Below are 576716 nucleotides of genomic sequence, written 5' to 3' on the forward strand. Positions count from 1 at the left end.
ATGAGTCTTGTAATTGCATACCAGAGGTCAAAAAATTAGCCCTACCAAATGAGGAGGGAGAGGAAATGCTGAGACCTAGAGGAAAGGCCATCATATTTGGACTGAATAAAGGCAATTCACTAATAGCAATTTCCCTTTATCTGACAGCAATTGTAGAAAGTTATAACAAATCCTGTTAAAATGGACAAAAACTATTTCCTGAATAGTTAAGAAAAGATTATAATTATAATAAATGCCAAGTATTCTACAGCATGTATAGAATCTCATTTCCAAGTGAGCATGCTGTTTTCTTCAGCATCCTGTTAGCCAAGTTCCAATTTTGGACAAGTCCTAGGAAACACAACATTGTTAAAGACAGAGATGAAACGAGGTGATTAATTGTAAGTACATTTCTATAGGTAGTATTGCACTTGGAATGTGTAAAAATCTCTCTGAAGATTGGTAGAGATAAGGGTTGTAAACAGGTTTGAAATCCACACAGCGATAGATCACATGCTAATCTTTGCCCAAAGTTCTATGTTGTTGAGGATGATTCTGATATATTAGTTTAAAGGAGAGAGTGTCCTATGAATTCCAGATCTTTGCCATGGACAAAGAATCTAAGTGCTATTCATTTGTGGTTCCTGATTCATTTGTTCCTTGAGAGATTAGCTAAAATTAAGAGTGGGTGAAAGAACCACCAATTCCTTTCCTGTATCTATAGTGAATACAAACAGACCTCCAGCCATTACTACATCTCTCCCTCATGTCAGATGGAAGATGTAACGTCTTCCACAAAGACTTACTTTTTTACTACAAAATGGAAAGAGACAATTCTACTGTGGTGAAACGTATATGGCAAACCCAAAAATTTAGGCCACAAAATACCCTAGTTTAGCCAGAATTATATGAGTAGTCTACTTTTTCCATTTCACTCTGAACATACTGTCCTACATACATTTTATGTATTCGTTCCTTGCTACAGTGTAAAGGCAGAATATACTTTAAAAAATAATTATTCATCAACATTTAAGGCAAATGATCAGAGCTTGAGTTTCATCTTTATTTCTTTCATCTTTATTTCTGAACAGCAAATCTCATCAAGCATGATTGAGTTTTGCTTACCTGTATCTTCTCCCTTACTTCCGCATTTACTATGTGTATAGCTCTTCAGAATAAAATTAAGATAGGAGTAAACCAATACAATTCAGCAGCATCAGTGACATAACCAAACATATAAAAGTCTTTCCCGACTGACCCTGAATAACCATTTACCGCCTTTCAAATTTTGGCATCAAATTTCTACTTACAAAAAGTATATAGTTTCAATCAGGAGGTCAAAGCATTGACGACCGCAAGTAACAAGAAAAATGAACCCTGTGAATACGCACATAAAATAATAAAGGAAAAAAGAAAGAAAATGATAGCAAGGAGAGGTGGAGATTTGCTTGTTCTCAGAGGAGGACACACCTATTTTTCTACTGTGAAAGAAGGAGAAATAACTCGGTCTGAAAAAAGAGGTGCTTTCTTGAAATGGTTTCTGCTGGATTCCCCATTATTTTAGATATGATGGGAGCTGGAGTTGTGCAGAATATTTTGGGACGCTTTCCACGTGGATTTATGATTCTCAAAAAGAATCGGCGTCAATTAAACTATAGTTGACCCTTGAACAGTATGGGGATCAGGGGGACAGACCCCCACACAGTAGAAAATTTATGTATAATTTCGACTCCTCATAAACTTAACTACTAATACCCTACTGTTGATTAGAAGCCTTACTGATAATATAAAAACAGTTGATTAACACATATTTTGTATGTTCTACATATTGCATACTGTATTCTTACAATAAAGTAAGCTAGAGAAAATAAGATGTTAAGAAAATCATAAGGAAGATAAATATACTTACTGTTTATTAAGTGGAAGTGGATTATCAGAAAGGCTTTCATCCTCATCGTCTTCACATTGAGTGGGCTGAAGAGGAGGAGGAAGAGGAGGGGTTAGTCTTGCTGTGTTAGGGGTGGCAGAGGAGGAAGAAAATCCATGCAAAAGCGGATCCTCCCAGTTCAAACCCCTGTTGTTCAAGGGTCAACCGCACAATCAGGTTTTGATGAGAAGACTCAATTTTCAAACTTGATTTTAAGCAGGTATGTGTCCAGGTACTCAAATTCGGATGTGATATTACATAGAACTTAAACACTCCTAGTTAAGCAGAAATAGAAAAACCCAGTTACCTAAGTAGAAATCAACCTATGGGAGGAAAGCTCAGGGAAGAGCCAGGGTCCTGGCATAATAAAGAGTATAGGCATGATATATGTTTATGTTTATACGTGTGTATCTGTTGTTTGGAAATAAAGAGCAAATTGAGTATTGGATTAAGGGAAACATATTTCTTGTTTCCCATGAGAAAGCCATGAGCATCACATTTGCAAAGGTAGATTGATTATCCGGATCCACTTCCAGTGGGTTTTGTGGCAAGCCAAGACATGGATGTTGACAGCATCCATAGACTCTTCAGAGCTTGGAGTGGAAAGGACCTTGAACTTAGAACACATGCAAATTTATTATGTGATCGAAGTCGTCTTCTCTCACTTTTGCTTCAGGAAATACTTAAACAAAGCCATGTACTTTGCGGTAGGCAATGTTCTATATTTATTAAATACACAGTTAACTCATCCAATCCATTGCAACCACCTTATAAGGGCGTTACTCTAATTCTGTCCATTTGATGGATGGATAACTGAGGCTAGGAAATAAATTGCTCATTGCGGGGGAGGTGAAATTGCAGCCCAGGCTGTCCGGGCTCTAGATCCTGTACTTTCAACCAATAGCGCTTTGCTTCTTTTCCTTGTATTTATCCCTTTCAAAAATGATTAACTGTATGCAAAATAAGATATCAACTAATGAGAGGTGCGGCCAGGGTTAAGGAGGAAACAGATCCCCGAGCTGAAAAAACAAAACCAAACTGGTGAGCCAGAGCCCCTGAAAGCTCCTGTAGGAAATTCAGTGGGCCTCCTGCTCCTTTAAACTCTCGCTTTCGCCCCCGCTGACACTTTACAAAGCCGCGGGCAGCGGCGGGGACCACGCTGCGGTGCGCCGCCTTCCGCCACCCTCCCGCGCTGGGCTAGGGTCTGCGGGGGCTTCGCGGAGTCAGTAACCGAACTGGCTCTGGTTTGCTTTCTCCACTCCCCAGCCACTGCCAGACCCAGCCTCCGCGAAGGGGCGAGCTGTGGTTAACCCTTTCGTGCCCAGGGAGACCCCGCCAGGGTCCGGGCGGGGCGCGATCGCCCCCCGCAGTCGGGCGCGAAGACGGCCCGGGAGCCAGGTGGGTGTGGGGCGCAGTTGGCGGAGCTGCCCAGGGAGTGCGAGCAGGTTGCGACGATGGCGCCCCGGCGGCGCGGAGGTACCGCCCCGCGCTCCTCCGCTAGCTCCCCGGACTCGTCCCCTCTCCCCGCGCTCGGGGGCAGCCGGCTGCCTAGGGCGCGCGGGGCTGGAGTGGCCCTCTCCCTCCCCTTCGCTAGGCTCCCCCGGCTTAATCTGTTGGCCGCGACTCCTCAGCCAGCCCCGAGGAAAGTGCAGCCATTGGACAGGTCGGTGCGGGCTGCCGGTTTCAGGGAGGAAGGTGGGAGAAGCCTGGAGGAGCGAAGGGGAGGGCGGAAGGAGGAGGGAGGAGGGTGCGGCGGCAGATCTGGCAAATTGCGAGCTGCCTTCCCTCCTCAAAGTGTGGAGCAGGAGCGCGGGGGAGCGTGGCGACGGCAGCGCCTCCTCCGCCACCAAACTCCTGGGGCTCCGCGGGGGCTTGGGGCCACCTCCTCCTGAGCCTGGGGGAACCCTCACCCGATAGGTTCCAGCCTGACTCCCTCCCACCCCACCCTTTTCCTTTCTTCTTCCTCTTTTTTTTTTTTTAAACACATTTTTTTCCTGGCTTCGGACCTCAGACTGCTGCAGCCCGAACCTTCCCAGGGTTCAGCTCTTTGGAGCTGCCCATTCCTCCGGCTGCGAGAAAAGACGCGCGCCCTGCGTCGGGCGAAGAAAAGAAGGAAAACTTGTCGGGAGGGTTTCGCCATCAACCTCCTTCCCGCAAACCTAAACCTCCTGCCGGGGCCATCCCGAGGCAGAGGAAAGTTCCTGCGGAGCCGACCAGCCCTAGTGGATCTGGAGCAGGCAGCGGCGCTGGCTGTGGAATTAGATCAGTTTTGAACCCAGTGGAGCGCATCGCTGGGGCTCGGAAGTCACCGTCTGCGGACACCGGGGTGGCGCTGCCCAAGTGGAACCGACAGTTTGCGAGCCCAGGCTGCAAGTGGCCTTTCCTCCCCGCAATTGTTGTTCAGTGTCGGGTGAGGGCTGCGAGTGTGGCAAGTTGCAAAGAGAGCCCCAGAGGTCCGAAGAGCGCTGCGCTCCTACTCGCGTTCGCTTCTTCCTCTTCTCGGTTCCCTACTGTGAAATCGCAGCGACATTTACAAAGGCCTCCGGGTCCTACCGAGACCGATCCGCAGCGTTTGGCCCGGTCGCGCCTATTGCATCCGGAGCCCCCGAGCACCGGCGAAGGACTGGCGGGCGGGGTAGGGAGGTGGCGGCGGCGGCATGGCGAGGTTCCCGAGGGCCGACCTGGCCGCTGCAGGAGTTGTGTTACTTTGCCACTTCTTCACCGACCAGTTTCAGTTCGCCGATGGGAAACTCGGAGACCAAATCCTTGGTAAGTAAGATGCACTTTGGCTTGTTGATTTTGTGCGCAGCTGTAGACCTCTCTGACACTCTCGTCCTCCCTATCCTCTCCCCCCAACATCACCTATCTGCCCTTGGGAAACTTATTGCAGTTGCTTTTCGGCTAAACTTAGGCTTCCCAAATGGGGAAAAGAGGGTTAACAAGAGAAGGACGCCGGGGACTAGGGGTTTTCTTGAGGCTTTCGGGCTTACATCACCTGGGCGGCAGGGGGTGGTACTGTCTCCCCCAAGTAGCCCAGGGAGGGCTCCAGTGTGAGAGCAAAGCTTCTTCCGTGGATACGTCTCCTAGGACCTGGCATCTCCAGGCTGTGTGCTCTCCTGCTCCTCCTCCTTCCTCGCTGCTGGTTAAACTAAGGGAGTGTGTGGTGTGGGGTGGGTGGGGGACGTGGTGAAAGCCAGGGATTGCAGGTCTCCCCTCTGCACGAGAAAATTCCCTGTGGCAGCACCTTCCTTCCCCTGGCGATCCCCACTAGCTCTGTCTAGTGAACTGGACCAAGCGGGCGCTGGAAGTGGGGCGGGGTAGGTGCGGCAGACGCAGAGGTGGGGAGCAGGTGGGAAAGGTGGGGGCGGGCGCGCCTCTGGAGACCTACCCCTGCTCCCATTGTCCTCCGCCTGCCAGCTTCACAGACAGGCCTGAACGCTCAGAGGGTTCCTCGGAGTGCCCTGATTTTGTCCCCGAGAGGGCCCCAACCTCCACATCCTCTTAGTGGCTGTCCTGGCAGGTGCGCGTCCTGCGGGGAGCTGCGCCCCGGGGGCGATCGCCGAGCGGGAGGCTGCCTCCTGGGACCCTGCCCACTGGGTGCCTACTCCCCATTTCTGCCTTTCAGTGAAGAAAGTGAAGACACAGGCAGAAAGAGATCTTGGCAGAAATTGGTGAACTCGGGTGGACTTCGAGAGGAGGTGAAACGAGAGAAAAAGAAAAAAGAAAAAACTTGGTGGGAAAAGAAAAGAAAACGAAAACTTTCTGCTTAGGATAATCAATTTGTTCTTTTCTGGTGTATGTGTGTGCGTATGTGTGTGTGTGTGTGTGTGTGTGTATAATTTAAATGATTGCCCGGAAAGTATGCATGCGTCCTCAACAGTCAACTAGAGAGTCACAGATGGAAGGCTGGGGGGACACCTGGGGATTCCAGGCAAGGTGAATCTTGAAGATCTTGAAGGAAACCCTTGAGTGAAATTTACCAAGCCGCGACTTAGAAGACAGTCACAACACTTCGCCTGTCCCTGGTGTAAACTGTTCTAGATAAAGCACAGATACTGACTCTGCGCTTTTATGGTTGGAGGGGTGTGTGTGTTGGGGTGTATGTGCAGGGAGGCAATAGGATGACAACACTTTTAAAGCTGAGAATAAAATGCAGATTTCTTGGGTGTTGACTTGTCTTTGTCACATTTAATTGTTCTGCATTAATGGACATAGGTTGTTCTTGACTGTGTATGATTTATGATAGTAGACTATACCTTTTGTTTATTTCTCTGATATGTTTCATTGGTCGGAAAAAAATAACACTTTTAGCCTTCCAGGAAAGGACACAGTCATTTAAAAATTGCAACAGTAATTTTCATGTACTTATTCATGGTATGAATAGATGCTTAATGAAAACAATTTACTCCACCACAAACGAAGTTAAAAGGATGTGTGTGCCAATATGCATTCCAAGTTGTTTATTTAAAAACTTCTCTGGCACTAGGAATAAATAATGCATTTGCAGTAAAGAAAAAAAATAAATGCCAGCAAACCTTTTTATAAACCTGTTCCAGTAATGTTACTGAGAAAAGAATATATGTATACACACACACACACACACACACACACACACACACACACACACAATAACACACATTTGCTGTGCCAAGAAGTTCAGAAATTGAGGATGAAATTCATCCCAAAGTAAGATTGTCCATACAATTAAAAGCCCTTGCTGTGGGAAATATAAAATACTTAAAATGTTCAACATCAGTGTACTGGTATTTTAAGCTCGTTGAATATTTCTGATGGGAAATATACTCTAGAAACCCATATATTGATAGGATTGATTTTAAAAAGAATGGTTTTAAATTCCTTGGCAAATTTTCGGAGACTTTTATAAACAGAAGTAGCTTCTTTCCTGGACATCATTTACATGTAGTTTTATGAAAAAAATATTGTAATTAAATGGTTAGCTTACTGAATATATAAAAATAGCAAGGTGAAACAGAAAAAAGTATACAATTTTATTTGTAAAATAGTCTATCTAAAAGTTCAATATGGGGAGAAAAGTCCAACAGTCTTGAAATTTGTCATGCAACAATCAGGATTTTTATTACAGACATTTTGGCACAGGAACAATATCTGATTTCATAACAGGGACATTTTATTATGCATTACTTTTGTAAATGCTGCAGTTGGTTTTATTGCCACCAGAGGGCAGATAAACTGCTAATTTCCTCTTTCTGTTTTAGAGGGAAGTAGTTTATGTTTATCATATAATTTACATTTATTTTAGTTGTTCTTCTCTGGTTGAATATTTTTCTGCATGGTTGAATACATTTTAAGTATTTTATATTTCCTGCTTTTGTTGGGGTTAAACAATTTACTTTGAAATATTACTCATTTGTAGAGTTTGTTATGAGAGTGTTGCTGTTGAGACATAATCATTAAAGTTTCTGTTTGCATATAAACCTAGAGCACAATGATATAATAGAGGGCTTAATTCAAGTGAATATTTATTATAAAATGGACATCTGTCATATTGTTGGACAAAAGACAGGTTAATTATTTTATCAATCAATGACTTGAGGCTACATGCAAAATTTTAAAAATATGAAATATGAGTTTCTTTTTCCTTTAGAGAATAGATACAAGTTTTGAAGCTTGAGGTTGGGTAAGTTTCAACTGAGACATAATCGTAGTGTAGAACATTTATATCAAAGATAATTTTTGTTGTTGATGTTCATGGATGTCTGCCTAGAGGTTTGGAGTTATTATAATCAGGAGAATTTGCACCTTTCAATGTGATCTTCAGAAATAAACTCTTGTCAGGGAGAATGTATTTGAATAAAACTTAATAATGAAAGATACTAATTTTGCTCCAGACAGGTTTCTTCACTGCAAGAATCAGATACTCTCAGAGTATGTAGAAAATATGTGTCCTTATCAATTAGTTTTGTCATTTTTTCGTAAAAGCTGTCTCCTATTGCAGAAACATTATGTTTTTAAAGAGGAATGAGTTGATCAACAGCCTTGATCATGGGATCTAAAGTCTTCAGCTGCAGGCTGGGCGCGGTAGCTTGTGCCTGTAATCCCAGCACTTTGGGAGGCCGAGGTGGGCAGATCACCTGAGGTCAGGAGTTCGAGACCAGCCTGGCGAACATGGTGAAACCCCGTCTCTACTAAAAATACAAAAATTAGCCGGGTGTGGTGGTGGACACCTGTAATCCTGGCTATACTTGGGAGGCTGAGGCAGGAGAATCACTTGAACCCAGGAGGCGGAGGTAGCAGCGAGCCGAGATTGCACCATTGCACTCCAGCCTGGACGGGCGACAAAGGGAGACCCTGCCTCAAAAAAAAAATAAATAAATAAAAATAAGTCAACAAACAAACAAATAAATAAAATCTTCAGCTACTTTCTCATCACATTAATACAGTCTCTTCTCCATGGTCTTCAAGGCCATTGCCGTGTGGCCTCAAGCACTTTCCCACCGTCTCTCCCCTGCCTGTTCTTGAAAGCTCTCACCAGATGAGCTGCTGGAAGTTCCCTGGGTGTGTACCATGCATTACCACTTCTGCCATTCCCCCTGCTCTTCCTTCTCTAAGTGCGTCTCCATCCATCCATTTTCCAATTTTTCCTGCAGATTTATCTCAAGTGACACTCTCCACAAAAGGACGTGTTGTCTTAGAATTCTCAGTGCACTTTATGCCTTCTTCAAAGGCACTTGCTTGATATTGTAGGGTTTCCTTTTTTTCCATTTCTGCCTCTCTCTCATGTATTCTATTAGACCAGACCATACGTTCCTGAGGTCAGGGTCTGTTGTCATTTATTTCTCAATCTGCTGTGGCAACTACCAATAAATAGTTGCAATAAATGGTTGTTGGACTGAACTGAACTGAATTGAACTATAGTTCAAGCTGAATTATTAATTTGAATGCCACCTTGGGAGACTTTTTAAATAATTCCCATGCTAAGACTTTGTCCATCCATAGGATAGAAATAAATTTAAAACTAACTTCAGAGAGCAACTGTTGAAACCAAAGCATAAGATCCAGAAGTCTGCTAAACTATGCTTCTACTATTAGGTGGGACTTTCAAAAAATTCTTTCGACCATTCTTCTATCCTGCTGGTTTCTGAATGAATGTTCACTCATGTTCTTAATCTCATATCTTTTTTCTTTTATACATTTCTTTTAAAAAATTCTTCGTTTTAATTTTTAATAATATGTATTTAAGCTGTGCAACATGATGCTTGTTTATTTTCTAATTCTATGTATAAGAGAAACCAAATTGCATTTGTATTTCTGTGTCTGAATTATTTCACTTAGCACAATGTCCCCCAGCTTCATCCATGCTATCACAAATAGCAAGATCTTCTTTTTTAAAGCTAAATAATATTCCATTGTGCATATATATATGCACTATATATGCAGTATATAATGTATATACACTATATATGCAATATATAGTATATATGCACTATATATGCAATATATAATATATATGCCCTATATATGCAATATATAATATATATGCCCCATATATGCAATATATATAATATCTGCACTACATATGCAATATATATAATATCTGCTCTATATATGCAATATATATAATATATATCCGCTATATATGGAATACATATGCACTACATATGCAATGTATATGGAATATATATCCAGTTATTCATCAGTGGACCCTCAGGTTGTCATATCTTGGCTATTGTGAATAATGCTTCAATTAACATGAGAGTGAAGATACCTCTTAAAGGGGCTGGTTTTATTTTCTTCAGGTATATATTCAGAAGAGAGATTGCTAGCTTATACGGTGGTTTTATTTTTAATTTTTTGAAGCAACTTCATATTGTTCTTTTTATGGCTCTACCAATTTACATTCCCACCAGCAGTGTATAAGGGTTCCCTTTTCTCCACATCCTCCCCCACACTTACTATCTATTGTCTTTTTGACAATAGCCATCTTAATATTAGTAGGTGTGAGATGATACCTTATTGTGGTTTTGATTTGTATTTCCCTAATGATTAGTGATGTTGAGGACCGTGTCATATACCTATTGGCCATTTTTTTTGTCTTCTTTGGAGAAATGTCTATTTTTAGGCACTTTGGCTATTTTAAAATCAGTTATTTACGTTAAGCCTTCTGTTGATAGATAGGACTTTCAAAAAGTTTATTCCACGATTTTCCTATACTGCTAGTTTCTTCCTGCATGTTTACTTACTTTTTTTTTTGAGACGGTGTCTCGCTCTCTCTCCCAGTCCGGAGTGCAGTGGCGCAATCTCGGCTCACTGCAAGCTCCGCCTCCCGGGTTCACGCCATTGTCCTGCCTCAGCCTCCCAAGTAGCTGGGACTACAGGCACCCGCCACCATGCCCGGCTAAGTTTTTGTATTTTTTAGTAGAGACAGGGTTTCACTGTGTTAGCCAGGATGGTCTTGATTTCCTGACCTTGTGATCCACCCACCTCAGCCTCCCAAAGTGCTTGGATGTTTACTTATGTTTTAAATTTAATATCTTAAAATATGGTATACATATATATGTACATATGCATACATATATGGTGATGGTGGTGGTTTATTTCACTGAAGATGAAGACTATTAAATAATTTTGGTTCTTTGTGGGATTGCTTTTGAATTAAACAGTTTTAGGCCTCATGTCACTAAACTATAATGAAGAAGGCTTTAAAAATATTGTCTGGGCTGGGCGTGGTGGCTCACGCCTGTGATCCCAGCACTTTTTTGGGAGGCGGAGGTGGGTAGATCAAGAGGTCAGGAGATCAAGACCATCCTGGCCAACATGGTGAAACTCCATCTGCACTAAAAATAAAAAAATTAGCCAGGCATGGTGGCATGCACCTGTAGTTCCAGCTACTCAGGAGGCTGAGGCAGGAGAATCGCTTAACCCGGGAGGTGGAGGTTGAGATAGCGCCACTGCACTCCAGCTGGGCAACAGAGCGAGACTGCATCTCAAAAAAAAAAAAAAAATTCTCATAAAACTTGTTTTGAGGTGAGGTTCTGTGACTCACACCTGTAATCCCAACACTTTGGGAGGCCGAGACAGGGGGATTGCTTGAGTCCACGATTTGGAGACCAGCCTGGACAACATAGGGAAGGGATCTCATCTCTACAGTTGTTTTGTTTTGTTTTGTTTTTAATTAGCTGGTCATGGTGGTGCACACCTGTAGTCCCAGCTACTTGGTAGGCTGAGGTGGGAGGATCACTTGAACCCAGGAGGTCAGGGCTGCAATGAGCTGTGATTACACCACTGCATTCCAGCCTGGCCAACAGAGAATGACCCTGTCTCAAAAAATAAAATAATAAAAAAACTTGCTGTGGGAACCGTTATAGGGAAGTAGATGAGGATATTCTGCAATACATTGCACAGTGTCTGCTCCCCGAGATATTATGCCATGAGAAAATGAGAGAGAGAAAGAGACAGAGACAGGGTGAGAGACCTTATGTTTCAATAACAGACATAGTTCTTTTGAGCTTGTTTATATCTTCTGGACATTATAAATAGTGCCTAGGAGTTTTACCATTTAAGTTTTGGTTTCTTGAAATCTCAGTGCACAATTTGTGGCCCACCTCCAACAAGTATATAAACCTTCTGGCCTACATTTTGTGTGCTAGCTTACCTCTGTCTTCATCTTACCTTTTCTACCTTTTCTCACTTAAAATCTTATTTGGTATTTGTTTTGGAGATGGGAAAAAAGCAAATAAAATTGTATCACCATAATACATAAGGTTGTGTATCACTAAGTTGCTTTCCGCTTTCTCTTAATCTGATGAATTCCAGCCCTTTGGCTTTATTCTGAGCACATTTTCCCAAAGCTTTAATTATCTCTGCAGAGTACTCCATTCTGGAGGTCTTTCTTCACTGAGTTCACACAGGATGTCTTCCCTCACTGCGTCCCACACAATGATTCTGTTAAGCTGAGGAAGTTACTAGAGAATGACAGGCTAAGTAGTGATGCTTTTATTAAGACAGTTTCTTCCACTATTTATTGTGTTACAAATTAACAGGATAATAGCTGAAAAAAGATGAGAATATAAAATATTCCACATGTGTTTATAACCAGACAGTGAACTCATTTCATATTTATTGTTTGGTTTTATTTTCCTCTTTTTAATTAAAAAGGTGGTAAGCTGTGGAATGATGGTATAGATTTGTATATTTAAATAGAATTAGAGGTCTTGTCAGGGGCCTGTTTGGAATTAGCCTGTTAAGGATTACAGATCTGAACATGGGGTCAGACACTAAGTGACCTTACTGGATATCCAGACTTTTAATCTCTTCCGCCAGAGGCCATCAAACCAGATCTAAGCGCTAGTACCTTTACCCTACCCTTCAAATTAAAATAGGCTGTCCTCACTCTTTCTGCTTGAGGCCTTATCATAGATAGTGGTCTGTGAGTTTTGTCAAGAGAGGGTCACAGGCCAAGATGCAGACTGACTTCCGTTTTACTTGTCTGGAATCTTATTACTCAGTTCCTCAATTATTTTTTACTCAATAATTGGACATTTTCCTTAGAATCCATGTTGCTCGAGGTCTCGTCCTGTAGGTAAGGTGTGTAGCTCATTGAGGCTTTGAGAATATGGAGAGAATATTAAGAGTTTGCCCTGTGGAAAAACTGCATAGGAATCCGAATATTTAAAAGTCAATTTTCTATATATTCCTTGGAGTGTTCAGTGATACAAAAAGTCTAAATAAAACTGATATATTCTCTTTTGAGTATGATGCTTGGTAAGTACACTCTGGTTCATTTCGATTAGGATACTGTATTCTTGGGTCCAGCTGGAATATGGAACATTGAACATTTGATAATGTTTTTTGGGTGGTAGTTACAGATATCTGCTTACAGTAGTAACTGCTTACAGTAGTAACTCCTACCCTTTTCTCTCTGAAACCATTATATGAACATCCAATAAAATATTTATTTCCCTAAAGCCTAAAAGGGAAGTAGGACAGGCAGAATTTGTCATTTAGAGCACGAAATGTACCAATAATGATGAGTTTTAAGATGGGAAAGTATTTAAGGTACATTTCAGGTACTGCTTATGCTGAATCTATTGTATCTATTTGCTGAATTCTTTCCGACATACAAACCTAGACTGTAGCTACCGCTGACCTAATGAACCCTGTTATTTATATGCTGTCTTTTTGTTCATTTGTCTGGTCGAAAGGGCCCACTCACCTTCCTGTGGGCATAGCTGGCGGGAGCAAGTCTGGTATTTCAGCTGACTTCTCCTTTTGGCTTTCCCTTCTCCTTCTCCTTTTACTATCTTTTCCCTTCAATTCATTGAAAAATGTCTATATACAAATTACATAAATGCAATCTGCATTGCAAAATATCCCAATGAAAAGTATATATGAAATAATTTTAGGCAAACTGAGTCATGTTCTTAGTGGATATGGGTTCGTGTGATTTCAAGGAATACTGTCCTGAACTTTTAATTTAAAAACATTCAACCTCCTGATTATTTTGCCAGTCCATAGTTTTATGTTTAAGGTTGCCCAAAATGTACTGCCTGTCCATAATTCTTTCAAGAATTATTGCTTCTGATATTAGCCATTTTAATTCTATTTACTATTTATATAGGTCCTGGGAGTATACAGCTTTGAATTTTTTGTTGTTGTTGTCATTTAGCCCTTTAATTTGCTAATTCCAAGGAGCAAAAATTGAACTAAGAGACATACCATTGTGTCTTTGCACTTTTTTTCCTTGGTGCTTGTTTGGAGCAGAAACAGGAGGGTCATTTTAGCTTTTTTGTCATACAACAAAAATTTGAAGAATATTTTAATACTTTGAAAACTGTGGATGCCCTGTGAAAGTCAAGGTGACTTGTGAGGTTAAAACACATTTTATTTCACATTTTAGTTTGAGAGCACTCTTGCTATGTTACAAAGATATTGCTCAGTGCTTTGTTTTCATGTGCTGGTTTTGTTAAACTAGCATAGGATATTATATATCTTGTATAATGTACAGTTGTACCTGTTTTGATTCATAACTTGGCTTTAAAATTTTTATGTAGCTTTAAAAAATGTTTATTTTTTTGTTCAAACTGAATGGATTTTATGAAAACCTTTTGTTTTACGTGAAGTGTGAGTAAATATAGCTCCTGTATCAGAATCTTGTGGTTGCATTTGTTAATATGGAAAGACTTGCAAAATACTGATGGGTATGTTGTGAAACAATTTTGGTGGAGACTGAGTTGTGTAATAAATCACATCACTTGCTGTTTTGTTTTTAGCAACTGCATCTACTTGGATTGGTCTTAATTGTAATCTGCTGGTCCACAACTGATTTATTCAATTTTCCACCCATGGCTAATTAGTGCTCTTGTGAACATGGGGATAGGAGCATCCTTGCAATCGTCTTTTCCTGTTTACATGCAGGAGTTGCTTGGCTTATATTTAGAGCTAGAATTTCTGGGTTATTGGGTTTGTGAAAAGTCTACTCCAAAAAGATAAATCCTGAAATAAGCCCTGCTGAGATAATCTACTTTGAAGATAAAGGGGGTGGAGGAACCCATAATTATCCCTGTACTGATACACAGTCTTAATTACTATAGCTTTATAATAAGTCTTTCTATCTGATGGGACAAACTCGTCCTCCTTGTTCTTGCTCTTCAGAAGCTGGCTATTTCAGGAGGTTCTTTCCTTTTCCAGAGCCATTTTAGAATAAACATTTCAGATGTTGCTACAAACTCTTGGGCTTTTGATTGCAATCTTATTAAATCTCTTGGTCATTTTGTAAATAATTCAATTTCTAAACAACTGGGAGACTATGTATTTTCTTTTCTACAACATCTAATGGCCAGAACAAGTACCACAGGGCTTCATAACAATTTTCTTTTCTTTTTTATTTTTTTAGACAGATTCTCACTTTGTTGCCCAGGCTGGAGTGCAGTGGCACGATCTTGGCTCACTGCAACCTCCATCTCCCGGGTTCCAGTGATTTTCCTGCCTCAGTCTCCCAAATAGCTGCAACTACAGGCGCGCCACCACACCCGGCTAATTTGTGTATTTTTAGTAGAGATGGGGTTTCACCGTGTTGGCCAAGCTGGTCTCCAACTCCTGACCTCAAGTGATCCACCCATTTTGGTCTCCCGAAGTGCTGGGATTACAGACATGAGCCACCGCGCCCAGCCATCATAACAAATTGCTAATAGTGACTATTTGACAGTGACCTTTTTTAGTTGAAATGAAATTTCCAGATGGAGAGCTGGGGAGGTTTTCTTATCACATCATCAAACTAACCATACATCTAATTGTTTCCTAGGAAACAAATGGGGAAAGATAGTTTAATTAAAATGAACAACTCAGTTAAGGGAAGGAAATGTTAATACCTGGCTTCTTAGGAACTGTCACGATGGAGGAGTGAGCTCAACGCAAATAACACATGGACATGACGATATTTTCGCAGTGTGCCTCTTAGCATCTTATCTCTGGACCAGCAACGCTCCAACCAAGACTTTGTCTTAAGTTTGCTGCATCCTAAGAAACAGCTTTGGAAAGAACGGTAAAATCTCCAAGCTTTAGGATCCTCCTTAACATTGGCTCACTAGCTGATTCATTTCGATCCCATTGGAGATTTACTTTGAAAGAGAGTACAGTTTGCAAGTTGCTACCCCTCTATAGGCAATAGAATTTATTATTTTATTTAGACTACAGGCATTTGCAAATGAGAGGGGTACAATTTTCTTGTTTGATTTGAAAATGTGAACTCCACCTCCAGCTCAACACAGTCCATGACTGGCTACAGCTCTCAAGTCAGGCTTGGTGATCTGAGTATTTTTTAATCAGGAGTACATGGAAAAGCCAGGCAGCTTGTTTTATTTCTTGGTTGTTTAGCCTTCTTTATCTTTTTAACATCTGTTGTTCATTTCAGAGATTTTTAAAAACAAGCAAGATTTAAAGTCATTCTGCACATGACAGTCTCATTGTCTGGACGTTGCAAAACAGCTCCATGCAGGAAGCCAGATTGGTGCAATCTCAGTTTTGTCAAGCTGTTTTTAGAAGAGATGTTTGAAAATAGGCATGGCCAATATGAAGCTGATTTTTTTTTAAGCCAAGCACTTTTGTTTGACTTCAGATGGCTTTTCTCCAGCCCCCAGTTCTATTGTCCTGTCTTCAACAGGCCTGGCCTTTCTAGCCTGGCTTACTGCAAAGGCTTCCCACCTTGCCTCCAAAATTGCCCTGCTGGAACCCATTCTTCATTCCACAGCCAGAAAGATCTTTCTAAAATGCAAACCTGGCTGTGTCCCTCCTCTGTTGGAACCACTCCTGTGCCTTTCTGTTGCTCTCATGCTGAAGGTATCTGGTCCTGTTTGACCTCTTCAGGTTCAAGTTCAGCACTTTCTGTCCTTCCCCAGGATCCCCATACATTGCCTCTGTTCTGAAATTCTGCACGTGCTTTTACCTCTTTTTGGTACACACTTTCCTCCTTTTTTTTTTTTGTTTTTTGGCTTTTTGTCCTTCAGGTCTCCACTTAGCCTTGATGTTTTCATCGTTTCACTGATCATCAATAGTAATTACTTGTGCCTGCATTTGACTATAAACTGCCTTCTGTGACTGATTCCCCAATGCCTCCCTAGCTCCAAGCATATGAAGCTCTCTGAAAATTTGCTGTAGGATGCTTGTTAGTGTTCCACTTTTATAAATGGTGCTGTGTTTGTTCAGGCTTATCACTCATGCAAAGAGTTTTGTTGATACTTTCTTACCACACGTTTCTTTGGGCAAAAATATCAATGACAGGTCAGGCACGGGGGCTCATGCCTATAATCTCAGCGCTTTGGGAGGCTTCTACTAAAAATACAAAAAATTATCCAGACGTGGTGGCGGGCACCTGTAGTCCCAGCTGCTCGGAGGCTAAGGCACGAGAATCACTGGAACCCAAAAGGTGGAGGTTGCAGTGAGCCGAGATCATGCCACTGCACTCCAGCCTAGGCAACAGAGTGAGACTCCATCTCAAAAGTAAAAAATATATAAAAAAAAGACCAAATGTACAGAGAAGGTAGAGATGGAGTGATTGCAAAGTAAGAGAATTTGTCATATATATTTGTGAAGAACTGAGAACTCATTTACAAAGGATGATTTACCAGTGATCCAGTCATATACTAAGCTAGCAAGAACAGAGAAAGGGATACTTTAACCGGTGTTATCAAGAGTAGTTTTAAATTTCTGAGCTTGTAAATCTGAATAACATTTCAAAGGCTGTGAAAGGACAAGATTTTAATCCTCTCTAATAATTTATAACCCACAACATGAATTGTGTGATAAAATATTAAAATCTGTTAATTTGCTTCTCTGGAGAGAATTCCATAGTTAAAAATGATATATGGATAAACAATTAGTGAAACAGAAATTAGAGATAGAGCCATGAAATTTGCATAATTAGCTTTCCACCTATCTCAAGGTGAAAGAGTCCAACTGGGAAACACCCCCTGGGAAACAGATATTTAAAAGATTTTTCAGATACAGATCACTAGGTAGCCTTTTAAATATTTTTCAACAAAAGAATCAATACAGTCTCTTAGTACCACACTCAGTGACTTGAGTTAACTCTTTTCACAGTCTTAATGTGATCCACTTGCTCACGTTTTAATCCGTTGAGGTCAGCATCTTCCATGTAATCAACAGTTTCTTTCTCTTATACTCAGAGCACATTCTTTTCTTACCTTGGCTTTTATTGTTTTTCTTGAAACATTCTCCAGAGTTCTTCCTCTCTTCCATACTAATGGTACGGTGTGAACATCTGATATTTCTGTCTCCTCAGTATCTCTTTCCCCCATCCTTTGGTAACAGCACCCTCCCATTATTTATGAATGTCCTCTCCCCACCCTATGTTGTTCTCCTGGGTTTCTTTTAATAGTGGCATATTTCCCATGATCAGCTTGTGTCTCAAAAGTGGCCACGCAGAGTGTACCTTCACCCTTGGACCTCAGGCTAACTGGTCTTTCTCTAACTATGCTCCGGAAAAGAGAATGTCTTTTTTTTTTTTTTCCTGGGAGTTGCTGCATTGGGAAGATAAAAGTCTAGAGCCATCCATAGGCAATTTTGGACTGCCCAATGTGATAAAGCAGGAAATTCTGATTTTGAGCTGGGATTTGTTACTTGCTGCTGAAAGAGTCTTGAGAAATCCATCACAGTGTTTAATTATATTGCTATTTGTATAAGTATTCAATTGAGGACTATTCTTCCCACTAAATTGTAAGCTCTATGAGGGTAGGAACCAGGTTTGTTTCCTTTTTTTTTTTTTTTTTTTTTGCTTGTTTGTTTTCTTGGCACCTTTCATAGTGCTTGGTATATAGAAGGCAATTAATAAATGCTTAATGAATTTTTCTGCATCATTTCATTTGGTAGGGCATGTTATCAATGACCATTAAAATGATTCAAATCTCAGATGTTGGGTGACATTCATCAGATAAGTCGTAAGTTGTGACTGTGATAGATACTTTCTTCTCTGTTAGTTTTCTTGGGTGATTTTTTAATCCCATTCTGATATTACATATAGAGTTCTTGTACCTGGGTCTTATTTTTCTCATCTTTCTCGCTGTTTCACTTACTGTCTTCCTTTATTTGGCTAGCAGTTCCTGTCCTCATTTTATTTTTCCTGTGGGTATAGATAAACTTTCTAGGCAGTGGGAAATCATGAAAGGGAAGGCTTTAACTCTTTTTTTTTTTTTTTAACTTTTATTTTAGGCTCAGGGGTACATGTGAAGGTTTGTTATTTAGGTAAACTTGTGCCACAGGGGTTTGCTGTACAGATTATTTTGTCATCCAGGTAGTAAGCTTAGTACCCAATAGTTATTTTTTTCTGCTCCTCTTCCTCCTCCCACTCTCCATCCTCAAGTAGACCCCAGTGTCTGTTGTTCCCCTCTTTGTGCCCATGTGTTCTCATCATTTAGCTCCCACTTACAAGTAAGAACATGTGATATTTGGTTTTCTATTCGTGCATTACTTTGCTAAGGATAATGTCCTCCATCCATTTTCCTGCAAAGGATATGATCTCTTTCTTTTTTGTGGCTGCATAATATTCCATGGTGTATAGGTACCATATTTTCTTCATTCAGTCCATCATTGATGTACATTTAGGTTGATTCCACATCTTTGCTATTGTAAATAGTATTGCAATGCACGTTTGCATGCATGTGTCTTTATGGTAGAATGGTTCATATTTTTGACCCAGCAATCCCTTTACTGGGTATACACCCGGAGCTTTAACTCTTTCATGGATGATGTATCATAGTTTTTGTTAGTCCAATAATCTGTACCCAGAAATAATAGGCAAAAACCCATCAAACAAATGGGTTTTTCGTTTATTCGTTTATTATTTTTCATTTATTCATAAGTGCTCCATAGCTAATGCTTATTCATTTTGTTTATTTAATACTTTTGTTTATTGGGGTTCTCCAGAGTTTAAAAAATTTAAAAACAAAACAAAAATAGTATAACTACACTTCAGACATAGCACCTAGCACATAGTAGGCTCTTAATTTAAAAATTGTTGAGTGACTTATTGAATAGCCCACAAAGGTCTATCTTGTGTCTAATAAATGCATTGACTCATTTATCTTTCCATTCATTTATTCAATTCAATAACTAATCAGTAATTAAAAAGAAACACGGAGGAATGCATGAATGCACTTACTAGAAATAAAATAGACTGTTGTAGGTTAATTGAAAACCTAGCCATTCTTTCTCATATTCTTTATACATAAGTTGGAGACTGCTGTATGTTACACATGTATGTGTGATGTGTGCTTAAAATATATGACATTTCATGATATAATTTGAAATATCTTCGTAAAGTTCAATTTGCCTAATTTTTATATTAGTTAACTTTTTCCTCCACCAGGGTAACTTCAGTTGGAAGATGTTTCTACTGTCAATTGAATTTTGTAATTCACTGTGTGAGATAGAAAAAGACGTGGTTTCTATATATAAGGGGTGTGATTTACAAGAGACTATGTGCACATATATAAGGTGGATACAGTGCAAGGGACAAACCAATACTTGTGGTTGCACAAGAGAGCCGGGGAAGAGTCCCGCGGGGATGTGCGTGGTGGGAAAGTTCTCCAGGGAAGACAACATTCAATTGTCTTGTGGTTGCTAAAAGGATGCTTTTGATGCCAGATGGGCTTGAGTCCAAATCTTGGCTCTGAAATTTCCTCGCTGCCATTTTGACCTTGGGCAAAAATATTAACCCCTGAACCTCCATTTCTTCATCTGTAACACAGCAGTAAAATTAATAGTCTCTCTAGTCATAACAGCTGTTGTCAAAAATGTCTGTTCTCTGAATGTTTGGTGGATTTCAGTAGAAAAAATAAGGAAGTTGGAAGCGGGAAGTTAAGGATGTCAGAGGCAGAGACAAAAAAGGGCAGGGCAAGGCATGGAGTTTTCTCTGAAAACTTTACTTAATCTCATTAAATATTAGTTATTCATTAATCCATATTTCAAAGTGCCAGACATAAAACCATATCACCTTCGGTCTAGTAATAGTTATGTGGGGTGCTACTATTGTAGGTCTGGGAAAAATTCAGGCCAATGAGAGCCTTTAATGGCCATGGGAACAGTAAATTGCAGCAGCAATATCTAACTACAAGTGCTGACTGCACCTCCAGCAGGCTCAGACTTGCATGGGTGCCTGCTGGAATGCAAAGCGTTTCTCTTATTCACAACGCTCCCACTCACTCATTGATAGCCTAGGGCCAGATCTGGATGTGGAAAACATTATTCCAATAAAAGGTGCGTTAAAAGAACACTCAAGGAGTTTATTTTTTAACAAACTTGTTAAAGTTTTTACACAACAAAAATTGCTGTGTAAAATGAGATAAGGATCTCAGAAACAGTTTTCTTTTCTTGGCATGGGCTGAGGACGCTAAGCGAAATTCTACTGTGTCATCTACTTTGCAGCAAGAAAATACTTTGACCTTATTAATGTACTTGCTTCTAGGGATAAATAAGTTAACTTATAGGATGACAATAAATTAACTTGTCATCCAATAACTTGGATGACAAGTTAACTTTTTTTGGATAATGATGCTCTGTGTATAAAGGGATCCAAAATGCTACCTGTGTGTTAGTGAATTAATCGAAAAGGTAAGCAATCTATGTGTAAGAACAAGACAGCTGTTCTAAGATCGCATCAATGAATAGAAGATAAGAAATGTCAAAATAAAAAATGCATACGAATCTTTAAACAGCATCCAGAGTTCAGAGTTTCCTGGGCGTTTCATATTTCGCTTTTTTTTTTTTTTTTTCTCCAGAACTGTATGGAGGCCTTTAGTGTTTTAGCTGAGGCTAGCCCTAAACATATGGGCAATAGAAGTGGACATCTTCATGGTGTTATTTGAAAGCAGTGGAACCAGTCCTTGTTCCTGCATGAACTTGCAGGTTGTCATTAACTTACAGAGTCATTTATTTGGGTTTAGTTAATATATCTTGGAAAATGTGAAATATTGCAAGCAGGAGGAATGGTCATCCATATCTTCTGCATTTGAAACCTAGAACAGGTGTGCTAAAAAGACAGGTATAGTGTACAGGTTTCAATGGACTGGGAAAGGAAGCCTTTGGCAAGGCCCCTGGTTAGATCAAGAACAGCACAAAATCACTGAGAGAAAGAGAGAGGCAGAAAGAGAGAGAGAGTGTGTGTGTGTGTGTGTGTGTGTCTGTGTGTGTCTGTGAAGAGGCAGGGGTTAACAAAGGCAGAGGGACAGATATACCAAAAAGGGGCTGAGAGAAAACTGCTCAAGAAAGAGGTTAGGGATCTCTGAGGACTGAATCAATATCCCATTTGCTACACTATCTGTATACCACCTATGCCACCATTTCAATACACATCTGGCAATAGACTGTTAATATTATCAGACGTTAGTAGAATTTTTCAAGCTTCCCAAATTATCTAATTGGATTAGCCTATAAACTAAACAAAATTGGCTCAAGATATAATTGTTTCGAAAGGACTGAGATGACTGAATTAAAGTGACATTAATATGCTGTTAGGCTGGGGTTGATAGTGAGGTTTAGCTCTGAGAAGAATTATTTATTCACTCTACAAACATTTGCTAGATGTATCCTATGCGCCTAGCATTGTGATGTGAAGGGATACAAAATACAGCCTTTGCCAGGTAGAGGTTACCATGAAGTAAAAAGGACAATTGTAAGAAAATGTGATGTGTGTATATATATGTGAGAGAGAGAGAGAGTGCGTGCATTCACTATGGCGTTGAGAAATAGGAGCATAGGTCTTAGCCTAGAGAGTCAGGGAAGGCTTCCTAGGGAGGTGTGTCTGGGTCTGCATTTGAAGTGTGAGTGGCAGGAGGGCAGAGACGATGGAAAGGCATCCTGAACAGAGAGAACAATCCTGAGGCAGAGAACTGTGACATCTTCAGGGAACTACCCTTGCCTGTTGGGCAAGAGCAGGCACAAGATTAGGAAGGGCCTTGCACACCTAGCCGGGTGTTGAATTCTCCCATGAAGTTGACAACTGGCCCAAAGTGCTGAAATTTCAGACGTGAGCCACTGCACCCAGACAGGTTTTTTATCAGCTGAGTGACAAACTCAGATGGGCTCTTAAAAGGGTCTCTCTAGCAGTGGTGTGGAGAGCAGCTAGGAAGCACAGGTCTAGAGACAGACCAAATTCAGCACTACTGGATCAATAAAGACGGAATGTGATGCAGGCTTCAGATAAGAGGAGGACAGCTAAGATAATTCTCATGTTTTCCACGTGCTTTAGGGAATAGAAAAATGAGCTCAACCTTAGACTTGGCGAGTACTGAGGTGCTCATGGGACACACCAGTGAAGACAGCAACTCTCCCAGGACTGGGGCTCATCAGGGAGGGCTCAGACGAGTTCAGGATGTCAAATCATCGAGGTGTACCTGGTGGTGGTGGGAACCAGCCAGTGAGCAGGAATAATCAGAGAAGAGCAGAGGGTCAAGGTCAGAGTCCTAGAGAGCTGGTCTGGGAAGGGGAAACTGAGGAATGGGCCCCCAGGCGGGAGATATAGGAGGAGCAACCTAGAGTGAGAGGCAGATTAGGAAAAGCATCACTAGGACAGATCAGGGAATTCAATAAGAGTGGTTTTGGTGGAGGAATGGTGGCTAGCTGGTGGCAGATTATGGTAGGATAGTGAGGAAGATTAGAGAAGGATGCAGTAATATGGATGACATGCCAGCCTTTTAAAAAGCATGGCTGGGATCTGGGTGTGGTGGCTCACGGCCATAATTTCAGCACTTTCGGGGGCTGACATGGGAGGATCGCTTGAGCCCAGCAGTTTGAGACCAGCCTGGGCAACAAAGTGAGACCCCATCTCTACAAAAATAAAAATAAAAAAATTAGCAGGATGTGGTGGTGCACATCTGTGGTCCCAGCTACACAGGAAGCTGAGGTGGAAGGATTGCTTGTGCCCAGGAGGTTGAGGCAGCAGTGAGCCAAGATTTGTCCACCACACTCCAGCCTGGGCAACGGAGTGAGACCCTGTCTCAAAAGAAAATTAAAAAAAAAAAAGTATGGTTGGGAAGTAAATGACAGAGAGGGAGTGGCCAGAGGGGAACATAAGGGAAGAGAGGGTTTTTTGCTGGCAAAGGAGATTTGAGCTCATTTATAGGCATGGGGGAAGACAATCGGTAGGTGCATAAGTGAGTTGAGAATCTGTACTAACAATGCAGGAAACCATGTTAGGATCACTGTCTCAACAAAAATGATCACAGTCCTCCAAAAATGCAACTTGACTTTAAGAAGGCTTTCTTTTATCACTTGCAAGAATATTGCTGTGACATCTAATAAAAATTTAATTAAGACTTAGATGATATCACATTTTATGTAACCTGAAGTCTTTAAGTCCATGAAATCACTCAAATAGAATCAAGTCTGTTGGAAAGAGAATCTCATCTTAAGAAGTGGCAGCAGGAAAAATGAGTAAGTTCCATTTTATTTTATCAGTGAAATCTGGGGCTATGAAATGGTTCTAACAGCATAAAGAAATAATAGCTGCATTCGAGAACAGGGTATGTAAAATAATTTGTTTAGTTTCAGCCACTTTTTAAAGTCAATTTTACAACCTGAAAGAAAGGCAATCCTGACTCCATTGTTCTTTTGCCAATAAGGAGATCGGGAATTACAATAATAAATACAAGAAAGAATGTTGTTTTTCCTCGCTGTAATTAATTTTATGGCTCTTGAGAAGATGAATTTTTGTGGTAATTAAAATAGTCCCTTGCACATATTAGGTACTCAGTAAGCATTTGTGAAACAGGGATTTTCTAGCCTTTATTTGTGTTTAAGGAATCAGGGAATAAGCTCAAAATTGCCTTTCAAGAAATTTTTGGAACTCTCTTCTCACTAAGAAACTGTAAAGTCTTATAAAAGAGACATCATTTATTTTCTCCAAGTATTGCCTGCGAGGTGAATTGAAGGTTTTTTATCAACAGTTGTTTTATAAGATTGTTTGAGGACTAAAAGGGCTGATTGTCATCACCTGTAACATGCTACCCAGCAAGACATTCCTCACCAGGTTGAAGTAAAAAAAAAAATGAAGAAGTGAAATATCAAGCTTATGCAAGTTTGAAATCACAAACAAGAACAAAAGTTAAAACACGTAAGCCCTTCTTATCAGTAGGTTATCTTTAAGGATAGATTATACGGTTGTTTCTCTTAGTAATTGCAACATTGCTCTGTTTTCTCATTGAGTAAGTGAGAGAGAGAGAGTGTGTGTGTGTGTGTGTGTGTGTGTGTGTATGTGTGTGTTGGTGGGCAGGCAGGGACAAATAAATGAGTTGGAAAGAAAGTAAAAGATGATAAATGGGTGGCTTAGGTCAGGTTCTGATAATTTTACAATATTTATGGATGAACGCTAAGGTGGTTACATAGTTTGTGCTTGCTTAAATGATCCGACCTAGTTTAACTTTGTAATGAGTTGCAAACACGAAAACACCAAAATGCAAAATTAATGGATTTTGCGATTTGTTTTATAAGACATGCAGAAATGCTAACATAGAATATAAATGTGCATCAGTCTGCAGTGATCGTTCAGTTTGTAACTGAACTTGTTAGGTCATTTATCATTGTTTGTCTATGTAAATTGCTTTGTCACATGCTTCCACATAAATCAGCAGCAGAGGCCTATCTTTTTTGTTTTGGTTTAGTTTATTTCTTGTTCACGTAAGACTCTTAACCTGACAAGATATTAGCAAAAAGTGACTAACATAAAACCATTTCCTCTGTCCATTACTTGCATTTTGGTGAAACAAGAAGGAAAAAGTAGTTACAATTCAATAAATTTATATATTTATTGATTTATTTATTTTTGAGACAGGGTCTCATTCTATTGCCCAGGCTGGAGTGCAGTGGTACGATCATGACTCACTGCAGACTCCAACTCCTGGGGCTCAAGCCATCTTTCCACCCCAGACTCTCAATATTTTTAAATTTTGTTTTGTAAAGACAGGGTCTTGCTATGTTGCCCAGGCTGGTCTCAAACTTTTGGGCTCTAGCAGTCCTCTCACTTAGGCCTCCCAAAGTGCCGGGATTACAGGTGTGAACCACCATGCCCAGCTAATATATAACTTTAAAAAATTTAAACTTCCAGTTTCTAAATATTCACTTGTATTGCTAGAATAGATTATGGAATTATTCATTTACATATAAAAGACTGGAAACAACTCAAGCTTTTCGTATTTTCTATACTATTTGTTAACTTTGCTCTGTGGTTTCCTAGCCCATGATAATAAATACAACATTGGAAATCTGTAATCAGAGGAATTTAAGTCCAAGTAAAACAGGCAAGTCACTTTGCTATAGTCTCCTTAAATTTATGGAGGTGTTGAAATGCTTTTGAAAAGTGTGAGCTCAGAGGAACTTAAGTCAGTTATTCAGTCTTATAGAACAAAGATAGAAATATTTGCTATAAAATCCTGTTTTGGAAATTGAGTGTGACAGTGTACACAACCACAGCCTGTTCAAACAGTTCCATCTGAATTATGCTTAATTGAATTTATTTTCATGGTTATTTCATAATTGGGAATAAGGATAAATAAGTGTGATATAATGCTGATTTTAACAATGTGCTGGTTGATTAGAAAAGTGGTGACACATGCACACTGGATTGTAGCGCTCACCAGTGAATTCTGATGACTCTGGGTGTTACAAGTTTAAGCTTCAGCTCCTTATATGCATTGCTTAAGATTACTGCTCTGGGGCCAGGTGTGGTCGCTCATGCCTGTAATTCCCAGCGCTTTGCGAGGCCGAGGCCAGTGGATCACCTGAGGCCAGGAGTTCGAGACCAGCCTGGCCAACATGGTGAAACCCCGTCTCTACTAAAAATACAAAAATTTTCCAGGCACGGTGGTGGGTGCTCGTAATCCCAGCTACTCAGGACACTGAGGCAGGAGAATCCCTTGAACTCAGGAAGCAGGGGCTGCAGTGAGCGGAGATCCCACCATTGCACTCCAGCCTGAGAGACAAAAGTGAAACTCGTCTCAAAAAAAAAAAAAAAAAAAGTTACTGCTCTGCTACCTTCGGCTTAGAAACAACAGAGAAAGCTCTAGAAAGCTTGTCCAACCCATGGCCCACGTGCCCTGGGCATGTGGCCCAGGACGGCTTTGAATGCAGCCCAACACAAATTCGTAAACGTTCTTAAGATATTATGAGTTATTTTGCAATTTCTTTTTAAGCGTATCAGCTATCTTTAGTGTTATTGTGTTTTATGTGTGTCCCAGGACAATTCTTCCAATGTGGCCCAGGGAAGCCAAAAGATTGGACACCACTGGTCTAGACTCAGCTCACAGGGGCCTTAAAGAACTGGCCTGGGTTTGATTCCAAGTTTCATGAATTATTAATTCTGTGTTCTTGGGAAATTGCTTCACCCCTATTTCTTTGGTTTTGTCTTCTGTAAAATCAAATGACAATGACCACTTCACATGTTTTTTTTGTGATGATTAAAATATGAAACAGAAAACTCTTAGTACCTGGTCTGGGACGTTCACCAATGGTAGCTGTTACTTGTTTGTTAAACAGATACTAGAGATACTCGACAGAGATTAATGTGTAATGGCAGACTCTTTAGAATGCAGATTTTGGGCATGCATCCATTTACTTTCTTGCTGCCTGTTAAGGTTACATATGTATTACATCTTATGATAACAAAGGTTGAATGAAAATTCACTTGCTTTCATTCTAAATAGCCATTTAGATCTTCAAACAATCTAAAATTTCATCGTTTGAATAGGTTGGCAGTAGAATTTTTTAAATCACTTCTTGATGAGGAGGAATAATTGAAGACAAAAACTAAATGTTAACTAATTTCCTGTGCAATGTTACTGGAACCCAAAGGGTTTGTTCACCACTCTCCTTTCATCTTCTGATGCACTGATGTCCTGTAGATTCTTTTTCTTCACTAAAATCTATCTTGGAAATGCCAGTAGTCAGCAATGTGTTTTGGATTGACAGTTAATATCTATATATAATTGTGAAATGCTAATTTTTTTTTCAGGAAAGGAATCTCTTGGGATTAAAACTAAAATAAAAGTTTTATTCATTTGACTACAGAGAAGGGAGAAGATTAACGTTAACTAAAAACTCAAGTGTTTAAGCTTTAGATACGTATGCAGCTTTCAAATAAGATTACAAAACTTTCCTAGATGGAGGATTTAGGGGCTATCTGGTCCAATCTCTTCATTTTGCAAATATAACCCAGGAAATTTATATTATTTTTGAAGGTCATAAGCATAGTTGTGGTGGCAGGCTCAACCTTAAAATGCTCTTTCAATCTTACTCTTATTAATATTAAATGTATCATTAAAAACTAAGTAAGTTCACAGTTCCAAGACAGAGTACATTGAATAGTAAGCTTTGGTAATAAAAATGTAATAAAAATACATTTTGTTTAAAAATTACACATCTTTATGCCTTGAGCCACAATGTATACATTCTTATTTCATCAAGGAACTTCTAATTTATATGACCTCATAAAAATTGTTGAAAACAAATTACTAGGAAAGGACAGTATGGACTGGCCTATCCTCATTATTGCAGTAAATATCATATGTGTGATATTACATGATTGAAGAGAATTTGGTAAGGAGTGTATATAATTGGTATATAATTTCAATTTTATTTTGGTGAAGCATTGAATATTACTGATTAGATATATACTATTCATGTCATTTGCGATTAACGGAGAACTGATTATGACAGTGAAACAGATGTCAGAAAGCAATTACACTAATAACAACATGATTACCACCACCAATTTAATTCCAGAAACCTGCTTAGAATCCTTATGAAGCAAGTAATTTTCCTCAGCTGTCTAGAATAGGCATTGATCTGTGCCCTTTACCCATCACAATCTAAAAATATTTAAGCATTTTTGATTAACGGAACCATGGAACATCAGCATTCGAATCCTTCTCTTTAAATCTTACATCGTTTTCAAAGTGATTTCATTTCTTTTTCAAGCTAATTTTCACAGATGGAGGCTTGTTTCTTAGATTTGTTTTTATTCATTTGACCATGATCACACTTTGAAATGTGCACATTGTGATTACAAAATCAGCCTATGCCCATTCTTTATTTCTCAAGTAATGTAAGTTTCTACCTTGTTCTTCAGTGTGTCTTTTGGTTTTCTACCTTTTTCACTAAATTTCAGTGTTTCCATTTTAAAATTTAATGCTTTTCCTTATTTCATATTTCTTTCAAGTTATGAAGGCAATTCTGTTCATTATAGATATTGTAGAAGATACAAAACAGTATATAGAAGAAAAATCTTGTTTATCATCTAGTGATCAGAAATGACCATTATTAGAATATGGTATGTTTCAGGGTTTTTAATTGTTGCCTATCTATCTGTCTATCTATCTATCTATCTATCTATCTATCTACCTACCTATCGCTGCATCTATCATCTTTTCCCCATCTATTTTTGTCACTAGCTGTGACCTTAGACAGATAGACTTCTGTGCCTTTCTTTCTTCATTTGTAAAATTAGAATAATAAGAACCTCTACCTTATTCATGACTTTGAGGATTAAATTAGTTAATTCAGGTAAAGTGACTAACAGAATGCCAGACGTAGGAAACTTTCAGTAAGTGCTGATGATTTTTATTCAGCATTGCTCATTTATATCTTATGTGCCTGTACATCTTTTCATTTCTGTTTGTATTTTATAGCGTACATAGTAGTATATATGTACATAGAAGTATGTTTATAATGTACATAGTATTATGTACATTATAACATACAACAAAATAGAAATGAAAAGAAACAAACACCCCATTGGATAGTCTGTCATGGCCCACATTAAAAACCACTTGGGGCCAGGCACAGTGGCCGGTGCCTATAATCCCAGCGTTTAGGGAGGCCAAGGTGGAAGGATCATTTGAGGCCAGGAGTTCAAGACCAGGTAGAGCAACATCCCCAAATCCCTATCTCTACGAAAAATTTAAATAATTAGCCAGGCATGGTGGTGCATGCCTATGATCTCAGCTACTCTGGAGGCTGAGAATTGACAAGGAGAATAAATAATAATATTTACAGGTAGCTTCAGATCCCTATATTTACACTGAGGTTTCAGATTTGGAGTAGGATACTGGAGTCATTTTGATAACCTGGTACTCTAGTGTTATCTATGTCTCTTCACTGAATGGAGATACAATTCAAGGACATCTTAGCATGTGTTGAGGCATATAAAATACTCACGGGTGTACAGTAATGGGCTTCAATGCTGGGATTACTTTTTAGGGTTCAGCTAAATGTATACATTTCCCACCTCTGTCCTTTCATAAGAAGTGTCCTGAGAATTGCAGCTCCCAATGTCCTTGCTCTCTGTTGATTTCTCCCATGTACTACCCACTGAAACCTTGATCATTTAACCACCTTATTTTCCCACCTGTTTGAGTCACAGCATAATGAACATCTTTACAAGTAACACTCATGCTGACTTCAACTCATAGGCCTAAAGATTACCTGCAAAACCTAAGCCAGTAAGAAGCTTTTATCTTGCTCGGACAAGGTGAATTTGAAGGCAGCTAAACACATTGCAAATTTAGAAGAAGGATGTAGGTCTTAACTTGTGGATAGACTTTTCCTCGTATATGGGTTAATGAATATCCTTCTCTCTCTTGTGAATTCTTGTTAATATAGGCCATAAATGGAGCTTTCTTTTTTGCTCTATAAAGCCTTTTTAGCTTTTGACATCATGTTTATATTATCTGATATGATGTAAACAAATCTGATAGAAGTAACTGAAAAAAAGCAGTGCAGAGCTAAGTGTATTCAGTGTTTATTAGCTGAGATATTTTCCACACATAGCTTCAATTTAAAAATATATTTTTATTCTTTATTACATATCCTCCTTCTTAGTAATGCTTTTAACTTATGTCACATTTTTTTTCTATAAAATTATCAGACCCCTAATGTCTATGCAACGATCTGCCGCTGTATCTAGAGCATTTTGGTTTCCCACCAAAGTAGTTTTAAATCATATTTAGCACAATTGACCTATTTATGCATACTGTTGGAAAACAAAGTGTTCATGTGGTAAACATGCTTTTCATTGCTGCATTTTAAGAGATAATAAATGCAATGGAATACTTATGTTTTTGTTTCACAATTTAAAGCTAAGGTATTAATTTGGTAATTATTCAATATCAATTTATCCAATATCGATTTATTCTCGTGTTCTTTATTTGTAAAGTTTTTCTGGGTTTCCAAAGAGTCTACCCCTGTTATCGTAGTATTCCTCCATAAGGACTCCATCCACGGGTACCACTGAGAACTTCTGGCTGCATTAAGATATTTTCTAGTGAAGAAGAAAATCAGAGAGAGAAAAATAAACATTAGGAAATAAGAGAAGTGAGAAATGTAGAGGAAAAATGAGTAAATAACTAAATGTGGTATATATATACACAATAGTTATCTGAAAGAATGAAATCCTGCCATTTGCAACATCATGAATAGAACAGGAGGTCATTATATTAGGTGAAATAAGGCAGGAACAGAAAGAAAGATCCCACATGTTTCTCATTCATAAGTGGAAGCTAAAAAAATCTGACCTCCTGGAGCTAAAGAATAGAATGACTGATATCAGAGCCTGGGAAGTGTGTGTGGGTGGTAAAGGGAGACAAAGAGAGGTTGGTTAGTGGGTATAAACATACAGTTTGATAGAAGATTCTGTAGCCAAGGAGGATGACTGTAGTTAGCAAAACTGTATTGTGTATTTCAAATAGCTAGAAGAGAGGACTTGAAGTGTTCCCAATACATAAAAAAGATAAACACTGAAGGTGATGGGTGCCCAAATGCCCTGACTGATTATTACATATTCTACACAAGTGACAAAATATGGCATGTATTCTGAAAATATGTAAAGTATTATGTATCTAAATAAATAAAAATGGAAAAAATTTAAAGAACAGAGAAGACAGATACACAGGAAAATTGTATCTGTAGCGGGCGGTGTTCTCAACATCAATTACCTCGATTTCTCTCTTGCAAAACGTTTTCTGACATGACTGTGAAGAGCAAAAGTATGATTTGTTGAAAAATTAGTCTGATTTTTAGTGGAGAAACTGGATTAGGATCATAGTTTATTTTGTAAATTTGTTTTTGAACGAATGGTTCCTATCCCAGCGGGTACAGAGTTTCAGTCAAAATGACTAAGTAACCAAAAAGCTGAATGAAACTGGACATTTTCCTGGATGTTCACTGAAGTCTGTGCATGAATGGGTAGAAATGTAGTGACTTAGTCAAAAGTGATGAATTACAAACCACTGGACACTCACAAATAGAGGAGAGTCTTGCTTTTCAAAGGCTACAGGAATGAGGGATTTTCTAATGCGATGTTGAGGTCCTATAAAAGGTCACTGTCTTGTCTTTTCTTTTTTCTTTTCTTTTCTTTCCTCCTTTATTTTTTTATTTTTATTTTTTTACTTTGTTTTTTCTTTTTTCTTTTTGTGGTAGGGCTCTGTCGTCCAGGCTGGAGTGCAGTGGTGTGACCATGTCTCACCACAACCTCTGCCTCCTGGGCTCAAGTGATCCTCCCACCTCAGCCTCCTGAGTAGCTGGGACTACAGGCGCACATCACTACACCTGGCTAATATTTTCATTTTTTAACTTTTTGTAGAGAGGAGGTCTTCCTATGTTACCCAGGCTGGTCTTGAACTCCTGAGCTCCGGCCTTGGCCTCCCAAAGTGCTGGGATTACAGGCAAGAGCCAATACACCTGTCCAAAAATGTCACTTATGATGGCCAAAATTCACAGGGTACTGGACATCGGAACCAGGAATGTAGCCTCAGTTTTGGTTCAGGATCTAATTGTACAAGAAAATATCTTGCTTTGGTTATTCACTTCTTACGTGTAGTAGGAACCCGCTGGGACATGACACAGGTTCTTCCTTAGCAAGCTGTCTGCTTCCAGATATAGGAAGCAGGGAGTTTTCATAGGGAGTTGCCCATCCCCAACCTGTGGGGCAGGTCACTTCTCTTCTCTGTTCTCCACGTTCCCTGTCTATAGAGGAAGGCCCTTGCACCAGGTCTGAAATTCTCACCAGGTGTGCCGTAACACAAAGGTTCCTCCAGTGTCCTCATAAATTGTAATAAACTTGTGGGATTTGTTTTTTGCTGCAGCTTTGGAGAGACAATTATGGTGACTTCTTGCCAGATGAAATGTTAAACTGAACTGTAGAAAGTAAGGGTAATTTATCGCAAGCAGGAGGTGAAGTGTCACGTTAAGCCTGTGCCACGAGGTGTTCCTTGGGATGTTTGAAAACTCTTCTTCTGAGAGTTAATGATAGAGCAAGGCCCTAGCAGGAAACCCTTCTCCCCAGTAAGTCATGCCATGTCAAGGGTGACCAAATTAGTAGTGATGCAGGGCAGGTGACCCCCAAAGTGGAGCTTACCCCATGAGAGTTCTTAGCTTTCCCCAGAAAATAATTCAAGGGCAAGCCAGAGGTAGAAGAAAACAGCTTTATGAAAGAGGCAGTGTTATAGCCCTAATGATGTTACAGCTCCTTGACTGCTCCTGCAGAGTAGGGCCAACCCCTCAGCAGAGAGAAGCAGCTCAGGGCAGTTTTGCAGTTCTATTTATACCCACTTTTAATTGCATGCAAATCAGGAGGCAGTTCATGCAGAAATTTCTTAAGAAGGGGTAGTAGCTTTTGGGTCATTGGGTCATTGCCATGGAAAAGGGACGGTAACTCCCAGGTGTTACCATGGTAATGGTAAATTGGCATGCCATACCGGTGGTTCTGATTGAAAGCTGTTTCCTCCATGGTCCCGTTTTAGTCAGTCTTCAATCTGGTCCAGTGTCTGAGCCCTGGCCCTGGAGTTGAATCCCACCTCCTACCTCAGTAGGGCTCTATCTATGGAGGCTATTTATTTAATTCCTTCAGGTCGATTCTCTTTATTTCCAAAATAGCCTGCCCAAGTCAAAAATTTACAAAGTTGCACTCAAAGATTGCTTGAGTCCAACCTTTCACTTCTTCCTTGGTACCTCAAGTGTAGTCATGGCAACCACCCTAAAGAATAAATATAAACCTGATGCCTGTGCCAAAGGTGAGTAATTTGGATCTGGTAGTGGCAGGAAAGCTGTTTTTAGGGGAGGAGAAGGAGGAGAAAATAAAATAAAATGAAAACAGCATTATTTTTCTCCATTAATCCCCTGTGATTTGATATTTTTACCACAGAAGATAAGATTGGAAAGAGAAAATGGGGGCTTTATGAAGTGATTAAATCTCAAGGAGGCAAAAAGAAAGTCAAGTCTTACTGATGGGGTGTGAATGAATGACCCTTTGGTTTTCAAAGGGACTGCGTTATTGATGTGATACCTTTCATTTATCTTTTTTCATATATCATACCTGTCTTTCATTATAAAGAATAAATCCTACTATAAACTTTTTTGGTCCATTACAATAAAATTGGTTTTTGGATTTGTCCATAATAAACCCTGCATGGAAGACTTCCTTTACCTCACCAAACTTTTTTGGGGAGTCTGATATCAGTAACTCCTTTGGGAGCCAATGTCAAGATATGCAGTGTGGGAACAAGGAAATGTGGAAGGACGGTCTCATGGGCCAAGACCCCAAGTCACATAGTTGATCTGGCATCAAGTGGCCATCTCAGAAGTGTGACAAGCTTCCTGTATTCATCTGTTTTCACACTGCTAATAGAGATATACCAGAGACTGGGTAATTTATAAAGAAAAAGAGGTTTAATGGACTCACAGTTCCATATGGCTGAGGAGGTCTCACAATCATGGCAGAACGGAAAAGGCACGTCTTACACAGCAGCAGGCAAGAGAGAGCGTGTGCAGGGGGAGTTCCCTTAATAAAACCATCAGATCTTGTGAGACTTATTCACTGTCAGAGAACAGCATGGGAAAAACTTGCCCCCATGCTTCAGTTACCTCCCCTCCGGTCCCTCCCACACCACTGGGGATTATTACAATTCAAGCTGAGATTTGGGAGGGGACACAGAGCCAAACCACAACACTTCCCCCAAAAAAGAATTTATTGGTCATTGTATTCTATTTTACTTGAAGTTCTTCCTGAAAATAATACAGCATTTCATAGGCTTTTGTATAAAGTGTTTGAATGTGCATGCTTTCTATATTTGTTTAGAGGGTAGAGAAAAGTCCGGATGATTCCAAACAGTGGATTTTCATGTGTGGCAAAATGAATAATCTGAGAACTGCTTCTGGGAACTCAGAAGGAGTCACTTTGGTTTGTGCAGGTCTGCAGAGCAGGTTTTAAGAATTACTGGCATAAGTCATTATCTCTGGTGGAAAAGGCTGCCTGGCATGTAGCTGTTAACTCAGTGGTTGCCCAAGTGTGGAGATTCAGCATTACCTCGGAATTTATAAGAAGAACTCTGGGCTTCAACTCAGATTTGCTAAGTCACAAACTCTGGGGGTGGAGCCCAGCAAACTGTACCTTAACAAGCCTCTGGGAAATTCCATACACATTTAAGTTTGAAGATCACTTTACTGCCCCCGCTCTCATTTTCTAGTAATCCCAACCTCAATGTATTTCAGCCCAGTACTTGTCATAGCTAACATACATTCTGTTCTAAATGGTGTTATGGACTATGCTAGGCAATTTACATGCATGATTATGTTCTTGGAACACACTATCACATAGAGTCTATATTTTGGCTTCATTTTAAAGATGAGTAACTGATGGTTACAGTGATATACTGTACTGGGATTACACATTTAGTAAATAGTGAGGACTGGGATCTACAGTGTTTAACTGCTAAATCTGTGTGACTAACCATAGAACTATTCATTGTATGTACCTACTGATTGCTAGGCAGTTAGATGCCAGTGTTAGAATAAAATAGTCCCCTACCCAATGGAATCCCATTTTCATACATTAGAAATTGAAGTCAGGTGCAGTGGCTCATGCCTGTAATCCCAGTATTTTAGGAGGCTGAGGCAGGAGGATCACTTGAGCCCAGGACTTTGAGACCCCATCTCTATAAAAAAATTTTTTTTAATTAAAAAAAGGAAACAATTGTGTTCCCTGGCTTTTTCAGTGCAAGCCGTTTCACCTGGAAGGTGGCCGCTATGAAAATGAGACACAAGACGTACCTATTTCTGGAAGCATTCTCTGCTTTTCCTTATGGAATGGATCCTTTCTTTACACACTTTGCCTCAGTTTTTGTTGTCATCTGTTTCTGCAGTTTGGTGGTTTTCACTGTGTGTGTGTCTTACCTCTACTCCCTGCAGATGAATTGCAAATTCTTAAAAGAGAGAGACTCTATCTGTTGGTGACTTCTCCCAGTTCCCCAGCACGGTTCTTGACACAGGAGGCATCCAGTGAGGGTTCTTGAATCTTAAAGATATTTGTAAAATCTCTTCCATGTGAATACAAATCTAGGTTAGGTGAGGGAGGGAACCACCTGAAGCATTGGAGGGAAATGGCTAAAATAAATTCAAAATATTTACTAAAAGTACCGAAAGAAGAAATAACTGTTGTCATTGTTGTTAACTTGAATTTCCAAACATCTTCTGTGTAGGTTAGTAGAGAATTTCAAATATTTCCACGAAGTACCCACTAGGATTTCAATCCTCCTTCCTGTGGCTGTGTTGTACCCACAGGCTGTTCTTTTTGGCTGCACTTGAATTTCATGAAGTGATGCTGTTTGCCTCTAAGGGTTTTGGACGGGGAGGATGGCAGGTTTTTTTAATGAACTCACTCTTCATCCCATGAAAAGAAGCTTTCAGAAAAGACGATTTCACTTCATTGCTATAACATTGAGCAATGATACAAAAAAGTTTTTCACTTTAAGTGAGAAGATTTGATTATGTGAAAAAGGAATCCCTATTAATGTCCTATTAATATCCTATTAATATTTTGTGTCACATATATTTAGGAAATTTTAAATTCCTTTATGACCCTTCAATGCCCTTGTTTTTTATTTAATCATAGGGATTTGTGGAATTTATACAAGTAGTTTTGCAACCCACACATGTGCATAGTTTTAAAAATGAAGAATAGTATTTTTGTTACAAAAGAAACAAGTTTATTGTAGATAATGGAAATAACAAATAAATAACAATAACGTAACTCAAATGCATGTTGCTTTTCCATGTGGTGAATTTATTGATGTATATTATAAACTAGGATATGTATATGTAGACAAGTATTCTCTCTCACTCCCTCTCACACATATACACACAAGTTGCCACATTTTTTAATGAAAATTTAATTCTACAAAATGAAATCTAATATAATATGATACATGATATAGTTTGGCTGTGGCCCCACCCGAGTCTCATCTTGAATCATAGTTCCCATAATCTCCACGTGTCTTGGGAGGGACCTTGTCAGAGGATATTAGATTATGGGGGCAGTTCTTCATGTGAACTCATTCACTATCTCATGATAGTGATCTGATAGTTTTATAAGGGTCCTTTCCCCCTTTTGCTTGGCACTTCTCCTTGCTGCTGCCATATGAAGAAGGACATGTTTGTTTCCGCTTCCACCATGACTGTAAGTTTCCTGAGGCCTCCCCAGCCCTGCACAACCGTGAGTCAATTAAACCTCTTTCTTTGATAAATTACTTGGTCTCCATTATGTTCTTATAGCAGTGTGAGAACAGACTAATACAGAACATATTATATCTGGTATCCTATTTCAATGGATGGGATGGGTTAGTTTGAAGTTAAAGGACTATAAAAAGACATAGGCGCTTAGTGGTAGGAGAAAGTGTAGGAGAAAATAAATTGCAGTAGAGATTTTCCAAAGTTCTTCCTAAAGGGAGGTCTGCTTCACCTGTAGTGTGGGCTTTGAGGATGGTCCAAGTACAGCCGTCTGTAGCAGCATTAAATGTAGTTCTCTGTGTTAGATTTCCTTACTCCCTAAATTATATTAAGGTAATTTGATTGACCTAAGGTGGTAGTCAGTAACTGTCACTCACCTTAGCAACATTCTTCAATATACTTTGCATCCTCTAAAGACAGCAGTGGGAGGGTGGGTGATGCTATTTAATGCTAACCTCACTGCCTGGCTTCACTGACAATAATTGCTTTACATGTCAATTTCCTTGTCCTGTATAGTTAAATTAGAAATATCCCTTATCTAACCTAGGAGAAAACTGCACCTGCCTAGTTGATAGATTTTTTTTTTTTTAGATATACACACATTTTGAATAAGGAAAAATTAAATATGTGTTTTCCCCAGCAGTAATTTTCAGTACCTAATACTAATACTTCCTTTAATAAAAGTCTCCCTACTTCATAATATTCAGCGAGAAGTTAGCTGAGTTGTTTATAGATGATGTTCTTAAAACTTTTGAAACTGTACTCCTTTTATCAGGCATTATAATTAAAAGGCAAAATGCAAAGCAAATTTGCTAAAAAGATTAATAGCTCATGAATGTTTCAGCACGAAAGACCCAACTAATCATCTAATCAGTTCCTCCGTGACCACTACTTACACACTCATACTAAGAGACTCTAGAGCAAACAACCTGCATTGAAATTACTATCTGTTAAATTCTTTATAAGCACCACCAAAATATGCATTTTAAATAAAATATCCTGTACGTTGCACTTTAGGAAAGACATGAATTTTAATGCATTTCCAAGTAGCAGATAAGAAAGCAAATCAGGTCTTACTCAGTGTTCTCAAATGGCAACCCCAGACCTGGAGCTAAGGAAAAAATGGATTCAGCCGTAAAGCCCAGAGTCCTGTGCTGTTGGAACTCAGAGGGCTCTCTGCTTCAAAAATAGCAGACTCTGCGTGTCATTCAATTTGCTTTCACAAACATTTTGTTGAATGCTTACAACATGCCAAGCATTTACATATGTAACCTCAGAAGATTTAAGGAATCACAAGACCTACTTCTTGCTTTTGAAGTGTTCAAAATTAAAGGATTTTATGATAAATGGGCAAAACTAGATATATAAACAAAGTATTTTATGACATCGATAAGGGTAATAAATAGTGATGTCTTCACAGTGCTATGTTTTTGGACATAGATGGGGAACAATTATTCTTTCCAAGGAAGGTCAGATCTCAGGAAGATTGCTTTTCTCTTGCTCCACTGATCATCCAAAGGAATAAAGTAACATAGATTAGGGCCTTTCCTATAATAACCTCTCAAGACATATTTGTTCATTTGACCTGAATTGTAGCATTTCTAGTTCTTAAAATATTTAGGGTTGTTGTTGTTGTTTTTTAAGCCGTAGTTACACTTAACGATTCGTAGATTTGACAAAGATTTCCTGCCTGCAACTTACCCCTCTTCACATGTTTTAGTACCTCTCTTGTCAGTAACCATTCATGACTCTGAGAAACTGTCTTTGACGGAGCATATGACCAATCAAGAGAGCTGGGGTAACCCACGATTTCCTTCAGCTCTTTTCTCTCATTTATTTTTATTTTTATGTTTTTGAGACAGAGTCTCGCTCTGTTACCCAGGCTGGAGTGCAGTGGCACAATCTTGGCTCACTGCAACCTCCACCTCCTGGGTTCAAGTGATTCTCATGTCTCAGCCTCCCCAGTAGCTGGAATTACAGGCATGCACCACCATGCCCAGCTAATTTTTTGTATTTTTGGTAAAAACATGGTTTGACCATGTTGGCCAGGCTGGTCACGAACTCCTGGCCTGAAGCAATCCACCCTCCTTGGCCTCCCAAAGTGCTGGGATTACAGGCATGAGCCACTGCACCTGGCATCTTTTCTCTTATTCTTTGAAGAAGCCAAGGTAGTCAGACCTGAGTGAAAACCAGCAGATGGTGATAATAAGGAGCAGTGATTTTAATCAAGAAAGAGCCTGACATTGACATTCAGGGATAAGAGAAAATACTGGATCAGGCCACAAAAAGGTAATCTAGAATCTTGTTCAAAGTGTGGTCCATAGCAACATCGGTTTCACTTGGGAGTTATTGAGAAAGGCAGAATCTCTGCAGACCTACTGAATGAGGATCTGCATTGTAAACAGTTTCTCAAGGCCGGGCATGGTGGCTCACACATGTAATTCCAGCATTTTGGGAGCCTGAGGCAAGAGGATACTTGAGCTCAGGATTTCGAGACCAGCCTGGGCAACACGGTGAGACCCCGTCTCTACAATAAATTAAAAAATTAGCCAGGCATGGTGGCTCATGCCTGTGGTCCCAGCTAGGAGGATCCCTTGAGCCTAGGAGGTTGTGGTCCCAGGTAGGAGGATCCCTTGAGCCCAGGAGGTTGAGGCTGCAGTGAGCCCACATTGCATCACTGCACTCCAGTCTGGGTGACAGAGCAAGACCCTGTCTGAAAAAAAATAAAATAAAAAAAAATAAAGAAAAAAAGTTTTCAATAGGCTCCTTTGCATATTAAACCTTGAGGATTGTTCCAAGTTCAGTGGAAAAGATTTAAAATCATTGAAAAATGAGAAATATAAATGGATTCTAGAAAGCAAAGTTTTTCAGCCATGGTGATACTGTTCCATCTCATATTCCACAAAGTTTGTTGACTGTAGATAATATAATATGCAAATGATGGATAATCACATCAAAACACATATTCAGGCAAATGGATGATATTATGGACTTTGTGCCATTTAGTTAATAAAAAATCTATGTTTTTATGATGGAGTTTAATATTTTGTCTAGTCTACAGAATAGTGCCCATTGCAAGACCCTTCTGAGGTGAGAACATTACCACGAGTCAATTATTAAGTAAAGGAATCTGATTGTGTAAAAATATTTTTTGATCTCTTCAAATTGTAGTGATAGTTCTAACTCAATCATGTTCTTAGTCTGGCACAATAAAATAAGCAATATAATCATCACCAGGCTGAGTGAAAATACTTTTTACTAATTTTGCAGACACAAGCTAATCAAGGTAATTTGAATCTTGGACACAATTCAAGAAAGCCATTTATTTAACTACTTTGAGATTCATTCTTTCAGTTGCTCAATAAAGGTTACAGATAAAGATAATACAGAAAATAGAGTACAGTTTTAAAAGGCTAAAGGAATAGACAAGGTATCAAATGTGGAACCATTTATTATCTGAAACTGTAGGACTTAAAGTGAATAATGCCTTGGTTTTGTTCTTAGATTTAGCATCACGGTTCATTAGAAGCAATACTAATTATTCCTATATTGCTTATTGAATAAGAACTGCAAAGAATGTGAACATTATTTTCTCTTTGCTGAAGAGTGCATGTGTAATTAGATTTTACCACTTTGCTATAACAAGTTTCTTCCTTCTGTTTCTCCTCCTTTATTTTTATTTTTTAGTTTTAATTTTTATTTATTTATTTATTTTTGTATAGATGAGGTCTCCCTATGTTGCCAAGGCTGATCTTGAACTCCTGGTCTCAAGGGATCTGCCTGCCTTGCCCTCTCAAAGTGTTGGGATTACAAGTGTGGGGCACCACCCCCAGCCTCTCCTTATTCCTCTTCTCTTTTCCCTTCGAGTTTCTGTCTCATTCAGGTTCTCTAGAACACTGAATTTCAGTTAACTTTCCAATACTGCTTTTGGGGGGGTTTGCAATTTCTTGAAAACTAGAGTGAAGACAAAGTGAAAATCAGGGATGAAGGGACACAGTAAATGAAAGGCCACGGTTTCATAAGGAAATATAGCTGGGTGCTTGATTCCACAGGTTGTATCTCCTGCCAGGTTGTTGGAAATGAACCAGTCTTGGAATAGATCTTTATGTGGATCAATTTCTTTTTTGGCTTCTCCCATCTTTTGTGTCTCTTTGGTCCAAATTTACCCCCAAAGACTTTGACTCCCCTTTATTTACTCTGGCCCTCTGCACAGGCTCTGCAGAAACCAGCATTTCCCTGATTCTGGTTGGGTCAGACCTGGGCACCAGAGGTGTTGGGACTCCCACTGTGGTGGGTGCCATGGAATCAGCACAGAAGGCTGGCCCTTGACCCCCGGGGAGGCTGCGTCTACCATGGTGACAGGAGACAAGGCTATCATAGCCACAACTGGGTGTCTTACATGTGCTATCAGGCTGGCTGGAATTTCTGGGGGCTGCTCTCCCCTGCAGCAGGGTGAGTGGATGAGGCCTGGGAGGCAAGTGGCCTGAGCAGATCGGGACATCATATAAACTGTGTTTAGGACAGTCTCTACATAATTGCCTGAAATGATAGCATCTTAAAAGAAAACACCCATTTGTCTTTCCACAACAACCAGACTAGCCTAAACTGTAGCAGATGAAAGTCCTAGATATGTTGTTTTTAATATAAATCAGTGGCTATCAACCCAAGGCAATTTTGCCTCCCAGGGGCCATATGGCAATGGCTGGAGACATTTGAGGTGGTCACAACTTGAGGGGTGCTACTGGTGTCTAGTGAGTAGAGGCCGGAGATTCTACTAAACCAGCTGCTATACACAGGACAGTGCTGTACAACAATTATCCAACCCAAAATATCTTGGTTGATAAATGTTCATGTAGACGCAAGACCTAGATTTTTTTTACATTATAAGGTTAATTTAATATTTTATTTGGCAAGTGAAGTTAAAAAAAAAAAAAACCTTAGTTCCTGTCCCTTAGTTGCAATTCCAGCCTAGCCTGGCCTTCCACAAACACCAATGTCTTTGGGTAATTGGTGCCCCTGGGAAAGAGGAGTCCCAGGAACTCCAGGGGAGGTGTTGGAGAGTGCCAGAGGCAAATTTCACATATTTAAAAATTTATCCTTAGCCAACTGCACAGCGATGAGAGGTTAGGCTTCGATCTTTACTCCCAACTCCTCTGTTCTACATCTTTATAATCCTTGTGTTCAAGACCAAGAATTCAGTCTAGAATCTCTAAGTCACCCCAGTCCTGATAGTTTATGGAGTAGACACACATCTGTGAGCCTGGCCACCATTTTTATAACAGTTTTCCACTGCGAGAAAAATGTGTTATATTAGAAACATATGTACAGTTATTAGAATCAATTCATCATTCATTTAAAATATTTTTATATATCTCAATTTGAAGAAATCTCCCACAGTTCTTAAAATCACTTTTGTTATTACTATGAATAGATTCAACTGTGATGAGACTAAAATGTAAGTTACTTCAGGGCAGGGATCTTTGTTTTATTTGTAAGTGTATCGAACAAGCCTAGAATTGTGCCTGGTTCATACAACAAATGTTTGTTGAATATAATTTTGGAGACTTAGTAGTAGAAATCACAGTTTTTATGAGAGAACTGTATAAATACACAAGTAATTAAAACTGAAATATGATTTTTTTTTTGTTCTTCTGTGTTAATATATCAGAGGTCCCAGGCCCATCAAAGTCTGGTGTCATTTCAAATTATCATCAATGGTTGGCTTTTGAAGTCCTTGAAATGGAGATTTTTTTCACTTTTTCCCCCTTAGATGTTTATATTTATGGAATCAAACAGAACTGGATTCGAGTCCTAGCTCTACCTCTTATTTCTGTGTACCTTCAGGCAATTTATTTGAACTTTCTAAACCTTCGTTTCTTCTTCTGTAAAACTTTTAGTACAGATTGAATGTTCCTTATCTGAAATTCTTGGGAGTAGAAGTGTTTCCAATTTCAGATTTTTCAGATTTTGGAATATTTGCATTATACTTAGAGGTATAGCATCCCTAACCTAAATATCTGAAATCTAAAATTTTCCAGTGGACATTTCCTTTGAGCATTCATATCAGCCCTCAAAAAGTTTTGGATTTTGGAGTATTTTGGATTTGGGATTTTCAAATTTGGAATGCTCAATCTATATTAAATAGACCAATATAATGGGCATAGTTTAGTGCCTACAACAAAGCAAGTATTCAAAAATTGGGTGCTATTAGGCTGGGTGCGGTGGCTCACACCTGTAATCCCAGCACTTTGGAAGGCCAAGGCAGGCAGATCACGAAGTCAGGAGATCAAGACCATCCTGGCAAACATGGTGAAATCCCATCTGTACTAAAAAAAAAAAAATACAAAAAATTAGCCAGGCGTGGTGGCAGGCGCCTGTTGTCCCAGCTACTTGGGAGACTGAGGCAGGAGAATCGCTTGAACCTGGGAGGTGGAGGTTGCAGTGAGCCAATATCGCACCACTGCACTCCAGCCTGGGCGATAGAGTAAGACTCTGTCTCCAAAAATAAAAAAATAAAAAATAAATAAATTGGGTGCTATTTAAAAACTGGGTATGTCAGATTTTATAAATCAGAGACATTTTGTCAATTAATGTATTTACTAATAGTGTAGAATGTTTTGTGAACTATTTATTGTTTACATATATATTATATGCTTTTCTTGATCTTTGTCTTTTTCTATTTTTTTGCTTTTAGTCTTTGGCATGATAACATTATACTAATAAAAGTGATTTTCATTAAAGATAACTAACAGTGGAAGCTTATACACACACAGACACACGCACACACAGACAGACACACACACAGACACACACACACACACACTCACACAATGTCAGCTCTCTTTATAATAAACTTGGTTTGTCAGACATCATCATCTGCCAGTTTGATGGTCTGTGATGAACTTGGACCCAGAGATGGGCATTGAGAACTTTCTCCAAAAAGTTCACATTGAGTTTGAGAAGCATTAGTCAATCACTGTAAGTGCACCAAGAATTCAAGCTTTGTTCAGAGTTTCGATGCTCACTTCATCTTTTTACATCCCTGTCTTTCTTGGCCCTGACAGCTCAACGCTGGCATTTCACACATTTCATCTGCTTTCTCCATACCGAAAATAAACTGTTTCCAGACATGAATAAAAAGGGGAAATCAAAACAACTTGTACTAAAAATTTGAGAGTTCTGAAGACTTTTTATTTATTTTCCATTACTTCTTATTTCACAAGCATTCTTAAATATCTTTTTTAATTGCATCCTTGAAGATACGTCATACCATGGTTACAGGGATAAAGAAAACAATCATTGCTGAAATCATTTCCTTATTGGAAATCATCAGGGAAGATAGATATGTACAAAATAATTAGGATCATGCAAACTGAGTTTCTGCTGTGGCTCTTTTATTTTTAAAGTGACAAATAATAATAGTCATAATTTATTAAACACTTGTATGCCAGATGTTCAGCCATGCCCTTTAAGTAGACTATTTTATTAAACTTTCACAATAAGCAACAAATTACCTAGTTTACAACTGAGGGAGCTAAGATGTACAAAATTAGGTTATTTGCCTAAAGTTCTACAACTAGCAAGTTACAGAGCTAGTTAAGACCCTCACTAGAATAGGAAGTCATTTTATTATTTATTTCAGCTTCCCACGATATAATTAACACTCTTCACTTTTTAGATTTCAATGACAGGAGAAAACCAAAATGGCCTAGAACTAAATCCTCTCTCGCTGTCCTCTACATCTGTAACCGATACACTTCTTAAAGCTGTATTAATATTAAGATTGCAAACTGAACCCAATCAACTGAGGGATAAGATCATTTGTGCTCCTAATTAGAACTTCAGATAGAAATGAATCATTTATATTTGTGTACTTTTTTGACCAAGAATTATTCATATACTTAAATATTCTTCTCATCAACTTAGAAGATATCTAGAAAAGGTATATATAGATGAACAATTTTTCTAGTTAGTGGAAATTGTCTGAAGCATTCATTGTCAGACCTTTCTTTTTCCAATTTGTAAAGTTTGTATCCATGTATTGGTATGGGCTGCACAGTTTGGAGAAGCAAATTGCATCATGCCTCAGAGTTCAAATAGGAAACTAACAAAGACATTAGAGATGTGCTAAAATATATGCCTGTTCCCCATTCCCTTCAGTGGCTGGACACGCTTGGGTTCTGAAGCATTGTTTATGGGAGTAGAATAATATCCATAGGAATAGATGTAAAGAAATCTTATTTACCCAATTTATAATGAATCAACAAATCCATGGGCAATTGATTCATTATCAAAATATTTAAAATACTATTTATTTTCTCTAAGAATTGGTGGTTTTGGCATTTTAAATATATTTGTTGGGAGACTTTTAGAAATTGGACTTGCCTGTTGTTTGACTTACATAAATATGTTCCTGAAATTATAAATGACTTCCCGTTCATCTGTTTGCTTTTATTACTGTTGTTTGGGAGCAACATGCAGCTAGGTTGGCCAAACGCTCATCTGGCCTCTTGGAGGAACAGAACCAGCAGTGGAAAAAGGACAGAAGATATGAATAGCAAGAACAGTTTAGAGTTGCTGATTTCTAGGGACAAATTTTCAAGCAAAAATCTCCCTAGGGTGGCTCTAGTCCCCCAAATTACCCTCCTTCATCACTCATTCTTCCTATGCTCATTTATTTGCCAGGAACCTGCACCATGCAGCTAACCTGCTGTCTCCCCTGTAACTGTGGGCTCCTGAGGTGTACCATCTACTCCTTTTTCAAACCGAAATCCACAGTGTTTGATGCAGTTTCAAGAACAAAGTAGTGTTCAACGAATACTTGTTGAATAAATGAGAGGAAGAATTCTTGAAATCATTCTCCCTTTTACTTTAAGATTGCAGTGAACTTACACCAAATTAGACATTCATTGAATTAGCTAATATTACTTTGTAAAAATATAAGTATCTTCAGTAGAGTCAGAGACTCTCAGGTTAATGGAAATGAATTAGTTTAGGTTTCTGTCTTCTTAACATCTAACTGAAATTAGCTGCACTGAAGAAACCTAAGTTTTATTGAGGGTGCAAGGTGCAGGGGAGAATTTGGGAGAAGGAAAGTAAGCAGTGTTGGGGATAGTGAGTACTTTGCGTTGTAGAGTGGTCCAGTGGGCAGGAAGACGGGAGGTAAAAGGCTTCATAATGGCACTAGAAGTCATTAGGAAGGTAAGAGAGACTGGTAAAGAGAAGGCTGAAAATGCTGTCTTAGTCCGTTTCTGTTGCTATAAAGAAATACTTAAGGCTGGGTAATTTATACAGAAAAGAGGCTTATTTGGTTCATGATTCTGCAGGCTATCAAAAAAGCATGACGCCAACATCTACATCTGATGAAGGCCTCAGGAAGCTTCCACTCATGGTGGAGGGTGAAGGGAAGCAGGGAACCCATGATGAGAAAAGCAGCGAGAGAGAGAGAGAGAGAGAGAGAGAGAGAGAGGGGAGGAGGAAGAGGTGCCAGGCTTTCTTCAACAAAAAGTTCTCAGGGAACAAGGGTGACAATTCACTTACTCCCATGAGAATAGCACTAAGCCATTCATGAGGGATCTGCCCTCAGGATCCAAACACCTCCCACCAGGCCCCACCTCCAACATTGGGGACCAGATTTCACCGTGAGATTCCACAGGGCAAAACAAACAAACAAACAAACAAACAAAAAACAAAAAACAAACCATATTCACACAGTAGCAGATGCCAAAGCAATGCTGTATAACCACAAACTCTCTAATGCCCCAGAGATGGCATTAAATGCTTTACATCCTTTCCTTGCTACAATTTTTCTTGTTTCCAACACTCATTTTTCAGACTGTACCTTTCAGTGTTACATTTCAGACATATTATAGGTCAAGTAAGCTGTAGTGGGTTGACCTGGGGATCTATCCCCATTTGTTAAAGTCTTTCCATGTGGAAAATGCACAGGATAGCATTTTAGAATTTTAAGGAATCTTAGAAATCATCCAACTCAATGGATTTTTAACTTTTTAAGATTCAGAGACCTATTTTTATTTTTACTTATTCTATTTTATTTTATTTGAGATGGAGTCTCTCTGAATCGCCCAAGCTAGAGTGCAGTTGTGCCATCTCAGCTTACTGCAAACTTCCTCTCCTGGGTTCAAGCAATTCTCCTGCCTCATTCTCCCAAGTAGCTGGGATTACAGGTGCACTCCACCATGCCCAGCTAATTTTTGTATTTTTAGTGGAAACGAGGTTTCACCATGTTGTCCAGGCTGCTCGAACTCCTGATCTCAAGTGATCCACCCACCTCAGCTTCCCAAAGTGCTGGGATTACAGACATGAGCCATTGTGCCCCGCCAGAAACCTATTTGTATGCAAAGAAAATCTTACTTTAGGTGAAATGTGTCATACAGATAAAAGCAAAGCTGATCTGAGGATGAGTATAATCATACTACTAAGAGGACCCTCTTTCCCTCTTCTCTGTCTTTTCCCCAAGGGGGTCTGGCCTATAATTAGACCTTGGCTTTGTCATGCAGGGTGCAGTTTGCAATCATTGATCTGAACAATTATGCTTGTTCACTGCTGAGGTAAATCCAGTGACTTTTACAAGCTTGGCAAAATGAGTTAAGAGCAAACTAAGTCTGGTCCCCAGTCCAGTATGCTTGCCATGGTACTAAGATTTTCCAGCAGCAAGAATGCCTGGCATAGGGTCCAATATAGTGCCTAGTGCACTTCATAAATACCTGTTGACAAATGAGTGAAAGAAATGAATGAAAGAACACTGAACTAGACATCACAAGAGTATCTAAGTGTGCAATGTTCTGGCTCTTTTTGAAAATAGTTTTGAGGGAAATGAACCAATGGAGAATGAATTCATTCTCTGAAGGCACCCTTTTCTCTACTTGAGATCTGCCTTTGCACTGTGAGAAATCTAAACTTCCATGAGAATAGAAGGCATGCCTGTTTTGTTCATCATCAATAAATATCTACTATACCGAGGGCCCAGCACCACCTGAATGGATCAGATGCTCACTAAATATGTGTTGAATGTACTGTTTATGGATCTTTCCATCTGTACAACTCTCAACTCAGCAGGTGGAACTAAGCTCATTCTCTTCTGTGTTGCAAGCATTTGGTTAAAGGTAAGTACATAGTCTTCAGTACCAGAGAAAATCTGGGAGCCAGGTTTATCTAATCTTCTTTACTCCTATTCTGTGCAACTAAAGGCTTGTCAAAGTCTGGTAATTTTACTTTCTCAACATCTCTTAAATTTGTCCCATTCTTCCTAGCCTCAAGACACTTAATTACTGCAGGACTCTTATATTGCTTTTCTGGGTGATTTTTTTTTTCTTTTTAGTTCCTTTCTTTTCTTTGTTTGAGATGGAGTCTTGCTCTGTCTCCCAGGCTGGAGTACAGCAGAAAGATCTCGGCTCACTGCAACCTCTGCCTCCCGGGTTCAAGTGATTCTCCTGCCTCAGCCTCCCAAGTAGCTGAGGTTACAGACACCCACCACCACACCTGGCTAATTTTTGTATTTTTTGTAGAGATGGGGTTTCTCCATGTTGGCCAGGCTGGTCTAGAACTCCCTACCTCAGGTGACCCGCCCACCTCTGCCTCCCAAAGTGCTGGGATTACAGGCATGACCCACCGAGCACAGCCTGCTGGATACTTTTCTTTTGCAGTAACCTCTCAGCCAGACACTTCCAGTCAGTGTCTCCTTCCTTCCTCTTCTTGCCTGATTGGTCTTTCCAAAAGTAAAACCTCACTTTGCCACCCTCCTTGCTTAAAAGTTTAATGTCTCCCTAGCCATGATGAGATTGTCTGAACCCTTTAATTAGCACAACATTCCAGTAACCTTTTCAGCCTCAATTTATGCCTCTCCATTCTCAGCTTCCCCTAAATGACTTGAGTTCACCTAAGGCACTATCCTCTCTCATATATATTCCTATTCTTGTCATTCATGGTTCTCTTCTGCCCCTGATTCTTTGCCTTGCAATTTCTTTCTCATCTTTCAAACCTCAATTCAAATGTCCAATCTTTTTGACCTTTTCTGCAGCTCCTCTGACCTCCAGCTCCACCTCAGTTACAATTGGAGCACATCTTTTATAACCCTCTGAATGCTAAGATAATTGGCTTCATGGTAATATTTCCATTGGACTCTGAACTTGATGGCTGGAACTCTTCCTTAGTAACCTGCAGCTACATGAAGATCCTGGTCTTTCACTCAGAGAAGGTGTTATTTGTGGGCTACTCACGTTGATTAACAAGTAGGATTGATTTCAACCACCTAGGGAAAAGCCAGCTCATTTGCTTCAACTCTAAATATAGGAGATATGTTAAATGGTGGTATTTAAAGATAAACAGTTCTTCACATAGGAGATGAGGAAAGATGTTCTAAACATCTACTTTTTTGGTAGGACTTCTAGTGGCAAGTTATATATCAAAATAATATAATAATTAAAAATTATAAATTATATGTATAGCCATAATTGATGCATAACCCGACAAAATTATTTAAACTAAAGTGTTACAATCCAACTAGCATCTTGAATCAGTTGTATTCTCTAAAAAGCTTATGGTTCTTGTGACTAGGTTTATATCAATCACTCATGTGTCCAGTTCTCAGATACGGTGTTTTTATGTAAAATGTGATGGAATTAGTCCCATTGAACCAAGGAGCAACAATTTTATGTAGCCGATACTTGTTTATTCATTAAAAAATTTATTAAATGCTCAGTATTTTCAAGGCACTCTTTCATGCACTGGAATTTCAGTAGTTATCTAAAGATTTTCAGTACTGATAGCCAAGTGTTACAATAAGATAACAGAATCGTGGAAAGGAAGAACAAAGAGGGTGAAGGTTCTCTTCTCTTAATCTGTGTTTTCTTCAAGTTTAAGAATTTGAATCAGCTCATGAATCATAAATGAGAAAGTTTACTGGGTTTATGTATAGCTAGTAAAGGCCTTTATAATACCTGTACTACACAACAAGTATCCAACAGCTACTCATTTTTCTTTTCTTTTCAACATGAAACTTCCCAATCAGGGAAAAATGGAAGTAAATGGTGTAGGATCTATTTACACCCTGCCAAGATATACCCAGAATTCTTAAACTTATTGTAGGTTTGCATATGTTTCTTTTCATTGCCGTGAGTCCCCAGAGCCCTGATCTCTTATTCTTTCAGAATATAGAAGTGTGGAGGTGACTTCTACGGGGCTGCAGCTCTATGTAAATCTGCTCTGAGGAATAGCAGAAGCAGGTTGTGAAGAGCTTCCTATAATCCACGGAAGTAGCATGTGTCTGTCTTTTATCAACCCTGTTCTGGTTTTCTTTTTAAATGACAAGAACAAATGGGAACCTTCCTTTTGCGCTATTATTTTTAGAGGGTAAGAGGAGGTGATTTTAATCTTTACCGTGTGAAATGAACCACCTCACTCATCTTTTAATCTTCATGTCGTATTTCAATTTTTAATGGCATCGGAGACACTAAGGATGTGAATGTTGTGCTATTATGTTTTGGGGCCCTTTTCCCTCTGGGTTTTGTTTAGATGAATCTTGGATCTTGGGTAGATGTTTGTGCAAAAGTTGTATTGACAAAGACATCTGTGCAGATCCCAGTTCAAAACAATATTTAGTTCTGGGAATTGTTCAGAAACAGCTGCCGGCTGACATTACGTTCTAGAAGTGCTTGCAGGGCTGGTACGTTGCGTGGTGCGTTTTGCATTTGACTCTTATAAACTGATAGCTGGGCTGCAAAGAAATTATGTTTGATGTTGTGAGATGTTGTATATTAGACAGAACATCCTAGAATACAGGGAGCATCACTGCCCACTTCAAACAGCCCTGCAGAAAGGCAAGTGTGACACGCAGGACTTCCTCGTGTGTAAGCTTTGTTGTACAGATAACTCCAAGGATGGAATTTTTGCTTGATAAGTTAATGACTTAGTACCTGAAAGAAACAAGACATGCATGCCATGGCTTAATTTCATATCATTTTAATATATTTTGTAGCTTGTATATTAAAAATTAACAAGCATTTTTTATGTCAGTTCAAAGAAATAAGCTGTATGTTGGATGAAAGAGAGTAAAAACCGTTTTTTTTTTTTTTTGGAAGTTGTAGACCAAAGATACTATTCAAAAAAATTTTTAATATCAGAGGGAAAGAGTATGAGACTTGATAAATGTGTGATTTAGATACAATAATTAATGAAATATATGTTGGTCTCTGACTAATTAAAGCTAATTATCTATGTATAATACAACATACTATTTTCTTAGGTGAGGGAGTAAAATGCATAAATTGAAGCTAAATGCCATGTTTATTAAACCTGGGAAGATTAAAAAAAGTTTTTTTGAGACAGGGTCTCACCCTGTTGCTCAGGCTGGAGTGCAGTGATGTGATCATGGCTTGCTGTAACCTCAAATGATTCTCCCACCTCCGCCTCCTGCGTAGCTGGGACTACAGGCAGGTGCACCACATGTAGTTAATTAACTTTTAAAATTTTTTTGTAGAGATAGGGTTCTCACTATGTCATCCAGGCTGATCTGGAACTCTTGGCCTCCAGTAATCCTCCAGCCTTGGCCTCCCAAAGAGCTGGGATTATGAATGAGTCACTTTGCCCTGCCAAGATTTTGAAATTTGAATATAAGAAAGAATGATTTCATGCTGATTAATCATATTTATGTTAGGCTAAAATAGGCATCTATCTGGCACATATCTTAGATGAATTCTGAAACTATCACTTGGAAAGCCTATTTTGTCTCCTGATTTTGATTTTTGTCTCAAATTCTTTGTGAAAATATATAAAGTCTAAACAATTTGAAAATCAAAAATGGAACAATTTAAGTAATTTTTTATCAAAAATATTATCTTTCTGCTAATAGTAAATCTTCAGGGGAAGTGCTGATGAGGTGCTGATATTTGGAAAAATGGGAGAAGATGGATCCTAGATGAGAATTAGCTAATTCATTTTATTATATGTGCTACTATTATTCATGAAGCAGCTATGATAAGTGTTGTGCTAGGCAATGAAGATGCAATGATGAATAAGAGGCAGATCCTTCAAAGAGAGCACAGATAAGTGGACTGGGCAAACAAGTAAAGAGACTTTCTCAGGGGAGTAGGAAAACAACTCAGGAAGGAATTCACATCGGGCTGTAGTTGAAATTGAGAGACACCTACTGTAAGTTTAAAGGGTGAGTCAAATGGGGCTTCCTCCCCTGACTTTGGGAGGGTAAGTGAGAGCTGGAAAAGCCAGAGAAAGCCAGGAAGAGAGGCATTCCTGCTTTTGAGGGTCAACTTCATCAGTGTTCACAGAAGACAGAGAGAATGATGTCTTAGGAAAAGGACCACAGTTCAGTGTGGCTGGAGGAGGTTACAGGAGAGAGAAAAGACAAGTGGAAATTGTTCCTCTTTAGTTGTTTTACCAGCAAAGTTGTAGTTGTTAGGTTGTCTCTGCATAGACCCATTGATGAAAGCAGTGAAGGAGGAAAGTAGATTTGTGTAAGACCACGGATTTTCTGAAAGCTGGGACATCTCAGTGGCTCTTCACCTGTAGCCAAAGTTAAACCTGCACAAATGGCTTCTCTCCTGGGTGATCTGCTGTTTCACTTTGGGTTAAAATCTTTTGCTTTCATTTTGAGCATAAGAGTTCAGAACACTGATGGAAAAAACTTGACTCTTTTTTTATTTTTCAGAAATGTATTTTTCTACATGACAATGGTAGAGTTGGGCTGTGCTTCATTTTGCAAATAGTGAAAAAGCTTTACTGTACTCTGGAGGTTCTGCCCTCTCATTACTGGAATGAATGGACCGAAAGATAGTTCTTTGGCTTTGTGTTTTTACGTCTTTCCTATGTCATTATCATCTACTTTGCTACTTCTCTGCCATTTAGCATCCCAGAGTATAATGGGTAGTAAAAAAAGTCGAAAGTACCTCCAAGCACCTGAATATTCCTGTGAAAGTTCTAATTGAAGGTTGTTACTTTCTGTTTCAGCCCTTGATCATCTTTGGAAGCTTCATAAAGAACTGAGACTTTAAAAATGGAAAATGAGGGGGGGAAGGTGTGAATTCGTGAAGCCAGCTGAAGCATATAAGAATCTTTGAGATGGCTGAAATAATAACCAGGAAGGTGGCAATGGTAGCTGTGTGCTTGTTAGGAAATCGAGGGAGGATTTAAGGGCATCATATTGTAGGTGTTCATCATGTGTCAGGCAGCTGGAAGTTAAGACTGTGTATTTCCAGAAAGAGAGCTTAAAGAAATCTGTTACACAACTGTGAAAACCAACTTTATGCTTACTACTGCATTAATGGTGTGTTCTTTCTAAGTTTGGCTCTTTAGAATGATTGAAAACAAAGGAAATTAGACGTATTTTTTTCAGGATGGAACTGAATAGCAATATAATTGATTTATGTAGTCTTAGGGTATTCTTTATTTGTTTAGTGGCTTAAACAATACAAATTTATTCTCCTGCATTTCTGGAGGTCGCAAGTCCTCAAATCAAGTTGTTGAAATGCTGTATTCCTTCTGGAAGCTCTAAGAAAGAATTTGTTTCCTTCCCTTTTGCAGCTTCTAGAGCTCATCTTCATCCCTTGGCCTGTGGCCCCATCTTCCTTATTCTAACCCGGCAAAGTTGCATTTCTCTGATCTTTCTTCCATGGGACACCTCTCGCTAAATCTCCTGTTCTGCCTCTTTCTCACACTTAAAAGGAACCTTGTGATTACCCTAGGCCCACATGGGTAATTGAGGATAGTCTCCCTATCTTAAAGTCAATTGATGAGTAACTTTAATTCTATCTGCAATTTCCACCTAGAATTTCCCATTCTGTTCCCAAACTGATTTGGCGTTCATTCACCCAGTGCACAGAACAAGACAATACTGACACCAGGATTTGCAGCAAGAGAAAGTGAACTAATTATTGCATGGTCCCAAGCAAGGAGAATAGGCTGCTACTGCTTAAGACCTGAACTTCCAGATGGCCAAGAGGCAAAGAATTGAAAGGCAGGGGTACATTTTAGGAAAGAAGAACTTACAGGCAAAATTGTAAATCAATACGTGGAGGTTATGCATTGGTTTGGCCCAGCAGGGTGGGATATCTTCAAGCTGGGGCTTACAGGTCATTGGTAAATTTAGAAATTCTTTGATTTGCAATTGGTTAAGGAAGCAAGGCTTTGTCTAAAAAGTTGGGGTCAGCAGAAAAGAATATTATAGTTTGGCCTGTGGGTGTGACTCTATCCAGGTCCCTCAGGAAGAAATTTAGAACAGAGAATGACAATTGGAATTCAGTCCTCCTTTCTCTCTTTTTTTTTTTCTTTTTTTTTTTTGACAGAGTTTCAATCTTGTTACCCAGGCTGGAGTGCAATGGTGCGATCTTGGCTCACTGCAATCTCCACCTCCTGAGTACAAGCAATTCTCCACCTCCTGAGTACAAGCAATTCTCCACCTCCTGAGTACAAGCAATTCTCCTGCCTCAGCCTCTTGAGTATCTGGGATTATAGGTACCCACCACCACGCCCAGCTAATTTTGTATTTTTTGTAGAGATGGGATTTTGCTATGTTGGTCAGCCTGGTCTCAAACTCTTGACCTCAGGTGATCCACCAGCCTCAGCCTCTCAAAGTGCTGGGATTATAGGCATAAGCCACCCCTCCTGGCCTCCGTTCCCTCTTGTCTGAGGCCTATGTGACAGGGTTCAGCATTTTCCATCTGGTGGAGATCTGAATTTCTGTAAAACATCTCAGGGACATAGGTCAAGGAGGTATGTTCAGTTTCTATAAGGAGCCAAACATCTGGTGACTTTAACTTACTTGGGGGCTATTTTTTAAGCTATTATTACCTTCTTACTTCTCAGGTTGCTCAATGACTCCTCAAGGCTAACTAGGTACCTGTAATTTCTCTTGAAGGGACTCACAATTTTTCATTTATTTCCATGCTTGTGGGGAGGTGTGTGGCAGGCTTCTAGAGGCCACTCACAAACTGGGGCTCATGGCCTTCCTTCTTCCATATTCAGACCAACAGCATCACATCTTCAAATCCCTCTCTCACTCATCAGTCTCAGGGTATTCTCAATGTGAGAAGAAAGACCTGGGTGGAGGTAAAGTTTCATCCTTGGAAACTGCTGAAAAAAATATAGTGTGTACGTGTAAATGTACCCTTGAAAAATCAGAAAGAGAGCCTCTCTGAAATTTGGTTATTTGTTGTCAACATTAGTAAATAGATTGTAATAAAATATCTGTAAAATATCAGCATTAAAAATATTAGAAAGTTTCAACTAGGTTTAAACAAGTCATTTGTCAATGCCAATTTAGAAATTAAAACTGTTATCTTGGGCTGTAGAACTTGTTTCAGTGTGATAGGTGGCTTTGTAATATTTTTATTTATTTTATATTGTTTGAATTGAATTGAAAATGCTCTTTTTTAACCTTTATTGTGGGTTCGGGGGTACATGTGGAGGTTTGTTACATAGATAGATTGTGTTTCATGGGGAATTTGTGTAGAGATTATTTCGTCACCCAGGTAATAGGCATAATACCTGATAGGTAGTTTTTTTGATCCTCTCCCTCCTCCCACCCTCCACCCTCCACCCTCAATAGTCTCCAGTGTCTGTCGTTCCCTTCTTTGTGACCATTTGTTCTCAATATTTAGATTAATAGGTAGTTTTTTTGATCCTCTCCCTCCTCCCACCCTCCACCCTCCACCCTCAATAGTCTCCAGTGACTGTCGTTCCCTTCTTTGTGACCATTTGTTCTCAATATTTAGCTTAATAGGTAGTTTTAGATGAGATTTGGAAGTCTTAGTCTAGTCATCTTCATGTGCATTAAAATAAGGGAGTCCATGTACCCAGGAGTTCTGCCAACATTTAGCAAACTATTGGCACATTCTCGGAAATAGCAACCAATGTCTTGCGATGTCTGCACGTGATCAAAATGTAATGTAGTTTATTCATTTTCTGTCTCTATAAAATTAGCTTGAAAAGAAAATGTTAACTCTATACCATCGAAACAAAAAATATGACCCTTATTTTTAAATTCATATTTAGTTACATAATTACCCAGTCAGTAGGTGGAGACCACTGCTAGTGTATATTCTGTTGATTTATTTAAAAAAAAATTACCTTCTATTTAATAAAATACATTTGTTTTCCTTGAAAACTGTTTTAGTGTATTTACTCTATCAGCGTGTACTTTTTGACCTTGACACTTTTTTCTTCTTTAAATATTATTTCAAAACATACCAAGTATATAGAAGTTACCAATATGAAGCATATTTGTGGTTAATTCAAAACATTTAATGAGAAACTGCAAACCTTAAGTTAAAATATGTAAGATATTTTTATTTCTTGTATGTTTTTTAATGTTGACATTTGATTATACCCTCGGTGATAATTTTTTAGTTAAAAATATGCTAGCACCTTCTGCCCTATCCCACAGATTATTATGGGCATATTAGAATGACTTGTCATAGGCTTTCGAGTCAGAGAACTCAGGGTTCAAGATTTGGCTCTATACCTTTCGACCTTTAATAACTGTGAAAAGGGGCCTTGTGCAGTGGCTCATGACTGTAATCCCAGCACTTTGGGAGGCCGAGGTGGGTGGATCACTTGAGCTCAGGAGTTTGAGACCGGCTTGGGCCACATGGAGAAACGTCGTCTCAACAAAAAGTACGAAAATTAACCAGGTGTGGTGGCGTGCGCCTGTGGTCCCAGCTACTTGGGAGGCTGAGGTGGGAGGATGGCTGGAGGCTGGGAGGCAGAGGTTGCAATGAGCTGAAATGCTGCAACTGCATTCCAGCCTTGGTAATAGAGCAAGACAAGAAAGAAAGAAAGAAAGAAAGAAAGAAAGAAAGAAAGAAAGAAAGAGAGAGAGAGGAAAACCAGTACATTAAATTTCTCTAAGCCAATATATTTTCTCATTTGTACAACATATTAATAACTATATCATAGGAATCTTGTGAGGATTAAATTAAAGAATAAGCACAATGTGGTTAGTTATTATATTACTTTTAATGTTAAATTTAAACATTTAATTAATATTTAATATTATATTGATAGTATTTATTTGTATTTAATTATCTGAAATGTTTTATTTTTATCTTATTTAATGTAATAACAATGCTAGAACCATAGCTATAGCTTTGTTAGTTATTATTATCTTTTTAACTTTTATTTAACTCCCCCCCACCCACTCCCCCGCCACTGCCAGCTCGCCTTACGTTATTGGTTAGAAAACAAGTGCAAATATAATTTAGGATTCATTGTGGAGGAATATGCAATAATGCAATGGTCATTAAAGCCTTTAATAAGTCATTGTGAGCTTATCCTTTGATGTTGTTTTATAAAAGCACTCTATGGGGGTTTGGACATTCTCTTGAAGGAACGAGATAGAGGTAGTTTCTGGTGAGACTCACATAGTCTTGGAGAGGAAAGCAGGATGATTCCTAAGAGAGAGTAAGGATTTCTTGGCAATGTTTTTCACAAATGCGACAAAGTGAACAAACTTGGGGTCTTATTCAAGCGACTATTATAAAATGATTGAAATGAATGAGATCCTGCAGCATAAAACCCAAATTAAGTAAAGGTAGACAGGGAGGAGGAGAAATGCACATCAAAGGGAAAAGGTCAAATCTACTAGAGTAGTTCAGCAAAATTCAAAGTAGGAAATGTGACATCTGTTCTTCACCTCTGAATATAGTTAAAGGTGATGAATTAACAGTAATAATGTATGAAAAATGCAAATGCTTATATCATTTCCTGGCATTAGTAAGTACTAAATGAAGCTTAGCTATAATTACTATTACTTTTTTTTTTTTTTTTTTTTTTTTTTGAGACAGAGTCTTGCTCTGTCACCCAGGTTGGAGTTCAGTGGCACAATCTCAGCTCACTGCAGTCTCTGCATCCCGGGTTCAAGGGATTTTCCTGCCTCAGCCTCCCAAGTAGCTAGGATTACAGGTGCCTGCCACCACGCCTGGCTAATTTTTGTATTTTTTGTAGAGATGGGGTTTCACCATGTTGGCCAGGCTGGTCTCGAACTCCTGACCTGAAGTGATCTGCCTGCCTCAGACTCCCAAAGTTCTGGGATTACAGGTGTGAGCCACCACACCCAGCCTACTACTACTATTTGTATTTCAACTATTACTATTATGTTAAATTTGTTTCTATGTAACACCTGTTTGGTGTTAGGCTCAGATGAGGAGAGAAGGTCTGTCATATATAACTTAATTACTGCTTGCTGTGCGCTGGATTCTGTGTTATGTGCTTTACATTAATGATCTCATGTAATACATACAGCAAAGCAGGTTCCATCAGGTAGGTTCTGTGATTATCTCCTTTATACAGATGAATAAGCTGAGATTTAGATTGAGTGAATTGCCCAAGACCAGAGCTGGGATTTGACCTCTGGGCAGTTTGGTTGCTAGGAACCATTAGGAACTGATTTAATGCTTTCTCATCACACGGGATTGTCAGGGACAGAAGGCAGGTGGAGATCCTCTTGGAAGCTGGAACATTATAGTATTTAGTGTCCCAAGAAGAGAAGAACAGCAAAGCAAGAGGTAATGATACAGCACCATTTTTTCTTCTGAAAGAATTAGGACCTCATGAAGACAACTGTTCACATATACGGCAAAGGAATTGATGAGGACCTTGTCATTCTTTTAACCACATTGTGTTGACTTGGGGACATACCATCAAGAACCTTTTAATAATTACAAGATAAATAAAAAAACTGTCAAAACATAGAAGACAGACCATAGCATCATGTTAGTGCCAAATTGTATCACAGTGAGAAATTTTATTATAAGGTTTCCTTTTTAAAATTCTTTGAGCTAAAAGTCCTTTTCAAATATAATCTTATCAGTGAGGACCATCCTGATATTTCCCATTTAATTGTGCAGATCGGTTGTCCAATATCCATTTCTTGTCTATTTGGCTCCCATGAGTCTTTTCCTCTAGTGTATCATAGAAATGACTTATATTGGGCCAGACGCATAATCCCAGCACTTTGGGAGGCTGAGGCAAGTGGATCACGTGAGGTCAGGAGTACGAGACTAGCCTGGCCAGTCTCTACTGGTGAAACCCTATCTCTACTAAAAATTCAAAAAATCAGCCTGGTGTGGTGATGGGTGCCTGTAATCCCAGCTACTCTGGAGGCTGAGGCAGGAGAATTGCTTGAACCCAGGAGGTGGAGGTTGCAGTGAGCCGAGATCACGCCACTGCACTCCAGCCTTGGCAACAAGAGTGAAACTCTGTCAAAAAAAAACCAAAAAAATTTACATTGTTTACCATATATCCATTTCCTTAAGTGTAAACTCTATAAAGGCAGGCATTTCTGTCTTTTTTATTTACTTTTATATTTCCAGAGCCTGGATGGCTACCTGGCATGTTAGGCACTTAATAAGTCATTAATGAATAAATGAAAGGCACCTTTTCAGGGTGAGTAGGCTGCAATGCTGGTTTGGAGCAATGGGTGAGTTACTTTTCTTCAGAAAATCCAACAGGTTAAAGAAGAAATTTCAGGGACCATTAGCCATGAAATAGTCCAGGACATGAACGAATACATCTGCAAAGGCAATGCAGGTCAAGTAGGAGAGAAATTGTAGAAGACAGCCCAGGCCATTTCACCCCTGAGGTGACGTTCAGCCCCATAATGGCGAGCACCTCAAAGCAGGATTGGAAAGTCAAGGAAATCTCACTCACCTTGACAGTGGTGACAGCTCTATTAGAAGGCATGATGGGTCAAAATTGGCAAATGTAGCAAGAATGAAAATCGGGACCGGAAATCAGTGGCCTCATAAGGAGAATCAGCCCAGCAGAGCTGGTGTCAGTCATTAATTATTTTGTCCTAAGGTCACTATGTACTTGAAATGTTTTTGTAGTTTTACCCTTATGTGCTTAGTAAAGTTACCTGAATCATTTTGACATTGGCTTAGCTTAACTAAGGGGAAAAGCATTTCAGCCACACCTAGACAAATGTGGTTTGGAGTTTGGGATGTTCCAGAGGGAGAGGGGTGTTAGCTGTGGAGTTAAGAAACCGGGTGGGGCTCAGGGGAGCTGGGCAGAGTTAGAGACAGGATGGGGGTGATTGGGCTTGGGTCGGCATCCATGAGTTCCCTCCAGGCTGTTGTCTGGCAAAGAGGGTCTATGATCATGGGACATACTTGTTCCCTGGGACAAGTCAACCCAAATGTAAAAAAAAAACACACCATTTGTTGCATCCTGGGACACGCTTTTAAATTTTCTCTGGGTCTCCTTGAAGGTCACCAGTGTGCGGGAAAGAGTCTGGACTGTTTGGTTCACTCCCGTTTTCCACATGTCTAATCTTTATGCTGATTCAAATGATTACAAAACTCCTAACAGAACAGTTTGACTATTGGCACCAAAGAATTGTTTTGGCAGGAAATCTCCTAATACAGCAAAAGGGTCGGTACAGGTTCAAAACAAGGGTGTTCATGCTGTGTTTTTATCATGTGCTCCAAAGTGCACTGAAGTTCGCGACTGATGTTTATCCATGGAGTTCCCAGAGTGCTTTGTGGCAGAGATTTCGGGTGGAGGGAGCCTAGAGATGCCTTAGAAATGATAAAGAAACAAAACAAAACAAAACAAAACTCTTCTATGGGATGCTGGCTGATTCCATGCTTATTGGGTGGCACACTCAACAGAGTAGTTTGTGGGTCTGTTTGTTTTGTTTTGTGGATTATGGTTTTAGATTTAAAGGGAGTGTGTATCTAATCCAGCTTCCCACTACTGGAATATTGGGATTAACATTCTTCTTCTTCTTCTTCTTCTTTTTTTTTTTGAAATGAGACCTCGCTCTCTTACCCAGGCTGTAGTGCAGTGGCACAATCATGGCTCAATGCAGCCTCAAACTCCTGGGTTCAAGCCATTCTCTCCATTTTCTCTCCTCAACCTTTGGAGTAGCTGGGACTACAGGTGTGCACCACAGTTCCCAGCTAGAATTACCATTTCTTTAATCCAGTGTTTCTCAAAGTATGAGCCTTTGCACATTGAACCACAAGTGTAGTTTTAGCAAATCAGGACTTGACCAAAACATTTGTAAAATATCTTATAAAACATTATACAAAGTTTGCTTTTTACTAAAAAATGTACGTGATAAGAAATTCCATTTCATTTATTTGGTATCACAAAGATCTATTTCCACTGCAAAGTAAGATTAGGGGTGTTTGGTGGCATGCAGTATTTGGTACTCCCCAAAATGGTCTGGCATCAAAATGAGGTTTGAGAGTAACTTCTGGGAACCAATTTTTTAGTTCTTATGAGGACTTACCATAAATGATTTGTGAGGTTATTTCTTTATGTTGAAGCCAGATTTCCATACTCTTAAAACTTCAGGCATGGATCTGGGTGGCCAAAGAAGGCAGAGAGGGGCAGAGCCAGTTCAGCAAGGTTGTCAATAGATGTATGAAACTCTTCTCACTAAATTAGGCTTAACCCAATACATAGTTTTCTAGCAAAGTTCAGCAACACTTATGATCACAGTGGATTGTCTCTGTTACTCCTGCCAATGAAATCAGTAGCAAGTGTAGGACTATTAATGAGCTTGCATTTATGATTTAATTTAGAGTGCAGTTCTAACTTCAGGAAAATGACATGCAGTAGACCTGCAGAGCATTTGAGATAAAGCCTTTTTTCTGTTTGGAAACAATTTCTATTAGGCAGACATGGAACAATTTTCTTTTAAACCATGGATCCCCTCTTACTGGTTAGTACTGAGGGGAGCAACTCACTTTCTAGAAATAGAGTCTTCCTAAGTTCCACAGGGCACATCAGCGGCTCTTTCCTACCTTGCTCAACCTCGGCTGGTCATTGACTCTCAATCTTGTTCGTTGTAAAAGACATTGTAATGTGTAGGAATTGCAAAAGTAGGATCCCTGCCCTCAGAGGACTGTAGGTCTAAGAGAGGAATAAGTAAAACACAAAAGCGCTTAGAATATAAGGTGTCATATGCTTGAGAACAGGATCATATTGCTGAAGGACTGAATGTGTTGGAGGCAGACAAGCGAATTTTCTTTCTAGGAGCTGGGGTATTATTAGACAAGGCTTCTTGCAAGAAATAACATTTGAATTGAACTTTAAAGGGTATATGTGATGTTAGTAGGTAGATTTAGAGGCAGAAAGCATTTCAGTTAAAGGGATCAGAAGGCCAGAAAAGCTGAGTGCTTGTCTAGGGGACCCCGGGGGATATCTGGCCCGACTGTCAGGGAAGTTGGGGGATTTTTCTGAGACGAGGATGGGAAGGTTCATTGGCACCTGTTCTTCGAGGTTCTTGTGCAAGGCTAAGGAATATAACCTACTTATGACCTGGGAGAAGCAACTGTCAGAATTGTTGTAGAGGAAACCTCGTCATGGGGCTGATGATTCATCAAAATGACTTCTCTGGCACCCTCTAACAGCATCACTCCTTAAGCCAATCATATCTTTCTCAGAATGAAGGTGCAAAAATTAAATCATACATGCAAAGCAGTTCATAGGTGCTCCATAGTATGTGGTTAGCCTTATAATGCTTACTTAGGATCCAATGTAGGAAGTGGTGCAGAAGGCAGAATTGTATGCCATTTAGTTTTACAGTTAATGTTCTATAATATGGCAGCAATAGAAAATAAACAGGAAATAAATGCTGGATGGAGTTAGTGGCTCTTTCTCAGTTTTACTCATTGACTGTGTCTCAAAAAGTAGGTAACTGAAGGTTGTAATGAGCATCATGGATGTAATAGAATGCTATGGTTTTTATTCAAGAAGAACAATCCAAGAAGTTAAAAAGATAAAATGGAATAAAGTTCATTTTTAGAAATATTTTTAAGTAGAATTTTTGAATAACTAAGTTAGGATTATGCCAGCTAACGACCTTGATAATTAACAGTCATAGAGGTAATAAAAGGTCCAAAATTTAGCTAGAAAATAAAAGATAAGTAAGATGGAAATAAAGGTGCTATATGGTGTGTGTGTGCACATGTGTGCACTAGTCAATGTTCAATCTCTTCCCAGAATGCTCAGCTGAGCATAAATAGGATTTAGAGTTCTTACTGTGAATTTCTGTTTTATAGCAGAAATGGAAATCCAAAATGTGATTAATTCAAATTTTCTAAGACATCAACAGCAAAATTTGTTTCCTTCAACTGTCTATTTTCCTTTCAAAATAAAATAAAATATTAGCATTTGAGAATCAGAGAGATGAGAGATTTTTGTCATCTCTGTCTAGTTCAATGTCATGTAAAATATGAGACATTTTGATTAAGAGAGAATAGCTTGACATGTTGATTGTTTTTTTGATGTGTGCAAAAGCACTCTATGCAAATTTATTTCTGAAATTTTTGTAACATTTTTCTTGAAAAAAATAACCTTAGCAGCATTTTTCTGGAGCATTTTCTTTAGACGGACTCCACAAAATTTGAGGACAATCAGTGGTGGGGATTATGAGTTCAAACACCGGTTCCTAGTTTATCCTTCCCCATTTCTTATTTTCAAGTCCTGTTTACACTATGGTTCTGGGAGAGTAATAAAGGAACCAGAAGGAAAAAAAAATAGGTCAGGAGGAAGGATTTGGGATTGCAGAGTAAGAGATCTTTTCTATGGTAGTAAAATGAGTTTTGCTGTCTGTGAAACTGATTTGAAACCAGTAAGAGAAAATTATGCTTCAACATTTGAAAACCTTTTCAGAAACTGGATTTTTTCTCAGCTTGATTGTGGTGAAATGTATACAAAGATGTGATTTTGGTTTCTCAACCCACACTATGCTGCATGTATATCTTCCTCTAAGAAAGGAAAAGATTTTAAAGGCCAATTTTCAGAGAGGAAACAAAGCAATCAGCCAGGCGTGGTGGTGTGTGCCTGTAGTCCCAGCTACTCAGGAGGCTGAGGCAGGAGAACTACTTGAACCCTGGAGGCAGAGGTTGCAGTGAGCTGAGATTGTGCCACTGCATTCCAGCCTGGACAACAGAGTGAGATTCCATCTCAAAAAAAAAAAAAAAAAAAGAAAAGAAAAAAAAGAGAGAGAGAGAAACAAAATATCACTACATCTGAGTAGTTATGACAGAATCACTCCTGTATGTGTCTAGTGATAGGAACTCTGTATTTCAGTGTTTTTCAATTTAATTTCACAGTGTTTCATAGATTTTTGAGTTTTTGAGTTACGACAAGGTTGCATAGCAGATTAAAGCATTTCTGTTTCTAACAACTGTAACTGTTGTCAGGTTAAATATTATCTTTTGGCTAGCTTAAAGTTGTTAAACTCAGGTGTTTCATAGATGTTATTACAAATTACATTGCAGGTACTTTAAAAAACTCATACAAAAACGTATCTGATCTTCTGGTAATTAATATTAGCCATAGATTGCCCACATTGAAAGAAGCTTAGAAAATATGTGATTCTATCTAAAATGAAAATTCAATTAAAGATTTGAAGATGACCTCAATAAGTTGTTTGCATTTCACTGAATATAAATTGATCACTGAATTCTGTGGTGATAAAATAACACTAGCGATATTCTTATAAAAGCTATTTATTTTTTAGATCAGTAAAATAAGGGAGGGAAGGTGAAGTGAGATAGAATGAGAAGGAGAGAGAGGGAGGGGAGCTGAAGGGAGAGAGAATGAGAAAGAGAGAGAGGGAGGGGAGAGAGGGAGAGAGAGAATTAGATGATATAACTGTAGCAAACTGGGACTTGACAAAGTTTTTCTAGGTCACCATTATTTCTATTAGTTTGTATTAAAATCCAACTCCATAGATTGTTCTTCGCCCCTATAATTCAGTCTCCCTTTCTTCCAGGGTAATACAATTCTTAGTTGGGCACATGGCTATTAGCTTATGAAGTATTTTCTCATATACCCATGCATCTAGATATGACTATGTGACTAAGTTTTTGCCCATTATGAGTAGAAATGATGTGTGCAAAATCTCTCTTGCTTTTACTTTAAAAAGTAAAAGATTGCTTCCTTTCCATGTGGGCTGGAATGTGGACGTGATAACCCAGCTTCAAGTACGTATTCAAGGGCCATGCCCTAGTGGATCGATGAAGTGGATGGCACCAGGGTTCCCGAATGACCTAATGGAGCAAAACTACTCTCTCAGCCTGGCCGTCTGCCTGCCTCTGGAGAGAAAAATAAACTTGTAACTTCATTGAGCCACTATTCGCGGCTTTGTTATAATAGCTTAGTCTATCCCTTAATTATTTCAGTGCTTGAAGTATATTCTTTAAAGCTTTAATTTGTTTTCCTTCCCTCTTATTTGGTCCTCAACATGGGTTTTGCATCAATGGAGTAATGTGTCCTACTTAACAAAATGCCAGAAAGTACGTGCCTTGGTGGGGCTTGAAGCAGCTTCCAGCAGCATTGCCACAATATGTCCCATAAGGATGAACCCTAATGAATTTTGAGAATATGCATAGTAAAGACATTTAGACTGGGCTTGAGCAAGAAAGAATTTGTCAAGTCATTGAAAATAAGTAAGAATGACTGTTCTATAAGCTATAAATGTACTTTTTACAAATTATTGGCTATAAAATATGTGGATATAAATATTGGGAAATATCACATGGGCATCACATATTTTTTTTAATCAGACTCTTGATTTTTTTTTAAAAGAGGTAGAGTCTCACTCTGTCACCCAGGCTGGCATGAGATTATGCCGTTATAGCTCATTGCAGCCTCAAACTCCTGGGCCCAAGTGATCCTCCCGTCTCAGCCTCCTAAATATCTGAACTACAACCATGCACCAGTATACAAAAGTAAAATAAAATAAAAGCTTATTGCCATCTCTTGGATTTAAAAAATGTATTTTCTTGGAAAAGAGCATAAACATTTAAAGAAACATTAAGGTTGAAAATTCCATTAGTAAATACAATCTTGAGTCTAGCTGAAGTAAAATAATTTTTTTTCTGCGAATCATAGAATTCCCAAACAAAATCTTTGGATAACTATAGTAGTCAATTCTAGGCAAACTCCTTTAACTTATAATGTGCACATTGGCATTTGGATTATTTAATCCATCAATAAGCTATCCTTACCCCCGATAGTTACTTGAAGCTAAAATGGTTTAAGGTATTTCTGTTTTATTAGTTGCATTACATAGTTTTCACAACTTAATTTGTTTTTATTGCCAAAATAAATCATTTTGTGTCATTTTTCCACTAACACTTTTCAGCTTCAAATTGCCCTGTCATCTCCCACATATTAGAGAAGATACATAAAATGAACTCTGGCTTTTTCTGGGTGTCATAGTATTGTGAAATGGCTTTCATTAGGCATTTTGATTTTCAACAGTATACTTGAGTCATACCATGGGGAATTAAGAACAAGCAGAGGGCTTCTCCTCCACAAATATATAGAATATTTCCTTTTTAGCTTAGTCTAATCCCAGACTTCCTTAGTTTGTGTTGATGCCACTGCCTTACACAGGTTGACTGGTCTTTAAGTAAGTGGTCTTGTCTCTGCCTATATCGTTAGCCAGTGAATCACTGCAGAATCTAGGGATTAAAATTTCTTAAGCATGCATTCAGAGGAAAAATAACATCCCTTCATTTAGGGGACTAAAGCAATGATAGGATAGGTAATTAAGACCCTGAAAATGACAACTTCCAAAATACCCTAAAGAATAAAATGCAAAGTGTAAGCCTGATTACATTTGAAATATTTAGGCTCTGGTTAGATTTGATGATTTATAAAATACTATGAGAGTATCAGAGTGCCGGGCACATAGAATGTACTCAGCTAAGGTGTGCTGGTTTCTTGGTAAATATTATTCATCTAGAATGATGTGGATGCTGTTTTATGTAAATTCTGGCAGTCAGTGAGCTTTATGTCTCTATGTATGACGGCGCAAATCAAATTGTGCCATTATTTATTCAATTTTAAATGCTCGTTATGTACTAGACACTTTGCCAAGTGCTTGCATTTCAACAAATACCCTTGTTTAGTGATTTATATATTAGACATAGGTACATAATAGAAGGCCTTGTATTGCAGACTGAGAAGGTTGTATTGACTTTGGCAGGTAGTGGGAATTCAATGCACACACATGATCAAGAAAATGCAGTACAAGTCCGTTTTAGAAGGATTAATTTAAGTGTGTCTTATAGGACAAATTAAAGTGTGAAGGAAGTAAAGACGGGACCCCAGTTTGGAACTCAGTGGGTAATTCAGGAGACAAGTAGATAGTGTAAAATTGTGGCTGGTCAATCTCTGATTTTTGTGGTCAGTGAGTTGATTGGGTTCTCTTGGCCATTCTGAATGTTTGGAAACCCCTAATCTAGGGACTTTTCTTTCCTTCTGTTATGTTATTGGAGGAGAAAAAATATTATGGTGAGTTTTGAAACAAACTTTTAGTTGTTTTGACTCATGTGGGCTGACGTTATTTTGAAGTAGCAAAACCATTCCATGTAAGAAACTGCAACATGAGATAACATTTTAGACCATAACTTGAGGATTTCAAAACATTGAAAACACAGTGTATGATAATCAGTCCTTTAAAGCTTGGGTGACTACTCTTTGACGTGTATTTATGAATAATTTTTTTGGTATATGATGGTATCTATTACATGGCAAAGTTGAACAGTGATACTTAAAAATCATTTTCTATTTAGAATCACTGAGACAAAAACCGTCTCTATTACACTTTTCTTAAAAACATACTAGCAGTAGTCCTCTCTAATCCATGGGGCATATGTTCCAAGACTCCCAGGGGATCCCTGAAAGCTCAGATAGAACCAAATCCTATATGTACTATAATTTTTCTATACATACATGCCTATGATAAAGTTTAAATAAATTATGCACTGTAAGAGATTAACAACAATAACTAATAATAAAATAGAACAATTATAACAGGATACTGTAATAAAAGTTATATAAATGTGCAATCTCTCTCTCTCCAGATATTTTATTGTGCTGACCTCATCTATTTTCAGATAGCGGTTGAATGTGGGTAACTGAAACTTGGGAAAACAAAACCTGAGATAAAGGGGACTACTGTATTAAAATTAGAAATGTTGCTGAAGTGATATTTTGGAATTTTCTATGAAATAAAGTATTCAGGACTTTCCATGAGTTACCTATATTCTCCCAACATCATCTGTCTCCACTTTCATTATTCTTTTTCTATTTTCTTATTCTTTTAATGCCTCTACCTTATGTCATGCTGTTATTACCCCCAGAATGTTTAATTTCAATTTCTGCATCTTCAAGAACAATTTAACATACTATAGAAATCAGCAAAGATGATTCATAAAAATAACTTTGCATGTTTTTAATTCTTAGGAGTTTGCAAAAACACTTTCTTATCAATTATCTCATTTTAATTTTCTTAACAATCTTTTGAGATCCAGAATGTTATTTTCCAATTATTACACAAGAGTAATTTAAAATTAGGTTGTGCTCAAATGAGCCCTGAGCCTGCCTACTTCTTTGAATGAGTTGAGGGTTTTTTACAATATCCCAGTTACCTCCCATTTCTCCAGTTTCTGAAATTTATGTGTAAGATGCGATTTTTTTTTTTTTTTTTTTTTTGAGACGGAATCTTGCTCTGTCACCCAGGCTGGTGTGCAGTGGCATGATCCCAACCTACTGCAACCTCTGCCTCCCGGGTTCAATAGATTCCCCTGCCTCAGCCTACTGAGTGGCTGGGATTACAGACATGTGCCACCATACCTGGCTAATTTGTGTATTTTTGGTAGAGACAGGGTTTCACCATGTTGGTCTGGCTGGTCTTGAACTCCTGAACTCAAGTGATCCACCTGCCTTGGCCTCCCAAAGTGCTGAGATTACAGGCATGAGCCACTGCGCCTGGCCGCAAATTTCTTTTAAGAATGGAGCCTTTCACTATCTCCCCCATTGAGTCCTTTACACTGAGAATCTTTCAATGCTTAATGCTAAGACTAGTTACAAAGACTTAGTTAGTAACTGTGAGCACTTTCTAATTCAGTGGAATATCTACTAGATTTACTGATGGACATCATCTATATGATGCCAGATAACAGAATTTTTAACAGAACATTCCTACTTTTTGACAAGATGTGACAACAAAAATGTTAAAGATTTGTTACATTATTGAGAAAATGAAAAGGGTCAAATAATTTCAATAATTACAGTACTAAATAAAATTTGCTTATGTATTTCCTAATTATTGGAACTGCCAAAAATTCTGATAACTTCTCCAGTTTCCTGTTGTAGAAGGCATGGTAATTTATTAGCAATTTTAAGTGATTGGGTCATGACAGTTTATATATTTTATATATCTTATTACTATGCAAAGCCCATATTGACAGTGTACTAATTCTCAATGCCCTCCTCATTTAACTGAAAGAATGCCTAGCTTAACTGAATGTTCTAGTTACTTCTTCATGCAATCATCTTACGCTGTTAGACATTTTGGAAAGGTTTTGACTGCTGGTTCCAGCTCAAGTTCAGGTGTCAATACTTGACATGTTTCTGGTAATGTTGACAGTGAGTGCTTACTAAGTGCCTAGTTAAGTGACTAGTAGACTTTTCTCGTGATGGATTCCTAAATGATGGAACTCCAGCTGATACTGAAATAATTTGACTGTTTAAAATAAGATTCAGGTTCATGCAAAGTTAGAGCTGCTTGTTTTTCCTCCTAAGATCTTAAACATTTCACTTATGTTTATTTCTGCCACTACGCACAATAAACATCAATGCATTATTATCCATTATTCTAGAGCAGCAACGTTAACCTGAGTATGCCAATAAAGACAAAGGGGTCAGGGAATTTCCATTCTCTAATTAAGGAAAACAAGAAGCCCAGAAGAGGGTCAACATCATCAGGAAGCCGAAGAAATGTTTAGGTTAATAATGGAAAAGCAAAGGAAGAGGTTAGTGAAGTTTGAAAAAAATCGGGCCAACAACTAGTAGACCCAGGACTTAAATCCAGTTCTGTCTGACTCCAAAGTCAGGTACTTCTTTTTCAACCTCGTTGCCCTGCTTCCATAAATAGATGACACGAAGCTATGTGGTAGAGCTAAATCGATGAATCAAATATAATAGCATGAAAGGTTTCGAAAGACAAATATTAAGTTCTGAACTTGGATTCAAAGAAACAACTCTGAACGAATGGATGAGATGTGGATAAACAGTAGCATATGTCAGAAAGATTTGTTAAATGTAAGTTCAATATTGGCCAACATTCTGACAAGGCCAGCCAAGATTATGCCTTGAACAGTGTTAAAAGCAGAACAGTATCAAGAACAAATAAAATGAAACCACCATTATATAGTGGTTGCTTGCACTTGAGTCTTGGTTTTGTTTGTTTGTGCTTTTGTTTGTCCTACACTACCAAGGAAAATTTGGCAATTAAAATTTCGTTTTTTTTTTTTTGAGACAGAGTCTCACTCTGTCACCCAGGATGGAGTGCAGTGGCGCGATCTCGGCTCACTGCAAGCTCCACTTCCTGGGTTCACGCCATTCTCCTGCCTCAGCCTCCCGAGTAGCTGGGACTACAGGCGCCCACCAGCACACCTGGCTAATCCTTTGTATTTTTAGTAGAGACGGGGTTTCACTGTGTTAGCCAGGATGGTCTCCATCTCCTGACCTCATGATCCGCCCGTCTGGGTCTCCCAAAGTGCTGGGATTACAGGCGTGAGCCACCCCGCCCGGCCACTAAAATTTCTTAAGAAAAAAAATTGCAAGTTAAAAATGCATATCTTATACAGAATAGTGAAAAGCATGAAAGGTGTTTAGTTAGCTATAAGGTAGCCTTGGTTGCCATGATAGTTGCCATCAAAACTCCACCCTCTTCTTTTCACTATGCAGATTATTTTGTCCAGATTTAATATTCATAGCATGAAATTCAAAACTGAAAATCATCATTCTCTCTCTATTTTATGTCTGTATAGGTTAGTCTACTTCCTACATGAGTTTATAATGGTTGACCTCAAATGAGTGGTTGGTCACAAGGAACACACACCAAAAAATCCTGAGAACTTACGTCCCCTTTTCTTTTCTAGAATATTGAAATAGTTTGAATAGTGTCTCCTAGGATCAATCTTTGGGCTGCTCTTTTCATGCTCTCTCTTTCTGCTTTCTTCAGACTTGAAAAAAAAATTCAGAGAGAAGAATGGGTAATAAAAAGAAAAATTCAGTTTAAGCATTTTGTGTTAAATTCTATGTGCCTGTCAATCATCCAGTGTTCCCCCACCTCCGTACTTGTTAGTGCTATGGAAGGACATCTCTGTTTAGATCAGCGATGTGCAAATATTACTGTCTCCAGATCCCTTTAAACTTTTTTTATTCTTTTTTTTTTTTTTTTTTTAGCAGACAGGATCTCACTCCTGCCCTGGCTGGAGTGTGGTGGCGTGATTGATCTCGGCTCACTGCAGCCTCAACTTCCTGGGCTCAGGTGATCCTCTCAGCCTCCATGTAGCCAGGGCTACAGGTGTGCACCACCACACCTGGCTAATTTTTGTATTTTCTTTTTTTTTGTAGAGATGGGGTTTTGCCATGTTGCCTAGGCTGGTCTCAAACTCCTGAGCTCAAGCGATCCACCCAACTCAGCCTCCCAAAGTGCTGGAATTACAGGTGTGAACCACTGTGCCCGGCCTAAACTTTTCAAAAGTATTGAGGACTTATTAATAATAATTTGTTTATTGTGAGTTATATCTCTCGATATTTACTATGTCAGAAATTAAAGATGAGAGTTTAAAAAATTGACCAACAACTTCTTTAAAAATATAAACCTCTACATCTTTACATAAATGAGATTTTTATGAGAAAAAATGCTGTAATTCTGAAAAGAAAAGAATTTAGAAGAGTCACAATATGTATTTATGTTAGCATTCAACTCAATGGAAGATGACTAGATTTGCATATCTGCCTCTGTATTCAGTCTCTCATGCTATCCTGTCATATAACCTCTGGACAATTTCACTGTATATTTGCGATAGAATGAGAATGAAAAACATAGTGTCTCAGCATTATTATGAAAAGAGTTTTTGACTTCATAGCTCCCCTGAAAGGATCTCAGGGACACCTACAGGTTCCCAGAGCACCCTACTTTGAAAACCACTAGTTAGGATATTAGTATGTGTTTTTAAATCTTCTAATTATGTCTTTTGTAGTTACCAATAACATTTTCTGTGTATTAGAGTATGGATCAGATTCATTAAAACGTAATAGTAGAGAAGCTAGTGACTGAAACTTGGAAAATAGGCCAGGCACGGTGGCTCATGCCTGTAATCTCAGCGTTTTGGGAGGCTGACGCAGGTGGATCACTTGAGGTCAGGAGTTCGAGACCATCCTGGCCAATATGGCAAAACCCCGTCTCTACTAAAAATACAAAAATTAGCCGGGTGTGGTGGCAGGTGCCTGTAGTCTCAGTTACTTGGGAAGCTGAGGCAGGAGAATCGCTTGAACCCAAGAGGCAGAGGTTGCAGTGAGCCGAGATCGCGCCACTGCACTCCAGCCTGGGCGACAGAGTGAGACTTTATCTCAAAAACAAAAACAAAACAAACAAACAAAAAAACAAAAAAACCCCGAAGACTTGGAAAATAATTTATATGAGTGAAATGTTGCCTCAAGAGTACCTGGGATAAATAAAAAGTGTGAATGCGTGCATGTTCACAAGTGTATGTCACACATGTAAAATCTAAATGCATTTCCTATTAATCAACAGAGAATGAAATAATAGAAATCACTCAAAATATTGACGGTGGCATGGACGGTATTTTCTTCTGTCTTGGGTGTAAAAGTGCTAAAACTTATTCAGGTCACTTGACACGTAAGTAAGAGTAAAATAGATTATTTCTTGAAATAGTAATAGAGAGCTTTTTATAATTACATAGACAACTGTAGCAGGATGTAAGTCACTTACAAATGACATTAATGCGGAGCCAACCAAAAGAAGGAAGAAAACACAACTTTGAATTACTTCTGCACAGCTCACATTCTGTCATGTATAATTTTTTAATTGCAGTTTGCTGTGTGGTCTTGTGAAGGAACACACCTATCACTCCACTTCTGACATGCAAGATGCTTTGGTGTTCAACTGTGAGAAATAATTAATGAATTTGCTATAATTAAAGCACTCCCTTTTTGAAGAGCTTTCCTTTCATACCTTTAATTTTAAAAAACAAACTAGCAGACTGGGCTATTGCTTTGCCAAAAGAATGATAAGAAAGTATCATTTAACAAATATTTATTGAACTGGGTGGGTCAAAGGTGATATGAATTTCACTGCCTGATTCTGGGAGTGTACAGGACAACTGGGAAATGATTCAAATGTATCTAGGATTTGGCATAAGTTCCAGATTTTATTTTTCAGACCAAGTACTTTTTCTTCTGGCTATTGATCTCCAGCAGACTCTTTGGCAAACATATGAACAGGAATGGATTACCAAGAGCAGGGTGCAGTGGCCTAGAGAGAGTTAGACCTACAATGAGATCACTATCTAAGAGAGGTTGAGAGAGGGGTGGCCTGAGGAGTTGCGAAGAAAAGCAGGTCAGTGGACAACACTGTAACCAGAATGTGGCTGTAGGGCACAGACAAGCAGTCATTATCAGGGAAGCTCACTTGCAAGCGAGGGATACGTTTTAAGTTAGGCAGATGGAACAGAGACAAGGACAACATTGGAAGAGATGGTACTTGCACAGATCTAGGTGACCAAGTGACATACACCTGAGAAGTTCGTCAAATGATGAGGTTTGAGGTGGGATTGTCCATCCCTATGAGATGTGCAGAGTGGGTAGGGTGAGGCTAGTAAAATCAAGGAAAGCACAGTTACTAAAAAATGTCATTAAAAAGAGAGATGAGCTGGAAATCAGGCAAGATGTATTATCTGAGTATATAGAACAGAAATGTCACAGTTTTGACAATGCCAACCAGTATTCTTTGGTGACTACCTGCAAAGGAATTTCAACTCTTATGAACATTAATTAAATACTTTGGAGTAATTTGATATACATCTTTTTTCAAGTTTAGCCCATGGCTTAATCTTGCAGAGGGTAGTAGAAAAAAAAAATACCATTATCTCTGGGAAACATTTTTTATGATAATATAATAGAGCCCAAATTTTGACCCATTGCTTTGTTGGAAAGATCATCCAGGACTAGTATTCATTTCCTCCTTGTTTATGACTTAAAGTGCTTGATCATTTTGGGACAGTACATCCCATTTTATACATATATATTTTTTTTATTTTTCTTCAAATTCATATGATGACAAGCTCTATTATTTTCATTGCCAGTTATTTTTATTTCTCTTAATGGCCATGTCACTCCTGCTATTAATCATGCTCTTGGGACCATGAATTAACTCATTCAAGCCACTTGGGCCCCTCCAACTACACTGGAATGCAAATCATTAAATGACTCATTAATTGTTTTCAAACCACTAGGGTCTCATTTAATAACTTGCTGGAGTCATTCAATTAAATAGTGTCCTAGTGCCCTCAAAATGTATCCCTGTTTAATGACTCAGGCACTCTTAAAGAGAAAATTTATTAAGTGACCACAACTATACTAGGGTTATAAAGTGGAGTGTTATTTTCTTATTTGCTTTCTTTTCCTTTCCCTATCTGTGGCCTTCCCAACATGTCTTACTGAGGCACCAGCTATAAATATGTATAAATAGTACAAAAACCTTGGAATATTGCAACTTTAAGAGATAGTATGTTTCTTGGCCTTAATTTTAGACATCCACAGGCAGGAAAATCATAGATCAAGAGAGGCCTTGACATTTTGTGCTCTGAGATGAACTCTAAATAGTGCCAGCAGGTAACCCATATAATTAAAATGAAGGCTAACCGTGTAGGCACTGGGTTAAGTTTTTCTCTGCATTTTCTCCCTGAATGCTCACAAAAATACTACGGGGTTGTTGGTTTTTAGATTAGCCTGGATGTTACAGAGGAAGTCACTGAGGCTTAGAGTACTGACAGGTAGAATAAGTAGCAGAACTGGGACCCTAACAGAGGCAGTCTCGCGTTTCAGGGCCCTTTCTCATTCATTCATTCGTTCATGCATTTATTCCAGTTTCAATTGTTAATGCCCACTCGGTGACAAATTTGATCGCCTGCTGTGAGTAAAGGACAGGGAGTCTATTGTGTCAACTGTGGGGGATAGCCCTGGGCTTCCTCTAATTCCTTTAAACTCCATAGTCATGATAGAGAACTGCTTTTTTTCATTTTGTTAATTAATTTTTAAAAATTTTTAATTTTGTTTTAAATTTCTATTTTAGATTCAGTGGGTATATGTGCAGGTCTGTTACCTGGGTGTATTGTGTGTGATGCTGAGGTTTCGGGTATGAATGATCCCATCATACTAAGCATTGTACCCACTAATTAATTTTGCAGCCCTTGCCCCTCTTCTTCCCTCCCCTCCCGTCCTCAGTGTCTATTGTCGCCATCTGTATGTCCATGAGTTCCTGATGTTTAGCTCCTATTTATAAGTGAGAATATGCGGTATTTGGTTTTCTGAGAACTGCTTTTTGTTTTGTTTTGTTTTGTTTTTTGAGACGGAGTCTTGCTCTGTCGCCCAGGCTGGAGTGCAGTGGCGCCATCTCCGCTCACCGCAAGCTCCGCCTTCCGGGTTCACGCCATTCTCCTGCCTCAGTCTCCCGAGTAGCTGGGACTACAGGCGCCCGCCACCACGCCCGGCTAATTTTTTTGTATTTTTTAGTAGAGACGCAGTTTCACCATGTTAGCCAGGATGGTCTCGATTTCCTGACCTCGTGATCCGCCCGCCTTGGCCTCCCAAAGTGCTGGGAGTACAGGCGTGAGCCACCGCGCCCGGCCGCTTTTTATTTTTTTTTTTTAATCAAGAACAGCTAAACCCCACATTTTAAACTGAACTGTGTATAACATAGAATAATTATTTAATACCATTTAGACTTCTTGTACTCATGCAATATAGTTAGATGTGCATGCATCTGTATATAACTAATGTATTTCTCTCAGTGATACTGATAATTCCCAGCGTATATATGCTCCCTGCTTGTAGAAGTCTAGAATACATATAAGCCACTTGAAAATATTCAGCTCCAGGAAATTCCTGTCCCCCTCCTTCCTGCTTTCCTTGAGATTCCATCATTTCTGACTTTCCCATGTAGGGTCTAACTTCTGACCTCATTTCTTTCTCACTGATCTGCCATGCACTCTTCTTCCTATGCAATTGCCTAGATATCAAGATATCTGTGATTGCTTCTCTTTTATGTCTTTCTCTGTCCAGCGCTCCCACCCCCCAAAAATATAAGTACCCAGTTGAGGAGCTAGAATAAAGCAAAATATGCTGCATTCTCCTTAAAAACAACAAAAAAGTATTGGGTACTTAGTATTTCTATTCTCTGGATAGTAATACCAAAATGCAATATTATAGTGGTTTGTGTGTCACTCCATGTGGGTAAAAGCACACGATTTCTTGGCTTTCCATTTTTCTGTGTCCCAATTTAAAGTACCACACACAGCTGGTTTTTTACCTTCTTTCGCCTGCACTTTCCTTTGCCTCTTTCTCTTTTCTCCCTTTTTTCTTCCACAATCTTCCATAATTACCATTCACATCTATTAGATTGTGCTATAGAGTTTTGAATGACGTTGTCCCAGAGTCTAACATGGGAAATATTATTTTCTGAGCTGTGCTCCTTAACTCCTCAAGCACCTACTGCAGGCGCTGGAAAAAGAAAGCCACGGGTCTCCACCTCTGCCTCCTCCTTAAAAGCTTCCTGTGTCTTCCCTACAAAGAGATTAGGCCTAATTTTAGACCAGCTGCCCTTGGGAGGTCGGTAACCTCTGGAGCAATTATAAAGCTAGGCATGATTGAGGAAACTTTTCTTTCGCTTGTAGATTAATTTCATTTAGCTGTTATAACTTAGCTTTTGAAGTAAAACCCAAGTCTAATAAACCAAAGAATTGGTTTCACCTTCAAATTCTCAACAAAGCCAAAGCCAAATATTACATGTGAAATTGCTTCTTTGATTGAAAAAACTGGATTTTTGTTTTTACAGAATAAGTTAAGGGATCCTTACTGAAACAAAGAATAGCCTAGCTTTATTCTCATATTAGATCATTCTCTCTTAATTTGCTTTATAGAAAAAAGAACTTATGATGCAAAGAGACACTGCTTTTCATTAAAGTAAAACAAGGGACTTTAGAATGACAGAATATTAATATTGACAGTATGGAGAAATATTCAAGTTACATTAATATTTACTGTAAAAATCATATATACCTGGTACTCAGTAGCTACTTAATAAATGTTTACATATAACAGTAATACTTAATAAATACTTAAATATTTCTTTGACTATGTGCCAGCCACTGTCTAAGGGCTCTTAGTGAATTCTCACAACCACTTAAGGAGGTCTGTGCTATTATTACTTCTGTGTTAGAGGTGAATGTCTGTGGCGTGGTGACCTAATTTGTCCAAAGTCATTCAGCTAGTAAGAAGTTGAGTTGGGATTCAAACCCAAGCAGCCTGGCTTCCAAGATCCGCTCTTAACCACTGTGCCACACTACCAGCCCAGTGCTGATAAATAAATAACTTGCTTGTGGATCACATGCCAAAAATACTTATTGAAATAATTCTATGCAGGAAGACTTCAGATGTAAAGTTACAACTAGGACTCCAATCGAAATTGCTTAATGCTATGTACATAGTCATGTCTAAGCATACTGATTGCTGTAAATTCTTAACTCAGATAGTTCCTATGACTTCATCTTTGGCTATAAAAGCCCAATCCTATAGTAGAATTGTATGTAAAGGAAAGATAGCTTTTATAAATAAAGGTAGACTTCTTATAGTTTGGGATTTCTTCTGCTTTGTCCTGCAAACCATTATCGTATTTGATGGTCACTTTCTGCAGCAATATGTTTTGATGTTCTCTGGTGGGCCAGCACAACAATAAGTCTCAATAAGGATTTTGTTTACCTATAAATAAAACCCTTAGTATACAGTACTAGCTGAGACCCAGTCAGAAAGCAGGAGGAGCCTGCTTTTCTTACTGTTGGCCTAGTTGAAATGGTCTTTTTTTTGCCACTGTTAGAATTTGCCATTGTCATCACAATCAGATTCACTCAAGGCAGTTCAATTCCATAGATATTTAGAGATCTAGGTTTATTTTATATTACAGCCTTGGGGCATGGCTCTGACCTTCACCAAAGAAGGATAATAATCCTGTTTCAAGGGTGTTGGCATAGGTAATCATATCAGCTCATGCACGCTATGGTTGGGGGACTCCTAGGTGTGAGGATTGCTTTCATTCAGATGTAGCTGTCACAAGCACACATTTAGCTAGGAGTCCAGTATGGATAAAAACATAATGCTGAATTGTAAGCCCCACTGTATACTTACTTCCAAGGCTGAATACACATTTGAAGTGTCTAATATTCTTGATGTTTGTTGTAGGAAGCATTAAATAATATTTGGAAGAAAAAAGCACCGTATCCAGTTATTTCGTTGGTTGAAATAGCTGACGACTTATAATAAAGTAGTCTGTGGATTGCTTAAACTTTTTGTAGTGAATTCCTGTGTGTGCATTTTTATAATGGTCATTCTCAGTTGCAAACGTCTTTAGAGAGTCATGTAACATAAATACATTGAGAGAAGTTTTCCTAGCATAACGCTGGTCATAAACTCCACGTGATAACTTTGGGGCTTGTTTTAAATCAGGTGGAAGCTCTGTGCAAAAAGATGTATTTGTGACCAATATAATAATGGCTACTTTTGCAAGAAGCAATACTGCGGAAATTAAGGGGAATGCATTAGATGTGTATGTAATAAATAATTGAAAATAATTTTGGAGACAGAAGTTATTGTAAGTGAAATTCTGTCATAAGTGAAACAGTTCTTTACAGCCTTTTAACTTTCTCATCAGCGTGCCATGTCAGAAATGACAACTCATGTCTCCTCAACTAGTTACACAGCCCTTCCCAGCACGATTTCCAGAAAGGAAACCTCACAAGTGAACTTTGAAGAAGGAATCTGTATATTCATGAGTAGAGTTTAGTAAATGACTTTACCAGTTAGGAGGTCAACCATGCTAACAGCTCAAATCCCTTGAACCCTCTTCACTGCCCTAGAGTTGGATTTGGTGTGATTCTCTTCTCACGAATGGAATAAATTCAGAGAAGCACCCAGAGGAGGAAGTCAATGCCCAATTTTTAGACAGAGAAATTATCCTGGATGCAGCACCACAGGCTGTAGTGCAGAACTGTGAGAAACGTTCTGAATCATCCAAGGAAAAGGAAAGGTACACCTTAATGAGAAAAGAAATTTCTGCAGCGTCCCTGAAGTCTCCAAGATCCCAGAAATCCCTTGGAAACGTAAAACAAAACAAAACAAACAAAAACAAAAACAAAAAACTGATATTTTCCTTTTTTTTATTAGCACAGTCCTAGGAAGTTAATTTGTTTCCCAAACTTTTCTATGACATACTGTAAAATTCTCCTATATGCCCTCGTGCCATGAATCAGAGATTCATTTGAATTTTAACCACTTTCAATTTCAATTGGAAATTATATATTCCTGAGGGGACAAAAATGGGTTGGAGGACATTTATTTGGCCATATCTATTTGTAGATCCTTTTATTTGAACTACTTTTCATTTTACTTGAATTTTTATATATTTATTTTGAAATTTTAAATTATAAACAGTTGATACCCAAATATTTTCTAATTTAACTGGCATAAGTATTTTTATTTTTACCTACAATCTTACATCAGAACTATCAGTTTTTTTATTATTATACTTAAAGTTCTGGGGTACAAATGCTCATTATCACTGGTAATTTGAGAAATGCAAATGAAAACCACAATGAGATACCATCTCACGCCAGTTAGAATGATGATCATTAACAAGTCAGGAAACAACAGATGATGGAGAGGATATGGAGAAATAGGAACGCTTTTACACTGTTGGTGGGAGTGTAAATTAGTTCAACCATTGTGGAAGATAGTGTGGCGATTCTTCAAAGATCTAGAACTAGAAATACCATTTGACCCAGCCATCCCATTACTGGGTATATGCCCAAAGGATTATAAATCGTTCTACTATAAAGACACATGCACACGTATGTTTATTGAGGCACTGTTCACATTAGTAAAGTCTTGGAACCAACCCAAATGCCCATCAATGATAGACTGGATAAAGAAAATGTGGCACATATACAACATGGAATACTATGCAGCCATAAAAAAGGATGAGTTCATGTCCTTTGAAGGGACATGGATGAAACTGAACTACTTTTCTTAACAACTAGGGGAAGCTTTGAAACAGGGAAGTCATAATTGTATCTAAGAGGATGATGATGGGCCTGGAGGTGTCACAGGGGCCAGGGGACAAACCAGCCCAGCATGGTAGAACTGGGCACCTTCAAGACAGGTAAGGGGGACAGAAGTGAACAGCATCAAAATGTTTCCACATTCTCTAGCAAAATGGTTCAATAGAAATTTGATGAAAACCACAAAAGTGAGCTTCCTGTGCAATTCTAAATTTCCCAGTAGCCATATATTTTTTTAAAGCCAAGCAATGGATGGAATTAATTTAAATATATTTTATTTTAATATATGGCATTATACCTGTCAAAAACGTTATCATTTCATTGGGTAACAAATATAAAAATTACTTGTGTAGTATTCATTTTCCATGATTCTTCGTTTGAAATCACTGAAATCCAGTGTGTATTTTGCACTTAGAGCACATCTCATTTTGGACTTGCCCCATTTTACCCACTCAGTAGTCACACATGGCTAGTGGCCACTGCCTTGGACAGCTCAGCTCTGAAATTCCCTTTGGTCAGGCCCCTGAAGGAAGCTTTCCAGCCACCATGTGAGATCATCTTCTGCCCTTGAAAAATCATGCTACGGGTTGGGCATGGTGGCTTGTGCCTGTAATCCCAGTACTGTAGGAGGCTGAGGCTGGTGGATTCATTGAGGCCAGGAGTTTGAGGCTGCAGTGAGCTATGATCATACCATTGCACTTCAGCCTGGGTGACAGAGCAAGACTCTGTCTCTAAAAATATTTTAAAAAGGAAAAATAGGTCTGAGAAGGAAGCCCACTTCGGAATCATGGTACCACTCCAGGAAGCTCCTGGAGCAGGTCAAGGTCGGGGGGCCCTAGCTGACCCTGCAGTCTTTCACTTTCCTTCACTCCAAGCTTTCAGTTCAAAATGTATCCGACTCCTCTTCTCTTGATCTGCCATGATCTTGGCTTAGTTCTTCCATAGCCATTGAGAGCTGACTCAGCAACCAATCAGGCTAAGTCCAAGAAAGCAGCCCATGAGCTGACTGTATAACCTAACCTTGCAAACACAGCCTTGGCTTTGCACACACAACCTTAGCTTTGCACACACAGGGAAGGGAAGGCACATTCTGGCAAACCAGATGCTCAATCTGGCACCAGAGAGAGGCAGAGAATTTCAAGAATTGCAGTTCAGAGCTTGAATACTGACACAGAGCTAGGTTGCATTTTGGCTGGATGCTTTGCTTGCTGTATAACCTTACACCAGTTTGTTAACTAGGTTTTCTGGATACAGTGGTTATTTTGGGGATTGAATGAAGGAATGAGTATAAAGTGCCAGACATAAATAAGTCCTCAATAAATGCTTGTTATTAATAAGCCCTAAATAAATGCTTGTTATTAATATCTTCATAACAAGTGACATGGAAACTCCTGTCACTCACTTTGCTAGGCAGATTTCTACCTTTGAATTTTTTAGATTTGAGCTTCATGGAAAGCAGTTATGCACAATAGTGGGCTTTTGGTAAATAACACTTATAATTGAGGAAGAGAGGTAATTTGGGGCAGAAGTTTACAAGTGCCATTAAAGTAAAATAAAATGGCATCAGGAGCACTCTTACTTGAGGTGTCTGCATGGCTCAGACTCTCAATTTCTTTGGGTCTTTGGTCAAATTTCAATTTATCAGTGAAGTCTTTCCTGAGCATTTTGTTACACGGTAGCCTATCTGCCTCACAAATCCCAAAATGTATCCATCTATCTGTTTAATTTTTTGCATAGCTCTTAGTACCACCTGAGGTTCTTTATATTTACTTGATTATTGTCTTACTCCGTATTAAAACGTAACTTCCCTAAAAATGGGAAATTTTACCTATTTCTTTACTGCAATCCCCTGTCGCCTAGAACAGTTTCTTGCACATAAGTTTCTGCCCTCAGGAGTTTTACTCTTTTCTTATCAGCAAAGCTCTTTTTGTCTGTGAGTACACGACTCGTCTTGTTTAAAGAGCCTCTATATTTCAGAATGATGTGAGTCTACTGTTTCTTTTCTCCATGTCTCCATGTCTCTTCCATGATTCCCTTCTTCTTTTTTTTTTTTTTTTTTCTTGAGACGGAGTTTTGCTCTTGTCGCCCAGGCTGGAGTGTAATGGCACAATCTCGGCTCACCGCAACCTCCGCCTCCCGGGTTCAAGCAATTCTCCTGCCTCAGCCTCCCCAGTAGCTGGGATTACAGGCATATGCCACCATGCCCGGCTAGTTTTGTATTGTTTTTTTTAGTAGAAAGGGGGTTTCTCCATGTTAGTCAGGCTGGTCTCAAACTCCCGACCTCAGGTGATCTGCCTGCCTCGGCCTCCCAAAGTGCTGGGATTACAGGCGTGAGCCACCACGCCAGGCCAATTCCCTTCTTTAGTCAAGAGGGACTTAGGAAAGCAGTTTAGGGAACAGAAAACATAAGTATATGCTTCTGTATTGTATTTAAACTTTTAAGCTTTTTTAAGACTATATATAAAACATGTTTTTTTTTAAATGAACACTTTTACATGTGAAATAAACACTTTTACATGTGAAAAGCTGACACCGTGAGAAATTAAATGATTTGTCCAAGACCTTGGAGCCAGTTAGTTACAGGGCTAGCAATAGATGTTGGATCTCCCTAATTTGAGAATATGTGGGCTTACATATGATAATTTTCAGATGTAATAACATTCATTATTAGTAATATAATTAAAACATTTTTAAGTAGAAGGACTAGCTGCAAGATTTGTTTTTGCGAAAATGAAAGTTCTATCATGTTTATCTTCTTCTGTAATCAATGAAACTGAAAAAAATACCTGTTTCCCTGTAACATCAAACTCATTAAGAAATTATTTCATCTTGAGTACCACATACTTGAAAGTTATATTTATTATTGATATTTTGAAAAGAAAAATAAATAATATTATTTCCAAGTAGACAGACAATTTGAAGCTTAACCTTGAATCATCCGCTCAATAAATACAAAGAAGAGGGAAGCTAGTTTATTTTTTATTTGTATTTTTTGGTTTGTTTTGTTTCAATTTTTATTTTAGATTCAGGTGGCACATGCGCAGGCTTGTTACTGGAGTATATTGTGTGATGTTAAGGTTTAGAGTGCAAATGATCCCAGGCAAGACAGTTTAAACTTGACATCAAGGAATTTAGATATAATAATCATTAGGTTTGTTTTGGTTATATGTAGGTAAATTCTCTTTCTTGTGCTGCACTTATGAATTTTACATCTATATAGTGTCTGGAAACATTAAAACAGGTCTTAATGTACACATAAGTCTTGCAAGCACTACTGGTGGACAATGAACAGTGACAACAAAAATTAACTTTACAACGAAAACTAATTTTCATCTAGTCTGGCGAGCCTAGCTGGTAGAAAATTAACAGCAACAGCAAACTTTAACAACAATGAAAAAACTGACATTAATTTAGAGATTAATGCCTATGGCTTATATATCTATTTGTTGGGGAAGCAGAAAACGAGGAAGTTTCTCGATCAGTGGAAGTTGAGACCTATCCCACCGTCAAATAATTGGAATTGTCAAACTCCAGACTACTTACTTACTCCTTGCCCATAGACATGTTTGACCTAGAACAATTTCTTACACGCAACAGATATTCATGAAATACATATTAAAATAAAGCTTGAAGGGTGAATTAAACAAATATTTACTTGGAAGCTACTTTATAGCCACTGGGCTGGATTTCGTATACAGAGTTCTTGCCCTTGGGAGTTTTACAACTTCTTGAGACTTTGTCTATGCTAGAATACAAAGAGAGAAATAGAAATGAATACATTATAAAATAAAAACAACCCAGAAACTCAAAAGATGACCTATTAACCACATGTAGAATTCACTCAGGATTTGCGAAGGGGAAGGTAACCTTTTCCTTGCCTGTCTCCTGCTCCTCCTCTCTTACACCCTGGCTCATGTGTTTTTCGTTTTCATCCGAGAGAATCACCTCCAGTCCCATTGAGGCCTCTCAGACCAGTTGTTTATCTGACTTTTGCCCTTCAAGCTGCTTCTCATCATTTTGCATTACACTTATGTAAAATGTGCACACTTCATTGATATGCTAGTCACTTAAGGAATAAGAATAAGTTATCATAAGGTCCAATTTCTTTTCCAACCAGGTAGTTTATGAAGATCAAACAACCTGCTTGCCCTTTATCTGCTACTAGAGCTGGTGATGTTCTGATAATTAAACATTTTGGCATTTAAATTACCAACTGTTGCCTAATTAAGACATCATTTCTACAAAATTAATGCAGGATTTTTTGATTGCACGTATTATATGAGAATAAATACTCATGAATCTTATCAAGCCTCAGAAAGGACCTTTGAAGCTTGAGTCACCACAAAGTATAAAAAGGAGCAATAGTTTGCTAGTAATTGTAAATTTTAAGTATATATTTGGTCTGAAAGTATCACTAAATTCTTATGGGGAAAAAGTGAAGTTGTAAAAATCTATAAATCATTCAACTTCATATAGTAGCCAAATGTGAAAAGATGATAGGATACTAAATTAGCAGTATATATTAATACAATAAATACTAGTTAAGTATTTTAGATTTCTTTAACACCTTTATGTGTTCATGATATGAAATTGGTTAATCTGAGTATTTTTTATTAATCTGGCTCACCTGTTCTAATTTTATGTTAACTTCAAATCTTGATATTTCTTGGGACAAGGCCATCTGGTTATTTAACTTTTTGCCATATTTTCCTAGATGGTTAGAGAATTATTATGCTTAAAGTCTTCAAGATACATCACAATAAGAAAAGATATAGATGTAAAAATAGGAAATTTATCACACTTCTTGGAATTTCAATTTGGCCACCTTATTTTTTTATGTCCCACTTAAAGGAACTTTAATGATTATTTCCAAAGGCACATAGCCAGTGAGATTTCATGTGCCTACTTAATTATCTGATTATTTTCATCCCTCCACAAAGGATTTTGAAAAGCACACAATAAGATTGAAGTACAAATAGATGCAATATGAGAATTAGAGAAAATATAGAGAACAGAAGATCAAGGAGGGCCTGGGAGGTGAATTGTGGGAAGTGGCATTTGGAATGACAACTTATCAGCCACCTCTTTTAAACAATCATTTAGTCAAATTGAGATTTTGGTTCTGAACTTCTTGAAGACTAAAGCAAAAGAGAAACCAACAGTTACAGGATTCTCAATGTCCATTATGAAAATGTATGCCATTTCTTTAAAAGGAACAAAATTTTTCCTCAAATTTAGGTGAGAAAAAAAGAAAACACTGTGCAGTATTTCTTCAGGTTGAAGTGTAGTGGTCAAAGTTTTTATCAACATCCACGTAGTTTTGGAAATAATGGGTGCCTCATGGTTTTCTGTGTTCAGGTTTCTTTTTTATTTATTTCTTTCTTATTCAATAGGTTTTGGGGGAGTAGGTGGTGTTTGGTTACATGCATAAGTTCTTTAGTGGTGATTTCTGAGATTTTGGTGTACCCATCACCCAAGCAGTGTACATTGTACCCAATTGTAGTTTTTTATCCCTCACCCCCGCCTACCCTTTGCCCAGAGTCCCCAAAGTCCATTGTATCCTTTTTATGCCTTTGTTTCCTCATAGCTTAGCTCCCAGTGGGAGCATACGGTGTTTGGTTTTCCATTCCTGAGTTACTTCACTTAGAATAATATTCTCCAATCACATCCAGGTTGCTGCAAATGCCATTATTTCATTCCTTTTTACGGCCGAGTAGTATTCCATGGTATATATGTGTGGTGTGTGTATGCATACATATATATATATAAAACATTTTATTTATATACTCATTAATTGATGGACATTTGGGCTTGTTCTATATTTTTGCAATTGCAAATCGTGCTGCTATAAACATGTGTGTGCAAGTATCTTTTTCATATAAAGACTTCTTTTCCTCTGGGTAGACACCTAGTAATGGGATTGCTGGATCAAATGGTAGATCTACTTTTATTTCTTCAAGGAATCTCTACACTGTTTTCTATAGTGGTTATACTAGTTTACATTCCCACCAGCAGTGTAAAAGTGTTCCCTTTTTACCACCTCCATGCCAACATCTTTTATTTTTTGGTTTTTTGATTATGGCCATTCTTGCAGGAGTGAGGTGGTACTGCCTTGTGGTTTTGATTTGCATTTCCCTGATAATTGGTGATGTTGAGCATTTTTCCATATGCTTGTTGGCCATTTGTATATCTTCTTTTGAGAATTGTCTATTCATGTCCTTAGCCTACTTTTTGATGGGATTGTTTGTTTTTTTCTTGCTGATTTGTTTGAGTTCTTTGTAGATTCTGGATATTAATCCTTTGTCGGATGTATAGATTGTGAAGATTTTCTCCCACTTTGTGGGTTGTTGGTTAACTCTGCTGGTTATTTCTTTTACTATACAGAAGCTTTTTAATTTATTGAAGTCCCACCTATTTATTTTGTTTTTGTTGCATTTGCTTTTGAGTTCTTTGTCATGAAGTCTTTGCCTAAGCCAATGTCTAGAAGGGTTTTTTCGATGTTATCGTCTGGAATTTTTATAGTTTCACATCTTAGATTTAAGTCTTTGATCCATGTTGAGATGATTTTTGTATAAGGTGAGAGATGAGGATCCAGTTTCATTCTTCTACATGTGGGCTTTCCAATTATCCCAGCACAATTTGTTGAATAGGTTGTCCTTTCCCCACTTCATGTTTTTGTTTGCTTTGTTGAAGATCAGTTGGCTATAAGTATTTGGCTTTATTTCTGAGTTCTCTATTCTGTTCCATTGGCCTATCCTATTTTTATATCAGTACCACGCTTTTTGGGAGACTATGGCCTTATAGTATAGTTTGAAGTTGGGTAATGTGATGCCTCCAGATTTGTTCTTTTTGCTCAGTCTTGCTTTGGCTATGCAGGCTCTTTTCTGTTTCTATATGAATTTTAGGATTTTTTTTTTCTAGTTCTGTGAAAAATTATGGCGGTATTTTGATGGGAATTGCATTAAATTTGTAGATTGCTTTTGGCAGTATGGTCATTTTCACAATATTGATTCTAACCATCCATGAGCATGGGATGTGTTTGCATTTGTTTGTGTCATCTGTGATTTCTTTCTGCAGTGTTTTGTAGTTTTCCTTGTAGAGGTCTTTGACCTCCTTGGTAAGGTACATTCCTAAGTATTTTATTTTATTTTATTTTTTGCAGCTATTGTAAAAGGGATTGAGTTCTTGATTTGAGTCTCAGCTTGGTTGCTGTTGGTTTATAGCAGAGCTACTGATTTGTATACGTTAATTTTGTATCCTGAAATTTTGCTTGAATTCATTTGCCAGTTCTAGGAGCTTTTTGGAAGAGCTTTTAGGGTTTTCTAGGTATACGATCATATCATCAGCAAACAGCAACAGTTTCACTTCCTCTTTACCAATTGGGATGCCCTTGATTTCTTTCTCTTGTCTGATTGTCTGGCTAGGACTTCTAGTACTGTGTTGAAAAGAAGTGGTGAAAGTTGGCATCCTTGTCTGTTCTAGTTCTCAGGGAGAATGCTTTCAACTTTTCCCTGTTCAGTACAATGTTTGCTGTGGGTTTGTCATAGATATTTTTTATTACCTTAAGGTATGCCCCTTCTGTGCTGATTTTGCTGAGGGTTTTAATCATAAAAGAATGCTGGATTTTGTCAAATGCTTTTTTCTACACCTATTGAAATGATCACGTCATTTTAAATTCTGTTTATGTGCTGTATCACATTTATTGACTTATGTATGTCAAATCCTGCATCCCTGGTAGGATGACTTACGTATGTTAAATCCCTGCATCCCTGCATCCCTGGTAGGAAATCCACTTGATCATATCAGATTATCTTTTTGATATGCTGTGGGATTGAGTTAACTAATATTTTGTTGAGGATTTTTGCATCTATGTTCATCAGGGATATTCGTCTGTAGGTTCTTTTTTTTTTGTTATGTCCTTTTCTGGTTTTGGTATTAGGGTGATACTGGCTTCATAGAATGATTTAGGGAGGATTCCTTCTTTCTTTATCCTGTGGAATAGTGTCAATAGCATTGGTACCAATTCTTCTTTGAATGTGTCATAGAATTCAGCTGTGAATCTGTGTGGTCCTGGACTTTTTTTGTTGGCTGTTTTTTTTTAAATTACCATTTCAATCTCACTTGTTACTGGTCTGTTTAGAGTTTCTACATCTTCCTGGTTTAATCTGGGAGGGTTGTATATTTCCAGGAATTTATCCATCTCCTCTAGGTTTTTCTAGTTTATGTGCATAAAGGTGCTCACAGTACCCTTGAATAATCTTTTGTATTTCTATGGTATCAGTTGTAATATCCCCCATTTCGTTTCTAATTGAGCTTATTTGGATTTTTTTTTCTTTTCCTGGTTAATCTTGCTAATGGTCTATCAATTGTATTCATCTTTTCAATGAACCAGTTTTTTTTTGTTTCATTTGTCTTTTATATTTTTGTTTGTTTGTTTCAGTTTCATTTAGTTCTGCTCTCAACTTCATTATTTATTTTCTTCTGGTTGGTTTAGGTTTGGATTGTTCTTGTTTCTCCAGCTCCATGAGGTTTGAGCTTAGATTGTCTATTTGTGCTTTTTCAGACTTTTTGATGTAGGCATGAATGCTATGAACTTTCCTTTTAGCACTGCTTTTTCTGTATCTCTGAGGTTTTGATAGGATGTGTCACTATTATTGTTCAGTTCAAATATTTTTTAAATTTTTATCTTAATTTCGTTGTTGACCCAATGATCATTCAGGATCAGTTTATTTAATTTCCATGTATTTGTGTGGTTTTGAGGGTTCCTTTTGGAGTTGATTTCCAATTTTATTCCACTATGATCTGGGAGAGTACCTGATATAATTTTGATTTCCTTAAATTTACTGAGGCTTGTTTTGTGTCCTATCATATGGTCTGTCTTGGAGAATGTTCCATGTGCTGATGAATATAATGCATATTCTGCATTTGTCGGATAGAATGTTCTGTAAGTATCTGTTAAGTCCATTTGTTGTAGTGTATAGTGTAAGTCCCTTGTTTCTTTGTTGACTTTCTGTCTTGATGACCTGTCTAGTGCAGTCAGTGGAGCATTATGCCCCCCACTATTATTGTGTTGCTGTCTATCTCATTTCTTAGGTCTAGTGGTAATTACTACTAGATTATGGTTGCCTCTGCTGAGTCATACAGGTCACCAGGGAAGTGAGGGAACCCCGGCAGTCACAGGCCTCAGCCCATTCCCACACAGCCCACAGTCCCAAAAGCTGGTCTCACTCCTACCATGCCCCAACACCTGCCCACCCCCAGCAACAGCATCGAGTCTGTTTCCAGGCAGTTTCCAGGCAGCTGGTGACCAGGGCTGAGAACTTCCCCAGACCACAAGCTTCCCTGCTGAGAAAGCAAGCAGACTCACAGTTGTTCAGTGTCTCGTGAAGGCTGTAGCAGTGATCCAGTTCCTTCAAAGGGTCTGAGGATTCTCTCGGATTTCTTGGTATGTTCCTGTGGTAGTTCTTAGAGCAAAAGTTCACGATATGAGTTTTGACATGCTGCTCTGTCTGTCCCAAGCAGGAGCTGCAAGCTCGTCCTGCCTTCTATCCTCCATCTTCCTGTGTTAGCGTTTCTTAGCATAAGCCAAGGAGGTATGTTATTAGGAAAAAGGTTTTAATAAGTAAGAATCCTAGATTTGAGGTGACATCCCTGAAAGCTATAAACTACTACTTCTTGGGAAGTGAGACCCTCTTTAATCTCCACTTCACCTAGTGTCATGTAGAATAGGAACACCCTCCCTCCACAATGTGTGCTAGCCTTTTATGTCATCAGACATCATTCCTGCAGAGTGCTCTTTGACCCACCTCATATGCACAGAAATACTCTGTGCTGCTCGCCACTTTCAGGTTAATTTTAAGATGTAGGCATAGGTAACACCCTAAATCTTAATGGGAAACGGAACCTCATGTGGTCTGATTGGTTCACTGTAATTTTTTCCTCGTTGATAGATGAGCACAGTTTACTTTTCCCTTTGTTTATTTTAATTGGTGTATGAATGGGTTCTTGGATGATTTTGGCATAGCCATAGCCATGAATCCAAAAGGATAGTCGGTGGAAATAATTTAACTAGAGGCCAAAAGAAACATGTGGTCCAAGCATCCAGCTCTCTGATGATTTGGGTTTATTGAGATGTAAAACTTTTGGCAAAACTGATATTTTTAAGCCATTCTTTGTAAATATTGTTTCTCCTAACTGGGTTTTTGATAGGCTCTGGGAAATAAGCAATTAAAGGTTGTTTTGGAGTTCTCTTGTAAGACACCCAAAGGAGGCATTCTGAGTAAGTGATCTCGGGAAGACTCACACACTTAAAAATCAACAGAGTGTGGGGAAAGGTGGCAGGACTGGTGATATTTTGCAAACATTGAGGGTCCCTATAATGAGCGCTTTTTGAGTTTGCTTATCTAATTCAACCAGTCAGCCATAGAAAACTCTCAATTGCACTCCGAATTACATTATGATTTAGAATAATTAGCTCCTTTTGAATATCCCAGCATGAATTCTTTAATTGCAAAAGGTACCCTGAAGTTACAAAATATTAGACTTTTTTCCTGGTGTCATTGGATATAAGCCAAATTAATTTAGGGCATATCTGCCAGATACCATGATTTTAGTTTTTGAGTAGAAGATTTTAAGACAGTCTTTCTGACAATAGTTGGTAAGTTGGAATAACCATTTATTGAGGCTATTTCTAGTTCACTCATTTTTAGAAGAAAGATTTACTGTGAATCTATTATATATCTGGGCCCTGTTCTAGGTTGAAGAGACACAATAGTGGAAAAAAAAAAACCCTCAAATCTCTGCCTTGATGGACCTTGCATTCTAGTGATGTGAAACAGACACAAACTAAAGTGAATGATAGGGCATGTTAGACAGTGATGAGTGGTATGGTGCAAAATAAAGAAGAGAGAGGGACTAAAGTGTGAGTGCGTGTGTATGTGTGTTCACGTGTGTGTGTGCATGTGTATGTGCACATGCGTGTGTGTTGTAAGATGTGTGTTATTATTATTCAGGCATAGGGTGGCCAGTGGATTAAGGAACAATTGGCACTCAGTGATAGTTTGTTACTCACAGATCCCAGGAGAAGGAGACACATCATGCCACAGCACACAAGGCCACATGGGGAAGCACCAGGGTCAATCAGGAGGAAGATGAGCAAAAGGAAAATGTGGACAAGAGCTTGTATTATGATTTATGCAAAAATAAACAGGGGAGGCAGGGAAACAGATTCTGGATTGGCTAGTGTGAATACTTTTGGTGGATTCTGTGGCAAAGGGACTGTCCTTAGTTGCCTGTTACATGACTCTGGGGAGATTAAGGCAGGTGGACAGTGATTGTGTGAGAGCCCCTTAGGGGAGATGGTTGGGGGTGTGGGCCATGGATTGGTTGGTTTGCATATCACAGGTATGCTCACAGGCCAGCGGTTTTTACTATCTCTAGGAAGGGACTAATCCCAGAAGGGGCAGTTTCTCCTGAGTCAGCAAGGCCCCAGCACCAAAAATACAGATAATAAAGACATACTTAATGCTGTGTACATGTGTGTGTTGCTGCTGTTTTAAACTAGGTGGTCAGAGAAGATTTCACATATAAAATGACATTTGGGCATTATTGTTCCCCTAAAATGCTAAGCATTACTCTTCTGTCTGCCTGGAGCCCAGATGTCTATGCCTCTCATTCTCCACCCCATGTTTGACCATGAACAGACTGCACAGTCATGTGTGATAGCCTGCCAGTCACCTGTTAGAGGGTTCTGATATTTTCTTTTCTTTTTTTTTCCCAAGCAAGGAAGCATGCATGCAACTGATCAATAATTAAAGTTGGTCAGCTTCAAAGAGATGGCAGTGTAACTCCTAGAAAGATTTATTGTGGCATGGTAATCATTTTTTTCCATGGAAATGTGTTCATTAAATTTCCCTTTGATTTTCAGGAAGTAGAATTTTATTTTCTTGAGTGCTAAGAGTGCTAAGAGCCTGAAATTCTGGCCTTAGATGATAGTGGTGACTCTCCATGATCATTTCCTTTAAGGATCTTGCTGTTTCTAGTTCCAATAAACACTTTTTAAAAAGCTTAAGGTTTAACCACTTGTGTCTTATTACCCAGAAGTAACGTTGACTATTTGTTGTTTGTCCCAAGATGTTTCCATCCTTGTTTATTATGTCCTCACCCTCTCCCCACCTTCACAGTACATAGGAAAATCAACAAGTTAGCACAGGGACACAGAGAAGGATGGTGTTCTGGGATCAACATTATGAAAAGGCAAACTGAAGACGGACTCAGTCCATGATCTGCAAAACAAAACAGAACAGCAAAACAACCATACCTAAGCAATAACATTAAATATGATTAAGGAAGTCATGGAACATTAAAGCAACCGCAACACAGATAGCACAACTTATTATATTAGCTTTCCTAAATCTGTGCCTAAATCAACAACATCGACATTTTTAGTAGAAAATACTTCAACAGAAAACAGGAAATCAACTTACTCCAGTGTTCTTTAAATACTTTTCTTGTATGTCACTTAAAAGAATGTGGAAACCTATCTATTTCCTCGGTTATTTTACAGTTGACATAAAAGGGATATTGGACTGGCTAATAGCAGACTTTTCCCTCCTTGACTGCAACTTTATTGCCATGAACCTCACGCACACACCTCTCATCTTCAGAAAGTCTATCAGCAAAACAGACCCAGAATCTGACCAGTTTTCAGACCCTCACTGGTACCACATGGGCACCAGCTACCGAATCTCACGCTTCAAAATCTTTCATTATAAGATTTAATCACTGTGTTACAAAAGAGTAATTTCTGACTATACAAGTGTGATGTCACTCTTTAAAATGAATCAATTAAAAAATAGCAGTTTATAATTCACAACTATTTACTAAATATATATGTAAAAAAGATCTTAAAAGAATTTTAGATGTATGTTCTTATCCTTAAAATTATGTTTTCATTGTTATTATACCACAAAATTTCTGTCAACATAATTTATTTTAAGCTTAAAAATCTTTTACTAATCAATTTATTATCATTCTTTGAAATAAAAACATGTTTATAAATTGAAATAGGACATTTTAAGAAGTTTTCTCTAGCGGTAATCTGCAATACTTTGATTTATTTCTCCATATTGAGTGAGTTGGGATTACAATTGCTAGAAGTACCCAATTGATCAAAATATCACAAGTATTTTCTGTTTTCTGATAAGCAGTTATTAAACATAAAAGATAATGTACTGCTGAAAATTTATATCTAAAAGAGAGGGATGGGGTGGGAGTTAGGGGCACTGATTAAGAACATTCTTCTAACATAGGAGTTGAAATGTCCTTTGCTTGGAGCCCAGGAGATGTTAACACTCCTAAAAAATGCACATATTAAGATTCTGATGAGTCAGAGGTATTCTCAGGGATCAGTTAGAAGACATAGCGAATGTAAGTTCAGGATCAAGATTGTGTTTGTGTTTCTCAGTGGTACTATGACTTACCTGACAATATAACCTATATATATTACCTCGTTTATTCCACACAGCAGTTGTTGAGACTACACCACACAGCAGTTCTTGAGACTACATCATGATACTGTCCATGGGTCTTTGTATATTTCCAGGGAAGGGAGTTTCTAAAGAGAGGCCCCAGAAAGGTCTGTCCCTACAATGACAAGACGACCTTGCTTTTCTTTGCTGAGCATTGCTATATTAAGACCACCTAATTATCCTTAGTTTTGAGTTTTTGATCACCACACAACTTTGATTATAATTTGACCACCAAAATAAAGTTCCCTTCAAGGAATTTATATACTAGCAAAGTGGTCCTTGTGACTGTTTCCTATGATGTGTGTACATGAAAATGTCAGCATTCTGGTGTGTATATCAATCTCACATGAATTTAGGTAGTGTGAGTTACTACTCAGAAACCAAGTTTCTATGGGTAAGAACTGCAGCTGTGGACCTGTAAAGAAGGTGACTAGTCTCATAAAAGCTGAGAATCCCTGAATCAAAACCTCAGGGATGTTGGTAAATATTGTGTGACAATTTTACACCACACACTCACACACAGTTGAGATCATGAAGCTAATCTCATTTCTTTGTTTAGATTCATATTTATCTAGCCCAAACCAGACTTTATTTTCATTTTGTAGAAAAACCAGAATTTATCCTAGAGACATACCACCTCAGCATTGCATTATCCAAATGCAAGTTAGCAAGAAGATAGAGATTAATAAGGATTTTAAAAGCCAGCATATATTTCACCAAAGTCACAAATCAAACTTGACAACAGCTTGGCAAGAGATTAAGGAAATGATCAGATGACCACAGCAGAAGAGAAAAGGACCAACAAATCTATTTGCTGTTATTTACTCTCTCAATTATTTCACTATTCATTCTTGCATTCATTTATGTATTGAATGATTCATTTATTAGTGAATGCTTTTGAGGTCAAGCAGTATTCAGTGTAGTAGGGATATCAAGAAGAATAAACCGTGATCCCTACTTTGGAGAAGCTTGTTGTCTAATGGCTAGACAGAATAGACACAGGTACATAGGTCATTACACAAATGATGATGATGATCATGACAACAGCAACAGATGCTTTCGTAACACTTACCATAAGCCAGGCACTGTTCTAAGAGCCCCTAGATATCGCATGCTGTAGGTGCTATAAAATGAGTGTATGTTCAATGTATTTCCAGAGGACTCATTAGGATGTCATCTTTAGTGCCGTTCATACTTGGGACCCCAAAATTCTACTTTCACGTATTTTGGGAAATATTTAGTACAGAACATAAAATCAAAAATCAGTGTTGGGTCTGTGTTAATCTTTCACATACATTTTACAAAGCCTGAGCGGTCCAGGGTGATGTTATAATTTTTGAAGTCACCATTGTGTAACAGCAATATCATTGACATCCACGAACCCCAGGGACAAGGATGTAACAGCGACTAGTAAATTGTACACTTTTATATATATATATATGCCTGCAAGTTCAGTTGATTTGTACTTGTAAACCTCTTTCATCTTTGGAAATTAAATGTTCATTGTCCAGGGAGTCAGGATGCTGCTGCTGTACAATAATAATGATAATCAGAAGAACAACAACATTTTTATGACATGTAGTATGTGTTTCCCGCATTTTTCTAAGGTGTTTAAATGGATTATCTCATTTAATCTTCACAACTCAATAAAGTTGATACTATTATTATAACCACTATCCGGGTGAGGAAAACGAGTCACTGAGAGACTGTGGGATTATGGATCTGGTGCCTTCTGCGAAATAATAAAGGACTGGGTCCTTCCACTAGAGCTCGGATAACTACCCTTTCCCTTTTGGTCACCTGAGACTTGGAGAACCATCACTTTTTAAGTGGTTGCTTTTTTTTTTTTTTTTTTTTTTTTTTTTTAAGGAGTTCTTGTTAGAAGAGGCACAGGAATGTTGAAGAGCTGCTTCAAAGGTGGAAGATAGAACATTCCATGCCTATCATCACCAGCTGCCACTATCTAAGAATAGCCTAGTTCAGGCCGGGCGCGGTGGCTCACACCTGTAATCCCAGCACTCTGGGAGGCCGAGGCAGGTGAATCAGGAGGTCAGGCATCCGGGACCAGCCTAGTGGACGTAGTGAAATCCCGTCTTCACTAAAAATACAAAAAATTAGCCTGGTGTGGTGGCAGGCACCTGTAATCCCAGCTACTTGGGAGGCTGAGGCAGAGAATTGCTTGAACCTGGGAGGCAAAGGTTGCAGTGAGCCAAGATCATGCCACTGCACTCCAGCTGGGGGGACAGTGTGAGACGGAGTCTCAGGAAAAAAAAAAAAAAAAGAATAGCTTAGTTTATGCCTCATCTCGCTCTCAAAAGTTTGGACCATCTCGGGGGTTTGACTTGCTCACCAGGAAATGGGCTGCAGGTATTACCTGATGTTAACCTTCCTTGATCCAAGACCATATAATATTTGAAAGTGTGAGTACAGATTATCTAGTGTGCATGCTCAAAAACTAGGCCAGAAACATGAAAGGAATCATTGAGCACGTTGATCATTTTGAGATAGTGCTAAAAACTGAAATATATCTGTGGAAGGGGATAAAAATCTAAAGTTTACCCTTCTAGGTATATTTCACCTACACATAACTTTAAATACTGAATGCCTCCAAACATGTTCCAATTTGCTCTAGCATAATTTTAAATAAAATCTCCTTAGTCGTCTCATTCAAATTCTCTAAGGTTACTGTTTTGCCATATAAAATTTCCCATATACCTTACGTTATATTTGCTTGTGATGGTAAAAAAGTAGGTATCAGCTTCAGTAGAGCCTTTGTCAAACATCCAAGCCATGAGAGGTGCTAGGCTTATGGATTTACAGACAGAACTTAAGGGATCTTTGAAGTCATCTCGTTTCACCTTATAGTTGTGAAAACTGAAGACCCAGAGAAATGAAATAACCTCCCCATTGAAGCCAGAGCCTTTGGTGAGTGAGCCAGGTAGAACCTAGTTCTCTTATCTCTAGTTGAGAGCTTTTTCTACCATGCCAAGACACATACAGTCTTTTCTATTTTTAGTTCATTAAAAAGAAAATTATTTTATCAATGAAATATATTACAATTTTTCTGTGTTACAGATCAGTATTTAATTCTGTACAAATATGGATAGTGAATAGATAGATACATATTTAAGAGTGTATGTTCTATGTAAGCAAATTGTTTCTCTTTCTCTGAAATGTCTGTCTGCTGTGTCTCAAAATATTTCCCTGAAGCTATTTCTTTTCTCTAAATAGGCTCCACTCTATCTTGGCTTATTACTTGTGCCATTTTCTTTCAACTTAGTTTATTTTTCTCAAACTGATTCCACATGTTACTTTCAATCACAGCATCTCAAGACTTTGGTCGAACAGCCCTGAAGCATTTTGCTTCTTTGGTATTCTAAAGGGAATTTAGTCTGAGTGTACAGAGCTATTAGAGCTGAGCTGCTGAATGCTTTATCTTAGTTTTTTTTTTTTTTTTTTGCCTGTTTTTCTATAAGCCAGCTGATATTTTTAAAAGAAATACACAAACTTGTTTTATTCTTTGTCTATGAATGCAGGCTTTTATAAGCTTATCTTGAAATAAAATTCATCAAATGAAGAGGAATCAATCTGAACTTTCTCCCTTTGAACATTCTGGTAAATTATTTAACAAAATGGGCTAGAACTTAGCTATAACATGAAGAGAATGGGACTTTGGGAGGTGAATATACAAGTTAGTTATCAAACATCTCTTATGTAGGCTAGCAAATCCTGCCTTAATTACCTTATGATACATATGACTTTGATATCACTTTTTTCAGAATCAAATTTATTGGTCCTGGACAACAGGAGTAATGATATTGGTAACATCTGTTGATAAGAGATATTGGTGCCATCTATTTTCTTTACTCCTCCTTAAAGATCCTTATTTTACTTACTTTAAAAACAGTAATAATTAACATTAGGAATAACTTTGAAAACTGCCACAAATCCTTTTAGAAGTTAGTAAGTATATAAAGTCTATGAACATAAAAATTGATAAATGACAACAATTAAATATGATAAAATAAATTTATGACCTCACTAGCTCTTTCTCTAGCTAGACAGTGGATTTTTCTTCTGATTATCATCCAATGATCTCATTATATTTTTTAAATTACTAGCTATCCTAACTGGATAGCGCAGAAAACCAGGAGCTACTGGAGCTGTGTTAATCTGCACCTCTTTCCTAAGGCAGTTTAATTATGAAAAATACAGCTGAAAGACTGTGTTTTCTTAAGTTTTGACTTGAGAGCATGACTTTAGTAGGTTCTGGTGTCCTAGATCTCACAAGTTGTCAAAGTATCTGAATGTTTTTGAATGCGGCTATACACAATGAATTGAATCCCCAAAAGAAATCTAGGAACATCAGTGACATGGTTTGGATTTGTGTCCCTGCCCAAATCTCAAGTCGATTTGTAATCCTCAATGCTGGAAGTGGGGCCTGGTGGGAGGTGATTGGATTATGGGGGTGGATTTCTCCCTTTGCGGCTGTTCTTGTGATAGAGGTCTCAAGAGATCTACTTGTTTAAAGGTGTGTAGCACCTCCTCTTTCTCTCTTTTCCTCCTGCTCTGGCTGTGTAAGATGTGCTTATTTTCCCTTTGCCTTCCACCATGATTGTAAGTTTCCTGAGACCCCCCCCCAGCTATGCTTCCTGTACAGCCTGTGGAACCATGACCCAATTAAACCTCTTTTCTTTATAAATTACCCAGTGTTAGGTATTTTTTTATAGCAGTGTAATACCGGACTAATACCCTCAGTTTTATTCCTATTAGTGCATTGCTGATTTCAAACTTAGATGTTTCAAATTTCAACTCTTTTATTTACAATTATTCATTTAGTAACTTGTTTGGTAACTTAAGTCATTTCTTAAAATTAAGTCGAAATGTAGGGTAAATGTGTAAATCTCTCGCTTCATTGCAGTGTTTTGATCAATTATGATGGATGAAAATAATAGTGCCTGCTAGTTTTAGGAGGCTGTGTTGTCAACTATCAATAGCAGGTGATAGAAGAGTATGCTGGGAGTGGGAAAGTACTTTCATTATTATTTTCTGTTTCTTTTTCTTAGAAAGTGTTTATTGTATCTTTTGTAATATTACATTTTGACCTAGACCATTTACTGTGGAAATAGAAAAGTTAATTTCAACTACAGCTTTTTATTTTAGTTCTACCCAAATCATCAATTAGAGTAGTTAAAACACAGACACACACACACACAGACACAAGCACATACAATGGTAAGGATTATGCTTGAAAGGAAAAGATAAGATCCTCCATTTTCTACTGAAAATGACAATAAAGTAGGGAAGGAAGGAAGCGGGCAGAGGGAGAGCAGGAGGGAGGGAGAGAAGGAAAGGAGGGAAGGAGGGAAGAAGGGAGGGAGGGAGGTAGTGAGGTAGGAAGGAAGGAAGGAAAGAAGGAAAGAAGGAAAGCAGGAATACATCAAGTGAAATTACTCTGAGAATCATTTTTTCTTTTTTTCATTTCTTCTTGTTTTGTAGAATATTAAATAATAATTTCATGGTCTTATTAATCTCTGTCATTCCTTACTTTTCCTTTCAATTTTAATTCTGAAAAGAAAAGCTAGGTAAAATATGTAATCATTGGGATTTCACTTCATTACCATATACAATCACTATATTCTGTCTGAGTAGATATTCCATTGATTTACTTGCATTACACAATGGATTTTAAAGTTACTTAGAATCTGCATTTCTAATATCTTTATTAATTCACCAAATTGCAATCTTCCATAATGCTCATGACCATTCATGAGAAATAAATGATAAGTAAAGAGTTGAAACGTTAAAGTTACTTCAAGGATTTCTTAGGTTCTTTTTCAGGCCAAAGCATTTATAGCATAGTAAAGAGAAAAGCGAACATAAAACAAGATCTTGGTACTTTCATGTAATGACCTAATTTATACCTTTGAACAATTCTATAGCATAGGCTCCATCAGTCCCATAATTTTAGGATGGGAAGACAGAATCTGAGAGAAACTTTTAGAAAACTGAGGCCCAGGGTCACACAGGTACAATCGTCAAAGTCTAGTCCCACACCTTTGTGACCTGAAACCATGAATTAAAATTGTATGTCTTCTTGATGGATTGACAGTTTTATCAAGACGATCCCTTTCTGTCTCTGGTAATTTTCATTGGTCTGAAGTCTACTTTATGTGATATTAATGTAGCCACTCTAGCTGCTAATGTAGCCTCTCTAGATTTCTTTTGATTGGTGTTTGTATGACACATCTTTACTTTTATACTACCTCTATCAATAAAATTAAAGTTAGTTTCTCATAGACACTGTATTGATGAGTCATATTTTTTTAAATTTACTCTACCAATCTCTGTCCTTTAATTGGTATATTTAGAACATTTACACTGAATAAAATTGTTGGTAATTTGTTAAGGCTTAACTGTGCCATTTTAGTATTTGTTTTCTGTTTGTTTTCCTTTATTGTTGTTTATCTGCTTCCCCATTCTGCTTTCCTGTGAGTGATTTGAACATTTTTAGCGTTCCATTTTGCTCTACCTATAGTGTTTCTGAGAATATCTTTTTGTATATTTTTAGTGGTTACTCTAGAGATGATGCAATACCTCTGAAACTTATCAAAGTCTACTAATATCAATATTTTGGCACTTCAAATGAAATGTATGACTCTTACTATCATTTAAGACATTTTAGCCATCTCACATTGTCCTAAATGTCTTCTTTACATACATTGAGAACTACATTACAATAAGTAATTTTGCTTTCAAACATCAGACTTAATTTTAAAAAATCATGAGAAAATGAGTAGCGTATTTTATTTACCCATAGATTTTCCTGCTCTATTGTTCTCCCTTTGCAGTAATGTTCCAAGTTCCTTTTGTTGTCATTTTCTCTCTTTGAAGAACTTCCTCTAACAGTTCTTTTAATCAGGTCACTAAGTTGTTTCTTCCATCCTGAGGTCCCTAGAAACTGTCTTCTCCGTCTCTACCTTTTGGAATCTTCTGCTGCTTTGTTCATTTGATTTATCCAAGGTTTTAGTTATGATAAGAGGGTGGACTAAGGCAAAATATGCTTGCCCCATCCTTCTGGAACTGGAAGTCCTCCCTATGCTTTTTTAAATTTATTCATGTTAAACCAAAAAAAAAAAAAAAAAAAAAAAAAAAACCAGCTGCTGTAGCCTCTGCAACTTGCTGAGAGCTCGTTTAGGAATAGAGAGCTTATTTTTCCCTTCCCTCTGTCTCAGCTCGAGCCTAACAGCCAGGTGGTGCTTTCATGTGTACTTCTCTTGCATCCTAGAAAGTACAAAGTACATCTGACTTGGAAACGCTCTGTGGGTAAGAATGTGAGCCGTATCAATGTAGATAAAATATTCACGGGGAAATTATGTGGAGGGAGTTTTTTTTTTTTTTTTTTTTTAATGGAGTCTCACTCTGTCGCCCAGGCTGGAGTACAGTGACAGGATCATGGCTCACTGCAACCTCTGCCCCTGGGTTCAAGCAATTCTCCTGCCTCAGCCGCCTGAGTAACTGGGATTACAGGGGCACCTCACCATGCCTGGCTTAATTTTCTATTTTTTTTAGTAGAAATGGGGTTTCGCCATGCTGGCCAAACTGGTCTCGAACTCCTGACCTCAGGTAATCCGCCCACCTTAGCCTCCAAAAGTGCTGGAATTACAGGTGTGAGCCATCGTGCCTGGCCTGGAAGGAGACTTCTTTTTCTTTTTTCAAAATACATATGGATAGATAAGCAATCAAAGTCTCAAAAATACTCAAATAAAGATTACAATGGTAACAGTAGCCAACAATTATTTATAAGCACTATGCTAAGCTATGTACTATATAAAACAATTGTCACACTCTAGGAAATGATTATTTATTATTATTATTATTATCACCATTTAACATACCAAGAAATATAAGTCCAGAGACAAATCTCAATGAGCTACACAGTGGTAGAGCTGCAGAGAACTCAAACTTTCCCCCAAAGATCAGTGGATTAGAAATAAATATGTACAATACCTGGCACCTGTTCAGTGCTTGAAAACTGGAGTAATAGTCATAATTATAATTTTCTGTAATTTAAATAATCATGTCATCCAGGTATACTCATGATTTCCCAACACTGAGTCTCTAGAGCAAAATTCCATGTGTATGCAGAGCAGAGTTTTTTGTAGCAACAGTGGTTAAATATAGCTTTCCAGTCATTCAAAAAGAGAGATGATTGAAAATAATAACAGTATTATGAAAAGAGTTTGAAGACTATTCTTTATAAAAGGCTCACTAGTAGGTGTGGCTTTTGACTGATTTTCATCATCTAAGTTGGAAAGTCACTATTGACAATATCTCAACTCTTCTAGAAAATTGTGAAGTTTATTTAGTCAGGGCTTTTCTTGGGTCTGACTCTTGCTTTATGTTGCTAAGAGTGGCATAAGCATTAAGTCTAGCAGTGTGGTGTGAGAAAGAACATTTTCATGGTGACTTGAGCGTTGCTCCAAGGCTGGGCACAGAGGCAGGATGAAACTGTGTTCAATTTTTTGGTACTGCTATAACAACATTAAGGATATTTTATGTTCTTGGTGGGCTACAGTTTGCTTTAAGCTCAGCCAGGCTACCTTATAAACAAAAATATATTTTCCATGAAAATTCAAATCTGTCCTGAAATTGAGCATCAAAAGCATCACAAAAACTTAAAGCATCGTTCATACTCATCAAATTCTATGACTTTCCTTTGAATTTTGGACATAAATTCTCATAAATGGTTTTGAAATTCCTGAAAATATCTGATTCAGTTCAGCCTCAATCCTTTTTAGCAATGAAAGGGAATGCAGTTTCTGGATGTTAAGCACATATGTTCAGTCTGAATTTCAATAACTGTCCTTTTAAGTTTAGGCCGTTTGTATTTTCTCACATTAGTAAGAAAGGGATTCAGACAATATGGGTCTCTTAGAGACCTTTAGTTCTCCAAAAGTCCATGATATGTGTCAACAGCTGAGTAAACTTTTTAGTGGGTATTTAAAACCTACTCATCTGAATGCATTACGATAAAATTAATTAAATGCCTGTATTCTGCTTCAGCTGCCTGTGAATAACTCATAAACTGGGGGACTGGACAACAAAGAAAACACACAATCATGATCAGTTTTTTCCTCATGTTAAAGCAGTGAACCTACTTGCAAAGTTCACAGCACACACTCTCCTGGTGAGTTATGCCAAGAGAACCCACTGTATTTCTCCTTGGGTTTGAATGAACTAGTAGAATATTTTTACCCTTTCTCTGCCGGTGTCCCATCACTGCATTCAGCAGTTTTGGACTGAGATCTAAGTTCCCACACTCCATTTCAGCCACTGGATAATTTGCATATGGTAGCCTTACAGATACTATCTTCTTGCCAGAAGAGTTGAGCAGGTCAGATATCCTAGTTTAGATGAGTTACCCCAGGCATGACAATTTCATCTAGTCCTCCAGTGTTTGAGAGAGACCAAGAGATCTGTGGTTTAAGTTGTGTAGCTGGTTCATGAAAGAGTCAGGAAATTCCACCCGTTCTCTTCAAAAGAATGTAATTAACCTGGGTTGCAGTAGTTGAGAAAATGCTTTGCAAAGCAGGTGGAGCTTCCTATAAGCCTAAGTGATGAGAAACACAGGGCAGGTAGAGTTCAAGGTCAGTCCGTTCTCTACGTTAAGGGAAGCTGTGAAAGGAAGGCCTTGGAAACATTGAAAACCACATATGGGCATGGAGGATCGTCAGCTGACAGATCTCTTCTAACATCAAGTACATTAAACACAAGCTGAGCAAATCGATGCAACTAATTTGTAATGAAATAAAGTGTTCAACTATGATGTATTTTAAAACAACAAAAATAGAAGCTTGGCCTGGCCTCTAACTTTGTATTTGGGAGGCTTGGAAATTGTGTGAGAGAACATATTAACGAAAAGTAAAATATTAACACAGGCAGTACTTTTCCATACTTTAATATCGAGACTCTTGACGAACATAAGTAGGTTGATTATGGAAGATTTTCTTACCTCAAACAACAAATAAACTTTCTTGAAAGGAGATAGATGAGAATGGCTTCCCTTTCGGTATCAGGTAATAGATTGCTAAGCATTTCTCAATTGTTAAGAAGTTATTTCATAATGTATGGAGTGCAAGTTGAGTTGCAGGGCATATAAGCATTATTGTATTAAGTGTAAATGTGCATTCCTGCATCTGAGGGTCCTGTAAGGTCTGTCTCCCAGGAAACAATCTGGATAGTTAATGACACATGGGATGTGTCAGGGCAGATTGTGAGAAGCACAGTGTTGATTACGTAAGCTTAGATTTTGTACATTTGTAAATATAGGGTATTTCCTGTATTGCATTGTGGCTATAAACTAGGGAGAAATGTAAATACAGGGTCTAACTCTGTAAATAGCACCTGAATATTCCTAATAGTGTGCTCTTTGAAAACTGCTTTTCAATTAATACAATATGTCAGATTCTTATCCAAAAGGGTGAAAAAAAAATCCATCTTAAACACTTTGGTTTTAATCAATATTGGGTGTGCTTTTACAGTGTTGTGCTTATTTTGGTTTGCACAAAAACCTTATTAAAAAAGGACATTATCTTGCATGTAGGCACTTGCTAACAGGAATGCAGCTTGCTGCCAGAGAATATTCTAAACTGCCAATCTTGTTGGGAGCCTGCTGTAAAAATATCTGCAGCTTGGAAGAATTGAAGATGGCTAATAACAGTGACTATAATGAATAGTTAATTGTTTTAAGGAAAGAAATTAACAAATTGAGCTGATAGTCTACCCAATTAAAAAACAAGAAGCAAAACGGAATTCAGAGAAAGACAGCAATATGTATTGTCCTCACAGTTATTTCTTATGGACATGTTTGATATTATATAATACATTTTCTGTTTGATACATACCTGCAGCTGATAGTGGTGATTCTTGGCCCATCAGACCTTTGGTTTATTTTGCCTTTCTCTTGTGCCTTTTATTATTAAACCTTGCCCTTTGGTCATGGTGTGTTCAAACTCTATCTAGACGATTCCATTCTAGACACTACACAACATGGTGATTGTAAAAAGTTACTATGTTTAGTCTGCAGAAGAAAATGCTAGGCAAACACTAGGTGTGAACTACCTTCTAGTGTGTGAAAGGCTGTTTGAAAAGTCAGAGATTTATGATACTGCAGAGTTGTTGATTTAGGAGCAATGGAGTAAAAAAGAAAACAAATGACAACTTTACCCACCCCCAAACACACACTCAAGTAATTTTATAACAACGACATTCTCACACAGCAGTCAGTAGGCTGGAGGTGGTATTTGCTACCACTTTACCACTTTTAGATGGGACAGTGTCTCTTGTTGCCTCTATCCCTGCTAATCGCCAACTCTGAGGCCAAGCTCCTGTGGCTCTCATGGCTGCATGCGATACGGCAGTGCTGGGAAGGGAAGAGTGTGGTCCCTTTAAATGATACACAACGGGTGGTGGGGTGGGGGGAAAGGAAGTGCTGAGTAGAGGAGGGTGTGGTCCTTGGCTAGGGCTCCACCCCGATAGACGGACCTAGGTGAGGACAGGCATTTCCTCACTAAATGTTGCATTTCCCAAGACCACCCTGGCCCTCCACACCCCCATCCTGTGCCTATAAAAACCCCAGAGACCATAGCAGGCAGACACAAAGACAGCTGGACGTCCAGAGGAGCATGTGTACCTCTACTGAGGGTGGATGGCGGCTGGATGTCAAGAGGAATGCACAGGCGTATGCAGCATGCCACCAGGCCATCAACTGGTGGAAGGACGGGCAGTTTGGCTGGGGCAGTCAGAGGAGAGGCCAGGCCACTGAGTGGCCGTACTCCAGGTGAAAACCCTCCCACTCCATCCCCCTTTTGGCTGCCCCCGTCTGCTCAGAGCTACCCCCACTCAAACAATCCTCCCACCTCAGCCTCCAAAGTAGCTGGGACCACAGGAATGCACCACCACACCTGTATAATCTGTATTTTTTGTAGAGACAGGGTCTCACCTTGTTGCCCAGGCTCTTCTTGAACTCCTGGCCTCAAGCAACCTGCCAGCCTAATCCTCCCTAAGTGCTGAGATTATAGGCATGAGCTACCATTCCCAGCCTTTATTCTGTTTAAGTGAACATTTAAATTAACTTCAGTTTGTATGATTTTTATTATTTTTATTACTTTATTTTATTTTATTTTTTATAGAGAGAGGGTCTAGCTCTGTTTCCCAGGCTGGAGTGCAGTGGCATGATCATAGCTCGCTGAAGTCTTGAACTCCTGGGCTCAAACAGTCTTCCCACCTCATCCTCCAAGCAGCTAGGACTACAGGTGTACACCACCATGTCTGGCTTTCTTTTTCTTTTTTTCTTTTTTTTTTTTTGGCACAGATGGGGTCTTGCTATGTTGCCCAGGGTAGCCTCAAACTTCTGGCATCAAGTGATCCTCCCACTTTGGCCTCCCAAAACACTGGGCATATGAATTTTAAAAGCAGAACTTTGGTTTCATAATTTTAAAAGTATCACTTAGAATGTGACCTACAAAATCATCTTGATTTTTATGTGTTAAATTTGAGAAAGTATGTTCACAGGACATCAATAAGAGACAATCAAAAGCATAGAGGATATATGATTTTGTAGATGTTTCAGAGGGACAGTTTCATCCCTGTTGGCCATCTTCCTTGTAACTAATAATGAGAACCTCCCTTCTTCTGGAAAGCTGTGACATTCACTTAGGGATTTGGCAAGTATTCTAAGAAGACATGATTCTTGCTTTCACAGAGCATAGACTCTCAGATGATTAATTGACTTAGACCATGCATCATTACATAACCAGACAAAAACAAAACATGCTAAGTTAATTTTACTCTTAGCTGCATTTTTCCCCATCGAAAACTCTGTTATGATTACAATTTCCCTCTTCCTTAAGGTTGCAGCTCTAGCTTTCATGGAGCCAGTGGGGCTACACAGTGCTGCAGGACAATTGTGTTGTGTGGTCTGTGCTCTGCACATAGGCCCTGGCCTAGGGAGGCAAGAGGCTGAAATAGAGCCTGCATTCCATGTGCCAAGCCAAGTGTATTAGGGTCAGTTGGGACAACTGTGTCTATTTTTTTTTGTTTAATTTTTTTTTAATTTTTTTATTTTTTTGAGACAGTGTCTCACTCTGTCTCAGTCTGGAGTGCAGTGGCACGATCTTGGCTCATTGTAACCTCCATCTCCCGAGTTCAAGTGATTCTCCTGACTCAGCCTCCCAAGTAGCTGAGACTAACAGTCCATGCACTACCATGCCCGACTAATTTTTGTATTTTTAATAGAGATGAGGTTTCACCTTGTTGGCAAGGCTGGTCTCGAACTCCTGACCTCAGGTGATCTGCCTGCCACAGCCTCCCAAAGTGCTGGGATTACAGGCGTGAGCCACCGTTCTCAGCTGGGACAACTGTGTCTAAATGTTTCACCCAGAGGACACCCAATTCTGATGTCCACAGAAGTGCTCTACAGGCTGGCAGAGGCTCTGGAGCTAGACATATGCCTCTGCCTACCCATTGTGAATTGAGACATAGTGTTCCAGTGTGGTTAAAAGCTTATCATAACTTGTACTTTATGGGGCTGTCCCTGGAGGGTAGGGTTATGTGTGTGTGTTGGTGTAGAGAGGCAGTGAGACACACATCAGTGATAGCTTTGTTTACTTGCTATTTTTTTAAAACACAGGTTCTGGGATCAGGAGGAAGGAGACGGTGTTGGAGGTGAGGCTTCCTTCTATGAGTCATGATTCCACTTGACTTTAGCCTTTTGGAGTGTCCCTGGGGTTGGGCTTGTTGGAGGCTTCATTTGTGACCAGTACTGTGTGTGTTTTCACTCAGTATAGTTTTGAATAGATGCTACCACATTTACTTTACGGCTTAGTTGTATGGGACTCAAGAAGAAGGGATAAACGCTTGTCACCTTGGAGAGTATATATGAGACTCAGCTTAGTGATTTCAGTGGCAAAATCCAGCTCAGTGGTTCAAAAACTAAAATATGTTTTGAAAGCTCATAAAGTTAGTCTCCAGTGCCAGAAATTCCCATTTTGGACTGGCTTCAAGGCAATGAAAGCTCAGACACTGACTCATTGAACTATTTCCTTATTAACAGACATAGTACCAAGCATTTTTGAGGGTTGAAAAAATAACTGAACTGTTGTCCAAAACCTTTGAGCCTCTCAAATGCAAAGCTTTTTAAAACTCTTAATTTTGAGACTTTTGTGATTTCAAAGGAAATCTGATCTATCTCTCTTTATATGTTGTTTATTCTTAACTCATCCAAATGCTATTTGGCCAAGATTGGCTTATGTTTAAAAAAAAATCTCTTAAGTCATTTTATAAGCTGTTCAGGGCTTTATTTCTTTAGACCAGGAAGTTGTAAATTGCCAGCATTAAGCAGAAGGTGTGTTGTTGAGTGCTAGTTTTATTTAAAAAGAATGAGGTTTTATGTATAGTTGAGATTTGCTTTATTGACAATCCACCCCAAAATATCATTTCTCTTAGATATACTGTTAGAAAAGTCTTGCCTGAAGAAAAACAAAAACAAACAACAACAACAAAAGACATAAAGTATTGCCTAGTTAGAACAATGACCATCCAAATTATTTTGATGAAATATAAACACATTTAGAATTAACACAGGGTTTATCAAAGAGTTATGTAAGAGTAAACATCAAAGGATTTATATAATTTTTCTTCATGCTAATAAAATATCATTCTGAGAGCTTGGCATTATTATACATATTTATTAAACTGAATACTTTTCATTTGATATGGGCAGAAAAGATTGCTTTATCCAATTGCTACACTGAGGCAATTAAGGATAATTTAAAAAATTCATGACAGTCAATAGAAAATGGGGGAGAAAAAGGACCTAACAAGCCTTATCTTTGATTTCATGTGAAAAGATTGATTTGGATATTTTTTTCTAGCAAAAACAGAGATATAAATCCTGCCCAAATTTTGTATAAAATAAAGTTAATAATCCATAACTGATTCCCTCCATTACTATTTATCAGTATATAATTTGGCCAGTCAGTGGCTCATGCCTGTAATCCCAGCACTTTGGGAGGCCAAGGCTGGTGGATTGCTTGAGCCCAGGAGTTCAAGACCAGCTCGGGCATCATAGCGAGACCCTGCGGCTACAAAAAAATACAAAAATTAGCTTGATTTGGAGTGCATGCCTGTAGTCCCAACTGCTCAGGAGGCTGAAGGGGGAAGGATTGCTTGAGCTGGGTGGTGGAGGTTGCAGCGAACCATGATGTACACTCCAGCTTGGGCAACAGAATGAAACTCTGTGTGTGTACAGTTCCCAAAAGTCCCAACCGGCCAGCACTTACCCAACCTCTCCTCCCAAATAAAACACTTTCTTATAAAAGCCTCAGCTTGTAAGCAATCAGGGTCTCAGCCAGACTCCTGACTGGGACCCCTCACAGGCTTATTCCTGTGAATAAACCTGTTTGGCCATTGAGTTGCCTTCCATCTCTCACTCTCTTCCTTTACGTTTTCCTAACATTTGGTGCCGAAACCTGGGACCAGGGTCTGGGCTTCTTGGCGGAGAGGTTGTCTCTGGCAGCCTCCCATTCCCAGCCCCTCTACCACCCTTCTTTGCATCTTCACAGCCCACTCTCCTTTATATATACCCCATGTGTTATATATTATGTATATAATTTACCGATTTCCTTTGAATTTTATGTACAGGCTAGCAATTACATTGATATTTCTGATGAGCAAAGGCCTGTGACTCCTTGGCAAGGTTATATAATGGTGGCCAATAAATGTCCTTATGTATTCACAGATGAAAACATTGAAACATAAATGGAAAACAATCTTTCCCAGTCACAACATGAGTAGTGTGGTTCCAGATAGAGTTAAAAAATAGATACAAAATCCCCAGACCTGTATTTAACTCTCAGGCAGTCTGTGTAAATCATTTGGAGGAGACCTGAAACGATGACAGATACCTTGTGTCCATGTTTCTTCATTTCTATCAAGTAACAGGTTTTGGTAAAGACATTCAACTTCTTGATGGTGCAGTTTCCACATTTATAAAATAGATATTATTGTCTGTTTGTTCACTTGTAATAAAGGTGACAGGTTAGTGCTAGAAAAATGTACTCCACTCCCCAGATGGAAAATGGAATTTCCTGGTGCCCATTTTATTACCATCTATAGAGATCATAATGGCCTGTCCCACATCTCAATGAAGTTGTGTTTCTTATCTGTTACCTCGCCATGCTTTTTGGGAGGTTGACAGTAAATGGATTCAAAATTGGGGTGAAGTTAAAGGTCTGCAAACTGTGACTGTATAGAATATAAATTTGTGAACCTGCTTGAGACAGCGCAGTTAACTCACTTAAGTTCCAGCCGTGACACCAGTTAACTGTATTTAACATCAAAGTGCCAGAGAAGGTCACCTAGGTCCTGCAGGAAAGAAAGTCTGTCAAGCTTATTGCAGCTCGGCTGGAACCAGGAGACAGCAGAAGGCACGGAGAGCCTGCATGGCCTCTGCACACCAGTGAATTTATCACCTGGCATGCACTGTAGCAGCCAAGCAATTCTGCTGTAAGTGGGCCTCGTGTGGACAGTTTTGAAAGACATATGACAGACCTGAGAATAGTCAGGAGGGTGCTGAGCAATCCCTCATTTCAGAATAGTTAATGACAGAAGGGCATGGAGAGGCTTTTGATCTGCTTTTTAAACATTTATGTTTTTAGCAATTAACATTTGCATTCATATCTTTGAAAATAAGGCCACTATCTGAGTATGTATTTAATCATTAAGTTTTATGCTGATTGAATCGCTTTCTCAAGAATCTCAGATGGAAAAAAAATGGGCAAATGCAGCATTCCTTTCCATTTTTTTTCCCATTGTTCTCATATTGTGGGGAGACATTGGTTGTGGGAGTGGACTCAAACATGGGCTTTGCACAGACTTTGAGTAAGCGACCGCTATCTGGTGACAGAGAGGAGTTGAAGTCACAGAGTGATGAGTTGACTTTTCTGTTTAGAATCCGCCCATGCCAAAGCGGGCTTTTATCAGCCTCTGTAGGACAATACTTAGGTGAGGAATAACATTCACCAAGTTGAGGTTGCCTGCTGTTTTCCACACAGTAAACTGAGAATGCGTGCAGTCTGATGAGTTTTTCTCAGTTGCTGTTTTGTACCGGCGTTGATCGTCTAAACTCTATGCTCATTATATTGATCCGCTGGCATTAGAGAGCTCCCACATATGAAGGCTCAATGTATCCACATGGAGGCATTAGGCAGCAACCTCGGGGAGCTAAAGTTGATACTTTTCTTTATTTTTTAAACATAGGACAAATAGGAATAAACATAGAAAATTTGGAGAGTAAAAGAGGTGGCACAAAATACAGTTCTTCCTCGTCTGATTTAACCAGAAATGAATTTAGAGAAGCAGAATTGCCAGTTACTCTACACAGCAATCTCCGCCTGTTATGAATCTGTGACTTTCTATCATCCCATGGTATAAAATAAAGGCAAGAAATAATGACTTTGATTCGTGCTTGGCCAATGATCCAGGTGAGATTACGTCCCCATTGGAATGGACAGGGCCTCTATTGCAGCTTAGTTTTATGGAAATTACAGTTCTGCACAGGGTGGGTGGCAGGCGTTTATTGTCTGCAGTATTGCGGTATTATATTGTCAGAAAATCACCTAAAGGAGTAGAGGAGAAAGGGCTCTCTGCTTAATAGAGGCGTCAGCAGGCGGAAATCCACGGGCTTGCTGCACTGTGTTCATCTTGCCTGAGAAATGTAATAGCCATTTACTGGAAAGGGCTGATTGAATCACTTTCTCAAGTATCTCAGATGGAAAAAAAAAAAGGCCAAATGCAGAATTCCTTTCCATTTTTTCCCATTGTTCTCATATTGTGGGGAGACATTGGTTGTGAGAGTGGACTCAATGTCACTTTTGTTGAAAGCATGCATTTTCCCCAGTTTCAACAGTGCCGTGGAGAAATGTATAGAAGACTTCACAGTGAAATGAGAAAGCACGTAGTTTCAGTTACTGAAATAAGACACCCCATGCGGTGTAGCAATGAGATGGGATGATCATTTGAATATGTATAAAGACCAATGAGAGCCCTTGACATTTTGATCATTGCATCTTTTATTAAGATAGACTTTAGAAGTTCACAGGTAGCTCCTAAACTAGGAGTTTTCCTCAATGTGAATTATGATTGTTGTCCTAAGTCTTTCTGTCTCTTTCCTCATCTTCATTTCTAATGTTTGAGCCCCAGAGTCATCAGCCTCCCTTCTCGCTGACCTTATCCATCTGCCCTCTGATTTACTATGGTGTCATTGTTGCTGACAAAATTGACTTATTCACTCAGTCATTTATTTATTCAGTAGTCATTCAGTTTGTTTGGAGTGCCTAAAACATTCAAGGTGCTCTGTTAGAATTCTGGGAATAAAAAGATTGGGCAAAAAAATCAATCCCACCTTGTGAAAGTAACACACAAGACACTGAACTGCAATAAAACAGGCTAGGTTATGAGTCATGGGCATTGGGAGTGCAGGAGAGGGAGTGACACCACCTAAGAGATCCCGGAGGAAGCTAACATTTCGCTTGGACTCTGAAGGATAAGATTGTTTTTTCTTATGAATTAGGAATGAAGGCAATCCAGGTAGAGAGACAAATATATAAAAGCAAGGAATTGGCTGGGTGTGGTGGCTTATGCCTGTAATCCCAGCACTTTTGGAGGCCGAGGCAGGCAGATCACGAAGTCAAGAGATGGAGACCATCCTGGCCAACATGGTGAAACCCCATCTCTACTAAAAAAATACAAAAATTAGCTGGGCATGGTGGTGCATGCCTATAGTCCCAGCTACTCAGGAGGCTGAGGCAGGAGAATCGCTTGAACCTGGGAGGTGGCGGGTGCAGTGAGCCGAGATCGCCCACTGCACGCCAGCCTGGGTGACAGAGTGAGACTCCATCTCAAAAAAAAAAAAAAGCAAAAAAAAAAAAAAAAAAAAGCAAGGAGTCATGGGTGGGTATAATATCCTCCTTGAAAAATGAGAAGTTCAGTGTCACTAACTTCTTTTTTATATATTTTTTATTTCAATAGCTTTAGGGGTGCAAGTGGTTTTTGGTTTCATAGATTAATCGTACAGTGGTAAAGTGCACCTGTCAAGCCGAGTAATGTAAATTGTACCCAATAGGTAGCTTTTCATCCCTCACCTCCCCTACCTTCCTCCATTCTGAGACTCCAGGTCCATGATATCACTCTGTATGCTTTTGTGCACCCATAGCTTAGCTCCCATTTATGAGAAGATGCAATATTGGGTTTTCAATTTCTAAGTTAGTTCCATCCAACTTGCTGCAAAAGACATTATTTCTATCCTTTTTGTGGCTGAATAGTATTCCATGGTGTACATATATGACATTTTCTTTGTCCATCATTGGTTGATGGGCACTTAGGTTGATTCCGTATCTTTGCAATTGTGAATTGTGCTGCAATAAACATACATGTACAGGTGTCTTTATGATATAGTGACTTCTTTTCCAATGCCACCAAATCTTAAGTTTGTAATAGGTTGTGAAAGACTTTAGGTCTCGGGGAGAAAGTTGGGACAAACTAATGATGGACACAATATACCATTTTATGAGTTTTTAGCTTTAGATACCAGGGTAAATTGAGTGCCTTCATTTAATTAAGGCTTTTACAAATATACCTTTTTGTAGTGCAAATAATCTGTGTTTATTGCAAAATTTGGAAAAACGGGTAAGTAAGCAGAAGAAATTAAGAGACCTATATCCTTTTAATAATATGGGGGCACTTGGGAGACCATCCTATAATGAAGTGTGCCAGAGATCCAGGCCACCCCTTGGCGGGGCTTAATTCTCAGGACCTTGCTGCATTTGAGAGAAAGGAGAGTAGACTGGAGTTTCACTAGTTTTATCGTAGAGATCTCGTCTGTCCTAGATTGAGAGTCTTTGGTGATGGAAGGGAAGATAGGACTTTTTTTTTTGAAACAGAGACTTGCTCTGTCATCCAGGCTGGAGTACAGTGGCCCAGTCTTGGCTCACTGTAACCTCCGCCTCCTGGGTTCAAGTGATTCTATTGCCTCAGCCTCCCAAATAGCTTGGATTACAGGCGCGTGCTACCATGTCCAGCTAATTTTTGTGTTTTTAGTAGAGATGGAGTTTCACCATGTTGACCAGGCTTGTCTCGAACTCCCGACCTCAGCTAATTCGCCCACCTTGGCCTCCCAAAGTGCTGAGATTACAGATGTGAGCCACCATGCCCAGCCGATAGGGCTTTTTATCATTCTAAAAAGAACCCATTCTTGGCTGGGCATGGTGGTTGGCTCACGCCTCTAATCCTAGCACTTTGGGAGGCTGAGGTGGGCGGATTGGGAGGCTGAGGTGGGCGGATTGCTTGAGGTCAGGAGTTCAAGACCAGCCTGGCCAATGTGGTGAAACACTGCTCTACTAAAAGAAAAAAAAAAAAGAACCCACTCTCTAGAGGGTAGCAGTTTTTTACTGGGGAACTCAAATGGGACCAGAGAGAGCCCTTGATTCATACCCAACCCTCAGATTTCTATCTTGGAGAGTTAGCCTAAGCCCCCAGTGGTTTCAAAATTGCCTTTCTGCACGTGGAGTAATTAGGTTCTGTTTCAGCAACGTGAAAGGTTAAATAGATTGTCAAGAGAATCTCCATTTCTTTGTGGAAATTTGTCCACACCTTTTAACAACTGACTGACAAATAAATGTTTTAACAGTAAATCTTTTAAAAATCATGTTCTAAAGTGCCCTTGGATCTCTTTCCTTCTGACTTGGAAGGTATTTGTACACGTGCCAACACACACAGGATTGAGATCAATTTTTTCTCTCTTGTACAGGATCAGAGTCTAAGCAATGACTAGCACAAAGCTATGAGTCAGGAAGAAAAAAATAAAACAAATCTGCGTTTCCATCCAGGCACTCTGAAATATAACCACTGATACGAAAAAACTGCCTGTTGGTTGCATGTCCCAAGGTAAAGGACAAGAGATTAGTTTCTGTTGTAATTTTATGTTAATGCTCCCCACATTCATTTCACACTGTCCATATTCAGTTCCAGAAAATCACTTTATAGGTGGAACTGTGTTAGTGACTGTTATTCTGAAAGCGCTATGGTGCTAAGTTTCCTTGGCCTGCTTGCACGATCCAGAAGGAAAATTTCTCCTCTGTCCTGGAGGATGTGTCATATGAACATCTTTTAGTACTCTCAGAAGAGCATAGACGCTCATTTATTCATTTTTTTCCTCCCTAGGATTTCATTGCTCCAGCCCACATTTTTTTCTTTTTTTCTGTTTTCAGATAAATTTTAAGTTGCCCAGATTCCCTTAATGCCATTTATACAGGAGGCATTATACTCTTCTTAGGCCCAAATTCTAAAATTCCATTTTAGGAGATTATTTCATTAAGAAACTGACTGAAATCAATTTGAAAATGAGAATGATATGTCTCAGTTGGAAACAGTAGAACTTCAGTAGCAAACATTTATTGATTTACAGGATAGAAACTTCCTTTTTTTCAGAAACAGCCGGGATGGTTTATTCCACTTGAGCGCTCTGCAAACCGCTAATAAGGTCTTTAGCTTTGTGATCTTAGCATAATTCATGGTTGTCAAGAGGAATATTTGCTGACTTAAAGGATACGTTGACTCTTATCAATGAAATGCAATGAAGCTGATATTTGTACTCAGAATTTTTATTTCAGGCATACTGGGCCTGTTCTACATACATAGAAAGACCAGAACAATAATACTTGCTCTATGATAAACAGAAGGGTATACTGATTTTGGAAAATATGTCAGATCAATTTGGAAGATTGCTAAACCACCTAAAACAGAGCCTGTTTAAAAAAAATAAATAAATAAAAAATAAAAAAAAAGGCTGGCACGGTGGCTCACACCTGTAAATCCCAGCACTTTGGGAGGCCGAGGTGGGTGGGTCACCTGAGGTTGGGAGTTCAAGACCAGCCTGACCAACATGGTGAAACCCCGTGTCTACTAAAACTACAAAAATTAGCCAGGCCTGGTGGCAGGCGCTTGCAATCCCAGCTACTCGGGAGGCTGGAGACATGAGAATCTCTTGAACCCAGGAGGCAGAGGTTGAAGTAAGCCAAGATCACACCACTGCACTCCAGCCTGGGCGACAGAGAGCGACTCTGCTAAAAAGAAAGAAAGAGAGAGAGAGAGAAAGAAAGTGGAAAGAAAGAAAGATGGAAAGAAAGAAAAGATGGTGTGCTTGTGTTTGCTGAATGATGGGATTCAGAGCAGCCAGTGTTGTCTTCTGGAACCGGCAAACACCCATGGGAAGGAGAGCTTGTCTGGTTAGTTAGATGACTTTGGTTAGATGAAGAGTACAAATGCATGGCAGGAAAAAGGTTTTCAAGAGCATGATCCGTTTTCCCTTGCGAGCTGAACCTGGACTCTTCAGAAGTCTTGAGGACGGGCCAGCTTGGCAAGTTTTCTCCTTTTCAGCCTCCAGCGTGCACTCCTCCTTTCCACTCTCACCTCTGAATGCTGTGTGGAGGCGCTGATCTGCCTAAGACCCAGGCTGTGAGCCAAGCTGTTTTTAATGACCGTCCTTAAGCTTCAGCCCAACAGCTGTTTTACAGGTGCACATGATTCAGCAACTAACTCACTGTGAGTGTATGATTTAAAAGGTGCATGTAAATCATTTGAAAAGGTATTTTAAATGCTCCGGTGGGCTCGCTATTTAAAGGAATCCTACAGCAAATCTTTTTTGAAAGGGAAGACTCTCCTTCTAATGCCAGTAACGATCACTGCCCCTTAGGTTTGGCCTTGTGTATATTTGATAGATTTAAAGTGGGGTGAGATATATTTTCAGGCCGTTACGCTCTGCAGCGTTCCAGATTGAACTTCACCAGCTTGTTTATCAATGTTGTCGCTGCCTTCCTGCCCCATGGGAGCATCAGTTAGTTTGGCAGGAGGAAAAGGCAGATCATCTGTGCCTCTATCTGACTCACCCTCCCTGCCATACAGAGCAGTTTCAGGCTTGTCTCCACATTCCCTCTTTCTGTGAATGAAGAATCACATGGTCACATAAAAAATATTACTGGAGCTTCAAGGATGAAAAATTCAGGAAATATACTTAATGAAGTTTAATTTCAAAACAGGAAATATCTTCTAATTTGGGAAGTTTGGGTGTGTGTGTGTGTGTGTGTGTTTAAGCCAAATAATGAAATCTTATAAAAACTTCCTGCCTGAAGAACTTGCATGACTGTATAAACAGCTTTTCGATACTGTGTATCACATGCTGTTCAAATAACCTGTCAGTCCCAGTAGGTCCTAGGTCAACATCCCTTCCTGCTTTGTTGCAGTCATGATGACATAGTGTTCACTATTTTTGTCACAGTGTTGACAAAGTACCAGAAACCAGCTCAATTGCTGGTGTTATTCCTACTCCTAATTTATTTCTCAATTCTTCCAAAGGGTCTATTTTTCACTCCTCTATTTATTTTTTTCTCATCCCTTTCCACAATCCCTCCACTTTCTTCTCTTGGCACACACGTGGCTTTTCTGATCTTGAACTTATCTTCCCTTCCAGCCTTTCCTTTCTATATACCAGGACCATTCAGTCAGCCAACTGGAGTTATCAGGGTGACAAGGCTCAAAATATCTTTCAGCACGTATTAAAATAAACATGCACTTTCATAGACCTGCCTTCAGCATCCTTCATTTGTGTTTGTTTCACACACTATACAGCATTTTATGATTTCTCTTTATTTTTTATTTTCTCACTTTGGGATTATGTTTTCTTCTGCAAAACAAGACACCAACCATATGTACTGGCAATGGAAGGAGAGCAAAATATAGCTCTCCATGCAAAATGATTTTTAAGTAAATCATAATCTTTGGATCGATTATCCTCATATCTCATACTGGAGGTTTTAGTTGCAGAACCTAAAGTCAGAATGTTATGGGAATTAAAAAAATCACATTCTTTCTGAGCATGTTTGAACACGACACTTTCCAAACCAAATGTTCTTCTGAATTTGTTGTGCTCCATTTAGGTAATATGTCGCCTTTGAGATATACAGAATGAAGTTCATGACTTTGGGTCAAGTAGAAAGGGATTTGGAGAACAGGGGACGGGATTTGGCATGTTCAGTTACCTTTTGTATTAGTCCTTTTATCTAGGACACTCTTGCTGCCACACATAAAATTTCCCTTTGCTAAAAAGAGGTTAGATAATATTTTGACAACAGAAGAAAATCAGTGTCAAACAAACAAGCCTTGTACCAAGCATGCAAGTGTTGTTAGTCAGGCCTGGATTAGACTCCTGGGTAACTCACTTGGTACTTGGAGATCTTTGGCAAACTACTTAACTCCTGTCAAGCAAAGGTTCTACATCAGCAAAATTATTCGTTATTCTTTTCTGTTTCCTCTTTTTCTTAAAGACATTTTACAGTATCTTTTGTAATATTAAATTTTGGCCTAGATTATTTACTGTGGAAATAGGAAAGTTAATTTCAACTACAGCTTTTTATTTTAGGTCTACCCAAATCACCAATTAGAGCAGTTAAAACACACATACAAGTGGTGGCTCATGCCTGTAATTCCAGCACGTTGGGAGGCTGAGGTGGGTGGATCACGAGGTCAGGAGTTCGAGACCAGCCTGGCCAAGATGGTGAAACCCCATCTCTCCTAAAAATACAAAAATTAGCTGGGCATGGTGGTGGGCACCTATAATCCCAGCTACTCAGCAGGCTGAGGCAGAGAATTGCTTGAACCCTGGAGGTAGAAGTTGCAGTGAGCCGAGATTGAGCCACTGACCTCCAGCCTGGGTGATAGAGTGAGACTCAGTCTCAAAAAACAAAAACAAAAACAACAAACAAACAAAACACACACACACACACACACACACACACACACACACACAGGTGAGGATTATGCTTGAAAGGAAAAGATAAGTTCTTTCATTTTCCACTGAAAAGGAAGATAAAGTATGGAAGGAAGGAAGCCAGGAGAGGGAGGGCAGGAGGGAGGGAAAAAAGGAAGGAGGGAAGGAAGGAAGGAAGGAAAGGGAGGGTGGGAGGGAGGGAAAAAAGGAAGGAAAGAGAAAGAAAGGAAAGAGAGAAAGAAAGGAAGGAAGGACAGAAGGAAGGAAGATATCAAATGAAATTACTTTGAACAGTCATTTTTTCCTTTTTGTCAATTCTTCTTGTTTTGTAGAATATTAAATAATAATTGCAAGGTCCTATTAATCTCTCTCATTCCTTACTTTTCCTTCCAATTTTAAGTCTGAAAAGAAGAGCTAGATAAAATGCGTGATCATTGGGATACCACTTCATTACCATATACAGTCACTATATTCTGTCGTGGTAGATATTCCATTGATTTACTTGCATTACACAATGGGTCCTAAAGTTATTTAGAATCTGTATTTCTAATACCTTTATTAATTTAGCAAATTGCAATCTTCCATAATGCTCACGACCATTCATGAGAAAGAAATGATAAGTAAAGAGTTGAAACGTTAAAGTTACTTTGAGGATTTCTCAGGTCCTTTTTTAGACCAAAGGAAAGGAAAATGCTAATATAAAACAAGATCTTGGTACTTCCATGTAATGACGACATTCATACCTTTGAACAATAGAACAACAAGAGAGATGCCACCTTCTGCATAAGGTTGACAGTTTTGGACCCAACGTAAGTGCACCAGTGTGAGGTTTCCTATTGCGATCATTGCATTGGTCACCTCGATGGGAAGCAAAGGTAAGTCTTGTTAATAGTCTTGGCCTGACTCCATTCAATCTCCTAATCAAATTCGCCTATAATTTGCTGAGGTGTTTTGGTGGCGAAAGAAAGATTATGGGCATAGCTTCTGCTTCTTTTTCCATATTGTGGTATAGTTGATTAAAATAAACATGGTGTTCTAGTTTAGCAGTGCTTCCTATCCAATGCAGTGCCTAACTAGTTTGCTTTCTAGACTATTTCTTCAGGGGTTCCCTGAGTTTGTATAAGAGCCATCTAATCATCTATAATGATAGGGTCTTCATCGAGACCTGTTCCTTTTGTGTTTCTTTCACTAAGGTGAAACAGGCCCTTTCACTGGCTTTTAGTAAAAAATATTCAAAGAAATATCTCTCCTGTATCTCAGGAGATGTGTTGACTTGTAGGGTCCACAGTATTTTAGCATCAATGCCAGCCTTGATAATGCCCCAGGGCTGCCCCTTTTCCAGAAAAAGGACATATGCTCCCCTTGAAAATTTAGTAGAAGAGTCAGAAATTCATTGTTCTGCTTATCAAATCATTGATCATTCATCTGTGGGGGCTTTTAGCCTCTTTGCAACTACTGCACACAAAACCTGGTCTGGCCCTTCCTTGGAGTTCACGGGTGGTGGAGGCTGACCGTGGGGACCTAATGCTCTTTGATAAGACCAGTAGTCTCCTCAGATGCTCCATCATCAGCCACGTGCTTCTGCGCCTGGCTTTAAGTAACAGGCTGGCCAGCTGCGAGAGAGGCACAGCCAGGCATTGCCCTGACAGCTGACAGGTGGTGTGGGCCTGGAGTGAGGGAAATAATCTGCAATCTGGAAATTTGCCGTACTGCAACCTGGCCCATGGAAGAACCCAAGGATGCATGAGCTCCAGCTCCTCACCTTTCATCTTAGAGAGAAATATGGGCTGTGAGAGTTGGCCAGAGGAGGTGCATATGTCCAGGAAGCACACCTGGGAGCTCAGGCTGGACATGCCACCGCTTCCTCTTTGGCTCCAATGCACACATCTGGCTATTGCCATCAGTGGTTAGCAGGAGGCAAAGAGATGCTTGGCTCAGCATCCAAGAGAACTCAGTCACCCAAGAGAATGTTAACACTGGTGCATTGACCTGCCTCCCATGTTTTAAAGCCCTGTTCACAATAATGACAGTGAAGTGTCACCTCCCCAAGGAACTGCAGCAAACCCATAAACAGAGTCATAAATGCCACTCAAAGGAATTAGTATTCAAAAGCACATTTTAGGACAGTGAAGTTATAACCATGACAACTTTGCCGGCAGACTAAAGAAGTGAACATTCTAGTACAACCATCAGAAGAAAAGTGTGGGCCAGAATCTCATCCATCCAATAGCAGGATCCTGTTACTGCTATTCCTAGTAGATATCTAAAGAATTCATGAGCATCTGTTGTAAATCAAACAGACAAACATGTCTTAGTTCTTAGTGCTATTTTGATATTAAAACAAAAAGTTGAAATCATTGAGAAACAAAATGTATAAATTTGCTCATGGGGTGTCTTGATTTCTTTTTAACGAAATTTTTATTGAAGTCTAATTTGCATATAGAAAAATTACAAATTCCAGTTGTAAGCTTGATATATTTTCAGTGGGTAACCAGAACCCAGATTTAAGAAGCAGGATTTTACTGGGACTCCAGAAGTCCTGTGTACTCTGCTCTGGAAACTCCCCACTCATCTTACCTCTCTCAGGGTCTCTATTACCATGAATTCCAATAGGATAGATTGGTTTTGTCTGCTTTATACTTTATTTCAGGGGTTGGCAGATGTTTTCTGTAAAGAGACAGATGGTAAATATTTTAGGCTTTAGAGGCTATAGAGACTCTGTTGCTACTAGTCAAATCTGACACTGCACTGCAAAAGTAGCACTAGACCATAGCAAAATAAATGGGCATGGCTGTGTTCCAATAAAGCTTTATTTACAAAAACAGGTGATGGCTGGATTTGGCTCATGGATCATAATTTGCCAGCCTCTGCTTTATATAATGCCTGACAATATGTTTGTGAGCTTTATCTACTGGTGCACTGGGGCGGGCTCACATCAGGTTATAAGAACTGATCTCATTGTGCACATATCATCCCAACTATGCATGCAGTGATGTATTGTTGGTAACTTGAAATAGTCCATGGTGGAGTATTTACGCCAAGGAAATTGACAAATGTCACAAATTATGTGCCTCCCTCCACGACCATTTGCCTTAGAATGTGACAGGGTTGGATCCCAATGGCAATTCACTTGATATCTCCAAGCCTCTGTTTCTTCATCTGCATTGGGGATATGGAAACATCCAGAGATACCTTATATATGAACTGCTTAGCAAGATGGCTGTTACATAATATCCTATTCTGATACAATGATGGTCTTCTAAAATATTCCAGATATTGGCATATATTGAGAGCTCATCTCAGCACTTTTTATCTTTCCAATTTAGATGTTTGATGTTCTTATTGACTTTGTAAATGTCTCTTGCATGTGTTCCTTGCTCTCCAATGACATTGAGACTTAGACCCAACCCTCAACATTTCTTATCTAAAACTGTCCTGATTTCCTTTGATCCTCCATTCCTTCAGTTCATCCTCCACAATGATCTCCAGGATTACGTTTTTCAAAGTCTTACATTAATCCGCATGTGGAACAAATTAATGGCTCCTGATGCCCAGAAATTAAATGTAGTCATCTTTAACATGTCATGGATGGTCTTAGTCCCACATATTTGTGATCATTTCCAGACCTTTGCTTGGTCTGCCCTCAATCGGAATATGCCAGGGCTTTGGTCTCTGCACAGCATCTTCCCGGGTCACCTGTACTCAATTTTAAGGGCTGGTTTACAAGATACCTCTTCATTCTTCACTTCCTCCTTTCCTAACCCCTGCTGGCAACCTCATCCACAGCAGAATGAATTGTTCCCTCATCTGTGTTCCCATGGTTATAGGAACTTAATGTTATTGGAATACATATTACATTATAGTATATATATATATATATATATATTTGCAACTTCTATGAGGACAGAGGCTGTATTTTTCATCAGAATATTGTCCCAACATAACTTTTCTGGCATGCAAATAGATGGCTGGAATGTAACTCAGAAAAACAAGGAAACACAAAGACAGGGATAATGGAGGTTTCTTGCCACCACCCTGTGGCAGGGCCGGCCATCTCTGGGCAGGTTCATCTAAACAGAATTTCTTTCTAGATGAGGAAGGGTTCCTGGTCAGATGGACATATGAGAAAGAGGCAGAGAAGGAGGCAACGTTCAGCCCTTGGTCACTATCCTGTCTTCAGAACACCTTGAGGAGAACTCATACCCCACTTAGGTGGCGTGGTGTTGACTTTGTCTGATATCAGTGGTAATCATGGCTTTAGGCACAGGGTAACAATAGCTAACACATTTTCCTTCAGCCCTGGATGCCTCTACATTTGACTTCTCAGTGGTTATAAAAACTCATAACCTCTATTTGCTTGGTGGCATCGCTAGCCCTCTTGATTTGCAAGCCCCATGTCCATAGGCACAAGATTGTATACATTACATACAGGAAATGTTGGTTATCTTACCTTGGCATAATCCCCTAGCACAGTGGGGAGGCTTGAGGCTCTAACTCAGGCATAAACGTTCAGTGGTTCCCATGGCAGGAGTCTGATCTCTCACAAGCAAGAGTTTCAGTGACCTGGTACCATAGGAAGATAAAATTGGAAAGGTAGTGTATTAGGCCACTCTCATATTGTTATAAAGAAATACCTGGGACTGGCTAATTTATAAAGAAAAGAGTTTTCATTGGCTCATGGTTCTCCAGGCTGTACAGGAAGCATGGCAGTGTTTGTTTCTGGGGAGGCCTCAGGGAGCTTTTACTGATGGTGGAAGGCAAAGTGGGAGCAGACATCTTACACGGCAGGAGCAGGACCGAGAGAGAGTTTGGCGCAGGGCTATACAATTTTAACAGCCAGATCTCACGAGAACTCACTCACCATCACGAGAACAGCACCAACAGGGAAATCAGTCCCTGTGATCCAATCACCTCCCACCAGGTCCTACCTCCAATGTGGGGATTACAATTTGACATGAGATTTGGGCAGAGGCACAGATCCAAACCATATCAGATCGTGAGATCAAGTTGTGGATAGTCTTGAAATGTAACTTCAGAGATGGGCTTTACTGGGTAAGCAATCAACAGTACATGAAGGCTGATTATCAACAGTGTTGTAATTAGAGTTGGGTCAGAGGAAGATTAAACTGGCAGTTGTGTGCAGAATTAATTGGAGCAGGAAGAAACAGAAACCAAACAATCTGTAAGTAGTCTGTTGCAATAGTCCAGAAAAAAATGTAATGATGTTCCTAACTGAAGAACTGGCAGTAAGAATGAATGGGTGACAAGGATAGAGTGGGCATGAAAAAAAACGGAGATATAATTTTCTGAACTTCAGAGCCAGTTGTATATAACGATGAGGGAGAAATATCCTGTAATCAAAGAGTGGAATCCAAAAATATTTCAAGGTTTTATGCACCAGTGGCTGAGAAGGCTCAAATGAAATAAAGATAAATAAGGGATAAACAGGTGCAAATTTGTTGAATAATACAAAGTAATCGATTAACACATCTGAGTGTCCCCTCTGGGATATCTGTGCTGTGCTTCATAAATTAATGAAACAGCCATTTCTAGGCTAAGATGCAATAGGACTTTAACAATGTAAAGCAACATTAGCAGTGATCTTGGCTACAGATTGAGTTGGGGGAATAGATTACACCCCCTCTGGAAATGGAGAAAAATCTAAAGAAAATATTGCTTTAAAAGGAAGAATCTCAGAGAGTTATATCTGCCAATAAGGGACAACCCTGGTCAGAGTTTTCTCAATTATAGTTAAATTACATTAAATTAGGGTTTGGGGACATGATTTCTCCAAGATGCCAAAAAAAAAAAAAAATGTATAGCAGCTCTAGGATTTATCTAGCTACACATTTAAACTTCCATTTCCAACTTATATGCAAGATTTTGTAACTGAAAACTCACAGAAAGTAGGATTTAAAAGGGCTGAAAATTTTCCCCTCTTCCTTTTTCTCCCTTTGGAAAAATGTCATGTGATGATGTGTTTGTACCTATCCAAAGAAAGCATACATTAAAGGAAAGAACTTCCTTCATATAATGATGTGTGGAAAGGAAAATGGAACACAGTAGCTGAAAAAGACTCATTATTTGTAGGGTTCTACTGCAGACTTTTGTCGGATGACATGTGACAAATGTGGCATAAATAACAGAAAATAGGGATGTTTTTGAATTATGAGCAGAAGGGAATTCTAATTTTCCACCTATATAGCTAATAAAATCTGTAAGTTGTTTATATTTGGACTTGAGATGTCAAAGAAGGGAAGGAATTCCATTGGTATGGTTGGCTTTTTATATAATATGTCTATTTACATGGATGTTTAAGCTGGTTGCTTGAAAAAATTCAAATTTTAGTAATTTCAAAGAGTTTAGGTGATTTAATATAGTCATGCGAAAGAATCTCAAGACTAGAGGGTCTTATCATAGGGCAAATTCATATGCTGGAAATGGAAGGTAGAGAAATAACATGATTTAATGTCATACTAATTCTACGTTCTGGGAGAATTTACTTTATTTAAAATATAGTGAAGAACCTTGGACATAGTGATGTGATTTGTACGAAGATGCCTAGAACATGGAAATATATACTCTAATAAAAAAATTTTTTTTAAATCTGCTAGGAAGTTTTAAATGCAGATTAGCATTCAGAATGATATATAGAATCAAAGAAACCATTTGCATGATTTATACCTTTAAAATAAATCTGAATTTGGCTACAATTAATTGAAGAGTAATGGAATAAGTATTTGTTTTAATTATTTGAATTTCGTAAGACAGGTCATTCCTTCATTGTATGTTTTACTTGGGTAGGTATGAGCACATCTCATTACTTATTAAAGCTTATTTGATTGTGCAAAAAAAACACAATTTTTCTTGGATGTTCAACCATTTCTAAAACAACTTTCTGAAAATAAATCATCATTGTCTCCTTGAATAATAAGAAATAAAAGAATACATGCCAACCACCTATTACTCTCAAATTCTTAATAGAAGAATTTGAGACATTTTGGTACTTTTGATATTTGACAAGAATTTATGAGACAGAGAAGCAGTAGAATTAAATATTTCATGAGAAGGAATTCTGCCAGAATAGTTATTAATAATTCTTCTAATTGTACCTGTAAATTTTGGATATTCCTAATTTGAGCTATCTCTGAGATGTGGGGTGTGTTTAATATTTAAACAATTATCTTGTTGGTTTCGGAAGCTGCCATCACACAGGAAGTAGACTGCTAAAATCTTTTACTTGTAGAGCTAAAGAATTTCAGGGCGATAAGAGATTAGTTCTTTAATTTTATAGGTAAATAAACTAATAAAAGCAGAATTCAAATAGGATTTGATTAAATTTACACAGCTATGCAGTGAGAGAATTCTTAATCCCTAGTGGAATTTCCTATGCCTCTGTTTCATTTTATCTCAAGGATAAATGCTTCTGATTCTTAGTCGTGGAAACTTCCAAAGACATTTCCCAGAGAATACATGTTTTCAAGTAACTGGATGTGCAAAAGGCAGTACCATGTGAGTCTACTGTGTATTTTCACTTTGTAGAGATAATGTGTTGTTATCATGACGCTACCCTCCCACACATGGATCCCTGAACCAAGGCGGGCCAATCAGAGCCCTCTCTCTTGGACCTGGGAATTGTGACAGAAAGTTAGTGTCATATGACTGTCCTTTCACAGTGAATGCAGGTGTCCTTGATGGCATCCTGTAGCTCTTGCAGGAGATGCAGCTGGTCGTTTCACAGCAAGACATGATGGGCAGAGCATTTTGTTGGCACATTGCTGGCTTCCAAGGTCTGGGTCCAGTCATTTGCAGGAACCGGCAGTATTGACTATATAGCACACCACTGAACCTTTTTTAGAAATTCATCATTTTGTTCTCTTTCTCTCTTAAGCCAGTTCAAATGGGAGTCTGTCACTTTAAGTAATGCCTAATCCATGTTTATCCTTTTGAAGATCTTTACAGAAGGGAGAAGAATGCCTTTTGTGACTACTGAAAGTACAAAGAACTTTACCCTTCACTCATGGAAATGAACATGGCCATGGGTTTTCTTTTCCTTCTTTCTGTTTTTTCCCCCTTCACTTCATACCTTTTGACTCTACTAACGTGTTGAGTTCCCATTATGTACTGTGGATTGTTTCACATAGCTCTTCTCATTTTATTTCAGCGAGCTATTCAGTATTTTTTTATTTTTTTCATAAGATGAGGTACACCTATTTCCTAATCAAGCCCGTTTTGTATTGTGTTTCCAGCCTTTGACATTTAGAGAAAAAAAAAGAACTTTGGTTTTGGAGTGGAGCTGTTTAATAGGATTGAAGAGTTGGACACAGAAGCAGAAAGCCCAAGTATTGTTTACCTTGAACTAAGGGGAAGATTTATTAACTATCTGCAGTGACTATTTTCTAAAGATAGTGGTAATTTTGCAGTCATTCTCTATCTTTTCCAAAGACCAGAGTAAGATTAAATGGACTTAAACTAAAATATTAGAGATGCAGTTGAAAAGAAAAGATTGTACAGATGGTAAAAGCTGTTGACTACCATATAGTGTGCTAAATAGTGCAACATAATACCTTCTACTATACTAAAAAGACAGGATATTTACCTGTCTGGTATTCTGTGGTTATTGTTTCCCCTAATAATTTTAAGTACACTATCTTATGGAGGTTGCATTTAATAATTTCATACATTTCTCTTATGATAGATAAATTCTGTAGTTACTATGTACTGTCTGACATGACTCAAAACATTTCTCATTAAATCTAATTGGGCCAGGCGCGGTGGCTCATGCCTATAATCCTAGCACTTTGGGAGGTCGAGGCAAGTGGATCACTTGAGGTCAGGAGTTCGAGACCAGCTTGGCCAACATGGTGAAACCCGTCTCGACCAAAAATACAAAATAATTAACCAGGCATGGTGGCGGGTGCCTGTAATTCCAGCTATTCGGGTGGCTGAAGCAGGAGAATCGCTTGAACCTGGGAGGCAGAGTTTGTTGCGGTGAACGGAGATGGCACCACTGTACTCCACCCTGAGTGATAGAGCAAGACCCTGTCTCAAAACAAAACAAAACCAAAAAACCAAAACAACTAATTGCTTTCTTCAAAAAATACTACAAAGAAAAGTCAAATCTACTTTCTGGTATATATTGTATCGTTTTATCCTTAGTTGACTAAATGTTCATTTAAATATTTGTAGGGGAAAATCAAGCAGTTATTTGTAATAACAAGGAGATGTATATTATGAATAATTATGCCTCCAGTTACTTCAAAAGCAGCATTTTAGCCACTAATTGTAACCTCACCACTTTAAAAAGTCTCTTTGTCATGCACTTACTTAGAGAAGTTATAATAATTTTGTTCAGCTTCCTCTCCATCCTTATACACTTGCCATTAGAGTGGCTAAAGATCAGATGTAGGCTGAACACTTTCACAGAGGAGGACTCTGGAGTTGAAGTATGGAGTTAACCCACAATTATTGAATAATCCAGATTTAGCCAACTTTTGCTGTTTGCTGATTTAATAGAGCTTTTTTTATTATAAGCGTTCTGTAACATTAGGATATTTTTCAGTATACCCACGTATCTTTACAGTAATAGATGCTAAATTTAAGCATTTCTGTAATGTTCTGTGTAATCTACTTTAGGTCTTGGGTGGATATTCTACACTTCTAATGTAAGGAGTTTTATGTCTTCACTATATTTCTCTCAGAAACAAGACCACACCTTTGCAGAGTGAAAATTCTTTAATTGAGAAGCCATTATGTAAAATTAATCCCATATAGTGCTTTAGCACATAAGCATAACCATATACTAATGGCATGGCTTTAATTTATTGGTCAAGACCTCTTGAAGCACAAAATTGCTGTGCGTTGTAAAACATTAGACCACACGAAGCTCCCTGGGCCACTGGCTTTCTTCACACACTTTTCTGAATATTTTTCCCTTTTCCCTTGTACCCTACCAGCCTTCTAAAGAAATACTTCAAGTAGGAACAGTCTCATCTTGTCCTTTTAGATTTATTAAATCAAACTGACCCATCCTAAGAAAATGGGCTATTTCAGTGACTTGTTTACTTGAATGAGCAGGTAATAATAAAGGTGATTTGTGTTTCATTTTGGAGGAAATGGACTTTTGCTATGCATTGTTTGTTGGGAACATCACTTGCCATATTTGATAGAATGTCGCGTTTGCACCATTAAAATGGCTTGGTATTAATTCTTACTACTTTCCTCTAAAAACTCATGGGCTAATTTTTACTTTCCCATAGCAATGATGCAGAAGTGGCCACAAATTTCATAACGATTTGAAGAATTTTAGATTATAACTGTAATGTTCTCATGAACCTGAAATCACTTTGGTATGCTTTCCAGTAGGTGCAGAATTTCTCGAGTTTTCTTGCAGTCTGATGGTAGTAAATATTCTCCCGAAGAATCGAGAAATGAAAGGTATAATCCCACTGAGAAGCCATCCCATCAGCTTCTGTATTTAAAAAACGCAAATAAGGTGCAGATTAAGAATCTGCTTTTTTTTCCCTCCAACTTCTGACATGAAAATCTTCAGAGTATATATGAATTCACATGGATATGCAGATATTATATACTTGGAATGTATGTTTCCTTATCTGTTAACTCGTGTGGTTGGTAGCTTTTCAAAAAAAAAAGATGTCTGCATTCATATTGTTGCAGGGTTTAGTGAAGTTTATGTTTGCTAAAAGAAAAACCTCAGGCAAATTAAATTTAACAGAATTTAATTGAACAAAGAACCATTGGTGAACTGGGCAGTCCCTGAACACAAATAGGTTTCAGAAGCTCCAGGGCTACCATGTGACTGAAGAAGATTCATGGGCAGAGAAAGGAAAGTGACGTACAGAAAATGGAAGTGAGGTACAGAAATAGAAGCATTGGTGGCCGGGCGTGGTCGCTCACGCCTGTAATCCCAGCACTTTGGGAGGCCAAGGAGGGCAGATCACCTGAGGTCAGGAGTTCGAGACCAGCCTGGCCAACATGATGAAACCCCATTTCTACTAAAAATACAAAAAAATAGCCAGGTGTGGTGGCGGGCACCTGTAATCCCAGCCACTCGGGAGGCTGAGGCAAGAGAAGTGTTTGAACCTGGAAGGTGGAGGTTGCAGTGAGCCAAGATTGCGCCACTGCACTCCAGCCTGGGCAACAAGAGCGGAACTGCATCTCAAACAAAACAAAACAAAACAAAAAGAGAAACAGAAGCATTGGTTACTGCTTGCCGTTTGCCTTATTTGAACCTGGTTTGAACAGTTGGCCACCTTTGATTGGCCAAAACTCAGTGACTGGCCCAAGAGTAGCTTTCAGTCTGTTTAAGCATCCAGTTAGGTTACAGTTCATTATGTATGAAGAAGAAACCTTTAAAATATGTAAAGAGGCAGCTTTATGCCAAACTTAATTTAACATGTTCATATTTCTGCCCAGATAAATACATGAGCACTTGTGGACTTCTTGGCCCTTTAAAGGCTTCTTTTGCTGACCTAGTAACTGTACTGTGGCTCCTCATTGAGGAGTCTGTCTTTTTGTCATTGTCCCAGGTGGTTTAACAAGGGAGTCTCTTGAGACAATTTAAAAAATCTTGACGTGCTTGTAGCAGACCAAAGTCATGCAGTCCTGCTGGTGATTAGGTATTCTTCCCATCCTGCAAACCTTCAATTTGTTTGGAATTGGATACCATCCTGGCAACACTCACTGAGGATCTGCTTTGCCAAGGCCAGGCTGGCCTGGATTCAGTTCTCTTGGCCTTGGTTTTTTATTCTTCCTTGTGCAGCCCAGATGGAATGGAGGATGGCTTTTAGCCTTGTGGTTCTAGTGAAATCCTTGGCTGAGAGTGGTTTGTTATGTGACCTGAATTGTCTGTGGGTTCATTAGATCCACAGAGGACTCCACAGTGTTTCCGTGTTATCTTGTCTGTGCTTCCCAAGTACACTCATATGCTTAGAGTCAGTTCAATTGCCTCTTGATAGCAGTGAATTAACTGAGTCTTGTGGAGTGAGAAGAGCCCATATCTAACTCCAACAAACTACTTTCATTCAATGTGACAAAGCCCCCAGTTCACTCCAATCAGATATGAAGGATTTATATTATGCTGTTCCCTGTTAAGTTGAAAAAGGTTTCCAGAGGACTGGAAATGTATTTTCACACCCGCTTCCAAATCCCGTTGTAATTTTGGACAACATCATGCAAGACAACATGGATTCAAATTGGACCCAGTACTGCATCCTGCTCAAATTCCCTTTGCCCATTGATTAAGGATAACAATGGATCAGGCAGAATGCTTCCAATATTGAAATCACTGTTAACATCATTACGAATTGGTTGTGGCATAATAGAGAATTTTCTCAAGGCAGCTCAGTTGAATCTGCTGATTCCTCATGGAATCCCCTGCCTCCAATCATCTCCTCCTCTACCTAATTCTAGATGTCACTGACTGAGTGACTAATCTTCGAAAATGTAGCTTTAATAATAGGGGATAGGGAAGCCTCTCATTGTTTAAATTAAAAAAAAATAAACTTATTAATATTTGATACTCTCTATAACTTTTCTTTTTGGCTTCAGCTTCCACTCTATCTCTTCACCCCAACCAAATTAAATATGTTGTTTGTGGTAGGAAGAATGATGCCTTTCCCTCCCCTGACCGAAGATGTCCACATCCTATTTCCCAGAACCTGTGACTCTGTTACATTACACGGGTAAGGGGAAGGAAGTTTGCAGAAGGAATTAAATTTTCTTATCAATTCCTTTAAGATGGAGAGTTTATCCTAGATTAATCTGGTGGGACTCCTGTAATCTCCAGCAGTGGTCCCTAACCTTTTTGGCACCAGAGACCGGTTTTGTGAAAGACAAGTTTTCCATGGACGGGGCGAGGGAGGGATGGTTTGGGGATGATTCAAACACATTGCATTTATTGTGCACTTTATCTCAACTAGACAATCCCATCTGTGGGTGATGGGAGACAGAGGCAGATCATCAGGCATTAGATTCTCCTAAGGAGCATGCAGCCTAGATCCCTCCATGTGCAGTTTACAGTAGGCTTTGTGCTCCTATGAGAATCCAATGCCATCGCTGATCCAACAGGAGGTGGAGCTCAGGTGGTAATATGAGTGATGGGGAGTAGCTGCAGATACAGATGGAGCTCACCTGCCACTCACCTCCTGCTGTGCAGCCTCGTCCCTAACAAACCACGGACCTGTACTTGTTGGGTCCATGGCCCTGGGGTTCGGGGCCCCTGATCTCAAGGGTCCTTATAAGTAAAAAGCAGAACCGAGAGAGAGAATAAAGAGAGATTTGAAGATTCTAGACAGCTGGCTTTGTGGATGAAGATATGGGAAGCCAATAAATGCAAATGACCTATAGAAGCTAAGAAAAGCAAAAAAAAAAAAAAAAAAAAAAAAAATTGAATTGTTCCCTAGAGCCTATAGAAAAATGCAGCCCTATGGAAACTTTGATTTTAGTTCAGTGAGACCAATTTTGAACCTCTGACCTCCAAAACTGTATGGTAAGAAATTAGAGTTGTTTCAGCCTCTGCATTAGTGGTAACTTGTTATAGCAGCAATGGGAAACCCACCATTGTTGAGTGCAGTAGTTGTAAAAACAAACCCAGAGCCCAGGCTATCAGGTTTGAATCCTGACCCCGACGCTAGCTCTGTGTCCCTGGCAAGTTACTTGACATTTTCTAGGACTTGGATTCCTTTTCCTGCTCACTGATGCTCAGATAACAAAATATTTCCTTTCTCCAAAAACGTCTTGTGCTTTACTGCTCCCACGTTTGCTAATATTATTAGATCCACAGTTCTTTTTGGAAAAAATTGACCTGTCTCATTGAATTTGGCAGTAATATTACATCTTCCCTAAAAACTTTCTGTAATACACCTCAGGGTAATTTATGTCTCTCTCTCTCTCTCCTTTTTCTTTTCTTTCTTTCTTTTTTTTTTTTTTTGCACAATTCTAGTGTTTTGCTATTTTACAAGTTATAACTTTTACTATAGTTAATTGTTATATTTGCTTTACTGTCATCACTAATATTAATAACTCCTTGAAGAGATGGATAGGTTTTGTTCATATTTGAGTCCCTCCTTCCCTCCGGGGTCTAGAAAAGTCCCTTGCTTATTGCAGATGTCCCTCAATGCTTCTGAAATTGAACTTAACTATTGACACGAGTCTTGTGAAATTAAGCGTCCAATAAGATATTTTATGTTTGAGACTGTGTTACTCACTTTAATAACTAAATGGCATCATGTACAGTGCAGTAAGCACTTTAGAAATGTTAAAGGATGAAATGGTTAAATAATCTTATTTAAGGACTTCCTGTGAAATGGATTTTTAAGTTCACAACTGTCATTTGTACTACAATACTTCATTAAATTAATACCCAAAAGTATCCTTGGCATGTGTTATGTAGTAAAGGCTCCAGACATTCAGCATATTATTATTAGGGCCTCAGAAGAAGGTAAAAATGAATAGAGAGGTGTTCTCATTCCTATTGCCTAGTTCTCTATGGATGCCATTTCTCAAATTTCAATGAAGGGAAATGGAGAAAACAAACAAGACTATTAACAACAAGCAAGTAGAGAATGGTTTTGCAGAATGATTTTTTTTTTTTTTTTTTGGTATAATGGACAGAGTGCAGTGCTCTCAGTTAAGAATGATTTTGATCTTCCATTCTACTCTTACGCAGAGCAGAATGACCAACAGTTTGCTAGTTCCACATCTCTATTGATGGTGGATAGTTTTTTCTATAAATGATGCTTGATTGTTTCAATGGAAAACTATGTCTGGGATCAGAAAAATGTGTGACTGTGTGGCATTTAATGCTCTGAGCTCTGAAGAAAGAGAGACCTTAATGTGGATTCCAGTTTTGTCATTTAGCGCTCCTATGCCTTTGAGCCATAGTTAACCTCTCCAACCCTCTCTTTTCTTTGTGGAAAGGTGTTGATAATAAAAGAACTTACCTTTAAAAATGGTAGTTACTATTATTTCAGATGCTCTGCTGCCCATATTAAGTTTTATTAAATAATAAAGCATTGCATTATTATTTAATAAGTGCATTAGAATAGACATACATTGGCTGGGCACGGTGGCTTACGTCTGTAATCCCAGCGCTTTGGGCAAATCACGATGTCAAGGGATTGAGATCGTCCCAGCCAACATGGTGAAACCCTATCTCTACTAAAAATAAAAAAATTATCTGGGCATGGTAGTGGTCACCTGTTGTCCCAGCTACTTGAGAGACTGAGGCAGAATTGCTTGAACCCTGGAGGCAGAGGTTACAGTGAACCAAGATTGCACCACTGCACTCCAGCCTGGCAACGGAGCGAGACTTTGTCAAAAAAAAAAAGAATAGGCATACATTATATATTTATATTTTAAAGCTGTGTTAATGTATAAAACATATGCTCTGATATTCATTCTGGAAGAGTCTAGGGTCTAAATTTGTGACAAAGCATTCTACACATCAAAATACTCATTCTTGGGTGTTTGAAGGCTAAGGCTAGTTGAATACTTGACCATTAGTAGTCTAGTGGGAAAAAAATTCTGATATGCAGAAATTTATTAACAGCTGTTCTGACATGATCATTTTTCAAGGCTTGTCAGAGCAGAGGGTTCTGAATATCTTCTGAGAATACATGAGGCTGGATGCAGTGAAAAACTAAAACTACTAATAGGAATATGAGGGGATAGATTAGAGATGTACCTTTAACCTCAAATGAAATGTGATAAACAAGATTAACATTTTAGAATACTATTATGAAATAATAAGAATGGTGCTTGGTAAATGCAGCTTATGTTAGAATGTATAAGAAATATTCATTCCTTATTATATACTGATTTGCTGTGTGAATATGTAATACAAAATGATAATTCATCTTGATATTAGAGACTTCTGTAAGTGGGTCTACATGTAGACTGGGACTAGAAAATAGCAATGTGATAATAGAGGAATTTTCTTGCTCCAGTTATATGATACTTTTTAGGTGAAGGTGTAGTTAATAATGTGTGTGTCCTGTTGGCCATAACACAATATTATTGTTTAAAGAACGTTAACTGAGTCACAGAAGATGTACTGATCATTTTATCCATGCTCAATATATGATAGGCAGATACATTATTATAGCCCAACTTTTGGAGACTAAAGTGAATTATTGATGGGAACACTGTCTTTCAAAGTGATACTTTCCCTTAATAAAGTAGACAGCAAAGGAACATACTTTAAAATAATAAAAGCCACTTATGACAAATCCACACCTAATATCATACTGAATGGGAAAAAGTTGGAAGCGTTCCCCTTGAGAACTGGAACAAGACAAGGATGCCCACTCTCTCCACTCATGTTCAAGATAGTACTAAATGTCCTAGCCTGAGAAATCAGGCAAGAGAAAGAAATAAAAGGCATCCAAGTAGAAAAAGAAGTCAAACTATTTTTCTTCACTGACAATATGATTCTATTCCTAGAAAACCCTAAAGACTCTACCAAAAGTTTCCAGAACTGATAAATGACTTCAGTAAAGTTTCAGGGTACAAAATCAAGGTACAAAAATAATTAGCATTTCTATACACCAGTGTGTTCAAGCTGAGAGCCAAATCAAGAACACAATCTCACCTACAATAGCCACACATACAGTATACCTAGGAATACATCTAACCAAGGAGGTGAAAGATCTCTACAAGGAGAACTACAAAATATTGCTGAAATAAATCACAGATAACACAGACAAAGGGAGAAACATTACATGCTCATAGATTTGAATAATTAGTATTTTGAAATACTGCCCAAGCAATCTACAGATTCAACTCTATTCCTATCAAACTACCAATGACATTTTTGACAGAATTAGAACAAAACTATGCAAAAATTCATATGGAACCAAAAAGTAGCCCAAATAGCCAAAGCAACCCTCAGCAAAAAGAACAAAGTTGGAAACATCACATTACTCGACTTCAAACATAGTATACAGCTACAGTAACCAAAACAGCATGGTACTGGTACAAAAACAGACACATAGACCTATGCAAAAGAGTAGAGAACTCAGAAATAAAGCCACATACCTACAACCATCTAATTGTTGACAGAGTTGACAGAAATAAGCAAGGGGAGAAGGACTGTCTGTTCAATAAATGGTGCTGGGCTAACTGGCTAGGCATATGCAGAAGAATGAAACTGGACCTCTACTTTTTGCCATATATAAAAATTAACTCAAGATGGATTAAAGATTTAAATGTGAGTCCTCAAACTATAAGAATCCTAGAAGAAAACCTAGGAAACACCATTCTGGACATCAGCCTTGGGAAAGAATTTATGACTAAGTCCTCAGAAGCAATTGCGACAAAAAAATCAATAAGTCAGGCTTAATTAAAGAGCTTCTGCATGGCAAAGAAAAACTATCAACAGAATACCAAGACAACCTACAAAACGGGAGAAAATACTCATAAACTATGATCTGACAAATGTCTAATATCCAAAAATCTATAAGAAACTTAAACAATTCAACAAGCAAAGCAACCCCATTAAAAAGTAGGCAAAAGACATAAGCAGACACTTCTCAAAACAAAGAAACAAACACATACACACACATAGGTGGCCAACAAACATATGAAAAAAATGCTCATTATCACTAATCATTAGAGAAATGCAATAAGATACTATCTCACACCAATCTTCACAATGAACGTTATTTAAAAGTCAAAAAACAGCAGGTCGTGGCAAGGCTGTAGAGAAAAGGGAATGCTTATATGCTGTTGGTGGGAATATAAGTTAGTTCAGCTATTGTGGGAAGCGGTTTAGAGATTTCTTGAACTTAAAACAGAACTATCATTCTACCCAGCAATCCTATTACTGGGTATATATCCAAAAGAAAACAAATTGTTCTACCAAAGAGACAGTTGTACTTGTATGTTCATTGCAGCACTATTCATAGCAAAGATGTGGAATCAATTCAGGTGCCCATCAATAGGGGATTAGATAAAGAAAATGTGAGACATAAACACCGCGGACTACTACATAGCCATAAAAAAGAACAAAATTATGTTCTTTGCGGCAACGTGGATGCAGCTAGAGACCCTAATCCTAAGCAAGTGAATACAGGAACAGATAACCAAATACCACATGTTTTCACTTATAAGTGGAAGCTAAACATTGGGTACTCATGGACATAAAGATGGCAACAGTAGACACAGGAGACTACACGGTGAGGGGGGAAGGAAGGGGAGCCAGAGTTGACAAACTATTGGGTACTATGCTCAGTACTTGGGTGACAAAATCAGTCATACCCCAAATGGTGGCATCATGCCATATACCCATGTAGCAATCCTGCACATGTACTCCCTGAATCTAAAATAAAAGTTGGAATTATTTTAAAAAATACATTTTTTTTAAATGTAAAAAGAAAAACAAAGTGGTATTTTCTTCCCCTTCTCCCTTTCTTCCTGCCTCCCTTGAATATCCAGGAGATGTCTCTCCGTCCGCTTGGCTACTTAACAGCAGCTGTTGTTTGAACCATAAAGTGAGTTATTCATTAAGTCAGCCTTTTTGCCAGCTGACTGGCTGCTGACTTTCTGAAAAATGACATTGATTTCTTAAGGTCCTCAAATAAGTAATGAAAATCAACCGTTTAAATTCATTCAACCTTAATTGAATAAATACTGTATGGATTCTTCCACAGGATCTCAAAAGCAAACCAAAAATTGTTCAGCTGAAATTAAACAATCTTTGGCTGTATAAAACTAATGGGAGTTGAAATGCACGAAATTCCATTTAGCAGTCAAAAACCCCAGAGCATACCAGACTTATTCAGAGCATTGCCTCCATCTTTTGTTCAGACAATATACAGAGAAATGTTGAGTATCTGAATTTCTAAAATGATTGCTTGGGTGAAGAGGACCTGCTTGGATGTGTACCTATTTAAAAAGCATTTATCTTGGAAATACATTGAGCTGTAAGTGAGATCTGTAGAAGAATCGGCTAGTTGTTACTTGCTTCGGATTTTCCAGAAGGAAAATAAGACTAAGTCATGAGGGGCACATTTTAAACAGGTTAACCTGTTTTTGTCTGGCCAGAAGGGAGTCAACCTAAGGAAATGTAATTTTAATTTTAATTTTTTTTTTTTTTTTTTTTGAGACAGAGTCTCGCTCTCCCCAGCTGGAGTGCAGTGGCGTGATCTCGGCTCACTGCAACTTCCACATCCCAGGTTCAAGCGACTCTCCTGCCTCTGCCTCCTAAGTAGCTGGGATTACAGGCATGTGCCACCATGCCCAGCTAATTTTTGTATTTATTAGTAGAGACAGGGTTTGACCATGTTGGCCAGGCTGGTCTCGAACTCCTGACCTCAGGTGATCCACCCACCTAGGTGTGTAACTTGGAATTCTATAGTTTCTGTACATTTTTTAGAAACAAATTTCTGATATTATAGCCATCGTTTTCAGACCTTATTTATACAACTAGTTAGTATAGACTGCTGCGTAGCAAATGAATTGTGGGGAGATAGCAGTGAGAACAGAGTGACCATTGAGATAGAGTGGTTGTGATTCGGAATAGAGATATGGAATGGAGGGGAAGGGAAGGTAGTGACATTTGATTTAAGTATTTGGGGTAGAGCCATTAGAACTTGCAGAAACACTGGATGTATATACCTGTGAGTGTGTAAGTTCACAAGTGCTTGTTTGTCAAGGGTAAAAAGTGTGCCCAGAAATGGGAGATGAAGCAGTAGGAGAAATCCGGGGTAACACCTTTTTGTTTTGAACAATAAAACAGAAACAGATCTAGCAAAAATACCAATCCTGTTTTCAGTTTGATCAAAAGTTCAAATTTCCAGTAGGTCTAGAAGTAGCATTAGCATTAAAATCCATTCTTCTGGATTTGTCTAAGACTGGAACGATCAGAAGGCAAAAGACATTTCAACTTTCAATTTCAGAGCTGTCAATCTTCTATTTTTCTTGAACTCTAAAATTATTTTTCTGAAAGGAGTTTATGATCATCATGCTCAAAGTGATCTCTAAGAGTGATTTTAAAATTTTTATTGCAAAGTTTCCTTAATGTAAAATGAAAAGAAACAAGCCTGTTATTTTTTCTTTTAAATATGACACAAATGTACTGTTTTGATGAAATGATGTTCTTCCAAGCCTTGGTGATTGTTTTAATTTCAAAGAGTCTGGAAATGAAAGTGACAGCTGATAACTTTTGGAAGTGTGGGCGGGGTGATAAAATCGTGCATTTAAATCATGTTAAAAACTTGGCTTGAGTCTTTGGAAGCTTGGTAATTTACGGCAGTGATATAAATCCAGCTGAATCTGATGAAAGGAGGACTCAGGAGGTAGACAGTGGAATAGGCAGAGATTATGAGAATGATAATCAAAGAACAATTGATTCAGTTAAGCAAAATGTGTGGGCTTATCTTTTAAAGCAATTTCTTTGTAGATAGTTGTTGAAAAGTATAATAAGCCTTTGGTATATTGACTGATTTTCTTTTTTTTAATTAATTTATTTTATTTTATTATTATTATACTCTAAGTTTTAGGGTACCTGTGCACAATGTGCAGGTTAGTTACATATGTATACATGTGCCATGCCGGTGTGCTGCACCCATTAACTCGTCATTTAGCATTAGGTATATCTCCTAATGCTATCCCTCCCCCCTCCCCTCACCCGACAACAGTCCCCAGAGTGTGATGTTCCCCTTCCTGTGTCCACGTGTTCTCATTGTTCAGTTCCCACCTATGAGTGAGAACATGCGGTGTTTGGTTTTTTGTCCTTGCGATAGTTTACTGAGAATGATGATTTCCAGTTTCATCCATGTCCCTACAAAGGACATGAACTCATCCTTTTCTATGGCTGCATAGTATTCCTTGGTGTATATGTGCCATATTTTCTTAATCCAGTCTATCGTTGTTGGACATTTGGCTTGGTTCCAAGTCTTTGCTATTGTGACTAGTGCCGCAATAAACATACGTGTGCATGTGTCTTTATAGCAGCATGGTTTATAGTCCTTTGGGTATATACCCAGTAATGGGATAGCTGGGTCAAATGGTATTTCTAGTTCTAGATTCCTGAGGAATCGCCACACTGACTTCCACAATGGTTGAACTAGTTTACAGTCCCACCAACAGTGTAAAAGTGTTCCTATTTCTCCACATCCTCTCCAGCGCCTGTTGTTTCCTGACTTTTTAATGATTGCCATTCTAACTGGTGTGAGATAGTATCTCGTGGTTTTGATTTGCATTTCTCTGATGGCCAGTGATGATGAGCATTTTTTCATGTGTTTATTGGCTGCATAAATGTCTTCTTTTGAGAAGTGTCTGTTCATATCCTTTGCCCACTTTTTGATGGGATTGTTTGTTTTTTTCTTGTAAATTTGATTGAGTTCATTGTAGATTCTGGATATTAGCCCTTTGTCAGATGAGTAGGTTGTGAAAATTTTCTCCCATTTTGTAGGTTGCCTGTTCACTCTGATGGTAGTTTCTTTTTCTGTGCAGAAGCTCTTGAGTTTAATTAGATCCCATTTGTCAATTTTGGCTTTTGTTGCCATTGCTTTTGGTGTTTTAGACATGAAGTCCTTGCCCATGCCTGTGTCCTGAATGGTAATGCCTAGGTTTTCTTCTAGGGTTTTATGGTTTTAGGACTAATGTTTAAGTCTTTAAATCATCTTGAATTAATTTTTGTATAAGGTGTAAGGAAGGGATCCAGTTTCAGCTTTCTACGTATTTCTAGCCAGTTTTCCCAGCACCATTTATTAAATAGGGAATCCTTTCCCCGTTGCTTGCTTTTCTCAGGTTTGTCAAAGATCAGATAGTTGTAGCTATGCGGCGTTATTTCTGAGGGGCTCTGTTCTGTTCCATTAATCTATATCTCTGTTTTGGTACCAGTACCATGCTGTTTTGGTGACTGTAGCCTTGTAGTATAGTTTGAAGTCGGGTAGCGTGATGCCTCTCCTCTAGCTTTGTTCTTTTGGCTTAGGATTGACTTGGTGATGCAGGCTCTTTTTTGGTTCCATATGAACTTTAGTTTTTTCCAGTTCTGTGAAGAAAGTCATTGGTAGCTTGATGGGGATGGCATTGAATCTATAAATTACCTTGGGCAGTATGGCCATTTTCACGATATTGATTCTTCCTACCCATGAGCATGGAATGTTCTTCCATTTGTTTGTATCCTCTTTTATTTCCTTGAGCAGTGGTTTGTAGTTCTCCTTGAAGAGGTCCTTCACGTCCCTTGTAAGTTGGATTCCTAGGTATTTTATTCTCTTTGAAGCAGTTGTGAATGGGAGTTCACTCATAATTTGGCTCTCTGTTTGTCTGTTATGGGTGTATAAGAATGCTTGTGATTTTTCTACATTGATTTTGTATCCTGAGACTTTGCTGAAGTTGCTTATCAGCTTAAGGAGATTTTGGGCTGAGACAATGGGGTTTTCTAGATATACAATCATGTCATCTGCAAATAGGGACAATTTGACTTCCTCTTTTCCTCATTGAATACACTTTATTTCCTTCTCCTGCCTAATTGCCCTGGCCAGAACGTCCAACACTATGTTGAATAGGAGTGGTGAGGGAGGGCATCCCTGTCTTGTGCCAGTTTTCAAAGGGAATGCTTCCAGTTTTTGCCCATTCAGTATGATATTGGCTGTGGGTTTGCCATAGATAGCTCTTATTATTTTGGGATATGTCCCATCAATACCTAATTTATTGAGAGTTTTTAGCATGAAGGGTTGTTGAATTTTGTCAAAGGCCTTTTCTGTGTCTATTGAGATAATCATGTGGTTTTTGTCTTTGGTTCTGTTTATATGCTGGATTACATTTATTGATTTGTGTATATTGAACCAGCCTTGCATCCCAGGGATGAAGCCCACTTGATCATGGTGGATAAGCTTTTTGACGTGCTGCTGGATTCAGTTTCCCAGTATTTTATTGAGGATTTTTGCATCGATGTTCATCAAGGATATTGGTCTAAAATTCTCTCTTTTTGTTGTGTCTCTGCCCGGCTTTGGTATCAGGGTGATGCTGGCCTCATAAAATGAGTTAGGGAGGATTCCCTCTTTTTCTATTGATTGGAATCGTTTCAGAAGGAATGGTACCAGTTCGTCCTTGTACCTCTGGTAGAATTCGGCTGTGAACCCGTCTGGTCCTGGACTTTTTTTGGTTGGTAAGCTATTGATTATTGCCACAATTTCAGAGCCTGTTATTGGTCTATTCAGAGATTCAACTTCTTCCTGGTTTAGTCTTGGGAGGGTGTATGTGTCGAGGAATTCATCCATTTCTTCTAGATTTTCTAGTTTATTTGCACAGAGTTGTTTGTAGTATTCTCTGATGGTAGTTTGTATTCCTGCAGGATCAGTGGTGATATCCCCTTCATCATTTTTTATTGCGTCTATTTGATTCTTCTCTCTTTTTTTCTTTATTAGTCTTGCTAGCGGTCTATCAATTTTGTTGATCTTTTCAAAAAACCAGCTCCTGGATTCATTAATTTTTTGAAGGGTTTTTTGTGTCTCTATTTCCTTCAGTTCTGCTCTGATTTTAGTTGTTTCTTGCCTTCTGCTAGCTTTTGAATGTGTTTGCTCTTGCTTTTCTAGTTCTTTTAATTGTGATGTTAGGGTGTCAATTTTGGATCTTTCCTCCTTTCTCTTGTGGGCATTTAGTGCTATAAATTTCCCTCTACACACTGCTTTGAATGTGTCCCAGAGATTCTGGTATGTTGTGTCTTTGTTCTCGTTGGTTTCAAAGAACATCTTTATTTCTGCCTTCATTTCGTTATGTACCCAGTAGTCATTCAGGAGCAGGTTGTTCAGTTTCCATGTAGTTGAGCGGTTTTGAGTGAGTTTCTTAATCCTGAGTTCTAGTTTGATTGCACTGTGGTCTGAGAGACAGTTTGTTATAATTTCTGTTCTTTTACATTTGCTGAGGAGAGCTTTACTTCCAACTATGTGGTCACTTTTGGAATAGGTGTGGTGTGGTGCTGAAAAAAATGTATATTCTGTTGATTTGGAGTGGAGAGTTCTGTAGATGTCTATTAGGTCTGCTTGGTGCAGAGCTGAGTTCAATTCCTGGGTATCCTTGTTAGCATTCTGTCTCGCTGATCTGTCTAATGTTGACAGTGGGGTGTTAAAGTCTCCCATTATTATTGTGTAGGAGTCTAAGTCTCTTTGTAAGTCACTCAGGACTTGCTTTATGAATCTGGGTGCTCCTGTATTGGGTGCATATATATTTAGGATAGTTAGCTCTTCTTGTTGAATTGATCCCTTTACCATTATGTAATGGCCTTCTTTGTCTCTTTTGATCTTTGTTGGTTGAAAGTCTGTTTTATCAGAGACTAGGGTTGCAACTCCTGCCTTTTTTTGTTTTCCATTTGCTTGGTAGATCTTCTTCCATCCTTTTATTTTGAGCCTATGTGTGTCTCTGCACATGAGATGTGTTTACTGAATACAGCACACTGATGAGTCTTGAGTCTTTATCCAATTTGTCAGTCTGGGTCTTTTAATTGGAGCATTTAGTCCATTTACATTTAAAGTTAATGTTGTTATGTGTGAATTTGATCCTGTCATTGTGATGTTAGCTGGTTATTTTGCTCGTTAGTTGATGCAGTTTCTCCCTAGTCTCGATAGTCTTTACATTTTGGCATGATCTTGCAGCGGCTGGTACTGGTTGTTCCTTTCCATGTTTAGTGCTTCCTTCAGGAGCTCTTTTAGGACAGGCCTGGTGGTGACAAAATCTCTCAGCATTTGCTTGTCTGTAAAGTATTTTATTTCTCCTTCACTTATGAAATGTAGTTTGGCTGGATATGAAATTCTGGGTTGAAAATTCTTTTCTTTAAGAATGTTGAATATTGGCCCCCACTCTCTTCTGGCTTGTAGAGTTTCTGCCAAGAGATCAGCTGTTAGTCTGATGGGCTTCCCTTTGTGGGTAACCCGACCTTTCTCTCTGGTTGCCCTTAACATTTTTTCCTTCATTTCAACTTTGGTGAATCTGACAATTATGTGTCTTGGAGTTGCTCTTCTCGAGGAGTATCTTTGTGGCGTTCTCTGTATTCCTGAATCTGAATGTTGGCTTGCCTTGCTAGATTGGGGAACTTCTCTTGGATAATATCCTGCAGAGTGTTTTCCAACTTGGTTCCATTCTCCCCATCACTTTCAGGTACACCAATCAGACATAGATTTGGTCTTTTCACATAGTCCCATATTTCTTGGAGGCTTTGTTCGTTTCTTTTTATTCTTTTTTCTCTAAACTTCCCTTCTCACTTCATTTCATTCATTTCATCTTCCATGACTGATACCCTTTCCTCCATTTGATCGCATCGGCTTCTGAGGCTTCTGCATTCTTCATGTAGTTCTCAAGCCTTGGCTTTCAGCTCCATCAGCTCCTTTAAGCACTTCTCTGTATTGGTTATTCTAGTTATACATTCGTCTAAAGTTTTTTTCAAAGTTTTAAGTTCTTTGCCTTTGGTTTGAATTTCCTCCTGTAGCTCGGAGGAGTTTGATCATCTGAAGCCTTGTTCTCTCAGCTCATCAAAGTCATTCTCCGTCCAGCTTTGTTCCATTGCTGGTGAGGAACTCTGTTCCTTAGGAGGAGGAGAGGTGTTCTGCTTTTTAGAGTTTCCAGTTTTTCTGGTCTGTTTTTTCCCCATCTTTGTGGTTTTGTCTACTTTTGGTCTTTTATGATGGTGATGTACAGATGGGTTTTTGGTGTGGATGTCCTTTCTGTTTGTTAGTTTTCCTTCTAAGAGACAGCACCCTCAGCTGCAGGTCTGTTGGAGTTTGCTAGAGGTCCACTCCAGACCCTGTTTGCCTCGGTATCAGCAGCGGTGGCTGCATAACAGCGGATTTTCATGAACCGCGAATGCTGCTGTCTGATCGTTCCTCTGGAAGTTTTGTCTCAGAGGAGTACCTGGCCATGTGAGGTGTCTGTCTGCCCCTACTGGGGGGTGCCTCCCAGTTAGGCTGCTCAGGGGTCAGGGGTCAGGGACCCACTTGAGGGGGCAGTCTGCCCGTTCTCAGATCTCCAGCTGCATGCTGGGAGAACCACTGCTCTCTTCAAAGCTGTCAGACAGGGACATTTTAGTCTGTGGAGGTTACTGCTGTCTTTTTGTTTGTCTGTGCCCTGCCCCCAGAGGTGGAGCGTACAGAGTCAGGCAGGCCTTCTTGAGCTGTGGTGGGCTCCACCCAGTTTGAGCTTCCTGGCTGCTTTGTTTACCTAAGCAAGCCTGGGCAATAGCGGGCACCCCTCCCCCAGCCTCGCTGCCACCTTGCAGTTTGATCTCAGACTGCTGTGCTAGCAATCAGCGAGACTCCGTGGGTGTAGGACTCTCCAAGCCAGGTGCGGGATATAATCTCCTGGTGCGCTGTTTTTTAAGCCGGTCGGAAAAGCGCAGTATTAGGGTGGGAGTGACCCGATTTTCCAGGTGCCGTCTGTCACCCCTTTCTTTGACTAGGAAAGGGAACTCCCTGACCCCTTGTGCTTCCTGAGTGAGGCAATGCCTCGCCCTGCTTCGGCTTGCGCACGGTGCACTGCACCCACTGTCCTGCACCCACTGTCTGGCACTCCCTAGTGAGATGAACCCGGTACCTCAGATGGAAATGCAGAAATCACCCGTCTTCTGCGTCGCTCACGCTGGGAGCTATAGACCGGAGCTGTTCCTATTCGGCCATCTTGGCTCCCCCCCTGGTATATTGACTGATTTTCTCTATCAGCCCATTTAACATTATCTCCTGAAAACAAAATTTGGTGTATATTAATCTTTTATTATCCTTATGGACATTTTGAATAAAATTACTCTCTAAGCCAATTTTGTGTAATTGACAGCTAACGTAATTGGTAAATGCTATTTGAGAAGAAACCCAGGAGTAAGCATCTAACATCTTATAGCTTATTCAGATGTTTCAGATGATCTGCATTTTGTAAAATGGAGTAATTTATTATTTGCACATCATTTCTGATTTTTGATGATCCATTTATAGTCTATATTGTCTATCTAGGACTTAGAACAAAAACATGGGATGAATGTTAATTTTGTTTTCACAATACTACTTCATTTACATGTATCTTATTTTAAATTTAATTTAAATGAATTATTTTGGAACGACTAAAAAACTATTATATTGGGGTTCTATTCCATTTATTGATTTTTTTAATTTAGACTGATGTTTAATACAGATTGCTCACATAGAGAACAAATAGGCATGATGAAATTGTTTCAAACTGGTTAGATGGAATTGGATGTAAGTTGGAGAAACATATTTCTGTCACAATTTAAGCAGTCAGCAAATAATCAGAACACCTTTTGGTCTACTTACAGGAGAGGTCACATAAGTGATTCCTTAACTGGCACTCTTGCCCCCCCATCCCTGTCGTATCTATCTGTACACTTCTTTCAGGACCCTTCTGCTAAAGCAAATGGGTGATTGTATTATCTTCTTGCTCACAAATTCCTAACTCTCTGTTATCAACTAAATCAAGTCCAGATTGGGCTCTAGTTGGGCCTTCCTTGTTGCCTGTAGTTGTTTCTCCTGCCTTTCCCTGATTTTTTTTTTTTCTTTTTTTTCCTGAGACAGGGTCTTGTTCTGTTTCCCAGGGTGGAGTGCTTGCTCAGTCTTCTGAGTAGCTGGGACTATCAGTATGCACTCTCATTCTTCAATTTTTGAAGATGCCCAGCTCATTCTTCAATTTTTTTTTTTTTTTTTTTTTTTTTTTTTAGAAACAAGGTCTTGCTATGTTTCCCAAGCTGGCCTCAAACTCCTGGCCTCAAGGGATCCTCCTGCATAGCCTCCCAAACTGCTGAGATGACAGATGTGAGCCACTGCACTCAGCCTCTTTCCTGGATTTTGTACCAAACTGAACTATGTTCCTAGAAATGACATCCCCCAACCCATTTCCGGGAAATGCACCCTCGTCTTGATTCCCCTTTTCATCATCTTTCTACATTGCACTCATCTTCTCTAACCAGTGCTATCCAAGGTAGGGAGAGAAAGATCATGGTCCCAGGTCCAAGGGCTGCCTTCATTCAGGTTAAGTGGCTTTATTAGCCAGAGTTTCCTCATCTGTAAATGTAATACAGCACTTTTAAAATACAATGGTTTTGGGGACCAAATAAGATAAAATATGTAAAACACATACACAATACCTGGAATACATTGAGTGCTCTGTAATAAAATAAATTCCCAGCTTAAAAAAAAAAAGTTGTTCATAACTGTTTTCTGTTCCCACACTGGAAATAAGCTCTCCTCCTTTGAGCTGTCATGGCACTTCATTTAAAATTTTGAAATATTCTTGGCTGGGTGTGGTGGCTCATGCCTGTAATCTCAGCACTTTGGGAGGCTGAGGTGGGTGGATCACCTGAGTCAGGAGTTCGAGACCAGCCTGGTCAACGTGTTGAAACCCCATCTCTACAAAAAATACAAAAATTAGCCAGGCGTGGTGGTGGACACCTGTAATCCCAGCTACTGGGGAGACTGAGAGAGGAGAATCAGTTGAATCCGAGTGGCTGAGGTTGCAGTGAGCCAAGACTGCGGCATTGCACTCCAGCCTGGGTGACAATAGTGAAACTCCATTTAAAAAAAAAATTCTCATAATTTTCTATTAGAGTAGATATTGGACATATCATCTCTATTAGGCTGTAAATTCTTGAAACTATAAATACTTTATTTGTTTCTATAATCTCCACAGCACTGAAACAATCCCTCTTACATGAAAAGAAGTCTTAATTGACTGGAAATATTAGTGAAAGAATGGCAACTACTCTCAGGTAGGGGGGGTGTCTCAGCACTTGAATACATTTTTTAAAACAATGTAATGTATCTCAGTAATCATTTTTTATATTGATTGCATGTTATCTGCCAGGTTTACTGGAATATGTTACTAAATGTAATTACATTTAGTAATATACCTTTAAATTTACCTTTCAGAAAATGTACGATTACTGGAATATATTACTAAATGTAATTACATTTAGTAATATACCTTTAAATTTACCTTTCAGAAAATGTACGATTACCTTTCAGAAAATGTGTCTCCCATTCCGTTTCTATTGTACAGCTCTGGAATCTCAGTATTAACATTCCTCAGCAAAAACATCAGCTCTCAAAGAAACCTGTGGACTTGTGAATTTACAAATCCCTGATTGATAATAGGCACTAGCTGATTTATTATGTAGATTAATAGGTAAATGAATAAATGAGCAAATGTACACATGGAAGGACAAAAGGAGAGATGGAATAAAAGATCATTGAAGGCACAGACTGTATCTGTCTCACGTATTTATGTGTCCCTAGCATCTAGAACATTCTCTGTCTGTTAAGTGCTTATATGCATGTCTTACATACTAGCATTGTCTAAAAGTTTTGATTGGCTTAGTCCAAGTGTATTGAACTACCTCAATACTGGAATGTCTATGACTAATGGCTTGCTTTACACCCATAGGTTACATGACAATTTCTATTTTATAGAGCAGATAGTAAAAACTTAAGACAACTTAGCAATTAAGAAGTGCTACTGGGAACAATTCTGTTTAATTATAAAAGGGCAGTTTTAGATATCTACTCTGTGGGCACTGGCATAATTTGTGAAATATCAGCACAAATGTTCCTGTCTTCATATAGGGCAACTCAATTTATGAAATTCAACAATTTGGAAATTTTATAAATCATAAAAATGATTTATATGCTTTATTTGAAAACTGTGGCTTTTAGAGTTCACAAGCAAACTAGTACCAACTTACTTCCATCTCTCATTCTAGTCTTTGAACTGGTACTGTGTGGAAATTAGTTTTTGAGCAGAGAGTATACTATTGATGTGTGTCACATTTTAAGAAGGATATTGCTCTTTGTAGTTTTTTGTTGACTCTGTAAATGATTTACTGTAAATGTTCCTTGTAAGAATATGTGAAATGCAGAGAGTTTAATATAAATAAAAAGATCTGAGTTTCTGATACCCGAAAGTAGCCCTCAAAGTATTTTCACACACAAAGTTCCAGACAGCATTTTAGTCATGCACACATTTGGATTACATGTATACAATTTTACAAAAATTAGGTCAATTTTGTAAGCTTTTTAACTTAATAATATGCTGGAAATATCTTCTTCTCATATCAACACATGAAATTATCATGTTTACGCCAGGATAATGTTGCATTAAATTAATGCATCATAATATATGTAACCTGGCTCCTCATGATGGGCATGTCAATCTTTTCCAGTTTTTGATACAAGTAACACTGCGATGAAGTGACTCATGCATTCATTTTTGTTCACTGATTTGATGGGCCCTTTAGTAAAAATTCGACCATATGTTCTTGCTGGGTAAAGGTTATGCAGTTATTAATACATGTTGCCAAACTGTCTTCAAAGAAGTTGTACCAATTTACATTCTGTTTCCACATTCCTTAGCAATACAAATCTAGTTTTTGCAATGAAAGTTATTGGGACAGTAACATTTATTCTTTAGAGTTTGAGTTTTATGCCGTCTATATGTTAGGTGCTACCAGAAAGATTAACAAATATAAATACTGTTCTGATTGTGATCTCCTCAAGGCGAAATACTTAAATTATTCTTTTGAGATTGTCTGACTTAGATCTGCATATTCTTGTAAGTTCAGCTTTCAGCTAGACGTTTAACTTGTTTTTCATTGTATCTAATATCTTCTTGGATTAACACATGTTCTTCTTAAATGAAAATTGTTGCTTGTATGTATATTGCTGGTGTTTCATGTAGAGAAGAGCAGATGAGGATAATAACCCACTTCACTTCTTTATCACCTCAGGGCGAAATCAAGCTTGATTGTATAGCAGTGAGGTACCTGTTATACAGTATACTCTCTAAGAGAGACACAAATAACTAATTCCATGGCTTTATTCACACCCGTCTCATGCTATTGTGGAAAGTGAATGTTTAGATTCCTTTCTGAACTGAGAGAAATTTCTTGAGCACTCACTATATGCTTGAGTAAATATGTAATAAAACCTACAGACCTAAAATAAATTATAAGCTATTCGCTCTACTGTTCTTTGACATCTAAACTGTAAATCTGAACTGGAAAACTGACATATCCCCTTTGGCCATGAATGAAATGTCTGATAAAGCCAAGTATCTCTGTAACCAGATCTTCTCTTCTTCTAAATTTAATTGGAACTGCATGTAAAGTATGATTGACCAGGGCATTTAGAATTAATACCTCAAAGGTTGTAACGTAGTTCAATACTTGAAGTTACTTCCAAAGCTATCTGCCTTTTTTCCCCCTCAGTTCAGAATTTGTCTGGGGAAGGGATTTTGTTTAAATTTTATTTTAAATTAGGTATAAGGAAGGTCAGATCATCATAAATAATTGTGTTTAAATCTATATGAATAAATATATCAGATAAGTGTATGTAAGTTTTTGTTTTGTTTTGTTTTGTTTTTCAAATTAAGTTCTGAAACTCAACTAGACCTTGTTTCCAGAGAAGTAGGACGAGCAGTTTGCCAATGCTGTCTAGGCACATTATTTTGTAGCTAACAGGAAATCTTGAGTGATCAGCAGCCACTAACAGATCATTAAACCAGGTTTTGTGGCCTATGGCAGACAGCCTTCTGATTAGAAGTTGAAACAGAAAGCAACATAGTTGTTACTCTTCTTTGTGATATCTGAATAGAAGGGAGAAATCAAGCTAAATTTCGACTGTCATTTCCTTAAATGTTCATTTTACAAATGAAGACATTAATCCTGAGATGTTGAGCAGTTTACCCAGGATTATCATCCCTTCTGTAAAAATCCCACTGTCCATCTGATAAGACCTTTTTTAAAAATCTTACAAAACTGTTGAATGATTTTTAAGGAAAGGATAATAAAGATACCTGGAAGGATCATCTTGGTGTTTCTGAGAAACACATTTCTAACCAAAAGGGAAGATGAAATCAAAGAGCTTATTACTAGAAATAATGGGGTCAAAGCCTCATCCAACTTTACCTTTTGATAAAAAGCTACTAAAAAATAATTCATCACTGAAAAGAAAACAGCAAGTATTAAAATGATATCTTTATAGCAGTGAGTTTATTTGGTGCCTTTCTTAGCAAGGACATTGTCCAAGTTTTTATTAAATTTATGCTGACTGTGTGTTAAGAGTTCATATCTTAATTTAAGAATCCTGAAATGGCTTGTCTCCTTGATACTTATTTAAATTAAATTTAGAGATATTCGTATCTGAGATATATCACAGTGTAGAGTAAATAGCATAGGTCTTCATTTAAATCAGCAATTTAAAACCTGGGGTCTATGTATCACTTATAAACTCCTCTCCTGGGAGTGCCAGATGTATTTAGAATGTAAAACATCCAGTAACCCAAATGGAACCCTAGGCACCCACAGATTTTGAAGATCTTCTATGAAGAGATTGTTCAACACTTTCACCCCCAATTCTATGACCTATAGAAATACAGAGCCACAGCCAGGATTTCTGAAAATACTAAGGACATTTTCTGTGTCTCTATTATTTCAGAGTTCTGTCACCTACCTATTTTTTCTGTGCTGTGCTATGTGGCACAGATGTGAAAATCCGCAGCATCTTTGAGTCCCTCCCCAATCACTCACACAAGATGTAATGATTTCATAAATACTTGTTATGGAAAGGGAAATCTGGAGAAGGGGTTTAAATTGCAGTAACAAGGCCAGGCAAGACGGCTCATGCCTGTCATCCCAGTGCTTTGGGAGGCTGAGGTAGAAGGATTGCTTGAGACTGAAAGTTTGATACCAGACTGGCAACATATTTAGAGCTCGTCTCTAGAAAAAAAAAAAAAAAAAATTAGCCAGGGTGTCAGTGGGCACATGTAGTCTCAGCTACTGGGGAGGCTGAGATGAGAGTATTGCTTGAGTCCAGGATTTCCCGGTCACAGTAATCTATGATTTCACCACTGCACTCCAGCTTGGGTGACTGAGTGAGACCCTGTCTCTAAGATAAATAAATGAATAAGAAGAATAAAATAAAATAAAATAAATGACAGAAACAAAAACTGGCAAAATGAAACAGCGGTTATGTCTTTGCAATGTCTTTTGGGCAGTCCAACCTGTTACATTTGTGAGGATGCGGCCTCTTGATTTTGCTAGCGCCTGTCTTTTCCCTTCCTATTCTCTCCTCTACCCTCTTTTATTCTTCTATCTTCCGTGAAAGTAGAACACTTCTCTCCAGATACTCTAAAGTTGAATTTTTCAAATGTCCTATGACCTTGCACTCATACCATCTACTCAAACACGTATTAAAATATCTTTCCAAGCGAAGGCAGTTCCTGTTTATCCCTTGACCAAGGAATTGTGGTGCCAGATTACGTATTTTTTTCCTCGCATATTACAATAAAAATTTCATATTAAAACATGAAAGCGACACAGACCTTGAACAATGTTGCTATTTGCATAATCAGTTGCTATTTGCATAATCAATTGGGATATAAATCATCAGTGTGCATAGCTTGCTGTCCCTGGAAACTAAGAATATAAAATCAATGGAGGCTTAAGTGTAGCAGTTTATTTAGCGCCTCAGGAAGCTGAGCAGCAGTAAGTTACTTTCCTTGAGTTGTATTTTTGTGTTGCTAGGTAGTTCTGAAAGCTACTAGTTAGACCATACAGCATGGGCTGTTTGAATTTACTTAGCTGTTGTTAGCAGGATGCTTCCTGTGTGTTTTTATAACAAAATTCTGCCGTGTTTTCGGGTAGTACTTCTGTGATTTCTTACTGGTAAAATACCCCAAATGAAATAATTATTGCATTGTTCTCATGGAGATGGATGTAACCCCGTGGCAGAGATGTACACTGTGCAAACTCATTATTTTCAAGATCTAAATAGAAGTCGTTGATTCTCCCTGCATATATCAACACACATCATGACAATCCAGCCAAATGAGATAGTGGTACTTTGATGATCAATGCAAGGCCACAATTGGATCGTTGTGGAGCTCTAAGCACATCTGAGTATGTGTAACTTGAAAACCTTTTGTTCCTAGCATTCTGCTAAGTTTCTGACACAAGTGTCCCATTAAATGAAGCTCGTAAGAAAAGAAAAATTGTTAGCAAAATCTCATACAGTAGAAGTGACAAAAATTGCATAAGGAGGGTTCAGCAGGAATTGTTGTCTTATGACATGATCGGTTCTAGAATTCATGCAGTGAGCCAGGTTAACTTTCCAGGAAGTTATGGAAGACAAAGCTGATCCTGTTAATGTGTGTAGTTCACCTAAATGGGTCAAATGGCACTGATACCCACATCAGCCATTGATGATTGGGTGGTACATTGCACAAAGGTCTTGGAAAAATGTTTGCTCTGGGGAAACATCGCAGTGACCTATGAGAGGAGTCAATTTGCTCAGCCTCATCAGGGTTTGCCTCGACTTCTGAATCGAAGCTTGATTGCTTTGCATGGGTGATGTTTTTGCCATGCTAGGAGGGCCCTCAGAATGATGACACATTTTCTACTGTGTCATGCACTTGCTTATAAATCTGAAAGATCCATTTTCTGTTGTGGCAATTGGTGTATACCAAGTGAGCAGAGAGCTTGCTCCAATTATAACATCTCCTATGCCTTTTTTGAAAGAAAATGATACTGAATGTATTGCTTTTTATCATGTGGAAATGAGGTGTTCTTAGTGACTAGATATTTATTTGTGTTTCAAATGTGGAAAGAAATAAATCAGGGATTTTTCTTGCCATAAAGTGAAAAATTAGGAAAAAGTCTTATATATGAGATACTTGTTTCAGGAAACAAAGAGATGAATGTTGCAAGTTAAATCTTACTGAGTTTAGAGCACTTAGATGATTCTATGTCTTGTCATTTTTCCCAGGAGAGCTTACGGTGAAAATACATCCCAGATCCTCTGTTTGAAACTAGGATTCTATCTTACAACGGTAATATGATAAAATGTGATGAAAAGGAGGTTATTTTTTTTTCTTGAGATGGAGTCTCATGCACCCAGCCATGCAGCCATCTTTACTTATAAATCGCGGTTGCTCACGTGTGTAATCCTAGCACTTTGGGAGGCGGAGGCGGGGCAGATCATGAGGTCAGGAGATCGAGACCATCCTGGCCAACACGGTGAAACCCCGTCTCTACTAAAAATACAAAAACAAAATTAGCCGGGTGTGGTGGCGGACACCTGTAGTCCCAGCTACTCGGGAGGCTGAGGCAGGAGAATGGCATGAACCTGGGAGGCAGAGCTTGCAGTGAGCCAAGACCATGAAACTGTACTCCAGCCTGGGCAACAGAGTGAGGCTCCATCTCAAAAAAAAAAAAAAAAAAAGTTTATTTTTTTCTCTTTCCTGATTGTGTAATAGGCTGTGGCTCAGAGCCCTCCCTTCCCTATCTATGGAGAGACTCCTTTGTCTGGATTCTTTCTGTTGGTAGCTCACTTTATACATCAGGTTTACAATATTTCAGAAGCAGACATTAAAGGAAGGGGAATTCCTCGCACATTCATTTCCCCTGAAATCAGAAGTAACACACTCCATTGAACCCTACTAGAGTATGAACACTTTTCATTACTTTTATTTTCATCTGACATCTGATGTATTTGACCCAAGAATACAGATTTTGGGGAGGGCATGATGGAAAATGTCCAAAGAGAGAGAAAATGTCCATTGAGAGCACTGATTAGAACCAAGCTTTTGTTTCTTTTCTTAATCCAGTCTATCATTGTTGGACATTTGGGTTGGTTCCAAGTCTTTGCTATTGTGAATAGTGCCGCCATAAACATACGTGTGCATGTCACATATATACCATGGGATACTATGCAGCCATAAAAAATGATGAGTTCATGTCCTTTGTAGGGACATGGATGAAGCTGGAAACCATCATTCTCAGCAAACTATCGCAAGGCCAAAAAACCAAACACTGCATGTTCTCACTCATAGGTGGGAATTGAACAATGAGAACACATGGACACAGAAAGGGGAACATCACACACTGGGGCCTGTCATGGGGTTGGGGGGAGGGGAGAGGGATAGCACTGGGAGATATACCTAATTTAAATGATGAGTTAATGGGTGCAGCACACCAACATGGCACATGTATACATATGTAACAAACCTGCACATTGTACACATGTACCCTAGAACTTAAAGTATAATTAAACAACAACAACAACAACAAAAAACCAAGCTTCTGTTTCTTTAGGCTTTAGGTCCTGCCTGAAGTCAGAAATTGAGCTTGCACTCTGCTTCTTGGGGAAGGTAGCAATAGTTTTTCACCTTCTACATGCAGTGATTCTAAAATGTGTAAGTGCAATAATGGCCAATTCATTATTGGGTAAAATATAAAGAATATGACAACTAGGAACACTTTGCCAAAACAGCATCATTGGTTATAAGCAATGGTCTGCCAGTGAACGTTTAACAACAGACTCTGTAAGGAAAGAAAAAGCCCCTGATTTGTAGCCTCTGCCAATTTCTTTGGCTCTTCCCACCATAGCTGAAGACTAAAGTCAAGTTACTGGCCAGACCACACTGAAATGGATCTGATGAGAGATGCAGACCATTGATTTCGGGGAGCCGGCTCCAACTCACCCCTAGAGGCTTACAACTTTACCTTTTGTCGGTTGGTTTGTTTTCAGCTGGGTGAGCACAACAATAAGAAGGAAGGGAGACTGGGCTGATGTTCCTCCGTCCTTTATGAGAGCAAAATGGAGTTTCAGGATTGGCCCTTTTCCAATCTCCAGCTTCCCATTCCTGCATAATATACTAAATAGCTTTCCATTTTTCATCACTGCAGAAATAACTCAGAAACTCAAAAGAGCAATACACTGAAAGGAGTTAAAAACTGATCCCTATAGGAAAGATAATAAGCACACATCATCCTAGCTATATTCATGTAGTAATGCCTCTGAGCCTTGGGCGTGGGTTGCTTATGCAGTTTCTCTGGCACAGGATTACACACTATTTTCACAGCACTTGTCCCCTTGCTGTGTTGTTATTTGTTTGCGTGTCTCTCTGCCCCCAGTAGACAGACCCTGAGCTCCTTGAGGGCAGGCACTATTTGTTTTTGTTTTTTTTTCGTCACTATCTCCAAACCTTAGCAGAGTGGCTGGTTAATAACAGGCTGTTTTCCTGCATTCCGTGCCTCCATAGGGGCAACTCTAAGAGCCTTTCCAGCTCCAGATCTCCCTCTGGGAGCAACCCAGGCTTCTGTTGCAACCACTTTGCAATGAAATTTTCTCTTTGCTTAATCCAACTTCCCTCATGCCTTTGTAGGTAGGAATTGTTCCTGAGAGTGGTCCATAACAGATATCCTGCTTGCAAGTCCCCATTTCAGAGACGATATTTAATTTATGACATTTTGAATATTGCATAGAGAAATGTGGAAATGCGTTTGGCCACTTTTCTACAGTAATGTATTTCACAGCATGAAATAATTTGCATTATTCAAAATTGAGTATCACATGAAACCAGTGGCCCTTTGCTTGAGGGTGCTATTAAACTAGATGATCCATTAGAATCTTTGACTTCCTAAAAATGTTTCTATCACTGGGCACTGAAATCAGCTGACTTAACTGTGATTAATGTGATTGACAGTTTCAAGGCAGACGGCAAACGCTTTGAGAAGGAGTTCTACCACAGTCGTAAAGTCTTGATAATTTTGAATAATTGCCATGGACTATTGGCCATTTTTTTGGTGGCAGTAGGTACTGCCATTGAACAGGTGGACATGTGCCTTTGGTCCCAAGGCAAATGCTATGCTTTTGCAAAAGAAATCACCTTTTAATAGAACTTACTTTCACATCACCTGAATTCCTTAGTATGTCATCTGGGATTCCTGGGTACCAACAATTCCCACTTGTTCTGTGTGTCACATTGCCAGTACAATCAGACATCTGCTTCTGGAATAATAAAGCTGTGTTTGTGGTGCCAGCACACACCTCGGCTTCTGTGTCAGGAAGCTTATTGTTGCATGTACTTGAACCATCCCGGTCTGCAGGAGCACAGCAGGTTTCTCTGGAAAACAGTTTTTTTTTTTTTTTTTTTTTGGTTACATAATTCAATGAAAGTGTCTTAATGTATGAATCTCAGAAATCAGGATGATTAACCAGACTTTGGCATGGCCTCAAACAGCCATTATTAACACTGGGCTTGTATGCCCTGGTTTTAGAATGAAATTCCTAATTTAATTATATCTCAGTAGTCCTCAATGGATTGACAGTGCCCTTCTTATTGACAAGATCTCAGTCTCAATTCTGGAAGATGCTTCTTTTAGGTATCAGTAAAGTGGGACAAGTAGACCTTCAGCAATTTTCCTGAATTAGGGAAGACTAGGAAGTGCTATTATAATCACATTGTAATCACCAGTATTACAAATTAGAGAAATACATAACTGTAGAACTGCAGGTACTAAAAAACACAGAGTAAAGTCATATTTCTTTCTTTCTCTTTATATATATAGTATATATATAAACACACACACATATACATGTGTATATATAGTGTATATGTACTCATACACATATATATACACTACATATATGTATATACACACTTATAATTATATATGTATATGTAGTGTTATGTGTATGTACACATATATATGTATATATACACATATATAATAAATGTATGTATACACATATATAATATATGTGCACATATGTATAAAATATATGTGTGTATATATACACATATATAGATAAATGAGTAGACCAATGTAGCTGTATGATATAGATATAGAATTAGATGCATATCATAATTTGGGTCACATTTTTAAATGGTGTAAACCAGAAAGTGAAATGTCATTAAAGGAGCTTATTTTATTAAATTATTTTATCTCATGAATTTAACACACAGTTTTGCATTTTATGATTGAACTTGTCTTTCTCTTCCTTTTCCTTCCCTCCACCTTTCTTAATACCACTGAACATTAAGCAAGACTGTAGTCCCACCACACTAGGCCTGAGACGTTCCCACTGTGCTGAGAGACCCATAATTTGAGAACAGGCCTCCTGGGAAGAGAACAGTTTGCGTTACCATTTTTTTTCCCCAACATGCTTCCCTCACATATCCCGGCCTGAAATGCAGAGGCCAGGGGGAAACACTGGGGAGAGGGCTCCCAGGACCTAGCAGTGTGATCATCACAGCTGGTGTTGGGTCGCTGTTTCCGCAGCCACATTCCGGAGCTGTGAAAGGTCTGCCCAGACATAAATCCCAGCCCCTCTCTGTCAGTGCTAACAGATGGCAACCTCATGGCGAGACTTGTTTTATGGCACAGATTTTATACTCAGTTGGAGCAGCCAACCTCGTATAAAATGTGACTATAATGACACCATCACATTCCCCACCTCTATCTAGAAAGCAAAAATGTGTAACATACATGCTTTGGTACAGTGTGTTAGCTGCGTCAATCTAAATTTTTGGATGTAGAAAATCACCGATGGACTTGTTTAGCAAAAAATAGTAATTTAGGGAACCAATGTGAGTTCATTAGCATTCTCATATTGGGCTAGATTTTTAAAAGATATGCCTAGAACACGAAAAGATGGTAACAGTATCAAAGACAAGTAAAAAGGAAGGATAGGAACTGCATTGTATCTGGATGAAATGGGAATTTAAAAAGACAAAGCAAAAGAAAGTAACAAAATGGCCTCAAAACACAATATTATTTAGTTATTTGGGCTTAAACCCAGAAAAAACACTATTTCATTTCTTACTGTAATGAAACCCAATCTTCGAACTAGAAAAAATAGAATAAACATACTAAGAGAAAACAATTGTAATAATAAGTATAATAATAAACATAAGAGGAGATTAAATATGTGAAAATATGTTAAAATCAGACCTTACCACTTAAAATCAGCTCAAGATTCCAGGTACAAACGAGCGATGTTACAGCATACTGAAAAAACATTGCAGATACTATGTCATGTCCACCTTAGCAGCACGACTTGCTTTCTTTCTCATTTTAAAGCAGAGAAAACAGTAAAAAATCGGATCATCCTGCGTCAAAAGTGAATGTAGCATTAGACTATATTGACAGAAGTTTGGTTTCCAGAAAAATCAAAGATGCATCCTAATTAAGACTATTATTTGGTATTGTGTTTTCAGAGAACATGTCTTATATTAATGGTGATGAAACAGATCTGATTTCTATCAACTAAAATTATGAAGAAAAGAGAACAAATATTATGTGCATTAGCTGAAAGAACTTGGAATATTTTAACCTAGAAAAGACTTGAGGAGAAAGATAAGTTAGTTCGAATATTTGAAAGGCTGTCAGATTTAGGCTTCATTTATGTCATTGCATTGGACAATAGAACAATCAGTAAGTTGAAGTTACAAGTAAACAGGTCTCCACTCAGCTTAAGATGGGTTTTGTACAATTGCCAGCTGTTTAATTAAAGTGGAAATGAACTGCTCTGAGACAGTGAACCCTGTTCAAATGGAAAGTGAAGTCAATTGTTCAGGTTTATGGTGGAAGGAATTCTTGTATTAGAAGAGTGATTAAATACGATGACCTCACTGATCTCTTTCATTTCTTTTTTGTTGTTGTTGAGACAGGGTCTCACTCTGTCTCCCAGGCTGGAGTGCAATGGCACGATCTCCGCTCCCTGCAACTTCCGCCTCCCAGGTTCAACTGATTCTCCAGCCTCAGCCTCCTGAGTCGCTGGGACTACAGGCACACACCACTATGTCTGGCTAATTTTTATGTTTTTAGTAGAGATGGGGTCTCACCATGTTGGCCAGCTGTTCTCGAACTCCTGGACTCAAGCGATCCACCTGCCTTGGCCACCCAAAGTGCTGGGAATATAGGCATGAGCCACCGCACCCGGCCCATTTCTAAAATTCTGTTTGGTTTTGGGGCGGAGTGTCGTTTTGAACTTATTCAGCAACTATGCAGGACTGTAATATTTGAGCAGTGCTATTCATTCAAGCCATTTTATTTTCATATATTATAAACAGTAGCAGGATATAGGGGAAATACTCAAATAAAATGTCTTTCAGTGATGTAGATGGTATCCTGTAAAACTATTGATTAAGTACCAACATCACTGCAACAGATGGCATAACCCAGTGTCAGACCAGTAAGTTTCATCAGGGTAAGGCCGCCAATCCACAAATTGAAAACAGGTGGCAAAAGTTCCCTGGGGGACCTGGCATCTGTAAGTAATCAGTTACTGTAAAAGCCCTGGTCAGACACAAATTAGCTTCACTGCTGATGACAATTTTAATAGCTGAAGAACCTCACAGCTTTATTTAATTAGAATTTTAATATACAACATACATGCAGTTGATCACCTTTGACAATTGTTTGATTCTCTTCTACTTTCTTAGCCTAAGTTACAATATGCTAGCCAGACATTTTATTTCGGTGACACCAAAAGATCAGAAACATGTGATGGAAGGCAAGATGGACTTGTCTGTCTATACTGCTAGAAGGTTTCTCTGTTGCATTTTCTCTTGTTCCTCCATCCATCCATAACCGACCCTTAAGGGGAAATCAAATACATATGTACTCGGTTTCTGTTCAGTGGAAATTAAATCCCACGAAAACCAAACTGTGATTTGAACTGAAAATACTCATTTTTAAAGTATGTTACCAACCTTTCTGACATGATATTCCACCAACCTCCCCCTCCCCAATGGAGATGGAAGTAAATTAAAGTTTATTCATAGGGAAATTGACATATAAGACAATGGATAAAGACATAAATTGCTCACATTGTCCAAAATCGATATTTTCAAAGCTTTGGGTCTTCTACTTCAAAGCTTCATTGGAAAGTACGATGGAAAGTGAGAATTTAGTAGAAAAGCCAGGCTACTCCGTTTGGGGAAAAACGAATAGCTTAGAGTCCTTTGGGCATACCGTGGGAAGATCTCTGTATTCATGAATGCTATTGGCCAGTATTTCAGTTAATATGGTAAGATAATTTTTATTCTGACTATACTCAGTAATTTGTCAGAAAAGCATTTGCTTTATGGAAACAGTAAGTTTCTGCATCTATAACAATTGAGACAGGTCATAAAACAGAAAAGAAATATAACAGAAAACAGCAGAATGATTTAAAATACCCTGCTTTTGGAAAATAAACGCTATGTGAAGTCAAATAAAATATACTGCATACAATCCAGAAGTTCACTCACCTTCACGTTTTCCATTTTCTCCATAGTTACATAGAGAACTCTAAGGCGGAAGTCGGCCACATAAAGTGGCTACATTTTTAGTCTAAATGAGAAAGCAATAGAGGGCATTGGAAGAAGTTTAATCTCATGCCTATGTTCTTGAACTTGCCTCTGTCCCCCAGCCTCTTCTCTATACCAGGAGAAATTTTATCTTCATATGCTGCATTGTTTTCTACTAGGCATTATTCTCTTCTCTAAAATGAAGAAAGCGTTTTGCATTATTGTCTCTTGTTGTATTTTATTAGTTTATTCCAGTCATGAATGGCTGATTTATTGTTTGAGAAAAAGTTTCTGGTCATCATGGCCTTCATACTTTGTATGCATCAACTGCTTCCTCATCATCATAATCAGGAGCCTGAATGTTTTTAAAGTTTAAAAACAGTAAGCCTCTTGACAGATTACAATGACATTTTCAAGAGTTCATATGAGGAAAATGGAATCAAGCAATAGACAGTGAATGCCTTCCTGTGTATAACTGTGGTGTGAACTTAAGCCTTCTATATATAATGAAAGCCCTGTTGGATTACACACATCACCCTTCAGATTTCATAGCTGTTGCTAACTGCAAAGCACAAGTAGTAGCCTCCTCTACAGCCAATGGAGACATTATCTTGGCTTCCGATTTTTTTCATTCGGAAGACAGATATGGCATTTTCCTATTGATGTCATTGTGTAAACATAAAGACATATTTTAGATGCTTTTGACTATGAAATTCTCAAATCCTCAGTTGTGGCTTTATAGCTCCCAGGTATACTGCCATGGTTCAGGAAGGGATTTCTGGGGGGTGGGATGCAACATCCGGACAGCACCTCCATTGGTTCAAGAACTAGGGCAGTGAAAAAGCAATAGAGAACAAGCCTGGTGTTGCACTGATGCCCCGAGTAGCCCTAAAACAGTCCCAAGAAATCTAGACTAAACATGTTCTTCCGTGGGAGTCTCTCTCTGAGCTTCGTTCCAATCTCACAGAAGGATTTGCTGAAGTTGGCTTGGACCTAAAAAGCACAAAATCCCATGGGTAGGTAAAGATGAAACCATGCAGCTGTTCCTATAAACTTCAAGTTCTGCACTGCTCCTGATTCTCTTTGTCTTAATAAGACTTTTGATTTTAGATATGATTTAATATAATATATGGTTAATTGATAATACAGCCCATTGGTGATTATTGTGTAGATTTTAAAGAAGCTGACTTACTGACTCATTGTTCCTCTTCACATTTTGTTGCTTACCTTTCAGTTATTTCTGTTTTTCAAGAAGCTTTTGAGAATGAGAGGAGTGAATGTGCCTGTGTTTTTTATATGCTAATCATAACATGATGAGTGAGTTATTACAAGAGGTGAAAATCATTGGCCAAAACTAAATTTCCCAATTCACTGTATATTTGGGTTTATCACATAGCTCAGTTCCTTTTTAACATGGGTAAGCAGAAAAGTACTATAGGCTAGTTATTATTTCTCCCTTAACGATCAAAGTTGTTATACTGGAAATCAGAGGTAAGAATTAAATAAGAGGGCTGAAATGAGAGGGCTGAGATGTATATTGTGTACCCTTGTGAGTAAGAAGGCTGGATAGGGGCTGGATGTAAAGGTTGGGGTTTGAAATTCTTGGATAAAGAAAAATGAGCAGCTTCTGGGCAAAAGTAATACTTTTCGGCTTTTTTACATTCTAAGATTTATTAGGAAACTGTGGTGTTCTAGACTTTTCTGCTTATCATGTGTTTTTTCCATTTATTCATCTCTCGACAAACATTTATTAAACTCCTTTTTTATGAAGCAATGTGTCTGATCATAACTTGTTATGATCATAACAAGCTGGGATTATAACAAGTCGGCTCAGCCCATCCAAGAAGGAATGGAAGATGTGTTTGCATGTGATATAAGTCAGCATATGTTCATTGCCATGCTGAGAGGAAGAAAGTTCTTGTGAATGTGTAATCAAGCTGGGGATCTGATTGGGCAGGGGCTGGTAAAGCACAGGGCAGATGGAGGGAGAGATCCTAGGAACAGGGAGTGACATGCGTTCTGCATAGAGGGAGGAAGTTCTAGTAATTACTTGGGGAGTGGGAGAGCAGTGCATTATAGCTACAAGCTTTGAAGGGTGAGTTGAGACATCATTTGAAATGGACTTGAAGATCAGACTAAGATGCCCAGCCTTTATCCTGTGGACAATTTAGAGCCAGTATACGTTTTTGAGCAGGACTTCTGATACTATCAAGACATATCTGGCTGCTCATCGGTGTTGGACTGGATAAAGGAAATGTGGTACATCTATACTGCGGAATTCCATGTAGCCATAAAAAGAATGAAATCATGTCCTTTGTAGAAACATGGATGCAGCTGGAGACTGTTATCCTAAGCAAATTAACGCAGAAACAGAAAACCAAATACCCCACGTTATCACTCAAAAGTGGGAGCTAAACACTGAGGACTTGTGGACATTGAGAGAGAAACAATCGACACCAGAATCTACTTAAGGGTGAAGGGTGGGAGGATGATGAAAGCTGAAAACCTACGTATCGAGTACTGTGCTCCCTACCTGGGTGAAGAAATAATTTGTACACCAAATCCAAGCAACATGCAGTTTGCCCATGTAACAAACATGCACACACATCTCCCACGATAAAAGTTGGAAGAAAAAAAACAAACCTGCACACACATCTCCCACAATAAATGTTGGAAGAAAAAAAATGATGTATCTGGCAATCGTGACCAAGGGAGACTTGATTAAGGAGAGAGTGGATACAGGGGCACGGTTGAGCTGTTAAAATAGGGAAGAGTTATTTTAAAAAGCCTAAACTTTTATGTAATGTTGAAATAAGAAGGAAGTGGTACTTAATTGACCAGTTGGAGGAACTTGAGCTAATTAGTGTTCTTAGGGTGCTTTTCACTGCACTGATGAAACAAATGTATTTAAATTAAAACCTCACTACTTCCTATATACGTGTAGTGAATAATCAGAATTAAGAAAAATATCTAAAATTGTATGTTAACTTGTATTTTTGCTAAAGGAAAAGCCTATTAAGATTTTAATAACTTTTCTATGGTGGAAGCAATGCACTAATTCTTTCAATCCACAGATTAAAATTTAGATTTTTAACTTAGAGTCCTTAATGAGATTTAAAAAGTTTTTAAGTTTGAATTTTAATTATATTTTCTCTTAATAAGCTGTGCCTATGGTTAATTTCTATATCTTTGTGAAAATTTTGTCATTTTCAATTGATGGAGGTGTTTTGATTAACTTTCTTCAAGATCTGAGTGCATATATGTATATACACACATATACATGTATATATATATACACATATATATACACACACATATATGTATACATATATATGTGAATATATATACTCATTGCTATTGTGCTTATTGCAATGCACTAATTACTTTATTGTCTTCATTATTGTCAAGGAATTTGGTAGGAAAAGAAGGATATTTGTTCAAAGATACTTTAGGCTTTCCACTTCTAATTAGAATTTCTCTTTTCTATTTAGAAGTTAAAATCTGTAAGTAGAAACACAAAAAAATATTGCTTTGATAGACCCTACAGAATCAAAAGACACATGTTTTAGGTTTACCTTTAGAGAAACAGCAGTTTTGCCATTACAGGAAAAAGTTATAATACTGGAATTTTCCCTGTGATGATGAATTGCCAGTCTGAGAGGAAGTGGTTGGGGAATGGTGGCCCACCAGCCTGAAAGCCCCAAGAACAACCATTAATAAGCACTCTTTGGTTGAACACCCATCATTATGGGGACTGAGCTCCCTGGGAGAGCGCCATTCTGCCTCCATTTGACATTCAGAATTGTCAGTAAGAGAATGAATGGAAGTGTATAAAGTCTTCCTGAAACAGACTGAAAAAGTCTTCATTTGGAATAAAGAATAAGGAGCTAAAATGAGAACATCTCATTTTTTCAAGAGAGTTTTACAGGTGAAACTAGAATCATGATAGTTACTTCGATTACGCTAAAAAGTAAGACTTGGGGTACTTTATGTATACCATGTTTGAAATGCCAAACATTTTCAATACTCAACTTTTGAGAGCCTAAAAGGGTGGAAAGCAAGTTTGATAGAGAGCATCAATAGTTTGCCTTTTGAAGCTCTTTTTGAAAAGTTAGAGAAAGACTCAAATTATCTAGATTATGTGGCTGTTCCTTTAAGTCGGATTACTTATGTCATGTTTGCATCAGGAAGTAGATAAGTGGCCAATTTCTCATGTAGTTCCACAATCTTCAACAAAATCAACTTATTGCTGGATCCTCATTGGACCACGAGATGTAAATTGTTAGTTCCACAAGCAGCTAGTGGTTTCTGTGGCCCAGGGAGGGCTGTCAGCCAGTCTATGGGCTGAAATGTTGGTGACAAAGCAACATTAACATGGAAATATGAAGTCGTTCAAAGGCCATACTTCACTGGCTGATGGCTGGACTCTTAGCTCAGAGGAAGAAGGGAAAAATAAATTGCTCTGGTGTTTACTGTGTCTGGAAGTGAAGTCAAGAATTATCTTGTATGTGGGGAGAAAAACTTTCATGGGGAATGAAGGAAAGAAACAGATGAGTATACAATTAGGGGACTTAATTTCCAAATCTTGTGGTCTTCTCACAGTTAGCTGTAAATGCCCTATACTATCTCTTAGCCACTTATAAACTCTGTAAGGGCAGGGACCGGGTCTGGTTTGCTTACTACTATACCCATGGAGAATCTAGTTGGCATTCAATAGATTTCTATTAAATAAATAAGTGAACAAATATCTAAACTTGGACTGTAACTATGTTTGGTAACAGAATCATTCCATTTTAAATAATGAAAAAATGAAATGCTCTGGTCTTGATTCTCAAAGGCAACTTGTTGAAGGACCTAGGAAAAGGTCATCTTCTGACCTTCATAATGAAAGTGAGTGTGTTAGACAAGTTATCATTATTCCATTTTCATAAAAATCATATGAACACATAGTTTAAAGAGTTGTAAACCATCATCAGCTCTGTCATATCCCACTTCCCAGAGGCAACTGTTTTCACTTGTTTTTAGCTATTTTCTCATGGTATTTTTCTACTTATATCTAAATAATTTGGTAATAATGCTAGCTCTGGTTGTTCAACTTTAATAATTATCTCTTAAAATACAACAGAAGGCCTGGCGCAGTGGCTCACGCCTGTAATCCCTGCACTTTGGGAGGCTGAGGCAGGCGGATCACGAGGTCAGGAGATCGAGACCATCCTGGCTAACACGGTGAAACCCCGTCTCTACTAAAAAAAAATACAAAAAAATTAGCCGGGCATGGTGGCAGGCACCTGTAGTCCCAGCTACTCGGGAGGCCGAGGCAGGAGAATGACGTGAACCCAGGAGGCAGAGCTTGCAGTGAGCAGAGATCGCGCCACTGCACTCCAGCCTGGGAGACAGAGCGAGACTCCATCTCAAATAAATAAATAATTAAAAATAAATAAATAAAACATAACTGAAGATGAGATTTTAGTTCTTTAAATTTAATCCAGCCCCCGTCACACACCATCCGATATTAACATTGTTAGCTATCTTACTAATAAAAGCACTGTTTAGAGCTGAGAAGTTTCAGATATTATGAATTCCTTCATCTCTCTTTTGAGTTGGATTCCTTGTTTCATAAATTTCTTGTCTTTACTTTTCCTTGATTTACTGTCTGATTTTGGTATAATATGTCCTCTAATAGTTTCCTGGAAAAGAATACTTTGGACTGAGATGGGTGGATTACTTGAGGTCAGGAGTTTGAGACCAGCCTGGCCAACATGGTAAAACCCATCTCCACTAAAAATACAAAAATTAGCTGGGCATGGTGGCATGCACCTGTAATCCCAGCTACTTGGGAGGCTGAGGCTGAGGCAGGAGAATGGCTTGAACCTGGGAGGGGGAGATTGCAATGAGCTGAGATCGTGCCATTGCACTCCAGCCTGGCGACAGAGCAAGACTCCTTCTAAAAATAAAAGTAAAAAAGAATATGTACCCCTAAGTGGCCTATCCCCATGCAAAGTTGGCTGTACATTGAATTTTAAGTTGAAATTCCTTTCTCCGCACAATTTTGAAGGCATTTCTCTTTTATCTTCTAGTTTTCCTATGTTATTGTTGAGAAATCCTAAGTAATTTTTTTTGTTGTTGTTTGATTTTTGTTTTGTTTTGTTTTGTTTTTTTGAGACAGAGTCTCACTCTGTCGCCCAGGCTGGAGTACAGTGGTGCGATCTTGGCTCACTGCAACCTCTGCCTCCCAGGTTCAAGTGATTCTCATGCCTCAGCCTCCCGAGTAGCTGGAATTACAGGTGCCCACCACCACACCCGGCTAATTTTTTGTAGTTTTAGTAGAGACAGGGTTTCACTCTATTGGCCAGGGTGGTCTTGAACTCCTGACCTTGTGATCCACCCTCCTTGGCATCCCAAAGTGCTGGGATTACAGGCGTGAGCCACTGTGCCTGGCCCTAAGTCATTTTAATCTTTGGTGTGAGAGCTCTTCTTTCTCTCTTTCTCAGTCTCTTAACTATTTTTAGCTGCCATCAGTGTACAAAAATTTCATGATGATGTGCCCAGATGTGGGCATAATTCTTCCATTGCAGAGCACCCAATGTGTTCTGTCAGTCTGGAAACTCATCATTGCTGGGAAACTTACTTGGATTATTTCTTTAATTTTCTCCCCCTGTATATTTTACTTGTTTTCTCCCTTTTGTGTGTGTGGGGGTGGTCTATTATTGAGTTCTGAGGCCTTCTGGAATAATATTTTCTGACTCTCTTTTATTTTATTTTTTCATTTTCTTGTCCTTATTTTTTCCATTTCTTCCCCTTATTTTTTTCTTTCAGTATCCTCTTTTAATTCTTCCTTTATTCCTAATATTGAAATTTCCATTTCTAGGAGTTATTTCCTCCTGTTTTTTATTTAAATAAAATCCTGTTCTTATTTCATAAATGAAATGTATTCTCTGATCTTTCTGAGGATATTAATGATAGTGTCCATCTCATGGTATAATATCTGTTCCCTTCAAATTGCCTGTGTCTGTTGAGTCTCACTTGTTTATATTAGAGGCATTCCTCAGACATTGTGAAGTCCTTGGCTGTTTGCTCGTATTGTGAAATGGGATGCTAGAAAGCTGATTGGCATTCACTCTAGATGGATGCAACCAGGTCTTTTTATCGGTCTTTTGTGCTGGGGAGATTCTGGGACCTCCCATTAAATGTATGGACTCTGACCAACAGTATCCACATCACCCAGAAGATTGTTAGATGCAGAATCTCTGGCCTAACCTCAAACCTACTGATAAAATCTTTCACAAGATCCCCAGGATAGGAGCATTGCCCTGGAGAACAATCTTCTATCCATCTACTTGGAGGGCCTAAGCCTGGATATTAGCATTCTAGGAGGCCACTGGGGGAGGGGGCAGAGGGCAAATGTTTCCACATTCTGATGATAGTGTTTCAGCTAATCTCCTGATTATAAGGGCAGTGTGGCTGCTTTCGCCATTGCACAGTATGTTAGTCCAGGAAGCTGTGATGATGTATCATATGATCGGTGGCTTAAACGATATACATTTATTTCTCATAGTTCTGTAGGCTGGGAAATTCAAGATCCAGGTGCCAGCAGATTTGATATCTGGTGAGGACTCTTTCCGGAGTTTGCAGATGGCTGCCTTCTTGCTGTATCCTCACATGGCAGAGGGGGTGGGGTGGGGAAATCTCATGTGTCTTTCTTTTTTTTATAAAGGCACTAATTCCTTCATGTGAGACCCACACTTATGACCTAATCTAAGCCTAATCACCTCCCAAAGGCCACACCTCCGAATATCACCCAGTTGGGGATTAGGCTTCAATATATAAATCTTGGAAAATGTAAACATTTAGTTAATAGCACCTGGTGTCTCTCTGTTTTACCCTTTCCAGATAATATGCCTCCAGTTTTCTGCTAAATTGAGCAGATCATCTGGTAGTCTAGCTGCTTCTTAATCCTCCTAAATTTCCTACCCTACCTTCCCTTTGTTTCTGATGTATCCAACCTGTGAGCAAATCAGCATTCTATTTTTCTGGAGGCTAAACTTTGTATCTCTTCAGTTCTTTTCTATTTTATTTGTTTTATGGGTTTATGGTTTTTAAAGGTCCCTATACTGGATTTTAGTGAGTTTTATAGTAATAGCAGAAACAAATTCATAGATTCAGCTTACAGTCTTTAACCTGAAGTAGATTAATTAATCTTCAAGATTCTTCTGACTCTCAAATTGTACATATCAATTTCTCTATTATCTCTATAGACTAAATATATCTTGTTACTTGGATTTTTTTCTTACTTTTTTCTTTATAGTTTGTTTTTATTCCACTGTTTATAAAACCCTGAGCTCTTTCATTCATACTTGATTCATATGTGCAGTAAAGAGTGTTGTGGTAAAAAGGATTTAGTTGTATAGAAATATTCTATATAATTTTTTTGAAAAAGAAGATCGTCAGGTGTATAGAAGAACGTTTTCATGTTCAAATTTAATTTCAACCCAGTTCTGATGTCAAAGTAAGTTATTGCCAGCAGAATTCAGTGTTACTAATGGGTGTTAGAGTTTCAGAAATATAGCAATAGCAGGTGTGTTTTATTTCTAGATTCACCCCTCAGTAATTAGTTGGCATTTGAATTGAATTTTAAATAGTGTGCTAACAATCATTCATAATTCCACATAAAACTCAGCACTTTAGTTTTGATTACAATTGGACCTGCTATTTGATGATTAGTAAATTGGAGCCATGAGAGGCAAATAACTCATTATTACAGTGATAGTTTATTGATTACTCTGCAAAGTATTGATTACAAGATAAGAGTAAGTTCTCATAATTATTATTTCTTACATCTGTGGAAATGATGGAACAAGAACAAAGTAATCTTGACTATTATTACCTACAAGTATTGTCTTATATGTATGCATGTATATATAAAGTGTGTATGTTGTGGAACAGGAAACAAAATAAATGTTTCTTGATAAAAGATCTCCAGGTTGAAGATTCTCAGTCCATGTTGACACAGTAGTTCTTTAGCCTTAAAATATATTTAACTTGTTTTAACCAAAGATTCATAAACTTTATTTGCTATGGGACCTTTCTCTCCCACTTCTGCATAAGACTTTAAGTGCTCCCATAGGAAAAAGGAAGGGGGAGATTAAAGCCAATTTTGTGATACCTCTGCATGATACTAACTTTGTGCCTCCTGAGCCTAGTTCAGTACTTGGCACAATATTCAATAAATAGTTTCAAAATAATCTGAGCCAATTTAGATAAGCTCTACTTCTTCCTTTCATCTATCTATCAATAGATAGATAGATAGATTTTTTTTTTTTTTTTTTTTTTAGACTGAGTCTTGCTTTGTGGCCCAGGCTGGAGTGCAGTGGTGCACTTTCTGCTCACTGCAAGCTCCACCTCCCAGGTTCAAGTGATTCTCCTGCCTCACCCTCTTGAGTGAATGCAGGCACCCACCACCATGCCTAGCTAATTTTGTATTTTTAGTCAAGATGGGGTTTTGCCATTTTGGCCAGGCTGGTCTTGAACTCCTGAACTCAAGGGATCCACCTGCCTCAGCCTCTCAAAGTGCTGGGATTACAGGCGTGAGCTCCCACACCTTTTTAAAGCAACTTTTTCAAATTATCACCTGAGTTGTTTGGGGTTTTGTTTTCCTTCCTGCTTTAGAATCTCTAAAGGTACCACTTGACCCGTTTGCCTTACTATGAGGGGTTAGTTACATGACTAAACGTGGCAATGTGAGCTTCATCTTACCACCTCCTAAAATAAACTTGCCCCTCGGCATTTCCACAATGGAGAAATGACTAAGCCTAGATAATTCAGACTGATCTGGGAGCCTGGCATTCTGTTCATTTTTCTAATTGAATGTGTATCATGAAAATGTCTCCTTAAAAAACAATTTCCTTTTCTTAGTTAGTGTAATATATCCTGGGTACCATTTGAAGTAATATAAAAGCATCTTAAGAGATACTCAAATTCTCTATGATTTTCATAGAGCCTCTGACTTCATGTTTCAATTATATTTTACTAAACTGTTGACATACAAGACATATAAAAGATGAGAGTGAATGTCAATTTGATGGCGTGACTGCATTTTTTAATAGCAAGATGATCTTGTTTGTTTGACATCTCTTTTATGCTTAAATGAATGGATCTTTGTAGTGGGTATATCTAGTTGAAGGGTTCAGTGTACTGACAGATTTTTGCAAGTTGTACTTAGGAAGGAACCTTATACTCTTGAGCATCCCTCTCAGAAACTAATTAACTGCTAAACACATAGTCAAGGATCAGTTATGTTTGTGATGTCTTGTGTCAGCCTGTTGGGGCTGCTATAACAAAATACCATAGACTGGGTGGCGTAAACAATAGACATGTATTTCAGTACAGTTCTGAAGGCAACAAGTCCATTATCAAGGTGGCAGCAGATCTGGATTCTGGTGAGGGACCTCTTCCTGATTTGTAGCTGGCCTTCTGTTTGCTATGTTCTCGCATGGCATTTCGTTGGTTTGGGCCAGACATCTATGGAAATGATAGAGCAAGAACATAGTCAAGTCATCTATGTGTATACACACATACGTATAAGAAAATACTTGTAAATAATGATAGTCAAGATTATAAGCAGGGAGAGAGAACACATGCGATCTGGTATTTCTTCTCATAAAGGCACTAACCTTATAGGATCAGAGATCAGGGTGTCAAATTTCTAACCTTATTTAACTTTACTTAATTCCATAGATGCCCCATCCCCAAATATAGCCAAACTGGGTGTCAGTGCTTCAAAATACAAATCTTAGGGAGACACAAACATTCAGTCCATAACATCTGGTTTTATAACTTTTGTTGTATTTTTCACTTTGAGTTGGTCTTGATTAATTCATTAAGGTTTGCATTTAAAGTTGTCAAGAAAAATGCCAAATCAATTTTACCTCTTTATTTCAATAGGGATAATTGGTGCCTAATGATTTTTGTGACAAGTATAAGATTTTAAAAAAATCTTGTGTTATTTTTGTTTCTCAGCTGTTTGACAATTGCTGAACCATTATTGAGAGTAGTTACTGACAATTACTGACAACCGTTGAATCTTCAATAGTTGAATCTTCGATAGTTGAATCTTCAAGAATTTCAATAGTTGCTCTCTGTTTCTGTTTTTAAATTTACTTTGAAATTCTTTGAGTTTATTGAAGAGACAAAGCAATTTGAGCAATTTAGTGTTTGCCTCTCTCAATCTCTGTTTCACATCCTAGACCTTAAAAATGATGTAGTTGGCATAGACTTTTACAGATGAAGAAACTGAGGCCCAGAGGGAAGTGATACTAAAGTCTTGATACATGGGTTTGTAGTACATGCTTTTGTCTTTTGTCAATTTATGTAGTTTGAGGTGCAATTGAGACTTGAACCTCATTCCGTTGGAGATGATAGGCGAATTTATTCTATACCTGATCTAGCAGGATCTTAGCAGAAGGAGATCTCTGGGACTCACCCAGCCATCTGACCTGTCTTTTCTTAGTAAGCTTACTCAGAACCTGGAAGCATCTCTGCAAAAAATGACAGGTCAAGATGGAGTTTCACGGAATGATTGAAAGTCAGGCTGGTGGGTGACAATCTAATTTTTCAGTGGTGGCTAATTCAGCATGCGCCTTTCTGTTAGGTTGCAGGCCAACTCTTTGTAAATGGTATCAATCAATATAAACACAAAAAGTTGAAATTATGTACTTCATACGATAATGGATTATTTCAAATTAGTACGGCACTGATGTAAGGACCCACTGCGGAGTTTGAGCAAAATTGCCCTTCAGGCCTTTCTGAAGATGAAGTGCAAGTCCCGATTCATTGTAAAGCTTTCTTGTGATCCCTAACAATCCAGAAACTCCTGACCTCCCTTTTCTTTGAGCTGGTCAGTCCAGTGAGGCAATGCATGTGAAAACACCCACAGCCCTCTGACAGAGTAAAACCGGAATCTCCAGTGCTGTTATCATTAGCCCAGAATATATGGTATTCATGATGCCTGCCTCGGCAGATTGCTGGAATTCCGCATTTTGGTACAAATGACAAGAAACTTTCCCCAAAGAGTAAATGCATTCATTTTTCTAAAACTGAATTTTTGTAAAATCTTATGACAATGAAGGAGTCATTTGAAATAATATTTCAGAATCTTTTTCCTTGAGGAAGAAACGACAACATGTCACATGACTAGACTAATTTTAATCCTAGAGTCCCTGAATGGTCCCGTGTGACTGATTGGTGGTAGACACATTCAGAACCATCCCTCCATTCTGTGAGTCTTTGTCTATTTGCAAGTCTACTATTGCAGTATACTCCTTCAAACACCTTCACAATCTTTCTTCTAGGATATCATAGACTCCCAGGTTTATTTCAATTGTGGAACAGGCTGCTCTTTGCAGCCTAATCCAGAAAAACCAGCAATAATATTAACAATCTTATTTGGTTTCTTCAATTCAATGTTAGGACAGTAAAATTAATTAACATATATGTTTTTATACAGGATTGGTAGGTGATATGATTGTTACATCATTTAAAAATAGAAAACATGCTCACTAGCTAAATTTTTGATGGACAGCAGCAACGACAGTAAGCTTTTTTGTTGCTCTTTTTTGAGATGTCTACCCAGCATCTAGTAAACATGCGTTTATATCTTTAAAAATAAATAATCTGTAAAAATCAGCTTATTTATTAGTTTTGGTGGATACACAATATAGGATTATAAGGAAATAAACTAAATAACCTTCATTCTTCACAGGTGGTCATTCATATTACTGAAGAGATGTTGAATCGTTATGCAATTGCCTCTTTATTGAACAAAGAAGAGTAGATCTGAAAGTCCATTTATTTCTATAAAGAGTACATCTGCTAAAATTTAGATATATTATTTTTAAAATTTCATTTTAGTACTTTGTCATAGTCTCCAAAGAATCATCTATTTTCAATGTTAACATACTTTTTACACCATTTATATGTTCTTTAGACTGTTTTTAATCTAAAATTACTTATATCACATTTGATGATATAAATCCTCTTCTAAGCAGCATATCTCTGTAGGTAACCTCCACTTAATCACTAAAGAGAAAATTCTAAATCTTTAGTAATTACTGAACGAATCACTTGATACTTCTAATTATCGGTAGTAGATTTGATAGCAATGAGGTCTGCAGTGAGTAATTGCTGAATTCTATTTTATAATTAATTCCTTTTTCTGAATTAACCCAGCCAAATATGGAAAGAGGACATACTGTTTATCTTGTGAAAAAGAAAAAGAAAGGAAAGAAACATTTTTTCTTTACTTCTCTAAGCATTCTTACATTGATATGTGTGGCTTCCTAAGGTTTTGTATTGTTTGTTTTGTTCTTAGAGGATAAATGCCTACTTAACTTTTTTGGAAGTCAAAGTCAGGAGGAGGAATTATCTGCTGGACTAGAACAATGTACTGCTGAGGAGGTGAAGACATTAAGTCTTCTGGTGTAATAGCTGCTCTTAGTTAGTAATTTTAGGTAATTCCAAGGAAACTAACGCCCCAGTGAGATAAGAATATGTATGTAGCTTTATTTCCTTCTGCCTCCCTCCTCTATCCGGGTTCTTCTTTTGTTCCTGTTATTTTCTGGAATCCCAGGTTTAATAGGTCCCTCCTATAACCTTGCTGCTCAAAGTATGGTCCATGGACCAGGGGTGGCAGCAGCAACACCAGAGGGCTTGTCCGAAATGCAGGACTCCAGGCTCACCTTGGACCTCCTGAGTCAGATCTGCATTTTAACTCTTAATAGTCCCTCACCTTCCCTCAGGTGAATCCTGGGCATGTGGGAGCTTTTCCTAGATTTTCCTTAGTACCTGGTCTGCCCAGCTCATCACTCCAATAATTAATCCTGATATTTACAATATAAAAGGCAGGCCCAAACTATAGGGTGATACATCAGTTTAAATGTGTTACCAAGACTTGGTCTAGCAGTTTTCCATATGATGACATATTCCCATCGGTTGTTGAAATGTCAGGCAAGAAAAAGCAGAAGCTACCACTTTGAGTTTCACATATGTATTTCCTATATGGGTATAATTCAAGTTTCAGAAAGAATTCAGGTCCCCTGTATACCCTCACTTCCATTGTGTACCCCTATCTCAGAGTTCTCCATTTCTGGATGGCCACTCCAGTAAAAGGTCTGGTGTTGGGGCAGGTGTGTCCTAGTGAAAGCAGGGGAGGAAGAGGCGGGATAGTGACACTGAACATCCCAGGTGGATTTTGTGTGGGAGCTGAAACTGAACCTGAGGTCTAAAGACCCAGGCTCAGGTGTTAGCCGGAGATGGAGACATTGTGTAAAGTCAAAGTGAGGACATGGTGATGTCTTTTCCTTTCTTTATTCACGTGCCATTCTATATAAACAGTACACTTGAAAATTTGACTCAGAGCATTTTGCTTTTCCTCTGGGGAAATGTAAGAGAAAATTATATGTGTAGGGTAGAAACGTGTTAATTGTGCATTAATTTATTCTAGAAGGGATGCAGGATTATTCCTTTTGACTGGGATTAGAGTCCAAGGCAAATAGTGATTTCTGTGCATGACTGATGGTGGGACCTCAGACAGGGCACTTTACCCACCTGCAGTTGAATTTCTTCTATAAAATTGGAGCAGTGTCACTGCCTTACATAATTCAAGGGTATTGTGAAAAACAAAGTCGATAGTAAGAAAGCACTTTTCAAAGAGGTGTATGCCGCTAAGGAGTTAATACAAAGTTGCAAATACTTGAACAAGTCTTTTCATTTTTAAAGTAAAATCAAAACCAATATCTAAAGATTATCTTATATATCTGGTGTTATCTTATATATCTTATATATCTGGTGTTATCTTATATAAGATAATATAAGATATATATTGCATATATATGCAATCATATTCCACATGTAATTTTGGTTGATGCCTTCGAAGTATAAATTTGTGACCTTGAACTTCAGAGACACGGGAGAAATAGAATTATTCAGTGTTTTACTGACAACAATGTTTCTTCAAGTGTAGTTCTCTGATCTATCTGTCTCAGTATCCCCAGGGGTCTTTGTGAAGCGTGTGGGTTTGAGGAATCTTCAGACACACCATGTGATTTTTGTGCATTCTAAAGTTTGAGAAACTAGTTTATGTGTACTTTTATTATCAATGATAGGAAGAACGAAGAGATTTTATTGATGTTCAACGTGTAGGAATTTTGGTTGTATAACAGCTATCCCTTATTTTTTCTTTAATTCTTACTCTTGTAAAAGGAAATTGCATTTCTGTTTCCTTTCTTCTGAAATATTATTTGTTCATTCATTCAGCAAAGATTTCTTGAGCATCTTCTACAGCTGCGAAGGTTTATTTTCTGTTTAGGAAACCAATTTCATTACTCTTTGCATTCCTACATTATCAGGGCGATACATGCATTGCAAACTGAGATGCTTTGGTCAGATTTCTGGTAAGATGCGGACCTCAGACACAGTCTCTGTTTATGGCCAGTAAGCCACCATAAATTTTAGGGTGACTCCTCCCCTTCTCCCGTCTTTGATTTTATTTGTTAAAATTAATTTGCTGTCCTTTCTACCTGTTGGAATATTAAACAGAGAAAAATGGGGATAGAACAAATCAGGTTATTTTTGCTCTTCCATGTCACACCTTGATGCATGAAGTTTAAATCCACTTTTTCTATAGTAGAGATTATTGTAGTGGATTTTAGTAGTGTTCAGTTGTTTTCTTATTTCCACTTAGAGAAGTTGCTGATGATGTGGAAAACTCAGTCAGGTATTTCATATGTCTTATTAAATACATGAAATGGAGAATTAACAATCCTAGACATTAAAATTGTTACTCACCTGTCAGCCTAATTAAATACTTACTTTTCTTCTCTGAGTCCACTCTTTATGCTAACAAATAACTCATCAAATTAGTCTATCCTTTACTGACTTTATGTGTGATAGCCGGATATCTTCAGAATAAAAGCATTGTTTGCTTTTATCAAGTGAGCCTAAGGTGGTGAAAACATATACTCAAGCAATCTATTTTGAAGTCAATAATAGCGGAGGTGATCATGTTAAGTCATGTGTTGGATCAAGCCTTTTCTTCCTAAAACTCTTCCAATGACTTTCCACCTCCTTAGAGTAAAATCCAACTTCCTTGCATTCTGCAAGGCCCTGGGGGATACAGTTCCTTCTCACCTTCCCTCCTTGTCTCAGACCACTTTGCCTATGCTTCCTCCACTCCAGACACACTGGTCCTCCTTCCAGTCCTCCAGTAGAAGGCTAATTCTTGCTGGCACCATGTTTTGGCTGGGACTTCTGCAAACCACCGGGAAGCCTTTGGAAAGTTTGAAGCTGGCATGATTTGATTAAGAAGAAATGAATGAATGAATGAATGGATGAATTTACATCGAATTGAGGAGAAAGCACTTCTTTGTTTTTAACAAACAGGAACTTAGGCATTTTGCAGAGCACTCTGAAATGTTTTAAATGTCAGTGATTGATAAACGTATTATGAACTAGTGAGAGGTCTTTCTAAGTGTATTTACAGTGAGTTTAAATACGGTCGAGTTAGGATTAGCATTCTCAGAACAGACCTGAATCCAAGCTTAGAAACTGGAATTTACATATAAATAGAAAATTAAATCAGTTTTCTAAACAGGTATTTTTGAAAATCCAATAACAGGTTAACAAATTTAAGGTTTATACAAATACAGAGAATATTTTTGACTTAATTTTAATTAAACTTCATGAAGTATTCGATTGATAAATGGGAATGGAACAAAGCATTCTCTCAGCATTCCAAATAGCACTGAAAGATGTTGATGGCTTAAAAAAAAAAAAAAAGAAAGAAAGAAAAAGAAAAACAAGTGATCCCAGGCTGCCTATGTGCTACCCAGCCAAGTAATTCATAACAAAAGGCAGGTTAAAACACTTCACTCCAGAGCAGTGTGTTGGGAGTTGTGAGACATTATGTAAAGTTAAAGTGAGAACACGGTGATGTCTTTTCCTCTCTTTATCCACATGCCATTCCTTATTAGCAGTATACTTGAAAGTTTGTCTCAGAGCATTTTGCTTTTCCTCTGGGGAAATGCAAAAGAAAATTATCGTGTAGAATGGGAACATGTTAATGTGCATTAATTTGTTCTAGAAGGGATGCAGGATTATTACTTTTGAGTGGGGCTGCAGTTCAAGGCAAATAGTGATTTCTGTGCGTGAACACTGGAAGTGCTCAAGGCTAGTTATCACAGGTGTTTGAAGTGGGAAGTGGTTGTGGGATATATATTTAATTGGGAAAGGAAGATATGTATTTCACTGATATCTCCCTTTCTCAATTTTCTCAAGTACTACCATTGTTTATATTAATTGAAACGTAAATGGAGCAAAGCCATTACCCACGTTTCAGTGTTTAGTGAAAAGACAAGTGAGGTTAATCCCATTTGGCTGGAGAGCCTAGAGAGATGACCCCTGACCCAGGTGTGGAGCAGTTGATGCCTTCATAGAATAACCACATGTTCGATCAGCCTATTTCCGAAGAGGTTCCCTGTGCTTTAACCAACTCCCAAAATTATTATTATGTGACTTTGCCACCATTCTACATACCTAAACAATGTTGCTTTCTTTTTTCCTTTTCCTAGTTTGTTAAAAGTTTGTCTAGATTTTCATGGTCACGTGCATCCCGCCGTCCCAGAACATAATTTTGTACCGATTTAATACCCTTTCTTTAGTCCAGAGTGTCATGCATGCAAATCTGGATGTAAATAGATTGAAATTTAAATATTAAGGTACACTTGCCATCCTTTTTTTACTCTAGGTTGAATCTTTGAATGTTGATGTTATTTTTTTTTTCTTTTTTTTTTTGAGGCGGAATCTCGCTCTGTCACCCAGGCTGGAGTGCAGTGGCGCGATCTCTGCTCGCTGCAAGCTCCGCCTCCCGGGTTCACGCCATTCTCCTGCCTCAGCCTCCCGAGTAGCTGGGACTACAGGCGCCCGTCACCACGCCCGGCTAATTTTTTTGTATTTTTAGTAGAGATGGGGTTTCACCGTGTTGGCAAGGATGGTCTCGATCTCCTGACCACGTGATCCTCCCGCCTCGGCCTCCCAAAGTGCTGAGATTACAGGCGTGAGCCACCGCGCCCGGCCGATGTTATTTGTTTTTATTTTACATTTTTGTTAACAGAAAAGAGGAGGAAAAGTTCATAATCTAACTTACATTTTATATATAACTTACATTTCATACCCTATTCCCTTTCCCCTACCCATCTAGTTCAAAATTTAGACTCTTACCACCAAATAATTACACTTTTTCTTCTCCCAGCCTTCGTTAGTCATGAATAAATGTAATGCTTTTGTCCTTGGTTTGGCTGGAGGTTCATCATTTACATAATCACCATTGTTGGGGTAATGTCACATGAGCTTACTATCCTTTTGTTAGAATTTTAGAAGCTCAATGATTTTGAAAGCCTTTGCAAGCCTAACTGATAACTAAGGAAATACAGAATTGGAAAATACCTGATATGTGTAGCTTCCAGGAAAGATTAAGATATTCTAATAATATTTCAAAATTGAGAACCTCTCTTGGGTTAACTGACAACTTCCTACTATTTTTTTGTGCTATAGTTCATACTTTTTTTTTCCTTAACCATGTGTAGGTTAGAGAAAGCATATCTTACCTTCACTCTCAAAATTAAGTAATCCTCTTAATATCACTATCTATAATTTGTGAGAAGTGACTGAAAATAGATAATATTTAAGATTAGGTCTCAAGTTTCAAAAGTAAATATTTACTTAATTGTGGATTCAAGGACTAGCATACTTCAACCCATACCACAGACATATTAAAAATGAAGTATTTAGTATATGATATTATCTCCAAAATTGTATGGTTTAGCAAAGATAAAACATATTAATATTCTCACTGTACAGTGATAAAATCAAATGTTGTAGTGCTTTCAGTATTGTTGTTTTCTGGTCAAGATTTTTCCATCATTTGATAAGGTCTAAAATGTTTATATCAGCAAAATTTCAAATTAGGGTTAAATTAATAATGCCACTTTTTTTTTTTTTTTTTTGAGACGGAGTCTCACTCGGTTGCTGAGGCTGGAGTGCAATGGCGCCATCTCTGCTCACTGCAACCTCCGCCTCCCCGGTTCAGGAGATTCTCTTGCCTCAGCCTCCCAAGTAGCTGGGATTACAGGTGTCTGCCACCACACCTGGCTAAATTTTGTACTTTTAGTAGAGACAGAATTTCACCATGTTGCCCAGCATGGCTGGTCTCAAACTCCTGACCTCAGGTGATCCACCAGGCTCGGCCTCCCAAAATGCTGGGATTACAGGCATGAGCCACCACGCGTGGCCTAATACCACATTTAGGTGACTAACGATACAAATCCAGTTTTCTATGGTTTAGCCTGAGTAAGAAGAAAATATCTGGGAGATGCTTAACAAAATGTAAATGGTTTTTTACAAGCAAAAGTTTGTAAAGTATGTTTTGGAGCTTACCTTATAAAACGTGGTATGCTATCATGTCCTGCTGGTGAGTGTGTAAACTGATACAGGCTGAGTGCATTAATGTACAGATTCTACTCAGAAATTTTTTCTGAGCAAATGATTGCAGTTGTTCACAAAAATATAGCCTCTAGTATCAAAGTAAAATTTTAGCAATTCAGGAATAGTTTATGGTAGACACATATTGTCCATTAAATATAATATATAGTCAATAACATGGAAAGATATTTATTATGTATTGCTGAAATCAAGTCATACGCATATATGGACACACATATATGTACACACATGCATACCTGTATATTTGAAGACATGTGCAGGCTTTCAGAGAAATATTCTGGAAGGATATTCATTAAGGTGATAACTCTGAGCCCTGCACCCAGGTTAGGATAATATTTTAATTGTTTTCTTATTTCCTTTTTAATGATTTATTTTTTATTTTTTAAAAAAGTATTTTAATTTAATAATTTTATAAAGTCCTTCAATTTTTTTACTTACGTGAATTTTTTTTTTTTTTTTTGAGATGGAGTCTTTCTCTTTCACCCAGGTTGGAGTGCAGTGGTGTGATCTTGACTCACTGCAACCTCCATTCCCCGGGTTTAAGCAATTCTCCTGCCTCAGCCTCCCGAGTAGCTGTGATTACAGGCATTCGCCACCATGCCCAGCTACTTTTTGTATTTTCAGTAGTGACGAGGTTTTGCCATGTTGGACAGGCTGGTCTCAAACTCCTGACCTCGTGATCCGCCCGACTCAGTCTCTCAAAGTGCTGGGATTACATACAGGTGTGAGCCACCGCACTGGGCCAGTGTTTTTAATTAGAATGAGGTCATGCTTACTTTACTGCAAGGATTTTTTTTATTTATACAGTGACATTTATCACTTAATGACTTTTTGAACTGGACCATGTTAAGCCCATATTCTTCAGGTGTTGCTTATATATAAAATAAAGAACATGATTTCTCTCTTAGTATTTTGTCCTGAGCATTAGTGACTATATATCAAACATAATTTTTAGCAAAATCCTGGCAAGAATTTTTTGTCCTATATGAAAGACATTGTTTTTCAATTATTTTATGAAATTCAGGTATTTTTCTTTGTCTTACACTAAAGTAGGCCACACTCTTAGAAGGAATTTATTCTAAATATATATTTTAGCAACTACTTAAAGCAGAGAGTCTTCTAGTTTATCTAGAATTTGCTTTTGTTAGTTATGAAAACCTTTTATAAAAATGTAATTCAAAAATAAAGAAAAAGAGAAGCCATTGGATTCTAAAAGTGTCAGAGCTCAGCTAATCTACAGGTGTTGATAGATTACTTCTGAAATGTGAGTTTCTATCTCATTTTAGTGCTGAATTCTTAACTGGTTGTTTGTATGTTTAAGGAATATATCACAAAAATGGAAATCTAATTTTAGTATAGTTTTTACTGTCTTGATCTCTTTTTTTAATGTAATTTTGTTGATTGTGGATTATTTACAATGTTAGTTAAATTATGTAATCAGTGTAAATATATGCAATCATGCAATTTAATTAGGGAAAGTCATTTAGGAAACTAATGTCAGAATTCAGACATTCATAGCATTTTAGAAATTCTTGGGAACTTTATTTTAAAACTGCTACTTGGATGAACAGTAGTTCATATCCAAATTTAAATGTTTTATTACCAAAAAAGTGAAAAAAACTTACTAAATTCAGTGGAGTGAAATAGTATTGAAAATATGATTCAGGCCGGGCATGGTGGCTCATGCCTGTAATCCCAGCACTTTGGGAGGCCGAGGCGGGTGGATCACCTGAGGTCAGGAGTTCGAGACCAGCCTGACCAACATGGAGAAACCCCATCTCCACTAAAAATACAAAATTAGTGGGGCGTGGTAGCACATGCCTGTAATCCCAACTACTCGGGAGGCTCAGGTAGGAGAATTGCTTGAACCTGGGAGGCAGAGGTTGCGGTGAGCCGAGATCGTGCCATTGCACACTAGCCTGGGCAACAAGACTGAAACTCTGTCTCAAAAAAAAAAAAAAAAAAAGTATGTTTCGGTCTGTGAATACCCAATATTTCTTCGTTAAATTTATAGTGATGTTGAAATTTCTATTTCCCATCATTTTCCCTTTTTTTTTTTTTGGCTTAACGTTCTACCATTTTGAGGAAAGAAGCTAAATGAAAAGTGATTTTTTTAACTCAAAATCATATGTTTACCTAGAGAAACATGTTTTTCATATCAAATATTTCACCCCTAATACTACCTTGAATTAATCAGAATGGGAACTGGGTAAGTTGATGATAATGGTATTATGATTTATCTGATTTAAATCATATACAATTTATAAAACATAACCAGATAGAAGTACATCTATTGGCTGTCATCTGTGGTGCTTGGGTAAGTCAGCCTGGGCTCAATGTTGCACCATTATGGATTCTGACCCCCCAAACTGAATATAGTGTTATGACAATATGGAATGAGATTGAGTCTATCAGAGTCTATCAGACATCTGGCAGCCTGGATTTAATAGAAGACCCTCAGTGATTTGGGCCTGAGACATATGCAGATCATCTCTCACACTGGGTACCATTAAAACAGTTGATTACATCTGGCCTCTTCTGCCTCAGCCATTTCATATTTTCCATAGTGAGGCTATTGGCCATGATTGGTCCTTGTTTACAGAATTTTCCATCTCCCCTGGTTGGTGGACTCAAACTTTTCATGCAGTGGGACTTAGCTGTTAGTTCAGAGCCCTCATTATAAAATTAGCCCAATATAGGAAACAAGAGCAGTTTGAGATGACTAAAGATGAATGGCAGTGTGAAAGTGTTTTACCAAGTGGTTTTAGTTGATTGTTGTCCTCTGGAACCACAAAACTATCATAATACATGAATTTTCACAAATAAAATAGAAAACTTGAAAATCAATGTAGAATATTTAATATATGGCCCCAAATAGCCTAAAGTACAAAAACTAGATACTTAGCTAAACTGGAGAATAGTAGACTTTTATAGGTGGGAAGAACCATATGGCTATAAAGCTGCACCCTCTCATTTTACCAATGGTGGGAGGTTACATACCTAAACATTTTATGTGGCTTCTGGGTTTACGATGCAATGTTGTTTGTGAAAAATCGCAAGAATCTTATTAAAAGATAGATTTTCAGATTTCATTAAATGCTTTTTTTCTATTCATAGGTTATCTGTGGATTATGGCTCCTCTGGAAAGAAGCCTATTCCTTAAATAACTCACACAGATTTTATATGAAAATTCAGTGTATGCTCTGAGTTCTTTGATCATTTTCCTTTTATTATAAGATAAGAGGTTATCATTTTCACAGTATAACAAGTGCTAAAATTGTCTTGAATTTCATTTTTCTTTTAAATTCCTACTAGACAGTTAATAGAAAACCCTGAATTAATGCAAAGATTAATTGTTTTAAAGTACTTCCCAAATATTTCAAGATATAATAGAAAACAATAACCAATATTACTGTAGTACTACTTTCTGCTCTGTTTTTACCTTAACAGCATTTCATTTCCTTCTATTAACAGAGTCAACATGATGGGATATCCTATTATTTGCTTTTCCTTGCTGAATTGTTTATAGATTTTTGCTGTTTTAAATAGCACACTTTGCCTAGATTATTTTTTCTCCTTTGATTGTTTTCTTGTGTTATATCACCAGGCTTTGTAACAGATTGCTAAACTGATCCTCTGAACGATTAATCAGAGGCAGATTAGACAGGAATTAAGACCCAGCCTCACGACTCGGCTCTGGCTTCTTCCCCGAACCATCACTGGACTTCTCACATATGTCAATTCCCTCATATGTAAAATAGGATAATAATTCATGCCAAGCCCAAGCCCATTACTAACCCTAAATGAGGGTTATTGTTATTATTATTAACCTTTCATTAGAAGCAATGTGTAAAACAACTTTGTTTTATAACCATTAATACAGTTTTATTCTATTTATTTTTAATACTTTAGTAAAGATGTAGCAATACCTTAAAGTTGTCTTAATTTTATTAATTATGGCTCATTAGGCTTGGCATGCTTTATATTTTCCATAGGATAATATATCATCATTACACATAAAGTTATAATGTCTCTTTACTCTTTTATTTAATAGTAAAATTATAAACCATTACATTTTAAAAGTGTAACTTAGTTAAGTGTGTATTTTTGTTTTATTTATTTCTTTATTCATTTATTTTTGGAATGGAATCTCACTCTGTATCCATGGCTGGAGTGCAGTGGTGTGATCTCGGCTCACTGCAACCTCTGCCTCCCAGGTTCAAGCAATTCTCCTGCCTCAGCCTCCTGAGTAGCTGGGATTACAGGCACGTGCCACCTCACCTGGCTAAGTTTCGTATTTTTAGTACAGACTGACTTTCACAATGTTGGCCAGGCAGGTCTCAAACTCCTCACCTCAGGTAATCCACACACCTTGGCCTCCCAAAGTGCTGGAATTACAGGCGTGAGCAACAGTGCCTGGCCAAGTGTGTATTTTGGATTGAGTGCCTGCTTAATTGGATTTTCCCATTCTGTTTCGTTTTATATATATATTTTTAATTGTCAAATGTTTTTCACCAAAACATTACCCTACAATGACCCAAATTCCTGCAATGACTTCAAAGGCAGAGAAGGGTAAGGACAGAGAGTAGGGAATGTGCAGGGCACTTGCATCTCGGCCATAGGCCTGCACAGTTTTAATTCTCTGCTGACTCAGAGATTGAACCCTTATGCCTCGAACTTCCAGAGTCATTCTCTGCTCATCTTCTAGTTTTAACTTAAAATTGTTATTTTTTTCATCTAGTTCATAGCCTTTCAATCTCACTGGGCCATGCCCACGTTCTCCAAAAAGACATGTGTTGTATTTCTTACTGCTTTCATTAACCACAAAGAACAGAGATGATGAACTGCAATCATAAGTGTAGCTAAACATTACCCAACTGGCCAGTAAGCTATTTTGGGGTTAAGATCATCTTGGATAAAGAGAAGCTTTTATAGGTTCCCATTTTATTCTCTTTTATTTTTTTATTTATTTTATTTTTTTTTTACCATTTTCTCTGACTACTCGGAAACATGATTAAAATCTTTTTTTTTTTTTTTTGAGACATTGAGACAGCTTCTTGCTGTCACCCAGGCTGGAAGGCTAGAATGCATTAGTGTCATCATGGCTCACTGCAGCCTTGTCCTCCTGGGCTCAAGCAATCCCTCAACCTCAGCCTCCCACATAGCTGGGACTGCAGGCACACACCACCATACCCAAATGTTTCTCACCAAAATTTACTAAATTTTGCAGTTACAGTAGAGATGAGATTTTGCTGTGTTACCCAGGCAGGTCTCCAACTCCTGGTCTCAAGCAATCTGCTTGCCTCAACCTCCCAAAGTGCTGGGATTAAAGGCATGAGCCACTGCACTCAGTCTAAAATAAGTTAGACAAGAGGTTTCATACATAAACTTTTAAGACACTGTCTCAGAAGAGCAGTTAACCTGGTTAATCATTCATTTATTGATTTTTTTTTTTTTGAGACAGAGTCTCGCTCTGTTACCCAGGCTGGAGTCCAGTGGTGCAATCTCGGCTCACTGCAACCTCCGCTTCCCATGTTCAAGTAATTCTCCTGCCTCAGCCTGCCAAGTAGCTGGGATTACAGGTGTGCACCACCACGCCTGGCTAATTTTTTGTATTTTTAGTAGAGACAGGGTTTCACCATGTTGGCCAGCCTGGTCTCGAATTCCTGACCTCAGGAGATCCACCTACCTCGGCTCCCAAAGTTCTGGGACTAAAGGCATGAGCCACAGTGCCAGGCCTCATTGAATTTTTATTAAAAAACTTTAGATACGTATTATATGCCAGTGTCCATGCTTGTATTGATGGGAGAAAAAATATAAATAAGCTAGAGTCTCTATTTTGAGACATCTCTGTATCAGTGGTCCCCAAGACTACCCCAGCTTTGGTGATCTTGCTGGTGGGATTCACAAGACTCATCATATAGTCATGCTTGTGGTTATGATTTATTACAGCAAAAGGAGACAAAGCAAAATTGGTACAGGGGAAAAGCACATGGGACAATGTCCAGGGAAACCAGGGCCAAAATTCCAAGAGTCCTTTCCACACACACGGTATGCATTTTATGTTTTCAGCAATGAATTGTTATAACACGTTCACAATGTGAAATATTGTCTATCCCAGAAGTTCATTAAAAACTCAGTCCCCAAGGTCCTACTGTGGGCTAGTCATGTAAACTACCTTTTGTCTAGCATGTACCAAAATTCCAGACTCCCAGAAGGAAGGAAGGTGTTCAGGATAAATCCTATTGTTTGCCCGGTTTAGGCACTGTGAGCCACTTTTATCAGTTAGGGAATGATGGGAACCCTCCCTAAATCTAAATTTCCAGATGCCAGCCATGGGCCAGCCTTGCAAATAGCACTTTCTAAGGATAGCAGTCTCATGCCTGCTGCGTTAACTCTCCTCTGCACAGTCTCACATTCCAGTGGTGGTAGACATAAGAATGTTGAAGGAGTCAGGCAAAGGAGTTACTGGATTATAGAAGAAAACTCAATTAGCTCTACCTGAGGGAGTCAAGAGAAGTTCATTTAAACAGACAATATTGAGCTGAATCTTGAAGGAGTTATCAGATTTCCCAAAGTCTTGGGGTAGGGTAAAGGTATTGCATCCATGCAATAGTAACTATATTCATTGTAGGTAAAGAGACTATTAAATTCTGTGTGATGGGAGCATAGGCATCATGGGGACAAAGAAGAGATAGGAAAGTAGCTGGAACAAGAGGATGGAGTGTCTTAAAGTTGAGTGGATATAAGGAGTCATTCGAGGCTTGTAAGGAAAGTGAAGTGAAAAATTTGAAAGGTGTCTCTGGTAGCAAGTGGAGAAAAGATTGTAAAAGGAAGCATTTGACAACATAAGACTATATAGAGCTGGGCACCGTGGCTCACTTCTATAATCCCAGCACTTTGGGAGGCCAAGGTGGGAGGATTGCTTGGGGCTGGGAGTTTAAGACCAGCCTGGGCAACAAAATGAGACCTCCATCTTTACAAAAAATAAAATTAAAAATTAGCCAGGCATGGAGGCCCATGCCTGTAATCACATTTTTGGAAGGCTGAGGCTGAAGGATCACTCGAGGCCAGGGGTTTGAGGTCAGGCTGGGCTACAAAGTGAGACCCCGTCTCTACAAAAAATAAAGTTAAATATTAGCTGGGCATGGTGGTGTGCACCTGTAATTCTAGCTACTCAGGAGGCTGAGGTGGGAGTATCACTTGACCCCAGCCAGGGATTTGAGACTGTAGTGAGGTATGATCGTGCCACTGCACTTAAAGCCCAGGTGACAGAGCAAGACCCTGTCTCTAAAACAAACAAATAAACAAACAGGCTAGAAAGCCAGGAGACAAAAGATGGTGGAAATGTGACCTGAGGCACCTGTATTAGTCCATTTTCACCATGCTAATAAAGACATACCTGAAACTGGGTAATTTATACAGGAAAAGGGGGTTTAATGGACTTACAGTTCCATGTGGCTGGGGAGGCCTCACAATCATGGGGGAAGGCAAGGAGGAGCAAGTCATATTTTACATGGAGGGCAGCAGGCAAAGAGAGAGAGGCTGTGCAGGGAAACTTCCCCTTATAGAACCATCATATCTCATGAGACTTATTCACTATCACTAGAACAGCACGGGAAAGACCTGCCTCCATGATTCAATTATCTCCCACTGGGTCCCTCCCACAAGACATGGGAATTCAAGATGAGATTCGGGTAGGGACACAGCCAAACCGTATCAGCACCTATGGTGGGAATAGAATATGAGGCAAACTTCAGCCTAGGAGACACAAAAGTCTTCCTCAGATCTTTAAAAAAATAGAGTGTCTAGGTCGCATTCAACTCCTTAGTATCTCTGGACCAAACATTCTGTAAGTTTTATCTTCTGTAGCTACCTTAGTCTGTAATGCTGCCAGTTAAAACCTCAAAGCTGGGGTAGTCTAGTTTGTCGACGTACCTAAGGATATAACTATTTTCTATAGAATTTTATCTTTGGTTCTGCAATGAATTGAGACGCAAAGACATATGGCATTCTATCTTAGCCAAATATTTTCATCTAGTCTCAAATGTATCTATCCAGCCAATCTGCTTTCAGTGAACAATCTGAATGTTTCAGAGGATTTACAGTAGTGATTCGGTTCACTTGAAAAGTGCAGGTCAAAGTGTTTGTCATAAGGTGCAGTAGAGACGGATCCTAATTACATAAGATGCATGTCAATTTATGCAGTTACTTTTTGGTGGTTTCACATGTCTTGTGTGTGTGCTTTGTATGTAAAACTCAGAAAATATTCAAATGTTTTCAGCAACTATTAATTAAATGCAAGATATTTTAATAAAATCATTAGAATAATACATAAACGTATCCTTCCAAGCAAAGCTTTCTTCTCTTTTGCATTTATGTTATATTGTAGTATAGGATGACAAAAAAGAGAACTGCAAGGTTTGCAAAGAATAATATGAGGATATATATGAGGATACACATGAATTTCCTGTTCTACTCTCAGATTAACTGAACGTTGTGGGGTTTCCTACTAATGTTTATTGGAAAAACAATGAAGAACTTTCTACAACAATAGTTTATCTGCTATTACGATCAAAAAATATCACAAGAATGTGTTAAGATCAATGGATATGTTGTATTTACAAAAATGTGTTTTCAAAGCTTCGTCTTTTTCTATGCCGATGGGAATCAAGAGATGCATTTAGTGTTTCCATGAGCTATGTGATTAATGACTATAGCCAAATATGTTGGGGAAAATGATCTTTGAAGGTTTTTCCATCAGTGGTTTAATTAACATACAGTAGACAGAAAGCAAACAATCTGTTCAGCCAAACTATTCAAAGATCCCTCCTGTTGTTTTTGTTTTTACTACAGCTGGAAAGGGAAAAATTATATCACATATATTCCTCCGTCTTGCTTCTGAGTAATTTGTTTTGGTGGTGATTTAAAGAGTAATTTAAAATATTTATATGACTTTGAAAGTCTGTGAAATGCCTAGGAGTAATTTACAATGTAGATAACGAAGCTGTGATTTTTCTGATTATCCTGTCTTTATTCTGCAAAACATACATTTTGACTTGTTTTATCTTCTCTAAAAATCATTTAGAAGTGGGATCAAAATCTAACTCAGTTTCATACTTTTCAGTCTTGATGAGCCATGTACTACCAAATTATGAACATATAATAGGATTTCCTCTATGCAGGACCAGGTAGCCTTGTTTATTCATGACATAATCGGAGAGAAAGAATTAGGTTAAAATGCCAACCAAAAGAAGCAACCAAAAGGATATTCATGGATGCCAGGCCCTGAAGCTCACAAATGTTCTCATTAGAAAACCCCTCAGGTTTTTCCTGAGATCCTGTTTACTCTTTGCAAACACAATTAGAGCAAGCAAAGAGATCTGTTTTCCAAGTTTGAGGTAGCAAATTCTAGGAGGCACAGAGATGGAGGTTTGTCAACATTTGACTGTAACAGCTGTCAATGGTGACAGCAAGCGAGAGATACAAAATCATAAAATGCTGCTAAACAGTGGGATAATGAAAAATCAAACCTCAGCTGTCTAGAGACCAAATCTTGTAAGTGCTAGAGTAAGGGTATATGCTTGTCTCATACCTGTCTGCTAAATTTACTGTTTCCTAATAATCTTACTAAAGGATGAGCTTGAATGTTCAATACAAAAACAAGAGTTTGACACATTCATCAGACTTCTCAAATTTCAGCTTAAGTGGGAAGTACAGACTTTATCGCTTCTAAGTTTTGGAGCTCCTTTTCATTTGTTCTCTAGGGAAGGAAGGCAGGAAGAAAAATAGGAAAGCGAATTTGAGAAAGTTTAGAAGTAGAATCCCATGCAGAAGGCTCCTCCAGTATTACGCTTCTGTTTACTTTCTGTTCTGTGCCAGGATCCCAGAAGCTAATTTAAAAGGGGAGGGAAGGTGCTAATGGGTATTCCAGAAAGTTCTGTTTTGTCCTATGTTATAAATATCTAAAAAATGGTAAAAATTAATATCAAGGAGGAAGAAGTAACACTTATTTAAAAGAAACCAAGAGCTGCTTTGAAATTCTGTTTTGAAGATTTTAATGAAGACAAATCCTTTGAAGTTGTAGGTTTTTTTTTTTTTTTTTTTTTTTCTGATTTACATTTCGAAAGACAGGCCTCTGGTTGACACGATTCCCTTAGTGTGTATGTTTTTTAAATACCATTTTTTTATCTGGAATCATTTAATCTATTCTCTGCATGATGTTTGCTACCATTTCTTATCTAGGTTGACATTCTAACAAGGATCGTGCATGGGCTTTTAGTGGTTCCTACAAGACTGTGTTTGCATAGCTATGTCAGGAGTGTAACTTGCTAAGAGCTACTATAGCAAATGCAAGGAAAATGCAGGGATCTGACATTGACCTAAGTGTTGTGCTAGGAGGTCTTATCTGGTTGTAAAGTTTTATTGCTTACCTGGGTTATAAGCTGCCTCGTATATTTTTGGTAATGAAGCAGGATATATAAATAAAGCAAGTAAAATTGCTTCATGTAGCTTTGCCTAAAACCATAGGTCTTAGAGCCTGACACATTCTCAGGAAAAGCTGTTTGCTTTTGCAGGCAGGATATTTTCATTCCCATTTAAAATATAGAATAACAAAAGCACGGAGACTTTTTAGAATTATGCCGGATCATACAACCAGCAAACCTACGGGAAAGAATTCCAGCCCAAGAGTCCTGGATTCTTCCTTGCACAGTAGTTTTTTCATTACTTAATTTTGCCTGGTCCGATGATGCTTGCTCTAGAAAGACTATCAACAATTCATTCGTCCACTCATTCAGTCAGTCAACAAACACATTTTGAGTACTATCCAATGGCCAGTAGGGACAACAGTGTTATAAAAAGAGATATTTTCTACAGTGATGATGACAATACTGCTTAGATGTGCTTATTAAACACTTACTGTATGGATGGCAGGAGGGTGTCCACACTCAGACCTTTATGTACATGAGTTTGTTTGTTTGTTTTTTTAGCCTCGAACAATTCAGTAAAATGAACACAATGCTACATTTCTCTTGCTCTTGGGTTTCTCCCTGTGAAGTTTTGGCTACTTTGGTCTCTGTGGTCCTTTTGAGCTCTAACATTCTATGAGCTCAAGGAAAGGTCTAGATGGCAGACATCATGGTAGTGTTTCTCTCTGGTATGAGACAAGCATATATCCTTACTCTGTGCATCAAAACATCAGACAATAAGAGATCTTTTAAGTTTACTGTGAAACCAAATAATATCCTCTCTGTCTAGAAGAATTACTAGCACCTTTCTGAGTTGAAAAGGAGGTAGTTTAGGTAATTATGCCAGTGATTGGTAGTGGTAACCTTAAGTTAGTTATTAGAGTTCTAAGTAGCTGAATCATTGTATTATAAGCTGCATTAAATATATTTTGGTTTCTTAGAATGTTCTTGTACCAAGGGGAACATAATGGCTATAATTAAATCACTGCTTTCTTCTGCCAACCCGTATCTTGCCAGTTCTAAAACCCGTCCATTCATATCTTTTAGTAATAGTTGGGTAGAAGAAGGCTGTTCTTGCTCAGAAACTGAATTTCCAATACTTGTGGCATGCCTTCCCCTGCTGACCTACCAAAATGAAAGATGAGGAGTAATGATTAAATCTCATTTTTTCCTCCTGGAGTAGCAGGATGAGCTGGGTCAGCAAGGCCAGTCCCTGCAGATGACTTTAAAATGCCTTTGTGATTTGATCTCCTTGCCTTCCCATCCATTTCTATAAGTGCCCATCACTGTCATCCTTTAGACCGTGATGAGATTTCAAGGTGAGAACGGCACAGATGAACAAAAGTGCATTGATGACTCCTGAGGGTCTTATTAAATGGGTCAGGCAATGAACCAAGACTGGCTTGTAAGCTACAAGGTAGTTTCGCCCATTTACACGAAGACAATTTCATGTATTATTTAACCCGTTCATATACACTGGTGTCTCTTTGCTGTCCAGCATGACTGAAGTGAAACAAATATAAGCTTACAAGTTAATGAGGTCTGACTTTTATTTTCAAAATAATCTGACAATCACTTGGTTTCATCCTTTTCTTTGGATTCCAGCTTGCTTTCTCAGAACAGCTAGAGAATGTGTATGAAGTGTGCATGTAGAGGGGGCGAGGGAAGGGGATAAAAATGCATTGCTTCAGGGCTGCACATCTGTTTTTAAAAACTCTGCAAGATCTGCCCGTTAACCGTTGTCACAACTCCTGGTGTTTCCTGCAATTGCATTCCAATCAGAGATGTTCATACCAGCTCAAGATATTACAAGTAAACAGATTTAACTGTTATAAGTTAGTTTCCTATTCTCGTGCCTCACAGAATTCTTTTTTCTTCTCTAGCCGATAGCACATGCATGTATGGTACACATAATGAGTGGTAACATATTTTCTTTCTTTTTCAAACAGATTGGCAGTATGGAGTTGCTCAGGCCTTCCCTCACACAGAGGAGGAGGTGGAAGTTGATTCACACGTGTACAGCCACAGGTGGAAAAGAAACTTGGACTTTCTCAAGGCGGTAGACACGAACCGAGCAAGTGTCGGCCAAGACTCTCCTGAGCCCAGAAGCTTCACAGACCTGCTGCTGGATGATGGACAAGACAATAACACTCAGATCGAGGTAGATAAATAGTCTGGGTAATTGAAATGGATTAATGAATATATCTCATGTAGGTGCCCAACTTTTATATATACATAAGTTGTCTCTTCATCTCAATCTAGAACTTTTGAATTTCTTTTAAAGAACAATTTAATTCATTAATAAATATAATAACTAAGCCACTTTACCATCCATTAATTCATTTACAGACAAACACGGGCTTGGTCTGGTGATGACAGTGAGCAGTGAGGCGACAATACTGTGCCTGCTCTCAAGGAATTCATTGTGTAAGAGCATTTTTTTTTTTTTTTTTTTTTTGAGATGGAGTCTCACTTTTGTCACACAGGCTGGAGTGCAGTGGCACAATCTCAGCTGCCTGCAACCTCTGCTTCCTGGGTTCAAGCAATTATTCTGCCTCAGCCTCCTGAGTAGCTGGGACTACAGGCACATGCCACCATACTTGGCTATTTTTTGTATTTTTAGTAGAGATGGCATTTCACCATGTTGGCCAGGCTGGTCTGGAACTCCTGACCTTAAGTGATCCACCCACAAAGGCCTCCCAAAGTGCTGGGATTACAGGCATGAGCCACCTCACCTGGCCCTGTGTAAGAGCATCTAAGTGCCATAAGCCAATCATCCCAGAGCCATGTGATCTGTACAATAAAAGTATGCAGGCTGTAGTGTGGCATGAAGGAGAGTGTCATGAAACTGCTTGGGATTGAGAGTTGGGGTGTTGTCAAAGAGGCTTAGCCTAGAACTGGGCATTTAGGTGAGGGCTTGACAGATTGAGAGGAGTTCACCTAATTGATGACCTGTTGATGGGATGAGGGAGGGGCACGCTAGGCAGAGTAAATTTCCTCTGCAGTGGCTGAGGTGTAGAATGACATCTCCAGGACTGTCTCATAGGGTGACCACTGGTTCCAGTGGCTTGGGGCCGACAGCTTTTCTGGAACATAGGATGGCTTCCAGTGTTAAATATGGAACAGTTCTAGACAAACTGGGATGATTGGTCTCTCTGACTGTGAGTTATTCTTTATTATGGTTGGAGCTACGAAGCGGAGGGAGGAGAATGGTCAGAGAACAGTTTGCTAAGTACAGACATTTGCAGAGGGTGCATTTTAGGCAGATTTCAGGGTTGCTCAAAGGCCTCAAATGTGGTGTTATTTCTTAAGTTTCTGTAGTCCTTATCGCTGCAAATCACAAAATACAATCTTGTTCGTAAACTAGGTACAACAGAAACAAGCAAGTAAACTTGGGCAAAAAAGCAAAGACCGCCCAAATGAGAACAAACAGAGGTGATTTATCTGGTTTGCTGGGGCACGGCTTTGTCTGCCATCACTTGTTTTCAGCAGAGATATAAAGGCAGGTTGGGGAGTGGGAAGGTTTTTGGTGAAAAATAGAAGGTTCAGATGCACTCTGATCAGAGGTTGTTGGCATGGCAAACCAGGAAGTGGGCTAATTAGAAACAGCATGTTTGTTTGTTTGTTTGTTTGTTTTGAGACTGAGTTTCGCTCTATCACCCAGGCTGGAGTGCAGTGGTGTGATCTCTCCTCACTGGAATCTCTGCCTCCTGGATTCAAGCCATTCTCCTGCCTCAGCCTCCTGAGTAGCTGGGATTACAGGTTGCACCATCACACCTGGCTAATTTTTGTATTTTTAGTAGAGACGGGGTTTCACCATGTTGGCCAGGTTGGTCTTGAACTCCTGAACTCAAGTGATCCACCTGCCTTGGCCTCCTAAAGTGCTTGGATTAAAGGCATGAGCCACCCCACCCGGCAAGAAACGGCATCTTATATTATTAGTTTGAGGAACATCTTTCGCTTTTGATGGTTGGTCCTGAGAGTGATGTAAAGACAAGGAAGTAGAGAAGCTCTCAGTTACTAAGGAAGTCCTAACCTTTCCGAGCTGACTACTGCCAAGGCTGTGGTGTGGCTTCCTGAACTGGCTGCTGGAGAGGTTGCATCAGAGTTCTATCATCATGTACGGTTTGCTCATTGCGTGCTGGTACATTCTCTCTCAACCTGAAGTTTCAGTTCCTACTTTCTCTGAGCTGACAGGCTTATGATTTTTAAGAACCAGGCAGCATTCTTTTTACTGCACCACAATCCCTGAAATACTCATTATTTAAGAAAAAGAACTCAGCTTCCTGCAGCAGATACTACCTAGTCCTGCAAATAGTATCAAGGCATCATTTTGTTCCCTCACAGTGAGAGAAATCTTCAGAAGATCTGAAGTATAGGCTGTGGGAATTCAGTATATTTGAAAAATACAGCAATTTCTCAAACCCGGCTCCATGGCATTAGCTATTATGCGGCCATGGTGTTCACAGGCTGCCCCAGCCAGGTCCCTTACCAGGCCACGGTCGATGTGTCAGGAGCAGAAGTCTTATGATATCTATAAGAGGCTATTCTGACTCCTGCAGAGTGGCCTGCTATTTTGGCAATGATGATGTTATAGCAACTTGGGGTAGGCAACATAATTCTTCCCCAACCACTCTTTAGCTGGGGTGCAGCATCAAGAAAGGGGAACTGAATAGAAGCAAAGGCGTTTACTCTCTGCCCAGAACTAGGACTCGATGGATATTGAAAGGGAACAACACATCCCTATTCGGCTAAAAGCCCAGAGTGTACCACGACGAAATGCAGAAAATCTGCACTCGTACCCCCTAAGTATGTAAAGATTTTTAAATTTCTTTAAAAAAGGAAAGAGGAGGACACAGATTCCAAGAACTCTGTGACCTGTCCTGTGGGGTGCTGAATTTTCTTAACACGGATTCTGAGAATTCCGTAATCTCTCTCGTGGAGTGCTGAATTTTCTTAATCATTTATAAAATAAGAAATCTCTTTGATTGGGGGTATATTAACACTCCTGAAAATACAATCCCAGTGGTTACTGTAGCTGTAATTTTGTGACTCTGCCAATTTTTCTACTTTCTACCTTAACGGAGGGAGACCACAAAGTGTCAGTAGTTTTGAGTCAGTAAAAAGAGGGCAGAAGGATGGCCCAGGGGACTGTTTGGTAGGTACTCACCCAGGGCTAAGATCTGCCAGGTACTGTGTGGATGCTGTCTTGTTTGGTCCACAGCAGCCTCGAAAGATTTGTGTCCCGGTGTTTTCTGGGCAATTTCAATGATTTTTTTACATGAGGGCAATTTCAGATTTAGATTTTAGTATTTTCCTAAGGTCTCCCATTAATGAGCATTCAAACCCAGCTGGTATTCAAATGCAAGATTTGCCAGGCTCACAAGGTTGATCCTTTAGGCTTGACGTTGCTCTTTCTGGCAAAAGGAAAGACAAATGACACTTGAATTATGTAGTGATTTTGAACAGCGGCAGCCCCTGAGTATCCATATGAGGGTAATTGTGGGGTTTCAGTCTGGCTCATAAAAGACTTGTCTTGAAGCCAGAGTTGCATACTAAGAACACTGCCTTTATTTCAAGATTCATTTATTTTGATGGGGTTCTGGGGGATTGATGGAGGTTATTGGGATCTAAAGCTCCTCAAGTAGCTCCTTGGCACTGCCACTAGTTGCGGAAACAAAAATCTACCTCTGAAAGTTTGGAAAGTGTACTAGGCCATTTTTGCCTTCCTATAAAGAAATACCGAGACTGGGTAATTCATAAAGAGAAGAGGTTGATTTAGCTCCTGGTTCTGTAGGCTGTACAGGAAGCATGGCTCCAGCATCTGCTTGGCTTCTGGTGTGGCCTCAGGAAGGTTTCAACCATGGCAGGAGGTGAGGCGGGAGCAGGCATGTCACATGATGAGAGCAGGAACAAGAGAGAGTGAGGGGCATGGTGCTGCACATTTTCAAACAACCAGATCTCTCCTCAACTCACTCATCACCAAGGGGATGGCACTAAGCCATTCATGAGGGATCTGCCCCCATGATTCAGACACCTCCCATCAGGTCCCACCTCCAACACTGGGATTACATTTCCAAATGAGATTTGGAAGGGACAAATATACAAACCACATCAGAAAGTTTTACTTATCCTGGCTCTTGAAATGGTATTTGTGGGCTAGGCGCAGTGGCTCACACCTGTAATCCCAGCACTTTGGTAGGCCGAGGTGGTCGGATCACCTAAAGTCAGGAGTTTGAGATCAGCCTGGCCAACATGGTGAAACGTCGTCTCTACTAAAAATACAAAAATTAGCCAGGCGTGCTGGCGAGCGCCTGTAATCCCAGCTACTCAGGAGGCTGAGGATGAGAATTGCATGAGCCCGGGAGGTGGAGGTTGCAGCAAGCTGAGATTCCACCACTGCACTCCAACCTGGGCAACAGAGCGAGACTCAGTCTAAGAAAAAAAAAAAAAAGGTAAAAAAGGCATTTGTGAACATTTGTGAACACGGTTGCCTCTCTTTTGGGGAAAATAGTTTTGCCCCATTGTTAAACAGAAATAAGAAAGAAACCAAATGGTTATAAAGTGAATACTCTGTGCCTGGCATTGTTACAAGATCTTGCTTATCTTTTTGGTTTATATTGCTAAGTATAAACAATGAGCTAGAAAGACTCTGTGTGCTTTTTTCCTTTAGATGCTTTCAAACTCAGTTTCAGGGATCAGAATTATTTTGTCTCGTAGCCCTGGCTGCAGTAGTGTCTGTTAAAATTATGTGTATCACAGTGAGACAAAAACCATCCAGAATGGTATTCCTCAGATGTTCTCCTCATTTTTTTTCATTGTCTCGACTTTATGTTCTACTTTCACTTAAGTAAAACAACAACAACAATAAAAATCCCAAACCAAAACAAGACAATAGCATGTTTACTGTTTTGACACAAAGGCTGTTATTCTCTTCACTTGGTACTTGGTGACAGTATTTTTTCTGGCTCTTCACAAGAACAGATAATGGAAGGATTGTAAAACTTGGTACCCCAGTTAAAGAATTCTTCCAGTTAAGGTTTTGTTGTTGTTATTGTTTTCATTGTCTAATATTCTTCCCATGAGCGTATAAAATCTCTAGAAGCCAACTGTATATCCTGTTGAATAAGCAGGGACCCAACAGATGGCAAATGCCACCGTTGATCCGAATGTTGATTTCTGTGAGACCTTTCTTCTTGTATTTCCTCTGTTCATGCATATGGACATATAACCACTTAGCCAGGTGAGAAGTAAACTACCTTCTGCTGATGTGTAGGTATTAAAAATGAGGTGTCAGGAAACAGTCACTGCATGCGCTACTTTGTATAATTATTTTGGGAATATAAAGGCTTACAGGGCTTTCAGGCAGGATTGGATGCCATTCATGATTTGGCCTTGTTGGAGCAGCCTTCACTGAATTCCATAACCTCAGGGACACATGTGTAAATGAGCAGGGCAACCATCTTCCCCTGGAAGCTGGCCACCTTCCCATTATCTGGCATGAAGCTCTCGTAGCAATGATAGCACCTCATAGGATGGAGAGTGCTTCAGCAGTGTTGGCTGACGTTACTGATGCTTCATAAAGCTCAGCTTCACCAGCCTATTGCTGTAGAATAGTGTTGGTCACTTACAGTTCTTCACTTTATAGAAATCCGTCTCAAAGTCCTTTGTGACATGCTAGACCAAATATGTGGTTTTGAAAGCTTATTCACATGCAGTATTTGGAAGTGTCATATTCCCACTCTTGGGACATTGAAAGTGTTTATTAAAAGGACTGCACTGTGTGATTTTTACCTTGATTCAAAAGCCACTGGATGACTGAAGAAGGGAGGTTTTAAAAATAGGGATTATGGATCATATTAGTATAGTTTCATGATCAAAAGTGACTCAGAGATTGGGAGCTAGGCCAATGCCTCTGAAACTTTAACAAGCTTACAAATCACCTGGGAATATGGTTAAAATGCACATTCTGATGTCTTAGTTCTAGGCTGGAGCTGGTCTGATATTCTGTTGCTAATAAGGTCTCAGGTGATATAGTTGTGGGTAGGCCATAGGCCACACTTTGGGTTGCAAGGATTTAGCTATTAGTTTTGAGAGCAGAAATCTTAGATTAAATTTAGGTGCCTGCCAACAGTATGTTTCATGGAATTCTCATTCTGGTACCTAATTAAAAATTTCAGTTGTATCCAGCAACTGTTGTATTATTCATGTGCATTAAAGTTCATATCTGAGGAAAGTACAGTCAAGAATGATCAACAAATATGTGTGATAGATTTAGCTAAAAAGTAGAGATGAACAGTTTTTCTCTTAAACGCATATCTAAAAACTCTCTGATCTTCGGCTATCACACATACACTGCCAGTTGTGTTGGCATCTTATTTTTACAAATTGTGCAATATGTTTCTTTAAAAATTTTACCAGTTGCTAATTGCTGTACACAAGGTCATTGTGTGGGCTCTAATAGCTGATTGCAGCCTTTAACTAGAAAATCTATTTGAGAGGAAATAAGTCACCAGCAAATACTTAATCTAAAAAAAGAATGTAGGCCAGGCATGGTGGGTTATGCCTGTAATCCCAGCACTTTGGGAGGCCGAGGCAGGTGGATCACTTGAGGTCAGAAGTTCAAGACCAGCCTGGCCAACATAGTGAAACCCTGTCTCTACTAAAAATACAAAATTAGCCAGGCATGGTGATGCGTGTTGTAGTCCCAGATACTCGAGAGGCTGAGGCAGGAGAATTGCTTGAACCTGGGAGGCGTAGGTTGCAGTGAGCCGAGATCGTGTCACGACATTCCAGCCTGGGCGATGAAAGTGAAACTCCGTCTCAAAAAAATAAAAATAAAAAGTGATTGTGTTGATGATGATTTTATGAAGAAAAAGCAAATTTTGTAATGTTGATGTGGACAGAATCTCCATGTTATGTTTGCAGTATAGAGATGATGTGGTTTGGCTGTGTCCCCACCCAAATCTCTTCTTGAGTCGTATGGCTCCCATAATTCCCATGTGTTGTGGGAAAGACCCGGTGGGAAATCACTGAATCATAGGGGCAGGCTCTTCCCGTACTGTTCTCCTGATGGTGAACAAGTCTCTTGAGATTGGATGGTTTCATAAAGCAGAGTTTCCCTGCCTGTCGCCATGCAAGACATGACTTTGCTCCTCCTTTGCCTTCTGCCATGATTGTCAGTCCTCTCCAGCCATGTGGAACTGTGAGTCCATTGAACCTCTTTTTCTTTATAAATTACCCAGCCTTGGGTAGGTCTTTATCAGCAGCTTGAGAATGGACTAATACAAGAGAGTACATTGGATTATCCATAGATGTGGAAAATCTTACTCCTCGTCTATATTTTAAGCCTGAGGAAGCTCACTCGATTTCAGAGGTCTGACAGTTACAATAATGAATATAACTATAAAGGAGTAGTAAGACATCATCCCATTTCACAGAAATAGAGTGATAAAATTTTGCAGAATGTTGCTATGCTGGTTCTGTCCTTACACTACTATTGTGCTCAGTGAATTCTTAGAATAAAACAATTATGTACGAGAAGAATGTGATAGTGTAGATTTTTGACATTTTTCAAAAGAAAGTACCTTTGATGTTGAACAGTCCTTTCACTATATTTATTACGAATGTGAAAATCTGATGGAGTTTTTGTGTGTGAAATATTTCCTTTTGGGGGGATCTTAAACTGGTAGATGTTTAACATGTGGCGGCAAAATCAGAAAACTGTGCAAAGGGAAGGCAAAGATTAATCCTGAAGAAGTGCACATCTTGGACCTCAAAGTGAACTGAAATCTTCCAAATGCTTGTAGGTGTCAGGCTGGCTTCCACAGAAGATGAGAATGAAAGCATATGAAAGCATGCAATCGAAAAGGAGAAATATTACATAGGTTCATGAACAGGCAGAAGGAGACCTTTGTTCTGTAGAGAGGCAGGATTAATGCAGCGATGAGGTGTCATCTGAACCAAGTCACGAAGAAAGTGTCAGAAGATAGCCAGGTGTCAAGATCATACTAGATAGCGTGTTTTACACACATAACCAGGAGCAAGATTTTAAACTTCATTGTGTATGACACTAAGGTGTTTGGAATTTATTGGGAAGGTACTTGGAAACTGCTATACAATATTAAATACAGAAAGGCAAGTTTGCACTGATGCTCCTACCTGATTGCTATGGGAACTGAATCAGAAATCCCAAATCTAGGAGTGAAAAGATGAGTTAAATTTAGATTAGAATTGTTGTGGTGTGACATGAGATCGTGGTTAGGGGAAAGGCTATGGATGAGCACATGAATTTCAGAAATATTTAGATTTCTACTCATTCATTTAAATTAATCAATATTGCTGAAATTTTGCTCGACCTTCTGTTCCTTGCTTGATTCTGAAGGTTAATTGCAGGTCTCTGCCATTGCCTTTCCTGGCAGAGTGGCCTGATGCTACCTTGACAGCCCCTATCTAATGTGGGTTGAGAACCGGCCTTGTTTCTTCCACTCTGTGTTGCCAAAGGTTGTGTTAACTGACAGCAAAATCTATTTCAGTCTTTTCTGTTTGGGTAATTGGCAGAAACACATGGATTTTAAACTTCTGATTTTCTCCCATTCATTTTCTTTTAGCATATTGATGAGGACTTTACTTTGCAAAGAGGAAAGTGTACCGAAAATAGTAAATCAGACAGAAGTGATATCTGCAATTATTGCTCACCTTCAAAAAAGATAATGAGGATTAAAATAGAGTGTCATATATCTTGCTCAATTATAGATTATTCTTAGCTTGACATATCAGCTCTTTATTGAAACAAAAATGGAAAAAGATCCATAACTGTCCTTCAAAGAGTTCCATGAAGAATAACTGAATTTTGTCTTTGATGCTTTGCTGTTAGCTAATTGAGTTTACTTATAGTCATGGCATGAAAATAGTCTTTAGAATGATACATGCAGGTTGTAAAATTATTAACTGCATTAGTCATATAATTTATTTTCAGAACAAGAATTATGTTTCAGGGTGAATAACATTCTTGCATTCTCCATGTTCAAAAAGAAATCTCATATTTAATCTCCCCATTCCCAAGGGATCCTAAGATTAATTATATGATCATCACATCAAGTTCTTTCTACTTTAATTCCATAGCCATTCATGAGGACTTTAATATATCCTTACTCTGCATTAAATAGTGACAGTGACAGGTGAATACGAATATAGAGAATGCCAGGTAACAGTTAATCAGCTGACTTTCTATTTTATCATTTTGCAAACATATTTCTCTTCTTTGCCTATACTAATTTCCAAGAGGACATATCAGATATACTCAGATGAAAATTATTATTTTCAATATGAAAATTATAGTTCAGCCTCAATGTCATAGGTGTAAATATTTGTCTAGTTGATTTTTAAAAATCAAGTTAAAATTAATTGTTTCAGTAGTTCAGAATATGTCCATTCTTTATATGTTGAACGAAGGGCTCAGGATGAAGGAGCAAGTGGCCATTGAGTATGGGCTGGAACTCAGGAGCAGGGAAGTCAGAAGATGCAGGAGGCCTCCGTTCTCCTGGTGGCTCATGGAGAGGTGTGCTGGGGCCAGAGTGCAGCTGGATGCACCCACAGAGGGACGGTACTCCTGGGAGGGATTTCTTTGCTCTCCCAAGCATGGGAGGGGAATTGTACAGGGAAATTCACATTTGAGGATCCCACACCATATGGTCCAGGCTTAACTGCCAGCAGTTTAGCAAAGTGTGAACAATGTCATCCACCAGCGCCTAGATTGGGGTTACCAAGTCTCAAGGAATATTGAATTCAGCTCAGCTCATGTCCCTGTGGGGACCATAACTCATCTTCTCAGCTATCTGTTTTCCTGGCAATAAGGAGAGAGCTTCTGGGATCATTCACTGGGCAATCCCATTCCATATTAATGGATTAGACCTTAAAGACTAGGTTTTCTTCCTGTGATTTTCAGAATCACAAATGGAATAATGAATTGATTGTAGCTCAAAGGCTAAATAAATCTGAGTTGGCACAGACATGCTGATAGCATTATTTTTATTACTGCGTCTGGGGGAACATCTGAGCCACTACTTATTTCCATGAAGATCTGTAGTATGATGAATCTACTCTGTCCGTGAACTTACGTAATCTTTACAAGGACTAATGCCAGTTGAGTACACGAATCACAGTGAGTCTTTGCCATTTATTTTATCACACAAATTAATGTGCACTCAACAATTTAGCACCAATTCACTGAAAACATAAAGGATGTTGGTGTCTGATAAACAGTGACGTTCTGTAATTTTATGTGGCAACCAGAATTTTCTATGAACCTTCCCCAAAAATGTCTCATGTGTCTTTGTCAAATATTGTGACTTAGATGGAAACACTATTAGGTCGACACATCGATAGGCCATTACAAATAGAGGAGGCATTTAATTTTTTCTCTGATTATCTAAACATATGTATGAAAAGTTGTGTTTCTATTTTTAAGCAATGATGCATAATACACTCTGCTAAATATTCAGGGAGTTATACTTCACCTTGTATTTCTGAAGCAGATCTAAGATAGGTAAGGGGATAAGGGTCTCTCTCTCTCTTTTTTTTTTTTTTTTTTTAGATGGAGTCTTGCTGTGTTGCCCAGGCTGGAGTGCAGTAGCATGATCTCGGCTTACTGCAACCTCCACCTCCCAGGTTCAAGCGATTCTCCTGCCTCAGCCTCCTGAGGAGCTGGGATTACAGTGCCACCACCATGCCCAGCATTTTTATTTATTTATTTATTTTTTTGTATTTTCAATAGAGATGAGGTTTTGCCATGTTAGCCAGGCTGGTCTCACACTCCTGACTTCAGGTGATCCATCCACCTCGGCCTCCCAAAGGGCTGGGATTATAAGCATCAACCACCGCATCTGGCTTGATAAGGGTCTCTTTATAAAAATATTTGCATGTCTTATCCATGCATTGCTTTTGTGTTTGTGATAGAAATATCTGCTAACATGCCACTCTATGATCTATTAAAGAAGGCATCAAATACTCAAATGTTCAAGAAAAGATGGTAACATTTAGAATGAAAAGAGACTGCCTTAGTTTTCTTTTTGTGTTTCCCTGAAAGAAAACACTTCTGTTCATGCCCGAGCAATGCATAGATGTCTGAATCTGTCTAGAAACAAAAGTACTGAACTTGGCAGCCGTTGGGAACAGTTGTTTTGAGTTATTTTCTATATGTTATTTCAAACTTTAGCTATTAAATTGAAGTAATAGTTTGGAATCCATTGCACTGAATTGAATGAATGCAATAAACTATTACGGCTGGAACTATTTGGCTTTTATAAGTAATTTCTAACTCTTTTGTAAACTTTATGTATTTATGCAGTCTCTAGCTTAAAGAGCAAAGCTATATAAATCACTAATATTCACCTTTTAGATAATATCTAGAGATCTGTCCCTATCAATCTGTTTATCTATCTACCTACATACCTACCTATCTACTTACCTGCCTACCTAGCATCTATCTCTTTTATTTTGAATTCACAGTGCGGTTCCCATATGTGCCCAAAACAATTTGAAAGAAAAACTTACAAAGCAAACTTTAATTAATATTGTTTACATTTTTAAAATTCACATGTTATATCACCTCTTATTAAGGAACTCTTTTAGGTACTTCCAAAACTGAAGATGTTTTATTTCATGACAGGATTTTTTTACCTAAAAATAATGCTGCCTGATCTTTTGTGGTTTAATGAAACTTTTTATAATTTTCGAAGATTAATGCATTGATTTTGATTCTCAGATTTTTTCCTAAGAACATTTAGGTTATAATATTCTTCCTTTTTCTAAGATTATAGTGCTTTGCACAGTGTTTATTATTTGAATGGAAATCTTTACTTGTTCTGTCATTTAAAACTAGTATAGAGTAAAAGCTAATTTAAAATTCTGTGCTCTGAAAACGTCTCACCAAACCTTCCCAAAGAACTGAAAACAATTCATTTGTCCATTGTAAATAGGATTATAGAATTATCTGTTATCTTAAAAACCAGGTATAAATGATCATCTTCTTTTTCTTTAACATATTTTAGTAAAAAATGACTTATCTTCCTCTGTCCACTGAGTAATCACATACTGCTTTCTTTCTTTTACAAGTAAATGAGGTTAATCTTCATCAGAATAGAAGAGTGTCACATTCAAATGGGAGAAATGTAGTTAAATAAGGCTTTGTAAGGAAACAACTGTGAATAAATATAGAAATGTGCTAGAACAAAATTATAAGTATTCATTAGAAATTTTTCTCATGTTACCAATTGTACCAGATGATAGTAAAATTATCTCCTAAAGGCAAACACACTTTTTAGAGAAATCTTTTACATTCACTATTCCTCAAAACTCTATGGAAAGTAATGTTTTCTATCATGTGAATAAGGAAATAAAATGATTTAGTACATTCGGAAGTCTTCCTTCCTTCCCTCCCTCCCTCCCTTGTTTCTTTCCTTCCTTTCTTCCTTTCTTCCTTCCTTCCCTCCTTCCTTCCTCTCTCCCTCTCTCTGTCCTTCCTTCCTTTTTTCCTTCTTTCCTTCCTTCCCCCCACTTTCCTTCCTTCCTTCTCCCCTACTCCCTCCCTCTCTCCTTCCCTTCCTTCCTTCCTTCCTTCCTTCCTTCCTCTCTCTTTCTTTCTTTCTCTCTTTCTGTCATCAACCCATCCAAGGTAAATCTGTTTATTTCAGGAGACCTTCTTGAAGCAGCTATAGCTCAGTTACTTATTGGTCCATAAGTAACTAAAATGGAAATTAAAATTACTTTTGCCATGAGAGTCAAAATGTTATTTTGCTCCCTTGAATAAGTTTGCTATGGTTTGAGCAGGTTTAGAATGCATTTAATAGGCTTTGTTCAGATAGTTTTGTTGCTGAACAATAATTATAACAGCTATTTCAAGGATTTTAAAAAATTTTGCTTTGTCCACGTATATCTCTTACCTTGTTACTAAAGACAGAATGTGATATATTCTGCACACAATCAAAGTTGTTTGCATAAAAGGACAAAAGAAAAAAACCTCTATTTTTATCTTTTCATTAAGGACAATGTTGAAACATTTCAAAGAGAACTTTTTTTTTTTTTTCAGTTAGTGATCACTGGTGAATGCAAATTACAGTAAATGGTAAATGGCTGTGGCACTGTTCCTCCTGATTTTCTATTGACTTTTTAAATGTCGGTCAGAAAGAATCGAGGAAGAGAAAATGATTTCCAACTTTGAAGCAGTCCGTGAGATAAAGTCAGGAGTGACTTGACAGCAGGGAATCAGAATCTGGGACAAATATTAATTTTCTCTCTTTACTCCATTTTATTCCAACAGAGCTTTCCCCCAGTCATCCTCTCTCTGCTCAATGGCCACCTTATCAATGTATCATTGTCTTCCTTTGGGCTGCAGTTGCAAAATTAGGAACTCAAGAACTTGGCGTTGTCAGCAGTGCTTTTAAAAATCCTTATGTCTAGGCAAGGTTGGAATATACTAAAGTGGTTTTTTTTCCAAAGTCTCTAAAGAGAAATTTGGTAATTTGTATGTGTGTCCATGTGTCTGTGTGTTTGTGTGTGAATTTGTGTATGTTTGTATGTGTATGTATGTGCATACTCAACGTGTGTGCATTATTTCAAGGGATTTTAATTAAAAATGACTTTTGTGGGAGAAATTAATGGTGGCTTGGATAGCCCTTGTACATGATACTTATTGTCCTCTTCAATTAGATGTTATTTCACTGAGCATTACAATCAATATAAACTAAACAGGTACATGGAAGACTGGCCAAGACTCCATTTGCTCCACTGAATTCCTTAAACTTTATATGCTCTCTAGTTTGTGGCTCTGGAAGACAAGGAAGAGAGACAATGAAAAGAGACCAAGTACAATCGATTAAAAAAAAACAGAGATCAGAAATTATGAAAAGGTAGAGAGAGGATATGATGGTGAACCCAACCTTCTGGGCACCATGAATGGCAATCTCCATTTCTCTCATCCTCATTGGCCTCCTTCCAATACAAGCACATAAATCCCCATGAGACTTGTCCACTTTGGTTTGTTCCAACCATCGTGTTCACTCTGCTTTCTTATTGGCATATTTGCCCTCTCAACCAAGTATTTCTTTTTACTAAGAACTCATATACTAGTAACGACTTCTGTAGTCTGAAACCATTCCCCATGTCACCATTACGGCAAAGCGGTCGTGAGTATAAAGTACATTCTCTTCTGGAATAAGTGAAAGGGCCTCTCTATTTAAATCAAGGTTTGGCAAATGAAACTCTCTGGATATCACTCCAAACCAAGAAGCCATGAAATGACTGGACTGTTTCAAAAGACCAAGTCTGGGGAAAATCTAACTCAGATTGGAATCTCCTTGAGAAAAGAAACAATGCTGGGTACTTTGCTCATGTTCATAAAGCATCCATTGATTTGAAGCAACTTGTATGGATGTAGGGAAAGCAGTGTTTAACTGAGGGTTAGACATAAAACCAAAAAGGATAGAGAGACTACTTCCTTTCTGACCAAGAAAACCAAGACTCATTTGTGGTTTGGACTGGAAGTAAAATGGAGTCCATGTGACAAGAAGTAGAACTAGGTTGCTAACAAAAGCCTGACATTTTTACTTGACCATTTCCACACTAAAATGAATAGTGAAGTAGAATATGTGATTATAGCTTCGCCACTGGGATTCTTTGTCTAGCAGTAGATTTGTTTTCACACTCAAATTATCTGAGTACCATTTTCTTCTGCAAAAGAATACACTGATGAAAAACAGAGGAAAGTAAGTTAGTTACAGAGGAACTGAGAAAGTGTTTACCTGGTGGCCATGGTGTCAAAATCTGTCTACTCTCAGGCACAGGACAGTGCTTAGTACCTTCTGGAAACCAGCCTTGTCTCTGTAGTCCTCATTAACCTATGCTGATCAAAGCTCAAGCTACCTGCACATATTTTCTTCTTCCTCCTTCTCCTGTGTCTTGGATGAGTTACAGACTTGAGGCTGTCCAAATACAAAATAAGAGTCAGATGAAGCAGCGGTTATATTAGCAGCCTCACTCCTTGCAGAATTCTGGAACAGAGCAAAGTGAAACCACCAGCACTTTCCAAACACAATGAGGGGACTTACAGGGAAAGCATCTTCCTGGCTTTAGCACGCTGCAGCTTCCGTTCCACATTGGTCATTTTGCTTCCGAGGTGGCTGTTTTTACCTACTTTGCTGATTTCCTCTCTGCTTTCTTTCCTAGGCAATCACAAATTGAAATGCTGCAAAACACACATGCCTGGAGAAAGAGAGAGGCAGAGAGAGATAAATAGAGAGAGAGAACAGAGAAGCACCTTACTGATTCCTGTTGGTGTCAGTGATGACAGACAACCTGAAGCCACTGCTGTGAATCTTAAACTGCCCTCCCTGAGTGTTGATTGGGCTTTGTCAGTAGGGAGCAGGCATCACAGTGCTTCTAGAGGGGCAGGGGCCATTGGGCAGCTAGGTAGAAGAAAGGGAACAAGGCTGATCAAAACATGGGGCCCTTCCAGGGTTGTGCGCCCATTTGCTCCTTGTAGACTCATTCATGCCCCCCTCAGGTTCCTTTCATGCAGTAATCCATCTCTCAACCTTCTCGGGGTATCAAGAAATACCTGTTTCCAAGTTCCCCTGCGATGTGATCAATCTGAAATTTCTCTTTCCATCTTCCTGAAGTATTATGTATCTGCCTACTTCTCACATGAAGAAATCGAATTCCAGTTTTAAAAAGGGCTCTATTAACCACTATTTCGGATTGATTACTCCCTTTGCCCTCACACAGACTTCCTCCGAACAGAATTCATCCGAACCAATAGTAGAGGAGGTTTCCACTTCCTCAATGACTAGCACATACCAAATTTGTTTTCCTGAGTTCATGAAATTAACTTGACTAGAGTTCTAAGGATTTCAGACTCTTCAGTTCCATATTTCTTTTTCATTCTCATATTTAAAGATGATTACTGCACTTACATTTGATGAGCAAATTCAAGTGGCCGTGGAGTCATGCGGGTAAATAGTTCCGGTGTTAAAAGAAGGAGAAAGACAGAAGACCACGTAGCATGAGTTATCTTAAGAGATTTTCTTTCTGGATGCAGGAAAACAGTGGGGCATGGGGACCTTGGGGACCACAAGGAGAACGCCCAGCCTAACAGGACAGCCGTTAACCAGCTGCGGAGGATTAGAGGCATGTAGGAACCTAGGATGCCAGATCTCCTAGTTTCTCCAGAGACATCCAAACCCTTACATATTGGCTATTCATTCATTATTTCTTAGTCATATGTAACCCAACACAGTGATGGCAAAACGAAATATTTCTACAGGGCCATCTCTCCAATGGGAACCCAGTTGCTATTGCTAGTGTACACCATGCAATTGACTCATCACCTTCCTGATGTAATATTACTAGGCCGTCTCTCCAGAAAACCTTTTATTCCAGATTCCAGGAGACACTTCACTGCTGTCTACCTGTTTTCCCCATACTATGTTGAGTTGAAATCAGTAAGATATATGATTCTTGGGTATATATTCCAGACTTCTTCTCTACTATTCTCCTATACTTATTTTATGTAAGCACTATCCAGATGAAGTACTTCTTTTTGCTTCTATTAAAAACAAATCATTAAAAATAAGAAATGGAAGATAGTTTTAGAGCTCTCATCTCCACTAGTAATTTTGAAGAGAGTTTCCAAGATCATGTTCATGTTTCTCTGAAATATTAGTTTTTGAAATTGCAGTCACAGGAAATTTACTGCCTGCTTAGAAGCAGTTTACTACTCCAAGTTTTCAAAAGTATTTAAACATACGGAGAAAAAAGCTCACATCTACTATTAATTGCTTGTAAATATTGTCATTTAAACAATGACATTTCTTCATGTAATCATTTTTTTTCTTCTTTTTTTTTAATACTGAAACATTTTAGACTTGCCGGCAAGACTTTAGAGTCAACGTGATTTGAAACATTGGCAAAAGATTCAATTTTTAATAAGACAGGAGCTGTTCTATGGTGATTACTAGTTTACTAAAAATAAACAAATGGGGTTAAATTGTAGGATCATATGAACACCACATATGTGGATCGAGTATATATAAGATAGCTATAACTATTTCTAAATTGTCTGTAGATTTGAAGGGAAAAAAAAAAGAATGATGCTCAGCTAAATAAAAAGGAATGGAACTTGGCTGGACATGGGGGCTCATGCCTGTGATCCCAGCACTTTGGGAGGCCAAGGTGAGAGGATCCCTTTAGCCCAGGAGTTCAAGACCAGCCAGGGTAACAGAGAGACAGCCTATCAATTTACGAAAAATTTTTTAAATAATGCAGCTCAACCAAATAAAAAAGAATGAAAACCAAAGAGCTGACTGTTTTAGGGGCAAACTTTGACTCCAATAAATCGTAGAATTTCTTTTCATGCTTATAACAATTTCTACAGATAGCTAGCTGGTATCTTACACAAGACACTGGTTTTAGAAGTGTGATGGAGTAACAGGGTCCAGTGTAGATTGAGAAATTACAGGCAAGGCCAGGGTCAGGACCCACATCTTCTATTTGCAGCTACTGATTTTAGCAGACCCTTTCCCCTGCACCCCCACACTGCAACCTTTTCTGCTGGTTCCTGGTAATTGAGGCCTGGTGCTATGAACTGAATTTTATCCACTTAAATTCATATGTTGAAGCCCTAGCCCCCACTGTGACTGTATACAGAGATAGGGTTTTTACGAGGCAATTAAGTTTAATGAGGTGGTAAGGACGGAGTCCTAATCTGATACGAATGGTGGGCTTATAAAAACAGAGAGAGAAGAAGACATCCCTCTCCATTCACACACATTGAGGAAAGGCCATGTGAGGACGCAGTGGGAAAGCGGCCGTCTGAAGACCAGTAAGAGAGTCCTCACAAGAACCTGATTATGTTGGCACCTTGACACTGAACTTCCAGCCTCTAAAAATTGTGAGACAATGAATTTATGTTGGTTAAGTCATCTAGTCGATGGTATTTTGCTATGGCCACTAAGCTGCCATGGCAGCACAGGCATATTAAGACTCTGTATGTGGAAAAATGTTCTATTACACAACATTTTTCCAAAAGAGATCCTCATGAAACTTCCATCCGTTGAACAGCTAACTTGCCAATCTGATCTTAGCTATGAGTGTAGGGTACTTTTTAAAAAAGAAAACAAAAATATGTTTCTTTCTTTCTTTCTTTTTTTTTTTTCTTTTTTCTTTTGAGGCAGGGCTTGCTCTGTCTGCCCAGTGCAGTCAGAGCTCACTAGAGCCTTGAATTCCTGGGCTCAGGTGATCCTCCTGCCTTAGCCTCCTGAAAAGGTGGGACTATAAGCACATGCCACCACACCCAGCTACTTTTTTTTTTTTTTTTTTTTTTAGAGAGGACGTCTTGTTATGTTACCCAGGCTGGTCTTGAACTCCCAGCCTCAAACAATCCCCCTGCCTCAGCCACCGAAAGCACCTTTTTATTAAAAGAGAATACAACTCCTCTTGAATCCTGTGACTGGCTGCCTGGATAGCCGACAATACCAGACTCCTAGTACGTCTTCACTCCCAGTTCCTCATGGTCCATTTCCCAGTGAACTCATGATCATTTGTCTCCTAGAGAAAAGAAGCCACTTTAATTTTCCAGACTATATGGTTTCTTTTTCTTCATTCATATGGACTCCCTCTGGTTATGGTGCTGGAAAGATTTCATAACCACCTGTATATATGTATCTCTGTTCATGAGATATATATATATACGTATATAAGTGTATTCATATATATGTGTATCTCTGTTCATGATCTATTATTTGTAAACACTATTCCTTAATGTTCTTAAAGTTTTAGGCTATTTTTGAAACTGATTTGGGTAGCTAAATCCTTTATATCTCTAGCACATTTTGCATATGTCAACAGAACAACTCACGGTTGCATATATTATTCAATAAACATTAATGCCTGATGAGAAAATTGAACATCAATTAGCAGTCCTTTTTTTCCTTATACCCAAGATAATCCTATTTAGAATGAGACATTGCGTAAGATAAATAGTGTCCTAAGAGCTCTGACCCAAATAACAGAGGACAGGCCAGAAATAAAACCTGGAAAGGAAAGGTAGAGGAGAAGACAAAAAGTAATCTGGAGCTTTTTGGAAAATTCAGACTAATTTCCTGTTATTTCCTGTCTGAATAGCAAACTATTGGTCACACTTTACTTTCAGAACTATTTTTAAACATCATTAAACAAAATATAGTATACAGTTAAGCATAGTTACAATGATGTCAGATATCATAAAATACATTTTTTTATCCACACATAAAAAATTTGCACATTCTCAAAAGCCTTTGCTCACAATCTTCTTATGGTAATTTTATCCTGTTTTTTAATTATTATTATACTTTAAGTTTTAGGGTACATGTACACAATGTGCAGGTTAGCTACATATGTATACATGTGCCATGCTGGTGTGCTGCACCCATTAACTCCTCATTTAGCATTAGGTATATCACCTAATGCAATCCCTCCCCCCTCGCCCCACCCCACAACAGTCCCCAGAGTGTGATGTTCCCCTTCCTGTGTCCATGTGTTCTCATTGTTCAATTCCCACCTATGAGTGAGAACATGAGGTGTTTGGTTTTTTGTCCTTGCGATAGTTTACTGAGAATGTTGATGGATATCCTGTTTTTTTGTTTGTTTGTTTTTGGTTTTGTTTTGTTTTAGCGTATAGTTACCTCCATTTTATTTTTATTTTTATTTTTTAATTTTATTTTAAGTTCTGGAATACATGTGCAGAATGTGCAGGTTTGTTATTTAGGTATATACATGCCACGGTGGTTTGCTGCACCTATCAATCCGTCATCTAGGTTTTCAGCCCCACGTGCATTAGGTATTTGTCCTAATGCTTTCCCTCCTCTTTGCAGACCCTGGTGTAATTTTATCCTGTTTTAAGTGAGAAAATTCTATTTTAGACATCTTAATTGATTAAATTGTTTTACAATTCTTAGCCAAATTTTTCATCCACAGATTATTCACATATTAATCTTCATCCTGACCTCTGTACACAGTAAGGCCACCCCCTCTTGTCTTTCTGCGGTCTCTTCCTCATTCATTTCTCAAATGACACAAACCTCACTCATTCCGATCTTTCTCCTCCAGTCACATTTTATTTTGTACACATCTGCTTAAAATGTTGAACTTACAATTGTACTCAGCAAGAATGCATCACGAAACTGTATTTAGCAGCAGACTAGCAATGATGCCTCATTTACTCTCGGATTCTCCTCTATACATCTGCTTATCAACTGTCATCTAGAAATTCGGAGAGCACTTTTTTACACGTTAAAGCAATAAGATTCTTAGATTGTGTTCATCTATTTATTCATTCAACAACTCTTTCATGAGTGCTAGTTGCCAGGATTTTTTAGTAGATGAAGCAGATGCAAATGGAGTCTTCTTGGAACTTACAGTCTAGTGGGGTTGTATAGAAATAAAGTAAATAAATCTATGATTATAAATATGAAGAAAGAAAATGAGTGCAGAGACATGGGTTACTAGTTGAGGGTGAGAAAGGCCTTCTAAGATAGGATGTTTGGGAAGACTTGTTAGAAAGGCTGAGGTCAGAGTCCAGAGGTCCTTGAAAGCCACATGAAGGAATTTGCATTTCTTTGGAAGCTGATGTATTCTGTGGCCATTTTTTGTATCATCGGTAGCTTGATCCTCAGAGCACCTCGCAGGCTGCTTTCTAGAATAAGGATTAGAAGATTAGAAACGTGTGAACAAACTCCTTCCTCTACAGGCTTTGACACATTCACTGTGGGTCCTTTTGCTTGCACAATAGCCTCCCCACCTCCTATAGGTAACTAGAATGAGCTTAGGCATTCTTGAAGGCCCTGTACCAAGGCGAAGAAATGTGATGCACATGCAAATAATCATTTACTACATTCATTATTATTGTTATTGGGATGAGGGAGTTGTGAATTTAAAGATGAAAATCTTGCAACTTTCCTAGAGATTTTGTGAATAAAATATGTTAATACTTGGCAGAGTATGAGAAATACTCTGGACCTTAGCTCTGCAATTTAATGACCAATACCTTGGATTATTTAAATATGTTCTACTCTACCTCCAAAGCGGGAGACAAACATTGTGGCAGTGGCCTCTGGAGCTTGGATATTATTATAACCCTCCCCCCCAAAAAAAGACTCTTAATTTTTTTTGGAAAAGTAATGACATTTAAATATATATGTATATATATAATATGTTAAATATATATGTTTACATATATTATCTACAATACAATGTTTATATATATTATCTACAATCCGTATTGTTTCAGAAAAAGAAAGCATTAAAAAGAAATAAAACATGATAGAATAAATGATCGATAAATAACTACATGTGTCTTACCAAATTATCCTCATTTATTCACATTTTACTCTTTGGGAACTACCGCTTTAGAAATTCTTTATTGTAGATCTAAAACATTTCTCGATGTCATAAATACCTTATAAATATGTGCTATGGTTTGAATGTGTCCTCCAAAAAGCATGTGTTGGAAACTCGACCCCTAAGGCAACCATGTTGGGAGGTGGGGCCTAATAAGAGGTAATTAGGCCATGAAGGTTCTGCCTCATGAATGGATTAATGCTGTTATTGATGGAGGGGTTTCTGATAAAAGGATGAGTTCAGCTCCCTTCTCTTGCTCTCTCTTTGCCCTTCTTCCATGGATTAACACAGCAAGAGTGCCCCAATCAAATGCTGCCCCTTCCATCCTGGACTTCCCAGCATCTAGAATCGTGAGCCAATACATTTCTGTTCATTATAAATTACCCAGTCTGTGGTATTCTGTTATAGCAGCACAAAACTGACTAAGACAGTCTGCAATCCACAAAAGTTATTTATAGGCAGCCACTTTCAAAAAAATATTTTATTAAAAAATACCTGCAAATTATTTGATTACTTAGTATGTTTCTCACTTTGTATCTGCTGCATTTAAGATGGCATATGATGACAGAGACAGGGTAGAAAAGAGGATTTATTTATTCATTCTGGATCTCTGGAGCCAGACTTCATTACCCTAGAAATAACAACAATTAAGAATTCTTATTTCAACTGCCGGGACATTGCTTTTCCTTGTTCCTATTCTGCAGGCCAATATATTGATTGATCTTATATATAAGATGTATTGGTCAATGTATTAGTCTGCAGAATAGGAACATATATGATATTCTGGGAGAAATTTCCACCTACAGTTTCCAAGGCGATCTGCTTATTTTGCCTCGTTGACTTTCAAAAACATTCCTTTTATTCCTCTATATGTTTTAAACACTATTGTTGGCGTTTTTCTTGTAATAAAAAACTCTAAGCCATCACAAGTTTTGTAAAATTTCAACTACATAAGGGAACCAAATATGTGTTGAATTTGATAAATGATGTCCTTCATATTGGACTAAGTAGTAAGAAATCATCAAGTCAAAATAATCTAGTGCATAGACCTATATTGAACTTTGGATTTTATGCTAGTTGTAACAGAACACTGATGTGCTATTTGTTCATGCCTGTTCTTACTCATCTGATTCCAAGGAATATTTATTAACAATCTTTGGTCTCCAACTGAACATATGAATTCTTCTCATTATTCTCTTTCCCCATTGTCTCCATTCTCTCTCTCTGGAGTAATAAACTTTTTTTCCAGAGGAAAATCCAAGGATAATTTTTGTTCTTGTTTTTGTTTTTCTTTTTTAAAAAATAATTTCTAATTTTATTTTAGATACAAGGGGTATGTGTGCAGATTTGTTACCTGGATATATTGTGTCTGATACTCAGGTCCTGAGCACAGTACCCAAGAGTTAGTTTTTCAACCCTTGATCCCCACCCTCCCCCATCTAGTGGTCCCCAGTATCTATTTTTAGGTCCATGAATACCCATTGTTTAAGTTCTACTTATAAGTGAGAACATGCAGTATTTGGTTTTCTGTTCCTGCACTAATTCTTATAGGATAACGGCCTCTAGCTGCATCCATGTTGCTTAAAGGACATGATTTCATTCTTTTTCATGGTTTCATAATATTCCATGGTGTATATGCAGCACATTTTCTTTATCCAATCCACAATTGATGGGCACCTAAGTTGATTCTGTGTCTTTGCTATTGTGACTAGTGCTGCAATGAACATACAAGTGCAGGTATCTTTTTGGTAGAATGATATATTTTCTTTTGAATATATATATATATTTCTTTTGAATATTGCAATTCCACTGCTAGTTGGTAGTTCTGTTGTAAGTTGAATGGTAGCTCTGTTTTAATTTCTTTGAGAAATTGCCAAATTGTTTTCCACAGTAGCTAAACTAATTTACATTACCACCAGCAGAGTATAAGGGCTCTGTTTTCTTTGCAACTTAGCCAGCGTCTATTGTTTTTTTGACTTTTTTTTTTTTTTGACAGAGTTTTGCTATTGTTGCCCAGGCTAGAGTGCAGTGGCGTGATCTCAACTCACCGCAACCTCCACCTCCCAGGTTAAATGATTCTCCTGCCTCAGCCTACCAAGTAGCTGGGATTACAGGCATGCACCACCGTGCCTGGCTAATTTTGTATCTTTAGTAGAGACAGGGTTTCTCCTTGTTGGTCAGGCTGGTCTCGTCCTCCCGACCTCAGGTGATCTGCTGCCCTGACCTCCCAAAGTGCTGGGATTACAGGCGTGAGCCACAGAGCCCAGTCTCGACTTTTTAATTCTAGCCATTCTGACTGGCATGAGATGGTATCACATTGTGGTTCTGATTTGCGTTTCTCTGATGATTAGTGGTGATAATCTTTTTTTTATATGTTTGTTGGCTGCTGGTATGTCTTCATTTTAGAAGTTTCTATTAATGTCTTTTTCCCATTTTTAATGTAGTTGTTTGTTTTTTACTTATTCAACAGTAAGTTCCTTATAAATTTTGGATATGAGACCCAAGGATAACTTTGACGTAAGATTTTTTTCACTTGTTTTCCCCTCCAGATTATTATTAATATTTTCACCATTGAGTAATAATTTTAATTTTATATATAAATTAACTAAATTTATTATATTGCTGACAATTCTAAGCAATTTGTATTCACATTACAGATTAGTGAAAAGAACTACGTAGATAAACTCAGGCAGAGGAAATCTATGAGCAAATGAAACTTGTCTACTTTTACGAGCATTGAACTTTACAAGTATATGGAGTTCTAATGCAGAGTATTCGATTATTCAATTGAGTTCCTTTTCTGATTTCTTTTGGACTTTTCATCTGAGATGCATAGGTAAATCAAGTGGTTCTAGGTTATGTTATTAAGGTGATCACTTAATACCTATGTTCTCCACTAAACTATAAGCAGCATAAAGCAGAGACTATGGGTTTTTTTATATTGCTGGCTATATATTTCTTAAAATGAAATTCTCCTGAGTAAATGTTTTTAATATCCTAATAGTGAATGACATTTTATCTAAAATGGCAGCTGGTTGGTATTTCAACTGCAAAGACTTGGAAAGAGAGTATTCTCCTTCTGTGAGTCTCCACCCAAGGTTATCACTTGGGTATCAAATACCAATACGAAGTCCAAACTGGTCAATTTAGTCACGTGATTTATCTCCTTGAAGGAAAGAAAAAATAAGTGAAGTGGTATCATTTCAAGAAAGTGGTTCAACTTTTAGCTTTTTAAGGATAAAGTATGATGGATAAAATTACCTGAAAATCTTCTAACGATTCCAAAGCCCATGCCATATTCTAGACCAATTAAATCTGAATCTGGGCTGGAGTGCGGGATGTGATTCCAACATGCAGACAAGTCTGGGAACCACCAAACAAGAGCAGATACCACAAATTAGCCAAAATTTCTAAACTGATGGATGCACAAATTTAATCTTCCCCAAACTAAATTATAACCTCTTTCTACTAAGTCCTATGTATAATTAGCATTATATTCTAATATATTGAATATAATGTACTTTATAATATATTCTAATATATAGAATATAATATACTTTTATAATATATTCTAATATATAGAATATAATATACTTTTATAATATATTCTAATATATAATATATTCTAATATATGTAGACACACCCAATTTAATGCTTTGCATGACATAGTTATGTAAAGCTTAGTTCCTACGTGCGGTGGTCTGAATGTGTCCCCCAGAATTCATATGTTTGAAGCTTAATCCCCAGTGCAACAGTGTTGAGAGCTGGGGCCTAATTGGAAGTGTTTAGTTTATAAGGGCTCTGCTGTCATAAATATATTAATGTTGTTATGAAAAGTGCTTGCATCATTGGATTTATTCCCTTCTCTCCTTCTCAATGTGAGGGTACAGCGTTTGTTCTCTCTTGCCCTCCTGCCTTCTACTATGTGGATGCAACGGGAAGACCCACACAGGTGCCAGTGCCTTGATCTTGGACTTTGTAGCCTCTAGAACTGTGAGAAAATGAATTTCTTCTTTTTATAAATTACCAAGTCTGTTGTAGCAGCACAAATGGATGAAGGCATTGTGCTTGCAGTCTAATTAATTGTCTTTAAAATTGTGTAGATATCTCAACATGATGCAGCTTGTCCATTGCTCTTTTGAAGATATTTTCTCTCGACACTTGTTTTGAAGCTGGGATAACCTGAAAAAATATATATATATGCAATTCTACATCAAATCAATGCAGCAGAAACCATGATATGAAGATTCCATATTTATATTTGGAACACGCATAGGTGCAACCTGTGAAACATTTAAAAGATCTCAGAAATTGTCTAGATCTGACATCCATTAAGGAAGAGAAATCTGGACACAGCCTACTTTTCTGAGATTGATTTCAACACGGGTAGAACTTTAAGAGTCACCATTTCAAAAACAGACTTAGGACTATTTGTTTTCTTACACTTTTCTGGAACATAAACCTTGCTGTACATGATGTGCAAAGTGGTAAGCTCTACATTGACAGCAGTGAAATTCTTACATTTTGATCACTCTTTAAGGATAAATTGAAAGACTTTATAGATTTCTAAAGTCTTGGCTTGGGCATGGTCGTGTAGAGTACAGTGTGTTGCAATTTGGAAATTTCAGCTAATTGGTGTTACTTGCTTTTAATTTAGCGGTTCCCAGACTGGTCTGCACGTTGGGATCACACTCTGCATTCCATCTCAAAATCTGATTTAATTGGTCTAGAGCGTGGCCTGAGGTTTGGAATTTTTCAAGGTCTCCAGGTGATTCTAATACACAGACAAATTTGAGAATCACTGCTCTAGTTCAAAGGGATTTGTTAGGTCGTGGCGTGTCCCACTTTAAGCATGTATCAAATACTCAGTGAAAGAAAAATAGAAATTCAGGTGTTATTCAAATATGAGAGGGAGGCCTCTCAATTACAACTGATTACTCCTAAGACCTCGCTTCTGTGAGTTGCAAATGTACTATATTTGGGAATCAATGGTGTTATTTTCCCATATTTGTTTTTTAGTATTTAAAATGATATATAGATATACCAGGCTCTGTTTTAAAATGTTAACTGGCATAAGTTACTCTAAACCTTCTGGACTGTCTCAGTTATACTAAGTACTTCAGGGTCGTTTCTGAGTGCTCCTCTCCCTCTCAAATACTGGCAAGTCTTTTAGATTTTTTACAGCCTTTCTCATAACAGCCTCTTTCTCTTTTGCTCTTGTTGGTAACCCAGTTTGAGCTATTATGATTTTTATTCTTGGCCTATTGAAATAGCTTCCAAACCAATGTCTGATTATAATTTGTACCTTCTCTGTTCCACCCTATTTTCTAGATTGTTCCTTCTAAGTCCACATTTAATCCATTGCTTCCAAGGCTCTCATCTTTTACAGAATCAAGTTCAGACTTTCGGGACAGACATTCAAGGCTTTGTGCATTCTAATTTTGGCATATCAAACTGTCCTCAATTCACATTACTCCTGTGTATGAGCTTTTGTTCTGGAGAGTTTCTGTATTACCTCTAGTTGATTTCTGCCCTTTTTCTTATGATCAGACCAGTGCCTCTGACTAGAGTGACCTTCTCAAATTCTAAATCATTTTCCCAGGGCCAGGTTTAATGCTCTTACTTCTATGAACCTTATTTTTCTTACCTTTAAAACTGAATGAAATTTCCTTTCTTAGAAGTCTTATAGACTGAGTCCTGTCTTTAGTTCGGCAGTTATCTTCTACTGATTTGGAAAGGAGATATTTGAATATCTGTATCATCTTACTAGGCTGCAGACTTCTAGAGAGCAAAGAGTAGATCATAAATACCTACCTGCCCTTCATACCTCCCACATACGTAATCCATGCATCATGAATACTTGTTAACTTAAATGCATGACATGTGAAAGAAATGCTTATAAAAAAACACAGGCCATTTGACGGCGTCTTCTTATATTGGACTGTAGTCTCTTGAATGTTTTCCCGTATATTTCTTTTTCTTGGGGTCTTTCCAGCTAGTTCTTAGGAAAGTGAAAAGCTAATAATATTGATTCCCCTCCTCACCCCTGGGACTTTTCAAGACGGAACCAAAAAAATAAAAAATAAATAAATAAAAAAAGAACAAATACTTCTTGGGCTGCACTGAAATAAAATCTCTTTTAGCTATCTTGTAATTTTATTACAAAGTATAAATGCCAGTTTTATAGATCAGAAAGAGAATATTTCTGCAAAATCAGCAAAACCATATTATGACAATATTTGTCTGAAAGTATCATTGGTAATTTTAAAACAAAACTGCTCAACAGATTGTGCTTTTTCTTCTTGCTTCTTTATTTTTGATAACTCACGAAAGGACTGCAAGCTCTCTTCTTTTGTTCTGCCCTTATTTACCCTCCACATCAGCTACCTGACATTAAGTGAGTTGGCAACAAGGTTTTCCCTCTTCTGAGATGTGATCCTAGAAGAATTTATCGTTTGAATTTGGCTTTTAAATTCTTATTTAGAAAGCAGTAGGAAGATTTACACTGCTAAAAGTTCCTCTTTGCCAAATGAAGGCACTCTTAGAGATTATTTGGAAAAAAAATGGATGCTACTTAAAAGTATTATGAAATGATGTCTCAACAAAGTGAAAATGGGTACAGCATCTCTTTGGGGCAGAGTGGCCATACAGTTACACGTAGCCAGACAGCTCAACGGCTCAGGAACAAAACAAACAAACAAACAACAACAACAACAAAAAACTGGATGGCATTGTATTATACAAATGGCCATGAATTCTTGCAGTTCCTTTTATAAGGAGATAGGATCTTTCTTCTCACCTCTTCAATCCAGGCCGTGCCCTGTGACTTGTTCTGATGAAAACAGTGTGAAGTGACATTGTGTACCTTGTAGGCAATGCCTCAAGAGGCTATGCAGCTTCCGCTCTTACCCCTCTTAAATTCTGTCACTTTATGATGTGAACAAAATCCTCTGAAAAGGAATTTGGAGGAAAGATACTTTATTCCAGTGAACAATTTGCAAACCAAGGAGATGCAGCAGCCTCTGAAAAACAAAGGTACATTCCAGAGAGCAAAGGGAAAGCTCAGGTTTTGTAGCAAAGATTCCTGCCACAGTTCCCAATCAGGTCTGTTTATGTAAGAAAGGATCAAAACTTGCTTAGCTCTGATTGGTTTATACAGCTGAGCTCTGACTGGCTGAGAGAGGTGAGCGCTGATTAGTTGATTCAGGTGAGCTCTGAAAGTCCCAAAAATAGGAAGGTGTGGGTTTCTGGGGAACTCAGTGTATATGTTTGACCCCTTATCAGCCAATGGCCATTTGGCTCTATTTTAAATTTAGGCCCAGTTACCAGCTTGAGATCTGCCTTGAAGAACTGGCTCTTTCAGATTCATATTTGTTCATTGTGAATAAACCCAATCTAGCCCACTTAGAAATGAGACAGCAAATGGAGATAGAGACCCTAAACCTGTGACCAAGCCCACTTAGAAATGAGACAGCAAATGGAGATAGAGACCCTAAACCTGTGACCAAGGCTGACTGGGACCAACCAGGCCCAGCTGACATACCAACTGATTGCAGGCCAGCAGTGAACTCAGCTGACACTGTGTGGAACAGAAAGAATTGGGCTTAGTGGTTTATGCCTGTAATCCCAGCACTTTGGGGGGCTGAGGCAGAAGGACTGCTTGAGGCCAGGAGTTCAAAACAAGCCTGGGCAACATAGTGAGGCCCTGTTCCTACAAAAAACTTTAAAAAGATAGCTGAGCATGGTGTCATGTGCCTGTAGTCCCAGCTACTCAGGAGGCTAAAGTAGGCGAGCCTCCTGAGCCCATGAGGTCCAGGCTACAGTGAGCCACGATTGTGCCACTGCTCTCCAGCCTGGGTGACAGAGCAAGATCCTATTAAAAAAAAAAGTCACAGTGCTGGATTCTTCATAACAGCAAGGGAGAAGTAGCAGCACATTACAAACCAGTCCAATTTACTTATAAATTTGATTCACTATTGAGTTTTTGATTCTTAAAATGTCCATGCTCTATTACAAAAAGTCCCAAGCCACCTCTGTTGGTAGTCTACTGCTAAGTAACAAACAACTCCAAAACTTGATGGCTTAAAACAACTATCTCTTCATTCAGGATTCTTGGGATTGGTGAGGTGCACTGGGCTCCATGCCCAGCCCATCGTGACCTTTTTTCTAGGAGGTGACAAAGCCAAATAAATTAGCCTTGTAAAATATAAAGAAGCGCTAACACAACTGTGTGTTGAATATCTATTAGGTATTAGGCAAAGTTCTAATCGCTATAAAACAGAATTGGACACATTACAGGAAGTTGTTTTTATTATTTATTCATTTATTATTTTGAGATGGAGTCTCACTCTGTCACCCATGCTGGAGTGCAGTGGCATAATCTCGGTCCACTACAACCTCCCAGGTTCAAGAGATTCTCCTGCCTCAGCCTCCCGAGTAGCTGGGATTACAGGTGTGTGCTACCACGTCCAGCTAATTTTCTGTATTTTTTGTAGAGACAAGGTTTCACCATGTTGGCCAGGCTGGTCTTGAACTCCTGACCTCAAGTAATCTGCCCGTCTTGGCCTTCCAAAGTGCTGGGATTACAGGTTTAAGCCACCATGCCTGGCCCAGAGAGAGATTTTAAAGAAGTTCAGTGGAGGTGAAAGAAGAAAAAAGATCCGATGATAAACAATGTTTTAAAGGAACTTAAAACCATTAAAACAGACTAAGGGAGGATTATTTCAGAGGCATGAAACAGCAGGTGCAATGTATGATGTTGGAGAATATGGACATATTCATGGGACAACAAGAAAACCATTGTGGTTGGTGTGGCATGTGAGATGAGGAAAATGAAGTTGGAGAGATGGTTGTGTCAAGCACAGTGTGTGGTAAGGATACTGGATTTTATTCTAAGTGTGATGGGAAGCCTCATTTGAACAGGGGCATGATATGATTACATTTCTGATTTAATAGGTTTACTTTTCAAAAGGATTACTCTACTGTGCAGAGAATAGAGTGAGGGGAACTTATACGAGAAACAGGGAGACCAGTGAGAGAGCTCTTACAGAAAGTCTGATAAGTAGCCTAATAGAAACAATCTGAGCAAGTGTGATTTTTTTTTGAGATCCTAAAAATTTTAATAACTACAAGGTATTGTGGAAGCAGAGAGAACATTGACTCTGGAGTTTGTATGTGTTATATAGAACTGGTTTTATATCCCTGGGATTTATGTAGTGCTAGGGAAGCTACTCCATATGTCTCAGCTTCAGTTTCTTTATTTTTAAAGTGGCATCTAATTCACTGGTTTGTTGGAAGGATTGAATATGTAATACATATTATGTGCCAAGCAGAGGACTTCAGAATATCATAGGTACATAAATGTTAGTTACATTTGTTACCCAGTTTTTGTCAATATGTGATTAATCATTTTCTTAGTTTTAAAATAAAGGATCCACACCGCATGTTCTCACTCTTGGTGAGAGTTAAACAACGAGAACACTTGGACACAGGAAGGGGAACATCACACACTGGGGCCTGTTGTGGGGTAGGGGGAGGGGGAAGGGATAGCATTAGGAGATATACCTAATGTAAATGATGAGTTAATGGGTGCAGCACACCAACATGGCACATGTATACATATGCAACAAACCTGCACGTTGTGCACATGTACCCTAGAACTTAAAGTATAATAAAAAATATATTAAAAAAATAAAAAAATAAAATAAAATAAAATAAAGGATCCAAAAGAAGAAACAAGCACCAAAATCCCAGTATGATAGATGGCAGGGATTGAGGCAGTGGATTAAAGATGGAGAGAATGTATAACCCTAATTCAATATCCTTGATACTTCTTGAAGCTTGCTGGAAATATTTTTACATAAGGGGATGCTGAAACACGGAAAGAAAGTGACCCATTTCTTCTTCATTTTGGCATTCCAATTATTATAGCATATTTATTCATTTCTAGTTTACCAACTAATATGGCCCCAGTTTATCAATTATGCATTGTATTAGTCTGCTCTCATGCTACTAAATAAAGACATACCCAAAACTGGGTAATTCATAAAGGAAAGAGATTTAGTGGACTCGCAGTTCCACATGGCTGAGGAAGCCTCACGATCATGGCAGAAGGCGAAGGAAGAGCAAAGGAACGTCTTACATGGTGGCAAGCAAGAGAGAGAGCGTGTGTGGGGTAACTCCCCTTTATAAAACCATCAGATCTCATGAGACTTACTCACTATCACAAGAACAGCGTGGGAAATATTCACCCCCATGATTCAATTACCTCCCTGGAGCTCCCTCCCATGACACGTGGGAATTATGGGAGCTACAATTGGAGATTTGGGTAGAGACACAGCCAAACCATATCATGCATATATTTGTAAGTTGTTTTAAAAAATTAATTTGCTTTAAAGCTATGTTTTCTCTTTATTACTGTTCTTTTTCTCTTCACATGTTCATCATTCCTCAAAACAATGCCATAAACTTTGAAGGTGAGACAAACTAAGATAACATGAAATCGATTGTAATTTTGTTTTTGACTCTTAGTACCATGCATCCTGTTTTTTAAAAAAGGTTTTATTGTGCAAGATGTGAAAAAGTTGATTATGAGAATTTTTTATCCAAAAATTAATACGTAAAGAGAGACTCCTTCAAGATTTAGCTATACATTGTTTTACCATTTTGAAATATTATAAGTTTGAAAACAATTACCCAACATGTCACCTCCTCTTTACCTGTCCTTCCTGTTAAGTTTTTAAAATGCAATCCCAGAATTTCAATTACATATATATGATTTCATTTTAAAGGTAGCTGTTAATCCCATTAGACAGAAACATATTTGGATACTAGGTTTACTATTAAAAGTAACAGTATTTTCATAAAATTAGGTTAATTAAATATTTCTCTTTATTCTCTTTAGGGTAATAATTCTCTATGGTAGCATAATATATGCTATTAATGGTCAAATTAATTTATTTGATTGCTACTCTTTCTATGCTTGTTCTGTTTGAGACATATTTTCGTAATTAAAGTGATATGCTTGGAGGCACATATAAAATTCAGTAAAAAGGGAGTTTTCAGAATATCATTTATTTTGTAAAATTGTTTTCCAATATTAGAGGCTACAGAACATTGCTCACTTTGTAAAGTCTGGTTTGAGATCTCTAATGTTTGAGGAGGATTCATGCTTCTATTAATGTTAATAGCATAAGAATGTAGAATGCCTGATTTGTTTTTGTTGCCATGGTTTATAATCGTGTGATACATACAACATTTCTGTCAAGGACAGATTACATATATGACAGTGATTCCGTATTTTTATTGTAACTTTTCTGTTAAGATAAACAAATCCTTACCATTGTGTTACAGCTGCTTACAGATTTCAGTACAATAACCTGCTTTACGGGTGTGTAGCCTAGAACAGTAGACCATACCACATAGCCTAGGTGTGAAGTAGATTATACCATCTAGGTTTGTGTAGGTACACTCCATAATGTTTGTACAGTGATGAAATTGCCTAATGACACATTTCTCAGAAACTTGTCATTAAGCAACCCATGACTGTTTGTGTTAACAAAAGTGATGTCTAATAGCATTTTATAGTTTCCAACATATATTCACATGTTTATCTCAAGTAGACATAACTCCAGTGTGATGACACTAGTTTTATTCTAACTTCCGTTTTGTAATCTTGAAGATAGAGGCTTGGAAAGTTCTCTTTATCTGCAAGATGACGTGCAGAGGGGTAATGTTGTATTAGATTCTAACTCTACGGCAAACGACATCAAACCTCCTAGAAAAATTCCATTTACAGCTGCTTAATCGCTTGTTAATCACTTCCTGAATCTGGGAGGCTAAGATTTTAAAGACATGGAGAAGTTAGAAACAAAGAAAAAGGACTACAGAAAAGTTTCATTCTCTGACATTAAATGAGTAATAGTATTCTAAAAAATCTGACTCATTAAAAGTATATTAGGCAAGATGTGGTGGCTCATGCCTGTAATCCCAGCATTTTGGGAGGTCGAGGCAGGTGGATCACTTGAGGTCGGGAGTTCGAGACCAGCCTGGCTAACATGGTGAAACCCTGTCTCTACTAAAACACAAAAATTAGCTGGGCATGGTGGTGCATGCCTGTAATCCCAGCTACTCCTGAGGCTAAAGCAGGAGAATCATTTGAACCCGGGAGGCGGAGGTGCCGAGATTGCACCACAGCACTCCAGCCTTGGTGACAGAGTGAGACTCTGTCTAAAAAAAAAAAAAAAAGTATATGATTACCTTTCACTGGAAATACCAGACTAAACAGTAACCGTTACTTTAGAAATTAGATTATTGGCCAAGTAGTCACAAGTTGGTAGACAGAAACCACCCAGCTTTTCCACTGAAGTTGATTATGTGAAATTCTTAACTGAGTTATAATTTTTATAAGTTGATTCTGAGTAAATTTTTGCATAATTCTTTTAAAATTATAAATAGAAGTCAGTTATCAATTTTTTTGGTAAGAAATAGATCAAGACCGATAACTGTGGATTTTTCCAAAAGCCTCCTTATATTAGAAAGCTTGAATGGCAATTCTGATTAGTACTAGAAAATGACATGAGTTTTTGAAAGTAATATATCTGGCATCTGGGGCTTTTTTACAAATCCAAACTTAATAAAGGAACTGTATGTGCATGCTGTGGACTAACATTGTGCCTCCCACGCACTCCAAATGCACAGGTTGAAGCCCTAGGCTCCATTGTGACTGTATTGGAATCAAGGCCTTTAGGAAGTAATTAAGGTTAAATGAGGCCATAAGGGTGGGGCCCTAATCCCATGAGATTTGTGTTCCTATAAGTTGAGGAGAAGACTCCAGGGAACTCTCTCTCCATCTCCTGAGGACACAGGGAGAAAGCAGCCCTTTACAAGCCAGGAGGAGAGCCCTCAATGAAAACAGAATCAGCTGGAATCTTGATCTTGGACTTCCAGCCTCCAGAACTGTGAGACATATATTTCTGTTGTTTAAGTCATCCAGTCTATCGTACATTGTTATGGTAGCCTGAACTAAGGCAGTATGTAAACAGTACCCAATTTCCAGCCCTGTTAAATCTAGAACAGAAATTTCCATCTTTTACAAATGGTGATTTTGTTTTAATTATTAGAACATTTTAAGGCCCTCCATACCATAGTTGTTTATTTCCAGTGGATTGGAAAATCGCAGTATCAAGAATTACAGAAATAATCAGTGGCTCTGAAAAATGAACATGCATTTTACCCACCACAATTATATTGTGCATTTGAAAGATAGTTGTGCACATATATGCAAGATCCATAATTTATTCCGTTTGTGTAAATAATGCATAGGGTCTCCAAGATTCTTATATTCCCTGCAACTCATTCATGAATTTTGCCTCCAGCTTTGGGGCCAATCTACAATTTATCAACAAGGATGATTATGTAACAATGCAATTGATACCAGTGCTAATTGTAACTAGCTACCTGCACTAGGTATTCAAATACATGCTTTTATCTCTCATAGTGAGGACTGCTTAAATCAGGCATATGGTCTTCTGAGCTATACCTGGAAATCACTTTCTGTTTGCCTTTTGGCCAAAAGATCTTAGAAGCTTAGTTAAAAGGCATTCCATGAGAGATCTAGTTCAACTCTGTCTTATACAAACTAAAGCCCGGAACTTACAGTGGCTATTTAGAGTCAGAACCTGTACTTCAACTCAAATCTTCTCTGAGCTACATTATTTTAGTGTTAATTTTATGTATTTTAGTAGAAATCTCATACATATTCTAAACATTTTTTTATCACATTTTTTGTTGAGTTTGTGAAGCCCTCAGAAATCCCTTGTAAGTTGGCAGTGCACCTAACTCTGCCTCAGATTCTCTTTCTGGCATCTTCTTCTATTTTTTTTATTTTTATTTTTTATTGTACTTTAAGTTCTAGGGTACATGTGCACAACGTGCAGGTTTGTTACATATATATACATGTGCCATGTTGGTGTGCTGCACTCATTAACTCGTGATTTACATTAGGTATATCTCCTAATGCTCTATCTCATCACTCCATGCCTGGGAATAGTCTTTGGGGCTCATTCTTGAAAAGGTTCAAGGTTTGTACCAGGGAGTAGATAAATAAAGGTGTAGCATACCCAAGTAAAAAATACATTCTATTTCATTTAATAAATGAACCAACATAAACACATACTAATATACCTCAAAATGCCTGTAGATCTAGGCAAGCACTTAACTGAGCTGTGTTAATTTTGTTATGAATTTGAAAGATCACAAGGGTATTGTGCTTTCATGGCCATATAGCTCACCCAACTTGGCATAGCAGAGAGGACAATCTCATCTATGAGAGAGATTGTTACTGGGAAAATGGAAACTGTTTTATAATGGAAATACCGCTGGAATCCTGTCTTTAATGTGTTGTACAGTATTCTGACCTTACAGTAAATTCACGCACATACACACACCCCACTCTACTAATCTAACGTTTTTAGGAGGGTCACTTAACTAAACTCTTCTGAAGGACACGCCTGTAATCCCAGCATGTTGGCTGAGGCGAGCGGATCATGAGGTCAGGAGATTGAGGCTAACATGGTGAAACCCCATCTCTACTAAAAATACAAAAAAAATTAGCCAGAAGTGGTGACACATGCCTGTAGTCCCAGCTACTTGGGAGGCTGAGGCAGAAGAATCACTTGAACCCAGGAGGTGGAGGTTGCAGTGAGCCGAGATCACGCCACTGCATTCCAGCCTGGGCGACAGAGCAAGACTCTGTCTCAAAAAAATAAATAAATAAATAAATAAAAAGAATAAAATCATATCTAGAAAAGTCATAGATAAGATATCGTTAGAGGGATAGACCATGCTGCAAATAGATTAAGTAGGTGAAAATTCTTGGGGAAATGATGAAGCTGTGGGTAAATAACTACAACAACATGGAAAAGATGTGCATAATGAGAGCTGGTGCAATAATCTGATATAGCCAGCAGGAGACAGATGGATTGATTTTAATTCTTCTGACACTCTAACAGTAAATTGAATTGTATACCATGTAATTGTTCTTAGTATCTGAAGAAGGTATTAATGTAGTATTTGATGATGGGTACTGAAGTCTATTCAAAGCTAATACGTGATTGTTCTTATCATGCTGAAATTGTCTGGGCTTGATTTAAGGATGCTGAATACTTTATATTCTGTTCTTAGGCTTTTCGAATGTGTTTAAATAATGTTCGTTTAATATAATTCTTTAGCAACCCGGTGAAAGAAAGCTAAATACTATCATTCACTTTTTGTTGATTAAAAAAATTAATGTGACTTAATTATCTGTCCACACCTTACTCCCTATAGGTCACCTTCTAAGGTAATTGAAAAAGGTGGAGATTCAGGGGTGGGACCTTTATCTCACATTGCTTTCAATGAAGTCTCTTTCCAACCCAGCCAGGAGTCGTTACTCCTTCCACTGGTCAGCTCTTTAAGTCCAAGACCCCTACCTTTTTCTGTATGATTTTACTTCTGGCAAAAGAGGGAATCTATGTGCAGGAAAGGCCACACTGAAATGAACTGACTGGATAATTGACCTCACTAAAGTAACAGCTTGTTAGGGACCAAGCCAGTGAGAACTAGAGATCAGTTCGCCTGTCTGCAAGTTTAATGTCTTCAACCACACGATATCTTCCTCCTCCCCTCGGTTCCCTCCTATGTGAGAATGTAGCTGTGTGCCCAGTTTACTGTCCATATAAATGAGAGAAAAAAGGAGATGATTTGGTGATGTTTCTATAAAACGCTTACAACAAAAAATCACTTTATAAAGATTTGAACTCCAATCTCTAATTCAAAATTTAGTGGAAATGTATATTTTACTGCATTTCTCTTAATGCTGATTTTATTTATGGCAATTAGTAAAAAACATTGCACTCTACAGCAGTTAAGTTATGGAAGCTGGTATTCGAAAGAAAAGGTAATGGAAATTTATATATCAGCTGTTTCGCAGAGCAATTTTAGGTTATTGACCTTGAATCTCCATATTGAATATCTGATCTATAGTACGTTAAAGGATTCTTTTTTGAGAACTTTTCAAAGTACTTATGATAGAAATTCTATAGAACTATTTACTGTGTATAGCATATGGCCTTGTGTCGCTTGATAAATGTTGGCAGTTTGATTCCAAAAATCAACAATTAATACCCTTGAGCATCTTCACATATTTTGTAAAGCTTTATATAGAGAAAAAGAAAAAAGTGGTTTGCATATAATGTATTTATTATAAAAAATTCAAATAATACAGATGAGAGGGAGGAGAATCCTAAATTCTGTCATCTAGAATTAACCAGTCAATATAAGGTAAATACCTTCCACCCATATCTTTAGACAAATTATCAGAGGAGAGAGAAATAGGTGAGTAGAAATATACACATTCATATTTGAACAGATGTAACTTTGTAAAACTGAGATTGTAGCGTAAGTGCTGAGAAATAAAAATAAAATTCTAAGCTTCCAACCAGCTGAATCGACCTTTCTTGGCCAAGAGGACCTCAGAGAAACCTTAACAGCTGAGTTCCCGGCCATGGTGGGATGGGAGGTCAGTCATGCCTCAGTGCGCCCCTTCCTCATTAACCTTTAACCAGAATTCTTTCTAAGGAGTAAGCAGAAATCAGCTCTGGAAAACAAGAAACAGATGATTCATTCCTTCGTCACCCTTAGCCAATCATCTGAGGCAGCAACTGGATTCCCCCTCCCACTTTGCTGTTTCCACATTACCACTGGCCAGTTTCCCAATGCACCCCTTCCTGAAACTAGACTGCCATGTCTGGACAGGTTTTCGCTGACTCAAGGAGGATGCCCAGTGAGAGTTTTGGTGTCCTTGGCTTTACCTTTTGATGTTGGAGGGCCCAAAACTCCGCCCTTGGATCATGCTAACACCATTTTTTGTACATGTGACCCTTGAAGAGGCACAAAGCTTAATTGCACTTGTACATGTTTTTCCTTTCATAAATACTCATGACTCCTCCTGTAGCTTATTGAATATGTATACTCAGCTATCCTAATTAACATAAATCCCCGTCTTGCTCTCAACTTTTGCTGGAGGATACCCTTCCCATTGCAGGGTGGCCAGACTGTGGCTTGCAGGAGCTGTCTTGCAGAATGATTGGTAGCTCTCAGTTGGTTTGTGAGTAGACTACATGAAATGCAATGTGAGATAAAGATCCTATCCCCTCCCTCATCTTTCCCAAGTTTATTAGAATTTAGAAAGGAGAAATAAAGCTTTCTTTCCAAATTTATGAACCTCATGATTCTTCTGTTGACACTACTATGTTTGAGAAAAATAATGGGCTTTCAGTGCCAGGTATACAACCTGAAGGCCACTAGTTTCAGACTTTTACCTTAAAAAGTTACCTAAAACATTACAATTTTGAGTTTACTATTTTTAAAACTATATTTTTATACTTTCAGATTTATCTGTCAATTGCCTGCTATGAAACATTAGATAGTTATTTTTATATTTTCATGGTTGATAGTAATAGCATTCTGATTTACAACTGTAATAATGAAATTGTCCTTTTTCCCTTTACATAATTTTCATGGAGACAGTGCTCACCGTCAGAAGATTTGCTATAGTTTCTCTCTTCCCATAGATAACCACATGCTGAATACAGCTAATAGTTACGGAATTTTTATTAGAGGTACATTGATTCACCCGTTGGTTGATTCAGTGTATAGTTAGGCATTACATTTTTAAGAAGTTCTTGTTGGTGGCATATTCTCTGTATATTTGTATGTGTTAGAAATATGTTTGTTGCCTATATAGTTAAATTACAACTTGACTGAACAAAAAAATTCTTGAGTCACAACTTTATTCTCTGAGATTGTATAACCATTGTTTTTATCAGATATTATGGAGAGGTCCCAGGTACCAGCTTATTGAATTTTTTTCCTCCATATAGGTAACTCAATTTATCTTTCTAGATGCCTATAAGACTTCCTTGTTTAATCTATTGAAAACCTCGTTAGGAAATTTTGCAGTCCTCAAAATTCTATGGCAGATTTTCTTGAGACATGATTTGCAAATTCAAGTATTAACCTCAGAAAATATTTTTCTAATATATCTTTAATTTTTTTCTACAACAACTACATATGCACCTGATCTCCTTTTTTTTCCCCTGCAACTTATGTGATGACTCTTGTCAGCTCGAGATGCCATAAGAAAATATGATAGGCTAGGTGGCTTAAAGAACAGAAATATTTTTTCTCACAGTTCTGGCAGCCAAAGGTCTCAAATCAAGGTGCCAGCTGTTTGAGTCCTTAGTGAGGGCTCCCTTTCTGGCTTATAGACAGCCTCCTTCTGTATCCCCACATGAGAGAAAAAGAGAATTAAAAAGAGAGGGAAGGAGAGAAAATGAATCTCAAATCTCTTCCTACAAGGACACTAATCCTATAGAATAAGGACCCACTCTTCTGACATTATTTAATGTTAATTACCTTCCTAAAGACTCTATCTCCAAATACAGGCACACTGGGCATTGGGGCTTCCACTTAGGAATTTTAGCAACACCAACATTCAATCCATAACATTGGTCCTAGACATTTATTTCATTGTTCTTTTCCATTTCATGTTGTGTGTACCTTAGGGCTATTTCCTGTGTCCTGACTGGTAATTTAGTCATGCTTATTCTGGCTAGTAGTGGGTTCATCTCTGTAATTCTTTACCTGACTACTGCCGGTTCACTCTTTCTCTCCTCTTGTTATTTCATCATGTCCTTTTCATTTCTTATATCAGCATGTTTTTTTCTTAGAGCACAGGGAACTCTTTTATTAACTCTATTTCTGAGGAGTATAATATTCACAAGTAGTATTTTAAAATAGATTTACCTTTTAATGAACTGTGTAGCCCTTGTGAAATCACTCTTATAAGGATGCAATATATTTGTTAAGACTTGGCAAGAACCATTCAAATAATAATCATTCTTTATTAATTAAGGAATGATCTTCAAGAGGTGGCCAATTGATTCAATATTAAATAATCTTACTAAGAATTTTGATTATGTTTTAAGTATCCATGTACATCAAATGACTACTACACTGATAGTCATACAATATGTATTTGATCTTTTTTGTTTGTTTGTTTGAAGTTCTAAATGAAATGAAACTGGAGTTCAAATATCATTACTGCATGAGGTAATGTGAGGCATTCATAAACATTACCCATCATAAAGTCAACACCTATGCTAGAAAAGAAGGCAGCATTTGGGTTAGGAATGATGTAGATTGATTGCTGCAGAATGGCTAAGCTGTAGTTATGATAACTTTTCCTCTGTATTTTTTGGTGTGGGTCCTCTGTTTGTCTACAGCTGCACATTTCATGTGTTTTCGAGAAACATGGATTTATGCGATTTAATACCACACACTGTGCCACCTACTTTCTCTAACAGTTGGTTTCCTAAATGAATTGGCAACTAGGCATATCACAGTAGTGTTTTGTTTTATTTTCTATGGTGTTAGAAATAGTTTGCTTTTGAACAGAAAATGAAAATCTTTGTACTGAAAGTGGCTTTTGACAACTCTTTAAGTGCCATTACTCCTAAAAAAGGATAAGACGTGTTTTGAATAATTTACTAGTGCTAAAATGTCACATTTTTGAGAAATCTATTTTATGGTTTTTCTAAATATCTGAACCAAACACCTCTCTGGAATTTAATAACGTGTATCTCTGAATTCCTAAGTAAAAAATAAATTGTCTTCCTTTTTGAATAGAAGTTGCCATAACAACTTGGCAAGCGTGGGCTATAGAAGTCAAATACCAAGCTCTAGTATTTCAAGGATGTGATATTGTTTTGGGCAGGTCTGATTTAAGAAAAACTGAAGGTGTATTTTCACATAGTATGTCAGTGGTACACTTCGTAATTAGACTAAATCGTGTATATTTTTGCAGGTAATTCATTATTTAAGTGCAATGATGTTCTTTATGATAACTTCAAGACTCTTTCTTAACTAATCACAGAAATCCAGAGATTAAGGAAAATGCCAAGGTTATTTTATAAATGCTGATTTCAAAAATTATACTGAACTCAATTCTGAAATTTTGACATTTTAAAGAAAATATCTATTTTGTAATATTCCCTATTTATAGGGAAATTTTGCAGCATCATACAATCTGTTATGTAATTCACCTAAAGATTACATCTTTAACCTCAACGTTACTGAAATCTTTGTAATAATACTGTCAATAGGGAAAAAATTTAAATTTTGATTTAAACACATTGAACATTTTCTTCCAAACCACCTTTTATACCATTCACTGAAAAATTAAATGGATTATTATTTTACATAATTTAATTTTTAATTTTTAAAAATTTTCAGTGAATAATATAAAGGGGTGGCTTTGAAGAAAATATTCAATGAAATGAATTCTAGGTGGCCATGTTCAAAGTCGCTTAAGTTTGGTTGCAAGTAAAAAGACCTGTTTTTTCAGTTAGGATTCTTTTGGTTGACCATAACCTAATTCAAGGTGATTTAACAATAGAAAAAGACTCAAGGTTTCATGGAAGTGAACAAGTCCAGTAGTAGGTCACATCTAGATAGACTTGCTCAGGGATCTGGCTTTTTCCCTTCCTTCCTTCCTTCCTTCCTCCCTCCCTCCCTCCCCCTTCCTTCCTTCCTTCCTTCCTTCCTTCCTTCTTTCCTTCTTTCCTTCTTTCTTTCTTTCTCTTCCTTCCTTCCTTCCCTTTCTTTCTTTCTTTCTTTCTTTCTTTCTTTCTTTCTTTCTTTCTTTTCTTTTCTTTTCTTTCTTTTCTTTTCTTTCTTTCATACAGTCTTGCTCTGTTGTCCAGGCTGGAGTATAACAGCACAATCTCGGCTCACTGCAAACTCCGCCTCCCAAGTTCAAGCGGTTCTCCTGCCTCAGCCTCTGAGTAGCTGGGATTACAGGCATCTGCCACCATGCCTGGCTATTTTTTGTCTTTATAGCAGAGATGGGGTTTCACCATTTTGGCTAGGCTGTTCTCGAACACCTGACCTCAGGTAATCCACCTGCCTCGGCCTCCCAAATTGTTATGATTACAGGCTTGAGCCACCGCGTTCAGCCTGCAATTCTTTCTTTAGCTATGTGTTTGCCTTATCTTCAGACAGAATTTCCTCATGGTAGCAAAATGGAGCCAGTGGTTCCAGGTCTCACACCCACACATCTCAGCAATCAGAACAAAGGAAATGATCTGTTCTCTACCTAAATTCCTGAATGTCTCACTAATTGCTCCTTCTTAGTTTATCTGCTCACGCATGCCACCAACCTGTGACCAGGGTAATAACATGAGCAAAATGGCTTGTGCCCCATGTCAAGAAGGTTCCCACCTCCCAATCTTCTGGTGGTGAAGCCCAATATACACAGATGAGTAGAATACATACCACAGACACATTCACAGTGTGTTTTACCCTCAGACAACCCAAACTGTCAGTGTCATTATGAGGTTCTGAAACAGAGGGAGGGCTGGAAACCCACTGAAGTTTCAGAGCTTTTGGGGGCTGCATGATCTTCCTTCTTCTTTCTTTACATCTACTTTGTTCTTCTTTCTCTGCAGACCTTTCTTTTCTTTCACCAAGGTATACATATAATTTGTGTTCCATACCCAGAGTTTAATGGCAGATATACCTAGGGTTTTTTGTTTGTTTTGTTTTTCTGTCTCCCAGGCTAGAGTGCAGTAGTACGATCTTGGCTCACTGCAACCTCTGCCTCTAGAGTTAAGCAATTCTCCTACCTCAGCCTCTCAAGTAGCTGGGATTACAAGCACCCACCACTACACCCAGCTAATTTTTGTATTTTTAGTAGAGACGGTGTTTTGCCATGTTAGCCAGGCTGATCTCAAATTCCTAACCTCAGGTGATCCACCCACCTTGGCTTCCCAAAGTGCTGGGATTACAGGCATGAGCCACTGTGCCAGGGTCTTTATTACATAAAAAAACTTACTGTTAACATTTAATCACTATTCTCAACATTTACACTTGGATCATAGTCTCTCTTTTAGTCATGAGGCAAAATCTATTTAGAATACTACATAGAAAATTCTTTTCCTTTTTGTAATCAGTTACATATATATCTCGATTGATGATTTGTTAAAAAAATACATGGGATTCATATTTTGACTGGATTTCAAGAATAATTTTATTATGTTTAATTATCACTTAGATGATAAATGAATTACACAAAATTCACATCCCAAACCTTATTATTCAAATCATAGACCTATTTATTCAACATTTTTTCTTACATTTACCTGAATGTTTTAAAATATTTTTTGTCTACCAACTCCTCAAATTGATTTCATGGTTATAAAACATTGCAATCAGAATTAGCCAATAATTATATAATTTTTCTGGATCTTTCTCATCAAAATTGCCTCTTAAAACATTTACATCTCCTCACTGAGTGAGAAACATGAAGAATAAAGGCTTTGTGACAGGCACTATGGTAACACCAACAATGAGAATTCAAATAAAAGTAGAATGTAGTAACTCAAATTAAAGGAAAAAATATATTGCCTCCATTTCTAGGACCATTAGCTGAAAGCAGGCCCTGATATAACCTTATTTTTAAAGAAGAGAAGTTTGAATTTGTTACTACTAATCATACTTATACCTTAGGTTTTTAGTAAAAAGTTCAAAAGAGACATTTTTGTTCAAAAGGACCTTTTTGTTCTGGTGACAGATTAGATCTTTGTACCCAGTATGTATTTCCTTCTAAGTCTTGTATATTTAACAGTTTCCTCTAAAGAAGACTACTAATTTTACACACACACACACGTAAAATACAAAACGTAGAAGGAAATATATATTGAAATTGTTAAATTTAAAAAACATTTAATCACTATTCTCCACATTTACATTTGGAGCATAGTCTTTTAGTCACAAGGCAAAATCTATTTACAATACTACATAGAATATTCTTTTCCTTTTTGTAATCAATTACATATATATCTCGATTGATGATTTGTGAAAAAATACATGGGATTCATGGTTTAACTGGATTTCAGGAATCATTTTATTTTATCTGATTAGCACTTAGATAATAAATGAACTAGACAAAATTCACATTCTAAATTTTATTATTCAAATCATAGAGGTATTTGTTTAACATTTTTTCTTACGGTTCGTGTGTGTGTGCACATTTATTTATTTAATCCAAATTCACTTAGAGTTTAGTTAAATCAGTTGGCACTTTTAAAGACTATTAATACTCTTGAGTTCAATAGGATTTTTTTAAAAGAATTGTTCTTGATATACATTATTATGTATTATTGCAGGAGGATACAGACCACAATTATTATATATCTCGAATATATGGTCCATCTGATTCTGCCAGCCGGGACTTGTGGGTGAACATAGATCAAATGGAAAAAGATAAAGTGAAGATTCATGGAATATTGTCCAATACTCATCGGCAAGCTGCAGTAAGTGTTTTGACATTCAGGATTCATTTTTCCTACTGTGAAAAAAATAGTTGCTTTAATTGGCCTATAGCCATTTCTTTTATAAGTTTGATAATTAAATATTAGAATAGCCTTATCTGTGGTAATCACTTTTCAAGTGTATTCAGTTCTGTAATTGTAATTTAGATTAATTATTGCATATAAGATATTAAAGAAAATGAAGTAGAATTGTTTTGATAAACTGCCATTAATTGAGCCAATTTTCTTAGTATATCTGATGAACGTATATTGGATTCAAAATTGAGCTTTATCTTGGATTATTTTTAGTTTTCTTATAATCCATGAGTGTATAGAACATTTTTAAAAATTACTTGAATTTGGTATCTTCCCATTTACATGGGTTTATTGCTGTTGGTCTTGGATTTAACCAAAGATTTAACCGAAGTCATTTATGACTTAGATAACACATATAGACCAAATTATGGTCTTAAATGAAGACGTTTAATATAAAGAAAAATAATAAAATATAAAAAGCATCAGACTGATATTTTAGGCCTGGGCTCATTATTTCCTAAGTGTGTCTCCTGAAATAAATAATTTAACTATTCTGAGGTGCTTTCTGCATGTGTAAACTGGAGATGAGAAGGAATATTAATACCAGCCTCCCTTTCCTTACATGGTCATGAATAGCCTATTCAAGGGCCAGCCTGAATGCTCAAATGCATTAGCTTTTTCAATCTTCACAACAGTCCTGTGATTTAAATATTATTACATCACACATTGCAGATAAGAGAACGGAGGAGTCTTGGAAAATTCAGATAACCTGCCCAAGGTCTCCACTAGAAAGTGGTAAACTGGGGTGTTAACCTAGCTAGCAAAGCTGATGCTCAAATTGTGTGTGTAAAATTTATCGCACTTGGTTCTCAGAATGTTCTTTGATCATCATTTTATGATAAATGCCAGATTTCACATTTTAAAGGGTATTTGGTTTTGCTGGCCTGGGTAACAGTGGTGATAGCGTCATCGATGAAGCAATGAGATATTCAGTTTAGTATGACCTGAAGTGAAAAGAAAACAACTTTAACGTTTCAAGTGCTTTTGTCATTATTGATATAAAGACAGGACTAAGGATGTGGAGAAATAGGAACACTTTTACACTGTTGGTGGGACTGTAAACTAGTTCAACCCTTGTGGAAGTCAGTGTGGTGATTCCTCAGGGATCTAGAACTAGAAATACCATTTGACCCAGCCATCCCGTTACTGGGTATATACCCAAAGGACTATAAATCATGCTGCTATAAAGACACATGCACACGTTATGTTTATTGCAGCATTATTCACAATAGCAAAGACTTGGAACCAACCCAAATGTCCAAAAATGATAGACTGGATTAAGAAAATGTGGCACATATACACCATGGAATACTATGCAGCCATAAAAAAGGATGAGTTCATGTCCTTTGTAGGGACATGGATGAAATTGGAAATCATCATTCTCAGTAAACTATCGCAAGGACAAAAAACCAAACACCACATGTTCTCACTCACAGGTGGGAATTGAACAATGAGAACACATGGACACAGGAAGGGGAACATCACACTCTGGGAACTATTGTGGGGTGGGGGAAGGTGGGAGGGATAGCACTGGGAGATATACCTAATGCTAGATGATGAATTAGTGGGTGCAGCGCACCAGCATGGCACATGTATACATATGTAACTAACCTGCACATTGTGCACATGTACCCTAAAACCTAAAGTATAATAATAATAAAATAAATAAATAAATAAATAAATAAAATAAAGACAGGACTAATAGAGTCAATGGCTGAAGTTATTTAGAGAGGCATTGATTTGATAAATGTTAAATATCAAAAATTTTGGCAGTGGTCTTCCTTGTTTATATGTAGATGTTCCTGTTATCAGGAGATCAATTGCTAAAAGCTAAAGGGAAATTAAGAATAGTATACCATGATGATTCATTGAATTGTCAGTGTAGAGCACATGTTTTCTGAGTCTGAGAAGCAAATGAAGTAGCTGCCTTTCCTTGCTAAATTCCATCATCCACCCCCACCCCAGTTTTTTCTATATTCAGGCAACCCCAGGTAGGCAAGATGACAGATTTAGAAATAATTCATGGTGGAATTTCCAACAGATTTTCAAAAGAAGAGAAAATGATAAAGATTAGATTTTAACAATGTCTTTCTGGGATCTATTGCATTTGACAACCTTCCTACTATGGCATTTGTAGTGTTTAATAGCATAAAATATACTTTGTGGAATTTTGAATGTTGGTGTATGCACATGGAGATTCTGTGACGTGGCCTAGTCCTAGTGTCAGCCACTATGGGTGACATCTATAGGCAGAGAAAGGAGTTCCTCAGTTAAAGTATTAGCTGATTTCTTCTTTTATACAAATATGGCTACCATCTGTCTCCTCTGTACTGTCCCCCAAGGTAAGACAGTTTGTGTCCTGCCTCTCCTTAAAGAAGCCTGTTCTCTTTGCAATAGGTTGTATTTGGTTGCCTGTGACAGCTCCCTGATTATCTCATGAAAAATGATAACACTGTAGACAGTCCATTTTTTTTCTTATTGTTAGTGTGGCAGTGACATTGTTTGTTGCTTTTAACACTTGAGGTCGCCTCAAACATAAATGGAAGGACTTGAACTTCTGGTTGTAACTTACCTGGTGCTCTTTATGTTGATTGTTAAATATATACAATCGTTAGAGGCTTTTATTTTAGATACTCTGCCATTGTCATAGCTTGGGTTCTTGGTTATCCATGAGTATTTAAGCCATTAACAAACATTTCTTCAGAGTTAGAAATTGGTAGAAAAAGCTATCAACAAAATTAAACACCCTTCATGTTAAAACCACTCAAGAAACTAGGCATGGAAGGAACATACCTCAAAGTAATAAGAGCCATCTATGACAAACCCACAGCTAACATTATACTGAATGGGCAAAAGCTGAAACATTCCCCTTGAAAACTGGCACAACACAAGGATGCCCTCTCTCATCATTCTTATTCAACATAGTATGGGAAGTCCTAGCCAGAGCAATCAAGCAAGACAAAGAAATAAAGAGCATCCAAATAGGTAGAGAGGAAGTAAAACTATCCCTGTTTTCGGATGACATGATTCTATATCTAGAAAACCCCATAGTCTAGGCCCAAAAACTCCTTTAGCTGATAAACAACTTCAGCAAGTTTCAGGATACAAAATCAATGTTCAGAAATCACAGGCATTCCTATACACCACCAACAGCCACACCAAGAGTCAAATCGGGAAGGCAATCTCATTCACAATTGCCACAAAAACAGTAAAATACCTAGTAATACAGCTAACCAGGGAAGTGAAAAATCTCTACAATGAGAATTACACAACACTGCTCAAAGAAATCAGAGAAGACACAAATGGAAAAAAACATCTCATGCTCATGGATAGGAAGAATGAATATCATTAAAATGGCCATACTGCCCAAAGCAATTTACAGATTCAATGCTATTCCTATCAAACTACCAATGACATTCTTTGTAGAAGTAGAAAAATTTATTTAAAATTCATATGGAACCAAGAAAGAGCCCAAATAGCCAAGGCAATTCTAAACAAAAGGAACAAAGCTGGAAGCATCACACTGCCCAACTTCAAATAATACTGCAGGATTGAAGTAACCAAAACAGCATGTTACTGGTACAAAAACAGTCACACAGACCAATGGAACAGAATAGAGAGCCCAGAAATAAAGCCACATACCTATGACCATCTGACCTTCAACAAACCTGACAAAAACAAGCAATGGAGAAAAGACTCCTTATTCCATAAATGGTGCTAGGAAAACTGGCTAGCCATATACAGCAGATTGAAGCTGGATCCCTTCCTTACACCATATACAAAAAATCAATTCGAGATGGATTAAAGACTTAGATGTAAAACCCAAAACTATACAAACCCTGGAAGACAACCTAGGCAATACCATTCTGGACATAGTATCAGGCAAAGATTTTACGACAAAGACACCAAATGCAATCACAATGAAAGCAGAAATCAACAAATGGGATCTAATTAAACTAAAGAGCTTCTGCACAGCAAAAGAAACTATCAACAGAGTAAAGAGACAACCTACAGAATGGGAGAAAATATTTGCAAGCTATGCATCTGACAAAGGTCTAATAATATCCAGCCTCTATATGGAACTTAAACAAATTTACAAGAAAAAAAACCCATTAAAGAGTGGGCAAAGACATGAAAAGACAATTTTCAAAAGAAGACATACATGCAGCCAATAAGCATATGAAAAAAAGCTCAATATCACTGATGGTTACAGAAATGCAAAACAAAACCCCAGTGAGATATCATTTCACACCTATTAGAATGGCTGTTATTAAAAAGTAAAAAAAAGAAAACAGATGCCGGTGAGGTTGCAGATTAAAGGGAACACTTATACACTGTTGATGATGGTGTAAATTAGTTCAACCATTGTGGAAAGAAGTATGGCGGTTCCTCAAAGACCTAAAGACAGAAATACCATTCAACTCAGCAATCCTATTACTGGGTATATAGCCAGAAGAATATAAATCATTCTACCATAAAGACACACACGTGAATGTTTATTGCAGCACTATTCACAAAAGCAAAGACATGGAATCAACCTAAATGCCCATCAATGACAGATTGGATAAAGAAAATGTGGTACATATACACTATGGAATACTATGCAGCCATATAAAAAGAACAAGATCATATCTTTTGTGGGAACATGGATGGAACTGGAGGCCATTATCCTTAGCAAACTAACACAGGAACAGGAACCAAATACACCACGTTCTCACTTATAAGTGGAGCTAAATGATGAGAAGTTATGAACACAAAGTAGGGAAAAACAGACACTGGAATCTACTTAAGGGTGGAGGTGGGAGGAGGGAGAGGAGCAGAAAAGGTAACTATTGGTTGCTAGGCTTAATATTTGGGTGATGAAAGAATCCATACAACAAATTCCTATAACATGAGTTCACCTGTGTAACAAACTTTCACACGTACTGCTGACCCTAAAATAAAGGTTATATATATATATATATATATATGTGCTATTATGGTTATATTGTATCTCAAGACGCAATATACACTTGGGGTTGGATTCATTGTTAATGACAGTGGAGGTATAAACCCTATTTTTAATACTCTTTCTCTTAATTTTGAATATGTTTGGCCTCTGTCTTGTCAGATCTGATTCCATCATTATAGTTTTTACTTCATATGTTTCATGCAAGGCTGACTCAGCACAGAGCTTTGCTAGCCACAGTCTTTTGCTCTCTTGTGCTTTTATTTATTAGTATAAAAAACAAATCTCTTATTTGGTAGGTCTAGGATGGGCCAGAAAATTTGCATTTCTGACAAATTCCAAGGTCATGCTCATGCCACTAATCCAGGGACCATGCTTGGACTCTATAGCAGGGTTTAGCAACCTGTTTCTCAAGAGGGCCAGATAATATTTTAGTTGTTACAGGCCTTATGGTCTCTGTCACAACTACTCAACTCTACTGTTATAGCTCAATAGCCATAGACAATATGTAAATGAACAGACATGGTTGTGTTCCAGTAAAACTTTATTTATGGAAATAAAGAAGACATTGGGGTCCTGTATCTACTTTGTTATCACTCTCAACAGAACACACACACACACCGCACACATAATCACACATACAATTAAAACACACTGACACACACTTCCATTTATAACAACAAGATTGGTAATATTAACTAGTTTCCATTTGAAAAAAAAATGCTACATGAACTCCTTCATTTAAATAAGCTTTACAGCCTAGATCTTATAAATTTATTCGCTAGAATATTTTTTAAATTCCCTACATTCTTTTTTCATAAATGCGATTACTAAATATTAGCCTGAGCTTTCCAAATTGTATAGAGTAATCCATATTTTAGTATTTCCTCAACTGGCCTTTCTACCTTTCCAATCCTGTCTGGTTCTCTCTTTCATTTCCATTGTGCCTTTCTGAGAATAAAATCAAGCGGTTACAAAAGATTACAAAATTTTAATATTAATGTAATATTATGACCAGGGGGCTGAGTAATGCCCACATACACGTCCACATGCAACACACAAACACATACTTCATGTTACTGAGGTGGTTAAGCACAAGGGAAAATGGAAAATGGCAAACACGAATCCACCTTATTAATTAGCTTTGCTCCCATTCTCCTTGACATAAAAAGCTCTCTGGTAATTTGGCTGGAAACAGGATTTAAATTTAAGCTCCAAGGGGAAGAAGGGAGTTTCTCGAATCTTATCACTAGTTCATGTAATTTGCATGCCCAAGAATATATATTCTGTCAACAAATTATGCAAAAAAAAAAAAAAAAAGAAAGAAAGAAAGAAAAAAAGAAAAGAAAGATTTAGCTAAGGATAGTCCCAGGGCCAGAGGGCTAACGATTTAGCCCTGAGTAAGCAAGAGGTAGAGTGAGAAGGCAAGAATGTTGACCCTCCCAGAAGAAGCAACTTCCCACACACTTCCTTCCTTCTTGAAATGGAAGAAAGGAGGGTACAAGAGATGTTTTACCTAGGAACATTATTTTTTAAAAGAAATATTTCCCCCTTTACCATCACTGCATATAAATGTGGTCCAAACACTATTTTGGAATCTTAGATAATATTCTTGAAAGAGGAGGAGGGTGGAAATAAAGTAAGTTTTTCCTTTTCTCCCATCCACAATAATATCTTCTAATTTCAGAGCAGAATAAAACTTAGAAATCATTTAATTCACATATTTGACATGCCCAAATACATTGGTATCTCTTTCCTTTTATCATCTCAACCATAATCATTAGTATTTATATGACATATGTGTATACTGGAATTTGATTACATGTGCTTTCAAATCTCTCCATTGTCATTTTTGTTTAAATAACATTTCTTAAATCATTGCAAAATAAGCAGATGCTAAAACCTAAGTTTTGCAGTTGACAAATTAAGGCAAAGACCATGTCTTTCTAGATAAAGCAAAGTGAAGAAGTGGTATGAGTTCCTACCATATGGTAATCAATGAGGCAGGCACTTTATATTAAAATTCTCAGTTATCTGGGTATTTTTTCCTTCATTCAGAGCCACACAGTTTTCAGGTTGCAAATCTAAAAGTTTCTGACTATAAACCTAGAAACCAGCTTGGACTTGTTATTTTCCCTCTTGGTAGACATTTCAAATTCCACATTTTTGTGATTTTCCTCTATATTTCTACATCCATATTATTTAATTTATTTCTGGACACAGAGTTTGATTCAACTGCCAGACATATTAGAATTATTTTGTCTTCTGAAATGACAGTTGATGACATTCTGATTCACAACTCCTACAGATATATCTCTGTCCTGGTGGAAGCAGTCCAGTGTTTGAAGTTAGGAGACCTTAGCTCCAACACTTATTTTTGTGGATTCTGGCCTCTTTGCACCTCAATTTTGTAACCTGGAAGAAAGGGGGTAAAAATGCCTGCCTTTACTGCCTCATAGTGTGGTGTGGAGAATAAAAATGAAATAGTTATAAAAGAACACTGAAAACTTCAACAAAACCATACAGTTCCTGAGTATTATTGTTTGAGAGTTCTAATTCTTTACAACAAAAAAATAATAACCCCTGTCAAAGAAAGTAGTTAAAGCATTAAACCCAGATTGTATTTAGGGCTATTGCAATGAGGGAAAGAACCTTGATGTAGAACTGGGCTCAGTTCTGAATGTAGCATGAGCAAGACGGAAAATTTGGCCAAGAGCAGAGTGGGCGTCAGTGGAGGGCGTCAGATGTGAGAAGTAAGTGGTGATTGTGCCTAAACTGAGTTGTTAGGATTTTTACTGAGGGAGGGTCAGGGTGATTAGATAGCAAGGGTGGGGGATGAGGGTTTGATCGGTATTGAGAATGGTCAGATATCAAGGGTGGGGAGTCTTGCTAAACTGACTTAGCATCTTGTCATTCCCGGGTAAGTTAATACCTGAGTCTCTCTAAGAGTCTCTCTCAGATAGATAAATTTGTAGATGCATAAATATGGATGGATGGATGGATGGATGGATGGATGGATGGATGGACAGATGGATGGATGGATGATGGATGGAAGAACGGATAGAGATATAGGTATAGGATAGATGGATGGGTAGATGGAAAGATAGCTAGGTAGACAGATATATTAATAGATGGATGTGAGTTCATGTCCTTTGTAGGGACATGGATGAAGCTGGAAACCATTCTCAGCAAACTATTGCAAGGACAAAAAACCAAACACCGCATGTTCTCACTCATAGGTGGGAAGTGAACAATGAGAACACATGGACACAGGAAGGGGAACATCACACACCGGGGCCTGTTGTGGGGTTGGGGGAGGGAAGAGGGATAGCATTAGGAGATATACCTAATGTTAAATGACGAGTTGATGGGTGCAGCACACCAACATGGCACATGTATACACATGTAACTAACCTTCACGTTGTGCACATGTACCCTAAAACTTAAAGTATAATTAAAAAAAAGATAGATGGATGGATAGATAGGTAAAGATGACTGATAGATCTATATATTTCTATTTATATCTTTCTATGTATATATTTTTGCCAAACAATTGCCAATATACTGTTTGCCAGACATAAACATACTCTGGCTTAAATATTTTTTTATCTTTCTATATGTTGGTAGGAAGATTGATTCTTTAAATATAAAACACCAGCAAAATGAAATGGTTGAAGTGCTCTTCTCTGTCTATCTCACTCTATATCTGTCATAATGCAGGTAAGGTTTTTGATGAAACTTGTGTGACTTTTTATGTGTTGATTGTTTAAAATTTTTATATTGAACTGTCCTTGATGACATTTCTGACTACTTGAATATACATAGAAAATTTCATTTAAAAAATTAAGTTTTCTGGAGGGTTCTTTTGTTCCCTTCAGGAAAATAACTCATTGCTTCAGCTGGCATTACCATGGGTCTCATATTTGCATAATGTTTATGTTGGGATAACTAAATTTTGCTGTTTATGGCGACTTTACTAAGTTGGTTTTTCATATTGGACATATTTATTTTTTTCTTTGCATCAAAAAATCTGTTGATAAGTGCTCATTTTTCAAAATGATTAAATTGAAAGGCAGTTTAATTTACTTTCTCTATTAGGCTATTATCTAGACTGCGCATTTTTGCCTGAGTTCTGTTCATAATGTCAAACAATAGGTTGCTTTTTATTTACTCTTACGTTTGACTGGTTGAATAAACTTGCTGCATTCTGTCTTTTGAGTTGCTCCAATTCAAGTGAGACACAAGTTTATCAACCTGGTCTTACTTGTCTTTGCTTGTAGGATTTTCCTCAAGTTTGATAACAGACTGGGATAAGTTGTATCTGCACATGTCTCCTTAGCTTAATTTCAGTTTAATAAAGTCTTTTACATACATAAAGGAAGAAATATACTGGACATAATGTAATATTTTATTCAATACTATTCATATTTTTGCTCTAATCAAATTCTAAATACTCAGAACATTCATATAGTTATAAAATATTAAAGGAATTCTCCTTGGATATTTAAAAGATGTGTCCTAGTCTTCAACTTCCTAAGAAACAGATGTACATACCAAAGTAATCATAGATTAATTTGTTTAAAAAATAATAGGGATTCAAAAGCACAGAATTTGGCATCATCAGATCCAAATTCAACTATATTACAACTATGAGACTTTGGGCAAATCCCTAAATTCCCTGTCAATTTCATCCTGTACTAAGTAGTTGTGATAGTAATGTCTGTCCTGCCTACCACATACAATATATTCAAATGAGATTTTATGGCACTTTATAGTTACTTATGTAGTTTAACAAATTCTACCGTTAATTCATTTTACTTGAATTACACTTAGGTCACTTACCAAACTTGAGGTTAATCCCCTTTGTCCCAAGTACTATTCCAGGGCCTGACTCTTTTTCATTGCACAAAACTAACATGATTAGAGTGGCTGAGTTGTATTTCTCTGCACGCCTGGGAAATGAGCTGGTCCACCAGCCTGGAAGCCAATACGTACATGGAACAATCTAACCTGTCCTGCTGATGGCACTTACGACAGATTAAAAATTCCTTAAGACCACCTAATATGCTGAAGTTAACCAACTCCTTTTACTGACGTAATTACATAAATACATGCATATTACTAATAATTTCATCTACCCTTGCTATTCTTCCTGAATCTAGGAACCAAATTTTAGACATGGAAAGGACTTTGGAGAGCCTTGAGGACAGCTGCCTTAAGAAATTCAGACTGATCCATTTCTTTTGCATATAACAAATCTTAGCTTCCCAAAGCAAGAAGTTGCCTTCTTATTTGACAGATCATATTTGAGTTCCTATTTCATTACAATTTAATCTTATTTCTTCATCTTGGGTCTTTAGTGGAGGATGAGCACCATTCTTTTACATAAAATTAGCCGTGAAAGGTAATAGAATACATTCTCTATTACCAGTGAAGTCTATAAAATAATTCTAGATAGATAAATATCTATTCACCTTTTAAAGTCACGAGTGAGGCAAACATTTTAGGTTTCTGATAAACCTTGTTAGAAGGTTTCATATTAAACTTTTATAATCATAAAGGCTGCTAAAAGGGAGACCCCTCAACCATGTCTCAGGTGCAATAAACAAGGCAGGTATTTACTCTGCCTTTCACCTGAGCTTCTCTTTTCTAACTTATTTCTTATCATCTTTTCTGCCATCTCTTCAGGAGCCTATGAAGACTTACGATGGTTTAATTTTAGATAACATGAGTGTAAAACATATTCTCATCCTAAAGTTATTAAATGATAAAGATTTTACATGACTCCTTTGAAAGAAAAGGTTTCATAACAGAAAACTTAGCAAACTGTAAATGGAATATAATTTTTTTTAGAGTAAACACATCTGAAAGCAAATAATCTTAATTCTTGTGAAAAACCTTAAATTATAAAAGATTGTGTTTGAGGATTGAGTTTTCCTGGGTAGGTTAGTATTTCAGTATATTTTAAAAATATTTTTTATACCTGGTCCCAATATCTTTATTTTTGTCTGTTCTTTTCTACCTAATTATAGCATATCACTTAGGTACTTAGGTGATGGATGGATAATACCCTACGCAAAATGGCCAGGTTTATAAACTGCATTCCCATCAGAATGTCTAGTGTGCCTGGAATTCCCAGCCCCAGAGAATAGGCATCTTTTTTTCTCATTTTGCTAGAGGTGCTCTGTTAAAATGCCAACGGGACTAGAAGTGAAACCCTATTAGCCACTCTCTTTTAATGATAAATTGCCAGAAATTTCCTACCCTGCAGCATCTGTCTGAAAAGAAATGCCAAGTAAGGTTCAAGTTTAATAACTGGGCCAAGGTGAAGCACACTAGTCTTGATTCCATGTGGGCTAAACTGTAGGATGCAAAAAGGAAGTCATAAGGGAGCAACTCTCGGACGCCGTGTTGAGAAGCATCAATGTACTTAGTTTTTGAAAAACATCAGAAAGTTGATAAATGTGGCAAAATGGAAAACATGAATCTGCATTAAAAAAAAAGATGTGGGGGGCTCTTTGTATTATTTTTTGTAACTATTCTTTCATTTGAGATTATTTCCAAATAATTTTTTTCTTTTAAAAAAGGAGAAAACAAAGGAGAATGAAGAATTAAAATTGAACTTGGTCTAAATTTCAATTTCAATCAGCAATTGAATTTTGAATTATTTAGTCACTTCGCTCATGAACTTTACCCACTGAATTCCAAATATTTTCTAACTGGTACATAATATTTTACATATTTATGGGGTACAGGTGATATTTTGTTACATGCATAGAATGTGTAATGATCAAGTTGGAGCATTTAGGGTACCCATCACCTAGAGGATTCATCATTTCTGTGTGTTAGGAACATTTCATCCTAACATGTTAGTGGAGTGGCAGCTTGAAGCAGTGTCAACACACATGGACTTGGAACCAGACTGCCTGGATTTGAGTCCTCACTTTGCCAACTGTGAGGTTTAACATTGAGCATTAAATTCTTAATTACTTCCCCATCTATTAAATGGAAGTAATAACAGCACTTACCTCCTAAGGTTGTCATTAGGACTAAATAATTTAGCATTTATACAATGCTTAAAGCAATACCTGGCATAGTGTCCAAGATATCTGTTACGTCGATAATAATAATTATTATGCAAACACTTACCTTTAAAACAGTCATTTTCCACTGACTGGAAATTAGGGAGTTTGTTCTCTGAAAGGCAGATTGTTAGCAACTGAGAAAAGGAAGGATCTTTCCATTATCTGAACGATGAACACAACTAAATATTTTTTTGTCTTGCCCTGTTTGAGGATCATTGGTCAAGGATGTCACAAAAACATCACAACCTTCAGGTTTTGCAAATCGTAGTTTTAAAGACACTTGGCTAGCAGGAACCTCTAGATTTCAGTTCTGTCAATGGAAAATTTTAGGGCGTACAAGTGCTACCAGGTAAAGTGAGATTATGTTTTCCAGAAACAAGTCTCTTCATCCTTTTAACCTATTTCACTCTTGCCAAGGTTTCCTTACAGCAATGGTTTTGGAGTTTCAAAGGCGACTTATATAACAGAGCTTTGTTAGTCAAAGTGGGTTTCAGGGGGCAGTATCAGAAGCACCAGCAGCTTGCTAGAAATGCAGGATTTCAGCCCCCTGAATCTGGATCTGAAGTGTAACAAGAACCCTAGGTGACTCATTTGCACCTCGAGGTTTGAGAAGCTTGGAGAACTCTCTTGACTTGCTTCTAGGGTAGCATGAAAAATCTAGAAGCAATTTCTTCTGGCTCTCACCCAAACCCCATGTTTCCTTGAAGTGTTCTTTATAAAATCCTGTCACACTCTCTCTGTATCCCTGAACAGCTGGACTCTCTAAAATCTGCCTGAGTTGTAAATATCCCATAACTAATATGAATAATTCTCAGCGTTTGCAAGTACAGGCAAGCTACTGTAGCCACGTGTTTGCTAGGAACCATGCAGTGAGAGAGGTCGAAAGATATGATGATTGTTCACTTATTCTCAAGTTCATGTGCACCAGCGTCAGCTAATTGAAAATGTTTGCATTTTGTTTTCCAGTTTATGAATATTCCCTTGAAGAGTGCCATTCAATAGCCAGGATTAATTAAGTTCTAAGTTCTGCTATGAAAAAAGTGCTGAAGAGGTTAGAATTTCTAACTCAGAAAATCAATTCAATTGATGGACTTTATTCTGAAAGAAGTGGCCAGTTCTCTGTTTGTATATTTGTGTATTGATCAGCCCCTTTCCATGAACATTTTGATCTTTTACTTAGGTTTCCAGAGTTTTCAGGGACTGGATTAATGACCTATGTCTGTCAACTCCTCCCAGAGTATGAGAATGGTTAAAATCCCATTTAAAAAAATTCTACATGGTAAAAGCATTATTAGTTATCTGGCCCACTATGCTATTTTATCTTGGGATACACTAGGCTCACTTATGGTCTGGAAGCAGGATCTTACTTTAGGGTATGACAAGGAAGTTTGCAATGCTCTTATTCAAATATATGCCTCTCCATATTTTATTTTCCATCTTTGATATTTGCTTGTTGTGAAAACCTATCAATTTTAACTTTTTTCTGTCAACCACTTTTTAGTTTGTATTACTTTTATTTTTTATATTTTTAGAGACATGGTCTTGCTCTGTCACCCAGGCTGGATTGCAGTGGTGTGATCACAGCTCATTGCAGCCTGGATCTCCTAGGCTCAAACAATCCTCCTGCCTCAGCCTCCCCAGTAGCTGGGATTGCAGGCCAACATGCCTGGCTAATTCTTTTTTGTTTTTGTAGAGACAGGGTCTTGCTATTTTGCCCAGGCTGGTGTCAAACTCCTAGCCTCAAGTGATCCTCCTGCCTCCCAAAGCGCTGGGATTACAAGTGTGAGCCACTGTACCTGGCCTATATTACTTTTATAAGCAAAGTTATTTCAGTTTAATAGGGGAATAAAGCACGAAATGACTATTACCATTGAGAATTTTAAAAAAGAAAGTAAACGTTTTATATATTTAGAAGACAGGCTCCTGGAACTGTACTTAGAGGGTAAGAAATGAAAACATCTGATCCTGGAATGTCAAAAAAAAACACACACACACACACACACACACACACACAGAAGTCATTGAGGCTGGGCTGGTCACTGGGCGAGCAGGGGCCCGCTGTTGTACCTAGGCCCAGGTGTTGCCGATTGTGCAAGGGCTCAGCCCAGTTTGGTGTTCTGTTAGCCTAGTCCCTGTTATTTGGTGCATTTGATTTGATTAGACTGCTCTGTGCCTTTCTCAAATTTTCTCTCTTTTGTGTCTCTGGCCTCATGTGTCTAGGTGCTTTCAAATGATGTTTTACTATTACTAAATTTTAGAGAAAATTATGTTGCTGTGTCTACCAAGAGCAAAAGACTGACAATATTAAAGATTCCAGGTAGAAAACAGAGTCACTGAAAGCTTATAACAGGTAGGAGATGAATCACGTAGTATAAAAGAAGAAATATAGAAATTATACAGTTGTCAAGATGCAGGGTTTTGGAGCCCAGCACGTTTGGATTGAAGTCTTAGCTCTAACGCCTACTGGTGATTTGAATTTATCACTCATCCTTTATTTTTGTAAAATTTTGTTTTGAAATAATTTCAGACTTATAAAAAACTTGCAAAAAATTTTTAAAGACTTTCCATGTAGATTTCACCTAGTGCCATAAATTTTAACACCTTATATACTCGTGGTACCATTGACAACATCAACAAATTCGCATTGGTACTATACTCTTAACTAATCCATGGGATTTATTCCAATTTTGCTAATTGTCGGCAAATTATTTTTTCTTATTCAAGATCCAACCTAGGACCCATAGAGCATTTATTTGTCAAATATTCTAGCCTCATAGAGCATTTATTTGTCAAATATTCTAGCCTCATAGAGCATTTATTTGTCAAATATTCTAGCCTCCTTCAATCTGTAAGAATTCCTCAGTCTTTGTCTTTCATGAACTTGACACTCTTAAAGAGTATTGGCCAGTTATTCTGTACAATGTCCCAGATTTTGAGTGTCTACTCTTGCTTTATGATTAAATGTAGGTCTCTGTTTTTGGCAATACTATGATGGGGATGATATTTTGTCCTTCCTTGTGCATCATATCATGAGGTACATGATGACAGTATGTCTCATTAGTGGTGAGGTTAATTTTGATTACCTGGTTAAGGTGATACCTACCAGGTTTTGTCTTTTCACTCTAAAGCTACCATTTTTTCCTTTTGTAATTAAAAAAAATCTTGTTGAAAGATGCTTTGAGACTATACAAATGTCCTGCTTCTCATTATCCTTCTATCTACTGATTTTAGCATTCACTCTTGCTAACTTCAGGCAAGATACTTAGCATAATGTCTGATATATTAAATGTTAATTTCATTCTTTTAATACCTGCATATACAATACTTATGATTATTTTAATATAGCATTGCCTAGAAACATGTCTAATTGCGATACCGATTTTATTAGAAAAACAATTTACCAGAATTGGTTTAATTCTTTAAGAGCTGTGATCATGCACTGGTGTATTTGAAAGAACATAAATAATGTTCAGCTATTTATTAGGAATCAAATAAGGAGCTATGCTTGTTTAGGAAACTAGTTTTAAAGAACTGTTGCTAGACACCTTCATGTACACAGTATATTGTTATACTTCATTGATTCAGTGCTTATGATGGTCCAGGTATTATTTGTTCATTTGATCCTTATGATAACCTTTTGAAGATGTGTCTTGACTTTACGGATGAGCAAATTGTGTCTTTAAAAGTTTAAATAGGCTGGGCGCGGTGGCTCATGCCTGTAATCCCAGCACTTTGGGAGGCCGAGGTGGGCGGATCACGAGGTCAAGAGATCAAGGCCATCCTGGCCAGCATGGTGAAATCCCGTCTGTACTAAAAACACAAAAATTAGCTGAGTGTGGTGGCACATGCCTGTAGTCCCAGCTACTAGGGAGGCTGAGGCAGAAGAAACACTCGAACTTGGGAGGCAGAGGTTTCAGTGAGCCGAGATTGCCCCATTGCATTCCAGCCTGGTGGCAGAGCGAGACTCCATCTCAATAAATAAATAAATAATAAAAAATAAATTAAAAACATTAAAAAGGTTAAATAATGTATGAAATTGTGCTGTTACTAAGTACCAAAGCTGAAATGTAATTTCAGGTCTCTGCAACTCCAAAACCATGCTAAAGCATTCAATAATTTGGAAAGGGTGATTAAATATTTAAAAATACAGTTCCATATACTTCCATTAAAAGAAGATTATAAAATGTGTGTTTTATGATGGGTAAAGGAGCAAGACAACAATAATCTATTCTAAGCATTTATAGGTGAATAAATTTTATGTGGACCTTATATAGTTTCAATAAAGTTAGTAAATTTTTACATGTATCTGGGAAGAAAATATCACATCCCAGTTAAATTTATCATAGATATATGGTGTTTATTGAATCATTTTTATGTATTAGAGATGTATGTAGTATGTATGTAGTAAATCTTACTGGAAATAAACCAATATACTAGAAATATTTAAGTAAATAAAACAAATATAATTTTTCTTATATTTTACAACTCTTCCCAAAGTTAATACTTGACATAAATAAACTGAAAATAATGTGACTCAATATTTATTTGATCTTATATTTGAAATTGTTTTTTGAAAAAAAATCATAAATACCACTTTACCAATAAGAATAACATCTCACCTATTTGAGAGTTTCAGGAGACAAATATATGCCCCTCAAACATAATTATTTGAATGATTAAAAATAGAATATTAAAATAATGTGTGTAAAAACTAATGGTTAATTTATCAATTCATTCTTGAATAAGTGGATGCTCACTGTATTCTTTTGATCTTTTGCTTTGGTAAACTCATGAGCTCAGCAATTATTAAAACCACAGTGACTACTAATATTCTTCCTACAAGCCGCTTTCAGGAGGATTATTTCTTATAAGGCTGAAATAAAAAGACTTGGGGAGTCAGAAAAGTATGGCTTTATGACAGTATATAAGAAACTGTCCTAAAACAAAAAGAAGTTTTTATTAGTGACATTTGAAAACATTGCTTCGAGGATTATAAATGTGCCCACTCCAGATTCTTAGCTCTTTTTTAGAAGGGTTCTGTATTGAAGGTTTTGAGGCATTGACTAATTAATTCATCCTTGCAATACCACTGAGAAATAGGCAAACAAGTCAAATGGGAGTTGGGTATATTTAGGATTATAATTCCTGTGTTATTAAAAAGGAATTAGCAGAGATTGTAATAATTAGTATGAAAATGGATAGCAATTAACATAGGAAAAATATGTAAAGAAGGCAAGAAAAGGTGTAGGCACACTCAGAAATCTAGGAGTATGACCCAAATGAGTCTGATAGTCTGTTGCCTCCAGAAATTGTAATGGGATATGTTTTGGGAAAGCAAGATGTGGCCTTAAGGCACAGTCATATATGGATGTAGGTGCCATAAATTTACTGCAAACCACCTGGACTCTGTGCACTTCGACCAAGTCTTCAAAAAATGTTTCATAAATTTGTAATACTTCTTTTGTTTGTCTCAAAGTTACCATTCCCCCTTCTTTTGAATAGTTAACTGTTTTCCATAGATTTTAAGAAAGTAGTTAGCAAATTCAGTTAATTTTATTTATGCCTTTTATGTTCTTTAATATTTTACTTCTGAGCTTTTGTTTTCTATTTTGTCAAGATTCTTAATCCATTTATTGGATCTTCCCACCACCATTTTCTTGAATCTTTTTTTTTTCCTTTCACGTTAAATATTTCTTAGAGGATGAAATCCAAGAGCACATAATGTTTCAGCTGTAGTAATTACACCATTGTTTCAGTATTACATTTCTTTTCTTTTTTTTTTTTTTTTGCTTGAGACAGAGTCTTGCTCTGTCACCCAGGCTGGAGTGCAGTGGCGTGATCTTGGCTCACTGCAAGCTCTACCTCCCGGGTTCATGCCATTCTCCGGCCTCAGCCTCCCGAGTAGCTGGGACTACAGGCGCCTACCACCACGCCCAGCTAACTTTTTGTTTTTTTTTTTTTGTAGAGACAGGGTTTCACCGTGTTACCCAGGATGGTCTCAATCTCCTGACCTCGTGATCCGCCCACCTTGGGCTCCGAAAGTGCTGGGATTTTTTCTTTGACATTGCTTTTTATGATAATGCCCAGGGTTCTGTTAGCCTCTTTGGTTGCAGAAGAGTCCTTTGTTTTATATACTATTTGGGGTCATTGATTATTTAATTAAAGGATGCATAACTAATTAGTGACACAGCAAGGTTTCTCACTCACAGCTAACCAAACTAGCTCTTCTTCCTGAATTCACAATCTCAATTGGTGACACTGTGGTTCACCAGTCAACCAGCTAGAAATCTTAGAAACCTGTGCTTGCCTCCAGATGTCTCTCACTCACTCCAAACTTTTAAGTCCAATTAATCACAAAGTCTTTCCTGTAGGATTGGAAAGATGAATGTCCCAGCCTCCTGACCTCCAGTGAAATGATTCTGAGGCATTTTTTTGTTTTGTTTTGTTTTTGTTTTTGTTTTGTTTGTTTGTTTTGTTTTTTTCTCTACTGTTGCTCAGTCCATGGGGACTGAGGCCCAACCAGCTATTATGATAACATGTCCAATACTGTACCCGCTATTTTTTTTTCTCTTTTCCTTGTCTCACTTTTCCTAATTCCTTGAGCAAGTGCCGTCTGGGATCATGTTCCAAATAAACTGTCTGCCCCTAAGTCCTTATATCAAGATTGGCTTTAGGGGTAATCCAAACTAAGCCAAGACTTAAAGAATATGGAAGCCATGACTGACCAAGGTTGAGAGAATATTGTTGTCAGAAGGGATGTCATGTGTATGTACCACAGACAAGAGCTAAGGGTAGCAAGTGCAAGGAACTAAAAGATGTTGCCTATGGCTGGCTGGAGCAGACAGTATGAGGGCAAAAGTTGTCAAGTAGCAGGGACTAGTTCATGGTGTGCCCTAGAACTCATGTTCACCATGTTGGTGTGACTCTCAGTGAGAATGGAATTCTAGATTGAATGATTTCAAGTGGGGGAGTGATATGCTAGGTAATATAGAGCAGCAAGTCCCAACCATTTTAGCACCAGGAACCAGTTTCATGAAAGACAGTTTTTCCACAGAGGGTAGGACGAGATGGTTTTGGGATGATTCAAGCACATTACATTTATTGTGCACTTTATTTCTATTATTATTACATTATGATATATAATGAAATGATTATACAACTCACCATAATATAAAAACAGTGGGAGTCCTGAGCTTGTTTTCCTGTAACTAGAAGGTCCCATCTGAGGGTAATGGATGACAGTGATGGATCATCAGGCATTAGATCTCATAAGGAGCATACAACCTAGATCCCTCACACGTGCAGTTCACAATAGGGCTCACGCTCCTATGAAAATCTAATGCTGCCGCTGCTGATCTGACAGGAGGCAGAGCTCAGGTGGTAACGCAAGCTGTGGGGAGCAGCTGTAAATACAGACGAAGCTTCCCTGGGTTGCCTGCTTCTCACCTCCTGCTGTGTAGCCCAGTTCCTAACAGGCCACGGCCTGTGGCCTGGTAGTTGAGGCCCTGGCATAGAGAATGAATTTAAAGAGAAGTAGAGCCATGACACTTCTGAGGAAGTTATTGCAATGATAGTGACTGATGTTTGGAGAAGAGCACCAGTAGTGACTGGCAAGAAATGAATGGATTACACAACTGTCTAGCAGACAGTATCTTCCTGGATTGCCATTGTGATTCCATACCAGACTGAAGCAGACAATAATGGTAACTAAGGAAAACTGGTCATTTCAATAGGGAAGCATTTCAGTCACTGGTGTTGCTCTTCAGAATTCTTGATGTATTTGCCAATTTCCTTTGAAGATCTATTTGTCCTCAAGAAAAGGTCTTTAACTTATGTCTGTATCCATGTATCTTAATCTAATTCAAAACATATTTAAATACTTGCAGTGGCTGAGAAATTCATGTCATAGCCTTTTGGTTGATATTTGGTGGTAATTGATAGGGTTCATTAGAGATATATGTTTAAATCAAACTCTGACTCTGAAAGTGAGAATGCATAAGGTAAATTTTACCAATTTACTGATGAGCATGGAAATAAATTAGAATGATGGAAAACAATATAATAAGCAAGTGCTTTTATAAAATTATTCCTGACATCTTTGAGATAAATGATCCTGCCATTGAACCCTTACTTCATTTTAGGGTTCTTAGTGACCTCTTATTTCAGTTAGCTCCATGAAAATGAGTTTTGCTGTTTCTGTTAGTCAGCACAAAATAAAAGTGATCATAAACCTTTTTTAAAGATGAGGCTTGCATTAAAAAGAAAACCTAATTGAAAGTCGCTTTAAATTTTGAGTGATTAATTTCATGCCAAATAAGACATTAGAAATCGTGATGGCTATAAAAAAGCAATTATTTGCAAAATTGGAAAAAGCTAAATTCAATCTAGATATACTTTTCTACTTTTAAAATTTGTATATTGGGAGAGATATAATATAGCAATTGTGGAATTTTAATGTAATAGCCTGTTATTATAGGTCATTTGTACATGTGTGCTGTTGGGCTCTCAACCAGCTAATTACTTTCCCTCTGGATACTTTTATTTCAGTTGATCATCTGTATTATATTAGGTTGGTGCAAAAGTAATTGCGGTTTTTGCCATTACTTTTAGTGTTTCTCTTGTTTCTTGCCTAATAATAATATATCTACTTAATATCATTTCAAACATATAACAAAGATTAAGATTTTTAATATGTTTTGTGTTTTAACATTTTAATATATATTATTTAAAAAAATAGACACTATATACCTATAAAGTTAAATATTAAGAGCTAAAGTTCATGGGCCCATTTTAGGAAAACAAAGGGTGCAATCTAGGAACTTTCTCCCTAAGTCTCTGTAATTTACTCCAAACCAAGTAAAAGTAGCTCTCCGGTAACCAATATTATTTATCCTACAACTCTTGTGTTTCTAAGAGTGGACACAATATGCTAAATTTGGAGAGCTGATTGTATTTGGAAGATAAAAATGTCTGGAGGTCAGCCGGGCATGGTGGCTCATGCCTGTAATCCTAGCACTTTGAGAGGCTGAGGCAGGTGGATCACCTAAGGTCAGGAGTTTGAGACCAGCCTGGCCAACATGGCGAAACCCCATCTCTACTAAAAATACAATAAATTAGTCTGGCATGGTGGCTGGTGCCTGTAATCCCAGCTGCTTGGGAGGTTGAGGCAGGAGAATTGTTTGAACCCAGGTGGGCAGAGGTTTCAGTGAGCCGAGATTGCATCACTTCCCTCCAGCCTTGGCAAAAGAGTGAAACTCCGACTCAAAAAAAAAAAAAAAAAATTCTGCAGGTCTAGATCCACCAGTGCAAGATATCTTCTTCCGTGAAAGTGCTTTTCGTTATGGGATGTATGGAAAACAAATTAAATATGTAATAATGTAACACAAAATCTATTTTGATTTTTAATCCAATGAATCTTGACATAACATGCTCTACTATTTTGGGGGAACTAGTCAAACTAAAAGAAAACCTCAGAATAGGTTTCTCATCATCAAGACTGAACTGATTATTCAGTGGACAACTAAAATGCAGCGGTGATGTTAACTTTATTCTTTTCACATACTTCAAAACTTTAATTACCAGAAAAAAAAATTTTTTAGTACCACCGAGGACTCAGGTTTTAAAAGAGAACTACAATAATTTTGGGGTAAAGTAGAAGCATCATTTTTGTTTTAAGTGAAAGGCTCTTCATTTCACATTTACTATGCTACACATTATTGATTTTTTTCTCTGGTGTTGTTCTTTGCAGAGAGTGAATCTGTCCTTCGATTTTCCATTTTATGGCCACTTCCTACGTGAAATCACTGTGGCAACCGGGGGTAAGTGGTTTTCTACCCATTCACCTTAAGTAATCTATAGTTTGACTGCAGTTATTATTTTTAATTTACTCTATATTTCAAGATGGATATTTATTGAGAAAACCATTGTGTTTTATCACAAAGTCATAGGTATAAATAAAACCAAAGAAAGGGTATTGTTATTGGAAAAACTTCTCAGCAGACAAAAAAAGTATTTATAGTAATTTTCAACCTAGATCACCTCTGCTTTTCTTCTAAATTTTAATATGGTAAGACTGTCCAAATGGCAGAAATTGGAATAGAGTTAGAAAGAAAGGCTGCTTAATGAAGCTGCTGGTGATCTTAAATTTTCTTTTAATGTATATAGTTGCTATATATATATATATATAAAATATATATTTACATATGTATGCACTTACACACATATATACACAAAACCACACAACCATATGCACATAAGCTTTGATCATTTTTTTCCTTGAGTGTTACCTATTTTGATTGACAATTCATTTGAGAGTCTTCAAATAAAAGCTGAAATCCAGCTCAAATTTTTAAAATTTTATTTTTCTTCATAAGCTTGGAGGTTAGTTTAGAGATTAGTGATATCCTAGGAAAGTAATTATCATTCTTTATTGTATATCTCAGAAGTCAGAAATATTTTAATCTTCAAGTGCTACTAGAAGCAATAAGCAAAATGCCAGGGAATATCCCTATAGGCTTTATGATGCAGGGGTAGGGAAGAAGGAGAAAAACACATAAAAATGTTTTATCTTTAAAACTCATGTCAGTAATTCAGCCAATATGAAGTAAGATTTCCCGTAGTGGAGCTGGCAGGATCAAACCCAACCAGATGGCTACATCATCATTATGATTTCAAAGTGCCGTTTTCCTTTGTAAAGATCCTCAAAATAAGTGAAAAAAATTCTAGCGTCCTGAATGATCTCTGTCTTCTTTGAAGAAAACACTAACGTAAAGACACTCCTTTTGTTTCTCTACTTAAAACATACTAGCATGCAACTTGCATATAACAATCTGTGCTCTATTTAAAGAGGCAGAGCCAAGATAATCTACACATTGACCTGGGTTTCTTCAAAATGAAACCTGAGTCTCATGTAAAAGGTTCCAGCGAAATACATAGCTTGCTTGCTCTTTCCTTGTTCATTTCATTCAATCAGTATTTCTTGAGCCCCTACGAAACACAAAGCACAAGATGCATCATTATATACAGAGAAGGATAAGCTAAGTTCAGGAGCTTAGAGTCGAAAAAGAGGAAGGGGTGTTGATATGGTTTCGCTGTGTCCCCAGTCAAATCTCATCTTAAACTGTAGCTCCCATAATTCCCATATGTTGTGGCAGGCACCACGTGGGAGGTAATTGAATCATGGGGGTAGGTCTTTCCTGTGCTGTTCTCATGATTAGTGAATAAGTCTCAGGAGATCTGATGATTTTATAAAGGGGAGTTCCCCTGCACGCACCCTCTCTTGCTTGCCACCGTGTAAGACATGCCTTTACTCCTCCTTTGCCTTCTGCCATGATTGTGAGGCCTCCCCAGCCATGTACAACTGTGAGTCCATTAAACCTGTTTCCTTTATAAATTACCCAGTCTTGGGGATGCCATGAGAAAAGACTAATATAGGCATGCTGTGAACAAGCAATAGAGAAGGCTGACTGCAAGTGCTGAAAGAGCAGAAGCTTGCTGAAAAAGGAGATCATGCTAGTTGGGCCAGTCAATTAAGAAGAGTCTGGGAAAGTGATAATCTTTGGCATTGGCCTTCGAGGAAGGTAGGATTTTAGTAGGCAAAGAGGCAGTTGAGAAGAAGTGGAGAAGGAAGAGGCATTCCAGACAAGGGGATGCTGAGTCAAATGACAGTGCTGAGACCATATTGGGTATATTTGGAGGGCTGTCAAGTAAATTAGTTTATCCTGAAGAGAGGGTTGGAATGAGTCTAGTGAAGGGGAGTTGGGAAGAGTGATGTGGAGTACTTTGAACATAAGAAATCTGGCCGAGCATGGTGGCTCATGCCTGTAATGGCAGCACTTTAGGAGGCCAAGGCGGGCGGATCACCTGGGGTCCAGAGTTCGAGACTAGACTGCCCAAAGTGGAGAAACCCCATCTCTACTGAAAACACAAAATTAGCCGGGCATGGTGGCACATGCCTGTAATCCCAGCTACTCAGGAGGCGGAGACAGGAGAATCGCTTGAACCCTGGAGGAGGAGGTTGTGGGCAGCCGAGATAACGCCATTGCACTTCAGCCTGGGCAACAAGAGTGAAACTCTATCAAAAAAAAAATAAAGAGAGAAAGAGGAAAGAAAGACGAAAGAAAGAGAGAGAGAGAGGAAGAAAGAGAGAGAGAGAAAGAAAGAAAAAGAAAGAAAGAAAAGAAAGAAAGAAGGAAGGAAGGAAGGAAGAAAGAAAGAAAGAAAGAAAGAGAAGGAAGGAAGGAAAGAAAGGAAGAAATCTAGATGACATCCAGCAAACATTGGGTTTCTTAGAGAAGTAGATCTGACCTGATCTGTCGGTGGAAGGCAGGTTAGGGTAAAGGGGGATGAAGGCAGAAAAAATAGTTACCAGTTGTTTGAATACTTGCTTGTGGGATACGGTGCCTGAACTAGGATGGGTGCAGTGGAAAAAGACACATGGAGCCAGTGCAAGACACATCATTTGAGTTGTTAAATCACTGTAGTTGGAAAGACTTCCAGACAAAAGGATCCACTAGGATGCAGTGAATCAAGCTAAGAACAGCTTCAAGGACTTCTGAACCATAGACTTTTGATGGATCTCTTCCATGATTGACTAGACAGATATTATAATCAGATAGACCTATTTGACAGATGCTTGCCAGCCTTACATATCTTAAAAATGTTCTTAACCATGGAAGGCTTGAAAGGAAAATGGAAACCACATCAGGTTAAATAAAGTTGACTACAGGCCATTCTAAATAGACCTGGGCTGGGAGTTTTAAGTAGAAACACAAAGATGCCTCTTTTGTTGACTGTCAGTTCTTTTTGTGTTTACAAATTCTTCTTGAACCTGTTTCTACATTGAGTGTGGGCAAAATTAAAGTGATATGTTTTCATGGTAAATCCATGCTGTGCAAATAAATAAAGGAAATGCTTTAAACCACAATCCTTTTCATCTTACTTCATTGTTTTGCCATTTCCCTTATTTCCTTGAAATCTGTCTGTCTCTCTCCACACAGACACAAATTTAACATTGAAATTAAGTCAAGATAATGTCTCATGTTATTGCTAAGATCAGCACAATTTAAAAATAGAAAGTTGTTTAACAATATAGACATATACATCGTTTACCACGGGCCCTCTTTGTATGTTATATGTATTTTACTATAAATGAGCTTAAGTTTCTAGTTTAAAATGTGAATTACAACTAAACATCTGGTCATTTATTTATAAACTATAAAAATAAAATATTTGCCTATTAAGCATTTTAATATTCAAAAGCTTCAATCATCCTTATGTACAAAATTAATTGGAAATATCATCTTTATTTTCTGGTTCACTGATAGTGGAATCTGAAAGCATTCATTTATCTTTCTATGTCAAAAATACTTCAGAATACAAATATTTCAGGCATTAGAAAACTAGTTCTCTGTGAATTTCATCAAAACAGTTTCATTAGTGATACCACCAAGATGTGTTTTTTGCATATCACACATTATTTTCTTTCTATTTCAATATTTTAATTGGTTCTTTTTTATTATTAGCCTGCTAGTGTGATCTTTTAAATGTTCAAAAATGTAGATTTAAGTTTGAGGATTTGATTTGTAATCAAATAGCTATCGCTAGGAATGATATTTTTACCGGAGTCCATCATGGGTACCATTATGGTGATGAGATGGGAGCATGTGAGATGGGTTAATTACAACTTTATGTAAAGGGGAAGAGAAGAGGTAACATTATACAGATAATTTTGGCCCCAGAATGTAAGTATGTAGACAGATGGTGGTTCTTAATTAAGATAATATGATAATATGTGGAATTGTGGGAAGTTGTGTATGAGATTGAAAAGCAAAGGTGATATGAATTTAAAAGCTAATAATGAATGTGTGTGTATTACTTACCTTGATCATAGGAAGAATTTGCCTTCTCTTTCTACACAGGTTTCTACTTACAGATTTCATAAGAAAGCTATTTAAATTTTAGCTCTATTTTATTTCATTTGCTACGTAAAATATTAAAATGTTTATTAAGTAAGACGTGTACATATCTGAAAAACTAATAACGTGGACATTTAACAAGTCAAACAGGCAAAAGTAAAATGTAAATCTCCCTTCTTCCTTTGTCTCTTAGTTCACCAGTTTCCCTCCCAAAAAAAAAATACCTTACTTTTTGAGGTATGGTATATTAAAATTCAAACTTAAGAGTAGTTTCCTATATCTGGCCAATAATCATTAGCTTTTTTTCTATTTAAATTCCCACTAAGAGAGATTTTTAAAAAATAATAATGCATGTTATCTTCATTAGGTTTTCAGGAAGTATATTACCAAATCTCCCAGATCCTTTTTTGTTCTGGCTTTCAAATGGTAATATTTTAATTGTAGTCCCAAATAATATTTCATACTCTTTATAGGGACTTGATTAATAACAGGAATAAAAGGCTTTTTAGGAGAGGAAGAGAGTTAGTTATTACTCATGATGATTGATTTGTAAATACCAACAACATCTTCTTTCAAGTGTATAACCCCATAAAACAAAGCATGGTGTATCCATTAACTTTCTGCATCTAGGGAGAAGGTGAATGGAGTTGTTTTGTATTATTATTATTATTAACAGAGATCACAGGTTACGATTATCTGGAGAGCTATGTGTTATGGAAGATACTAAAGAGGTAGATGCTGGATGAAAGTAAATCCATTCCAGCTTGCTTCAATAATTTAAAGTTACAAACTCAAGTCTCAAGGATTCCTAGACAGAAAGATAAATTGCGTGATGTCTGATCTGCTGCATCTAAATAATTCTCTGAGATAGACCTCCAAAAACGTGATAGTTCATCGGAGCTGTCTTCTTTGATAATTTACTCCTCCCTCAAACTGTCTAGTGTCAGCAGTAGATTCAGTAGCTTGACCATTATTATATATTTATTTATTTATTTTGTAGACAGGATCTTAGTCTGTCACCCAAGCTGGAGTGCAGTGGCACAATCACAGCTCACTGCAGCCTTTACCTCCTAGGCTCAAGTGATCCTCCCACTTCAGCTACCCAAGTAGCTGGGACTACAGGCATGTACCACCATGCCTGGCCAATTTTTAGATTTTTTGTAGAGATGGAGTCTCATTATGTTGTCCAGGCTGATCTCAAACTCCTAGTCTCTAGCAATCCTCCCATCTCAGCCTTCAGAAGTGCTGGGATTACAGGTGTAAGACACTGCACCAGGCTATGTTGTTTTGTCCTTCACGAATTGCATATTCACAACCACTTTTGTTTCTCCTGCATGTCTGTCCATACACACTTTATTTCATTAGCACTGGCTCCTTGTGGCAGGGGTGGGAAGCATTATTGGAAATTAAGCCAGTAGGAGACCCAGAGAGGAAATACTCAGGAGCAAGAGTTGACTCAATAGGAATCAGCAAGAAAAATACAAGAGACAGAAATATGGGTAGAATGAAGGAGAACAATTAGATGTAAACAAAACTGAGCAGAGCATTGGCACATGATGGATAAGTCATGATTTTAGGACAGGAATGGCGGGAGGTGGATCAGCTGAGACAAGTATGTGGGTAAAAAACATGGTCTCTAGGCTCATCCCCTTCCATTGCCATAACAGCCACTGAAGCGTCCGCTGATTGCTAGTGCTGGAATACTCCCTTAGGGATGTTTATACCAGGAAAGCATCATTCATCTTCTTCCAGCACATCCAGGCTTTATTGGAAACACTGGCAATAATATTTTTGATTGTAGCCTTTCCTAGTCACTGCAGCAGTAATTCAGATAAATAGCAATTTCACACAGATCCTTAAATACATCACCCAATTGAAAATAAAGGGTGTCTAAGTGACTCTGTGCAATTAATAAAGTAACAATATATACCAGATGCTCTAACATTGTCCAATCCTGGAAAATGAAGGAAAGAAATAGTAAATAGTGCAGGACTGACATTAGACCCTGGCCATTTCATAAATGAGTTCAAAAGAGCTCCCTCAATTCCTACTTAAGCCAAAAATTGAGTTGCATTTTCTTAGAGAAGGAGTCAGGCTTCTAGGTTAGGATAAATAAACTTTTGAATCTGAATACTTCAGTTCATAAGCCAAGCTAATAGTAACTGTATGATCTTCAGCAAATGACTTAATCTCTCCGATCTGTTTCCTTGCCCATAAAATAGCACAATAAAATTACCTGTACATAAATTTTTGTGATGATTAAATTAATTAACATACGTTAATGATACCTGTTTCATAGAAAATGCTACATAGATAGCATATGCTATTACTGCATTTTTTTCCCCACTTACATTTTCTCTTTTATTTCTTTTCAAAGTGCTTTCTCTTTAAGTCCTGTGCTGCCTTTTTAGTTTGTCTGTTGTTTTCTTTGATGACCTCATTCGTTAGATTTCTCTCCATAAAGCACAGAAGGGGTCCCAAGGAATGTTTAGGAACCTAACCCATTGTCATCTCTAACTGCTCCTATTAAAGGCTGGCTCAACCACTGATGTCTGGGAAGCAGAATAGCATGTAAATAACTTGGGATGTCCACTTGATCAGCATGGCTATATCTACCATTTTTTTGTTGCTGTTCAGAATCTCTCTAAAGACTGTCCTATGATGACATTTTGGGACTCTGGGACACTGTCTGGAAACTTTACAAAATTTAGCAATTTTGTAACACATGGTAGAATCTCGAAATATTTCTCTAATTGTGACAGCATGGTTTACAACTGGGTAACAAGCATTCTAATCAGTAAGACATATATATTATTATACCCACGTATTCATTCTATCCTTTGCATAGCAAGAATTGTAGGGACAAGTCATCAAAGCATAAAGATAGTCAAGGGTAAGATGATTGGGATGAGAATGGACATCCCCCTTGGTAGCAGCCAGGTAGCCTTGTAGCCTTGAGGTTTATTTAATTGCTAACAACCCAATTAAAAAATGTATTAAAGATCCAACCCCAAATGCAAAGTTAAATGTTAGTCCAATTTCTATGTGACATTTTGCCTTTGAACTGGGAAACAGATTTCTTTATATGTAGTCATTATTTCATTACTACCTTTATTTTCAAGATCTTTTTCTATTTTTTAATACGTTACAGAAAACCACTTGGTATAATGTGAAAGTAGCTAAAAAATATGCTCTCATTTAGAGCTATATAGCTCTGGAACTGAGACATAGTCATAAAAAAGTAATAGATCTAAATATTTTGTTGGCTAATTCTAATGGGGTTATGATGGGGTTAGATTACTTTGTTGATGTGACTAGCCTGAGGACTACAGAGAGATTTTCATTTAATCTGCTGGAATTATTGTTCAAATGAGAAGCTTCTCCTGAAGGCAAAGAAAATGGAAGAAAATGTCTTTTAATTGGCTTATTCTCAATTTCCACAGCTAATTTTAAAAATAAGCACAATTTCATTAATAGCTTATACAGAAAATCCAAAGCACTTTTAGATGACTCCAGAAAAATATAAAATTAAGATAATTTAGAGCAATTAGATTTTGTTAAAAAAAGTGTAAATTATAGAGTGAAAACATTAACAATATTTTAATTGTGACAAAATTTGCACAGTATAAAATTTGCCATTTATGAATTTACTGTTTATGAAGTTTTAGTCATTAAGCTCTGAAAAAACATTTTTTCCCCCTTGTTCTTCTTCTCCTCCTCCTTCTCCCCTTCTTTTTTTCTTCTTTGAAGCATGGTAATCTCTTCAGATAACTTACTAATTTCTTCCAAAATGCCTTGAAAACACAACTATTTTTCAAATCTTTACTCCAGCGTATTTTTATAAGCCAGGTTTATTGTTCTCACACTCTCTTTTTAACCTTTCTACCTCTTAATAATTAAAGATTATCTTGCAGAAATTTTTAAAGCTATTTATTTTATATTAGATAGAATCTAATAAAACTTGAGACCAGCCTGGATAACACCATGAGACTTTATCTCTTCAGAAAAAAAAAAATTAAAAATTAGCAGGGCACGGTGGTGTGCTTCTGTAGTCCCAGCTTCTCAGGAGGCTGAGGCAGGAGGATTGCTTGAGGCCAGAAGTTCAAGGCTGTAGTTAGCTACGATTATGCCACTGCACTCCAGTCAGAGTGACAGAGCGAGATCTTGTCTCTAAAAATATAAAAGAAAATATAATAACTGATAATATAATTTGGAGATAATTGAGTGCTCCCAATTTCTATACAGTTTGAAAAATAAGAGTCATGGAACATTAGATATGTAAAAATGAGTGTTATAAGATTATGTGTTAGCAGGGAAAGAATGTTATATCGTAATAATCAAGATGTAATATTGTAAGTGTACTGTGATGGTAATTTTTTAGAAATATACAGCAATGGAAGGAAGAGCTAATACTGATTGCTTTGAAATGATGACATTGTGTGTATGTTTCTATTCCCTAGTTTCCAAGTATTCGGTTGAAAAATGTTGTTTATATTTCAGTCCTCTTGTAATAATAATTATAAGGAGTGACTAGAAATCTGGTTTCTACCCATTTATTTTAACAGAGATGGGTACCCATTTGTTTTAACACTATTTATCAGAGTTTATTTCTCCCACTGGTATTTAATGCTGCTTATATTCTGAATTCTCTTATTTTCCACAAGGTTTGAAATATATTATTTAAATTAACCTGATTTATTTTATCATGAAAATAAAATATAACAATGCATTAGAAGAAAACTAGAGAAGAACTATTTTATAATCCTGAGATTGGGAGCATTTTTCTAAGACTGATACAAAGCCCAGAAACCATAAATGAAAATATTGAAAAAAAAACACATATAATAAAATTTTCATATATTAAAAATTCATGGCATTTAAACACCCTCACTTAGGAAAAGAGAAATAAAATCTGGGAAATATTACAAGGAACTTAAACAAATTTACAAGAATAAAACAAACAACCCCATCAAAATTGGGCAAAGGATATGAACAGATATTTCTCAAAAGAAGACATTTACGTGGCAAACAAACATATGAAAAAAAGCTCATCATCACTGGTCATTAGAGAAATGCAAATCAAAACTGCAATGAGATACCAGCTCATGCTGGTTAGAATGGTGATTATTAAAAAGTGAGAAAACAACAAATGCTGGCAAGGCTGTAGAGAAATAGGAACGCTTCTACACTGTTGGTGGTAATGTAAATTAGTTCAACCATTGTGGAAGACAGTGTGGCGATTCCAAAGGATTATAAATCATTCTACATAAACCTGAATGTTTATTGCTGCACTATTTACAATAGCAAAGACTTGGAACCAACCCAAATGCCCATCAATTATTGACTGGATTAAGAAAATGTGGCACATATACACCATGGAATACTATGCAGCCATAAAAAAGAATGAGTTCATGTACTTTGCAGGGACATGCATGAAGCTGGAAGCCATCATTCTCAGCAAACTAACACAGGAACAGAACACCAAACACCACATGTTGTCACTGCTAAGTGGGAGTTGAACAATAAGAACACATGGACACAGGGAGGGGAACATCACACAGTGGGGCCCATCAGGGGGTGGGGGACAAGGGGAGGGAGAACATTAGGACAAATACCTAATGCATACAGGGCTTAAAACCTAGATGATGGGTTGATAGGTGCAGCAAACCACCATGGCACATGTATACCTATGTAACAAACCTGCACATTTTGCGCATGTATCCCAGAACTTAAAGTAAAAAAAAAAAAAAAAAAACAAGAAACAAAAAATTGGGAAAGGAAATATTTAAAACACATATGACAGTGAAAGGACTGTTCTCCTTAATATATAAAGAGCTCATGTAAGAAAAAGAGAAATGTAGCAACTAAACAATGAGCAAATGACAAAGACAGTTTATTAAAAAGAAATTGCAGGAACTTCTGGTTTCAGGTATTTATTATAAAGCATTTGGAGGTTGTCACTCTCATTCTATCGAGAAAAAGCTAAACAAGCTGAAAATCAACAATTTCTATTAGACCCATGAGAGAGCTGAGATTGCAGGGTGTATTAGGGTTCTATAGAGGGAAAGAACTAATAGGATAGATGGATATATGAAGGGGAGTTTATTAAGGAGTATTGACTCACATGATCAAAAGGTGAAGTCCCCCAATAAGCCATCAGTAAACTGAGGAGCAAGGAAGCCAGTATGAGCCCCCAAACCTCAAAAGTAGGGAAGCCAACAGTGTAGTCTTCATTCTGTCCCTGAAGGTCTAAGAGCCCCTGGCAAACCACTGGTATAAGTCCAAGAATCCAAAAGCTGAAGAACTTAGAGTCTGATGTTCGAGGGCAGGAAACATCCAGCATAGGAGAAAGATGAAGGCCAGAAGAGTCAGCAAGTCAGCATCTCCCACCTTCTCCTGCTTGCTTTATTCTAGCCTCTCTGGCAGCTGATTCGATGGTGCCCACCCCCAATGAGGGTGGGTCTGCCACTCCCAGTCAACTGACTCAAATGTTAATCTTCGTTGGCAACATCCTCACAGACACACCCAGGAACAATACTTTGCATCCTTCAATCCAATCAAGTTGACCCCATCACACAAGGCAAACCACTGTCCCCAAAATGTAGAGACACAGGCACATCCAAAGACACACACAGGAGATCTACTCATCTGGGACAGGAGCCACTGCAACCACAGATTGCTAATAACACTTAAAAGGTAACTTCCACAAAGCTAGAATTTCAGTGTGGGTTAGCCTAAAGGTCAGAAACTGCTGAGAATTCTAGTATTAGGGGGACCTTTAAACTTCTGTGGGCTTGAGCCCCAGGAACCCCAGAAGGTTCTCTCAGTGAAGATCTGTGAAACTCTCGGATGGCTCTGCTGGAGCAAGGGAAGAGTAATCATTGTGAAATACACCTAGAGCCTTCTCCAGAACAAAGACCTTCCTAAGGCCTTATCCTAGCTGGGGGAAAGTCATTTTTCCCACTGGAGCAAGCCCCTTGAGTCTTCTAGGCTCACATGAGGGAGAAATAAAAATTCATAGTCAACAAGAATCAAGACTTTAGGGAAATACATCTGGAATGCTATATCCAGGGAGGGGAGCAGGAGGCAGGGAGGGGGAAAAATCTATTCCACTAGAGACACCCTTAAGAGAGTCACAGCCTAAAGATACAGACCTACTAAATACTAAAGACTAAGAAACTTCTAAAATTGAAATGCAAAGAAAAAAAGAATGAAAAAAATAAAACAAAAGCAGAACAGAACATCAGAGACCAGTAGGATAATAATAAAAGTTGTAACTTCCATGTACTTAATTGGAATATCAGAAGAGAATAAAAACAGAAAGAAGAAGTATTTGAAATAATAATAGCTGAGTGCTTTCCAAAATTGACAGATGTCAAACTAGGAAGCTCGGAGAAAAACAACCGGAAAATCACCAAAAAACCACACGTAGGCATATTATTTGCCAACAAACAAGCAAACAAACTTTAAATAAACCAGATAAAACTACACCTCACTGCAAAATACTCAACCAATATTCCTCAGCTGTCCAGGTCATTAAATAAAAACAGGAGAAGTCTGGCCAGGCATGGTGGCTCATGCCTGTAATCCCAGCACTTTGGGAGATTGAGGTGGGTGGATCACAAGGTCAAGAGATTGAGACCATCCTGGCCAACATGGTGAAACCCCATCTCTACTAAAAAAAAAAATTAAAAAAATTAGCTGGGCATGGTGGCGCATGCCTGTAGTCCCAGCTACTTGGGAGGCTGAGGCAGGAGGATTGCCTGAACCCAGGAGGCAGAGGTTGCAGTGAGCCAAGATTGTGCCATTGCACTCCAGCCTTAGTGACAAGAGTGAAATTCCATCTGAAAACAAAAAAAACAAAAAACAGGAGAAGTCTGAGAAACTATCACAGCTAAGAGGAACATAAGGAAACATAACAGCTAAATATAATGTCATATTGTGGATAGAATTCAGGAAGAGAAAAAGGACATTATGTAAATGTAGACAAATCTGAATACATTTAGTTAATAATTCAGCTAATAATTATATATCAATATTCAGTATCAATAATTCAGCTAACAATTATATATCAATATTGTTTCAAAAATTTTGACAAAGGTATCATACCTTTGTCAAGGTATGTGTGATGTTGGTAGTATGGGAAATCAGGTTTGGAGTATATGGGAGACCTATATTATCTTTGCAACTTTCTGTACCTGTAAACCTATCCTAAAATTAAAAGTTTATTTTTAAAAAAGGAAATACAAGTGGCTGTTACACATATTAAATAATACATAATCTCACTCCTAATAAGTGAAATGCAAGTTAAAACTATAGAGAGGCTGCTTTTACTTGAGTGATTTTAAACGGTTTTTTAAAAAACAAGTTTTGAAGCTCGATATTTTCCATAAGGTATGGAGAAAAAGAAACTCTCAAGCTTTGCTGATGACAATGTATTATTATCCGCTAAAATATAAAATGTATAACTAACACTGTGATTTCTACTCCTAAAAATGTATCTTATAGGTGTATTTGTGTGTGAACAATGTGTATAAGGATATCCACTGCTAAAGACTGAAAACCACCTGACGCCCATCATTAAGGATGTTCAGGTTGTGGACAGGTTAAATAAACTACTAGGAACCCATAGAGTAGAATACTATGTGGCCTTTAAACAGAATGAGATACTTAATGTATGCTTGTTAATAAAAATAAAACACCACAGGATGCAGATAAATGTTACTTACATACATACGTACATATATGTACATATGTATGTGTGTGTACAGACAGATGTATTTATACATGTATAAACTATCTCTAAAATAATTTGGAAGAAACATAGATATGCTTCCAAGTGAGCAGAAAAATCTCTAGAGAGATATACAAGAAACTATTAATAGTGGTAACCCACTAAGACTTGGCAGATGGCTGGAGATTAGGAGTAGGAAAGAGATGTAATTTTCACAATCATCTGTGCTTTTCAAATTATTACTATGTGCATGTATCACTTTTCAAACAGCATTAATATTTAAAATTCTTATTGGTAAGAATGAATGGGAATAATTTCTGCAGTGTATGTATTTGTTTTTATTTAATATCATCTTGTAATATGTATTTGTCAAACAAAATTAACAATATTTAAAAGAGTATGCAGTATAAAGCTTTCTTCATAATTATTTTATTTCCAAATTTTTTAGAGCTTGAGGCAGTATAAATGCTAATGAAATTGCCTGTTTTGTTAAGAAAAATTATTTAAATCATTTATTAAAGGGCTTATGAGTACCATTGTAAAACAAGGGACCCACAACACTAGTTTATTACTTTCAAGATTCCTCTGGATAAAACTGAATTAACATCAAATTGCTGAATGTTGCAGTGAAAGAAGGGCAGAAAAAAGATTTTCATGATTCTTGGTTGAAATGTAACAGTCCCACTAGGAATAGTAAGTATCACAATTTAATTAACCAATATGTATTTTTATGTTATTGGCAACTATTTAATTAACAATATTACAATTACAAACTAAAAACAGATTCCCCAGACTAAGGAGAAACAGGAAAATCTAAGTGGTTTGTACGTGTTATCATAAGTCTTACAGATTTGGCAGCAAGAAGCACTGGGACTTCAAGAGTAGACCAATGCAGAAAAGGAGGTGGCTTAGAAATGGATAAGGCCAAGACTGGTGGAGCTCCTCTTGCAGTGTGGCCAGACATTTTTAAATTAGGATGTCCAAAGGGCTTAGTGACTTTGGGCTTTAAACTGAGCAGGAGTCAAATTTTGGAAATAGAGCTCTTTTGGACCAAAGCGATACTTAAATTCACTTAAGTCACGATGTCGTGATTGGAGGCACCCTGACTTTGAGTAAGGCTCCAAAAAGCAGGAGCAAGCCTTATAGCAGGAAGGTGGTGTTAGAACACACAGTAGCACCTCCATGAAGCCACAGTGGGGAGTCATTCTGGGCTGACCTTATAGCAGGCCTTGTAACAGGGTAGTGGGATGAGAAGACTCAGTAATACCTTCATGAAGCTACAGTGGAAAATCATTCTGAATATCTGAGATTCCTTGTGGAAGGCAGGTAGAAGGCAGCTGCCCAGTTAAGGCATAGGGCCAGAGGCTAGTTTAGGCAAGAAGGAATAAAATAGCCTCTGGCCTTATACCTTAACTTCCAGACCATGAGATTCCTCTAAAAAGACAGCTGTGTATAACAACACAAAGCTGCTGGCTGCCCTTAGTAGATACACCGTTGGACAGAAGGAAAGGCTGGCCTGATAGGACAGTCACAAATTTCCTCTATCTTATATTTGATCAACAATGTATACAATGAAAGCTTTCAGGACCAGATGCTGAAGGTGCTCATGAAGGCCGTGGCAGAGGAAAAAAAAAAAAATCACATGAGTTCTGGTTCTGGAAAAGTATCCCTATCGAGAAAGCTGTACCTTTTTAATATGGTCCCAGTGGTATCTTTCTTTCATTGTCTTTCTTATGCAATAAATATCTTGCCTTTTTCATATGTAAATGACACAACCCTCGGGTCAGGGACAAAAGCATGCATTTCTTTATTCCTCTAGAGTTGCTGGGTTGTTTTGTCGAATGGTACCTTCTACAGCATTTCTCCAAGCAGCTTGGCACCGTCAGTACCAAGCTCTCATCTGTGTGCTTAAAAAAAAGCGGGGGTGGGGGGGGAGGGGGGCGCTATGCGATTTAGGTTTTTTGTTAAAAAACAATCTTACTTTCATAGACTAAACTGCAACTGTGTTTCTCAACAGTTTGTGCGCAGCAGGTGGCTAGCACAGAACTGATAAAATGTTAGAATGCATTGCAGATGCTGCCTCAGAATTGCCTGGAGTGTTTCTTTAAAATGTCCTTGGCTGTTTCCTGCTTACAGGGCCTGCTCTGGAATTTCCATGTAGGAGGTGCTGAGGGTCAGTAACCTGGTTAGAAGGTGAGGGAAAGGGAAGGATAATCTGCTAAATGATCTTTAAGCTGAATTTGCATAGCATCCACATTTTTGTTGCTAAAATTCTGTTTCATTTTAGTAAAAATAGCAACATTTCCTAATGTTTCAAGTTTCAAACTGTATACAAGATTGGTAGTTAGAATTAATTAATATGATTTGATTTGGGGAGACATGGGAAAGTGATATGGATATGGGAACCCAAAGCCCATCTAAGTACCTCTAGGTACCACCACTCCTACACAGTTAAGACCTTCTGACACTTGGACCCAGGCATGTCATATTTTCAACACCTCCCTTAAGATGATTATCTTGTTTAATGTGCACGCCTACAGAAACAAAATGCACTTTAAGAAACAGACTGCCTTAATGTAACATCTGGTCAGTGAGAACTATGTAGTAAAAAATGTGGTTGTAAAAATCATTCTATTTGCACCATCAAGAAAGCAATTAGAGGTTTTAGGCATAAATTCCTACAGCTGCCTATAAATGGTAAAAGGAAAAACTAAGCCACTACTCATCCCTTAATAGAATCTAATTACTTTCTTGTAATGATTTGCTTGACAAATTCAGATTTAGACTGCAAAGCAGGATATTGTTCTTACAAGGCTCAATGTCACCTCTGTTTTATTTCCATCATCCTGAGTTTTTCACTGGGGACACATGCTTGTTATTTTCACTGGTTTGTGGTCTGATGGTATTTAAAGATAGCTAGTACTTGTTGACGAGACAGGGTTTCACCCTGTCTCCCAGGCTGGAGTGCAGTGGGGTGGTCACAGCTCACTGCAGCCTCGACCTCCTGGACTCAAGGAATCCTCCCATCTCAGCCACCCAAATAGCTGGGACTTTAGGCACCAGCCAGCACACCTGACTACTTTATTTTATTTATTTTTCAATTTTTTTTGTAGACACTGGGTCTCCCTATGCTGTCCAGGTTGGTCTCAAACTCCTTGCTTCAAGCAATCTTCCCACCTCAGCCTCCCAAAGTTCTGGGATTACAGGCATGAACCATTATGCCCAGCCTAGTTATGCTGTATTTTTAGGAAATAAGGGCATTTTGCGTGTTCTTTTTGACATTTTCCTAAATGCAAGCATAGGTTTACAGGCGCCTCTCAGCTTCTTCCAAATGCAGAATTTGGGGCGGCCTCTTCAAATTCACATTATTGTTGCCATTTGGATAAGATCTCAAAATCGTACATAGAAGAGAAGGTTTTCTTTTTCCTCCCCTTCGAGAACAGGATTCAAAGAGATAGCATCTGTCACAATCACCTCATTAAAATCACCCATTCTTGAAGTGAACATTTGTAGCAGCTCCTTGAAAAATCAAGCCTGTAGCACGCCTAAGCAGTTAACTTCAAAAAAGCAATATAAGTGCCAATCTGAGTAACTGTTTTGCCACTTATACATGGCTTGTGTTAAAAGCAATGTCTCTCCAAAGATTAAAGCCTACCATATAGAGCCTGTTGGATCCTAAATCTAAGGCAAAAGAACATTGAAGATATTTCTCCCAAATTTTAAAGGATAAAGAATACCTTCATAATTAGTAAGGACTTCCTGTGAGCCCCTAATTCTGAAGACGCAACAAAAAGAAAAAACAATGTCAAAAAGATCATTTCAAAGGTTTTGAATTTTATGACATACAAATCTATTTCAGGTTGTTAGTTCAAATGCATGACCTGTCTTTCCTACAGGAGTCAAACCTGTTTTGCTTTGTAGCAAGACTAGGCAGGTCTACACAGGCCCCAGAATTGTATCTGAGAACCACATATTAAATTTGCAGATACCACCCTCACCTCCATACTCTGGCTTGCAGAGGAGGTGTTCATGTGAGCTGTTTAGCTCAAAGATATTGAGGATCTACCTGTAACTCACAGAATATTTAAGATAATTTATTACTACTAAAAATGGTTGGCTTGCTGAGTAATTAAAAAAATTTGCTAAGTTGTCCATTTCCACGTAGTAAAGCACAATTCATCATTCTTATTCCAATTGCCTTCCACGGAGAATAACTTCCAGCCAATAAATACTGATGTTGTCCAGGGAGATATTTCTTGAGCTACATATGTAAAACCCTGAGTGGTTACAGATCCAATAGGAGCTTCTAACCATATGGAATTTTTCTTCCTCCAATAGATGCAGTTTAAATAGCTAAGCCTTGACTTGTTGGCAGTTGGATATACTATCTCTGATGAAGAGCCACTTGCTAGCAATGAAAAAGCAATTTCTTAACCTAATGAAGTAGATAATTTAAAACCAAGGGTGATATATTGCAGTTCGTTTTAAAAGAAAAATAAATAGGCTACATTTAGTAGTAGCATTTCTGTTACGGGACTGTGGTTTTCATGGCCCATTTGTATTTCATCCGAATTTTTTTATTAATAATTTCCCTACCACTTCCAACATATTCGTGAACCTTCCCAGTGTTTTAATCAAGGGCACAAAGGACACATTGGTTATGACATTTGGTCACACTACCATCTTCATGCCTTAACTTGAACGCTAATGAAGTGCATTTTAGCCCATGTAGAATGAAAGAAACAGAAGGGATAAGTTCCTCTGGAACAGGCTCTATAATCATTATTCTTTTTTTTTCCTAAAATCAAAATGATCTAAACAGCCATGGGTCAAAGAGTGAACATTCAAATACTTCAGAGCACTAGAGACCTAAGCAGCCTGGAGATGTTTCAAATCTACTTTAACTGTGCTTCTGACAAGTGGTCCCTAATGTGTAGAGTAAAGATATCGCCTAATGCTGCAATTTCTGTGCCAATGCTTATTTTAAATAGCTACAATGAAGGAGCTAAATGTTTCCAGTATGTATTAAATATTTTAGTGAAGATCCCCAAGGCAAATGAGAATTTGTAGCCTTGCATTTAAGAGGAAAGCAGAATTACGAGTGAATAAGGTATTTTTCTTGGTTGAGAAGAATTACTGGAGTTCAACATTTTAGTGAACAGCTGTTACTCTGGGATAACTATGATTTCATAATAGTTGTAAAGCCTATTGTTAGTACTAGAGTCTGCTATTTACATGGGACACTGCTGGGTACTGTTGAGGAAACCAAAAGGCATGATCTTTGTCCCCAAGAAAGGTAGAGATAGATTGTAAACACCACCCATAGGAAACTATTCATAATTTCCACCTTGTAGGTAGGCAACAGAGTAAGTTGGTTAAAGGGGCAATCTATGAAATAATATGGTGTTGGTTCGCATCTTGTTTCTGCTATTTACAGCTTTGTGTCTTCTTTTCCTTAACTGTTTTATCTGAAAATTGGGTATATGAATCACACCTATCTTAAAAATTATTATGAGGATTAATATTATACTTAAAGTGCCTAGAGCAGTCCTTAGCAAATGCTAAACACTCAATGAAAATTTGCTACTTTTATATTTGCTAAGGAATACTCTATGATTTAGGAGTATTAATACTGCATATCATTTTTCCTCCAAATTTTGTATTGACCTTGTCTGGAGCACATCACTTTTGGAATACTCAGGCACAAGCTGGGCTCACAACTCATTGTGAAACTCATTCCAGCACCTGTCTTCTTTCAACAGTGGATGATTGAATCTGTGCTTTGTCAGAACTATAACTAATACATGTCATGGATCTTCAGAACTACTTAGAGTCAAAATAAGGAACGTTAACATTAGTAAAATTTAAAGGTCTGCTATTAAATTAAAAAAATAACTGTATATACGTGTGTGTATGTCTGTGTATGTGTGTGTGTGTGTGCGTTTAAATACAATGTAGAGATGTTAGCAAAGGCTTTGTAAGCCCAAACATAAAATCAGTTTCCAATGTATGAGACATGAATGTATTTACGGAAGAAGTAACATTTGGCTTAAATCTTGAAGCAAGAGTGGGCTTGTGGTAGGCTGAGAAGCTGGGGAAGGGAATTGCAGGCAGCGGAAGTAGAAGTACACGTAAACTGCACACATGTGTTTGGAGAATGTTGAGTAGTTCAGTGACTTGTCCCTAAGATTCATGGTGAGAGTTACTAAGAGAGAAGGCCAGCAAGACAGATGAGGAACATTATGTACAAGTCCTTGATATTAGGAGAAGGTTGAACTAACTTTATTTACTAACCAGTAAGCTGGGGTCGTTGAAAGTTTTATGGAGAAAATTACTATGGTTTTCTTTTGTCTGTATCATGGAAGATAGATGGAAAACAGGGTCCTGGCCATAATTTTCCTAGTTTGGTTAAAAAACAATGGTGCTTAAATTGGGCCAAGGTGAAAGACCAGAAAGGAAGAATTTGAGAGAGAATAGTGCATTGACAAAACTTTTACTATATGCTAGTTCACTGCAAGTAGAAGAGAGCCCAAGAAAGAATAATAATTAACTGATATAAGAAACACGGAACACATAAAATTCATACATTTTGTGATGGTCCCATCTTTTTTATTTTAACACAGACTCCATCTTGACTTTGTAAGGATGACATGGACGTTAGGTTCAAGTCCTTTTTTGCAGATTAGAGGGAAAGCTCATCATTGCCTTGACTTGGGCACCCTGGTAAACCATGGCTTTTGTTAGTTAGCATTGCCAGTGGCACCACTAAGTGTCAAGGAAGCTGGCTCACCACAAATGAAGCTGAATCTTCCCAGCTGGTAAACCAGCTGTCCTAAGTGCTGGGTGCACAGAGCCCACAGATGTTCATGGTGGTTCAGCGGTGGTTCATGTCTATCTTATGCCATGGAAGATGACGGGAGAATGAAATATAAAACAGAAAAATGCCCATGTGTATTCTCAGACACCAGGTTATTTTTTCAAGTTCAAGTACAATTCCCACCAAAATCAAGTAACAGCAACTCTTTCTCACAGAATATAAAGCAACACTCTTATGTTCACCAGCAACATCTGAAATGGTAATAGAGGATTAGGAAGCCACAAAATCCAAGCAAGAGGTGACCCTGGTGGTGAGAACAGTCAATGAATGAGATGGAGGGGAAGATACGCAGGGAGATGAGTTGTGGAGTTCTTCTACCCCCATGCCCTGGGAACAATATTGTCCATGTATTTTAACTTATTTTTGCAACTATATGCATTCTTCTCACTAGCTCACATTCCTTCATATTGTGCCACATAAATATAATATTTAAGGTACATTTAATGCCTCCAATAGAGTGATTCATTAGCAAGGTAGAAAAAAATTACAGAAAACTCCTGAAATTCTGAAGTTGAATATTTTCTCTGTGCATAATACTTGTGAATATTCCATTAACGTTGTACACGACTTGCACAATATTTTTGACAGAAACTGACATTACTTAGTTAGCTTATTAAAAGCTCCAGAAAATAATTACCCCACAAAATATATCTTAAAAGGTAAAGATTTACCAGATATTAATATTAATTTAAAAAGCATACTTTTAAACACTATCATTAGTATCATGAATGTGCTATTCCATTGGCACAATTCTTATATTAAGGTATTTTCCTTAGAAAATGCAATCAAGTGTCTAATGAATACAATTTCAGACACAGTACTCTGACGTAATATGTAACAAATCATTTTGCTACCTATGTTTCACACAGGATGAATGTAGCTTTGTGAATTTAATTACTGCCAGCCCCCCCACACCCCAATTTTAAAACATCAATATGTGATATGTTCAGCCTAGAACTCTATAGGAATTCAGTTGTATCTGTCCACCAGCATGTTTGGGCATCTCTGTGCTGAGGCCCTACATGGGCAGTAGGTTCAAGGGGCCTTGAAGGCCACATTGAATTTAACATCACACTCCCCACTTCTCACCACCAGCATACCCTTCCCCCTGTGGACTGTATTTTTATGCACTCCTTTGTCTAAACCTTAAATCTTGCTGTCATTCTTGACTCTTCTTCTCACTGGCTCTCATCATATCCAACAATGACCAAGTCTTGAACAGTTATACGTCTAAATCTTCCTCTAATGCAAAATGTTTTCTACATACTTTCGGTCTTCACCTTCCCCTCTCCACTACATAGCTCATATAGTTTTCTGACTCATTGTTATCCTCCTAATCTTGCCTTTCCAAACTTTTCTTCACATAAGAGTGTAAGAACCTTTTTAAGATGAGGCATGACCTTTCTGTTCAGCAGGAATTCCACGAAATGAAGGCTGTTCATTTCTCCTCCTCCTGCATTGAGTTCCAGCCATTTTTAAGTACTTCCAGGTTCCAATAACCCTCTTCTTCTTAGCTCAGTCCTTTTTAAATGCTTGAAGTTTTAAAATCTTTAAGTCTGCAAGGGCTCCTCCTCAGATTCCTTACCTGGATAATCCCTGCAGGTCCTAGGGCCTCAGCTTGATGCACTTCTGCACAAAAACCACCCCCCGCCCCCCAGACTGAGTTCTGTGTCACCGGACTACTCTCTCTAGTACCTGGTCCTCACACCTGTTGTAAAACATCTCTTCCTCTGTGCTGCAATTCCCTTCATTTACCTCCACACCCTTTGACGGCTTCATTGTCAGCCAAGCACCTAGGCAAATGCCTATCATAGTAAAGACAATTAATACATATTTACTGGATAAATACATGAGTGAATTTTATACATCTAACCCCAACCTTAGACAAATATTTACTAAGCAAAACTTCATTTTACTACCTATTATATCCTAGGGAATTGAACACATGGACAATTTAACAAATGCTTTCTATGGAGAAAAGAAGGAAAGGATCACAATCCTTTCAGATTGTGGTTCTGTAATGTATTTATGAAATACAACATAAGTAATTGAGGGGCAGGGCTTTTAGCTTTAAATTAAAGCTTAAACTGATCACATGATTTTTAAAACTTTAAATATGTTTACTTTCAGCCTTATCCAGTGATCCATTTTTCAAAGTCTGTAGCACTGACAGGACAGTTAATGTTAGGAAATGTATGCTATTCACTTTTCAAACTAAGATTCCACTTTGCTTGAATAAATATTTTTGTAAACTCTATACTGTTAGCACCACTTGACCTATAGTAAATGCTCAGTTAATATTGGTTGAATGGCCATGACTAGAAAGGTTTTTGAAATTTAAAAAGATGTTAAAAATGCTTGCAAGGCGTTTACAGTTTGGAAATATATTTTGGACAAAATCTCACAGAAGTTGATTGTTGACAAGGAAGTTGGGAAGTGAATTAAACTATTTATGATCTGTAGAAGGTTGAATAATGGCCACATAAAGATATTGGGTCCCAATTCCTTAGAACCTGTAAGTGTTACCTCATAAAGAAAAAAGTCATTAGAGACAGGATCAAATTACATATCTTGAGGGGAGATTGTGCTGGATTATCAAGGTCAGCCCTAAATGCAGTCACAGGTACTTTATAAGAGGAAGGGAGAGGGAGATTTTACAAGCAGAACAAGAGGAAGCAATGCAACCTCGGAGAAAGAGATCAGAGTGATGTGGCCACAAGTCAAGGGATGCCAGCCCCCACCAGAAGGCAGAAGAGATAAAGAACACATTCTCTCCTAGAACCTCCAGAGAGAGTCCATCTTTGTTGGCACCTTGATTTCAACCCAGAGATACAGATCTTGGACTTCTGGTCTCCAGAACTGTGAAAGAATAAATGCATGTTGTTTTAAGTCACCATGTTTGTAGAAATTTGTTACAGCAGCCACAGGAAACTAATATAATGTCCATGTTATCATTTCTTCTGTCCTTATAATCGATGAACCTGAGTTTATAACTATATTATTGATACAAGTCTAGGGAAAAAATGAGTAGATTTTTGGATTCCATCATCCCTTTATGGAACGACTTCGTGTATAAAATAAATCACCATAATATTTATTTTAGTTTTCTTTCTCTCTCCCCATTCTTCATATTAGACCATAATAATTTAGGAGAACGTTTGAGAAATATTAGGAGAATATTAATCCTAACATAGGATGTTAGGATTATCAATATGTATATTAATATTTTGACTATATATCTCTTGTTTCTAATGGACCAGCCATTGGCAAATTTGAATTTTACCCTTGCTGAGCTCCATATGAACTTTGGTTTCCATAGCCATGATGCTTGTAGTCATGATAGTAGCAGTCTTTGGTGGCCACTCACTTATGCTCTACCAAGTTCAGGAAAGTTTATTGTTCAGTTAAGGAAATAAAGAACATTTTTTTTTCAGAAAAAATTAGTTTATACATAAGTTACCACAAAAACCACACGAGAGAAAACAGCTAAAAATAAAAAACAACTTATCTTGTATTTATTTATTTACTTGAGACAGGGTCTCACTTCATTGCCCGGGCTGTAGTGTAGTGGTGTGGTCTCAGCTCACTGCAACCTCTGCCTCCTGGGCTCAAGGGATCTTCCCACCATAGCCTCCCAAGTAGCTGGGACCAAAGGTATGCACCACCATGCCTGGCTAATATTTTATATTTTTGATAGAGATGGAGTTTCACCCTGTTGCTCAGGCTGGTCTCGAACTACTGAATTCAAGCGATCTGCCGGACTTGGCTTCCCAGTGTTAGGATTACACGCATGAGCCACTGTGCCCGGCCAGCTATCTTTTAAATTCAAGTGAAATTATTTGTAAATAGCAGCTTACTCTCCTTACCTCCCACATTAATTGGAAACAGTACAAATGGCCTTAACAAAAATTTAAAATACATGGAGAAAACTTAGGAACAGAGGAAATAATTTACAAAATATTTTGCCATGTATTAAATCTTTTGTAGATAAAGCCTTCATCTGTAGATGAAGACACCACTTGGATTTTTAGCTGAAGTAAAGGAACATCCTACCATGTACATTGGTTGAAAGTAATTTGGGTATGGCTTAAAATATCTGAGAACGTCATCATCAGCATTAGATTGTTTCAATTGCTTTATAGTTTTCAGAATTATTGCTTTAACTCTGGCATATCCTGAGAGACAGACAGTAGGCAACTCACCTAAGGTCACACAGAGAGTTTTCACGAATACAGAACCTCATGGGTTTGATTTTCTATCCAGGCTTAGACAAGAGTTTCTATAGCATTTCTCTCTGGAATTGTGCTCTCAAAGTGATTCATAAAAGACAATTTATGACTGGAAGTGATAGAGGACTTGAGCTGCCTTACAACTGAGTTTGTTTTTCATTATTTTTTTTCTGCTCTCATCAAAGTCTGGTAGCATGCATTTCATAGAAAGTTATAGAGGCTGTGATGTCATTTTATGTGCATCCTAACCTAGAATAGTTCATGGTATAAGGTTTATTTAAAAGGTCAATATGATCTTGGACCTTTTCTTTCTTTTTCTTTCCTTCTCTTTTCTAAGAAAGGAGTATTGTTGCTGTCGCTGCTGACATCATTTAGAGACATCAAATATTGAGATCATTCATGTGGAAGACATTTTTCCTCTGGGACTCATGTCATGCTAACGAACTGCAAGAATTTTATTTTATAAGACAATGTAAAAACACTGCTGCTAATTTATTTCTTCATTGATTCAAGAAACATTTACTGAGTATTGATTTCAAGTGATAGCAGGATCCTGTAATTATAAAAGAAGGCGCAAGCCTTCTAAAACTGCACAATTAGAAAAGTCTAATAGAAATGTAATGTGGTCCACAAATGTGACCGCACATGTAATTTTAAAAATGTCCGATAGTTGCATAAAATGTAAAAAGAAACAGGCACAATTAATTTAAGAATATATTTTGTTTAACAAAATATTTCCAAAATATCATTTTGACATAAAATCAATATTTTAAATTATTAACGGTATAAGTTTATTGTTTTTTTCTGTTGAAATCAGTGTGTATTTTATGCTAAAAGCCTGTCGGTTCAAACTAGTTACATTTCATGTGCTCAAAAGTCACATGGTAGCTAATCCTACAGTATTAGACAGTACAGGTCTACAGGCTTGCAATTTCCTAGGTGCAATAAATTCAGAGGGATTCATGTTTCTAGAGATATTTACAAAGTGGTGAGGAAACACAAGGCAAAGAACAACTAACTCACTTGGACATAAAGGAAAGTGATCAAGAAAATGTGTTTAAAAGGAGCATACATAAGAACTATAGAAAAAATATGCAACAGCTTATCAGGGGAGAGAAGGGAAAGGATCAGGTATAAGTGGGCATTTTTAAGATTTTAAGTAATTTGGTGATACTACAGTATTAGGTACCCTGAGGAAGAGTGGATTAAGGAGTAGTTCGTGGCAAAAAAATGTGAAGGCAAGGAAGCTGAAAATAGAATTACTAAAAATTCTGTGCTCTACTGAGGAGTACAGATGTTATCTTGTATATAGCCTGGTGCCACTGGATTATTTTAGGCAGATGAGTTGTGAGGTGTGATTAATGTTTTAGATGGATGATCCTGGTGGTAGTTTGGAGTGGATTGGAGAAGGGTGATGCTTAAAGAAGAAGATAGTTAAAAGGTTACTGCAATGGCCAAAGGAATGTTTCTAAAGATGAGATGACTTATTAAAAATCTTGCAGAGTCAAATGAGTTTGTGTAATGTTGGGTTAACTGCAAATAAATATATCTCTTCTAAGATGTTTCAGTTTTTACAATGTTAATGTTCATTGAAATTCATGAGGGAGACATGGTATGCAGTTTTTCCCAAATTAATTTGGCCATAGAACTCCTTCTTTCTTCTTCTTCTTCTTTTCAAGAGCCATTTTGCAGAACGAGTGTTCCCTGGAATACTTCCGGAATGCTGATTTAGGAAAAGCCTTAGCTGGAATAAAAGGAGGGCACGGTGTGACCTTTCAAAGGTCTTTCCACTCTGTTTCTTGTCCTAATTAGTATCTTGTGCATAACGAATCTCTCCGTGCATGTTTCAGTTTTGATTAAATTATTTGGGCATGCCTCCTCATCCCCCGCTTTTTAAATCAGGGCTAGAGAAACTAATTGTGGAATTATTACCTTATAGATAATAAAATCACCCTGAAAGAAAATAAGTTTGTAGGAGAAAATTGGGATAAAAATAGAAGCCTAAAAATGGGATGAACAGAGAAGAGAAGGGAAGGAAAGATGAGGGAAGGGAGAGGAGTGTAGGATGGTGATAAAAAGAAAGGGAAGAAAATTATGAGTATTTAAACAGCCAGCAGCAGCAGAAGAGAAAATGAAGCAAATGAAGAGGCAAGGGGCAAGTGGAAGAGAAGAAAGAGGACAAGTACTCAGATTTTAAGGCAGGAAATAGTCTCAAAACAAAGAGAGAGGTCAACTATGCCACATGCAGAAATGAATCAAGTAGGAGAAATAATTTAGCCCTAAGGACCTCAAGCTTATATTCTATATGAATCATTAATTTGCAAAGCTAAGTAATTGTTTTGTATGTCTGATTACTGAGATATATTTTGTTTTAATCTTGAAACTTGAAAATCCAAGCAGATTTATAGGTGCATGTGTTTAGGACAGAAGCTAGGCAAGTAAGTGTTAACTGGTGCTATGAAATTATTGGAAGTATTGAGCAAACAACCTACTTTTCTAAATGTAGGGTCTGTTTCTTTCATACATTAAAAAAAAGCGAAATTATTTCCCTTCTTAGGTTACTCTGAATAAAAATTTCAGAAAAACAGTTTTGCAGTTTTCCACGTGGCTGGTTTTCAGATCTATCTAGTCATTTCTGTCGGATACTCGGCAGATTGTTTTCTTGTTGTGCCTTGGGATTCGAGTTCTGATGGGCCCACTGAGCGACATCAGTGCTTTGAATTGATCTAGGGGCATTTGTCTCCTGTGAATAAGTAATTTAGAGTTGAGAGTATATGTAATGCAGTCGAAGTTAAGAGATGTCTTATTTCACCAAGAAATGGGTCATTTGAATCCGGAGACACTGAGTGTGCTTACGGTAATTACTGGAAGCAGGTGGTCTTCACAGCCAGTGCTGACTTTGATGAAAGAGACCTCATAGTCTGAAAATATCCCAGGTCGTGTTGTGTTCTTCAGGGAAAAGTGAAAAAAATTTAATAACTGACTTTGAAGTGAAAACCAATATTCTGTCAGCCCTCATTTATTTTCCATGGCTGGTTAGAGATGCTATTTTAACTTGTTTCTGTAGGAAAATTGAGAGGAGGATCTTTTTCCCATTTCCTGAATGTAATCCTTAAAATTTTCCTCCTATTATACCTTTTGTACTTTGCATGAATTGTTTTGATTTTACTTGTAACTTTTTTTCTAATTTTAAAATTGTAATTGAATAGAAAAACGCTGATGAACCAAAAATCAGCAAGATATCAACAACTTATACTGTACAGCCAAATCTACTTTTGAAAACACTCAGGTAGTTTCTGCGAAAGTCAGTGGAAATTTGTTATAGGTGCCTGTGGACCATGGGAAGATATGTTCAAATTTGAGGCAACATCTTGCTGAAAATATATTATTCTCTTGAAATGGAAATATAGGAAGAGTTATTGCTTTGCTTTACAAATTATTTAATTTTAAAAATATTAGTCATCCAAAAGTGATTATTGCTTTCAAGTTACATTTATATAGTATTAAGTTATATATATTTATATAGCATTATATTATTTATAGTATTATATATTTATATAGTATTATATATTTATATAGCATTATTTATATTACTTATAAAGTTGTGTGTTGTATGAGGTGGAGAGAGACTAACTATATGGCAGATATAAAATATTAGTCTCCTCTCAGTTTTATTGTTTTTTTTTGTGGGGGGCTGTACAGCTGCTGTAACAAGTTACAAACTGGGTGGCCTAAAACAACAGAAATTTATTCTCTCACAGTTCTGGAGGCCAGAAGTCCAAAACAAGTGTCCTTTAGCTGAAATCAGAATTGGCAGTGCTGCCTTCCCTCTGTAGGCTCTACAGGAAAATGTGTTCCTTGCCTCTTCTAGCCAGAAGACCTTCACTTATGACCACATCACTCCAGTCCTCAAGACCTGTATCTTCTCTCTGCTCTGTCTTCACATCATTTCCGTGTGTGTGTGTGTATGTGTGTGTGTGTGTGTGTGCATGTATGTAATCTCCCATCTCCCAGTACCTCCCTCTTATAAGGCTATATGGATTGCATTTAGGGGCCACCTGGAGAATCCAGGATGCCCTCCCCATATCAAAATCCTAAACCTAATCACATCTTCAAAAACACATTTTCCCATATAAAGTAACATTCGTGGTTCCAGAGATTAAGACATGAAGATGTTTATGATGGGAGAGCATGGTTAGGGCATTTTTCAGCCTAACATCCTATTCAGTGCACATTCTCACTTTCTTTCCTGCTAATAGCATCCTGATATTGTTCAAGATGGCATTGCTCCCACCATATGTAGGCAGTGGCTTATGATAAATCTAAACCAATTATGGGAGTCTATCTCTACACTCCGTGCAGCCCTGGATGGCCCTTTAATGCAATTCTGACAAATGAGACACAAGAAAAGAATCAGATTGGGAGTTAGTCCTCTGAAGGGAGCATTGGTAGAAGCACTGAATGCAATAGGAATGGCTAACATTATCGTGGGCCCTATTCTCCACCTTGAAATTAGACATCATCCTTGTTACCAAGGCAACTATTTTTTAAATCATGAAGCCAAAAGCTGCTAAGCAAAAAAGTGACACAGCTAAGAATGGGAAAATTGAAATAAGAAGATCATTATTAAGCAGCTTAAACAATACTAACAACTGTCATTTTCAGACTTTTTGATATGAAAAAATATAGAAAATAATAATAAATAATACAGTAACATAAACCCATGTTTGTTTAAGGCACTGCTGAGTTCTCTATTACTGCGGCCAAAAGCATTACTAATAAGCACATTCTAAAATATTTGGAAAATACTGAAGAGCGTGAAGAAAAACAGTATCACCATTAATACCAACAACCAGAAATTATCACTGTCAACATTTTGTAGTATATTCTTCCAGCCATACAAAAGAGATCTTCTCATTCATTCTATTTTAGAAATTTCTCTTTTAAGGTCTGATTATGTTATGACCATATAAATATTAATTTGCAAAACTAATATCTGCCTGATGGCCCATCATTTTGATAAATCATAGTTTTAAAAATCTTCCACCTACCATTTATTTAGAAATGAAAATTTGAATATTTCACGTACTTTCATTTCCCATCCACTTCTCACAGATCCTCAAAAGAATGTTGTTTCAAAGTTAGTTTTTCTTTATATTGATTGTGTGGGGTTTCTTTGCTCAGCAAGAAAATATAAAATAATAGTCCTTGAAGAGCAAAATAAGAAAAACAAATGCTAAATTGTGTGAGTGAGGGCTTCTGAGTCATCAGAAAATGTTTTCACAGAACTTTTCTCACTTGAAAAGATCTGCTAGAAAGGTTCTGGGAGGATAATGCCTAATGCCTAGTTGGAGTTGGCTGAGGGGGTGATTATGTTGCTAGGGAGATTCTTTTAATTGTGTTTAATTGGTATCATATCATCTGTTTTACTGTATTTTTGTTTTTAGTAATTCATTTTAAAGTAGACATTTAAAAAAATCAAAATACCTTTTGTGCAAAAGTAATACTGCATGGTTACGATTTATGGGGCCTAAAAACACAAACCAGTATGTATTATTGTTGCAAAAGAAAAATAAGATATTCTTTCATATGTTACCTATTCAAATGTTGAATTAATTGAAGGTATGAGTCTAACAACTTATTCCCTGTCACAAAATGTATAGGAGGAATTTAGACCAGTACCTTAAAGAAAGCAAAAAATGCCCTTCTTGTCACTACACAATACGAGCACAAACTTTAAAAGAATCTTAGTCTAGCAAATGCTGATTATATCCACGGAAATAATCCCGATCATCGAAAACAGTACGTTGCACTAGGGAAAAGTGAGGAATGATTTCTGGTTAAACCAGTGACTGACATAGCAAGAATTGAGTCCTGTTCTTTCTCACTGGACCTAGTTACCAGAGGAGTTTGTAATGAAGTGTTTATAAATGTGTAATTCCATTTTTGTTTTGTGTGTTTGTGTGGGAAAGAGAGATAATGAAAGGAAATGGTAAGTTTCCATGGTAACGTAACAGAAAATCCATAACATGGAAGTGATGTGATATCAGTGATTTTTTTTTCCTCCAAGGGAAAGGGTAGAAGTACAGTAAACATTGTGTTGTCATCAGCCAAGCGCAAGCATTTTGTGTGATTCAGAAGACACTTAATTTAATTGATAGTTGACTATAACACGGTTGCTCTGGACATGTCATTCCTGTTGCCCTTCTCCTCTCTCCCTAATATGTAATTTCAGGTGTAATTGCCTTGGCCTGCAGAGTAATTGATAACAGCTTAGCAACGCAGGTGACAGAAAGGAAGGGGAAGAGAGTCTTTTGGTTACTTCAATATTTTTTGCCAAAAATTTGGTGCACTGTACCTTTTGATTCTCTTTTCAATCAGGTGATCTTGAAAATGTCCATTACCAGAACACAGTGTTTGCTGAGTACTCACCTCATTTGAGATGAAAATTGCATACTATGTATTAACAGCCCTAATTATATCTACCCATGCTAAAATTAAAAAAAAAATTAACAGCAAGTTGTGAATTGTGTTGGCAATTAAATGACAATTACCATATTATATTGTATGTCGTTCTCACTTACTAGTTTGGTAATTTAATTTGAACTTGTTACTAAGATTTCAAGCCATTTATTGGCCGACAGTTATGATTCTTCTTTTCTTTTTAAAATTTTTTCTGCCAAATGATGAAAATATGTCAAAAGGAAAAATTGTGATAGAGATAACTATTGATGGCATCTGGTTTAGGGGTACAGTGGCTTCTAAAAATGATGTGTGAGGATAAAGATTTGAGAGGATGGAGGTAGTGTTGATCTACTCATCCACATTCTTCCGAAGTAGGCGGATGGCTCTCATTTCAGTTCAGCTCAGCCAGTATCAGAAAGTTTATGTTAATTCTGAGTCAAGAAAGGAGAAATTGAATTATGCACCCAAATAAAGCAAAATCCTGTCAACCGTCATCAATCATTTTATTCTTTAGACTGAGACTCCTAAGGAATCTACTCTCTAGATCAATCCTTTCTGCTTCTTGAAGTTTCCTGTTTTCTCTCTTCGGCTATTGTGCACTTCATATCTCAAATCTTTGTATTTCAAATCTTGAAAGCTGATTTCACCTAATTTCCGTCTTCAGTCATTGTGCTACTTCTTCTACTAAAAAATGTCTTTGATTAATACTTATCATTGAAAAATCCTTAATGTTCTTACTTTGCTTCCTGGGTTGATCATCAAAAAACTTCAGCTGCTCAAGTCAGTAGTGCACCCACACCTTAACAAATCTAAAGGCCACTGACTGACCTGCATTCTTGACCTCTTTGTGGGATTAGATTCTACTGATCATCTCCTCCTCAGGAAACATTCTTTTCTTCTAGAGTCTATTAAGTGACAATATCTTGTTTTTTACCAACACTTTTTTTTTAAAATTATTTTTGAGATAGAATCTCACTCTGTTGCCCAGGCTGGAGTGCAGTGGCACGATCTCGGCTCACTGCAACCTCCACCTCCCAGGTTCAAGCAATTCTCCCGCCTCAGCTTCCCGAGTAGCTGGGATTACAGCCCCCCGCCACCTCCACCACGCCCGGCTAATTTTTGTATTTCTAATAGAGACGGGGTTTCACCATGTTGGCCAAGCTGGTCACAAACTCCTGACCTCAAGTGATCCGCCCGCCTCACCTATCAAAGTGCTGGGATTACAGGCATGAGCCACTGTGCCTGGTCAGTTTTTTACTAACCTTTCTAAGAGATCCTTGTCTATTTCAGCTCAGTGACTGCTACCATTGTGGTCTAACCTTCTCATTGCTTATTTCTATATTTCAGAAGTCTTCTGTCTGCTGTAATACCAAATCCACAATCTACATTCCATGTTGTTATTCCGCCTACACAACATCTTACATATATTGATTAAATTATTTTGATTTAGGTAACTCGGTGTTTCCTAAATTGCAGTACATTTGCATAATTATTGTTATCTGTCTGAGGGTAAAAAGAATACTCTTTCATGTTTCTCGTTGCACCACAGCCTTAATCCCAAGATATAGTCATTGTTTTTATTCCTACTATCCCTTAGTCCATAAATCTAATCACTCTTTTATTTCTATTAAATAGACTGTATGTCTGTCCTATTCCATCACCAGCAGCAGAAGGATTCTGGATATATTTTGAAGGGATTGGTAATAATATTTGCTATAAATTATGTAAGGGGTACAAGAAAAATAGAAAAGTCAAGGGTGGTTTTAAGGATTTTGGCTAGAGCAACTGAGCAAATGGCAGGGCCTTTTATTGTGGTACAGAACACTGCAGAAGGACAAGATGGGGGAATCCTGTTTTAGGCATGGTAAATTTAAGATTCCCATAAAATATTCCAATGAACATGTCAGATAAGCAGTTAAGATCTTTGAGTATAATGTCTAGAGGAAAAATGGGGGCTGGAGGTATAATTTTAGGAGTTTATCAGTTTTTAAAGCCATGGGATAGGACAAGAACACCAAATTATTGAGTGTAGGCAGCTAGAGAAGGTATCCTAGGCCCAGCCTTGGAGTACATCCGTGTTTACAAAGCAGGAAGAGGCAGAACATGCTTCCAAAAGAGACTGAGAAACAGCAGCCAATGAGGTAGGAAGAAAACCAAGAGTGCAGTGTCTTTGAAGACATTTGCTAACAGGTTTCAAGAAGGCGATAACTATGTGGAGTACCTCTGAGAGTCTAAGAAGGTGAGGACAGAAATCTCGCCATCAGGGTTAATGCAGCCATCAGGGACCACAGTGCTAAGGACCCACAATACTTTTAGGGGCCCACAAAATATTTTAATTTTTATTTATTTTCAAATCAATAGAAATGTATAAATACAATGACAATGCATATATAAAAATGAAACCTGCCTGGGTTGTATTTGTGTTGATAACAATGCAGTCATATAATTTTTAATACAGTTTTATGGAAGATCAGGCCCACAAAGGACTTCAAGTGCTCTGATGAGCATTAGATAGACCATGTAGATGTCACTGCTCATATTGATAAGAACAGCTTTGAAAAGTCCTGGGCACAGACACCCGAGACTTGTGGGTTCAAGGAAGAGGTGGAGAGGAGATTGATTGTGGATCCGGAGATGGCAGTTTTAACAAACCATTAAAAGAATGTTGTAAAGGGGTGCAGAGGAATGGCATCATAGCTGGAAGAGATGTGGGGTTAAAGGAGGTGTGTGTGTGTGTGAGAGAGAGAGAGAGAGAAAACTGGGAAGACACATCTTTTATTTATTTATTTATTTATTTAATTATTTATTTATTTATTTATTTTTTTTTTTGAGACGGAGTCTCGTTGTCTCCCATGCTGAAGTGCAGTGGCACAATCTCGGCTCACTGTAACCTCCGCCTCCTGGGTTCAAGCAATTCTCCTGCCTCAGCTTCCTGAGTAGCCTGAGTTTACAGGCATGCGCCACCACGCCCAGACAGTTTTTGTATTTTTAGTAGAGACGGGGTTTCGCCATGTTGGCCAGGCTGGTCTCGAGCTTCTGACCTCAGGTGATCCGCCTGCCTTGGCCGCCCAAAGTGCTAGGATTGCAAGCGTGAGCCACCGCGCCCAGCTGACATATCTTTTATAAGATATAATTGAAGGAGCAGAGACTTTCAGAGCAGAAGGACATGGGGTCCAGTACCTGAAGAAAGGAGTTGGCCTAAGATTGGAGCAGGTTTTTCTTGATTATTTCTGCTTTCACAGTGAGATAAGAAGTAAAGTCATTAGCTGAGAGTGAGGAAGTCTGAACATAGGTGGTAGATTTGAGGAGAGAGGACACAATATGAATTAGTCACATTTATCTTGAAAGAATGGATTGTCTAGGGCAATGCAATGAGATTGCTGACAGAGAATGTAAGAAAATTGAAAATGTTAGCAGCAGTAGTTATTTCTGGGCAATAGGATCAAATATTATTTTTATTTTTATGGTTTTTGTTGTCAAATGTTCTACAATGAAGTTTTCTCACTTCAAAAGCTATTGAAATTTTTAAGCCTCCTATCTTTAATATCTTGCAGTGGTTTCTACGTTCTTTAGGAATTTTCTGTAGACCAACTCCAGCCCCTTGTAAGAATTCCCTGAAGACTTAGTCTTCAGTGTGTGACAGCATTCTGTAATACGTATTTTTTATAGGTTATTTCAACTACTCACTGTATGAATATGTTGTTTTTCTAATGAAAGTAGCAACTCTTTACTGCAGCAGCTAGGTTCCATGTAGGTATCCATCGCTGTTAATGTATTAGTTTACATAAATGTCCTATATATAAATATTGTTGGCACGTGGGTTTTGTCTCACTATTTCACTATTAACATTGTTAAATGGGGGGAAAAACACATTTTCAGCAGTAATCTCTCTTACTTCTTGCAATGTTGCCAACTCTAACATAAGAGCTTCCAGATCAGGCCAGGCGTGGTGGCTCACACCTGTAATTCCAGCACTACGGGAAGCTGAGGCGAGTGGATCACGAAGTCAGGAGATCGAGACCATCCTGGCCAATATGGTGAAACTCTGTCTCTACTAAAAATACAAAAATTAGCTGGGGATGGTGGCACATGCCTGTAATCCCAGCTACTCAGGAGGCTGAGGCAGGAGAATCACTTGAATCACGGAGTCAGAGGTTGCAGTGAGCCGAGATCGCACCACAGCACTCCAGCCTGGTGACAGAGCTAGACTCCATCCAAAAAAAACCAAAAAAGAGCTTCCAGATCTTCTTGGTCCTGGACTCTGGGGAGCACCACCAGCTCTCTGAGTGCTTGGCCTTAAGGAACGAGGTGATGCTTATGTTTCCTTGAGACTCTCCACCCGCCTTTTATCGGCATATGGTGAAATAGTATTCATTTTCGTATTACTGCTGCTTCATTCTGTTCCAGAAACGTTTTACATGTACCACAAATATTTGTGCCACATAAAACAACATCCTGTTTTTGGACTGGCTTGAATATATAACCACAATGTACAATGTCATTTCCATGGAAAATATCTTCTGACTCTCAGGTAAAATGATTTACAACTAGTGGTAACACTGCCAACCTCGAATGACTATTTTGATAAATATGATCATCCATATTAATGGCAAAAAGCAATGACATATGCATTAAAAAGCAAATATTTGTTCTTATTTGGCTCCAGCAAGCATTGTGCAATTCAGTTCTTGTGTTCTCCAAGCAGCTGGGAGTGGGGAATGAGTGATGAGGAAAAGCCAGTCTGCTGATAATTCACAAAGTGGATTGTCAAGAGTAAAACCAAGGCTGTAGTCTCTCCTCCTGCACCCTACCCCCACTCCACCTTTCTCTCTGCAGCAACCTGGAGCAAGTTTCTCAAAGGAAGCTGAAATGGGTATCACCTTGGTTGTCAGGCTCTCAACATCATCATTAAGAACCTTCTAGTGACGGGCCTGGTGCCTTGTGAGATCATCACATTCAGAGCCACATTCAGTGCAAATCCTCGAGCTGCTCTCTAGTGATGTGGACGAGAGCATTATTTAATCTCCACAGATTGATTTGCTCATTTCAAAATTGGAGATTAAATTAGACCATCAATAAAGGCTTGAAAAATATGATTATTTAAATTAGTGTTGGCCTTGAATAGTTTAAAATTTCCATTAATTCCACATTTATAATTCCAGTGGTTATTTTGTATCAGACATTAAACTAAATATCAGGGATTCAAAGATAAAGCAGAATTCCTGCCTCTAAGTAGTCACACAGCTATGTAAGGAATTGGATGATAATGGCTTTGTTAACCACATTCATTTCCATGGCAGGAGGAACTTCCTTTTGTTTTATGTTTTGCAAAATTCATTTGTAGGTTGAAGAATCTCCACTTAGACATAAGTTTAAAATCAGGCCACGTAGATCATATGACTCATGGGTTGAATTATAAGAAAATACCAGGTCTCCAAGTAGGCAGAGCCAGTGCTGCCCTGAAGCTCCTTGATTTTACCATGAGGTTGGTCTGGGCTGTGTTAGGGTCTTTGTCTTTGTCATAAGAACCATGTGAGGCTGGAAGTTTCCTAAGCAGGGGAATCCCTCATTTTTGGATTGATTTTTGAAAGATAACTCTGACTGACACATTGGCCAGTGCTGGAATCTGGCCTGTGATATCTCTTGATCAAGATGGTCCTTAGAGATAGCTTGCTCCCCTCTAACCCCCTTCACCAAGCCTCTCTTTGGCAATGTGCATATGGGGATTGCACGTGTGGGAAGAACAGGAGGGGGGAGCTGTCATAGGATCTTTCAGTCTCTCAAAGGAGCCATATTCTTTATCATCTCAGAGCTGTTCATAGTCTGTTTTCTTTGGCCAGAACTCTCCTTCACCTCTCTATTTTTTTCCCAATTAACTCTTAAGCATCCTTCAACTCTCGGCCTTTCAGAACACTCACCTAGCTGTCCTATGCTATATCCTATATACTGTAGCTTATTTGCTGTATGCTATATACTATATACCACGTATGTTATATGCTTTTTACTATATACCATATACCATAATATACAATATACTATTTGCTATATATTGGATGTATATTACATGTAGTATAAAGGATAAAGTAATAGTAAAAGCTAAAATGATTAAATGCTAACACTCAAAAAACTCTAAACTCCTTTATCCTTTATATTTTATGTAGGGGACATGTAGTATATATATATATATATATATATATACACTATATACTATATATATAGTATATATGTACACTATATATACTATAGTATATATACTATGCTGTATACTATATACTATGTATTCTACATTATGTACTGCATACTATACTCTTTACACTGTTTCCTGCATACTGTATATTTTCTCCATAGGATAGCATCTATTACTATTCCTTGGTGTATGTCAGTGTGTCTGATTATTTGATTAAATATCTTTCATCTCCAGTAAAAGGCTTCACAAGGTTAGAAACCATGTCTGTGTTATTTCCCGTTATCCATCTAGTCCTTCCACAAATATTCCTCAAAGGCTGAATAAAGGATGATAATCTTCTAGAAGAAACTAACTTTGATATTTCTCAAAGAAGGCATATGCATTGATGGAAAATTGGGGAATTGAAATAGCTTGGATTAAAAATTAAAGGCAGAAAAAAAGCACCTATCAGGCAACACCTAAAGTTCTTTTTTTGTTTTTAATTGTAATCAATTGTAAGATTAAATCTGTCTTTATGAGACATTGTCCTAAGAGTAGTGGTTTTTACTGGCCTTCATAGACTGTCAGAATCTATGTCCTAAAATTGTTTTGGGAGAGTTATTATGCAAAGGTGACTTTCACCAGTCTTCCTGACATATGAATGTCAATGTAGAAAAGAGGTATTCAATTTAGAGGTTTTTGAGTATTAGAGTTTATTCAGTTTATAGTATTTTCGCTTTTGCTGTTTCTTTTTCCTCAGAATGATAATTATTTCAAGACATTTAACTCCTAGGCATAAGGGTGTATATATTTATCTGAAACAAAACATTTTACCAATAAATACGAGCAAAAGAAGGAAAAATTAACAAATAAACCTAGAAGATTATGCCTAAGGAAATTATTTTTAATAATTATTTTAGATTAATCTTTGCACCAGGTTTTGTAAATGATTCAGATACAAATTAAATATTGTGCAATTCTTTTTATTAGACTTTTTGGACTCCTTTACATAGATATCATCCTCCAACTTCGAAATATTTTAAGTAAATCTTCAATACAGTCCTAAAAATTCACAGAAGAAAAACTTCATCTTCCAAAAAGCACTGAATGAAAAATCCATCGGCACAGCAAGGCAACATTAGCAGTGACTGTTTCTTGATCCTTTGGCTCAACTCCTTTCTCTCTAATGTGATCTTTCCCAAGTTGTGTTCTGTAAGGCTTAGAGATTGTCAGCAATTTAAAAAAAGATTGGATCCCTTCTCAAATAAGCCTGGGGATTACCACATACCAATTTTCCTTCTTGGAAATTTACATTAGATTAAAAACTCTAAGGCATCTTACAGTTCTTAGGAAATGTACTAAGGTGAAGTATTGCAGCATTAAAGGGAAAAGTCAAGGCACAGAAAACAGAAATAATAGGATTTTTTGTTTATTTGTTTCTCTACCCTTTTCCCAATATCATCTGTACAGTAGACAGTGGATACGTATTATGTGGAGGAGAGGAGAAAATTGTTAGTGGCAATTAAGAAAATCAGTGCATGGTGGATAAGGTAAAATCATATAATGGCAGAAAAGGACTTATACCACTTCGCCAGTACTTGAAAAGGGGTGGATATAGGTTATTATCAGTATTAAATTTGGGACAAATCTCATCATCCTCTTTTTTAAATCGAGGTTATGTCACTTGACAGTTTTCCAAATTACCATTCATCCCCAATCTTCTAATCTCTTTGACTTTAAAACCTTCCACATATCTGCCTTATCTTGATTTTTTAAAAGAAATATTCAATGAATATCACGTTTGTAATAGATAGATACAAAGTAAGATTGCAGGTGAATAAGAGTATAGGGTTTTGCTAAGTGTCTTTAAATGTTTTGTGATACAATCAAGGGAAAGTTATATGGACATTTGTTTATGTATAAAATAAAGGCTGTAAAGATCAAATAAGAACTGAAATCAACAAATGTCTTGAACATTTCTCCAAGAAGAAAAAGAAAAACTTTGGATCTTTCCTAATACTGGGACAATAAATTGCTTAGTAAAATAAGTGAGAGGAATCCCATTCATTGTTATTTGAAATGCTAACCTGGCGCTCAGGGAGGTGGTTACAATATTTCTTTATTTGTCTTTGTGAAATCGAATATTATATTTTCCCAAAATTTTGCTTATACCAGTTAATCTTAATATCAAGACGAGTTTTCATCCTCTTGTTGCCAGGATGCATTTAGCAATAGCTGCTGAGTGTTGCACATTGTCTCAATGACACACTGTGTCGTCCTTTTGTTATAAGACATTATTTTTATAAAGTAGCATCTTGCTGCCTGCCATGGGAATTGTGGCCATGCATTGGCTTTAAATGTTTCCATACAAATTGGTAACTTGAGCATATTAGATATTTTTGTTACTCCCTGAGAGATAAAGCAGCTTCTCTCTTAAATTGATACATTACATTATATTTCCAGTGATACACTGAAAACATTAAGAACTCATTATACCAGAGTCTTTCTTCATCTAGGACATTCTGCTCCAGTGTTTGTAAGCTTAGCTCCAAAGAATTAGATCAGTTTGATTATTTGCTATGAGAAAATATCTTCTTATATCTGGCTTCTATTTTTTAATGATTGTAAGCATTAATTTTCTATTTGAAAGCCATCTTTCAGATATCTTCTCTCACATGGAAGATAATTATAAGGCCATCTCAATGAAGAAGGTTTAAATGTTTTTTTAACTACTATAATTAGAAAATGATCCCCATAGCAATAAATCTTTAGAACTCGAATGACTTAACTAGTCAATTAACTTCCAAACATGGAAAATAACCTTCCAGAGGGCAAGATCCTCCCTATCATTTTACTCCTGAATCCAACTCCCAAAACAACATCTGGCATCAAGTCAGCCCTCAGCTTGCTAAACGGAGGAATAAATGAAATGTGTGAAGCACAATTCTCATTCCCAAGCATTCACGGAGAGGTAATAAAAGCTGAATCTGATGATTTTTCTCTCAGAAGGCATATGTCTAGCAAAGGAAACAAGGCAACACACAAAAAATACATACGTAGGCATCCAAAATATTCCACGTGCCAGAAAAAAAGATGAAAAATGACAGGAAAGTTCAAGGGAACACAAGACATCTGCCTGGCAGGGATGGAGACTGCTCAGGAAGAAGACAAAGCTGGAGAGAAGGTGAGATTTTTGGCAGGTGTTGTTATGCAAGGAGGGGTGCTCTCCAGAAAAGGGAAGCAGAGATGAGAGCACGCAGGAAGGAACTGGAGGAAAAGAATGAAGAATAGAAGGCCTGCCCTTGCCTATCCTGGAGAGAAGACAGGATAGATTAATTAGTGCTGGGTCAAGGAGGGCAGTGAATGACAGACAGTACCACTTAACACTTATCCTCCCCTTTCACCATAAATTTGGTATCTCTCCCGCAGTCTTTCTCACAAGTAATAACAGGGAATGGCTTGATCGGAAATTGTCTCCTTATTTATTTGCCTCAATGGTAGTATTTATACTGTGGAGTCCCCTTTTTTTGGACATCACCTTCATTAATTTCTGTAATGCCATCTTTCCTGGCATATTCCCGCCTCCTCTGACTCCCTCCCACTCTCAGGCATCACCAAGACTGGTCTCAGCAGCCTGCCCCCTGGCTCGGCTCTGAACGCTGGTCACTGGCACACTCAGCCCCTCCTTGGGCCCCCACACTGTTCCTCCCGGCAGCTGACCTTGGAGGACTTCAGGATTGGGGAATCAGCATCTCCTCTCCTAACCCTTGTTCTCTAGTTCATCAATCTTTCTATTTTTCTCCCAGTTTTGCAGGATCTCTGCATGTTACCATTATCTTTGTTTTGTTTTGTTTTTGATTTGCCTTGCTCTTTTATTCCCCACACAGACTCTGTTTGAGCCACCCCTCCCTTTTCATTCTCTCTGCCAACAGCCAAGTTCCATGTCACCTCACACTTGTACTACTCCAGTCACCTCTGACACCTATCGGGCTCCCTTGTCTATGCTCACCCCCTGACCAGGGTACCCATATAATTCTGCCAAACTAAAATAGTGTCTTTACTTTCTCTCCTGCCTAGTTATACAACAGAAATCAGCCAGCATTTATGGAGAACCATGATGGGCTACATAGAACGCTGGGCAGATGGAGTTACGATGACAAATACGTCCCCTGCTCTAGAGGAAGATTCAGTTTTGTGTGGGCGATAGACTTGCAAACCATTGTACTCACAATGGAATACATTCTAAAGTGCCTTAACATGTCTCGTATCATTTTCTAGTACTTTCACATCAGCTTATTCATTTTAACCTTGATGGTATATCCCTCATGCCATTTTTTAATGATTCAATGATCTATTTACTTTACAACCAGAAGTATTTATTTTACACATGCCAGCAACTAATATTACAATATTTTATCATTTTACAGATAAGGACACTTTTTAAAATTTATTTTAAATTTGGATTTCTGAAAATAATTATCTTGTGATTCAGAAAAAAATACATTTTCCTTGGACCATAGGTGTTCTCTAAGTAAAACATACACATATATAAACTAACATTTGGTTTAGTTTAGTTCAAAAGATAAAAATGTCAAACTGAAATGTTTGTTTTCTCAATAAACAGTGTAAAAAGAATCACACTGTAATCATTGCAGGAAAGACATGTTTACTTCATTTTAAAACTAGTTAAGGATGACCAAATATATTTTGCAAACTTTGCATGAAATCCCAAGATGCCAATCTCACAGTTACTCCTTCTCATAAGAAAGTTCATTCTCTCAGAGGACAAGTATTTTGAGATGCTTCTAACATCCAGAAAGTTCACAGATCCCAACGTATACTTCAAATAATTTCTAACCCTCTGTGGCAATATTTTAATTAACACTTTTTTAACTAAATGTCTGCATTCTTCCCAAATTCATCTGCTGACACCCCTTTCCCAATGTGACAATATTTGAAGATGAGACTTTGGAGAGGTAATTAGGGTTATATGAATTTATTGAGGGGGAGACTCATGGTGGGATTAATGCTCTCTTATGAAGAGTCATTGTCTGTCCATCTGCACATACCATGTGAGGACACAGCAAGAAGGTGGCCATCTGCAAGTCAGGAAGAGAGCCCTCACCAGAACCTGACCATGCTGGCTCCCTGATCTCTGACTTCCAGCCTCCAGAGAATAAATTTCTGTTGTTTAAGCCATCCAGTCTATGATATTTAGTTATGGCAGTCTGAAAAGACCAAGATAGCAATTGAATTATATTTGAAAGTCACTCACAAAGTTTTTCAGTTACTGAACTTAAATTGTTCACATAGGAAAATGAAAAAAAAAAAGGTTCTACTTTCCAGTTAGTATTCACTCTGACATTAGCCTCATTTTGGGTTTCAAATTTCTCCTCTTCCTGAATGTACAGACTTGATCACTGTTTTCCTGAAAAAAAGATTTCTCCCTTGAGCTCTGACTCCATGTCCTCCTCTCCATCATCCCCTGCTTCGGTGAGACAGTATCCCATGGGCATCTTTAGTGACCTTTTTAATTTGTTAAGATGTCATATTTGTTCATCTGTATTAAGTTGGGAACCCTCAGAACACACTTCTATCACGGTGGATTTATAACACTTGGAGAGTTCTGCTTTATAGATTTTTAAGTATAGAAAATTTCTCACTTTGCCTTAATTTAACGTTATGTTAATACTTAGGCTACCTTAGTTTATTTGAAAGATAAGACCACATGAAAGTTGGAAAGAAAATTTTTACCATGGAATATATGTGCTGTAGCTCTTTATACAGTACTTGTGAAGTACTAATATTATAGACAAACACATTGCCAGCAGGAAAATTAATGCTTTTATCAAATAAACTAAGCTGATTGCTTAAGGTTTTCTTTAGACTATGGAAAAATAAGTCAAAATGAAATAAAATGACCCTTGAAGTGATATCTTTTTATTTCATGGAAGAGTAGTTTACCAATGTGTGTTCATGCATCTTCATCTTATCAGGTGCAGAGATGCAAATTCAGTTTCATGGTTAGTTTAGCAGGTAATCCCTCCCATCTATAGGCTTTGCAATGGAGAATACCAATCAGAGGAATCGGATTCTTTTCCCAGATTTCCAGACTTTTCACTTCAAAGTTCAACTGCTTAATGCAAAGACAACTGCCTCAACAGGTAGATGTTCAGTGATGGAAAACCACCAAATGACTCTTTTTTATTGTAATACCTAACACTATATGGGTTACAGAAATTGGGTTAGCTTTCTTAGCTTGCCAGCTAGCTTGCTTGCCAAGATTGGGTTAACTTTTACTCTAAACCAGCCTTCAAACCCAAATTTAGCTTTTTTTCTTCCAATTTCCTCGTCATAGTAACTGGTATCATCATCTTCCATTTAACACCTTCCTCAGCCCTTTCACCCTATATCCAATGAGCCATCAGGACATTGGTTCCACTTTTGAAAAACTCTCTGATGTGTCTACTTCTGCCCACTCCACTCCTAATTAAAGCCAATTCCGTTCTTCCATGGGTTCCTGAGATAGACAGTGAACTATTCTCTCTGTTTCAACAGTGAACCCCTCCTAATTTTCTACACATTCTTGCTGAATGAACTTATTATTTAAAAAAAAATTTGAACCACTTCAGCTGCACAAACAATAGATAATGTGGAAAACTATTATAGTGTTTTCCTAGTGTACCCATTCCCTAGTTTGAAGGGGAAAAATAAAAACCATAGACACAGTTGATTTTGTCATGTACCCTTCTCAATTTTTTCCTCCATTCTTCTTTGGAAGAAAACATTCTCCTTAATGTGGTGCTTATCAGAGTGCTCTTCCAATTAAGCAAATCTGGCTGGGCATGGTGTCTCATGCATGTAATCCCAGCACTTTGGGAGGCCGAGGTGGGTGGATCACTGAAGGTCAGGAGTTAGAGATCAGCCTGACCAACATGGTGAAACCCTGTCTACTAAAAATACAAAAATTAATTAGGCATGATGGCAGGTGCCTGTAATCTCAGCTACTCGGGAGGCTGAGGCAGGGGGATTGCTAGAACCTGGGAGGCAGAGGTTGCAGTGAGCTGAGATTGCACCACTGCACTACAGCCTGGGTGACAGAGTGAGACCCCATCTCAAAACAAAATAAAACAAAACAGAAAACAATTAGGCAAATTTGGTCAAGTCTTTGTTGAACTCTTCAGTGTTTGGCCATTGCCTTTGAAAAACATCCCCAAACTTTTGCTGTGGGCTGGCATAGCCTTCCACCATCTGACCTCAGCCTGTTGCTCTCTGGTCACATCATGCACCATTCTCTGTGAAGTCCAGAGAAGGCTTTTCTCTCTACTTTAGCCCTAATGCCCAGCACAATACTTCAAACATACTAAGCAGTCAATGATTACTTGTAAGTCCAATGAGTACACGGATCAATGTCAGACGCTGTGTTGAAATACAAACATGAAAATGTTATGGTCCCTGTCCTCTGGGGTCTGTAAGAGGTGGTGAAAGAGGGGAATAGACCTAGGAATGGATGTGAAAACAAACAATTTTAACTCAGTGTGAGAAGACCTGTAACAGACGTCTGGATGAGCACAGGCATGGACCACAAAGGGTGTAATCAGGCCTTCTGGGTTTGTGGAGGGTGAAAGAAGTCTTCACAGACAAACAGAAGCTTAAAAGATGAATAGGATTTTTCAGGGCACCGAAGCAGGAAAGTATATTTCAGGCAGAAACAGCAGCCTGTGAAAATGCATAAACCCATGGTACCTGGAGAGGACTGTGAGTATCTGGAGCACAGGATACATGTGGAGGGGTGGTGAGAGGTAAAGTTGAAGAGCCAGGCACTGACCAGACCAGGGAGGGCTTTCTATGGCAAGCTGCTGTGTTTGAAAATTCAGAAATTCACACTTGAAACCCAATGTATAACTTATGTATTGTGCCAAGTAAAGCACTGAATACAAAGATGAGTAAACTGACCCATCTATCCTTAAAAGCTAGCTCATCCAACCAATGAGGAGATAAATAAATCCCCAACGCAATTTTTATTTACCACTTTCTCTTCAAATACAGTTGTTTCCTGAATGGCTAGATTCTGATGACATTGGGGATTTGTCATTTTTATAGTCATTGGATAGTAGTCATGTTGCCATAAACCAGAAGGCCAGCACGTTACTCTTTCACCTGTCACTGGCACATCCAGGAGGAGTGTTCATGTCAAGTCTTTAGAAACCTTCAGCATTGCAAAGCTTATAAAGGATAGCAAAGGCCACTTCAGAGGCATCAGCGACCTTGACTCATGTCAGCTTGTCCTCTTCCTTTTGCGAGATGGTCTGGGCTGAGTGTGGGGCACCTAAGCTGACCCCTTATCCAAGGCCAGAAATAAGAAGCTACACACTGGAGCAGTTTCAGCCCCTTTTTAGTAACAACAGTAGAGAATCACTTCTTTAGCTTAATGAGGGTCATCTTTCTCAATAATGTGTAATATTCCTAAGAGTGATTATGTAATAAATATATACCCTTCACACGTTAGTACACAATAACGCATTATATCTTTCCTGAGAGAGGATTTAAATAGGAAGGAGAGAATTAATGGTCATACTTTACCCAGGTAGAGTTTTTGACAATGGCAATGTAAGAAATGCACAGTGTTGAAGATTAGACAATGAACTCTAGAACATTTTGTCTACGCCTCCCCCATACTTCCCATATCTAAAATTTGTGAAAAGGTTAAAATACCATTACATTTTATTTAAATAATTTAAAAAAGTATTATTTTAGTATGATTGAGTGTCTTCTCTTATATAGGCTTGCCCCAGTTTCATGAAGCTTTGGGTACTTAGACAATGTGCACTGCCATGGCCAGGTCAGGTTATCCAGGAGAAATCCTACCTGCAGCCATCTTGACTGGTGCACTCACACATTAAACGGGAGCTGCAGATAAATGTCCATGGGAAGAATTCCTCCCAGCACAATGACCCTTTTTATTCTCTTCTTTAGCAGATAGAAAGTGGAATTTTTAAAAAGTCATCCTTCAGTTCTGATTGGTCTGAACCAGTTACACAAAAGTGTGTTTGAGATGTGGATTCACGCTGCTCCTCTACAAAAGCTGCATGTTAGGGAACCAGGTTATCAATCACAAAAGACCTTGCATGCCTTCCTGCAGTCCCCTTTCAGAAGTGCCTCTTTTCAACCTAAGGAGATCATAGCTTTGCCCCCAAGCCTTTTTGTAGATGTAAATATAAAGGTGCTATGGGAAAAATAACCCTAAGATTTTCTCCCCCTCCGGAAAACAGTAAAATATTGAAGCTGCACTTGGAAGGTCTTTTTCTCTTGGTTGCACCAGTTAAACTAGGAGGAGATATAGTGTTGTTATTACTTATCTGCTCTCGGGTTGTCCCATAGTTGTGGTTCTATTGCCTGCCTTTTTTTTCTATATACCCATTTCTGCCTGTTATCAGTAATCTGCTCTGGGCAAAGTCACAGTAAATCAAGAAGTTAATAAGCCATTTTTTTTGAAGATCACTTCTTAATGCTTTACTTTGGTTGGATAATCAGATGTTAAGGTTTAATAGAAGTAAAAAGGTTGTGAAGGGAATGGAAAAATAAGTTATTTAATGAAGTAGCATTAGAAGTAAGGTATTTGGATACCTACAGATTGGTGGCTTGAAAGAAATGTACCTGTTTCTCTCCAAAGTGTGTATGACATCACTAGAAGTAAGAAGACATAGAAAGGAGAAATTTGAAGTCAGAATTGTTATTTGTAAGCAATGACATCCCTTCTAAATGTTTTACAGAATATTTTATTCAGTCTTACAAAAATTTTTTTGATAGTTGTTTTAGGTCTCTGACTTGTATTTTTCTTATTACCTAATTGCAAGTAAATTCTACAGATTGTTATTTATCATTTAGGTATCTATTTTAAAAGAAGAGTTTATTGTTTCTGTGTTAAAATAATGCAGAATGAATAAAAATGAAAAAAAGAAATAAAATATATAAAGACTGGAAGAAAAAATATATTCTCATTTTCAGACAATATAATTATCACATACTAAAGCCCTTAAAAATGAAAAAAAAATAGTTCAGCAGTTGAGCGAGATTGTAGAATATAAAATCAATATATAAAGTCAGTTGTGTTTCTGAATACACAGTCAGAAAATACAATTGAACATAAAGTTTTCAATAACAGTAGCTTCAAAAGAGCTAAATAAATCAGAGGACATATAAAGCTTATGTGAAAGACGTTGTGAAAAATGTCATAAAAGATTAAAAGATTTCCAAGAATACATAAATAAATAATGATAAATACCATGTTCATGGATTGGGAGATTCAAAATTAAAAGAAATGAATTCCTCTCAAACCGACTTATAACTCCAATGCAATTTCAGTCAAAATACAATAAGATTATTTTATGTGTTAGTGTGTGCATGCGTGTATGTGCGTGCACATGTATACTGACAAAGTTTATATGAGAGAACAAAGGAACAGTGATTTTCACACATTCAAGGCAGACAGTTGATGGACTCTTGACTCGCCAGGTCTGAGGACATAACAAGGAAACATTGAGCCATCCACACAGGGATAAACAAGTTGACCGATGAATCAGAGTTGACTCCTGAAAAAATCCCATATATTTATGAAAATTCAACTATGTATTGCCCAGCAGTAAGAATAGGATGGAATTTTCAAAAAAATGCGTCTGTGATATTTGCTATCTCTACTGAAAAAAAAAGCATCAAATTGATCTGTATCTAATAACATATAAAAATAATTTCAGGTGAAAGAAAAACTTAAATGTGATAGGAAAATTTACAAATCATTTAGAGAATAATTTAGAAAAAAATATATTTATTGCATCAGAGTAGCAAAAAATATTTTTCTGACTTTAGGGTAGGGAAGATTTTAAGAATGCATGAAAAGCACAAACCAGGTAAGTGTTTTCCATGTACCTGAGAAATTATCTGGGATATTATCTATCTATCTATCTATCTATCTATCTATATTTTAAAGCTAAAAGCCATACCTAGAAATCAATAAGAAAAGGTTAAGGTGTTTTAGTTACTTCAGAGAAAATGAAATGTCAATGGCAAATTAGCTTCTGGAAAATATTCAATTTTATGTTAATTCAACCTCAAGGAAATGTAAATAAATAACACATGAGATATAATTTCACAACTACCAGTGATATGGTTTGGATCTGTGTCTCCACCCAAATCTTATGTTGAATTATAATCCCCAGTGTTGGAGGTGGGGTTTGGTGGGAGGTGATTGGATCATGGGTGTGGATCCCTCATGAATTTTTTAGCACCATCTTCTCGTGAGTGAGTTATCTTGGGATCTGGTTGTTTAAAAATGTGTCACACCTCCTCACTCCATCTTTCTTCATCCTGCTCTGGCCAAGTGAGATATCTTGCCCCCCCTTTGCCTTCTGCCGTGATTGTAAGTTTCCTGAGGCCTCCCCAGAAGCAGAAGTTGCTATGCTTTCTGTACAGGCAGCAGAACTGTGAACCAATCAAACTTCTTTTCTTTATAAATTACCCATTCTCAGGCTTTTTTTTTTTTTTTTTTTTTTTTTTTTTGAGACAGAGCCTTGCTTTATCACCCAGGCTAGAGTGTGGTGGTGAAATCTTGGTTCACTGCAACCTCCACCACCATGATCAAGCAATTCTCATGCCTCAGCCTCCTGACTAGCTGGGATTACAAGCGTGCACTACCATGCCCTGCTAATTTTTGCATTTTTAATAGAGACGACGTCTCACCATGTTGGCCAAGCTGGTCTCAAACTTCTGGCCTCAAGTGATCCACCTGCCTCAGCCTCCCAAAATGCTGGTATTATAGGCTCAGGCATTTCTTTATAGCAATATGAGAATGTGCGAATACAGAAAATGCCCAGTACCACAAGAATATGTACTTAGTGGTGATAGATGACTCAATTGGTATATTTATGAAAACAATTTGGCGTTATCTGGTGAAGTTTAATATGCACATGACCTGTGACCTAAACATATAACTTCTAGGTTTATATTTTAGGAAAGTCTTGTACATGTGCAACAGGGCATGTGCAAAAAAAATTATGGAAGTACTGTGAAATAGCAAAAAAAAAAAAAAAAAAGAAAAAAAGAAAGAGAAAGGAAAAAAAAGAAAAAAACCCAAGACAATAAAAATGTAATCAAGAGTCTAATGAATAAATAAATTATGGCATGTTTATATAAAGGAATATGATACAGCAGTGAAAAATGAATAGAACACAGCTACATGCACAACAGGGATGATTCTCTTAGCAGTGCAGATTGAACAAAAATAAAAAAATTTAAGAAGAATGCTTACAGTGTCCATCAATCATTTTACAATCTAAACATAGGCTACACTATAGGGACACGAATGTATAAAGTAAAACTATAAAGAAAAGAAAAGAAATGGTAAACAAAAGTGAGTAAGAGTCATTAGCTCTCAGTAGGAGGGAAACACTGCATCATAAAGATCTTATTGTTTTTTGTTAGATAAGCCTTTTAGTCTGGATGGTAGGTAAACTGACATACAGGTGCCCATTGCCTGCTTAGTCATACGTGCATAAACACAAATTCTATGCATATATTGTGACTTTTATCTTTTCAAGATTTATTTCTAAAAATTATTAAAACAGTCATACATGTAAATAAATAGAAATTAGATGAACATCACAAGATATTTTGATGTGTATGAATATGTAGTTAAGAATTTTAAAATATCAGTTGTCCTTGCCGTGGCTCCCAAGGTCAAGGGAAAATGCCTTATCAGTATTTTGATCAAAATCAGTATTGTCAGTTGATTTTTTTTTTTGTCGTGGTGAAATTATAGGAAATAGAGTCTCTAACATTTGAAAGTAGATATAATTAGGGAGAAAAATAGTAATGCTAACCAAATTCTACTCTTATTTTTATTTTTTAAAAATTGATACATAACAGATATATGTATTTTCAGGGTGCATATGATAATTTAATACATTCATCAAATTCTACTCTTTTTGGTCTCTATGAACATATTTCAAATAAATACAAGTAACCATGCTGGAAGAATGTACATTCTAATAAACCTTCCCTGGAGTCTTCACCAGGAGGAGATGACTCTGAGTAAAGTTGATTTTTGTTTATTTTTTATTTAGAGTAGAGGATGGAGTAGGGAGAGAAATATAAGGCGTGGATATGGCTAGAAGGACTTAGGGCTTCTTCCAGTCTCTCCCTGTTCTCAGTAATTGCAGTGCTTCCTAAAATAGAGTTGATGAATTTTATGAGGAATACATTATATCTGTGAAAATAAATGCATTTTTGAAAATCTCAGTCAAGATGAAATTAACCAAGATAGTGAAAGGTATTTGCATCTGGGTCAACAAAGTGAAAAAGACCACGGCTGAAATGCTTTTAGACTAAGTAAGCTGGATGCTTCCTGGATTTTATTGCGGTTCAGATTTAAAGATACTCGATATATGTTTTGTATTGATGTATAAAATCAATGTACTTTAGCATGCCATCTTTTTCTCTCTGTCTCTGTCTCTATATATGTAGCTACATATATACATATGTGTCTATATAATAATCATATGTCTGTATATACATGCATCCATATATGCCTACACACACACACACACACACACACAGACACACACCCCTTTATAAAAACAAAGCCAAATGTGGTATAAATTCCTTCTTTTCTCAAATAGGGTGAGTTTTTCTTTCAGTTTGCAGTGTCTTATGTGTTCAAATCATAGGGCATATTGAAAGCACAAAGAGTGAATTGCAATATGAATATGCAACCAGGTCAATGCTCTTTTGTTATGGTTATTTTGGGCCTCTCACAGACTATAGTATCTCATGGCTCCTGGGCTGGGGGAGAGAAGGAGGAGTATATAGCAAACACAACTGCAATCGAGGACAGATTATGAACTAGTAAAGTACCCAAAGTTTTCATGTCAAGGCATAGACCTAATTCTTAAATGCCACATTCTGGCCAGAACCAAGGGACCAATAGGACATTTCAGGAGTACTGATAGGAGCGGAAGTGGACAAAAGTGAATTGTTTTTCTAAATCCATAGTGTAGATCTTCTTTAATCCAAAGCCAGTCCCAGGAAACTTTCTTCAAGAAATGGGGTCATGATCAGCTCTTATGTAGAATGTTGGGTAATTTTAAGGAAATTACAGAAACTTTAGACAGGGAAGAAAGGCAAAGAAGAGAAACTAAACATTTAATGATAAACTACCATATTCCAGGGACAGGATTATACTAGGTTTCTTTCGTTATTTATCTCATATAATTCTCACAGAGGCTATTAGTATTTCCATTTTGAAGCCAGGGAACCGAATATCAGAGCATTTAAATAATTTATTTGTAACAATGCAATTATTAAATGGCAGGGCCAGAATTTACATTGAAGCCTTTTTTTTTTTTTTTAATTCCAAAAGCAAATTCTGACCCTGTGTATCTTTTCCAATAGAAACTCTTTGGGAATTAAATATTGCTGGAAGATAAATTAATCTCCTGGGAGAGGTGATTTAGGAGAATGTGTCAATAATAAATATGCTCGTGAGAAAACCATGAACCTGAGGGTAGAGGCATGCAGGAGAGTATATGAGAATAGAGAAAACAATCAAGTAATGAACATGTAAGAGACATGTGCTGAGTTGAAGGGAAAGGGTGACGCATTCTGAAGTAGTAATTTTCATGCGCGTCCCTGTGAAGAGACCACCAAACAGGCTTTGTGTGAGCAACATGGCTGTTTATTTCACCTGGGTGCAGGCAGGCTGAGTCCGAAAAGAGAGTCAGCGAAGAGAGATGGGGTGGGGCCATTTTATAGGATTTGGGTAGGTAAAGGAAAAGGGGTTGTTCTCTGGCGGGCAGGAGTGGGGGTCACAAGGTACGCAGTGGGGGAGCTTTTGAGCCAGGATGAGCCAGGAAAAGGAATTTCACAAGACAATGTCATCAGTTAAGGCAGGAACAGGCCATTTTCACTTCTTTTGTGGTGGAATGCCATCAGTTAAGGCAGGAACCCGCTATCTGGATGTGTACCTGCAGGTCACAGGGGATATGATGGCTTAGTTTGGGCTCAGAGGCCTGACATTCCTGTCTTCTTATATTAATAAGAAAAATAAAATGAAATAGTGGTAAAGTGTTGGGACAGCGAAAATTTTGGGGGATGGTATGGAGAGATAATGGGCGATGTTTCTCATGGCTGCTTCGAGTGGGATTAGGGGCGGCGTGGGAACATAGAGTGGGATAGATTAAGCTGAAGGAAGAGTTTGTGGTAAGGGGTGATATTGTGGGGTTGTTAGAAGGAACATTTGTAATTTAGAATTATTGGTGATGGCCTGGATACAGTTTTGTATGAATTGAAAAACTAAATGGAATAAGAGAAGGAGAAAAACAGGTATAAAAGGTCTAAGAATTGGGACGACTCAGGACATCTGATTAGAGAGTGCCTAAGGAGATTCAGCATAGTCCTGCCAGCAAAGATTATTTATTTACTTCAAGAGTTAAGAGTGACAGTTTGGGGATAGCACCAGGAGATATCAGCTATGATGGCTTGGAGAAACAGTGTAAACCGGCAGTGTAAACAAGAGCAGGGCATGTACGAGTAGTTGAGAATGGTGAATAGGAGTATGACTAGACAGAAGATAGTAGGGATGACAAGTTTTTTAGGGGCACAGTCTAAGTTGGTCTGGTGTCTGGAATGAGACTGGGGCCTAATAAACAGGAGCGTCTATACAGGAGCTCAAATGGGCTGTATCTTGTAGTATTCTGAGGACAGGTCTGACTTCTGAGAAGGGAAAGTCATAAAAGTCCAGTCCTTTTTAAGTTGGTGGCTGAGCTTGGTGGGGTGTGTTTTTAAAAGACCTTTAGTCCATTCTACTTTTCCTGAAGACAGAGGACCGTAAGGGATATAAAGGTTTCACTGAATACTAGGAGCCTGAAAAACTGCTTGGCTGATTTCACTAATAAAGGCTGGTCTGTTTTCAGACTGTATAGAGGTGGGAAGGCTAAACTGAGGAATTATGTCTGACAGAAGGGAAGAAATGACTGCGGTGGCCTTCTCAGACCCTGTAGGAAAGGACTCCACCTATCCAGTGAAAGTGTCTACCTAGACTAAGAGGTATTTTAGTTATCTGACTCGGGGCATGTTGAGTAAAGCTAATTTGCCAGTCTTGGGTGGGGGCAAATCGTCGAGCTTGATGTGTAGGGAAGGGAGGGGGCCTGAATAATCTCTGAGGAGTAGTAGAATAGCAGATGGAACACTGAGAAGTTATTTCCTTGAGATTAGATTTCCACAATGGAAAGGAAATGAGAGGTTCTAAGAGGCGGGCTAGTGGCTTGTACTATAGCATAGCCTGCCTTTGCTGATGTGTGGCGATTAGGCCTGATGGAACTGCCATCAATAAATCAAGCGTGATCAGGGTGAGGAACAGGAAAGAAGGAAATATGGGGAAATGGGGTGAATGTCAGATGGATCAGAGAGATACAGTCATGGGGGTCAGGTGTGGTATCAGGAATAATGTGGGAGGCCAGATTGAAGTCTGGGCCAGGAACAATGGTAATTGTGGAACTTAACAAAGAGTGAGTACAGCTGAAGGAGCTGGGGAGCAGAAAGTATATGCGTCAGGTATGAGGAAGAAAATAGGTTTTGGAAGTTATGAGAAATGTAGAGAGTGAGTTGAGCATAGTTTGTGATTTTGAGGGCCTCTAAAAGTATTAAAATAGCGGCAGCCACTGCACGCAGACATGAGGGCTAGACTAAAACAGTTAAGGTCAAGTTGTTTGCACAGAAAGGCTACAGGGTGCGGTCCTGGCTCTTGTGTAAGAATTCTGACCACACTAACCATGCCTAGGAAGGAAAGGAGTTGTTCTTTTGTAAGGGATTGAGGTTTGGGAGATTAATCAGACACGATCAGCAGGGAAAGCACGTGTGTTTTTAAGAGAATTATGCCGAGATAGGTAACAGATGAGGATGAAATTTGGGCTTGACTGAAGTAATGGGGACTGTCTGTGAAGCCTTGAGGCACTACAGCCCAGGTAATTTGCTGAGCCTAATGGGTGTCAGGGTCAGTCCAAGTGAAAGCGAAGAGAGGCGGGGATGACGGGTGCAAAGGAATAGTAAAGAAAGCAGGTTTGAGATCCAGAACAGAATAATGGATTGTGGAGGGAGGTATTGAGGATAGGAGAGTGTATGAGTTTGGCACCATGGGGTGGATAGACAAAGCAATTTGGTTGATAAGGCATAGATCCTGAACTAACTTGAAAGGCTTGTCTGGTTTTAGGACAGGTAAAATGGGGGAATTGTAAAGAGAGTTTATAGGCTTTAAAAGGCCTTGCTGTAGTAGGCGAGTGATAACAGGCTTTAATCCTTTCAAAGCATGCTGTGGGATGGGATATTGGCGTTGATCGGGGTAAGGGTGATTAGGTTTTAATGAGATGGTAACGGGTGCATGATCGGTCGCCAAGGAGGGAGTAGAGGTATCTTATACTTGTGGGTTAAGGTGGGGGAATACAAGAGGAGGACGCAAAGGAGGCTTTGGATTGGGAAGAAGGGCAGCAGTGAGATGTAGCTGTAATCCAGGAATAGTCAGGGAAGCAGATAATTTAGTTAAACTGTCTCAGCCTAATAAGGGAACTGGGCAGGTGGGGATAACTAAAAGGAGTGCTTAAAAGAGTATTGTCTAAGTTAGCACCAGAGTTGGGGAGTTTTAAGAGGTTTAGAAGCCTGGCCGTCAATACGCAGAACAGTTACGGAAGCAAGGGAAACAGGCCCTTGAAAATAAGGTAATGTGGAGTGAGTAGCCTCCATATTGATTAAGAAGGGGACAGACTTACCCTCCACTGTGAGAGTTACCCGAAGCTCGGCATCCGTGATGGTCTAGGGGGCTTCCCAGGCAATTGGGCAGCATCAGTCTTCAGCTGCTAAGCCAAGAAGATCTGGGAAGGAGTCAGAGAGCCTTGGGCCAGAGTTCCAGGGGCTCTGGGAGTGGCTGCCAGGTGAGTTGGACAGTCCGATTTCCAGTGGGGTCCCACACAGATGGGACGCGGCTTAGGAGGAATCCTGGGCTGCAGGCATTCCTTGGCCTGGTGGCCAGATTTCTGGCACTTGTAGCGAGCTCCTGGGGGAGGAGGTTCTGGAGGAATGCCTGGCCGCTGCGGTTCAGGTGTTTGGAAGTTCTTGTGTGCTGGAGATGTGGCTGGGGTTTGTCTCACAGTGGAGGCAAGGAATTGCAACTTTTTTGTATTGTTGTACACCTTGAAGGTGAGGTTAATTAAATCCTGTTATGGGGTTTGAGGGCTGGAATTTAATTTTTGGAGTTTTATTTAATGTCGGGAGCAGACTGGGTAACAAAATGTATTTTGAGAATAAGACGGCCTTTGACTTTTTAGGGTCTAAGGCTGTAAAATGTCTCAGGGTTGCTGCCAAATGAGTCATGAACTGGGCTGGGTTTTTATATTTGATGAGAAAGAGCCTAAATGCTATCTGATTTGGGATAAAGAAAAAGGAGCATTAACCTTGACTATGCCTTTAGCTCCAGCCACCTTTTTAAGAGTAAATTGCTGGGCAGGTGGGGGAGGGCTAGTCACGGAAAGAAACTGTAAGCCGGACCGGGTGTGAGGAGGGGAGGTGATAAAAGGATTATAGGGTGGAGGAGTGGAGGCTGAGGAAGAATTGGGACCTAGCTTGGCCTGGGGAGGAGCAGCCTGGGGAGGAGGGGAGTGGTCAGATGGGTCTGTAGAAAAGGAAGATTAGAAAGACTCAGTGACACTTGGGGTTGGGACTGAGAGGACAGGTGGGAGGGAAAGAAGGAAGATTTGGGATGAGTTGCATTGGGAACAGAGACTAGAGAGGGACCGATGTGTAAAAGAATGCCTGGACGTCAGGCATCTCAGACCATTTGCCCATTTTACGACAAGAATTATTTAGATCTTGTAGGATGGAAAAACTGAAAGTGCCGTTTTCTGGCTATTTGGAACTACTGTCGAGTTTGTATTGGGGTCAAGCGGCATTGCAGAAGAAAATAAGATGCTTAGATTTTAGGTCAGATGAGAGTTGAAGAGGTTTTAAGTTCTTAAGAACACAGGCTAAGGGAGAAGAAGGAGGAATGGAGGGTGGAAGGTTGCCTATAGTGAAGGAGGCAAGCCCAGAGAAAGGAGAGAGTAGAGACACGGAGGGAAGGGGTTTGGGGGTTCTTACTCTCCAGAAAAGCAGGAAAGGGGTCGGGGCACAGAGATACGAGGTCAGGTCATGGAAATAAGGGATTGGGGCACAGATATATGAGAGGTTGGGGCATGGAAATAAGGGATTGGGGCACAGAGATATAAGAGGTTGGGGCACAGAAATAAGGGATCGGGGCGCAGAGATATAAGAGGTTGGGGCGTGGAAATAAGGGATCGGTGCGCAGAGATAAAAGGGATTAGCATACTCTCCCCTCCCCTAGAAAAGCGGGACTTGCCACTAAGGGTGAATGAGAAGGGGTTGGGGGTTTCTTGCACCCCAGAAAGGCGGAAAAGGTGTAGAGACATGGAGAGAAGGGGTTGGGGTACTTGCCCCTCCCACAGAAAAGCGGGACTTGCCGCTAAGGGTGAAGGACCAAGGCAGGCGTCCAAGCGTGGTCTGACACCTCTGAAACGTGGGTGACTAATCAGAGAGGTGTCCCTGCAATGATTAAACACCAAGGGAAGGCTGCCTTCCCTAGTCCGTGACCAGCACTGGAGTTTTGGGTCCATGGTTAAAACGTGTCTCCTTTGTCTCTACCAGAAAATGAAAGGAATTGAAATTAAGAGAAGAGAGAGATTGAAGAGTGGAAAGGAGAAAGTGGTTGAGGGACAGTGAGAGAGGTTGGAGAAGAGAGTAAGAAGAGGTTGCTTACCCGATTTAAAATTGGTGAGATGTTCCTTGGGCTGGTCGGTCTGAGGACCTGAGGTCGTAGGTAGATCTTTCTCATGGAGCAAAGAACAGGAGGACAGGGGATTGATCTCCCAAGGGAGGTCCCCTGATCCGAGTCATGGCACCAAATTTCATGCGCGTCCGTGTGAAGAGACCACCAAACAGGCTTTGTGTGAGCAACATGGCTGTTTATTTCACCTGGGTGCAGGTGGGCTGAGTCCAAAAAGAGAGTCAGCAAAGGGAGATAGGGGTAGGGCCATTTTATAGGATTTGGGTAGGTAAAGGAAAAAGGGGGTTGTTCTCTGGTGGGCACGAGTGGGGATCACAAGGTACTCAGTGGGGGAGCTTTTGAGCCAGGATGAGCCAGGAGAAGGAATTTCACAAGACAATGTCATCAGTTAAGGCAGGAACAGGCCATTTTCACTTCTTTTGTGGTGGAATGTCATCAGTTAAGGCAGGAACCAGCAATCTGGATGTGTACGTGCAGGTCACAGGGGATATGATGGCTTAGCTTGGGCTCAGAGGCCTGACATTAATGACCTTTGGTTTAGAAAGCTATGAGAGGGTAATATAGTAGCAGACTACCATGGAAACCAACAACAACTTGCAGTTTCTTAATGGTTTATAACTATTGCAATTGGCATTTGGATAGGACAACTCTTCATTGAGCAGAAATACAAAACATTTAACAGCTACATCCCCCAGCTTGATCCCAGTAATGTCCCCCAGACATTGTGACAATCAACCCCCTACCCATACACCTATTTCCTAATATCCACTGGCACTTGAGAGGAAGAGTATTAGGGAAGTGGTACTACCACCTTGCAGTGGGACTCTAAGAAAATGTTGTAGAGATCTTGACTTAACTTACTAACAACTCCATATCCGAAAAGTCAAATGAAGCACCTAAGGAAAATTGAAATGAATCCTATGAGCCTGGTCCTTGCCGAGCAAACACAACTGGATGGTGTATTTGAAGTGATGTAGAAGTGATTGAAAGCTTGAGCAAAATCCAACCTGTTTGTAGTCTAGGATGAAGGGCTGGATAGAGAGATGGTATACCATCACCTTGGGGGACCAGACTACTAAAGCATCTGAGAAAATGTAGGCACGATCACAACACTGAGATTGCAAAAGGGCACATGTCTCAATAAGGGTGGAAATATCACAGAGGTTTGAGCCTGACCGTAGGAATGCAAAGATCAAGAGCAAAGAGAGGAATCAATGCAGCTATAGAGAGAGCCTCTATAGAGCTCTAATTTTAAAAGGATGTCAGAGTTCAGTGCAATGCTCCTTACATTTGTGTTGATTCGAGCAATTGCAGCTGCATTTATGTTGTCTTTTTTTTAAACTGATTAATGTACACAGCAGTGTTATTTAAAGGGATTAGTTTTAGCCTCATTTTGTAGAGGAAATTGCAACTCAGTGAGAGTAAGTGATGACATGAGGTCATACAGCTTGTAAGACAGAAAGGAGAACTCAAATGTGAGCCTCTCCACTACATTTTTACTCCTTGCAGGGAGAAATGAACATATATATATATATATAAATATATATATATATAAAAATAAAATATTTATAATATATATTTTATATGCACTATACATACACACAACCTATTATACAAACACTACATATATACACACATACATTTGTACATTTGTGTATACATATATACACATATATTTAATAGTATACACAGAGACTATATAAAAAACATAAATATATATGTTTTATATATAATATATATTATATGGTATATATAACATATATATCATATATGATATATAATACATATATTGTATATATAACATTATATATGTTATATATACATATATAACATATACATGTTATATATACATATTTAACACACATATACATGTTATATATACATATATAACACACATATACATATGTTATATATACATATATAACATACATATGTTATACATACATATATAACATACATATGTTATACATATATAACATGTTATATACATATATATGTATAGAACATATGTATACGTATGTTATATATGTATATATGTATAGAACATACATATACATATGTTATATATACATATATATAAAACACTAGGTTGGATATATAAGGATATGACATTAGCTTGAATCTATAAGATAAGTGCTAAGGCAATTAAAACCCAAACCATCTAAAGAAATTATTGGGATTCATTAGGTATTTGGGTGGAAAAAATAGAGAGGGAAGGAATAGACTCTTGATTTGGGACTGTTGGTACAATGCAGATGGCTGTCTTTGAGAAAGCAAAGCTCTTCTACTCCTTTTGAGCTTTTTTCCTGTCTAAATGAATGGGATTTATCTTGCCATGAAAAGGGAAAGACAATGAAGAGATTGTCAGCACATTCAGGATATTTCATGGTCTGATTTGGATGGATTCTGGTAAAATTCAGAGATGAGATCTCTGTCTTTCCTAGAAATGTGTAAACAATCATGGAAAACAAAAACATTTCCAGAAGAATGAGAGTTGGGAAAGTGTAATTATTTCAAAATTGTACAATAAAATTTGTTTTGTAAACCACAGGCTGGATTTTGGGCAAGGATCTGAAAGGGATATTCTCCTGCTATGTAATATTTTTACTTTAAATAGAACTGATTTTTAAAATAAGTCTTGATTTACTATAGAATATTCAACATGTACAATAAGGTATGATGATGTAGAAAGAAGGACTCCTATCCAAAGGCAGCCCCCTCTTTATATATGGGCATCTTCCTTCCAGGGCTGTTTCTGGACATTTTAAAAATGGATTTCAAATGATAGTTTTTAAGTCCTTAGAAAAGAAACAGACAAAATGGGGTGTAGTCGAACATGTCTGTAGTCCCAGCTACTAGGAAGGCTGAGGCAGGAGAATGGCTTGCACCCAGGAGTTCAACTCCAGCCTAGGCAACTTAGCAAGACCCCATCTCTTAAAGAAAAGGAAGGGAAAAAGGAAAAAGACTGTTATCTTTATTAGTTTGGGGGGCATTATGGTTGAAGTGAAAGGCAGAACAATGCATGAGCTTCCCTCTCTAGAGCAGAACAGAACCAGGATGGAAGCCCTGCTGGTAATGTAGAGCTGTTCTAGATAGTATCTATCCCAAATGGGTTATATAATAAGCTCTGGTCAACCTAGACAGAAATTCCAGGGGGAACCAACACTCACAAACATGGAAGCGGAATAACTGTATTCTAGAAAGGCTGCCTGCAGGGAGCATGGTCAAAGGTATTAGGTGGACTCAAGACAGACGCTTTGCAAACACAGGGCAGTCTACCCAAAGACCAAGCAGACCTCATGTCCTGGGGACAATCTCTCACCTATAATTTGGCTGCAGCATGTGACTCTAGCATTTGACAACAGGATCTCCATATCTTTAGTCTAGGAGTGTAAATAATTCAAAGCAACCCTCTCTTTGTCCCCCATGTAGGAGTAAGACTTTTTATTTTCTTGAGGTATTGACTTTTTTTCAGCTTCACTGAGATATAATTGGCAAATGCAATTTGTTTATATTTAAGATGCACAATATAGTGTTTTGATATACATATACATTGTGAAAGGATTACCACTATAAGCTTAATTAATTTATCCATCACCTCACATAGTTACTTTTTTTGGTCAGAACACATAAGATCTATTCTTTTAGCAAATTTCAAGTATGCAATGCAATATTATTAACAATAGTTGTCTATGCTATATGTGAGATCTCCAGAACTTTATTATTCTGAAAAACTGAAAGCTTATACCCTTTAGCCAATGTCTCCCTGTTTACCCTATCCCCCCGCTTCTAGCAGCCACCATTCTACTCTCTGATTCTATGAGTCTAACTTTTTTGACTCTACATATAGTACTTGACTTTCTGGGACCGGCTTATTGCACATAACATAATTTCTTCCAAGTTCATCCATGTTGACACAAATGACTTCCTTCTCTTTAAAGGCTGAATAGTATTCCATTTTGTACCTATACCACATTTTCTTAATTTATTCATCCACTGATGAACACTTAGGTTGATCCTATGTCTTGGCCATTGTGAACAATGCTGCAATGAATAGAAGTTCTGATATCCCTTCCACATATTGATTTCACTTCCTCCGGATATATACTCAGAAGTGGAATTGCTGGATCATATAGTAGTTCCACTTTTAATTTTGTGGAAATCCTCTGTGTTATTTCCATAATGACTATACTAATTTACATTTCCACCAACAATGTATAAGAGATCTCCTTTCTCCACCTCCTTGTCAACACTTGTTATCTTTCATGTTGCTCATAATAGTCATCCCAAAATGTATGATATTTTATTCTGGTTTTTATTTGCGTTTCCTTAATGATTAGTGGTGCTGAGCATTTTTTATGTACCTATTGGGTATTTCTGTGTTTTCATTTGAGAAATGTCTGTTCAAGTCATTTGTCCATTGTTTAATTGGGTTGTTTTCTTGCTATTGAGCTGAGTTCTTTATATATTTTGAATAATGACCCCTTAGCAGATACGTAATTTGCAAATGTCTTCTCCCATTCTGTAGGTTGTCTTGACTCTGTTGATTGTTTTCTTTAAAGGCTTTTCAGTTTCATGAAATCTCATTTGTCCATTTGTGTTTTGTTTTAGGGGTCATCCCATATGTACATATATACATATATGTATATATATACATATATGTACATATACATATATACACATATGTGTATATATGTATATATGTGTATATATACATATATGTGTATATATATACATATATGTGTGTATATATGTGTATATATATATACACACACATATACACATATATATGTGTGTATATATATGTGTATATATGTGTGTGTATATATACACGTATATATATATATATATATACACATATATATATATGTATATGGATGCCTCCAGCTTTGTTCTTCTTGCTCAAGATAGCTTTGGCAGTTACAGGCCTTTTGTGGTTCCATATGAATTTCATGATTTTTTTTTCTATTTCTTTGAAAATGCCATTGGGATTTTGATAAGAATTGCATTTAATATGTAGATTGCTTTGGATCACATGGAAAGTTTAATATTTTTAATTTTTAATTAAAATTAATTTTTAATTTAAAATTTAATATGTATATGTATATATGTATATATGTATGTATATATACACATATATACATATGTATATATGTATATATCTGTATATATGTATATATACAGATATATACGTGTGTGTGTGTATATATATATATATGTAGCCCAGATCAATGTCAGGAAACATTTTCCCTGTGTTTTCTTCTAATAGTTTTGCAGTTTCTGGTCTCACATTTAAGTCTTTAATCTACTTTGAGTTGATTTTTGCATATGGTGTGAAATAATGCTCCAGTTTTATTTTTCTACTTGAAGATATCTAGTTTTCTAACATTGTTTATTAAAGAGACTACCTTTTCAGCCATTGTGTTCTTGTCACAGTTGTTGAAAATCAATGACCATAAACGCTTAGGTTTAGGGCTGGGCTGTCTATTCTGTTCCTTTGGTCTGTTGACTGTTTTCATTCCAGAACCATTTTGTTTTGATTTCTGTAGCTTTGTAGTAGATTTTGAAATCAGGTAGTGTGATGCCTCCAGCTTTGTTCTTCTTGCTCAAGATAGCTTTGGCAGTTACAGGCCTTTTGTGGTTCCATATGAATTTCATGATTTTTTTTTCTATTTCTTTGAAAATGCCGTTGGGATTTTTATAAGAATTGCATTTAATATGTAGATTGCTTTGGATCACATGGAAAGTTTAATATTTTTAATTTTTAATTCTTCTAATCTATGATCACAGGATATCATTCCTTTTATTTGTGATTTCTTTAATTTTCTTTCACCAGTGCTTCAGTTTACAGATCTTTTATCTCTTTGGATAAAATTATTTCTAAATATTTTAAATTTTGATGCTGTCATATGTGAGAGTGTTAATTTCTATTTTGGATAGTTCATTGTTAGTGTATAGAAACACAACTGATTTTTGCATGTTTATTGTGTATCTTGTACTTTCACTGAATTTGTTTATTAATGCTAACAGGTTTTTGGAGGAGTTTTAAGGGTTTTGTATGTAGAGCATTATGTCATCTGCAAAGAAAATTTTATTTCTTCCTTTCTGGTTTGTCTTTTATTTCTTTTTTCTTGATTAATTGCCCTCGCTAGAACTTGTAATATTATATTGAATAGAAGTGGCAAGGATGAGAATCCTTATCTTGTTACTAATTCCGAGAAGCTTTTAGCTTTTTATCATTGAGTGTGATACTATATGTGGACTTGTCATACATATTCTTTATTATCTTAAGTTATATTCCATCTATACCTAATTTGTTGAGAGTTTTTATAATGAAAGGATGTTAAATTTTGTCAAATGCTTTTTTGCCTATATTGAGATGATCATATAATTTTTAATCTTCATTCTATTAATGTGGTATATCACATTTATTGATTTGTGTATGTTAAAACAAGGATAAAACCTATGTGATCATGGGGAGTGATCCTTTTAATGTGCTGTTGAATTAGATTTTCTATTATTTTGGTAAGGATTTCTGCATCTACATTCATCAGGGATATTGACCTGTAGTTTTCTTTTATTGTAATGTTTTCGTCTGACTTTGGTATCCAGGTAATGCTGGCCATGAGAAAAGAGTTTGCAAGTGTTTCTTTCTCTTCCATTTTTTTTGGAAGATTTTGAGTAGCATTGGTGTTAAATATCCTTTAAATGTTTGGTAGAATTTACCCCAGTAAAGCCATGAGGTCCTGAGCATCTCTTTGTTTGGAGGTTTTTGATTAATGATTAAGTCTCTTTACTTGTTATTTGTTTTTTCAGATTTTCTATTCTGTTTCTTGTTCTGGTTTATTTTATCCATATTTTGTATTCTATTTAGTGTTTCTATACTGTTCTTTTCAGATGTGGTAATATGTATGTTTCCAGAAATTTATATACTGCTTCTAGGTTATCGAATTTGTTGGCATATAATTTTTATAGTAGTGTCTTCTGATATTTTATATTTATATGGTATCAATTGTAATCTCTTCTTTCACTTATAATTTTTTTTCTTTTTTGAGACAGGGTTTCACTCTTGTTGCCCAGGCTGGAGTGCAATGGTGCAATCTCAGTGCACTGCAACCTCCACCTCCTGGGTTCAAGCATTTCTCCTGTCTCAGCCTCCCGAGTAGCTGGAATTATGGGCACATGCCACCATGCCCAGTTAATTTTTGTATTTTTAATAGAGACAGGGTTTTATCATATTGGTCAGGCTGGTCTTGAACTCCTGACCTCAGCCTCCCAAAGTGCTGGGATTACAGGCTTGAGCCACTGCACCCGGCCACTTATAATTTTATTATTCTATTTTTTCTTAGTTTAACTAAAAGTTACTGTTTTGTTTATTTTTCAAAAAAAAAATCCCAGCTCCTAGTTTCATTAATCTTTTGTATTGTTTTTTCTATCCCTATATCATTCATATATATTCTGATCTTTTTTTATTTCCTTCCTTCTGCTAACTCTTTATTATATCCTTTCTTAAGCTTAGTTTGTTCTTTTTTCCTTGTTCCTTGAGGTGTCATATTAGGTTGCTTTTATGAAATCTTTCTTTTTTCTTAATGTAGGCATTTATTGCTATAAACATACCCCTTAGGACTGCTGTTGCTGCATCCCATAAAATTTGGAAAATTATATTTGCATTTTTGTTTGTCTCAAGATATCTTTTAAGATCACTATTGATTTCTTCTTTGACTCATTGGTTGTTCAGAACTATGTTATTTAATTTTCACATATTTGCAAATGTTTCCAATTTTCCTCCTCTTACTGATTTCTAATTTCATTTCATCGTGGTCTGAAAAGATACTTGATATGACTTAAATCTTCTTAAACCTGTGAAGACTTTTATTTGACCTAACATGTGGATCTATCCTAACAAATATTCCATGTGCATTTGTAAAGAATGTATATTCTGCTGCTGTTGGATAAAACATTCTGTATATCTCTGTTAAATTCATTTGGTCTTCAGTCTTGTTCATGTCTTCTGTATACTTATTGATTTTTTTTGTCTGGATGACCTATCCATTGCTGAAAGTGGCAATATTGAAGTCCTCTGCTCTTATTGTATTGGTGAACTATTTCTCCTTTTAGCTCTGTTAATATTTGCTTTATATATTTATGGTCTTAATATTGAGGGCGTAACTATTTACAATTTTATGTCCTTTTGATGAATTGATATCTTTATCATTGTCTCTTGTGGCAGTTTTTGATTTAACATCTCTTTTGTCTGATATAGTTATGGCTACTCCTGCTCTCTTTTGGTGCAATTTGCAGGGACTATCTTTTTCCATCCTTTCACTTTCAACATGTGAGTGCCATTAAAGCTAAAGTTAAGTCTTTTGTAAAGAACATATAGTTGGATCTTTAAAAAAAAAAAATCCATTCAACCACTCTATGTCTTTTGATTGAAGAATGTAATCCATACATTTAAAGTAATTATTTATAGGTAAAGACTTAATATTGCCATTTTGTTGTTTTCTATTTTATAGCCCTTTTCTTCTTTTCTTCCTCTCTTGTTGCTTTCTTTTTGATTTGATAATTTTTTGTTGTGATTTGCTTTAATTTCTTTATCTTTATGTCTACCACCAATTTTTCCTTTGTGGTTACCACTAAGCGTATATAAGACATCTTCAAGTCATAGCGTATGTTTTAAACTGATAATAATGTAACTTCCTCCACATACAAAAACTACACTTTAACTTGTCTTCTCATATTTTTTGTAAATGATTTCACAATTTTATCTTTTTTATTATGTATTCATTAATAAATTATTATAGCTATATTTCCAAAACCTTTGTCTTTTAACTTTTATACTAGAGTTAAAAGTGAGTTGTGGAGCACTATTGGAGTATAAGAGTAGCTGAGTGTGATTGCATTCTGACCTTTACAGTGAGTTTAATTCTTTCATATATTTTCATGTTGTTAGTTTCTATCATTTCATTTCAGCTTAAAGATTCTCTTTACCATTTCTTGTGAGGTAGTCCTAATGGTGATCAACTCCCTCGTCTTTTGTTTGTCTGGGAAATTCTGTCTCTCTTTTTCATTGTAAAAATCAACTTGGCTAGTTATAGTATTCTTGGTCATTGCTGGTTTGCTTTCAACACTTTGAATTTATTATTTTTCTCTCTTTTGCCCTACAAGGTTCCTGCTGAGAAACACCCTGATAGCCTTACAGACCTTCCCTTTTATGTCATGAGTAGATTTTTGTCTTGCTGCTCTCAAAATTCTCGCTGTGTCTTTGACTTCAGAGAATTTGTTAATAACATGTTTTTGTGATCATCTCTTTATGTCTAAACTACTTGGGATTCTTTGGGCTTCATGGATCTGGAAGTTCATTTCTCTCTCCAGATTTGGGAAGTTTTCTGTTATTGTTTATGCATAATAAGCTTTTGCCTTTTCTCTTTCTCTGCTTCTTCTGGAACTCCCATAATGAATATATTGGTTCACTTAATGATGTCTCATAATTCCTGTAGGCTTTCTTTACTCTTTTAAAAATTCTTTTGTTGTTGCTCCTCTTACCAGGTAATTTTAAATGCTCTGTCTTCAAGCTTGCTGATTCTTTCTCCTGCTTTAACAAGTCTGCTGTTGAACCTCTCTATGGAATTTTTCAGTTCAGTTAATGTTTTCTTCAGTTCCAGAATTTCTGTTTGGTTCTTTTTTTCATAGTTTCTATCTCTTTGTTAAACTTCTTGTTTTATTCATCTGTTGCTTTCCTGATATCAGTCAGTTTTGTACTTGTGTTCTCCGGTAGCTCACTGAGCTTCAAGATGATTGTTTTCAATTCTTTGTCAGGCAATTCATAGATCTCCGATTCTTTGAGGTCTGTTATGGGTGCTTTATTTGGTTATCTTGATGCTATCATGTTTCCTTCATTATCTGTGAGCCTTGTTACCTTGCATTGGTAATGTAATCTGCATTTGAAGAAGTAGGCACTTCTTTCAGTCTTTATATACTGATGTTGACAAAGAATGTCCTTCACCACTCAGTCCATCCAGAAATTCTGTGCTGGTGGCTGACAAAGTCTATGTTGAGGCTTACTTCTGGAGACTTTGGGCAGGCTGGCTAGATCAGCATTTGGGTGGGCCTACTGCCTGGTCCACAGGAGCTAACCTGGTGCCTGGGTCTGCAGATGCAGGCCTGGAGCCTCGATTAACTGGGCAATCCTAGTGTCTGGGTCTGTAAGACAGGCATGGATCCTGGGTCAATGAGTTTGGGCCTACATCTTGGGTCTATGGGAATCAACCTGGCACAATCGTTCACAGGCGCTTACATGAAGCCTAGGTCTGTGAAGGCCAAACTACTTGGTACTGGGTGCCACATCATTCATCCTGGAGCCTGGAGCCATGGGGGCCAGCCTGGAACCTACGATTGCAAGTGCTGGCCTGGTTTTGGGGTAGGCCTGGAGTCTGGAGTCACATGGGCCAACCTGGAGCTCAGGTCTCTATGGGCCTGCCTGAAGGGGTTTGCTGGGATGGGCCAGTGTTGGGATCTACACCAAAACTTGGTGCTGCTCACTTTACTCACCTGGAGGGTATATTTCTCTGCACTGGGTTGCATAGGCTTGGAGAAGACTTGATGTGGGTAATGTGAAATTTTCTTACCTATCTTCTTCAATGTATCTTTTCTTATTTCTCGGCTCCACTTAGGTGCTATAATCTCTCACCTGGATTTCTTAGTTCTTGTGAAGGTATTTTTGTCCATGGATGGTTGTATAAATTGATTTTCTGAGAGTGGAGAAGTACTGGAAACTCCTATTCTGCCATATTGCTGCCATTACTCTACCTGCAGGATTAAGGCTTTTGAAATATTACTTGGTTCTATTTTGATAGAAGAAATAAACTTGGTGGCCAGTTCAGTGTCTCCATGAAAAGCCAGGTACTTTGTGTATTATACAACTGCAAGAGTTGGCATGCGTAGTCTGCAGTCTAGATATGGTTCTGAATGAACCCATATCTAGAAATCCTAGATAATCAGAAGCATTTAGGGAGGTGGGGAGGGGAGCTGTTGACAGTGACCACTAGGAAGAATTAACATTAACGAAGAAGATGTTACATGAATTTCTTTGAGGAACAAGATGGAGGAAACAAGCACTGAAATCAACAATTTTGTTGTTAGTTCAAAATGAAAATTTAGGAAGAAGTTTCGGGCTTTTTGGTTTTTGATTTTTGGCTTTTGTTTGTCTGTTTGTTTTTTGTCTATCTTCCCCTCTTCATGTACACATTTCAGCTCCTGTTCCTTCTGGAGTTGGGGAGAGCCTCTTTATATGGTCAACACAAATTTTTATATTGGTAGTTTTATGAACATAATTTGCAGCTGATAACAGAGTTGTCACTTGTTACTTTTTTACCCCCAAGGAATGGTTTCATTGTGGTTTACAATCCCCAATGGTGCTAATAAAATTAAGGAGTCTATGACATGTGATATATGTTAACACATGTAAATATATTTTAACTTTGTATACAAAATCTATTTGATGTATTTTACCTTGACAGCTGGTTACAAGTATAAATATGGTAACTATTTGGTGATTGACAATATTATAGTTTGCTTCCTAAGAACTGATGAATATATTTTAATATAAAATCTCTTGATATATTTTAACTTGATAGCTGGATTGGAATTGTAAAGGGAAAGTATTTGGTGATTGACAATATTATAGTTTTCTGCCTAGGAACCAGTGATTAGTAAAGTCACATGAATTTCTGAATGCTTCTATCTCTTCCCTTCATTTTTTTTTAACCATCTAGTTTGCAAATACAAGCCAATATCCTCATAGTGAACTATGTGGTCTACTAGCACCAATTTTATTCAGAGGAAGTCTGTTACATAAAACCTGTCATTGTACTATAGCAGCTGGCAGACAGTTACGTTACCAAATAACTTACCACAACTTTTAATTTTCAAATTATCAATTGCTGCCACACATGGTTTTGTTTAAAAATCTGACAAGTATTTGTATTAAAGAAGGTAGTTTATAGTATATGAAATGTATCATGCCTTACAAAATAGAACTTGTGCAAAACATAATTTGAATTGTTCTGAGACCTCATCAAGTTGTTCAAGCAACTTGTCCACCACCAACTCTGAGCTATTGACAATAACTGCAAACCCGCAGTTAAATAATTCAATTCTTCATGAATAGAAGAAGTGGAATATATATAAGGTTAGTGAGAGATCACGATGAGGAAGTGGGTCTTCAAATCCTTATGGATAAAAGATCATAAATTTCAGATCTATTTGATTAATGTGTAGAGATAACAGTACATATGTCATAACAGAGATGACATATACCATTATCATTTGCACTCTGAAGACAGCATTTAACTACAAAGTGCTTGTTCCATCAGAATGTAAGGAGAAATATATCAAGCCAAGAACTTTGGACACTCAGGTTTTTGTTATCTATTATCCTGTAGTTAGGATCAATAATGTACCTTAACTCAAACAAGAATAAGGCAGATAGACACATGTCGTACATTTAGACCTGAAGCACAATTTTTAAAGTTATATAAATCTCCTAGCATAAGTCCAAGATTAACTTGTAAATACTTCATAGAAAAGGCCTCAAGGGGTAAAAATTTGAGCAAATATAAGTGATTCATTGGTTTTCTGCAAACTTGTAAGCATTTGTCTTATAGTATTGACTCTTTCAGCCATCACAACAACCCAATGATACTGACTCTGTTACACTCCCATTTAGCAGATTAGGTAACTGAGGTACACAGAGTTTAAGTAACTTAGTCACATCACTAGGAAATCATTTTATTCTACTAGGAAATGAATTATCTCATCGTGTGTGATTCCTATGTCAATTTATGTCTCATTTGAAGAAATGCAATAGAGGAATATAATATAAATCTATTTAAGAAATCTTCCAATTAAAATAACAGAGGCTTTGGTATTACAATAAAAGTAGCATGATTTGAGGTGGCCACCACCCTGCTCTAAGGCATAGGTGCTGGAATTTTCGCACAGACAGAACAGGTCTTTTCTTCCTTAACCTCCTTGTTTAAGTATAAAATCCAATGAGGGAGAGTATATAGCAGATCCTTGAATAAAGTTGTTCTGTTCAACATCATTCTTCAATGTTGATGAGAAAAGAAACGCAAAAAAACTGATTCCTGGCCAGGGCCACTGTCTGTGTGGAGTTCGCACGTTCTCCCCATGTCTGTGTAGGCTTTTTCTGGGTACTTCAGTTTCCTCCCACATTCCAAAGATGTGCACATCAGATTTACTGCATGTCGACATGGCCTCTGTGATTGAGTGTGGGTGTATGTGGGAATGTGCCCTAGGATGGGATGGCATCTGGTCCAGGGTTGGTACTTACCTCACTCCCTTAGCTGCCAGGAAAGGCTCAGTCCACCTGTGACCCAGAATCAAAATAACTGGATAAATAATTATCTTATCTGTTTTTATTAACCTTTCTTAAATGTATGTAGAGCTCAATTTTATTTAAATATTTAATATCAGAAGTGCTTTTGGAACACTTTATTTAGAAGTTTGGTGAGGTTTTGTATCCAGAAATATACCACAGGAGCTTAATTCTTACTGTTATCAATTAGCCGGTGCTGAAATTGGTTGCATTACATATTTTACCTTTAAGTCGCAGTTTCCAAGAACCTGGAGATGTTAAGTGAGGACTTACTGGATAATTGTGGAAACTGTCATCCGGTGGCAATTTTAACTTGTTTATGGGGATTGTCAGCATTCCTACAGAGTGATTGCCTTAGAAATGACCTCAAGAGAAGTAAAAATAATACTGCCTAACTTTCTGTCTTCTAATATACCTGTTGTGAGGCTGGACACATAATGACTGCAAAAATATATTGTAAAGAGTCCGTAACATTTGGAATCACAAGACCTATACTAGCCATGTGGCTTTAGGCAAATTACCCAGCCTTATTAAATACTTCATTTAATAAATTGAAATAATACTAATTGTACCATTATTCTTTTTAAAGTTAGTGCAAGAATACAATAAAGAAAATACATGAAGGTTGTGTGCAGTGGCTCACACCTGTAATCCTAGCACTTTGGGAAGCCAAGGTGGGTGGATCACTTGAGACCAGAGTTCAAGAACAGCCTGGCCAATGTGGTGAAACTATGTCTCTACTAAAAATACTAAAATTAGCTAGGCATGGTGGTGCACACCTGTAATCCCAGCCACTCGGGAGGCTGAGACAGGAGGATCACTTGAGCCTGGGAGGCGGAGTTTGCAGTGAGCCAAGATTGTGCCACTGCACTCCAGCGTGGGTGACAGAGCAAGACTCTGTCTCAGAAGAAAAAAAAAAAGAAAAAAGAAAATAATATAATAAGCGAGGGCCTATATAGATACTGGTTAATTTCACCATTATCAGAATAATATTTCAGATTAGTAAATACATAGTTATGGTTAATAAATCTATAATGATTGAATGGGATTTATGCATGACAAGATCTACAATGATAGAAAATCCCAAATGACTCGATGAGGCTTACAGATGTAAAAACAGATTATTCACATGACTAAAGACCACCTACGGAAAGCAGCCCAAGGAAAGCTTTCAAGGTACAAGAACAAAGCTGTTGATTACAACTGATCTCAGAATTTGACTCTGGTTTTACTAGTTGTTAAGGCAAAAGGGAGTGGCCATGTATTCGCTATTATTTGAGCTTCAAAGAACAAAATATGTTTGCTTCTCTTACTTGATTCTTTTAAATGAGGGTATCTTTCTCAGTCCCAAATTATCTGCATAAATGACCACTTTTCTGCAAAGGCAGATGAGCAGATGAGTGCTATTTATAGTAGAATCACATAGAAAGCAAAGGAGACATTGTATGATTAGCTCTTCAAATGGCTACAAAGATGTGTAAATAAAATAGTTAAAACATATACCTGAAGGATTATAAATCGTTCTACTATAAAGACACGTGCACACATATGTTTATTGCAGCACTGTTTACAATAGCAAAGACTTGGAACCAACCCAAATGCCCATCAATGATAGGCTGGCTAAAGAAAATGTGGCACATAAACCCCATGGAATACTATGCAGCCATAAAAAAGGATGAGTTAACGTCCTTTGCAGGGACGTGGATGAAGCTGGAAACCATCATTCTCAGCAAACTAACACAGGAACAGAAAACCAAACACTGCATGTTCTCATTCATAAGTGGGAGTTGAATAATGAGAACACATGGACACAGGGAGGGGAACATCACACACGGGGGCCAGTCAGGGGGTTGGGGGCTTGGGGAGGGATAGCATTAGGAGAAGTACCTAATGTAGATGACGCATTGATGGGTGCAGCAAACCACCATGGCACGTGTATACCTATGTAACAAACCTGCATGTTCTGCACAAGTATCCCAGAACTTGAAGTATAATAATAAAAATGGCCAGGTGCGGTGGCTCACACCTGTAATCCCAGCACTTTGGGAGGCCAAGGCAGGCAGATCATGAGGTCAGGAGATCAAGACCATCCTGGCTAACACGGTGAAACCCCCTCTCTACTAAAAATACCAAAAATTAGCCAGGCGTGGTGGAGGGCGCCTGTAGTCTCAGCTACTCGGGAGGCTGAAGCAGGAGAATGGCTGAACCCGGGAGGCGGAGCTTGCAATGAGCAGAGATCACGCCACTGCACTCCAGCCTGGGTGACAGAGCGAGACTCCGTCTCAAAAAAATAAAAATATAAATAAATAAATGAACAAACAAACAAACATATTGCTTAAATTACCCCAAAACATGAAGGACCAGAAAAATAACATGTATATATATATAACATATATATATATGTAAAATATCTATCTATCTATCTATCTATCTATCTATCTATCTATCTATCTATCTATCTAATCTTTAGCTGGGAAGGCCCAGAACAGCCAAAGAAAAGAAGTAAATGTCTAATGGGGTGTTGGTATCTATGAGTACCTTTAAAGCTTTGGAGTTTTGTTGCATTAATTTGCATAACTCTTTCTTATTTAACACCTAATTACATTGCCCTGAAAGCTTGTAAGGTTTCTCTCCACTCGATTATTAACCACTTCTGAAGTGATATTTTTAAAATCTGGAAAATTAAGGAGAACTAGGTAAAGCCTATCATTAGATGGGCTTCACCAAGAAGTTAAGAATTTTATTTCTTGGTCATTAGAAACTGACGTGAGATATTGATATAATTAACTTTAAGTATTGCCAAGAAAAACAAACAATATTCCCTGAATTAGTAAAATTAAACTCATTTTGCAGAGTAGTAGGGTTTTTTTTCCTTCTTGGGGTTTTTATTTTTTTTTCATATTAATTCTTTGTGGTGGTGGTACTAATAGTGGTGGTAGTAATAGTAGTGCCAGACATGCTAGTAATTGTGGTAGCAGTTTCTTGTTCACTGTGGCTGTAGCAACCATAATACTCCTAGTAACATAACTTATTTTAATATTCTAGTAATAAAATAATTAAAAACCGTATCTATGGCTTTTACATGTTAACAAATTCTTCTATATTTCTATTTAGTTCTTTGGAAACCATTTGAAATTTCACGTTTGACATTTCATAAATTGTAGATTTGGGAAACATTTTCCTGATCAAAAGAAATAACAGTTAATGGTTTCTGTGATTTGAAAACTGGGTTATTGAGAGTGGGAGCAGTTTCTTGGCAAATCTATGTAGAAACATTGAGGGGAAAGTATATATATCTTATTTATTTAAATACTAACAGTAAGTTTGAAGTGTCTGAAATCATCAGTGCTCTTGTATTTTGCAACAGTGTATTTCTAGGGATTGCTGCTGTTCTTCTTACAAAGTTGTCTTGGAGAATGGATTTTGTATTTATTTAAAATTATCTTCCTTCCTTGAATAACTGCCCTCCATCCTCCAAGTTAAGCAGTTTCTTCTATTTGTACTTGGAGAATATAAAGAAGAAAAATAACCTACTTGGAGCTATTTTCTCTGAAATAACACTTTTCAGAGTCTAATTCAAACATTTCTCTTAAGAGATGGTATCTATAGAATTTTTGTATTCATTTTAATGATAAATTATAAATGCATGCTGGTGAGGATAGGAGAAAAAATAGAGACCCTGGAAAACAGTTACTCTTCATGTTTTTAATGTTAAGGATGTGATATTGCACTTTGAATATTAGGAGTATGACTCTGAAAATCTAGAAGGAAATATAATAAAAGCAATGACCATATCACCATAATATGTTTAATACACTTGAGCTATGTGAAATTACAAATGTACGAAATTCTGCTTAAAGCATCAGGTATTTATTTTGACAGATAGTGCTTGGCAAATAAGAAACAAGGAGTCATATAAGAAACAAAAAGTCAGGATGATAAAAGTACACATTGAAGATTTTTCCAGTTAAAAATTTTTTAAGATGAATAGCTAGAGTTCAATTATGCTTTTGATGAAAAGTTAAAAGGTAGTCAAAGGAAAGAAGATATTGCCAAAAAGAGAGAAATTAATTTCTAAGTAAATAACTACAGGTTTAATTCTGCAATAACTTACCTAGACATTACAATTTGGAATCTGAAACAATGAAGACCGCAATCTGCCAATGAAATATTTATTCAGACCATAAAATGAGTGATCGAGGTTTAACATTTTTTGAGCTTTAAATATTATTATCTTATTAATTCTTGTGAAATTAGAGAAATGATTTATGTTAGTGTCGGGTATCTAATTAACTCATGACTGCCCAAACATTACAACTGCATTGTCACAAATAATTTGCCTTGCATTTTATTTGTGTGTGTGCATTTGCATATGTAATCTCAATTGTGTATTTCTTAGATTAATATTAAAATTAGTTAGCAATCCCTGAGCTGGCTCCCCTTTCAGGCAGCTAAAGACCTTGAAGGCAAGAAGCCAGCACAGGATTAACAATTTGTCATGGATAATCCACAAAGTAAATAAACCTAGTGTGAATAATTGAAAGTGGGTTAGACTTGTAACATAGGAGCTATTGAAAGTTAATTCAAAGCCAAAGTTCTCCATAATAAATTCCCTCTCATTATCCAACTGCTGGAATAGACTGGCATTGATTAAATCTCTAAATAAAGAGGCATTTGTGCATTGTCAATGTTTTACCACCTTATCTGCAAACATATAGACTTTATCTTCTTGATAGCGTGCTGATAATATAGAGGCTTGAACAAACCAACAATTTGAAAACTTCACCATGGGTGTTTAACCCCCTTTCAACTTTCAAGAAAAAAAAAAAAGGATCAAAACATTTTCTGCATTTTACCAGATGTCATTTCTAAAATTCCTATGCTGAGATGGTAGGTTACATAAATATCATGAAAATGAATTCACTAATTAAAAGGACTTGTGTGGTAAGCTAGTGTTAAAATAACGAGGGATTAATAATAGCAAATTGAATATTTGAATTACTTATAATACTGTATTAGCATTTTTAGCCTAATAATCTCATCCAGATAATAGTCACTTTCCCCCCAGTTAAAATTGTACATGTTAAAGATTTCGGATTTCCAAGGTTCTACCAAATTATACAAGAATTTGTTACTTAATCCAGACGAAGTATTGTTAATTAGATACTAAGATATTAGATATGTTCCTTTTTTTCCAGCTACCGTGACATTTTATTTTCATAATATGACTGTAATTGAGTTGGAAGTATTTTAATCATAATTTTATATGGGCTTCTTTTTCTGAATATGTTTCCTATTTTTCTAATTCTAGGTTTCATATACACTGGAGAAGTTGTACATCGAATGCTAACAGCCACACAGTACATAGCACCTTTAATGGCAAATTTCGATCCCAGTGTATCCAGAAATTCAACTGTCAGATATTTTGATAACGGTATGTGTTGAGTAGCCTATTTTTTGCTGCATGTATATTTTCAAACCTCAAGCATCAGATTCATGTTAATGTTTTTGTAAACTGTTTATTTTTTGGTGTGTAAACTGCTTGATGCAAATGGTCTGAGATGACAAATGTTATACTGCTAAGATTTATAAAGTACACAAATGGCATTCATTCATTCAACACGTTTATTAACATCTACTATACACAATAAAAATGAGTTGCTGTAGACAAGACCTCAGACAAAGCAAATGCATTTATTTGATGCTATTTCAATAAGTCAGTTTTCCAATTTTCCCATAAGAAAAAAAATGGAAATAAGAATAATTTTGTTAGTTCTGATCTTCCAGTAGAAGCAAGTGGCATAATATATTGACATTAAATTTCCAGAACTTATGACTTGTATGCATCAATAAGATGAACACATATTTAAAAAAGTATAAAGTAGTTAGTTGTGGGTAGTTCAACTTAAGAAAATAAACTTTTCTTCACTTTAAAAAATGAGTGAGAGCCCGTTAAGATTTATCAAATTTACCAAGAGCAATATATCCCTGCTATTACTTTTTGGGACATATAAAATTAAAAAACTAGAATATATCATTAAGTGGTGCCAAAATCCAAGCGAGAAATTCAAGATCATGGAGACATAAATGAATTTTCATCTCAACATCTTATTGAAAGCTGTAACTTTGGTAGAGAAAATAAATTATAGGTAACAAAGAGTTTATATTGGAACAATTAATTAAATATAGAATTTTCTGTGTATTTATTATTCAAAAATGATATTTATTTGTTCAAAAGACAATTTTATGCCTGCAAATAATACAAGCATTTGGGATGAACACAGTTATTTCTACTCTTGTCTTATTTCTGATGATCAAGGAAGAAATTTGCTCATGGTTGGAATAGACTTGATGGTAGCTGTAGCCTTGGGGAAATATGATCACTTTGCTAAGAGCCATCTCCTGACCAGTGTGATGAAAGCCATTTTACAGGTCAAAATAGCACAATGAGGAAATTAAACATAGTTAGATATTCGCCTTAGGAAATACACTTTGGGGAGGGGCCAAGATGGCCGAATAGGAACAGCTCCGGTCTACAGCTCCCAGCGTGAGCGATGCAGAAGACTGGTGATTTCTGCATTTCCATCTGAGGTACCAGGTTCATCTCACTAGGGAGTGCCAGACAGTCGGCGCAGGTCAGTAGGTGTGCGCACCATGCGCGAGCCGAAGAAGGGCAAGGCATTGCCTCACTCGGGAAGCGCAAGGGGTTAGGGAGTTCCCTTTCCTAGTCAAAGAAAGGGGTGACAGACGGCACCTGGAAAATTGGGTCACTCCCAACCGAATACTGCACTTTTCCAATGGGCTTAAAAAATGGCGCACCAGGAGATTATATCCTGTACCTGGCTCAGAGGGTCATACGCCCTCGGAGTCTCGCTGATTGCTAGCAGAGCAGTCCGAGATCAAACTGCAAGGCAGCAGTGAGGCTGGTGGAGGGGCGCCCGCCATTGCTCAGGCTTGCTTAGGTACACAAAGCAGCCCAGAAGCTCGAACTGGGTGGAGCCCACCACAGATCAAAGAGGCCTGCCTGCCTCTGTAGGCTCCACCTCTGGGGGCAGGGCACAGACAAACAAAAAGACAGCAGACTTAAATGTCCCTGTCTGACAGCTTTGAAGGGAGCAGTGGTTCTCTCACGCAGCTGGAGATCTGAGAACAGGCAGACTGCCTCTTCAAGTGGGTCCCTGACCCCTGACCCCCGAGCAGCCTAACTGGGAGGCACCCCCCAGCAGGGGCATACTGACACCTCACACGGCCGGGTACTCCAACAGACCTGCAGCTGAGGGTCCTGTCTGTTAGAAGGAAAACTAACAAACAGAAAGGACATCCACACCAAAAACCTATCTGTACATCACCATCATCAAAGACCAAAAGTAGACAAAACCACAAAGATGGGGAAAAAACAGAGCAGAAAAACTGGAAACTCTAAAAAGCAGAACACCTCTCCTCCTCCTAAGGAACACAGTTCCTCACCAGCAATGGAACAAAGCTGGATGGAGAATGACTTTGACGAGCTGAGAGAAGAAGGCTTCAGATGATCAAATTACTCCGAGCTACGAGAGGATATTCAAACCAAAGGCAAAGAAGTTGAAAACTTTGAAAAAAATTTAGAAGAATGTATAACTAGCATAACCAATACAGAGAAGTGCTTAAAGGAGCTGATGGAGCTGAAAACCAAGGCACGAGAACTACGTGAAGAATGCAGAAGCCTCAGTAGCCGATGCGATCAACTGGAAGAAAGGGTATCAGCCATGGAAGATGAAATGAATGAAATGAAGCGAGAAGGGAAGTTTAGAGAAAAAAGAATAAAAAGAAATGAGCAAAGCCTCCAAGAAATGTGGGACTATGTGAAAAAACCAAATCTGCGTCTGACTGGTGTACCTGAAAGTGACGGGGAGAATGGAACCAAGTTGGAAAACACTCTACAGGATATTATCCAGGAGAACTTCCCCAATCTAGCAAGGCAGGCCAACATTCAGATTCAAGAAGTACAGAGAACACCACAAAGATATTCCTGGAGAAGAGCAACTCCAAGACACATAATTGGCAGATTCACCAAAGTTGAAATGAAGGAAAAAATGTTAAGACAGCCAGAGAGAAAGGTCGGGTTACCCTCAAAGGGAAGCCCATCAGACTAACAGCGGATCTCTTGGCAGAAACTCTACAAGCCAGAAGAGAGTGGGGGCCAATATTCAACATTCTTAAAGAAAAGAATTTTCAACCCAGAATTTCATATCCAGCCAAACTAAGCTTCATAAGTGAAGGAGAAATAAAACACTTTACAGACAAGCAAATGCTGAGAGATTTTGTCACCACCAGGCCTGTCCTAAAAGAGCTCCTGAAGGAAGCACTAAACATGGAAAGGAACAACTGGTACCAGCCGCTGCAAAATCATGCCAAAATGTAAAGGCCATCGAGACTAGGAAGAGACTGCATCAACTAACGAGCAAAATAACCAGCTAACATCATAATGACAGGATCAAATTCACACATAACAATATTAACTTTAAATGTGAATGGACTAAATGTGCCAATTAAAAGACACAGACTGGCAAATTGGATAAAGAGTCAAGACCCATCAGTGTGCTGTATTCAGGAAACCCATCTCACGTACAGAGACACACATAGGCTCAAAATAAAAGGATGGAGGAAGATCTACCAAGCAAATGGAAAACAAAAAAAGGCAGGGGTTGCAATCCTAGTCTCTGATAAAACAGACTTTCAACCAACAAAGATCAAAAGAGACAAAGAAGGCCATTACATAATGGTAAAGGGATCAATTCAACAAGAAGAGCTAACTATCCTAAATATATATGCACCCAATACAGGAGCACCCAGATTCATAAAGCAAGTCCTGAGTGACCTACAAAGAGACTTAGACTCCCACACAATAATAATGGGAGACTTTAACACCCCACTGTCAACATTAGACAGATCAATGAGACAGAAAGCTAACAAGGATACCCAGGAATTGAACTCAGCTCTGCACCAAGTGGACCTAATAGACATCTACAGAACTCTCCACTCCAAATCAACAGAATATACATTTTTTTCAGCACCACACCACACCTATTCTGATATTGACCACATAGGTGGAAGTAAAGCACTCCTCAGCAAATGTAAAAGAACAGAAATTGTAACAAACTGTCTCTCAGACCACAGTGCAATCAAACTAGAACTCAGGATTAAGAAACTCGCTCAAAACCGCTCAACTACATGGAAACTGAACAACCTGCTCCTGAATGACTACTGGGTACATAACGAAATGAAGGCAGAAATAAAGATGTTCTTTGAAACCATCAAGAACAAAGACACAACATACCAGAATCTCTGGGACACATTCAAAGCAGTGTGTAGAGGGAAATTTATAGCACTAAATGCCCACAAGAGAAAGCAGGAAAGATCCAAAATTGACACTCTAACATCACAATTAAAAGAACTAGAAAAGCAAGAGCAAACACATTCAAAAGCTAGCAGAAGGCAAGAAATAACTAAAATCAGAGCAGAACTGAAGGAAATAGAGACACAAAAAACCCTTCAAAAAATTAATGAATCCAGGAGCTGGTTTTTTGAAAGGATCAACAAAATTGACAGACCACTAGCAAGACTAATAAAGAAAAAAAGAGAAGAATCAAATAGATGCAATAAAAAATGATAAAGGGGATATCACCACCGATCCCACAGAAATACAAACTACCATAAGAGAATACTACAAACACCTCTACGCAAATAAACTAGAAAATCTAGAAGAAATGGATAAATCCCTCAACACATACACTCTCCCAAGACTAAACCAGGAAGAAGTTGAATCTCTGAATAGACCAATAACAGGCTCTGAAATTGTGGCAATAATCAATAGCTTACCAACCAAAAAGAGTCCAGGACCAGACGGATTCACAGCCGAATTGTACCAGAGGTACAAGGAGGAACTGGTACCATTCCTTCTGAAACTATTCCAATCAACAGAAAAAGAGAGAATCCTCCCTAACTCATTTTATAAGGCCAGCATCATCCTGATACCAAAGCCGGGCAGAGACACAACCGAAAAAGAGAATTTTAGACCAATATCCTTGATGAGCATTGATGCAAAAATCCTCAATAAAATACTGGGAAACTGAATCCAGCAGCACATCAAAAAGCTTATCCACCATGATCAAGTGGGCTTCATCCCTGGGGTGCAAGGCTTGTTCAATATACGCAAATCGGTAAATGTAATCCAGCATATAAACAGGACCAAAGACAAAAACCACATGATTATCTCCATAGATGCAGAAAAGGCCTTTGACAAAGTTCAACAACCTTCATGCTAAAAACTCTCACTAAATTAGGTACTGATGGGACATATCTCAAAATAATGAGAGCTATCTATGACAAACCCACAGCCAATATCATACTGAATGGGCAAAAACTGGAAGCATTCCCTTTGAAAACTGGCACAAGACAGGGATGCCCTCTCTCACCACTCCTATTCAACATAGTGTTGGAAGTTCTGGCCAGGGCAGTGAGGCAGGAGAAGGAAATAATGGGTATTCAATGAGGAAAAGAGGAAGTCAAATTGTCCCTGTTTGCAGACGACATGATTGTATATCTAGAAAACCCCATTGTCTCATCCCAAAATCTCCTTAAGCTGATAAGCAACTTCAGGAAAGTCTCAGGATACAAAATCAATGTACAAAAATCACAAGCATTCTTATACACCCATAACAGACAAACAGAGAGCCAAATCATGAGTGAACTCCCATTCACAATTGCTTCAAAGAGAATAAAATACCTAGGAATCCAACTTACAAGGGACGTGAAGGACCTCTTCAAGGAGAACTACAGACCACTGCTCAATGAAATAAAAGATGATACAAACAAATGGAAGAACATTCCATGCTCATGGGTAGGAAGAATGAATATCGTGAAAATGGCCATACTGCCCAAAGTAATTTACAGATTCAGTGCCATCCACATCAAGCTACTAATGACTTTCTTCACTGAATTGGAAAAAACTACTTTAAAGTTCATATGGAACCAAAAAAGAGCCTGCATTGCCAAGTCAATCCTAAGCCAAAAGAACAAAGCTGGAGGCATCACACTATCTGACTTCAAACTACACTGCAAGGCTACAGTCACCAAAACAGCATGGTACTGGTACGAAAACAGAGATATAGATCAATGGAACACAACAGAGCCCTCAGAAATAACGCCGCATATCTACAACTATCTGATCTTTGACAAACCTGAGAAAAACAATCAATGGGGAAAGGATTCCCTATTTAATAAATGGTGCTGGGAAAACTGCCTAGCCATATGTAGAAAGCTGAAACTGGATCCCTTCCTTACACCTTATACAAAAATCAATTCAAGATGGTTAAAGACTTAAACGTTAGACCTAAACCCATAAAAACCCTAGAAGAAAACCTAGGCATTACCATTAAGGACATAGGCATGGGCAAGGACTTCATGTCTAAAACACCAAAAGCAATGGCAACAAAAGCTAAAATTGACAAATGGCATCTAATTAAACTCAAGAGCTTCTGCACAGCAAAAGAAACTACCATCAGAGTGAACAGGCAACCTACAAAATGGGAGAAAATTTTCACAACCTACTCATCTGACAAAGGGCTAATATCCAGAATCTACAATGAACTCAAACAAATTTACAAGAAAAAAACAAACAACCCCATCAAAAAGTGGATGAAGGACATGAACAGACACTTCTCAAAAGAAGACATTTATGCAGCCAAAAAACATGAGAAAATGCTCACCATCACTGGCCATCAGAGAAATGCAAATCAAAACCACAGTGAGATACCATCTCACACCAGTTAGAATGGCAATCATTAAAAAGTCAGGAAACAACAGGTGCTGGAGAGGATGTGGAGAAATAGGAACACTTTTACACTGTTGGTGGGACTGTAAACTAGTTCAACCATTGTGGAAGTCAGTGTGGCGATTCCTCAGGGATCTAGAACTAGAAATACCATTTGACCCAGCCATCCCATTACTGGGTATATACCCAAAGGACTATAAATCATGCTGCTATAAAGAGACATGCACACGTATGTTTATTGAGGCACTATTCACAATAGCAAAGACTTGGAACCAACCCAAATGTCCAACAGTGATAGACTGGATTAAGAAAATGTGGCACATATACACCATGGAATACTATGCATCCCTAAAAAAGGATGAGTTCATGTCCTTTGTAGGGACATGGATGAAATTGGAAATCATCATTCTCAGTAAACTATCACAAGAACAAAAAACTAAACACTACATATTCTCACTCATAGGTGGGAATTGAACAATGAGAACACATGGACACAGGAAGGGGAACATCACACTCTGAGGACTGTTGTGGGGTGGGGGGAGGGGGGAGGGATAGCATTGGGAGATATACCTAATGCTAGATGACGAGTTGGTGGGTGCAGCGCACCAGCATGGCACATGTATACATATGTAACTAACCTGCACATTGCGCACATGTACCCTAAAACCTAAAGTATAATAATAATAAATAAATAAATAAATAAATAAATAAATAAAAGGAAATACACTTTGAACAACTTGAGTAACACCAAGGTATGATCCAATATTAAGTAACTCTAAATGTTAGCCGCAATAGTGATTCATCTCTATTATTTTAAGGACTATTATATTCTATTCCATTTTTTAAAACCTCATGAGGTGCTAACACCCAAGGATGTGCAAGTGGACTGTAAGTACGGTATTCTTGAGGCAAAACTGCAGCCAGAAACTTATCTGAAACTTATTCTATGATTCCCATACAAAATTGCCTTGGTAATCTATCCTATGGAAATAATAAATGATTTAGTGAACATTGACTATTTTCCAAGCTCCAACATTCACTAGGTGATATTAGGGTCATTTACTCATGGGCACATGATTCTAATGACCAAGTTTTTATGCTGTTGCTATCAAAATCATAAAGCATATTAAATAAGTCTCTCTTCATATATTCTCATATACCTTGTTCCTAGGTAGCTCTTAATATTTGAATTTTACTTGTATTTGAATGATTTTTAAAAATTGATGTATCCTACTCCAGCTGAACTCTAAGTTCTTTAAAAACAAGGACTGTGGCTATTTATAAGAAGTCATTTTATCTCCAGTACCCTGCATGGACACTTTATTAAATAGGCCGTACGTCCTAAATAATTATTCAATGAATGAATAAAAATAATTACATATGTAAAGTGAGTTTTATTTCTGAGAATTGTAAAAGTATTATTACTCAAGAATGCATGTATTTTTTACCCACTGAAATATCTTCTGTGTAATGACTTATTCCATAGGAATCGAATATTGAGGAATATTGAGTTCAAACAATATGATAATGAAAACTTGTGTTTTATTAAATGAAGGAAACACTTTTAAACACCGTAAGGCTCTTCACGAAGCCCTTTTAATACCACAACAACTTGCTGAAATATTTTCAAGTTTGGTTAGAATCATTGACAGGATACTTAAAGATTGGAAACTCAACAATTTAGGAAAGCAAACTTCTCTGGAGAAGACAGCAGCAGGTTAGAAAATTTAAATCAGCAAATGTTGACAGAGCTATGCTATTACATAATATAAAACTTAGCATGTGCAAACAGTACACTTTTTTTTTTTTTGAGACGGTGTCTCACTCTGTCGCCCAGGCTGGAGTGCAGTGGCATGATCTCTGCTCACTACAAGCTCCACCTCCCGGGTTCATGCCTTTCTCCTGCCTCAACCTCCCGAATAGCTGGGACTACAGGCGCCTGCCACCACGCCCGGCTAATTTTTTAATATTTTTTTTAGTAGAGACGGGGTTTCACCGTGTTAGCCAGGATGGTCTGGATCTCCTGACCTCGTGGTCCGCCTGCCTCAGCCTCCCAAAGTGCTGGGATTACAGGCGTGAGCCACCGCGCCCGGCCAACAGTGTGCTTTTTAACAACCTGCTGCTAACAAAATATTGGGAATCGCTTCCTCAGAATTTGCATTAAAAACTTTAATTTATATAGCCCTCTTATTTTCATAAATAATCAAGGGTAACTATATTTTCTTGCATTTAATGCAGGAATTGCTTGAAGGCAAAAACTATACTCCCCATGTTATAGGAAAGGAAACGGATTCATGCAGATTAATTGTGTCCAAGTTCACATGGAAAGTTTTATAGAGACAAGGTGCAAGTCTCAGTCTTCTGCCCTCTGGTTCATTGTTTTCACTGCATCACCAGAGTGCGATAGAAACTAGAAAATAAGGAATAGACTAGAGCTTGAGGGTTGTAGACATGTGTGAAGGAAAAAGAAGTTAGGAGGCATTTCACAATCAGAAAATTCCTATACTTATAAAATCATGGGAAGTTTCCTGGCTATTGTCTTTTTTTGCTCTTTTCTTTTCTCTTCTTTTCTTTTCTCTTCCTTCCTCCTTTCTTTTCTTTTCTCCTTCCTTCCTTCCTCCCTCCCTCCTTTCTTTCTTCCTTTCTTCCTTCCTTCCTTTCTTTCTCTTTCTTTCTTTCTTCCTTCCTTCCTTCCTTTTCTTTTCTTACCTTTCCTTTCCTTTCCTTTCCTTTCCTTTCCTTTCCTTTTCTTTTCTTTTCTTTCTTTCTTTCCTTCTTCCTCCCTCCCTCCCTCCCTCCCTCCCTCCCTTCCTTCCTTCCTTCCCTCCCTCCCTCCAGGACAATATAGACACAGAGATGCCCGTGGAAGGAAGAGACCTGGGTGGTCTTCACTCATAGCAGTGATAATGGCTAAAAGCACCAAGGTCAAGTTAAAAAACTTTTTTTTTCCTTTTTACTTTTAAAGTTTTGCCTCAAAAGAAATACATTTCTATACTTCAACATCCTTTCAGGACTTACAATTTGGTATTCAAAATATTTGAAATAATGTGTCTATTTAAAATTGTCAACGAGCTCAAGAGATATTACTAATAGCACCAAATAGTTACTGAAAATTAATTCTTCCATGCAATTGTAATTTTTAAATATATCAGATATTACTGGGAGATAAGATTTGCTCTTTTAGTTCTATGATTTTCATTTTCAACACAACTTTTTTAGGCAACAGTTTTTTTAACCAAACAGAAAAATCTAATATTTAGAGTGAAGAAAAAGTCTTAGCAGCTCATTTCTTTTCTTTTTTTTAAAAAAAGAGAGTACACAATGTCAGTTAAAACAAAAATTTGAATTCTCACTGGTGACTATTAAACTATGTTTCAGTTTTTATTTCATGTCCAGTTGTTTATGGTAAACACTGACAGAGTGAGTCAGAATATAATATACAGCACTGAAGTTTCATTCCAGTGTGCTTCAAGGGGGCTTCAAAAATCTTAGCCCAGGGCCCTTTGAGCTTCTTGCAGTTTCCTGGAAGAAACACAACAAAGACAGAAATACAAGCATTGTGAACTCAAGGAGAAAATTCCCATTAGTGTTAAAGGAACTCCTTCAATGTGGAAAAGTATAATTCTAAGTATGGAAAAGACAGTTTCAGGTCTTTTGTATGTGGTCCTAACTTTTTAAATGTGTTTCTCTCTCAGCATTTGTCAAATGTATTTGAAGTTCATTCAATCCACTTGGGCTGCATTTTGAAAGTGGCTTATGGAAATTTAAGCAGACAGTATCTATTAACATTAATAAAATTCCTAAGGCAAAATTCCCCCACACTGCATTAGCTCAATTATTGACCTTAGTATGAGGTTGTATTTTACTAAATATTTAGAGAATACTCCATCTTTTAAAAAAAATCCCAAATGCTATTTCAATAACAGAATTTGATTAACCACATAAAATCGAAATAGCACAACTGCCAGATTTGAAGGCCAGATGCAAAAACATTTTTGTGAAAACTCCCACCAGAATTGATTGGTATGTTTTTCTCATTGCATTTCTTCTTCTTTCAATGGGTGTATAGGCACAGCACTTGTGGTCCAGTGGGACCATGTACATCTCCAGGATAATTATAACCTTGGAAGCTTCACATTCCAGGCAACTCTGCTCATGGATGGACGAATCATCTTCGGATACAAAGAAGTAAGTGATGCATTGATAATTTCTTTCCCTTCCCCTTGTTCTTGACTGCTGTCTTTCTTCCAAGTGTCAAGAAAAGGACATTTTACAGCCATGATCCTCGAATCATTTTCTTGCCTCTTGGTTTCTTTTGCTTAATAAAGAATGGTTTGGTTAGTTTTAATTTTCTGGGTGCATTGATTGTTAGCTCTTTTGTTTTGTATTCTGATATTGTTGGCATCAGGACTTACCAATTTCATAAAATTATTGAGTAATTATACTGAGTAATCATTGAGTAATTAGAGTGAAATGTCTCTAAGAAAAAAAATATTCAATTTGGGGGGATTTCTCATCTAAATCTAAATGTTTATATTTACGTATTTTCTTTAGTTAGTTTTTTTTTCCACCTTGTTGATTTCTGTGTTATATTTTGGTTCTAATTTCAAAAGCATTTATAGACACGAAAACTTACATGGCTCAAGGACCCAGTACTGAGAGAGTTCTAGGACAGCTGAGCTTTGGCTAATGTTTGTTGAAACTGGATAGGAAAGATTAATTAGAGACCTGAAGGACAGAAAGAACAAAGAAATTTAAACTTATGGTTTGTTTCATTTTAACAAATTGACAAAGTACAGAATGAAAATTTACTAAATTGTAGCCTTAAATTTGCAGAATATTTAGACTAGAATAACTGTGTGTTTGATTTCCAACTCTTTTGACAAAGTAAGTAAGGCCTGTTGGACTAAGAATATAAAAATAAAGTTCCAAGAACTACAAATGTAATGTTTTAGATAGTCTCTAATTATGAGAGAAAGCTGGACAGTGAGAATTACTAATAAGCATTATTAACCCATAGGTTAATGGGTATTTATAATAATACAGACTCGATATCTTATGTTCAACTGAGGGATTACTTTTACCTTGAGAATTGAATCCCAGATTATAAAAGGGATGTTGAGGATAAAGAATGCACTTTGGTCAAATCTTCTGAAATCCATCTATTCCATAAAGTGCAGCATAATTTAATTACAATTAAATAGGCCAACTTTTAAAAATTCTATAACCATGTCAGATATTTCTACTCCTTTAAAAACTTTTTTATGAAATTTTTCATTTGCTTGGAGGCAATTATGTAAATAGGATATAATTGTAGACTATGTCCTACTCTATGTTTCTTTGTCCAAGTGTATGGGTTTTTTTTTTAATTTTTATTTCACGTTCAGGAGTACATGTGTAGGTTTCTTATATAGGGAAACACATGTCCTGGAGGTTTTGTTGTCCAGATTATTTTCTCACCCAGGTACTAAGCCTGGGACTCAATAGTTATTTTTCTTTCTTTTTTTTTGAGTTGGAGTTTCACTCTTGTTGCCCAGGCTGGAGTTCAATGGCTAGATCTTGCCTCACCACAACCTCTGCCTCCTGGGTACAAGCGATTCTCCTGCCTCAGCCTCCCAAGTAGCTGGGATTACAGGCATGCACCACCATGCCCAGCTAATTTTTGTATTTTTAGTAGAGACGGGGTTTCTCCATGTTGATCAGGCTGGTCTTGAACTCCCTACCTCAGGTGATCCTCCCGCTTCAGCCTCCCAAAGTGCTGGGATTACAGGCGTGAGCCACTGCGCCCAGCCGATAGTTATTTTTTCTGATCTTCTCCCTCCTCCCACCTTCCACTCTCAAGTAGGCCCCAGTGTCTGTTGTTCCATTCTTTGGCCCATACATTCTCATCATTTAGCTCCCACTTATGAGTGAGAACATGTGGTATTTGGTTTTCCATTCCTGCATTAGTTTGCTAAGGATAATGGCTGCCAGCTCCATCCAGGTCCCTACAGAAGACATGATCTCATTTGTTTTATGGCCTCATAGTGTTCCATGGTGTATGTGTACCTGATTTTCTTTATCCAGTCTATCATTGGTGGGCATTTAGGTTGATTCCACGTCCTGGCTATTATAAATAGTGCTGCAATTAGCATACATATGCATGTGTCTTTGTGGCAGAATGATTTACTTATTTTTTTAATTAATAGACTTTACCTTTTTAGAGTAGTTTTAGATTCACAGAAAATGATGTAGAAAATACACAGAGTTTGAACATACTCTTCTTCCCCTGCTGAACATCTTCTGCCATCATCAACATGCCCCACCAGAATGGTACATTTGTTGCAATAGATGAACCTACATTGATATTGACACATCAATGTCACTCAAAGTTCTTGGATTACATTAGAGTTCCCTCTTGATGCTGTACTTTCTAAGGGTTTTAAGGATGTATAATGTGATGCATCCAACATTATGGTATCCTACAGAATCTTCCCTGCCCTAAAAATTCTCTTTGCTCTACCCAATTTTTTGTTTCAATAGGTTTTGGAGAAGCAGGTGGTGTTTGGTTACATGGATTTATATTCCTTTGGTTATATACCCAGTAATGGGATTGCTGGCCTGAATGTAGTTTTACTGGTGAGGTTGTGGAGAAAAGGGAATGCTTATACACTGCTGGTGGGAGTGTAAATTAGTTCAGCCACTGGGGAAAGCAGTGTGGCAATTCCTCAAAGAGCTAAAATCAGGGCTATGTTTTTATATCAGAGCCCACCATATTTTTATGTCACACTCCCTGGAAGCTGAGAGAATAGTTCTCAAAAGGACTTATTCATCTCTAGTTTTCATTGCAATCTAGTATATTGCTGGAACTGCACAGTGACGTTTTGCAATGTTCATTTTCAACGGTTTCAACCAACACTGATCAAGTCTCTGTAAAGACGCAAGGTCAGTAAGTTTGGAGACTTAGGTCTCACCAGCTGCAGGCTTTGTCAAAACAGAAATTTGTGTTCTTATTGTGGCTTCGCTTGCTAGTCTTTATTGTTGAAATTGTCATCTTTCTTTACACTGTTCTCAAAGGGTATCTTACATTGCAGAGTAACAGTTGATTCTTCCTATTCTCTGTTCTAGGTTGGTATTTTTAAAGCCCTTTTCTTTTCTTTATTTTAATCAAAGAAAAAAGTTCCACTATGATTTTCCTGTTTTGTTATGGGGAATTTCAAGATGACAGGCTAATTTAATGCTTTCTTGATATTCCCAGGCTCTTGTCCTGAAGAATGTCTTCCCTCTGCACTTGGAATTCAAAGAAGTCATTTTTACTTTATTATTTACTTTACTTTATTATTTGCTTTTCTGTTCTTTCTTTGTTCTCGATACAAAGCAGTTTCTACTTTTCTAGTCTACCACTTTTTTCTTCTCAATAATTGTTATGTATTTTATTTTGCTAAGGCAAATTGTTATTTGTAAAATTTGTCATAAGAGAGTCCCCTTGCATTTGGGGTGAGAGCCAGAAGCTCCTGGCACTGCTAGAAAAATATTCCTAATCACATGATAGCATAAAAGAGTAGTTTGTGTAATGTATTATCATTTACAAAGTACTTTCACATGCATTATAGCATTTAATTCCTCAACAGTTTCCTATAGCTTTAATATCCTAAGCATTTTACAGTAGCAGTGGTACATAGAAGCTGTTCAATAAATGTTTATGACTTAATTATGGAAATAGATCATACATGATTATCTTCATTTGATAGCTGAGCAAGCTAAGTCAGAGAGATTAAATGACATACTTGAGGTCACAGAGCTAGTTAAGGATAAATCCAGAATTTAATTTGATGATCCCAAGACATCTCAACCATTTTCTCTGCCTAAAGAGATTATGTAAAACAATTCACAAATCTATGTCTCATTTGTTTTTCCAATAAGCATTTCTTAATGTTGACTGTTTAAGAATCTTGCTTATTAGACTTTGTCATATCACACAATTACAAGTGTAGATAAGAGAGGTATTCCTACTTCATTTGTAGAGGTAACCAAATTCTAAGAACATATAATCACAAGGAGTAAAATTTTCTGTTCCTGTCCAAGCTAAACTTGCCGAATTATAAATAGGGAAGTACGTGTAATTCTTTCTGTAATAAGTTTCTTTTAATAGGCTAACACCAGCTTTGTTTTGTTTCATTATGTTTTATGTGAATGAGAAGAAAAATTCTGATTTACACAAAACCCACCACCAATTTGGGACTTGTTTTAAAATTGTAAATTTTAATTACAATTAAATTTTACATTAAAATTAGTAATGGATTGAATAAATTTAGTTAAGTAAATTTCATTTTCAATGCCCTCATTCAATTTATCTCAGTATTTAAATGTGCCAACCATGCTAAGCACGTACATGACGTCCAACACTTTCATGCCGCAAATATTGTCATTTCATCAATAGCATAATTTTTTTGCAGTGCAAACTAAATGATGAATGATCAATAAATAAGAAAATACATTTACAGTTATAGTGGGATTGAAATAGGGAAGTACGACTGTTGCTTAAAATAAGAATGAATACAGATTTGCTCATAATATTCAATGTTTCTTCACTAATACCCTGTTGTTTTCTAGAACCATATTGGAGAGAAGACTTGTGGAGGGATGGATTCCCTTAAATAATTGAGTTATTTTTCCTGAGGTTATAGCTCTGTGTTGTTCAACCAAAGATTTGAAATTCTGTTTTAAATTATGGGCCCTTATTGTTACAGAGCTGCATATTTTAATTAACTTCAAAGATAGAGTTTGCTTAGAATTCAGCCAAAATACAATAAGAATAATATTGTTTTAAAGTTCTTTTTCTCAAATTACCAACTGTTCATTATAATGCATTTTTCAATTTTATAGTATCCAGTTGTTTTTTAGATAGATTTAATTACCTGATGAAATTAACTGTATCATCTATTTCCTTGACTATATTAATAACAGTTATTTTAAACCTTATGACTAATAACTCCAATATCTAAATGTCTTATAGGTCTGTCTCTATCACCTGTTTTCTTTTTATTTCCTCTTGATTTTCATTCATTGGTCATGTTTCTTTGCATGCTAGGTGATTTTTAAAATAAAATATTGGACATGGTTTACAAAGTACCAAAGTACTTTGAGGATGTAGATAATGTTTTCCTCCTACAAGCCAGTTTACTTTATTTTTTTGGCAGTTAGTACAGAACAGATTACTTTAATACTGTACAGCTAAGCCCCTTCAAAGTTGAGCATCAGTTCTTATGAGACCAGAATATTTCTGGTAAGCCCTTACTCTTCTAGTCCTTCAGGGATCTCCACTAAAGATCTGAATTTTTACTATGGACCTTTTCCTTAGTGCCCCTGAATGCATGTATTTTTCTTCAGCTCCATGAGACAGCCCAAAGGCTGTGGAAAGGCAAATCATTCTTACCTGTGCTCACAAGTGGCTATGATATGATTGATATAATATGAGGTGCTAAGCTATGGAATGAAAATGACTAGCCAGGAAAGACAGTCAAGGATATCAAAATGAACCATTGAACCATTCAGTCATGTATTGAAAAGAAAGTGTATAGGGTAGTTACTTAAACTCTCTGGGCTAAGTCAGTGAGACCTTCTCACTCTCTAACACTTAACTTACACATTGGCAAATGCTTTGATGGGAAAAGTGTTGTTGGGTTTACGTCTGCGTTTTCCTTTCTTTGGGATTTTGGCTTTTCAAGACCTTGCTCTTTGATACTACCTGAAGTTTTCAACGGAAGCTTTCCATATTTTATTCACATTTCCTGCTTGATTTAAGTGGTAGAAATGATCTCAATCTTGTGTGCCATAACCAGAAGTGAAAGTCACATTCACATTTAACAATAACCTCCAAAGTTGATAAAATCTAGCATTTCTTGAGCTCTTCATATATATCAAGCACCTACCTAAGCATTTAAAATAAATTATGTATAATTCTCACAAAAACCATGAGTAGCTACTTTTGTCATTTACAGAAAAGGAACCTGAAACACCCAGAGACCTTAAGTAACTTTTCCAAAGATATGGAACAAAGATTTATCCAAAGAAATACGACTCTAAAGCCCTAAGGCCTAGCTACTGTACCAGAATGCCCTCTTACAAACTTCCTTTTCAATAAGTGACTGAATCAATTCGTTCATTTTTATATCCTTGACAGTCTTCCTTGGCCAGTCATTATCATACCATAGCCTAACATATCATATCATGGCATATCAAGGCCATTTGGGAGCAAAGGTAAGGTTTGCCTATCCACAGCATTTATCTTATTAATCTATAATTTTTTTAAATGAAAGAACCTGTACATAGGCCAAAAAAACTGGACCCTTTCTTAAATACATGGAATTTGGAAATCAAACTCTCATTTTCCTATTCTGTTAGTAATTAGGTAGAACCCTAAATCTCAGCTTCTTCATATTAAGTTGTCATTAAATAGTGATGTTTTTTGCTTGATTACAGTAGATATGGCTCTAAAATTTCTGGTCTATTGATAACGTAACAAGGAAAATAATAATTCTCAAAAAAATATTTTATTCCAGTGGCCGGGCGCAGTGGCTCACGCCTGTGATCCCAGAACTTTGGGAGGCTGAGGTGGATGGATCACTTGAGATCAGGAGTTGGAGGCCAGCCTGGCCAACGTGGTGAAACCCTGTCTCTACTAAAAATACAAAAATTAGCTGGTCGTGGTGGTGCATGCCTGTAATCCTAGCTACTGAGGAGGCTGAGGCAGGAGAAATGCTTAAACCCGGGAGGCAGAAGTTGCATTGAGCAGAGATCGTGCCACTGCCCTCCAGCCTGGGTGACAGAACGAGACTCTGTCTCAAAAAACAAAATGTATTTCAAAAATGCTGGGAGATTTGAAATAAGGGTCTTTACAGGCCTTGATGCTGTCTATCCTAGAATACTCTTACTTTGTAGAAGCTGCAGTTTCTCTGACTTGTCTTATCTTTATCCTCTTGATATACTTGGCATTTGTAATCACTCTGGACACAAACTGTGGATGGATGTGACTCTTTTAGTGTCAACTGCAAACTCGGGTTCTTTTTTTTCACTAGCTTATGTGAGGGATAAGGATAGTCACTAGGTTAGGAAACTGTAATTTAAATAAAAATGTCATATATTCCTACTAGATGGCAACAGGAGAAAAATCACAGAAGAGGCAAGGCAGGCTTAGCCCAGGAGACAGCCTGTTCTATCCATTTTCTTGGTTGAATACTTTACCATTTCCTTCAGCAGCAAATTTTAGAGGAGGTCAATATAGAGGAACTTTACTGTTTATTAAGTAAAATCACTTTTTAATCTATTCTACCATTTAAGTATTTAAATCTAATCTTCCTTGTTGTCACATTTGCTGCTTCCATGGAAGAATGCGTAGTTAATAAATCACCATTGCCAGTTAGTTGTAAGTTTCAATGGGGCTCTTAATGCATTTTTTTTTGAATTTCTTTGAAGATTATTTCTCTTATTTAAACTGTAATGACCCTTCACTCGTGGTTAGCAGCCTGAAAGTATTAAAAGATGAACATTGGCTGAACTTGTAGAATTTATAGAAAAAAGGTAATTCAAGAAAGTCAGAGAAGGCCAAAAAGAACGCAACAGTGAGACCACCACCGTTTAGATATAAGGTAATTTCCTTCTATAACTATTGCTACATCTGTGAGAATACTTGATGTGTGAATGTAGTATATACATCCAAGACATTTGATAAATGTGTGAGCAGAAAAGAATAATATATATGTACATACATATCTAATACAAGAATGAGAAAACCGGATTGAATAAAATGCTGATTAAAAACTCTCAAGAAATAATTCTAAGGAAAATGTAGAGACAGATATTTTATATCATAGGACTTCCCTGTATTTTAAACAACTAAAATATTAAAATTTTATCTACACAGTATTATTTGGGATCTAATTCATTTGCATTCATAGAGATATTTTATTTTTTAGCTATCTCACATATAGAAGTGCCTGACATTTTAATCTTTTGTTTACTTTTTCCTAGTGTAAGAAAATAAGTTGAATTATTCTCCCTTGATAATGTTCTGATGGCAAATGCTGTATGTAAAAATAAATAAATAAAGTAGCCAGGTAGAAAGATCAATGTCCCAGAGGAAATTATTTTATTTTATTTTATTTTATTTATTATTATTACTTTTTAAGACAGAGTCTCATTCTGTTGCCTCAGCTGGAGTGCAGTGGCGCGATCTCAGCTTGCTGCAACCTCTGCCTCCCGAGTTCAAATGACTATCCTGCCTCAGCCTCCCAAGGAGCTGGGATTACCGGTGCATGCCACCATGCCTAGCTAATTTTTTGTGTCTCCCCCAAACTCAGGGTGTAGACTTTCCTTGATCTCCTTTCTTTTCCCATGATGTTTAAGTCCCAAGCCATGTTTAGGTAAGTTTCCTTATCTAGCTATTGTCCCAGGTAAAATCCACACCAGAGTCTTGACTATCTTGAGTCCAATGGCACAAGCTTCTTCAAGTGGGCACCCTGCGTCACTGTCTTTTATATGAAGCTCAGACTCTTTGCGTGCCAATTCAATGTGAGCAGTCTTAACTCAGAGGGCACACTTTTTACTCTGTGTGTGTTTTTATGTTTTATGTGTACACATATGTTTGTAAAACAGATATGTTGCCAACATCTAAATATTATAATATTTCAAGGAAAAATATAGATGCCCATTTTTTCCTTGAGAACTCGGAAAGCCCTGGAAGCCCTTGGCTTGCAAATATTGCCTGGAAAATTCACACAAAGTGTGCACCCTCCAATTTCTCCCTCATAAATTTCTTCTTTCTTACCCAAGGCACACAGTAGCTTATGTAGAAAGGAAGTTTGAAACCTCTGTTTTAAAGTAGAGGTGAATTTTACTTATCATCTTCATGCTGTTAGTTGACTGCTTCCAGATTTTCTACAGATTATGATTGTGGAGATGGGGGCAGGAGGCATGTTAGGAATTGATCATTTGATGATAGCTCACCTTGACTTTCATGCTGTTAGATGCATTGCTCAATACCTAGCAGATGAGAGTTCAGGAGCTGTACACTAAAAAAAGATTGAAATAATTGTGCAAATTGTTACTGATACTCCGGAAAGCAAATGGAGTTTTACATTGTCAAATTTAACTGAAAGCCCTTCTATTCAAGTGTAGTTTATAGACAACTCAGCATTAATATTTTGGACTTTATGTGTTTGTTTGTTTTTTAGAGACAGAGTCTTGCTCTGTCATCCAGGCTGGAGTGCAATGGCACTATCATAGCTCACTGCAGCCTCCAACTCCTGGGCTCAAGAGATTCTCCTGCCTCAGCCTCCCAGGTAGCTGGGGCTACAGGTTGTTATTTTGATAATAATTAAAGAGATCGTGACTTTCAAAAATTAGATTCACTGCTGATAACACTGAAGCCAGATCAGATACTTAAGTAAAACGAAGGAGAAAGTTAAGGGTTACAGGCAGATAAGAATGGGTAAAACAGAAAGCTTTGAGTTTATTGTGGGATTTTGTTGTTGCTGTTGTTTTTAATATTAAGCTACTGAACACCATATATTAGCAAGGAAACAAAAATGAGTTTGGAGTAATTCTTTTCCAGTTAAGGTTTGATAGGCATATGATTCACACCTTGGAACACATACTATACAATCAAACCCTTGCTGAGACACTGTGCTGCCTACGGGATAGATAGCTGGGCCTGTAATGGAAACAAATGAATGTTTTGGTGATGTTTTCAGGGCAGAACAAAGAGGAAAATAAAATTCCATTAACTATTACTTAAGCGGCATGCTGTTATCTCCCTGGTTTAGAGACAGATGTAAAAAGCTCATGTTTAAGGAATTGTGTGGGGTTCCTGTGTGCTGGAGAAAGATACTGCAGAGTGGAGAAGAGAGGAGCTTCTGTCTTTGACTTGTCTTCCAAAGGCCAGTGTGCTCTGCTCTACTATTGCTTACCCCTGACATCTTTCCCTGCCTTGATTTTGTGTGGTGATTGCAACCACTTTCTGCTTCTACGCTTACTTTGCTTTGCTTTAATATCTGTTATAGAAAAATGTATACCAAGTAATAAACCTATGTCCATCTTGTTATATAGAGAAAAATTATACCGTTATTTAAAAGAAGTATTCATGAATGCTTTTAGGGGTCAAAATGGAAGCATATTTTAACCAGCGTGAAAGCTCCTTTTATTTCTATCCTGTGGAGGGAATGTAATTGTAAAACCTATTCCTCAGAAATGTGGGATTCAATACAGACCATACAGAGGCCCAGTTAAAATTTAGCTTTGCTTTAATCTTAAGAAGGCAACTATCACAGACACTTGAAAATAGTAAAGCTACATTGTTTAAAAAAAAAAGCTTCTGTAGCTTAGAGTTTTTATTATTTCAGTTTGGCTTCCTGACATCCCCAGGATCTCGTGATGACTCACAAGACATTTTGAGGATGAATATAAATTTGTAGAAAGGATAAGAAAATCGCTTCCTGTAATCAAAGTTTTTAAAGTTTTGGTGCTTTAACGTGTTTTTGGTCCATATGTTCATTGACTTTGGCACTTCATATCCTTCTAAATACAGAGTCTTCTATAAAATATGTGATCATGACAATAACATGTTCATTCTTGTGCTAATTTGCCCAATACTGGCTATACTTCTAAATAGCTTGTTTATACATACACATATGCACACACATAATCTCTTTGTTATTAGTCAAAAAGAAGTTCATTTTACAGCCTGGGTAACATAATGAGACCCTGTCTCTGAAAAAAAAAAAAAAAAAAAAAACAAACAACAACAAAAAAAACTAAAAAAAACTAGCCAGCTACTTGGGAGGCTAAGGCAGGAGGATCACTTGAGCCCTGGAGGTTGAGACTGCAGTGAACTGTGGTTACACCACTGCACTCCAGCCTGGGCAACAGAATGAGACTCTGTCTCAAATAAATAAATAAATAAATAAGTAAATATTTTTAAAAGTAGTTCATTTTAAATGTACCTTTTAATAATATAGTCTCTAATTTTATGCTGACAGAGGACCCTGTAGACTGGTCTCACGATAGGAAAATATCAGGTGTGGAGAGGCAGACATGTTCCATAGGAAATTTTAGAGAAAGCCTGGAATTGTTCACCTTTTCCTCATTAATCTTTGATGACATTAGGCATTTAGTTCACTTGGCAAAATCAGTTTTTTCAAAATCTGGCATGTAATGGTTTCATAAAAGCCTTGGGTGGCTTCTAGGAAAATATAAGGAGTTGAGTTTCTTGTACATTTTCATTTTAATATTTAATCAGGACAAAAGAGTACAGTTTTAGAAATCCTGGGCTCTTACGCACGAGCTCTACAAAATTTTAATGGAGAACATTTGAAGCCAGTGGTTTTGCCGTAAAGTGGTCATCCCTCTCCAGCACTTCCTCACCTGGTCTCTGAATGTTTCAGGACTGTTCTTGAGAGCTGCATATGTTGTTCCCTGCATATCGAAAGGACACTTCTCATAGATCGTGAAGTGAGTGAGTCCTCCGAAGTTGTACAACCTATAACTTTCCTGATGAAAACACCATTTCATTGCTCTTGCTACTGAAACCAAAAGCCTTTGTGGTATCCTTTACTCTCCTTTTGTCCCTCACTGTCTTTATTAAATCTGTGGGGAGTCTCAATAGCAGTGCATACATAATTCTTCCAGAATCTGGCCTCTGTCACTTCCACCACTGTTACTACTTTGGGGTGGAGTATGGCACCTTCTCTTACCTGGAAAACTGTGATACCCTCCTAACTAGTTTATCTGGCTCCCGTTGTCCTTCTACAGTCTAGATTTCCCAGCAGCCAGCATGATATTTTCCCAAAATAAAGGAATGTCCTTTCCTCTGCTCAAAACCTCCCAAATCTTTCTGTATCTTTTGGACTAAAATCCAGTGTCACTGTCACAGCTTGCAAGGCATAAATGCTCCCTATGATCTGCCCCTACTACCTCCCATCACCTTTGACACGCTTGTTTACTACTTCTGCTCCAGCTGTAGAGACAACCTTTTAACTCCTAAAATTCAGTCAAGCCCTTTGCGTGTGCCAGTGCATCTACCCACAGTTGTTTCCCAAATATCCACACGACAGATTTTCTTACTTCCTTCGAGTTTCTGCTGAAAAATCACCTTCTCAGAGAGAGCTTCTGCGACTGTCTTCTCTCCTAGACACCCCCATTCCTCTCTATCTTTTTACTCTGTTTTAGTTTTCTCCTTGGTACTAACCACCTTCTAGTATGCTATAGGTTTTATGTTCACTTGTTTTAATGCCTGTCCCTGTTCTCTAGAATGTAGGCTCTATGAGAGAAAGGTCTTTGTTTTCCTATCTGCTGTAATTCCAGTGCCTACAATAATACAGAAAATATATTCAATTAATATCTGATGAATGAATGAATGGATTCTGTCTTATCAAATGGACAATGTGCATGCCTTTTGGGGAAAATAATTTATATGTAGTAGACATCATTCTTAGGAATCTATTTTCTACTGTCTAATCCCCAATTATATTAAGACTCATAGTAAAGTTATATGGTAGTAGTGGTTTGACAGATGCAGTAATCAGAAATCATTAACCCATGACTATGTACATTTAAAAAACTGGCAACAAGTTGAAGCATAACTCTTGACTGCAAATGATGATTTCTACCTAACTTCTACTCTCCTTACATAAAGGTAGAGTATTTCACCCTTATCATTTTAGTTTGTGTCGTTGTTAACAATTTACTTGTTGAAGCTTGGAAAAGTCAAAATCATTTGAAAAAAACTTAATTTGATAACTGAAAGAATCAGAGATCATTTATAGTGATCTTCCTAGAGGGTTGGTCAGTTATATATCATAATTTTCAGTGATAGAAAACTCTGTACACTGTGAGGCTACCCATTTTGGTTTCAGCTAAATTTTCCTCATGTTAAATGAATCTAAACCTAGGTAATTTACGTATATTGGGCTTAGTTTTTGAAATGCACAGACAAAAGAATAAACTAAAGAGACATAAAAGAATGAAAAAAAATGCTGCAGAAAATGAAACTTTTCTACTGGAACATTCCAATCTTTCAAGTTCAATTGTACCTAGAATTAGATATTTATCTGAAATCTGGGCATGATGGTGTGCACCTGTAGTCCCAGCTACTAGGGAGGCTGAAGCAGCAGTATTGCTTAAGCCCAGGTGTTTGAGGCTGCAGTAAGCTATGATAATGCCACTGCACTCCAGCCTGGGCAACACAGTGAGACCCAATGTCTTAAAAATAGATATTTATCTGATTCCCAGAAAATTAGGATGAGCAATACTACCTCATTTTATGGAGAAACACCCATATTCTATTCTATTGGCTACTTGGTCTTTAACAGAGAATGTATTGATTGATATTGCTGTGTTTATAAACCACCCCAAAATGTAGGGGCTTAAAACAACTCCATTTCTTATTTCTCACAAGATGCCTATAATTCACCTTGCTGGTTCTACTGATATGGGCTGGACCCTGCTGATCTCAGCTGAGCTTCTGAATGTGTAAGCTGTTATCTGGTGGACTGGCTGGGAGCTGGCTAGGCAAGGATGAGTTCTGGTGCAAAAAAATAAAAATAAAAAAAAATAAATCCTTCGTGTGTCTTGTATACACCTGCAGAAGATCAGCAGTGTACATTTTCTTGGCTATAGCAAGGGTCCAAGAAAGGAAGTAGTAAGCAGTTTTTCAAGTCTCTCTCTTTTTCTCTTTCTTTTTTTTTTTGCTTCAAGCTTGCTGCTGTCCTCTTTTGCTGTATTATTGACCCTGGAGTCTGAATGGGAGAGGACAACAGAGGGTCTGGGCACAAGGAAGCCATTCATTGAGGCCATTACTGCAATCGACCCACCACCAATAAAAAGCACTGGAGGAGAGGGCTTGACATAGACACAAAACATAAAGGAAGGGGGTGAAAGGAAGGAAAGAGATTGAGAAAAAAATAAAAATGAAAGATGGCTGGGTAAGGGAAGAAGAGATAGGGAAGAGAGACAGAAAAGGTGAAATGTGGCCAGGTGCAGTGGCTCACACCTATAATCCCAGCCGTTTGGGAGGCCGAGGTGGGTGGATTACCTGAGGTCAGGAGTGCAAGATCATCCTGACCAACAGGAAGAAACCTCATCTCTACTAAAAATACGAAGTTAGCTGGGCATGGTGTCTGTCACATACCTGTAATCCCAGCTACTCAGGAGGCTGAGGCAGGAGAATCGCTTGAACCCGGGAGGTGGTGAGTCAAGATTGCGCCATTGCACTCCAGCCTGGACAGCAAGAGTGAAACTCTGTCAGAAAAAAAAGAAAGAAAGAGAGGGAGGGAGGGAGGGGGGAGTGAGAGAAAGAGAGAGAGAGAGAGAAAGAAAGAAAGAAAGAAAAGGTGGAATGCGTAATCTGGAGAGAGGAGAATGCTAGAAAGAAGAAAAGCAGCAAGCTTGAAGAAAGAAATGAAAGAAAGAGAGAAAGAAAAGGTGGAATGCATAATCTGGAGAGAGGAGAATGCTTCTGGGAGGGCTGTAGGAACCAAGACATGTGACTTAAAAAACAAGCTCTGACATAAACATGTACTATACATAATGACATAATAGGATTTTCCAGTTGATAGCAGTATAAGCTCAAGTACTGCTGTGGGTATGGGAAAAGAAGACAAGCAATAAATTACCACAAAATTATCTGGTAAAGCCTTTTTCAACTTGCAGAGGAAAACTGAACTCATAGATGTTGGAGAAGGGGGTCAAGTGACAAATGACAGGAACAGTGGCATTTATATGATGGCATTAATAGATGCTTGCTTCTATTAATAGATGCTGCTTAAAAATGAGATGATCATGTCTTATTAGGATACAAAAATATAAGTGAATTGGAATTTTCCCTATGCTTTTCCATCTTGTATGTTTTAACTGTAAGTCTGTCTTAAATACAAATTACTTTCATATTAGAGTACTCAACATGGGGTATAAGACTGGGAAACAGTATAATGCTCAATAACAAAGAGGATTTAACATATTGATACTAAATTTAGGTTAGTAAATCAGTAAATAAAGTATATTAGCCGGGAGCTGTGGCTCACGCCTGCAATCCCAGCACTTTGGTAGGCTGAGGTGGGTGGATCACTTGAGGCCAGGAGTTCCAGACCAGCCTGGCCAACATGGTGAAACCCCATCTCTATTAAAAGTACAAAAAAAAAAAAAATCTAGCTGGGTGTGGTGACACACGCCTGTAATCCCAGCTATTTGGGAGGCTGAGGCATGAGAATAGCTTGAACCCGGGAGGCAGAGGTTGCACTCCAGCCTGGGAGATGGAGTGAGACTGTCCCAAAAATAAAAAATAAAAAATAAAGTATATCAGACTGGGATATAAATCTTGATTTTGTTTTGCTTGTTTTGTGTGTTTCTGTTATCCAAATACCAGAAGACTAATTTATATTGGTTAAGAATTGAGCATACTGACACAAAATTTGCAAACACTTTAACGTTGTTTAAGAGAGACCTGAAATAGTACATTAAGGGAAAATGTCATGTTCTATTTACTTGTTTCAAGGTAATTCCACAAATTCCAAAAGCAATGAACTTCTTTCTTAATTTGTCCATTTCAACAAAATAGCCCTTTCACAGTTTCATGATGTCTTGGTCAAAAATAAGTCAGAGAGTTTTTATTATATATTATATTATATTATATTATGTTATATTATATTATATTACATTATATTATATATTCTCTCCAACTTATTCCCCTTCTTATTGTTATGCTGTTTATTATGGCTTATACAGCAATATCCGATCTAACATATTATTTAATGAATTGCCCACAGATTGCCCAAAATCTGCTTATTCTGCCTAAAGATGTTTTTGGTGCATTTATTCTTTTCTTTTACTTTCCTGTTTCTTTGTTTATTGAAGATGGTTTCATTCCCATTTTTGTTTCTGTAAAACTGATAATAAAGAGAGTAATCTTATCTCCAATGGATCTTTTCTGAATCTGGAAAAATGGACTCCAACAGTTCATGTCACTTATAACTCTCATATCATTTTTCATATATTCTCAATGTATCATGTTTTTTTAACTGTAAATATTAGAATTGTCTGTTGTATTCAGATCTTGGTTTCATTGAGATTCAAATACAAGAACTGTGACATCGAGATGACCCGTAAGAACTTAGAAGTCTTTCATAGTAGTTTCAACCAGAATGGTGAAATGATTGCCAAATTTAATTAGATATTAATCAACAATGATATTGTCACATGTATATTTACAGTGCATTTATTTGTTTTTCCCTAGGTTTTGTATCTATAAGACTGCTTATAAACAAAGATTTTCTAAAACTGTATAAAAACAAATATACAGTAAAGTTTTTTTCAGAAAACAAATAGTAAGAGGAGAATCTCTGTTTCCAAAATTATAGCCAGCACTAAATGAATTCATGGTGTGCCTATATGTGTGATAAGTTTGCAGCATCTAACATCAATTATATTATCTGAGAATCTATTACTTTCAACATCAAGTAGCCTTCTTTAGAACTAGGAACTCTCTGTCTCTTCTATTCATTCAATAGCCCTAAACCGATGTTATTTTTTGGTTTCGTATGTCTCTCTTTTCTAATACTTTTGGCTCCCTTTCTAGTCTTTTATCTCCTTCCCATGGTTTTGTCCATGAAACAAGAGGATCCTACTACCTTTCCTCCCTGTATGAAATTCAGATCTAACATGTAGTAACCTGCTTTGTTTTTTTCCAGATTCCTGTCTTGGTCACACAGATAAGTTCAACCAATCATCCAGTGAAAGTCGGACTGTCCGATGCATTTGTCGTTGTCCACAGGATCCAACAAATTCCCAGTACGTAGAAGAAGGGCAGTCACAATGAGTGAGCCTCTGTGGGGGTAAATTTAAAGGAGATTGGTCGATGGCAGCTGTACCTGAATTAAAAAAAAATAGCTAATCGATTAGCTGATTGATGCTTGTTAATTCTGTTGTTTGGTTTATAACTCCTATTGGGCTATCTCTGTCACCCTTGAGCTAACTCAGGTAAAGATAATTAAATAGCAAAGCCAAGAATGTGTAATTTTGGACTCTTTCTCTTGTTTATTTTTTCTTTCTTTTGATTTGGGGTCTTACTCTGTCACCTAGGCTGGAATGCAGTGGTGCCCTCACGGCTCACTACAGCCTTGACCTCCCAGGCTCAAATGATCCTCCTACCTCAGTATCCTGAGTAGCTGGGACCACAGGCATGCGTTACCATGCTCGGCTAATTTTTTTTATTATTTGAAGAAATGAGGTCTTGCTCTGTTGCCCAGGCTGGTCTTGAACTCCTGAGCTCAAGTGGTCTTCCTGCCTCATCCTCCCAAAGTGCTGGGATTACAGGCGTGAGCCACCATGCCCAGCCAGATTATTTGGGATAGTTGGCAGATACAGTTCTTTTATTAATAAGAATGACATAAAACAGTGACAGATTATTTGATTGATAGGCATATGACTTTTCATATATGTTTGGCTTAAGTTTCTGAGCAAAACCACAGCTTTGTGCTATCTTATATTTAATGTATTTGTGTAAAACTGTTTGGGAGTCTAAAGGAAGATGAAAGAAAAAGTACAAATTTAGGTAAATAAAAATCTGAGGGGAGCTCTACCTACCACCAGAGAAGATAAGTATTTTCTTTAAATTACGTTTGCCCATCTAGTCTAGTTTACATTTTATAGAATAAAAAGGGACGTGTTACTTTGGACAACTGTTTGTTATATTAGAAACCAAAATGCTAACTGCATTAGCCATTCTGACCCTATAAATAGGCATCAGTTGAAAAGGTTTTTGAATCTCCTTCACTCCGAGAACAGTCCTGAGAGATGCTTTGGTGTCATAGTATGTGAAGTTGGGGTGGGGGTGTTTGTGTCCTCTGTGTTCTTATTTAAAGAAAGGGGAGATAATAAAATATATCTCAAGATGAGATCATTTTTTCTCTTTTGTTCAAAGTTCTTTTTATTCTTTTATTTGATTACAGTGTTAGATAATTTATCACACGCTCAAGTTCTTTGGTCGTGACTTGAGGTGATTGTACTTAATTATGTCAACTCTCAACTGTAGACAGCAACTGGAGTGGAAGCTGTACTTTTTAAAGCAATGGATTAGCAGAAATATTATAAGGGTTATCTCACAACCATAAGATATCTTAGAACTGAATGGTTATCTTACAACTGAATGGCATTGATACATGGTGGTTCTGCTTGATGAAGAACATGGGGTTTCTCCTTGTTAGCTGAGAATTTGTGGGAGGCAATATTCAAGGGAATTGTTAAATCAAAGCAGGTTTTCCAGGAACTAAATTGTACTGTGAACAAAGCAAGGATATATGAGTATGTGTAGGCAACATAAAGGCATCCTGACAGAGCTCCTAAATGAGAGGCTGAGCCTTGGGACAGCTAAAGTTGGCTTGTGTTTGAGGATGGCCATTCTCACATTCTTTCTTTTGGAGTTGTTAAATCAAGCATGGTTTGAGTCAATTATTGTACAAGTAAAAAGAAACACTAGTTTTAATTTATTAGTTTTTTTTATTGCTGAAAAAAATTATTTGCAGCTTACTCAGCAGAGCTTTTAGTCCATATTGTTGTTCTGATATATTATTGCTTAAAGAAAAAAAACACCAACCAAAATACAAAAAAAAATTTTTACAAATGTAGTTTAATATGCAAGTATTATGTTGGTATATTCCCAATGATAAAATCGTGCTTAGATATCAGGGCCATAGAGTGTAATTTCGCATCCTTTGTTATGCTGTAAAAGGATAACTATCATGTGTTAGGGGAAAAAATATTTTCAAATACAAATCTCATTTAATAAATTGGCAACATTTATATGAATTTTCAGACCAGATTATGTCTAAAGTTTGGGACTCAGCAGTTATCTAAAAGAACTTAATTCAAACTTAGAGTTCTGAGAAAAATGTCCCTCAGACAATTTGCATACTGGAAAAGCAGTCACATTTTCTGTTAACCTTACTGTTCCATCCTGAGAAAATTAGCCAAGAAGGAATGAAAGATTTGGGTCTCTAGTTCTGCCATTGTTGCTGTTAGATGGGACTGTATTTATGCAAGAAAATTAGAATCAATACGTTCTACTTAAAAATCGTTTTGGGAACAAAAAATTTTATCTCCTTAAAAGTCTCTCCCACATTTATAAAGTATAACTGTGTCTGTTACATGAGCTTCTGTATAACAAGAGATAAATGGTTGCATTGTATTCTCAGCTAACAAAAAGTGCATCTTTATGCCAGAGATTAGGATAACCGAAGATTAGCACGATGCAAGTTATACAAGTACAGTTCTTTTGTGAGAAATAAGTTGATTCCTACAGACCTTTGTTACATATTCAACGATCAGAATTTAGACCGGTATTAAGTCCTTTTCAAAATTCAGTTCCCTTATTTAGCAACACTCACTATTAGGAATTGTCTTTGTAGGGAATTCAAATACTTTGCCTCTGTTAACTTTTTTACCCCCACCAAGTGGATTTAGGGAACAACTGATTATTATTCTAAGTAGTGAGTAGTTTCATTTCTTCTGTATTCCAAGGTGTGTTACATAGAACCCTGTTCTCATAAGATCATTTTTCTATTCTACTAATCATTTTGGTTACATAGGTTATATTACCTAAACCTTTGGCTTCATGTAGCCATGGGAACACGGAAATGTGAGCTCAAGCCTGGAAAATAGTATTTCCCAGTAGATCACCATTACTATACCATTCTTATCAGATTTGGTGAAGGTTTGGTAAAGTATTCAAAATGCTGTAAAGCAATTTTAATTTATTTATTATTAAAATTTCTCCCCATTCATTCTTCCTCACATCAACAAAAAAACACTTGTTTTTCAGTTTTTAAAGACCTCCAAATAGTAAATGATTTCAGTGTAAGTTTCAAGCATGATTGATTAAGGTAGCTTTATTTTCTTTCATAAAAGATCAGGTGATCTGATAGTTTCAAAGTCAAAGGGAATTCAGTCATTGTTGGTAAATTGATAAATCCTTCTGAGTTTACGAGAGAAATACCTTTGCCCCCGCAAAAAGAGAGGGAAAAGTCTATGGTAAAACTAAGGCTTATGTTAAGAAAGGTGGAAATTAGAAGTAAAGCAAGTATAAGGAATATTATCATTTGATTATTGTTCATGAAATGTTAAACTTTTATTTAATTTTTGTAACTTTGTTTCTATATAAAATGAGCATCTTAGTACCTAGAAATGCAACGTGTACACGGTATGCATTACCTAGCAGAGAGTAAGTAGTATACTTGTACTTAAAGTTACTGTTTTTTCCATCATCATTATCACTTTAAGAAACAGCGATACTAACTTAGATGTCACTACCAAGCACTGGTGCCCTTCAGAGTGGAACCACAGGAGATTCTCACTAAGAAACCCAGTGACAGTGTCTCTCCGGAACTTCAATGCTTTCTGACTATGTTGTTGTGTGTTGTTTTATGTCTCTTCATAAGACTTATGTCTGCCTGTCTGTCTATCTGTATGTCTCTAAATCACTGTTTTTCATGAAGTGTATTCGTAAAACTTTGGAAACAGAAAGAACCATAGAGATCAGCTAATCCAATATCCACAGGTACAGCTATGAAAAATAGGTCTAAGTACAGGACTGACTTTGGTTGTTCATTTCAGAAATATGAATGTAAAAATATACTTATTATGATTAGAAGCATAGCACATTATAAATCTGAGTAACTTATAAATTAACAGGAAACCCAAGGAGGAAAATTTAAATTACCTAGAAATCTACTACAGAGAAATAGCAATAAATGTTTTCACGTATCTGTATCCAACTGTTTATTTGTAATATACACATATATGAACATACACGCATTAAGAAAATTGGCATTACACTGTAAATAATTCTGGCCCCTATTTTTACCTTCATATATAAAACATTTTTTACACTGTTAAATATCTGTCTAAAATGTGGTCATTAATAGCTATAAGAAATTTCTTTGTTTCATAATTTATGTAACCTGTCACTAAAGAGGTTGGTTACATAGTTTGCATCGCATATTGTCAGTAAAATGGTGCTAAACATCCTTGTTTCTAAATTTTTGCATATATCTGATTCTCAAAAGTGAATTTGTGGATGCTGAATGTTAATATTGTTTTGAATGTATTTTGACAAATTGCTTTCCATCAAGGTTGTACCAGTTTACTACCCATCATTATATTAGAAATATCCCATTTCCCAAAGTGCTTTCTAATATTCACTTTTAACTCTGCAAACTTGATAAGCACAAAATGGTATTTCATTGTTGCTCTAATTGTCTTTCGATTACCAGAAAGTTTTAACACTGTCATATATTCATGTGTCGTTTATAATTGCCATAATTTCTTGGTAAATAGCTCTATTAAGTAATTCTTTCTCAGCCTCAGCTTATGTCCTTCCAAATCTTTACACAACATGCAGAGGTCTTCCTGGATACACGTACAATTCTCACTAGTGCCACTTGCACTAGTTTGTTTCTCTCTCCTCCAATGTAACATTTTGAATTTCAATCATAATCTCCGGGGTGCTGACTTATCCCATCGGGCCTCACTGTTTCTCTACCTTTCAAACTTAATGAGCCTAATCTTTCCAGCAAGAAACTCAGAAAATCCACTCATGCCATGTGGTTCTTTAATTTGGAACGGATAAGGCCATGCCATTTAAGTAAAGAGAAAGTTACGTTAACACACACATGCAGGGCCTTGCACTAGAAACCAGTCTGGAAAGCAGCTGACCTCACTTAAAATGGTGCTACTCCAAGTTATGACGGTGACTGTATCTGAATCCCTTAGAATATTCCTTTATTTTTCTCACTCACAGTACATTATTTGGTACTTTCTTAATGTCAGGCCTCTTTGTATCAGTATCTACTGTTTTAAATTTATTGACATTGTTTGTGCTACAATGCACCTTTGCTTGGCTGGTTATTATTCATAGCTCCATAAGAAACATTAAGCATTTTCAGAAATAAAACTGACAACTAGCAGAGCAAATATATTTTAGAAATACTACAAAGAGGGTCATTGAACTCTTTGAGGAACAGTTGTAGGTATATATTTTGCTGTATGTGGTCTCTTTATAAGATTACAGACTAGGCACCACCTTTTTTCTTTTTTCAGATGGAGTCTAACTCTGTCACCCAGGCTGGAGTGCAGTGGGACGATCTTGGCTCACTGCAACCTCCGCCTCCTGAGTTTAAGCACTTCTCCTGCCTCAGTCTCCCAAGTAGCTGGGATTACAGGTGCATCCACCACGCCCAGCTAATTTTTGTATTTTTAGTAGAGACGGGGTTTCACTGTGTTAGCCAGGATGATCTCGAACTCCTGACCTCAAGTGATCCTCCTGCTTCAGCCTCCCATAGTGCCAGGATTACTGGTGTGAGCCACCATGCCCAGCACAGGCAGCCATTTTTTAAAATTACTTTTAGACGGTGAATAAGATAACCTTAACAAACAAAAACACAGCTTTGCCCATGAAATATGCACACTATCTTAAGCTTAAATTTAAAATAATAATAATAGCATAGACCAGTATGCTATTCAGAGCTTCCTGTGCTGGTGGGAATGTTGTGAATCTGAATTGTATAGTGTGATTTCAGTAGCCACATGTGGCTACTATGAACTTGCAATATGACTAGTGAGCCTGAGCAATTGAATTTTTAATTGAATTTAATTCATTAACTTCATGTTAAATAGCCAGATTTGCCTAGTGGCTATCATGTTGGATAGGGTAACAATAGACCATATCCACATATTTAAATAAAATATTAAATGCCAAGTATAATATTTACATAAACATTATTTTTATTCTTTGCTTTTTAAAAGGCCCTAGAATATTAGATATGATTAAATAATAAATTTTCAATATAAGTGTATTTATTAAATAACAAATTTTCAAACATAACCATTATAACTAATTTTTCCCATAGAAAACAATTTGCAATTTTGATTTAGTGGTAGGACACATTCACTATAATTATGTAGCAGCTATAATGAAAATATGTGGTCAAAACTTATGAAAAATACAAATAATCTTGGAAAAACTTGAACTTTTTTTTATTTTATAATATTTTCTAGAACCCAGTTCAAGCCCTTTCAGAGGAACTAGGCCTCGTTTGTTATTTTCAAAGTTGTAGTCTTCTCATTCACTTAAAAACAGATCAATCGACAGATCTCCAGTAAACTGTGTCATCTTACCTTTGCTCACCTCAAGATGGAAAACCCTTCAAAAGTATTCATTTTTCAGAAGATAAAATTGCTTCTCTTAACAGCACAATTTCATTAGGTGCTTACATTCTCAAGTATGCACTAGCTCACCAAAGACTCAACAAAAGCAGAAATAAATAGAAATCATGATGTTTTCTCATAATGTAACTATTCATAAAACACTTACAAGAAAGAGAGCATTGTACAAAATGATATTTTATTAGTTGAATGCATACATTTCTAATGTAAGCTAGTTGACTGACCCTGACTTTATTTTTAAAGACAAGTAAAAAAATCTAAAATTTTCTGGACATAGAAATCACTGATTAATCAATTTTTACATATTTGAGAATTTTTCTAAAATTGTTATGAATAAGAAAGGCTTTCTTCATGGCTTGTGGTTAAATTCTTTATTTTATTTCATTTTGTTGATTTATTAACATTTAATCCTATACAATACTTTTAGAGAAAGTAAATTTTTAACAATTTAGAACTGTGTCTAGCTGGGAGCAGTGGCTCGTGCCTGTAATCCCAGCATTTTGGGAGGCCAAGGTGGGAGGATCCCTTGAGCCTGCCAGTTCCAGACCAGCCTGGAAGAAAGACATTGGAGACTGGGAAGGGTGGGAGCAGGGAGAGGGTTTGGGGATGAGAAATTACTTATTGGGTACAAGGTACACTATTTGGGTGACAGAAACGCCAAAAGCACAGACTTCACTACTACACAATATATCCATGTAACAAAATTGCACTGCTACCCCCTTACATTTATACGAATTTAAAAAAAGAAAGAAAAGGAAAAACATTTGCTTCAGAGGCTGCCTCTGAGGCCTTCATTTTAGGATATTGTTTTCTGAGCCCCAACACACCCAATTCAATTTAATGAAATCACAGTCTCCTTTGTGAAAAGGAGAAAAAAAAAAAAAAGAGAGAGACAGAGATGTAATGACTTGGCAAATATATATCATGCCTTCTTCCCATAAGTCTCAGGAGCAGGGAGGCATGTCTCCCTGCAAAAACACCAGGTTCAGGACAAGCAGCGCTCAGCAATGGAACCATGATATTGTCACAGGCCCACAGCCCACCTGCCGCACCGGCCCACTATGACGCTGCACGGACCATTTACTGTCCCACTGCTGGTTCTGGTTCTCTCTTTTATCATTGATTATTTTTTTTCTTTTATTGATGCATAATACTTTACATATGCGGACATGTGAGTATTTGTTACCTGCATAGACTGTGTAATGATCGGGTCAGGGTATTTGGGGTATCCATCACCTTGAGTGTTTATCAGTTAATGTCTTGGGAACATTTCAAGTCCAGGGCAAAGTAATTATCAAACGAAGGTAGGAAATGCAGCTGGTTTAAGCCATTAGTAAAGTATACGTGAGAGAAAAAGAAATTTGGAGGTTGTTTTAGGTCCTGTTTTTTATTTCCTTTATGCTTACTCAAGTAACTTAGGAACTCTGGCCATTTAAGTTTTACCAGTGTCCTGAAACTTTGCAAGCAGTGAGGGAATGTTGACAGGAAAATCTCAAAGGCTTAAATTAGCATTTCATGCTCAACTAAGGTTTATGTTTTATTGAATGCCTAATGACATTATTATTTCAGAGAATTAGAACTACAGAGAGGAGTTTTAAAAATGATTCTGGCAAATGCATTTTCTATTTGTAGCTACTTTATTTAACAACTCCAACTAGCTAATTCTGCTAATGCATTGCACTTTTCTGTGGGAAGCTTGTAGCCACTATAATAGTGTCAATTGTATCTCAAGAGTCTCTCTTTTCCTGAGTCTTCATGCTGGAAATGAATCTTGTGGTTATACGATACAGGCTATTTCCATTAAAGAGTACTCAGTAAACAGTGCTTGTGCTGGACTCAATTTGAACCAGAAAAGAAATAAGATACAACCATATGGAGCCAGTCATTAAGCATTGGCAACACATAAATAGGGAAATGTTAGTAAATCATTCATTTGACAATTCAGACAAAATATAATACTTACACAATATGAGTAAGCCAAGTTAGGAGATTTCTCATATAGTCTCTGTGTGAATGTTATGCTTTCAAGACAGGAAAATAAACTAGATCATGGCTAATCATGCCTCAAGGTACTCATTAGTCTGTGTTCACTTCAGCTAGAGTGGATATTGATCAAAGAAGATTCTTGGTGTTTCCATGTGATCACATTGTCCCTCCTGCTGATACTGATCAGGCTTTCTAAAACATGCAGTATTTGCACTTTGCAACACATCGCGTTAAGCTTTCAATCACGTTTTCTCTCTCTGTGTTAACCCGCTCAGATTTAATTTTTCTTAATTTTTAAAAAGCACTAATGGGTGAGTATTGATCTATTGAAGTTGAATCACCATCGCTAAGACTGAACGTTTAATTCAACTTTATTTTGACTTATTCTTGAAGAAGACCCATGAGCGAAATATATTTTTGGAATCAAATGAAAGCTTCTAGTATTGGCAGGGGTAACCAGAATTCTAATTACTTGTTTCTGACAGAGGCATCTCTGAAATACTACATAAATGACCGTTTGCAAGTTGTTGTTAATTGGCAGGTCATCAAACAAAAATAATTCTCATTAATTTGGGTTTTGTTAAATTCATCTCCTCTCAATAGTTAGAGTTTTCTGAGCAGGAAATAGAACTAGCATAGCAAAAAACGGTCACACTTTCTCTTTACTCCATATGCACGATCAATAACTCTCAGAAGCTTCTCAGTCATTGTTAGTAGTTGAGAATTTCAAAGTGTAACATGAAATAAAAGGAATACTAGTATTTTAAGCACCAAGTAATATGACAGGTACTGTGCAAAGACTCAAGAACCCCCATCCTAGTGATCTTATGGAAAGGCCACATTATTTATTTATTTATTTATAAGAACTTAATTGTTTAGCAAAATACATGGGAAAGCAATACATAGGAATGAATCCTATTTAGACACAGACAGAAGATGAGCCATCTTTTTATTTGTCTTAAAAACTGAAAAAAAAAAAGATGTGATTTATATACTTCACGAAACCTTACTATGTACCATGAAACCAGCATTTCCTCTGATTTTTATGAAGTTTACTTTTTGAAAAATGTATATGCATCTTTCAGTTATACCAAAATTTCACTGGATTAGAGTTCTTAAACAGTGTTTTCCAATCTGATACTCCTGAGATATTTTCAGCCTGTGACCCAGAGCCACTCCTAGCCCCAAAAGGGTTTGCTTCAACCCTTTCTCCACCCCTTCGGCAGTACAATGTCATGGTGAATAATTAGAAGTGGATAAAAAGACACAGGAAGGGCAACATCACACACCGGGGCCTGTTGTGGGGTGGGGGGAGAGGGGAGGGATAGCATTAGGAGATATACCTAATGTAAATGACGAGTTAATGGGTGCAGCACACCAACATGGCACATGTATACATATATAACAAACCAGCATGCTGTGCACATGTACCCTAGAACTTAAAGTATAATTTAAAAAAAAAAGATATGAGTAGAGGAAAGGAGAGATACTTATAGGTTATTAGTAAACATTTGACAGCCTCTGCAAGTTCTCGGATGAGTAGGTATCTTCCTTTTCTGAACACTTCTACTAAAAGGTAACTCACTATCATCTGGGCCACCACACTCCCTGCTCTATATTTTAGAGGAGGTCATCGTTGGCTCTAATGATTTCAATATAAATTTAACTTTCTCTAAGTGAAGAATGGAGAAAAATTACTAGAAGTTTGATTCCAGGATTGTAGTGTGATTTCAGTGAGTTTGGATCTATAGAGATTATATTATTAAATGCAGCATATAACTTGTATGATCTAAGGTTGTCATATTAAAGTTAGGCAAAAATTGTATCTAATATGTATTGAGCATTTACAATGTGAAAGGGACTGTCTAGCAATATTCCTATATTATCTCATTTTAATCCTCAAAGCAATGCAGTAATATAGGTGCTATTATCCCTGTTTTATAGATGAGGAAACTGAGGCACAGAAAAGCTAGCAAAGGAGCCTGAGGTAACACAAATTCCTCATAGCAAAACTGTGATTTGAGCCCAGACAGAATGTTCCAGAGCACGTATTATTAACCACTATGACATTACTTCCCCGAGTTGGATACTGTGGTATTTTAAAAATAACTTATGGACTGGCTCAGTGGCTCACACCTGTAATCTCAACACTTTGGGAGACCAAAGTAGGAGGATTGCTTGAGTCCAGGAGCTAAAGATCAGCCTGGGCAACATAGCAAGACCCTGTTTCTACCAAAAAATTTTAACAAATTAACCAGGCATGGGGGTGCATGCCTGTAATCCCATCACTTTGGGAAGCCAAAGCAGGGGGATCACTTGAGTCCAGGAGTTGAAGACCAGCCTGGGCAACATAACCAGACCCCATTTTTACAAAAAATGAGGACAAAATTAAGTGGGTATGGTGGCAAATGCCTGTAGTCCCAGCTACTTGGGAGACTAAGGTGGGAGGATCACTTGAGCCCAGGAGGTCCAGGCTGCATTGAGCCATGATTGCACCACTGACTGGGCAACAGACGGAGACCCTGTCTCAAAAATAAAAATAGTTTATAGCTTCACTAATTACTGATATGTGTGATGTTATTCCAGAAATGCATTCTTATCACTACAGGCATTTCAAGAGTGGAATAAAATGCTGACAACATTATTTTTCCACTTACATTGACCACACCCAGGCGAGCACATTAGTATAAGGCTTAAAAGGGGATTTTAAGTATATTTAAATGTTTTGTTCTGGTTTGATGTTAAAACAGGTTTGCTTATATTTATCGGATTTTAAATGATTAGAGTTCTTGTCAAAGTCTCCATCTATCTTCTTCCTCAGGGACATTGATGGATTTGCTAATGATTTTTAAACTACATCGTGCAATATAAATGTTAATTAACCTTCCTTAGATATGATACTGTATATTTAATACATAGCAATCCTTATTTTTAAAGTGATTTAAGTTCCTTTTTTCCCTCCAGCTTTATGGAGATAAAATTGACAAATAAAAATCATATGTATTTAAGATATACAGGGTGATGATTTGATATATTTATACATGCTGAAATGTTCCCCACAATCAAGCTAATAAACACGTTCATCATCTCAAATAGTTATTATGTGTGTGTGTGTGGTGAGAACATTTAAAAATCTATTCTTTTATTGAATTTCAAGCACAATGCAATATTATTAACTATGATCACCATGATATATAAGAATGATTTAACTTCTGTTTTACTTTTATCGAAGTTTATTCTAAACTTTTAAAGCAATCACATTGTTATTCTCCATTAACTTTATTTAGATTGTGAAACATTTCTAATTACCCATTTCTAAACACTTTAGCTTTAGTATGGAAGAAATGGTATTATCTTACCTTCTTGATATCATCTTACCTTCTTGATTTCATGAGTCAAAATCTTTGAAAATGTGTAAGTCTATCCAAAAAAAAATATTTAGTATAGTCTGAGTGACAATGAGTTGAAGCCTTAATAGGTAAGTGAGATATCTGAGACCCTAATCAACATTTTCAACTTTGCTGATAAAAAGACTTCCGGTTACTTGGCATGTGATTTTTACATATTTTCTAATCAGTCTTCTCACAGGATGAGGCTTAATTTTAAAACCACATTGGGCTATATGTATATAATTCTATATCCATTATTAAAATGCTGTTGTTTTGTAAGCAGGGAAATGTTAAAAGTTGATTTTTTTTCCTTTTTTTTTTTCTAGATGTTCGAAGAAGAACAATTTATGAATACCACCGAGTAGAGCTACAAATGTCAAAAATTACCAACATTTCGGCTGTGGAGATGACCCCATTACCTAGTAAGTGAATATGTAAACCTAGGTGGAAAACATGATTTCCAAATTTGATGATCTGATCTGTTCAGTAGTTATAATAATCGTATTAAATAATTACCATTATAATTGTGTTTGGCATGCATGGGCATTTTGATCCTGAGGATTAGGGGGCAGTGATTTTTATTTTGATTGAGTAATCTCTTTCCCCCCAAGTTGCCTGTTAGTCTTGGTGAATCTGTTCTTTCCTCTTTCCTAGCATGTCTCCAGTTTAACAGATGTGGCCCCTGTGTATCTTCTCAGATTGGCTTCAACTGCAGTTGGTGTAGTAAACTTCAAAGGTAAAAATATAATAATAAGAATAATAATAAATTTAAAAAGATATTTTAAAAGATTAGAAATTAAAAAAAAATAACTTATGGACAGGCGCAGTGGCTCACACCTGTAATCCCAGCACTTTGAGAGACCAAAGTTGGAGGATTGCTTGAGCCCAGGAGTTCAAGATCAGCCTGGACAACATAGCAAGACCCTGTTTCTACCAAAAAAGTTTTAACAAATTAACTGGGCATGGAGGGTGCATGCCTGTTGTCTCAGCACTTTGGGAGGCCAAAGCAGGAGGATCACTTGAGCCCAGGAGTTGAAGACCAGCCTGGGCAACATAGCCAGACCCCATTTTTACAAAAAATAAGAAAAAAAAAATCCACTGAATTTGAAGTGGATGTCAACTGTGTAACATATGTATGCATTAGCAATATTGTATGTATAAAATATGTAGATATCATGATCAAAATGCAAAACAAAACTCATAAGTGGGTATTTTACTATTTTCCTATGAGAGCTCAAACTTACTAAGAGCCTTTATAGTCAATAAGGCCATTGTCTAACACATATTTATAATTCTCTGTGGGACTTAAAATACAGGATGATTATAGAGCAGTTGATGAGCCTATAAACCAAAGATTTTGGTTCATATTCTACAGAAAGCATGTTATGAGATATATTTTCACAGCAAGGGTGGTTTATAATAATCATATGAACCTTCTTAGTAAATTTCTATGCAACATCTCAAAGGTTATTAGTCAAGATTGGAGATATAATCTAATACAAAAATAGAATATGTGGTTTTGATGTCATATTGTAATTAGCTAACCCTGAAACTTAAGCTGCATAATTTACTGGTGTCAAAGAGGTTTACTGATTTTGACAGGTGGCAAAGATGGTTTTTCAGTTGCTAGAGCTTTTCAGAGACTGAATAATCATTTGTTGGAAATACAGGATGAAGACTTGTAAATTTGTTTTGTTATTTACTCAACCATTTTGTGCATCAGTTATGTTCTGGGTACTGGGAACACAGCAGTAAACAATATTGACATGGTCCCTGCCCCCCATGAAATTTACAGTCTGCCTGAAAATAAGTGCCTTTCTCACCTTCAGAGTCTATGAAAAATGTTTCTTTCCCCAGGAGGAAAACCAAATATTCATGCTGTTAATCCGTGTATGTTACACCCAAGCTTTCGATTGCATGAGCAGTTTGTCTTATCATCTTCTTGCTATAGCATTTGCTGTAACGATAAAGACATGCTCCAGGAATACTTTAAAACTTAATTGAAGAATGCAAAAATAAAATGCCGATATTTTGATCACAAGCTTTGGGAAACATTTTAACTCACTAACCTTAGAGCAACTACTGCAGTATTATAGCTAGAGCAATATTATTTATGATAACGTCTGTTTTGCTTTCAATTTAACAGGGCATTCTAGTAATTTCCTTTGTGAAATGAATTCCAAATAATAAAAAAGCAAGCAGGCAGTTTGCAATTTTAAAAGGAGATTTTTAAGTTAGTTATATATCCAAAGTAGGAGGAACTGCTATAAAAGCAAGGGTTTCTGGTTATTTATATTGATATTTTACTAAGTTTTCCATAAAGATTATATGCATATCAGAAGTTATTCAAAATCTGTTTAGATAACGACATAAGAGAATCTAAAGAGACTGCATTTTAATATGTATATTTAAGGAATTCTGAGCTCAGAAATGGAAAATGTCCAAAGGAATTAAATAGGAGGCACTGGTTTGAGCTGCATACCTACTTCAGATCCATTTCAGTGATCACCTCGTCCAAGTCTGCATGAGGTGCCTATCAGCTATGTTTCTTTGCATCCTGGGCAAGCCGCCATCATTAGCATTTTGTGTAGGACTTGCTGACGCTTGTTCATTTGTCTGTCTTATTTGCTAGGCTCTAAGTTTATTAAAGGCAGAGACCATATCCGATTTGCCCTTATATCTCCAGAGCCTAAGAACATACCTGGGACTGCAGAAAAAAAATGGATAAACAAATGAATAATGATTAGCTTCCAAACGAAGGAATCATGCTAAAATTTGTCTAGCACAAAGAGTTTCCCAAGATGAGGGACTTTCAATGCTAAAACCAGGAAAGTCCAGAAAAAAAACAAGGACCATTTGACCACCCTAACCAGAAGACAATTAGAAGAATTTTTGACTTAAATCGTGTTACGGTAAATGAAGGTTTTGAAGGTTCATCTAGAAACCTGCTTACCACTGACCATTTCATTTTTTAATATAATTTTTGATGAAATATATGTTTAAACTTCCAAACAAGCAATTTTGACAATCGAAACATATCTGCAAGTTGGAATCTGCTTCTACTGTTAATACTTTCAGTTTATTGAGAGATGTCTCTACCAGACATTAAGCCAAGGAATTTTCAAATATCACACTTAACATTTTCACAGTGGAGGAAACTGAAATTTTTAGGAGCTAAGCTATGTGTGCAGGGTCTCATAGCTCATAAGTGATAAGTTTGGAATCAAACCTCCGTCTTTGTGACACCCAGCTTTTGGTCTTGTGTTTTCAACACCTGTTCTGTGTCAGACCTGCCAGGTTGTAGGTGCATTAAGCAAGATAATTTTCATTGTTTTCTGAAAAATTGTAGACATATTACTGAAAAATAAATCTTTCCTAGTTGATACCACAAGAAAGTATCATTGTTTTGAAACTGGCGTAAGAAGAATGTAGAGGAAAATCGAGCAAAGTCTAAGACTTTTACATATTATTGAAAGCATAGTTTCTTTAAGATTACTAGGGAAAAGAGAGTTGGTGAGGCATATGAATGAGAAAGAAATTCATCAAAGAACACTACTAAAAAAAACTGCGTGTTTTCTGAATGTTACCTTTTGGTGTTTTATTGAATACCGAACACTTATTTAAAATCTTAGATTTATTTTTAATTCTTCAGCAACTCAGTTATATACATATCAAAACCTGTTTAATTAATCGGTTTAACTATGCCTCATTGCACTTTTGTTCAACTTAATTTCCCCACTGCCTTTTATTAATTTCTCCTTAGACCTGTAAGCTTCGAAACGTTGCTTTGCTGCCCAGAAGCATTTCCCCAGACTTTAGAGCTTTTATGAAGAAATTCAACAAAACAAGAGAAGTCTTATCCTAAGCAGCACAAAAATTGCCCTCTGATTTTTTTCTCCCATAGCTCTTACTTTCTTCTTTGTGCTTACTTATCCCTGAATGATAATCGGTTGGTGGTAATTACTGAACTTTCAAGTAGGGCTTGCTCTGAAAAGATAAGATAATTTTAATTGGTTTTTTTATTTCATTTAATTTCCATTTTTCAAGGAGCAAAAACTAAGGCAAAATGTTTGCAATGGCTTTCCCAAGCTCTAAGAGAATTTGAGTTATAGGAGCATAAGGAGATCCATGATCTCAAATGCTTACTTAAATTACTTGGTCCATTTCTTTGAATTAAGAGTGCTTTTGTTTCCTCATGGCAGACTGAGAATACCTAATCAATCACTTTCAACTGTACCTTATAGCTTCACTCATTCCACAAAAATTTGTGAGTGTCTCTGTTCAAGTCACTCACCAAGACTGTGTGTTCAGTAGTGAAAAAAGACAGACAAAATCACTTCCCAAGAAGAGCTTTCATTTTGGTATATGGAGACAGAGTTTAAGCAAATAGATATATAGAAAATAGAGTTAATAGTGATGAGTGTTATGGTAAGAGAAATAAACAGGAAAATGTAAGGGGATAATATAGCAAAATTGGTAACAATAGCAGGAGTTTACTTTTGGATATCATCTTTAAGTAACCTTGCTCTTTTGAAGACAGCATGGTTTGATTAGTTTTTAAATGAAAATATATTCTTTGCACTTAAAGTATTCATTCACTCATTTATTTACTTAACAATGTATAGAATGCATAACACATGTCAGGCATTGATCTAAACACTAAGGTAGTTAGAGCAATAATCAAACATTAATCAAAACCATAGCTCTCATGGAGCTTGGAGTTTAGCTTAGTAAGCCAGAAAATTAATGAAGTAATAATTAGGCAAACAAAGTCAGATAGTGATGGGTTGTGTGCTGGATTTGAAAGAGCCAGTAGTTGTTCTTGACTCGATGGCCAGGAAAGGCTTTTTGGAGGGGGTAATAAATAAACAAAAATCTGAATGATGGGTAGGCAGCTACAGCGAGGTGAAAGCAAAGAACCTTGAAATGCCATTTGAATGGCCCATGCAGTGGCCCTGTGGTGGGTCCAAGCCTGACCTGATGAGGAAAGGAAATAAGCCTAGTGCATTGGGAGAATTCTGAGCTGGTTTGGAGTGAGAGTGACATCAGATAAGCTCAGAAAGCTACCCAAGTGCTGGGACACAGATGACTCTGTAAGCTAGGGAGTTTTATCCTCAGAATAATGGAAAGAATTTAGACTTTATAACTTATGCAAAGAAGGGATGTGATTTTACCATATTAAAAAAATGGAACTTTGGCTGCTTCATGGAGAACAGAGTTTTTGTTTGTTTGTTTATTTGTTTGTTTGGGGAGTGGTTCAGAATGAAGAGGAGGAGGCTGGTAGTGAGCTTGTGCAATAGTGCACAGGAGGTATGATAGTAACTTGGACAAGGATGATGATTCTGAGGATCAGGAGAGATGAATGAGTGCGAGGTGTTTGGGAAGGAAACTGATTATTTGTGTGTGTGTGTATGTTAATCAAGTTTATTGAAGTATAATTTACATATAATAAAATACGCACATTTTAAATGTATGAGGCAGCTTTAAAAAGTGTAAATTCCCATGTAACCATCACCACATCAAAATACAGATTTCCTTCATGCTCCTTTACAGCGAATTCCTCCTCACCTGGTACCACCACCTTATGTAGCAACCACTGATCTTCTTCCTATCATCATACATTTATTCTGCCCAATCTACACCTATATATAAAGGGAATCACACAGTATTTACAATTCTGAATTTAGCTTTCTTTCACTCAACGTAACATTTTTTCAATTAATCCATACTATACTAGTTCAAATATCAGAAATTTTGTCCTTTTAATTGTTGAGTGAGTAAATACACAACAATTTATTTACTATTTGCTTGTAGATGAAGACTTGGGTTGTTTTTAGAGGCTTTTATGAGTGATCAGTAAACCCACTATGAATATTCATGTACAACTATTTTTACAGACAGACGTTTTCATTTCTCTGGGTTGGGTGGTAAATATGTAACTTTAAAAGGTACTATCAAGTTGGTTTTCTATAGTGGTTAGCTATTTTACATTTCTTTTTTCTTTTAATTTTACTTTAAGTTCTGGGATACATGTGCAGAACATGCAGGTTTGTTGCATAGGTATACATGTGCCATGGTGGTTTGCTGCACCTATCAACCCGCCATCTAGGGTTTAAGCCCCACATGCATTACATATTTGTCCTACTGCTATCCCTCCCCTTGTCCCCTACTCCCTGACAGGCCGTGGTGTGTGATGTTCCCCTCCCTTTGTCTGTGTGTTCTCGTTGTTCAACTCCCTCTTATGAGTGAGAACATGAGGTGTTTGGTTTTCCGAAACAGATTATTTACTAATGAATTGGAAGTGAAGTAGATGGGAAAAAGAAGAATCAAGGATATTTCTTAGATTTCTGTTTCAGCAACTTGGTGGATTTTGGCACTCTTTTGAGATGGGTAAGACAGCACAAGAAATAAAGACTAGGATGCAAAGAAATAAAGAGTTTGCTTTGGAACAAGATAAGTCTGAGATGCCTATCAGACTTCAAGTGGAAATGTTGAGTAGATAGGGGATATGTAAGCCAGGAATTCCAAGAAAGGCTAGAGGTTCAGATTGTAGAATCATTATCACATAGATAGTGTTTAAATTCATGGGACTGAATGAAATCAGCTATGGAGAGAGTATAAATTGAAAGCAACTTAAGAGGTTTCAGAAACTAACCTTGTGGCATGGCATCATAAGGTATGATGCTAATTTTTCATTATGTAGAATTGTTTTAAATACATTTACATACAGGTATGTTTGGATAGACATAGAAAACCTCTGAAAAGATATGTGAGAAACCACAATATTTGTCACTCGGGAAACAAGTGAAGAGGGAGAGACATGAGACTGTTACTGTTTATTACGGACTTTTTGTATGATTTGAATTTTTGCCGCCTGAATTGGGAGACAGAAGGAGGAACCAGCAAAGGAGAAATAAGGAAACGTAAGCTCTTCTAAGGAGTAGAAATGCACTTTTACTCATTTTAGCATCTTCTACAATACCCAACACAGTGTCTGGACAAATACAGATATTTTACACATATGGTTGGACTGAATTATGCAGATAATTGAGGCCAGGAATATCTACTTTCCTGAGAATTCTAATTGCCCATTTGGCTGTTACTGTCCACTGGGTTTTGTCAGTGTTAACCAAATTGCTATAGAGAGAAGTAAATTGGTGGATGGCATAAGATATTCGCAGTGAGGCGTGATGAACACTTAACCTCTTGGTGTTAGTCTTTTGGTGCCTCACTTTAAAACAAAATTTTCCACCTTATATTTTCTTTGATCCAATCAAAGTTATAAGCTTGCTACTGGTAAAAACATATAAATAAAAGTATTCCATGATTCCATTCATTAAAAGAATGAACAGAATAAGCCCCTCCTTATTAATGGTAAAGATATATATTTACAGAATAGTAGTATCACATAATTATTTGGGAAAAAAATATGAGATGATGGAAAAAAGATGTTTCCTAACAACTTTTCTACATTTTTCAACTTTGTTATTTCTACTGCATTTCCCTGAGTGTACTCTGGAACTGCTGTTATTTTCCATTGAATGAACTTAATTCCTTTGCAGTAATGAAAAGAGAAACAAAAAGACTCACCTATATTTCATAAATTAATTGATTTAAAAGTAGGCGCCAGTGTTATACTTGTTTTATATATATATAAAACATAATATATAAAAATTATATGTAATATATAAATTATATTATATATAAAATTATATACAAACGATATATAGTTTTACATAGTGAAATCTAAATAAATCATTTGTATTATATTTCAAAAATTTTGAAAATTTATCAAGTCAGAAATGTTGGCTAATTGGTTAATAATATGAAAATGTATTATTGATTACAATTAATTAAGGGTAAAATAATTCCTTCTTACATAGGGGCAGCTAATTTTTGCAAATAAAATGCACTCACATCATATGCTCATTTAGCTTACAGAAATTAAACTAAGTTTGGAAACAGACAGAGAGAGACAGAAAACAAATTTAGGTAGTTCAACCGATCCAACCTTTCCCGAATCACTAATCTTTTTCTTCCGAATGAAAGTAACAGAGAAACATGAATATGCCTTTTTCCTTTGGTTTTGTCTCTATGTGCCCCTTTAAGTGGGTATATTTGCAGCATTAAGTGTGACTTTAAAAAAACTGTGGGTAAGTCCTTTGCAGGGATATGGATGAAGATGGAAACAATAATTCTCAGCAAACTAACACAGGAACAGAAAACCAAACACCGCATGTTCTCACTCATAAGTGGGAGTTGAACAATAAGAACACACAGACACAGGGAGGGGAACATCACACACTGGGACCTGTCAGGGGGTGGGAGGCAAGGGGAAGGAGAGCATTAGGACAAATACCTAATGCATGAGGGGCTTAAAACCTAGATGGCAGGTTGATAGGTGCAGCAAACCACTGTGGCACATGTATACCTCTGCAACAAACCTGCACATTCTGCACATACATCCCAGAACTGAAAGGAAAAAAAAAAAAAAAAAAAACTATGGGTATTTTCCATACAGTGAGGTTTTCAAAGTAAGCCAACAACTTTATGTAGGGTCAACCTAAGGCCTCACAGTCCATTCTGACATTGCAGGAAAAACTGGGTGTATTAAGAGACAATGTGTCAGGCTCCTGAAGAATGTCATACCAAGGGAATTCCTAGCATATTTTGACTTTATCTGAGTTTTGCCTACTTCTTCACCACAGAGCCTAGCCTTCCAACAAGGGGCGGCTTCCATGCTCATCCTTCAGGGGCATATAAAGCATTCTCTTGGACTAATTTAGCTATAAGAATTTTAAGATTGAAAGGAGAGAATCAGGACACCACAATTGTTGAATGACAAGCTAGATATTCTTAGAATATATGACCAAGAGTCAAATTTGTAAATTAAAATAAATCAGTAGTTAGAGTCAGTATAATTGTTCCTGTTCAAAGGTGCCTTTTATATCCTGGAGACAAAGCATTGCTTATAACCCTTTTGCCATTATGGTCTAAGTTCATATTTGAAGCGACTTTTAGACTATAAATTTACATGATTGTTTCATATAAGGAAATTAACTCGCTTTAGTGATTAGTTGTGAAATTCATACCTAATAATCAAAATGAAAGCCATGTAGGAAATCCAAGAGCCCGGTTCTAAAATTAATTACAACTTTAGGCTTATTTTAATGGATTGGGATAGGATAAAGTTTTGCTTGCCAAAGCACCTAATTTCAGATAGACATTTAGAACTCACCAAGCATTAAGAGTTTTACAAAGTTTTGTTGATCCAGGTTCCAATACGCTGACTTCCTTGTAAGTTGACACTCCTTCTTTTTGCTTATCAGAATTACTGATTAGTAATATTTTGATAGCTAAAAATGTAATTTTCACTATATAAGTTGAATGCCAAGTTTAAAATTAAAAATATGAATCTACTTATAATTTGGACAAAATCCATTTTTGTCTTTGCTAAAAAAAAGTCCTTGCTGAAATATCAGATTCAACAAAATTATTTAATTGAAAAATATTAATTGGAATACTTTATTGTCATGCTACCTAGTCATCATAGACAGAAAGAGGAAGAATTGCTGTCATTTCTAATTGAAGGCATCAAAGAAAGATTAGAGTTTAATTGTTTGCAGTTAAATTGCTCATAAGTCTGAAATTGATGACCACACTAGTGTAGGTCTGCACTACTTGAGATTCTTTCTCTATAGCGTATTCTTTTTCTCTTTAACTTTTATTTTAGGTTAAGAAGTACACATACAGGCTTGTTATATAGGTAAACTCACATTGTGGGAGTTTGATATGTGGATTATTTTGTCATCCAGATACTAAGCCTACTAACCAATGGTTATTTTTTCTGATCCTCTCCATCCTCCCACCCTCCGACCTCTGGTAGGCCCCAGTATGTGTTGTTCCCCTCTTTGTGTTCACGTTTTCTTGTATTTAGCTCCCATTTATAAATGAAAACATGCAGTATTTGGTTTTCAGTTCCTTGGTTAGTTTGCTAAGGATAATGGCCTCCAGCTTCATCCATGCTCCTGCAAAGGACATGATCTTGTTCTTTTTTTATGGCTGCATAGTATTCCATCATGTATATGTACCATGTTTTCTTTATCCAGTCTACCATTGATGGGCATTTAGGTTGATTTCACGTGTTTGCTATTGTGAATAGTGCTGCAATGAATACATGTGTGCATGTATCTTTATTCTAATAGGATTTACAGTCCTTTGGGTGTATACCCAGTAATGGGATTGCAGCATCAAACGGTGTATTTTATAGTAAGTGTATTTGGGCTTTCTGTGTCAGGAGGTACTCAGCTGCCAGGTACCCGAGGTTCAGGAGCATTCAAAAATTGAGGAAGCATTCCTGAGTTATTCAAAAGATTAAAAAAAAATCCCAAGAATACTACGGGAAAGGAGGCCATGTTTTATGACCTTAGGTGAATTACGTGGAAATGTCTGGTTGGATACCTAGTAGCACAGCCAGCAATAAACAATCTCACCTTGAACAAAGCAGTAAAGCCTGCTTACTCTGTATCCCAGAATGGAAAATACAGCTGGCATCTAGATATATCAGATTCTGATATTCCTTAGAGCTGAATGGACCCAATTTCAGTAGTTCTCAAAGTTTCTTTTTTGTAGATCTTTTTGCTTTTATTACCTTTAATTGACACATAACAATTATACACATTTATGGGGTACAGTGTGATATTTTAATACAGGTATACAAGGTGTAATGATCAAATCAATATAATTAACATATCAATCACCTTAAACATTTAGTATGTCTTGGTGTTAGGAACCTGTAAAATCTGCTCTTCTAGCTATTTGAAAATATACAATAAATTGTTAATTTCAGTTATTAACATAACTGTAATTCCTAGCACATAATTTACTTCAAAGCTCTTTGCAAGTCTTCTTAATGGGTAAGGCTGCATGTTTGACTCAGAAATGGATAGAAAATAAATGCTTTAGCATTTAGAAAACATCATCAAAATCTTAAGTAAGATGTTCCTATTAAGAAATGTAAAATAGTCATCTTTTCACTTTTCTAAGGGATAGCTTTTAACAAAAGTGTAAAATCAGAATCGATCTCGATGACACTTTCATAATTTTCTTACATAAATATTAAAAGAGCTGGGTTGAGTATAAACATGTGTTTTAAATGTTTTTCTGTATTTTAACATTACATTCCCCACAAAACAAATAACTAAACTGTACACTATTTTTGAAAAATGTTCTCATTTACCATCATATCACCCTTTTCAATAGAAAACTGTTAATCTAAGGTTCTTTTTATATTCAATACTCAATTAAATATATATTAAATATATATTTCATAGAGAAGTACATAATAGATGCTGTTCATCCAGTGATAATAAAAGGATGTTCGACTGGTTGCCCCCCAATTCATATAAGTGTAAATAAATATGAATGTTATTAAATATATACTAAATATATGTTATTAAATATATATTAAAATAGTTAAAAGTTAGTTGCCCAAAAATAGAACACTAGAACTTATTCCTACTATCTGGCTGTATTTTGTATTCATTAACAACCTTTTCAGTATCTCCCCCTTTCCCCAGCCTTTCTTACCTCTAGTAGCCATTATTCTATTCTCTACTTCTATGAGATCAACATTTTTAGCTTCCACGTGCATGAGAACATGCAGTACTCATCTTTCTATGCCTGGCTTATTTCACAGCATAATATTAACATTAATACAGTTAAGAATTGGCATAGAATTTTGTCAAGATACAGGTTGCTCTACAGCTCACTAAGGATTCATATTCAGTAGGTCCAAAGTGGATCCCAGGGATTCGGCTTTTTAATAAGCCTTCTTGGGGAAAGCTGAGGTAGTCTAGGACTAGGGCAGTAGAAATGCTGATCTTGTATGTCTGAGCTAAGGGGCCTGGAAGCTGCAGTGATTTTGCCTAAGTTGTATGGAAGCACTTATTCATTCTTAATTTGGAATTGAGAAATATTATAGAAAAAATCTGTAGATATATTTATTATTAAAACATATGAAGAGCTAATGAAATAGAGCCTGATAAAAGAAAGTAAGAATCTTTTGAATAAGTGTAGTATATATGATACATAAATCAGAAGATTTTAGAATGTTGTGAACTAGTTAAAAAGATTGGAACTTTCTTTAGTTCTGAGTTTAAATTATTGCTATCCAAGTGGTAATCAGTGTTTTAAAGAAATTTAAGGAGGTTCTAAAAATGCCATACAACTAAGATGGTTGCTTTTAGCTTACAATGCTATAAGAGATAAATTGAACTTTGAATTTATTTTAGTACAAGACCTTTTATAATTCTTTTTTTTTTCAAATTATAATGAAGAATCTTCACTTTTCTATTAAATTGCTTGTCCTGAAATATAGCATAAACAAGATTGTCTTTTAAGAATGCAAAGTAGAAGTTTATTTTTACCTCCTTTTAAGCCTTCCAAACCTAAGTTTAACAAAAGTGTACTAATTATTTTTGTGTGGATTAATTATAACAATACAGTGAGGTATGATGTTATTTTATCCATAACATAAAAGCATTTTGAAATATATTTTGATGTAAATAATACTTTTGAAAAAAATACATAAGGTACTAATAACAGGGCTTCCCTTTGGAGAACCTGTCATGAATTGGAAACTGGCATAAAGAGAAATACATATTACCATTTCATCACAATGAGATCTTTGAAAGATTTGAATTTTTACCACACACACACATATTGTCTATAATAAAACCATCGATAAACAAAGGAACACACTTTTTAAAAGAAAGGAAGGCTATATATTATATATCTATATATATCTATATATATAAAAGTTTGTTAAGGCAATTTGGGCACTCAGAAAAATTCAAAACTTTTCAGAAGCAGAAAATTATCAGTACTGAATCTATATGCTACATAACTTTCCTCTGGAAAGATAGTACTTGACTTACTAGATGTGGGATATAAAATGCATGTAATTCTTGTCTTTTTTCAAAATATGAATAGTATTGAACTCTGTATATTTATAGCTACCTATATTATCTATCTACTTATTAATAATCTATTTTGCATTTTGGTCTCTGTCTTCTTTTGGCCACTGAGTCATCTACCAGTCTTTAATGAGGGACGTGGATAACGAATAGAAACCTGTTTTCTTTTTTTCCAAACTCTGAAGAAATAGGTGCTTAAGCCAAGTTCTCCTAATAACTAAGTCCCACCTGAAATATCAAGACATTCTTTTAAGTTATCTTTGATTTTCAGGTCAGCAAATACAGTGTTTGCTTCCCATCTGAGTACCATTTGGCAAACTGGAGATAAAGTCTGCAGAATTATTTAGCATTACATATGTTTATAATTGCTTTTTCAAGATGATCCAAGTAATTTTAAAGTTTTGTTTATATGTTAACCAACTGTGGTGGCTGCACTTTATATGGTTATAATGTAGAAAGGCTAGACTTCAACAAATTCAATCTAACAAACATATATGGAGTATCTAAATGGAGCATTTTAGTGAAAATTATATATTTCATTCCTTTAGCTTGCTTGCACTAATAAAATGAGTTCCCCTGGAAATAATTAAAAGTTAATGGTCCAAAAATGAAGTTGGATTTGTTCACTTTAAGAACAGTAGGTGCTAAATTGGTATGGAAAAAAATATGATCCTTAGAGGACAAGGAAATAAAAGTTTAAAAACAAAAGGCAAAGCTCACGGTTGGCAGGAGGGGGAGGGATAGCATTAGGAGATATACCTAATGTATATGATGAGTTAATGGGTGTAGCACACCAACATGGCACATGTATACATATGTAACAAACCTGCACATTGTGCACATATACCCTAGAACTTAAAGTATAATAAAAATATATATATATAAAAATTGAGTATTGAATATAAAAGGAACATTACATTAACAGTTTTCTATTGTAAAAACTGATATGATGGTAAATGAGAACACTTTTAAAAAGTAATTTATGGTTTAGTTATTTGTTTTGTGGGGAATCTAATGTTAAAATATAGAAAGGCATTTAAAATACACCTTCATACTCAAGCCAGCTCTTTTACTATTTATGTAAGAAAATTATTAAAAATGTAATCAGGATAGTTTTTGATGTTTCGCTTCCATTAAAAGCTATCCCCCAGAAAATGAAAATATGGCTATTTTATATTTCTTAATAGGAACATCCTGCTTAAGATTTTGATTGTGTTTTCTAAAGCCCAAACAGTTTATTTTCTGTCCAGTTCTGAGTCGGAGACGCGATCTTACCTATTAAGAAGACCTGCAAAGAGTTTTGAAGGAAATTATGTGTTAGGAATTCTGTCATTCATGGAAAAGTGCAAGAAATCCGGATGAATCATTCGATATTATTTTAAGCCAATGTGATCAAGTTAATATATATTATTAGGCAAAACAAAGGTAAAGATAATTTAGCATAAAAATAAGATTTATTAGTTGAACAAAGGTCAACATTTTAATTTTCTTTTTCTGGGATATTATAGAAAGCAATTGGCAGATTCTGGATTAATGAGACTAATTTTTTTCTCTTTCTTAGAAAGCCACTTTTACTTTTACCCTCAGTTCTTGAATTTTTTCTTCAATGACACTTCACAGTCAAGGAAGAACTATTCTTATTCTCTGCATGAATCATGGCCTCGGCCACAACAATTTCTAATGATAGATTTTCTTAAAAATACACAGATTTTGTATTTCTAAAATAACGTCTTCTGACCACCGAGAAGACCTCTGCATTGACCCATGCCCTCATCAGAATTATTCTCTCCTTTCCCTGCACTCCACTAACACAAAGGTTTCTTTTGTCACTGCCCAGATTTCCTGCTGCTTTTGCTGATTTTAAATCCCAGGGGCCCGGGTGTGCGATGTTCCCCTTCCTGTGTCCATGTGTTCTCATTGTTGTGGGGTGGGGGGAGGGGGGAGGGATAGCCTTAGGGGATACACCTAATGCTACATGAGGAGTTAATGGGTGCAGCACACCAACATGGCACATGTATACATATGTAACAAACCTGCACGTTGTGCACATGTGCCCTAAAACTTATAATAATAAAAAATAAATAGTAAAAAATCACAGGGGCTTTGTAAGAAAGGACAGGAGGGTTGTTTTAAGGGTAAGCCTGCCTTATACCTAGAGATGCTTAAAATATTTATAATAGCTACCTTTTATTTTGTATTTGCTATGTGCCACACATTCCATGAAAGGCTTTACTGTCACTGAAGTCTATTAATTATTTTATCTAATTCAAACCTTACAATTGCATGAAGAGTTAAGAGTTGGAATCCTTGTTTTATAAATTAAGTAAATGAGAATTAGGAAGGTGGTAAAGCTTACCTGAGGTTATGAAACTAGGAATTGGTGGAGGCAGGACTTAAAATAAATTTTTTGTAGGCTGCATGGATTGTAGAAGAGATGAAAAAGCAAATGCTAAGGTTGAAATTTTTGCTACATGTAGCCTTACCAAGTATGTGCACAGACTGGCTAATCAATCCTAAGCAGTTGTGTCCATGAGGAAAGGGGAAGAAGCCCTTCCTGGACAACTCTAAACGTTTTACTAGCTTATGTATACTAACCTCTGTGCAAAAATTATTCCAATGGTGTGTTATAAAAGATACATATAAAATTGCCTTTGAACATAATTGAGGTTATTGCAAAGTGCATAACTGACAAGGTAGGGTCCTTATAAAAAAATTAAAACCACAGACTGGACAAAGTAATAAAAATAGCACACAGAGAATTATGACAAAACGATTTCTGAATAATTAATTAAAATGGCATGTAGCAAAAATGGTGTTTGAACTATTTGTTATTTTGCATGGGAAAATTATTTCTATATCACTTTTTCTGCAACATTTTCTACTCATAGATAAGAAAGTGAAGCATGTATTTATATTTCTACAGCACCCACATAGAGCCAGACACATGACCTGTGAAAAGAGAGAATAATCTTTGATGTTAACATTTTAGAAAAAATGGGCTGAAAGTACTTCAGATATTTAAGATTTTAGTATGCAAACGTAAACCTAATTTATCTAAAATAACAAAGTGGGCAAGAATGCATTTATAATAGGAGAGAAGTATACAAGAAAACTTGACAAAAAAGACTGTCTGAAATTGAACACAGAATCTATAAAGAGACCAATGTCGTCTGTGAATGATGAAAATCAGATTAGTCCCCCCTACACCACATGCCTTAGGTTTGTTGTCCTGATGTCCCATTTGGTCAGTGAGTGCCTCCTTCTCTTATAAACATATAATGGTTTGCCCCATAAATTATATGGCCCCCCTCCCTAGCACTATTCTGGTATTCCTGGACATCCTCCAGTCATTCCTCCTCTTGTCTAAGTTTTTACTTCATTTGATACGTTCAGAACCTAAGACAGAGCTAGAAATTCTACGTTAGTGCAATTATTCCCCATAATGGAATTCTTGTGACACAGACCATATGGCCTGTAAGTCCAGAATATTCACTGTATCTGGCCTACTGCAGTACAAGTTTGCCAGATAAATGGAGGATACATAACAAATGTATTGATTAATGGGAAAAAAAGTCAGACATGTAATCACAATCATCTAGTTCGAAAAAAGTATTGACTATCTGGTTTTAAGCAGTTTAATGGTGTAAACAGTGATAGTGTGCTATATAAACACTTTTAATGAGTATTATTAAAGGAAACAGCAGACAGCAAGTGAGGGACCAAGTCAGACTGATACAATAGTGTTTGCAGATGAATAATGGAGATGATTTTGAAGGTGTTGAGTTGATGGGTGTTATAAATGGAAGGAGAGAGAACATGAAGATTCAATACTGTATATGCATTTTACATATGCTTATATAGCTTTTGCTATAAATATTTTTCTGTCTGGATAAAAGGGGTGTGCTCTGAAATTCTAAGTCAGTTTCTTGAAAAGCAAATTTTAAGAAAAAACTACAAGTCTGAGAATGCTTCTGTTAACATAACATGACATTGTGTATTTTATGAAGCAGAAAATTGCTTCACACCCAAATTCTTAAAATTCGTTTTTTTGTGCTGTCTTTAATAAGACATAGAACATTGGTACACATGAGCTGCATAACAGTCTAATGGAATTAGCATTTAGTAATTTGATATTTTGTATGCCTGACAAATCTGATGTAGAAAAAGCAAGGAAATAGGGAAGAACACTGTTTTATGACCAGAACCGTGCTTTAAAGTGGAATGAATTTACTAACTCTTTGTTGGCAATCTACTCAAGGACCTGAGCTTGGTACAATTTTAGAAACTGACCCAGGCAAGCTCACAAATTTATAATAAAGAGGGTATAACAAGAATTTTAAAAGAAAACAAAGCTTTCTTTATATTAAAGTCACTACTATGTATATATATGTAATTTTTAAGCATTGTTATTAACTTAGACTTTGAGAGGCGAATTGAACTCAGCTCTGTGTGTGTGTGTGTGTAGTTAAAATTCTCAAGCATGAAGTTTTTAAAATATTAAGGGTATCATCTTGGTAACTTTGTAGCAAACTCTATAAGCCTTGGTAAAATTTTTCTACTGAAATCAATTTACTTCGACTGGGAATAATCGTCCTTAAGAGTTCAGGTGACAAAGCTGAATTTACCATGAACTCTAAATATAAAGGGAAAAACATAATGTGTTTTGCTCAAAGTAAATTAATGAAATTGAACAATGACTATTTTCAAGTTTGAACAATTACTAGAAACTAATGTAGATTACCACATATTTATTAAAAGATATTCTAATTTAATCTGGTGCTTAGAAAAGGTATCTCACAAATATGATATCTTTTCAAAGATATAAAAGTCAATTTCCTTAAAGAAATATCTTTTTTTTGAGGTAAATTTCTTTTATATATATATTTATTATACTTTAAGTTCTAGGGTACATGTGCACAACGTGCAGGTTTGTTACATATGTATACATGTGCCATGTTGGTGTGCTGCACCCATTTAACTCGTCATTTACATTAGGTATATCTCCTAATGCTATCCCTCCCCCCTCCCCCCACCCCACGACAGGCCGCACTTGGACACAGGAAGAAATACCTTTTAAGAGACAATGTTCTGCTGATTTTTGTGAGCTTTGCTCAATTACTGTTATGTGGCATTATACTCCCTTGCATTGCACCTTCTACGGAAAAAGGTGCTCCTCTTCTTGTAGTCCCCTATCAATATTACATTATCATATTTTAAGTGGGCTCATAGTGCTTATCTGAAAGATTGTATTACATTATAAAAGATAATCATAACAAGCCTAGATGAATTAATGGGGTGAAGTGAACAAATGATTTCATAAAATGGTTCTCAAACTGTTATTTTCCTTAAGCAGGAGGAACATTTTTGAAAAATAAAACTCCAAATATAAAACAGATAAGATGAGATCACCTTGGGTGCAGTCTGTGGTCCGGGCTGCACAGCCAAGTCTGTCTCTCCTCCACTGAAAGGGCTACAGCAGCCACTGAGAGATGGCAAAACTGATCCTTGAACTCTGGACAGAGCTTGAAGATCAGTGATTCATGCATGCTTTCCCGGTTAGAAAATGCTAACCTTCCTAATCCACCCAGCCATTCTTTCTGCAGATCATTTCCAAGGACCCAAATCAACCGTGATTAGAAATACTTTTGTCTCTTAAGCAATGAGCGGGTGGAGTGGGTGCAAATCAAAGCCGTTTATTTCTCTGGGGCAGTGTATTGTTTGCCCTTCTTTGAGAGATGGGGGCAATGACAATGGTCTTCTCTATTCATTTATTGTTTTTTTCTAAATGTTTATGGTTCAAAAACAGAGTAAAGTTTATGCAAGTTCTCTGAGAAGCAAGAAATACTGTCTTTATCCATCTCTCTGTAATTCTCAGCACTCCAAATTAAATTCTGGAGCTTATCTGTAGTAAACTAATAAATTAGGAAAAAGATGTTTCTTTGATGAGGCAATTGTCTCATCTAAAACAATTTCTAGTTCTGCTCCACAGTCCAACTTTGCTATCTTGGCAGAACAGAGATGAGTTGATTCATTCATGGTTGATGTTCCCGAGGAAGATAGACAACCCTAAAACACCAGAAGCCATTAAACTGAACAGCACTGAAAAAAATCTATTGGTGGCAGGATAGCATTTTACAGAGGCACAGCACACCTCAACCCCCAAGATGTTACATTCCTTTTTCCAAGGCACCAACAAAGTAAAAGTTACAGCTCTTTCTTTTCCCCCTTTATGCATGTAAAGGTGCTATTCAAGTATAACGTTTGGTATGAAGTCAAGAATTCTTAAGAAAGGGTGTCCAAAACGGAATCCTGACACTTCCACTAGTTTTATTTGTTATGGGCTGTTTGCTTCTGCAGCTCACAGCCATGGGGAGAGATCTTTTTCTCCTTCATTCCTGGAAAACTCAACTCTCACTTCCGTCCTACCAAGATAGCAAAGTTGGATGCTGGAAAGGACCGTTTAGATTTTGATAGAATTCATCTATCAAAAAGAGAAGATTTTCCTTCCCTGTTTTATAACTGATTTCTGTGGCTAAAGAGGCTGAAGTCCTGACTTGGAGGATTTCATGTAGATTTTCTCTATATGTCAAATGATAATATCTTAGTTTCAATAAGCACTTCTCAACCTGTGCTAGGTGCCATGGAGGGTATAGAATAAAATAACTGACATTTGTTGAGCTCACCTTCTATGTAAAACACCAAAAGAGTGCCTTGTCTACATTATCTCATTTAATACACACCCAAACCTAGCAAAGTTAGATTTCAGAATCTCTATCTTACTGAAAAAGAATCTCAAATAATAGCTTGCTGTAGATACCACCCAGTAATCTCCAATAGACAGCAGAGAGAGATACCAGCCCCAGCTTTATGCATGCAATTCTAAAGTTCATGTTCCTTCCACTAAATAATACAGCTTCATGTTTTGCAGTTGTTAAATGGGAAAAAATTTTGAGAAATAGTTTCAAGTTGATGTGAAAATTGTATAACAGACAATTGTTGAACACGGTTCATGTCAACTATTTCATGTTCAAACAGTGTTAGTAACTTGCACTTTTTCCCTGTCTTCTTCCCATTATAGCCATATTAAATGTGGCTTTTTTTTTTTCTGGAAGTAAAAATGTTGGAAATCACTAATCGGCTTGTTAATTGTTAATTCACGGCTAGAGGCTCCATTGTTCTTAGTGCCTGCACTTGAAAAGAAAGTCAGATGTGGCAAAGTTGGATGTTTTTTTCTAATATGATGCAATGTGCTCCCAAATTCTTCAGGATGTGCTAATTTTCTGCCTAGAACAAGACTCAGAAGTTGTACTTTTAGTTAACTGGAAATATAGCAGTGTTGTTTATTGGAATAGTCACTTTTAATCATAGATGCCAAAAGCTATGAAAATAACTAATTTTACTCTTAGAAATTATATAACAATAAATATAATCATCTTTTTCTAAAGTAAAAAATATGCAACATTTCATTCATGTATACATAATCAGAAGAAACAAAACCATTTACCTAATGGCAATCATAGTCTTCCTTCAAAAACCATACCTCAGCTTCAGATTATTATTTATCTTTGAAGATCTATGGTGTTTGTTTTTTGTTTGTTTGTTTGTTTGTTTGACGGAGTCTTGCTCTGTCAGCAGGCTGGAGTGCAGTGGCGTGATCTTGGCCCTCACTACAACCTCTGCCTCCCGGGTTCAAGTGATTCTCCTGCCTCAGCCTCCTGAGTAGCTGGGGCTACAGGCACATGCTACCATGCCCAGCTAATTTTTGTATTTTTAGTAAAAATGGGGTTTCACCTTTTTGGCCAGGATGGTCTTGATCTCTTGACCTCGTGATCCACCCACCTTGACCTCCCAAAGTGCTGGGATTAGAGGCTTAAGCCTCCGCACCCGGCCTTCATTTTTATTTTTTTTCTTGAGATGGAGTCTTGCTCCGTCGCCCAGGCTGAAGTGCAGTGGTGTGATCTTGGCTTACTGCAACCTCCGCCTCCTGGGTTCCAGAGATTGTCCCCGCTCAGCCTCCCAAGTAGCTGGGATTCTACGGTGTTTCTAAAGAGGTTGAAGATCTTTCATAAATAAAAAGCCAAATAGTTAAAACATGCATTCAGCCATACTCTGGTTAGTGGCCCAAGTCATAGTTAAGAACAACCAATGAAGAAATATTTTCCTAATAATGTTGGAAAAACTAGCTTGATCTTAAATGTTAATAGCTCTTGATAAACAGAAGTTTTGTATTCATATTTGGAATTATTGAACTTCTGTTAGATAATAAATTTTCTGTCCTAAAGCTGGGTACTGTAACCTTGATTAGAGTTCCAGTTAAGAGAAGAATACTCCTTGATCAGAGAACATTCCCTAGGGAAGGCAGCTTGGGTTGAATATTTCTGAGAGTGTGAGTAGGATGGGAGGGTAAAAGGGAATACAGTACAACAGAAGACAAGCAGCTAAAGTATGTTAGAAATCAGAGGGAAATGATTTGGAAAGTAGTTTGTAGAAAGGCAATGCAAAGTGTCAGTGAAAATGTTGTGTTTATTAATTGTTCTTTGCATTTCACTCTCATCTAAAAACCCAGCAAATACCTTCCTCTGGAAATCCTAAAGCCCATCATTTCTTGAGCTCAATATTGACTGACTCTTCTATGACTATAGATATAAATGTCATGTATACTAATCTCAATGTTTTATTTTAAATTTATTTTGAATTTTTAATTTTTGTGGGTACATGGTAGGTGTATATATATATGGGGTACTAATCTCAAAAAGAGAAATGTCTGCAACTTTTAACTCTTAGTTATCTACAATTTCCACCTTACTACAAAAATTTACCCAACTCTGGTCATTTAACCCTAAGATATCCTTTGGGTTATAGCTGACTTTGTATTAATGAAATCATTAGCTTTTCAACTTTCCAACATCATAAAAAAATTATATCTCTGATTAGGGTTATTATGAGTCTCAACATTTCAATAATTCTGGTATAACCTGATGTGGTTGCCTTGTTTTTGTCATATAATCCAGCTGTAAGTTGATTTATCATTTTACTTTGCATTTGTATAAAGAAGACACAAGGCAGAAAGCAATTAATGATTTATTCTCCCAAGGCTTCACTTTCTTGGGTTCTTAACTTGCTTCTTCACACTGATACAGTACAATGTTGATTAGAAGTGGTGACTGGCCATTTTGTCATGTTTCTAACTCAAAGGGAAAACATTCAGTCTTTCACCATAATGTATGAGGTTAGCTGTAGATTATTCATGGATATCCTGTATTATTTATTCTGTATAGAATTTTAAAACCTCAATAGTTAAAAATCCAGTCAATAGTTAAAATAACTAAAACATAGTCAAATAATAAATCTATTTTATGAATACAAATATGGTTTAATTTAAAGAAATCTATCAATGCAATTAGTAGCACTGGTACTGAAGATCACTTGATCATCTTGACAGACGGAAAAAATATTTGATAAAATTTAACCATTTTTTTAAGTTAACATTAGCAAACTGAGACAGAGGATACTTACTACATACAATAATAAATATTATTTTACAACATAAAAATATGCCAAACACTGAAGCCCAAGAAACATTAAAGTAACAAAGAAGGCAAGGATGTGATCACCATTATTATGTAGCATAATTCTGTAATTCTAGTTACAGAAAAAAGAAACATAAGTAAGAGATAGGACTATTGGAAAGGAGAAACAAAAGTTATTATTTGTAGATAAAGGAATCAGTTACTACACAGCCGTCAATAGCGTTCTGCGTCAGAAATGACTATTTAAAAAATGCAATGATTTAAGCTTCTTAACATTAGCAAAAATGGTTACTAACAAAATTAGTAACATATGGAAATTATATAAGGAGAAGAATGAATGTGTAATGAGACACTTGACTAACACCTGAATAAACATTTAATGGATGTAAAGTTGCATTTAGTAAGATGTCAACTATTTCCACATCTATTCAATCAAATTCACAATAGCACTATTATTTGGAACATTAGAATGTGATTATAAAAATTGCAGAGAAGAATTAAATGTGTGTGACTACTCAAGGAAAAAATAAAAATGAGAACAAGGATGGAGGATTTAAACTCCTAGGTTATTATTCAACAGAGGATTCTGAGAATGTTAGTCATCTATTTGGGAAAAAAATATGTATTTTTAAATTTGGTTCTTACTTTTCACCCTATTCCAAAATAAATTTAAAAGAGTTTAGAGAAATAAACTAAGAAATGAAATAATGGGGTGGCTAGGAGAGAATCTGGCAGTTATTTCTTCAATGCTAAGGTAGGAGAGGCTTTTCTGAGCACTAAAGAAATAAAAGAAATTTTAAAAGAAAAGGTTGGAAAACTTCACTATGTAAATATACAAACTGCTGTATGACCAAAAACAAAAAAAAGAATAGAATTAAAGGGAAAATTACAGACACATGGTATATTTGACAGAGATTTAATGCTCTTAGTGTATAGAAATGTTTGCTTTAACAAAGAGAACAGCCCAATCAAAAGAAATAGGGAAAATAAATGATTGTACAATTTAAAAATGTAAAAATACAGAGAGTCAATGAACATTTAACCTCACGAGTAATATAAGAAATGTAAATTAAAACATGAAATATCATTTTAATATAAATCCAAAAAAGGTGAGGTTGTGTATTTTATAAGGGTTAAAATGACATAAGTAATCTCATATATGGGTTGAATAAATCTCCATAAAACCATGTAATGGAGTGTATGCTGTCATTAAAAATTACCTCTTAACAACAAAAACAAACATAAACAAATGGCATTGCAACAAACGAAAAAGCTTCTCCACAGCAGGGGAAACAGCAAACTGAGAAAACCTACAAAATAGAAGATATTGATAAACTATTCACCTGACAGAAGATTAATATCCAGATACAAGAAACTCAAACATCCGAATAGCAAATAACCAACAACATAATTAAAAACTAGGTAAATGACCTGAACAGATATTTCTCAAAAGATGATATACAAATGGCCAACAAATATAATTTTAAAAATACTCAACATCATTAATCATCAAGGAAATGCAAATCAAAACCACAATGAGATATCATCTCACCCCAGTTAGAGTAGCTATCATCAAAAAGATAAAAAGTAACAAATGCTGCTGACAAGGACATGGAGAAAAGGGAACTTTTATACACTGTTGGTGGGCATGTAAACTGGTACAGCCCCTATGGTGAACAGTATGGAGGTTCCTCAAAAAGCAGTAGAACTACCAGATAATCTAGCAATCCCACTACCAGACATTGATGCGAAGGAAGGGAAATCAGTATACTAAAGAGACATCTCCACTCCCATGTTTACTGCAGCACTATTCACAATAGCCAAGATATGGAATTAACCTAGCCGTCCAATAACAGATCAATGGATAAAGAAAATGTAGTGTATATATACACAATAGAATACTGTTCAGCCTTATAAAGAAGGAAATCCTGTCATTTAAAGTAACATGGATGGAACTGGAGGACATTACGTTAAGTGTTTCACTGATTTGAAGTCCAGAACAGGAAGTTTAATGCCACATATTCTCATTCATATGCAGAAGCTTTAAAAAATAAAAGGTGATTTCATGGAAATAAAATGCAGAACAGTGGATATTCCAGGCTGGGAAGAGTAGGTGAAAGAGGGAGAAAGGGAGAGATTTGTTAAAGAACATAAATTATAGCTAGATGGGAGTAAGTTCTAATGTTCTATTTTATATACGATATAATAGATCATAACAATATAAAACTATATAACAATATAACATATATAATAATATAACTATTTAACAATAACTATATTGTAATATAGTTAACAACAATATATATTTTCAAATCTTTAGAAGGAGAATATTGAATGTTCCTAACACAAAGAAATGACAAATGTTTGAGACGATGGATATGCTAATTAACCTAATCTGATCACTATACATTATATGTATTAAAACATAACTACATACCCCATTAAATATGTAAAATTGTCATATATCAATTAAAACGTTTCCTCTCAAAGGATATTTATGGACATGGGAAAATGCCTAGACTATCAACTTGGAAAAGCAAGCTATTACATGTTGTGATTCCAGTTAATTGATTAATTCATTGGTACAAGTAAATATACATTAAATAAAGATGAGGTTGAACGTAAAACTAACACCATCTTAGCATTGGGATATACCTAGTTTAATTTGTTTTTGAATTTTTTGTAAATTTCTTTCAAAATGATTATTTTTAAAACCAGCCAATGCTATTTAACATATACATATTATTTAGAGTTCAAATTATTTATTGGACAATATTTTTCAAATTGTGTGCTGCATTTCAGCATTTTCACCCAGTGGGTTACAACCAGCATTTTTTAAATGAAATATAATGACATAGAAAATATATCTGTGCTTTATGTGAATCTTTAGGAAAAAGGAACAAGAAAAAAAGGAAGCATTGCAACAAATATTTAGCTTCAATATGTACACACAGATATACATGTAAATACCCAAACACCATGTTAAATATACTTGCTACTATGGTTTATTCTAAAGAGGTTCAAAGACTCTATATTGGAGAAATTTTAATTGAAGATTTCAGAAATCTCATACTTTATGTTGCCAATGCATTTCCATCCACCTGATGCGGGTGAAACTGAAAGTCAGTGAAGAATTCAGATTTCACTATTTCCACATCTGCTGGTTTTTAAAAATGTAACAAGGGCAATAACCCAGCGGGGCTTAAACTTGTGAAATTATTGAAGCTACAATGCTCTGTAAATAAGGATTGTGTAAGTCAATACACAGCCAAACTTGCACCATTTAAAACTCCCTTAACCAGCATATTTCAATATGTTCTAGCATCACTTAAGAAGTTACACAGATAGCAGAGATAGAAATTGGATTTTACTGTGAGAATAGTATTGCAAGCAAATCAATCAAGTCTTTAGAGTCAAACACTGTAACTTTTAACTATTTTCAAATGAATGAATACTTCATTTTCTTTCCCATTCTAAGTAGTATTTTAAGAAATTTTTAAAATTTAGACATAAAATAAATACCAAAGTATCTAATAATCTAGCTAGAGTTGCTGTTTCCTAAACTGGGCTTAGTGGATTGTCCCATCGTATAACTGGCTTTGTTTTAATGCATCACAATATCAACTTGTATTTCTGTCTACCTTTTTATATATTTGTCATCCCTGTAAAGCCCTGAAAATGCACAAATAAGGACATTTTGCCAACATCATCAGTGGCTTTTAATCAGAACGATTTCTGAGAAGATTCACCTATTTCCAGATAAGGCTCAATATTGTAGCTTCACCCAGTGTCAACTCCTTCCTATCCTACAGACTCCAAAACTGAAAACAGACTAGTTATAAAGAGGTGACATTCACAGGAAGAAGGACTCCAGCATGCAAAGCCAATTGCAAAAATTATTTTCCTTGTTGGAAATTTTATCAGTGAAAGATAGGATAACAACTAAAAAGTAATGGAAATACCTTTTTTGCCTATTATTTGGAGGACAGAGAAATAAGATATGAATTTTTTTTTTTTTTTGAGACAGTCTCACTCTTTTGGCCAGGCTGGGGTGCAGTGGTATGATAACAGCTCACTGCAGCCTCAGCCTCCTACACCCAAACTCCTGCGCTCAAGAAATCTTTCCACTTCAGCCTCCCAAGTAGCTGGGACTACAGGCATGTACCACCATGCCTGCCTAATTTTTTTTTTTTTTTTTTTTTTTTTTTTTTTTTTTTGTAGAGACAGGGTTTTGCCAGGCTACTCAGGCTGGTCTTGAACTCCTGGGCTCAAGAGATCCTCTTGCCTTGACCTCCCAAAGTGCTGGGATTACAGGAATGAGCCACCGTGCCCAGCCCAATATGAATTTTTTTTTTTAAATGAGATGACAGAATTGGAAGAATAAAAGTCCCTTATGTTGTTATGCTTTGTAAATACATACATATTAGGGCTACTCTAGATTCTAGAAAACTAGAGGAAAGATTGAGCCTTTACTTTGGAAAACCTGCACCTCTGCAAGATGCCACATGTACAGATGACTACGTTCTGGAGATTAGATAAAGTGATCCCAGTTTTCCATCTGAAACCCATCTCTAAAGCAAAGTTCTTGTATTCTGCAGATAACTATTCTTATGAACATTGGATTATGATTTCGGCTACAAGTAGCATCAAGATCTTTTATCAGAAGAAAACACACTCCAACTTCTTGCATATTCTAACGATGTAAAACTTCATAAGTGATCCTACAATATTGTCTCTGTAATAGGTTATGAATAGATTCATCTATCATTCCCATAGCAGTATATAATAAATGGTTCAGGCATGAAAATTCTGAAAATTTTTAGCTCAAGATTGTTGAGTTTAGGAGAAATGTGTTTAGAAATGTACTTGTCCATTTCATGCCTGAGGCCAACTAGGAGCAAGCATGCCTGTATGGGAAATGAGATACAATTTTTTACTAATTTATTATTTGAAATAAGGATAATTATAATTAACATTTTAAATTTTCTGACCATTTTTCAGTTAAACTTTTTCAGCATTTCTAAAGAAAATTATTTTCCCTTATCTTACAGCTCCATACTACCAGTTACCTATTTTATGTCATAATAAAACATGTTATTGGCTATAATCACTGCTGTTTATCATCTCATTTAAAATACTGATGCTTCTTTTTAAAGCATCTTTCCATTTCTTTGATGCTGGAGAATCATTTTTCATGCTTTTGCATACTGTGGCAAGAAAATTTACTAAATGCACAGTTGACGTTTCCATTAAGATAACACATCCTGATAAATACCCTAAGGCTAAAAGGATCATATAAATCACAAGATAATTCGATGTAATATTTGTCTAAAAATCTTAATAATTTTACAGAGCTTTATTTTTACATATAGAACATAGTTAAGCAAACTACAGTAAATGAATTAAAAATATGACCCAGTTTCTGGTTTTATAAAGTTTGATTGGCACACAGTCACACCCAATCTGTTTACACATTTACCTGTGTCTGTTTTCAAGCTACAATGGTGAGTAGTTGGGACAGAAACGACGTAGCCCGCAAATCCTACAATATTTACTATCTGGTCCTTTATAAAAAAAGTTTGCCGGCCCCTGATCTATAAACTGATTTCTAATGGGGTCTTAAGATTCTATGTAGTTTCTTTGCTAAATTCTTCATAGATGTTTCATTTCGCTGGTGGAATGAAACATGTTCAATTGCTCAGTAAGACAAGCACTTCATTTTTGATCCTTATGTGTTGCTTATGTATCTATTTTAACATTTACTCTATTTCCTACATAGGAATATATTACCCTTGCAAAATAATTCCTATTTCTGAAATTATTTCTACAAAACTGACGTAAGTTAGAGATTTGATGAGATTTATACTTTTATCTCTTGAATTGATACATGCCACAAGCTGGGAGAATATTGCTTGTTTTCTAGGCTGCCTTATTTAATGGAATTCTCTTAGTATGTTCCCTGGGGGCTTTGAAATCAACACACCATTGAAATTGAGTGGAAATTAGTATAATTAATTTGAAGTACTGTATAGCTCTCTATTAATTTGTTTTGAAATTAGATAATGGTGAGAAGAGAATAATTAGGACATAAAAACATTAAAACCCTACTGTAGTTAGGAGTTCACATTTTGTTGAAATCAATTATGTGAGAAATATTTACAAAACCATGTAATTTCTGTTCATTTTGAATAAAGATTTGGCCCATATGTGAGAGCAACTTGGATTTTCTCTCATAATATTCTATGATATTAATTCCCAAAAATGATGATAAGGCACTTTATGTTATAAAACACATTTCACATTAATATGGTACATATAATTAACTCCTAAACATTTTCTAAATCCTGTCTATGAAGTGAAAACCTCATTTACTCATTTTTCTATGATAGTCAGATTTGGTACATGCATACCAAGTACCAAAGGTATTATTAGGTATAAAGGTATAATCAGGTATTAAACAAGCTAACACTTACTTAATCTTTACTAGACAAATAACGAACTTTTAATCCTTATATAACCTCCCCCACCTCATCTTACAGATGAGGAAACAGGCTTAGAAAGGAAAAATAAGAGTACAACGTTTCAGTTAGGAGGAATAAGTTTCTTGAGATATATTGCACAACACAGTGAGTATAGCGTATTGTATCTTTTGTATTTTTGTATATTTTTGCTGTACCTATCTATTATATATTGTATATAATGACTATATTGTATATGTAGTGTAGTGTATGTTTCAAAATTGCCTAGAGGGTAAATTTCAAATGTTCTCATTACAAAAAGATCAGTATCTGAGATGATGGCTATATTAATTAGCTTTATGTAATCGTTTCACATTGCATACATATATCATAATATCACGCTGTACCTCATAAATATATACAGTTATAATTTGTCAACATGCAATACAATCATTCAAAAAAAAGGAAAAGAAAAATAACTTGTCTAAGTTCACACACCATTTTTGTGACCAAGCCAAAATACTAACTCAAACAATTGGATTCCAAAGCCTCACTTTTAATCATGTTCTCCTGAAAGCTTTGTAAGATAAACTCAAAAGCAACCAATTGTAGTATAATAGTGGACATTTGCACTTGGTGTTGGGGGGGTCTCTGAGCAAGGGTTGCTGAATCTGCTGGGTGGAAGGAGAAGGAGCTATTTCTTGGAGGAGGTTGGGGTTGATTTGGATTGGGTTTGCCAGTTGGGTAGGCCAGCCATATGTAATAGTGTGTTCAAAGGTAGAGTCATAAAAGAACATAGCACCTTCGGGGAAGGGAAAACAATTTGCTGTGCTTAGAGCAAAAGGAGGGTATGAATGGATTGTAGAGCATGGGCTACAGGAGTGAGCAAGAGGCCTGAATATGTTGTAGAGGAGGTCAGTGTGGTAAGAATCCCCTGAAGGTGTTTATTTACAATAAAAGTTGCTGGATTCCAATTGCCAGAGAATCTTATTGAGTTAGACCTATGAATTTGCATTTGGACAGGCATCCCAGGTAATTCCAATGTGGGAGAGCATCTGTGTGAATCACCATTAAAAATGTCGGAAAACAATGTGCTGGATAGTGATATGGTTAATGTCATTGTGCTTTAAAACACACACTCACACGTTCACACATACACACACACACACACACACAGAGCAGCTCAGCAGGGACAGGAAGCTGTTCTCCAAAGTGATTTTGGTTTATTCAGAAATAATATAAAGGTGTCTTTTCCTAGTGGTTTATACAACTGTCTCTCACACACACATTCTTGTGCTTATAATTGCTTTTCGATGCTATTTAGATTACTGGCCTCTAAAAAATGCTAAAATGGTTGGATCCAGTTTTATTCATTTTTAAGGCACTATATGCTACAAAAAAGTATGAGCTTTTCAAACCAGATCTCACTTGTTTTGCCATTCTCAGTCCTTTCCATTCTAGCCCTTGGTAAATTTCAATTAATAAGAAATTATTGTCTTAAATAAATGATGAATTACTTAATTGATTTATATTTTCAGTAGAACTTAATTTCACACAACATAATTGGGGGATTAATTAATAAATCAAGTAAACTGCATTTCTGCACTTTTCCCTGGGATTAATTTAATAATTTAAAGGACTAATTATTCCAAGGTAAAATTTCAGTTGATATGCAAATTTAAGATTTGGCAACGTCTTATTAGAATATAAGGTAAAAGTTTGTACATCCCACTGGCTTTGGATACATTTGAAACAGAATAAGTGAAAACAAGCCGTGCTTTAAGAATGATCTGTTCCATTGTATTACTTATGGTTATGGTCAGGTGGCTCCCAAGAAAATGTTTTTTTTTTCTGTAGAAAATTGATACATCCCCATCTTCCAAAACAGAATGTTGGTACATTCTTCAATGTTTAAACAAACTTGAAAGGAAAATATAGGAGGGAGCACTCATCTAACTCATCTGGAATTAAATAGACTCCACACGTCAAAATCTCATTGGGTAACCAGAGACGGCCTTGACCAACTGGGGATTCTCAAATTTAGGATGCCAAATCCCACACTGATGTTTACTCCACACTTAAGCTTGTTCAACACAGATGGTAGGCATAAATAGCTTAACTTCAATGGATCATGCCCTGAGAGAATGAGAGAGATGGTCTTCTGTGTTGACAGGAGGGTTGTTTTCACATTCCACTTGAATTAAATTATGCTTGTTCATCCCATGGTGCATAATCTCTGGCAAGGATTCTTAGAAAGAGCTATCATGTGGACTCATTGCAAAACAAGTTAAAAATAATTAAAAAAAGAAAGATTGCAAAGTAATGCTTTGAGCACTGTAAGAAAATATAAGGCAAAAGTTGAACAGCTTCCATTTATTTTGAAAAATATATAGATACCTATTTAGAGTAACATATTAACATGGATTTTTATATATTATATTTAGATATATTGTATTAGTCCATTTTTCACACTTCCGATAAAGACATACCTTAGACTGGGTAATTTATAAAGAAAAAGACATTTAATGGACTCACAGTTTCCCATGGCTGGGGAGGCCTCACAATCATGGTGGAAGGCAAAAGGCATGTCTTACATGGTGCAGACAAGAGAGAATGAGAGCCAGGCCAAAGGGGAAACCCCATATAAAACCATCAGATCTTGTGAGACTTATTCACTACCATGAGAACAGTATGGGGGAAATTGCCCCCATGATTCTATGATCTCCCACTGGGTCCCTCCCACAACACAGGGAAATTATGGGAGCTAAAATTCAAGATGAGATTTGTGCGGGGACACAGCCAAATTGTATCGTGTATGTTCATATGTTAACATTCAGGGGCAATGTGTATCTTTAATTCAATGGACTGGCAAAAGTAGTTTGAATTTCTCATCTGAAAAAGATATTATGTATCAGATATAGTGGATAATATGATCAATATAAGACCCTAGCTTTCAAACATTCTCAACTAAGTTTGGTAATTAAGACATAAGTATTGGGGGAAATTCAGCCAGATATCGGGTGAAATTCACCCCGATATTTCACATAGGTTCTTTTCTATTTTCCCTAAGTGTGTCAGCCGGTCTGAGAAATAAAGGGACAGAGTACAAAAGGATAAATTTTAAAGCTGGGTGTCCGGGGGATATATCACATGTTGGCAGGTTCTGTGATGCCCCCCAAGCCGTAAAACCAGCAAGTTTTTATTAGTGATTTTCAAAAGCGGAGGGAGTGGGCGAATAGGGTGTGGGCCACAGAGCTCACGTGCTTCACAAGGTAATAGAATATCACAAGGCAAATGGAGGCAGGGCGAGATCACAGGACCACAGGACCACAGGACCGGGGTGAAATTAAAATTGCTAATGAAGTTTCAGGCACGCATTGTCATTGATAACATCTTATCAGGAAACAGGGTTTGAGAGCAGACAACTGGTCTGACCAAAATTTATTAGGTGAGAATTTCCTCATCCTAATAAGCCTGGGAGTGCTGCGGGAGACTGGAGCTTATTTCATCCCTACAGCTGCAACCGTAAAAGATGGCCACCCCTGAAGTGGCCATTTCAGAGGCCTACCCTCAGGGACACATTCTCTTTCTCAGGGATGTTCCCTGCTGAGAAAAACAATGAGAACACATGGACACAGGAAGGGGAACATCACACACCAGGGCCTGTTGTGAGGTGGGGGGAGGGGGGAGGAATAGCATTAGGAGATATACCTAATGTTAAATGATGAGTTAATGGATGCAGCACACCAACATGGCACATGTAACAAACCTGCATGTTGTGCACATGTACCCTAAAATTTAAAGTATAATAAAAAAAAGAATTCAGTGATATTTCTTTTTGATTTTGAAAGATATTTGCTTTTGAAAGAAGAGAAATATGGCTCTGTTCCACCCCGCTCACCAGCAGTCAGAGTTTAAGGTTATCTCTCTTGTTCCCTGAACATTGCTGTTATTCTGTTCTTTTTTGAAGGTGCCCAGATGTCATATTGTTCAAACACACATGCTCTACAAACAATTTGTGCAGTTAATGCAATCATCACAGAGTCCTGAGGTGGCATACATCCTCCTCAGCTTACGAAGATGACGGGATTAAGAGATTAAAGACAGGCATAGGAAATCACAAGGGTATTGATTGGGGAAGTGATAAGTGTCCATGAAATCTTCACAATTTATGTTCAGAGATTGCAGTAAAGACAGGTATAAGAAATTATAAAAGTATTAATTTGGGGAACTAATAAATGTCCATGAAATCTTCACAATCCACATTCTTCTGCCATGGCTTCAGCCAGTCCCTCTGTTCGGGGTCCCTGACTTCCCGTAACACATAAGTACATGAGATTTTACATAAAAGAGAAAAAAATTAAAGTAAGATGTATTCACAGCAATACAGTAGCCCCCTTTCTCCAAGACCTTTAGTGGATGCCTGAAATCAAGGATAATACCAAACCCTATATATACTATGTTTTCTCCTGTATATACATACCTATGATAAAGTTTAACTTACAAATTAGACACCATGGAAATTAACAACTAGTAATGAAATACAACAATTATAAGAATATAGTATAATAAAAGTTATATTAATGTGATCTTTTCCTCTCTTTCTTAAAATATCTTATTGTACTGTACTCACCTATTTTCAGACCATAGTTAACCATGGATAACTGAAACCTCCTAAAAGGAATGACTATGGTAGCAATGCTTTATCAGAATGTGCTCTGGATAGTAATTTCTGGGTCTTAGAAAATTATTGGGCTGTGTAAGAGTAGGTAGGGAAGACAGAAAATTATTCCAGTCAAGGAAGACAGTATGAGTGAACAAAGTCTGATTAACATGATGCTTGCTAAATTAGATCTTTTAGACATGACCTATCTCTAGTGCAACTGGGTGTCCCTAAGAAGATATTCGGGTTCCATGATTCACTAGAAAGACTCGTAGAACTCAGAAAAGCTGTTATACTCAAGGTTGCCACAGGAAAAAGAGATGAGTTAAAATCAGCAAAGGTGAAATGCACGTAAGGTGGAATCCAGGAGAGACCAGTACAAGTTGCCAGTTGTCTTCTCCCAGTGGAATTGCACAGATAGTACTTAATTTCCCCAGCAACAATGTGCAATAATACACAACAAGTACTGCTAATCAAGGAAGCTCACCCGAGCTTGGTCTCCAGGGTTTTTATTAAGAGTCCACTCATCAGGATTGAATGCCCTTGTGACTAATCTTATCTTCCAGTCATCAGCTCTCCCAAGGGTCAAACTGTTACAGCATGGCCCAGGGTCCCAAGTAAATGAATAATAAATCAGAGTGTCAGCATAAACTATCTGCATGGCTCAAGACCCGAGGTAGACACTCTTAATAAGCAGGATAGTCCAGGAGTTTAGAGGTTACTTCTCAAGAGCAAGTCAAGGGCCAGTCTTTTTTTTTGGAACATGCAGGGTCTGAAAACCCCACAACTGCCAAGTTAACATTTTACTGCACAAAAGAGAAAGAGTTTGTGTGATGGTGTGTCTTGAATGAATGAGTGAAATGAATGAATGAATGAACCTGAAATCACGAAATACAATATTTGCAAAAAAAGTATGTATTTATTTGTTTTAATGATGAGAAAAAAAATACAAGGTAAAAGAAAATCCACTTCATAGAATAGCAATTGGTCTTATCTTTGTGCAGGGATCTAGGTATTCCGTACAGTGCAGTTTGCTTTAACAGTGATTTGGTTGCCATGTACGATCCTAACGGTGACGCCCTAAGGAGCGACTGATTACTTAGCAACCCTCTAAATATTTCACTGCTTCTCCAGTTGCGAGTTCTATAGAGAGTTAATGTTATGCTAAACTGAAAATGTGAGAATGAACTACCTACTAATCTTTTACTTTTAATTTCTGTCCACCACCCTACACCCTATCCTTCCTTTTCTGAACTGCAATGTGGTCTTCTTTGAAGATGTTCCAGTGGATTTGATCGTCATCGGCAAGACTGGGTGGACAGTGGATGCCCTGAAGAGGTACGCATGCTTTATTGTGACAGAATCCTGGGAAAAAGCTGTCATATGTATGTGTTTTAACTGTTAATAATTTTTGTTCAAAATTCATGCCCTAAAACTTAATGAAAGGAGAAGAATCCTTCTATAAGCACAATGTCTGCACATATTAGGGGTTCAATAACAGCTGGCTATTTTTGTTAAATTAGATAACATTTTCATTACATTGTAGCAACTTGCTACAACCACTAATATATGCAGACATTGGGCTTAACTATTTATATATATTATCTCATTTCATTATCATATTCATTCTATGAAGAACAGTGCCTGCACTGTCACTACCCCCATATTACCAAGGAGAGAAAAGGGGAGGAGTGAGGGGAGCTTGTGGGGAGGGGTGAAGTGTGAGTTCTTGGAGTGTCAGGTAAGTGGCTAGGGAATAGTAGGGCCAGGATTGGAATCTCTATGAGCAAAGAGGAGTTCTTTTAAATGCTTGCTATTTCTCTAGGATGTACGAAACCATTGTTCCTCTTTGTAATTCAAACAGCAAGACCAGTGGTATTGTGGAGGGTGGAAGACTGCAGCAAATTGATGTGCTGTAATAAATGAGAAATTGTATAACATTAGTTGGCATAGAGAGATGGTATAATGTTAACTCTGAGGGAAACATGATAGAGACAAGGATGCAGTGAAGTCATGTAAGCAATTGGATACCAGAAACAATTTTAACCCGTTTAAAAGCTTTGCAGTGAATTGCATTTATATTATCATTTCAAGATCATATAAAGATATCCTATAAAGTTTATGAAGAAAAGCATTTACTTCTTCTCCCTCCATTGAGTTTTGGGGTATGAATTTTGAATTAAAACTGCTAACAATTACAAAAGTTTTTTATTTAGCAAAGCAAACCATGCCGAAATGCTGTTTTAAAAACTATTTGTTCGATGGTTACTTAGAGGCTTTTTTAAAATTCATTTTTGGGGGGCATGTTTCATAAAGATCTTGAGCAATACATTTTTAAAAACATTTTTGAACTTTAAATGCAGTATTGCCAGTGTAGCTTTAACCAACCTTTTGACATTTCATTTAGGGAATGACAGCAGTGTGTGCTCATTCATCTCACCTTGCTTATCTAATAACGTAGTTCAAAACAGTATCTATTAACAAAGCTATAGTTGTGTTTTGAGACAATCATTTCTTTCATATAATCAGTTATCTCAATATAAAATGTTGAAAATGAATATCTCCATATGTGTAAAAATTGAGAATGTAATTCAGATATATATTTTTTCTCCCAAATTTGGTTTATCTTTTCATTTTCTCTATGATTTTATTTCACTAACATTAATTATCAATTTAATCTGTCAAATGTATCAATCTTTTATTTTTATGATGAGTTTTATATGCCTGTGCATCTTGTTTTAGAAGAATTTTCCTACCAAATTTCATCTAGATGTTATTTTTGTGTATTTTTTTCTGAATGTTTTAAAGCTTTGTCTTACACATCAAATCTATTCCATTTGGAATTGGTTTTTGTGTATTATATAAGATAGAGATTCAGTTTCGTGGGGTTTTTTTTCTTGATGGATAGCCAAATTTCAAGCACCATTTGTTAACTAATCCTTTCTTTTGGCAATATCTTGCAAAGTCACCTCTTTTATGTGTATTTTCTGGCCTCTGCTCTTCTAAAGCTCTGTCAGTACTTAGATCAGTGTCCCACTGTATTAATTACTATTGTTTTATAAGAAATCTTACTATATACAGGACAAATCTCCTTACTTTTTCTTCCTCACAAGTGTTTGGGTATTTTAGGGCTTTTGTCCTTCATATAAATTTTAGACTCACTTTGTCGAGATCTGTAATCCATCAATCAATACATCTTATTAACATTTTATTGGAAATAAATTATGAATTATATCACATTTCCTAATTATAGAAGCTTTTAAAATTTACCTTTTTTACTGTTGACTTCTAGACTAATTGAGTCATCATCAGAGAACATGTTATGATCTTTAAAGTTGATTGGAAATTTTTCATGAACTAGTAAATGGGCATTTTGTACAAAGGGTCTATGTGAGCTCAAGAAAAATGTGTGTTTTCTTGTTGGTTGGGTGTCAAGCTTGATAAATGTACTCTTCAGCTATACTTCTCCACTCTCTTTATTTTCACCTTCTGACTTTGAAAGCTTCACGTTTTCATCTCTTCCTCATATTTTTAAACCTCTGTTATATGTAATCTGTTTCCTTATTACTCTGTGCTATATTTGGGGCAATTTCTTCAGATGTATTTACTGGTTTATTAATTCTCCCTTCATCTTGTTTAATATTCTATGTAATCTACTCACTGAAGTAGAAATTCCAACACATTTTTCATATCTAAAATTTAAATTTGACACTTATTACATCTGCCAAGCATTTTATAGTTTCATGTGAACCGTTCATTTCTCAATTTTATCTTTTATGATTTTAAATATTCCGTGTATAATTTTTGTATATTCCATATTGGATGATCCCATTATCTAAAGTTTTGGTGATCTAAATAGTGTGGTCATTGTTTTTGCTGAGTCTTTGTCAGACAGCTATTTTTTTTTCTTTTTTAGTGTATATTTGTCTGATCCTATTCTAAGACCTAAATGGTGATGTTTTCCACCAAAGAGGATTTGATGATGGGATCCTCAGGATTTTCAGGCTACCATAAGTCTCTGCCCTAATGTGAGGAGGAGAAGTTCAGATTTTTCTCCCCTGTCTGCTGCTGCTGCAAGGCTTGTTCTCTTTAGAGCGATATTGATTTTGGATTTTTTTCCTCAGGAAAAATTCTGCTTTTTTAACTTCCCTTAATGTATACAGCTCCTACTGTCTTTATAGCACATAGCTTTTGCTTTGTTTTATTTTTTGAGTGGGGAGGGGAATAAACAATGGAAAGTCACCATTGGGATATTCTTTACCTCCTGCAAATCCTAAGGCTTTAAAATTCAAGTTTTATTCAGAATCTATTTGTTTTGTAACAGGAGGGCTATTTAGTTTCTTAGTCTGCCGTTACTGCCAAAGGCAATCTGAGTCTAGGATTTTACCTTAAACGTAGGGTGTTTACTGAACATTAGATCCTGTTTATGGAATACTAGGTCCTGTTCATTGACAATAGAAACACAAAGAGAGAATAATATATGGCAAGTTCCGTTCTATACTCCTTGAGTTTGAGATGTGTGTGACATTCACATGCATACACCTGGTCAACAGATGACTTTTTGGGCCTGAAATCCAAAAGAGGAATGTGGACTAGAAATATAGATTTATGAATAATCAACATAAAGATGTTCATTGCAGTCATGGGTATAGAAGAGATTGCAAAAGATAATGCATAGAATGAAGTGACAGAGCAAGAATGATCCATAAGAACCACCCCAACACTTAAGGAATTGACATAAATAAAAGGAAATCGAGATGGAGTTGTGAGGGAGGTGTCAGAACATTGAGGAGAGGGTATGTCACAGAAACCAAGACAGGGGAGTGGACATCTGCACCATAGGCTGATGAGGTGTCAGTAGGACACCATGGAAGATGTTGGATATTTAGCTAAGGAGACATTTAGAAACATTGGTACGAGAAATTTCAACTCAGTTGGATTAGGTAAGAGCAAGATTGTCATAAAAGGGAAAGCTGGGAGTCTGAGAAGACCAAGGCAGACTGATCTCTCTGGAAATATGACTGTGTATGGATGGAGGGAAAGCAGTATAATGTCAGGATGCATTGGGGAGAAGAGGGAGGACTGGGTTTGCAAAATAAGATTAGCCATGCTTGTGTACCTTTAAGTGCTGTTGGTAAGAAGCCAGCAGAGAATTAGAGGTGGCAAATATTGTAGAGAAAGGATTATGATCACATAAGCAAATCCACAATACCTGTGAAGGTGGGCTGAGTTGAGCTAGGACATAGGTTGAAAGAATGGCTATAAGGAAAGGTCCCCATCCATTATCACAGAAGGAAAGAATAGGTCAGCCCAGAGTCAACTAAGTATGCTGATTCACTAAGAAATTTAAAGAAATCTTGCTGATCATGCCTCTTTATCAAGGAAATGGAAGGTGAACCCAAGGAGTAAAACTGGGAGAATCATGATGGGATTGCAGTTTTAGGTAAAGTGGAGAAAGCTTGAAATTCATACTGAGCATAATGGGAGAGGTGATTAGCAAGACACAGCAATGCTGCCAAGTGGTATGCACGGCCCTGCTAAGGATGCAGGAGATGTTTGTGGAGCCCCTAAGGTGAGTCTATGTGATTATTCTCCAGCTGTGCCTGGCTTTGGAGCAGGCAGGGAAAAGGCAGATCTTTTCTTTAAAGGTGTTGTAGAAAAAAAAAATAGAGCAAGATGCTTGAAGCTATTCAAATGAGAGGTTGAAGTAATGCGGGAAAAAGAAACTAAACAACAAAATCATTTTGCTAGGCTTTCTAAGTAGTCAAAGAATCAGAAGAATTGGAGTTCACGGGTACAGGGATAGATGGAAAAAGGATAACTGAGCTTATGATTTCAGATCTAAAACATTTTCCACTATAGATATAGTCCAGGGTGTGATGACAACTAAAGTGGTATCTGAAAGGAAATAATTAGATTAATGAGGCTCAGAGGCTCAGGAACTGGAATTTGGGGAATTAAATGAGACCCTAGTATGTTTAGACTTGAAGTGGAGAATAAACCTGTTTCATATCCTATTAATGAAAAGGAGGCTGTCTCAGGAAGTCTTCATTAACAAGGGGAAAGGTGCCTAGCGCTCCACTAATGATGAGAGAAGTTTAAGAATGATATTTATTTAACAATAATTTTAAAATGTGGGATGAGAACCACTCATGTCCAGAATAGTTATTTTCTACTCAAGGCCCACCCGAGAGAGGCAGTCCACTGAGGCACAAAAGGTGGATAGAAACACCAACTTCTAAGCTATAAAAGTTTGGATGTTGGAGGTTGTTACCAGTGAAGTTTGTAGGAGTTATTTTCACAAATTAAAAATAAAAAATTCAGTATGTCCCATTTCCTGATGTTTTCAATATAGCTCTGCTAGGAGGAAGATAGGCTGAGTGATTACATGAGTTCTGTTCAATCCTTTGCTTATGTGGTTTTGAATATTTCATAAAGGAAAACAAAACTTTAGACATTCATTCAACTTGTGACAGATGATTTTTGAAACAATGAAGTAGTATGGGGAAGTTAGCAAATATTTCGGATTTAGCATTTTCAGTTTGATACGAAAGGAATGCACTTTTTCTCCACAAACCTGAGTATGTTTTAAACCTTATCTTTATGCACGTTTTTCTTCTAGTATAAATTTTCCCTTTTGACAGTGTGTCTTTTATAAATATACCAATGTAAAATTTAGGGCAAGATAAACAGTAATATGAAAGCTTAACAGCAGTAAATGATGAAACCTAAATATCTAAAAAGGGAAATGCCTTGTTCCGTGCATCTTTTTCTCTTTCCTATTTTCTAAACTTCATAAGTTAGCAAAATCATTAAAATAGTCTTGTGCAAAAGTAATTTATTCCTTGTCTTGATGTGAGAGGCTTTTGTGCTTTACAGCCCAGCTTCTTTGATGTAAGTTCTAAAAATAGATTTGTGATCACTTCATTTGTTTTCCTTTTCATTTCTCTTACTAGTCAAAAGAGAAGATGTGTGAGAATACAGAACGAGTGGAAACTTCTTCTCGAACCACCACAACCATAGGAGCGACAACCACCCAGTTCAGGGTCCTAACTACCACCAGAAGAGCAGTGACTTCTCAGTTTCCCACCAGCCTCCCTACAGAAGGTACCCAAGAGATAATTTGCTTTTTTTTTCCCCCCCTGAAGGAAGGAAAAATTACTGTGTTGACATGTACTGGAATAGCTCCTACTCTCTAGATCTCTCTAAAGTTATTCTTTGGCAAACCGGATTTCTAAGGGATTTCCAAAGGGGAAAAAGAAAAAATTATTATGAACTAAAAGTAAATGCTGGGATTCTTTTAATGCACTGTGCCTTTTTTTAAGACATAGCTTTTACCATTGATTCTGCCTTCTTGTCCTCTCCTTCCTAGAAAAGAAGTACAGATTTCTTCCTATGTGGCTAAATTTTGTAGTAAGCAAATCCAGCTTCACAATCACAGGCTAGAAAGGCAAAATACATATAAAATGTCCATTGATTCTGGATTCTGAACAATAGATAATTCTATTCATATACAATTCTAATGTTTTCCAGAATGCAGTCAATAAAATATGTTGGTCTATAACCTATACAGAAACACTGTATGTGTCATAGAAATTGTCCTTGAAAACAACTATTTCCTCTTCTAGGGAAGGCAGAAATACTAGAGAGTGTTAATGCTTGGGCACAGCTCAGGAGGAAGAAAGTGTATTACCCAACATATGATAATTTTCTATTCTGAATGATACCACCAGGAGGGAGTGGGCAGAAACATAAGACTGGCCACAAATCAGGTTTAAGGGGGATAAATAGGTCTTACTTGTTTATTGTTATAAGCCTCGCTTTCTTTGGCTTGAATAAAAAATTAAATTAAATATGGAACTTTTTCTTTTAATTGGAGTTTAATTTGATATTATAAGGTGAACTGGAATAAAGTGGGGTGGAGGGCAGCTGCTAAGTGCATTTTACTGCTTTTAAAAGCAACATTATCTTTTAATCCATATTATTTTGGATTATTATATTAAAACCCATGAAAATATTCCTATAATTTAAACCCTACCCTTTAAAGTGAAATATAACCAGTAAAATAAAAAAGCATATCCTACATTTTGTTCAGTCAGGATAAGATGTCTTTATATAGAATTTTGGTAATCTTTTCTAGTAATGGATAAACATTTAACTTTTGGATTTAAATTTGTAAATATTGACAAATCTTAACTATCACAATTAATTTGGATTTTCCTTGATCTTGATTTTTAAAAATGAATAAATAAGGTCATAACTATAGGTTCTAATTACAATAAGTGATTTTGGAGAATTAAAAATAGTTGTATTTTAAGTTTTAATTATAACTGCTTACTTGTCTTGTAGAACTTAAGGATCATTCAAGATGTTACCAAAATCTTGACATTACAATCTCTGTAGGAAATTTTAGAACTACATCATGTAAAGCAAGGACTTGCTCTCATTGCACTAGAAATTACCACAATAAATTATCAAAATCTAGTCATGTTCCAACCAAGGCAGTTAGTAGACAATTACTAGTCATGAGATTTATGCTCCTTTGAAATCAATCCTTTTCTGTTATAGTAACTTTGAATTTCTCTTCCAGATGATACCAAGATAGCACTACATCTAAAAGATAATGGAGGTAGGAATTGACACTTTTCTTTCATAAACATTTTTTAAATATGAATTCATTTCATTTATTTTAATATGAGAAAAGCCATACGAGCTTCTAGATAAAAGGTGAGGTTGTGTTTTATTCTCTGTTCACATTTAACATGGGAAGGAGTCAGTGGATTGGCTTGAAAGTGAAATGAAATCCTCATCCTTGTGTTTGTTTATAAAACTATGTGACACCAATTCCCAATGATAAAGTGGAAAATTCAACCACACATCTGCTATTCTTTGTTAGTCTAGTCTTTGTTGTATTATAGTGGTGTGTAGTTATCTACACAGCTACAGGTATTGGGTTCAATTGTGTTTCACTAAATTGTCTGCTTGGTCAGCACCTTCTATGCATAAAATTAGAAATACAGCAAGTATGAAAATATATTGTCTTAGGTCTTTTTATCAGCTCTATGAAGCAAAGAACAAAACTTAGATATCTGAAAGAATATCTTGTTGGTAACATACTTAGAGGTTTTCCAAGACAATTTAGAAATATCTATAATGGTACTGGAAAATTTGAGGGAAAAAGTTTTACTGAAACAATATAGTGAACAATATTGACTATGTTTTTAGAAATAGATCTTTTTCCTTTTAAACTATGTTGGCTTATGTATGCTGGGTCTTAATAAAAGAGATTTTCATTAGTAATTGTTTATTCAGCTCAGGTAAAGGGTGTCCTCTTCTTGGCAGCATCTTTATGTAAATGTGAGCACATTGTGACTTTGATCTAGGCATGGTTTTGCCTTTAAAGCCCTAGATGATTTCTTGAGTAAGTCAGAATCCAACATATACATGTTAAGCATGTTTTTCTCTATAATGGTAGAGAATAGTTTCAAAACCCCTCAGTTTAGGTTAAGTAGCTAGTACTTCCATGCCTTTTTAGGACATTACTTATATCTATATATGTCTTTAGAGTTTATATCAATCCATCTGAAAGAGAGAACAGTTAGCCTGTTCATAAATACCATTATTATATCAATTTCCCATTGTCTTGCATCATTTTGTAGTGTTTTATTTCATTCATTTCTTATTCATCATTGTATTAATGCAGTAAGTAGATAGCTTTAGAAATGATCATCTGCAAAATATATACTAGCTAGAAATATATTAAAATCTTAGGGCATAAAGGGACTTCAGCAATCCTTCAATTCAGAATTTCCCAGAGGAGGATGTTAGTAGCATATGGACATAAGCCCTATGTTGGGGTTACCTCATTTTGAGGGAAGAGACGGGGTATAAAGTTAATGAAATGGGGGAAGGTCCCCAAGAGACTTCTCTTTTACTTGTTACCTTTAAATCTTAATATGGGTGGTCATTATATGTATATTTGTTAGATTTTTTTCTATGCTTTCTCTCTCCTTCCTTTCTTTCCTTCCTTTCCTTCCTTTCCTTCTTTCTTTATTTTGTTTATCTAAAATATTCTATCCTGCTAATAGGAAAAAACAAACAAAGGATTCTTGTGATCGAATAAGTGTGAGAGACTCTGGAAAAAAAAGTTAAAGAAATTTCCCTGCTGGAAAACTGATCATCCATTCATTCATTGATTTCTGCTCAATGCTTGCTAATTGCCAAGCATTGTTGCTGGCTTGGGGCTACAGAAGTGAACAAGGCTTAGACAAATCTCTGCTTTGAGAGAACATGTATCCTGAGTAATCTTCAAGACGGTTATAAAGAATTCATACTGGCATGTCTCCACTGCTTGCTCTTAACACTTTTTTTTTTTTTTTTTTGAGACAGAGTTTCACTCATCGTTGCCCAGGCTGGAGTGTAGTGGCACGATCTCGGCTCACTGCAACCTCCATCTCCTGGGTTCAAGCGATTCTCCTGTCTCAACCTCCCAAGTAGCTGGGATTACAGGCGCCCACCACCATGCCTGGCTAATTTTTGTATTTTTAATAGAGACGGGGTTTCATCATTTTGGCCAGGCTGGTCTTGAACTCCTGACCTCAGGTGATCCGCCCATCTTGACCTCCCAAAGTGCTGGGATTACAAGCGTGAGCCACCACGCCCGGCCAACACTTTTTTTATGAGTAGTATGTCATGCACTTAATGTTTTATGGAATATACTTTGATAAAGAGTTTTCTAGAACATTACCAATTATCCCAGTGAAAATACTTAGTTTTGTTTGAGTCATCAAAGAATCATAAAACTTCGAAGATTTTCTTAAAGCAGTGCCTTGTGATGCTAAGAAATTGTTAAGTAAATCCTACGATTTAAGCATAGGATTTTTGGTATACTAGAGAGTCAACTGTCGGATTCTCCGATGATATTTACATAATTGATATGCAGCAGGCATTCATGAGAATTCCAAAATATCACAATTAGACTTCAAACTCTTTTTATATCTATGGTTGTTAACAAAGCACTTTTCCTGAAAACATTTAAGCGCAGTTAGAACAGACCAGCCTGATTATTATTAAGATAAATGGTTCTTCAAAAGGGTACTTAAGGGAAATCACACATTGCTTTTTATAGCATCCTGACTAAGTTAGTATGCTGTTGTTTTTTATTTTATGGAATGTGGAGATGCAGGAAGGATCACCAATTTAAATCTAACTTTATTATTTAATTAAGTATATTGAAAACATTTCAGAATTGTCCTTTCACTCCAATTTAATAAACATTAATTGGGTTAAAATAGTTGATTTTCTTAGTGGGATCCACTGCTGACATGATTATACATTCAGTTTCCAGGAGGGTTTTTCTTTCATCTTTGATATGAAAGCATTACTTCTGAGCAGCCGGACACCTAAGTCATGCAATAGGGTTTCTCATTGAGAGGACCCAGACTGAGTTACAATCTGCTAAGTCATTCTTGATGAATCTACAGCTGTGCAGTGAGTTTCCTGATAAATTTATATTAGGTCCAGTTAGAGCCTCTTAAAGTTTCAGGATAGTTGTTTGATTGGAGAAATTTTATTAGTCTTCAGGGTTGAATGGAAATTCTAAGCTCTCTAAATAATTTGGAAAAAGGAACATGAAAAAATTGAAACAAAAGAGAAAGATACCTAATAAATTCAGGTCTCTTTAGTAAGATAGAGCTTTGATTGGCCATTGAAATGGCTGGTTCTAAAAACGCAGATGATCCATTGTAGAGCCAGGTGTGGTGGCATGTGCCTGTAGTGCCAGCTACTCAGGAGGCTGAGGCGGGAGGATCGTATGAGCCCAGGAGCTCAAGGCCAAACTGGGCAACATAGCAAGACCCTGTACTTCAAAAAAAAATTAAATAAAAAAATTAAAAAGAAGATCTTATGTAAAGACATCATTTTATCTCCAACTGAAATATTTCTAGTTACATGTGTAATATTAAGTTTAGAGTAATATGTAGTTATAATCAAATAGTTTATCTGTCTCTTGTTTATGTGAAAAACAGAAGAGGAGGAAGAAGAGGAGAAGGGACAGGAAAGAGAAAGGAAGAAAAAGTGGCAGAAGAAGAGGAGAGAGGAAGAATGTTTATTGAATTGAATGGTTGCTATGTCCCAGATACCATTCTAAATGCTATACCTAAATTGACTCTTTTACTTCACACAACATCCCTGATTTGGTCTATTATTATTTATTCTTTATAGACAAGGAAACAGAGGTAGAAAAATGTTAAGTTATGTAGCTAGCACATGGCAGAGCTGGGATGTGAATTTATTTAGCCTTGATGCAAATTCCAAGTCTTTAACAACATCATGGTAGTCCTTTTCTTTCACAGAATTGATTTTTTTTTTTTTTTTTTTTTTTGAGATGGAGTCTCGCACTGTCCCCCCGGCTGGAGTGCAGTGACATGATCTTGGCTCACTGCAACCTCTGCCTCCTGGGTTCAAGCGATTCTCCTGCCTCAGCCTCCCGAGTAGCTGGGACTACAGGTGTGTGCCACTACACCCGGCTAATTTTGTATTTTTAGTAGAGACAGGGTTTCCACCATGTTGGTCAAGCTGGTCTCAAACTCCTGACCTCAGGTGATCCACCTGCCTTGGCCTCCCAAAGTGCTGGGATTACAGGTGTAAGCCATCGTGCCCAGCCTAGATCGCTTACAATCAACCTTCCCATGGGAAATGCCACAATAAGCTGTTTTACTTATACCCACTATATTTCACCTTTTCTATAACAGCTGATTATACTTAAAGTATTTGAAAGTGAAATTTCCTTTTCTCATGTAATTGTGCATTCATTTCCATTTAATCCTTTCTGTGAAAATTACAATGCATTAATTCTCTTGTGTGTTTCAGTGTTGTCGGAATCCTTGGCATGTGATTTCTAAATTACAGGGCTATGCTCTAGTTTATGTTCAAAATCTGATTTAAGATTCTTTAAGCCTTCTTGGTTTCTCTAGAAATGTGGATTTAATTCACCTGTAAGGGGTACCTAGAATCCTAGAATGTATTTTTTGTTTTTTGAGATAGGGTCTCGCTTTATCCCCCAGGCTGGAGTGCAGTGGTGCAATCTTGGCTCACTGCGACCTCCACCTTTGGGTTCAAGCGATTCACCTGTCTCAGCCTCCCAAGTAGCTGGGATTACAGGCACATGCCATCATGCCCGGCTAATTTTTGTATTTTTAGTAGAAATGGGGTTTCGCCATGTTGGCCAGGCTGATCTCAATCTCTTGACCTCGGGTGATCCACCCCTTTCGGCCTCCCAAAGTGCGGGGATTACAGGTGTGAGCCACTGCACCCGGCTGTATTTTTTAAATGTCTGTATTTCTTTGAGTAATGGTTATATGCATTAATAACATTTTCTTTTGGAAATGCATTTATATGCATTTATAACATTTCTTTTGGATTTTCAAATCTTCTAGTCAGTAGCTGACTAGAAGAGTTACATTTTTAAAAAAATGACCTAGCTATATATTTTAGCAGGTACAGCTATTAAATGTCTTCTTTGACATTTGATTAGGTTGCTTCCAAGTGGCATTCACTTCCTAATTAGAAATGTAAATGTCTTCAAAATGCAAACTGGATAAATTTATACCCAGGGCTGAGAAGACATTTTCAAGTTGAATCAATGGCAGGATTTTTAATTGAAAACTAAAGTCTTCAACGAGATTCAACTCAGTCTAGCAAATTGAATTGTGCTACTCTTCTACACTACAGATGTCAAAATTATTTCAAGCTCTGAAATTCTGGTTTGATTTCGTTATTCAAAATTGGTTAACTGAGATTTATCAAAGTACCAAAAACTGCATTATCTCTTGGTTCATTTAAAGTTTCTTCTCTTTGATCGAGTTAAGGTTTGCTTAAAAAATATTTAAATATAAGTTATTAATTGTTGATAATATTTGAAGTATCAGCACTCCAGGTGATAGCATTTTTATCATTTCTTCTTATTGCTGGGAATTTTATGAACCTGAACTCTGAAAGCCTGCGTTCTTAAGTCAGAGGAGGATGTCCCCATCAAGGAGATACCAAAGTTGATACATTAAGCAGTTTGAAGATCATGTTTAAGTTAATTCAGAGGTACAAATCTGCAAAGTGATTGATTTCTAAGAACTAAAACAGATATACTTTGAATGAAGTCCTGTGGAATGGCTGCTCTAAATTCTATTTCTGTTGCGTTCAGCTTTCTATTTCTGAAGATATCATAAGACTTTTCATCCCAAGATAAAATTTTAGAACATTATTCTGCCTTTTTCCTGGAATACTTCTAAGGTTATATTTTTAATACCAAGTCTGTAGTGATAGATCAAGTGTCTAGTCATTTGTCATTCAGTCAAATTATTTTTTGACCTTCATACATAAATCATCAAAGCAACATATCTTTCCCTTTTTTTCTACCTTTCGTTGATTTTTTTCCTACACTTCTTTTGTGTAGATCATAGTCCTATGAGCAAAGGGAAACTGTTATTTCATTTTGACAGGCTACTGAATATCTATCACTTTCTCTTTTTAAACCTGTAAAACATCTTGACATTTAGTTTTATGTTTTGCTTTGTTTGACTACTTTTCATGACAGCACTAACCCTATTCTAAGTATATATGTATCATCATACTGAAAAGTTCTTCTACTTTACAATGTTAAGTTGAGATTTCCCTGGAATTTAGGATTTATCTCCCAAACTTTTATCTAGAGTTGTGGTTCTTAACTTTTTCTGTACATTTAAATCCCCTGGTTCCAGTCTGAGATTGTTATTTTATTTTTCCAACTTATAAAATTTCTACACTCAAACTGTTCTCCATAACAATTAAATATTAGCCTCTAGGGCTGGAACCAGAGCATCAATTTTTTTTTAATTCCCAGATTATTCCAATGTTAAGTTGATAATAAATGGTCTGATTCAATGTTGTATAAATATTAAGAACCCTCAGAATCACTGTGGGTGGAGATTCTTGTTAAAATGCATATGCTGATATTGTAGTTCTAGGGTGAAGCCCAAACCTTTGCATTACATTTTTTATAAGCACTTTGATAATGCAGTTGCCACCAAGCCACAGACTACACTTTGAGTATCAAGAGTTGAATGGATATTTGACCAAAAGAAGAATAACGTATTTTACTCTGAAACTACCCATTGGTCCATTGGTCCTCACCTATACTTCCTGGCTCTCCTGAAACAGTATTTTAATTGGTGGCAACAAGAAATTATTTCTATCTACATGTAGAAACTGCATCTTACTCTGCCAGGGAAAGGAATCCAAAAGCATTGTATCCATTATACCTCCTAACTCAAGTTAATATAGTAAGTGAAAATGAGTCCACTTAAGCCAAGCTTGTCCAACCCACAGCAGCTATTGTTGGTATTAGTGTATTTTATGTGTGGTTTAACACAATTCTTCTTTTTCCAGTGTGGCCCAGAGAGGCCAAAAGATTGGGCACCCCTGATTTAAGCTGTTGAAAAATGTATTTGTTTTAGTAAAGATAGTTAATTACATTTTCTGTATTTTGTTGAACTGTATGAAATTGCCAATTTTTACAAAACACTTTTGACCTAGAAAGGTTGCAATTTCATTGTTTAGCCTAATAGTTTGACAAATTGTTGTCCAGCATAGGAAAATAAAAGAAAAAGAAAAATCACATCAGGATATACTTTTCCCCCTGTAGGTTAATTTGCAGATAGAATGTGTAGTTAGAGTTTATGCTGCTGATAGAACACAGAATGAGATGATATAGCAGAGTGCCTCTTGGGAAATGCACACAGATGGCTTCCACAAAGTAGCTCTAAATGCACTTTCCATTTGCCATCAGCAAAATACTTGACCACCTCCCTCTGGTGGATACCTACTTTCCTTTCAGTGCCCGCCTCCTGTCTCATTTTCTACCTGCCCTGTTCCTATCAGAAACCTGCACCTATCAGAAACCTGCACCAGGAAACCTTCTACTGGAGGAAAGAAACTTCCATATACCATTAGATTTTGGAATCTGAGATATATGAGGGGCCCCAGGAACAGGTTTTGTGTTACCCATATTTCCAATGCCCCTTCTCAGTGTGTTCTACATATGTAAAGTGATTATTCTTTTTTAAACATGAAATGTCTAGTGATTATGGTAGATGGCCCTATACCACTAAAATATGTATGTCACTAAAACATTAATTAACTTTGATGCTGAATTGATTCAACTTGGTTTGATTTGCTCGAGAAACATTTCTTCAACTATTGTGTACCAGGCCCATTGTTAGGTGATGAAGATGCAAAGATCTACACGGTCTGATGCCTGTCCTAAAGAAGCAAGTGGCCTAAGGGGATGACATAGAGAAGTAAATTGATATTTAAGTATAGTGTGAAGAGTGCAAAGATAGACTCAAGAAAAACTATGGAAGAACAGAGAAGAGGTATCTAAACAAAAATGAAAGAATAGGTGATACTTGATCCAAGTTTTGAAGTATGGGCAGGATTTCTGAGAAAAGGGAGAGAAGAAAAGAATTTCAGGAAAGGGATTGACATAGAAAGAGGTTCACAAGCATGAAACGTCAAGATCTGGTTGGGTGACTCTAAAGAGCTGCCAGATTTGATTTTCCTGGGGTAAAGATATATACATAGTACTTTATGGCTAGTGAGGCTGAGAAGGTGGGCTTATTTCTCAACCTCAGCAGCCATAAAGTATCAGAATAAGTGGAGTGTCAGCGTTCATAGCCTTTTATGCCAGGCAATGGAGTTTGAACTTTAACCTAGATCTTGGGAACCGTTTGTGTCATTTTGATAAGGGAGTGTCAAGACACATTTTACATGTTTAGTAGTTGACCCTTGAAGTATTGCAGGGAACAGGAGGGACAGAAGTAAGACTGAGAGGCCAGAAAATCTAGTTAGGAGGTTATACTAGTAATCAATAGAAGCAATGGTCAGAGGCTAAAAAAAAGTAGTAGTCGACAATGGGAATAAAAAAAGAGAATGCACAAGAGAAGTATTTACTAATGAAGTAGAAGCTACATGAGCTAATATCTGATTGGATGTGTGACTTACGTCATAGGAAAGTGACGAAGGTGTTTCCCAGGACATGGGTGTAAGTTATCTGGGTGGACAGTGGTGCCATTGGATAGGAAATACAGGAAGAGAAAGGGGGTAAGCAGTGAATTTAATTTGAGCATGTTGATGTTGATATCTAAATGAAAATGTCAGTAGGCATTTTTCTATATAAGCCTGAAATTCACTTGAGAAATATAAGCATAAGATACAAATTTAGGCATCAGCAGCATATAAATGACAGTTGAAGTTAAGGAGATGAATTAGGTATGGGAGGATAGTATAAAGAAGAAAAGAGTGACCAGGCACGGTGGCTCACGCCTGTAACCCCAGCACTTTGGGAGGCCGAGCTGGGTGGATCACCTGAGCCCAGGAGCTTGAGACCAGCCTGGGCAACACAGGGAAACCCTGTCTCTACAAAAAAAAAAATACAAAAATTAACAAGGCATGGTGGCACACACCTTTAGTCCTAACTACTGGGGAGGCTGAGGTGGGAGGATTGAAACTGGGAAGTCAAGGCTGCAGTGAGCCATGATTGCACCACTGCACACCAGCCTGGGTGAGAGTGAGTCTCCAAAAAAAAAAAATTAAAAAATAAGAAAAAAGGCAGGAAGGAAGGAAGGAGAAAAGAAGGAAGGAAGGGAGGAAGGGAGGGAGGAAACAAGGAAGGAAAGAAGGAAGCAGGAAGGAAGGAAGGAAAGGAGAGAGGGAGGGAGGAAGGGAGAGAGGGCCAAAGACTAGAGAGGGAATACAGGATTTAAGGTTCTGTGAATAAAATCAAGAGTGTCATAGAGGCAGCAAGAAAACAGAAAAAGTTTGGTATCACAGAAACCAAAAGAGAAGAAAATTTCAAGAAGGAAGTAGTGAACAGTGTCAATGCTGCAGACAAGTCAAGTTAAAAAACACACACACAGAAACGTGACCGTGAGATTTGGTGGCATAAAGACATTTGTTGATCTTGACTGGATCACGTAACAATCCACCATTGTACAATCTCCAGGCAGAATTGGAGGATTCTGTGGACAGTGAGGAAATTGGAGTCCACAAGGACAGACTGCTTTTTCAAGAAAAAGGGAAGAAGGGAAGTAGAGATTCTTAATGCTGTTGTTTACCTGTCACAGGTGCTGAGGAGAAAGACCCCATAAGAAGAAAAAGAGTCAAAAGATGACTGGGAGTGAAGTGATATATCCACAAGCATGGGTGGGGCCAATCAGCATGAATGAGGGGAGGGAGACAGGAGGGAGAAGTTGAGGGGTTTTCATCTGAGATTGCTGTTTTCTCCATATAGTGAGACACAAGTAATATGGTGAGAGTGAGCAGGAAGAGGGCAGAGGTCGTGGTGTTGAGGAGTTGAAAGACCCATAAAACATGAAATAGGAATGGGAAAGAAGCCAACTGCTGATGTGTAAAGGGCCCATCAGGGTGTGTTTGCAGCCTGCTAAACTTGGTAGCCTTCCTTGAGGTTGTATGATTTCAACACTAAATTTTGTTCACGTGTGCTTGAATTAGCCATGCGTACTGCTCACGTAATATGCCGATCCACTTTAAGCAAAAAAAAAAAAAAAAAAAAAGGAATTGATGTTGATGGTTGTTGGGGAGAAAAGATATGCTAGTCTCAAAATGATATAATGCTTTAAAGAGAGTAGTTTAATCCATTAGATGGTAAATTTAGTTAATCTTCTTCTAAACAGCTAGGTTTTCAATGGCTTGCTGCTCCCGTTAAGACTAATTTTTGCTTTAGTTTTATTCTTCAGAGCTCAAATTATTATTTGTGCAAGATTTTTAATGTAACTTGGATAGTAAGGACAGCAGTTAATTATCTGAAACTAATTTGTAACAGTTTTGTAAGCTACTGTGACAGAATGTTATTTTACTTACAGTAATAAATTAACAACTTGTTGGATAAAGTGTCGGCCATAAGTGATTTTTAACACAGTTAACGTACTCACCAGCCACTAAAGAAAAAAAGATGCAAAAGCATACAGTTCAAAATTCATTGGAGGAATTTAAATGGAATTCTAAGAAATATTTGTTTAACCTGAAAAAGACAAGAAAGAAGGAACAAAGGACCATATAACAGATGAACACAAAGAAAACAAATAGCTAAATGGCAGACCAAATACAACCATACCAGTAACTATTTCAAATGTAAATAAAATAAACACTTTCATTAAAAGCATAGGCTATCACACTGACTTTTAAGAAAGCCAGATCCAACTCTATGCTGTGTATAAGAAATGTATGTGAAAAATAAAGACAAAGATATAAAATACTTCAAGGTAAAATTATAGAAAAATATATACACTGCAAACATAACCACAGAAAAGCTGGAGTGCCTATATAAATATCAAATTAAGTAGGCTTAAGTTAGATTTAAAGACAAGGAGAATTAAGAGAGGAAAATATAAAAAGGAAGAAAAGGTGCCAGGCATAGTGGCTCATGCTTGTAATCCCAGCACTCTGAGGGGCCGAGGCGGACAGATTGCTTGGTCCCAGGAGTTTGAGACCAGCCTCGGCACCATGGTGAAACCCCATCTCTACTAAAAGTATAAAAAAATTAGCCAAGCATGGTGGCGTGCACTTGTAGTCCCAACTACATGGGAGGCTGAGGTGGGAGGATCTCCTGAGCCCAGGAGGTCCAGGCTGCAGTGAGTCATGGTCACATCAGTTCAATCCGGCCTGGGCTACAGAGTGAGAACTTGTCTCAAAAAAAAAAAAAAAAAAAAAAAAAGGGGAATACAGTGTCATTTCATTAGGAACCATTATAAATTTTTAAAGTTAGACCAAAAAAAAAAAAATTAAGAAGGATATATATATATTTGAACAATACTGACAACCACTTTGTCATAATCCAGCAGTGTTCCTGGAGGGTTTTTTTTTGAAGTTTACATGAAACGGTCACCAAGGTAGACCATATGTTGAGCCATAAAAAATATTAAATTTCTAGATTGTGGTCTTATAGACTATACTCTCTGACTACAAAAGAATCAAACGAGAAGCAGTAACAATATAATGTCTATTGATAAGAAAGTAGATCTTAAATGTTCTCACTACACACAAAAATGATAAGTATATGAGGTGAATAGATATGTTAATTACCTTGGTTTAATCATTCTGCAATGTATATATATAACAAAAAAGTGTGTTGTGTGCTGTAAATATATACAATTTTTATTTGTCAATTATGCTTAATGAAGTTGGGAGGAAAAATATGATATCTACAAAATCCTCAAATATGTGAAACGCAAATCAAACTTCTAATATATATATAAATATATATAAATATTGACAAATAAATGCAAATATATATAAATATTTGATATATGTAAAATACATATTGAAGAAAAATACTATAAGGAAAATTACAAAATATTTTGATGGAATGATAACTGATACAAAATACCAAAGTTTATAGAGTGCTGCTCAAAAGTATTTAGAAGGAAATTTATAGTTTTAAATGTTTATATTAGGATTAGAAAGGAAAAAATGTTTAAAATTAATAACTCATGTGTCCAATTTAAGTAGATAAGCCAATTAAGATTATCTCAGTTGTGTCTAAAATTACAATATTTTATTAAAAATATTAATTTTAAAAGAAGGAAATAAGAGTAGAAAAATAAAATAGAAAATAGACAGAGATATTAACACAGTCATAAGCTGTTTTTTTGCAAATTTTAATAAATTTAATATCTCTAAGAAGACGGATTTTTTAAAAATTATAAACATCAAAATTCAAAGCCTGGAGCTGGGCTCATGCCTGTAATCCCAGCGCTTTGGGAGACCAAGACAGGAGGAGCACTTGATCCCAGGAGCTGGAGACCAGACTGGCTAACATAGCGAGACTCTGTCTCTACAAAAAAATTAAAAAATTAACCAGACATAATGGCCTATGCCTGTAGTCCCAGCTATGTGGGAGGCCCAAGTCAGGAGGATCACTTGAGCCTGGGAGACTGACATGATCACCTCACTCCACCTCCAGCCTGGGTGACAGAACAGGACCCTATCTCAAAAAAAAATAAAAAATAAAAAATAAATTCTATGTTCACCAAAAACTCTGTTAGGAAAATGAAAAGGCAGGTTACAGATAAGAGAATATATTTACAGTATGCTTATATTACAAAGGACTTGTATCCAGAAAATATAAATAACTCCTATAAAGTAACAATAAACAACCAAAACCTGAATGGGATACCATATCATGCCCATTAGGATAGCTAAACACTGCACAACACTAATATTGATGAGGATATGGTGCACTTGAACTCTATACATTTCTGATTGGAGTGTGATGTTGTGCAGTCACTTCAGAAAACTCTTTGGCAGTTTCTTATAAAGTTCTGTGCTTTTAAGCCAGGAATTCCACTTCTATGTATTTATTTTTAAAAGAAAACATGTCCACACACACACACACACACACACACACACAAACTTGTAAGATAATATTCATAGCAACTTAATTCATAATTGTCAATAACTAGAAATAGTCCAGATGTTCATCAATGGAAGAATAAACAAATTGAGTGCATGTTACACAAGGGATTACTATTCAGCAGAAAAAAAATATGAACTACTGATACATGGAATAAAACAGATGTGTCCTAAAACATTGTTAAGCAAAAGATGCCAGACACAGTGGAGTACATGTAGTATGATTCAATTTATGTGAATTTCAAGTGAAATCAAGCTAATCTAGGATAATGGAAATCAGCACAGTGGCTGCCTATGCGGTGTTGGTCGGGGCTGTTAGGATGACTGTAGGTGGAGACAAGAGAACTTTATGGGGGAATGGAAGTGTTTCATATGATTTGGGTGTTGGTTACTTGGTATATACAGTTATAAAAACTGGTAAATTGTACATTTAAAATTCCTATATTTCAAATATGCAAATTTGGCATCTGTAAAAGTAAAAAAAGAAGAAAGAAAAGAGGTGTTTTGATATGTTTTCGTAAACTAGGCATAGTTTTTTTAAATTCCTATGAATAAATTCTTCCAGGCTTCTTAAAATTCTCAAGTAAAGCCAAATAATAATAATAATAATAATAATAATAAGCTTATCCTTGGTGAACAAGCATCTCTAGTTAGAAGGCATAAAATTTAACATTTCTGATCATGTGATTCATGTTTTGCTTTAAAATATTCACAGAACCTTCCCATGTAGTTGATAATAATGATAAAATTATCTAGCAATTATTGGGCTATTAACAATATACCATGCAGTCTTCTGAGGGCTTTGCATGTTTAACTCATTTAATCCTCACAGCACCCTAAGAAGAAAGTACTATTTGTAATCCCATTTTACACTTGAAGTCTCAGAAGCTCAGGGATTTAAGTAATTTGTTCATAGCCACATGGTTTCTAAGGAATGTAGCTGGTCTATAGCACCAGGGGCTTTGATTTCCAGGCATGCTCTGTGCTCTTTATCACCCTGCTGTCCTGCCAGGAGGGTTGCTTCTAGTATGGTCCAGTAGAGTATATAGTCACTTGTTTGCTTTTCTCCTATTAAAGCCATCCAGTGTCTCAAAAAAAATAGCAGCACCAACTTTGCCTAACATAGAGTTATTTTTATTTATTATTTTTAGAGGCAGGCATGGTCTAACTCTGTCACCCAGGCTAGAGTGCAGTGGTGCAGTCATGGCTCACTGCAGCCTGGAACTCCTGGGCTCAAGCAACCCTCCCACTTCAGCCTCCTGAGTAGCTGGGACTACAGTTGTGCACCCCCATACCCACCTACTTTTTTTTTTTTTTTTTAATTTTTGTAGAGATGGGATCTCACTATGTTGCCCAGGCTGGTCTCAAACTCCTGGCCTCAACTGATCCTCTGGCCTCAGCTTCACTAAGTGCTGGGATTACAGATGTGAGCCACCGTGCCTGGCCAGCAAATCACACAGTTTTGAAGTCCAAGGGAACCTTAACTTCTTCTCGAATCCCATCCCCCAACACTTAGAGACCAAAGCCCTTGCAACTGTACAACTCGTGGAAGTGTCATATGCCCACACAGTGGAGTCTGTTTGCAAAGGCGGTTTGGTGGAACAGGTTAGGTCAGGACCAGTGCGCACTCCCTCAACTAAACGTGTTCTGTTCCACATTCAAGACGTAGACCTTTACATTTCAGGAGACTTGGTGCTGCAGTAGCTAAGGGGCAGTCAGTGTGATAAATACAGCTTTATACTATCCATTTTCCTAAGCAGCGTGATTCTGTCCATGTTAAAGGCATTGTTTGAGCCATATTTTGCCAGTATTGGTGCAAAGCAGTGAAATATAAATACCCTGTACAACTGTTGCTCAGTGTTTTCATTTTGTTTTCTTTCTGTCCTATGTGGCACAATTTATTAGTTGTTGTAACACAAACTAAAATGAAATTCAAAGCTCTACCGAGCTGTTGTTGTTAATTTTGTTTTCGGGGTTTCTTTTTTTTTTTTTTTTTTTTCCTGCTTCTGATTCTGTGTCCCTGAGCTACACAGCACACACATAGAATTCTGCTCATTTACTTTCCTGGAGAGCTATAATGCGCATCAAACCACAGCAAATAGCAAAAGGATTGTATGGTTGTTGAGAACATCAGTGTCTAAGGTTCCAGTACTGAGGCACTCACACACGGGCTAAATGAATATCTCCAGCAACTAAATGAATCTCTGCTTCCTTGGGAGATCCAAAGGTTTTTATTAACGTTATGCATAAATTCAAGCACCAAAGAACTTGAGATTGATTTAGTATTCTGCAGTTTTCCAAAGAAGCTGCTTACAGATAACTGCTGAAGGGTTGATCTTATTTAGATAGGCTACTAGACCTCAGAAGCTAGGCTTTTGTTTTTCAAATAGTGGCTATGGATTCTATATCCCATGTCCAAGCTACTGTTTGGGACAATATGGTTACCTTCAGGTGGTTGCAAGTACGTGAGAGGCTGATCTTGGCCTTTCCGCTTGAAAAACTATTCACTGAAATGTCCTTCCTTTCACTCAGCATGCCCCTAAGCTTCCGTGAGGGAATGGATTCCTTCTTTCCATGAATAATTTCAAGAAGTCCTCTCATTGCCCTGTGCAGCCATGATTGAGAAGAATGAGGGTAGTAATCAACAGAATATTAATGAGTTAATAATAGTATTAACAATAATACTGAAGAATCAATATAACAAAGTATACTAATCAATAGAATAACAAGTAATATGAGTGGCACTAACAACATTAGTACAACCATTCCATTGAGGATTTATTATATTTTAAGCACAATGCCAACCACTTTATAAGCACCCTCTCAGATCTTCACAACCATCAGGAGATAGCTCTTACTATTATGTCTGTTTTGCAGAAAAGAAGACAGAATGGAAAAGATGCCGGTCCTTTAGGTCCAGCAATGTGAGATCTGATGTTATTCCTCGAAGCCCCAAAGGTTCCATATTGATGTTAGCCAGGTGGTTTTGACACAGATCTGTCTTTCTCCACTGATAAGAACAGAGTGAAGGGGATTTTTCTTCCATGTTCAGAAAACTTGATGGATTTGATAAGTAGTAAACATTCATCCTTATAATCTCAGGTTATGCATATAAATGATCTGTTTGAACATAAGTGACTATTCTGAAATTGATAGAATAAATGCCACAGAGAGTCACTCTGTTCTGTACCTCCAAACCTTGAAAGTGCTTTGTTGGCCTATTTTTGGTATTCCATAGTCACTATGAATATCCTTGTTAGGAAAACTCTACTAAGTCTTTTCTGTAGCTAAAAACCCTAATATCTTAACTATGCAAAGTCTTGTAATGAAATTAAAAGAGAAAATAGTTTATTAACCCCTTTGGTTTCATATTTAGCTGAAAATGTTAGGTACTAGGATTTTCTTTTCCCCTGTGGATTCTTTGGTAGAAGCCGAGACACATTTTATTTTTATTTTTCAAAAATAATTTTTGGCTGTGCTCAGTGGCTCACACCTGTAATTCCAGCACTTTGGGAGGCCGAGGCAGGTGGATCACCTAAGGTCAAAAGTTTGAGACCAGCCTGGCTAACATAGTGAAAGTCCGTCTCTACTAAAAATACAAAAAAGGTTAGCCAGGCATGGTGGTGCGTGCCTATAGTCCCAGCTACTTGGGAGGCTGAGGCAGGAGAATCGCTTGAACCCAGGAGGTGGAGGTTGCAGCGAGCCAAGATTGCACCACCGCACTCCAGCCTGGGCAACAGAGCAAGACTCCATCTCAAAAATAATAATAATAACAATAATTTTAAGATATATTTTAAATAGAGAAAAATGATAACTTGATATAGAAAGCTGATGTTAGGAAAAGTTTAAAAGTTAGATGTCATAAAGATCTTGACTGCTGAAAACATATGTGTAGGCAGATTATTACGAAGAAGAGCACATATACACATAAGAAGTGTAAAATGATAATGGGTTATTCCAAATATTTATTTTTGGTCTTATTTGTAGTATATATAAGTACCATAAACCTTCTCTTTTTTCAATTTTTTTCTGAAAGACAGGGTCTCACTCTGTCACCCAGGCTGGAGTGCAGTGGCAGGATCAAAGCTCACTGCAGCCTTGATCTCTTAAAACTTTCCCTTTAAGATATCTGCACATACACATGCCTAAAAGCACCGATCATTGAATGAGACTAGAATCAGCCTATGATTTGGTGACTGTTATCCAAAATCCCTCATTTTGATAGAATTAAGTATTCCTTTTAATATTGTTTCATAGAAATTTTATTCAGCTTCATTTTTCTAAGATAAAAGGTAAGGGATTATGAGGTTGTTTTTTGTGTTTTTTTTTTTAAAGGATAGTCATCCTCTAAGATCTTCCAGCCCAGAACATTTTATATATTTCCCTGAATGAATTTCACAGCTGCCCGATAGTAGGACAGACTGTAAAAGGAAAGCTGCCCCTGCCAGATATTGGTCTCACTATACATAATGCCCTTAGATGTGTTTTGTGCACCGGCTTTTATATCTTTTCACGGTGATTACCCAAATCCCTTGTACACAATGTCTTAACGTGAATCATGAATGTATTGTCACAATGATAGCTAATGTGAATTAGGTACACCTTGTATAATAGTTTCAATCCACTCCAATACCGGAATAATATTGACAGGCCGGTAAGCATTTAAAAAAATAGTATCACTATGATTAAGAAAATGAAAGAACTAAGAGGATTATGAAAAATTACAAAAGACATAAAACACCCGAAGAAACTCTGAATGAAGTCAAGGTCATGATTGTGTATATAGAAAGTTAAAGAGGTAAGAGAGAAAACAAATGAGCTACAAAATGAGATCGATCAGTTGCAAGGGAAACTTACAAAGGGAAGTACAATTCACTTTAAACTTTTTTCATTTGATTTTCTTTCATTACATGCTTTAGCTTGTAAATGGGTTAGGTACTATTCCGTGGGGAAAGTCATGTCTGTGTGCATTTTTAATCCCAAAGTGGAACACTAACATTTTCGGCATTTATGGTTTAACTTTATTCTGAAGCTTTAAAAGAGCACATTTTGGCATCTTCTGTGTAAGATTTATGAATTTTGAGCAAATTTGTGCATGACTTTGTCCAACCCATCAGCCTCTCAGTTCCCCAAAGGATATTAATATATTATGGAATTTATGGGCTGTAGTGTTTCATTTTAAGCCCAGGAGAAGAGTTAGTTCTAAAGTGAATAAAATTTCAGACAAAGAATATTTCTATTTTAATTTTTTCTTTATTTCTGGACTTTAATTGTTGGCAAGATTTAATAGTAGGTTCAGATCATTTTGGCAATGCATTAAAATATTTTACCATATTGGAGAATTATACTTCTAAATACAGACTATCAATGGCATATGCATGTAATCCTAAGTGAAAATAACAGTCATGGAAATAACACGGAGACATAGAGTTTTAAAATTAAATGCTACACTTTTACAAAATGAATAAATATATATATGTATATACTTATATATACATATATATATATATAGCATTTTCTTTCTTCCTTCCTCCTATCTTCTTTTTTCCTACCTCCTTATTTCTTTCATCTTTCCTCCTTTATTTTCCATGATTCATGGACTTCTCCAAATTAAACACATTGAGGTGAGGTCTTGAATATTTTCTAGTATGTACTTAAAGTATTTTAAAAATATGTTGTCTTGGCCAGGCGCGATGGCTCACACCTGTAATTCCAGCACTTTAGGAGACTGAAACGCATGGATCACTTGAGGTCAGGAGTTCAAGACCAGCCTGGCCAATAGGGTGAAACCCCGTCTCTACTAAAAACACAAAAATTAGCCAGGTGCAGCAGCCCATGCTTGTAGTCCCAGCTACTCAGGAGGCTGAAGCAGGAAAATTGCCTGAATCCAGGAGGCAGAGGCTGCAGTGAATCGAGATTGTGCCACTGCACTCCAGCTTGGGCGATAGTGAGAGCAGAGAAAGACTCCATCTCAAAAAAAAAAAAAAAAAAAAAAAAAAAATATATATATATATATATATATATATATATATATATGTTATCTTTGCTCTTATGGTAGCTAAAACTTCCCCAAAAATAGCAGATTGCTTTGATAGAATTGACAGTTCTTACAGTCTTCTCTGTGTCTAAATATTGATCTGCATTTCATAAAGTGTTGAAAAGCAATGACACTCACTGGGTCAGATTAGAGTATATTATCTTGGATACTATTGATTTTCTCTGCTTCATTTATATATTAAAAATGTCTTAAGCACAGTGCAAAAAAAAAGCCTTTACTTTGGAGATTTTTAAAGTATATTCTTGTATTTCCATTTTTGGCTTGGAGACTCTATTTTATGGCTTCTTGTTACCCTTTATTAATTCCTCTTATTTTAATGCACAAGGTAAGGCTTAACAAAGACTAAAGATTTGAATTCTTCTGTGTGTTACATTTTACTAAGTATGTGAGAAAGATGCTTGTTTAGTTTTTGTTTGTTTTGGACATGAATGAAAGCTCATAAGATGTTTGTATGAATAGAGGAAGAGTTTAGGTCTTAAGACTAGATTCCTTCTCACGTTTCTTTAATATTCCCCTAAAGCCTACTAGACTCTGATGAGCTTTGTATTAGTCCATTTTCACACTGCTCTCAAGAAGTCCCTGAGATTGGGCAATTTGTAAACAAAAGAGGTTTAATTGACTCACAGTTCTGCATGGCTGGGGAGGCCTCAGGAAACCTACAATTATGGCAGAAGGCAAAGGAAAAGCAAGCACCTTCTTCACAAGGCGGCAGGACAGAAAGAGAAAGAAGGGGGAAGTGCCACTTTCAAACCATCAGATCTCATGGGAACTCACTATCACAAGAACAGCATAGGAGAAACCACACCCATGATCCAATCACTTCCCACCAGGTCCCTCTCTCAACACGTGGGGATTACAATTCAAGAAGAGATTTGGGTGGGGACATAGAGCCAAACCATACCAAGCTTACTGAGAAGTTTTTCTCTGAAGCAAGTTCAGAATTCTTTTCGACATACTTCTGTCTGCCAATATAAAAGAACAATCAGTTGAGCCACAGGTGGACATCTTAGTTTATTGTATTTTCTGCAGGAGGGAAATGAGCATACTCAAGCAGTCTTCCCTTGAGGTGAATGAACTAAACTTCAGTTATGGGAATTAGTAAGCACTTACACTTTCTAAATTTCAGTTTTGCATTTGAGATGCCTATGTTTTTTAACTTTTATTTTAGGTTCAGGGGTACCTGTGTAGGTTTGTTTTATAGGTTAATTATCATGGGAGTTTATTGTACAGATTATTTCATCACTCAGGTAATAAGCATAGTACCCAATAGGTAGCTTTATAATCCTCACCCTCCTGCCTCCCTCTACCCTCAAGTAGGCTCTGGTATCTGTTGTTCCCTTCTTTGTGTCCATATGTACTCAATGTTTAACACCCACTTACAAGTGAGAACACAGGGTATTTGGTTTTCTGGTCCTGTGTTAGTTTGCTTAGGACAACAGCCTCCACCTCTTTCCATGTTGCTTCCTTCAAAGAATAGGATCTCATTCTTTTTCTATGGCTGCATAGAATTCCATGGTGTATATGGACCACGTTTTCTTGATCCAGTCTACCGTTGATAAGCATTTAGGTTGATTCCATGTCTTTGCTATTGTAAACAGTGCTGCAATGGACATAATGTGTCTTTTTGGTAGAATAATTTATATCCTTTTGAGTATATACCCAGGATACTCTAAATTCTGTCTGCAGATCTCCATAAATATGCAAAATCCATACCATTTGATCAAGCATGATATTAAACTGGAAACCAACTAGTGAAAGAATTTAAAATCAAAGCATATCAATGAAGTGCTTCCTGCACCTTCAGATTTAACAATCTCTAATTAAGCCATCATAATACTTGCTAATATATGCTCATCTAAAGCCCATAGAAAGAAGCTGGAATAGAGATGCTTGTACTGTGTAGGAAATTGTAGAATCATTGCAGTAGCCAAAAAAAAAAAAAGGTTAAATAATATGAGAGTAGAAAAATGCTTTCTCCAAAACTATGTGTGCAATTTTGGTCCCTCCATTCAGATGGTCACTCTAAAGCATGAAATAGTCATTGGTATGTGACACAAAGAAAGTCTTGTAATATTTTGGAATTTAGTATGCTACATTTTTCCTTAAACGACTTGCTCTGTTAGAACACATCAAGTCATGTCATACTCATAGATCTCTAAATATTTATTTTGTATTCTGGTTAGTATTGAGAATCCATGAAAGCTGCTTATTTTATTAAAATAATCCTCATCCAAAAATGTTATTAAATGGTTATTTGGCTAGTAATAAACTAAACTCTGTACAAATTGCATTATTAGATATGGCCGTGGTGTCTTGATATCTAAAACAGAAATGTAAAGGAACATTTTTAAAAGGAGATAATATAACTAAATTATTATTGGAAGTATGAATAAATAATAATTGGGAGAGTAAGTATTTATGTCTAAATAAAGGTAGCGAGGTTTACCACACTCAAGGTGCAAATCTGGTTCTGATTGTTATATTCCAAAGATTGGCAACTTATGTCTTGCAAGACAAAAATAATTTTATTTCTGACAAGGACTCTTATTAAGTGAAACATGACCCTTGCCCTCTTTTTCCTTCCTGGGAAAGGCTGCCTCCTTAACAGGTTCTGGTCCTCCAGCACATTTGGGAAGTAGCAACCTGAGGTCAACTCACAAATACCTTAATCTTCCCTCTCCATTCCTGCATAAACAAAAGAAGTAAGGCTAAGCCAGGTGCAATGGCACATGTCTGTAATCCCAGCACTTTGAGGGGCTGAGGCAGGAGGAATGCTTGAGCCCAGGAGTTCAAGATGAGCCTGGGCAATATAGTGAGAATCTGTCACTATAAAAAAATTATACAGGCATGGTGGCACATGCCTGTAGCCTCAGCTACTTGGGAGGCCAAAGCAGGAGGATCACTTGAGTCCAGGAGTTCGAAGCTGCAGTGAGTCAAGATCGCACCACAGCACTCCAGCCTGAGTGACAGCAAGACCCTGTCTCAAAAATAAAAAATAAAAAGAAGAAGTGAGGCTGAAATTTGTGAGGATAAAACTTGGCATGCTGTGTATAAAGGACTGTTTATGATGGCAGATACTGACCTAAAACCCATCCCAAAGACAAACCCCAGAAATAGAATCAGACACTGGATGGGTGGATAGATGGATGGATGGATGGATGGATGGATGGATGGATGGAGAAAGGGAAGATAAAAAACAACAAGAAAGAGAGGGATGGAGGGATGGAAAGACAAATGGAAGAGGGAGGGAAGGATTTGAAGAAACAGTCAGTTCTTCGTTTTTGACTCAAGTAGATATTTTTGCTACATTTTCCCTAAAGCCACATTTTCAATTAATCCTATTTTCCCAGGAGAGCAATGTGTCATACTCTTATAAAAATAAGAAAATAGCCAAGTCCACAAGATGCAATAATATAAGCATACATAAGAATGAGGCCAAACTTTTAAAAGCAACACACGTTAAGGGCAAAAACATAGTTTATATATTGTCATGAATCTGACTGTATAATTTGTCTCAACCTGCCTCATATAAAAAGTACCATAATAACATAATATCTCAATATTCATTAAGTGCTTATTATGAGTCAGGTACTCTCCTAAGAACTTTATATGTATTAAATGTGGAATTCTCACATCAACCCTATGGGGTAATTACTGTTATTGACTGCGTTTTGGAAATAAGGTTAACTGAAGACCAGACAGATGAGGTCATTTATTATAGCCTCATTTGATTTTTATTGGCGATGTGGTCATTCTAATACTGTAATCTATTTCCAAAGGCCTTTATTTTTATCTTTTTCCTTCCTCTCTTTTCCTCCTCCCTTCTCACCAAATATGGATGAAAATGTTTATGATGGCGGATACTGACCTAAGACCCAGCCCAAAGACGTAGCCTCTGTCATCTTGGAGGTGCAATGTTAATTCTTTTTTATGAGGTGGAGTCTCGCTCTGTCGCCCAGGCTGGAGTGCAGTGGCAGGATCTCGGCTCACTGTAACCCCTGCCTTCAGGTTCAAGCAATTCTCCTGTCTCAGCCTCCTGAGTAGCTGGGATTACAGGCGCCTGCCACCAGGCCTGGCTAATTTTTTGTATTTTTAGTAGAAACAGGGTTTCCGCCATGTTGGCCAGGCTGGTCTCAAACTCCTGACCTCAGGTGATCCACCTGCCTTGGCCTCCCAAAGTGCTGGGATTACGGGCATGAGCCACCACGCCCAGCTCCAATGTTAATTCTTTAACTGTTTTTTACATTAGTTTTTCTTTGCTTGAAATTACCAGATTCTTTTCAGAATTATTTGCTGGAAGAACTCACAACATGAAATAAGAGGAAATAGGAGGACCTACAGCCCAATGTTCATTGAGGAGGTATTGATCAGAGGTCCAGAATTCAGACTTGGAGGCCAGACTGCTGGTGTGTGAGCTCAGTTCTACCTTAATAATTTTGCAACCCTAGCTCATTTTTTAATTATCCTGTGCCTCAATTTCCTTACCTATAAAACAGAAATAATAATAGTGCCTACCTCTTAGGGTTGTTGGTTTGGTACTTGCAAAGCAATACAACTATCCCCGGCACAGTGTAAATGAGCTATTATATAATGAATTACTCTAAATTTGATCTTCTTTCACTAATTAATTTCTGTTACATAAGGGAAATCTTTAGAATTTTCAGCCTTACTAGATTTGGAGAAGGATAACTGAACACCAACAATGGTTCTCAAGCAAAGAGTAAACAACAGCAATAAAAACGTAGAGGGGAGGTGGAAAGAATTAGGAGGTCATGTTTCTCCACTTTATCTGGAATTCCATCGGTTCATGTGGACCACACATTGTGATAGACATCCATGTTTGGTTTTTCTTTAAAAAAAAGGTAAAATAAAAGAAAGAAATCAGTGCTTATTAAATGAAGTTTAATAGACAAAAAAATGTTTACAACATAGAGGCAAAGGGTAAAAATAATGGAGAGGTAAATTGGTCATGAAACTATTGAGGCCGGGTGCAAAGGCTCATGCCTGTAATCCCAGTACTTTGGGAGGCCGAGGTGGGTGAATCATTTGAGGTCAGGTGTTCAAGACTAGACTGGCCAACATGGTTTAACCCCATCTCTACTAAAAATACAAAAATTAGTCAGGCATAGTGGCAAGTGCCTGTAATCCCAGCTACTTGGGAGGCTGAGGCAGGAGAATTGCTTGAACCTGGGAGGTGGAGGTTGCAGTGAGCCGAGATCGCACCACTGCTCTCCAGCCTGGGCCTGGGCAACAGAGCAAGATTCCCATCTCACAGGAAAAAACAAAAAGAAAGAAAAGAAAAGAAAGAAAGGATTGAGAGCCACTGTTCTGAAACTTTTGTACATCTTAAAAAATTGTCTCATGATTCAGAATACCAGTCATACGGTGCACTTAAGATACAACTTATTGTATCTTACAATTATGCTGCACATAATTCAGGAAGATCTCTAAATGCCTGAGTAATCATCAGTGATTACAGAATTTTAGAAAAAGAGAAGACTTTAGAGATTAGTTGTATTTAGCTGGTTGGCTTTGGTTAGGATAGTTATTACTTCATAAATTTAATTTCTCCCTTTGCTAATTCAGAAAATGTGTATTACAGTGGAAAGCATCTCAGTAAAAGAGGAAATTATATTGTTCTGGGGTGTAGTGGAAAGTTTTCCTTTGCTGTGGTGTTCCCTTTAGTGATCAAAACTATTTGAGGGTCATTGAGCATCCATCTGTTACACTTTTAAAAAGTATTTTTGTTTAAAACAGATTTTTCACAAATTATGCTTGGAGTTCATGCACAGACTTTCTGAAAATGCCTATAGAGCTTACCAAAAGATGTCCAATACTGTTTAATTTAAAATTTCCAAAAGAAAATGAGAGGAGCTTTCAAAATTAATCAGCTTTTCCATAGGTAACTTTGTTGGTTTAATGAGAAAAATCAAAGTTAAATTTAGTGTGTAGTTAATTAGAGTTTGAGGTTTCCCACAGTACTTTGAGAATAAAAGCTATTCATTTTGCTTATCAAACTAGAAATTTTAAAACACAGGCCAGGCGCGGTGGCTCACACCTGTAATCCCAGGAATTTGGGAGGCTGAGGCAGGCGGATCGCCTGAAGTCAGGATTTTGAGACCAGCCTGACCATCGTGGTGAAATCCCGTCTCTACTAAAATACAAAATTAGCTGGGTGTGGTGACTTACACCTGTAATCCCAGCTACTCAGGAGGCTGAGGCAGGAGAATCGCTTGAACCCAGGAGGCGGAGGTTGCAGTGAGCCAAGATCATGCCATTGCACTCTAGCCTGGGCAACAAGAACAAAACTCCATCTCAAAAAATAAAAATAAAACACAGTGATAAATGTATTTTTACTCATGAATCCTATGGATTCTTCATTGCCCATATGAAGAGCACCTCACCTCTAAAACTGGTGTTGCGTAAAAGTTGTCTAGGAAGTAAAGATCCAGTCGTACTTTATTAAAACACAAATATCTCCTCAGATGAAAATGCAAACTTGAGGGTAAACTCATGAAGGTCCTGACAGCTGGGATGTTCTTTCAGCTTCTACAGATGACAGTGCAGCTGAGAAGAAAGGGGGAACCCTCCACGCTGGCCTCATCGTTGGAATCCTCATCCTGGTCCTCATTATAGCCACAGCCATTCTTGTGACAGTCTATATGTATCACCACCCAACATCAGCAGCCAGCATCTTCTTTATTGAGGTAAGTGTTGAGTTTAACACATGAAAACCACGCCAGTTGATGAACGGTATCCATTTGCTAACACCACCTGGATTTAATATTTACCACATGCTTTCTCCATTTTTCAGTTTCGAGCTTTCTGGTTTCACACACATGGATGTTGTCACCCATGCGCTCACGTGCATTATTGATAGATTGCTTTCAGATGATGGATTCAGTTACCTTATCTCAGGAGCTTTTAAAGACATAAACTATCTTGTCTTTCTGAGATCTAAAAGAAAATGGGAACCATACTTTTTGGTCCTTTTATACCAAGTATGTTGACCAGCTGTTCTCCTTGTCCTAGGAGGAAATACTATGTATCTGGGAGGCTAAAGACTTAGCTTAAGTTAATTGCTCAATAAATGCTAATTGAGTATTGGCTGTGTGCATGATACAATATGATGGGCCTCTTCTCAAAATGCTCACAAACCGTTTGGAAAAAATATGGTTTTCACCACAAAATGACAGATAAAAAACAAAAAATGGTATGTGCTGTTGCCATTTTGCATAATGTGTGTATATTTGTACATTTATATATAAATGCAGAGACACACATATCCACACACTCAGACACACAACGAGAGCACCATGCTGAATAAGTGTTATGTCTTCATGTACAGAATGTAGGTTTGGTGCCAGTGCCGAGGAGTAAACAGGTGGGAAGACAAGGGGCTGTGCATGAGGAGCCATGGCTAAGCCCTGGGGTCTAAAAGGCTGAAACCAGCAAGCCTGGAGACCAGTGGATACAGTCTGTGTGTCTGTGTGACGAAGTCACCTCTGTCCTCCAGAAGGCTGGGTTTCCTGGGCCCCATGCATATGCAGGTTTTTTTTTTTTTTTTTTTTTTTTGACAGTCTCATTCTGTCACCCAGGCTGGAATGCCGTGGTGCGATCTCGGCTCACTGCAACCTCTGCCTTCCGGGTTCAAGCAATATTTGTGTCTCAGCCTCCTGAGCAGCTTGGACTACAGGCAAGCACCACCACATCCAGCTAATTTTTGTAGTTTTAGTAGAGACAGGGCTTTGCCATGTTGGCCAGGCTGGTCTCAAACTCCTGACCACAAGTGATCCTCTCGCCTTGGCCTCCCAAAGTGCTGGGATTACAGGTGTAAGCCACCATGCCCGGCCACCTGTGCACCTTTGAGTCTAACATCTGAATGGAACCACTCCTCTTCCAACACCAAATAGAACTAAAAATACTAAAGCAATAAAGGAAATCTTTTCTTGAAAATTTCAAACACGTAATTAGAATTATTCATTGTGTGATACATGGAAAGATTGCTTGGAATTATGTTGCCTTGTTGAGCGAGAAATTATAATGCCTTTTAAACTATGGAGTTAAAATTACCTATGACCCTTATAATGGGGAGGGGTGAATAAATGCAAATCAAACAATTGCTTAAATGTCCTTGATAGCTTACAACTGTCTGTAGAAGAAAGTGCCGTCTCCTTTTCCTTCTGTGGGGGCTCAAGGCCTTGGCACTCTCAATCTTATGTGTCATTTCAATCTTTATTCCCTTGGCTCCCTAATCTGGAGTTGGCATTTCTGTCAAATTTCATGCTTTGACTCTGTACACAGCCCAAATTCTCCATGTCACAAAGACGTTGCTCATTCTAGTTCCTCCATCAAAAATTCTTCCTGGTAAGGTACGGTGACTCACAACTGTAATCCCAGCACTTTGGGAGGCTGAGGCAGACAGATTGCTTGAGCCCAGGAGTTTGGGACCAGCCTGGGCAACATGGTGAAACTTCATCTCTACAAAAAAAAAAAAAAAAAAAAAAAAAAAAGAAAAAAATGAACGGGGCATGGTGGCACATGCCTGTAGTCCAAGCAACTTGGGAGGCTGAAATGGTAGGACTGCTTGAGCCCAGGACGTCAAAGCTGTAGGGAACTGTGACTGTGCCACTGCATTCCAGCCTGGGTGATAGAGTGAGGCCTGGTCTAGGAAAAAGAAAAATCCTCCCTTCCCATATTAGCTCTTGAATTTAGGAGCCAAAAGGCCTTTGATACTGTGTACCCCATAAGCTTCTCTAGACCATCTTCCTGCCTCGGCAGCTGGGTGTAATCTCTTTCTCTTCTGAAACTGTATCTACAGGGATACACCCCTACCTTTCTCTGGCATTCATCTTTCTGTTTTGCATTAGAGTTCAGTATGCGCATGATTTATTCCACCCTGCAAGACTTGTAAGTGCCTTAAGATTTGGATTAAATCACTTATGTTTCCTTTGAAAAATAGGGATTCTGCCAATATTTCCTGGAAAAATGTTCATAATAAATATCCTAGGACATTTCAGACTTCCAGTGAAATTTCATATAAAACGTATTTCAGAAATGGCATCTTCATTTGATTTCAGTAATTGAGATATTATCAGGCATTGCCTTGAATTGGAAATCTGCTATTAAGTTCTGTTAATGTGCTTGGTTTTCTTGGAAGAAAGTAGACAACCTTCTCAAAGTTACAAATGCATTCTTCAAAGAGCTGCTGAGTGACAAGCTAGAAAGCCTCAGGGACTAGCCAGACCTCAGGCTGCTGCTACCACCGTAACCCCTCACACATTTAAGGCTTTTCAAACTATGCAGTTTATTTTCTGACATGGTGAAAAAGAAGACACTGTGAAATATCTGGTGGTGATGGTATTAGCAGCAAATTGCATAGTTTGAAAGATCTAGTTAAAGCTGGTTCAAAGCAACCCCTATATGACTGCAAAATAGTGGAATATTGTTTTGAGTATTAGTCTCATTGTCTTATGTCTCAGAGCCTGTATGTCCATAGGTGTGGAGTGTTTACATGTGTATACATACACATGTATTTATAGAATATTAGAACTAGATGGAATCTTAGAGATAATTTAGTTCTATACTCTCCTAACACAAAAGGAGAGACTGAGTGAGGCTCAGAAGAGTGGAATGACTTAGCCAAGGTCAAAGAGCCATAGTTCTAAGAATAACTCTTTCTTCTTTTCACATGTAAGTGAAGCAGATTCATTCAGCAGGTCTCCCAGCTTCCCGTGGAGTCAATTGCTAGTCTGCTTAAATCACTACCTATCTGACACGCTGCTGGGGTCATGCGGCTCACAGTGGCTGGTCAGCAGCTGATTTTTGGAGGTGATAATCACAAATTTACTATTATTAAAACTGACCACTGTTTGCAAAATCAAAACAGATCCACGATGACCATGAAGTTTGTGATATGCAGACGTATGAATTTAAGATTTTTGAATTATTAGTTACATGAGAATTGTTGTTGCATAAATGAGGGAACTGAATATAACAATATTCTTTTCATTGCCTTTTATGTTCCATATTATATTCCTATCTACTTCTGAAGTGAAATTGATGTGCTTTCTTCTTTTATGAAAGTGATACCATTCTTTGTAGAAAATTGAGACAGTGCAGAAATGTAAAAGGAAGAAAAAAAGAAAGCCATTTATAGTTCCAGCATGCAGAAATGATGACTATTAATAGTTTAATTTATTTTCTTCTGGAATTTTTATGTACATAATTTGATGTTTGCCCATTTAACACAGTGGTGATATCACTGTAATACAAATAGGTATTCTTTTGTAAATAACATTTTTTTGTTTTATTATGATGGCTTTGTAAACATCATTTTAATGTTTGTATTCTATTCTATTCAACATTCATTCAATAGCTTTACACTGACTGCCTCTTAGGCAGTCAAGTGGTAACTCGGAATGCACTGAGAGCCTAACATGTGCCTAGAAGTCAAAAAGGACCTCTTTTCATTCAGAGGAAGACTGCGTGCTAGTTTTCTACTGCTGTTGTAACAAATTGCCGCAAACCTAGTTACTTAAAATAACACACACTTGTCTTACAGCTTTGGAGGTCAGAAGTGCTAAAATCAGGATATGGACAGGGCTGGTTCCTTCTGGAGGTTTCAGGGGATAATCGTTTCCTTGCCATTTTCAGCTTCCACATGCTGCATGAGTTCCTTGGCTCATGGTTTCTTCTCATATCATTCCAACTTCTGTTCCCACCATCACATCTCCTACCACTAACGTTGACCCTCCAGCCTCCTTTTTGTAAGGCCACGTTGTGACTACATTGGGCTCACCTGGGTAATCTAGGATAATCTCTGCATCTTGAGGTCCTTAACTGAACCACATCTGCAAAGTTCCTTTTTACCATGTAAGGTAACATTGACACCTTTTGGAGATTAGGACGTGGACATCTTTGGGAGGCCATTATTCTGTTGAGCACAGAGTGCGTCAAATGTGAGATGCATCACACGCTTCCAATTAAACTGAAACACACCCTTGACTATAAGATATGTCCCAGTTTCAGTTACATTAAAATGTAACCCAATGGATATCTTGAATATTTCACAGAGAAATCCAGACTTCACTAAACACTTGTATGAGTTAGTTCATGTGCTAAACAGTGTATATAATATGGTGAAGTTGAATGACACTAGGCCGGGAGTGGTGGCTCATGCCTGTAATCCCAGCACTTTGGGAGGCCAAGGCGGGCAGATCACTTGAGGTCCGGAGTTCGAGACCAGTTTGACCAACATGGTGAAACCCCATCTCTACTAAAAATACAAAAATTAGCCAGGCATGGTGGTATGTGCCTGTAATCCCAGGTACTCGGGAGGCTGAGGCAGGAAAATTATTTGAAGCTGGGAGGTGGAGGTTTTAGTGAGCCAAGATCGCACCACTGCACTCCAGCAGCCTGGGCGACCGAGTGAGATTCTGTTTCAAAAAAAAAAAAAAATTCATGACTCTATCCTTGAGTGTATGTATCAGACCTCATGCACGCAGTCGCCTATTGCAGAGCAATGGTGCTCTTCCTACTTTTTCTTATTTTTTAATCATCCCCATTATAAACATATTAATAGTAACAGCCAACATTTATCAAATTCACTAATAAAGTGATTGACACTTATTACCTCATTTAATCCTCATGAAGACCGTGTGTGATACAAAGATTATCTTCATCTCATAGATGAGGAAGCTGAAGCACAGGCCTTAAGTGAGTTCTCAACATCACGCATTTGGTCAGTAGTGGAGTCAGGATTTAAGCCCAGGCTCTCCAACTCCAGAGACTATGTTCATAACTACCAGGCCGTGCTGCCTCTCTATGTGTAAAGAGTTTTTCTTCATATGCTGTATGTAGAAATGTAGGCTGATATATATACAAGGACATACATTATGTCCTTGGAACAGATTTCCAGAAGTAGAATCAAAGAAAAGAAATGAATGGTATAAAAGAACTTGGTAAATATTGCCAAAAGCATGACACCAATTTATGTAGCTGTTGCTATTGTTGTCTATTTTTAGTGATGATAATGTCAGTGGCTGTTATCTGTGTATTTTGTTCTTGCAGAAAATATATACCAGTTATACATTTTGTGGACACCAACACTCTTCCTTATCTAAAATACTTACATGACCTTTAGCTTTTAGATTTCTTATTGTAAAAAGGAAATGAGATAATTAAGCAAATCATCACTCCATAAACAAGTGAATTAACCATATACATCCCATATCTTCTTATACAAGATTAGGTACAAGAGTTCCATTTTCCTAAAACATTCCATTTCTATTCAGTCAAGCAGAATAGCCTATTTTTTATTAACTTATCTTCTATATTGCTCCATCATTCTCAGATCTTAGACTGGGCAGTTTCTTCAACTGACTGGCTTGCATTTCAAGTTTATGTGTGTAGCTTTTCAAAGTAATTTTCTAAAGGGTGTCTGATTTTGGCAAAAATCTGTCACATTATGTACAAGAATGTCTACATATGCTTTAAGTTTTTTTTGAAAATGAAATTTATTATCTTGAAACAAAATAGCAGAGAATACATATTTAAGTAAGCATGAATTCCTTAATTTTTAAAAGATCTTGATGAAACTAGTATCTTTTTGAAAGGGTCAGTATGTCTAGGTTCTACATTAAATTTAATGATTGTTGAACATTCCTAAGCATAAATTTTGTGACTTGTAATATATTTTATTGTTTCATGAATATAGGTCACGGGGATAAATATTTACACTGTTGAGTGGTATTCTACACATATCACTATTCAAGATTTTTAAGTAAAATACGTAAAATGTAATCTAACTGAAGGTCAAGAAAATAATATTACAAAGTGATAATCATACAAAATCAGCATTCCTATGAAAGGATTCTATTTGGACTGTAACAAAATAGTTTAGACTAGCCATCTTGCTGAAAGTGTTAATGTTGAACATTGTCCTTAATTTTTCTTAGTATACATAAATAATTGCTAGTATTTGGACACTCATGTACAGTTTTGATTTCTCTGTTCACATAAAAATAAAGAGAAATTGATAAGAACCTAATGATAAAAATGATTACAGCCTTGGAAAATAGATTCTATGAGTAAAATATTGGAGGGTTTTTAAAAAAAAAAAAAAAAAAAAAGTAAAAACTAAGAGTACCTAATCCTGCCATTTATGCTGCAAAGCTTTGAAATGTCCTCAGAGAGAAAGGAGTCAGTTCAAATGATTAATTTAAAATGAAATCAGAAGAAGCAAAAATTATAGGAACAATGGCCCTTTTATTTGGGGAGGGGACTGATATCGTGCAATGGCAATGGAGTTTGCCTGTAAATAGTGGTTATAATTCCTACCTTGAGAATTGGAGAAATACAGAGTATAGACCTGCGCTGTCAATATGTGACTGCTGCCTCTATGGACTACTGAGCTCTTAAAATGTGACTAGTCTAGAACAAGGTATATGTAAAACACACACTGGATTTTGAAATCTGAGTACAAAAAATAATGTCAATATCTCATCAATAATTTTTGTATAATTACATGTTGAAATGATAGTATCTTGGATATGCTGGATTAAATAAATTTTATTACAATTAATTTTATTCATGTTTACTTCTTAAATGGACACTAGACACTTTTAAAATTATATATGTGGCTCACATTATATTTCTATTGGATGATGCCAGTTTGTAGAGAAAACCTTACAGAGACAAAGAATTAGAAACAAATTTGGTTCCATATTTTTTAAAAGTAGGAAATCAACTGGTTTTTAGCAAGAGGGAAAGGAGGAGCTTATGAGGAGGCAGAAGGCTGCCAAAGCCAACTGATAAGTTGACCAGTCACTCATTCATGTATTTAATATTTGTTGAGCTTCTATTATGCACCAAGTCTCCAAGGTACATTGGTAAACAAAATGAACAAGATCAGCCTTGCCTTCATGGAGCTTACATTCCAGTGGGTGGAGACAGATGATAAACACATTTTAAGTTAGGTGTGGATTTCACGTTGAATGATTAGTTTTACAAAAGAGGCAGTCACCATAAAATATTTGATAAAATGTTACCTTTTTTAATTGCTTGAGCAGTGTTACCTTTTTTGATCACTTGAGCTCAGGAGATGGAGGGTTCAACTTGATAATAAGTGGCATCCTTATTATTATCATCATTATCCTTATTTTATCATAGAACTTTTTATGGAGCTCTAGATATAGATTTGTAAAAAAAAAATAAAAATAAAAATAAGTAAATAAGTAAAAAAAGACTGCTCTCCAAAACAGTTTATTTTCCTAGTCCAGGTGCAGTGGCTCATGCCTGTAATCCCAGAACTTTGGGAGACCGAGATGGGCAGGTCCTTTGAAATCAGGAGTTTGAGACCAGCCTGGCCAACGTGGTGAAACCCCGCCTCTACTAAAAATACAAAAATTAGGGGGGCATGATAGTGTGCACCTGTAATCCCTGCTACTCGGGAGACTGAGGCAGGAGAATCACTTGAACCTGGGAGAAGGAGGTTGCAGTGAGCCAAGATCACGCCACTGCACTCCAGCCTGAGCAACAGAGTGAGACTCTGTCTCAAAATAATAATAATAATAATAATAATAATAATTTGTTTTCTTGATGGGGAAACACTCTCACCATTCTTAAAGTGTGCCTGAATTAGAAGTTATAAGTTATTTCCATAATAAAATCTGGACATAAATGTCTAAATACCAGTCATTGTTCATACCACGGTTTTTAAATTCTTATTATTTCCAGGGCATCAAAATATCTGCCTTTACTGGGAGTACTTTGTATTTTCTATCAGCAAAATCAGGATACCGAAGCAAAAACAAACTTCAGCCTGTGTGCAACCTAGGGATTCTGTCACTTTTCCAAAATAAGTAGATGAATTCTCCAAGTATCTACCCCAAGTAAATGTCCTTAAGGACTCATGTTTTATCTTAAAAATTTATATGAGTTTGGCATTATTCTCTTTAATACAGACACATGTTTGATATAAAAAATGACTCCATACAATCTTCAACCAATATTAACATTTCAAAAGGTGATTCATATCACTCTTGTAGCTAGACAACCCCAGCTGTATGGCTGTAGATGTTATAAAATCCAGGTAAGTTTAAACCAGCAGAGATAAGACTTCTGTTCCTGAAACCTGAGTGGGCAGTATCCTTTCTACCCCTTTGCTGGAGTCAAGTCCAAGGTGGAAATACTCAGGATGGTGAAACAATTTGTTTGGATCCTATGGCACCCGGTTACAGAGCCAAGACATCAAACTAGAATTCCTTACCCCGGCCCTGTAGCCTGAGCAGCTACACAGCATCGTAGCAAGAGTCTTTTAAGCTTTTTGCCACTCAAGGGGATTCCCCATCCCAAGAAATATTTCTGGATCACAAGAATCCGTGGAGAATATGATTAAAGAAACACAGGCAGCTATGGCCCTCAACTTTTCCTGGCAACTAATAGTACCACCAGGAAACAAGCCAGAAGAAGGAGCCAGGCAAGAATTCAAAGGCTGCTGGGGAGAAAAAAGCATTTGCTAAGAGTTTGGCATCTTGCTTTGCAGCTGCTGGATGGATCGCACTTGGGGAGTCAGGAAGATGCGATCTGTGCACAAACCTAGGTAGTTCATAGAGAAATCGCTTCATAGAACCACATATGTTTTTTTGTCTTGAAGTCACATATTTTTAATAATTGAGTTTTGCTCTTAAGGTATTTCTTAGTCTCACTTCAGTTTTAAAGAAAACTCAAGGGGAAAAAATGATTCATTGAAATAAAATACTTTTTATTTATATTTCTTAGACGAAGAAAAAGATGGTATTCATTTTTTATGAACTATTGCAAGGAAAGAAAGATAAGGCAAAACACATCTGACATGGTTTGACATAGCTCTCATTGAAGAAGCTATATTAGTAGATGACAGCTTTCCAGAAATATAGCGAAATGCAGAGAAAAATAGGTGAAATTGGGTCACTTGAAAAAAAGAGATACTCTATGTATATCAGTAGTATTCTTTTCTCAATTTCTGTTCTAAGATGCTAGAAGTTTTATTCATGAACATCACTGAATGTTTTTGAGACATCAGTTCAAGTGCATGGTGATTGCCTTGTATATGTAATCATCAAAAAAAGATTTCTTTTATAGACATCATCTTTAATTTACTCTTCTGAGTAACACATTTTCATTTAAATTCCTGAAACTATAATAATGTTTCTAATTTAATGAAATAATTTCTTCCTTTCATTGGGGAGAATTATTTTTCAGTAAAATATCTTATACTAATCTGCTGTAATTTCTTTTTACTAATTAATTCCCTAATTATTTCAATGCTACATAAGACCATGAAAATCCATAGATGGATGGATGGATGGATGGAAGGATGGATGGATGGATGGATAGATAGATAGATACCACAGAAAGGTTCTTAATAGATGAAAGAATCAGATGGATAAATAAATGAAAATCTGCAAAGCTACAATTCACTTGGGCATTTGTAAGCCTGAATTATGACATTTTAAGGACATGATATATGTCTTAAGTATTCTGATTCTTTTCTTCTGTTACCTCTTGAAGAGACTACTCTACTGACACTACCAACTGTTAAGTAATTTCTTCCTTATGACATTGGTAATTGTTCTGCTTTAAAATAAATACCTAAGCCTTTCTATTGTGAAAACAAATAAGAGAAACTTTAATTTTAGCAATAATTAGTGCTTCACAGGAAAAAATAATTTATTCAGTTACAAGAATATCTTTTCCACCAATTCCACTTAGTGTATTCTTTTCTAGCAAACATGCAAAACAACTAAACTGAATTAGTTTATTATTTTGGCATGCTCTGGTTTATAACTAATACTAGAGTTATTTGTGATTGTAAGAAAATTAAAACATAAAATTTTCAGAGACCAAAAACTTTAACAATCTAAGAAGTATGAATGTACAGAATGGATTATAAATGATGGTAGTAATCCTGCTTTTTGTAATTTTATTAGAAGTGAACAATCAATCAATGGTATTTTTAGTTTGAAAATGGATTAAGATTATTTTACTATATGATCTTGTGGTAACCCCCTTATAAAAACTTTCTTAATAGAAACAAAGTAAATTTTAATGCAAAATTCATACATCCTGTCTTACATCACATAGTAAGTAAATATAGGGTCAGAATTATTCTATTTCTGTACTTTCTACTTTCAGCTAATTACTACATTTGTATTCTAATTAACATAATACTTAAAATTACTATAGGTGAGATAAATCTTAAATAGATGAAAAGCCATTTTTCTATTCAATTTTTTTTTTTTTTTTTTTTTTTTTGAGACAGAGTCTTGCTCTGTTGCCGAGGCTGGAGTGCAATGGCGCAATTCAGCTCACTGCAATCTCTGCCTCCCGCATTCAAGCAATACTCCTGCCTCAGCCACCCAAGGAGCTGGGATTACGGGTACCCACCACCACACCTGGCTAATTTTTGTATTTTTAGTAGAGACGGGATTTTACCATGTTGGCCAGTCTGGTCTCAAACTCCTGACCTCAAATGATCCACCTGCCTCTGCCTCTCAAAGTGCTGAGATTATAGGAGTGAGCCACCACACCAGGCCCCCCAAATTTTTTTTAGCACTGAGACTGTACCAAATGTTATTCTTGGGACAGCCTTTGAAGGAGAAATGATACTTGCTTTGTAAAAAGGAGAAAATACTTTCTTCTATAAAAATGAAATAAATTTGTTTTAATTATTAAAAATTATTGTGCACCTAGATTTGTAATAAGATTTAATCCTCTCAAAAGTGTATCAGACTTTATCTTGTTTAATGTCCGAATTTATGTTATTTCCTTTTTTTTTTTCTCAGTCTTTCTCTTGGTGTTGTCCTTGAAATATGTCACTGTGGTCCAGTAGCTTATAAGTGGACATGAATCCTGAATATGTATAAGTTTAAAATATGGAGAAAATTTGACATAGCATGAGAATAGATACTGAACGTTGAATTTAGTCACAAGTAATCTCAAAATGTTTAGTTTATTTGTAATTGTGATTGTCAGTTCAAAAATTTATCATATTTTTCATGAAAAGCAGGATAGCACTTCTTCAAAAGAAGCAAGGTCCATTCTTGTAGAGGAAAGAGTAAGTACCCCATACTTTTAGAGGAACATGGCCTCAACTTTGTTCAGTGGAGACTGACTAAGAACAGTAAAGACAAAACTCAGGCCAAGGTAGATGACTTATGCTGGATGGATTTGAGGAAGGGACACAAGGATCTCTGGGGAGAAGCTGGGAAGGTACAAACACAAACTCATTGTAAAGACTTTCTGACACTCACAGGTACTCAGAGATGCAACAGGCTTCCTGAGTGATGAGCTCTTCATCACCAGGGTACTTAAGTACACAAGAAGGCCCCATTATGAAGGATTTCTTAGAGGATATTTAGACAGTATATGGGGTTCAACTAGAATTAATTTTAGTTTTACCTGTCCCTATAAATCTAGGGTATTCTAATTCCACAGTATTGTATATGTTTCATGAAGATGCAAAAATTGCAAAGTGAACTAGAAGGCATGTGTGTGCATACTTACAGTTAATGGATGAAACTTTTTGTTGTTGTTGTTGGTAACGCAACGGCAAAAATAAGACACAAACACAAACAACAAAGAAGACTATAGTTCTCCTATTTAGAGAATAGAATGAGTTAATAATTATGGGAAATGGCCACCAACACTTGCCCTTTCATGAAAGTTGGTAGTACTGGGTAATGTCTCAGATTTCATGCTCAGGTCACTGCAGAGCAAGCAAGGTTCAGGTTTGCCTTTAGTGGAAAGTCTGCATAAAAACAAAAGAACTACTCATTAAAATAACAATGATGTCAAATGCCTTAAGCAAATCTTTTTCAATAAGAAGTTACTTGAAACAGAAGAAAGTGACATAGAGCCGGAGAGGCAAGGTGCTATTCCTTACTTTCTCTCATGTCCTTTACACAAATTTCTTTTTTTTAATTTTTAATTTTTATGGGTACATAGTAGGTATATATAATCACTAGCAAATTTCTTAAATTTTACTAAGAGAATAAACTGATGATGAAATACCCAAGTTTTCTACAAGTAGGTAGGAGTGGCATACTCAGCAATTTCTACTTACAAATAAGCCTTTTTGTGATTTTCTTTCTCTTTTCTTTCTTTTTTTTTTTTTTTTTTGAGACGAGTTTTGCACTGCCACTCAGGCTGGAATGCAGTGGCGCTATCTCGGCTCACTGCAACCTCCACCTCCCGAGTTCAAGCAACTCTCCTGCCTCCGCCTCCCAAGTAGCTAGGATTACAGGCCCCTGCCACTATGCCCAGCTAATTTTTTATATTTTTAGTATAGATGGGGTTTCACTATGTTGGCCAGGCTGGATGCAAACTCCTGACCTTGTGATCTGCCCGCCTCGGCCTCCCAAAGTGCTGGAATTACAGGTGTGAGCCACACGCCAGCCTGATTTTCTTTCTATTTCTATCTTTTCCTTCCTTTCGCCTAAGATTGACTACTCTGAGAGCTTTGGATATGGCATGTAAGCTCTGGTTACACAAAATCACTTTTGCTACTTACTCTGTTTCCTTCCCTCTTATACTCGGCCAAACAGCTTTATAGACTTTTTAAGTATTTACCTTCACATTTTTTCCTGAAATTTAAGTTGGCATTTGTTCCATTTCTATTTTATTAGAATCTGTGATCATCTGTATCTTTACAGTAAAACTGTTGCTGATGGACAATGTTTTTTTCTTCTCACTTGTTCTTTTCACTATAGCAAACAAAGACTTCGTTTAATTTGAATCCCCTTTGTGTTCGTAAATGATGCAGTTGATTCACATCCAAGACATGCAAATTTGTTTTCCTAACATAGAAAGGATGGAAAACTTCAATCCTAATCAGGATGAGCTAAGAGGAAGCTACAACCACTTAGGTTGCTTCTCATGATTCTTTATCTCTTATTGATCTCCAAATTAAAAAATATATATTCACACACACACAAACACACACACACACACACACATATTTATTAATTCATCTCATTACATAGCAGAACAATTGCCTATTTTTTTTCTTTTTAATGAAAGGTGGGTGTAATAGTAAAATATTTAAATACTTTCAGAAACATTTCATTCAGATCAATTTGTTAAAAGATTTTATGCTATTGAGGAAAGTGATTTAACAGTAAATTCAAAGAGTCCATTAAATGTCAAAAGGAATGCTGATGAAAGATCCTGGAACGTTGATAGCAATGAAAGCAGCATAATTTTTTTTTTCTTTTCCAAAATATCCACATTAAAAACAGATAGAACCATTAGGCATCAGATTTTAGAAAATCTGTGGACAATATTTACAAAAAAATTAGCTGACAGTTTATGGCCAAACTACAGGCATCAGCTCTAAATACTCCATGTAATAACAAACCACCAATAGCCATAAGACCTGAATGTTGTTGGTTTTTATGTGAGAGAAAGCAAAGGGAATCCACAAGGTGTCTAGCAGGACTGGAAACAGGAAAACCACAAAGTAAGCCAATAGGCATCGCCTGGAAAACACAGCAGGCAATGTGAGAAGAGCAGCAGAAAGTGAGAGGGGCAAGTGCCCACTCCAGTTGCAGGTGAGTACAGGGGACCTGTGTAAGAATTTCTGAAGGGGCTGGAGCAGTATAGCACAAGGAATTCTCAAAACTGACCTGCCAAGGCCATCTTCCATGACAGTGGCCCACACTAGGAGAAAATCCTGGGAGTAAAATGAATAATGAGTAGGATAGGGACAACAGAGATAAATAAAAAAAAAAAAAAGAAGATTCCTATAAAAGCTGGGGAAGGGAAGGGAGTCAAGAAATACTAAGAAGCAAACCATCGTATTTGTCTTAATGATAGCCATCATTTATTTAGCAGATACTCTATATCAGGTACTCTTTTTTATAAACTGTATATATTTAAGGTATACAACAATGACATTTTTGATATACATATATATCCATAGTGAAGTGATTGCTATAGTCAGGCAATTTATCCTATCAATCACCTTCTATAGATATCATTTTTGTGTGATACATGCACCTAAAATCTATACTCTTTAACGTATTTTCAGTACACTGTGCAATGCAATGTTGTTAACTGTAGTCCTCATGCTGTCATTAAATCTCTAGACTTATTCATCATACATAACTGCAAATTTGTACCTTTGGGTCTACTTTCTCCCATTTCCCCATTTCCTGCCCTGCTCTGCCCCTGGTAACCACTCTCTGGTTTTATGTAATTGATCTTTTAAAAAATTCCATGTGATAGACATCATGCAGTATCTTTCTTTCTATGTCTGGCTAATTTCCCTTAGCACAGTGTTCTCCAGGTTCATCTATGTTGTTGCAAAAGGCAGTGTCTCCTTTTTTAAGGCTGAATAGTATTTCATTGTGTACATATGCCACATGTTGTGGTATCCATTCATCTGTCAATGGACACTTCTGTTGTTTCCATGTCTTGGCCAATATGAATAATGGTACTGTGAATATGGGAATGAAAATATCTCTATGTGATGTTGATTTCATTTTCTATGAATATATATCCAGCAGTGAGATTGATGGATCATATGGTAGTTCTATTTTTAATTTTTTGAGAAAATTTCATACTGTTCTCCATAATAGCTGTACCAGTTTACATTTCCCCCAACAATGTACAAAGATTCCCTCTTCTCCACACCCTTCCTAACACTTGTTATCTTTTGTCTTTTCAATAATATTCATCCTAACAGGTGTGAGGTGATATCTCATTGTAATTTTGACTTCCACGTCCTGAGACAGAGTAATGTTGAGCATCTTTTCATACACCTGTTGCCATTTTTGTGAATTCATTGGAGAAATGAAATTTTCAAGCCCTTTCTCCATTTTTAAATTGAGTTTTTTTTTTAATATTGAGTTGTGTGAGTTCCTTATATATTTTAGCTACTACCCTCTTAGTCAGATAAATGGTTTGCAAATATTTTATCAAAATCCATAGGCTTCCTCTTCGTGTTGTTGCTTGTTTGCTGTATACAAGCTTTTCAGTTTTATGTAATCTCACTTTTTAATTTTTGCTTTTGTTGCCTGAAGTTTCAGTGTGATATTCAAAAAATTATTTCATGGCCAATATCAAAGAACTTTTTCCCTATGTTTACTTCTAGGAGTTTGATAGCTTCAGATCTTGTATGTAGCCTTTTAATCCATTTTGAGTTGATTGTTGTGTGTGGTATAATAGAAAGGTCCAGTTTCATCATATTTTTAAAATACAATAGAATAACAGCAGAAGAGAAAAATCTAAAGATACAAATGTTACTTAAACCAACCTTCCTTCCAAATTTTCAGAAAAATTAAATTCACACAAAAATTAGCAAAAGAAAATTTTGGACATGGAATCTCATGCAAAAATACTATAATTTAAAAGATATTCTGCCGGGGGTGGTGGCTCATGCCTGTAATCCCAGCACTTTGGGAGGCCAAGGTGGGCAGATCACCTGAGGTCGGGAGTTTGAGACCGGCCTGACCAACATGGAGAAACCCCGTCTCTACTAAAAATACAAAATTAGCTGGGTGTGGTGGCGCATGCCTGTAATCCCAGCTACTTGGGAGGCTGAGGCCGGAGAATCGCTTGAACCCGGGAGGCAGAGGTTGCAGTGAGCCGAGATCATGCCATTGCACTCCAGCCTGGGCAGCAAGAGCGAAACTCCATCTCAAATAATAATGATAATAATAATAATAATAATAATAATAATAATAAAGCACAGAATAATATCCCTACAGACAATGAAATTTTATCGGAAGACATGCTTTCAAATAATCTAGGAGTGGCCAAGATGGCCAACTAGAAGCAGCCAGTGTGCATGGCTCTCATGGAGAGGAACAGAAGGGATGAGCAAATACAACACCTTCAACTGAAACATCCAGGTCCGCTCATTGGTATCAAGGAAACAACTTGACCCACAGAGAATGAAGAAAAGCAAGATAGGACAACAGCCCACCTGGGAGCAACCAGAGCCAGGGGATCCTCCCCAACCCAGGGAAAGCATGCTTCTCCCACAGATATTTGCACCCACAGGTCATGAGATCTCCTTGTGAACCCACTCCACCAAGGCCTTCAGTCTTCATTCTGACAGCCAGAGCTATAAGGAGTGTCGTTGCTTATTTGCTGTACAGAAGCTTTTCAGTTTTGTATAATCTCACTTTTTAATTTTTGCTTTTGTTGTCTGAAGTTTCAGTGTGATATTAAAAAATTATGCTGCCCAGGCATGTGTGGAGACCCTGGAGCCTTAGATACTTTGACTTTCTGGAAAAAGTAGCTGTAGCCTCGGCAAAGTGGGAGGTTAGACTCCTGTATATACCTCCTTCCAGGCAGCCTCCAGGCTGCCATCTTTGGCACCTTAGCCATTCCAGCCTTCAGGCTTCAGAGAGTCTGAGCCAACCTGGGATAGAAGGAATACTCCAGGAAAGCACAGCTGCTCTACCAAAACGAAGGCCAGACTGCTACTTTAAGCAGGTACCCAATCCCGTGCCTCCCCCCCGGGTGGGGCCTCCCAACCACGGCCTCTTTGCTGCCATCTGTACTATTTCATAGTTTTCACTGGTGACACCTACAGGTTCTGAAAAATCTGAGGTGACTAGGGACTGGCATGGGCCCCAAGCATACCACAGCAGCCTTACAGAAAAGTGGCCAGACTGTTAGGTGGGGCCCATTCCCATATCACCTCACCAGGCAAGTCCTCCAGGCCTGGGCCTCCAGCCACCTCTTGCCAGATATATTGAGCCATTACCAACTCAGCAACTCCCTGGACAGAGCCTCCAGGGACATCTGAAAGCTCTCTGCTACTGCCTTTGCAGTGAACTGCCCTTGCCACCCTTGGACTAATGAAGGAGCAAAGACCCTAAGTACCTTATCCACACCTCCAACAAGCAATCCTGAGCAAAAAGAACAAAGCTGGAGTAATCACATTACCCAACTTCAAACTATACTACAAGGCTACAGTGACCAAAACAGTATGGTACTGATACAAAAATAGGCACGCAGACCAATGGAACAGAATAAAGAGCCCAGAAATAAGGCCACACATCTATGACCATCATTTCTTTGACAAAGCTGATAAAAATAAACAGTGGGGAAAAGACTCCCTGTTCAATAAATGGTGCTGGGAGAACTGGCTAGCCATATCCACCAGATTGAAGCTGGACCCTTTCCTTACACCATACACAAAAATCAACTCAAGATGGAGTAAAGACTTAAATAAAAACCAAAAAACTATAAAAACACCTGAAGACAACTTAGGAAATACCATCCTGACATAGAAACGGGCAAAGGTTTTACAACAAAGACACCAAAAGTAATTGTAACAAAAGCAAAAATTGGCAAATGGGATCTAATTTAATTTAAGAGTTTCTGCACAGCAAAAGGAACTGTCAACAAAGTAAACAGTCAACCTGCAGAATGGAAGAAAACATTTGCAAACTATGCATCTGACAAAGGTCTAATATCCAGCATTTATAAGGAACTTAAACAAATTTACAAGAGAAAAACAAACAACCTCATTAAAAAGTGGGCAAAGGAGATGAACAGACACTTCTCAAAAGAAGACATACATGCAGCCAAAAAGCATAGGAAAAAAAAAAAAAAGCTGCATATCACTGATCATTAAAGAAATGCAAATCAAAAAAACGAGATACCATCTTACACCTGTCAGAATGGCTATGATTAAAAAGTCAAAAAATAACAGATGCTGGTGAGCCAGTGGAATAAAGGGAACCCTTTTTGCACTGTTTGTGGGAGTATAAGTTAGTTCAACCATTGTGAAAATTACTCAAAGAGCTAAAAGCAGAACTACCATATGACCCAGCAATCCCATTACTTGGTATATGCCCAGAGGAATATAAAGCATTCTGTCATAAAGACACATGCACTCAAATGTTCATTGCAGCACTGTTCACAATAGCAAAGACATGGAATCAATCTAAATGCCCATCAATGACACACTGGATAAAGAAAATGTGGTACATGTGCACCATGGAATATTATGCAGCCATAAAAAAGAACAAGACCATGTCTTTTGTGGGAACATGAATGAAGCTGGAGGCTATCATCCTTAGCAAACTAATGCATAAACAGAAAACCAAACACTACATGTCCTCACTTATAAGTGGGAGCTAAATGATAAGAACTTAGGAACACACAGAAGGAAACAATAAACACTGGGGTCTGCTTGAGGGGGAAGGGTGGAAGGAGGGAGAGGAGCAGAAAAGATAACTATCAGGTACTGGGCTTAATGCCTGGTGGATGTAATAATGCCTACAACAAATCCTTATTACATGTGTTTATCTATGTAACAAACTTTCACATGTACCCCCAAACATAAAATAAAAATTAAAAAAAAAATCTAATAAAAACTCTAAGGAACTATTTTAAAACTAGCTAAAAAGCATAAAGAAAGTGATTTAAAAGATGAAAAGAACAACCCAAATTAGCATTAGAACAACTAAAAAATGAAATAGATGTGAGAATTAGAAATACAGAAAAGATACTTTTGAAAATAAAAAACTAGAATAAGAGAAGAGTAAATAAACACAATTCTTAATGTATTACAAGAAATAAAAGGTTTAAAAGTAGATTTTTTAATTGAAAAGAATTAAATCAGATAAAAAAATTTGAGAGGTAATGACAAACATTTAAGTTTGTCAAAGAAGGTTCAACATCTGGATAGTAGGAAAGAAAAAAACCAAAGCAAAAGAAAAATAAACCACAAACTAAAAAATTTTTAGTTCTTGAAATTAAAAAAAGTAAATATTGAAAGAGCATGCTATGTACCTGAGATTATTTACCCAAAACAATGAGCATTAAGACTTATTCTAGTAAAGTCGCTGGATGATATTAAAAAAAAAAAAAAGTTTTGTGCACTGAGATAAAGAAAACACTTGAATTATAAATATATCTGAATTAGACAATCATGAAGTTTTTAACAGCAACATTTTGTGCTAGAAAGAAAATAGAGTAACCATGTGAAAGGATGGAAAATGTCAGCCAAGAATTTATATCCAGCAAAACTGACCATTGAGTAGAAAGGGCATAAATAAATTATTATCCATGTGCAGGAACTCTGCCAATGTTCTTTCCATGAGTTCTTCCTGAAAACTCTTTCCAAGATGAGCTTCAGATAAACAAAATGACCAGAAAGACATCATACAAGCCCTGGTGGAATCAGTGCAGCCTTCTGCCAGAACTCAGAATGCATGCATACATTTTTGCCTTATGACATCCTTTGTGCATTTGAAGGTAGCTCCTGCTGTAACACACGTCTCATATTTCAGCTTGCTTCATTCGGCAACAAACATTTTGGAAATGTTTGGAACATGCTTACAGCTTTTTTAATATATGTTACTCCATCTATATTTATTAAACAGCAATTGGTAATTTACACGTATACATGCACATTCTAAGCTCTCATTTATTGAATGTTAAAGTAATAATAATGTTTCTGGTAATAATACTACATATCATTTAGTATTGTATATATTGGCATATAAAGTACTAGATACCTCATAGTTATAATCTCTGAGCCTCATGTAAGTCATTAAAAAGACATAGATATTTGTAGCAGAGCAGGCTAACTACTTACTATAATTCATGTTCCCAATTCTAGAGTAGAGGGTTGTGACTGGAAAGTAGTTGCACAATTAAAGATTATCTTTTTCAAACTCTCTTGCACCCAAAGATGGACAGGTGACTACTTGTCACTCCAGAAAGTCACATTTAAGCCAAGGCTTTTAACAATTATGTGTGCCTTTGCCACACCTTCTCTCCTGCCCCACCAACCGGATATATGGTCCCCGGAGAATGGAAAAGTCAAGATGGAAGAACTGGGATCCACACATGGAAAGAAGTTGCCTCCCTGTAAGGAATACTGGTCTTGGACTATGATATGAGCAAGAGATAAACTTCTACTTTATTATACCATTGAGAAAATTTTAAAAGGGATTATTCACATAGAAAATAGTCACCCTCCAGTGCATATAAGATCACATAAGACATTTATTAGAGTAATGAGAAGTCAGGGAAAATCAATGGACTGGGTGTGTTTTAGCAAACAACATAATTACATTTGAATATTTCTTTGTTTAGAAAGAGTGGTTTATAAAAAGAGAACCAGGTGGATTAAAAGCCATTGAAAATTTTGAGCAAAGTAAAATCAAAGGCAGATTAAGATTATAAATATATTTATAGTGACTAATCCAAATGTAAACTAATGAAATTGTTGGGGGGAAAAAAACATAATGACAGAAAGTGATACAAGAACAATTGTTGTTTATTGAAAATTACAGCGGTACCCAAAAAGGGAAAACAAAATGAAATACATTTTTAAAATCTAAATAATTATATTTTTGGACTTAAATTTTTACTCCCAATCAGTAAAAGCTATTTAGCAGAATATATTTAGGATAACTGAAAATTTAGTATATGTCTATTTATTAAATGAAACAATTCATGATGTTTCAGTGAGAAAAGTAAATAACCGGAGATTAAGAGATTTAGAATTCTTTTTCGTTTGTTAGAGTAGGCAGAATTGACTGATCAGTTCTCCTCCAAGAACTGGCTTTAAAACTAAATCGAGAGACTTTCCTTGTTGAGAATATCATTTTATTCTTCGTGAATTCTAATAACAATATAGGCACTCCAGAGAACAACATTATGTGTCTCATTTCATCGTTTTTATCCCCAAGGGCAAGCACAATGCTTAGTAAATATTTGCTGAATAAATGCGTCGTCTAAAATAATCCAAGTGTAACTTCAATAAACAGCATCATGAAATGACGGAAAGTTAAGAGTTAGCAGAGAATTTAAGGAAACATCAAATGAAGTCATTTATAACTTTTTGCATTATATGTCTCACCTAAAGAGACATAAAACTCTGTTTTCCCAAAAGAGCATTTGTATGCTTGAAAAGGTAAACACCTCTTTAAATTACAACATTGATTTGATGCACTCAGACATTTTTATACAAATCTTATAGAAATGTTTTAGTTGAATCATTCACAGTATGATTTAAATGCATAAAACTAAAGTGGTGTGATTGATAAATAAATATTCGCCTTTTAAAAATAATTATGATGTAGTGTTTAGTTGTTAAGGCTGACGGAAGGCCGTAGCTTCTTACTAAGCAGAGAATCAGTATCTGTCCTCTTTCTTATTTTATATATAAGAACATGGAGAATGTGAGATAAGAATTGACTTGCCAAAGGCCTTAGTGCTTAACAGAAGCAGAATCAGGAAACAGTAAAATGCAGCAGGAAGAAGATAGCACCAAGAAGGCAGCAGATTTTGCAAAAATTCCAGCTTTTCCTAACTGTGTGATTCTGGTCACTCCTGAACCATTCTGTGTAACTCAACCAGTAGCTAAAACCAAATTTGCTGACTCTCCCAAGCAGCCTTCAACTTTGTTAAAAGTGCTATTTTAAACAGTAGTCGGTTTCAGGCAAAAATTATGTAAATACATAATTTATTTGAGGGATTCCTTTATTTCCCACTCCTACCCAATTTTCTTGAGCTATTGTTAAGTTATCCAAATGAAAAGAGGAAGGGAAAAAGAACAAATGATCTAAATAATTCACAAACCATGTTATAAAACTCCTGCGTATTATACCATTGACTACAAAACAAAACAAAACAAAAACAAAAGAAGTTGTTTTTATAGGTTCTAATTGTTATATCTCAGTCATCTTGCTTTTTTATCTTTTTTTTTTTTTTTATTTCTAAAGTGTTGCAAACAGGATGACTTCCAGAGCTATCATCTGGCTCACATAATATCATTACCATGGTTATCAGCACTTCATCACAGGATGAATGCAGTGCACTCTCAGGAAAGCTTTTGTGGAGGTTACATGAATCTGTGTAAAGGACAGTAATGAGTATCACTGGAGCCCTAAGTAAGGAATGATTAAACACTGTTATTAGTCAGTTATAACATTGTGTGACAATATAATTACAAATGCATCTGTAAAGCCTCTACAGTTGATCCTCTAAATTACATATTAACTTTTATTTTCCTGCTATACTAATACTTTATTGTTCCTTTTCTCAGGGTCATAATTATATTTTTATTTCAATGTCTGAATTGATTTGACGTGAGACAGTATGTGCCCAAAATTGCAAAACAAATAAATCAAGTTCCTCAGATTTAAAAATATACACCATTTTGGATACTCATTTTTCAATGTAGGACCTTAAATAGGTAAAAAGTTTGCTATCTGCCTTTTAAAGTTTCTTTAAAACTTTTAATTTTATTTCAACATATACAGATTAAAAACATATGATGAAACTGGTCGTATATGTAAGTGTAGTTTTGCCCTAGTTTGACTGATAAGATCGCTCTGTAGCTTCAAATGAATAGTGTCCACTCTTGGATTTGATGACATAAATCATTCTTTTGGGTTGTTTCTTAATCGTGTGATTAAATATGGAGTAAAGCACACAATTACTTTAGGACAGAAAATAACTCACCGTTAACCATTCCTAGGGTCACTGCTGATTAGACCTTAACTTGCCAGATTTCTTTAGCTTCACTTAGAAACACATTGGCACTCCAGACACAAGTAACTTGACAAGAACAATTTCTTAAGGAACACAGCCAGTCTGTTGTAGGGAGGCAGCACTAACTCACATTTGACTTTTATTAGAATATTTATGATCAGTGCAGCATTATCTTGTCTTTTAACTCAGTCACTAGGCAGCGGTGAACTGGCTTGTTTTCACACCTCCTGCAAAGTACTTTTCTTTAGAGTAAATTGCCTGTCTAATAGCAAATTATTTCATGATTTGGGTAGAAAATAACCACTTGTGGCAATGTGGCTCAAAAAATAAAGAGGTGCTGCTCAAAGCATTATTAACATATTATGAACTAAGGCTAATGCTGAAGAAGACTAGAATATTCTCAGCTCGTATCACAGAAAATTAGTCAAAACCAAAGAATCTTTCTGTGCAGTACACTCTGTTAGAGTCTCTTACACTCACAGAGGGCTATAACTAAGGTAAACATACATTCCACTTTGCCCAGAGCCATTCTAGTTTATGTCTGTTGTCTGATATAATTATTAATAGTTTCTCCATTTATTCTCAAAAGTGTCCTAATTTGGATGAGAAATCATATGGTCATCCTATGTGTAATTATATTTTCCAGCTTAGTATGCATCTACAGACAGAGGACACAAAAACTTTAAATGCCAAACAGCCTCATAAGAATTCAATAATAATGAAAGGAACGTCAAAGATTTGATCAATATTGAATAAAGGATTCCGTCAAATGCTATAAAATACTTAAGAGAAAGAGAGATAATCAGGAGGAATCTCATTAAAGACATGGTGTTTGTGCACGGTTTTGAAAGGGTGCTATGTTCTGGCTAAGCAAAGAGGAAGGTGAGATACCTTTTCAGATGGAATGGGGATATATTATGATTTTAAAAACATATCAAGAAAGGTCAAGATGAATCAACTTATTTAACTATGTGTTAATATCTATGGGCAAATATTGAAAATGGCTTTACTATAGATGGAAAATAGATACGGTAGGCTTTGAAGGACAAACCACAGAATCTAACTATCATTCTACAAGCAGTGAGAATCAGTGATGTAATAAAGAAGTAGGCGTTTGGGCCTGGCGTGGTGGCTCACGCCTGTGATCCCAACACTTTGGGAGGCAGAGGAGGGTGGATCACTTGAGGTCAGGAGTTCGAGACCAGCCTGGCCAACAGGGTGAAACCCTGTCTCTACTAAAAATACAATAATTAGCCCGGCATAGTTGTGCGTGCTTGTAGTCCCAGCTTCTTGGGAGGCTGAGGCAGGAGAATCTCTTGAACCCAGGAGGTGGAAGTTGCAGTGAGCTGAGATCACACCACTGCACTGCATCCTAGGCAACAGAGACACGCTCCATCAAAAAAAAAAAAAAATACATAAAATAAAAAAGAAGTGGGAGTTTAAAATGGTTGTGAGGAAGGAGTAGAGTGAGCCAGAAGAAGAGTGAAATGATGGTCACAAGGGAATTAGAAGACTATCAGTAGTCTATACGTGAAGTGGTTGCTGAGAGCTGAATTGGGGTATTTATAGAGGGACAAGAATGAGGCTGATACAGGAGTCATGTGAAGGAAGAGGAAGAAGATAGAATTTAGCAATCTTTGTTTGCGTAAAGGTTTATATGTGAAAGGGTTTTCAATCAGTTATATTCGATTCCCTGTACTCCCCAATGAGCTCAGTAAATATAAGATTGTTAGATCCCTGTTTTACAGATAGGATGACTGAGATTCCAAGAAAGTAAGCAATTTCTGAACATTTCCTATATCTAATGAGTGGTAAAGGTGAGGAGGATGCCCTGATTCATTACATTGAATATGTAGGATGAAGAAGAATCAAAGATAACTTCAAAGTCCAGAATCGCTCACTGCAACCTCCGCCTGCCAGGTTCAGGTGATTCTCCTGCCTCAGCCTCCCAATTAGCTGGGATTACAGGCGCCTGCCACCACACCCTGCTAATCTTTGTATTTTTAGTAGAGATGGGGTTTCACCATACTGGCCTCAGGTGACCTGCCTGCCTCAACCTCCCAAAGTGCTGAAATTACAGGTGTGAGCCATCATGCCCGGCCGAAACTGAATTTTCTAATGACAGAATTAAAAACATCAGAAGGTTTAGTTTAGCAAGGAAAGTGACAGGATGGATTTTAGGCGGGTTTGGTTTGAGCTGATGGTCAAGAAATTGGGTATCTTCAAAAAAAAAAAAAAACTGAAAAAAAAAAGGAATGGATATGGGTAAACAATCAGGTGAGAAAATATGGAACTAATAGTAGAATTTGAAACCCAAGAGAATAAAGAGTTGGGTCTTGTCAACACCAAACCTTAGGACGTGTTGACAGTTAATGTTGATGAATCAGAAAAGGGGACCGTTTAAGACAAAAACAAAACAGACACACACACATACACACAAACACACACACACACACACACACAAAACAGAGCAAGATGCAAGAAAATATACCATTCTAGGAAGCCACAAAAGGGAAAGGGTCAAGATTGAAGAGACAGGCAGCAGTGTAAAGTGCTCTAGAGAAGTCACAGAAGACGTTAACGACTAAGTCATTGGTAACCTGAGAGAATGCAGTTTTAAAGTGGTGAGCAGGCACTGAGGGTGAAAAATGGTTTTGTACCATGAAGGCAATTGATGGGGCCAGACATTTCAGAGAGATCTAGTACTGAGAGTTCAAAGAAACATCAAGTAAACGCTTTTTCCTGATGTTTGGTGTAGGCAAAAGGTAAAGAAACAATGGAAGGGGTGTTTTAAGGGTCTTGGAGAGGAGGGAGAAATGAAGTAACTTCATAGCAGAGACAGTATTATTAAGCAGGGAAAGCAATTAACTATGCAACTGAGGAAGACTTTTGCAGATATGAAGGAAACATGAGTAGATATAAAAGCATTGACGGGGTCAAGGGATTAGCATCTTCTAAAGGCCTTCACTGGCTCAGTAAAAATAGATGGAGAAATAGACAATTGAGAGAGGGCACCCTGGGATTGGATGCTAGAGCGAATAGATGGAGTTTGGGTGTATCAAAAGAATTCAAGAAGAGAAGAGTAAATGAATCACTGACTTTCCAATGGAAATTAGAGTGTGATTCTTTGACACTGGGTGAACCTGAGCATGTGACTTTTTTCTCCACTAGTTGGTTCTGTTTAGGATCTGGAATAGAAAAATGTAGAAGATAAGGATCTGTGCTGAGGACTGGGGAAACTTACCCAGAATTGATGGTCAGATAAAGGAGAGAAGAGACAGTAAGTTGACTGAAGAGGTCCTCTATGGAATGCAGGCTGGCAGGAAGTTAAGTGAAGCCTGGGTGAACTACAGAGGCTAATTAGATGTGATCTTCCACCATAGCGCAGTGCCACGTAATAGCCAGACTCTGGAGGTAGCAGCTTCAAGGTGAGGTAGAAGGAGGAATATAGAAGGGATGGAAGTGGATATTGTGCTGACTCTCCAATCTCATTGGTTAGCTCCTGTTCAAGTTTTTATATACAAATATATTATTTTCCCTATAAATAAGATAAATGCCTTATCTTTAGTACCGTTTTACAAAAAGGTGTGCAAATATTAATTTTGTTGGATGACTGAATGCATTATCACACAGTCATGCTCGGTTTGAACAACAAAGTGGCCAATAGTGGGAAGGGTGCAGGGCTGCTGGTGTCAGAGCAAGAGGGCTACAGGGGAAGGACCCTTTCTCAGGGGATGTAGCTTTTTTAAAAGATTTGGGAACACTTGGAGGATTTGCTAAAATGAGCCTCAAAAGGAAAATTGGTTTTCTAACCTGTGACTTTTTGAAATGAATTATTCCTTTCAGTCTTTATTTTTCAAAGAAACAATATGTATTGAAGTACCTAGATTTGTTTGATAATCAACAAATCTTTCCTTTTTAAATGAACATATTCTGAATGTGGTTTCTGTCTTAGACCAGGAGGACAGAGTTTACGTTCATATTTTCCCTGTAAGTAAGAGGGCTTATTTATTTTGAATAAAAAGTAATTATTTAAAAAAAATGAAGTCAAAAAAGGAAAAATAAATATTCAAGAAAGAGAACTTGTCGCCCATGAGTCTGAGTGCCATGCCTCTCATGGCAGCATAAACTGTAAATAAGATCTGTGCAAGTGAACACAAACACTTATTGCGAATCTCCCTGTATATAACACTTTGCCAGCCACGGTGGATCAAAGCTATCTGTTCCCAAGTACAGGTAAAAAGGGGTTGCATCGTCTTGAGAGAATGGTAAAATTATAATAAAACTGACTCAAATAAAATTGGCTTTTTATTATCACCATGTACTAAAAATGCTAAACTCTGTTAGTGATAAAATATTCCTCCCTGAAAGAAACTTTTGCTGATCTAAGCATTAAAGAGTGGGCTCGTTTACTGCTGAGTTTTACTGACATAATGAATAAGCTTCAAGTTAGTCCAATGCTATTACTTATCCTTTAGTAAACATTGCCTTCTACATGGAAGTTAATTCAGAGAACTCCCAGTAACACACTTGGCTCCCGACAGTGAACTCAGCTACATGCATTCATTTAGAGAATAAAAGTTAATCAGGGTTTGGAATCCGTTGCATTTGTTTTGGGCACACCGGTGTCTTCAAGCTATATGGTACTTTATATATCTGTGTTAAAATAGTAGATTCAAAACAAAGAATGATAGCATTGTGGTTATAAAGACAGAAAAACAGAACTTAAGGCACTTCAATTCTGCTATTGCAAGTACAAATCATTCTCTGAAGCCCGTGGAATTCTTCATTTGGCAATATCCACCCCCTCCTTTTTTTTTTTTTTTTTTTACCAAAAGGTGCATTTATTCACTCTATTTCCCCTTTTTTATGGCAATATTTTATTTTTTATTTTTAATGATTTTTACTGGCATCATTGTGTATGGACAAAGTTCAAAACAAGAAAATTTTCTCTGTCTGTATTTCTTTATAGCCATTATTATTAATTTCCTTTCATGATTATTACTGAAAATAATGGTGTCTTCAAGAGGAGCAGATGTTATGAAAAAGATTCACTCCTGGTGTCAGATAGCTTCAATACCCCACTGCTGTGCATATTTCAGAGTTCACAGAATATGACATTCGACTTCTAGGACATATACATAGAGCATGATATAAATAGATATACATACATAGACACACATATATACATATCATATATATATATGTATGTTGACTACATCCCTTCAATCGCATGTACAACCACAATATGTGAACAAAAATGTGACAAGAGATATTGATAAAATACCAAGAAACATCTGGAACAGCACAGGAAAAATAGAAGTGACTTGTAATCTGTAGGTGGGGATTCAGAAAGTTTGTATGGCCAGGTTCAATGGCTCACGCATGTAATCCCCACACTTTGGGAGGCCAAGGCAGGAGGATCGCTTGAGGCTAGAAGTTCGAGACCAGTCTGGTCAATGTGGTGAAACCTGTCTCTACTAAATAAATAAATAAATAAATAAATAAATAATATTAGCCAGGAGTGGTTGTGCACTCCTTTGGTCCCAGCTACTTAGGAGGCTGAGGCGGGAAGATCACTTGAGCCCAGGAGGTTGAGGCTGCATTGAGAGTTGATCATGCCACTGTACTCCAGCCCAGGTTACAGAGTGAGATACTGTCTGGAAAGAAAGAAGGGAAAGGAAGGGAAGGGGAGGGGAGGGGAGGGGAGGAAAGGAAGGAAAGAAAGAAGGAAGGAAAGGAAGGAAAGAAAACAGAGAGAAAGAAAGTGTTCTTGGAAATATGTGAAATGGATAAATGGATAGTCTTTGCACCTCCCCAGGTGATTTTTATTTTTAGTCAGCCAGACTAAACAGTGAAAGAAAATAATGCACATTAAATGTTTGCAATGTGTGATTGAAAGATATTTATTCAGCCATTGGAGAATCATTGACTTTGTACTTTAAAGATGTTAGCTTTTGGAAAATCACACAAATTGGATTTTTTTTGTTAACCCTAGTAGAGAGCTGATCTGTATATGCTTGGGAACAATTTTCGTCTTGCACATGAACCGACTATGGTTATAACTAATCCTTCAAGGTCATCCATAAGACAGTTCTAGAATGAAGGCAACATATCAATGACAGGTAGTAACGGGAGACTAGAGATGAGCTGGCGCAGGAAAATAAGGCAACTTCCACACCGGGAAGAATCAAAAGAAGGCGAGCAGAAAATGTGCAAAGATCACCCAGGCTTTGCTTCCCACACGAGCAGTTAGAATGCTCCTGCTTGGAATTCTCAACCACACCAGAAGACCAACAGATCAATCTGAGTTACTCTTTTTAAGGAAAAAGTGACCTACATTTCATGAAGCAAAGAGATACAGCCACACACAGGAGCCATTTGTTTTAATTAGATTGCTGGTTTCCCTGGCCAGGACCCAAAACCATTGTGTTTCCCCATAGATACAATTGGCAAATACATGACACTCATGTGAATCAGAATTAAAAAAAAAAAAAGCCATTAATTAGTATATGTCCAATTAAATATATATATGTTTAATGACTTGTTTATTTGAAATCCAAATTTTATGGGTGTGTCATTTATTTGCTAAATCTGGCAATCCAACCTTTAACTTGTTAAGACTAAAGAAATATTCAACACAAAATAAGGAAAATAGAGAAAAAATGTATTTCAAAGAATGAAATAGAGAGAAAAGAATTCCTTCCCTTGGACAGTCGAAGCTAAATATTGAAATGTTGACCTGGGTGCAAAAACAAACCTTCAGTTCCCATGAAGCTGTGCCAGAGACACAAGGAAGGCTGAGGTTCAATATTTTTTCTTCTACTGGCTCCTGGAGGATGTTTCTGTTAGAAGAGACCTTAGAAAATCATTACCCTTGCTCTTCAAAGTGTGTTGTGTGGATCCACAGCCTCAGCATCACCTGGGAGCCTGTGAGAAACACAGACCCCCCAGGCCTTTCTGAGATCTATTGAATCAGGAGCTGCAGTTTAACAAGATCCCTTGTTGTTCGTGTGGCCAGGCAAGTTTGAGAAACGCAGATTTAGTTCTATAGTTTCCAAAACACATGTTTTAGAAAGTATAGGATTCCTAAACTCCATGAGGGCTCGGGGAGCGCACGCAAGCAAAGAACTGTACACCACAATTAAAGAAGACCGACCCTGTGTGCTTCACTCTGGGCTTCAAGGTAAGATTTTTATTAGAAAACAAAAAGAGTCCGTGGCTTAAAAATTAAAAAGAAAGGAGGGGCCGGGCGCTTTGGCTCACGCCTGTAATCACAGCACTTTGGGAGGCTGAGGCGGGTGGATCACTTGAGGTCAGAAGTTCAAGACCAGCCTGGCCAACATGGCAAAACCCTGTCTCCACTAAAAATACAAAAATTAGCTGGGCGTGGTGGCAGGCCCCTGTAATCCCAGCTACTCCGGAGGCTGAGGCGTGAGAATCTCTTTAATCCAGGAGGCGAGGTTGCAGTGAGCTGAGATCGTGCCACTGCTCTCCAGCCTGGGCAACAGAGTAAGACTCCATCTCAAAAAATAATAATAAAGTAAACAAACAAAAAAACAGAAGGAAGGGTAGGTTTTTTTGAAAAACAATACTCTTGTTCATTTAGATTTGGAAACTGAGTAACAAGATGTGACTTTCCCCAAGTCCTACACTGGGAAGTGATCCCAGCCTCTTTCTATTCCCTCACTGTTCACGGAGGAAGACAGCCCAAAAATGGCAGAAATTTCTAATCAATTGCTTGACAAGTGCCATTATGTACCACAGGTGTTTTCTATCTGGGCCTTTAATTTCAAAATCAGTCCCTTTTCTTTCGTACTCATGCCTATAACTCCCTTTCGAGGGCTCATCTAACCCAACACAAAACCCTCTGTGTGTTGCTCTGTGAACTGGAAGGAAGGTCTCCAGCTGCGGTTTTGTGTACACTGCTAACCGAGGGTGCCCTCCAGGTTTGTTTGTGGATATTTTAGCTAATTATCTTGCCACAGACCATTGAGTCAGACCTGGATGACTGTTCAACTAGTAGTACTGAAGCAAGAATTAGGGAGAATTCCTGACTGCACAGCCAACCCCAGTGCCAACATTATTGCTGCAAGCATTTTCTTCTGAATATGATTTATCACATAAATAATTATCAGAAATGAAATTAGAAATCACCCACGCATTGCACCCAGTAATGTTTTAAGACATTACATCCTGAAACTCTGTAATGAATTAACATTACAGTCTGGTTTGAATTCTTCGATTTTCAGCATATATCCTGCCCTCTTAGCAAGTGACCCTGTGGCCTCAATGAGTTTCTGTAACAATCTGAATTAGGCATTCTAAAAAGAACACAGATTTGGAACTGTCTAGGCCTCGAGAAAGAACAACATATCCCTTCTCCAAAATCCCTGGCTGTGTTCAATCTTGCTTGCAAGTTTGTGGCAGCGCTGGACATGAGGCTCAGGTTTTCAGATACTCCCATCCAAGCCTTTCCCCGTACTCTGGGTAGATAGCTCCTATTATGGCATAGATGTTAAGGACTTTTCTATGCTAACTAAATATTCAGTTATTCTGTTAAAGAATGTAATTTCAGCACTTTGGGAGGCCGAGGTGGGTGGATCACGAGGTCAGGGGTTCGAGACCAGCCTGGCAAAGATGTTGAAACCCCATTTCTACTAAAAATACAAAAATCAGCTGGGTGCTGTGGCGGGTGGCTGTAATCGCAGCTACTCGGGAGGCTGAGGCAGGAGAATCGCTTGAACCCAGGCGGTGGAGGTTGCAATGAGCTGAGATCTTGACATTGCACTTGAGCCTGGGTGACAGAGATTCCGTCTCAAAAAAAAAAAAAAATTTGCCCCATTCTTTCCATTTATAAAGAATAATCTGACCACATGCAGATTGACATGGAAAATCAATTTCAGTTAGGGCCAATTTATATAGATTTCCCTTAAATATAGGAATTCTAAAAGTTAACAGGAGGCAGAAGGGATAAGGATCAGAAAAACCTCAACACAGAAGGTTCTCTTTTAAAATTACGATCTTCTCTCTACTTTAAAGGCAATTATCTTAGGCAAGCAAATATAAAGATCCTAGGGTTTTAGAGGACAAATTAGCTATTATTTCACAGATGAAGAAACAAAGGCCCAGAGAAATCAAGTCATTTATTCACAATCATGTAATTGCTTTGCGATGTGAGATGACATCTCCTATTTCATTATGAAAGTGTTCTAAAAAGAAAGGAGAATTTTGGTGAAGTTGTTACTCTTTGCTCGGTGTTGTTACGGCTAAGACTGAGATGTGAAGGGATTATAAAAGAATACAAAATAACATCAAATGTTTAAAACCCTAGCTACATGACATTTGTTAGATTTCATTGTAAATTTTAAGATATTATTATGAAAAATGCTTTTTAAAAATCTAATCGAAATTGTTTATGAATTTTCAGTTTTTCCTGAATAAGAGAGCAGCCTTGAATAATTTTGTAGCTGGATTATACCTATTTTGTGCATATTTAGTTATGAAATTGCATGAGTGACATACACTGATAGTTTAACCCAGTGGTTCCCGACCCCTGGGCTATGGACCCGTACCTGTCCGTGGCCTGTTAGGAAACGGACCACACAGCAGGAGGTGAGTGGCAGGCAAGCGAGCATTACCATCTGAGCTCTGCCTACTGTCATAGCAGCAGCAACATTAGATTCTCATAGGAGCATGAACCCTATTGTGAACTGCACATGTGAAGGGTCTAGGTTGTGACCTCCTTATGAGAATCTAATGCCTGATGATCTGCGGTGGAACAGTTTCATCCCAAAACCATCTGCCTACCCCATGCCCCCAACATCAGCCCATGAAAAAATTGTCTTCCACAAAAACTGGTCCTGGGTGCTGAAAAGGTTGGAACCACTGGTTTAAGCAGTTGTGTGTTTTTGGTGGGATCGCTAGTGATTTTAAATCTTGTTGGGATAGGTCTGTGTTTTTTTGTACTCATTTTTTACTCATTTTTTCTACAATGAGTGGAAAAAAATTACAAATCGAAAAAATCCTTAAGGATATGTAATTAGTTTGGAAAATAAGATTGTACTGTGTTAACACAGGAAGCTTCACCTCCAACATTTTGTATTTTCTATTTTGGGGACCTTTGTGATATACTCACAAAGCACATGATACTCAGTATCAATAATCCTGCAATCTTTTCACCTAAGAAAGAGTTGTTAACTTAGTAGCTCTGACTTATTAACAGAATACCGAAGTTGTTGGTATATTGTTAAGATTGAAATAAAACTACAGCCAGGTTCCCAAATGTTGGGTGAGTTATGCACAAACCATTGAATTTTAAGGAATAATTTCCATCATGGGAAAAATTAGCTTTGGAAGTAGGTAGATTTTTATTTTACATCTTGGCCCTGCCATTTGCTAGCTTTGCAGGTTTGTGGAAAACGTAAAGGATGGAGTTGTGGATATTAAATGAGACCCTGTATGGAAATCACCTAGTACAAAGCATGAGATATGAAATAAAAGCCTCATAAAATGTAACTTTCATGAGCATCATCATCAAGATGCCCATCATCTGCACTCCTTTTTAGTGAAGACCACATATAGCACCATTGTTTTTCTCCTCTTTAAGTTTTAATTTTTGTGGGTACATAGTAGGTATATATATTTATGGAGTATGTGAGATGTTTGGATACAGGCATGCAATGTGTCCTAATCACATCATGGAGAATGGGGTATCCATCTCCTCAAGCCTCAAGCATTTATCTTTTGTGTTACAAACAATCCAATTATACTCTTCTAATTATTTTTAAGTGTATAATTAAATTATTATTGACTGTAGTCACCCTGTTCTGCTATCAAATACTAAGTCTTATTCATTTTTTTTGGGGGGGGGAGACCCATTAACTATCCCCACCTCCTCCCAACCCCGTCACTACCCTTCCTAGCCTCTGGTAACTATCCTACTCTATCTCCATGAGTTTAATTGTTTTGATTCTTAGATCCCACAAGTGAGTGAGAACGTGTGATGTTTATGCCTTTCTGTGCCTTTCTGTGCCTAGCTTATTTCACTTAAGATAATGATCTCCAGTCCATCCATGTTGTTACGAATGACGGGATCTCATTATTTTTAAGGCTGAAGAGTACTCCGTTGTGTATATGGACCACTTTTTTTTCATCCGTTCATCTGTTGATGGACACTTCAGTTACTTCCAAATCTTGGCTACTGTGAACAGTATAGCTCAATGTCTTTATGTGGCTGTAAATTCGTGCTCGGTGGCAGGGTTGTTCTTGCTACCAACTGGCCTCGGAAAGGTGGCATTTCAGAGCAAAATCTCAGCGGTGCTGCTTGCCCAGGGAAGCTGTAGCTTTGGAGAAGCTCAGCTGTGAAGTCACTAAAACCAGAGTTGGGGCTATAAGTAGTGAGCACTGCAACATGTCATCTTTACCCTACAAACAGGCATAACCATGAGTTATGGTACCCACCTCCCTAGAGGTGCTTAGTATGTTTCCATTGTTGATGATTTCAGCCCCACCATAGACACGTTTTGTTGTGTGGCCCTCTCTTTAGTTTTAAATTCTTCTTTTGGAAAATAGGGATAATTCAGTTTCACTTAATGGAACTTAATCAGCAAATAAATTTAAGGCATTCTGACCACATAATGTTATAGAGATAGCACTTAATATTATTAGTAGGCAGAATGTAATTACCTTGATTGTTTTTTTTTTATTTTACAGAATGTAGAGCTAATAGTCATCCCTACCTGATGTGAAAAACTTTCACAGCCATTAATCATCGACATTAGCATGTAATTGGAAAATCTAGAAAAATACCAAATGCCAGTATGTGTATACTGATATTTAACCTGTTTTGCATTAGAATTATTTAGATAGAAATGAACTTCCTTCAATATTTATCATCTTATTTACCCCAAAATTGCAGGCACTTTGATAAATGGAGTAATAGTTTCTAGCGTCACTATGGCTGTGAAATGCATTTTAGTGTATTTTGCTCCGATAACTCAGTAATTCATTTCAGTACATCTATTTGTAAATCACAGGTTTGTTTGATGGATGGAGTGCTGAGAAGAAATGCTCTCTTTTTGTCAATACAAATAACCTGTATTTTAGGACTAGTGTCTATTGTACAATATTTGTTTCATAAGCTTACGATTGGTCACACCCTCTGATAATAGATTCCATTTTTAGGATATAACAGCTTTAATTTTCAAGCACAAAAAAATCATAGATGCGTATGCTTAACTAAATAAATAATTTCTTAAGATATTAAGTGATATTTCTTTTAGCTTATTTGCTAGGAGGTCTGGTGCCTAATTGAAAACACCCTTCTAGGAACAGCAGAATTTTATGACCTTAGTTTTTGAGTGAATTAATGAACAAAATGAAGTGATATCAGTATTGACTTGTAGAGAAGAGAGAGTGTCTGCCCATATATTAAAAAATATTTTTTATTACAGTTCCTTTTTGCCTAGTTATATTTGAGTATTTCAGACATATGTATAAAGCATTAAACCTTGCTTGGGAGAAGCTCTGAATCCTTTGAGGGCAGGTGTGACAAATGGTCTTTCCTTTGACAGGGGTAGATAGTGCCATCTTGGAAATGCAAGCACAGGGCTTGGAGGGTTGATAAGGGGAATTCTTAATTCTGACTGTAGCTATAATAAGAGATAATTTAACGTGTTAATTAATTCAACATTTAATCTAAAATAGCTAGCAAATAGATTTTTCTGGTGCTAGAATCTTACCCTGACGCACATTTTTTATTTTTGTGTTTTCTGTTTCAGAGACGCCCAAGCAGATGGCCTGCGATGAAGTTTAGAAGAGGCTCTGGACATCCTGCCTATGCTGAAGTTGAACCAGTTGGAGAGAAAGAAGGCTTTATTGTATCAGAGCAGTGCTAAAATTTCTAGGACAGAACAACACCAGTACTGGTTTACAGGTGTTAAGACTAAAATTTTGCCTATACCTTTAAGACAAACAAACAAACACACACACACAAACAAGCTCTAAGCTGCTGTAGCCTGAAGAAGACAAGATTTCTGGACAAGCTCAGCCCAGGAAACAAAGGGTAAACAAAAAACTAAAACTTATACAAGATACCATTTACACTGAACATAGAATTCCCTAGTGGAATGTCATCTATAGTTCACTCGGAACATCTCCCGTGGACTTATCTGAAGTATGACAAGATTATAATGCTTTTGGCGTAGGTGCAGGGTTGCAAAGGGATCAGAAAAAAAAATCATAATAAAGCTTTAGTTCATGAGGGATCGACACCTTTGGTTCAAATGTTCTCTGATGTCTCAAAGATAACTGTTTTCCAAAGCCTGAACCCTTTCACTCAAAAGAGCAATGATGAATGTCTCAAGATTGCTAAGAAAAACAGCTCATGCAGGAGTGAAAACAAACACAAAATAAGAGATTTTCTACATCTTTAAAACAGATGTGTGGCAAAAGGATGTTGTTTTTCTGGTCTAGATCCATCTGTACCAACAAGTTCATCACTTTACAGAATGAATCTTTTTATCTGTACAGGAGGTTCAAACTATGTCTGCCTCTTCCTTCGTAATGAATGACCTTTCTATGAGCTGTGACAAAATTTCTGAACTTTTAGCTTAGGATTTGGGAAGAGGGAGTGGCAAACGGGGCTTTCTGTTTTCCTGCCTCAGCATAAAAACATCTGATTTATGCTTTATGGAAGCCTTACCTCCATTCCCCAACCGTGAAGTCCCATGAAACCACAGTTGCTCTGGGCTGATGGAAACAAAAGGAAACAGTATGAAGAGTTCCTTAATCATTTTTGAAACAAAAATGCTAAGGGATTTTAAACACATGGTTATTTTTAATTTTATGCTGTTTCAGTACTAAAGACCCATTTCATTGCTGATTCCTGTCTAAGAAGCCATTCATGTCAGCATGGCGATAGAAAGAATGAAAAAACCCTGCTGAATCATACAGTAATTTTCTTTAAAGCACATAGTAGTTACATAAATATATATATAAATATATTTTTGTTTATAACTAACACAAGGCAGGATCTTGTGACTCTAAGAGTGCATTTTGTCATCAAGACAAAACAGATACAAGATGCATCGCTGCATTACTTCCATAGAGTTGTAAAATAATCCTTAATATTAGAATATTTTTCTGTCACTTAGCAAAAGTGGTTCAGTTCATTGCCGCGCCCATGATGTTCTTGACTATTTGATCCACTTTTTCGTTTATGTCAACCCCTTCCCTCTCTGGCTAAATAAAGTGGATGCAGAAAGCTCCTTAAATGGAGGTATCAATTGCCTTGGAATCACAATCCTGATTTTGAAAATTCCCCATGAATGAAGAAAGGAATGGCATCCCTTGAGAAGGAAAGTGGTTAATATACATACTGAGCTCCTAAAGTTTAAATTCAGGTACTGAGTGTACAATTTCACCGACATTCCAACCCATGAAACTTTTACACTCTGTGCCAAGAAATTGTTGGCTTTTGTAAGGTACAGTGCTCAACATTTGCAGATTCAGGTCTCAAGAAGCAGAGATGTCTCATAAGCAGCATTTTCCCAGCAGTTTAGCATCTGTACACATCTGCCTTGGACATCAGTCCACTCACAGAGTACCATACTTTGTCATCACAAGTGTCTGATGTGAACGAATGCCATTTTCTATTCCATATATTTTGCTTTACAATTTTAAGTATTTGATGAAGGTGGTAACTTTTTCCCAACTTAGTTAACTATTAAAAAAAAATTTTTGAAAAGCAAGGTGATTGAAGGATTGTGATGACAATCTCTTTGCAGCAGCTATGTATGCTTTATGTGAAATATCCCTGCTTATTCTTGTGGAGTAGGTTTCGTGAGACAGCAATAACCAAATGACATGCCAATATTACTGGTGCAACTGGTATTCTACAAATGCATAAGGAGCACATAGACGACTTCCTTTTAGGATAAAATGACACTTCTTTCACTAGCTTTTGTGGTAGCCGTGGCTTCCAATAACAACTGTTTGACAGTTATATAAATCTTGCGTGTGTACTCTTAGTTTGTGTCCCTTAAGTACTACTTAATTCTCAAGTAGTAATGTTATTCTTATACCCTTCAGCGTTCATCTTCTATTTTGATTCAAAACAATTGATAATTCTGTATAAAACATAAACATCTGAGTTCTTCAGTGAACCAAAGCACCAAATAATAGAGAAAACTTTTTGAAACTGGAGTGTGGGAAAAATTCTTAACAGAACTAAGAGTTAAAGGTAGTGAGAAGTCTGTGGTGTATGAATTCTTTGGTGGTAAGGGGAAATGTTGGCTCAATCCTTTTCTTTCATGAAACTCTCATTCTACTTTATATTTCTGGTTTGTTCTTGTTCCCATTTGAGAAAACATACACACAGTTTCTGAAAATTCAAAATGGTCATCAATGCTTTGGACTTTACATATATTATGTATTAGAGAAGGTGCAACTGTACATTACTTAATATACTATGAACATAATAGAATAACAAAAAATTAAAGATAACAAAGAGACACAAACTTCTGGATAAATCAGATAAATGGTGCTACAGAGGAATTTAGTTATTTCAGCTTAATTATTTGTAAAAATAATAATCAGTGATTAGGTAAAGATACTGAAACTCAAGAAAAATATCTTGACCCATTTATGTCTAGTGTTCCATTATTGGAACGCTAAGCTTATGGGAGTTATTTATATCCTACTGCTGAAGGTCATCACCAAGGTCTGGTTGCAAAAATTCAAAAAATTGCAACCTCAGGCATAAATGGTTTAAGCCCAACAGATGGCACTGACCATAAATGGTGGCTTGTGTGTGAAGGGTTTGGACTTCAAGATATACTAACACCTAGAAAACTAAAAGTGCAATTGACCCCCAATTACTATTTTAGTTTGAGGTATCAAAGGCGTTTGCCAGTCTCTTATATGTAGCTTCTAGAGTTGTGCTGTCCAATATTATATCCACTAGGCAACGTGGCTTTTGAAATTAAAATTAATTAAAAATGTAATTCTTCAGTCACACCAGCCACATTTCAAAGGCTCAATAGCCACACCTGGCTTGTGGCTACCATATTGGATAACAAAAAACATTTCTGTGGTTGAAGAAAATTTTAATGGACAGTGCTATAGAGGAGTTTCGTTTGAATTCCTTGTCCTTAAAGAAAAGGGAAGAGGAGGAAAGAAACAAGATTTGGTAGCTCTTGGGCACATCCAAGCATTTTTTATCTTAGAGAGGCCCTATGGAGTAATGAAAAAAATACAAGCTGACACAGCTTTGAGTCCCCACTGTGTTATCTTGGGAAAATCACTTCAACCTCCATGAGTCTCAATTTGCAATTTTGGAAAAGAAAAACATTTTTTGTCCTGTCTTTCTTGCAAGATTATTATGCAAGCCGATTAAATGTACAGATGTACAGACTCTTAAAAACCTTATGTTAATATAACCCATATAAAGTACGACTTTTTGTCGAGTACCAGTACAAATTTGCATTCAAAGGAAGAATAGTTCATCAGTGCAAAAAGCGTTCAAAGGTAATCAGTTCATCACGTATCTTGAGAATAAGAGAATGCATTCAAAACACAAAGCAAAATTGCTTCAGTTTCTTTTCTGCCCATCTGAATATTTCCTTTAGTATATGCCCCACATGACATCTATCCCATGTATTTATCCACTCTTTGCCAACATTGCCTATGAACATCCTTCAACTGGCTCAGTTCTTTATTGCATAGAGCCACTTAGCTTCTCTAGTTTCTTATGATTTCCTCTTTTACACTTAACAGCAAAAGGAGGCTTCCATTTAGAAGGCACTATCTAAAGCATAAATAATTTCATATTTATTGTATCACTGTAACACTAATGTAAGGAGCTATGGCATTAAAATATAAAACTATTTGGAACTTAATGTAAACCTTTGACATGCAGACTATATAAAGGGAATAAAATTATTTTAAATTATGCTAATATCCAGATACATATTCTAAGGTTAGTATAATTTATCAGTTTTTGGCAACAGATTCTTATGTTACATCTTCATGAGGGAGTATAAATTTGATCACGTCCCTAGTGTCTATTGCCCACTTGAGAAAAGGTTTTGCCAGGATCCACGGATTGGTTCAAGATGCTTTCATTCATGATAGGAAATTAATATTTAAATAAGACTAATTGAAAACTAGATTATCTGGTTCTAATTTCTTCCTCCTGTGAAATGTTCTTTTGGTTTGTATTTCTTTAGGTATTTTCCAACTTACCGCTGCTTTTACTTCACCACCTCCAACCCCACTTTTGTTATCAGCGTCATATGCCAGAATCATGGCAGATCCAGCTTGGACAACATAGTGAGACCCATCTCTATCAAATATACATATACATATATATATATATATATATATAATATATATATATATACACACACACACACACACACACAAATATACATATATATCAAATATATATGTATATTTGATAGAGATGATAGCAATTATATATATATGTGTGTGTGTGTGTGTGTTTACATATATATATTAGCCAAGTGTGGTTTCCCATGCCTGTAGTCCCAGCTACTTTGGAGGCTGAAGTGTAAGGGTTGCTTGAGCCCATGAGTTAGAGGCTGCTGTGAGCTATGATCATGCCACTGCACTCCAGCCTGGGCAACAGAGCAAAACCCCATCTCTAAATAAAAAAAAGAATCGTGAGACATCATGTAATCCAACCTCTTAATGTTACAGATAAGTAAACTGAGGCCCAAAGAGGTATAGTAATAGTCCCAGTGTCAGTAAACTGGGTCTTGAACTTAAATGTTTGTTTCAGTTCTCATTGCCTACATCTCTTAATTGTCGGCACTTAAGGCCAACCAAGCAGCTTAGACAGCACAGTCTACTCAACGATAACTTTATTTGCTATATTGACGATCTGCTCTGTTCTGTAATATAGAACATTGGATCAATCTTTCTCTATCTTTTTGCTGACTTAAGGAGGCTGCTACTGTTACAACATCCAGCAATTTCAAGTTCCAGCCATTGCGGGGTCTTTGTGGTGTTTTCAATTTCTCCTCTCTCCACCCCTGCCCCCATCTGTGGCCATCTAAGTTAGCAATACAATTTATTTTGGCCATTTAAAATTTTTCTGCTTTTGTTTTATTTCTTCCCAAATGTATTTGAAAATCAATGATCTATATAGCTGATTTTCTGACCACATATATAATTGCAATTTTTATTTGCTCTTCAAACTATTAGAACATTTTTGTCCTTATAAGGTTTTTTGGGCAGATAATGCGAGGTCTGTGGTGTTACCTTTTATATACTCCTATTACCTTATGTTTGTGAAGCATTTTACATTTTACAGAGCACTTTGATTCATCTCCCTATCTGTTCATTTATTTAACTGTTCAGTTCACTGAAATATTTATTGAACACGTACTGGAACCAAGTGACTGTGCTAGTAACTTGTGATATACAGTAGTGAGAGTCCAGGCATGTAACTGATCATTATAATACAATAAAATCCCTAAACCAGACTTTACAAGTAGATAGGATCAACAATACTCTATCAGTTTTCAACTCCAATTTTCTATTCTACTTAAAATGGGAACTAGAAAGTGTTTGCCTGAAGAATGTGTCTGAAACATAATACATCACTGCATGTCTGTGTTGTTTGCTCTATTAGGAAGGACCTGTTAATTTTATTTGTGAGAAGAAAAGTTACTCAAAATTCTCCCTGACCTAGGAATACTTTCTAGTTCACTGTAGTCTTACTGACCAGATGCAACAGTTGAAGTTTGATTTCTCGACCCAATATTTCTATTGGGTTTTGAATGATTAATATCACTGTTTTGAGGTATTCAGAAACACCAGTGTATCAAAAAAGCATTTGCACTTTAGGTGTGTGTGGTGGTTACGTCATTTATTAGACCATCCCAGACATAAGACAATCAGGGAAATCAGAAAACTTCAGCCTCAAATGTGTCTATAATTTCCTGTTCTATCATTGTCATATCATAACATGGTATTACTTCTTAAGGTTTTGATTAAGTTGATCTTCTAGCCTCAACTTAAATTGTAATACATCTGCCTAATTATTGTCTGGAATAACTTTTCAACCATCCAATGCCCACTGCTCTCACAATGATTATTGTAGAGAAGTAAAATGGTAATTATTCAAGTAAAATCACATAATTTCTGGAGTCAGTTTTTCATAACAAGTTTATGGAATACATCATCATTGGCTTCTTCATAATATATTTATTATGAGTGACCAAATTATGCCTGGAGGAGCAAAATGCTCAAAACTTGTTATTATAGGTTAATTTCCAGCTCACTGTTGACACTAAAAGATTCTGTGTTACTTTAAATCCAGGATAAAAGGCTGGAAAAAAAATTAAATGTAAGTCATAAACTGGTACTCAGCTTTTCCTAGTTTCTAAGGCTTATTAACGTTTGCAAATTACTCAATAAATGTCTTTCATAATGGAATAACATAAAAGCTTTTGACATGGCAGATAGTGATATTTTATTTATCTTCATTCTGGTTGAAAAAAATCTCAGCGGCTTCTCTTCATTCCACGAGAATTTTGATTTTTAACAGCAGTCTCTCTTTTTCCAAGCATTGCAAATATATATGTATATATATTCATGACCAAAGTATCGCTTACTGACCATGCAGCTGTAAACCTTCTGTGCCTATCAAACAAATACATAGCATGAAACTAATTTTAGAAGTTTCATGGGGGAATTTTAGGGGGAAGTATAAACCTAAGAGTGAGTGAATGGAGATGATTCATGGAAAAAAAATAAAAATCTAAATGTGCTATTAGGTAGAGTTATTAACTTCTTTTTGTTGTTGTTTGAGATGGAGTTTTGCTCTTGTTATCCAGGCTGGAGTGCAATGGCGTGATCTCGTCTCACCGCAACCTCCGCCTCCCAGGTTCAAGCGATTCTCCTGCCTCAGCCTCCCGAGTAGCTGGGATTACAGGCATATGCCACCACACCCAGCTAATTTTGTATTTCTAGTAGAGAAGGGATTTCTCCATGCTGGTCAGGCTGGTCCCCAGCTCCCGACCTCAGGTGATCCGCCCACCTCCGCCTCCCAAAATGCTGGAATTACAGGCCTGAGCCACAGTGCCTGGCCGAGTTATTAACTTCTTAAGAGCAATGTGCTAATAAATATTCATTGATGACCAGCTCAAATTTAGGTCCTGCAGACATCCAGACACTGGGGCACATATTCTGCAAGCGATGCTGAGGCCCCTGACATAGAGAAAGCAAAGGATATGCCTATGATTAGTCTAAAATGCAGCCATCACCCCCCATACCTCTTCCATGGCATTCATCCTGACATCATGGAGGCCTTTGGCCTCGAGAATTACGTGACTTGCCCTAGAGAATTAGTGAATGACCAAAAAGAGACTTTCCATTTATCTTCCTTTGACTTAAAAGGCATGAAAATAAGGCAAAAAAAAAAAATCAATAAAATAATTTTCCTGAGGAAAGGTTAAGAAACGGCGCTTTCCTTTCTGGGCCCAGAGCTGGATTTCTCTGAGGTTTGACCATCTCAGGACTCAGACAGACTCAAGTGCTGTTTTCTGGACATTTGTGGTGAAGCCTCAGCCACCATGTTCAAGGTGGTTTGAATGAAAACGTACTCAGATTGTCACATTTATAGCAGGGAAATAAAAACTCAAATTAAGCATCCTGCAGCAGGCTACTCTGAAAATAACATTAGGCAACATCAGAGCTTCACTTGCAAAGAAATGTTAAAATCGTTTTAGGGAAATCAGTGAAGTCTCTTTAGAAACAGACATCTTGTGTATGGCATAACCCAGTCTTGGGGCCCTCACGGAGAAGAGGGGGAGGTCTTTTCATTGATTGGTCAAAACAAATCTCTCATTTGCCTGATTTGAGGCATTTCAACAGTGCCTGGAGAGTACATTATTTTCAGGGGAAAAAAAGGAGACAGTCTTTTTTATATGCCAGCTGGGATCATGGGAACTTTGAATGCCAGGAATTTACTACTGTTTCTGGTAATTCTGTTTGTAGTCATTTGAAATGTTGAAGTGTGAAAAGAGAAGAAATTGGGCACTTCTGGGGGCGGGGGGGCGGTGGCTTTCCAGATTTTATGCCAGTTGCACCAGCATGCAGAATATTTGTAATGCATTTCAAAGTGGATATAATTGCACCCTTTGTCAGAATCACAAAGCTCACTGCGGCGCTGCTACAAGAGAACACTGAGGAAAATCTGGCCCTATGAACCCAGTCAACCCCAAGCAAAAAGAATGACTATGTGTGTGAGTGCAGCGCATGGCCAGTTCATTTCTCACTGTTTTGGAAAGCCTTGTGTGCCAAACCAAGGACGTGTCTTTCAGGGGAAGGTTAATTTTCCAAAGCTTATTAAAATAGAACTTGGAAAACCAAGCATTTTGAATTTATTCCAGTCCTCTGGGCATCATTCCTATTTCTTCTGCCACGTCAAGGAGAAATTCCAAGCCTGCATTCTGTCATGCTAAAATAACCAGCCCATACTTCCTGATGACCTTCTGTTGAACGTACCTGAGCCTGCAAATGTAAAAATGATTGTATCTGAATTTGCACTAATGGTGTCTGAGAACAAAAAGAGTGTGAACTCTATTGGAAACCTTTGTTCAAATTCAATAATTCAGAGATGCTACGTACTTCTGCAAGCTTCCTGATTATGTTCACTGTAATATTAATGACCTAAGTTTGAATGTATTTCCTTACAGTCCATTAATTTGACATCCATCTTTTACCTGGGGATTATTACGATTGCAATAAGTCATTAATGTTTTCTTCACACAGCTTCTTAAACCAAGTTTTTCTGCAGCTCTTTCGGTTCTGCTTGCAGTGTGTGGGAAATCTGATTTTTTTCCCCTACTAATAGTTTGATAAGAAATTTAGTGTATTGACCGCCTCAGTGACCCAATTTATCTTTAAAGGTGTGGAAGCTGGTGGGGACCAAATGTTACCTGTGTTTTTGCTGTTGATTGCTATTTTCAGAAGGAAACCATGTTTTTCACTTACAGTAGGAGTCAACAAATTTGAGATTTTAGAAGGGGGAGGAGGGAGCTATTTGTGTAAGACTGCTGTCATATTTGACTACATATTAAAAACAATAAATGAGCATTTTGTTTTAATTTCTTAAATACCTTGTCTTTCAACATACTTTTTGTTTCCTTTCTTACATTAGTGTTCAAAAGGTTCTACCCATTGTGGAAGAAATTCTGTGCACAGAATTCAGAGGCGCAAGGCTGATGGCAAGATAGAAAATTCTTTTGCTTCTAAACCCACCCCGATGTGGAAACTGATACTAGCTAGAGGAAGCTGTAGAAAACAAAGATTTCAGGATTGCACAGTGTGTGGGCAGTAGGGTGGAGACTTTTTCCCCTATTCCCAGCCACAGTGCCCAAGTGTTCAAGTCTCCCGGATCAGACAGATGGGATTTTAGCTGCTGCTTTAAATCCTAGTGCTGGAATAAGTCAAGGTACTTCAGTTCAGCTCTTGCCTCTGTCACTAATCTTGCTTTATGAACTCCTTTGATTTTCTGAATAAGTTCCAGAAGGTTCTCTATTATTCTATCCTTCTTCCAAACTGGAAATCACTGTATCTAATTCTCAGGATATTTTGGATGTGTGCCTCAGGTAATTTATGTGGAATGTGTAAAGTGAGATGTCTCCAATTGTGAATATTCCTTCCCCTTTTCCCAATCCTCCACTCGTGGACTACCTTTATAACAACACCGAGTACGCACAGACCTGAACCCATGCCCAAGAAGCACACACAATGACTGGAGCTGTCGGGAATTCCAGTCAGTGGCATTCCCTGAGCACTGGCTCTGTACAATTCAATTATAATTTTTTAAGAATCATACCTCTGTATAGATCTTTTGGACTGTACTGATTAAACTTTGATATTGTGGAGTAAATTCAGAAGTGCAATTTTAAATGGTGTGAATTGTCTTTATGATGCCAGAAAAAGAAAAATTGTTAATGTGAATCATGCAATCTTCCCTAACAATAGAAAAACATTAGGCCAATGCTTTTAAAAATGACTTAGTGTGTACCATTTCTTTAAATAATTCAGTAGAAATTTATTCAGATATATGTTAAAGAAAAATATGCTAATGACAATCACACAATTTTTAAATCAGCTGTAGATCAATCTCTTATAAATAAAGAGAGCAGATCTTCTCCTCACAGGTTCTCTCTTCCAAAGCACTATTTTTAGAATCAGAGTCTTCTGATATGCAGTTTGAAGTTTTTCCCCATCAGTTTATTTTATTACACATTTATTAAATAACTACTCTGTGCTATGTGCCCAAGTGTCCGTGTTCTTGACACCAGGGTTACAAAAAAACAAAACCAAACAAGAAACAAAAAACAACAAAGTTTTTTGTTGATTTTTCTTTTTCTTTTCCTTCCTTCCTTCCTTCCTTTCTTTCCTTTTATTTTATATCTTTTTTTTTTTTTTTTTTTTTTTTTTTTGAGACAGGGTCTTGCGCTGTTGCCCAGGCTAGGGTGCAGTGGTATGATCCTGGCTCACTGCAGCCTCAACTTCCCAAGCTCAGGTGTTCCTCCCACCTCAGTCTCCTGGGTAGCTGAAACTACAGGCATGTACCTGGCTAGCTAAAAGAAATATTTTTTTTTGTAGAGACAGTGTTCTACCATGTTGTTCAGGCTATATCAGACTCCTGAGCTCAAGAGATCCTCCTGTCCCAGCCTCCCAGAGTACTGGGATTACAGGTATGAACCACCATGCTCAGCCAGAGTCTTAGCTTTTGATTAGCCTTCAGTGCATTCTGGGAGACAAACATTTAAATAAATATGGCAAACCAAGGACTGTAGGTCCCAGGATAGAAATTTTACGTAATGCAATGAAATGGCAGAGGAGGGAAGAGTTAATTCTGTGTGGAAAAGGCCAGGAGCTTTCATGAAGCAAGTGATATTTGAACTTGGTCTTGAAGGGTGAGTAGGCCTTCCCCAGGCAACAGCCCATGCTTACCAGGGAGTAGGTGGACTAGGAGCTAATGGACTGGCTGTGTCAGAGGGATCAAAAAGGCAGGCAAGGAGAAGAAGGCTGGAGAGTCGCTGAGGCCAGAGCGTTAGACCCTTGATGACCTCCATGACTTTAGAGTTTACCTTCTAAGCACAGATGCACTTGATAGCTTTGAAGAACCCCAACTATTTCAGAAAGATCACCTCATAAGCACAGGAATAGATGAATTGCATAGGAGAAAGCTGGGAGGCCATTCTGGACACAACTGCTCAAATCTGGCTACTGATTCCTGAGGACTATCCCTTCTTAGTTCTCTGATCTTCCTCTTCATGTCTTCAGTCCTCTATTAATAAAAACCCAAGCCCATCAGCACACGTGCACTGCGTTTCTCCCCTCGCAGTCACCCCTTTCAGCAAAATATATATTCCCTTTTCCCCAAAGTCATGGCACAACACAATTGGACAGATTTTCATGTGAAATCAGCCAGACCTGCCCAGGTTTACCTATCTCTTTATGCAAGAACTCCCTTTTTCATTTTTAAACACCCAAGGCAACCCAGACAACCAACGCAGCCTCAGGTGGAGATTAACTTTCCTCCAGATGTTGATAAAACAGGAAAATGACATATCTCATCAATTTCCTTCTGGTCATTCTGGACATCTTATTAATTAAATCACTTGCAATTTGGATGCAGAGGTTTGAATTTAAGGTGTGGTTCCTGAAATAGCCTAAAAAATTTATTTCATTTTTTTTTGTATTAGCACTTAAGCCATTAATTAGTCCTCAGCATTAATGACTTAGAAAATGCTTGTTCAGGAGTGTCTAGGGTTATTACAAAGCTCAGAAAACCTGCAGTCAAAAAAGGAGTTGAAAAGATCAAATAGCTTCTCATTGAATTGAGAACCGGATGCATGGTGAAGCCTCCACCACGGAGACACTCAAATGTCTGTTAAAGGGAGAACTAGACTTTAGAGGGGATCTGAATGTCAGGATTGACGGGAATGAAAGACAAGATCTCCAAGATTTTAGGCAGTCCACAGTCTGCAGCCAGAAGATTTCAAAGGGTGAATGCAAACTGCCTTTGGATAACTTGAGAGTATATTGAAGTGTTTCAGAGCTCTCTGAGGAGGCAGATAAACACCTGATTTAGTCATCAGGGAAACTATGAAGATGTCAGTCATAAAGGAAACTGATTGACTCCCATGACCCTGGCTCTGTGTTTAAAGATCATAGCCCTGCAGGGTCCAAGTCCATTCACCCTGCAAGGGAGCTTGGTTTGTGCCTTGGAGATGTAAGGAGCTGGTGGAAGAACAGGAACCAACCAGTTTGTTATACGTTAGGCCTCCCATTTATGGGGAACCAGATTTCATATGTGCACTTCAATACCATAGAGTGTAGCATAAACACAAGAAGGAGGAGGAGAATGCAGAAATTGAGAAAAGCTAGAGGTGAGGACAGGAAGCTACTGCTTCGGCTGGTGCCTATTTTCCTGCTCCAGCAGTGGGTATGTTAATAACTGTCATCTACACATCTGTTTCTCCAAGTCTAAAGATAGGGCAATTGTAGATTTTGGAAATTTTAAAAATGTGTCAAAGAGAGAAACTCCAATGAGAATCCCATAAGAGTTTGCAACTTCAGGACAGGTAGAGACCCTAGCCTCCACCTGGTAATGCACCTGTTATTTTCTGTGAATTGCTATCACTTTCAAGACATGAAGAAATACTTGGTCTCCCAAAGTAAATACACTTTAGAAATGCCAGCATCTCTTGATAAATGTTAATTGACCTCTTTTTAACATGTATTATTCTAATGTCTGCAGCAAACTTTACTTAAAGCCTTTGATCGTCTACCAAATATTCCCCTGACATTTTTTTATGGTAAACTTTACAAACATTTGGGGGTTGCAGAATCATGTTCAGCTTTCTTTGCAGAATTTCTTTGTGCAATTGCAATTTAGCTTTCTTTCCAAATGGATTCATTGTGGCGTGAGACTTGATAGAATGTGAAGCAGATTCTCCTCCTGGAATTTGGCTGTAAGCCTAGAGGATGGGCTGCATAAATTATTCTAAATGCCATAGAATCTCGCATGTTATTTCTTTCTAGACTTTTTAAAATCTGCGTCAGGATGCCTGGAAGTGAGACACTGAACAAGCAAGAGCTCATTGCACAAAAGAGAAATAGTGACTTGCAAAAAAAAATAAATGAAACATCCTTTTTGTAAAATGTTGTCACTTGGAATTTAATTAAATGTCATCTTCTTGAGGAAATGTATGTTATTTGAACTAGGCCAGATCCCAGCAGATTAAACAGCAATAGGGTAAATAAGAAAGGAACACCCCTGTTAGAGAGAAAAGTTAAAATGAGGTTGTTGAGACCACAGGAGACTTCTCAGTCACATATGAGGCAATAAACTCCAGCAGAAGGGGTGTGTTCCTGGAAGGGGGAAGGCATCCATGTGGATTTTAATTTTAATTTTAATTTTATTTTAAGTTCAGGGTGTGCAGGTTTGTTACATAGGTAAACGAGTGCCATGGTGGTTTGCTGAACTTATCAACCCATCACCTTGGTATTAAGCCCAGCATGCGTTAGCTATTTTTCCCGATGCTCTCCTTCCCCCATCCTCCTTCAACAGGCCCCAGTGTCTGTCGTTCCCCTCTCTGTACCTATGTGTTCTCATTGTTCAGCTCCCGCTTATAAGTGAGAACGTGGTGTTTGGTTTTCTGTTCCTGCATTAGTTTGCTGAGGATAATGGCTTCCAGCTCCATCCATGTCCCTGCAAAGGACAGGATCTCGTGTCTTTTTATGGCTGCATAGGATTCCATGATGTATATGTGCCATGCGGATTTTCTGTTGTTTTGCTTTATGACCTGATGTGAAGCTTTATTAAGGCACTGAGATGAGAGTTTATTTGCTTCAGATCGACTGCTGTAATCAGATTGATTTCCTTGTCATAAAACCACAACAAATACCTAACCTGGCAGTTGCCATCCAGAGACAGGAAAACACTTAGCTCCCTCCAAAACTGGAAGAAAGGTCCACTGCAAACTTCTTTCTGCCTCTCTCATAAGGATCAAACCAAGACCCCTGGACTATAAGAAGCCAGCCAAAGTGCATCTGCATTCATGGATACGTATATCAGTTTCTTCAGAAAAATTCTCTCTCTGCCAATAATACATCAGATCATGTGATACCTGCCCATGTAACAATTATGGAAACAAGTCCACGCGTCTTGGCTCACACCTATAATCCCAGTACTTTGGGAGGCCAAGGCAGGCGGATCACTTGAGGTCAAGGGTTTGAGACTAGCCTAGCCAACATAATGAAACCCCATCTCTACTAAAAATACAAAAATTAGCCAGGCTTGGTGGTACACACCTGTAATTCCAGCTACTCAGGAGGCTGAAGTAGAATTGCTTGAACCCAGGAGACGGAGGTTGCAGTGAGCTGAGATCACACCACCGCACTCCAGCCTGGGCAGCAGGATGAGACTCTGTCTTAAAAAAAAAAAAAAAATACAGAAACAAGCTTTGCGAGATCGTGCATGTTACTTCTTACAGCCCAGGCTACTTCATCTATAAAGTAAGGACAAAAATAGTACCTGATTCCTAGAATCATTATGACAAGTAAATGGTCTAAAATATTTAGCTTAGTGTTCTGCCATTAAACTCAAGAACAGTTAGCTATGCAACGATTATTGTTGCCAATGAAAGATGCATTGATTTTAGCAGCAAGAATGCTGTCTTACTCCTTGAGGAGATAAGCTGAAGGCAAAAAAGCTGAGATGAACAATTAACTGGATGAACAGATTGCAAAATAAGCAATTCAAACTAGAAATTGCATAGGAGGAAGACCATTTCCCCTACAGTCTTGTTACTCATTCTCCCTCAAGTCTCATTTCTTTCTAGCATTTATGTCACTATTATTCATTCCCCATTCTAAAATATAAAAAAGCAAAAAAGAAGGGAATTTCAAACATCCAGTGATTAAAAAATTAAAAATTAAATACCAAAACCCAAGTCTATATTAAGAACAGATAGTGGGTTATGGAATTTAAGGAGGTAACTGCCTCGCATGTTCTCAATTCATTTGTTAATTTATGTACGGTTTTACAGAAAAATCAAATAAGGCTGCTGAGTGTTATTTTGAAAACTATTTTTATGTTTCTGTATATAATTTCTCTGTTAGCAATATGAGGAAAATTTTTCCGACATCTCAAAGTAGTTTAAGAGAGAATTCATAAGTATAAAATGTTTTTAGCATATGCAAACTTTATATGGATAGCCTAAGTCACAGATTCTAGCCTCTGAACTTGTTTACCCACAGACTATTTCTGACACCAAATATGTGGTGGGTTTTTCCCACACCAGCCAATTATCCAATTTTCCAATTTTCCAAACGACTGGGTTTCCTACCATCCACTCAACTCCACTAACTACCCAGGGTGAGCACAGACCCCAGGGGTGAAGGATTCAGTTTCACAGGACCACCCCCCATTTCAGATGCCAAAAGCAAGTCTTGGGCCAACCACATTTCTGGCTGACCGGGTAAAATTTGCAAAACCCCACGACACACTTTTCAGGCTCATTAATTTGCTAGAACAGCTCACAGATCTCAGCGAAACCATTGACTCACTGTCACCAGTTTATTGCAAAGGATGTAACTCAGGAAGAGCCAAATGGAAGAGAGGCATAGGGCAAGATATGGGGGAAGGCACAGGGCTTCCATGCCCTCTCTGGGTGCTCCACCCTCCCAGCACCTCCATGTGTTCCCTACCTGGAAGCAGGGGTTCTTATGGAGTTCTCATTACAGAGGCATGATTGATTAATCGTTGGTCATTAGTGATTGACTCATTAGCTAGCCCCTCTTCCCTCCTGGAGGTTGTGAGGTGGAGCTCAAAGTGCAGTCCTCTAATCAGCCCCCATCCTGAAGTTACCTAGGGGCCCAACAAGAGTCACTTCTTTAGAACAAAAGATGTTCCTATCATTTGGGAAATTCCAAGGGATTTAGGAGTTCTGTGTCAGGAACCTGGACAAAGACCAAATATTTATTACTTACTGTGTCACACAACCCTGTGAGTCAGGGATCTTTACCATCTCCCTCTCCTTCTGTGACATGTGCTCTTGCTTACAATAGGAATGCACCTGGACCAGGTGTGATGGCTCACACCTGCAACCCCAGCACTTTGGGATACTGAGGTGGGAGGATTACTTGAGGCCAGGAGTTTGAGGCCAGTCTGTGCAACACAGTGAGGCCCTATCTCTACAGAAAATTAGGAATTTAGCTGACTGTGGTGGCGCTCGCCTGTAGCCCCAGCTACTCAGGAGGCTGATGCAGGAGGATTGCTTGAGCCCAGACGTACCAGACTAACAGACTAAAGTGAACTATTATTGCACCACTGCACTATAGCCTGGGTGACAAGCAAGACACTGTCTCAAAAAAAAAAAAGGTATCTGCCCAGATACTCCCATCATTCCCAAAGCAACTCCAAGTAGATGTCTCTTTGTAATGTGATAGTAAACTCACCTGGGAAGAGCAAACAAAACAAATTCATTTATTCAATGCATGTTTGTTGATCACCTTCCAAGATCCAAGTACCATTTTACATGTTGGAAGTAGAGTGGTGTATTTATGTCACAAATAGTGTTGTTTTGTGTCAGGCACTGGTCTAAGCACTTTACAGATATTAGTTATTGAATTCTCTTATTATCCTTGTGAGGCAGGTGCTCTTGTTGTCACCATGTTACAGAAGAGAAAAGCATTTACTTAGTGGTTGAGCTACTGATCCGTGGCCACACAGCAAGGAAGAAGCAGAGACCAAATAAAAGTCTGGAGACTTTGCTCTTGGCCACTACTCCGGACTGTCTTTGGAAAAAAACAGTAAACAAACAAACCAACAAAACCAGCATAAATCCCTGCCCCCAAGAGTTTATATTCTAGTGAGGAGCTACAGACAAACAGTTATCTAAGTAATATCTATGTATACATATAGTAAGTTAGAAAATGAATGCTATGTAGAAAAACAAAAGAGAGAAAAGATCAGGAATGAGAAGTGGATTTCTCTTTTTAAGTGGGTAATCAGGAAAGGGAACATTTGAGCACTGACCTAAGAGTATTTCAGACAAAGGAGCAGCAAGTAGAAAGACCATGCAGAGGAAACCTTCCAGCACTTTCAGGAAGCAGCTAGGATGTCACTGTGGCCAGTGAGGAATGAATTAAGGAGAGTTCTATACAGGTCAGAGAGAAAACATGACTGTGTGATCCTGAGAAAGATGGAAAACCATTGGGGAGTTCAGAGCAGTCCAGGGAGAAGATCTGACTTCCTACTGAAAAGGATTACTCTGGCTTCTGAGCAGGACAAAGGAAGAAACAGGAGACTAAGTAGGAGGAGCCTGCTAATGTCATCCAATGTCCTATAACAGGGACCTACCATACCAGTCCATGGCTTAGGAACTGGGCCACACAGCAAGAGGTGAGTGGCAGGTGAGCAAACAAAGCTTTATCAGTATTTACAGCCACTCCCCACCACTCGCATTACCATCTGAGCTCTACCTCCTGTCAGATCTGCAGTGGCATTAGATTCTCATAGGAGAGGAAACCCTATTATGAAATGGGCATGTGAGGGATCTAGGTTGCATGCTCTTTATGAGAATCTAAGGCCTGATGATCTGCCACTGTCTCCCATCACTCCCAGATGGGACAATCTAGTTGCAGGAAAACACACTCAGGGCTCCCACTAATTCTACATCATGATGGGTTGTATAATTATATCATTATATATTATGATGCAAAAATAATAGAAAGAAAGTACATAATAATGAGCTTGAATAATCCTAAAACCATCCCTCCACCCTGGTCCGTGGAAAAATTATCTTCCACAAGACTGGTCCCTGGTGCCAAAAAGATTGGGGACTGCCATCTTATAAGATGTAAAGGTTCTTGATGGTAGGAGACACAACACAATGACAACATGACAGAAGGCAGAACTCTCTGCCACTTACAGCTCACAAGCAGAGGAGGCTTCCAGGCAGGGCCACATGGGGCTGCACCCCAGAGAAAGCAACAGCAAGCTGACAATGGAGGGCATAGCTTACCTGTGCCAAGTCAGGTAAGAATAGCTAGGGTTTTGGGTTCCCTGTGGATGGGCCAACTTGAATATGGTGGAGGGCTCTGCAACATAGAGGCTGCTCCTAGTTGTCAGGCAAGTGGTCCAGGGGCAATTAGGGTGAATGTATACTGGTTTGAGTGTGAGCCCAGGCAGGAAAGTGGTTTCAGCATAGACTTAATTGGCTACTCAAGAAGGGAACAGACCAGCCTCCAGCGAGGACCTCAAAACTTGGTTAAGATGTAAAACAAAAACATAAATAAACTACGTGTATTACAATGAAGTAATGAAGATGGTGAGAATTGGTCCAATGGTGGTTCTATTTGAAGGAAGAGCCAACACTGTTTTCTGATGGGTTAGATATGGGGTGTGTGAGAAAGAGGGGTCCACAGGATCTCCGAGTTGAAGGCCTGAGTCTGGATGGCAGTTGCCACTAATGAAGATGAACAAGACCACAAAATGAACAAGTTTGTAAGGAAAAGTTAGAAGTTTAGTTGAGAACATTCGGTGTTTGAAAAGTCTTTTTTAAGAATACAAGATATTTAAGTAAAGTGGTTGAGCAGAAAATAAATTTATGGCTCTGAAGTTCAAAAGAGATGTCTGGACTGGAGATATAAAATTGGGAGTGTTTGACATAAATACGGTATCTGAAGCCATGGGACCCAATGAGATCATCCAAGAAGTGAAGGTAGATAAAGAAAAATATTTGGCATATTGACTGCATTTTGGGGCAGTCCAACATGAAGAAGTTGAGCCAAGAGGAAGAAATAGTAGAAGGAAAGGAAAAGTGGTGGAGTAGAGGGTTTAGGATCTGAGTGAGCAAAGTGTTTCAAGGATATAAAAATGTTCAGACTCACTGACAACCAAATAGGTATATTGAAAATGACAATAAGATACTCTTGACCACCAAATTAGGAAGTCATTTACAAAACAGACACTTCATGTTGTCAAGGGTGCCATGCAGCAGTTGTACCAATTTACACCACAATTAGGAAAAAAACTGGGTTGAACTTTCTGGAAAGCAAGTTAACATTATATAAAAGGAATCTCCATACAAAGTCTGCACACTGACATTCAGCGGTTCCTCTTCTAGGAGTCTACCCTGAAGGAATAAGCAGAAACTGGACAAAGTTTTATACACGCTGATGTTCTGTGATTTGTTACATAAAAAATCATTCTAAAGCTATTCATACTAACAAACAACTAAGAAAAAAATTCAATTTTGAACAAGGAAAATTATTCAATAAATTATGAGCCTAATACTAAGACGATTGTGTAGCCCAGAAAAATCATGGTTCAAAAGTATATTTAATGACCTGTGAAAGTCCTCATGATGCTACATTAATTGAGGAAAACAAGGTAATGCTTTTTCTTTCTCACAGTTACAACAAAACTAATAATTACCACTTATTAGACAGGTACTGTGTGCAAAGGCACTGTGCTAATCATTTATATGTGTTATTTTTAATTCTATATTATAGGTATGATGAGAAGGCAAAGGCTCAGAAGGTTGTTTTGATCATACTGTATTTGATATTAACACATTTGGGATCTGAAGGAAACACACAACACACACAGAGAGAAATCTGATGGCCTCTCCTAAAAACTCCTATGTTCCTAAAGAAGTGTTCATGACCTACTATGGAAATATAATACAAATTGTGAGTTCATGATTTTTTTTTCTAAAGGGGGATTCTAAGAATGACAACGAAACGTAGAAGTAAGCACTGATTTCTTCCTGTAGAATTCATTTTCTCTTAATTTAATAATTCTAACCACTCACCTATAAAACTAAGGATCACTATAGAAACCCCTAGCACTGCCAGATAAAGTTGATGCCTGAACAACTTGGGGATCAAGGGCACTGACGTCCTCAAAGTTGATAATCTGCTAATAACTTTTGATTTCCCAAAACTTAACTACTAATAACCTACTGTTGATCAGAAGCCTTGCCAATAACATTAACAGCTGATTAACACATAAACTAGTATCTACATACATTTTAATCCACTCATGACATACCTAAATTTTTTCCTAAATTTTTGTATATTTCTAGACTGTGTGTCTTGTCTGCCAGCTTCTTTCAAATGTAACAAATCTCTAAAGAAATGTTCCAATATATTTATTGAAAAAAATCCATGTACAGGTAGACCCACACAGTTCAAGCCCTTGTTGTTCAAGGGCCAACTGTATTTTTTTATTTCTTCAGCAGTGGAGTTAGTTTGTTGTGAGGCAAAATACTTTTGGAAAATGTATTTTGTAGATGAACAGTGCTTACCTTTCCAACACAATATTCTCCCCCTTCATTCTGTAACACATATTTTTCAAACAAGTTCTTAAGGAATGAAAATTAATGTGCTCAGCATTCTAATGTATTCATTCATGCATTTCATGATGACATACTATGTGAAGACACTCTGCTAGTTCTTTGGGATGTGGTTGGAGGACACTTGAGGAGATTGCATTGTAACCTAAGTCGTACGTAGTTTCCGTTGCAGACAAGCTCACTGTCTGGAGGAGAAGACAAACACATCACACATACATGCAATACAGTTAACAAAACGGCATCACTGTTTCCTGATGGTTATCAGCAAAGTAAAAGAGACAATATTCTAAGCAGAAAGCAGCAGGATCAAAAAATTGAATCGCGGCAGCCCTAGAGTGGGCTGGATATAGCAAGTAGTTCAGCATGACAGGAATGGAGCTATGCATAGGGCTAACATAACAGTTAAGGTAAAGATTATTAAACTTGGCTGGGTGCGCTGGCTCACTCCTGTAATCCCAGCACTTTGGGAGGCTAAGGCGGGCGGATCACAAGGTCAGGAGTTTGAGACCAGCCTGGCCAACATGGTAAAATCCCATCTCTACTAAAGATACAAAAAATTAGCCAGGCTTGGTGGCACACACCTGTAATCCCAGGTACTTGGGAGGCTGAGGCAGCAGAATTGCTTGAACTGGGAGGCGGAGGTTGCAGTGAGCCAAGATCGTGCCACTGGACTCCAGTCTGGGTGACAGAGTAAGTCTGTCTCAAAAAATAAATAAAAAAATTTAAAAAATAAGATTATTAAACTCTTTTTATGCCTGGAAACTAGGAAAGCACTAAGAGCTTTTATATGGAAAAAATCATCAAAGTTCCATTTTAGTTGCATGTCTATGACAGTAGTGTTCAGCAGGCAGCATAGAACGCAGGAAATTTAGTTCAGTGTTCAGGAGCACAGATTGCTTGGATTCAAGTACTAAAGCTGTATGACTTCAGCAAGATGCTTACTTCTTTGTGCCTCAGTTTCCTCATTTAGAAGATGAGAGCTGATGTTAATAATGCATGCCTCATAATATCAGTATGAGGATTAAATCTGAAATAGACATAGTGCTTAGAACAGAGTCAGCCATATAGAATGCACTCAATAAAAGTTAGCTATCATTACAAGTATTTAGAAATCTGTAGCAGTTAGCTATTGTTACACAAGAAATCATTCCAAAACTTGATGGCTTAAAGCAATCATTTATTTGTTCACGGTTCTTCAGGTCAGCAATTTAGTCTGGGCTCAGCTGGGCAGTTTTTCTGATCTAGCCAGGCTAGGTTTGTTTGTATGCCTGAAGTCAGCTGTGTACTCAGCTGTTCTACACAATCTTCCAACTTCCAGCAGGCTGGCCAAGTCTTGTTTTCATGGCAGGGCAGAGTTTTAACAGGAAGAATTTAAGACCAAGAAGGTTTAAGATTTAGCTTGGAAATTACACACCATCATTTCTGCCACATCCTGTGGGCCAAAGCAAGTTACAAAACCAGGCAGATTCAAAGAGAGGAAAAACAGACTTTACCATTTGATGGAAGGAGCAGCCAAGCCATGCTACAAAAAACAAGGAGACAGGGAAAAGTAGAGGATTGTAGCCATTTTAGCAATCTACCACAAGGTCTGAAGCTCAGGATTAAGATTGAGATTGGTGATACTGATTCAGCAGTCATCAGCTATAAATAAATGATAGTAAAATCTTGAAGCGGATAAGCTCATTAAGAGAGCTCTTCTCATCATGAGAAAGAAGAAAAGAGGATTCAAGGCAAAACTCTTATAACATCAATTGTTAAGACTGGGCAGAGGAACAGAGAGCACAATGGGCCCTGAGTGAGGTTGAACCAAAAAAAAAAAAAAAAAATGGAGAAGGTAAACAGCCAATGCGATGAAAATAATGAGGATTTAAGGAGTAATCTTTGGATTTAGCAGCAACCTTAGTGGGTTTGCCCATGGTGGAAGTCAGCATTTTGCGAATTGAAGAATGCATAGGAAATGAGCAGACCTGACTGGAAACAGTTTGGTGATATCAAGGAGGTGAAAGATACCATTGTATCTGGAGGAAGATGTGCAGTCCAGGAAGGGATTTTTGTTTATGTGTTTCTTTTCGTTATTTTTTGTTTAGGATGGGGGTCATTTAAGCTTTTAAATTCTAATTAATATGAAGTGAGGAGAGAGTAAAAGTTTAAAACTTCAGGAAAGTAGAAATAAGTAAGCCAGTGAAGGCAGAAGGAAATGTGATAGAGTTAAGGAAAATATGAACAAATATAGAAATAAGTTTGTTGGTTTTGTGGCAGTGGCAGGAGGCTTGTGGAGTCCTCATTGGATGGACCCTACTTCCTCTGAGAAGCTGAGGGTGAGAGCACGTTCTAAACCTTAGAGGGAATGTGGCTCAGTGGGAGGTTTCTAGGACAAGGTTGATGAAGCTGTGGTGGAAACAGGAGAGAATTTAGGGAATCATCAATGTCTGTCAGATATCACGGCAGGGTCAGGCGACACTGGGTCCCAGGATGTGGAGGGGCCCCAATATGCATGACTGAGGAATTTTTTCCCCCAGAAGTAATAAACCAAACCAAAGTATTGATACTCACAAGATAGAGAACTGGACTGCCCCAGAGTGGGGATTTCTCCCCCCCTGGTAGATGGAACAGAAAACAAAATGGGCCAAGCATAATTGAAGTGACAGGCAAACTGAGCTAAAATGGAAAAAAAAGTAAAGACAGCAGGGTATTGATGAGAAGAAAGCAGAAGAACATCAAGGAGCTGAATAGTCTGTAAGATCAAGAACAAATGCAGTGACAGTGACTAAATGATGGAACTAGAAGAGTGTGTCACAGCCAGGGAGAAGAACGTATGAAGTTGACTTTTCAAGGTGAAGGCATCTCAGATTATAACAATACCCAGGGTGGGGTTGTGACGAAGTTGAAATAGGTGGACGTTTACTAAAGGTGGGAAGGTCAAGAGAAAGAGACTCACACACTGAAAGGGTCACCATGCCCTGAAGTCACCAGACAACAGTGGTGTTGAGGAGAAAAGAGGCACATGAATGAATCTTGTGCCAAAGTCTTCAGTGTGTTGGCGATGGCAGTGGGTTTGCACTGGGAGCTTAACAGCTAATCAGTAGATGACAGTGTGAAAGTCATCAGAATCAAAATGGAGTCACCAATGTTGAGAAAATTCTGTCAAATAGAGCTAGGGAAGGCCAGAAAGAGAGGGTTCTCAGGCTTGTATACTTGATAACAAAAACAATCACCAAAGAATGCAAAAACCACAATCTCGTGCCAAGGCCATCACAGCCTTACACAAAACTCACTTCTGCAAGGACATCTGCCCAGCAATTGCCTGTCCAACCTTGGGACTGGTGTCATTGTTGTTATTGATCTTAGTAGCCAAGGATCATTATTTCAAAACACACAGCTTATGCACATAGATTGCTATGGTATGTGTATTCCCATTCCAATGCTCTATTCCCAGATAAACATCATTTTCTTTTAGAGAGCCTCTCTTTGTTATTATTTAGATTGACAATAGCAGCGAGCATGGATAGAGGGTGGTAGAACTAGCTATGTGTTGCTATCAAGAAACAGGGTTGACCTAGGTGTGATGGTGCATGCCTGTAGTCCCAGCTACTTGGAAGGCTCAGGTGGGAGGATCACTTGAGCCTAGGAATTTGAGGCCAGCCTGTGCAAAATGGAGAGACCCTGTCTTTAAAAAAAGAAAGAAACAGTATTTATGAGAGAATTAATCCCCTCTTTCATTAAAAAAATTATAAATGAACAAACTTAAACCTGGCAGGGGACATGCCTATCAATTTGGTAAATAATAAAAGACTAATGTTCATTTTGGGTGCAGGTGTGAGAAAATGGGCGCACTGACTATGCTGGTGGGCATAGATCTTGTTATAATTTTTCATTCATCACATAATTATTTATTTACAAAGCACCATTAGAAACCTAGATATTTATTTACTGTGAATTAGTATAGAGAAAATTCACTTTGATGTAAAACTTCTAAATCTGGCTTTAAAAGGTTCAAATCCTAGAATTGGTCCAGTTTTGTACAGTTGCTCTATTAGCCCATTATCACACTGCTATTACAAAATGCCTGAGACTGGGTAATTTATAAAGGGAAGAGGTTTAATTGACTCACAGTTCTGCAGGCTTAACAGGAAGCATGGCTAGGAGGCCTCAGGAAACTTATATTCATGGCAGAAGTTGAAGGGGAAGAAAAGCACATCTTTCATGGTGGCAGGTGAGAGAGAGGAGAGAGTGAACAAGGAAGTGCCACACTTTAAAGCCATCAGCTCTCTTGAGAACTTATTTACTATCATGAGAACAGCATGGAGGAAATCACTCTCCATGGTCCAATCACCACCAACCAGGTCCCTCCCTCAACACCTGGCGATTATAATTCAAGATGAGATTTGGGTGGTGACACAGAGCCTAACCATTCTACCCCGGCCTCTCCCAAATCTCATCCTTTTCACATTTTAAAACCAATCATGCTTTCCCCACAGTCCCCCAAAATCTTAACTCATTAATCCAAAAGTCCAAGTCCAAAGTCTCATCTGAGACAAGGCAAGTCCCTTCTTTCTATAAGCCTATAAAATCAAAAACAAGTTACTTATTTCCAAGATACAATTAGGGTACAGGCAATGGATAAGTGCTCCCATTCCAAATGAGAGAAATTGGCCAAAACAAAGTGGCTGCAGCCCCAATGCAAGTACAAAATCCAGTGGGGCAGTCATAAAATCTTAAAGCTCCAAAATAATCTCCTTTGATTCCATGTCTCACATCCAGGCCATGCTGATGCAAGGGGCGGGTTCCCAAGGCCTTGGGTAGCTCAGCCCCTGTGGCTTTGCAGGGTTCAGCCCCCATGGCTGATCTCATGGTCTGGCATTGAGTGCCTGTGGCTTTTCCAGGCACACAGTGCAAGCTGTTAGTGAATCTCTTCTGAGATCTGGAGGACAGTGGCCTTCTTCTCACAACTCCACTAGGCAGTGCCCTAGTGGGGACAATGTGGTGGGGGAGTCCAACCTCACATTTCCTTTCTGCACTTCCCTAGCAGAAGTTCTCTGTGAGGGCTCTGCCCCTATAGCAGACTTCTGCCTGGACATCCAGGCGTTTCCATACATCCTCTGAAATCTAGGCAGAGGTTCCCAAAGCTCAACTCTTGTCTTCTGCACACCTGCAGCCCCAATACCATGTGGAAGCCACCAAGACTTGAGGCTTGCATCCTCTGAAGCAATGGCCCAAGCTGTACATTGGCCCATTTTAGCCACAGCTAGAGCTGGAGTGGCTGGGACACAGTGCCACTCAGCCTAGGCTTCATTGTTCACATCTCTATCTGCATTTTGGTCAAGGCCATTCAACAAGTTTCTAGGAAGTCCCAAATTTTATCACATCTTCCTGTCTTCTTCTGAGCCCTCCAAACTGTTCCAACCTCTGCCTGTTACTCAGTTCCAAAGTTGCTTCTACATTTTAAGGTTATCTTTATAGCAGTGCCCCACTACCTTGGTATTAATTCTCTGTATTAATTCATTTTTACACTTTTATGAAGAAATGCCTATGACTGGGTAATTTATAAAGGAAAAAGGTTTAATTGACTCACAGTTCCATAGGCTTAACTGGAAGCATGGCTCAGAGGCCTCAGGAAACTTACACTCATGGCAGAAGGTGAAGGGGAAGCAAAGCGTGACATATGACATAAGGAGAGAGAGAGAGGAGAGAGAGAACATGAAAGTGCCACACTTTAAAGTCATCAGCTCTCAAGAGAACTCACTCACTATCATGAGAACAGCATGGGGGAAAGTGCCCACCTCCCACTAGGTCCCTCTTTCAACACCTAGGGATTACAATTCTAGGTGAGATTTGGGTGGGGACACAGAGCCAAACCATATTGGTTGCCATCAGTGCCACTAATTGGAGATGATTTCTAGAGTGTTTGTTGTCAGGATTCCTGGAGACACTGACCAGGACTCTCTCCACGGCTGAACTCTACTAAACATTTTCTAGCCGTTATCTCACAGTGCCATTTCACTTCCCCTGAAAACACTATTGGTAATTTGTTGAAAATTCTGCCTGATAAAATGGCAGCACTCTTAAGGAGATGGAGGTAGACCCCTAATTAGTCCCATGATCTGCCCTATAACCAATGTCAGAAGTGCTGAAGGAGGTTCTCCTGTGTCAGCAGCAGCATCACCATACACACAAGGGTAACGTGGGATTCCTTGTCGGCCCTTTCCCTTTACTTTTAAGTGCTGGTCACCTCCCTAACACATGTGTACATCCAATCGTAAAACCTGAATCCCGTCACTTTCCTGCATGTATATGATGTGCTTATTACTAAACTATGTGCTGGGGAAAAAGTGACAACCAAACCTGAACCAGCCTCTGCCCCAATGGAGTCCACAGTCTAATATAAGGAGCAGCTTTTAAACACATGATTAAACAAATCACCCTATACATAAACATATGAACAAAACTGTGGTGAGAGCTATGGAGGAAAAGTACAAGTTTCTAAGGCAGCATTTAACAGAAGACTCCATCCCAGTCTGGAAGTCAGAAAGGTTTCAACAACAACAAAATGACATTTGAGGTAAGATTCAAAAGATGAGTGTGGGGAAGAACTTTCCAGACAGAAAACCCAAATGTGGGAAGACTCTGAGGCAGGTTGAAGTATTGCATATTTCAGGATCAAGAATAAGGTCATCCTTGCTGAAGTCCAGAGAGAAACAAGGCTAGGGGTGGGGAATCTGGATGGATTAATGATGGATTCCAGGCTGTGTGGAGCCTTCCAATCCTAAAATCTTTTACATCTGCTATTAACACCCACCCCCAGCTTTAACTTCCTATTTGGATTGGATAAATCCTAGTCACCTTCTGATCTCAACTTTAGCTGGGAAGACTTCCCTGATGCACACATTAAACATACTCCTTCAGCTGTTCCTACTGTTTTTCATTTCCTCCCTCAAAACAATTACCTTATGTAATTTCAATTATTCATTCACATCTGCCTTCCACCAGATTCTGAGCTCCATCAGGGCCGGGTGTGAATCTGTCTTGTTCACTGCCTTCTACAGAACTTAGCACAGTGCCAGGAACAAAAACGAATATATTGAAAGAATAAGTGTCTTGCCACGTGCAAACTGTCCCTGAAATTGCATTTCTTGTTTCAAGCTAAACTGAAAGAACAGTCAAAATGGGATGTTTGTCACAAGAAATACATTGACAACTCTGTAAGAAAAAAAGGAAAGGTGTTTCTGCCTTAATCCCACATTATCAAACAAGGTATCATGTTACTTATTCAAATAACAGCTTCTCTGGGTAAAATTCTGAAGCCCACGTCAAAACAGAAGAAACAGAGCCAAGCATCTGTTCTCTCTTCTGGCTCACCAGCTTCATTGCCCATAGGGGACTGATCTCCTCCATCAACACCTCAGGTCCTATGGTTAAAAAGCTCTGGAAAGTTTTTTACCTTGTTGTCTATTGATCAAGAGGTATCTCTGGCTGTGACATGGGATATACCATGGTCCTAGTTTGGGTTCCCTGAAAGACAAATTTGACATGAGTTTAAGAGCAAGAGGTTTATTTGGGAGATACTCCTAGGAAATACCATGAGAAAGTAGGGAGATAAGGCAGGGAAAGAAAGCAAGCCAAGAAAATATGTGATAAAATGCAGTTACTGCTGTGAGCTCAACCCCACTGAGGATCCACTGAGAAACTGTGTGGGACTCGTCTTGGAGCTGCCCCAGTGTTGGGCAAAGAAGCTGAGGTAGTTACCACCAACTCCCAGTCTCATTTGTGGGTGGTCATTCTTTGCATTTCTAACCTGCCTCTGTGATGAAAAACACAAATTGTTTTTCCTCTGCTCTCTAACCACAACAATCAACACAGAAGACTGCTGTGACTCAGTGCGTGGGGATTTCTTCCTACCAACAGCAAGCAATCAATTCTGTGGCAGACACCAGCTGGGCATCCTCCAATTCAGTTCTGACTCTGCCTACCTGGAGATGGCAGTGGATCCCATAGTTGAGGGTTCAATCCCACAAGGCTGCCTCTACCTATACACACAAGCTCCAGGTGGTTTTACCTGTGCTTCTGATCAACCCAATATAAATCAGAGAACCCCATGACCTCCTCAGGTTCAATTAATTTGCTAGAGCAAGTAACAGCACTCAGGGAAACACACTGGCGTTCAGTTTATTATAAAGAATATTACAAGAATACAGATGAAGGGTGTGAGGATGAGGTATGGGAGAAGGAGTGCAGGGCTTCCATGCCGTCCCATGGTGGGCCACCCTTCGGGAACCTCCACGTGCTCAGCTCTCTGGAAACTCCCTGAACCCAGTCCTTTTGGGATTTTAGGGAAGCTTCAGTGCATAGGCATGATTGATCAAATCATTGGCCATTGGTAATCAATGGATCCTTCAGCTTCTCTCCCCTCCATGCAGGTTGCTGCGGAGGCTGAATGTCTCAACCCTCTGATCCTGCCTTGGTCTTTCCTGTGAGCAGACCCATACTGAAGCCACCTAGGGGGCTGCTAGCCATCAATCAACTCATTGGCATACTAAAAGACACTTATCACTACAGAGAGTCCAAGTATTTTAGAACATGCATACCAGGAGACTGGGATGAAGACCAAATATACATTTCACAATATCACACTTCCCTTCTACACTCCAAGTACCTCCGGGTGCTAAAAGTGCCCTCAGCCAACAAGTCTTGAGCTGAGGCACCAAGATAGTGATGCCCATAAAATACTTTAGAATTCTCCCTTTTAAGATAGAATTCTAAAACTCAGTTGGTATGTTCTCTTCAAGGTGATTTTCCCAATACTCTGGTTATCATTACTTAGTGTCAGACTACGTTCATATTTCTCACAAATGGATGACAGTGAGAATGAAAATGAGTTCGCTGTGTACAGATCACCAGCTTGCCTGAGTCCAGTGAGATAGAACACCCATACTCAGTTACATGAACCAGACTTATTCTTTACAGATAGGCAGCAAGGGGCAACAGAAGATGAGGTTTCATGACGAGCTGGTCTGTAAGGCTCAGGAAAGCTACCTGCAGTGGATGGAGTCTCATCTGTGCATGTCCCACTTGCACTGCAGTACAGGGACCCCAGAAATCAGCGTGCCCTGGGTTTTTATGCTTCAGGGGTTACATGATATGCTGGGTTAAGGCACTGAAGGTCATCCTGTTTCTAGAAGAGATTGGGTGAGGGCCTGGACTTTTCTAGCCAGCTCCTCCCTATCTCAGGATATTGCATTCTCAGCATATTGGAAAGGTATTCTTGAGAATTACAAGTAAAAAGAGGGGAGAATTGGGCTGATCCAAAGCTATCCAAAAAACTGTCCTGCAGGACGTCATGGAGATTTTTCTTTTCTTCTTCTTTTTTTTTTTCTTTTAAGACAGGGTCTCACTCTGTCACACAGGCTGGAATGCAGTGGCACCGTCACGGCTCACTCCCACCTCCACCTCCCAGGTTCAAGCAATCCTCCCATCACAGTCTCCCAAGTAGCTGGGACTACAGGCACACACCACCACGCATGTCTAATTTTTTGTTTCTTTAGTAGAGACGGGATTTTGCCAGGTTGTCCAGGCTTGTTTCAAACTTCTGGACGTAAGAAATCCACTAGTCTTGGCCTCCCAAAATGCTGGGATTACAGGCTTGAGCCACCGCCCTTCTTAGGGATTTTCTGATAATCTGTCATGAAGTCGTTCCAAACTCTCCCAACCCCCCAAAATATGTTTCAGTAACTTTCCCGTTTTTATACATTTGCCCCATTTAGTTATAGCTTCATTTCCACATATACTACCTGGAGCTATTATGTATCATAATTCTCAAGTAATCAAAGAAGTGAAAATTTCTAGTAATTAATGTTATACTCTCCATTATTCTTGGTACAGACTCTTCTGTACATTTTCATACAGAGAGCCTTCTTTATTGTGGGTTAAGGAAGGAAACTAGCCCCTGAGCTCCAGTAATTCTATCAATGCTTCTCCAGTGTCAGTTAAGTCACATTGCTATCATTTTCTGTGTCAGAAATTAACCAACGTTCAATGGCCTTGAAAAAGAACGAGATTATTGACTTCACCATTGATTTAAGCAACAGGGGAAGTAAATGAAGAATGAAGTAATTATGTCTTTAATCTCTTCTATAGGCCTGGAAGACTTATTCCAGAGTGAAAAATCAGACTGGAAGTCTTTACTTCCAAATTTTGAGATTTTCCAATCTAGAGACTTTAAAAATATCAGTAATAGAATTTTTCTAAACACTTTACCACACAGTCTTCGCCATAATTTGTAACATATAGTTGAAAAACATCTCACTTTGTAAAAAACAGGTACAGAGGATGCACCAAGGTGCCTTCAGGAAGCATGTCCAGGCCAGGCGCTGTGGCTTACACCTGCAATCCCAGCACTTTGAGAGGCCGAGCCGGGAGGAGTGGTTGACCTCAGGAGTTCAACACCAGCCTGACCAACATGGCGAAACCCCATCTCTACAAAAAATACAAAAATTAGCAGGGCACGGTGGTTGCATGCCTGTAATCCCAGCTACTCAGGAAGCTGAGGCAGGAAAATCGCTTCAACCTGGGAGGTGGAGGCTGCAGTGAGCCGAGATCGTGCCACTGCACTCCAGCCTGGGCAATAGAGCAAAACCCTGTCTTTAAACAAAACACAACAACAACAACAACAACAACAACAACAAAAACAAGCAGGCCCAGCTCAGCAATCCTCAGTCTGAGCGCTGTGGGACCCAAGATGTCCTTCCACCTCTTTCCTGGTCTCTTAAGTAGATGGTAAACACTGCCTACAGCAATCTTGACCTGGAGACTCACAGTCCACAGTGATCTGTTAAATGTCATCTCTATCCTCTCCACTCTCCAATGGCTTCCTAAAGCATGTTGAATGAAGTAGAAAACCCTTATTGTAACCCCTGTGCATGGACCCCTTCTCCCCGGGCACACAGACCTCCCTGCTGTTCCTCCTACAGGCCCACCCACGTTCAGGCCTCAGGTCTTTACCGAGCACTTGCTGCCCTCCATCAGGACCACTCTCCTCTCCTCCAGGCTCCTCTCCTCTGCCAATCCTTCCCTGCAATTAAATCACAAGTCATTTCCTCACAGCCGCCTTCCCTGAGCAGCCTGTATTTAGAAGCATCTCCTTTTCCTTTCCAATCTCCAATCCTTGTTTTTCTTCATTGCACTTATGTCTTCCTGGCATGCTTTGTATTATTTATGTGTTTATTGGTGGTTTCCCCAAAAGAGTAGAAGAGCCGTTAGGAGAGGTTCTATGCCCAGTGCCTACAAAAGTGCCCGACAGTAGTAGATATTCAGTAATTATTTGTTGAATTAATTAAAATGAATGAATGAAGAAACTGCTTGGCTTTCACTGGGCAAGGTGCTGTCCATTGTTAATGATACAGGAGTTAAAAATATATATATTTAGGCAGATAGTGAGGGTAAGGAAGTGCTCAATAAGGTTTCCTTTTAATAAAAAGCATCCTGAAAATCATTTCTTTTCTAACAAAAAGCAGCCTGAAAAACCAAGCTGCAAGCATAGGTAAGCAAACTAGAAGCTTGCATAGGTAAATGCTGCAGCTGTGCCAATAGGAAAAGGCTACCTGGGGGCCAGGCATGTTCAACCTGGTGGCTCCATCTTTCCTTTTCTTTGTCAACCACGTGTACAGTGAGGAACAGACAACATGGCACTGGCCAGGTAGGGAACTCATCTGCATAATAAAAGATTAGGGTGGGATGTCCAGCTTCTATGCACGCTATGCAAACGTCACACCTGGTCCGGCCAATTTCTCAGGCCCTATGTAAATCAGGTACGGCCTCCTCAACCTCCTCTATAAAACCCCATGCATTTCATTACAAAATCAGAAGCCCCACTTGGCAGCCCCTCTCTCTCTTCGAGAGAGAGCTATTCACTTTTCTCTTTCTTTTGCCTATTAAACCTCCACTCTTAAACCCACTTCTTGTGGGTCCACATCCTTCATTTCCCCGGCGTGAGATGACGAACCTCAGGTATTTACCCCAGACGACGACACTGCTTCACTTAAATATTTTCACTACCTTTGACAGGAAGGATATTTAGTATGTTCTCCAGAGAGAGGTCATAGTCAAGGCTGCTCATGTGATGGCTGAGAGCAGAGGAAGGGGTCATCCTGTAAACTATGACTGAGCTACCTCATAACCCTGGGTCCCAATGATGTTCCTCCCAGGGTCTTTTCCCTTGACATACTTGGGTCTAGTTAGGTGTTACCAGGTGGCCTGTAGTCCCCAGACTGGCATGCTTGGGGAGGCCAGCTTTTTCCTGGGTGTAGCATATGGCCATTGACTCTGATCTTCCTGACTCTCGCAAGCTCTGAATCTTCCATTCTCCTACCCAACACCCAGCCAAAGGAATCTCTTTATAGATTGGAGAAAACTCTCCTAGTGTTTCCGGCCATGATTCTTTGGCTATCTACAATCAGGAGTTCTGTCATTTTTTATCTTACTGTGAAAACCATCGAAATGCTCTTAAGTGCTTAGGCTTCTGGAAGATAAAAGTTGGAAAGGAAAGGATTTTACTTCCAAACTTCAGTTTTCTTCTCTGTCACATGCATGAAATAAGCTGATGAGCATAGAGCAAACTCTTTGATGAATTGAGGGGAAGGAAAGGAGGGAAGCAAAGAGGCAGTACAGTGAGAAGAAAAGAAAGATAGATTCATAACTCCGTGAAATGTTCACCTGTCTCCCAATAAGCTATAGCCAGAAAAAAAAATTACTTGGTGCATGGCTTGCGTTTCCAAAGAAAAGGGAGGAATGAACTCACTTTTGACTAAGTGTTTGAACACTAAGCTTAGTGCCAAATATTGAAGCTTTGTTGTTCTATATAACCATTTTCTTATAAAAACATTTTCCTATAATTATAGAGCTTTCTAGAAAATTGCCTCTTATTTTTGACATATTAGCTTTGGAAAGTAGTACTTAAAAGAAAAGTTTTGAAAAAAGCAAACACTCTAGAATACTAAATCTTTTTGTTTTGTTTTATTGTTTTAAATCTTCAGGGTGTGCTGTTTCTGTTGTTGGTTTGTTCATTTGTTTGTTACTATTCTCTTAGGGATTCCTTAAAAGCTGATATGGTAGTGCCAGATGTTGTTGATAAAAATCCTACTTTAATCCAACCACTTTAAAATACACCTAACTTAAAAAAATAAACATAGAACAAAAATCTCTTGGAATTTTTAATTTTAAAGAGACAAATAAAGGATACATAGCAAAGTATGTGCAGTATTTACCCTATGTCTTTATGAATGTTTAGGAGATTTATTTGTTCACTATCATTGGTAACCATATTTAAATGAAGAATAAGACTCAAAAGACAAATTAGTTAAAAAAAATAATTTATTTGCTTCAAGAAGGATGATGGCTTTGTAGCCACTTAGGTTTGGGGATTCACTAAGATGAGAGGCATTGATCATTTTCCCATTTCTGTGCCTCTGTGTTCAGCCTAGGTTATCTTAAATCTACGAAACACTGTACTTCAGATGCCTTTGTATTTTATAGCTGCCAAGACAACTATAAAAGAACATTCTGTTAAATTTAAACTGTAGTTGCCTTTTTCTTTAATTTTCTGAAGAATTTGGTAACTATAATGTGCTTGTTTCTGTGATTTGATTTTATTTTGTCATGCTTTGGATTAAAATTCCCAAGTAACAGACACAAAGATCTCTCCAAAAAGATAAAAGTGACTTCTAGAAAAATCAGCCTTGCTTTGTCAAATAGTGGGAGGGCTGAGTAGAAAGGAGACCTGTGGTGATCCGGTGGGGTCTGAGCTGCAGAGATGGATTTCATAGAAAGAATCTGAAGACCTGTATATCAGTGCAAACACCTTCAGCTCAAGTGTTGGCTTCACTCTTTCAGAAAATGAATTGTGATCTCATTTGACATTGTTGTTTATGATCCCAAAACTTAGTCCAATTCATTTTGGCGGATAACATAAGTGATTGTGTCCTGTAGATAGGAAAATCCAGCAGTTGGAATTAGATGCATAGCTATAACATATTGTTGGCTTTATTAATCAAATCCACAGATAGTCATTTTCAGGTTAAAGCTCTGCTTGTATACTTACTACGTATCACAGATGGAAGAAAAACCCAGAAAAACACCATGCCTCCATGGTGCAGTTGTTCAACAAATGTAAATTTTATTCCCCCTTCAAACTTAATAAATTAGTGAATTATGGACAAAATGAGTCTAGTTAAAAGAAAACCAGTTAAACAAACAAACAAAAAAAACTATAGACAAATTAAAGTTTTCAGAGTTTAACTGAGCAAAGAACAATTTGAGAATTGGCCAGCTCCCTGAACTAGAATAGGTTCAGAGTGACTCTTGGGTTGTCACATGGTCAGATAATATTTATGGACAGAAAAAGGAAAGTGACGTACAGAAAACAGAAGTGAGGTACAGAAATAGCTGGATTGGTTACAGCTCAGCATTTGCCTTAATGGAACACATTTTGACTGGTTGGCCATGTGTGATTGGCCGAAACTTTGTGACTAGTACAAGAGAAGGTTACTGTCTGCTTATAAATCCTATGCAGTTATATAATCAGAACCTAACTGGTTGTAATTCACTATGTATGGAAAAATCTTTAGGCTGCACTTAAAATATGAAAGGAGGCAGCTTTAAGCTGAACTTAAGTTAAATTAACAATTCCTCTCAGCTTCAGAGGTTAACCGAAACTTAAGGTATTGTTGCTGCCCTGTCACCATCATAAATGGACTTGTTTTGTCTGAAGTCCCCCTGGGAAAGAGCAGAACAGTGGGTTTTGTAAGGTGAGAAAAAGGAAATGGAATAATTTTTTTAAAAACTGGTTACTTAAGATTACTTTTTTGTAAGGGTTAGAGCAGAGGGAACTTTCTTATTGTGCTGGAATCTTCTGTTTTCAGGGGAAAACTACTGGTCTGTGTTGAGATCAATCTACTTCTTTATGCTCTCAGTTTGACTATGCAGCATTTAGCATGAATTACTCCATTTGGTTTGGTCTGGTCTGTTGGGGCTGAGTGCTGGAGCTCAGTCCAGAACAATGGATTCTCGTAATTTTGTCTAACAATTCCCACCTCTTGGTCAGGTTCTCACCTGGATTAGAATGTGGCCAAAACATAGTGCTTTAACATTACTTCCAGTTACCATCATTTTGCATTTTCAGTCTTAGCACATCCTACATAAGTTACAGTGTTCTCATGGTTCATTCATTTCTGAGTTTTTGTTTTTCCAGTCAAAGAGAGGCCATTTGATATTCTATGAATGGCTACATAGAAACATTTAAAACTTCTGAGAAAAAACACTGCACTAGGGAGACTATTATGATTATCAGGGGGATAATACCAAGAGTTTGGAGCATGTTCCTTAGCCAGGGTACCTATGAACCAAACCAAATAAAACCAAATAGATCAAAAGATAAGTCACATGAAGAGTCTACTCATTTTAATCAAACAGCTTATTTGTTAATCCCCTGCAACTCATTGTCTATAATATCCACTGCATTCATTCATGTGCAACAAAATGTTCTAGGAGCCACAGGTTCTTCCTTGTTCAGCCAGTAGGTAATCAAGAGCAATTCTATTATCTAGTACAACTTTAGCTAAATGACTTAATGAAGTTGTACAATAATAGCTTTTTCAGTAGAATATTTTAAAGAAGTTGAAGAACTTAAAGAAGTTGTACAATAATAGCTTTTGCAGTACAATATTTTATAGAGCCTTTTATGAGGGATTCCTAATCATTGCTTCATTGATATTTGCTCCAAATCATGGAAAAAGAGCCCTAGCAAATGATAATCATCCAGAACTGTGAAAGCCCCCGGTGATGTTATCTTTAACCTATAATGCAGGTTAAGACTTGACCAACTTTCTGTTTTTGTCTATGGAGCAACAAAAATTCCATTAAAGTTCCGAGCCCCCTATGGGATCTTCATCTTCTATCTATAAAAGCATAAAGTTGCTCATATATAAGATTGGCTGCAAAGTCCTCCACAAATAAAATTATACCCCATAGGTGTACACAATATTGGCTGCAAAGTCCTCCACAAATAAAATTCTACTCCATAGGTGTACACAGTACCTTTTTCCAGTTCCATTGTTCACAGAGGCATAGGCAGGGAAAAAATTAAGAGAAGTAGAAGGCTTATGTTGGCAGAGAAATCTTGATCCATGATCCTGGGAAAGCTGTTCATGTCTAGGATGACTTCTGCTTCTGGAAAGAAACTTCCCTGGCTAGCTTTACCTTAAGGTCTTAAATGGCTGTACAGTTCTAAGAGTCTGGAGGGCCCCTTTTGAGTTGCAAGATTATGGACCCTTGCAATGTGCGTGGCAAGGACAATCTTTCTTTGATGTCATTTCCAGAAGACTCAGCTTATGGGTTCTAGAACATGAAAGGTTTGACTATCCTCAGTCACTGGATCATGGAAGGCTTGTTTTACTTGGTGAAAATACATTCCAACATAATGCATTAAAGCATTGCAGCATTTAGTCGTATCAGAGTTTAGGAGTGGAAGATACATGAGGTTCTATTATTAGTGTCATATGCCTTCAAGTGACTATTTCATAAGGGACCAACTTATGTTTTCCACTGGAAGTGGATCTGATTGTATTCAGTTAGCTTTATGAAATGCTATTCTATCTATAACATCTTATTTAGATGCTTTACAACTTGTCCAGTGAAACAAGTGCTTCTACTGCTGGAGGTCTCTCCAGGAACACCACACGAGGGAAAAACACATTTTCTAAAAACCTTTTGGCTTTTAGGGGATTGTTATAGCATTCACCTTCTTGCATAGATGGGAAATCTTCTACACAACTAGAAAAGATACATTGAAAATGGCAATTGAATGAAATCCCTTTATAAATGTTCAAATGGGCCGTCAGGTAGCAGAGATATATCTGAAATTTTGATTGTCTTCCCAAGATTATGGATTTGACAAACCAAACATTGGTCATAAACCACTTTCGAAATTTAGAACAGTCATTATATATAATATACTTATATATTATATATAATAGTTAACACTGGATTTCTATCCTCTTAAATATTCATTTTGTTCCTCCAACTCAGGTGTATAGCACTGTGTATTAAATGGGTTAACTTAGGTAATTTGACTTGGACCACGGAGTTTATTCAAATTACATATCTTAATTTCAGTACTGGCTGATTTAGCATGAAAATCTAGCAAAGTATTTCCTTGATATTCAATTAATTATTGCCTTGATTGGGTTAGCAGTTTTATAAACCAGTAAATCTCTTTATTAGTGTTATGGAAATACCCATTTGGAAATATTTACTTAAATAATAATGATTCTAAAGTTATCTGAAACCTGTATTCAAGAGTGCTTATCTGGTTTCTTTCCATCCTTTCCATGAAAATCCTTGAAGACATAACACTCTAGGATTTTACTTGCTTATAAAAATCTAGTAAATACATCAGAAGTTAGAAAATGCATCAGATTTAAGCAATTAACTGTGAATGAGACTTAAAATCGTCAGGTTTAAAGACTCAATTGAAAAAAAGTTTGGTGATTTTTGTGGCCGACAATAATTTAATGTAAGAACTATAATTATCACTGATCACATATACCAAGATATATCAGAATTTTTGAAATCTCATACAATTTTGGAATACATATTAATAACATATCCAAAAAGATATAACTCAATGTTAAAAATAATTTCTTATTTGACAATGCTTCCCATATAATTTAATGTATCAAATAAGCCTATTTAGTGTCTCCCTTTTGGACACTTCAGGGATCCTTTGTAATATCTCAAAGTTAGTTTGAGGTCAAAAAGACATAATTTTACAATTTGAAGTATGATTTTTGGAAGCTTGTCAAATATGTCAAAGGTTTAAAGCCATCAAAATAGGAACACAGATTACTATAAAAATAACAAGCATTTATTTAGCCAAAGTGATAATTAAAAGGGTTTAAAAAAAAAAAACAAAACTTTACTCTTCTAGAGGAGATTCAATTTTTCAAATAATCAAGACAGCATGAAACAGAACTTGTCTCTCCTTCTCTCCACTCATTTTCTCTCTCTCTCTGCAGTCTACACAAAGGGTGAAGAAGAATATTTTACTGTCTCTATTAATACTACGTAAAATTCTTCTTCAAAAGAGAAAAACAAATTTTACTCTTGTATCTGTGTATTGTCTATACTAAATCCAATAAAACCTTATGAATAAATCCATCCAATCTCATCCAGCTTTTGACCATACAAGTTAAGATTTCCATAAACCTTTTATAACCTCTTACATTTTTTTCTATTTGTCCGTTTCTGAACTTTTTTTTTATCTATTTAGTGTTATTTATATCATCTTCTCTTCATTTTGAAACATCTTTAAATAACTTCTCAACTAAACCAAATAACTTTTCGTATAACAAAAACCACATCTTTTATATTTTTAGATGAAAATCATTTCATAATTTTTAAGAAAGAAATATTTCCTCAATTTCTAAATTAATAGATTTAGTAAATATTTATTTATTAATAAATATTTAACATATAAATATATTTACAATAAATAGTATGTATTATAAATAATACATAATTAATGCATTTAGCAAAGTTTTTCTATACCATATAAAAATAATATGCTGAAGTACATAAACTTAAAATTACATTTATGTTTAATAATTAATATTTTGATATTTTAACTTAGGGTATTTTATGATTATGTACTACTTAATTTAAAATAGCATGACCTTAATATTTTGAGTTATTAAAAAAAATTTGAAACTCTGATATAGGTATCCTCCCTAATGTCTTCCCCAGTTGTGGGTACCAAATTCCCACGTGGCGCCCAGGATGGCTATGAAAAGCAGAGGTCATCTGGGTCCTGAATTTACATATAGCTCAGGATAGAAGATAGAACTGTGAAGACAGTGCCTGCAGGATCTAAACTCTCCCTGAATGGCCAAAAGGCAAAGCTGGGCCAGGAAGGATAGGGCCATATTGGGCTTATCTCTGACTTGCAGCTGATGTCACAGGTGCTCTGGCCACACATGTCCCTAGGCCTCACCATAGCCATCTGCCTAGACTTCAGAATCTAAAATCTCAAAACCAAAAACATAAGCTCATAAACAGGGCGAGCATAAAAAATACTACAGAAGGAGCAGTTTTATACCCTTAAAACATCTATCAGAGACAATATAAACCTGTTCAATCAGTAAATCCAGGAAAAAATGTGTGCATTATATTTACTATTAACAGTTTTGAAGACATATGCCATTTTATTTTACCAACAATTTTAAAGCTAGTTTTATTTACCAAATATCATCTTAGATCACATAGAAATACCACATACATATAACATATAAACATACAGACATACAGACAGAAGAAAATCTTACAGCTTTCATGATAATTTTTCAGTTGTCAGCTTTCAAATAGTTTTTCTTTTCCCCATTTACACTACCACTCTTGAATTTCCTGTTTCATTGCTCTAAGCAATTGTTAGCTGGGCAACCCTAAATTTGCACTTCGAAACAAATAAGTCTTAGGTGAAACAAGGTAGAAAATTTATATCTCAAAGACACAGAGCTGAAACTTCAGGCCTAAGTATTGTATCATTCTTTGCTCAAATTAAGAAAGGAGGGTGTAGGTAAAAGCCCAGTTAAGAAAAGATGGTCAGAAAACACATGTTAGACAAAGATAAGACTTGTTATGTAAATTTAAACCAATAGTAAGAGTTTCTAGTGACTCAGTTCTCCCTCTCTTCAGGATGCACAAAGGCAAATACCCTTATGAAAGGAGATTTTCTTTATGCATAAATTTATTTTATGAAAGGATTTCAAAATAGCCAACCAAATGCCAGAAAGTGGTATTGTGGAGACTGATTGGGTTCAACAGGAAGTCTTCTTAACTCCTGTTTCTTAGGAAAACTTACTGAGTTTAGGGCAAAGCCCATTAAGAAACAGGGCAAAGAAAGCATCCTCTATGCATGGACTCAGCATGGATAGCTCTGCAAAATTAAGCAAGCCTACCTTGCCTGAGGGCTTATATTTTATAAACATTTATTTTGCATTCTTCTAGCCTCTAGAGTGGTATAGTAACTAACACAAAAACTAACAGAATTAATTTTTCTTATCAATTAGTTGTTTCAGCTTTTTGTTTTCCTTTCATAGAAAGCTTTTTAAGAGTGGCAACAAAAATATTGTAATTTTTTTTAGAAACTTCTGCATATCAATAGATATATCTGAGTTAAGGTAATTTGGGAGCCCTTATCAATAAAAGTACTTTTTAAAGTGCACTGTTGTTCATTTGGAATGTTTAGCTGCACTTTTAAATTATCTTTAGAAGGATTTTACCAGTTCTGTAAGCATTTGGTGTTTCTGAAGCCCAGTACAGGTAGATGTAGCCAAAAGGTACAGTGCTCAGTTATTCACAAATTAAGGATCCCATTCTTACATCAAATCTTGTCTTTGGCTGTCAGATCTCCTTGATGAAGTTAGCCAATAATTTTTCCCTTCCTAAGCACACAAGACAAAGAAACAGAGGGGATATAACACAAACATTTCTGCAAATTTTTGAAATCTAGAGTTTGCACCTTTTGCAATATTGCCATTTATTGTCAGTTTCCATCTGACCCAGTCAGGTATCTCAGTGTGCAACTGGATACAGTATTAGCTAATTATCAGATCCAATCTGATACTGGGCCCAGGCTAGTTTCTGTCACAACTTCTGAACCCAGTTCAAATCAAAAGTTTTCTCAAACAAATTCAGATAGCTCAAAACACAAATTCATGGAGCTTCGGAATCCAAGAAGGAACTTAGTTGCTATGAGAAAGCAATGGGCACAAGGAGCCTGGCAGTTATCTCACTTGGCCACGAGGTGCATCAGGGGTCACTGGAAGCTCTACTTCATATTCCACTTCTGAAGCCATCTGTTAAAAGAAAAATTAAGGACAAATTAAGTTTAACAGAGTTTAACTGAGCAAAGAATAATTCATGAATCAGGCAGCCCCCTCAACCAGAATAGGTTCAGGGTGATTCTGGGATTTCCACATAGTCAGATCATATTTATGAACAGAGAATGGAAAGTGATGTACAGAAAATGAAAGTGAAGTATGAAAGTGAGGTACAGAAACAGTTGGATAGGTTACAGTTCAGTGTTTGCCTTCTTTGAACACGGTTTGAATAGTTGGTCTCCTGTGATTGGCTGAGACTCAGCTACTTGTTAAAAGAGTAGGTTATAGTTTGTTTATACATCCAGTTAGGTTACAGTTCACTATGTATGGCGAAATCTTTAGGCTAAACTTAGAATATGTAAGCAAACTATTTTAGGTTAAACTTAATTTTACAAGTCCCATGGATGTTCTGCAAAAATAAATGGATTCTGTGGTCAGGTAAATAGATGGAATTGCTGAGTCAAAGGTCAGGCTTTAAGCTGTCTATTAGCATATGAAAGTTAAAAGTAGAGACCAGGGGCCAGATTATCAGGGCTCTTCTTTCTTAGCTGTAAGTCCTTGTGCTATGAATTTAACCTCTCCATTTTCTTACCAGTAAGATGACGATAATAATATCTTCTATTTCATAGAAATAGTATATTAACATACAGTGCCTGGAACATAATAAGGACTAAATAAGTACTTGTTAAACAAATAAGGTCCTGAGAAATTCTTCAGAAAAAAGTTTGACGTAGAGGTTTCCTAACCTACTGCTCTCCTTTCTTCCTCCCTTGCCCCCGACAATGACTTTCACTGGGATATCTATGCTTTAAAACACTCATTAGAAAATTCACTGAAGAAAGTTTCTTGAAATTACTTTTCTTTATTTTTTTATTTTATTTTATTTTATTTTAGAGACAGGGTCTCACTATGTTGGCCAGGCTGGTTTCACACTCTTGGCCTCAAGCATTCTCCCATTGTAGCCTCCTGAATGGCTGGGATTAACAGGCATGAGCCACAATGCCCAGCTTGAGTTCACTCTTAATAAAGGATTTTTTGAAAAAAGTTTAAAAGGAATCTCCAGTGTACATTTCAATCATAATTCTAAAAGGCTCAGAAATTAAAAGAGAAAATTCCAAAAGTCTATCAAAGAAAATAGTTTCCAGTTAATGAAGTGCACGTAATGCCATTGATTTTTATCAGTGTGTCACTGAGGGGAATTATAATAATCACATTCAGCATGTGCTGAGTGTGTCTGTACATCAGACACTCACCCAGCCTATTGAAAAGCCATTTCTGAATCCTAACAACAATTTCAAGAAGTCAATACTGTGGTTTACCCCTATTTTTTAGAGCCTGAGGTTTAAAGAGTCTGTGTTTCTTGCCCAAGGTCACCTAGCTAGAAATTAGTTGCTATGGTTTGAATGTCCCCTCCAAAATTCATGCTGAAATTTAGTTACCATTGTAATAGTGTTCAGAGGTGGGATCTTTAAGAGATGACTGGACCACAAGGGCTCTGCCCCCATGAGTGGGATTACTACCATAGAAAAAGAGCAAGTTTGGTCCCTTTTTTCTCTTGCCCTTCTGCTTTCTGCCATGGGATGACACAGCAAGAAGGTCCTTGACATAAGCTGATTTTTTGATCTTGAACTTCACAGTCTCCAGAACTATAAGCCAATAAATTTCTGTGCATTATAAATTACCTAGTCTGTGACATTTTGTTGTAACAGCAAAAAACAAACAAAAACAAAAAATTGGGACCAGAGAAGTGGGGCATCGCTATAAAAATATCTAAAACTGTGGAGGCAGCTTTGGAACTGGGTAATAGGTAGAGGTTGAAACAGTTTTGAACTGAAGGCTGGAAAAAGCATCAGTTGCCATGAGTGGAACATTAAGATGATTCTGGTGCAGGTTCACAAGATAATATCTGCAGGGAAAGTCTGAAACTTCCTAGAGATTACTTAAGTGGCCGTGATTAAAATTTGGTGGAAATAGGGATAGAAAAGGCAATTCTAATGAGGTCTCAGATAGAAGGAAGAGACAAGTATTGGGAACTGTAATAAAGGTCAACCTTGTTATAAAGTGACAAATAAATTGGCTGAATTTTGTCCTAGGACTTTATATAAGGCAGAACGTAAGAACAATGAGCTAAGATATCGAGTGGAAGAAATATCAAAGCAGCAAAGCATCCAGGATGCTGTGTGGCTTCTTTTAACCACATATCTTAAAACGTGAGCAGACAGAAATAATTTAAAGATGAAATTTATAATTAAAAGGGATGCATAACAGAAAGATTTGGCCATGTAAGGAATAAAAAATATTTTTCAAAATTCTCAGCCTGGCTATGTAAAGAATAAAAAAGTCTGTTTGGGAGAGAATATCCAGGGTACAACCAAGTACACCTTTGATAAGATCAGTATGGATAGAAGGAAGCCAGCTGCTGTGCATTAAGACGATGAAAGAATGTCCCCAACAGCATTTCAGACATCTTTGAGGCTGCCTCTCTCATTATAGACCCAGAGAAGAGCCTGAGGGCAAGCTTTCCAGAGAGGAGCCTCATACCACTTCAAGTGTCTGTTTCTTGCATTCTGGTGCAGTGCTCCTTGGCTGCTCCAGTCATTGCTCAAGTGGGCCCAGGTGCTGCTCAGGTCACCACTTCAGAAGGCACAAGTAGTGAATCTTGGTGGCATCCATGTGGTGCTAACTCTGCAGAAGTACAGAGTGCACAAGCTGCAGGGCCATGATGGTCTTCAGCTAGATTTCAAAGGATGTATTTGCCTAGAGGCCCAGGCAGAAACCTGCTACAGGGTCAGAGCTGCCACAGAGAGTCCCCACTAGGGCTGTGCCTGGTGGAGCCACAGGAGTGGAGCCACCCCCGAGATCTCAGAACTGTAACACTGCCAGTGTGCAATGCCAGCCTGGGAAAGCTTCAGGCGTGTGACTCTAATCTGCAAAATCATATGTGTGGGCTGAGCCAAACAAAGCCATAGGGGTGGGGCTGCCTGAGGCCTTGGGAGACCCAGCCCTACTCCAGTATGCCCAAAGGTGAGACATTGAGTCCAGGAAGATTTTTCTGGAGACTTAAGATTTAATGTTGTTCGCCTTGTCAGGTTTTGCACTTATTTGGGCCAAGTTACTTCGTTTTTAAATTTTCTTTACTCCTTTTTTGGTAATGGGAATGTCTGTCCTATGCCTGTCCCACAGTTGTATTTTGGAAGTACATTGCTTGTTTGATTTCACAGGCTTGCGGCTGGAGAGCACTTTGCCTCAGAATGGATTGTGCCGTGATGCTTAGGTGAGACTTTCGACTTTTCAATTGATGCTGGAACTAGTTAAGGCTTTGGGGGCCGTTGGGATGAAATTCATCTATTTTGTATGTGAGAAGGACATGAGATTTAGAGAGCTAGAGGCCCTTTGGAATAATTTGAATATTTTTATCTCCTTCAAAATTCATGTTTAAATTTAGTTGCCGTTGCAACAGCATTGAGAGGTGAGACTTTAAAAGGTGATTGCTGGGAAGATGAGTTAGGCCCTTCTTTCTGCTATGGGATGACTCAGCACACAAGTCCCTCACCAGATGCTGGTCCCCCATTCCTGGACTTTTCAGCCTCCAGAACTGTGAGCCAACACATTTCTGTTCATTACAAACTATGCAGTCTGTAGTATTTTGTTATAGCAGCCCAAAATGAACTAAGACATTAGTGGAACCAGAAATGCAAACACAGGTTTGCAGGCTCCAAGTCCCATACCAAGGAGACTGTCATCTTCAACATGCAAATTACTTCTCCCACCCCTACCCTCTTCCACCTGGGGCACTCATAGATCCCAAGCCCAAAGTTTTGTCCTAGGATCAATTGCTTTTGTAAATGGTTTGTCATGGGTTTTAACTTGTAAGAAATAAAAATAAAACCTTAGGTCACTAAACTGATTGAATGGACTCCCTCTTGGTCAAGGGGACCCCAAAGAAACCTTAAAAATGGAGTTCCTGGCCATGATGAGATGGGAGGTCAGACACATCTTAAAATGCCCATTTCTTATTAACCTTTAACCAGAATTCTTTCCTAAGGAGTAAGCAGAAACCAGCTCTGGAAAACAAGAAATAGATGACTTATTCTTTTGTTGTCTTTAGCCAATCAACTGATGCCATCACCAGAAGCCCCTACCCTCTTCACAGTTTTGACATGACAGCTTGCCAGTTTCACAATGCATCCCTTCCTCATAAGAGTCTGTCCAGTCTATAGAGGATGCACAGCAAGAGTTTTTGTATCCTCTGCTTCACCTTTTGAGGTCAGAGGGCTGAAAATCCCACCTTTGGATTATGTCAGCACTGCCATTTTTTTTCATACATGGGACCCACAAAAAGGCATGAAACTCAGTTGCACATGTACATGTTTCTTCTTTCATAAATATTTATGACTCCTCCTACAGCATATTGAATATGTATATAGCTAGCTAACAAATTCAACATAAATTCCTGTCTTATTCTTTCCTCCCTCGAAGTGCTTGCTCTCAACTTTTGCTGGAGGTCACGCTTTTCAGTCTTCAGGATGGCTAGCTTACAGGCCGCGGCCTTGTATGAGAAATAAAGGTCTCATTTTCAAACTGATGAACCTCATCATTCTTCAGTTGACCCTTGCATCATAGGGATAACAATATACAGTAGCTATTGTCATCCCCAATAATAGACAAAATTCTGAAACATTAGGTAATTAACATGAATATATAATCCTACTCACCATCTTTTCCCCTCTTAGATTTGACATTTTTACAGAAGTAATAAATAGAGGAGATAGGACCCAAACCTAAATGTTCTCCTGGCTAGTAAAGAGCTCTTTCTACTGCATCTTACTGCTATATCCAGAACTTTGCAAATCCCACTGAAATCTGTCTTTGTTGTTCTTTCTTATTACTGACATTTAACAAATACCACGGGTGGGTTTGCTCTGTTTGTCTCCTAATGCTGAAATATGTTGTAGAGTTCTCAAACACTGGTGGTGAGTGTCTGCTTTGTTTCTATTTGGCCGGCCATGCTGACAGCACATGTACCAGCATGTGGAGAGACAGAATAAGATCCAGCCCTTTGATATGCATCTTGCCTCACTTTTGCACCATCCATGCACCACCACATTCAAGAATCAGACCAAAGGGACCTTTTTGTAAGAAACACAGTAGCTGTTTTTAGATCTGTTATTGTTCAAAACCACTCAGCACAATGATTTTAACTAGTAAAATTCAACCCAATCGAGAACATTTTCTCTTCTGTGTGGCAAATACAGCAGATGGGTCAATTAAAAAAAAAAAAAAAAAAAAAACAGAGTGCTCTCGGAAGCACAAGGAAAAATGTACTTTTAAAAAGACAATCTATAATGTGTACATGTCTAAGTACACAATCAAGTTTTTTAAATTTCTCCTCTATTGATATGAAACAGATCCATATTGTCCATATTATCAGTATTATTCCTATTTTTGATTCCCTTCCACCACCATTATACATGTGCTTGCATGTAGATGTCACACACACAGATTATACATACACAACATATTTCTACTGTTAAATTTAGCAAGTTCCACACCAGCCTGGGAAAAGCACTGTTGTCCACCAATGGTCATGAGCATGGGTAGTAACAGACAAGATATCAGGACCTCAAATCATCTTGACTTGAACTTCAGTAAGAAATGTCACTGAATGTGCCTCCTATTGGATATACAGCTGACAGAAACACCTGGTAATAAATAAATTAACATATATTCTACACATTAGTTACATAATATCAGTAACCTATTTGTCTTCCCAAATGACTTGTGATGGTTCATTTTATATGTCAACTTGACCGTGCTAAAGGGTGCCCAGATAGCTGGTAAAACATTATTTCTGGGTGTGTATGGGAGAGTATTTTCAGAAGAGATGTCCATTAGAATCAGGAGACAGAGTGAAGAAAATTGCCCTCACCAATGAGGGTGAGCATCATCCAATCCACTGAAGGCCTGAATAGAGCAAAAAGGTGGAGGAAGGGAGAAGGTGTTCACAGCATTAGCTGGGACATCCATATTCTCCTGCCTTCCAATGCTGGCACTCCTGGTTCTCAGGCTTTCGCACTTGGATTGCGATTGTTACCATTGGCTCCCCTGTTCTCAGGTGTTCAGACTAAGACTGAAATGACACCACTATTTTTTCTGAGCCTACAGTTTGCATACAGCAGATCATGGGAGTTCTCAGCCTCTATAATCATGTGAGCCAACCCCTCATAATAATTCTCTTTCAATCTATTTATATCTTATTGGCTTTATTTCGCTGCAGAATCCTGACTAATACATTTGCTTTAGTTTGGGGGCATTGCCACTTTCGTCTCTATTTTAGACTTTCTTTTCCCTAAAAGAGGAATCCAGATAAGACATTCATCATTTATTTCTTTGCTCATTTATTTATGTGACAGATGTTTATGGATCACCCACCATAGCCAGAACCTGCTGATGTTCCAGCAGTGGTAAACAGGTTATATTTCCTGCCCTTGCAGAAACAGAGGAGATAAACATTGGAAAAATAAACACATTGGTAAATATTTAAAAGTAAGCATTGTGATAAGTGCTATGCAGAAAATGCATGTGGTCAAAATGAAAATAGGGATATGAATGACTGGGCTGGCTGCAGGGGAGCAGAGAAATGGGTATAAGAGCAGTGTGCAACATCCCTCTAATCTAGTATGAGACACAAGTTGTTTAACCATGTATTTCTGTTGAAAGAAGAAAGAATGACAGGAAATTGCATATTTTTCTAACAAATGCTGGGGAAGAGTCCTAACCCACAGGCCCCTTTGAATGTAGAGGACAGAAGGTCTCTTATATTAGTCACCATGCCACTGTGCAGTAGTGATCTGCCTGGGGGTTGACCCCTGACACAAAGGGAGCCTTGCATACAGGTGGAACATGAATGGAGCTAATGGCCTATGACAGGATGTGGCCAAGTTATCCAGGCAGTTAGAGAGGAAGCTAATGCATTAATAATTATTCATAAATAATAATTAATGCATTAATAACGTAGACTTTAGATCCATATTTGAATACCACTCTTTTGCTTTTAGTTGTGTGACCTCAAATTTTATAAATTACTTAAATTTTATAATTGGCTTATCTATAAAATGAAGACTATAATAGTTCTTACCTGGTGGTAACTATTTTGGTGAGAATTAAATGTATTAATATCAATTAACATGTACAAAACAATGCACCAGCACATAGCAGATGCTCAGTAAACAATTTTAAAAGCATGTGTCTTATATATAACATAAAATATTATTTTTATATTATATTATGTCATATCATATCACATTAAAAGTATATATGTTCTTAACTGGAGCACTGTGTACTAGGCCTGCTTACTTGGTCATATTAAGTAATCCACTCAGACCTGCTTACTTGGTCATATTAAAGATGAAAAACATATAACAGGACCCACACAGCAGAGGAGCACAGAAGCTAAGACACAAATAGAGAAAAAGCAGCAATTAAAAGCCATGAGTAAGCAGAAGGCATAGGAAAGGAGAGTAAGCTCCCAAAAATGTCAGCAGGGTCAGAGACCATGAGAAGCTGAGAACCAGACTGGCAGCCCCATGTTAGCATATTAGCATGATTACTTTATTCTGTAAAGTCTTTCCTTCCTTCATGAGAAGTTATTACGCTACTAGATTTCCATATGTTAAGGGCATGCTCAGTCAGTCACCCTCATGACTGACAGCATGGCTTCATCATATGGAAATGACAGAGTAGCTACCAACAGCTCTAGGCTTGCATCTCCACAATGTTAAGTCCAATAGAGAAAGATAGCACAACTTTCTTTCAACGGCTTCTGCAATTGTCGAGAGATATCATCTCATTGGCTTTGACTGGGACTCTTGCACCTCCCTGAGCCAATCACTCTGACTAGGAGAACAACAAGCCAGACTTGAGTCATGTGCTGTCCCTGCAGCCAAGGCTAATATCTATAATTCTCTCTTTTTTGTTGTTGTTTATCAGCATAATTTTTATTTATTTATTTATTTATTTATTTATTTATTTATTTTCCTAAATTTCTTATTTCCTTTTTTTTTAATTTTATTATTATTATACTTTAAGTTTTAGGGTACATGTGCACAACATGCAGGTTTGTTACATATGTACACATGTGCCATGTTGGTGTGCTGCACCCATTAACTCATCATTTAGCATTAGGTGTATCTTCTAATGCTATCCCTCCCCAATCCCCACAACAATCCCTGGTGTATGATGTTCCCCTTCCTGTGTCCATGTGTTCTCATTGTTCAATTTCCACCTATGAATGAGAACATGCGGTGTTTGGTTTTTTGTCCTTGAGATAGTTTGCTGAGAATGATGGTTTCCAGTTTCATCCATGTCCCTACAAAGGACATGAACTCATCATTTTTTATGGCTGCATAGTATTCCATGGTGTATAAGTGCCATATTTTCTTAATCCAGTCTATCGTTGTTGGACATTTGGGTTGGTTCCAAGTCTTTGCTATTGTGAATAGTGCCACTATAAACGTACATGTGCCTGTGTCTTTGTACAAGCATGATTTATAATCCTTTGGGTATATACCCAGTAATGAGATGGCTGCGTCAAATGATATTTCTAGTTCTAGATCCCTGAGGAATCACCACACTGACTTCCATGATGGTTGAACTAGTTTACAGTCCCACCAACAGTGTAAAAGTGTTCCTATTTCTCCACATCCTCTCCAGCACCTGTTGTTTCCTGACTTTTTAATGATTGCCATTCTAACTGGTGTGAGATGGTATCTCATTGTGGTTTTGATTTGCATTTCTCTGATGGCCAGTGATGATAAGCATTTTTTCATGTGTTTTTTGGCTGCATAAATGTCTTCTTTTGAGAAGTGTCTGTTCATATCCTTTGCCCACTTTTTGATGGGGTTGTTTGTTTTTTTCTTGTAAATTTGAGTTCATTGTAGATTCTGGATATTAGCCCTTTGTCAGATGAGTAGGTTGCAAAAATGTTCTCCCATTCTATAGGTTGCCTGTTCACTCTGATGGTAGTTTCTTTTGCTGTGCAGAAGCTCTTTAGTTTAATTAGATCCCATTTGTCAATTTTGGCTTTTGTTGCCATTGCTTTTGGTGTTTTAGACATGAATTCCTTGCCCATGCCTATGTCCTGAATGGTATTGCCTAGGTTTTCTTCTAGGGTTTTTATGGTTTTAGGTCTAACATTTAAGACTTTAATCCATCTTGAATTAATTTTTGTAGAAGGTGTAAGGAAGGGATCCAGTTTCAGCTTTCTACATATGGCTAGCCAGTTTTCCCAGCACCATTTATTAAATAGGGAATCCTTTCCCCATTGCTTCTTTTTGTCAGGTTTGTCAAAGATCAGATAGTTGCAGATATGCGGCATTATTTCTGAGGGCTCTGTTCTGTTCCATTGGTCAATATCTCTGTTTTGGTACCAGTACCATGCTGTTCTGCTTACTGTAGCCTTGTAGTGTAGTTTGAAGTCAGGTAGCGTGATGCCTCCAGCTTTGTTCTTTTGGCTTAGGATTGACTTGGCGATGTGGGCTCTTTTTTGGTTCCATATGAACTTTAAAGTAGTTTTTTCCAGTTCTGTGAAGAAAGTCATTGGTAGATTGATGGGAATGGCATTGAATCTATAAATTATCTTGGGCAGTATGGCCATTTTCACAATATTGATTCTTCCTACCCATGAGCATGGAATGTCCTTCCATTTGTTTGTATCCTCTTTTATTTCATTGAGCAGTGGTTTTTAGTTCTCCTTGAAGAGGTCCTTCACGTCCCTTGTAAGTTGGATTCCTAGGTATTTTATTCTCTTTGAAGCAATTGTGAATGGGAGTTCACTCATGAATTGGCTCTCTGTCTGTTATTGGTGTGTAAGAATGCTTGTGATTTTTGTACATTGAATTTGTATCCTGAGACTTTGCTGAAGTTGCTTATCAGCTTGAGGAGATTTTGGGCTGAGACGATGGGGTTTTCTAGATATACAATCATGTTGTCTGCAAACAGGGACAATTTGACTTCCTCTTTTCCTAATTGAATACCCTTTATTTCCTTCTCCTGCCTGATTGCCCTGGACAGAACTTCCAACACTATGTTGAATAGGAGTGGTGAGAGAGGGCATCCCTGTCTTGTGCCCGTTTTCAAAGGGAATGCTTCCAGTTTTTGCCCATTCGGTATGATACTGGCTGTGGGTTTGTCATAGATAGCTCTTATTATTTTGAGATACGTCCCATCAATACCTAATTTATTGAGAATTTTTAGCATGAAGGTTGTTGAATTTTGTCAAAGGTCTTTTCTGCATCTGTTGAGATAATCATGTGGTTTTTGTATTTGGTTCTGTTTATATGCTGGATTACATTTATTGATTTGTGTATGTTGAACCAGCCTTGCATCCCAGGGATGAAGCCCATTTGATCATGGTGGATAAGCTTTTTGATGTGCTGCTGGATTCGGATTGCCAGTATTTTATTGAGGATTTTTGTATCAATGTTCATCAAGGATATTGGTCTAAAATTCTCTTTTTTTGTGGTGTCTCTGCCAGGCTTTGGTATCAGGATGATGCTGGCCTCATAAAATGAGTTAGGGAGGATTCTCTCTTTTTCTATTGATTGGAATAGCTTCAGAAGGAATGGTACCAGCTCCTCTTTGTACCTCTGGTAGAATTTGGCTGTGAATCCATCTGGTCCTGGACTTTTTTTGGTTGGTAAGCTATTGATTATTGCCTCAATTTCAGAGCCTGTTATTGGCCTATTCAGAGATTCAATTTCTTCCTGGTTTAGTCTTGGGAGGATGTATGTGTCCAGGAATTTATCCATTTCATCTAGATTTTCTAGTTTATTTGTCTAGAGGTGTTTATAGTATTCTCTGATGGTAGTTTGTATTTTTGTGGGATTGGCGGTGATATCCCCTTTATCATTTTTTATTACGTCTATTTCATTCTTCTCTCTTTTCTTCTTTATTAGTCTTGCTAGCGGTCTATCAATTTTGTTGATCCTTTCAAGAAACCAGCTCCTGGATTCATTAATTTTTTGAAGGGTTTTTTGTGTCTTTATTTCCTTCAGTTCTGCTCTGATCTTAGTTATTTCTTGCCTTCTGCTAGCTTTTGAATGTGTTTGCTCTTGCTTTTCTAGTTCTTTTAATTGTGATGTTAGGGTGTCAATTTTAGATCTTTCCTGCTTTCTCTTGTAGGCATTTAGTGCTATAAATTTCCCTCTACACACTGCTTTGAATGTGTCCCAGAGATTCTGGTATGTTGTGTCTTTGTTCTCGTTGGTTTCAAAGAACACCTTTATTTCTGCCTTCATTTCATTATTTACCCAGTAGTCATTCAGGAGCAGGTTGTTCAGTTTCTATGTAGTTGAGCGGTTTTGAGTGAGTTTCTTACTCCTGAGTTTTAGTTTGATTGCACTGTGGTCTGAGAGACAGTTTGTTATAATTTCTGTTGTTTTACATTTGCTGAGGAGTGCTTTACTTCCAACTATGTGGTCAATTTTGGAGTAGGTGTGGTGTGGTACCGAAAAGAATGTATATTCTGTTGATTTGGGGTGGAGAGTTCTGTAGATGGTTATTAGGTCCGCTTGGTGCAGAGCTGAGTTCAATTCCTGGGTATCCTTGTTAACTTTCTGTCTCCTTGATCTGTCTAATGTTGACAGTGAGGTGTTAAAGTCTCCCAATATTATTGTATGGGAGTCTAACTCTCTTTGTAGGTCACTCAGGACTTGCTTTATGAATCTGGGCGCTCCTGTGTTGGGTGCATATATATTTAGGACAGTTAGCTCTTCTTTGTTGAATTGATCCCTTTACCATTATGTAATGGTCTTCTTTGTCTCTTTTGATCTTTGTTGGTTGAAAGTCTGTTTTATCAGAGACTAGGATTGCAACCCTTGCCTTTTTTTGTTTTCCATTTGCTTGGTAGATCTTCCTCCATCCCTTTATTTTGAGCCTATGTATGTCTCTGCACGTGAGATGGGTTTCCTGAATACAGCACACTGATAGGTCTTGACTCTTTATCCAGTTTGCCAGTCTGGGTCTTTTAATTGGAGCATTTAGTCCATTTACACTTAAAGTTAATATTGTTATGTGCAAATTTGATCCTGTCATTATGATGTTAGCTGGTTATTTTGCTGGTTAGTTGATGCAGTTTCTTCCTAGCCTTGATGGTCTTTACAATTTGGCATGTTTTTGCAGAGGCTGGTACTGGTTGTTCCTTTCCATGTTTAGTGCTTCCTTCGGGAGCTCTTTTAGGGCAGGCCTGGTGGTGACAAAATCTCTCAGCATTTGCCTGTCTGTAAAGTATTTTATTTCTCCTTCACTTATGAAGCTTAGTTTGGCTGGATATGAGATTCTGGGTTGAAAATTCTTTCTTTAAGAATGTTGAATATTGGATCCCACTCCCTTCTGGCTTGTAGAGTTTCTGCTGAGAGATCTGCTGTTAGTCTGCTGTTAGTCTGATGGGCTTCACTTTGTGCGTAACCCGACCTTTCTCTCTGGCTGCCCTTAACATTTTTTCCTTCATTTCAACTTTGGTGAATCTGACAATTATGTGTCTTGGAGTTGCTCTTCTCAAGAAGTATCTTTGTGGCGTTCTCTGTATTTCCTGAATTTGAATGTTGGCCTGCCTTGCTAGATTGGGGAAGTTCTCCTGGATAATATCCTGCAGAGTGTTTTCCAACTTGGTTCCATTCTCCCTGTCACTTTCAGGTACACCAATCAGATGTAGATTTGGTCTTTCCACATAGTCCCATATTTCTTGGAGGCTTTGTTCACTTCTTTTTATTCTTTTTTCTCTAAACTTCTCTTCTTGCTTCATTTCATTCATTTCGTCTTCCATCACTGATACCCTTTCTTCCAGTTGATCGCATCAGCTACTGAGGCTTCTGCATTCGTCACGTAGCTCTCATGCCTTCGTTTTCAGCTCCATCAGCTCCTTTAAGGACTTCTCTGCATTGGTTATTCTAGTTATGCATTCATATAATTTTTTTTCAAAGCTTTTTAACTTCTTTGCCATTGGTTCGAATTTCCTCCTGTGGCTTGGAGTAGTTTGATCGTCTGAAGCCTTCTTCTCTCAATTCGTCTAAGTCATTCCCCATCCAGCTTTGTTCCATTGCTGGTGAGGAGCTGCGTTCCTTTGGAGGAGGAGAGGCACACTGATTTTTAGAGTTTCCAGTTTGTCTGCTCTGTTTCTTTCCCATCTTTGTGGTTTTATCTAACTTTGGTCTTTGATGATGGGGACGTACAGATGGGTTTTTGGTGTGGATGTCCTTTCTGTTTGTTAGTTTTCCTTCTAACAGACAGGACACTCAGTGCAGGTCTGTTGGAGTTTGCTAGAGGTCCACTCCAGGCCCTGTTTGCCTGGGTATCAGCAGCAGTGGCTGCAGAACAGTGGATATTGGTGATCTGCAAATGCTACTGTCTGATCATTCCTCTGGAAGTTTTGTCTCAGAGGAGTACCCAGCCGTGTGAGGTGTCAGTCCGCCCCTACTCAGGGGTACCTCCCAGTTAGGCTACTCGGGGGTCAGGATCTCAAGAGAATTTGAGATCTGAGCCCATTCTCAGATCTCAAGCTGCATGCTAGGAGAACCAGTACTCTCTTCAAAGCTGTCAGAGATGGACATTTAAGTCTGCAGAGGTTACTGCTGTCTTTTTGTTTGCCTGTGCCTGCCCCCAGAGGTGGAGCCTACAGAGGCAGGCAGGTCTCCTTGAGCTGTGGTGGGCTCCACCCAGTTCGAGCTTCCCTGCCACTTTGTTTACCTAATCAAACAACTAACTCGGCAATGGCGGGCGCCCCTCCACCAGCCTAGCTGCCACCTTGCAGTTTGATCTCGGACTGCTGTGCTAGCAATGAGTGAGACTCTGTGGGCATAGGACCCTCTGAGCCAGGTGCGGGATATAATCTCCTGGTGTGCCGTTTGTTAAGGCCGTTGGAAAAGCGCAGTATTAGGGTGGGAGTGACCCGATTTTCCAGGTGCCATCTGTCACCCCTTTCTTTGACTAGGAAAGGTAATTCCCTGACCCCTAGCACTTCCTGGGTGAGGCGATGCCTCGCCCTGATTCAGCTCACGCATGGTGCACTGCACCCACTGTCCTGCACCTACTGTCTGGCACTCCCCATTGAGATGAACCTGGTACCTCAGTTGGAAATGCAGAAATCACCCGTCTTCTGCCTCGCTCATGCTGGGAGCTGTAGACCGGAGCTGTTCCTATTTGGCCATCTTGGCTCCTCCTATAATTCTCAAATTGAATGGACTGAGATTGGTGATAGAATGGTTCTCCAAAGAAAAAGTCAGGGTAGAAGTGGATACTAGCAACAAAACAATAAACTCTACCATGGTTGGTATCAAGAATACCTGGGCAAATTTGCTTTTCCTGATATAAACAGAGGGGTTACAACATGTCATCGTAATAGGTACATGGCAAAACCGGATTCCCTCTTCATAACCTCTCAGACTCTGTAATTCACATTGGAAGCTGAACACGCTGACTCTGCAGGTCACCTCTACACATTCCTGCCACCACCACCAGGAAATCTACTCTTTATCTACAATGCTGCCTTAGTTGTAAAGGTTTGCTTTAGAAGTGTCTGCCAAAGTTTTTTGGGTAAAGTATTATAAAGAAAGTGGCATTACACCTGGATTTTATGAAGGACAGATCTGGTGCAATATTGATTTCCATCAAATGGAGTGTTCTTGTAAATATATTTAATTGGAGTGCTTATATCATCATTTCAATGAATCTTTCTTAAAGTTAAATAGTTATGTTATAAAATTCCTAGCTGCAATGAGCATGACTTTTACTGTTCAAAGGCAGAAGACATCTGAGTGTTCCAGGCTCTGAGAAGAAATATAATATAAAGGCCCAGGGTAGTGTCTTATGCCTGTAATCCCAGGACTTTGGGAGGCCCAGGCTGGTGGATCACTCGAGTTCAGGAATCCAAGGCCAGCCTGGGCAACATGATGAAATCTCATCTCTACGAAAAAAAAAAAAAAATAGCTGGGCATGGTGGCACACACCTGTAGTCCCAGCTACTCAGGAGGCTGAGAAGTGGGAGGATCACTTGATTCTGGGAAGCTGGGGCTGCAGTGAGCCAGGATCACACCACTGCACTCTAGCTTGGGTGACAGAGTGAGAACTTCTCTCAAAAAAAAAAAAAAAAAGTAAATAAGTAAATAAATACATAAATAAAATAAACAGAAATACAAATACAATATAAGATACCCTGGAAAATATTTCCTGTTACTGTTTAGGAGGGAATGCATGGAAAATTGAAATATTCAGAGTCAGAAAATTAGAGTACAAAATGCCAGGTGGAAAAACTTTTTAAGAAGTAAAGAAGAAGTTAAATAAAAGAGTGTTAGAAAATACTCTTATACAGAACTCCAATGTACTCTCTTATTCTCCATTAGTTCCAACTTTGCTTGAGAGCAAGGATCCAAATTCTACAGAGAAGCCATGACTTCAAGCTTTTCCACCATTTCTATGTTTTTGAAGGATAGAAAGCAGTGACCATAATTTATTTACCTATATCCAAATATCAAAATACTGAACTTCAAAAATTGCATCTCTGGGCTCAAAAATGTAACCGGATGTCTACTAACATTTAGGAATCTACTCTATTAACAGTACAAGTTGTCCTCTTCATTTTATCTCTATCACCAAATCAGGCACTATCGTAATAGAATTCCTGTGCTTGTGTCCTTTGGAGTGCACAAGCCGAGGTGCAATATAGATTGTTATCACCACAGCAGGAATACAAAGAATTCTCAGCCCTCCAAGGAATAATCGATCTTCAAATGCAAGGATGGGAAAAAGATGAAAAATCCACACACCTCTAGATCTTTTCTCACATTTTCCCTCTGGGTCTATTCTTCCTATATACCTTTTGCAAGCAAGGTGCCAACTCTTCAATTTCAGCAGCTGCTATTATCTCCAAGCTTCCTCTTTTTTTTTTTTTTTTCCATTTTAGAATCACATTTTATTTCCTTAGGCTAACTGAAATAATACACTTCACACTTTCCACTTTTGCAGCTGGGTCTGTCACATGTGTCTACTCACAGGGTTTATTTTATCTGTATCTCATCAACTTGCTCTTCACTTTCTGTTTTCTGATGAGGCACCACAGTGGGATCTGCATTCACCTTTTCAAGGTTTTCCTACAAGGAATTAAGAGTTGATTATCCAGTCCTATGAAGTCATCTTGGGAGCTTCTGTGTAATAAAAATCCAGTGTTGTTAAGTTGATCAAAAGCTTTCTTAGGAAGAAATGAGCATTTTCCTTTCTCTTTTTTGAATCAGGGAACTAGGACTATTTCTTTTCCCTTTAATCATGGATATTCCGTGGATGTTTTCTATTTTCTAATATGAAAAACCAAATTTCAAAACCTTAAACTTGAATGGACTATCAAATTCCAAGACTTGCTTTAGGAGTTTCATTAAAAAAAAAAAAGGAAGTACAGAAGACTGGAAATGGGGCATAAGGGGCATAAGAAAGGGGAATAAGAATGTCTGAATGGAGTAAACAGTTCACTCCGTTAAAGAGATCAAAAGAGAACACACTGAAGTCTTGGGAGCATCATCTGCAGAATGGCTGAGGTAATGTTATAAAGCAAAGTTTAAATGTGCTGTACATGGTTATGAAAATAAAAAGATATACACAAATCTGTGTCCTGGAATGCTGGAATGTGTAATGCTGCCAATGATCGCCTCTCAACCAAAGGACAGCAGAGGTAGATTGCAAATGCAAAAGCATAAATGAGATTAAAAATGGTATTCCCAGGCAGGTGCAGTAGCTTATGCCTATAATCCTAGCACTTAGGGGAAACCAAGGTGGGAGAATTTCTTGAGCCTGGGAGTTCGAGACCAGCCTGGCCAACATAGGTCGCTTGGTGTGGTGGCACGTGCCTGTGGTCCCAGCTACTTGGGAGGCTGAGGTGGGAGGATCAATTGATCCCAGGAGGTTGAGGCTGCAGTGAGCTGTGGATGTACCACTGCACTCCAGCCTGGAAGACAGAGCAAGACCCTGTCTCAAAAAAAAAAAAAAAAAAAAAGAAAAGAAAAAGAAAATAAATGAAATGAAAATGTCACTCCCTGTATTCTTTGGGAAAAAATTTCAAAGAAATCTTAGGTAAACTTCCCTACCCATTTCAAAAGGCTGCTTCCTCCTCACATCATCATCCCCTCAAAATTTCTAAATTTACATGTCCTTTCTCTGCCATTTCCTTTCCTATTCCTTCTTCACCCTCTCAGTCTGACTTCTGCCTCAAAAATACCCAATAGGTTCATCATTCTTAGTCCTGCTGAACTTTTCTTTCCCCTTACCTCATACTTTTGTCCCTAACCCTATCTTTCTGGAAATCCCTCCTTCCAAATCTCAGTAGCATAGAGAGATGGGGCGCTCTCTCCTCTAGTCTCTCTTTTCTTCACTGCTTCTGCTTCATGGGCTCCATGCCCAGATCCTTTGCTCTCACACAGCTCACACCAGAGTATTTCCCTGTGAAATCTTAGCCAGTCTATTGGCCTCAATCCTGCAAAGCAAAAGCATGCCCATATTTGTATCCAAGCTCACTGGTTTCCCCAAAGCTGCCGTCCACCCCTCCACCTGCATCCAAAAGATACCTTTAACTTCTTTTTCCTGCTAAGCCATTTGCCTCTCTGTACAGTCTAACTTCTGGTACTGGCACTGGCACCCAAAACTACAAAATTATTCATATTAACCTTTTATAGTCTTTTTCTTCTCCCTTTTGACTTATAGTCACCAAGATCTTATTTTCTGTGTTCAACAACTGTAGTAATCTCCCAATTCTCTTCAATGCTTACAGTCTCTCTCTATTCAAGCCAGGTATATTCAACATGGAGGTTCCCTCTTCCCTTTTCTTTCTTGCCACATGTGCAGTAAAAAAGCAGGCAACATGGTGCTGGCCAGGTAGAGACACCATCTGCATAATAAAAGATTAAGGTAGAATGGCCAGCTTCTTTGTATGCAATGCAAATGGCACACCTGGTCTTAACAATCTCAAGTGCCGTATGTAAATCAGACATTGCCTCTTCAACCTTATCTATAAAACCCCATGGATTTCACCATGGAACCAGAAGACCCAGTCCGGACCCCCTCTCTCTCTGCAAGAGAGAGACTTTTTCTCTTTTCTCTCACCTATTAAACATCCACTCTTAAACTCTCTTCTTGTGTGTCCACGTCCTCAGTTTCCTTGGTGTGAGATGAGGAACCTCAAGTATTTACCCCAGACAAATGACACTACTTCATTACCAATCAGAACCTGGAGAAGAAGGAAGCCTGCGGCTCAGGCCTGTAATCCCAGCACTTTGGGAGGCCAAGGCAGGCGGATCACCTGAGGTCAGGAGTTCGAGACCAGCCTGACCGACATGGAGAAACCCCGTCTCTACTAAAAATACAAAAAATTAGCCAGGCGTGGCGGTGGATGCCTGTAATCCCAGCTACTTGGGAGGCTGACGCAGGAGAATCGCTTGAACCCAGGAGGCGGAGGTTGCAGTGAGCCGAGATTGCGCCGTTGCACTCCAGCCTGGGCAAGAAGAGTGAAACTTCATCTCAAAAAAAAATAACAGGTAACCTGAAGTTCAAGTAGGTCAGCACCCCTGAACACGGAGTGAAGGATGAGAAAAGGATGAGAAGAGGAGAGATGGGATATGACTTGTGGGTGAGGAAACGAGCATAGGTATTTCTGGAGGGGTAATTCTATAGTTTGTATTTCTAGCTTGTTTGGCATTATGCTTTATAGTTATCTCTGTGTATTAAGGTATTTCTTTTGTTGGATCATTTTTTTCATGTTTTGCCAACCTTATCCTATTTAAGATTAATTGGTAAAACAAATCATGGACACTGCCATGAGTTTCACTTTAACATAATGCTAAGATTTCAGAATCTGTTTTAATTTATGAAGTAACTTAAAACTAATACGTATGTCTTTTAGGTCATATCAATATGTCAGCAATAGATTTTAACTTTTCTTTTAATCACTTGGCTTAAAGAAATTTTATATGTGGGTATATTACAACAGAAATCTATGGTGAGCACTCTCTTTTCCTGGCATTCATCCCAAACCATTGACTTTTCTCTTCAGCATGAAGTAAATGAAAGTGGGAAGGAAAATCACACAGAAGGAAGAGCTGTCTCATTTGATAAATGGAGTAAATGTGAATAGAATTCCATCTATTTGACAAATGGGTCTAATTTAACTCATGTCCTGTGTCTGGTGGATTTCTCCACTTGGTGAACACATTAGTGTTTGTGGATTTTCTTGCCTCAATATGTAGAAAGGAATCCTCGAGGTGACTCCTAGCTTTTCAGTTCAAATATTCTTAAGGTCTCATTGAGTGATGAGATATCACACATTGCCTAACAAACTGACAGACATTAAAATTATCATTCTGACATTTCAGGAATTTGTAGGGATAAGAAGAGGGGTAGAGGGACAGGTTTAGGCCACATACCAAAGGGATCAGAATGGCATCAACTTACTCCATAACTACCCTAAAAGAAGAAGAGAATAGAAAATTACCTAAAAAATGTATAGGAAATGGCTTATCATCTCGAATTGTATTTCCAGTCAAATAACAAAAAGTGTAAGTATAGAATAGACGTTCTCAGACACGTAAGTTCTCAGGAGCACTGTATTCCCTATGGACCATTTTTTCAGGTTTTGGGAAGACATGTTCCACCAAAATGACCGTAAAAAGAAAGAGAGAGAAAAAGAATGAGAGAGAGAGAGAATGAGAGAGAGAGAGAGTAGATCTTACAGAGTACACAACGCAGAAAAAAGTGAAAAGAATTCCCAAGATGCTGTTGAACAAAAGCTGTGCAGAAGGCCAAGAGTGCACCCAATCCCAATCCAGACTGGAGAAAAACATTGAGCATTCCCAGAGATCAGTCTGCGGGGCTAAAAAATAATAATAATAAAGGGAGCTGACTTGTGACCTGATGTGTTTGATTATGCGAGAGGCAGCTACTCTTATACAATCTGTTTCAGAAAATTAAGATAAGGAGAAATTAACCAGTTTGCATAATCTGACTAGAATAACACTGATATCAAGAATGCACAAAGACTGGCAGAAAAAAGATAATTATAGATTATTTATGAATATTGTAAAATTTGAGAGAACACATTAGTGAATACGTGCAACAAAGTATTAAACTAGCACTATCAATTGACATTTATTCCAGGAATTTAAGGTAGTTCAAAATTTAGAAAATTTTTATACGATCAGCCACAATAACAGATTAAAGAAAAAACACATAATTTAAAAGGATTAAAAAGGCAATTAATAAAACTTGGCATTTATTAATAATTGTAAGAAACAAAAATATTTGCAATGTATATATCATAAAGATATTGTATCCAGACTATATCAAGGACTTTCTAATTTGAAAATAACCAGACAAGCTAAATAAAAAATACATAAAATATTTGAACAGATGTTTAAGTGAAAAAATATGCAAATAGCAAATAAGCTCATGAAAAGAGGTTTGAAAATTAAAACTACGATGATATATCAATTTTTTTTTTTTTTTTGAGACAGGGTCTCTCTCTGTTGCCTAGATTGGAGTGCAGTGGCATGATCTTGGCTCATCAACCTCCTCCTCTCAGGCTCAAGAGATCCTCCCACATCACCCTCCTGAGCAGCTGGGACCACAATCAATACAGTTCTTGAATGACCAAAAGGAAAAAAAAGGCAATACCAAGTGTTAGCCTGAATGAGGAAAAACTGTTATGGTTGGTGGTAACACAAAATGGTATAGCTACCTTGTCTTATTTTAAATTTTTATTTATTTTATTTTATTTTTGAGACAGAATCTCTCTCTGTTGCCAGACTGGAGCACAGTGACATGATCTCGGCTCACTGCAACCTCCGCCTCCTTGGTTCAAATATTCTCCCACCTTAGCCTCCCAAGTAGCTGAGACTACAGGTGTACGCTACCACATCCAGCTAATTTTTTTGTATTATTTGTATTCTTAGTAGAGTCGAGATTTCACCATGTTGGCCAAGATGGTCTCGATCTCCTGACCTCGTGATCCACCCGCCTCAGCCTCCCAAAGCGCTGGGAATGCAGGCATGAGCCACCAGGCCTGGCCTTTCTTAAAATTATTTTCTTTTATAGATTTAGGGAGTACAAGTATGTTTTTGTGACATGGACATATTGCATAGTGGTGAAATCTGGGCTTTTAGTGTAACCATCACCCAAATAATGAACATTGTACTCAAGAGGTAATTTTTCAACCTTCCCCCTCTTCCCACCTTTCAGAGTCTCCGATGTCTACTTTTTCACTCTCTATGTCCACGTGTATGGTACAGCCACTTTGTGTGGCAGCTCCTTATAAGTTAAACACACACTTACCATACGACTCATCAGTTGCATGATATTTACTCAAGAGAAATAAAAGCATGCACCCACAAAAAAGCTATATGCAATGTTTATAGCAACTTTATTTTTTATTTTATTTATTTATTTATTTATTTTTGAGACGGAGTCTGGCTCTGTCGCCCAGGCTGGAGTGCAGTGGCGCGATCTCAGCTCACTGCAAGCTCCGCCTCCTGGGTTGATGCCATTTTCCTGCCTCAGCCTCCGAAGTAGCTGGGACTACAGGAGGCTGCCACCACGCCTGGCTAATTTTTTTATGTGTTTAGTAGAGATGGGGTTTCACCATCTTAGCCAGGATGGTCTCGATCTCCTGACCTGGTGATCCACCCGCCTCGGCCTCCCAAAGTGCTGGGATTACAGGCGTGAGCCACCGCTCCTGGCCAGCACTTTATTAATAATATTTACAATAATCATGTTTTAAAAATTTTCTATATTCTATGATGCTTTGCTATCTTGGGAATTTATGGACTCAGGGAGAGCCCTTCCCTTCCTGGGTTAGCTAATCCCTAGAGACGGCAAACAATTCATCCTGGCATACTACTCCACTGCCCTAAATCAACCCAAAGCCAGATACCAAGACAAGGAGAGACCACCCCTGCAGCCTAGAGCCTGCTGAAATTCTTCACTCAATCCTAAACCTGCTCAGCTGCTTGTCCTGTCTTTCCCATTCCTTTCTGTGAAAACCACAATTAATACTGTGCCTCTGCTTTCTCTTCTCCGCTTCTGCCTCCCGACTGACTCAGGTGCTTCCCTGTGTGGTCCTGTCTACCATGGCATGACCCCTTCTCTTGGAAACTGTGAATAACAAAGTACCTTCCCGATGGCAGTTGTCTCCTGATCTGTTGGCTTCACCAAACCTGAAAAACACAATATTGTTGGTACCTTTTAAGGCAGTATTCAATGCTGGAAACACTCAAATGTCTGTCAGTTGTTGAACAGATAAGATACTGTGGTGCATTGCTACAATGGAATCCTGCCCAGCCATGAAAAGGCACGAACTACTGACAACACGCAACAAAACGATGATGTCAGGTGAAAAAATAGCCGCTGAAGGTTGGGCATGGTGGCTCACATCTATAATCCCAGCACTCTGGGAGGCTGAGGTAAGGGGATTGTTTAAGTCCAGAAGTTCAAGACCTGGCTAGGCAACACAGTAAGACCCTGTTCCCCTGCCCCCTCCCCCACCACACACACACACAAACACACACACACACACACACACATTAGCCAGGCATGGTGGGTAACACCTGTGGTTCCAGTTACTTAAAAGGCTGAGGCAGGAGGCTTGCTTGAGCCCAGGAGTTCATGGCTGCAATGAGCTATGATCACCTGGGCATCAGAGCAAGACCCTATCTAATTTTTTTTAAAAAGCCGTTCACAAGGGGCTACATGCTCTTTGATTTCATTTATATGACATTCTGGAAAATGCAAAACTAGTAACAGAAAGTAAGTCAAGGATTGCCAGGAGCTAGTGGGGACAAGTTTAACTGCAAAGTGCCATAAAGGGATAGTTTAGAGTGATGGAAATCTTCTATATCTTGAATGTGGTAGTGATTATGTAGCTGCATGCATTTGTCAAACTCTGTAAAAACAGGCGAAAAGGCTGACTTTTACTAAATATAAATTGTATTGGTTTTCTGTTTCTGCTGTGACAAATTACTGCCAAATAAGTGGCTTAAAACAACACAAATTTATTATCTTACAGTTTTATAGAAGTCTGACATCCACGTCCCTGGACTAAAATCTGAGTATTAGTAGGATTGTGATTCTTTCTAGAGGCTTTAGGGGAGAATCTGCTTCCTTGTCTAACCATGACCACATGCATCTTTCCTTATATTTCTCTATATTCATATCCTTTAATCAGAGTCTGGAAAGCTTCTCTGATTTAAAAAACTTATGTGATTAGATTGAGCCTAAAAAGATAAGCCAGGGCCGGCCGCGGTGGCTCATGCCTGTAATCCCAGCACTTTGGGAGGCCGAGGTGGGTGGATCAAAAGGTCAGGAGTTTGAGACCAGCCTGACCAATATGGTGAAACCCTGTCTCCACCAAAAATGCAAAAATTAGCCGGGAATGGTGGCAGGCACCTGTAGTCCCAGCTACTTGGGAGGCTGAGGCAGGAGAATCGCTTAAACCCAGGAGGCGGAGGTTGCAGTGAGCCGAGATTGCTCCACTGCACTCCAGCCTGGGCGACAGAGTGAGACTCCGTCTCAGAAAAAAAAAAAAAAACAGAGAAGCTAGAGAGGCCAGGATAATCCGCACATCTCATGTTTCTTAATGTAACCACATCTGTAGTTTCTGTTTCCATGGGCCAGGTTGAGCCTGTAATTTGCATTTCTAACAGTTTCTCGGATGATCCTGATGCCACTAATCAAGGGACCATATTTTGAGGAACAAAATAGATTCTCTTGGATGGACACATCCAAGAGAATCTATGAGCCAGTAGAAATGAGAATGTTTGGCAAGGTTGCTGAATACAAAATCTGTATAGAAGGTAAATCACACACTATCCAACTGTAATGTACAATTAGAAACTGCAGGCTTACACAGCATGGCTGGTGACATTAGCTAGCACTAATGAGGATAGAATGGACTATAAGAGGCTGAACTATATCTGCTTCTATTTCCAACAGACTCACATTCAACTTTCGCTCACACACACACACAGCTGGGAAAATTTTGTTAGTCTTTATTTTATTTGTGTGCATATATATATATTTAGAGATGAGGTCTTGCTCAGTTGCCCAGGCTGGAGGTACGGTAGCATGATCAGAACTCATTGCAGCCTCCAGCTATTGGGCTCAAGCAATCCTCCTGTCTCAGCCTCCTGAGAAGCTAGGACTACAGGCATGTGCCACCATGTCCGACTAATTTTTATTTAAAAAAATGTTTTATAGAGACAGGGTCTTGCTATGTTGCCCAAGCTAGTTTTAAACTCCTGGCCTCAAGTGATCTTCCCTACTTTGCCTCCCAAAGTGTTTGGATTACAGTCATGAGTCACTATAACCTGCCAGTTTTTTTTTTAAAGCAGTTAATATAAAATTATAGCATTAAAAGAAAAGTAACCTGAATTTAGTAACACAGCTGGAACAATCTGCAGTAGTGGTGGCAGTGGCGAGGGAAAAGGTCTAATTTAAACAGTTTTCTGTAGTTGTTGGTTGTTCACTTTTCTCAGGGTGATGAAAGTAGACATTTTTTTCAAATGGGACGAGAAGCTGCTGGAGGTTTGCTGGTCCCAAGGATCTGGGGATCTTTGCACTACTCCAAGATCTGAGTGAGTCATATTAAAAGTAACGTTAAGTTGTATTAAAAGTATGAAAAGTAATGGCGAAAACTATAATTACTTTTGCACCAACTGAATACATTTGATAAATGTGCAATGTTCAATCCTAAGCCTGACAAAAACTGACACATAGGAAGCTTATGTACTCAGTGAGAGTAGCATGTTTGTCTCCAAGAGATGTCTCATTTTGCAGACACGTGGAACGACCCTCTTTCCACAAGCACTGTTTCCCATATTGAAGCTTGCTGGACATGACAATGGGTTTGACTCAATTAAAGCTTCTTTTATTTGTGTAAGAATTTCATGAAGCTTCTTCACCAAGGATACTCACGCCAGAATTTCCAGGAAGAAATAGAGATTCTTAATGCAATTTTCCCAAATGGAGCAGCATATTGTATGAGATGTATGAATTGTGATGTTGGTACTTATATGTACTGGGTTTCCCAGGGAGTGGGGTAATCAGTCAGACAGATTAAACCCTGGAAATTCTGATGAGCGTGCTTGACCCAGCAGTTATGGACCAGTTCTGTATGAAAGATGGTGTCACTGTAGATGACGTCACTCTCTAGAATGAAATTCATGACTTGATAACAGATCCTGTCATTGATGCCACACTGTTCAATCCTTGGGAGATCTGATGAATGGAATGAAATAAGATAGAACTTATTGGACTATTCATACCACTCCAGAACCAGAATTTTCTTATGTTAGTTTTAAAAGAAACTTAGGTCATACCTCCTATGATGACCTGATCGGGACAGTTGTGAAAGTCTTCAAGCCAGGAAAATTTGTGACCACCTTGTTAGCTAATCAGAGCTCTAAATGTCACACCATGTTTTCTTCACCCCAGAAGACTGAAGGTTTTAAATGTCTTGATTACCAGAGTGCTATGTTCAATGATTACAATTTTGTTTTTACCGGTTTTGCAAAGCAGCAATGACAACAGAGACTTGATTAAGAAAAATGAAGGAAGAAATGCAAAAAGAGAACTCATGTAGAAGGGAGTGGCTGCTTTCTAGATGTTCATGCCAGGGACCATGCTTTCTATAACCATCACCTTGTTGTTGCAGAAAGCCTTAGATATAATCATAGTGCAATCATTCTGAACTGTATGCATTATTATATGAAGGAGTTAGATATCTTGCATGAATGCTCTCTTCTGTGTTTAGATGTTCTCTATCACTCTTGCTGTGAAATTGAAGTATGTGTAGAAAAAACCACCTTTTATGATATAAAACTTTGCAACACTTGTGAAAACAATTCAATTTAGTTTATGTGCAGTATAATATTTCTCCAAGTATCAATCAAAATTTCCCGCACACAATTTTGTCCCAATTAGGTGTTGGTCTCAGCGTAACCATCTGAGACTGTTCTGTTAAATTGCTGCCAGAATTTTACATCCAGTTGCCTCTACTTTCTAGCACACATTCTTTACTGTTACTGAAACCAATATCTACTTTATACACAATTTTTTGCCACTGTAATTAAAATTTTTCTTCCATGAGTCAAGTCCTCTTATGAAAATGATTTCAGCTACTCATTTTGTGTATGCCTCTTTTAACGTTATTGGTCCCTGCCTCTGTAGTACTTTAATTCATTTATTCTTTGACCATGATGTATTCCCCAAACCCACCAAATAAAGCAATACACTTAAAAAAAAATTGTGCTAACAAAAAGATCACATTCACGATACAAAATAAAAAAAGGTACCTAGAAATAGACTTAACAAGAAATATGCAAGATCTCTGTTGAGGAATGTATAAAATATTTGTGAAAGATATAAAGAATCCAAATAAGTGAAAATGTATAACTTGCTCATGGTTTGGAGGAAATATGAGAAAAGGGTTCATTTTCCTCAAATTACACTGTAAGTTTCATGCAGTCCCAATCAAGATCTGAACAAGGTTTCTGTCAAACTTAAAATGTGCTTCTAAAATTTATACAGAAAACTTACTTACCAAGAATAGTTACTACAATTTTGAAGAATGAACAAAACTGGGGAATTTTAGCCAAAAAAAATTAGTTTTCCGATTACCTAAAGAATTTGTGTGACCCAATCAGAATAAAACATCCCAATAGGAGAAAAAAATATGCAATTGATGCAAAGGAAACTAGCATAGCCAAAGCAGTTGTGAAAGATTACCTCAGGAAAACTCCAGTTAAAAAAATAGAGTATTATGTCCAATTCATCTTTTGGGAAAAATTTAAATATCTGACAAAACTATGTTAGTGAGAATTTGGAAAAACAGGAGTACCAATTCCTGGTGGCAGATGTATAAATGTATACAAATGCTTTGGAAACTGTATTAGTCCATTTTCACGTTGCTGATAAAGACATACTCGAGACCAGGTAATTAATAAAGAAAAAGAGGTTTAATAGGCTCACAGTTCCCTGTGGCTGGGGAGGCCTCACAATCATGGTAGAAGGTGAAAGGCACGTCTTACATGGTGTCAGGCAAAGAGGGAATGAGAACCAAGCAAAAGGGGTTTCCTCTTATAAAACCATCAGATCTTGTGAGATTTATTCACTACCATGAGAACAGTATGGGGGTAACTACCCCATGATTCAATTATCTCCCACCAGGTCCCTAACATGACAAGTGGGAATCATGGGAACTACAATTCAAGATGAGATTTGGGTAAGGGCACAGCCAAATCATATCAGAAATCATCTTGAACAATCTAATTGTTGCAAATGCTCTTGCTCAATGATCCAGGAATCCCACTTACAGGTGCAAATACTGAAGAAAATGGCACTCAGTGAGATTCATCTGCATTGTTTATATTAGTGAATAAATAGAAACAACCTAAATGTCCGTCCACAAGAGAACAGATAAATAAATTGTGGCATAGTTATCTAATGCAACATTACATAACAGAAAAAATGAATAAATTGAATCTGTAAGTATGGCATGGGTAAATATAAAAAATATAATGTTGGGAAAAGGATCAAAAAGCAAGTTGCAGAATATATAAATTTATGAAATTTACATAAAATTTAAAATGTTCCACCTAATTTTATTATTATTATTATTATTATTATTATTATACTTTAAGTTTTAGGGTACATGTGCACAATGTGCAGGTTAGTTACATATGTATACATGTGCCATGCTGGTGTGCTGCACCCATTAACTCCTCATTTAGCATTAGGTATATCTTCTAATGCTATCCCTCCCCCCTCACCCCACCCCACAACAGTCCCCAGAGTGTGATGTTCCCCTTCCTGTGTCCATGTGTTCTCATTGTTCAATTCCCATCTATGAGGGAGAACATGCGGTGTTTGGTTTTTTGTCCTTGCGATAGTTTACTGAGAATGATGGTTTCCAATTTCATCCATGTCCCTGCAAAGGACATGAACTCATCATTGTTTAGGGATGCATAGTATTCCATGGTGTATATGTGCCACATTTTCTTAATCCAGTCTATCGCTGTTGGACATTTGGGTTGGTTCCAAGTCTTTGCTATTGTGAATAGTGCTGCAATAAACATACGTGTGCATGTGTCTTTATAGCAGCATGATTTATAATCCTTTGGGTATATACCCAGTAATGGGATGGCTGGGTCAAATGGTATTTCTAGTTCTAGATCCTTGAGGCATCGCCACACTGTCTTCCACAATGGTTGAACTAGTTTACAGTCCCACCAACAGTGTAAAAGTGTTCCTATTTCTCCACATCCTCTCCAGCACCTGTTGTTTCCTGACTTTTTAATGATCGCCAGTCTAACTGGTGTGAGATGATATCTAATTGTGGTTTTGATTTGCATTTCTCTGATGGCCAGTGATGATGAGCATTTTTTCATGTGTCTTTTGGCTGCATAAATGTCTTCTTTTGAGAAGTGTCTGTTCATATCCTTTGCCCACTTTTTGATGGGTTTGTTTGTTTTTTTCTTGTAAATTTGTTTGAGTTCATTGTAGATTCTGGATATTAGCCCTTTGTCAGATGAGTAGGTTGCAAAAATTTTCTCCCATTTTGTAGGTTGCCTGTTCACTCTGATGATAGTTTCTTTTGCTGTGCAGAAGCTCTTGAGTTTAATTAGATCCCATTTGTCAATTTTGGCTTTTGTTGCCATTGCTTTTGGTGTTTTAGACATGAAGTCCTTGCCCATGCCTATGTCCTGAATGGTAATGCCTAGGTTTTCTTCTAGGGTTTTTATGGTTTTAGGTCTAACATTTAAGTCTTTAATCCATCTTGAATTAATTTTAGTATAAGGTATAAGGAAGGGATCCAGTTTCAGCTTTCTACATATGGCTAGCCAGTTTTCCCAGCACCATTTATTCAATAGGGAATCCTTTCCCCATTTCTTGTTTTTGTCAGGTTTGTCAAAGATCAGATAGTTGTAGACATGCGGCGTTATTTCTGAGGACTCTGTTCTGTTCCATTGATCTATATCTCTGTTTTCGTACCAGTACCATGCTGTTTTGGTTACTGTAGACTTGTAGTGTAGTTTGAAGTCAGGTAGTGTGATGCCTCCAGCTTTGTTCTTTTGGCTTAGGATTGACTTGGTGATGCAGGCTCTTTTTTGGTTCCATATGAACTTCAAAGTAGTTTTTTCCAATTCTGTGAAGAAAGTCATTGGTAGCTTGATGGGAATGGCATTGAATCTATAAATTACCTTGGGCAGTATGGCCATTTTCACGATATTGATTCTTCCTACCCATGAGAATGGAATGTTCTTCCATTTGTTTGCATCCTCTTTTATTTCATTGAGCAGTGGTTTTTAGTTCTCCTTGAAGAGGTCCTTCACGTCCCTTGTAAGTTGGATTCCTAGGTATTTTATTCTCTTTGAAGCAATTGTGAATGGGAGTTCACTCATAATTTGGCTCTCTGTCTGTTATTGGGGTATAAGAATGCTTGTGATTTTTGTACATTGATTTTGCATCCTGAGACTTTGCTGAAGTTGCTTATCAGCTTAAGGAGATTTTGGGCTGAGACAATGGGGTTTTCTAGATATACAATCACGTCATCTGCAAACAGGGACAATTTGACTTCCTCTTTTCCTTATTGAATACCCTTTATTTCCTTCTCCTGCCTGATTGCCCTGGCCAGAACTTCCAACACTATGTTGAATAGGAGTGGTGAGAGAGAGCATCCCTGTCTTGTGCCGGTTTTCAAAGGGAATGCTTCCAGTTTTTGCCCATTCAGTATGATATTGGCTGTGGGTTTGTCATAGATAGCTCCTATTATTTTGATATACGTCCCATCAATACCTAATTTATTGAGAATTTTTAGCATGAAAGGTTGTTGAATTTTGTCAAAGGTCTTTCCTGCATCTATTGAGACAATCATGTGGTTTTTGTCTTTGGTTCTGTTTATATGCTGGATTACATTTATTGATTTGCGTATATTGAACCAGCCTTGCATCCCAGGGATGAAGCCCACTTGATCATGGTGGATAAGCTTTTTGATGTGCTGCTGGATTCAGTTTCCCAGTATCTTATTGAGGATTTTTGCATCAATGTTCATCAAGGATATTGGTCTAAAATTCTCTTTTTTGGTTGTGTCTCTGCCCGGCTTTGGTATCAGGATGATGCTGGCCTCATAAAATGAGTTAGGGAGGATTCTCTCTTTTTCTATTGATTGGAATAATTTCAGAAGGAATGGTACCAGCTCCTCTTTGTACCTCTGGTATAATTTGGCTGTGAATCCATCTGGTCCTGGACTCTTTTTGTTTGGTAAACTGTTGATTATTGCCACAATTTCAGATCCTGTTATTGGTCTATTCAGAGATTCAACTTCTTCCTGGTTTAGTCTTGGGAGAGTGTATGTGTTGAGGAATTTATCCATTTCTTCTAGATTTTCTAGTTTATTTGCATAGAGGTGTTTGTAGTATTCTCTTATGGTAGTTTGTATTTCTGTGAGATTGGCAGTGATATCCCCTTTATCATTTTTTATTGTGTCTATTTGATTCTTCTCTTTTTTCTTTATTAGTCTTGCTAGCGATCTATCAATTTTGTTGATCCTTTCAAAAAACCAGCTCCTGGATTCATTAATTTTTTGAAGGGTTTTTCGTGTCTCTATTTCCTTCAGTTCTGCTCTGATTTTAGTTATTTCTTGCCTTCTGCTAGCTTTTGAATCTGTTTGCTCTTGCTTTTCTAGTTCTTTTAATTGTGTTGTTAGGGTGTCAATTTTAGATCTTCCCTGCTTTCTCTTGTGGGCATTTAGTGCTATAAATTTCCCTCTACACACTGCTTTGAATGTGTCCCAGAGATTCTGGTATGTTGTGTCTTTGTTCTCGTTGGTTTCAAAGAATATCTTTATTTCTGCCTTCATTTCCTTATGTACCCAGTAGTCATTCAGGAGCAGGTTGTTCAGTTTCCATGTAGTTGAGTGGTTTTGAGTGAGTTTCTTAATCCTGAGTTCTAGTTTGATTGCACTGTGGTCTGAGAGACAGTTTGTTATAATTTCTGTTCTTTTACATTTGCTGAGGAGTGCTTTACTTCCAACTATGTGGTCACTTTTGGAATAGGTGTGGTGTGGTGCTGAAAAGAATGTATATTCTGTTGATTTGGGGTGGAGAGTTCTGTAGATGGCTATTAGGTCTGCTTGGTGCAGAGCTGAGTTCAATTCCTGGGTATCCTTTTTAACTTTCTGTCTCGTTGATCTGTCCAATGTTGACTGACAGTGGGGTGTTAAAGTCTCCTATTATTATTGTGTGGGAGTCTAAGTCTCTTTGTAGGTCACTCAGGACTTGCTTTATGAATCTGGGTGCTCCTGTATTGGGTGCATATATATTTAGGATAGTTAGCTCTTCTTGTTGAATTGATCCCTTTACCATTATGTAATGGCCTTCTTTGTCTCTTTTGATCTTTGTTGGTTGAAAGTCTGTTTTATCAGAGACTAGTATTGCAACCCCTGCCTTTTTTTGTTTTCCATTTACTTGGTAGATCTTCCTCCATCCTTTTATTTTGAGCCTATGTGTGTCTGTGCACGTAAGATGGGTCTCCTAAATACAGCACACTGATGGGTCTTGACTCTTTATCCAGTTTGCCAGTCTGTGTCTTTTAATTGGAGCATTTAGTCCATTTACATTTAAAGTTAATATTGTTATGTGTGAATTTGATCCTGTCATTATGATGTTAGCTGGTTATTTTGCTCATTAGTTGATGCAGTTTCTTCCTAGTCTCGATGGTCTTTACATTTTGGCATGATTTTGCAGTGGCTGGTACTGGTTATTCCTTTCCACGTTTAATGCTTCCTTCAGGAGCTCTCGTAAGGCAGGCCTGGTGGTGACAAAATCTCTCAGCATTTGCTTGTCTGTAAAGTATTTTATTTCTCCTTCACTTATGAAGTGTAGTTTGGCTGGATATGAAATTCTGGGTTGAAAATTCTTTTCTTTAAGAATGTTGAATATTGGCCCCCACTCTCTTCCGGCTTGTAGAGTTTCTGCCAAGAGATCCGCTGTTAGTCTGATGGGCTTCCCTTTGTGGATAACCTGACCTTTCTCTCTGGCTACCCTTAACATTTTTTCCTTCATTTCAACTTTGGTGAGTCTGACAGTTATGTGTCTTGGAGTTGCTCTTCTTGAGGAGTATCTTTGTGGCATTCTCTGTATTTCCTGAATCTGAATGTTGGCCTGCCTTGCTAGATTGGGGAAGTTCTCCTGGATAATATCCTGCAGAGTGTTTTCCAACTTGGTTCCATTCTCCCCGTCTCTTTCAGGTACACCAATCAGACGTAGATTTGGTCTTTTCACATAGTCCCATATTTCTTGGAGGCTTTGTTTGTTTCTTTTCATTCTTTTTTCTCTAAACTTCCCTTCTTGCTTCATTTCATTCATTTCGTCTTCCATCACTTATACCCTTTCTTCCAGTTGATCACATCGGCTCCTGAGGCTTCTGCATTCTTCACGTAGTTCTCGAGTCTTGGCTTTCAGCTCCGTCAGCTCCTTTAAGCACTTCTCTGTATTGGTTATTCTAATTATACATTCGTCTAAATTTTTTTCAAAGTTTTCAACTTCTTTGCCTTTGGTTTGAATTTCCTCCTGTAGCTCGGAGTAGTTTGATCGTCTGAAGCCTTCTTCTCTCAACTCGTCAAGTCATTCTCGGTCCAGCTTTGTTCTGTTGCTGGTGAGGAACTGCGTTCCTTTGGAGGAGGAGAGGCGCTCTGCTTTTTAGAGTTTCCAGTTTTTCTGCTCTGTTTTTTCCCCATGTTTGTGGTTTTATCTACTTTTGGTCTTTGATGATGGTGATGTACAGATGGGTTTTTGGTGTGGATGTCCTTTCTGTTTGTTAGTTTTCCTTTCTATGTACTGCTTACATATATAAAAATATGTTTATCAATATAAAACCATGGATAAGAATGATAAACATGAGGTCCTCATACTGGTTAACTGAGGAATAATGAATAACATGGATTCAAAAAGGATGGTGTGGCCAGATGTGGTGGATCACGTCTGTAATCACAGCGCTTTGGGAGATCAAGGCAGGTAGGTCACCTGAGGTCAGGAGTTCAAGACCAGCCTGACCAACATGGTGAAACCCCATCTCTACTAAATACAAAAAATTAGCCAGGCATGGTGGTGCATGCCTGTAATCCCAGCTACTTGGGAGGCTGAGGCAGGAGAATTGCTTGATCCTGGAAGGCGGAGGTTGCAGTGAGCTGTGATTGCACGCTGCACCCTAGCCTGGGAAACAAGAGCGAAACTTGGTCTCAAAAAAAAAAAAAAAAGAAAACGAAAAAAAGGGACAGTGATGAAGGCCTCAACCATATTTGAAACTTTGTTTCTGTGTTTAAAGTGTCTTACAAAAATGGAACATTGAGTTTAGATTTGATAGAATTTTTCAATATATTTTATAGGTTATTTTCTGGATGTTTGATATACTTCACAATAAAAATTGAAATAATTTTGTTTCCCGCTTTTCCACTTAATTGTACATTGTAATTTTTTTTGTATAACACAGTAATCTTAATACAGCTCTTCAATTTTCCCTAGTGTTTCACTGGCTGAATACTAAACCTTTCTCCTTTAGTTGGACAAATTTCAACTTTCCAATTGGTTTCAATTTTTCTATATGATAACACTTCAATCAAATCTTTTCAAAAAGGGCATTTTACAGTTTTTAAAAAACTGAGTATGAAATGGAGCGCTTGAAAAGAGATGAACATGGCAATTGAGAAGAAAAGACAAGATAAAAACTTTTCTTCTTAGTTGAAAGTTTAAAATCACAAATCAACTACTGGAAATAATTTGTAGACATATCCAAAGAAATGGTAAATAAAGAACATTTAATTATCCTACAAGGAAGCATCTAATTTTACAAAGAAATATTAGAGACAAACCACAGCTACATGCAAGTCACCGAATCACAACACAAGATTTCATGTCGTTCATATTCAAAGGCTATTTTTTCAATTGTTTATCAACCAAGGAAGCATCTAATTTTACAAAGAAATATTAGAGACAAACCACAGCTACATGCAAGTCACTGAATCACAACACAAGATTTCATGTTGTTCATATTCAAAGGCTATTTTTTCAATTGTTTATCAACCACGGTACTCAGCTTTTCCATTGTACATATGCCAACAGTCTCTTCCTAAGTAAAACTGGGCATATGGAACATTTCAGCTCTAAAGTTTGGCCTTTCAAGTTATTCAAATATAAAAATAGCCAAAGAATGCAGTTAAAATGGGGGAAAAAAGTATTTTCCATTCATGCATTGCTCTCAATTATATGTTCCAGAAAAAAATTACCTTCAGGCTGAGAAAAAGCATGAAAAATTTCATCCTCAAATCTAAATATCAATACTTGTGAAAGTAAAATGCAGAGAAATGTGGTTAGGGCTAACAATTACCCATGATCTCATCTATTTGTTTCCCAGTCGTCTTATCTGCCTTTACTCTCAGAGACACACACAGACACTAAATATTTTACCTCTACAAAATTAGTTTTAATTCTGCAAAAATCTGGGAAGGAGAATGGATTGCAGAGTCAGATTTTAGTTTGAGTTCAATTTTTGCCATTTTATATTCTATAAACTCAAAAAATACCTAAATATTTCTGAATTTCACTTTCTGCCATCTCTGAAGTTAGAGTATGACTACTTTTATCTTGATTTAAGTATTATTTGAAATAAAGTGTGGTATAAAAAATTAAGTATTGATTAACAATCATGTCACTGTTTATCTGAGGATTTAGCAAACTGTTTGAAAGCTGTCTAGCCTGCAAAAGGCAGTCAAAAGGTGTTTGTCCTTTTCCCCTTTCTCTTGGAAAACAAAAAGAAATAAAATTATCATCTGCAAAATTTGTAGTAGTTATGCTACTATGGTATATTCCATTGCTTTATGGAGCAACTGATTGTTTTCTTTTAAAAATTGCAATGATAGACTGAATAAAGAAAATTTGATATATATACACCATGGAATATTATGCAGCCATAAAAAAAGAATGAGAATATATTCTTTTCAGGGACATAGATGGAGCTAGAGGCCATTATCCTTAGCAAACTAACACAGGACCAAAAAATCAAATACCACATGTTCTCACTTATAAGTGGGAGCTAAATAATGAGAACACATGGACACATAGAGGGGAACAACACACACTAGGGCCTACTGGAGGGTGGAGGGTAGGAGGAGGGAGACAATCAGGAAAAATAACTAATCTCTACTAGGCTTAATACCTGGGTGATGAAATACTCTGTATAACAAACCCCCATGATGTAAGTTTACCTATATAACAAACCTGAAGTTGTACCCCTGAACTTGAAATAAAAATTAAACAAAATTACAGTTGATACCAGTGCTTCACATAGCTCTTTAAATTTATTTGCTCTGAGAAGAGTACTGAATAGCACCTTCATCAGAATAACCTGCGATGGTTATTAAAAATGCTAATTAAGGGCTAACCATAAGCTCTCTGGGAATGTGGCCTAGCAGTAAGTATTTTAAAACAAATGCCCTTTTTTTTTTTTGTTTTTTTTGTTTTTTTTTGTTTTTTCTGGCATGCAGTGGCATTTGAAAAAATGCTCCTTCAATGTTCAGGTGCATATGGTCAACAACAACAGGGTTACTACAGATGTCTCCCTGTGCTGCTCTGAGAATATTACTACAATTCTATTATAGACATTAAAGATTAAAGGTTCCTGTGGTAAGTCTTTTATAAAATATTGTCAGGTATTCTCTGGGGAAAAAAATGTGCCTGGCATAGGAGACCACTCAGTCACATGAATACTTAATAAATTACCAAGAAATGCCTAAACCTTCCATATACCAGAATAAAGCTTACACTTAGAAAGTCTTGCTTTCAGCATGTTTCTTTGTGCAGATTCATGGTTGATTACACCTCATAGGGGTGGTTTCCATTTTCAGAGCAGGCGTAGCCAATTATCTCATCAAGAGTCCAGGTCACATGACAGAACACTGAAGGGAAATACCTTCAGAAAGGTTTATTCCAACCAGCAGAATCCATACTCACTGAACATTGCTGGGCTTCACTTCCCGCAGGTGAAGGGCAGGTCTGGGAACTCTTCCTTAAGATTTTTTTTTTTCTCACAGACAGGGTTGCTCTGTCACCCAGGCTATATAGTGCAGTGGTGTGGTCATAGCTCATTGCAGCCTCTGTCTCCTGGGATCAAGTCATCCTCCCACCTCAGCTTCCCGAGTAGCTGGAACCATAGGTGTGCACCACCAGGCCTGGCTGATTTATTTTATTTTTTATAGAGATTGGGTCTCGCTATGTTGCCAGGCTGGTCTCAAACTCCTGGCCTCAAGTGGTCCTCCCCTCTTGGCCTCCCAAAGTGCTGAGATTACAGCCATGAGCCACTGTGCCCAGTCTTTTGTTAAGATTTTTATATGCTTTGTATTAAAGTAATATGTGTAACCACTTTTAAGGGCAAAGAAGGAAGTAACTGACTCCAGTAAGATTTTAACAGTGTCGGGCTGGGTGCAGTGGCTCATGCCTATAATCCCATACTTTGGGAGGCCAAGGTGGGCGGATCACTTGAGGCCAGGAGTTCGAGACCAGCCTGGCCAACATGATGAAAACCAGTATCTACTAAAAATAAAATAAAATAAATAAAATAAAATAAGCCGTGTGCTTGTAATCCTAGCTACTCAGGAGGATGAGGCATAAGAATTGCTTGAACTGGGAGATGGAGGTTGCAATGAGCCAAGATGGCACCACTGCATTCCAGCCTGGGCAACAGAGCAAGACTCCGTCTCAAAAGACAAACAAAACACAAAGTAAAAAATGAAAAAAACGAACGGATTTTAACAGTGTTACCTGATTGTTTGGAATAGCTGATCTGGGGCCCACGCATTTTTAGTGCACACTGATTACCCTGCCCCCCTACCTCCCCACACTAGGACCTTTTATCTGCTTCCACCTCTTTGTATGCTTAGGTGTTTTTGTTCAGAAACTGGAGGAGAAAGAAAAAGTTTGTATGAGTGGAGAAAGATGGAAGAACTGCTGTGGTGTGTTTTTTGCTTCTTCCAGTATCAAGATACTAGACTGTGCTTCTATCTAGAGTAGAGAGACCCTGAGAAGGAGAAAAAAGGCACCTGGTCCTAAGGGAACTTCTTTGTTGTGAGGCGCAGTATTTAATTAGGCCTCACTCTAGCCCAGGAGAAATAGCCATTGGTGCCTTACACCTGCCTGCACCAACAACATGATTTCCAATTCAGCTTCTTCAGTATCATGGTCTTGGAAAAGCAATTGCCTTCAGCCATGGATCCACACATTTCTGTAACTGTAAAGAGATGTTGCCTTTTGATTATAAATAATCCATTAGTTTGATATTTGTAAGTTCCATGGGGTTAAAAGAAGGGGCTTCAAAAGAGGTACTCTATGGCATAAAATACTGAAGATGCATTGGAGAATGTGGACAGGCACAGATGGAATGGCTCTCCAGAAAAGAGGATACCATACAAGAAAAGGTGCTGAGCAAGATAAGCTTTTTTTTTTTTTTGAGGTGGAGTCTTGCTCTGTCACCCAAGCTGGAGTGCAGTGGTGCCATCTTGGCTCACTGCAACCTCCGCCTCCTGGGTTCAAGTGATTCTCCTGCCTTAGCCTCCCAAGTAGCTGAGATGACAGGCACCTGCCACCACGCCTGGCTAATTTTTGTATTTTTAGTAGAGATGTGGGTTTCACCATGTTGGCCAGACTGGTCTCAAAATCCTGACCTCAGATGATCTACCCACCTTGGCCTCCCAAAGTGCTGGGATTACAGGAGTTAGGCACCGCACCCAGCCAAAATGAGCAATTTGAAACAAGGCTGTTCTTTAAGCAGGGAGTCTGGTCGAGCTTAACTGGGGTCCTATGTGAAGGAAAAGACCCAACTGGTGAGGACTGGGGGTTACCATCCAAGCATGCACAAATTGTCAGGTTGACAAAGAAGAGTCATTCAAAACTTTATGAGTAGGGAAATCGTACAGAAGGGTGCAGTGAAAACGTACTAGTCCAGCTATTTCAATAATCCAAGCAGAAAGAAATGAAGAGACAGCAGTGAGATTGGTAAATGCTGGAAGAGAAAGGCAAATGCTGTTGCCACTTTCAGGACTACGCAAATCAGGAGATGGGCTGAATTGGAGATGCCAGTGAGTCGTAAATGGGAACAAGTCTAGAAGACATGTGAGACACAAACCTAGGGGTGAGACGAAAAGAAGGGGGAGGAAGACAAGTTTAGAGATAGCAATTTGGGAGTTATTGATCAGCACATGGGAGTTTTTACTGCTTAGTGCCAGGTATTTTTCTCAGCTCGAGACTGATACTTAGCTTTGCTTTCCTCTATGAGCAGTCTCCCGAGGACTCAGCCTCAATTTCTCCTGTTCTTTCAAATACAGTGCTTTTCTTTCACCTCTCTTACCTGCTGATATGATTTGGCTGTGTCCCCACCCAAATCCCATATTGAATTATACTCCCATAATTCCCACATGTTGTGGGAAGGACTCGGTGAGAGATAATTTGAATCATGGAGGTGGTTTTCCCCATACTGTTCTTGTGGTAGTGAATGAGTCTCACAAGGTCGGATGATTTTATCAGGGATTTCCTTTTTTACTTCTTCCTCATTTTCTCTTGTTGCCACCATGTAAGAAGTGCCTTCATTTCCCACCATGATTCTGAGGCCTCCCTACCTGTATGGAACTGTAAGTCCAATTAAATCTCTTTTTCTTCCAGGTCTCGGGCCTGTCTTTATCAGCAGCATGAAAATGGATTAATATACCTGCCTTCCCTACTCTGTAGCCTACTGAGGAGTAGAATCTAGTCTCTACACATTCACACATTCTCACATCCTTCTTCTTGCCTCTGTGTTTTAAGATTTTCTTAACAAATTTTTATAGGAAAGAAGACACAGCCCAAAGAGGCTCAAAGTCTTCTGAGCTCTTGCTGTGGAGATTCCTGGTGTATAATTTCTGATGACCTCCAAGAAGGTAAATGAGAAGCTTCTAGGAGCCTTCATCCTTCTTCACTTTTTTACTGAGCTTTGGTTCACAATATCATCTCTTCCTCCCAGACTTATTAAAGACTGTCATCCCCTCTCCTTAGCCTCCAGGTGCAATCCGAGCTAGAGATTTTGGCAACTGAAATACCTCCAGACCATCAGGATTTGTGTCCTGTTCCAGAAAGATCCTTCTGTGACCCCTCCTCCCAGAAACAGCTGTCTCACCATCATCGTCTTACCTGCAGAATCAAGTGGCCTCTTCCCATAAGAGACTGCAGATTTAACTCCTGAATTCTCCAAAATGTCCAAAGCAAACACAGAACTGCTAGATTTAAACTATCTTTCCCGGCTTTTGCCAAGTTAAATTATTGCCATATATGAACAATGCCCTGTGGCCAAACTCAGAGAGCAGACCTGTATTTCAGTTTTTCCCCCTATAAAATTATTGTTTGACTAATATTCCTCCTGTTAAGTTAAATATATAATGACAGTTTTGTAAAGAATTTAGATATCATTATTTTCCATCTCTGTGGAATGAAACTCCGTGTGTACTGAATCTTTTTACAAATCTCTTAACTTTCTTAAACATTGTGCTTGTTTGCAGTTCTCCCAATAATGACCACATCATTTCCTGAGCATTCCTACGGTGAACTCAATGCAGATTCTTCAGATTTTAGGGAAAATGTGGATTGGTAGGAAAAAAAAACAAAAGTGACCATGGTTTTCAAAGTTTTTTTTCCTATATTCTTCCCCATTGACATACTGTACTGTTTAAAAGTGTCCTATTATACTTTATATTGAGATGTTAAGCAAAAAATCTTTCCTTAGATATGGTTCTATGACATTTCATCCATTTCCAATACAACATGTGGGTAAGTAAGATGTAGTGGATGTCAAAACTAATAGTTTTATTTTATGCAAAAATATATAATCTAATAGCCTTCCTTATTAAAGGTGACTTATAAAACAGACATTTATGCAGTGATGTGCAGTTTCTGTATTTAACATTTAAAATTGTTAAATGGGCTTGGCTTATACTTTGTGTGGAAGCTTAAAAGGTTGTCAAAAGTTAGAGATGAAGGGAATTTGAGGTTTTATTACCACACTGGTATTTTGGACACAAGGCTAAAACACACAAAGATCAATTTAAACTGAGGACTGGCCATGGAATAAGTCCTAGGAACTTCTGTGTGAGTGACTTGGACACGTAAGTCTTTGAGTATCAATGCCCTGTCCTGTAAAACTAAAGCACCTCAGTGGTTGTTTCGAGTCTCAAACGAAATAATGAAACTGGATGTGTTTTTGTAAACTGTGCCACACTAGGTGAAAAGCTAAGGTCATTCTGCTCTATGGTTAGTAGTTCAGTTCTCTTAATGTGTAAGGCTTGGTTCTCCAGATGCTTGGTTGATAATAATGCCAACTATACAACTATTTTCATCCAAGGACTTAAATAAGCAATACCATCTCTGTTAGTCTGTTCTCATGCTGCTAATAAAGATATACCCAAGACTGGGTAATTTATAAAGGAAAGAGTTTTAATGGACTCACAGTTCCACATGGCTGGGGAGGCCTCACAATCATGGTAGAAGGCAAAGGAGAAACAAAGCCATGTCTTACATGACCACAGGCAGGAGGGCTTGTGCAGGGGAACTCCCATTTATAAAACCATCAGAGGTCATGAGACTTATTCACTATCATAAGAACAACATTGGAAAGACCTGCCCCTCATGATTTAACTACCTCCCACCAGGTCCCTTCCAAGACACATAGGAACTATGGGAGCTACAATTCAAGATGAGATTTAGGTGGGGACACAGCCAAGCCATATCACCAACCCAGCTTTTTGGGAGGCCAAGATGGGAGGATCACTTGAGACAAGGAGTTTGGGGTTACAGTGAACTATGATCAGGACACTGTACTTCAGCCCGGGAAACAAAGCAAGATCCCAACTCAAAAAAAAGAGATACTAATGTTTTGGAGTGCCGCGCAGGTCAAGCCTTCAGGCTCCAGGTGCCCATTCCCCCAGCTGCTGTGAGTGGTGGCTACTGAGAGCTCATACCTGAGTTCCTTTCCAGCAAATGCCCACATCAGAAAGAAACAGCCTTCCCTGGAGCAGTCTTCTTCTGAAGATCAGCCGATGTAAGAATACACGGGCCCAGCTCTCTGCCTCCACTGAAGATAATTTTGAAGAGTCTTCCGAGATTTCATTTTCTGCTGGGATAGTAGAGGCCCCGTTTGCAAAGGCCCCACAGTTCTCAGTCACCCTCTGTCCAATCATGCTTCCCCCACCTCCTTACAGGGTTATTCCCAGGTGTACTGCCTAAAAAATTCTCCTTCAGGTAAATCTCCATTTCAGGAATTGGTGCCATTTAAAAGCTCTCCAGATAACTGCTGTCTATCAAACATGGAAGATCACTAGTTTAATCTCTGCATCAGACAACATTTTTTCTAACACTGAACAGTAGTGTGCCAGAAATTAAAGTGTAACATTTCCAATCTCAGTTTGTTCATCTGTCAGATTGGAATAACTCCCTTACAGAGTATTTGTTATAAGACGTACATAATATGATAATATAGTGCCTATAACATTGTGAATACTCAATAACTATCGGTTTTACTATTTTTATGGAAAATCAGAAAGAGTGAAGGTTAGAGTTCCATGTGATTGGGAATATATTAGATGTTCTCTAATGAAATCTTCAGACAATTGATAGTACTAATAATAACATGTAATTCTAGAAAGATTTAAGAGTAATTTATTTAGGTGTTGATACAGCTTGGCTATTTGTTCCTTGAAATCTCATGTTGAAATGTGATCCCTAATGTTAGAGGTGAGGTCCAATGGGAGCTGTTTGGGTCACAGGGGTGGATTCCTCATGAATGGCTTGGTGCCCTTCTCACAGAAGTGAGTGAATTCTTACTATTAGTTTCCAAGAGTACTGGCTGTTGGAAAGAGCCTGGCACCTCCTCTACTCTCTATTGCTGCTTCTCCCTCCATGTGATCTGCCCATGCTCACTTCCCTTTGCCTTCTGCCATGTGTAAAAGCTTCCTGAGGTCCTCATCAGAAGAAAATCCCAGCACCATGCTTCTTGTACTTGCCTGCAGAACTGTGAGCCAAATAAACCTCTTTTCCTGATAAGTTATCCACCCTCAGGCATTCCTTTATAACAGTGCAAACAGACTAAAACAGATAGCAACCAAGAAAAGGGGAAGAGCATTATATAAACTGCAGGAGGCATTTTATATTTACAGTGGAGATATTTATGTAGGAAACGCACCCACACCCACATCAAATTTATTGTTAAATAATGTTTGAAAAAATTCTGGCTGAAGTGTGTGACTAACATGATAGCATAAAATATTTGTTGTCAACTGGTGCAAGTCACAAGATAATTAAAAGGTCAAAAAGAGTAACTGGAAGGGTGAAGCAAAGCTTTGGGGGAGGATTGTTATCTATTATTTATGTAGAATTTTAAAAATTGCTACTGTTTTACAGAAAATGCTGACCAGCCTGTCTCATTTCAATAAGAAGAAAAGAATCTAAAGTCCTGGATTTCCATTAGAAGGTGGGAGTTATATAGGGAGGCTATTAACATTTTTCATTTTCCTGCTCAAACACCTTTTAACAAGGGTCATGGTACTCTTACTCTACATGAAACAAATAGTCACCACAAGAAGCTGTTGAATTATCTAAAGAAAAATAATAAGAAAGAAATTATCCAAAGAAAAATCATTTCTTCAACTTAAGTAGGATTGATGGGGCAGGACACTGTTAGGACTAATAAGGCATCATTATCCACTGTATCATCCCATAATCCAAATCAGTTTAAAGTCTTTAAAGTGTCTAATTCAGAATTTTTTCCCCTGTAATGGTTTGAAAAATGACCATCCAACACTATAATCAGAGAAGAGCTGAAATATCAGAACTGGATTATTTGCACTAATGTTTGTCTTTAGTTTAAAAAAGAAATCAAGTAAACTAATTAATTTTCATACTGTTTCCAAATTTTCTTTACTGGTGTAACTCAGTATTTCAGACCTTTGTGATACAAAATAAGATTGCAGTTAATACTTTTGTAACTTTGAAAAATTTTTTAAATATTTCAGATTGACAAGTAGTGAAGGCTCTTACTCATATCACCTTATTGTATAAATCCTTGATAATTGTCACATTTATCTCTGATTAGTTTAAGGCATAAAATGTGACTGGATGTTTTGAAGCCCTCTGTGTTCCTCACTATAATTTCATTTTTCAGTCTCTCTCCCCAGAGGTAATGCCTACCCTAGATTTGTATTTATTATTCAGTAAATACTTTTATAATTTTAATAACATACATTGGTAACCATTAATAAAACATAGTTTTAATATAAATGATATTTTCCAACATGCTTTGTTGTGGCTAAATATTAAACTTTTAATATATATCTTAATTGCTATTTATAAATTTAATTCATTCCATTAATTATGTTAATAATTACAGTATTAGCATAATTATGTTACAGTATTCCATTATGCGATAGAAAACAATGTATTCATCCATACTCTTGTCTTTGTGGTCCAGCTTGTTTCTAATTGTTCTCTTTCACAAACATCCATTGTGCCTTGTATGAGGGCTTTTCTGTGGTATGTGCCCAAAGTGGCATGACTAGGTCCCAGGGTCACGAGCATTTTCAGTTTAACTCAATCTTTATAATTTGCTCTTGACAATGGTTTAATCATGTTGACAGTCTCTCCAGCACTGTGTAAGAATTCCCAATTGCCTACAATCTGATCCTCATTTAGTAATACAGATTTTTAATCTTTCTGTATCTGATGGTTACAAAAGTGTACCTTCTTGTGTAAATTCTCAATTTTCTAATTATAGTGAGTGCAGGCATATGTACTGGCTTTTAAAATCTTCTCTTCTGCTGCTTGTCAGCTCATAGTTCATGCAGATTTGCTATTGGGTTATTTTTCTTTGTAAAATTAATATTAGGTCTGCACATTTTTTGGATAATAAAATTGTCCAAGTATTTGTTAAAGTAACATTTAAATCTATTTAAATTTAATAAAAATCTGGAACAATCTAGTTCTGATAGTTCAGCTCTTTTCTGATTTGTGTTGGGGGCTCATTTCTAAACTCTTTAGGGAGAAAAAATCTGAGTTAAGCTTTTTAAAAAAGAAAAAGCTCAAATATCTCAGTAAGGAAGTCAGGCTGGGAGGCAGGTATGTACTTCATTTAGTATGTACTTTAATTTTCTACTGTGAGGTAGGAATGTGGTTTTTTTTTTTTTAATTTTTCCATAGGTTATTGGGATACAGGTGGGATTTAGTTACATGAGTAAATTCTTCAGTGGTGATTTGTGAGTTTTTGGTGTACCCATCACCCGAGCAGTATAAACTGCACCCGATTTGGATAGTCTTTTATCCCTCCCCTGCCTCCCAACCTTCCCCCCAAGTCCCCAAAGTCCATTGTATCATTCTTTTGCCTTTGCATCCTCATATCTTAGCTCCCACATATCAGTGAGAACATATGATGTTTGATTTTCCATTCCCGAGTTACTTCACTTAGAATAATAGTCTCCAATCTCATCCAGATCACTGCAAATGCCATTACTTCATTCATTTTCATGGCTGAGTAGTATTCCATTTTCTTTACCCACTCATTGATTGATGGGGATTTGGGTTGGTTCCACGATTTTGCTATTACGGATTGTGTTGCCGTAAACATATGCAAGTATCTTTTTCATATAATGACTTATTTTCCTCGGGGTAGATACTCAGTAGTGGGATTACTGGATCAAATGGTAGTTCTACTTTTAGTTCTTTAAGGAATCTCCACACTGTTTTCCATAGTGGCTGTACTATTTTACATTGCTACCAGCAGTGTAGAAGTGTCCCCTGATCACTGCATCCACATCAACATCTACTGTTTCTTGATTTTTTTATTATGGCCATTCTTGCAGGAGTAAGGTGGTATCACACTGTGGTTTTGATTTGCATTTCCCTGATCATTAGTGATGTTAAGCATTTCTCTCACATTTTTGTTGGCTATTTGTACATCTTCTTTTGATAACTGTCTATTCGTGTCCTTAGTTCACTTTTTGATGGGCTAAGGATTTAGCCCACTAAACCAAACTAAACAACCAAAAAGCCCACTTTTTGATTGTTTGTTTTTTTCTTGCTAATTTCTTTGAGTGTGTTGTAGATTCCAGATATTAGTCCTTTGTCAGATGTATAGATTGTGAAGACTTTCCCCCACTCTCTGGGTTGTCTGTTTACTCTGCTGACTGCTTCTTTTGCAGTGCAAAAGCACTTTCATTTAGTTAAATGTTGGCTATTTATCTTTGTTTTTATTGCATTTGCTTTTGGGTTCTTGGTCATAAAATCCTTGCACAAGCCAACGTCTACAAGGGTTTTTCCAATATTGTCTTGTAGAATTTTTATAGTTTCAGTTCTTAGATTTTAGTCCTTAATCCATCTTGAGTTGATGTTTGTATAGTGTGAGAGATGAGGATCCAGTTGCATTCTCTTTTATGTGGCTAACGAATTATCCCAGAACCGTTTGTTGAAAAGGGTGTCCTTTCCACACTTTATGTTTTTGTTTGCTTTATTGAAGAACACTTGGTTGTAAGTATTTGGATTTATTTCTGGGTTCTCTATTCTTTTCTGGTCTATGTGCCTACATTTATGCCAGTACCATGGTGTTTTGGTGACTATGGCCTTATGGTATAGTTTGAAATCAGGTAGTGTGATGCCTCCAAATTTGGTCTTTTTGCTCAGTCTTGCTTTGGCTATGCAAGCTCTTTTTTGGTTCCACATGAATTTAGAATTCTTTTTTCTAATTCTGTGAAGAATGATGGTAGTATTTTGATAGGGATTGCGTTAAGTTTGTAGATTGCTTTACGCAGTATGGTCATTTTCACAATATTGATTCTACCTATCCATGAGAATGGAATATATTTCCATTTGTTTGTGTCATCTTTGATTTCTTTCAGAAGTGTTTTGTAGTTTTCCTTGTAGAGGTCTTTCACCTCATTGGTTAGACATATTACTAAGTTTTTTCGATTTTGTTTTTTGCAGCTATTGTAAAAGGGATTGAGTAATTGATTTGATTCTCTGCTTGGTCACCATTGGTGTATAGGAGAGCTACTGATTTGTGTACATTAATCTTGTATCTGGAAACTTTGCTGAATTCTTTTATCAGTTCTAGGAGCTTTCTGGAGGAGTCTTTAGGGTTTCCGAGGTAAATGATCATATCATCAGCAAAGAGTGACAGTTTGACTTCCTCTTTACTGATTTGGATGCCATTTATTTCTTTCTCTTGTCTGATTGCTCTGGCTAGGACTTCCAGTACTATGTTGAAGAGGAGTGGTGAAAGTGGGCGTCCTTGTCTTGTTCCAGCTCTCAGAGGGAATGCTTTCAACTTTTCCCCATTCAGTATTATATTGGCAGTGGGTTTGTTATAGATGGCTTTTATTACATTGAGGTCTATCCCTTGTATGCCAATTTTGCTGAGAGTTTTAATCGTAAAGGGATGCGGGATTTTGTCAAATGATTTTTCTGCACCTATTAAGATGATTATGTGATTTTTGTTTTTAATTCTGTTTATGTGGTGTATCACATTTATTGACTTGCGTATGTTAAACCATCCCTCCATCCTTGATATGAAACCCACCTGATCACGGTGGATTATCTTTTTGATATGTTGTTGGATTCAGTTAGCTAGTATTTTGTTAAGGATTTTAGTATCTATGTTCATCAGGGATATCGATCTGTAGTTTTCTTTTTTGGTTATGTCCTTTCCTGATTTGGGTATTAGGGTGATGCTGTCTTCATAGAATGAATTAGGGAGGGCTCCCTCTTTCTCTATCTTGTGGAATAGTGTCCATAGGATTGGTAACAATTCTTCTTTGAATGTCTGGTAGAATTCTGCTGTGAATCCATCTGATCCTGGATTTTTTTTTTGGTTGGTAATTTTTAAATTACCATTTCAATCTCACTGCTTGTTATTGGTCTGTTTAGGGTATCTAATTCTTCCTGATTTAAGCTAGGAGGGTTATATTTTTCTAGGAATTTATCTATCTCTTCTAGATTTTTTAGTTTATGTGTGTAAAGGTGTTCATAGTAGCCTTGAATGATCTTTTTTATTTCTGTGGTGTCAGTTGTAATATCTCCCGTTTCATTTCTTATTGAGGTCATTTGGATTTTCTCTCTTCTTTTCTTGGTTAATCTTGCTAATGATCTATCAATTTTATTTATCTTTTCAAAGAACCAGCTTTTTTATTCATTTACATTTTGTATTTTGTTGTTGTTGTTTCAATTTCACTGAGTTCTGCTCTGATCTTGGTTATTTCCTTTCTTCTGCTGGGTTTAGGTTTGGTTTGTTCTTGTTTCTCTAGTTCCTTGAGGTATGACCTTAGAATGTCAGTTTGTGCTCTTTCAGTTTTTTTGATGTAAGTGTTTAGGGCTATGAACTTTCCTCTTAGCACCGACTTTGATGTATCTCAGAGGTTTTGATAGGTTGTGACACTACTATCGTTCAGTTCAAAGAATTTTTAAATTTCCATCTTGATTTCATTTTTGACCCAGTGATCATTCAGGAGCAGGATATTTAATTTCCATGTATTTGCATGGTGTTGAAGGTTCCTTTTGGAGTTGATTTACAGTTTTATTTCATTGTGGTCTGAGAGACTGCTTGATAAAATTTTAATTTTGTGAAATTTATTGCAGCTCATTTTGTAACCTATGGTCATATGGTCTATCTTGGAGAAAGTTTCATGTGCTGTTGAATAGAACGTGTATTCTGTGGTTGTTGGATGGAATGTTTTATATATATATGTTATGTCCATTTGTTCCAAGGTATAGTTTTAATCCATTGTTTCTTTGTTGACTTTGTTTGATGACCTGTTTAGTGCTGTCAGTGGAGTATTGAAGTCGCCCACTATTACTGTGTTGCTCCCTATCTCATTTCTTAGGTCTATTAGTAATTGTTTTATAAATTTGGGAGCTCCAGTGTTGGATACATATATGTTTAGGATTGTGATATTTTCCTGTTGGACAAGGCCTTTAACCATTTTGTAATGTCTCTTTGTCCTTTTTAACTGCTGTTGCTTTAAAGTTTGTTTTGTCTGATGTAAGAATAGCTACTTCTGCTCACTTTTGGTGCCCATTTGCATAAAATGCCTTTTTCCACCCCTTTAAGTTTATGTGAGTCCTTATGTATTAGGTGAGTCCCTTGAAGGCAGCAGGTAGTTGGCTGGCGAATTCTTATCCATTCTGCAGTTCTGTATCTTTTAGGTGGAGCATTTAGGTCATTTACATTCAATGTTAGTATTGAGATGTGAGGTACCATTCCATTCATCATGCTATTTGTTGCCTGTATACCTTGTTTTTTGTTTTTGTTTTTGCTTTTTAAGTTGTGTTTTTGTTTTATAGGTCCTGTGAGATTTATGTTTTTAAAAGGTTCTATTTTGATGTGTTTCCAGAATTTGTTTCAAGATTTAGAGATCCTTTTAGCAGTTCTTATAGCAGTGGCTTGGTAGTGGCGAATTCTCTCAGCATTTGTTTGTCTGAAAGAGACTGTATCTTTCCTTCATATATGATGGATGCTTAGTTTCACTGGACGTAGAATTCTTGGCTGATAATTGTTTTGTTTGAGGAGGCTGAAGATAGGGCCCCATCCCTTCTAGCTTGTACGGTTTCTGGTAAGAAATCTGCTGTTAATCCGATAGGTTTTCCTTTATGAGTTACCTGGTGCTTCTGTCTCATAGCTCTTAAGATTCTTTCCTTTCTATTAACTTTAGATAACCTGATGACACACAATAATCTTTTTCTGATGAATTTCCCAGGTGTTCTTTGTGTTTCTTGTATTTGGATGTCTAGGTCTCTAGCAAGGTTGGGGAAGTTTTCCCTGATTATTCCCCCACATATGTTTTCCAAACTTTTAGATTTCTCTTCTTCTTCAGGAACACCAATTATTCTTAGGTTTGGTCATTTAACATAATCTCAGCTTCTTGGAGGCTTTGTTCATATTTTCTTATTCTTTTTTCCTTATCTTTGTTGGATTGGGTTAATTCAAAGACCTTGCCTTAGAGACCTGAATTTCTTTCTTCTACTTGTTCAATTCTATTGCTGAGACTTTTCAGAGCATTTTGCATTTCTACAAGTGTGTCTAATGTTTCCTAAAGTTTTGACTGTTTTTCTTTATGCCATCTATTTTCTTGAATATTTCTCCCTTCACTTCTTGTATCATATTTTGGATTTCCTTGCAATGGGCTTCACCTTTCTCTGGTGCCTCCCTGATTAGCTTAATAACTAGCCTCCTGAATTCTTTTTCAGGTAAATTGGGGGTTTCTTCTTGGTTTGGATCCATTGGTGGTGAGCTAGTGTGATTTTTAGGGGGGGATGTTAAAGAGCCTTGTTTTGTCATATTACCAGAGTTGGTTTTCTGGTTTCTTCTCATTTGGGTAGGCTCTGTCAGAAGGAAGGTCTAGAGCTGAAGGCTGTTGTTCAGATTCTTTTGTACCACAGGGTGTTCCCTTGATGTAGTACTGTTCCCCTTTTCCCATGGATGTGACTTTCTGAGAGCCAAGATGTAGAGATTGTTATCTTTCTTCTGGGTCTAGCCACCCAGCAAGTCTACCAGGCTCTGGGCTGGTACTGGGGGTTGTCTGCACAGAGTCCTGTGAGGTGAACCATTTATGCATCTCTCAGCTGTGGATACCAGCATCTTTTCCAATGGAGGGGGCAGGGGGCTGAAATGAACTCTGTGAGGCTTCTTAGCTTTGGTGGTTTAATGCTCTGTTCTTGTGCTGGTTGGCCCCCTGCCAGGTGGTGGCGCTTTTCGGAGAGCATCGGCTGCGGTAATATGGAGAGAAACCAGACAGTGGGTGGGGCTCTAGAACTTCCAAGACAGGGGCTCTAGAACTTCCAAGGCAGAGGCTCTAGAAGCCACTGTCTTCAGCTACCAGAGTGGGTAGGGAAGGACCATCAAGTGGGGGCAGGGCTAGGTGTGTCTGAGCTCAGACTCTCCTTGGGTGAATCTTGCTGTGGCTGCTGTGGGGGATGGGGGTGTGGTTCCCAGGTGAATGGAGTTGTGTACCTAGGAGGATAATGGCTGCCTCTGCTGAGTCATGCAGGTTGTTAGGGAAGTGAGGGAAAGCTGGCAGTCACAGGCCTCACCCAGCTCCCATGCAATCCAAATGGCCAGTCTCACTTTCACCATGCCCCCTCTAATAGCACTGAGTCTGTTTCCAGGCAGTGGGTAAGCAGGGGTGAGAACTTGCCCCAGGCCACCCACCTCCCAGCTGTGAAAGAAAAGGGCTTTCGTTCTTCCCCCACCTGTGGAGTCTACACGCTGTATTTGTGCCCTCCCTTGAGTTCTGGCCAGGAGGCTTCTCTACCTGTTCAAATTGTTATAAAGTTCAGCTGGAGACTTCCTTCTCTCCGTGGCATTTTCCTCACGCCTCTGGCCACCTTCCCAAAGGATCCCTGTGAGGCCAGGCAGGAATGGCCTGCTTAGAGACCCAGCAAGCTTCTAGGGCCTTTGCTGCTGCTTCCTCTACCCCTGTATTTCACTCGGCTCTCTAAATGGACTCAGCTCCAGGTAAGGTCAGGAACTTCTCCTGCAAACTAGATCTTCTGTGTCCGTAGTGGAGGTGTTTGTTCAGGGGCAAATGATCTCCCTTTCCCACTTTCATGCGCGTCCGTGTGAAGAGACCACCAAACAGGCTTTGTGTGAGCAACATGGCTGTTTATTTCACCTGGGTGCAGGTGGGCTGAGTCTGAAAACAGTCAGCGAAGGGAGATAAGGGTGGGGCCGTTTTATAGGATTTGGGTAGGTAAAGGAAAATTACAGTCAAAGGGGGATTGCTCTCTGGCGGGCAGAATGGGGGTTGCAAGGTGCTCAGTGGGGGAGCTTTTTGAGCCAGGATGAGCCAGAAAAAGGACTTTCACAAGGTAGTGTCATCACTTAAGGCAAGGACCGGCCATTTACACTTCTTTTGTGATGGAATGTCATTAGTTAAGGTGGGGCAGGGCATTTTCACTTCTTCTGTGATTCTTCAGTTACTTCAGGCCATCTGGGCGTGATGATCACCTTTAGTTTTTTTCTTATATGAATAACCAGTTCTGCTAGAACTATTTTGTAAAAAGCCCATCATATCTTGCTGATATGTAATACTAAATCTGTTATATATCAATCTCCCATAGATTTGAGGGTCTATTTTTCAATGAATTCTGTGTCTTTTATTTATCGTTAATGTCAATATCTTTTAATTATCTTGGATTACAGTAAGTCTTAACTTATCATAGGGCATATGTTTCCACCCTATTCTTTAATTAAATATCTTGGATATTTTCCATTCTTTATTCTTCTGTATTAATTTTGTAAGTTGTTTATATTCTTGGGAGAAATTTAAAAGAAAAATCAATTTGCCAGTGATTGAAATGACATGATTTTTATTTTAAGTTAGCAGGAATAGGCATTTTTATACCATTGAGTATTTTATCATAAATATTTTCATCTCTTTTATCTACTTCATTTTTTGTTCATTTATTTCTGTATACTGAAAACTTTTGTTGCTTTCTATTATCTACTTAGAGTAGTTTTTTGTTCATTTATTCCTATATACTGAGAACTTTTGTTGCTTTTTTGTATTTTTCTATGGTATTCATTAGAGCAATATTGGAGCTTTTAATATTTCCATATTAACTGTGTGTTCTCAATTCTATTTTTCGTAAAATAAAGATTGTCTTCTGTTCTACATTCTTTGTTTTTAGATCTACTGTACTAGCTAAAACCTAGAAAAATAAATTGAATAGAAATGGTGACAACAAGTATCCTTGTCTTATTTTTGGCTTAGCTTTAAAGAACTTCCAGTATTTTACTATTAAATATTATGTGTACTACAGATTTTTGGCAAATACCCTCTAGCAGCCTAAGAAAGTTTCCTTTTATTCCCAGTTAGCTAGATGGATTTTGTATTTTGCTTTGTTTTAATTATATATTTATATTTAATTTTCAAATGCTTTTTTTTGGAATCTGTATAATCACATAAATTTTTATCTTTAAAATGTTAATGTGGTATGCTACTTTAATACACTTGTACTAGGAAATATATAGAGGTATAAAAAAATAGAGAACTGCTTGGTCATATGTCTGACACATGCATATCGACAAATCTGTTCCCCTCAAAGATGGGCTTTTTCTGGGTTTGGTGTCACTGAAGCCTATATACAAAGCTGAAAGGGAGCATCAACTAGTGAGGACTTGATTCCATGGCTACAGAATTGAAAGGCAGGAGCCTGGCTCACAAATCAACTTTTGGACAAGTGAGGAGTGAGAGGGCAAAAGTATAGGCTCTCTCTAATGAAGGGGTTGGACATTAAAAATGAGGCGAGGAATATTCATGTCTTTTCCAGAAATGAGTGGTGAACTTGAGTGCTGCCTTCCTTTTGTCCTTTAATGACTTCTTCTGGGTCATTGTCATGGTGATTGTAAACTGTCATGGTGATTGTGAACTGTCATGGTGATTGTCAACTGTCTTGGCACTAGTGGGAGTGTCATTTAGCATGAAAATGAGATTATAATGAAACCTGAGCTCTTTTTGAAGTTGTTAAGTCCTTTGATTAGCTACCATGATTCTAACCAGTCTCAGGTGGTCTGGTTATAAGTAGAACTTTTTGTCACAGGCATCCTGTTTCTTTTCTTTTTTTTTTCTTTTTGAGACGAACTTTCACTCTTGTTGCCCAGGCTGGAGTGCAATGGTGCAATCTTGGCTCACCGTAACCTCCACCTCCAGGGTTCAAGTGATTCTCCTGCCTCAGTCTCCCGAGTAGTTGGGATTACAGGCATATGCCACCATGCCCGGCTAACTTTTTTTTGTATTTTTTGTATTTTTAGTAGAGACAGGGTTTCTCCATGTTGGTCAGGCTGGTCCCGAACTCCCAACCTCAGGTGATCTGCCCACCTCGGCCTCCCAAAGTGCTGGGGTTACAGGTGTAAGCCACCGTGCTGGTCCCTGTTTCTTAAAGAAGTTAGGATGGGGTAGAATTCAGCTAGGTCATATAGACTGGTTAACATGAGGGGTGTCTTTGGGAAGTAGACATAGAAATAAAATTCCTGGACAAAAGGTAGGAGTATCTATGAAGTTACTATTTAATGCAAAATTGTTCTTTCAATTAATTATTTCATCGCCCACTAACGCCCTAACCCCTGCCCACTCCAGTCCCCAATCAGTATATTAGAATTGCCATGTTCCCATATCTTCTCTAATACTTCATCTTCTGAGACATTTTGATAATTGCCCATTAAACTAGTGTGAACTAGTATCTACTTGTTGGATACATTTACATTCTGCTGATTTTCACTTATTCATTTTCATATGCTTATTGCAATTAAAATATTTCTATTGACAAAAAATTCTTATATTTCTAAAATAAAATCTAGGTATTTTATGATAGATTTTATTTAGACTATTTGGATGCAATTGGCCAGTATTTAAGATTTTTATATCTCTATTTATGTAATATTAAACTGTAAATTTTCTTTCTTATACCCTCTTTTGTCAAATTTTGGGATTAAAGGTTACCATAGCATTAATAAAAAGTTGTGGAAAATTCCTACTTTTTCTATTTTATGAAATAATTTCTTTAATATATGGATTATTCGTAAGCAAATTTTGGTAAGCTCTTCTGTAATACTATTTGGGTTTGGTAACATTTTGTGGGTGTATTTTGGCTACTGATTCAAGTTTCATAAATGAATATAGACTTATTTGTGTTTTCAATTTCTTCTTAGGTAACTTCTATAAATTTCAATATTTTCCTAGAAACTTAATAATTTTATCCAAGTTTTCACATCTGTTGGCATAAAATTAGTCATGGTAATCTCTCGTGTGTTTAAATATTTTCTATTAGCTATACTGCTTGTCCATTGCTCATTATCTTGATTGTTTTTATCAATCTGCCCATAGATTATTCATCACATCAGATTTTTCAGAACCAAGATATTGGTTGTGTTGATTATTTCTATATTCCTTTGTTTTATATCTCATTAAAATTTGCTCTTATTCATTACTTTCTTGCTTTTACTCTCTTTGGATTTACTCTGTGTAGTAGTCTGTTTTCACACTGCTGATAAAGACATATGCGACACTGGGTAATTTATACAGGAAAAAGGTTCCATGTGGCTAGGGAGGCCTCACAATCATGTCGGAAGGCAGGGAGGAGCATGTCACATCTTACATGGATGGCAGCAAGCAAAAAGAGAGAGCTTGTGCAGGGAAACTCCCCCTTATAAAACCATCAGATCTTGTGAGACTTATTCACTATCATGAGAACAGCATAGGAAGGACCTGCCCCTATGATTCGATTGCCTCCCACTGGGTCACTGCCACAACATATGGGAATTGAAGATGAGATTTGGGTTAGGGAAACAGCCAAACCATATCACACTGTAATTTTTTTTTTTTTTGAGTAAAAGTTAGTTCATTAATTTAAATTATTTTATTCTCTAACATATGCATTGGAGGATATAAGTGTAGTTCTAGCTAACTTAAACTGCATTTCATAATTTTTAACAGCTTTATTAAGGTATAATTAACATACAATAAATTACAATATTAATGTGTAAATATTACACTTAAATATTATGAAATGATCATTTCTGTCCCCAGTTTCCAGCAATCAATCATCTACTTTCTGTCACTATACATAAGTTTATACATAAACTTATACTATACATAAGTTTATATTACCTGGAACTGTACAGTATATCTCCCATTTTTGTCTGGCTTTGTTCACTCAGAATAATTTTTTAGAGTCATTCATGTTGTTGTGTAGATCAGTGCTTCATTTCTTTTTGTTGCAGAGTAACATTCCATTAGAGAGATATACAACATTTTTAAAAATCATAAACCTGTTGATGAACATTTGGACTATTTACAATTTTCGGCTATTACTAATAGTGGTGTTGTCAATATTTGTGTACAAGTTTTTCTATGGACATACAGTGTCATTTCTCTTGAGTAAATACCTAGGAGTGAAATGGATAAACCATGTCAGATTTACAATTTACAATTGTACCATTGCTTTCCAAAGTGGCTTGGTTATTACCAATTTACATTTTGACCACCAGCATATGAGAACTCCAGTTCTTCTGCATTCTTGCCAACACTTTATTTAAACTTTTTAAATGTAACTGTTTTCATGGATGTCTTATAATATCTCATAAGGATAAAGTTTGCATTTCACTAATGAATAATGAATAATGTTGAGCATATTTTTAACCATCTGTCTAGCTTCTTTGGTGAAGTGTGTGTGTTCAAATGTTTTGTCTATTTTTTAGTTGTTTTTTTTCTTACTCTTGAGCTTTGGGAGTTTTCATGTATTGTAGATATAAGTCTTTTATCAGATATATACTTTGTAAATCTTTTCTCCCAATGTATGATTCATCCTGTCTTCTTTACATTGTATTTAGAAAACCATGTTTTAAATTTTGATATCTAATTTACTGATATTTTTATTTTATGGATTATGCTCTTGGTGTTATAGCTAAGAAGTCTTCGCCTAATACAAAACCACAAAGCTTTTCTCCTACACTTCCAGAATTTTATAGATTGAGGTTTTATATTTAGTAATATATCAAAAACATATCATATATTATAAAGATATACTACAGATCATAATGCATCATACATTATGATATGTATGGCACAATAAAAAGAAAATGTGTAATATATTTAAACAGTGTAAAGAATTAACAAAAACACCTATATGCCCATAAACCAGTTTCTAAAGGAGGACATTACAACGTGTATTCCTCTCTAATCTCAGCTCTTCTGCACACATCACTAGATGACACTTTCTTTTGTTGTTTAATGCTTAGGTCCCTAAGCAACATATTGCCTTTATTGTTGCCCCTCCTTATTTGTAAAAATATAGTCAAACTGCATTCCTGACTTGCTTTTCTTCTTTAATATTGTGTTTTGGAAATTCATCCAAGGTGGTTGTAGAATATTAATTTTTATGTCTATTATTATATATGTTTCCTGTGTATTTATGCAACCTACCATTGCTGACTTTTGATATTTTAAGGCTTTTATTTTATACAATGTTGAAATAAATATTTTTATGCTACATCCTCTTGGACATTATATGCTAATATCTTTTCAATATTTATGTCATTTTATATACATATACATATATAATATATACCACAATATATATTCAACTTTATTAGATAATGCTAAATAGTTTCCAAAGTAGTTATAACAAATTACACTCCCACCAGCAATGTATGAGACTTTCACTCTTAAACATACTACCATCAGTTAGTATTTTAGGGCCTTTTCATTTTTAGCAACCTGGCTGGTATGTAGTCATATCTTATTGTTATATTAATTTCATTTGCCTGATGATTAATAAAATTATGTGTCTTCTAATATGTTTATTAGACACTTGTGTTTCCTTCTTTTTTCAATACAAGCACCTAAGAGATATTGCAGCATTAATTCCAGACCACTACAATAAAGCAAGTATCAGCATAAACCAAGTCACACAAATTTTTGGGTTTCCCAGCAAATACAGAAGTTATATTTACACTATACTCTACTTTATTAAGTGTGCTATAGCACTGTGTCTTTTAAAAAATAAACACTTTAATTTAAAAATGCTTCGTCGCTAAAAAATGCGAACTATCATCTGAGCCTTCGGCGAGACTCATCTTTTTCTGGTGGAGGGCCTTGCCTTGATGTTAATGACTGCACACTGGTGAGGGTGGTGGTTGCGGAAGGTTGGGGAGGCTGTGGCAATTTCTTAAAATAAGACAACAATGGAGTTTGCAGCACTGATTCATTCTTCTTTTCATGAAAGATTTCTTTATAGCATGCGACGCTGTTTGGTAGCATTTGACCCACAGCAGAACTTCTTTTCAAAATTGGAGTTATTCAGCTGGGCGCAGTGGCTCATGCCTGTAATCCCAGCACTTTGGGAGGCCGAGGCGGGTGGATCATGAGGTCAGGAGATCGAGACCATCCTGGCTAACACGGTGAAACCCCGTCTCTACTAAGAACACAGAAAATTAGCCGGGTATGGTGGCAGGCGCATGTAGTCCCAGCTACTCGGGAGGCTGAGGCAGGAGAATGGCGTGAACCCGGGAGGCGGAACTTGCAGTGAGCGGAGATGGCGCCACTGCACACCAGCCTGGGTGACAGAGCGAGACCACGTCTCAAAAAAAAAAAAAAAAAAAAAATTGGAGTTATTTTTCTCGAACCCTGCTGCTACTCTATCAACTAAATGTATGTAGTATTCCAAATCCTTGGTTGTCATTTCAATAATGTTTACAACATCTTCACCAGGAGTAGATTCCATCTCCAGAAACCACTTTCTTTGCTCATCTGTAAGAAGCAACTCTTCATCCATTCAAGTTTTAGTGGTTTTTGTTTGTTTGTTTGTTTGTTTTGCACAAAGGCACTATGTGTAAATCACTTATTTATTTGAGAGAAAAAGAAAGGAATTACAGTCATTCCTTCAATGAGTACTGTTTGCTTTATTAAATATTTTCACCCTGCCACTGTTTCCACATTTTATAGATACACAATTTTTTGTTTCAATATGAAATCATAGTGTAATCTTTTAAGACATTTTAAGTGGCAAGCATATATGCATCTATGACCAACTTTACCCAAGTACAGGAAATGGCATATGGTGACGCTATCTGGCCAGCAGCTTTTGTGAAGCACTCTAGATTGTGTGAAGTACTACAACCTTTGAGATGTTAACATCCAAGAAATATGTGCATCTCGTGCATCTCAGTAGTGTGGACAAGTGTTGTAGTTTGCCCAGGACTGATGAGGTTCTCAGAAAACGGGACTTTCAGCACAACTAGGAAGCCCTAGATAAACCCGCTTGAGTTGGTCTC

At 37.6% G+C, this 576716-nt stretch overlaps 1 protein-coding gene and 1 pseudogene across 2 annotated transcripts; both read left to right on the forward strand.

Moving 5' to 3' along the window:
• The first annotated feature begins 3032 nt into the window (after positions 1 to 3032).
• On the forward strand, positions 3033 to 477684 carry PLXDC2 (plexin domain containing 2). 2 transcript variants are annotated; one of them, XM_009245164.4, is made up of 14 exons: positions 3033 to 4675; positions 192626 to 192837; positions 237375 to 237521; positions 259396 to 259465; positions 334624 to 334746; positions 345194 to 345312; positions 361842 to 361941; positions 374072 to 374167; positions 374400 to 374481; positions 408651 to 408711; positions 414330 to 414480; positions 415964 to 416002; positions 441440 to 441600; positions 477193 to 477684. In XM_009245164.4, the coding sequence occupies exons 1-14, from the start codon at positions 4564 to 4566 to the stop codon at positions 477307 to 477309; spliced, it is 1590 nt and encodes a 529-aa protein (XP_009243439.3). In that variant the 5' UTR covers positions 3033 to 4563; the 3' UTR covers positions 477310 to 477684. The 2 variants fall into 2 exon arrangements, with proteins under 2 accessions (XP_009243439.3, XP_054378004.1); XM_054522029.2 differs by lacking the exon at positions 415964 to 416002 and having other exon boundaries at positions 3312 to 4675.
• Positions 477685 to 543320: 65636 nt separating this feature from the next.
• Positions 543321 to 544382, forward strand: LOC100453838 (S-adenosylmethionine decarboxylase proenzyme 1-like; annotated as a pseudogene).
• The last annotated feature ends 32334 nt before the right edge of the window (positions 544383 to 576716 follow it).

Source organism: Pongo abelii, chromosome 8 (assembly GCF_028885655.2).
Source record: "Pongo abelii isolate AG06213 chromosome 8, NHGRI_mPonAbe1-v2.0_pri, whole genome shotgun sequence".
Classification (NCBI taxonomy): domain Eukaryota; kingdom Metazoa; phylum Chordata; class Mammalia; order Primates; family Hominidae; genus Pongo; species Pongo abelii.

Bases quoted from the DNA above. Each gene is read 5' to 3' on its own strand.
- PLXDC2 (XM_009245164.4), top strand. From the start codon at position 4,564: ATGGCGAGGTTCCCGAGGGCCGACCTGGCCGCTGCAGGAGTTGTGTTA. The intron at 192,838-237,374 runs GTAGATAAATAG...GTATTATTGCAG, and splicing joins ACAATAACACTCAGATCGAG to GAGGATACAGACCACAATTA. The intron at 441,601-477,192 runs GTAAGTGTTGAG...TTTCTGTTTCAG, and splicing joins CCAGCATCTTCTTTATTGAG to AGACGCCCAAGCAGATGGCC.